Genomic DNA, 560,934 nt, shown 5'->3' with positions numbered 1-560,934 from the left:
CAACGCCTAGGGGTCTCTGACCATGTAAAAGAATAGTTATAGAAATGAATTCCAGGAAACAGAAACAACGTTTTTTTCTACGTTGCTGTTTTTGTTTTCTTTTCGTCTTGTTTCTCTGTCTTTGGGAGGGCCAGGGGAGGCACAGAAATGGAGGGAGGAAGGGTGAACAAATGCAGCAGTGATGCTCACTGGACGCTATGTTGAAAATGAACTACATAGTTGTGGGTGGGGACAGCAGGGAAGCACAGAGAGGAGTGACATTGTCCAAAAAGAAATGTACTTGCTACCTGACTTACGTAACTGTAACTTTGTATATCGGCTTTGTAAAATTTTTTTTAAAAAAAGCAAGAATGAACCCAAACAACTCTTGAAAGCATTCAGCGCTGCAGTTGCTCACTTCTGGGCTGTTTATGAACATCCAGTTACAAAAATGGAGTCCACACATCAGACGTTGGTGTGCGTGCCGAGCTGGGCTGCAGCTCGGGGTCTGGGTGCTGTCCCCGAGCATTTCTGCTCAAGCCTAGTGAAAAAGCTAAAGCTGTACTCTGGCTTTTTTGGTGGTTCATTGGAGATAACAGTCTCATGGACTTTCCTGCTTGGGCTGGCTTCAAACCTTGATCCTCAGATCTCAGCCTCCTGAATAGCTAGGATTACAGATGTGAGCCACGGGTGCCGGCTTCACATCCGGTGTTTAATGCAGACACATTAAACACCAGGACAAGACCGTCCGCGTGGGGGTGCGCGTGGGCTCCTCCTCGGCCGTCCCCAGGGTACGTGCCTCTCAGGATGACGTGGCCACCACTGCCGCCGTCCCCACCGTCAGGGCCTCCAAACTCCTTGCGGGGCTCACTGTGGAAGCAGCTTGCACCAGAGCCTCCATTTCCTCCGCGGACAAACACTCTGCGCTGGTCCACGAAGTATCTTTTCTACAGAGAGCACAGGGCACCATCTGAAATCCCCAACAGCCACCGGAAATATGCCTTCGTCTACCAAACTGGGAAGTTCATGCTAATTACAGATCTCTACTAAAACCCAAAGATAAAAAGGTGGGTGTTACCTAGTGAGTTCAAAGCTAGCAGGGGCCACGTGGTCAGACTGTCTCAACAAACAGAAAAGCAGTTCCCACGGGTCACTAGAATGGCAGGCTGGATGGCATCGGTGCAGACTCGATGGGGGGCTGGTATAGAGAACATACTTCAAGGGCGTAGCATTTCTAACCGGAAGGAACCTGCCTGTGCGGCAAGCCCTCCTGGAACAGAGTGAGCGTCTACCTGCTTTCAAATAGAAACACACTGCTCAAAACACAGGCCTGTCTTTCCTAATTGGGTGTGTGTGTGTGGCAGGGAGGGAGGCAGCAGCTTGCAGGCCATCCCCACACTTTTGGCTATGGACAAAGAACCTTTTCTGTGGCCCCACCACACCAGGGCTCCTCTGTTGAGCGCAGCACAGCAGACAGAGCTCTTCTAAGCCTGGGGTTTTTTGATTTTGGCGGTCCTGGGGCTCTTCCATTTGCACCATGCCTCTAGCTGACAGAGTCTCTTAGAGATTTCTCCCCAGGCCCCGAGGCAGGCACAAACCAGTTAAAGAATCAGAACTCATTATGAAATAAGTAACTATTGGCAGGTGCTGGTGGCTCACACCTATAATCCTAGCCACTTATTAAGGAGGCTGAGATCTGAGGATAGCAGTGCAAAGCCAGCCCAGGCAGGAAAGTCTGTGAGACTCTTCTTTCCAACTAACCAGAGATGGCGCTGTGGCTCAAAAATGGTAGAGCACTAGCTTTGAGCAAAAAAATGAGCTCAGCGACAGTGCCCAAGCCCTGAGTTTAAGCCCTACAACTGAAAAAAAACAACAACAATTTAAAAAAATATGTAAGGATTAGGCGAGGCTGCTATTTAATAAATATCAGCTCCCACGGGGCTGCTATTTAATAAACATCAGCTCCCGCTGCGAGTTCAGCTGTAGGCACAGCGCTCACACTGGACCAGTACACTTGCTTTTTCTCTTTCTGCAGGAGTGCTTGAACTCAGGGCCTAGGTCGGTCTACGGCTGAGCCATCCCTCCGGCCCATCTTTTGGCTGGCTGCTTTTGAGGTGGGGCCTCCCTCCACGCAGGGCACCTGACTAGGCTGGAAGCTTCCTACGCCCGGCTTCTCACGTCTACAAGGCAAGCACTCTCCCACCAGGCCATATTCCCAGCCTCTACGGTAGTCTTCTGGTCATGGCTGCGATGACCGGCACAGACCACTTCAGCTTCCTTACACTGGGATAGCATCTCGCAGATTTTTCTGCCCAGGAACTGTGTACCTCCCACATAGCTTAGGATGACAGGTAGGGGCCACTGTACCTCGCGGTGGGTTGAGATGGGGTTGAACCATGACTGTGATCCTCCTGTTCTCAGCCTCCCAAGAGGCTGGGATTATAGGCCTGAGCCACTGGGCACCCAGAAAAGCCCCTGCTTCTTACAGGGCACACAGAAGACAGGTGTCTAGGCCCCAAGGGCTGCCATGGTCCCCACCTAGACTCGCAGCATCTATTTCCATTCAACGTGCGCGAAGGATTTTTTTTTTTTTGCCAGTTCTGGGGCTTGAACTCAGGGCCTGAGCACTGTCCCTGGCTTCTTTTTGCTCAAGGCTAGCACTCTGCCACTTGAGCCACAGCACCACTTCTGGCTGTTCTCTATATATGTGGTGCTGGGGAATCGAACCCAGGGCTTCATGTATATGAGACGAGCACTCTTGCCACCAGGCCATATTCCCAGCCCAAGGATTTTCTTTTTCTTTTTTTTTTTTAAAGAAGATACACAGTCTAGGAACATAGCTCAGTGGTATAGCATTCATCCACCACACACAAGACCCTGGATTTAATCTCCAACACCACACCACCAAAATAAACACACACAAGCAGAAAAGCAAGTAGGTTAGGATTCTTCTCCCACTTGGACAAACCTTGAACTGCTGTTCCAAAGCTCTCTGTGTAACCCAAGACAAAAGCGGGAGACTGTGGGGAGACAGAGCTTAGGTTCCAGGTTGGCTGGGGGAAGAGGAGTCAGGGGAAGCCTCAGCTGGGCCCTGACAATGCTTATCTGAATAGAGCCTCTCCTGCAGGAAAAAAATGAGGGAAGCCATCGCATGGATCTTCCGGAATTGGTCAAAGAGCATCACGCTTTAAACAGAAGGTTCTCGTCAACAGAACAGAAACGTGCTGTAAGGCTGAAAGACCTGTGCAACCAAAGGCCTCCTCTCGAGAAGTTCTACACTAGAATTGTTCATACATACTAAAGAAATACCTAGCCAGGCTCCAGTGGCTCAAGCTTGTAATCCCAGTACTCAGGAGGCTGAGATCTCAGGACTGTTGTTCAAAAGTGGCCCCAGGCAGGAAAGTTCATGAGACTCCAACAAATTACCAAAAAAGCCAGACGGTGGAGCTGTGGCTCAAGTGGCAGAATGCTAATCTTGAGCAAAAGCTCAGGGACAGTGCCCAGGACTTGAGTTCAAGACCCCAAGACTGGCAAAAAATAAAACCAGAAATACCTAACTTAAGCCAGATGCTCAGCTGGTCGCAAATGACCGGCCATGCCCACCAGACTAAGGGTAGACAAGGCCGAGGCCTGCTCCTTGCACCAGCGTGATTCTGAACACACAGGCTCTGGCTCAGAGGCTCCGTGAGGCCCTCGGCAGCGGTCAGGACGCGAGGGATAACCAGAGCGCATGGCAGCCCGCCGTCCTCCCAGGAGCACCTGCGGCGGCTCTACGCGTCCACTCACCAGTTTCTTCTCAGAGAGTGGCTTCTTCCCGGGAGACTCCCGATGCTTGGCGCGGTCCACACAGCCCGCCGAGAGTGGCCTGGACAACGCCTGCTCTGGAAGGAGCTGGCCAGGCTTGAGGCCAGCCCGGGGGCATGGAGCCCACCGTGCCACGCCCTCCAGCACGGGGCCAAGGCTGGCCCGAAACAGCCTGGCAGGTATCATGGCTCCTGGGAAAGGTCACATGGCACAGTGAGTCACCAACTTCCGGGACCCAAAGCCACCGCCACGCGCCCAGGCCACGGCACAAGCCGGATGCCGTCAGACACAAAGGAATGATGGACTTTCTTGACCCGAGGCCGGGCTCCCCTGGAGCCCATTAGCCTACTTTTGAGACAGGGCAGGTTCTGTTATAGAAGATTTACGTTATTAAATCTTTCATAACACTGGATGGATTGCTCTGGGAGATATCAAGTATCCTCCCAGGAAAAATACTCAAAAAGGAGTCTAGACCTCAAGCACCACCTCTTCAACATGAAATAAAAACCCCTAAGCACCCTCCTGATTTCCTGAGGCGGGGCGACAGGAGGGCCCACCGAGACCCTCTCAGTCCCTTGGAATTCCCCGAGGGACGGAAGAGACTTCTGGGTGGCCCTAGGTCAGGACTGGCCTGCAGAAAGCCCGGCCCGGGCCTGAAGCTTGGCCTTCCCCCTGGTGTCACCTTCCAGCAGGGGATGCTAGAGGCCACAGCACCTGGCCATGCCCACGTGGTAAAGCTGCCACGGGGTCTGGAACGCTCCCAGGCTGGTGCGTGAACCGTGGGGACACCCTGGAAATCCTGCTGGCCTCCTCCCTGCTTGTCCCCCTGCTAGTTAGTGCCTTTATCACAAACGGGGAGCCACCACGAAGTCCCAGCAGGAGGGGCCACGTGCCAACCACCCACATATCCTCCCCTCCACTCAACATCCCTTGACCCTCTGACCTTAGCACTTGGCAGCTTACAGCCTCATTCCTGCTGGACCTGTGACAGGGCTCCACTAAGCCACCCCTGGCAGGTGGCGCGCCTTTGGTCACCCGCGTGCCCTCAGAGCACTAGACTGCAGCAGCCAGGCGCCTCCCCGCTGGCGGGTTGTCTGCGGGGAGCCCTCGCAAGCCCTATGGGGCCGTGTTCTTCATAAAGCATCGATTTACTCATCTGTGTTCTTGGATAGTTGGTGTAGGTGATGAACTATTATCATTCTTTTATCTGTTTTAGGAAGTACTGGGGTTGAACTTAGGACCTGGTGCTTACAAAGCAGGCATTCTACCACTTGAGCCCGTTTCACTTTAGCTATTTTTACAATTTTTAACTTGTTATTATAAAGGCGATGTACAAAGGGGTTAGAGTTATGTAACTCATGTAAAGAGTACATTTCTTTTGGGACAATGTCACACCCTCCCTGGCGTTCTTCCTTTCTCCCTTTAGCTTTTTATTTATTTTTGGTTACGGAATTTGAACTCAGGGCCTGGGCACTGTCGCTGAGCTTCTTCACTCAAAGCTAGTGCTCCACCACTTTCAGCCACAGGGCCACTTCCAGTTCTTCTAGTGGCTAATTGGAGCTAAGACCCTCACCTGACTTTCACAAACCGCAGTCCTCCCATCTCAACCTCCTGAGCAGCAGCTGGGATTACAGGCGTGGGCCACTGGCCTGGCCTGCAGTTTTTCTTTTGTAAGTAGGACCTGCTATTTATGCTGGGTCCGCCGGGACCGCCATCCTCTCAGTCACGCCTTCTCGTGGGGCTGGAATGGCAGGCACGTGCCACCAAGCCCAGGCTTTCTCGGGGGTTCAGGTGAGGGTCTCCTGAACTTCTGACAGGGCCTTCACAAAGGTCAGGAGCCGCCCTCCTGAGGGGCCAGGGCTGCACACCGCACCGCGCCACTGTTCGAGGAAGCGTGAAGCTCTCGCGGCCTGGCCCCTGGAAGTGACTGCCAGGCGTCTCACCGGAACCGCTCAACAGGCTGACAAGGCGATCCGGGGCGCGGGGCGCGGCCCTGGGGTCTGGACTTGGAGGGCAGCTTGGGCTGCACGCTGCTCGTAGCAAGTTGGAGGACCTGCGGGCCCGAGGCGCGGAGGGCGAGCGCAAGAGCTGCCCAGCGCACAAGGGCCGGCGTCCGGGCCCGAGACCCGACCGGCCGCGGGCTGCGGGGGGCCCGGCCCGGCCCACGCGGGGGCCGCCAGGGACCCAAGCGCTGCCGAGGACGGTGTCGGCGCCCGGCCCGCTCCGCCCCGCCCCGGCCCCGACCCTCCCCGCTCCGCTCCGCTCGGCCCTCCACCCGGCTCCGGGGCGGAGGAGCCCGACGAGGGCCCGGCCCGCCCTCCGCCCTCCCGCGCCCCGCGCGCTCGCACCCACCAGCTCGGAGCCACGACTTCCGGGACGCCCGCCGCGGCCGGCGACTTCCGGGGCGGGCCTGGCCGCGCCCGCGCATGCGCAGAGCCCGGGCGCGCCCGCCGCCCGCCGCCCGCCGCCCGCCGCGGCACCCGCGACCCGGGGCCGGCCGGGAGCTTCCCGGGGGCGCCGCGCGCGCAGACAACGAGACGACTCGACCGGCTCGGCGGTGGAAGCGGTGGCTAAACACGGTTTAATGCGGTGGGTGGGCAACGTCGGCCCCGCGGGCCCGGACGCGGGTGCGACCTCCTCCCCGCCCCCCGCCCCCCCCCCCCCCCGGGCCCGGGCGCCTCCGCTCGGCTCCGCTCGGCTCCGCTCCGGCCGGGGTCGGTCGCCGCACTTCCCCGGGCCCCGGCGAGGGCGGCCACCGTCTCGTGTCCCGGGCGTCTGTCCCGGCCTCGCGTGGAAGCAGTCACGAGAAGCAGCGCCGCCACCCACGCGGCCGCGCGGGGCCTCCCCGCGGCGTCCCCGGAGCCGACGGAACATTCGAGAAACATTCTGTTAGTCAGCATCAAATATATTAACACCAAAATCATGTATAAATTAAGAAACCAATGTACAAACTATCTCACAAAGTGCTTTTTAAAATATATACACAACATTCAAGAAATTCTTAATGTAAGACAACTCAGATGGAAGTTCCGGGGTGATTCTTTTGTAAGTGACCTTTTCTTGCAAAAAGTACTCACACAGTGCTTAAAATTAAAACACACACACTCACACTCACACCCCCCCCACACACGGCATATTCCCAGACTGGCAAGGAATAAAAACTATTTTCACAGTTCTCTATAATACTTAACATCCTCAACGGGCGGTTTCAGTCTATGACTGAGTTCGCAGATGACTTGTGTAGACACTTCCAGAAAGAAACAGAAGGAAGCTGGAAGGGATAGATGACTCGCTAAATGAAGCTGCTAATGTTTCTGTCATTTAGCAATTAAGAACTCTTATTTCCGTAACTTGGTAAATATGGACATACACAGTTTCAAGCCCTTATCGGCGTGAAGGGTTTTTGAACCCTATGCCTACAAAATTAATGCTTGTGTGCCCGGGGGTGCAGATGCGTCTAATAGGGGAGAACGTTTTTAGAACATTCTCACAGAATGTGCCCACTGGCGGTCAGCCAGCGTCTGCACCGGACCACAGTTCTTCATCCCGTTCCATGCTGCCAGGGAAGGGCTCTTACATGGCAAAGCACTCAAGTCTGGGTAGGTAACCAGTTTGTTCAACATAAAACTTTTCACTGTAACACTTGTCAATTCAAGAAAAACATCAGCTTCAGTAGATCTCACACGTCAAGCTTGGATAGCCACATTTGTCCCGAAATTTTAAGGATTCATAGTAAATGTGGTTATTATTATCTAAGTAAAAGCTGATCAAATATTCCCATGCTACTTTGTTAGTGAAAATGGACGACTTTTCCTTTGACCATAATTTTCCAAGTTTGTATAGGATTGAAATTGAGTATCCTAGGGATGCAAAAGTTACTCAGATTCCACTACATAAAACCTTTTCATATCTAAGAACACAGTAAAGTGATGGGTTCTTTTAAAACTGGGATGTGAAATTCAGACAGCCACTAAAAGGAAAGGAACGATTGCTTGAAAATCTCAACAAGCAAGTCCTAGGATAAACAATATAAAAATAAACAACTTGCCACCGCTTGGAAATCGGCATGAATAAATTAAACTACATATAAATTTAGGTTTCGACATATCAAACACTCAAATGCTAGAAATGACACTAGACAAGGAAGTGCAGTTTTCGATGGCTCAGTGGGCAACGTCCCTTGGCCTTCCACGGTCCACGCTGGGGGAGGGGCTGGCCTGGTGTGCACTGCCCGCACGGACACACTGGCCGGGAAGTCACTGACCCCTCATCACTCTCTCACACAAAGAACAGGCCTTTTGGGGTAACGGGAACTGGCAATGGAGACAGGCGAGCTCTAGAGAGGACGGTCACAGCCTCTCCACATGAAGCATGTTGTCCTTGTCACCACAGAACGGAAACTGGTGAAGGACACAGGTTTTCCCAGTCTGCATGGAGGCTCGGGAGGAGGTGGGCTGTGTGTCCAGCTACACCACTAAAGAAACAACTCAGCTGGGTGCCGGTGGCTCATCTCTGTACTCCTAGCTACTCAAGAGGCTGAGATCTGAGGACTGTGGTTCAAGGCCAGCCTGGGCAGTTAATTCTGTGAGATTCTTATCTCCAATTAGCCACTAGAAAACCAGAAGTGGCACTGTGGCTCAAAGTGGTAGAGTGCTAGCCTTGCGCGAACAAGCTCATGGACCGTGCGCAGGCCCAGAGTTCAAGTCCCAAGACTGGCACAGAAAAAGAAAACAGCAGGACCCTGGTGGCTCACACCTGTTAATTCTAGCTACTCAGGAGGCTGAGATCTGAGGATCACAGTTCAAAGCCAGCCCGGCAGGACAGTCCATGCGACTCTTATCTCCAGTTGATCACAGAAAAAGCTGGAAGTGGTGCTGCAGCTCAAGTGGTAGAGTGTTAGCCTTGAGCAAAAGGAGCTCGGGGGGAGTGCTCAAGCCCAGAGTTTGAGCTCCAGGACTGGCAAAAAAGAAAAGAACAAAAAAGGCAACAACCCATGTGGCTACCATCCTAAGAGGAGAGGGAGCCAGGCCAGGTGTGGTGTGAATGTGTAGACGAGACTGTCTCAGGTAATGTCCCATTCCCTGGCACAGAACACGATGACATAATGACCCCCAAAGCTAGCTAAGAACATAGGGAAGGGGATGGGGACAAGAAAGGAGCCTGTCCACCGCACAGACAAACAAGACTACACACGGCACCAAGTGTGTTACACCATCACAGCGCTGCCCAGGCCAGCATACGCACTGGCGTCACACCCAGCAGGAAGTGAGCACGTTTCACATGCAGATGCGCACTGGGTGAAGGGTGGCCGCGCGCCACAGTTCTGAGAACTGCCGCCGGCCTGTCCAGTCCCCGACGAACGCGGAAACGAGGGCTCCAACAAGAACGCTTGCCCCTTATTGCTGGTAGTTTCCATACTGGCCCTAGAAGAGATGGAGGCACAGTTACACCTTCCTGGTCTTAGATAAAAGGCTCTATCTCCTCCCAAGTCACCAGCAACAGGCTGGGAGCGCAGCGGCACCGAGGAGGCACAGGCGGCCTCCGCTCCAACCACCGGGCAGGGGCTCACCCCCATCCTTGCCGCAGGCTTCTTCACACAGGGCCCCCGAGGCGGGGCCTGCCAGGGAGTCAGGTTCTCAGGCACTGAGCTCTTGCAAATGACGGGCAGCAAGGCCAATGCGCAAGGCACAGCATGCCCCGGTAGGACACGGTCCGTCAGCACCCAGTGTGAAGAGGAAACAGGTGCAGGGCAAGAGGACACACGACCCCTGCTCCCAAGGGAAAGGGGCTCAGAAGCTGCTGTCCACAGGGACACTGCCATTCGCCTGGCCTGCCTTCTGGCCTGCCCTCGGGGCTACAGGATGGGCAGGCCTCCCAGCGAGGAGGAGGCGGGCTGCGGGGTCTGGCGGGAGGCTGAGCGGCACTGTGCGGTCCTGGTGGGCTCGGCGACCGCCGTCCTCACACCCAGAGCGGGCAGCCGCTGGGCGTCCAGGCGGCAGCACCCAGCCAGCAGGTCTCTGCTGCTGCCCAGGAAGGGGACAGTGCCGCCCCCCCGCCCCGGAGCTCTGCAGCCCAGAGCGAAAGCTCTGACACGCGGCGGCGTCTGACACGCGGCGGCGTCTGGTGGCACGCTTGGCTGTCGGAACCAGGGCAGGGTGAGGTGAGCCCCGGGGGCCAGGCACCCCTGGTCCTGCTCAAGAAGGGGGGGAAGCGGGCTCAGCGTGAGGGTGGAGGTGCCACGCACCAGCACCGGGCTCAGTGGACCTGCCTGGACTCACCTGGCCACCGCCCAGGCAGAGGCCGGGCCGGCTAACCCTGCTTCTCGGGGCAGCGGCCGGCGCTGTGGGGCGGGGCCCGTGTGTGGGGCGCTGCCCGTGTGGGCGGGGCGCTGCGGGTGGGGCCCCTGCGGGTGGGGTGCTGTGGGCGGGGCCCGTGCAGGCGGGGCGCTGCGGGCAGGGCCTGTGTGGGCGGGGCGCTGCGGGCGGGGCCCGTGTGGGCGGGGCGTTGAGGGCGGGGCCGTGTGGGCGGGGCCCTGTGTGGGTGGGGCGCTGCGGGCGGGGCCCGTGGGGGAGGCGCTGCGGGCAGGGCCCTGTGTGGGCGGGGCCCTGCGGGCGGGGCGCCTCCCCTCGCTCTAGGTGCAGGCACGTTCTTCCCAGGCCTGGGCAGGGGCTGTCTCACGGGCATCTCCCGAGTGACCCCGGCTCCGAGCCCGCCGGGACCCCGCAGGCTGCCCCCCCTCCTCCCCGGGCAGGCACCGTTCCCAGCGCGCGTACAGCACGACGGCTCCCCGGGCGCGTCTGGGGGGTTTGCTGAGAGCGGCTGGCTTTATACTGCGCCGGAGCCAGACCTCTGGCCCGTCCACACCCTCCACCCTCGAGCCCAGGCCGGTCTTTCTTTCTTTTTTTTTTTTTGGCCAGTCCTGGGCCTTGAACTCGGGGCCTGAGCACTGTCCCTGGCTTCTTTTTGCTCAAGGCTAGCACTCTGCCACCTGAGCCACAGCGCCCCCTCTGGCCATTTTCTGTATATGTGGTGCTGGGGAGTCGAACCCAGGGCCTCATGTACACGAGGCGAGCACTCTTGCCACTAGGCCAGATCCCCAGCCCCCCAGGCCGGTCTTGAGCCTGCGACCCTCCCGCCTCCACGGTGTGGGGTGCAGCACACAGCCAGCGCTGCCCCCTCAGAAGCGGGCGACGCGCCCCACACTCAGCTTCTGTGGGAACGCACCGCAGTGCACACAGCACTGTGGAACTTGGCTAGCTGTGTGAATGTCATGGGTGCTGCCTCCTCTTGCCAAGGGTTCCTCAGAGGAGGCTGCCAAGAGTGCCCAAGCCCCCCCACCTCAAGACGTCCCCCCCCCACTCCCCCCCCCCACCGACGGGACAGGTCACCTTGACTCAAGACCTTGGCACATCCCTTCCTAAGCCTGCCCTTTCTCAGACCGGCAGCCCTCCTGTCCTGCAGACCCCCCCTGCCTCCCTCCCCTCCTCCTCCTGGCCCACAGACACCCCCCCTGCCTCCCTCCCCTCCTCCTCCTGCCCCACAGACACCCCCTCCTGCCTCCTCCTGCCCCACAGACCCCCCTCCTGCCTCCCTCCCCTCCCCATCCTGTCCCACAGACCCCCCCTCCTGCCTCCTCCTGTCCCACAGACCCCCCTCCTGCCTCCCTCCCCTCCCCCTCCTGGCCACAGACCCCCCCTCCTGCCTCCCTCCCCCCTCCTGGCCCACAGACCCCCCTCCTGCCTCCCTCCCCTCCCCCTCCTGGCCCACAGACCCCCCCTCCTGCCTCCCTTCCCACCCTCCTCCTGGTGGCCCACAGACCCCCCTCCTGCCTACCTCCCTCCCCCTCCAGGCCCACAGACCCCCCCTCCTGCCTCCCTCCCCACCCCCTCCTGTCCTTGCTCCGGCCTCACCCCCACCACCCTCTTGCTCACCCCTGCCACTCACAGGTCCTCCCCGCCCCCAGGCCCCCTGGGTGCCCATGGGACCTGTCAGCTGCCTAAGTCAGCCCAGCCCCTCTGTACTCGCTCTATGTCCATCTACATCTTAAGTGGCAAAGCAAGGAGTGTGTGAGAGAGAGAGAGGGAGAGAGGGAGGAAAGAGGGGAGGGGGAGAGAGGAGGGGGAGGGGCAGGAATGCTGTTAGGGAAATGGTGGGTCCCTCCGTTGTGTCTTCTTGTAACTATTAGTTCTGAAGGACAGATGACTTGCACACAACCCCCGCCCGTAAGCGCCTTGCTCGAGCCTCCTCTGCTGGGCCTCCGCCGGCCCTGGGCTCCCTCCAGCAGAGGAGTGGCCGCCCCCGACGGCCAACAGGGCGGAGGCGCGGCAGTGCCCATCTCCCGCTGGGCGCACAGTAAACGTTTGCAGATGAGTGGAAGGAGGAGAGGAGCTGCGAGCACGTCTAACAGTAAGAATCCGGCTGGCTGGCGGAGGTGAGCACCTAAGAGCCGACTTACAGACCTCACGGGACCCGAGAACCGATTCTGGAAGGGGCCCGGGAAGCCAATGAGTTCCACCCCACAGTTCCTCACGACCATCAGAGCAACGTCCTCTGCCTCCACGGACACCGTGGCCCAGGATGTCTGGAAAGATCCAGAAAGCTTGCCTGCTCGTAGCCATAAGGCCGCTGCTGCTGGGCAGAGGGTCCCGTCTGCGAGGCTCTGTAGCTCCCGTACTGCTGGCCTTGTCCTTGCTGGTAGCTGGAGTACTGCGAGGGGGCTCCCTGGGCAGGCCCTGTGGGGACAGAGGGGTTGGGACGCCAGCCGGCAGCCGGGGGCTCCCGCTGCAGCGCGTGCCGACCGTGCTCCACCCGGACAGGCTGGCGGAGCACCTTCCCCAGCATCGCGGGCCTGCGGCTCTGGAGGGAATGGCCACTGAGAACTCACACTAGGACAGGCACGGGGGGGGGGGGGGGGTTGCAGGAGGAAGAGAAACAGAAACACCAGTGCGCTGATGAAAACTACACTGAACCGAGACGGGGAAGACGCTTCCTACGCTTGTAATTAACTAAGTTTTGTGGTGCTGGAGATGGAACCCAGGGACAGGTGCACACTAGACAAGTATTCTACCGCTGAGCCACGTCCCCAGACCCTTAGTGTTAGCATTCTTTCTTTTTTTTTTGGCCAGTCCTGAGCACTGTCCCTGGCTTCTTCTTGCTCAAGGCTAGCACTCTGCCACTGGAGCCACAGCGCCACTTCTGGCTGTTGTCTGTATATGTGGTGCTGGGGAATGGAACCCAGGGCTCATGTGTGGGAGGCGAGCTCTCCTGCCACTAGGCCATATTCCCAGCCCATAGCAACAATTTTTAAAAATGTTAACTAGTCAAGGTCATAAAGGTCTACCTATCTATCTTTATTTTTTTGGCCAGTCCTGGGGCTTCAACTCAAAGCCTGGGCGCTGCCCTGAGCCTCTCTGTGCTCAAGGCTAGTGCACTACCACTTGAGCCACAGCGCCACTTCCGGCTGATTCTGAGTAGCATTATTGGAGGTAAGACTCTCACAGACTTTCCTGCCCAGGCTGGCTTTGAACCACGGTCCTCAGCTCTCAGCCTTCTAAGTAGCTAGAATTACAGGTGTGAGCCACCAGCACCCAGCTCCTTATTTTTAAAAGCCGGGTGCTTTGCATGGGTGAGGCTCTGGGAAAGGAAAGAGCCCTCAGGTTCAGCTTCCAGCCCATCGATCAGTCCCTCAATCGATCATCAGTCCTCGTGGTGCTCTGTGGCCCCCCCCCCGGCCCCGCTCTGCTTGCTCGGGACTGGCCTGCGCTGCCCTCTCGGGGCTAAGGTTGCACCGCGCTCAGTGGCACGCTGGAGACGCGCCCTCCCCGCTGGCACGCCCGCAGGGGAGCCCCGGACTCTGGGGCCGTCTCAGCACGCTGGGGCTTCTGGACAGCTTCAGAGCACGGTCCGGGCCCGGAGAGGAGTCCAGCGGAGCTGGCGGGCAGGACACTACCGCGACACCCTGAGGCCTGACCTCCCCGGGGCCGGGCTTTCCTGCCGGTGGCTCTTTGGCTAGGCGGATTTCGCCTCCTCAGCCTGACCTTGTCCGCGCTGCCCCGCAGGGCTCCTGACAGCAGCGGCGGTGGCGAAGCTGCTGGCCGGGTCCCGCATCAGCACCCTTGGGACGAAGAGATGCGGAGGGGCGGGCACTGCGGCCCGGAGCCAGACTGCACACCCCAGGGGAGCCAGCGGCAGGTCCCGGCTAAACACCCCCCTGCACCCATCCCCGCCTCCGCCACCCCCGCCCACCAGGGGGAGCCGGGCTCCCGGAGGCGCGGGGAGACAGCGCAGGGGCCGGCACACCGAGAGCCCCGAGAGCCGTTCTAGTGTAACCCAGCAGATGAAGTTAACCCACAAACAACTGAACAACTGGGGCGGGAGGAAGGGGGAGCATCCGGACAGAGGGGGCGCACGGACTGGCCCTCCCGAGCAGGCCTGAAGAGCAGACGACGGAGAGACAGGCACGAGACAGAGGGAGACACAGGACTGAGAGGAGACACGGGGCCAACGACGCCGCGTGGGCCAGGCGAGGGGGCCGCACCGCGGGCGCCGCGCCCTTCGGTCGGCGTGTTCTCCCGGAGGGCCCGCTCTGGCCGGGGGGAAAAGCATCGAGCAAACCCCACTGGGGGCTCCGCAAGCCCGGCCGGCCCACTCCCACCAGGCCACGCACGAAGGGGAAGGTGGAGAAACTTGACCCCCGGGTGGGGTCGAGGACACAGAGCCAGCCGGGGACAGAGCAAGCCGGGGAGGTCTGAACAACGCGTGGGGTTTTGTCCCGTGTGACCGTGGGTGATGGCAGCCACACGGAGCCCTGGGCACGGACCTCGCCACCCACGAGGAAGCTTATCCGGGTCTGTGGGGGGACGGCCTTCTCACGCGGGCGGCCCTGTGGCCCCAGGAGCGGCCGGCGCGGCGAGGTCCCCCTCGTCCTTACCGTAGCCTTGCTGCTGCCCCGGGTAGCTCTGCTGGTTGGGGTACTGCTGCTGCGAGTAGCTCTGCTGCTGGGCCGCGCCCGGCTGGTACCCGGCCTGCTGCTGACTGTACTGGGAGTTGCCTGCGGACGGAAGGGCACACGCTCGTCTCTGGCCCGTGCGGCCGCCCCGCCGCCCTCAGGGAGTCGGGCGGCCATGGGGCCCCTCCACCGAGCCTGCTGCTGCAGTTTCTCTGTCAGTGGTTCAAATACCGTGTCGCGCCTTTCGCATCTTTAGGAATATAAACAGAAAGCCAGTAACTGTCAGGTGGCTGATACAGCTACACGAAAGGGTAATACGAGGACGGCAGAGCTGCGTCCCCCCAAAAGATGACTTGAGCCCAGCGCTGTGACTGTGACCACGGGAAGCAAGGCGAGTGTGGACGCAGCAGGATGGCTGCCTCCCTGCAGGGGGAGGGGACGTGACGACACGGAAGCCACGCGACCGCGGGGGCAGAGCCGGAGCGTGCTCCTCCAGGAAGAGGGCTGGCGGCCCAGCACCCAGAGGCGCCCGGCATGATTCTCCCGGACGTGGGGAAGTGGCCCCGCAGCCCCCGGGACCTCAGACCTGTGGCCTCGGCAACTTCAAGGCAATGACCTCGGGTGACGCGAACCACCCTGCGGCCCGGGCCAGGCGCGAAGCAAGGAGGGCATCCGGCAGTGGAACCAACCCTGAGCCCCCTCCCCGGAGGCCACCGCCCTCCGGGGGCCCCTCCTGGGGGTCTCTGGAAAGGCGACTACTACCAAGGGACGGTGTGCCAAGGTGGATGCCGACGCAGCCACATCCTACCTCCTGTCCTGCCTCCTCCCCATCAACGCCCGAGGCCCTCGCGTCTCCTCAGGCTCCCTACAGACACCAGGCCCGGGAACATGGCCCACAGTCCAGCGGCCCTCGCATGGGAGCTGTCTGGAGAGAGAGCTGAGGTTCTGGCCTGGCACAGCCGCGCACGGCTGGCATCTGTGTTCAGTGGAAACCCATGGAACCAAGCAGAGATTGAGCTGTGGTGGTTGCACCACACGCCTGGCGGGCCCTCCTGCCCCAGGGGCGGGGTCACAGCTGGGTTCCATCTGCGGATGGACAGGATGGTGGAGAGGGGTGCAGACTGGCCTCCGGAGCAGTGTGATGAAAATGCTACCAACTCGGGAAGATGCTAAGATGATCGTCTGTGCAAACAGCAGGGGCCAGGCTGTCTGCGTGCCATTTTACTGGAAGATGCCTGGGCTGTCCTAGTTCTGTTGTTGTAGGTTCATCCTGAGGTTCCTGACTCCGCCAAGGGCAACGGCTAGACCTCTACACTTGCTTTGGGGCAGGGAGAGGGTAACACTGAAGCACCACATGGGCCCAGAAGGTTGGGTATCAGCAGAGGTGGGCGCCTGGACCAGGCAGGGAACAGGAAGAACCAGACCCCATCCAACAGTGCAGGAAGAAGGGTGTGAGCGTGGTGGTGGTGAGAACAGGAGACAGGTGTGAGCGTGGTGGTGGTGGTGAGAACAGGAGACAGGTGTGAGCGTGGTGGTGGTGGTGAGAACAGGAGACAGGTGTGAGCGTGGTGGTGGTGGTGAGAACAGGAGACAGGTGTGAGCGTGGTGGTGGTGAGAACAGGAGACAGGTGTGAGCGTGGTGGTGGTGGTGAGAACAGGAGACAGGGGTGAGCGTGGTGGTGGTGAGAACAGGAGACAGGTGTGAGCGTGGTGGTGGTGATGAGAACAGGAGACAGGGGTGAGCGTGGTGGTGGTGATGAGAACAGGAGACAGGTGTGAGTGTGGTGGTGGTGAGAACAGGAGACAGGTGTGAGCGTGGTGGTGGTGATGAGAACAGGAGACAGGGGTGAGCGTGGTGGTGGTGGTGAGAACAGGAGACAGGTGTGAGCGTGGTGGTGGTGATGAGAACAGGAGACAGGTGTGAGCGTGGTGGTGGTGATGAGAACAGGAGACAGGTGTGAGCGTGGTGGTGGTGATGAGAACAGGAGACAGGTGTGAGCGTGGTGGTGGTGAGAACAGGAGACAGGTGTGAGCGTGGTGGTGGTGATGAGAACAGGAGACAGGTGTGAGCGTGGTGGTGGTGATGAGAACAGGAGACAGGTGTGAGCGTGGTGGTGGTGAGAACAGGAGACAGGTGTGAGCGTGGTGGTGGTGAGAACAGGAGACAGGTGTGAGCGTGGTGGTGGTGAGAACAGGAGACAGGTGTGAGCGTGGTGGTGGTGAGAACAGGAGACAGGGGTGAGCGTGGTGGTGGTGAGAACAGGAGACAGGTGTGAGCGTGGTGGTGGTGATGAGAACAGGAGACAGGGGTGAGCGTGGTGGTGGTGAGAACAGGAGACAGGTGTGAGCGTGGTGGTGGTGAGAACAGGAGACAGGTGTGAGCATGGTGGTGATGAGAACAGGAGACAGGTGTGAGCGTGGTGGTGGTGATGAGAACAGGAGACAGGTGTGAGCGTGGTGGTGGTGAGAACAGGAGACAGGTGTGAGCGTGGTGGTGGTGGTGAGAACAGGAGACAGGTGTGAGCGTGGTGGTGGTGAGAACAGGAGAAGCAGCTAAGAAGCGGCCCTGGCTGTGTTGGTGGCTCAGCTTCTTGGGTGGTTTTTCACCTACTTCCATCCTTGCTACTTTATATGAATAACAGAAACCAAGGTCATTATCTAGAGGACAATGTGACAGTTCCTCAAAAAGTTGAGTAACGCTGGGCACCGGCGATTCGCACCTGTAGCCCTGGCTCCTCAGGAGGCTGAGGTCAGAGGATCACAAGCTAGCCCAGGTAGAAGAGTCCTAGAGACTCCATCTCCAAAACAGCAGCAAAAAGCTGCTGGAAATGTGACTCAAGTGGTAGAGCAACAGCTGAGCAAGTAAGCTAAGAAATGGGAGGCCTTGAGTTCAGGCCCTGGAATTCACGCACACACACACACACACACACACACAATTAAACAGAATTGCCGTCTGAATGTACGGTCCATGCCTTGGTATCTACAGCAGCCACACGCGGAAGCAACCACAGGTCCGGCATCTAGCTATCCACAGACAAAAGGGAAAGCAGATGGCGCTACACCCAGCTGACACTTGCCAGCCAGCCTTTCTAGGGACATTCCACCACACGTTGTAAATCAGAAACACGCCAGCCACGGAAGGATAAATGCCAACTCTGCCCCCAGGGGTCCCCAGAGCACACAAGTTCAGAAGCAGAGAGCACAAGAGGGGGGCCCGGGGTGGCGAGGGGGTGGGGGCTGGCGTGTAACAGGAGCAGGGTTCTGAAGATGGGCGGCGTGAGGGTTTGCAGGGCAATGCGGAGCTGCTCCCTACCCTTAGACTGTCCATTACCCACGGGGGAGATGGAGCCCGGTGCAGTGGCTTATGCCTCTAATCCTAGATACTCAGAGGACTGGAGAGAGCTGGAGGATCACAGTTCAAAGCCAGCCCAGGGGAAAAAGTCCGCAAAACCCCATCTCCAATTAACCAGCAAAAAGCAGGGCCGGAGGTGCGGCTCGAGCGGCAGAGCACAGCTGAGCAGGCAAAGTGGGCAAGTGGGAGACCATGAGTTCAAACTCCGGTACCCAAAAGAAAGAACAAGAAAAGGAAAAGGTTAGGCTGGTTACAACTCCACAGTAGAGGCCTCAGAACCGCCAGTAGGAACATTTTGTCAGTGCTAGCAAGAATGTTGCCTTTAATGTTTATCCTCTTTCCCCTCGCCCTTCCCTCCACTGGCATCTGGATCAGGAGGCCGGATTAGAGGCGAGGAGGTGGTACTTCTTGGGAATTGGTCCTGGGGGGGGGGGCTTCCCTCTGGGCCCCTCTGCCCTGCCCAGGGCCCCACTGCGTGTCCCGCCCCGGCTCCCTGTCCTGTGCCCGCCTCGTGACTCTGCGGCAGCCAGGGTGGCACACTTTCCCCTCCGTAGTGGCATGTGCACACCAGCTCACCCACAGGGGCACGCGGGGCCTCGCACGCGGGCCTCACACGCGGGCTGCAGCCCCTGACCCAAGGCCGCACTGACCTGCCCTCGTCAGGGCCGCCCGGCTGGACTGGGTGGCAGATCCGTGCCCCGTGCCCTCTCCTTACCCAGCTACACCTGCCCTGTTTCCCAGACTCTCAAATCCACCCGAGCTTCTGCTGAGGGAAACCTCATTTTACCCAGAAACGCCTGGCCTGCGACCTGCTGGTGACTTGGGTACTCGGTGCAGGCGGGCACCGTGCGCCCCCGAACGCGCGGCTGTCCGCGCCCGAGTGGGAGGCCCGAGCACCCCCGAACACAGCTGTCCGCGCCCGAGTGGGAGGCCCGAGCACCCCCGAACACAGCTGTCCGCGCCCGAGTGGGAGGCCCCAGCGCCCCGGAACGCAGCTGTCCACGACCGAGTGGGAGGCCCCAGCGCCCCCGAACACAGCTGTCCACGCCCGAGTGGGAGGCCCCAGCACCCCCGAACACAGCTGTCCGTGCCCGAGTGGGAGGCCCGAGCACCCCCGAACACAGCTGTCCGCACCTGAGTGGGAGGCCCGAGTGGGAGGCCCAAGCGTCCCCGAACACAGCTGTCGCGCCTGAGTGGGAGGCCCGAGTGGGAGGCCCGAGCGCCCCCGAACACAGCTGTCCGCGCCCGAGTGGGAGGCCCAAGCGCCCCCGAACTCAGCTGTCGCGCCTGAGTGGGAGGCCCGAGTGGGAGGCCCGAGCGCCCCCGAACACAGCTGTCCGCGCCCGAGTGGGAGGCCCAAGCGCCCCCGAATGCGCAGCTGTCCGCGCCCGAGTGGGAGGCCCCAGCACCCCCGAACACAGCTGTCCGCGCCCGAGTGGGAGGCCCCAGCGCCCCCGAACACAGCTGTCCGTGCCCGAGTGGGAGGCCCGAGCGCCCCCGAACACAGCTGTCTGCGCCCGAGTGGGAGGCCCGAGTGGGAGGCCCGAGCGCCCCCGAACACAGCTGTCCGCGCCCGAGTGGGAGGCCCGAGTGGGAGGCCCGAGCGCCCCCGAACACAGCTGTCCGCGCCCGAGTGGGAGGCCCAAGCGCCCCCGAATGCGCAGCTGTCCGCGCCCGAGTGGGAGGCCCCAGCGCCCCCGAACACAGCTGTCCGCGCCCGAGTGGGAGGCCCAAGCGCCCCCGAATGCGCAGCTGTCCGCGCCCGAGTGGGAGGCCCCAGCACCCCCGAACACAGCTGTCCGTGCCCGAGTGGGAGGCCCGAGCGCCCCCGAACACAGCTGTCCGTGCCCGAGTGGGAGGCCCGAGCGCCCCCGAACACAGCTGTCCGCGCCCGAGTGGGAGGCCCAAGCGCCCCCGAATGCGCAGCTGTCCGCGCCCGAGTGGGAGGCCCGAGCGCCCCCGAACACAGCTGTCCGCGCCCGAGTGGGAGGCCCAAGCGCCCCCGAATGCGCAGCTGTCCGCGCCCGAGTGGGAGGCCCCAGCACCCCCGAACACAGCTGTCCGTGCCCGAGTGGGAGGCCCGAGCGCCCCCGAACACAGCTGTCCGTGCCCGAGTGGGAGGCCCGAGCGCCCCCGAACACAGCTGTCCGTGCCCGAGTGGGAGGCCCGAGCGCCCCCGAACACAGCTGTCCACGCCCGAGTGGGAGGCCCGAGCGCCCCCGAACACAGCTGTCCGCGCCCGAGTGGGAGGCCCGAGCGCCCCCGTGGCCCTCAAGGTTTGTTTTTTTTTTGCCAGTCCTGGGCCTTGGACTCAGGGCCTGAGCACTGTCCCTGGCTTCTTTTTGCTCAAGGCTAGCACTCTGCCACTTGAGCCACAGCGCCACTTCTGGCCATTTCTATCTATGTGGTGCTGGGGAATCGAACCCAGAGCTTCCGGTATACGAGGCGAGCACTTTCGCCACTAGGCCATATCCCCAGCCCCCCCCCCAGCTTCTTACCGCCCTCGTAGTAGTGCTGCGTGGACTCCTCGAACGCGCGGTCGTAGCTCTGCTCCGGGTAGGACGACTGCTGGTAGGCATAGTCGCCGTGGCCTGCAAGACACGCGGGGCCCGGGGCCGCTCACTGCCCGGGCCGAGGACACGGCCCAGGGGCCCCGCGCCAGGCGGGAGCCGGACCCGGGCCCCGGCTCTCGCGTGGACGGGCCGACATCGGTCCTACTTCACCGGCTGCGGCCAGTCTGTGGAGACGGCCCAGTCTGCCCACTGCCACCCTGCACATCCCGCCCGGCTCCCGGGAGCCCAGGTCTGGGCGCGGGCCGTCCTGACGCGCACACGGCTGCCTCGTCCCGGGCGCCGCGGCTCGGCCAGCATCCGACTGATGCCACCCGCTACACGGCTCCCTGCTGGGCTGTGCAGCCCTGCCTCGGGCTCAGCGTCCCCCAGGAAGCCCAACTCTGTCCCCGGCTGTGCTCTCAAATCCACCCTGCCTCACCCCCCCACCCCACCCCACCCCGCCACACACCCCTTTTCTTTGTCAGTCATGGGTCTTGAACTCTGGGCCTAAGCGCTGACCCTGCGCTCTTCAGCTCAAGGCCAGTGCTCTACCACTTTGAGCCGCAGCGCCACTTCCAGTTTTCTGGTGGTTCATTGGAGATACAAGTCTCACAGACTTTCCTGCCCGGGCTGGCTTTGAACCACGCTCCTCAGATCTCAGCCTCCTGAGTAGCTAGAATTACAGGCGCGAGCCACTGGTGCCCCCTTTTTCTTTTTAGTGTTGTTTGGCCTCACTAGGTAGTCTAGTCTGGCCTAGAACTCACAATTCTCCTGCCTCTGCCTCCAGAGTGCTGGAATTACAGGTGGGCGCACCATACTCCCTTAAGTGCCTCCTGCACAACCCCAGGGACAACGTGAAGATGACCGGGACGGGGGTGACCAGGCAGGACGGCGAGCGGCTGGAGGAGAGTAGGGCTGGGGGGTGGGAGGGGCTCGGGCCTGGGGCGCCGGGCTCACCGTCGGGGTAGTACTGCTGGGTCATGGGCTCGGCGGCGCCCTGGCCATGGCTGTACTGCTCGCTGTAGTACTCCTCCTGGCCCAGGTACTGCTGGGAAGAGCCTGCGGGACACACCGCGCTCAGGAGCGGCCCCGCCCCACGGGACCGCCTCCCAGCTCCTCCCACCCCCTCGCTGACTCCCGGGGCCCCAGTGCCCCTCCGGTGGCAGCACGGAGCCTTCGGCACCGCCGGCCGGCACGCGCACGGGGCCTCCGCCGCAGAGCCGGGCGCGCGCGGCCTCACCTTGCTGAGAGGGCCGGTAGGGCGCCATGGGCCGCTGCCCCATCATGCCGCTCCCCTGGCCGCCCTGGCCCATCATGGCGATGGACGACTGGCCCTGGTAGTGCTGGCTCCCGCCCTGCGCCGAGTTGTAGTGGGACGTGGCGGCCTGCTGGTGCATCATGGGGACTGTGCGACAGGACAGAGGTTCCAGGTCAGCCACAGGAAGCTCAGGGAAGCGGCCCTCGCCCTCCCCGGGGCTTTCACGCCAACCCCACTCACTCCCTTCGGGGGCTGGCCCTTCACGACCTCCCGGCTCCCCACCAGGCTGTTACCCATAACCCCCAATAATAGCCGCACCAATATCTGGCATGTGGTCAAAACTGCAGCCTGGGCGTCTGCTGTTGTTTTGCTGCTGTTTCCTAGTATTATTCTGAAGGAAGATCTTGCTATGTAGCCTCCTAGTATTATTCTGAAGGAAGATCTTGCTATGTAGCCTCCTAGTATTATTCTGAAGGAAGATCATGCTATGTAGCCTCGGCTAGCCTCAAGTTCACGATCCTCCTGCTTTAGCCTCCCGAACGGCGGCATCACAGGCATCTACCCTGCTAGCGGCAGCTATTTTAAATACGCCCACAATTCAGCCCACAGAGGGAGGAGCCCCGGGGCAGCCCGGGCCTCTTCCACGGCACACAGAAAGGGGTCCCGCAGCTCCCACAGGAGCGCACGTCCTGGTCCCCCTCACCCTGGTGCAGGCCGGGGGGAGCCGGGCCCCCCCAGGTGGCTCACCACCTGGTCCGGCTCAGAGCCCAGGAGCAGCGCCAGCCCCGGGCAGAGGGCAGGAGCCACCCACGGCCAGGTGCCGGCAACCACGTCGCCAGAGCCAAAGGGACCGGGTGACATCAGCTTCAACACTACATTTTATTGGAATCGGTATTTCCAAAATAAACCTTCAGCTCGTAATTACCGTAAGAAGGCATTGAGGACACATTTAGCATTTTTAAAACGTCTGTAGCATGCCTCGGAAATCTCCTCTATCACTCGGGCAACGTGCAAATTGGGCCCGGCCGCTTCCCAAGTGCTCGCTACCCCAAGGCCCGCGCGCGGCCACGGTGGGGGAGGCCCAGGCCCGGGGCCACCCTGCGCGGGAGAAAAGCCCAGTCCGTGGCCTGGCACCCGCGGCTTCCCCCCTTCCTTCGCGTGGGCACCTGGCAGGGCGCTCCCAGAACAAGGAGCCGGGCATGCCCGCCGTCCCTCCAGCCACGGCCAGCGCGGCCCGCTCCTCGGGACCCGGCCCGGAGCCTCAGGGAGCCCACAGGGCAGAGCTCATGGCCTCCCCGGCCCCGCCCGCAGGAGGGCACCCCTCACAGGCACCCCGCGACCCGAGCGTGCTCCCGGAATGGGGCGAGAGCAGAGGGTACCTGGGTTGGATTGCATGTTGATATTCGTCCGAGACACGTAGTTGCCGATGGCGCCCTGGCCCTGCATGGGGACGCTCTGCGAGGCGGGGCCCGAGTGGCTGTAGCCGGGCCCGGTTCCGTGGCTGCTGCCCGACATGCTCACGGAGGTGGTGGGCAGGGTGCTCTGCGCAGTCTGCTGCATGGACACGTGGTTCGGGCCTGCTGGATCGAGGAGGAGGCGGCGGCGTCAGCGGCCGGGGCAGGGCACCTCCCCCGACGGGAGCTCCGAGTCCCTCCCTCCGCTGGCCTTGGGGAGGGCGGGCCAGGGTCAAGAACACCGCGGGCAAGGAGAGGCGCAGATACTGACGAAGGACAGGATGAACCGTGTCCTCGGCACTGCGCGTGCTCGGGGCAGGCGCGGCAGCCTCGCCCTCGGCGGCAAGTCCACGCCGAAACCCAGTGGCCCCGCGCCACGGCCGGGCCGGAGCGGCAGCTTTACCCCGCTGCACTGCACACGGGGCCCAGGGGTTCGCGGCGGCTGTGCGGTCACGGCATCCAGCCCTACGACGTTAGGGTCTGCCCCCCCCCGCCCCCCGCCGCCCCGGGACCCGGCCACCCCCGCTGCAAACCTGCTCACCGTTGCCGATCTGGCCCTGCATGAGGGAGGCCGGGGGCAAGCCCGAGCTGATGGCGTCGCTGAGGCTGCCCTGGGGGTGCAGGCCCTGGCTGGATCCGCTCTGACTCAGGGCGCCGGGGCCCAGGTTCATGTTCTGGGTGGGAGGCTGCGGGCCACAGGAGGGTTGGGGGGGACGGCGAACGCGCGGGGAGCCCACGCGTCACCCGGGAGATGCCGTCTCCCTCCCCAGACCCGCGCGACGCTCGCCGGCGGCCACGGGCCGGCCAGACGGCGGCTCTGAGGCCCCCACGGAGCCACGTGAAGACCCGCCACGTAGTGGGAACTGTTTATCCGCACACACTGGCGGCTAGGAGCCCTCCACGCCCCTCCCGGGTGACAGGGCACCCCTTGGCCCTCTGCGGGCCACCACGCTCCAATACCCAACCGACTCCTCTTCCGCTCGGCGGGCCAAGTGCCTCAGTGTCCACATTCCCGCCGTGACCCTGGGCTCCTCACCCGGCAAGGCCCTCTGCCATGCACTGCAGGTCCACAGCGGCTCCCCGCCCCCCCTCCAGGCCCCCCCTCCAGGGTCTCCATCCCCGCCCCCCCCCCGCCAGGTTCTCCACCATGGCTCCTATGGTGTGCTGACAGACTACACCTGGTCTGAAGGGAGCCCCCGGCAGGGCCCCGGGTTTCTCCAGGGAGAAGACGACCTGTTTGGTAGCCGATCAAAGCTGATTACCACTTCGTACTTGGGGAACTGATCTTGGCACTGACGTGGCCACTTTCAGAGGGGCAGGAGGGGTTTGGGGGAGGGGCCCTGCCGGCGCCACGTTTGCCCTGACACCCGGAGGCAGCTGGGCCTCCCTGGGCTCTCCTCTGGGCTGGGCTTTCTCCACCCGGCTCTAAGGCCAAAGGCAGAGGATCTTGCTTCGTAGTAAAAAGCTGAAGAAAATGTATTCATAGAAAACTAGACGGCCAATGAAATATTTATGCTAACACCTGGGATGATTACTGTACTGGATTTTTTTTTCCACTTTAGGAAGCACTGGGAATTTGAATTTAGGGCTGGAGGCCTCTACCACTTAAACCACACCTCCAGCCTTTTAGCTCTGGGTTTGTTCATTTGTTTTGCCAGTACTGGGCCTTGAGCCTTGCCTTCAATCCAGCTTTTTGAAGATTAACTGGAGAGGGAGTTTTATACTTTCTGCCCAGGCTGCCTTGATCACAAGCCTCCTGATCCTGTTTCCTTAGCTAGGATTGTAGAGGTGAGCTATTCCACTTGGCTTGGGAGTGTGTGTGTGTGTATGTGTGTGTGTGTTGAGTCTGGGCCTTGAACTCAGAGCCTGGGTGCTGTGCTCTGGGAGCTAATGCTCTACCACTCGAGCCATAATTTCACTTCTGGCTTTCTGGTGGCTAAGTGGAGGTAAGAATCTCATGGGCTTTCCTGCTTAGAGTAGCCTTAGACCGTGATCCTCAGATCTCAGCCTCCTGAGCAGCTGGGATTACAGATGTGAGCCACCAGCACAGCTGAGAGGAAGTCTCATTTAAGTTTTTGCTCTCACAGAGCATAGGCAAGAGCTGGAACTGCGTACACCATTCAGAAGGGCTCGCAGCACATGAGGGCCTGGCTTCAAGCCCCAGCACCACAAAATAAAATAAAGTTACATAATTTCAAAAAGGCGGCTTAGGATACAAGCGAGAGTCCCCTCCCTGCTCCTTAGGCGCTGTCCTGACCCGCTGGCTACCATCCTAGAATCCTTTGCGGAATAGGCCAAGCCCCAAGCCCCCCTCAGACATGTCTCCTCACCCCCACGAGGCCGGCGGAACGCACCCGTGTTGCCCCCCAGCTGGCCGCCTGTGCGAGGCGAGGTGCCACGCCCAGAGCCCAGGCACTCACCGCAGGGAGCAGGGACTGCATGTTCTGGCTGGAGTCCGCGATCGTGGCCAGGTACACCAGGTTTCGATGTAGGAGCTGCTGGTACCTGCAGGACAGGGACGCAGCACGAGTGGCAGGGGCCGCCGCGGGGGCCCACGGGTGGACAGACGCGGGGGCAGTCTATGCAGCTTAGTCTAAGAAGGCAATTCCCACACATCAGAGCACACGGGGTCCGGGGCCCTCACGCAACACTTGGTGGGCTCACGTACCTCCCGGGGTTCCCGAGGCCCCTCAAGAAAGCAAGGCTGGGGGCTGGGGATATGGCCTAGTGGCAAGAGTGCCTGCCTCGGATACACCAGGCCCTAGGTTCGATTCCCCAGCACCACATATACAGAAAACGGCCAGAAGCGGTGCTGTGGCTCAAGTGGCAGAGTGCTAGCCTTGAGCGGGAAGAAGCCAGGGACAGTGCTCAGGCCCTGAGTCCAAGGCCCACGACTGGCCAAAAAAAAAAAAAAGAAAGAAAGCAACGCTGGCCCTGGAAGGTCTGCGGCCCGCCCCGTGCCTCCTGCCTCCAGGGACGCCTGTGGCCAGCACGTCTGCCCTGTGCCCGGCCCCAGAAGCCGCCACGGCGGGCCTGGCCTCCCCAGCACTCCCTGACCCATTTCTCTCAGCTGCCCCCGGGCCTGGTGACGAGGCTCCCGCCTTCCTCATTGTTCTCAGGGCCTCGCTCCGTGTCTGACCTCGGCTCTGACTCAGAGCTGCTCTGCGCTCAAGCCCTCCCCAACGGTGGGAGAAGGCAGAGCCTGCACTCCGACAGGAACGTGGGAAGGCCCAACCCGGGCGGCAACCAACTTACTGGGCACACTCGGCTGTCTTGCCCTTACTCTGGTGGTCCAGGATGCACTGGATCAGGTGGTGGTTTTCGTCCAGCATCTGCAGGAGAGGTGGCGGGAAAAGGACACGTGAGCCACCAGAGCAGCTTCCCCAACGTGGCCAGAGCGCATGGCTAGCAAAATCTGGCATTTTACGTTGCGGCAAAGGATAACAGTATCCCGGAGAGGGCTAGTCCCAGGTCCCCCCACCGGGGCAGTGACCCCCAGGTCTCCCACCGGGGCGGTGACCCCCAGGTCTCCCACCGGGGCGGTGTGACCCCCAGGTCTCCCACCGGGGCGGTGTGACCCCCAGGTCTCCCACCGGGGCGGTGTGACCCCCTGGTCCCCCCACCGGGGCGGTGTGACCCCAGGTCTCCCACCGGGGCGGTGTGACGGACGCTCAAATCACAAGGACACGGGTGGACCCAGGCTGCGCACTAGGCTGCTCACAGCCATGCTAGCACCGGGAAGACTTCCCCCGGGCTGGGCTCAGCCTGGGCCAGTGAGGCGAGCCAAGAAACCACGTTCCCGGTAGAAGGAATGGCAGAATGTTCTGGTGAGACTGAGAAACCACCTCAGCCCAGGGCCTGGGGCCGCACGCCCCCGCTTCAGCTCTGCACCTGCCTCCAGCACAGCCCTGAGTTCCACAGGAACTGAGGCGGGACAGGACCGGGCTGTACCCCGCAGAGGCACCTGTTGTGAACCTTTCCTGCTTGAGTGCCCGGTCGTGACCCTAAACCGCGGCCAAACATTGACGGTGCTGAGAACCCCAGGGGAGCGCGTCGGACACCTGCTTTCCTTACTGGGGGGGGGGGGGGCACACTCAGCAGCCTCAATGCTGCCAGACACTGGCCAGAAACGGCACTTCCGGGGCCGTCCCTGCCCAGACGGCAGGTGAACCCGGAGCCTCGGGCAGGGTGGCAGGGCTTCCTGAGTCAGGCGAGGCCCCGGGCTGCAGCCCCGCGTGCTCCAGCTGGGAGAGGCGGTAGGCTGTGTGGGAACGCGAGACACACAGGAGCTCCTCTCCCGGAACGGCCACCGGGGCGGCACCGCGGGACCAGAGAGGAAGGGAGGCGGGCCAGTGGGCCGGGCGGGCACGCTGAGAGCCGCTCTCCGAGTGGGGGACTGGGCCCCCAGGGCACCCAGCCCTCGGAGCCCATCACGGCCTCTGCTCGGGCATTCATGCGTTCACAAGTACAGCCCCTGCCACCCCTCCACCAGAGCACCCCTCTGCTCCCTGCCCGGGAGGGCCCCACAGGCAGTGCTGCGGGGGGAGGGGGGCCTCGGCCTGCCCAGCCCTTCCTGCAACACAGGCCTCGCGATGCCACCTGCCCAGGGTACCCCAGCCCCACGCTCCACGTCCTGCTGCACGACCCTCGACGGACACGACCTCAGGGTTCTTCGGGAAGTTACAGGCTTGTTCTGTGTGGCCTTGCTCTTCATGGTGACTAGAGGCCTGTCAGGGGCCCAGCTCTGCAGAGGCGCCGGTCGGAGGCAGGGAACCACCAGGGGGCGCCAGTGGCCCGGGCTGCCTGGAAGGCCGCGTGCAGACCGGTGGTAAAACAGGGCCCCCGGCTCCCCTTCCCGGCTGGCTGAGGGGAGGCACCCCAGGGGCTTCTGTACGCTCTCCGGTGCCTGTGCCACCCTTCCAGACTCGCCAGCTCCTGCCCCCGAGCCCTTGCCCCCAGGCAGGAGCTCTCTCCAAGACACAGGCAAGCCCCACGTGCTCACGAAGGAAGGGGGGTACCCCGAGTCCACCGCACACCACCGTCTACCCTGGGAAGGGTGCCCAGTCTTTAAAAGGCTTCCCAGCTTTGACAAGCACCAGGAATACTGTCTTGTCACTACGTTTGTATACAAGCAGCACCTAGGGTGCTACTCAGATTAAAACCACCCACAGGCAGAGGAGGGGGTGCACGCTGCACCCCCCCCCCCACGCCTGGCTGCTGAACGAGGGGCAACACAAAGCAGACCCTCCTAAGGACCAAGAGAACAGGACCCAGGCAGCCGCAAGGTCTTCGTGTGAAAAGCAAAAGGATGGGTGAGAACTACAGGGCCGATGCCAGGGCTGGGCCTGAAGCCAGAAGAACGCCGAGCCGTGCAGTGAACCCCCAAGCTGGCTCACAGTCAGGACCTCCCCCCGGGCTGAGCCGGAACCTCTCCTGGGGGTGAGCCGGGACCTCTCCCCGGGAGCTAGCACCTCTCCTCAGGGTGAACCAGGACCTCTCCCCGGGGTGAGCCAGGACCTCTCCCCGGGAGCCAGGACCTCTCCCCGGGGTGAACCAGGACCTCTCCCCGGGAGCCAGGACCTCTCCTCAGGGTTAGCCACCAGGACCTCTCCCCGGGGTGAACCAGGACCTCTCCCCAGGAGCCAGGACCCCCCATGCCAGGGTGAGTGAGAACCTCTCCAGGGGTCCTGCTGGTAGAAGGGGATGGGTTGCTGGGGTGTCTTTGCAAAGTGGCAGGCCTGGAGGGAAAGATGCTAGATCTTGAAGGCAGAGAGCCACTCAGTAAACACCATTGGCCTAATCCCTGGCTCAACAGCACTGGTCTGTGTGGATAAAACCTTTCTTGGAGAGTCGGAAGGCAACACCGAAGGGCTGGGATGCTGTGGTAGAGTGCCCACCCAGCACATGCAAGCCCCCCCCATCGCCACCCCCCACCCTCCCACCAAGCCAACATCAGACATGGTTGTTACCTGTAGGAGAAATGGATTAGGAAGGAAGGAAGTGAAAGAAACAGTTACTGATATCCAAGAGCTCAATAAAGAAAAGCTGCTGTAGACTTGAAAAAGAACAGGATTCTGCATAAAAGCCAGGCGGCCAGGGGCTGTGGCTCCTGCCTGGATGGGGAGGGGGCTCGCCACCCCCCCAGGGGGCAGGGTGGGGCTTGTCTGTGGGACACCGCTCCGCTCCAGCTCGGGCTCCCAGGTCCAGTCACAGGCTGGTGCTTTGGCCAAAGCCCGGTTCTGACTACGCCCCGTGTGCCGTGCTCTGACCAGGCTGGCACGCCCACCCTCTGCGCAGGGCACCGTCCACAGCCCTGCGCAGGGCACCTACGAGCCCAGCCGTGACTCCAGACCCTGCACCTCCAGCCCTTGCTTTGTGGCTGTCCTTTCCGGAATACCCCTCACTAGATGCCACTGCTGTTGGAATCAGACCCTCTGCAAACTAACCAAGCAGGATGGGCCATCCGAATGAGGGTGTGTTTTACGCCCAGCCAGTGCCCGCACAGAGGGAAACAGGGACATGAAAACCCAAGGAGGCTGCACGGACAGGAAAAGAGAGTCTGGACAGCTGCCGCAGGAAGGCGGGCTGCAGACTCCTCCTTGGAACCCCAGGGAGGAGCCCACCTGGACACCTGTGGGCTGAGTGGGCCGCCTGCTGCCCTCAGGGCTGTGGGGATGACACAGACAGAGCTGCCTGCTCCAGAAGCTTCCACAAGCAGGCTCAGGGGTGCCACAGTGTGCTTGCCGCACTCACTGTGTCTGGGACCCAGGCCGGGGATCAGCGAGGAACGAAGAAGCCACCAGCTCACACAGGAGCCCAAGTAATACCTGCAAGTACTCCACTGTTCACATGACTGCCCAGGGAGCCGGAGCGAGGGGACACTTGGGGGGTTCGGATGGTTACGTAGGAGTTGGCAGCAATACCTGCAAGTACTCCACTGTTCACATGACTGCCCAGGGAGCCGGAGCGAGGGGACACTTGGGGGGTTCGGATGGTTACGTAGGAGTTGGCACGTCCCAGTGCTACACACATATAGTCAGGAGATAAGCTGGGTGCTTCCTGGGCCTCCACTTCCAGGCAGGCTCCCGAGGGGCTCCCAGCACCGACGGTGACTACACACTATGGGAAGAGTTCTGGAAATCAAATGCAGGGCCTTGCGAGTGCTCTACAGAGGCGTACCACGGGGCTACAGCTCTAGCTCTTATTTTTTCGAGACAGGGTCATGCAATGTAGCTCAGGCTGATCTTGAACTTGCTACGTAGGTCATGCTGGCCTGGAATTCATAACCACTCTTCCTCAGCCTCCCAGCTGCTGGGATTGAAGGCATCTGCCTCCAGACCCACCCAGAGTACACATTGTAAGTGTAGGACTCCCACTTTGAGGCCCTCTCAGCAAGACCGCCCGTGTGCGCGGCACTGTCGGAGGCCACTCAGGCAGCCGACCGGCGGCGCCCCTCGGAGCTACGGCGTCCCCGCCCGCGGTGGGCAGGCGCCTCTCCTGAGGCACCCGGGGCGGCCCCCTGGCACACGCTCTTGCTGGAAAATCGAAGACGTTTCCATGGGAAGTGGTGCAAAGCACACATTTCCCAATAAATGCTGAATGAAGCCAAAGGTGGCTTTGGCGCTGGCGACTGTCAGGTTCCAAGCACTAGACATGGCTGACGTGCAGCGGCTCCGCCACGGTGAGGGCAGACCCTGCAGTCGGCAGCTGCCTCCCGCCTCTCCCACTCAGCCTGGGGGCGTCAGGGACGACAATGAAAGGAGCTGAGTGAGATGTGTAAGGGCCTGAGGACGGTCTACACCTTGCTCAGTAAACACAAACCCTGCCTGCAATCAAGTACCAGCTCCTCTCCTGTTCAAAGCTGCCGGGTGGTGAAAATCGCCCCATTTCTAAAGGCGGCCCTGCAGGGGTCGTCTGGGGATAGGGTGAGGCCGGGGGTGACTTGCCCCAAGGTATGAAGAAGCGGCCCGTGGGGTGGTGACTGGCGGAGGGCACTCAGGAGCAGGGCTATGGAGGAAGCAGAGCAAAGGAAGCAGTGGGGATAAAGGACGAGGGGTGCAGAAAGAAAAATAACGGGAAATGCAGTCTGGAAAGCAAAACTTGAGGTTTTTGTTAAAGATGTCTGTCTCCGAGCAGGTGCAGACGCGGGTGAGAAGCCGCGAGCCAAGCCACCCGGCCGAGGCCGTCGTTTCGGCTCAGCCCGGGGCTGGCCGGGGCGCCTCGGGGAAGCCCAGCGACCCGAGAGGGCGCGGAGGCCCTGGCTGCGGGGCGGCCCGGGAACGCGCCCGGCACCGGCACCGGCACCCGCACTTGGGACGCGACCCTTTGTGCCCGGAGAGGGGCACCGCACTCCAGCGCTGCCCCGCGGCCGCCGCGCGCCCCGCGCCCCGCGCGCACGCGCCCCCTGCCACCCGCCAGAGGCCGGCAGCGGCGAGCGGCGGCCGCCGCCTTCGCCACCGGGACTGTCCGCGGAGCGCGGCGCCCCCCGCCGGGCCCCGAGGGGCGGCGGGCCTGCTGCGCCCCGCACCGCCGCGTCGGGGCCCGGCGACAGCCGCTCGCGTCGCGTCGCGCCCGGCAAAGTTGGCGCCGCGCCCCGCGGGCGCGGGGCTCCGCCGCGGCTCGGGACGCCGCGTCGCGTCGCGGCTTTGTTCGCGGCCGGCACGGGGCCCCGCGCCCGCCCGCCCGCTGCCCGCCCCCCCGCGGCCCCTCACCCGGCCCACCTTCTGGATGGTCTGCTGCGTGACTTCCCCTTTGCCTCGCGGCCGCGCGGACGCGAAGGCCACGGACATGGTGGCGGCGCGGGGCTCAGCCCGTAATCATCGGGGTTTATTCTCCGGCGGCGCCCCGCGGCCCGAGGCGCCCATTCTCCGCAGAGCGGGGGCGGGGGCGCGGGGGGCGCCGCGTCGTGGGCTCGCCCGCTCCCGCGCCGTCGCCGTGCGCCCGGGCCCGCCGGGTGCCGGCTCCGCGTGCCGCCGCCACGACAGGCCAGGTCCCGCGCGCGGCCCCCGGGCGTCCGGCCCGCGATCCGCGCCCGGCCCGCCGCCGCCGCGCCGCCCCCCGCGCCGGGCGCCGGTGGTTCTGTCCACGACGCCCGGCGCGCCACCCGCCCCGCCCCGCGCCCCGCCCCGCCCCGCCCCTCGCGCACCCGCCCGTCCCGCCCCGCCCCGCGCCCCGCCCCGCGCCCTCCGGCGCCCCGCCCCGCCCGGCGCGCCGCACGTCCCCCTGACGCGAGACGCCGCGGACGGCGGCAGCGTGGCCCGCGGGCGCGGGGCGGGGCGTCGGGCGCTGCGTCGGGCGCTGCGCCGGCGGTGAGTGTGCGCTTTTGGGCGGCTGCGGCCAGGGCTCCCGCGCCGCCGGCATGAGCTACGACCGCGCCATCACCGTCTTCTCCCCGGACGGCCACCTCTTCCAAGTGGAGTACGCGCAGGAGGCCGTCAAGAAGGGCTCGACCGCGGTGAGCCGGGCGGGGCCTGCGCGCGGGGCGCGGGGCCTGGGACCTCTCCCGGGGCGCAGGCCGGGCGTCCGCGGCGGGAGCGCCGCCTCGTGCGCGGGGCCCGGGGCCGGGGCGGGGGGCGGCGGCGCAGGCGCTCGGGGGGCGGCCGGCCGCGCCGCGCTCCGGGGCCCTCGGGCGGCCGTGTCTGAGGGCTGGGGGAGGCGCTTCCCCGGGGCCGCCGTGCCGAGCTTCCCCGCGGCCGAGCGAGTCCCGGCGCCCGGGGCCATCTTGGCCCCGGAGGCGGCGGCGGCGGCCGGGGCCCCGGCAGGCTGGGCTTCCGCGGAAGCCCGGCCGGCCAGGCCCAGGTGGGCGTTAAGAACAAAGGGCGGCCGGTGGCCTGCGCCGGCGACAGGCAGCTTCCGGGTGCAGCCGATCGGCCGACGCTGGTTCGTGCCCGGCCCGGCTCCGGGACCTGGGCGGCCCTGCTGGGAAGGTGCAGCGACGTCTCGCAGACACCTGTCACCGTAGCTCGCTCAAGGGTGGACGTTTCCCCGTTATCCCCGGCCCTTCAGAGACCCCGGTGGACGGCAAGCGCGCTCGCTTCTGCAGCTTGAAGTACTTAGGCTTCCTAGGCTTTAACCATTTTTGCAATTAAGGCCTAGTCTGTCTTAGCCCAAAGAGCCTACCTCCTCCCCCCTGCCAGGGCGCCCTGCAGCTGCCTGCTACCCCGCTAGCTCTCTTCTTTGGGGCCTGGGTCATGCTGGGCCCGTGAGCCAGCTCTAGGAACCGGGCGACACCCCAGACGATGGGTGCCGAGCTCGGGGGTCGAGCTGGGCAGGCGTTGGGGCTGGCGCCCTCTACACCGGGGTTGTCTGGATGATTGTGCCGGCTTGAATTTAGGGCCAGGGCGCTGACCCTGAGCTTTTTCACATAAGGCTAGCAATCTCTCCCCTTGAACCACTTCCTGTTTTCTAGTGGTTAATTGGAGGTGAGTCTCATGGACTTTCCTGCCAGGCGTGTCCTCGAACTGCGATCCTCAGATCTCAGCTTCCTGTGTTAGCTAGGATGACAGGTGTGAGCCACAGGTTAAACTTAGTGATTTTCCTCTTTTCTCCCCTATATGGCATCAGCCATAGGCAGGATAACTGCATACAAGGCATAGTTGGCCACCTGGAGACCTAGGCCCTTCCCCAGATAGTGCAGACCTCAGTTGAGACCATAGGAGAGTGGGATGCACTTCAATGTGGAGTCAGTTCTCAGGCTTCCCAGTCTTGCACAGGATGGTTCAACACCACCTTGCTAGAGCTTACCTGACTGCAGCTACACAGCTACCTCATGGGGTTTTCTCTGTCAGCACTGGGGCTTGAACTCAGGGCCTGGTGTTTGTTCATTTATTTATTTATTTAGGTGTTTTTTGTTGAAGGCTGGCACTCTGTCACTTGAGCCACAGCTCCACTTGTGGCTTTTTAGTGTTAATTGAAGAAGCGTCTCACAGACTTTCCTCATCTCTTAGCCTCCTAAGAACCTAGGCTTACAGGCGTGAGCCACCTGTACCCAACACCAAGTATTTAAGATTGGGTACCTATATCATAGCCTGCCCTGGCACTAGCTCCACCAGGAATGGATCCATAACCTTTTTTTCTTTTTACTGGTCCTGGCTCTTGAACTCAGGGCCTAGGCCCTCTCCCTGACCATCTTTTTGTTCACAGCTATCATAGCTCTACCACGTGTGCCCCAATTCTGGCTTTTCTGGTGATTTAGTGAACATAAAGGTCTCGCAGACTTTGCTGCCGGGGCTGGCTTTGAACCTCAATCCTTAGCTCTCAGCCTCCTGAGTAGGCTTACAGGCGTGAGCCACTGGCGCCCAGCTCCATCCCCTTGGTTTTGAGGGCATTTGGGATAACCAGTGAGGGAGCCGGGGGGCATGCACACCTTCACATGGGGCTGGCGTCCGCCCCGTGCCTGGCGGCACATTACCCCCGCTTACATGGCTTGTGGACTTATTGAAGGTTGGCGTTCGAGGACGGGACATTGTTGTACTTGGTGTGGAAAAGAAATCTGTGGCTAAACTACAAGATGAAAGAACGGTGCGGAAGATCTGTGCTTTGGATGACAACGTTTGCATGGCCTTTGCAGGTATGTTGGTCTGCAGTCTTGGTGAGCAGAGCTGGAGACTAGTTGGGCAGTTATGAGACAGTATAAACTCGGGTGGGGGGGCGTGGTCTCCTTGATGGCCTCTCCACCCGGCACTGGGGAAGCACACGTAATAGCTGAACAAATCCAGGCCTGTTCTGGCTGGGCGGCTGGGCTGCTCTTGCAACAGTAACCTCCTCTCCCGTGGGTCAGTAATGTGCTGTACCCAGTCCTGTGCCAGTAGCATGAAGACAAGGCAGTGCCTTGCCCTCACCAGCTGCCGGGGGGCACCAGGTAGAGGACAGCAGCCTTCACGTGACCACCCTCACTCCCTCATCCCCTTGGCAGATCCAATCCAGGCCTCAGTTCACCTAGACCAAACTCGGGAGAGGCCTGACTGACTCATGAAATTCTTAGAAAGACTGGGTTCCAGTGTTGAGGGTCTCAGAGTAGCTTCCAGAGGTCATCTGGTTCCACTGCACCTCCTCACTCAGGGGCCTCTGTCCTGTGATTGGAGGTGGGCCCGAGGATCTGCCGAAGGCTAAAGAATTTCGTAGGCAGTTCTCGTCTTTGAGTAGCTCCTCAGCAGAAGCCTCTCCTCTCACTGCACTGCAGGCCTCACCGCAGATGCGAGGATAGTCATCAACAGGGCCCGAGTGGAGTGCCAGAGCCACCGGCTCACCGTGGAGGACCCAGTCACCGTGGAGTACATCACCCGCTACATCGCCAGCCTGAAGCAGGTGGGCGCGTGACCTCCTGACCTCTCCCCTACCTGGTGTGGAGTAGGCAGTCATAGAGTTCATGGGAAGACGCATCAACTCACTAATGTAGTTTCTCCAGTTTGGTGGCACTGCTCTGATGTCATCTTTCGCATGGGGGCAATCCTAATTCGTTTTTCTGGAGGGAAATAGTTTTCATTTTGCCATCCTGAATGACCTTTTGCTGAGCAGGAGGCTAGGAGCTACCATTTGATGAGAAGATACTCTTTAAACTGTGCTTGCTTGTAAAAGTAATTTCTGGTAGCCACAGCTAAACTCCTTGGTGCTGTTCCAGCCCCAAATGAGTCCTAAAAGTGAAAATGCATAAAGGAGGGGTGTTGGAAGCTAATTTATAAATTTCATTTACTTGAATTGCAGTTTGCTTGGGAATGGTTTTAAGTGGTTTAAATGTCATTTTTTTTTCTTCCAGCGTTATACACAGAGCAATGGGCGCAGGCCATTTGGCATCTCTGCACTCATCGTGGGCTTTGATTTTGACGGCACCCCTAGACTCTATCAGACTGACCCCTCAGGCACATACCATGCCTGGAAGGTGAGTCTGTGGCCAAGACCAAGAGGTTCAGGTGTTTGGGCTGCTTGCAGAGGTGAGTTGGGGGGACAGTTTGTCTAGACCTCCGCATACTGCCCGTTAGTGCATCATATTAACTGATTTAAGAGCAAAAAGTCGATTCGCCATTGCCGTTTGGAATACTAAAGGCATAATGAAGTAGAGGAGGATACAGGGGATATGTTTAAACCTCACAGTGTCTCTGGGCAATTAAAGCACCAACTCCAAGAGAGCCCTTTGCAGCAGGCAGTGGGGTCTGCTGGAGAACAAACAGCAGACTCAGTGGCTGTGCAGCCCACAGCGTGGGCTCTGGGCTGTCTTGCCCAGTGAGTATACCTGGGTCATTTTCAGGCCAACGCCATAGGCCGGGGTGCCAAGTCAGTGCGCGAGTTCCTGGAGAAGAACTACACCGATGAAGCCATTGAGACAGATGATCTGACCATCAAGCTGGTGATCAAGGCACTCCTAGAAGTAAGTGCATGTGAGCCTCCGGCCAGGCGGGTATGTCCTGGGGACTGTCCTGTACTGCTCCTCACGTGAGACACTGGGTCACTCGGCCTTCCAGCAGCCTAGACTGTTAGTGAGTCAAAGAACTCAAAGTCCTGGAGTTACAGGTAGCTGAAGCCAGAGGCCTCGGGCAGATGTGTCTGCAATGGAGGTTTGGGGTCCTGGATTTATATGCCCGTACAGGTCATTTCAAGAACAGCTTTGGGTGTAGACATGGAGGCTCAACCTCGAGTACTAACCAGAAAAAAAAGGCAGCTTTGACCTTGAGAGTGGAATAAATTATCTAAAGCTGTGTTCCTTTAAAAGGTGGTCCAGTCAGGTGGGAAGAACATTGAACTTGCTGTCATGAGGCGAGATCAGCCCCTCAAGGTAATTATCAAGCTTTTTTTTTTTTAGGGGGGGGGCACTGGGAGGAGACATTCCACACCGGTCTGTACTGTCTTGAATTTGCGTCCTAATTGTGAGAATCCTGGGCATGGACCACCGGCTGGCTTCTGCTTTATTATGGAGCTTTCCCAGCTATGAGGCCATCCATAATCCACAGGGGGCTTCAACAAAGGCCGTCCCCTGTGCCAAAACCATAGCAGAATGGCCCTGTGACATTGTCTCCTGAAAGGGTAAGGTCCTTGTGTGAGGCTCTCCTGTGAGTTTAGCTCCCTGCAAATACCTGTAAACATCCCCACTTTCCTTTCTGTGGTCCAGTATGATGCTTGTGCAGTGTTCACTTGAGGGCATCATGGCTGCCAGTGGCGGCACTGCTGCCGCCCTAGCTGGTAACCTTGTCCTGTTTCCTTGAAGTCTCCAAGGTGCTGAAGTAGCAGCCAGTACCTGGCCACCCTGCCCAAGTGCACAGTGCCTGCACCTTGGGGAGTATAGTGTTAACTATGAACATATTTGTTTTGGATTTTTTCTGGTGGGTAGATTCTAAATCCAGAAGAAATTGAAAAATATGTTGCTGAAATTGAAAAAGAAAAAGAAGAAAATGAAAAGAAGAAACAGAAGAAAGCATCATGATAGAAATCCTCGCTTGGAGCAGCCTTTAAATTCAATCATGGATGAGTCTCAGTGACCTGTGGGCGTGCCCTTACTGAGTACCCAATAAACATCCATATTTTTTAACTTTTTCATGTGACTGAGAACATGTATCCTGCAAGTATAATTATGGTAGCATTGTAGAGAATGGCATCTCCCCACCCCCTTCCTCTCACCTCTTGAATCTGAGTGCTTGTGTGTGTTCCTGTCTGTCTCTGTGTGGGACTCTGGGGACTCTGGGACAAGCCCGTTCCAGTCCGTGTGACTGATGCCAGACTCCAGGCATGGCATCCAGTGGACTGAAGGCTCTTCTTTGTGACTAGTCAACACAGTTACTTTATCTGTCATTCAGTCCCCTAGTAAATGTAAATGTGAGGGCAGAAGCACCAACAGCACTTGATGTAAGACTTGATCAGTGCTGCTGCAGACCCACTGCTATGCTCAAAACTACCTTTGACCCAGACATGGCGGCACACACCTGTAGTAACCTCAGCACTCTGGAGGCTCAGGCAGGCAGTAGGACTGAACAAGACCTGCCTAGGCCAGTGAGATCCCTAAAATCAAAGAAAACTAGTTTTCTATTTGGGGCATCTTGACCAGTTTTCTACTTCAAATCCTATGAGCCTGGCTATTCCTTGTTCTCACTTTGTGGCCAGAAAAGATCCCTGTCTCTCTTAGGCTTCCCGTTGTGTAGTTTGTTTCAGTCTCTTGGCCTTTCGGATCCTTGGGTTGCTTTTTGCATTTGCCCTGCTGCATACCTCAGCTTGGTGTCCCCAGTCCTGGCCTTACTACTTCAGTTTTCTGGAAAGGGAGGCCATTTAAGCCTAGCAATAAAACGTAATTTTCAGGAGAGCTGTTAGCACAGGGAGCAGTGTTGGTCAGCAGTGGAAGCCGTGATTATGTTTCCAGGGTACACACCAGTGCTGCAGCTGCTACACACGGAGCCCTGGCCCCAATCCTGGCTGGGGGGGGGGGGGCTCCTGTTCTGGAGCTGGAGAGCCACAGGCTAAAGATTGGCTACAGCCGTAAGGCAAGAACTTACCTATACTTCACCCATACCAGCTGGATCACACCTTTTTTTTTTTTTTTTGCGGGGGGGGGGGGGGGTGGCCTGTAGTGGGGCCTTTACTCAGGGCCTAGGTGCTGTCCCTGAGCTTTTTTGCTCAAGGCTATATAAAGTAGTGCTCAACCACTTTGAGCCCCAGCTCCACTTGCGGATTTCTGGTGGTTAATTGGAGACAAGTCTCAGGGAGTTACTTGCCTACCTGGGCTGGCTGGGATTATGTGGGCCCCTGCCCACCCGCTGGGTCTCACCCTCCTGGAATATCATCTAAAGCCTTAACACCCACCCCTAACCCCCACACACAATGGACCCGCCTCTGGGTAGGCCCTGGATAGGATTTGGTGATGTTGGACAGCAGAGGACAAAGTTTGAAAGCTTTGCTTGTTTATTTATAGTTGTAATTTACATTACTCCGACAGAGCAGTCCCAATGCTGTTTTCTAATTCTTAGCCAAGAAGTCCTACAAAAATAAACCCAAGCTTTTACAGTAACTTAACACAGAACTAATGCCTTTATAGCTACTTTGAAGGAGTTGAGTTACCAAGGTGCTTATTTTCAACAAAATGCCCTGTCAGTCAAAAGGACGCATGCTTATACTGAAGATCTGACCCATTTACTCATGCAACAAATTTATACTCCCACCCTCCCTCCACCCACCTTTGAAACAAACACACAAGAACTATTTACAATCAAGAGAAAATAAGGTCAGCTGACCTTGCAAAAAAGACTGGCTCATTTCCAAGAGGACAAGAACACTATAAAGTGTTCAGCCAGAGTCTGACACTGGCTGACCTGGGGGAGCAGGACAGGAAGACCACAGGGTGCACCCTACATGGGCTTCAACCCTAAGCCTAGGAGCCTGGGCAAACCAGGCTCCACATAACACCATGTAGCTAACATTCAGGGGTCTTCTCACAAGACCACCCCCTTCTGCCAGCCCCCAACCCTGAAGTTACTGGTTCATTACACAACATGATCCATGGGACACCCCCCTTTCCCTGCCCGCCCGCCCCACATGCCCGGCCCACTCTGCTAGCCCTGCCTGTCTCCTGAGACCCCACTTTTGGCAATGGGGATGCCAGGCCAGCAGCACCAGGGGCCAGATGGGATCTAGAGATGCACTTGGCCACAAGTGCCAAATGAGATTTGGTTCTGTTTTAAAAGTCAAAGAAAGAAAGAAACAGTCACAAGGTGAGGATCAAGCCTTCACTATAGAAACCTTTTGCAAATACCAAAACTGTAAAATTAGGCTATGCACAACCAAAAAGGAAATTTAGGTCAAGACACCTCAAAGAGGTTACCCATGAATACTTCCCAAAAAAACAAGTGGCTCCAACTCAGACCGTGTCTAAGTTAAGTCCAAAACATAAGTAGCAGTATGGGAATTTTCCAAACTCAGTAAACAACGGGACCCACTTCTCCCCTGTTAAGTGCATCATCTCCTTGTGTCCTTTCATACACAGCGCCACTTCTGTGCCTCTTCAGCAGCAGCCTGCAAAGAGAGAGAAGGCTATCTGCTGTACCTTCTGTTAAAGCCACAGCCCAGGATCACCACGCACTGCTCCCGGGAGCTCTACCCCCCCACCCCACCCCCAGCTGTGCTGCCCCTTTTCCTCACACTAGGGACTGGGAGGCAGCTACTGTCAGGAGGCCCTGGCCTCTCCAGGTCTCCCCTGCAAAGGAACACTGCCCAGACCCAGGCTATACCTAAGTCACCTGGAACCTTTCTCTGCCAGTCTGACTCCGTGCCAGAGTGAGCTGTGACATTTCTGCACAGGTCCTTACCCCAACCAGAGAGGCCCAGGTCAGAGCCTGGCTGGATGTTCCTAGAAGCCCCTGAGGTGATTCTGAAGAGCAAGACTCTCAGCGAGGTCTCGGCACCTCTCTAGCAACTAAGCTCTAGGTACGCCAGGCCCAGCACTTCCCCCCAAAGGGTCCAGTCAGTGGGCACTCACTCAGGCTGTACCTCACACCCTGCCAGTCCCGGCTCTGTGAGAAGCTGGGTTGCGCCGGGTTGTCCCACTGCCCCTGCCTCCTCGGAATCCACCGCGGGAACTGCGGCCACGAAGGAACCTCCCTGACACTCCAAAGGTCTCTGTGTTAAGCTTCCTCTCTTCAGCCCACGTTGTCCGCCTGGAACTAAACCAAAGATAAGGTGTATGAGGTCTGAATACAGTTTCTGAAATGGGATTCGTCCTCGGCCCAGGAAAAGAATGAGCAGTTGCTACAGCTACTACACAGGTGAGGGGACACAGGCCGGAAGCTCAGGCCCTATTTCCGACAGGCCTGTATTTTTGGCCAGTCCTGGGCCTTGGACTCAGGGCCTGAGCGCTGTCCCCAGCTTCTTTTTGCTCAAGGCTAGCACTCTACCACTTGAGCCACAGTGCCACTTCTGGCCATTTTCTATGTATGTGGTGCTGGGGAATCAAACTCTTGCCACTAGGCCACATTCCCAGCCCACCCCCCCCCCACCCCCCGGGCTGTTTTTCCCAGTGCAGTGGGCTACTTAAGATGCATCTGCACCACCAGCGGCAAGGATGTATGTAACACTAATGGGTGACAAAGGAAGCCTTACTAGCTGGCAAGAAAGATGGGTACTGGGGAGTCCAGGTCCCAGGCAGGCCCCAGACTGGAGCAGCGCCCCTCCAGATTCAAGTTTCGTCTAGACAGAGGGCCAGAGCCAAATGGAGCAAGGTCCCTAAGACTATGCCTCGGCCTGTGGGGAAGATGGCACCACAGCACCAAGGACTGTAGCTATCCAAACACGCGGCCGACATGACCCCTGTGTGCAGCCGTGTGCCCAACAACCCACGGGTGCTCACAGCCAGCTTACAGCCCAACACCGACCGCCATCCAGCTCCTGCCCTCGGCGCAGAGACTTTCTGTACTCAGGCCTTGGCTTTTGTCCTTCAAATGCCCAAGCTAACACATGAACACCATTCTGGACTTCCCACCATCAGCACTTTTGGGTTAAAAGATATTCAAAGCCAGGCACGGTGATGGATACTTATATCCCTAGCAACTCAGGAGGCTAAGACAGAAGTATCTCAGTTCAAAGCCAGCTACATAGCCAGACTAGCACTTCCCTCTACCACATCACTCTACTCTTAAGATCCCTCTTGCCTAGTGATCCAGCCTCCGGCCACGCTACTCCCACCAAGACACCACACAATGTCAGCATGTTACTCCTTGATGGCTACACACTAGGTCAGAACACAGCCAACTAAAATGATCACTATGGCTTAAAAAGTCCTACTCAAGCCCCCCCCCCCCCCCCCCCCCCACTCAGCCCCACTCGCGGCAGGCCTTGCACTACCTGGAAAAAGCCCACAGAGCCACCCTCTACTGCTGGGCCCTCCTGAGCAGCCCTTCTCTGCTTATACTCTTCCCTAGGCATGCTCCCCCAGTTGAGTTCAAGCGTGTGCTCGGCTGCTGAGCTTGTGTAGGATCAGCATGCCTGGTGGTGACCTTCAGGACTTGTGGGTCTGGGTTTGTACACATCTGCTCTGCTCTGCAGACTGCACACACAGTCCAGGGTGCTTACACAAAATACTGAGGAGAAACACAGTGTGGCCAATGGCCACCAACACTCTAGAAGGAACCTCACGGTCAGAATGCTCTACTAGATACCTCAGGCGGCAAGGTGCTTAGACTGGCAGGCAGGCTGGGCGAGAAGCACGCTGAATGCGAGGTCTAGCATGGAGTGCAGAGGCAGCCAGTGAGTGCTGGGGACTACCAGAGGCTTCCCACGCTCCACCTTAGGTATAAGGTGGAACTCTTCTATCATGACAGGAAAGGTAGGATCCTAAAACACAGCCAGGCAGGCACCAACGCCTCAGGCTTGTAACTATCTAGGAGGCTGAAACCTGGAGGATCATGGTTGAAAGCCAGGCTGGGCAGAAAAGTGAGTGAGACTCCTATGAGCCAACAAAATGCAGAGCTGGAGGTGTGGCCTCAAGTAGCAAAGCACCAGCCATGAGCAAGAGGAAAGATCTTGAAGTTCAAGCCCCCATACTCACACATAACTTGTAACATGATAAAATGAGGTTCCAAGGCTAGTCTTCAGGCAAGAGCAGAGCACTTCAGACTCACAGAATAACTACCTTTCCTGTCAGAGCTGAAACTCTCACCTGGTCTTGAGTTCTGAAGAGATGTTGTCGAAAAATGATTTGGACTTGTCATAGTAGCAGCTGGGCCCGAGCAGGTCCTCCTCCGCAGGACTTCCATCGCTCTGGGCCACCACAGTGGCGTCCTTCTCTTCCCCCTTCTCGGCTTTGTTATCTACAGGGAGACAGAACACAGGAAGGAGCAGGAGCCAACATCACAACCCAGTCCCCAGGCAGCTTCCCTCCAGGGACCCACTCAGCAGTTGTGTACCAAAGCGCCTCACGAGGAGACCCTTTGTCCTCACTGGAGGTGGCAGCAGTTGCACACACCCCAAACACCTCATCTCATTAGTTCCTCAGAGCTGATCATTCCCATTTCCAGACGGGTCAGCACTCCAACTGGCTTCCCAGGTAAGGATGATCCAGTCATCTTTTTCTTTTTTGGTAGTACTGGGGATTGAACTCAGGACCTCACACTTTCTAGGCAGGTGTTCTACCACTTGAGCCAGGCCCCTAACTCTTTTTGCTTCAGTTCTTTTTCAAGTAGGGGCTCACATTTTTGCCCTGCCAAGCCTGGACCACAATCTTAATTACACCTTCTGGCCTAGTTGGGGTGACAGCTGTAAAATATAACACCTGGCTTCTTGAGATAGAGGTCTAGCTTTTTTTCCTGGGCTGGCCTTGAACTACAATTTTGCTGATCTCTGCCTCCCTAGTAATTGGGATTACAGGTATGAATGAACACTGTACAGATACTCTTGGGGGATAACTTTCATATGAATCAGACCTTTAAAATTAAGCTTCTTCTTAAACTCTTTATCAAGCTCCTCTCTGTTGAACTGGGCATTTGCACTCTCAAAATCAAAGTCTCCTTCAAACTTGATTGTGTTTTCCTTGACATTAGCTGGACGGTTTTGCCCCCTGGAGCGATTCCTTGTTCGCCGGTGCCCTAAAAAGAGGACAACCATGGTGAGATAAGCTACCAACCTGATGCTTCAAGCCTGACTTTGTTTATTGGTTTTGTTTTTGTTGCCAGTCCTGGGGCTTGGACTCAGGGCCTGAGCACTGTCCCTGGCTTCTTTTGCTCAAGGCTAGCACTCTACCACTTGAGCCACAGCGCCACTTCTGGCTTTTTTCTATACATGTGGTGCTGAGGAATCAAACTCAAGGCTTCATGTATATGAGGCGAGCACTCTACTACTAGGCCACATTCCCAGCCCTCCAGCCTGACTTTGAACGCATCTTATAGGCTGCTTACAACAGACAACAAATAGAGGGAGCAGCACATTGGAGCAGCACCTTCACCCCAGCAGCCTAGAAAGGGAAGAAAGCAAAGCAGTGTCTGCTACTCGTGGCTCCCAAAAATCAAGTGGCAACAGGTGTTACCTGACCGTCGCCTTTGAGGCCTTCGATTCTCGTCATTCACCTGACCTGGAGTGTGCACAGCTGCTGGCTGGACTATATCTAAGGTGCAAAGGGAAGAGGAGTAAGGAAAGCTCCCGCAGACACCAGAACTCAGCCACCAAAGCAGGGTGCCAACATCACATAGGGCACTGTTGGAGGGATGCTGCCACATGGGCCTGCCCTGAGGAGGGTGCTACTACTTTAAAAAGCAACCCAGTGATCAGTGTGCCACTTTTAGAGTACAAAGAGAACTGCAGGGCTAAGAGAAAGTATTCAAATACCACTGGAAATCTTGCTGCTTGGCTGCACCTGGCGTCCGCTGAGCTGTGTTCCTGAGGTGTTCTTGCTGGGTAGCAGCTTTTTGGCATTCAGGTTATCAACAGAGCCAGTCTGGACAGCTTGCTCCACCATGGGACTCTTGCCGACTGGAGTGGATGGAAAACCAGCTCCTGAATTGAGGGGGAAGGTGGCTTAAAAACAGACAATAGAAGAAAGGCTTCCACATCTAACTGCTTTTCTTCAGGCAGGAGAGAGCACCTGCCTAGTGCCCTCTAAGCACACCCTAAATCCAGAGGGCTTCCCAGACCAGCCCTTTCCCTCTGAGCTAGCCTAGGCAGCAGATGGCCAAGGCCCAGGGTGCACCAAGGCTAATTTATCTTGGGAACCCCAATCTTGAATGTCAAGCTAGGGGAACTCCAAGAAAGGGAAGAAACATAATGCCTACAAACAAGCACTCCTCCCCAGAGGTTTACAAATAAATGGCTTTTCTCTAAAAAGGTTCGAGAGCCTGGAGATGAATTCAGAATCAGAGACTCTGTATCATTCTCGTCAGTGCTAGGGAAGAACCAGCCTAGTCTGAGATCTAGAAAGGTCAATGGTTAGACTTTGAAGTTAAATTCTAGGACAGTTTTATGAAAAATAGGACAAAGTGGTAAGAACTGACTGCAGGAAAGGAAACAGCCCACAGTCTCTCAAGAGTAAATAAAGGCTCCTCGTAAAGTGAGGAGAGCTTCTAGGTGGCCCTGGTAAGGGGTTATACCTATAGTAGTGTGAGACACAACCCCAGGGGTTTGGCCAATACAGGGATGGGCCTCTGAACCTGGGAGAGAGAACACAGGGCTACCAGCCCCATCCACTACCTCCCTCTTGTTCCTAGTTCCCAAGATCCATGAGGGTGAAAGGGGGTAGAGACATGACACAAAATGAGTCCTAACCATGAGTCAACTAATGCCAGCCCAATGCAAATAAGAAATGATACACTGGTAGTGTTATTTTGTACACTGGACCGAAACTAGAGAAACTCCTTAGAACCAGATCCAGAGAAGCACTGCCAGTGTAGTGATCCTTGAAGAGTTCTGATGGGAACTAACCTGGACTACCTTCTTAGGCCTATTAAGGCCCCTGGCTTGATTGTCCTGACAGACAAACACAGATGACTTCAAAGGAATGCACGGATCATGAATCTTGGGTTTTTGTGCTGTGTGTGTACATGTACACGTGTGCCAGTGCTGGGGCTTAAAACTCAGGGCTCGGGACCTGTCTCTGCGCTTTTCTGCTCAAGGCTAAAATTCTACAACTTGAACCACGGTTGCAATTCCAACTTTTTGGTGGTTAGAGCTAAGAGTCACATGGATTTTCCTGCCTGGGCTGGCTTTGAACTGTTATTCTCAGATCTCAGCCTCCTGAGTAGTTAGGATTACAGGTGTGAGCCACTGGCATCTGGCCAATTCATGTGCTTTTTTTTTTGCCAGTCCTGGGGCTTGAACTCAGGGCCTGAGCACTGTCCCTGGCTTCTTTTTGCTCAAGGCTACCATTTTACCACTTGAGCCACAGCGCCACTTCCAGCTTTTTCTCTGTATGTGGTACTGAGGAATTGAACTCAGGACTTCATGCATACTAAGTAAGCACTCTACTGCTAAGCTACATTCCCAGCCCCTCATGTGCTTTTTATGAACCCAAACCAGTTAAAACAATCTTGTCCTATGGCATACTTATGTAAATAGTCCTAGGAACAATGAGCTCATCTATAACGCTCCTTTTTCTTAGTGGTACTATAAATTGAACTCAAGGGCTCACACCTGGGCACTCTATCACTTGAGCCACAGTCAGTCCCCAGCCTTTTCCCCTTTAGTTCTTTTTCAAACAGGGCCTATGTTTTCATGTAAGGACAGCTTCACACCTACAGTCACATTACACCTGGACACATCCAGCTTGTTGGGGGCTGATTTTTTTTACTCCAGCTGGCCTCAACCACAATCCTCTCAAGCTCTGCCTCATAGCTAGAATTACAGGTGAATCTACCAGGATTACAGCTGCTCTAACTCAAGCAGTAGAGTCCATTAGGACTTAGGATCCAACATGTGCATAGTCCAACAGTACAACTTCCTAGACTAAGTCTGGTAATAGTAAAAGCTTGAGTGTGTCCACAACCATGGTGCTAAATGTGGAACAGATGTGCACAATTGGCAGTGTTAAGTATCAGAACGTGAAAGTAAATGAGAATGTGAGGAAGGCCAAGAAACCCCACAGGGGCTGCTCTCAGCAGATAGGTAATAGACACTGGCACTGACCAGCTGGCCTTCATGCTGTTTACCCCAGGGGGCAGGGGGTTTTCATTCAAGTTTCCTATTTTGAATTCCTGACACAGTGAACTAAGGGTGTTTAGTCCTGACAGTGAACTACAAGTCGTTTAGTTCCACTGCAGCAATACAAAACATGTTACCCAGCAAACCCCAGAGAAGCAGCTTTGTGTTCAAAGCGATTTCCCCTGCATAGTGAGCAGGGACAGGTCAAAACAGACCCTGAGCTCAGGCAGAGTGAACAAATGCTCCACAGCTCTTTCTAACCCCTTCTTTAAAACTGCGGGCGTTTATAATCAGGCTACATGCTAAACCAAATGAAGTAGTGTCACTGATCCCTAGGCCTCGTGAATGATCGGCTATGGCTCCTGTCATTCTGGCTCTCAGTTTACCCTCTGCTCTCAGAATGATCTGCAAGACAGCATGCAGTTAGTTCTCCAAACTGCTGTTACCCTTGGAAGCAAGCTGAGGTGGCTCTGAGGACATGTCAAGCTCTGAAACGGGCTGTGGAGATGGAGAAGAACTAGGGCTGGAGGCAGCGGCTGAGGCTGGAGGGCTTACCAACTTCTCTAAAGAAGAGAAAGCACACAAATAAGTCAGGACATACTCGTCTTGTGTTTAATAAGCTTGGAAAGAGCCAAGCAACCACTTGTAGGCCACTCTGGTCATTCAAACATATTTTAGAAACAGTGAGCCATGCTGACAGGCCACCTGTCATACTAGGAATGGCAATTAAGACAAAAAGAATTGGTTCAGGACCCAATTGATGCCATTGGTCTTGGCTGCCTCATGCTGAAGCCACAGCAAGGATTCATGAACCACTTCCAACTCTATATATTCTAAATATGGCTACAGGGCTGTGTCCAGGGCAAGGACAAGGTTGCTCTCACTCTCACTCTGGGACTAGTCAATTTAATTGAAGCCATTTTTGAGCAAAGGACTTAGTGACACGGGATGTCAAAGGATGATAGGGTAGTGCAGACTTATAGATGTGCCTACAGCTACAACTTAACTGTAAGCACATTATGTCAGCATTTCTTTTTTGAGGCAGATGCAGCAACACTTCCACTCAGACCCAGTCTGACATTCAAATACTTTTGATTTGGATTTGGCTCATCTGGTGCAAAACACAGAACTGCTGCCTCTTGCTCACAGCTGAACACGGACTAAACACTCTAATAAGTTGAAGCTGCTTGGGTAATTGACCAACCCTATGGCATGACTGGACAAGCCGTCTAGGAGCTGAACAGGACACAGACATGTCCCCACCCTCAGGGTCTGTTGTTCCACTTCCTGCTGGCTGCAGGCAGGGGTAGCTGAGCAGACACAACAGTCACTCACCTAGACCTAAGGTGGCAGCATACTGCTGGCTGAGCAGGGAGCTGGCCGCCAGCTGGCCGTAGGACGGCATCCCTCTGAAGGGGCTGTAAGGCACATGCGGCTGGAAGGGCGAGGCTGAAGCAGAGCCCAGGGAAGACTGAACAACAAGACACAAGGGTGAGAGCAGTGCATGGCCCTCCCTGTCACCCAGGAGTCTGCATACAGAGTACTGGCTTAGATGGGAAGAAAGTGCCAGTTCTGTATGCTTGACACGCGAGGGACTCCTGGGGAGCTCCCAGTACGGTCAGAATGGCCTTTTCCCCAACATTACATTCCTAAGTGTACTTGCCCATGTTCCAACATGAACTTCTAGCTCTACTGAAACCCTCTAACGGCTCCCCTCCACCATCAGATGTCTGGACTACCCTGCACTGGAGACAAGCCCGACTCTCACCACGGCAGAGGTGTAGCTGTTTGGCCAGAAACTACTTACACTTCCCCAAATGCGCATCTGCTGTTTTATTTCCCACCCTCCAGGAGCACTGCTGCTCATCTAGGGACTTTCACCATGTGGCTCCCCTGACTATGTCCTCTCCCCTCAGGGCTGGCTGGCTGGCTTGGTCCCTGTTCCTATTCTCTTCTGGAGCCCCTGGGTACCCATCCTCAGAAGCCTCCAGAAGTCTGCCGTGCCGTGGGCTCTCCCAAGTGCTCCCAAAGCAGAGTCCACACTGCCTGTTCCTACCTTCCAGGCGGTACTCCCGTCTCAGAACCCAGTGCAGCATGACCCCAGAGGAGCCAAGAAATGATTAAATATATAAAATATATATATATATTAACCTGGGCCCCAGGTTTCCTTGGCTATGACCTAGCAAACAGGCACATGGCTTAACACTTGCAACCTACATGTCCCACACCAAAAGCAGGACACTATTAAGACAGTGAATCTGTCATCCCGCAAACAACCTCATGGCATTTGAGATTGGATTTCTCTAGGTAAGATCCCCCAGGCACCCCAACTCCAAGCCAAACCAGAAGCGGAAACGCCAGCACACCACCTACACCAACTTGTAGGCCTTTCTTCTTGAGAGGCTATAGCATGTAGAACATACTACCTCCAAGATGTTGTATCAATTAACATCTTCCATGGGAATATCAACCACCTAGATGAAAACTAGGCCATTTTCCATTAAAAGGCTATTCCTCAAGCACTCTGAACATGCTGGCCAAACAGATGACACCAAATTCCATGTAGAAACTGGCCTGTCTTACAGTGAGCACACAGAAGCACAGCAGCACACTTACCTGAACAATAGCAGGATCCTGAGGGAGTGTGTGCTGAGCTTTTGGAGGTTCACACACAGTAATATCTTTGATATCACTGCCCCGGAAAATGATGTATTCATAAATTTCCTCTCTTGGGGGAGCAGGCCTATCTGTGGGACGATCTTCAGTACCAAAGGACCTCACTTAGGGGTTGAGAAAAAGAAGGGTTAAGTTGTCATCCTAGGCCAAGTCCATTCCATCGGTCCTCTGACACTAAAGTTGCCCAGAATTCTGGAAGTCTGGTGTGTGGGGAGGACCCTGCCTTGATCAACACTGACACAGAACATTGGTTACAATCCAACAGCTACACAGTTCCAATCCCTGGAGGACAAAACCTACAAGGGTCAGTTGGTGATGCTCGAGGAGACTGTAGGTAAAGAAGATGACAAGGAAATTTTCATGAACATTTTCACGAAGCTCCATATTCTCCAGGGCAAACACACCAATGTGCAGAGCTCAGGAAGCAAGGCTCGCTTGGCAAAACCTACCTACTCACATCTGACTTTGCAGAAGGCACCCCGGATGGTTTTGTGCCTGAACTATTGCACAAGCTGAGGCTAGGAGGGCAGTTGTTAGACAAGAATCAATAACGTGGATGCCATCTCACCCTTCTATAGCAATCAGCTTTGAGTAGGTCACAGAAACAAAGGAGAGGGGTCCTAGAAGTGGGACCCCCAACATCAGCCTCCCTTGTCGAGGTGGAAATGGGAGCCCAAGTGATTCTCTTGGAGTGTGAATCCTACTGGCATGAGTCCAGGAGTCCTACCTCACTGCTCTACCCTGGGGACCCAGGACTCATCTAATCTGGCAGCAGACTGTACCTAACAGAAACACAATAAGAGGACGGAAGCCTGCTGTGTGCCTCAATTTCTCCAAATGGGACTTCATAGCAAAAGTAGAACAGCCCGGTGAGTTCAAGCGAACACAAAGCCTCAGAGGGCTCAACTCTGCAGCAGCGCTGCAGTGTACCCAAGTCCGAGCACCAAGCTTCAACAAGAGACGCTCTCCGGGCCTGGGAGGGTTGCACCGGAGCCGCGGGGCACCCCCGGTCCGAGGGCGGCTCGCCTGGGGGCCCCGTGAGGGCTCCGCACACCGCCCCGGCTGCCGCAGAGCGGGCTCCCTAGCTTCTCCGGAGAAGCAAGACAAAGAGGCGTCGAGGCCTCGCGCTGCCTGCACAAACGGAGTCAAAGACTTCTCTCGGCACAAACGAACCCCCTGACGTCGGTGGCGCCCACGGGCGTCTGTCACCAAAGGGCAGCCCAGTTCGGAGGTCGGCACTGGGCAAGCAGGTGGGGTCTGGGGACCCGACCTTAAACCGCCGGAGGCTCCGTCGGGGCGCGGTGGACCCCAGGCGCCGACGGGTTCCAGGAGCGCGCGCGGGGCCTGAGTTCCCCCCGCCCCCGGAGGCCTTGGGCCGGGCCCCCCGGGACACCCCCGGGAGATTTACCCTTCGGGGTACCCCGGGCCTCCGGAAGCGCCCCGCCCCGCCTCCGGCACCTGCCCGGGGGTCCGCGCGGCTGAGGGCGGCCCCGCCGGGCACCCGCCCCTCCCGAGCCCGGCTCGGGCCCGCGCGCCCCGCCGCCGCCGCCGCCGCCGCCGCCGCCGCCGCCGGGGAGCCCATTGTGCCCGCGGGGGCGCCGGGCGCCCGGGGCGGCAGGGCGAGGGTCCCCGCGGCGGGGGCGGCCGGGCTGTTGGGGCGGCGGTTGGGCGCGCGGCGGCCGCTACCTTTGGCGAGCGCCACGGTGGAATTGTCGGTGTCGATGGTGTAGAGAATGCCCTCGTAGCGGATCTGCGCCTTGGAGATGAGGCTGATCTTGCTGCCCAGATACGGGGTGCCCGAGGAGCCGCTCATGGCGGCGGCCGGGGCGCGCCGGGCGCGGGGTACGAGCGCTGGGCTCCGCCCGCTCCGCCACCGCGCGGCCGCCTGGCCGCCCGCTCCGGCCTACTCCGCGCCGCCGCCGCCGCCGCCGCCCGGGCGCCTCCGGCTGCGCCCGAGGGGCCTGCGGTCCGCGAGCGAGCGAGAGAGCGAGCGAGCGAGCGAGCGGAGCGGAGCGGAGCGCGACGCCGGGACTCTGTGGGAGAGCGGGGGAGGAGCGGCGCCACAGCCACATCCGGGGCTTCGCGTCGCTACGCACCGCCCCGACACGCTCCCCGCTGATTGGTGGGCTGTGCCCACCGCCCTTTAAATATGGCCGCGCCGCCGGGCTGGGGGTGGGATCGCGCCTGCGCAGCAGGGCGCCCAAGGCCGGGAAGATCGGCTTCTCCGGCTTTCCCCCTCCCCCCCCACCCCTCCACGGTTAGCTCCCGGCGGGCCCCGCGCGTGGCTGGTGGCAAGACTGATGGGCGGGGCGGAGTGCGCGTGCGCAGGAAGGGCGGGTCGTTGCTGTTTGCAAACGGGGAGGCGGGGCGGAGTCTGGGGGGCAAGCTCCTCCCTCCGCGCGTGTCGGCCCCGCCCCCGCCCGGGCTCGGGGGGCCCGGGCCGCTTTTCCGAAGTGGCGGGACGCGGGACGGTGCCCGGTGCTGGGCCGGGGGCGCCCCGGACCCTCACCCACCCCCGAGGGCAGGGCCGGGGGGGACAGCGCAGCCGGGCCTGGGCGCCCGCCCTCCGGAGCGCGGCCCCGGGACCCCACACCGCAGCGGCCGTGCCCCCCGAGGAACCCCGGCGCGCCTCGGCAGCGCGGTGCCCGGCGCTCGCGGCCGCGGCGCTCGCGTGGACGGCTGTGGGAGGGTCGTCGCGGTCGCGTCTCACGGACCCCCGCTCAGGAGCCGGGCACATCATGAGGTCCCGGCCGGTGGTGGCGACCCGGACACCGCTGTGGGCGGTGAGCAGCGCGTGGCCCACGGGACGCCGAGCGCCCACGCCGGGGACGGCTGCCGCGCCGAGACGCGTGGGGAGTGCCTGAGTGTGGCTCCGACCGTGCCCAGGACAGCCTGCCGCCGTGCCGCGCGGGCCTGCGCCCCCGGGGCGCCCACCGGGCCCAAGTGCCCGGCGAGCCGGGCTGCAGGGAGGCTCCCCACTCAGAGGCTGTGGGTCCCCGGGGCGCCCACCGGGCCCAAGTGCCCGGCGAGCCGGGCTGCAGGGAGGGTCCCCACTCAGAGGCTGTGGGTCCCCAGGGCGCCCACAGGACCGTGCTCAGCGAGCCGGGCTGCAGGGAGGCTCCCCACTCAGAGGCTGTGGGTCCCCGGGGCGCCCACAGGACCGTGCTCAGCGAGCCCGGCTGCAGGGAGGCTCCCCACTCAGAGGCTGTGGGTCCCCAGGGCGCCCACAGGACCGTGCTCAGCGAGCCGGGCTGCAGGGAGGCTCCCCACTCAGAGGCTGTGGGTCCCCGGGGCGCCCACAGGACCGCGCCCGGCGAGCCGGGCTGCAGGGAGGGTCCCACTCAGAGGCTGTGGGTCCCCAGGGCGCCCACAGGACCGTGCTCAGCGAGCCCGGCTGCAGGGAGGCTCCCCACTCAGAGGCTGTGGGTCCCCGGGGCGCCCACAGGACCGCGCCCGGCGAGCCGGGCTGCAGGGAGGCTCCCCACTCAGAGGCTGTGGGTCCCCGGGGCGCCCACAGGACCGCGCCCGGCGAGCCGGGCTGCAGGGAGGCTCCCCACTCAGAGGCTGTGGGTCCCCGGGGCGCCCACAGGACCGTGCTCAGCGAGCCCGGCTGCAGGGAGGCTCCCCACTCAGAGGCTGTGGGTCCTCGGGGCGCCCACAGGACCGCGCCCGGCGAGCCGGGCTGCAGGGAGGGTCCCCACTCAGAGGCTGTGGGTCCCCGGGGCGCCCACAGGACCGTGCCCGGCGAGCCGGGCTGCAGGGAGGCTCCCCACTCAGAGGCTGTGGGTCCCCGGGGCGCCCACCGGACCCAAGTGCTCAGCGAGCCCGGCTGCAGGGAGGCTCCCCACTCAGAGGCTGTGGGTCCCCGGGGCGCCCACCGGACCGCGCTCGGCGAGCCGGGCTGCAGGGAGGGTCCCACTCAGAGGCTGTGGGTCCCCAGGGCGCCCACAGGACCGTGCTCAGCGAGCCCGGCTGCAGGGAGGCTCCCCACTCAGAGGCTGTGGGTCCCCGGGGCGCCCACAGGACCGCGCCCGGCGAGCCGGGCTGCAGGGAGGCTCCCCACTCAGAGGCTGTGGGTCCCCAGGGCGCCCACAGGACCGCGCCCGGCGAGCCGGGCTGCAGGGAGGCTCCCCACTCAGAGGCTGTGGGTCCCCGGGGCGCCCACAGGACCGTGCTCGGCGAGCCGGGCTGCAGGGAGGCTCCCCACTCAGAGGCTGTGGGTCCCCGGGGCGCCCACAGGACCGTGCTCGGCGAGCCGGGCTGCAGGGAGGGTCCCCACTCAGAGGCTGTGGGTCCCCGGGGCGCCCACAGGACCGTGCTCGGCGAGCCGGGCTGCAGGGAGGGTCCCACTCATTTCACCCAACACAGCTTCCTGCCCTTTGGGAAACACACCCAATACCATCAAAACCTGGCAACGGCCAGCTCAAGACGGGGGGAAAGGGGTGCAGGAAGCGCAAGAGAAGGTAGAAACGTCTCACAGTTTGATCCCTCAGGAATTACCTGGGAATGTGGCTTAGCGGTAGAGTGCTTGCGTAGCATGCATGAAGCCCTGGGTTCAACTCCTCTGCACCATACACACAGAAAAAGCCAAAAGTGTCGCTGTGGCTCATGTGGTACAGTGCTAGACTTGAGCAAAACAAAACCCCAGGACTAGAAAAAAAAATTACCTGTACATTCCAGAATTGCTTCTTGTCATCCTGAAAAATTGTTCTCAGCACAAACTGAACCTTGCCCTGATATGGAGACAAACACCCCAAACTCCCAGAACAACACAAACTTAAAGGTAGCACCTGCTGGGGAACTTCTGTGAGTACCTCAGTGACCTTCTAGCAGGTTCTCTCTCTTTTCCTTTCCTGTCCAATTTAGGAACCCAAAGTCATAGCTGGGGATGCATCTCAGTGGTAGAGCACTTACCTCGCATACACAAGGTCCTGATTCAACCCCACTTTTTTTTTTTTTTTTTTTTGGCCAGTCCTGGGCCTTGGACTCAGGGCCTGAGCACTGTCCCTGGCTTCTTCCCGCTCAAGGCTAGCACTCTGCCACTTGAGCCACAGCGCCACTTCTGGCCGTTTTCTGTATATGTGGTGCTGGGGAATCGAACCTAGGGCCTCGTGTATCCGAGGCAGGCACTCTTGCCACTAGGCCATATCCCCAGCCCCTCAACCCCACTTTTAAATAAGTAATTATGTAGCCAAAATATGGAAACAACCCAGATGCCCCACTACAGATGAATGGATCCAAAAAATGTGGTACCTGTACACAGTGGAACACTACATAGTGATTAGAAATGACAAAATAATAGCATTTGCAGGGAAATGGTCCGATCTTGAACACATAAGGTTGAGCGAGACAAGCCTAGAACCCAGAGAACAAAGGCGCATGGTCTCCCTGATATGTGGTTGTTGGGGGTGAGGGAAGAACAGTAGAGATAATGTCTGTAAATGACAAACCTCTTTTCAAATGGTATTTCCACATGTTTTGGTCAGCGACTTTACAGTATGTCTCTAAAGCCAAACAATTACTAAATAAACATAAAAAGGTCTAGGATAATAAATAATTGTGGTACGTGTGTGTATTCATGTGCACGCTTGCATGTATGTGCACATGTGTGCCAGTAGCAGGGCTTGAAGTCAGCGCCTAGGCACTGTCCCTTGATTTTTTTTTTTTGAAAATTTCCTTTATTTATTATTATTATTATTTTTTTTTTTTGGCCAGTCCTGGGCCTTGGACTCAGGGCCACCTGAGCCACAGCGCTCTGCCACCTGAGCCACAGCGCCCCTTCTGGCCGTTTTCCATATATGTGGTGCTGGGGAATCGAACCCAGGGCTTCATGTATATGAGGCAAGCACTCTTGCCACTAGGCCATATTCCCATCCCTGTCCCTTGATTTTTTTCACTCAAGGCTGGCACTCTATCACTTGAGCCACAGATCCAATTCCAGCTTCTTTGGTGGTAATTGGAAATAAGAGCCTCGCAGATTTTCCTGGCTTTTGGACCATGATGCTCAAGCTCAGCCTCCAGAGTAGTTAGCATCACAGAGCTTTAATTGATTGGAATCTAAAGCATGGCTCCCCTTCCTGAGCCACAAGCGTCTGTATGTTGGGAGAGGAGATGAACTCTCCACTCACTGATACTTTCTTACGTAAGGAAGTTGTGCTGGGCACCATGGCTCACCCCTGTAATCCTAGTTACTTAGGAGGCTGAGATCTGAGGATTGGGATTTGAAGCCATGTCTGGCAGGAAGGTTTGTGACACCCTTATCTCCAATTAACCACCCAAAAGCCAGAAATGGGAGCTGTGGCTCAAGTGGTAGAGCACCAGCTTTGAGCAAAAAAGCTCAGGGACAGTGCCTAGGCCCTGACTTTAAGCCCCAGGATATGAGAGAGAAAGAGAGACACAGAGGTAGAGATAGAGACAGAGAGAGACAGAGACACAGAAAGACAGAGACACAGAGACAGAGAGAGACAGAGACAACTGGATCCTGAGCCCGAGCTGAGATTGAAGACTCAAGATCAAGGGAGGAGAGAGGGTGCTGCTTGCAGAGACTCCCAAGTGCCCACCAGGCTCCTGTGTATGCAGCTGAGGACATTAGGCACGATGCAAGGTGCCCACAAAGGGCAGAAGCTAAAAATATACACAGTGCCCAGGTCCAGGAATGCAGGCCCTGCCGTTCATTTCTGGTGCCATGCCCATAGCGGGAATGCCTCGGAAGAGGAGCAGTTGTGCTGGAGTAAGACTTGGACTAAGAGTCAGCTGCTGTAATTTGTTATCCCTCCAATACAAACATAACGTCAGCGTGCAGGTCTGACAAGCCCACTCACTTGGTTATCACCGGCCAGTGAGCCACGGGATGGAAGTGACCTGGAGCTCCTGGGAAACTCTAGACAGCTCAGGATCTCCAAGGCCATCTCCACTGGCATTTCATCCTCTTTGGACTCCCAGGATGCCTGTGGGTTGCCATGGCAACCAAGAAGCCTACCTGGGCACTCTTTTTGCAGAGTGTCTGCTGGACAGAGTCCCCCTCTCCTCCAAATGAGGTCACGTTTAGCAGAGAGACAGCCCAAGCTTCCTCAAACCTGTCTCAATCCACACTTTCTATTAGCTGACCGAGGACTTTCACCCCTGTTCCGAGGCTCACCACCTGGTAGGCTAGAGCAAGGCAGGGTATACTAGAGGCATGGCTGTTTTTACTCTTGTGCTGTTTTTACTTGTTAACCCCATATTCTTTCCTTCCGTGTCTGCCTTAGCTACTCAGAGAGCAAAAGCTGCATTGCGTCTCCAGTGGCAAAAACTATTGTGCACCAGGAGCCGTAGGATCACAGAGGCAGACAGTGGCTGTGCTGCCCCAACAGGGGCGGCAGGCAGATATGAGGCTCTAGATGGGCACCCGGCGCGGAAAACATCAATGTATTTGTTGCCATGCACCATAATGTGAAATTCCATTTATCTTGAGAGTCTTGCTGCTGGGAGAGAGAGAAAGAGAGAGAGAACAGGATCTTGAAATAAGAGTCTAGGGGTGGGGGGGGGTTTCTGGGGATATGGCCTAGTGGCAAAAGTGCTTGCCTCTATATGTACATGAAGTCCTGGGTTCGATTCCCCAGCACCACATATACAGAAAACGGCCAGAAGTGGCGCTGTGGCTCAAGTGGCAGAGTGCTAGCCTTGAGCAAGAAGAAGCCAGGGACAGTGCTCAGGCCTGAGTCCAAGGCCCAGGACTGGCCAAAAAAAAGAAAAAAAAAAGAAAGAAAGAAAGAAGAGCCTGGGCACTGTCCCTGAGCTTTTTGTTCAAGGCCAGCAAGCTACTACTTGAGCCACACCTCTACTTTGGGCATTTTGGTGGTTAATTATAGATAAGAATCTCCTGGACTTTCCTGCCCAGGATGTTTTCAAACCATAATCCTCAGATCTCAGCCTCCTTTTTTTTGCCAGTCCTGGGCCTTGGACTCAGGGCCTGAGCACTGTCCCTGGCTTCTTCTTGCTCAAGGCTAGCACTCTGCCACTTGCGCCACAGCACCACTTCTGGCCGTTTTCTGCATATGTGGTGCTGGGGAATCGAACCCAGGGCTTCATGTATGTGAGGCAAGCACTCTTGCCACTAGGCCATACTCCCAGGCCGCAGCCTCCTGAGTAGCTAGGATCATGGCGCCACTTCTGGCTTTTCCTGTATATGTGGTGCTGAGAAATCAAACCCCGGACTTCATGTATATGAGGCAAGCACTCTACCACTAGGCCATATCCCCAGGCCCCCTATACTATTTTATTTAACGAGAGTTTTATGGAATGTCTAAGAGCATCCTTTAGAAAATTTTTTATTTTTTATTGTAAAGGTGATATACAGAGGGGTTGCAGTTACATAAGTCAGGTAATGAGAGTACATTTCTTTTTAAACAGTGTTACCTCTTCCCTTGTTTTCTCCCAGGTTTTTCCCTCTCAACTCCCTCTCCCCCTAGAGCATTCTTTTATTTATTTATTTATTTATTTTGCTCTTTGTAAGTTTATTATTTTGGATATTTTGTTGCACTGATGGAAAGCTGACTAACTTAGAGATCATAGTTTTATCTTGTTTTGATCTAAGTAGAATCAACTACTTTTCATCTCAAAGAGGAAAGACATGTAAGACAAACAATTTGGAGAGCAATTCAGCAATAACTACTATAATATTGACATTTACACTTTTATGAGCCAGTATTTATACTTCCAGGAATTTCTGTGAGATTCTTTGGCATGTATCTGAAGATAAACTCACTAGGATGTTCATTGCAAAGCTATTAAAATAGTCAACATTGTAAACAACCATCAACAGGGAAGTGGTTAATTAAGAAGTGGTATAGCCATCCAGTGCAATATGGCCCTGATCTTAAAAGAATAAAGATACCAGTAGATCACCAATAGTGGGCATGAGTTCAAGGTATGGCATTAAGTAGAAGACAATCACAGAAGAAATTTATCTCTGTAAGTGGAGTTGTGGGGGCTGTCACTTTCTGTGTTGTTTCTCTATTGTTCTGTCCTCTCTCTGCCCAGATATATTATTTTGCATCTTTAGTATTAAAATGAGAAAAGTGTGTACAATGAAACTTACATGTAAAGATCCAGTGAGATATGTAAAGCCCAGCACAGAGTGGGTCCAGTGTAAAGCTTACTAAATTGTAGTTAAGACAGCATAGTTGTGCTCTGCCCGGAAGCATCTTGGTGGAATCCATTCCTTCTTCACCTCACAGCAGAAAGCTTCAGGATCTCTGAGGAAAGCTAGTAGACAACAGCTTCCTAAGCATGCTTCCCACTTTTCCTTGACCGTCTGTGCGGCAGTCTCAAGCTTCTTATGTGGCGTCGTAGGATGTGGACACCATTGCTGGTCATGCAGGTTCATCCTCACCAGGCACATCAGTTGTTGATGCCATAGAAAGACAGATGAACTCCAGAAAATGCCGGTGTTGACCTTAGAAAAATGGTGAGGTGTGGGCCTGGCATTGAGGTTAGGGCCAAGTTGTTTCATCCTTCATCCTACATTCTTTTCTTTTTCTTTCTTTTTTTTTTGGCCAGTCCTGGGCCTTGGACTCAGGGCCTGAGCACTGTCCCTGGCTTCTTTTTGCTCAAGGCTAGCACTCTGCCACTTGAGCCACAGCACCACTTCTGGCCGTTTTCTGTATATGTGGTGCTGGGGAATCGAACCCAGGACCTCATGTATACAAGGCAAGCACTCTTGCCACTAGGCTATATCCCCAGCCCCTCTTTTCTTTTTCTTTGGTAGAGCATTCTTTTAAGTAACATTGTTCAGTAATGGGGCCTCAGAGCCATACTCTATCCTATATATGTAACTATTCCTTAGTTACTTGTTTGTTTGATAGTTTTATTGAGGTGCTACTTACATACTCTGATAGTGTAAAGATTTAAAATATATAAGTCAATGATTAATATATTCACAGAGTTGCGTGACCATCATGGCTAATTCCAAGAAAGCCTCATACAGCTTTGTAACATGATGAGAAATTGCCAAAACATTTGCCAAAGTGCCTGTACCACATTCCCCAGGCCCAGGTGAGGTGGAGTCCCCACATCTTACAATACTGGCTGTGGCTGGTGACAGAATGCTCACATCTCCATTCAGGGACAGAGTCTTCCCTGCTCAGCTGAGCCAAGTGTCCACTCTCCCTATCTGCCCAGGGCCGAGAGGAGCAAGGCAGACAGACCTGACGTGGACAAGATAGCAAGGCCCTTCCGGAAGGGAAGAGGGAAGGGGGGGCTGCTGTGTATGAAGCCCACCCTTGACTCTAGCTGGCCATGTGCTTCCATGACGACAGTAGTTACCCCTCCCTTCCCGATCTTCAATCCACTTGTTATTGAACCTGCCCTGATATTGTCAGACCATGCATTGAAGAATAAGCACATGGAGCGAAAACCTTGAGATGAGCGCTCAAAAAAAAGAACAGTAGCAGGTGGAATTCATTATTGTTGCATGTGTGCTGGGCATTGGGCTAAGCCATCTGCACATACGACCTTCCTAACGACACTCAGGAGCACATTTCATCACTGTACCACTTCATGGAGAGAAAGCTGAGGGTCCGAGCAATCCGCTGATACGCTCATCCCAGCAGGGGTGGGAGGCAAACCCAGACTGGGAAACCTATTATCTTAGACACCGTGTTACTCATCCTCCCTAAGTATTTGCAGAGTGAATAAATGAACCCTTTTGGCCTGTCATCCCACAGAGACCCCATGAGAAGTTGCAGGCCAGCTTCTCTGGGAAGCAGATGCTGAGATGGCGTTCAGGACACTGGTGGTAACGGGAGAGGAATGCTTGTGAGGTGAGAAGTGGAGTCTGCTGGCTAAGAGCCATATCCAACCATGTCTTAGCCAGGCCAATAGAGACCTGTGGGGCAGTGCAGAACCCAACCTGGCCTGGGGCCGTCATAGAAGCCACTGCCACCGAGGCAAGCCCCAAGCGCGAACAGCTGTGGGCCCTCACCAAGCCCTCCACAGATGGACAGTGAGCCCCTTTATTTTCCCTATGGGGTGGGAGAGGGGGCCTCGCTCACATGTGCTAGGAGATAGCTCTACGGTATGGGGGCTTGGACTCAGGGCCAGGGCACTGTCCCTTAACTTTTGTTCAAGGCTGGCATTCTACCACTTGAGCCACAGCTCCACTTCCAGATTGCTGCTGGAAAATTGGAAGTAAGAGTCTCAGACTTCCCGTTCTGTCCTGGCTTCACACCCCAGTCCTCAGATCTCGGCCTCCTGAGTCGGTAGGCTTACTGGCATAAGCCACTCGCATCTAGCTCATGAGTTCCTTTTTGAAGGAAGATCTGGCCAATACCCTTTGTTCTCCAGGGCCTTAGCCCTTTGTGTGCCAGGCAACTCCCCCAGGGATCCCCAGTCCCTTACCTGGGGGGAGACTCCGAGGAAGGAGGAGAAGAGATGAGACCCCATGGCTGCAGCTGGCCTCGGGCCTGACTCTATACATCCTCCCTGCCTCCTCCACTCCGCCCCACTGTCACCTCTGTCAGTGACAGACCTCCAAGGTTGGAGCCCAGCCTGGAGCCCAACCCGTCCACTCACAGAAACAACCAGGTGAGGGCATAGCACGGTGGCCAAGCCCCTTCAGCATCCAGGGCCGTCGGTACCCTCCCAGCGTCGGCGGCGAATGCTGCCTGAGCCCCGGGGAGCAGCCTTCCTCCTCCATCCTCAGCCTCGCGTACCCACGGCTGGGTTATGCTTGGACAAGTCTCTTTCCTGGGGCGGAATGCAGGCAGGCACCTGCTCCCTTTGGGGGAGGGGTGGGCTTTTTCTGTGGCTCATATGGCATAGAGGCAGGTGGGGGTCTGACCGCAGATTCGGCCTCCCCTGCCCACCCCGGCTCTGGAAGGGCCTGGCTGTGGCCTGCGTGAGCGGGATGTTCAATGAATTCATCTTTGAAATCCAGCCACTCTGGCTACCAAATCTGGGGTTTGAGCTTTTCCTGCCCTTTCCACCTGAAATGAGGGTTTTGAAGCTGGCCCTCATACTCTGTTTTCAATTGTTGGTTAATTGTCTGCCACTCCGCATCATACATCTCTCTCCCTCGACTGGACTCAGTTAACAGCCCTCCATCGCCATCATTGATTCAAGTTCTGACACAGTTTGACACATCTGGCCTCTAGCTGCTGCGGTCCCCTTCACCGGCCCCTCCTCTACCAGCTCGTTCCCAGGGAAAACCTCAACCATAGGCCGGGGCAAGGCTGTCTGGGCACCGCCTGGAACCGGGGGCGGGGACGATGTGAGTGGTCCGGTCAGGCCAACTTTCTTGGACCACTCTGTCTCTGGTCTCAGGTTGTTGGGGTTCTAGGAAGCGGAGGCTGAGGTGGCCAAAGATCTTTGGGAAGTTGGACCTTTGAGAGGAGTGAGTAGGCAGGGAGCCCTGGACTACGGTGTGGAGCAGAAGACATCTGAGCCATGGATGCAAGGTCCCTACCAGGGCAAGGGGGAGCTCCGCGGACAGTGTCCAGGGTGGAGCGCCATACTGGCAGGAACGGCTGGGCATTTGAGACCACACTAGGCAGAGAGCGCTGCCCACGTAGCCCTGCTCAGCAGTGGCTGAGGCCGCCTGAGAAGAGTGTGGCCTGACCAAGCTGACCGCTGGAGGCTGCCAGCCCCCCACGTCTCCCAGCTGGGCGCAGCCTCGCTCCACTTCTGCCGTGTCAGTATTGAGGGACGCTAAATGCTTCCACCTGGGGAAGCCCCAGTGCATCCTGGGTGTCATTTATGGAGAGCAGCGTCACCCCCCCCCCCCCGGGGGGACGGGCAGAGTGCCCTGCGGAAGCTGGCGGCCGTCTCCTTGGCCCCTCTTGATTGGACAGGATGGTGACGTGCTGGGAGTCACTGTCTGAGCAGAGCCAGCCAGTGAGGGGAAACGAGGCTGGCTCGGTGGCCCTAACAGGGAGAGATCGTGGGGCCATGTCGAGGCCGCCTGCACTCCTGTTATTGGGCTGAGGAGGCCTCAGAAGTGGAGAGAAAGCGGGGAGCTGGTGGCTCACGCCTATTATCCTGCTACCCAGGAGGCCGAGATCTGAGGATAGTGGTTTGAAGCCAGCCCAGGCAGCAAAGTCTGTGAGACTCTTCTTCTCTCCAATAAAACTACCAAAAAGCTGGAAGTGGACCAGTGGTTCAAATGGGAGAGTGCTAGCCTTGAGCAAGTCACTCAGCAACAGTGCCCAGATCCTGAGTTCAAGCATCAGGACCAACACCAAAATAATGTGGGGCCATCTGCCAGGTGCAAGACCAACAGAGGGGCGGACAATGCCAGCTGGTGGGCAGCTCTTCATCTGCTGCCGCCTTCAAGTGGCAGTCTGGTTCTTCGTGACAGTCTTCCTCTGGAGTGGGCTTGAGGGGCGGGCTGTCTGTGTTGGGGCCCAATCTCCAGACCCAAAGCATCCTCACAGGAAAGGCCAGGTTTTCTTCAGGTTTCCTGTCTCCTGTTATCCTGGACCCAGGAACTGGACTGCAATTCTGCTGGAGATGGAGGAAGAGAGAGGAAAGAGGTAGGACCGGAATCCTCCCCATACCACTCCCAGGATGAACAAGGCCAAGCCATTTGCTCAGGTGTGGCCATGTGGTCCTGGATGGCTAATGAGAGAAGGGCCCAAGACCATGTCTTTCCTTTTTGCATACAGTTGATCTCCTCCCCAGGGGCCTGCACAGGTGAAGGTGGCACTGCTGGTATGAATGAGGCCTACCGGGATACAGCCACCCAACAGGTACAGGTGGACTTTCAGAGGCCATTTGGCTGCCTTGGCCATGACTTGGCCACTACTTACATGAGCTAATGAAGAACTTAAGCTGGTAGGGTTAGCCAGGCACTGGTGGCTCACACCTGTACTCATACCTCCTCAGGAGGCTGAGATCTGAAGATTGTGGCAAGAAAGTCTGTGAGACACTTATCTCCAATTAGCCACCAGAAAACCAGACGTAAAGATGTGGCTCAAAATGGTAGAGCACTAGTCTTTTTTTTGTTTTGTTTGGTTTTTTTTGGCCAGTCCTGGGCCTTGGACTCAGGGCCTGAGCACTGTCCCTGGCTTCTTTTTGCTCAAGGCTAGCACTCTACCACTTGAGCCACAGCGCCACTTCTGGCCATTTTCTGTATATGTGGTGCTGGGGAATTGAACCCAGGGCCTCATGTATACAAGGCAAGCACTCTTGCCACTAGGCCATATCCCCAGCCCCAGAGCACTAGTCTTGAGCAAAAGAACTCAAGGACAGTGCCCAGGCCCTGAGTTCAAGCCCCACAATTGACAAAGAAAGGAAGGAAGGTTTTGCACAACACCTTGTCAAAAAAATTTGTGTTCAATTAATAAATAAATTAAATTTAAAAAAAAGAATTACAATTACAGAATTAGAAAAAAAAAAGGAAGGAAGGAAGGAAGGAAGGAAGGAAGGAAGGAAGGAAGGAAGGAAGGAAGGAAGTTGGTTTGGCCACCAGACCTGCGGACCCAGCCTCTTGGGAGGCGGAGGTAGGAAAGCTTCACCTGGTGCTACTCTACTTTTTTTCTGGTCCTGGGGCTTAAACTCTGGGCCTGGGCTGTCCCTGAGCTTCTTTTTACTCAAGGCTAGCACTCTGCCAACTTGAGCCACAGCGCCACTTCTGGCCTTTTCTATCTATGTGGTGCTGGGGAATTGAGCCTAGGGCTTCATGTATACAAGGCAAGCACTCTACCACTAGGCCATATTCCCAGCCCACCCCCCTCTCCACTTTTGAGGACTTCTCAGTCCAGTCACATGTGGGTCAGGTGACCCTGACACCTGCCCCCCCCTCCCCGGTTCTCTTCTTGTGAGAGCCCCAAGCCAGCTTCATTTCTCCAGATGGGCTGCCCCTGCTTAGAGAGTGACCACCAGCCCAAGCAAAGTCAGTGCAAGAAAACAAACTGAAAAACAAAAAGAGCTCAGTTTAGCTCTATTGGTCGAGCTGTAGATAAGCATGATGTCTTGAGTTCAAGCCCCAGAAAACAAATTCTTCCTTCCTCTCCCCTCTCTCTTTCACTCTTTCTCATCCCTCTCTCCCTCCCTGTCTCTCTGGAGTGTGCTGTAGCCCCTACCAACTCCAGATAAGGGGTTACCCCAAGGACCCTGCCCAGCCCTATGGCAGGCCGACTGGAGCAGCCAAACTCGGGCCTCGAGCCCCTTCCCCGTGCCCTTCAGCCCTTCCTGGCACTCAGGGCGGCCCCCGGGACAGGAAGACCTGTCACAGCCCCTCTGGACCACACCCCTCGGGTGGGAGCAGGCCTGTCTGACTGGCCTAGGGGGGGAGCTGCGGGCTGCAGGGCCAGTCAGACACAGCCCCAGCCCCCCTGGAACCCGAGGAGAGGGTCTTTAATCCACACCTCTGCCCAGAGGCAAGTAGTACCTGGACAGTGCCAGCCTTGTGTGCCTTAAAATTAACAGCTGTATTGGCAATTAATTTGAATGCTCTATCATTCACCCATTAAAAAAATACAATCCAATATTTTTTAGTCCATGTCCAGAATTGTCAACCATGCCTACAATCAGTTTTAGAACATTTCTGCCACAACCTCTCCCCATTCAAAATACCCAGCACCCACTCTTTCCTCTCCAGCTTCTCCCTTCCTCGGCTCCAGGCAACCGGTAATCTACTTCCTGTCTCTCTGATTGGTCCCCTCTGGACATTCATAGGAGGAGACGCCTGTAAGCTGTGGTCTTGGTATGCGGCACAGTGTTTCCTCAGTTATTCCATGGTGTCACCTGCGTCAGAAACCATTCTTCTTATTGCAGACTAATATTCTACCATCTAGACATACCATAGTTTATCCATTCACCGCTTGCTGGACATTTGGGTTGTTTTCGGTGGAGCTGTGAGGGACAGTGCTACTATGAGCTCGGTATGCAAGTTTTTCTGTGGGGACCTATGTTGTCATTTCTCTTGGATATATATACCTAACAGTGGGCTTTCAGGGCCAAATGGAAACCCTTCAACTTTGGACGAACTACCAGCCTCTATCCCAAAGCGGCTGCTCTATTTGTCCTCCCACCAAAAGTCTGAGGGTCCAGTTTTTTGCCATCCTCACTAATGTCTTGTCTTCATCCTCGCCCTCCTGGGGGACGTGAGACGCAATGTCCTCGTGGCCGGCTCTGGACGGCTGCGGAACACGGAGGCTGAACATGGGAGCACGCTGTTTCTGCACGGGCTACACACGCAGCGAGGACAGGTCCCTTTCAGCCCTGTCCTCCCCTCTCTCCTTTTCTCCACCCCCCGCCCTCTGCTGACCCCTCTCTGGGGAATCCTCAGCATCCCCCAGTGACTCTTTCCTTGCAGTTTTGTGGCTTAGACCCCCGCCCCCCGACTCTCCCCAGGACTCATCTCCCGGCTTCCCCTCTTGTCCACCTTCTGCCCCGTAGGATTTTACCCAGGCAGATGTAGCAGTCAAGGTCACTGGTGACCTCTAGGAGGCTAAGCTCCCTAAGCTGCCTGGGGCCAGGGCGGGGCAAGGGGAGGGAGGGAGGGCGCCTAGGAGCCCTCTGCTCCCTGTTTTCCTCTTCAGCCATTCCTCTGGGGCTCAGTGCACAGCTCCGGCCTAGCCCTGTTGGACCCTGGGGTAGCACCTTGGGGGATTTCTGTGTCCAGCTGCCCCACATGGCGCCCATCCACTGTGCCCAGGGAGCTGCCCAAAGACAGGCCTCATGATCTGTCTCTACCGGTAGTCCCGCCCCCTTTTCCTCCACTGCAGTGGGGGACATCCTGTTTGCTTCCAGATAGAATCCACCCTTCCAAATGCACAGGCACTGACGGAGTGAGACTCCTTCCTGTCCCGCCGCCCCTTTGACCAGTGCCCTGACCTGTCCCCATGCTGGCCCGGGGGAGGGGGAGGAAAGCCAGGCTCCAGGGCTGACCCCTCCTCCTGTGCTCTCTCCACATCCTTGCCTGCCTCCTCTGGGCCTGGCCCCCTGTGCTCTCAGAGAGACCCTGTCACCCTGTCACATGACAAAGCGTTGGTTGCGGTTGAAGGGGGTCCAGGAGAACCCCTGTGTCCCGTGTGTCCTGAGCCCAGCTCATGCCACTGTCTGCAGGCTGCTGGGCGGGGGAGGGGCCTCAGCTGTCCCGCACAGCAGTCCCAATTCCCTGCACCCCGCCTGGGCCCCAGACTCACTAGTGGGCGGCACCTTCCCCAAGGGGGAAACGTTGCTGCCCCGGGCTACTTGATAAGTGAGAAGTAACATTTATTTTACAGATTAAAATAAAACCTGGAATATTAAGTAACATCTCAAGTGACACCCCCACCCCCTTTAAGTGCCTGCCTAGGGTTGGCTGATGGGGGATAGGGAATAAATGATCTTTTTAAAATTAATAAATTAATTTTTTTGTGTCAATCATGGGGCTTGAACTCAGGGCCTGAGCGCTGTCCCTGAACTTCTTTGTGCTCAAGGCTAGCACTCTACCACTTTGAGACACAGTGCCACTCCTGGTTTTCTGGTAGTTAGTTGGAAATAAGAGTCTCACAGACTTTCCTACCCTGGCTGACTTTGAACCCAGATCCTCAGATCTCAGCCTCCTGATTACAGGTGTGAGCCACCAGTACCAGCAAGACAAAATATTTCAGCCCTCTTCCCTTTCTCCCTTTCCCCTTCCCTTCCCACTATTAACTTTCCCCTCCCCCCAACCCCCACCCCTGACCTGTTTTACATTCCTGTCTTTTTTTTTTTAGTGTATGTTAATTATTCAAAGGGATTTCACTTTGGCATTCCACACATGGGTATACAGTATTTTAATCGATTGATTTCCTCACTTATTCTCACTTTCCTCATCCCATACTGTTTTGGGCAATATTCTTGTTAAATATTAATTTGAGGTTGTATTCAGGATATTGTGATAGTTTGCAATGTCAGGATTTTTGTTATTTCTCTCTCTTTCCCACTCTTTTTTGGTGACAGGATTTACCTATACATCCCAGGTTCCTCAAGTTCGTCATTTTCCTGCCTTCACTTCTTGAGTGCTTAGATTACAGGTGTGTACTACTATGTCTAGCCTGGATTCCTTTATATGAAGATTGTTAGCTGGGTGCTGGTGGCTCATGACTGTAATCCTAGCTACTCAGGAAGCTGAGGTCTGAGAATTGCAGTTCAAAGCCAGCCTGGGCAGAAACGTCTCTGAGACTCTTATCTCCATTTAACCGCTGGGAATATGGTTCAGTGGTAGAGTGCTTGCCTGGCATGCATGAAGACCTGGGTTCGATTCCTCAGTACCACACAAACAGAAAAAGCTGGAAGTGGCGCTGTGGCTCAAAGTGGTAGAGAGGTAGACTTAAACAGAAGAGCTCAAGGACAGTGCCCAAGCCCTGAGTTTAAGTCCTACCAATAACAAAAACAAAACCCTCCCCTTTTCTAGACCCCTCCTTCCTAGGGTGACCCTTGGCCTCTCTGAAGCCTCAGGCTTCTTCCTGGAGTTTCATCTCCTGCTGTGGCCCCGGCAGTGCTCTGACCTCTAGTGTTGGTTTCTCTGAGTTGGCCTGCTTGTGCTTGAGCTCTGGTCAGTTCATTGCTTTGCACAGGGCTTAAGGTGCTACCGGAGATGGTCAGTGCAGGAGGAATACCTCCAGCCATAATGGGAACAGAAGGCCAGGCCAGCCTTTGTGAGCAGCAACAAAACCACTGGCACTTAAAAATTCACATCTGCAAATCACGTTTGGGAGAAATGACACTTCTCAAGACTTCTCACTTCATCTTTACGTAACCTCTCGATGTATCTATTCTTGGCTAATTTTGCTCAATTAGGTTTTTCTCTGACTATAGGACTAACATTTATTAGTTTGGGGGGGAGGCAGAAAGATTTAACAGGTTTATTTATTGTTGTTGTAAGATTGAACTGCTGGAACTTGTCCACTCAAACTCATAGACTTGCATTAATGCTTTAAGTCCCCTGCATTTGTACTAAAAACTCACCCACAGATGAACATGGAAAAATTTGATTTCTGTCCTGTTTTGCCACTTGCAATCCTATATTTGGGTACCATCTCATCTCAGGGGAAAAAAATATCGTGTGTGTGTGTGTGTGTGTGTGTGTGTGTGTGTGTGTGTGTGATGGTCCTGGGGATTGGACTCAGATCTGGAGTGCTGTCCCTGAACTTTTGTGCTCAGGGTTACTTGGGCCACAGCTTTACTTCCAGCTTTTTGGTGGGAAAAAAATATTTTCGGTTGGGCACAGGTGGCTCACACCTGTAATCTTAGCTACTCAGGAGGCTGAGATCTGAGGATCACGATGCAGAGCCAGCCTGGGCAGGAAAATCTGTGAGACTCTTATCTCCAGTTAACCACCAGGTAGGAAGTGGTGTTGTGGCTCAAGTGTAGAACTGTAGAGCGTTAGCCTTGAGCTGAAGAGCTCCAATATAGCACCCAGGCCCTGAGTTCAAGCCCCAGGACCACCACCAACAATATATCTTTCAACCTTCAGAGCTATAGATAACAGGAAATTTGTTTTAGAATGAAATGTTTCCCATTACAGTGACGTCATAAGTGTCGTCTCCACATTAGTGAGTGGCACCCTAGCTTGGAGATCTTCTGGCATAATCTAGTACAGTTTTATTTTTTTTTGTGTGTGTGTGTGAACTTTTTATTTTCAGTACATTAAATTTACTCATAAAAACATACTTAAAATGTACAATTTTTCCTTTTTTTAACAATATAATAAAACATAATCCCCCCAAAAGAGAATGCTTGACGTTACAATTCAAAATCAAATTACAATATTAAATATTTACAAAACTCTACCTTTTAAGAATATTTATAGGGCAACCGGCAGGATGTCGGAGGTACGGCTGCCACCGCTGCGAGCCTTCGACGACTTTGTTCTGGGGTCAGCGCGTCTGGCGGCTCCGGATCCACACGACCCTCAGCGATGGTGCCACCGTGTCATCAACAATCTCCTCTACTACCAAACCAACTACCTTCTCTGCTTCGGCATCGGCCTCGCTCTGGCGGGTACTTGCGTCCTCTGTACACACTCCTGAGTGTGTCGACAGTCCTTGTGTCTCTGGGCGTGCTGGTGTGGGCTGCGGAGCCCCGCGTGCTGGCTGCCTGGCTGCTGCACTTGCCGTCGGCCTCCTGGTTCTGTGCGCTGTGGGAGGCGCTTGCACCTTCCTGCTCAGCATGGCCGGGCCAGTGCTTCTGATCCTGGTGCATGCCTCCCTGCGCCTGCGCAACCTTAAAAACAAGATTGAGAACAAGATGGAAAGCACTGGTCTCAAGCGGACACCAATGGGACTGCTACTTGAGGCACTGGGACAGGAACAGGAAGCTGGATCCTAGGTGCGCGGCAAATGGATTCGGAAGCTGAGCATCTCACACCCCTAAACCCATACCCAAGACCCCAGGGCCCTTTCCCATTCTTTAAAATAGGAGCCTAGAGCCCCTTGTTAGTTGGAAAATAGGACATCCCAGTCCAAAACGAGGATGTCCCTCATACCCAAACCCCTATTACCTAGGGACCAAAGTCTTCCCCAGCCCCGAATTTCCAACCCAGAGCCACCTATATCCAACTCTCAAATGAGTTTGAGTTCAGAGTATCCACGGCAAATCACCAATGGTGGAAACAGCGATACTCTCTTAACCAAATCCGGGGCTCAGTCGTCCTCCATGCTCAACCGCAAAGCTGAGGCCCAGGAAGGGCCTTCTCAAATCTTAAACCTGGACTAAGGCTTCTCTGGACCCCACCCCAGTTTAGAACCCAGTAGACATAACATAACCTTAAACCCAAGTCCTAAGTGTCCTCAGCTGGGTGGACTGAGGTGTCCTGACCTTGCTGAACCCTTGGTCCCAGGTGACCCCTAAACCTCATCAGTCCCAGAAGCCTTTTTCTAGCTCTGCTTAGAGATTTTGCTTTTTCTTCCTGTGTTCCACAAGGTCCAGGACCAAGGGCCAGGGATCGCCCCAGCTGGGAATGGGGCACATTTATCAGTGTTGCTGCAACAATAAAGCGTTGCATTTCTTTTTTTTTTTTTTTTTTTTGGCCAGTCCTGGGGCTTGGACTCAGGGCCTGAGCACTGTCCCTGGCTTCTTCCCGCTCAAGGCTAGCACCCTGCCACTTGAGCCACAGCGCCACTTCTGGCCGTTTTCTGTATATGTGGTGCTCGGGAATCGAACCTAGGGCCTCATGTATCCGAGGCAGGCGCTCTTGCCACTAGGCTATATCCCCAGCCCGCGTTGCATTTCTTAAAAAAAAAAAGAATATTTATAAAGTTACACGCAATTCTGTAGAATTGACAAAATCATGGCTCAAAAGTGGGAGGATTTCCCTTCGTTCCTAAAAAGCGCCCGTGTCCAGCAGGGCCGGGGAGGTTTCCGTCTCGGTGGGGAAGCCTTGCTCGGTGTGCTCGTGTGCACGTGAGGACCGACCCGCCTCCCAGGGGCTCCCCTGCGCCCGTTCGAGGCTGGGCGGGACTGGGGGGCACTGCCCCCTGGGGAGCACAGCGGGACCCGGACCTTTGGCCTCCACCAGCACAGTATATGGTGTTCTAGAATATTGCAAGTGTTGACCAAAGACGCCCACTTCCACTGGGACCGGACCCTGGGCCTTCCCAGCCCCGTGGCTCGTCCTTGGGGAACCTGGAGAGGACAGCCCGGGGGGCCCCGCTCGGCCTCCACAGGGCATGTGGGGAGGCTCAGGAGGCTGGTCCCCACAGCCTTTACCCCTCAGAGGCACGCGCGCGCGTGTGTGTGTGTGTGTGTGTGTGAAGCCAGCATGGCAGAAGACCAGACACAGAAAGCAGGGAGAGTGGCCGGAAGGCTGGAGCCGCAGGTGACACCCGGCCAAGGTCCTGCCCCTGGGTGCCCCTGGTGCACCGGGGCCAGACACGGGGCCTTCTCACCGCTCCAGGCCCTCCAGTCCCCTCCAGGTGGCTGACACCCGGCTTTCTCATACCCGGTTACAGGTACGTGCTTCAGAAGTACTCTGTTTAGGTGCTAGCGCCATTTCCCCTTGCTCTTCAGCAAGGTGGAGTTCTAGCATGAAATGCTTCCTGATCTTCAGTGGTACCATGGAGGAAAAATGAGAAAATATGGTAAACTGGCTATTTTGATTCAAGAGAAGGAAGTTAAATAGCTGGTGTTCTGCCTGCCCCACGCCCTCCTGCGGACGGCCAGGCCGGCAGCGTGCCCACGTGCGGTGAGCCAGGAGCAGTCTCAGGAAGACACGTTGTTGTCATGGGTGGCTGTTATTTTTTGGTGTCTGGGGACCAACCCCAGGGCTGTGTGCCCAGGAGCTGCAGGCTCTGTCATTTGATCTAGGGTCTTTCCAGCCCCTTTATGATGCTTGCTTTTTTGAGTCCCTATCTCTGCCCATGCTGGAGTCTCACTCGTGATCCTCCTGACTCTGCCTCTCCAGTCGCTGGGATTACAGGTGTAAGCTAGCATGCACAGGATACAAACTGGTTTGTTTCCTCTTTTATATTTGTGTATAATAATTGTACAAAGAGGTTTCATTGTGTTATATGTGAATAGAATATACTTTGTCAAATTTACCCTATAACTTTTTAATCTCCCACTCCCTTATTAAAGCAAACTTTTTCTTTCTTGTGTGTGTGTGTGTGTGTGTGTGTGTGTCTTGGGGCATGAATTCAGGGCCTAGGTTCTGTCCCTGAGCTTTTTTGCTCAAGGCCATTGCTCAAGGCTACATACAGCTCTACTTCTGGCTTTTTTGGTAGTTTATTGGAAGTAAGAGTCTCACAGACTTTCTTGCTTGAGCTGACCTCAAACTGGGATCCTCTGATCTTGGCCTCCTGAATAATGACAATCACAGCTGTGAGCTAACAGCATTGAAGCAAACTTTAAAAAATTTTTTTTATTTTATTGTCAAACTGATGTACAGAGAGGTTACAGTTTCATACTTAGGCCTTGGGTACATTTCCTGTACTGTTTGTTACCTCCTCCCTCATTCCCATGAATCAAACTTTTTAAACATGCATATAGAACACTTTGTTTTTGGTGTTTGTCCCCTTACCATCTATTTTCATCCTCTGCCCTCCTGTTTTGGTAATGCATTTATTTGTTTTTACTTGGTCTAGATTCTGTTTGTGTGAGAGAGAATATACAGCATTTCTTTTTCAGCCTGGCTTATTTCACTTGACGTGATTTCCAGGCCCACTTGTTTTCCTGTGAACAACGTAATTCCATTCTTCTAGTATGGCAGAACCATACTACATTGTGTATATGTGCTGCATTTTCCTTACCCACTCATCAGTGGTCAGACCCCAAGGTAGGCTGTGCCCATAGTTGGGCCGTTGTCATTAGTGCTGCTGTAATGGTGGTGTGCAGGTGTCTCTCGTATGCCAACTTACATTCCCTCAGTTAGTGCCACAATGTGTGATAGAAGGAGCACACGGCAGTTCTGAGGGGCATTCATCACCTCTGTTTTCAGTTAATTGTCTTGATAATGACCACTCTGACTAGGCTGAGATGGAATCTAAGTGTCGTTTTGATTTGCATTTCCTTTATGGCTACGGATGTCGAACATTTGCTCATGTAACTATTGGCCATTTTGTATTTGTTCTTTTGAGAACTGTCTGTTCAACTCACCTTTTCATTAATTGGTTTATTCTTTTGGTGCTTACTTTGTGGAGCCCTTTATACATTCTAGATATTAATGCTTTATTCCATGAATAGTTGAAGTTTGAACTTAGGACCTCATGTTTGCTAAGCGAGTATTCTTCCACTTGAGCCACATCCACTGGCCTTTTTGCTTTCATTACTTTTCGAAGAAAGCACTCTTGCCACTAGGCCATATTCCCAGCCCCGCTTTCATTACTTTTCTAGCCGGGTTTAGCTTTTTCACCTGGGCCAGCTGGACTACTGTCCCCCTATTTACGTTTCCTGGGCAGCTGGGATGACGGGTATGTGCCATCATGCCCAGCGCTGGGCTTCTGGAGCCAGTTGTGTCCTGGGAGCTTTACCACCGCTGGGCAGTCTGCCTCGTGAGCCACAGCACAGAGGTGTCTTGCCAGCCCCTCCTGCCAGGGCGCCTCAAGCCACAGTCTCATTCATTTTATATTGAGGCATTTTTGTTTTCAATACTCCTGTAAAATGTCTTTATTTATTTATTTTGAGACAAAGTCTTGCTATGTTGGTCCTCCTCTGTCTTGGTCTCTCTCTTTTTTTTTTTTTTGCCTCCTGGGGCTTGAACTCAGGGCCTAAGCACTGTTCCTGGCTTTATTTATTTGCTCAAGGCTAGCACTCTGCCTCTTGAGCCACAGTGCCACTTCTGGCCTTTTTTTTTCTATCTATGTGGTGGTGAAGATTTGAACCCAGGACTTCATGTATAGGAGGCAAGCACTCTAGTCACTAGGCCATATTCCAAGCCCTTCCTCTGTCTCTCAGTTGCTAGGATAAGTATGTAAGGGTCTTATTTTTTGTGTTGTAATTGACATTTAATGGTCAGCATCTAACAGCTTTACATATTTTTGCCAGTTCGTACTTTGTCAGTGACAAAACTGTTTTCAGGAGAGTAGGTATGCTAGTCTGCTTTCTGTCACTGCAACAAAATACCTGAGGTGAATTAGTTTATGAAGAAAAAGGTTTATTTTGGCTGGTCCTTTTGTTGGTTTTAACCCAGCACTGGCTGACCCCATGGATTTGGGCACAACACAGAGCATGTGGCAGGGCAAAACTACTCAACCTCACGTCCAGGGTGCAAAAGAAGAAATGACTAGGTTCCACAATTCCCCTAGAAGGCACAACCCCAGAGACCTACTAAGGACACTGCACCATCGCCTCCCAGGGGACCAAGCCTTTTTTTTTTTGCCAGTCCTGGGCCTTGGACTCAGGGCCTGAGCACTGTCCCTGGCTTCCTTTTGCTCAAGGCTAGCACTCTGCCACCTGAGCCACAGCGCCACTTCTGGCTGTTTTCTGTATATGTGGTGCTGGGGAATCGAACCCAGGGCCTCATGTATACGAGGCAAGCTCTCTTGTCACTAGGCCATATCCCCAACCCCGGGACCAAGCCTTTAACCCACAGACCTTCGGGTGACACTCAACATCCAAAGGCAGCACCATGGTATCAAGGACTGGATTCTGAATTTTTTTTTTTTTTTTGCCAGTCCTGGGCTTGAACTCAGGGCCTGAGCACTGTCCCTGGCTTCTTTTTGCCACTTGAGCCACAGTGCCACTTCTGGCTGTTTTCCATATATGTGGTGCTGGGGAATCGAACCCAGGGCCTCGTGTATCCGAGGCAGGCACTCTTGCCACTAGGCCATATTCCCAGCCCCTGGATTTTGAATTTTTTGAGCATGTAGAAATTATGCAAAGCAACAAGAACTTCTGAGGCCCACCTGATGGGCACCGTGCCCACAGCCCAGGGGCACTACCATCCTTCAAGTGGTAGGTTGCTGTTTCCCTGTGGGGTAAGGAACTGGTCAAGCAAGTAAGGGCCTCTGACCTCTTCAAGGCCTTCTCTCTATAGGTGGGAAGACTGGACATCTAGTGTAGACTAGATGATATAGACCCTCCCCCAGCCCACATCTACCAGGAATAAAAGCAAGTAAGTTTCAGGGCAGCGTCTGCACAGGAGTTGGAAATCACTCTGGGTCGGGTGCTGGTGGGCACACTTGTAATTCTAGCTACTCAGGAGGCTGAGATCTGAGGGTGAAGGTTCAAAGCCAATTGGGGCAGTAATATTTATGAGACTTGTTGTTGGTCATGGGGCCTGGGCACTGTCCCTGAGCTTTTTTGCTCAAGGCCAGTGCTCTACCCACTTGAGTCAGAGCACCACTTCTGGTTTTCTGTGGTTTATTGGAGATATGGGTCTCACGGACTTTCCTGCCCAGGCTAGCTTTGAACCACACTCCTCAGATCTTAGCCTCCTGAGTAGCCAGGATTACAGATGTGAGCTACCAGTGCCTGGCTGTCTTTGAAACTATCTTTCCAGTGAATCAGCAAAATACTGGAAGAGGAGCAGCGGTGGGCCAAGTGGTAGTTGAACAACAGCCTTGAGTAGAGTCAAGTTTTCCACTTGAACTTGGGAAAGGCCCTGAGTTCAAGCCCCAGGACTACCCTTCATGCATACATGCAGGTACACACACACACCACCACCACTTTGGATGTGAGTCCCAAATGCAAGGATTGGCTTCCTTGTAACAAGTGCCAGCTACTCAAGAGAATCACTTGAGCAGGAGTTCACAGCAACCTCGGACAGCAAAGTGAGACCCTATCTCAAAATGTAATGAGAGAACCCAGGCAGAGGGAGAAGCCAGATGAAGCCAGATGAAGGGCTGCTGCTACAAGGCTTGGGCCGCCCGTGGGCCCCAGAAGCTGCAAGAGCAAGGAAGGACCCTCCCAAGCCCAGGGGTGTGGCCCTGCCCACAGCGGACCTCAGACTTCTACGTAAGAGGGTAACATTTTTGCTAAGTAAGAAGTGTGTGCCTGTGTCCACATGGTAGTTACAAGCTAGCTCCTTGGCTCTGTGTTGGCCACGCACAGGAGCTAAATCTGCATAGCAGAAGGCTGTACACAGGTCTGGAGAGGCCTGTCAGGAAGTGGTGCTCTGGGAACCAGCCCCAGCCCCGGCCCCCCCAGCTGTCTTCTTACAGGTTTTATAGAGAAGGATTTCAGACAGACATGGGCAACACACACACTGCACATGGCTCGCAGCTGGAACTGCACAAGTCACTGACTTCTTCCTTTTTTCTTGTAGTTAACCAAGTGCATCTCAACGTCCATTGTTATTAGGAGACACCGTACTGCTTAATAAATTAAAAGGCCCACGGAACTGCCCCCTAGGAAGCTGTCATTTTTGTCCTCAGCCCTGCTTGTCTGCAGCGTGGTTGGGCTCTGCCACTCACTGGTGATCACATTTGTTCATGTTTACACGTGGTATTTGTGTTATACTTGTCCTAATTGCCGCCTTTATGCAAACTACAGAAGTCACAAATGCTGTGGCAATGTGTAAAGCCACACAGAGACACTTAAGATGACAGTGTCATCCCTAAGTGTCTAGGGGGACCAAAAAGCTGCCAGCATCTACTGCCTCATGAATGTCAGGGCAGGGAGTGGGGGCCACAGGGCTTCTTCACTGCACCGGGTTTCGGGGTGGGGTAGGAGAGCTTTATCGGTGGATCCAATACTCGGAGCAGGTCCGTGATACATACAGGCTTGTAAAGGGCCCGGGGTGTGGGTGGGTGCAGACCCTTGTTAAACCACTGCCACCAACAACTCAAGGGGGCGGGCAGGGGGTGCTGTCAGCAAGGACAGTAGAGCCTGTGGAGGCTCTTTAGGTGGATGCAGGAGGCATGGCTTGGTGGATGTGGCAGTGCTGATAGTAGTACGGTAGCCCTAGATAGACAGGGTGGGTTGCGTTGAGGGGAACACCCAAAGTGATGTGAGCCTGGCAATCGTGGTCTCTTTGACATGGCATTCAACTCAGCCCCAGCACCATCCTAAAGGTTCCCACTACAAGTTGCACAGGGGACTCACCGGCAGCCTGCGGATGGTTTGGTCTACTTTAAAACCTTCTAACGAGGCAATATTTAAAAATACTGGCATTTGCTCGGTGCTGGTGGCTCACACCCATAACCCTAGCTACTCTCTGGAGGCTGTGATCTGAGGATGGTGGTTTGAAGCCAGCCCAGGCAAGGAAGTCTGTAAGACTCTTACCTCAGAAAAGGCCAGAAGCTGTGCTGTGGCTCAAGTGGTAGAGGGCTAGCCTTGAGAAAAAGAATCACAGGGACAGCGCCCAAGCCCTGAGTTCAAGCCCTAGGACCAGCACACGCACGCACGCGCACACGCACACCACATACAGATTCGGGGCAGGAGGTAAGGCTCAAGTAGCATGCCTCCTGCCTAGCAAATTCAAAGCCCTGGGTTCAAATACAAGTATTGCAAAGCTAAAAAGAAAAGTTTCAAGACTGGGGGCCTCAGTGGTGCGGCACTGGCCTAGCGCGCTTCAGGCCCTACGCTGATCCCAGAATGGCGAGAACAACAAAACCTGGTATTTCAGACCTGTAACTGCCAGGGTTCTTTCTGCCTGGGTGGGAGAGCTCGGGTGAGCCGGGGGGGGGGGGGGGGGAGCCCCACGCCTGCTTGCGCGTTTGGGACGGACCATCCGAGGGGAGCCACCATAGGCGAGCTCTTCAGACCCGGGGCGGAGGGTGGGTCGTTACCCTGGGCCTGGGGGGGCCCGGGGCCGGGTCCTGCGGCGCTGGGGCTGCGCGGCCCGGGGGCAGCGAGGCCTCGGGAGGGGCTCTTCCGCCTGGGAACCGTTTCTGGGCTTTTGCGAGCCCACAAAGCCGCACGGCACGGGCCCACGGCGGGGAGGTCGGAGGCCGCCCGGCCAGGGGCGCTCCTCGCGGGGAGGCGCCCTCAGCACCGCCACCCCACCCCGGCGAGACCAGCCCGCGGGCGCCAGGCCGCGTCCGGGGCTCCCGGCTGCACCCCCAGAGTCGGCGTGGCGCCCCGGCCCTCCGCCCCGCGGCCGCGTCCCCCCGCGCGCCCCGCGCCCCGCGGGAGCCCCGAGCGCCGCCCGGCCCCGCCCGCTGCCGCCGCCCGGCCGGGCCCGAGCGCGCGCCGCCCCGCAGGTTCGTCCCCAGCCCGCACCCCGGGAGCGCCGGCGCGGGGCCGCAGCCATTTTGGAGCGGCGGAGACAAAGGGCGAGCCCCGCCGCCGCCCCCACCCCCCGCCGCCGCCCGTCGCCGGCCCGGGTTCCCCCCCCCCCCCCGGCCCCGAGCGCCCCCGCCGCCCCCGTCCCGGGCCCGCGGCCGCCCCCGCCCGACCGCGGCTCCCACCGGCCCGCCCGCGCCTCGGCCTCTGGCGCTCGCAGCCATTGGCCGCGCCTTTTAAGCGCAGGCCGCAGCCAATCGGCAGCCGCCGGCGCGAGGGCGGGGGCGGCGCCCGCCGGGGCGCCTGCGCAGAGGCGCGCCCCTCCCCCCGCGCCGCGCCCCCGCCCGCCCCGCGCGCCGCCCCCCCGCCCGCCCCGCGCCCCGCTGGAACCTCCTCCTGCCCAGGCGCGCTCGGCCGAGCGGCGGCGGCGGCGGCGGCGAGGAGGAAAGATGGCGGCGGGCTCGGATCTGCTGGACGAGGTCTTCTTCAACAGCGAGGTGGACGAGAAAGTGGTGAGCGACCTGGTGGGCTCGCTCGAGTCGCAGCTGGCGGCCAGCGCGGCCCACCACCACCACCTCGCGCCGCGCGCGCCCGAGCTGCGGGCCGCGGCCGCCGGCGCGCTCGGGAACCATGTTGTGAGCGGCAGCCCGGCCGGAGCCGCGGGCGCAGGGCCGGCCGCCCCCGCCGAGGGCGCGCCCCGCAGCGGCGCCGGAGCCGCCCCCCGCAGGTAGAGCGCGGCCGGCGGGCGGGGGGGCCGCGGCGCGCGGGCCCCGGCTCACCGCGCCGCCCGCTTGTCCCCGCAGGGCCCGCGCCGGCGCCCGCCAAGCTGAGGCCGCCGCCCGAGGCCAGCGCGGGGCCCTGCCCGGCCGCCGCCGCCGCCGCCGCCGCCGCCCCCGTCGCCGCCGCCGCCGCCGCGGGGCCCGAGCCCGCCGCCGCCCCGCCCGCCGCCGGCCCCGGAGCCGCCAAGCCCGGCCCGCCCGGCCCCGGCCCCGGCACCGCGCAAACTTTGAATGGGAGCGCCGCGCCGCCCACCGCGCCGCACGCCGCACCTGCTGTCAGCCCGGTCAACAACGGGCCCGCGCCGCCGCCCGCCGCCGGCTCCGTCATCCAGGCGGCCCCCGCGCCCGCGCCCGCCGCGCCCTCGCCGCCCGCCGCGCCCGCGCCCGCCGCGCCCCCGCCGCCCGCGCCCCCCGCGCCCGCCGCGCCCGCCCGGCCGCCCGGCCACCCCGCCGCGCCCGCGCCCCCCCGCGCCCGCCGCCGCCGCCGCCGCCGCGCAGAACGGGGCCGGGGCCGCCGCGCCGCCGCCGCGCCCGCCCCGGTCCCCGCCCCGGCCACCGGGGGCGCCGCGGGGCTCGGCGGGCAGCCGGGGGCCGGCGCGCCCGCGCAGGGGGGCAAAGCCGAGCCGCCCAAGACCGCGGGGCCGGCGGCGGGCGCGGCGGCGGCGGCGGCGGGCGCGGCGGGGCGGCGTGCTGCTCGGGCCCGCCATGCCAGGGGCGCTGCCCAGCCCCGCCGGCGTCCCGCAGCCCGCGCCCGGGACCCCGGCGGGGCTGCCCAAAGGCGCCGTCCCCGCCGCCGCCGCCGCCGCCGCCGCGACCCCCAGCCTGCCCCGGACGCCCTCGGCCACCACCACCGCCGGGATCCGGGCCACCCTGACGCCCACCGTGCTGGCCCCCCGACTGCCGCAGCCGCCGCAGAACCCGACCAACATCCAGAACTTCCAGCTGCCCCCAGGTGAGCGGACGCGCGGGGCGGGCGGCCGGGGAGGGGCGGGGCGGGGGGCTCGGCGGCCGCCGCCGTTCCAGGAAGTTCTGGCCGGGTTCTGGGGCCGCGCCCGGGCCGCTGGGCTCGCGGGGGCCCGCGGCCGCAGGCCCCGTCCCCGGCTCCGTCCAGGTGCGGGCCGGCCCCGCTGGCCTGCGAGCCCACGAGCGAGCCTGCCGCCCTGCTGCCCGTGTGCGGCCACCCCGAGTCGCCCGGTCGGCTCCTCTCCCCGGGCTCCCGAGGGGCTCTGGTCCGAGGAGTGGGAGACCGCCTGCTGGCGCCCCCCCTCCCCCCGGGGTGGTGCAGCCTCCCGGGGGGGTCACCCGGTCGACACCCGGGGGCGAGGCAGGGTGACACCCTCTCCCTCAGGTGAGGTGAGGGAGTCCCGTGGAGCTCGGGCTTCCCCGCCCCCTGGGGGCTGCGGTCCCCTCTGCCCCAGCACGGAGTTTCGGCCCTCAGGTGGTGCCCACCTGGGCATCTTTCTTGTCTCGCTGGCACCGTGGAGGACCCTCGGCAGGATGGTCTCGGGGCAGGAGCGGCCTGTGCGGGAGCCCACGCCTGCTGGTGCGGCGGATGCTTCGGGCACCGAAGGCGTGCTAACTTTTCCTGTTTGGCTCGGCTCGGTGGCCCCGGAGTTGAGCTTGATGGGCCGTTTCTGCTCCGGAGCTGCTGGCGGGCTGCTTTTGTTTGGGAGTCACCAACCCAGCGTTCCCACTCAGTCCGGGGCTGGAGTGCCGAGCCCCAAGCGCTCCTCTCGTGGTCTGTAGTGACATGTGCAGCGGTTGTAGCGGCACCAGCGCTGCCGCCGTGGGGGCAGCAGTAGTAGAGAAGCAGAGAACATCAGGCTGCCACCGTGTCCTCGCCTGTCCTTTGAAAGAGCCTCTCATGAGCAGAGGTTCTCCTGCTAAAGAAAGCCACAAGGTTCAGGGCCACCGGTCAAATGTCCTGCGGGGTCTGCTTCACTAAGAGAGGAAGTGTTTCTGGGGGTGATGGGGGGGGGGCTGCCAAGCTTCAAGGAGGTGGGTGTGGCACACATCTAGCCCTCCAGAGGTGCACTTGGCCACACACACATCTGGGGAGTGCTGAGAGGCTTGCTGGGGGTTTGAGTGTGCCTCTGTTGCTTTAGTATGAGTCTTAGGACCTTTCAGTGGAAAATATGGCTGATGTTTAGTTATGTTTTGAAAAGGTAGGGGTTGGAGGCACAGCTCAGCTGGTAGAGTGCCAGCCAATGAGCATAAGCCAGCATCAGATACTGAGTCCCAAGTCCCAGTCTTGAACAAAAAACAAAACAAAACAGGTAACTTGTGGTTGTAGCCTCTTGTGTGAAATTCCACAATACTTTGTGTTTACTTTACACTCTCCCTTACCGGGAAGACAGAGAGGGAGCCTGGTGCCTGGCCCATCCTGTGTGAGATCTGATTAGCTGTCTGGGGCTCCCAGCTGGGTTCCCTTGTGCTGTATGAGGGGCTTATAGGTAAAGCCCATTCCTTTCTCCTTTGGAGAAGGAGGGCATGCTTCGAAAAGGCCATCACTGCTGTCAGTTCTGAACTTCGGTCCTCAGTTTAAGGCTGGCTGGGTTTGGTCAGGAGACAATCCCACGGGAAAAAAAAAACTCCTCCTGTGTTTCTGCATCAGTTTTCATGTGGGTGAGAGCAGACTAAGGCCTGCTGACATTTGGGTGGCAAATGTGGAGAGAGCTGTGCTTTATAGTTGCCATATACTTTTCTGGAAAGCATACTTAGGTTCATCTCATTCTCCCCTTCAGTTGATCTTTTGATGAGGAAGTCTGATTAATTATATTACTTTAATAGCAGCAAAAATGAAACAAGTATTTGGTGGTTAAAACCACCATCAACACTTCAAGCCAATTCTAATCATTCAAATCACAATGACAGGTTATGAATATTCTAATTATGTATGTGACTGATCAGGAAATGTTAACTGTTCTTCTAATTGATGTTTTTACATGGGTGTCTTAGTAATAGAAATGTATAGAGCAAACAGTGAAGTAACTTCCAACAAAGTTCTCTTTTGGTTAATAACTTTGTGACAAACTCAGGTGGAGCCAGAGGCATTAGTGGAAGATAGAGTCTCAAAGCTACACATTGGTGTCAAATGGAATAACAGCTCATTGGCAGTTAAGTGACGTGTGAAAGAGGCCGGTCTCCTCCCAGTACCCCTCCTGCCTTAGAGGTCACCGTGTGACAGAATCTCACCCTGAGGTCTTCAAGCCAAGTTTCATTCTTAAAGCTTACTAAAGTTTTAAATTTTTATTATTGTTTTATTTTGCCAGTCCTGGGCCTTGGGCTCAGCCTGGGCACTGTCCCTGGCTTTTTGCTCAAGGCTAGCACTCTACCACTTGAACCACAGCACCACTTCCGGCCTTTTCTGTTTACGTGGTGCTGAGGAATAGAACTCATGCATGCAAGGCAAACAAGCACTCTACTGTCAAGCCAGATTCCCAGCCCCTCCCCCCCTTTTTTTCCTGGGGCTTGAACTCTGGGCTTGGGTGCTGGCCCTGAGTGATAATGATGTCAAAACTAGAGTGCTGAAGTGGTTTTGAAAGATCTTTGTGGATAGGTAACTCAGGACCTTCCTTCCTTCCTTCCTTCCTTCCTTCCTTCCTTCCTTCCTTCCTTCCTTCCTTCCTTTCCTTCTCTTGGTGCTAGTCCTGGGGCTTGAACTTAGGGCCTGGGTGCTGTCCTTGGGCATCTTTTGCTCAAGGCTAGTGTTCGACCACTTGAGACACAGCTCCACTTTTGGCTTTTTTTGGTGGTTAATCAAAGAGAGGAGTCTCATGGACTGGCTTTTCTGCCTGGGCTGGCTTTGGATGGCGGTCCTCGGATGATCTCAGTCTCCTGAATAGCTAAGATTACAGGTATGAGCCATCAGTGAGTGCCCTGGCCTGACATTCATTTCTTAAATAAGGCATTAAAAAGGAGCATTTTCCTTCATGTGGCTGTGTTTACTCTGCCTTCATGTGGAATTTGCTCTCTGGTTGCCCTTAGATTTAGTTAAGGCTCTGGTTCCCTTTCCAGAGCAGGAATGGCCCTGGATACATTGGCCTAAGGACCACCCACCCTGGGCTACTGCTTTAGGAGGATGCTGCAAAGTTGCTGAGAGCAGGGGTGGGGTAAGGTGTCTTGGAGGCACTAACTTCCATCCTTAGTGAGTTGCTCAGTTGGGGAAAGTACGAGTCTGCTGGTGGCTGACAACATGCTCTGGGCCATCTTGAGCTAGGGCTTAATCTCCAAGCTGGGCCATGGAGAATGGAAGGCTGTTGCTGAAGTAGGGTTCTTGTGGCTACATGTTGGCTGTCAGGTCTGTGACACAAGAACATGCTTGGAAAGTCAGCTTGTGACTCAAGGGAACAGCTGACCTTTGATCTGGGATGAGTATATTGCTCACGGAGCCTCGGAGCCTCGGTTTTCTGTTCTGTGAAATGGAGTTGACTGTTCTGTGAGGAATGTGGAATTTTGTTAGGATGAGGCTGCACACAGTTGACAAGTAGCATTTTTGATTCCTTCCCTCTCCCAGATCCCTAAGTTTCTACTGTTTCAAGCATGAGCTTGCTGTCAAAGTAGCAAAATCTCTTTAAGAAGAGCTTTATTCAAGTCAAATCCGTGACCAGGGAGGGTGAGGAGTTTAGTGCCGGGGCTCACGGGCTGGCTGTCATGGAGAGTTACAGGGTTGTCACAGGTGGGCTGTGGGGGGAGGCCACCTCCCCACTGGAGCAGCTACCTGCAGAGAGGTCTGGGTAGGGGCTGGCCTTTGGCCAAAGACCTGAACCCAGTTTTCTTCTTGATAGTACTCGGGTCACAGTGACACGTGAATAGAGCAAAGAAAAATAAAACTTTTCTGGAACTGTGAAGGACAGCATGGGGTAGTTCTTCTTAGCGCTCTGCCTAGCATGGAACAGAGGCAGGTCTCCTGAGCATGTCCCCAAAGCCCTGCTGGGTTTGGGTGGATGCCTCACACAGTGCCAGTGGCTCTTTTTGTCTGGTGAGCTCCAAGGCTGGCTTGTCATCATCATCTGATCAGTCAGGAGCTCCTTGGTGATGATGACCTGTGATTGCAAGTGTCTTTCAGAACTGGTGAGGCTCATGTTTCAGTAGAGCAGTAGATGGCCATGGACAATTAAGAGGTCTGATGTGTCTTGGCCTGATGCTTATGTGCGTATGGACTCTTGAGTATACAGAGGATCTGAGCCTGGGAAGCAGCTGGTTATCCAACTGCCATGTGTGGGCAGAGCTTTGTGGGAAAGGGGAACCTGGCTTACCTGACCATTGTGAACCTAGAGGGTTGCCCCTAAACCTCTACTCCAGTGTTTCTCAGAATCACTGGATCAGAGTGTCACCAGCCTCCTTTATCCCCCAGCCTGGAAACCGGAGTAGCTTATTGGGCTGTAGGACCTGCATCTGCATCCTTGAAGTCAAGGTGGTTCCTGTTACGCTTCCCAAGTTTATCTCAGGGTAAAATTGTAAGCTTTCCTTGTTTAAGTGATAACTTTTGAAGGACATTTTTATAAATAGATGACTTTATCTGTTGATGAAGACAAAATTAGCAACTCCATTTTATTTACTTATTTATTTATTATTACTATTATTATTTTTTTGGCCAGTCCTGGGGCTTGAACTCAGGACCTGAGCACTGTCCCTGGCTTCTTTTTGCCCAAGGCTAGCACTCTGCCACTTGAGCCACAGCGCCACTTCTGGCCGTTTTCTGTATATGTGGTGCTAGGGAATTGAACCCAGGGCTTCATGTATGGGAGGCAAGCACTCTTGCCACTAGGCCATATTCCCACCCCCAGCAACTCCACTTGAAAAAAAAAATTGGGGTACCCTGTTCTGGGCCTTGACCTTTGGGCCTGGATGCTATCCCTGAATTTTTTTTTTTTGTCCTTTTTCTCTCAAGACTAGCACTCTACTCTTGAGCCACAGTTCCATTTGTGGCTTTTTGCTGGTTAACTGGGGATAAGTCTCTTAGATTTTCCAGCCTGGGCTGGCTTTGAATTGTGATCCTCAGATCTCAGCCTTTTGAGTAGCTAGGATTACAGGCCTGGCCCACTGGCACCTGCCCTTCTTAAAAAATAATATTGTCATAAAAGTATTAGCTGCTTGAAAACGACTTTCAACTCTTTTGAGATTATAAGATAAATTTTTTTTTTTTTTTTTTTTGGCCAGTCCTGGGGCTTGGACTCAGGGCCTGAGCACTGTCCCTGGCTTCTTTTTGCTCAAGGCTAGCACTCTGCCACTTGAGCCACAGCGCCACTTCTGGCCATTTTCTGTATATGTGGTGCTGGGGAATCGAACCCAGAGCCTCATGTATACAAGGCAAGCACTCTTGCCACTAGGTCATATCCTCAGCCCCTATAAAATAAATTTTTAATCACTGTAGAAAGTAGAAAACAAAACACAAATGTGAAGAAAATGAAGCTCACTTTACCCAGACTTTTTTTTTTCAATTGTGGGGCTTGAATTCTGGGCCTGGATGCTGTCCCTTGAGCTACAGCTCCACTTCTGGTTTTCTGGTGGTTAAGGGTATCACAGACTTTCCTGTCTGGGCTGGCTTTGAACCATGATCCTCAGATCTCAGCCTCGAGCCTTGGGCGCCTTTCGACTTTTTTAGGGCTTACCACTTCAGTCTTCTCAGATGCTGACATGTTTTTGTATTTCTGAATTGGGATAATTGGGATAGTCTCAAGATCCCGCTTAATGTGGGATTTGCCTTGTCCTGTCTGTAGTTTGTACTCTTCCCTTGTCCCTCCGTGGTGGGCATATGGTGAGTAGAGCATTTTCAAGGCTTTGAGAAAAATTGCATTACACGGGGGCCACAGTAGTTAAAAATCTTTGCTAAGCTGGGCGCTGGTGGCTCACACCCGCAGTCCTAGCTACTCAGACATCTGAGGATCACGGTTCAGAGCCAGTCTGGGCAGGAAAGTCCATGAGACTCTTTTTTTTTTTTTTTTTTTTTTTGGCCAGTCCTGGGCCTTGAACTCAGGGCCTGAGCACTGTCCCTAGTTTCTTTTTGCTCAAGGCTAGTACTCGGCCACTTGAGCCACAGCGCCACTTCTGGCCGTTTTCTGTATATGTGGTGCTGGGGATTCGAACCCAGGGCCTCATGTATACAAGGCAAGTACTCTTGCCACTAGGCCATATCCCCAGCCCCCATGAGACTCATATCCAGTTAACCACCAGAAAACTGGAAGTGGCACTGTGACTCAGAGTGGTAGAGCACTAGCCTTGAGATGAAGAGCTCAGGGTCAGCACCCAGGCACAGAGTTCAAGCCCCAGGACCAACTAAAAAAAATCTTTGCTAAAATATGGCTTAGGAAACGATTCTTTAAAAATTTTTTTTTTCGCTCCCTGGTCCTGAGACTGACACACGCACACACACACACACACACACACACACACACACCACACATATACACACATATACATACAGATATAGATATTTGTCGTTCACAGTGCCAGTTCTAGGAAAGGATTTCTTTTTTTTTTTTTTATCTTTTTTGGTTGGTAGTGGGGCTGGGTGCTGTTCCTGAGCTCTTCAGCTCAAGGCTAGCACTCTACGCTTGGAGCCACAGTGCCACTTCTGATTTTCTGGTGATGAATTAGATGTAATAGTCTCATGGACTTTCCTGCCTGGGCTGACTTTGAACCACGCATGACCCTCAGCTCTCAGCCTCCTGAGGAGCTGGGATTACAGGCGTGAGCCAGCGGCGCCTGGCCAGGAGAGGATTCTATAGGAAGAAAGTTGGGTGGTGTTGGAGGTGGTATTTCTTTGGCTAAGTGATGCTGATGCTGAACCATTTGAACTGGAACACTAAAGAATGCATACTGACAGCAAGCATGCAGAGGTTTGCCCTGGTTTCTGAAGGCTCTGGGTTCCTGCTGTCCTGATGTGATCCTTGTGGCTGGGAGACACAGGTTAACTACGAAGCCTCAGCAAGGAACTTCTGCTCATGATAGGTACTTGTAGCTTGTGGTAGCAGGTGGAGCATTGCTGGGAATGGAAGAGAAGGGCTTGCCTTAGGCAGTTTGGCATCTCTGTATAGGAAAGGATTTCCTGGCATTTTGGGAGAAAACCCCCAGGCTAGCAAGGCCAGGTGGAGTGACGGGAGGTGGGCGTGTCCTGCTCCTTGTTGCTGTGGAGTACAGGGTATTTGCGTATATTCCAGTAGGGAGCCAGTGAGGGTTGGAGCTGGGCCTGATTCTGTGCTTGAGGACATTGTGAAAGGCAGAGGTACAGGGGCAGGGGAGGACCTGGGGTGGTGTGATGAGTGTGATACTGGAAACAGTGCTAGTTCAGGGCCTCAGGGCTGAGGAGTGAGATGAGGGTTGTTCTGGCTTTCTTCCTCTGAATGGGGCAGGCTAGGGTGGGGTTCGAGGTACATTTTCTGAGCCCTGAGGGGAAACTGTGGTATACCTTAGAGGGGACAGCATGCCCAGCCAGGGCTTGATGGCATTTATGCTTGTGGCAGTTAGAGCTGTGGGCCACCTCCTAGATGAGCGCTGTAGCTGGAGAGGCTGGTCTTGTGCCGGAGTGGGAGCTGGCTTGCTCTGAGGCTGGGGGGCGAGTGGAGTTCGGGTGTATGATCCTCTTGGGAGGGAGCCTCAGGGCCATCAGGAAGGGGTAGCTGCAAGCTGAGTCACCTCTTTAGGATGTTGAGCTAGAGCCTTTGGTAGTTCAGGCCTGTGGCCTTAGGGTTCAATCTTCTGGCTTCTTGGCCTTTTCCTGCTTAGAGTGATATTGTGTGTGTGTGGGGTGTGTGTGTGTGTGTGTGTGTGTGTGTGTGTGTGTGTGTGTGTGTGTGTGTGTGGAGTTTGAAGTCAGGGCCTCATGCTTGCCAAGTAGATTCTGTACCACTTGAATCATGTCCCAATTCTTTTTTGTTTGTGTTTGTCCGTGGTGGGACTTGATTGAACTCTGGGCCTGGGTGCTGTCTCTGAGCTTTTTTAGCTCAAGGCTAGTGCTCTACCACTTTGAGCCACAGCACCACTTTTACTCCTTTTTTTGTTTGTTTGTTTTGGTTTGTTTTTTGGTGGGTCCTGGGGCTTGAACTCAGGGCCTGGGTGCTGTCCCTGAGCTTTTTTGCTCAAGGCTAGCCCTACTATTTTCAGTCACAGAGCCACTTCTGGTTTTCTGGTGATTAATTGGAGATAAGGGTCTCATGGACTTTCTTGCCCAGGCTAGATTCTAACTATGATCTTTGGATCTCAGCCTCTAATAGCTAGGATTACAGGTTACAGGTGTGCCCTGCTAACCCCACCATCCTAAGCACTTTACTGGCTCGTGTAAGTAGTTGTGACCAAGGCCTGCTAGCTTTGGTGTCTGTATCCAGGAAGGCCTCACTCGTACCAGCAGTGCCATCTTCACCTGATTCCTTTTTTCCTTTAGCTATTTTTCTACTTAAAAAATTTTTTTTTCCAGATAGTATCTTACGTTTTTGCCTGGGACTGGCTTCAGACCATAGTCTTTTTCCTGCCTGTGGTGTCTGCGCAGTTGGGATTATGTATGTGTACTACCATGACCAGCTTATTAGTTGAAATGGACTTGCTCTTACTTTGTTCCTGGACTGATAATACTCTTGATCTTTATCTCCTGAGCAGTTAGAATGACATATTTTAGCCACTGACACTATTATAGTATATTGGGGCTTGAACTCAGGGCCTCATGTTTGCTAGGCTGATGTTCTACCACTTGAGTCATGCCTTTGCCCCTGCTTTTTTGGGGGTGTCTGTCCTGGGGCTTGAACTCATGGCCTGGGTACTCTCCCTGAGCTTTATGCTCAAGGCTGTGGCATTCGACCACTGTGGCTGAAGCTCCATGTCTGGCTTTTTTTTTTTAATGATTAATTGGAGACAGGAGTCTTAAGTGACTTTCTTGTTTGGGCTGGCTTTGAATCTTGATCTTTAGATCTCAGCCTCCCTGAGCAGTTAGATTACAGACGTGAGCCACTGATACCCAGCTGCCCTTGCGTTTTACTTGTTATTTTGGAGATGGAGTTTAGCAGACTTCTGCTCGGCCAAAATCCCCTGGATCTTACCCTCCTGAGTTACCACCAGTGTCCTTGTGACATTGGCATTGTTTTTGGTCCACAGTAGGCCTTTGCCTCCCACTGGTGCTTGGACCTGCTGGTCTATAGACGTCTCTGGGCATGTCTGCAGTGGGACCCTCCCACTTATAAAGGTGGTGAGCATGCAGACGGATTGCCTGCCAGGAATCACACAAGGCTCCACTTTTGGAGACTTGGAGCTGTGGCGTGCCTGCCACTCCTATGTGTTCAGCTCTTATGGGCCCAGAGGCTCTTGTAGTTAAGTTTGTGCTTCACACACCCGTGGTGTGAGGATTAGGATGCCTGGGTTTACTTGAGGAGGGGAGGGCTCATAGTACTGGGAGGTGACCTAGGACAGCCTGACTGTTCCAGAGACCCAGGGACCAGTAGGGATGGCTATGCTGTGCTTTTGGCTTCCTGTGTTGTCACCTGACAAACCTTGTAGACTCAGTAAGGTTCCTTGGCCTTGTGTTCCTCCCATCCTGGGGCTGTTGACCATCTCTTGGGGCTACTTCATCTGCCAGGCACACCCGCTGGAAGGGCAGTGGGCAGTGGTTAAGGTGCTCTTCCATTCCCGTGGACCTGGACCAGAAGATGCAATTCTCTAATTTCAGCTTAGTGAACTTAGTAATTGTATGTGCCTTAAATGTAGAGAGTGCTGGGGATTTTTTTTTTTTTTGCTAGTCCTGTGGCTTGAATTCAGGGGCTGGACACTGTCCTTGAGCCTCTTTTGCTCAAATCTAGCACTCTACTGCTTGAGCCACAGCACCACTTCTGGCTTTTTCTGTTTATGTGGTACCGAGGAATTGAACCCAGGGCTTCATGCAATGCTAGGCAAGTACCCTACCGCGAAGCCACATTCCCAGCAGCCAGTGCTGGGGAATTTAGTTGAGACCAGGAGAAATTGGGGCGGGCAGGCTCTGGTATGAGGCTGAGCAAAGCCAGGAGTACAGTCTGGTGAGGTTGGTTTTTCAATAAGTAAGTATAATTCAGCAATAACTTCAATCCATCTTGTGTTCTTGGTGGAAGGAGCCAGAGACATCCTGCGAGAAAGGGTAGTGTTTGGGGAGTCCAGAGCTGTATAAGAGTGGAGGTGCACTTTATGTCATGTAATTACTAATGCAGACCATCTGATAATAGCCACTATCAGCTTGGAACACCCAGAGTTTTTCCTAGTCGCCTCTTACTAATTGGTTGGAGAGTCATCTTGGTGTTACTAACTGATGTTTAGAGTGGTGAATGTGTACTTGAGATCTTAGGGTGACACACTGAGATGATGTTGCAGGGAGCAGTGGGAAGGGCCCCACACCCTAGAGCCTGGTACCGTGTGCAGTTCTTGGCATGGCCTAACCTCCTGCCTGCAGTGCATATTTCACTCACTTCTTGGGTCCTGTGACAAAGGGCTCCAAGGCCAAGAAGTGTGCTCTGAAGACTGATCTAGAACTGAAGATGGGACAGCCTTTTCATCCTTGGGATACTTTGCAGGCCAGATGTGGCTGGGTGTAGGGAGTGTCACCTTGGAGCTATGGAGAGAGGCCACTTGGCCTCAAGAACCTATCTCTGTGTGCCTGACACCAGAGCATGGGTAGGATTGCCACTTGCCTCTGTCCGTGACTCCAAGGAGGCTGTTCCTGATTCTAGGCCTGGCTCCCAGGCTGGGCACAGGAGCTGCTGTGGACTATAGAGCAGCAGAGGATGTACATGAGCTTGGTTCCTGGAAGGCATGGATGCACTAGGCTTGCTGTGGATGATGGGTCTATGTGTGTGGCTGCTGAGGTCATGCTAAGTTATGCTGGAGGCTCTGCATGTTCCTGGAGTTCCTGGATTGCCACGAATGTGTGTACTTGTTGACGTGCTTGTTCTTGTAGTGAGACTGGGGATGAGGATGGAACAGATTTGATATATCATGAGTTAAAAAAACTTAAAAAAATCACACTACTGGAGTTTGGACTCAGGGCTTTGTACTTGCTAGGCAGGTAGTCTACCACTTGAGCTATGCTTCCAGCTCTTTTTGCTCTGGTTATTATTTGTGTTGTGTCATGGGGCTTGAACTTGGGACCTATGTGCGCGTGTGTGCGCTGTCTCTGTCTCTGTCTCTCTCTCTGTCTGTCTGTCTCTGTCTTTGTCTCTGTCTCTCTGTCTCTCTGTCTCTCTCCCCCCTCTCTCTGTCTCTCTCCCCCTCTCTCTCCCCCTCTCTCCCCCCCTCTCCCCCCCTCTCTCCCCCTTTCTCCCTCTCCGCTAGTGCTCTATCGCTTGCGCCACAGCTCCACTTATGGTCTTTTGAAGTTTATTGGAGATAAGAGTCACACAGACTTTCCTGCTTGGGCTGGCTTTGAGTCATGATCCTCAGATCTCATCCTCCTGAGTAGTTGGGATTGCAGGTGTGACCCTGTAATCAGGCTCTTGTTTACTCTTGCTTTTCTCGTTATTTTTGAGATAATGTCTCATTTTTTTTTTACCTGGGTGACCTAGACTGTGAGCCTCTGATGTATGCTTCCTGCCAAAGCTGGAGTAACCAGTGCATACTACCATATGCAGCCTTTTTTGTTGAGAGAGGGTCTGGGGAACTTAGTACACAGGCTTGGCTTTGACCCATAATCTTTTATTTCTGCTAGTCATACAGGTATGAACCATTGTGCATAGTGTGTATCCTCCTTCCTTCCCTCCCTCCCTCCCTCCCTCCCTCCCTTGTACCAGGGTTTGAACTCAGAGCCTCTTTTTGCTTGACTTTTTTGTTCATGGCTGACTCCCTACTACTTGTACTGTGCCTCCATTTCCAGCTTTTTTGCTAGTTAGTGGGAGAGAGAAGTCTTGGATTTGTCTGTCTGGGCTAGCTCCAAACCTCTGTCCTTAGATTTCAGCCTTCTGAGATCTAGAATCTAGCTAGAATTACAGGCGTGGTGCCTGGCAGTTACGGTAGTTTTTAACAATTATTCATTCTTCTTTTAGCAGTTATTTATACTAGGGTATTTCCTTTGCTCTTGCAGTGGTGTGTTCTTAGAACTGCTTTGAATCAGCTCGCGGTGTGACCACTGGCAGGTGTGTGGTGTCTTTGGCAGGTGCCAGATGTAGTTGCAGGCATAGAGATGATACAGTTTTGGCTGCAGTGCCCCTGTGGCTCGTTGTACCCTACTGTTGGACCATTCTTAGCTGCTCTTGCTTGAGGTGCTCTTGCTTGAGGTGCTCCTACTTACCTTGTGCTCTGCACCACATCTGTTCCACTGAAAAATCCTGTGGGTTCTTTGAAGCAGCTTGTCCCCAAAGGGTCGTCTGTGCTCCCACCTCCGGATCTGCTTCTACCTTGTCTTGTGGATCAGCACCCAGTTATGGGGATGCACACTCACGTTTAACGCCTCTGCAGAACTTGGTGTTCCTGCTTGCTACCATAGATCTGTGTGGCACTCTGGGTTGAGGAGATCCAGCTTAACAAGTTTTCATGGGGTTCTGGCTTTGATAGTGGTGCTACTTTTTGGAGCCCATACCTCTGGGTGGCCTGTTGGTTCATCAGTGGTGTCTGCCACAGTCTTGTCAGCAATCAGGAGCACTATTCACTTTTGTAGTGTGGGGCCTGGTGTGGGGCAGAGTGGCTTGGATACCTAGGAAGTGAGTCAGGGAGTCTCAGAAGCAGTGTGGTCTGACTGCGGGTCGATGGCTGGCATTTTGGAGGCTATTAATTGGGATGGGAAGCTACGCAGGAGCAGAGTATGTGCTTCTGGATCTTAGATACACAGACCTGAGTTAGTCATGGTCGTGGGTCACTGAGTGGCCTGCTTTCATTTATGTGGTTATTTTCATTCATAGTTTAATAAGCATCTGCACACACCCTGTCAGGTGACCATGCATTGCAGCCACTGTCCCAGCCTGTGGCAGCTGTCATGCCCCTTCTGAATGTTCTGTGACCTCTTCCTGTCCATTCCTAGGCACGCATGCCTCATGGGCCTCTTAATGCTGCTCTGCCTATTTCTAGGGTTTTTCCCATGATAGTGTCAGTAGCTGGCCTTCTTTCCCATGGCCATGTGATGCTTCCTTTTCTGTCATGGCCATTTGGGTCATTTGCTGTCTCAGGGAGTACACCTACTATCTTTCTAAGGTCTTGCTGTGTGCCAACAGAAGTGCGATGGGCATGGTGTGGTAGTGATTAGCCCTGGGTATTGCTAAAGCCCTGTCCCCAGGCAGCTTGTCTACAGGAGTCCAGTTGTTGCTGTTCAGAGGTACAGGGAGACTTGCTGAGAACAGGTTGTTTACTTTAATTATTTATGAAACTTGAAATTTTGATTCTAGGTGTGCAAATTTGGGCTGTTAGAGATGGAGCTGAAGGGTCACCTGGTGTAGGGAAGGGGCAGTAAAAGTGACCTGGAGGCCAGTTGTGTGACATTCTGCATCTGGAGATGGGAATAGAGGGCAAGAGAGCAGGGAGCCCACATGTGGACACACGGGTGCCTGGTGCCCAGATGAGGTGAAGAGGGTTGATGGTGGATGATGCGAAACTACCTTTTGGCGGTGGAATGGGCCGACCCTGATGGAAGATGAGAATGAGCCTGGGTTGTTTAGAAGGCATATGAGAAAGCAGGCCAGTGATAGGGGAATTGCTAAGAGCAATTTTTGGGTTTTTTTTTTCCTTTCTGGTGTGTGTGTGTGTGTGTGTGTGTGTATGTGTATGTGCATACGTGTGTATATGTGTATGTACATGTATGAGCATGCATGCATGTGTGTGAGCATGTGTTGGCACTGAGGCTTGAACTCAGCAGCACTCTACCACAGCTCTGCTTCTGGTTTTTGGTAAGTAGTTGGAGATAAAAGTCTGACTTTCCTGCCTCAAATGGCTTCAGACTGTGATCCTTATAGCATAGCTTCCTGAGTAGATAGGGTTATAAGTTTGAGCCACCAGAGCCTGACTTATAGATTAAAAAAATAATAATTTCTTTATTGTCAAAGTGAGGTACAGAGGGGTTACAGTTTCATACATAAGGCAGTGCTTACATTTCTTATCCAGGGCTGGGGATATGGCCTAGTGGCAAGAGTGCTTCCCTCGTATACATGAGGCCCTGGGTTCGATTCCTCAGCACCACATATACAGAAAATGGCCAGAAGTGGCGCTGTGGCCCAAGTGGCAGAGTGCTAGCCTTGAGCAAAAAAGAAGCCAGGGACAGTGCTCAGGCCCTGAGTTCAGGGCCTAGGACTGGCTAAAACAAAACAAAACAAAACATTTCTTATCCAACTTGTTACCTCCTCCCTCATTCCCCACCCCCCCTTCTGCCCTCCCATTTCCCTTCTCCCCCTTATAGATTTTTTAAGAAGAGAGGTGGGGGGCTGGGAATATGGCCTCATGGCAAGAGTGCTCGCCTCGTATACATGAAGCCCTGGGTTTGATTCCTCAGCACTACATGTATAGAAAACAGCCAGAAGTGGTGCTGTGGCTCAAGTGGTAGAGTGTTAGCCTTGAGCCAAAAAGAAGCCAGGGACGGTGCTCAGGCCCTGAGTTCGAGGCCCTGAACTGGCCAAAAATAAATAAATAAATAAATAAATAAATAAATAAAAGAGAGTGTATGTATGAGTGATAGAGAGACAGAAAGACAGAGAGAGGGCATTTTTCTTTTGTAGTTCTGGTAGTTGAACTCAGGACCTTGCAGTTGCTAGACAGCATACTATTATTTGAGCTGTGCTCTCCAGCCCCTTTTTGCTTTATTTTTCAGGCATCCTGGGCAAGCCTAGATTGGGGTCCTCCTACCTACCACCTCACTAGAATCAAAAGTGCATGTCACAATGCTTACTTTGAGATAGAATTTTGCTATCTTTTTGTTTGGCTGGCCTTGAACCACCAGTCTCCCTGTCTTGGTCTCTTGCCACTAGGCTAGCAAGGCAAGCACTCTTACCACTAGGCCATATCCCCAGCTCTTTTGGTCTCTTTCATAGTTGGGATTACAGTTGTGAGCCCTTAGGCTTGGCTTTCAAGAATTTTCTTTTTTTAAGAAAAACTTGGGGGCTGGGGATATAGCCTAGTGGCAAGAGTGCCTGCCTCGGATACACGAGGCCCTAGGTTCGATTCCCCAGCACCACATATACAGAAAACGGCCAGAAGCGGCGCTGTGGCTCAAGTGGCAGAGTGCTAGCCTTGAGCGGGAAGAAGCCAGGGACAGTGCTCAGGCCCTGAGTCCAAGGCCCAGGACTGGCCAAAAAAAAAAAAAAAGAAAAAACTTGGAGTAGTCCTAGTAGAGTTTGTCCACTGGGCGACATGCCTGGCTTATAATTCGTAATAGTATTGTGAAGGCAACGTGAAGTGTTGTCACTATTTCGTGTGACTGTTGTATCTGTGGTGTTGGTTTTCAGTGTAATTGCCAATGTGAGCTCCCCCTTTTCTGCTGAGCCTTGGCCTGGCTGCGCAGTCCTGTCCCTCTACAGATCTCGAATTTCCTGAGGTCAGAGGCCATTCACTGAATGCTGACCTGAAGCTGGGTAAAAGGAAGAGCAGATGATGTAGGAGCATCAAGGAAGGGCCTCAAGGGCTAAGCAGTAGCGGGGGAGTGCGTGTGACGACTGTGGAAGGAGGATGTGGGCAAAGTGGATGGCGGGTGCCTCTGCCAGATCAGCCTGATGGGGGCAGGCACGCTGGTGGCTGGCCCCAGGACACCAAGGGATAGAGAGCAGATAGCCAGAATAGAACTTCTCCCTGAAGTGCATCCTTGTGAATGTGGACAGCTTTGTCCCTGCTCATACCCCTCTGACCAGACCCTGCTTAAGTACTCACTAACTGGCCACAAGAAGTGAGGGTTAGTATGTCCTGGAGAAGCCAGTGTGCTAGGGGAAGAAGGTAGAGGTTACACACTGTCAGATGTATGGTTTCTGAGGAGAGTAGGTCTAGGGCTATGATTGAGCTAGTGGCCAGGCTCCTCAGGAAACAGAAGACTGAGAACATGAGCAAAGAGAGTTAGTCAGGCCAAGGTAAGACTTGGGCAAGTAAGGAAAAGAGCTACCCAGACCAACGTAGCCTTGGCTTGTTGTGGATGTAGGTACTGTGTGTGCAGGTCAGGTGGCAGAATGTTGCTGGTGGATCATTCTGGTAGCATCACAGGCAGGCCTGTCAGGACTTGGGATGCGGGTGGCCTTTGGTTCCTGAGAGCACTGCTTCCAACCTGTGGCTTTGTGGCCTGGTGCCATGCAGGGATACCATGGGAAGTCCCTGTCCCTGGGCTAGGCCAGAGAAAACCAGAGACTTATCAGCCACCCTCAAGGAGGGCAGTCTGGCCCGGAGGTGGTCTGCAGGAGGGATTCCATGTTGCCCCACACCAGTCTGGGACGGTGCAGGGCAAGAGTGCCACACACTGGATCCAGTGCAGTACAGAGCATTCTCTTCTTTCCAGATGGTTATTGGTGTGCTTCCTTGTTCTAGGCACTTCTTGGCCCTCTGAGTTGTATCATTGGAGGAGATCCTTGGTTTCTTCCCACCAGGGTGCTTTCCACTTGGCTGTCCCCCCAGGTCTTCTCCACCCATGGTCTAAAACCCCTAGGTCTTCCCTCATGGGTCCTTCTTGCCTGGGTCCTTTCTCTTGGTTTCTTCCTGCCTGGGTTCTTCACCACTCAGTCTTTCCTCCCTGATCTTCCCATCTGGGTCCTCCTTTCTAGGCCCTCTCCCTAGTGCCCCCCTCCCCCCCCCCAAGCTCCCTTGTATTTTCCCCTGCCTGGCTGCTCTCCACTTCGGGGCCTCAGCTTCTCTGCACCTAGCTACCTGGCTTCTCAGGGTGTTTGGAGGCAGATGGATGGCCTTGGTTGTCTGCGTAGTAGATGCGGTGGGAGTATGGAGCTCCAGCAGGTGTATGTGGGCTTTCCACCTTGGACTGTGTGACTATGTTGGCCAGGTAGTGCTTGGGGGGGGGGGGTGTTGGCCACGTGTGTTCCCTTTTCTAGGATCGGATCTGTCAGCTGAAAGAGCCTAGATGGGGCTGCGGCCTCATTGTCTGCACCCCATCTCACGGCCTGTTCTCCCTTCATACTTGGGCTTATATTTCTTGTTCCTTTAGTTTCTCTCTGTGGAATTTGGCCATTTATATCCCTTGACTTTTTGTTTTGGGTTGCTCAAGGCTAGTATATACGAATTGAGCCACAGCTCTACTTCTTGCTCCTTGGTGGTTCACTGGAGATAAGACTCTCATGAATTTTCCTACCCAGGCTGGCTTTGAACTGCAATCCTTAGATCTCAACCTCCTGAGTAGCTAGGATTACAGGTGTGAGCTACCAGTGCATGGCTTATTTTATTTTTGAGAGAGGATCTCATTGTGTAGCCCAGGTTGGCCTTGAACCTGTGAACCTGTGATTCTCCTGCATCACCTCCTGTATCTTGGAGTCATGTGGTCTTTTGAATTTCTTTTCTTACACCAGACTTGTCACATGTATTGATTTGTACTTCGTTTTCTTTTTTCTTAACAATATGGCTTGGAGATCACCATCCAGTGGCATTTTCTTTTCATTGAACTACTTTAAAATTTATATGTAGTATATTTTGAAAAGAAATTACTTTGAATAGTCTTATCTTTCTGTGTAATTCAAGCACTAAAACTTAAAATATAAGTTTGGAAGGAAAGGGGTAAAAAATACATTACACTTTTCTCTACCAAGGTAAAACACATATAGTAAGTTAGCTCTGCCTGGGCCATCTGGCTGGAGATAGGTCAGTTTTCTAGGTAAGATTGGCGGTGGATTTTCATTGGTGGCTTCATGCTTTTGCTTATCCTTCTTGCTTAAGGCTGGCACTCTCCCACTCTCTGCTCTTGGCTTTTTGCCGGTTAATTGTAGAGTTTCTTGGGTTTGTCTGGGCTGGCTTCAAATCATAAGCCTCAGATCTCAGTCTCCCAAGTAGCTAGGACTAATCCCAACGTCCCACTTGCTGGAATGATTTCCATTTTTAGTCTGTTTTGTGTAAGCCATGGTACACTCCACTTTTGTAACACCTTTTAAGTTCAGGTCAGTGGTAGTTTTCTTTCGTGGGGTGTTTTGGGCTTTGGTGAGAGTTGTAGAAGCTTGGCAGTTGTCACCTTACGGTAGCACTCCATATCACCAGGCTTCTCTGGTTCTTCAAGTCCTTCAGTGAGGAAGAAGCTCATTCTGTGTGCTCCCTGCTGTTGGTGGTGGCTTTCTGGAGACTGGCTCCTGTCTGTCTGCCCAGTCTTGTTTGCGTTGTTTCTTCCTTACTCGTTTGTAGTTCTGCCCGCTGTTGCCGTCCTTCAGGGGTCATATGTGGTTACTACCTTGGTGGTTCACCTCCAACTTTGATAACTAGGGATTCCTCATTTTAGTGCCCTTGAATGTATCTATGTTTTGCCTTGTTGCTCTACCTTCCCGAGTCATCTTTAGGAAGTTCTTCATAACTAAGGTAATAGGAATCTTTTTCCACATTTTTCTCTAAGATTTTAGTGTCGTGTTGTACACGGGCTGGTACTGAACTAGGTGCTGTCCCTTAGCTTTTTCACTCAAGGTTGGGGTTCGGTAATTTGAACCACAGCTCCACTTCTGGCTTTTTGGTAGTTATTTGGAGGTAAGAGTCTCATGGACTTTCTTGTGCAGGCTGGCTTCAAACCTTGATCCTCAGATCTCAGCCTCCTGGGTAGCTAGGATTATAGGTGTGAGCCACTAATTAATATCCGGCTAAAATTTGAGTTTTTTTCTTCTGCTTTACTTCCTGGTGCTGAAGCCGAAGCACGCCGTGGTGCTGTGGGCGGGGGTCCTGCATTCACCATTCTCCACTTGTGAACAGGGTCCTGGCCTTGTCCCTTCCGCACTTGCCTTCCTGGCCCCAGTGTGGTGGATGGGGTGGGATTCTGCAGAACCTTCCTCAGTGCTGTAACCCTCTCCTTGTGTGGTGACTGGGGCTGTGTTGGTGCCACTGCTGCCGTTGGCATTTTGATCTTGCTCATGAACTTTGGAGCTAATCCTTTCAAGCATAGAAAGTTCTTGTAGGATATGGTGGTTGGAATGGTGTTGAACTGTTGGTCAATTTGGGGAGAATTGACACTGACTGTATAGAATAGTAGCTCTATATCCTTGAATATAGCTTATTACTGAATATATGTATGCCTTGTGCAGCATTTTTCAGTTAAGTTTTACATATTTTTTTCCAAGTGGGTCTTGTGCATATTCTGTTTGATTTGCTCTGGGGGTATTCTTGAGTTCATTGTTGTTGTTGTAAGCAGAACCCAGCCCCCAACATGTGCCAAGTACACTAAGCTACACTGTTTCCCACAACACCTAAATACTGTATATTCCCCCCCCCCCCACTTTAGCTGCAGTTCCATTTCTGGCTTTGGGGGAAATTAATTGGAGATTAATTACCAGCCAGTCTTTCCTGCCTGGGCTGGCTTTGAATCATGATCTTCAAACCTCAGCCTCCTGAGTAGCTAGGATTATAGGCGTGGGCTAAATATCAGTGGGGTGTTTTTTTTAAACAAAAATGCATTTCTAATTCCTGATGGTGTGTCTAATTACAATTGAATTTTGGGTATTTCATGTCTAGCTTTCTTACTAAACAAGAATTATGCTATGTGTAGAGAATCCTTTTATATTTAGTTGGTAATAATTAGGCTTCATTCAGATTTTTGCTTCCTCTGGTGTATAAGGTGCATCTTCCTGTGTGCTGAGAAGAAGTGGGGGTGACCGGTAGTCTTCAGAGGAAATGCTAAGCAATGACTTAGATTAAGAGGAGCTACTAAAGGTGTTGTCATCAGAGTACTGTCTGAGTACTTCTCTTCCTGCCCCCCACATTCTCCCTCTCGCCCTCCCTCCCACCTCTGTTTGCAGGTACTGGGGCTTGCACCCAGGGCCTCAGGCTCCCCTTGGCTTACTCCACCCAAGGCTGACACTCTACTACTGGAGCCACACTTCCACTTCTGATTTTTTGCTGGTTAATTGAAGATAGTGTCTCATGGACTTTTCTGTCTGGACTAGCTTAGAACAATGAGCCTCAGATTTTAGCTTTCTGGGGAGCTAGGATTACAGACACAGGCCACCAGCAACTGGCTTTAAAAAAATTACTACTTGGGCTGGGGATATGGCCTAGTGGCAAGAGTGCCTGCTTCATATACATGAGGCCCTGGGTTCGATTCCCCAGCACCACATAGACAGAAAATGGCCAGAAGTGGCGCTGTGGCTCAAGTGGCAGAGTGCTAGCCTTGAGCAAAAAGAAGCCAGGGACAGTGCTCAGGCCCTGAGTCCAAGCCTCAGGACTGGCAAAAAAAAAAAAAAAAAAAAAAATTACTACTACTATTATTATTAGGTAGTTGTATAAAGGGGTTATAATCCAAAAATTCAGATTATGAGTGTAATACTTCTTGTTCAGTGTGACCCGTTCCTTGGTTCTCTCCTATTTTCCCCCCTCCCACCCCTACCTTCAAGTTACATAGTTCAGTTTTTACACAATGTACATATAGAACACAATGACTGCATGTACTCACCTTTTTCCTTCTTGTTCCTCTAAGCTCTTGCTCTCATGCTCTCGTTCTCTCTCTCTCTCTCTCTCTCAGAAGATTTCGCTGTGTAGCTTAGGCTGGCTTGGAATTTGTTATATAGCCCACACTGAACTTGAAATCAAAATTCTCCTTGCTTAGCTTTCCAAGTGCTGGATTTACTCATTCCTCATATTCTAGACCTTTTTTTTTTTTAACATATATATTTATTTATTTTTTTTTCCAGTCCTGGGCTGTGACCTCAGGACCTGAGCACTGCCCCTGGCTTCTTTTTGCTCAAGGCTGGCACTCTACCACTTGAGCCACAGCGCCACTTCTGGCCTTTTCTGTGTATGTGGTGCTGAGGAATCGAACCCAGGGGGATGTGAGGTGAGCACTCTACTGCTAGGCCACGTTCCTAGCCCTCTAGACTTTTTTGAAGGGTGGGTAGGCAAATGTTTGTTAGTTTCATTGAGTACCTTCTCGTCACATAAAAGTACCCTCCACGAGTGCTGTCCTTCTGCGTCCCTCTTCTCTGCTGTACCTGGCCTTACTGCTGCATACCATCTTCATGCCCCATAGCCACCCATCACTTGAGCTCAGGTTTTGGCTTGGTTGGCTTAGTGAGTGGTGGGGAGGGTGGCGTTGTTCCTCTCAAGGCCACTTTGTCCCAAGCTGCTTTTTCAGTGTGCTTTTGGCCTTTTCTTTGTCTACCCTATCCCTAACAGCCAAGACCTACCCTTCCTGCTTGTGGATCCTCAGGCAAGGCCAATACAGGGCCCTGGCAGCAGAGCTGCTTCCCCCCTTGCATTGCCTGAGACACGTGATCCATGGCACTTATTGGCAGCGGCATTGGTTGGGTACAAAGGTAGCACCCGGAGGGTATGCCACACCCATGCACGTTTCTGGTACTTGGTGTTGGAATCTGGCCAGTGTCTACAAACAGCAGGTGCTCAGTCAGTGTGTGGCACTCAGTGAACTTGTGTTGAATGCTGTATCTTCCCTGGCATGTCCTCATTAGTGGAGTTGCTAGGTAGCTGAGTTCAACAGAGGTGTGGTTTTTCTGCATGTCCTTTAAGATGCATTTCTTCTGACTGCTGACCCTCTTTCCTTGATGGTGTGCCTTGGCATAGCACTGTCTAAGACATTTTCATGACCAGGTGCAGTGCTCTATGCCTGTAATCCCAGCTGTTATAGGGGGCAGAAATTGGGGAGGGTCATGGTTCAAAGCCATTGTAGACAAAAGATAATGTGACCCTATCTTAGCCAGAAAGTTGGGCCATGGTGGCATGGCATGTGTTTGTGAGCCTAGCTAAGTGGAAAGCAGTAGGTTGGGGGGGGGGGGGGGAGGATTACTCTTTATACCGGCCTAGGCAAAAACATGAGATCTTACCTGAAAAATAATGAAAGCAAAAAAGGGTTGGCCAACACGGTTTGCTTCTCCCATGGATACCCTGTACCTACTCCATTGCCAATGATAAATGGATAATAGAAATAAGTGAGGTTTCTCTAGCCTGATTAGTAAAGATTGGCATCTCATTTTCATTTTCTTTGCTTACTAGTGAGTTTGTTATTTGGCCCTATGAATTACTTTTTTGAAATTACCTGGTACATTTTTGGCCAGGTTTTTATTTTTTGTTTTGGTTGTTGTGTGCTTGTTTTGGGCAGTATTGGGGTTTGAGCTCAGAGATTTCTGATTGTTAGGCAGGTCCTGCTGTTTGCTTTTAGTTATTTTTCTAGTGGGGTCTTCAGTTTGTGCCTTTATTGTCTTGGACTTTGATCCTTCCACTTATATTTCCTGTGTAGCTGAAGTCTCACTTTTTTCCAGGGCTGGTCTCAAAATGTGATCTTCCCACAGTCTTCTAATCTTTGCCTCTGGAGTAGGTAGAATTTTAGTTGGGAGCCGCTTTGCCTGACACTGGCCAGTTTAAAAGAAGACAATTATGACTATTATGATTACTGGCAACTTAATGAAGTTTTCGAGCAAAATTCTGTTTTTCAAAATCATTACTCTGACTGACTGGGCTCTGGTAGTTTATGACTATAATCTTAACTTACTCAGGAGCTGAGATTTGAGCATCGCTGTTTAAAGCCAGCCAGGAAAGGAAAGCCTGTGAGATTTTTTATCTCCAATAAACTACTCAGAGAAAGCTGCAAGTGCTGCTATGGCTCAGGTGGTAGAGCACTGCCCTTGAGCAAAAGAAACTCAGGAATAGTACCCAGGCCCTGACTTCAAGCCCCAGAACCATTCCTTCTCAAAAAAAAAAGAGTTACTCTGAGTCTGAGTCTAGTGCTGGTGGCTCCTACCTCTAATCCTAGTTACTCAGGAGGCTGAGACTTGAATGTGGTTCAAAGCCATCCCGGGCAGGAAAGTCCATAACACTTATCTACAACTAATCACTAAAAAGCTGGAAGTGGAGCATTGGCTTCAGTAGAGCAATAACCTTGAGGGAAAAAAAAAGCTCAGGGACAGTGCCCAGGCCTTGAGTGCAAGCCCCAGGACCAGCACAAAACAACCTGAAAATGGACCTCTATCTTTTACTCTGTATCCGACTGTAAATGAATCAGAGAACCCAAATAATACCTGAAAATTTAATTGTCCTATCAGAAAAACATATGGAAAACTCTAGAGGTCTTTGGCGGGAATAAATAATAATAATAATAATAATAATAATAATAATAATAATTTTTTTTGTTGATCGTGGGGCTTGCCTGGGCACTGTTCCTGAACTTTTCTGCTCAAGGCTAGCACTCTACCACTTTGAGCCACAGATCAAGTTTTCTGGTGATTAGAGGTAAGAGTCTCCTGGACTTTCCTGCCCAGGCTGGCTTTGAACCTGAGTAGCTAGAATTACAGATGTGAGCCACCAGCATTCAGCTTGGAAGGGATAATTATTTTCTGAGAAAGACTCCAATTGCTCAGAAAACAGGAATATGAATTGACAAATTGGGACTATATCAAATTAAAAGATTTCTGTACAGCAAAATAAAGAATTACCAGCTGGGGATATGGCCTAGTGGCAAGAGAGCTTGCCTCGTATACATGAGGCCCTGGGTTCGATTCCCCAGCACCACATATACAGAAAACGGCCAGAAGGGGCGCTGTGGCTCAAGTGGCAGAGTGCTAGCCTTGAGCAAAAAGAAGCCAGGGACAGTGCTCAGGCCCTGAGTCCAAGGCCCAGGATTGGCCAAAAAAAAAAAAAAAGAAAAAAAGAAAGAAAGAAAGAAAGAATTACCAAACCAAGAGACAACTAATGGAATAGGAGAAATTCTTTGCCATCTACTCAGTGGGTAAAGTATTAATATCCAGAATACACCGAGATAAAAAAAATTAAACAGCAAAAGAACAGACCCAATTAACAATGAGATATCTAACTGAACAGGTAGGTCTCAGAAGTAGAATGGTTAATCGGTAAAAGAAGAAATGTTCCATGTCCTTAGTAATAAAAGAAGTGTGAATTAAAACCACACTAAGATTTCAGTCTCCTGCAAGTTTTTGCCCAGTTTCCCCAACACCATTTGTTGAAAGGTTGTCTTTTCTCCAGTGTATGTTTTTGATTCCTTTTTTTTTTGAAAATTAAGGTGGCTGTAGCTATGTGGTTTTTATTCTGGGGTCTTCTGTACATTGTGTCTGTTTTTGTGCTGTTACCATGCTGTTTTTTGTTACTGTGGCTGTGTAGTATAATTTGAAGTCTGGTGGTACTTTTTATTTAGTATTGCTTTTGCTGTTCAGAATCTTGTATGTTTCCATTTGCATTTTGGGATTTTTGTAATTCTGTGAAGAATGATGTTAGAACTTTGGTAGATATTGTATTGATTCTGTTGGTTGTTTTGGCAGTGTAAATGTCCATCTTCATAGCATTCTGCTAGTCCATAAGCATGGGATGTATTTTCAAATGCTGGTGTTTTCCGTTTCTTTTTATCAAGGTTTATAGTTTTCATTGTAGAAATCTTTCACTTCCTCAGGTAAATTAATTTGCAGTGTTTTTTCTTTCTGCTTTTGAGGCTATTGTGAATAGGATTATTTTTCTGCTTTCTTTCTGGGCCTGTTTATTATTGTTGTTGTTATTAGTATTTTTGGTGGTTGTGGGGATTGAAGTCTGGGCATGTAGGCCAGCCCCTGAGCTCTTTTGCTCAAGGCTAGCACTCTGCCAATTTGAGCCACAGCTCCACCTCCCATTTTCCGGTGGTTAATTGGAGATGAAATTCACAGACTTTCCTGCCCAGGTTGGCTTTGAATTTTGATCCTCAGATCTCATCCTCTTGAGTAACTATTATTACAGGCATGAGCCATCTGTGCCTGGCTGCATTTCATTATCAAGATGTACAAATCTAATTTTTGAGAATTTTTTTTTGCCAGTTGTGGAGCTTGGACTCAGGGCCTGAGCACTGGCCCTGGCTTCTTTTTGCTCAAGGCTAGCACTCTACCTCTTGAGCCACAGTGCCACTTCTGGCTTTTTAAAAATATGTTGCTAAGGAATGGAACCCAGGGCTTCATGTATGCTAGGCAAGCGCTCTACCACTAAGCCACATTCCCAGCCCTTGAGAATTGGTTTTATATCCACAAGCAGGAGATTTGAGGATGCAGCACACCTGTATTCTGGAAATGAAAAGTGTAGTAGTTAAATGTAAAACTCAGGATAAATCCAGTATAGATTATAGATTATAGACTATAGGAAGGAGAGCTGGAGGCCAGCACTGGGCAAATATCCCAAGGGAGAGCTGGTATACAGGGACAGGTGGATCTCACACCACAACTAGCTTTATAGAGAAGTCCATCCAGGGTCCTGGACTAGAGGTGCCCAGGGACGAGCTGGTCCCTAACCTCTTTTGGAACCGCAGCTATGCTTGGTGCGGCCTCTGAGCGGAGCCTGGGGTCTAGCCTTCAGTGAGAGCCCATCTACTATTTTGCCCGGCCTTTCCGGCTTTCCACAGGGTTAGGCACTCCTCTTTATAACTTAAAGGGAAAAAGGTTGCTCACAGCCCACTAGAGTAAAGGAATGCCAGGTGTGGTTGAGTCAGCTCTAACAGCGTGCTGTGTTAGCACTAGCCAGAGCAGGCGGTGGCGGCCAGGCTAGTGTGAGGCAGGTTGGTGCTTCAGCAGCAGGATGGCCTGGGCCGGCAGGTCTCTGGGAAGCTGTGAACTGCTGCGGCTGTAGCTGTGGCAGTGAAGCAACCTGGCGTTTCAGGTGGGCCCTTTGTGGCTCACTCACCTCTTCTATGTTCACGCCTTTGTGCCCTTGCCTTTACAGACTCCGTGCCGGCTGAGTGACAGTTTTATTGACAGAGGACATGAACCTAAGTCCTCTGCGTAGGCAGAGACAGTCTAGTCTCTGTGCCCTGGGTTTCATTCTGCTGGCTACTGCCATCACAGCCCAAGGGTTGTCCTTTCCTAGGCTGGGCTGGTTGCCTTTGCACAGTGCACAGGGGCGTGTGCCCAAAGAGCTGTCAGCAGATGACTAGAGAGAGGGCCCTTGTGGAACAGTCAGGGAAGAGTCCTTGGCCTCCTGTCCAGAGCTAGAGTCCCTGGGGGCTTAGTGACATGTGGGTGTCTGCTGAGAGCCTATTCTCAAAGACGAGGCCCCCACACTGGAATGCTTTCTGTGTTGTAGTTCAGCTTCACATACTTGATGGTTTTTTTTGTCGAGTGTGGTTAGTGCTGATGATGAAAGGGATCAGAAAAGCCATGAGGTGCAGAACACGGGTTTTCTGGAGCTCCAGTGTTTCAGGGAGGGTGGGATTTGTTCTTTCCCTCTCTTTTCCTCTCCCTCTCTTTTCCTCTTTCCCCCTCTTCACTGCCCTTGAGCTGTTTGCTCTTGTACTCAAGCCACAGCTCTTCTTCCAGCTTTTTGGTGGTTAACAGACTTTTTCTGCCAGGGCTGGCCTCTAGCAGCGGTCCTTAGATATCAGCCTCCTTTGAAGGATGTTTGATGACTTGGAAAATGTTTATAAGAAGGGCAAGGAGACAGTGTAGTACTGTGTCTCTGTCATTGGGACCTGTGTGCTTGGGCTCATCTACAGGCTAGTTAGGGGTCTGCCAGGGGGCAGTGTGGGGCTGCTGCCGTCACTCGCCTGCCAGCGTTCGGTGGCTCTTAGGTGCAGGGGCTCCTGTCTCCTCAGCTACAGTGAGAAGGGAGTGTGCTGGCACACTGTAGCCATAGGAACACAAAGGCAGCACCTTTAGGCACACTTTGTTTGAGACAAACGGGTTTGTTTATAGGGGGATGTGGTCAGTTTCCTAAGAATATCAGCGGCATCTATTCAGCCTGTGGAGTTAGGTATTAATTTGGTTGGTCATGGGGCTTGAACTCAGGACTGAGTGCTGTCCCTGAGCTTTTTCTGCTCAAGGCTAGCACTGTAACACTTTGAGCTACAGTTCCACTTCTGGTTTTCTGGTGGTTAATTGGAGATAAGAGCCTCATAGGCTTTCCTGCCCAAGCTGGCTTCAAATTGTGATCCTCAGATACCAGCCTCTTGAGTAGCTAGGATTACAGGCATGAGCCATTAGCACCTAGCAGTTGAAGTAGAAGAGGTTGAGGTACCCCCCCGCCCCCCCCCCCCCCGCCCCAGTCCTGGGCCTTGAACTCGGCCTGAGCACTGTCCTTCTTTTGGCTCAAGACCAGCACTCTACCTCTTGAGCCACAGCACCACTTCTGGCCGTTTTCTATCTATGTGGTGCTGGGGAATGGAACCCAGGGCTTCATGTATGCGAGGCAAGCACTCTACCACTAGGCCATATTCCCAGCCCCGTCCACTTGTTTTTTTTTGGGGGGGGGGGAAGGGGTGATGATCCTGGGGCTTGAACTCAGGGCCTGGATGCTGTCCTTGAGCTTCTTTTGCTCAAGGCTAATGATCTACCACTTGCCACAGTTCCAGTTTCAGCTACCAGTACCTGGCTATTTCATGCATATTTAAAACTATTCTTGGGGCTGGGAATATGGCCTAGTGGCAAGAGTGCTTGCCTACTACACATGAAGCTCTCGATTCCCCAGCACCACATATATGGAAAACGGCCAGAAGGGGCGCTGTGGCTCAGGTGGTAGAGTGCTGGCCTTGAGCGGGAAGAAGCCAGGGACTGTGCTCAGGCCCGAGTCCAAGGCCCAGGACTGGCCAAAAAAAACAAAACAAAACTATTCTTTTGGGCTGGGAATATGGCCTAGTGGCAAGAGTGCTTGCCTTGTATACTGAAGTCCAGGGTTCAATTCCCCAGCACCACATATATAGAAAGTGGCCAGAAGTTGTTGTTGGGAGCGGAGGCAGCAGCTAAATTCTTCCTGACCCCTGGCTGTGTTTTCAAGGACGTACAAGGACATGGCTTAATGGAAAGTCGGAAATGCTTTACTATGTCTGCCATGAGTCCATTCTTATGTTAACCAACGTCATCCTGTCTTAGCTATATCATCAGATATTGCTCTGGAGTCCATTCTTATGTTAACCAACCTCATCCTGTCTTAGCTATGTCGGGTATTGCTAACTCCAAGCCTTTTTGTGTTCTGGAATTTTTAAGCCTATGTATTTCCTGGTTTTCAAACTGCATATTAAGCTGGAAGTTAAGAATAAACATGGCTGCAGTCTTGAGTTTCAAGCTCGAGTTGCAGACCTCCCGTACCCCATTTTTGCCTCTTGTCTTTTTTCTCTTGTCTTGTATTTTTCCTTTTCTTTAATCCTCGCCCCCCCCCCCCCCCCCTCATTCAGGATTCCCTTTTCCCTGCCGGCTGGCTCCGGCAAGTGGCACTGTGGCTCAAGTGGCAGAGTGCTAGCCTTGAGCAAAAAGAAGCCAGGGACGGTGCTCAGGCCCTGAGTCTAAGCCTCAGAAGTGGCTAAATAAATAAATAATTAAAAAACGATTTTTTAAGTTTCTGTGGATATAATAATTTTTTAAGGAAAAAGACTTCTGGTAATTACAGTATATTAATAAATGGCCTGGTTAGATTCTGAGTTGGCTTTTAACCCATGGTCTCAGTGTTACTATTTTTCAGTTTTTATTTTTTTAGTCGTATGATGGCTTTTGAAAGATCTCAGAGCACAATAGCATCAAGCATCCTTCTAGAGCTCTAGTGGACAGCTCTAACTCTCGTTCTTCCAGGGAAAGCATGAAGACTGAGATTTGGGCTTGCCATGGCCACTTTACCTGGAGGGGTATGGGGGTGGGGTAAGGTGAGGGAGGCTGTGGAGGCTTCCAGGTGGCCATCCTCCTCCTGGGTCTGTTTTGTTTTCCATCTGGGCTGTAGGGCAGGACTGGACCACCCACTGGCCATGTCTGTAGTTCTTACATGCAGTTTCAGCAGGGACCTGTCCTGGAAAATGAAAGCTCATTTAGTTCCCTCCCTTTCTCCTTCCCTCCCCTCAGCAGTGGGTAAAACAGGACTTCACTTCAGTATATCTGTTTATGAATTCAGTGCATCTTGATTGATGTCGCCCCTTCCATCATCTAACCCCACCTTTCCTCAAGCTGCTCACTATTTGTCTATTTCTAATGGTGTTTGTGATCTAATTGGTGGTTGGTCTTTGAAGCTAAAATTAATATCAAACCTTACTGGTAGGATTTGCTTTCCTAAGATTTAGCTCCAGGATGGGTACAGTATCTCATACCTGTAATGCTAGGTACTTGAGGGGCCAGGATTGGGATGGTTGCAGTTTGAGAACAGACCAAACAAAAGGTGAGAGTCAGGTGCTGGTGGCTCACACCTGTAATCCTGGTTACTCAGGTGGTAGAGATCTGAGGATCGCAGTTCTAAAGCCAGCCTGAGCAAGAAAATTGTGAGACTCATCTCCAATTAAACACCAGAAAACCAGAAGTGGAGCTGTGGCTTAAAGTTGTAGAGTGCTAGCCTTGAGCACAAAAAGCTGAGGGACAGCCCTGAGGCCTTGAGTTCAAGCCCTACAACCCGCTGAAGGAAAAATAAAAATGTTTGTGAGGCTCCCATCTCAACCACTAAGAATCAGGTGTGTACCCAGTGGTGCACACCTGTTGCTCCAGCTGTATAAGCAGGATTGCTGTCCCAGCTCTCTGGATGAAATGTGAGACTCTATTTGGAACAATAAAAGCCAAAAAAGCTGAGGGCAGGCCTTGAGTTCAAACTCCGTACTGGAAGAAAAAAATAATTTAGCTCAAGAACCTCGAAGGAGTAAGGAGTAATCTCAGTTGCTGCTGTATCATGCCTCTGTGTTGTGGACATCCTGGGCTCCTGTAGGACCGTCCTGCCCTGTACCTCACCAAAGAGGGTTCCTGCAAGCCGCAGCTGCCCATGTGGCCTTCTGTTTGGTCTGGACATCCCAGGCTCTAGGCTGGGGAAGCTTGTTGTATGCACCATAGAGGTGGTTGTGTTCTGCAGGCAGAGGCAGGGCCTCGGTACTGCAGGTGTTCCTGAGTGCTTCCTACAGACAGATGGCGTTGTGGGGGCGCAGGTTAGCAGCAGTAACAGATGCTGGATGCCGAGGGACACCTGCTGGTGGCTCTGTAAACTTGGTGATCTTCAGATGGCAGTGGAGTGGGCACGAGGCGGTAGAGTAAATGTCTGGCTGGCTGCGTGCTCCCACAGGTTTCCAGGCCCGTGATGTGGGTGGCTTGTGGGGCAGGCTGTAGCTGTAGCCTTGCGTTGCTGCCTGGTTTGTGTGAGAGGACACTGTGACTGTAGAACTGCTAGCTCTGTGACCACCCTTGCATCCTGTTCATCCCGTGTCCCCTTTTCCCCAGCAAGGCTGTGTGCTTTGCAACCTCACCTGTGGGCTGGGAATGTGGCCTAGTGTTAGAGTGCTTGCCTCGCTTGCATGAAGCCCTGGGTTCGATTCCTCAGCACCACATATATAGGAAAAGCCAGAAGTGGCGCTGTGGCTCAAGTGGTAGAGTGCTGGCCTTGAGCAAAAAGAAGCCGGGGACAGTGCTTAAGCCCTGAGTTCAAGCCCCAGGACTGGCAAAAACAAACAACAACAACAACAAAACCCCCACAACCTCACCTGTGTGTTCCTCAGTAGCAGCAGTGCCCCAGGCTGGGGCCTTCCCTGAGAGGGAACATTTCCTGACACCAGGTCTTCTTTGTCCCCAGGAATGGTCCTCGTGAGGAGCGAGAATGGGCAGCTGTTAATGATTCCTCAGCAGGCCCTGGCCCAGATGCAGGCTCAGGCCCATGCCCAGGCCCAGCCACAGAGCACCATGGCTCCACGCCCTGCCACTCCCACAAGTGCCCCTCCTGTCCAGATATCCACCGTACAGGTGAGTGCACACAGGTACCCATGGGGGGCTGTGTGTCATGAACTCCTCCTCCTGGCCACCAGCAGGCAGGGCTTGGGGATAGGGCTGATCTCTATCTGCCTCCTGGCCAGGACCACAACTTTTGGAGGAGTGATTGCTTTGGAGCCAGTTCAGCTTCTGGCGGAGTGGCCAGCTGCTCCAGCTGAACCCTGGCTTTTGTCTCTTAGGGTATCACCTTCTATGCCTCAGTTTCCTCCTGTAAAACATTCAGTTCACTCTAGTGCATTACTCACGGGACTGTCAACCTTTGAAGCACTGGGAGCATTGAGCAGAGTAAAAGCCATGCAAGTGTCAGCACTTGTCAGGCAGCACTAGAATGCACAGGCTGTCCTGTCCCCCCACATTGAGGTCAGGACCTTGAGCTCATGGGAGGTGGACTGGGATGCTGAAGGCCCTGTGGCCCCCTGTCCAGCACCATGACTTCCATTCCCCCAGCACATGTGGTTGTGCTTTCACAAGGCAGGTGCTGTTTTGAGGTTGGTTATAGGTGGGCCACAAAGAGGAGTTCAGGAAGGAGAAGTCCTGAGGTCATGCCTCTCCCCTTCCCCTCCAGTCCCACCTCTGTGTCATGTTTGGATTGGGTATGTGTGTGCTGGAGGCAGACATATCCACCTCCAATAGCATGGAATGGCATCTTCAGTATCTGGACGTTCTGCCCCCCAGTCCCCAGTGAGAAGCATGTGGGCAGTGTTGGGATATGTTACCATCTTCAATCTCGTCACACAACCTTCTTCCCCTTGCTGAGGACTCAGATGCCCCGCTGTGCTAGTCAGTGCCTCCCCTCTCCTTCCACAGCCTGTAGTCAGGGCCCAGTGAATCTTGATCCACTTCTGGGCACTAGTTTTGCCCACACCCACTTGCTTTAAAGATCACGGGACTGAGGGTATGGCTCAGTGGTAGAGTGCCTGCCTAGCAAGCATAAGGCCTTGAGTTCAAGCCCTAGTACTGCCCCCTGCACAAAAGAAAAATACAGTTTATAAATGTTGTGGAAGAAGTCTAATGATATTTTTAGGATGGTGGGTGAAAAGACTTTATCATGTTTTTACTTTAGTAAGAACACTCAGACTTAGCTGGCTTCCTGAAGAGTTGTGGGTCTACTCGAGGGTACTAGTGGCACATTTAAGGATTCACTTTTGCACATGGTGGGGGGGGGGGTTACTGTGGCTCATACTAGATGATTAACCTTAATCCTAACTTATTTCTTAGGCTCCCGGGACACCTATTATTGCACGGCAGGTGACCCCAACTACCATAATTAAGCAAGTGTCTCAGGCTCAGACAACGGTACAGTCCACTACAACCCTGCAACAACGCTCCCCGGGGGTTCAGGTAAGAGGCAGGACCATTCAGCAAAGGGGCTCAGGGATGGATGCATGTGATTTTTCCTTTGACGAGTTGTTATATGGGATGCCGTGTTGTTTCAGGAGAATGGCTATTCATAAAGTTATTTTTTTTTCTCCTCATTATATACTTTCCTAGGCACACATCTCCTCATATGACAATATGATTCTGGGAATAAACCCTAATAGGTTGGGTTTTTAAAAAATTTTTTATTTTAAATAATTGTACAAAGGAGTTTCAATTCCTAATTCATATTAGGAGCACAATGCATTTTGATGAATGTCACCCTTTCCATTTTTCACCTCTTCCATGTAGTACTTTAGATGGCTTTGGGAAGAGAGTCCAGTAGGTGCCCATCTCTCCTGATGGGTGCTGATGTTCCTGAAGCACAGCCTTTGAAGCCCAGGAAAGGGGCTTATGGGCTAATGCAGCTGGCTCCTCTCTTTCAGTAGGGTCACAGGGCTCTGTGGTGGGGAGATATACCTAGTGAGAAGAGGAACATCTGCTTGGAGAAGAGACACCTGGCCTGGGGTGTGTGGGGGAGCAGCTAGACGCACAGCAGTCCATCTTTTCCTGGTTTCATGTTGTGAGCACTCCTAGTTGAAAGTACCTGCTGTGTTGGTCCTGTGTGCAGTGCCCACTTACCTGTGTCCCCACCACGGTGTTGTGGTGGGAACCTGAGGCTAGGTGGTGATGGGGCCCTCTGTGGCTGTCCTTCTCCGGGGCTCTCTAGAACACGACTTCCTTTTGGTGGCTGCATGGGTGCCATTCCATCCCAGGCAGCTGAGAGTCAGTGAGATCTGTGCATGCCAGGAGTAGGGGTCCAGAAGCTATGGGGTCTCTTGGAAAGAACTCTTGGCCCCCTGCAGCCAGCTGGTGCTGAGCCAGAGCTTCTCAGAGCCATTTTCTGAGAAGGTAGTGATGCTCCTAGACAAGTTCATGCATTGGATTTAGTGAAACCATTTGTACTGAAATAGGGAGATGCTTTGTTACAGTAGGTGAAATGTGCATGGAGGTGAAAGAAACTACCTACAAAGGCGAGAGGGTCTGAGTCACAGCCAGCTTTTCCCTGCTCCTGAGCCAGCCCTCAGTTTATTTCACAGTTTCATCACTTGATGTGATGAGGATAATACTCATTGTTACAAGTGGAAGAGGGTACAAACCCTTGACCACAGCAGCCTGGAAGTGGATCAGTTCACGTGCTAGAATGAGATTCCCTCACATTAGCCATTGGAGCGTTCCAGGGACTGGTTTGGCGGAGAACTTGGCCTTGGAGTTGAATTCAGGATCACATTGCCCCCTGCCTTCAGAAGTTGGAAAAAGCAGTGGTTAAAACATTGGATGGAGAATTGACTGAGTTAAAAAAAAAACCCAAAAAACACATTTGTAAATATTTGCATCACGATTATTCATGTAAAATATAAGTTGTAGGAATTTGACTGAGGGACAGCAGTTTGAATTGCTTCAGTTCTGTGAAGTGTGGCTGCCCGTTGGCCTCCCAAATGTCCCTTTGTCAGGCCCAGCATGACTGGCTGGTCAGGAAGCATTGCTTCTCCACATCTGTTCTGGGAGAGTAAGAGAATCTGGTGGAGAGTGAGGGGGCTGAGAGGACTCTGCCTTTATCCTGGGTGACCCCACAAGAGCTACTGAGTATCTCAGTTTCTGGCTGTCCTTGCTGCTGCCTGCTGTGTGTGAACAGGGCTGAGGGGTCTTCAGGGCAGCAAGTCTCCTTTGCTTTACTTTCTGAGAGATGGGAATTGTTCTGGTTTTTGAGATAATTTACATATGTGTAGTTGGCTTAGAAATGCAAGCTCTCTCTTTCCAGTAACTAAGTTTGTATCTTTTTTTTTTTTTAATTTTTGCTTTTGTTTTGGTCACCTTTTGTCAGTCATGGGGCTTGAACTCAGGGTCTGGGCACTGTCTCTGAATTCTTCAGGTCAAGGCTAGCACTCTGCCACTTTGAGCTATAGTTCCACTTCTGGTTTTCTGAAGGTTAATTGGAGATAAGGGTCCATGGACTTTCTTGCCCTGGCTGGCTTTGAACTGCGATCCTCAGATCTCAGCCTTCAGAGTTAGGATTACGGGTGTGAGCCTGGCTTATAGCAGTTTTTCTTTTTCTTTTTTTTCCTTCCAGTCCTTTGGCTTGAACTCACGGCCTGGGCACTGTGCCTGAGCTTTATTTGCTCAAGGTTAGCACTCTTCCACTTGTGCCACAATGCCAATTTTGGCCTTTTCTGTGTATATGGTACTGAGGAATGGAACCCAGGGCTTCATACATGCTGGGCAAGCGCTCCACCACGAGGCCACCTTCCCAGCACTCCTGTTGGTTTTTAATCACAGGTAATAGCTGCCTAGTACTGGTGTCCTGTCCTCAGAGCGCAGGTCTGTGGTGCTGCCCCGAGTGGCTCCAGGGGGCCGTCCCCCTGCTATTCGCCCAGCTGGCTCCCCTGAGGCTGGCTGGAGCCCTAGCTATTTGGGCTTCTTTGCCTTTACACCAAGTGTTTTTTTTTTTTTGCACTTGAGGGCCCCGAGATATATTCACCTCCCATTTTGCTCTCTTGTAGCCTCAGCTTGTTCTGGGTGGCTCTGCCCAGACAGCCTCTCTTGGGACAGCAACAGCTGTTCAAACAGGAACACCTCAGCGAACGGTCCCAGGGGCCACCACCACCTCCACAGCTGCCACGGTAAGAGCCATTTCTCTCAGCACCCTAGGGAGGGCCAGGTCTGTTGTTCACTAGAGAAATTACTAGGTCATCTTCTGTCCCAGATGGCTGCCTGGTGTTTGGGGGACTTGAGCACAGTTTGGAGCCCAGGTGTCTCGTACAGCCTCTGAGGTGGGAGAGTTTAGGATTCTGGGATCCCTCATCCCGTTTCCACGAAGTAGTGTCGGAGAGCAGGGCTCTGTAAGGGGCAAGAGGACACAGCTCTTGTTGTGCTGCTTCAGTAAGGTCTTAGACCTTGTAGGAGTACCAGTGTATGCAGACTGGGGGCAGTGGGCAGTTATTTCTGTTTATATTTCCACTGCTTTTCCTTGATCTAATAAGTCTTCAGACGAACTGAAGTCATGCTTTGTAACTTTGCTCTTCATGTTTTTTTGCTAAGTATTTTCCATCCTTTTTAGAGGCTATATCATGATTTTGTTCCTTTAGTTAGGTGTCAGTTTCTTTTCATGGTCCCCAGTATTCGGACTGCATCTTTGTGGACTCATCTTTTCATACCCATGGCCATTCTGTGAGTTGCATTCCCCAAAGGGGAATTGCTGGGCTGAGGGGGCTGCAAACTCGGTGCACCCTCAGAGTTAGCTTCCACCTCCCGAGCAGCCTGCAGGAGAGGTGGCATGATTCCCTGAAAGAAGTTACATTCACTTCTCAACCAGAGGCAAGGGTGGAAAGCTTTCATAGCTTTTTTACCTGTGTCTTTAAAAAAAAATTTTATTCTAGGAAACCATGGAAAACGTGAAGAAATGCAAAAATTTTCTGTCTACGTTAATAAAACTGGCCTCATCCGGTAAACAGTCTACAGAGACAGCAGCTAATGTGAAAGAACTAGTGCAGAATTTACTGGTAAGAAACGGACACCAAGTTCCCTTTGTCTCAGAGCTCCAGAGCTTCACCACGGGAGGCCTGGAGGCAGGCCAGAGCCCCTGGCCGGTTCTGGGTGGAGGGAGGAGGTGTGTTCATCTGCGGGGGGGGGGGGGGGGGGGGGCAGCTCCCTGCAGGACCCTCCTTCCTGAGGTCTGGGTAGTGCGTGGACTCGATGGGGCGAGTTATGTGAAGGGTTAGCACCCCAGTAGTTTCCTGCTGCTCGCACTGGAGAGCTTTCTAGCATCAGAAAGGACGCTGTGGAGCCTTCCTTTCAGCAGCAGTTGGCTGTTTCTTGAGTGTCACAGGATACTTACAGCACATTAAGTGGGGTGGATGTTCTCTCTTCCCTCCCTCATTTGTATTACCTCTTGTTTCCTTGGGATGGGGGAGGGGGGGAAAGGGCCAGGGAGTGGTATGGGGATTTGAAACTAGGACCACATAGCTCTACCATTTCAACCATACCCAGCACCCAGGGCCCCCCCCCTTTTTTTTTTGCCGGTCTTGGGGCTTGAACTCATGGCCTGGGTGCTGTCCCTAAAGTTTTCTATTCAAGGCTAGCACTTTACCACTTGAGCCACAGCACCACGTGCACCACTTTTGGCTCTTCCTGATAGTTTATTGGAGATAAGAGCCTCATGTATTTTCCTTCTCCTGCTGGCCTTGAGCCTTGCTCCTCAGATCTCAGCCTCCTGAGTAGCTAGGATTACAGGTGTAAGCCATCAGCCTGGTGCCCCAGCCCCCCCCTTTTTTTTTTGCCAGTCCTGGGGCTTGAACTCAGGGCCTGAGCACCGTCCTTGGCTCCTTTTTGCTCAAGGCTTACACTCTACCACTTGAGCCCCAGCGCCACTTACGGCTTTTTCTATATATGTGGTGCTGGGGAATCGAACCCAGGGCTTCATGTATACGAGGCCAGCACTTTACCACTAGGCCACATTCCCAGGCCCCCATGCCCTCCCCCTTTTGTTTAATTAGTTTTCAGTTTAGGGTCTTCTTAGTGGAGGCCAGCCTTGGACCAAGATCCTCCCAATCCCTCTCAAGTCGCTGTGATTGTAGGCGCGAGCTAGGAGTCTTCCTCACTTTGGAGCGCCTGAGGCATGGCTGTTCCCTCTGCAGGGCCCAGCACAGGTGGACCGTCCTTACAGAACTGAAGTGGCAGAGCTGCCACTTCCAGGCGCCCTTCTCTTTTCTTTAACCCACAAGTTCCAGACCCCAGATTTCTGTTACTGCACAGCCCTTTGCTCTTCCTACTCCTGCCTTGTGGTCTATCTCTGGTCAGGCCTGGGCAGATACTGCAGTCTGCAATAGCCACTGTCTCTGCCCTTCTGCAGAGCAGCTTGGCTAGCCTCTGCCTACCTCTCAGGGCCAGCCCAATTCAAAGTACTGCCTGTCTTGCTCCACTTTCCAGACTTTATATCAGACTTCTTTAAGTTCCTAGAGAGAGTTGCTTATAGGTGCTCGTTTCCCCTCAGGTGCTGTGCAGGTATGCGTGTAGATTCCGGCCCTTCCTGACAGGTGCCCTGACTGGGCTGATGCTGCCTTTTTCCTGTGTATCCAGTGCTAAGTTTGGCAGTGCACTTAGTACTCTGAGATGCCTGCATCTCCTACCATGGTGCCTGGTATTAAAGTGGTTCCTTTTGAGCCCTAAGTGGCAATAGGTAATATGGAAGAAACAAACTTGCAGAAGGTGGAGGAGAAGACAGGTAACGTAGCCAGCTGAAGGCTGGAGACTTCAGTGGCTGTGCAGAATCGATTATTGCAGCATTGCAGCCTTCTGACTTGCCCTAACTGCTCTCAAGACAACCAGACGAGAGCACAATAGAGTTAGAAATGTGCATGGAGTAGTACTCACTGAAGAATGTCAATGTGGATTTTATTTTTAAGGATGGAAAAATCGAAGCCGAAGATTTTACTAGCAGGTTATACCGAGAACTTAATTCTTCACCTCAACCTTACCTTGTGCCTTTCCTGAAGGTAATTGAATGGTGCACCAGCAGGGCCTAGTCTAGGGACACAGAGGCGACCTGCCTAGGTGGGGAGGGGAGCCTGGGGTGCCCAGGACAGCACGTCAGGTTTTCTGTTTAGAAGGGGCTTTTCTGTAGAAAACATGCGAGCTTTAGTGGGGCTCACCGGGGCTCTACAGGCCTGGCAGTCCTACTGAATTTGAGGGGTCCTTATGCCCCTGGGGTGTGGGGTGGGAACTTTTTCTAGTAGGGTGGGCCTCCTGTCATGTTCGATTCTACCTCAGATAATCATCAATAGTGTGTTTATAAGACCTTAAAAAAAACACTCATTAAAAAAAATGCTAACTCGCAAAGGGAAGTTCTTGGTGACAGTGGGAGAGGCAGGCATCACAGATGCTTCCAAGAAGGCATTTTCAGCTGGAAGACATTTTTCCTAAAAGGTTATACTCCTGAAAAAAAAATTTTTGAGTCGGTTGTGGGGCTTGAACTCGGGGCCTGAGCGCTGTCCCTGAGCTCTTTTGCCCGGGGCTGGCACTCTACTACTTTGAGCCATGGCACCATGGCCCAGGTTTGCTGGTGGTTAATTGGAGATAAAAATCTCATGGACTTTGCTGCCTTGGCTGCCTTTGAACCATGGCTCTCAGATCTCATTCCCGAGTAGCTAGGATTATAGGTGGGAGCTACCAGCACCTGCCACAGGCTTGTGAATTTTTATGAAAGGAGCAGTGGTGCTCAAGCAGTCCCTGACCCCTGTGTCTGTGTGTCCCCAGAGGAGCTTACCCGCCTTGAGACAGCTGACTCCCGACTCCGCGGCCTTTATCCAGCAGAGCCAGCAGCAGCCGCCACCAGCCTCGCAGGCCACCACGGCCCTCACAGCTGTGGTGCTGAGCAGCTCGGTGCAGCGCACAGCCGGGAAGACGGCTGCCTCAGTGACCAGCGCCCTCCAGCCCCCTGTCATCAGCCTCACCCAACCCACACAGGTTGGCGTTGTCCAGCAGGCATTGGCCACACCAGCAGGGCTCAGCCCTTTCCAGAGCAGGCCAAAAGCTCCTATTGGGAAGGAGCTTGGCTGTTGTCTTAAGTCATTGAAGTTGGAGTGGTGGTCAAGGCCTTGTGGCTTTATATTTGTTTTTCCTAGAAGAAAGTGAGTCTGTAGACACGTCACTTCCATCGATGGGTATTCCTAATCTGAGTGAACACAGTGCTGATTTAGCAAGCCTTCTAAGAGAAGGACAATCACCAAAAAAAGAGCCCTGGACCAGGCTGGGCCAGGTTGGATGGATTATTCTTACCTTTGTGGTCTGGGCAATTCTCAGGTGTGAGGCCTGGGCTTGCTGCCAGGTAACTTATGTATTTGTGGCATGGATTTGGGTTTATTTTTGATTCCTTTGTAGAAAGTTAGGTTCTGAATGCATTCCTGCCAAGGCTCCACAAATCCAGAAAGGCAGTTGTACAATGTCACGGGTGTTGGGCTGGGTATAATTCAGTAGTAGAGCCCATACCTAGCATTGGTGAGGCCCTGGCTTCCATCCCCAGCAGTGTATTAAAAAAATATTAAAGAGGTTTTGTTTTTCCAGATGAGGCTTAAAAATGTGAAATAGTGTAGGCCTCTGGTTGTTCAAGAAGGATGTGTCGTTTAATGGCCTCCTTACAGGGGTCTAGGCTCCATGAAAGGAGCTCGCTCCTCTTCTTGGAGAAAGCTTGCATGTGTTCTGCTTGTTAGCATTGAGAACACGGCAGAGGGATTGGAGGCAGGGAAGTGGGCGGGGGTAGGGCGGAAGGTCCCATTGAAAGGTAGGGCTCTCCTACGTCCCTCTGACACCACAGGTGTAGGGCGTGTAGGGCTTGTGGTGCCCTTTGCTTTAACCCAGTCTGAGAGTCTGTTATTTACCAACCCATGAGCTAATTTCCCCCCTTTCTTGAAGCCCTTAATAAGCCCTCCGTTGTGAGGTTCTGGCCTCTGGTGTTTAGTTATGTCAGTGGCATCGTGTTTTACTCCTTTTCTCTCTTGTATTTAGGGCAGAGCCTTGCTCTGGTGGAAGCTGGGCCGGCTTCTAACTTGTGATGCTCCCCCCTGAGTCTCCTAGGGTAGCAGAATGACAGGCGTGCACTACCATGCCCAGCTCCTAGCAGAGTGTCTGTGTGTGTAGCCAGCAGGCCAGTGGACTGGTGCGAATGGGACGCGTTTCTTGACTACAGGCTTGATGTGCTTTTTTATGGCCACATGCTTGGGAGGCAGGCGCTCCACCACTTCAGTGACATATTCACATATCCCCAGCCATTTCTTTTTTTTGTTGATGCTGGGATATTTGAACTCACGTGTGGCACACTTTTTAGTGGCAGGCCTATCAGGCCTGAGCTACCTGGAGCTTGTTCATGGTTTAGTGCAGGTGCTGGCCCTGTGAGTCTGGTGATGCAGAGGGCAACCACGAAGGCAGTTTGTGAGTTTGGATTTGTGCCCTGCAGGGCTGCACGCATGCTGGAGGAGCGCCCTGACGCTAAGCCACGCCTCGGCCTCCTGAAGCAGCTTTGTAGAGGCTGGAGACCTCCCTGTAGAAGGCCAGCCCAGTGGTCTGTGGAAAGGCCGCGTGGGGCTGCGCAGCGTCCACCATGAGTCTGGGCCTGCCTGGGCCCCACCTCCAGGACGGGGGCCCCAGAGCACAGGAAGTGGGTGGTGTGGCAGCTCGTGGAGACTGCCGTGTGACTGGGGTGACAGGACAGTGGAGGCACGCGTGCCCTGAGGTCAGGCCCTCAGCCCCGGCAGTGTGGCTCAAGCCTAACTCCTGGAGTGGTGAGGGGGAGTGGCCACGGTGCGCAGCGGGGCCAGGTTCAGGGCAGGACTCGGAAATCTACTCTCAGGCCAATAGAAGTCACCTGGCATTTTATAAAAAGCCTAGAAGAGGAATTAAACATCTGACCTCTGGCCACCAGGCGACAGGGTCACTCTTGTGATGGAAGAGGAGAGAGGTGTACCCCAAGAGGTCTGAGCTCAGCACTGCTGGGCTGCCGCCTCCGCGGTGGGCCTGGGCCCAGTGCACCTGCTGCGCTGTGACACCCTTCTGTCCAGGCTCCTTGTGGAACGTGGGCCCGGGGCTCTCAGTGGGCCAGGTTTCCTATCTTGGGCTTGAGGTGCACAGAGGTTTCCCTGGAGATTTTTGCAGGGTGGGGGTGTGGAGACCAGACTCTGGCCCTTGGGGAGAATGCTCATGTGCTCTGCTGGCTCTGCCCCAGGTGATCCAGCAGCCCCCCAAGCCTGGAGCCCTGATCCGGCCCCCGCAGGTGACCTTGACACAGACACCCATGGTCGCATTGCGGCAGCCTCACAACCGGATCATGCTCACCACACCTCAGCAGATCCAACTGAACCAGCTGCAGCCAGGTGAGGCCCGGCTCCAGCTACCTGAGACCAGGGCTGGGCCCAGAGCCGCCTGGCAGTGGGGTGGCGTCTTGTCTTATTTTATTTTTATGTTCTGTGTTCTTTTATTATTGTGGTAAGTTATATGTAACGAAACTCACCATTTTAATTATATGTTAATAACTGTTAGTACGACAGTAATCAACTCATGATTTTAGACATTACGTGTGTGTGTGCCACTGTTACTTTCTTTTCCGTGGGCAGTGTCATTCATTGCCCAGGCTGGCCCTGAACTCCTCGCCTGAAGCACTCCTCTGCCTGGCCTCCCAAGCATCTGGGGCTGCAGGTGTATATCACTTTGCTGGGCTCACTGTGAGTTTCTTTGTCAGCAAGCGTTCCTGCACTTCAAAGTCTGGGGGAATACAGGATGATAAATGTTTGAGAGATGCAGTGCAAACTTTTAAACTGGTTTAACGCTTTCGCAAACTTTGTTGTAGCTAGTTAGGAGGTGACAGCTTCTCCTTTGGCCTGTAACTAGCTCTGGAGCAAGGTGGTGAGCATCCGGGAACAGCCTCTAGTCTCCACGTCTTTGCTTTTCAGTCCCTGTGGTGAAACCCACCGTGTTACCTGGAACCAAAGCCCTTTCCACTGTCTCGGCACAAGCAGCAGCTGCACAGAAGAACAAGCTCAAGGAGCCCGGGGGAGGCTCGTTTCGGTAAGGACTGAGCGGTGCGTACGGCCGGGGGTGCTGCTCTCCACCCTGGCCTCGGATCTTCCGGGACTGAGTGCCTGGCAGCCCGGAGCCTTCTGCCTGTGCTCTGGTGCTTTCCCCTGTGAGTGGGGTAGCTGTATCTCCCCTCTCCAGTGTCACAGCACAGCAAACTAAGCTCATCACCCCTCAGAGCACAGTCATTTCATAGCTGATGATTCACCCTCAGATCATTTAAGACTGACAGCCAGTCCACATCTCCTAGAGCCCGAGAGTGACCTTGCTCTAGGCACTGGGCACATTGCAGGACGTTCCATGTGGAGTGATTTTCCTCCTCCAAGACACTTCAGCCCTAAACCCACCAGGAGGGCTGGGCAGACTTGGGGATCCACAGTAGCCCAAGTGCAGCCAGGGCACCAATGGGGTGAGAAGCATCCTTTGCACTGTGGCAGTCTGTCAGCTTGAGGGGCGGGCAGGGAGGTGCACATTCATCAGAAGTTAAGTCCTGGCTCCTGGACTCTGGCTTCTTCCAGTTGGGGATAGAACAGAGGCAGAGTGGCTTTGGATTATCAGAATCAGAGGTAGAGGGTAGATCAGGGTAGAGGTGAGAGCCCTAAGCCTCATTCCTTAGAGCTTCCTTTCGATCCTTCTTTCCTTCTTTCTTTCTGTCATGGGGCTTGAACTCTGGGCCTGGGCGCTGTCCTTAAGCTCTTCAGCTCAAGGCTAGTGCTCTACCACTTACTTGAGCCACAGCACCACTTCTGGTTTCCTGGTGGTTCATTGGAGATGAGAGTCTCACAGACTTTCCTGCCTGGGCTGGCTTTGAATCATGATCCTCAGATCTCAGCCTCCTGAGTAGTCAGATTAGGTTTTCTAAAAGACATTTTTCTAACACAAGGATGAAGGTTTCTCCAAGAAGAGGCTGTCTGTAGTGCGTGGATGAGCTGAGGCCAGTCAGTCATATTGGAGAAAGGGATAGAGACCTGACAGCCAACACAGCCTCCCTCCCGTGCCCAGGCTGGGCTCTGCAGTAGTGGAGGGTCAGTGTTGGGGAGATGTCAGCCACTGAATGACATGGAGCCAGCAAGAGGAAGATGTGGGCGCATAACTTCAGAGGACTCACCAGCTACAGACCACTAAAGAGGAGGCACCTGCAGAGGGGGCTTAGTGGAGCCCTGTCACAGGTCCAGCAGGAATGAGGCTGTAACCTGCCAAGTGCTAAGGTCAGAGGATCAAAGAAAGGCCAAGGGACATTGAGTGGAGGGAAGGAAGTGTGTGTGGTTGGTCTACGGCCCCTCCTGCTGGGAAGGACACGCATGGCCGTGTGAGCAGGTCACTGCAGGGTCTTTGTGTAGGGTGCCCTTGTCCAGGAAGTACAGGCAGGCTCTGGGCTATCAGGGATGGGGGGAGGGGGTCTCATATCACCAGTGTGTTCTTAGATGGCTCAGGGAGAGGTTTGGTGTTTTTTTTTTTTTGGTACTGGTATTTGAATTCAGGTCCTCAGGTCCTTTTGCTTGTACCTCTGGGGCCATGTCTCGAGGAGAATTCTCAAGCACTGTACCACTAAGCCACATTCCCAGCCCAATAGAGTGCTTGCCTAGCATACATGAAGCCCTAGGTTCGATTCCTCAGTACCACATAAACAAAAAAGGCCGGAAGTGGCGCTGTGACTCAAGTGGTAGAGCGCTAGCCTTGAGCAAAAAGAAGCCAGGGACAGTGCTCAGGCCCTGAGTTCAAAGCCCACGACTGGCCAAAAAAAAGAAGAAGAATTTTTATATTATTTATAAAGGTGATGGATGGGTGGGTTCCAGTTACATAAGTTAGGTAATGAGTACATTTCTTTGTGGACAATGTCACTCCTTCCCTGGCTCTCCCAGTTTTTCCCTCTTGTCCCCCACTGACAAGCTGTATAGTTTATTTTCAACTTAGTATCTAGTGAGTGCCATTCATGCATTTGTTCACTGTTTGTCCCTTCTTGCCCCCCTCAAAGACAAACGAGACAAAAAGAAAAGAAAACCAAAACAGCCACAAAGGCAAACCCCTCTTGTTAGATGTCAGGTGCTGTGCAGACATCCTCACAGCTCTAGTGCTCCTGGTTTTCCTTTCTCTAGACATGGCACAGCTGTGGTCAAGGCTCCTCCACATAGCCATTTATGGACTTGCATCCAGCTCTGATTTCACACAGCTCTTTCTTGAAAAAGAACAGGTTAATTTTCACAGAAGGCCACAAGATACCTTCTCTGGATGTCAGGACACAGACAGTGGGACCGTCTCCTGTATCCTACCTGCTCAACCCCATCAGACCAACCTCGACACTATGGCTGATGAACTCCTCGGACAGCTAGAAAGACCCCTTTCTCTTCTCTTCAGGGATGATGATGACATCAATGATGTTGCATCGATGGCTGGAGTAAACCTGTCGGAAGAAAGTGCAAGAATACTGGCCACGAACTCTGAGTTGGTGGGGACGCTGACCCGGTCCTGTAAGGATGACACCTTCCTACTCCCTGCACCTTTGCAAAGGAGGATGTTGGAAATAGGTACGGCAGTGCCCCTGTCGCCCGGCGTGTGCTCCATGACAGAGACTCGTGAGGTAGCTCCCTGGCAGCTCCACTGTGTGTGGCCACAGGTGGGCGTGCCCTTGTCTCCTCGTGGGCTCCTCATGCGTAGCTCTTTGGTGGATGGTGATGGTTCTCAGGAAGTGCTGCCTGGGCTGCTCTGTTGGTGCTGACACAGACAGTGGCCGTTCTCCCTGCCAGCCTGCCTGAGCTGCTCTGGGCAGCGCAGTACTTGCTGGGAGAGGAAAAAGAGGGAAGTGGGCGCAGAGAAAACTGCGAATAGCTGGAAGTGCTCTTTCTGTCTGTCCTGCAGGTAAAAAGCATGGCATCACGGAATTGCACCCAGACGTAGTAAGTTACGTGTCCCACGCCACACAGCAGAGGCTACAGAATCTTGTAGAAAAAATATCTGAAACGGCTCAGCAAAAAAACTTCTCTTACAAGGTAATGGGGCTTCTTTTCCTGAGGAGAGTGTCTTCCTCTTGTCACTTTCCTACTAGAGGTATCTGGAAGCCACCTTTCTAGGACCTGGCAGGGAAAGGGTGTCCCAAAGCCCCGCGTGCTCCCTGCACATGGTGTTCTGGGTGTTGTGTCGCCCTGGGCTGAGACGGGAGGGCGTGCTCTGAAGGCCTGTGCTTCGGAAGATGAACTGTTAGCTTTGGAAACTGCTGTCTTCCACCCTTGTTCAGCCACAGGGCTCCTAGCATCGGCGGGCACTGGACCCTTCCCTGGGCCGTGAACCGAACCTGCACGCCCCAGAGTGGCTGTAGTCCTCTGTTCATGGGGCAGCTCTCCAGGCCAAATATGTATTCCTCTTGAGTTGAATGAATGCTGTTGTGGAGGGCGCGGTGAGCAGCTAGGAACTGTGCAGGCAGCTGCTGCTGCGGGTGGCGTCCCGTGCCCTCGGCGGTGCGTTTGGAGTAAACGCTGTGCTTTGAAAACACTTGTTTGTTATGAGTGAGAATCTTAAATGATGTCAAAATTACTGGGCAGCATCAAAGAATATAAAACGGACATTTCCATGAGGTTGCAAGGTTTCCTGGGTGAGACTTTGCCCTGGTGTGGTGCATGGAATCATGCAGTGAGATGCGCGGAGGTCACTTGCTGCCAGCTGGGACCTGGACTGAGGGGCAGGGAGGTGCGGTGGAGGCTCTGAGGGGCAGGGAGGCGCTGTGGGGAGCTGTGGAGGCTCTGAGGGGCAGGGAGGCGCTGTGGGGAGCTGTGGAGGCTCTGAGGGGCAGGGAGGAGCTGTGGAGGCTCTGAGGGGCAGGGAGGCGCTGTGGAGGCTCTGAGGGGCAGGGAGGAGCTGTGGAGGCTCTGAGGGGCAGGGAGGCGCTGTGGAGGCTGTCCAGCTTGGCCAGCCCAGTCTTTGTGACGACACATTTTTTCACCTTTCTTTTTTTCTTTTGCAGGATGATGACAGGTATGAACAGGCAAGTGATGTCCGGGCTCAGCTCAAGTTTTTTGAGCAACTTGACCAGATTGAAAAGCAGAGGAAAGATGAGCAAGAGAGGGAGATCCTGATGCGGGCAGCCAAGGCGAGTGACGGCGCTGCTGCCCGGCCTCCTGCGGGCACGCCCTCTCATATCTAGTACACGCACCCCGACTCCCGTGGCCACAGCTCTGTTTTGGGTTTTTCTTGAAGACAAGCGGATGCTTAGGGCTGTGAGTGGAGCCGCAGGGAGGCCTTGTTCCCACGGTGTTCTCCTCCTGTCTGCCAATGTGCACATGGGTGGGTCTGTGCTGCAGACTGTGGCTCTTCAGCCTAGAACACCAGAGTCACATGCGGCACACTGCCCTGGCGGAGCCCATCAGAAACAGGCCTGCATTCCACAGAGACTTCCTGAAACCTTGGCGATCACTTGCTGAGGGGCAGGAGCAGTCCCTGCGCCCGGACCCTGTCCCGACTCCACTGTGTCATGGAGTCATAGGCATTATACTAAACTGGCACTTTTTCATGATAGACAGTTGGCATTTTTTTCCTTTTTTTTTTTTTTTTAAATTCCTGTTTATGTGGTGCTGAGGAATTGAACCCCGAGCCTTGTCCATGCTAGGCGAGCACTCTGCCACTAAGCCACCTTCCCAGCCCTACCATCTAAATTTCAATTTTTGGATTTATGCATTTAAAAAGATGTAAAACGTATTCAGCAATATGGTTTAGATGCTACTGTAAAATGAATTTAAGCCAGGTGCTGGTGGTTCACACCTGTAATCCTAGCTACTCAGCAGGCTAAGATCTGAGGATCAAGGTTCAAAGCCATCCCAGTCAGGAAAGTTCGTGAGATTCTTATCTCCAGTGAACCACCAGAAAATCAGAAGTGGCGTGGTGGCTCAAATGGTAGAGTGCTAGCCTTGAGCTGAAGAGCTCGGGGACAGTGCCAGAGTTCAAGCCCCACAACCGACCAAAAAAATTTTTTTTTATTTGTTGGAGATAAATATTTAAGATTATAACTTGTTTTCCCTTTTCTCCTTTCAAAAATAGTCTCGATCCAGACAAGAAGATCCAGAGCAATTAAGGTTGAAACAGAAGGCAAAAGAGGTAAGCTTTTTTTTTTTTTTTTTTTTTGCGCCAGTCCTGGGCCTTGGACTCAGGGCCTGAGCACTGTCCCTGGCTTCTTCCCGCTCAAGGCTAGCACTCTGCCACTTGAGCCACAGCGCCGCTTCTGGCCGTTTTCTGTATACGTGGTGCTGGGGAATCGAACCTAGGGCCTCGTGTATCCGAGGCAGGCACTCTTGCCGCTAGGCTATATCCCCAGCCCCAAGAGGTAAGCTTTTTAGTCCTGGACTTTTCACCATATAACTCCATATTTGTGTTCATCCTCGATATCCAACTGAAAAAAGAAACTTTGAGAAAACTATGGAATTTCAGAACTGGGATATTCATGTAGCTATTTATAGTGTTGTAACAAGTAATACCAGGTCAAAGGTATTTTTCCTGTGTAGTTTGTGTCTAGCTTTTAGATTTAATGATGATATTTCTAAACTTGTATAGTTTTCTGAGTCTTCTAAGGTGAGTTTGAACTGCATTCATTCATTCATTGATCACTCATGGTAGTACAGCGTTTGAACCAAGGGTCTGTGCCTGCTTAGGCAAGCAGTCTACTACTTGATATAAACATCTAGTCACCCATTGCTTTTTCAATGTTCTTAATTTTTGTGGCTATAGAATATGGTTAGTTTTTTTTCTCTATTAAAGCTAAAACATTAAAGAAATTACAATTTAGAACATTTCAGAAAGCCTTTTGGTATCTGCATATTGCTTTTGCAGAAAGTAAAACCATCCGAGAAGCCATAGTTTTTGTTTGCTTTCTTTCCACCACAAAGATGCAGCAGCAGGAGCTGGCACAAATGCGACAGCGGGATGCCAACCTCACAGCACTCGCGGCCATTGGGCCCAGGAAAAAGAGGAAAGTGGACTGTGCGGGGCCAGGATCGGGAGCAGAGGTACAGCGGCGTTGATGGTGGGGGTTGAGGTCTGGAAGGGCCCAGGAGAGCGCCTTCGAGCCCAGCCTCCCATTCTCAGGTGGACAGACACATGGAGCACCCCTTCCCCTCACATATTGATCGTCTCACCTTCCTTAGTCTCCTGCACCTGAGGCTTGACATTCAAATCAGCGTATTTGTGTATATCACATGAGCTAAACAAGTTCTCTGCCTAAATGCATGTGATCCCCAGTTTGCTCCAATTGACTTAAAAACATAGGTATAAACTGTAATCAGAGGAATGATTTTGCTGGGGTGGTGTCTCCCCGAAAAGTACACATAGGAGAAGCCCTTCAGGAAGTGCAGATCACGAAAGGGATGGCACCATCCAAATTCTGTATGTCTTTTTCTCTTACATACCCAGTCTTCACATGTTGTTATTTTTGCTTAACCTGTTAATTTCCTTTAAAGTCAATTGAAGAAGGAGGAAAAGAATATTCTTCCTTGCCTTTTCTGGTATTCTTGTTCCCTCTTGCAGATCTCAGACCCCCCACCCTCTTGCATTTGGTCTGAAGGAGGACAGCCTGTAGTATTTCTTGTAGTGTAGGTCTGCTGGCCGTCACCTCCGTCCGTTGCTATTGACTTGAATGTGGTTGATCGTTGTCTTCCTTTTTCTTTGGGTGGTAGTGGGGCTGGCGTTAAACCTGGGGCCTTGCACATGCTGTGCCCCACAGATGTGATTGTATCTCAGGCTCACTTTGAAGGATCCTGGTTAGAAAGGTCGGGGTTGCTAGTTTTTTTCTCTTGCAGAAATCTCAGGATGTTGACCTGCTTTCTTCTGGTGGTTCTGCTATAATTTCAATCCTTGTTTCCTCTACATAATTTATCTTTCTTTGATGTCTTGAGACTTTTGTCTTCATATATATATTTTTTGTGTTTGTTTTATATTTAGGTAGGTTCTGTATTTGGCCTGGTTCAGGTTTTCCAAGCTTCTCTGAACTGAACTGTAGGTCTGTTTTGTTTTTTTAAATTGCATTTGGAACATTATGATCATTATTTCTCCAAGTGTTTTTTCTGTTCCAGTCTTCCTTTTTTCCATTTGATCTCCAATTATGTATTATTAACCGGTTACTATTGCCTCATGGTCTTTGGGACCAGTGCCATTTCCTTCAGTTTATCTTCTCTGTTTCGTGTCTGGATGATCTCTACTGCTCTGTCTCTAGGTGGCTTAGCCAGGTGGAGTTGGGCCATAACAACCAGTTGATCGTTCAGCTCTGTAGTCAGGTTTTCATTTGCTCATGTGTATTTTGGTTTTAGAAGTTAGGTTTGGGACTGGGAATATGGCCTAGTAGCAAGAGAGCTCGCCTCGTATACATGAAGCCCTGGGTTCGATTCTCCAGCACCACATATCTAGAAAACGGCCAGAAGGGGCGCCGCTGTGGCTCAGTTGGCAGAGTGCTAGCCTTGAGCAAAAAGGAAGCCAGGGACAGTGCTCAGGCCCTGAGTCCAAGGCCCAGGACTGGCAAAAAAAAAAAAAGAAGTTAGGTTTGTTTCATTTTTAGTTTCTAATTATTGGCCAATACGCTTTTCCCACTTGTAAAGACCATGTTTTTCTATAATTGGTTGGTTGTATTTATTAAGCAGGCTTCTTTAAAGTATTATTTCCATTTTAGTTACTTTTTTCCAGGTAAGGATCCAGCTGTTTCCATGGGTTTGGGTGGAAGCTGTGTGCGGCACCAGCAGGGCCAAATCAGTGCTGGGGGACGTTTAGTCTTCCCAGCTTCTGGAGGTGATTCCTGTGGGTGAATGGCACAAGTCCTGCAGCAGTGGAGCGTTACATAGAGCTCTGAAGTGCATAAGCATCTAAGACACTGACCTCTGGCATGTCCCTGCTGGCTGGGACTGCCCTCTCCTGGTTCTGAGTGACTTTGTCCTGTGCCCACCTTGGGCACAGGCTGTGTAGCAAGCAGGCTGCCTGTGCTCTGGCCCTTTTGAGCAGTTGTTGCCTCTTTTTTTCTGTCATCTTATGAGCAAGGCCCAGAACTTAAAGCTTTTTTTTTTTAATGTTTGAAAACATAAGAGTTTAATTTAGATCCATTAGTACACACAAAACTAGATTACATTTCTGAAGCATAACAGCATGTCAATGGAAAAATTATAATATTTCATCAACACTTAAAACTGTTTTAAGTGTTAAAACTCCCTCCCTCCCTCCCTCCCTCCCTCCCTCCCTCCCTCCCTCCCTCCCTCCCTCCCTCCCTCCCTCCCCCCTCCCTCCTTCCTTCCTTCCCTCCTTCCCTCCCTCCCCCCTCCCTCCCTCCCCTGACTGCTTTCACCTTTTGAATGTGGATCCCCCCTTTTTTTGTTTCTGTGCGTATCTAGTGATTGTGACTTGAATATGCGCCTTGTGGGTAACATGTAGACGGACACCAGCCTTCTCTTCTTTTGAAGAATATAGGTTTTAAGCAGTTCAGTAAGTAGCTGGTCATCTTGGATTTGTGCAGGCTTGTTTTTATTTTGTTAGTCAGGCTCTGTGGAAAGGTCAGGGTGTCTCTCAAGCCCCCTGACCTAGTAGGATCTGCCCTGTATACTCTGTCTTCTCTCTCTGGCCTGGCTTTAGGCTCTGCTGTGGTGGGTCTTAGTGTAAAAGGGCTCTTCCTGGCTTCTGAAGCTGCTCTTGGTGTATGGGCTGGACTCCAGTGTACTTTGTCTGGCCTTTGGTAGCTCCATTTTTCTCTTAGCCCATAACAGCGGTGTCCCCTGTGCCTTGGATGGTTTTGTGCTGTTTTGGGAGGTGTGGAGGTAGACTCTGGGACAGGGACAGGGACAGGTACTAACCTCAGCAAGGCAGGGTTTTGTGTGTGGAATACAGGGTGTCCTGGAACATCAGTGCTGAGGCTCGTGTGTCTTAAGTGCTGGCATGACCTCTCAGTAGTGCTCCCGGTGTGACACTGGGCACAGCAAGTCAGCTGGGAGGGAGCTGACAGGGAGACACCCACCAGTACCATGCGGGTAAGAATGCTGGGCGCCATGCAGGAAGAGTCTTCCATGCATGTCTGAGCGGTAGGGAGGATCCTGGGGGAGGTCGGAAAGAAGGAAGTGCAGAGTCCCGAGCTTCAGCATAGGCCTGGCCAGGGCACTGCCCGAGTGGTGTGTAGTGCCACCCAGTCCAGTTGGGGCTGCTGGGCATGGCCTCTCAGCAAGAGCCTGCCGCTGGGCCCCAGCTGCAGTGTGCACCGAGGCCCACAATGCCCCCACTGAAGCTTGGTTTAAAACCAAGAAGGAGGTAAAGTCTTGAGCACTAACAACATACCATGGAAAGAGTCTTGGGCTTTGAAGGGAGAGTTTCGAACATTGCTGAACTGTTTTCCTGAATTTCTTTTGGGGCCTAAGGGGAAGGTTCTCAGGTGTAGGATGCACCTAGGCCCCATTCTAAGGTGTAGGTCCTTGTGGCCGTTACCCAGTTCCAGCACCAGAGCGGCTCATGCACCTGCCGCTCCAGGCCCCGTACTCCCCTGCAGCAGTAACAACTGCCCTGAACACAAGTGACCCCCGCCATGTGCTGGAGGCGCTGCTTTGTTTCCCTTGCCTGTTCTTTTTTAAGTCTGTAGATTTAAACTCCCCTTCTTCCTTCTTCCCCGGTGAGACCAGGTAGTCAGGGCTGCGGTGGTCCTTGGCTGTTGTCCCGTGAGTGCCTGGGTCCCGGAGCTTCCTGCCCCTGGCAGCTCAGTGGAGCGCCCTCCCCGTAGTGAGGTGCGTGAATCACAGCAGGCTCTGTGCTGTGCTCCTCTGTGGTGCTGGGTGCCTGCAGCCACTCGCTGCCTGAGGGCACAAAACTACTGATAGGCTAAGTTTATTACTTTACATTTGTATTGGTCAGTTTGGGAGCTGGGGCTTGAACTCAGGGCCTTGCACATGCAGGTTGTTTTGTTTTGTTTGCAGTCCTGGGCCTTAGACTCAGGGCCTGAGCACTGTCCCTGGATGCTGCTGCTTCTTTTTTTTTTTTTTTTTTTTTTTTCTCAAGGCTAGCACTCTGCCACTTGAGCCACAGCACCACTTCTGGCCTTTTCTAGATATGTGGTGCTGGGGAATCGAACCCAGGGCTTCATGTATACGAGGCAAGCACTCTTGCCACTAGGCCATATTCCCAGCCTGTAGTTTGTTTTTATTCATTAGCTGGAGTGATCTTATATGAAGACTTTCCTCATCTACTGTTATTTTCCTAGATGTGTGGCTCATAGGAAAGGAAGGCAGGGTAAATGCCCAGTGCTCTTTATCTTTTTGGTTTCAGATAACAATGTTTCCTTGTTCCATCTTCAGAAGGTGATGGCAGTTTATGTATTTTTTAATGTTTTAATTTTTTCATGAGCTCATGGGTTCCTCATTTTCATTATGGCTCGCCTTGTGCTACCTCTGGCCAGTGGCAGCATCTTCAGGTGGCTTCTGGATCCTGTCACCCTGTGACATTGAGTTCTTGCCACCTGGAAGGACAGGGTACTACAACATGCTCACGGTATGTGTGTCCTGCTCTAGGCCTGGGAACAGCCATTTTCCCAGGAAGAACTTGTTCGTTTCTTCTAGTGGGAACTGGAGTTTGAAGACGACAAGCTGTACAGTGTACTGTTGGCCCCGGAGGTTGGAGCTGGGACATGTGGAAACACAAGGCCTGGTGGAGTCTTTTGGCTGCTTCCAGCGCAGAGGGGCAGAGCTGTATGTGCTCTTCGAGGTGGCAGGATCACCTCTGACATGTAAGGTGCTGCATTGGTTTTCCCAGGAACCAAGGCCATCCTGGTTCTCATGGAGGATTAGGCGTCTTGGACCTATGCGCGTTGTTCGAGAGCGAGACATCTGGCACTCTACTGGTTAGGATTCTGGGGACAGAATTCGTTTTGCCTGTGTTTTCTACCTTTGTTCATTGTTCTGTATTTGTATTGTCAGAGCATTTAGTTGTGTCAGAGCCTCTCAGTTCTTTTTTTTGGCCAGTCCTGGGCCTTGGACTCAGGGCCTGAGCACTGTCCCTGGCTTCCTTTTGCTCAAGGCTAGCACTCTGCCACTTGAGCCACAGCGCCACTTCTGGCCGTTTTCCATATATGTGGTGCTGGGGAATTGAACCCAGAGCTTCATGTGTAGGAGGCAAGCGCTCTTGCCACTAGGCCATATTCCCAGCCGAGCCTCTCATTCTTGACCTTCCTTTTATCGTAGCCCATAAGTAATGATTTATGAGCAGTCTTTATGTTGAGGCTTCCTTATTAGCTGCTTCACTTTCTGAATCTCATCTCAACTGGACTCTTGGAATGATTTGTGGCAGCAATACTTCCCCCAAGTTCTCACTCAGAGGTTGGCAGTTTGTTCCCTCTATTGTTGAGGTTCATATTGAGATCTGTAGCCCCTGGCTCAATCCCCCTTCCCCCAGTTTCTTAAGCCACGGTGGGTACCTGGTACTGTCAGAGCTTGGCAGCACTTCTGTCTCCTGTCCCGGCTCATGTCCTTTCATGGTGTACTCTTCTTGCCTATTTTCTTGTGGAATGGCCTTGGGATTGGTTTTCTTAGACTGGCCATGGTGTGCCTCTATGTAGGCTGGGTTTTCTCAATGCATGCATCCAAATATTTTTGTTTGTACTTTATTTTTGAGACTGTATGGCCTTGAATTCACCATCTTCCTGCCTTCTTCCTCCCTAGAAGCTAAGATTACAGATATGTGCTATCAATCTGGTCTGACTTGTATGTTGGTTTTGAAGAGCTCAGCTGTCACACCCTTTCATTTCTCTTCATGCATTCTTTCTTTTCTCACCTGGAGGCCTTGTCTTGGTTGTTGAAAGCAGAGCAGGAGAATGGGATGAGTCTCAGTCACTGTCCTGGGCTGGTCTCCTGCTGCCTCCGCATTTAGCACAAGCACAAAGCACAGACTTGCTGCCTTCTTTGTTTTTTGTTTTTGGCCAGTCCTGGGCCTTGAACTCGGGGCCTGAGCACTGTCCCTGGCTTCTTTTTGCTCAAGGCTAGCACTCTACCACTTGAGCCACAGCGCCACTTCTGGCCATTTTCTGTATATGTGGTGCTGGGGAATCGAACCCAGGGCCTCATGTATAGGAGGCAAGCACTCTACCACTAGGCCATATTCCCAGCCCTTTGCTGCCTTCTTGGTGATGGGTCCTCTGGCCTTTCTGACTGCCTTCCCGCCCCCCCGGTGTTTATTTTTTTCTTTTTTTTTTGGCCAGTCGTGGGCCTTGGACTCAGGGCCTGAGCACTGTCCCTGGCTTCTTCCCGCTCAAGGCTAGCACTCTGCCACTTGAGCCACAGCGCCACTTCTGGCCATTTTCTGTATATGTGGTGCTGGGGAATCGAACCCAGGGCCTCATGTATATGAGGCAAGCACTCTTGCCACTAGGCCATATCCCCAGCCCCTACTGGTTATCTCTGAGATAAATCTCATGGATTTTCTTCCCGGGGTGGAGGGGGCGGGCTGGCTTCAAAGCTGAAGCCTTCAGATCTCAGCCTTCTGAGTAAATAGGATTAGAGGTGTGAACCATTGGTGCCCAGATACATTTCTGGATCTTTTGTTCCTAGCTTTTGAACTTCTGGGCTGTTTGGTTTTTTTGGCCTGTACTGAGGCTTCAACTCAGGGACTTTGCATTCTTGTTTGGATTTTCCCCTCAAGGGTTGTGCTCTCTACCACTGGAGCCACACCTCCACTTGCTTTTTAACTTCTGTGCTAACTTAGGAGCGGCTTGTTGTATTTGGAGTGTTGCTCTGTGGTGGTCTTCTATTTTTCCTGCTGAGTTTGTCCCTGTCAAGTTCATGGCCCAAATCTGCAGTGGCTGTGTATTTGCTTTTCTCTCTCTAGTTTTGAGTGTATGCATTTGTGGTGTCATGGCGCCCTCTCCTGGCAGCCTAGTGAAGTTCAGGCCGCCTGGCAGGGTATGCTGATTATGAGGACTCTTCTTGAAGGACCCCAACCCTCCCCTTTCTTCTTTTGTCGACTAGTCTCAGACCGTTCTGTTTTTCCCTTTGAGGACACCTTGTGGGCTCCATGGCGTGGCCCTTCCTCCAGCCTGTGTCCTGAGCACCAGGACTCAGCTCTTAGATTCTCAGGCAGAAGTGTCAGGTGAACTTGGCCTCTTGCCTCCTCTACCTGTCTTCTCTCAGAGTCTGTTCTCGTTAGCCTGGGGACAGGAAGGGCACACCCTGGGGGCTGGACACACCTAGCGCCCATGAGTGCGGATGGGCCCTGTGCATTTTATTTTCCCTTCTTGTGGAGGTGGGGGCGGGTGGCTAGACACCACTGTGCTCAGCCTCTTCAGAGTGGTGTCTTCTGCGGCTGCGGATGGGTGTTGGGAAGCTCCTCCCATGTCTGGGGATGGGCTAGACTCCTGTGGTCGACGACGGAGGCGGGGAGGCTGGCCGTGGTGCCCCTTGGAGGTTGGGCATCACTGCTCCCAGCTGCCACTTTCGGAACAGGGATGGGAGCACAGGCATTCTTGCCTTACCCCTGGGAACCCCGCCCTGCTGGCTCGGGCCTGCTCGTGGGCCCTGAGCTCAAGGGATGTCGGTGTTGGAGAAAAGAATGAATTCTCAGCTCCACCACCCGGGAAGTGAGCGCGCGGGCTGGAGGCGCCGCTGCTGGAGCCCAGGCTGCCTTTGGGTCACACAGCCCTGTGTTGGGAAGGGAAGGGGTGCCCACCGTAGGGGAGGACTCCTGTTCATTTGCACGTTGAGTGTGTGGCAGGCCACACTTGAGAGGGGCAAGTGTGAGTGAGTACAGAGCCAGTGCACACGAGGCTAGTGCCCTGGCGAGTTTCTAGCCCTTTAAAAACAATTCTTACTTTTGTCACCCATGTCACTACTTACAGAGGAAAAAACCCCAGTTGCCAGAGATGCCCCTGAGCTGTCGGGTCGGAGGCGCGCAGGTTGCAGCTCCTGGGCGGCCTCCCGCGCGTGGGCTGGGCCGCTGCGGCGGGCGGGAGCAGAGCTTCCGTCCTCGCAGCGAGGGCGGTGATGAGGCCCGGGCCGCGGAGCCCCGCAGGCTGCAGCCCGGTCCTGCCCCCACCTCCCACCTAGCGGAAGGAGCGGCTGCTGCCTTCTAGGGACTGGCCCAGGCCAGCCGCCCTCTGCCGGGCGCTGGGGGTCAGACGCTCACTGTGTGCCACGCCAGCCCCGGCCAGGAAGAAGTGGGAAAAGCGGTGGCCAGCGGGATGGACCCGAGTTTGAGGAGCATCCATTGTATTGAAGAGCTTCTGGAAGAGGCTTGCACACCAGCTGGGCCCTGCAGAGGCTGAGGGACGGGCTCCACCCCCCCAACTCTCCCAGCGAGGCTGGGCGGGGCCAGGAGGGCCCGTAGGGCTCTCATGAGCACTTAGACTTGCTCCTCATCAGGTCCGGGGCACCAGTTTTCATAGCATTCATCTGGATTTTCTGACTTTGAGTACTCATTAAACTTGATACCTAGGCGATCAGTTCTTCCTCATGAGGTTTAAGTGGTTGAACCTGAGGGGAGAGGGGTGGAGTCAGCCCAGGCCGAGCGGCCGAGGCGGGAATCCTCTCTCTTGAGCCTGTAGTCAGGGTGAATTAGATGGGTGTAACACGGGCGCAGGTGTGGAAGCTCACGTCTGTAAACGGGGAGGTACGGTTTGGATCCCAGCCTTGTAAAGACCCCCGTGTCTCGGGCACTTGTGGATTCGGCCATTCTCAGGAACCCCCAGGAGAAAAGAGCCCGTTCCCCTGCACCCCGCCTGTTGCCGAGGCCTCGCCAAGGAAGCTCGTGTTCCGGCTAGCTGGCTGTGCCAGAGGCCAAGGCTGCCGATGGCAGTGGCCAGAGCCTGGGGGAGCTCACCACCCGGGCCTCAGCTGCCCAGTGGAGAAAGAAACTGACCAGTCGTTACCTTCAGACACATCTTGCCTCTGGCCAGGACAGGTGGCACAGGAGCCAGAGAGGTGGCAGTGTCCTGCCAGCCCGCTGTGATGGCCACCTTCCTGGCCGCACCGCTCCTGCAGCCTTGTTGGTAGAACATGCTTATCTCTAGCTTCTTAAGCTTTGCCTCAAGGTGCAGTAAGGACGCCCTTGCTGTGTGTTTGGGTGTACACAGCCATTTGACCACAGGACATGGACACTCAGCTCTGCTGAACAGAGGCACAGTGAGGAGCTACAGCTACCAGACATTTGCTTACCGTGCAAGTCCGTGCTCTGATCAGCAAGGCGTTGAGTTGGCTGGAAGGAGAGCCGATCTCCGTAGGGCTGGGTGTCTGCTTCAGCCGGTGGGGCAGGGAGCCCTCTTTGCACCTGACCATTGCAGCCTCGGAGCCGTTGGCCTCCCTAGTTGACCACCAGCCTGTCCCACCCAGGAGTTGAGACCTAGTGCCTTTGTCAGCTGAGCAGGGATGGATGACACAGCCCGAGGTGTGGCATCGGATGTGGGCTTCCGTCCCCTTCCCGGTCCCCTAGGCAGCCTTGCTGTGACCACGTGGAGACTGGCGGCTGCTTGTCCCAGAGCCACTCAGCCATCTGCCCTGGGGCAGAGCCCCCTTTGTCCTCCCTCAGGTTTAGGGCCAGCGATGCTCTGTGAGGCACGGGGGGTGGAAGGCTGACGCGTGAGGTCGAGGGGCCTCCTGCCCGCGCCCGTCCCCCTAGGGGCTTGGGTGCATCAGCGTGGGCTGGCGCCTGCAGGAGGGCGGTGCCAGGCGGAGGTGCCAGGCGGAGGACGCGCGCACCGTCCCTGTTGTGGTGCAGCCCACCTCGGAGCGCCACTAATGCTTCTCTTTTCCTCTTTACCAGGGCTCGGGCCCGGGCACGGCAGTCCCAGGCAGCTCCGGAGTGGGGACCCCCAGGCAGTTCACGCGGCAAAGAATCACACGGGTCAACCTCAGGGACCTCATATTTTGTTTAGAAAATGAGCGCGAGACAAGCCATTCACTGTTGCTCTACAAAGCATTCCTTAAGTAACACAGGACAAGTCGCCTGGGGACAATTTTATATATTTGCAGATGACGCCTTTTTGTAACAAGCAAATGGGATATTGTTTAAAATCAGCCACCTCTTTACAACGGGACAGTTTTCTATTCCTGTTTCTAAATGAGCTCTCAGTGTGGAAGAACCTGTTTCTGTAGCAGAGAGACACAAAGGCCTGTGGATGCTCAAGGACAGCCACACCTGACTCATCCCCGACTGAGTGGCCTTCCTGCCAAACAAGCCATATATTAAGACTGACGGAACCGTTTAGCAAATAACTAGCTGCCCTCTGTCACCTTGTAGCAGTTCCTTCATTGTTTGTGCATTTTGGTTTAGTTCAGTTCAACTTGCCATGTAGGTGTATGTCGACAGCCAATGACCTCATTTCACTTAATTTTATTTTTGTTGCAGTCAGTTGGCAAAGCAAACTGATTTTTAGACTATTTATCTTCCCCGCTCTTCTCCGCTCCAAATTCTCCAGGAACACACGAGTCATCGCCGTCCCATGGAGTGTGGGCGCATTTCTGCTCAGCATAGGTCGGGGCCGGCACGGTGGCCCCTCCTGAATGTGTTCAGCATCTGTACAAATGAATTTTATTTGCTACAGTTTGTGAAGCTGTAAAGTGAAAGGAAATGAAAACCTTTTCAGCATAAATATATTTTACTTGCACTGTGTTTTTTAGCTAAAAGTGAAAACTTAGATTAAATAAAATCAGAGTTGAGAAGAATCATCAAAAGACTGTTTCTCAGTGTGAATCAAGTGTTGAAAAATGGTTGGTGTATTTTGTCAGTAATTGTACATAATTTTTGGCACATAACATAAAATGGCTATGTAAACTATAATTATTTTGCTAAGAGACTGTATGCAAGCTGTGGGCAGACTTTACAGACGTCCAGAGCAAAGTCCCTTCTTTGTACCTATTTTTTTATTACAAATATACTAATTGGTTCTTTATATTTTCAGAGGTTATTGTATTAAATTGTCTATTGATAGTACTTTTATGACTGTAAATATTTTGGCTTTCTCCGTGTGAATTCTCACGTTAGACATGAATTCTTACGTGTGAACTGAACGCTGATCAGTATTTTTTATCCACACCCGAGAACTGTTACACTTTTATTTTATCTTTTAGGAAATCCCGTCTTTCCATTTTTTCATGTACATTTTGCACAGTTACTTGTTCATATGTAAATATTTTACTTTCAAAAATGAAGTTTTTAATTGCTATTGTTTTATATAGGATTGAAAGAAAATTAACTCCTTTATTAAAAACAAATTTATCTGTATGTCTTGCCTAGTTTTCTGAGTGTCTCGGAGACCTGGTCCTGGTCCTGCCAGTGTGTTTGTCTGGGACCCAGACCCGGTGACAGCCAGCAGCTGGTGCGGCCGGAGGCCTGGAGGCTGGGCCTGTCGCCCCCTGCTGCCCACTCAGGGAAACCCACCCCGCCGAGCCTGGGCTTCGTGACCACATGGCCCCCTCCTGGCCCAGGCCCACGGTGACCCGCACGGTGTGCCCGCGCTTCCCGGCTTCCCACTAACTGCACGCTTCTCCCAGGTGCGCTGGAGGCTCGGCTGCCTGATGATGGGACAAGCTGTCCTGTCAGGGCCTGGCAGCCAGCGTGGTGTCACGAGAGCTGAGTGCACCTGTCGTGAGGGACCTCGTGGGCGGGCAGGTGGGCTTGCCGCTCACCCCGGAGAGCATGCTCTCCTCTGCTTCTCCTGCAGCTGCGCTGCCCTTGGCGCACAGGAGGCTGGAGGCCTGGGAGCCCCGCCCCGCCCCCCAGCGGCAGGTGTGCTGGCGACGCTGTGCCCAGAGGCCACGCCTGTCTCGTCTTCGCCTCCCTGTGCTTGTCTCCTGGCACGGCCAGTCTGGGGCTGAGGCCCTTTGTTTTCTGAAGGCAGCAGTTCTACTAAATTGGGGTCCACACGAGTCACCTTAGCCCAATGACCTCTTTTTTTTTTTTTTTTTTTTTTGCCAGTCCTGGGGCTTGAACTCAGGGCCTGAGCACTGTCCTTGGCTTCTTTTGCTCAAGGCTAGCACTCTGCCACTTGAGCCACGGCGCCACTGCTGTCTTTTTCTATATATGTGGTACTGAGGAATCGAACCCAGGGCTTCATGTATACGAGGCGAGCGCTCTACCACGAGGCGAGCGCTCTACCACGAGGCGAGCACTCTACCACGAGGCCACATTCCCAGCCCCACGCCTTGCGGCCCTCCTCCCCTGAGTTATCTCTTGAAGACGCTGCCAGTGCAGTCACAGCTGAGCGCTGGGGTTGGGACTGAGCGTGTGGTGTTAGATGGTGCGAGTGTGATTCCATTTTGACCTTCCCGCCTCTGCTGTGTCGGGTCCCTCTGCAGCGCAGAGCCGGTGCCGCGTCTCCTGCCCAGGTGAGAAGCTGCCCTGGCGGGGCCTGGCCACCGCGAGGCCGATGGGAAACGGCGAGAATGCCCCAGCTCGGCAGACCGCCCGAGTGCTGGGCGGCTGGGCCGAACGCCCACACTGCTTGGAGTTGTCGGGTGGCATTTTCTCGAGCGGTTCAACACACACTGACCGCAAGATCCAGTGGTTTGCACCAGAGATGCCCGGAGGCCTTCAGGTGCACACTGGCGGAGCACCGGGGAGTGCGGGGCAGGCTACATGGTCTGTCCTGAGAAAGGCCGGGGTCAGGTCTAAGTGAGCTCAGAGAGGCCAGCCCCACGGGGCTCCCTGCGGGGGCAGGGACGGGAGGCGGGGCTGACGGAAGGCACACAGAGGACCAGGGCCCGGAACCCACTCGGCTCACACACAGCCCCAGCACCCCACGTAAATGGAGGCGCTCCTTACCTACTGTCTCTCTCTTTCTGGGTAGACGCCAGCAAGCCTGCTGGTAACCCTGGGTCCCTGCGCCTGGACGGCTGCCTCTCCCTCACTTGTTTGGTTTTGTTTTTGTAATTTATTTATTAAACACAAATTTTTTGACAAGGTGGTGTGCAAAAATCGTTCACTTGTTAACTGATGAGGGGGAAGGGTCCCCTCTTCACGGGTTCTGTGCTTCTGGCCTATTTCATGGTTTAAATAAAAATAGCATTGTTAGCTGGAAAGAAATGAAAGTCCCCACCCCACCTCCAGTGGGCGCTTCTGAAGTTTGGGGCAGCCGTTGGGCACCCCTGGCTCATGCCTGTAGTTCCAGCTGAGGTCTAAGGATCGCTGTTCAAAGCCAGCCCAGGCAAGAAAGCCCCTGAGACTCTTATTTCTGATTAAGCATAAAACCAGAAGTGGCGCTGTGACTCAAGTAGTCGAGTGTTATTTTTAGGTGATAAAGCTCAGGGACGGCACCCAGTCCCGAGATCAAGCCCCATGCATGGCACACAAACAACCCCCCCCCCCCAAACAGCAACTACAAACGACCCCAAAGCCCACCTGTCACCCCGAGTCAGCGGTGCTCTGCCGAGGCCCCACGTGCAGGTCTTCCTGCGTGTGGACCTGCCTTTCCCTGCGTTCTGAGGGTGTCAGAGCACATTGGGCCGTAGTGGCTTGTGACACGTGTATGTGCGTGCGTGCACGCGTGCGTGTGGTGGTGCCGAGGTTTCCATTCAGGGCCTCTGGCGTGCTAGGGAAGTGCTCCACCCCTTGGGCCATGTCCCCAGCTTTTTCAGATAGCGTCTTGCACTTTCGCCTGGGCCTCATTCTCAACAACTCCTTACTAGCCGGGTTTACGGGTGTGAGCCGTTGTTCCTGTCCTGGCTTGTGACTACGTGGGGGTGGTGGCCATAGAGACAAGGGGTCAGTGAGCGCGTAACCCGCGCTGAGCCCTGGCCTGGCACCGGAGGGCCTGCAGTGGGTGTCGTTGCTTCTCTGCGTCGTCAGTGGGAGGGTCACCGAAGCATCTGCAGTGAGCGCCTCTGCTGCTTCGCCTGTCCCGTCGAGGACTGAACATGAACTTGGCAGAGTCGCAATGGGCTCGTCGAGGTTTGCCCACGGGGGAGCCCGTGTGGGTTTGCCTGCGAGGCGTCCGGGTGCTGCAAGGGGCGCGTGCCTGCCCGGGGGGAGCCCGGGCTCCCGGAGCTCAGCCGCCTCCCGGCGCGTGCCTCGGCGGGCAGGGACCGGCAGCCGGGCTCAGCGTCCCGGCCGGTGCCCAGCAGCCTGAGCGCGCCCTAGCGGGGCAAGCGGGTTCGTGGGCGGCTGGGACGGCGGCCGTCTGCACTGCGGGGGAGTCTGCCGGGCGGCTCTCCCAGGGCAGGCCTAGGAGAGGAGGCCTCGGGGGCCCCTCTGGGGCACAGGGCAGCAGCTGTCCTATGAAGGAGTCCCCGAGGCAGCCCTGGGTCTGCAGCTCTAAGCTGGACTTTCTTTCTCCCTAGTCCTGGGCCTTGAACTCAGGGCCTGAGCACTGTCCCTGGCTTCTTTTTGCTCAAGGCTAGCACTCCGCCACTGGAGCCACAGCGCCACTTCTGGCCGTTTTCTATATATGTGGTCCTGGGGACTCGAACCCAGGGCTTCACGTGTATGAGGCAAGCACGCTACCACCAGGCCATAGCCCCAGCCCCCTAAGCTGGACTTTCTAGGACATTTCTGCTGCGTCTTTGCTGCAGCCCTCGGCGCTGGGGCTGGGCGCGTCCCGACCAGCGCCCCGTCCCCGCCCGCCCGCCCGGGGCCTCGCTCCGGGACGCTGATGACAGCAGGAGCGTGCCCTGGACTTCCGGTCCCAGACACAGCAGTCGCCTACTCGGGAATATAATTAGCTGCTCCATGCCCTCAAAATTAGCAAGAGGCCAATTGCGCCTACAGTTATCAGCTGTACCCATAGTTGTAATTCACTGGGTGACCTTTTGTTGTGCACGTCATCGTGGATGCAAGTGTGAGCCCGCCTTACTCCCCCCGCCCCCCCCCCTTGTTGTCGTTTTTGTTTTCTTCGGTACTGGGGTTTGAACCCGGGGCTTTGGGCTCGCTAGGCAGGTGCTCTCCCACTCGAGCCACTCCTCCTTCCCTTTTTATGTTGGGTTGAGAGAGGGCCAGCCTGGCTCCCCATCCTCGTCCTGGTCCTTCCCTGTGTCGCTGGCGTGCTAGGCACAGACCGCCGCACCCAGTCAGTCCAGGGCCCCGGAGCCGGGGTGACGGGCGTGCCGCACGGTGCCCGGCGATGGTAGAGATGGAGTCTTACGAGCATGGTTCCATGCAGTGTTGGGGGGGGGAGGCAGCTGTGGCCCAGCTGTGCACCGGAGCCAGGAGCCAGAGCTCTGTAGGGAGCGTACTCGGTCGCGGGTATAACTTGGCTCGCTCAGCATGCGGCGGGCCGGAGCACGAGGTGTGAGCGGGTTTTGTTCACCCTGTGTCTTCCGGGTTGAGGACTGGGGCTGGCACGCTGCCCGTTGGGCGCCTCGGGCCCCACGGCCTTCCCCACGCGTGGCCCGCTCCTGAGGCGACGGAAGTCAACGAGCCAGGCCGGCGGATTGACACAGGGCTTTATTGAACCTCCGGCGTGGCGGCGCCCAGGCCGCCCTTCGCTCTGCAACCCAGACCCCCTGGCACTAAAAACACACGGGAAACGGCCACTCTCTTCCCTTTTTTTTTTTTTTTTTTTTTCGGTACAAAATGATACAAACAACGATACAAAATAGTTGTGCTGTTGACAATTACAAAAATGTTGGAACGTTTGTCTACCGGCGCGCTGCCCGGGTGGCGGGCGCGGCCCACGCTCTGCTATCTTTCCCAAACCGTGGTCATGCGGGCTGCTACGCAGTTCTCCATTTCCAAAAAGAAACATGCAAAACGAAGCAGAATGAGAGGAAGGAGAGAAAGGAAAAGGCAAATGCGTCCTAAGTATTCACAGATGTGGCTCCCCCGGGGCCAGCTGCCAGAAGCAGGCGTGCGCTCTGCCCACCGGCGCTCTGGGCAAGAAGGTGCGGCCTCGAGCTTTGGGTGCTGTTCCTTCCAGCTTCGACCCAAAGGGTGGCTCGCCCGCCCGCCCTCCTTCCCTCCCTCCTCCCCCCCTCCACGTGTTGCCTCAGCACGGGGCCGGCTCAGTCTCGATGGGGCATGTGCCGGGCTAGGGAAACGGGCATCTCGGAGAGCCAGGCGCTCGGCTGCTACTCTGACACTTTGGTGGGGGGAGACCTAGCATTTTGGATGTGCTGAAAGACACAGGAAGAGCAAACCTGCTGGCTCAGAGCTGGGGTGCAGGGGCTGGCCACGGCCAGGGTGTCTTTGGCACGCCCTCCACTCAGTAGTGCAGGATTCTCGTAAATTCCCTAAGGAAATGAACCGGCTGCTCCCGACCGCAGATGTGTCCTAGCTACGAGCTACAGAAGAGAGAGCGACATGGGACACGGACTGTACACTCGGCTAACGCTAACTGGTTGGCCTCGGAACTCGTGTTCTGAGATGGGTCTGGCGGGGTGTGGAACCCCGTCTCTCTCCGGCCCCAGCGGCTGATGGGGCTGGGGCCGAAGGGGAAGCTGTTCAGGTGGGAGCCACACGGACATCCTGCGAGCCCGTGCCGTAGCCTCGGCCTGCACGGATAGAGGAAATCCGGGGGCCCCCGGCCGGACGCCCCCCGGCCAGAGCGGCAGCTCGTCCCGCATGGTTTCGAGGGGTCGCTGGCGGCCTTGGCAGTGACACGGGTGTGGGGGGAGATGAGCGAGGAGGAGCTGGGAAGTGCGAGAGACGCCCCACCCCGTGGTGGTGTGTGGCGCAGTTAGTTTCTCCTGTCCAGGGGGATGCAAGGAGGCCTTGAGTTTTCAGAGAAAAAGAATCCATGCTGCCTTACTCGTATACACACTTCCCACAATCCATGCACACCTGAAGCACGAGCTCCCCCAAAACCAAACCTAGAGAAAGTCAGCCCCGCCCTCCAGCCGGGACCACCGCGATCCCTCCGGTGGCCACGCCCCCAGACCGCCAGGGCCATCCTGGTTGGCTGCTGGCCCTGAGTGATTTGCATAGCATGCCTTAGAACCAGACGTCCCCTCCAGTTCCCAGTTCCCGGCGCTGAGCGCACCTGGCCTGGCCGGCTGCGGGGTGGGGGTGGGGGGTGGGGGTGGGGCTCCCCGCAGCCACCACAGCTCCGGCCCTCCGGGACACTCACAGGAGGACGGAGTGGGCCAGTTTGGTTTGAGGAAGAACCCTGATGTCCAACGGGACGCACCTGGGAGTCCACCCGGGTGCGTCTCTGAGACCAAAGCTGTTTAGAAAGAAGCAATGGATGGGAGCCCCCAGGTGGGGAGCACACTGCCCCTGGCTTGCCCCCAACCTGCCTCGGCCCCCCCACAGCAGCTATGGGCTGGGGCTCAAGGAAGGACTTCTATCCTCCCACAGTGCTGGAAGCTCTGTCTCCCAAGGGGGGCTCTGACCCAGGTGCTTGGTGTCTTCCGCTCTTCCTCAGCCTAGGGGGAGCCCAGAAGCTGTTTCAGGACAGGTGCCTCTCATGCCCCCCGCCCCCTGCCCCGGCTGAGGTGCCCCTGCCCGCAGACACAGAGGAGAGAGCAGCTCTGCATTCTCGGGGGGTGGGGGATGTGGACCCGCCCACCCCCCAGGCCGGCCTGGGGCAGCTCGGGAGGGACGGGCGCAGAGGAGAGGGTGTCTGCAGCCCGCGGTGTGTGGTCGGCGGTCGCGGGTACAGCGTGGGGGGAGGGGCGTGGCTCTCGCCGGCCGCCCGGACAGGAGCTCGGGTGAAATGGTTTAGGGGAGGAAAGGGACTGCCCGTCACCTACGTGGTGCTGGTACCAAGCCTTCTGCACACCGAGAAACACAGAGGTGCCACGCTGTCCTTGGCGTCTGCGCGGCCTTGGGGGTGGCCGGGGTCAGAGGGCGCAGGGGTGTGGGCCGACACGCTCACGGGTCTTCACCAGAGCGCTTGGCATCGGCCCCCGCGGGTGCAGAGCTCACACCCGGGCCTGGCAGGGAGCTGTAGCTTCTTGGGCGACACGAGGGGCTGGACCAAAGGCAAAGAGGAGCTTGATGGCCCCGTGACACTTGATCCAGATGGCGTTCTGGCAGACTGGCGGCATCGGGGTGGGCAAGGACAGGGATGGGGAGCGTCCAGGATGGCCCCTGCGAGCCCTGGCCCCCCCAGCCGCTCCAGCATCCGAGGGGGAGACAGCCCCACCCACACGGCCCGGCCTGTCACCCAGGGCCAAGACAGCCCTGGAGGTCGGGCTGGAAGGGCAGGCCTTACCCGCCAGGCCCGAGGAGCCGAAGCGACCGGGCGGCTGGCATCTGGACTCTAAATTACTTTTTTCAAACAAGTCACCCACATTTTTTTAAACAAATGACAAAAAAAAGTCACCCCTCTCTTCCCAGACTCGTTCTCCTCCTTCCTTCCTTGGTGCTCGAGAACGGGCCCTGCTGGGGTCGGGGGCCTGGGGCCGTCTCTCGCTTCCAGTCTCTCCTGAGTTTAGGGACTCTGACGTGTGTACCCAAAGGCACTTTGTTTGTTTGTGTTTCTAGACAGTGCTTCTGTTCTAGGAGATTCGAGTTGGGACGGCGTCTCCGCGCTCCCCTCATGCTCCGTGGCTACCGAGATGCGGCGGGGACGTGGGGCGGCGCCCGGCGGCCAGTGTTCATGCTAGACGGCTCCACGCTGGGGCGGGCGGGGCGGGGCGGGGCCTCCGGCCTCCCCGCGGGGGGCGGGCGCCCCTCCGCCTCCAGAGCGGATCCCGGGTGACCGCTAGTCCTCTTCGCCGCCTCCGTACATGTCCGCCAGCTTCTTGAACCGCGGCCCCCAGTCGTTCAGGTAGTCGTAGTCCTGGTCTCCGGAGCTCGACGAGTTCAGGGAGCTCACGGAGCCCGCGGTGGAGCCGCTCCCCTCGTAGTCGAAGACCAACAGGGAGTCGTAAGGGGGGGCCGTGGGGTCGTTGTCGGCGGCCCGGAGTCCCTGGAGGGCAGAGACACGGGGTTAGGATGGGGAGGGCTGGGTCAGCCCGGGAGGTGGGGCGGGAGGAGGACGGTCCCGGGCTCAGCGCGTGTCCCTGTGTCTGTCTGCGGGGCGCCGATGAGGGCAGGGTACGCGGAGCAAGTGTCGGGGTGGTGGATGCCCAGTGGGGGCCGCACAAGGGGGAAGGCGGGGGGCTGTGGGCCACCCTCCCCAGCCACAGGTGTCCACTCCGGCTGGCCGCGGCTCGGGGAGCTGGCCACACAGCACACAGCCTTGCTGGGGCCCCCCCTGCCCCCCAGTGCCTGCTCCACGGGTGCCCCTGAGGGTGGGGACCCCCGCCCCCTGTCCCAGGTCGAGTCTTCCGTGCTGGCTCTCAGTACGGCAGGGCAGGTCCTCACGACGGCCATGGCCGGCCAGGACCCTCCCGGCGTCTCCTCTGTGGCCCTGGGCTTGTCCCCAGGGGCGCTGCACACCCTGGCTCTCCTTTTGAACCAGCAACGGATTCAAAGCCAGGGCCCCGGCCTGCGGGAGGTGAAGTGGGTCCATCCGTGACAGAGAGCGAGGCTCGGCCAGGGGCCTGCCCTGCACTGGGAGGGTGGGCTGGGCTGAGAGGGTGGGCTGGGCTGAGAGGGTGGGCTGGGCTGAGAGGGTGGGCTGGGCTGAGAGGGTGGGCTGGGCTGAGAGGCTGGGCTGGCCTGGGCTGAGAGGGTGGGCTGGGCTGGGCTGAGAGGGTGGGCTGGGCTGGGCTGAGAGGGTGGGCTGGGCTGAGAGGGTGGGCTGGGCTGAGAGGGTGGGCTGGGCTGAGAGGCTGGGCTGGCCTGGGCTGAGAGGGTGGACTGGGCTGGGCTGAGAGGGTGGGCTGGGCTGGGCTGAGAGGGTGGGCTGGGCTGGGCTGAGAGGGTGGGCTGGGCTGGGCTGAGAGGGTGGGCTGGGCTGAGAGGGTGGGCTGGGCTGAGAGGGTGGGCTGGGCTGGGCTGAGAGGGTGGGCTGGGCTGAGAGGGTGGGCTGGGCTGAGAGGGTGGGCTGGGCTGAGAGGGTGGACTGGGCTGAGAGGGTGGGCTGGGCTGAGAGGGTGGGCTGGGCTGAGAGGGTGGGCTGGGCTGAGAGGCTGGGCTGGGCTGAGAGGGTGGGCTGGGCTGAGAGGGTGGGCTGGGCTGAGAGGCTGGGCTGGGCTGAGAGGGTGGGCTGGGCTGAGAGGGTGGGCTGGGCTGAGAGGGTGGGCTGGGCTGAGAGGCTGGGCTGGGCTGAGAGGCTGGGCTGGGCTGAGAGGGTGGGCTGGGCTGAGAGGGTGGGCTGGCCTGCCCGGCTGCCCCGCTGCCCCTGCAGTTCTTCCTCCTTGGAGGACCTGGAGGCCGTGGGTGGCGGTGTCTCCCACGCTGCCCTCGCTGAGAGATGGCGGCTTCCAGATGGCCACCGGAGCCTTCTCCCGCGCCCCAGAAGGGAAGCGCTCAGCTAGCCACCGTGAGCTATTTACATAGGAATCCTTTTGCTCAGAATAGCTTCTCACAGGCTCTGGGGCTACAGCGAGGGGACAGGATGGTCTCGCATCACACGAGAGAGACCCAGGGGCTTTTTAGAGAGATGGGGCAGAGAGCAGCTTCACTCGGTGGCAGTTTGAGGACAGTGACGTCTGGGCCTGAGTTGTTCAAGCCCGCCCACAGGCTGTGGAGAACCGGCCCGTGCTGTTAGCCTCGGGGTCTCTGCCTCTCCCTCAGTAATGGGGGTGTGTGTGTGCACACGTGTGAGGGAGTGTGTGTGAGAGTGTGTGTGCACATGTGTGTGTGAGAGAGACAGTGTGTGTGTGTGCATGCGTGCAGGTCCTGGGGCTTGAATCCAGGGCCTGGGCACTGAGTTTTGCTCAAGGCTAGCACTCCGCCACTTTGAGCCGCAGCTCCACGTCCAGGTTTTTGGTGGTTAATTGGAGATAGAGTCGCGTGGACTTTCTGCCCATGCTAGCTTCAAACTGCAATCCTCAGTTCTCAGCCTTCCGAGCCAGGAACACAGGCATAATCGCTGCTTTTTAGATTTCCCCCCCCTCCAGATCTCTCTCTGTGGGCGTGTGTAATATGTATAATCTCTTTATTCTTCTCTTCCAGGTCCCTGTACGTGTTTAGGGCTGTGTCTTTTGCTCCGTGGACACTTGGAGAGGATGCTCCTCTCCTCCGGCAGGACTGAAGTATCAGATGGTTTGTAGCTTGCATCTTCAATGTCCTCTGAGTAACTGGTGGCAGGTGTACTCTGGGGGCTTTGAAACCTCTTACGGCGTCATAGATGGTCAGAACGACGCTGCGTTTCGAGGCATGTGCAGAGGGACCTCGGCAGCAGGAGGAACTGCTCCTTGGGGAGTCCTGAGGCGCCCCGGAGCTGCGGAGTGAGGAAATCCAGCCCTCACCCGGGCTGGGGCGTGGGTGTCGCCCGACCCCTCACAGATGCAGTGGGCACTGTAGACCTGGTGAGACCCGAGGCGGAGGGCAGGGCCTCAGGCAGCTAAAGGGAGACCCCCGGGGAGAGGCCCACGCCAGCGGTTTCTGTTCGCAAAGGAAGATGGAAGGAGGCACAGGACGTGGTTTGTGGCGCAGAGCCTAGGGCTCCTGGCTCCTGCTCGCGTGTGTGTGTGTGTGTGTATGTGTGTGTGCATGCGTGCGTGTGTGTATGTGTGTGAACAGGGTTTTGCTTTCAGAGGAGATGCCACGCCTGGGCCCTCCCACCGTAGGCCACGCACCTCATTGATGAAGTCACCGATGTCCCCGGGATGGGGCACCACAGGCCTGACTGGGTACTGGGGCTCGGCCCCCACCGGCCGCTCATCCACACGCCGGACGCCGGGGGCCTTGCTCAGCACGTGCTCCATTGCTTCCGGCTGCTGCAGCTGGCTGAGGTCGTAGTCCTGGGGGCGGGGCCACGTGAGTCAGGGAGGCTGGAGGGGGGTGGGGCGCTGGGGTGCCCCGGGATCCAGAGCACCCTGTCCTCTCCTGTCACTGTCCCTTCTGCCTCGCCCGTGGTCCTGCCCCGTCCGTCCCCTGGTCCGCCCTGCCCACAGTGCGCGTCTCTTGTTCTTCTTCCCCAAGCCCGCGTGTCCTCCACACAGGTGTGGGGCCTGCCCGCCCCCTTGCTTCCTTGGCGCCCCCCCTCCCCCCACGGACCCTCACGCAGCCTCTTTGGTTCCGAGTGTGGAAGTTCACAGGCCCTTCTGCAGCCGGGCAGCTCTGGGAACTCGGCGGGCCCAGGTCAGACAGCCCTGCCCCGGGAAGGCTGGGCCGTGGCTAGGGACCCCAGAGGAGCCTGGGCTGGACGTGCAAACGTGGCCCAGGCCAAGCGGGGGCTCTGAGCATCCCGAGAGGAATGCACCTTTCCACTTGCAAAAACCCCAGACTGAAGCCAGGCACCGGTAGTTCACGCCTGTGATCCTAACTACTCAGGAAGCTGAGATCTGAGGATCGCAGTTCAAAGCCAGCTCGGGCGGGAAAGTCTGCGAGACTTGTAACTCCAATCAACTACGCAGAAAAAGCTGGATGTAGCTTTTTCAAGTGGCTCAAGTGGTAGAGCACTATCCTTGAACACCCAGAGGCTCAGGGACAGAGCCCAGGCCCTGAGTTCAAGCCCTAGGACTGGCAAAAACAAGACAAAACAAAAACCCCCAACAACCTGGGCACCGAGGGCTCACGTCTGTAACCCAGCTACTCGCGAGGCTGAGATCTGAGGATCCAGCTTCACGAGCCTCTGAGACTAGTTTCCCATTAGGAACAGCAAGATCGTGGCCGTGGAGCTCTGGCTCCGGTGGTAGAGAGCCAGGCCTGCATGGAGAGGCTACGGCAGAGGGGGGGACGTTGGGGTCCAGCCCCAGTCCCGGCGTCGGCGGCGCGGGGCGAGCTCTCTGCGGGGGAGGGGGGGCAGCCCGCCTACCTGGCCCTCCTCCTGGCCCCCGCCGTCCCCGGGCAGCCGCCCGCCTCCCTGGCCCTCCTCCTGGCCCCCGCCGTCCCCGGGCGGCCGCCCGCCTACCTGGTCCTCCTCGCCGCCGCCCTCCTCGTCGTACTTGAGGATGTTGTCGCGCACGTCGTCCTCGGGGTCGATGAGCAGCTGCTTCGTGTGCCGCTCCTTCTCCCGGCGCTTCATCCACACCACGAACAGCAGGACCATGGCTGGGGGGGGGCGGGGGGCACGCTGTGAGCTGGGCGCGCGTGTGCACGCGGCGGCTGCGGGCGGACGCAGGAGCATTCCTGGGTGCGCGCGGCGTGAGCAGGTGCGAACGTGCTGGTGCGTGTGTGCACAGTCGTGTGAGACCGTGTGAGGACACACATGGCTACACATGAGTGGCTCCTGAGTGTGCGCACGGCCGGATGCCTGTGACAGAAGCATGTGTGTGTGTGCACATGGGTGTAAGTGTGGATGCCTGTGTGGGCGGGTGTGCGGTGTGCACGTTCCCGTGGCTATGTGCACACAGGCTTGTGTGTGGACGCATGCTGGTGTGTGCAGAGGTTGGCATGAGTGAACGCATGCGTTTGTGTGTGTACACAGGGCACGTGTGCAAGCGTGTGTGTGCATAGGCTTATGTGCCATTTCCAAAGCAGAGCTCGACAGAATCCAGCGCTGCACCCCCTCTCCACCCCCCACCCCGGCCTGGCACTGCGATAGTTGGCCATGGACACTGAGTGGTCCCTTGGTGTCCGTGGGCACCGAGATGCACACGTGCTCGCGTCCCATGTGCAAAGCTGGGCAGTGTTTGCGGAGTGCGCACATCTCTGATGACTGTAACACGGGTCCAGGGTGATGGGGCAGGCCCCGCCTCGCCCCCGCCAGGCCCCGCCCCTCCCTCCAGGCCCCGCCCCTCCCTCCAGGCCCCGCCCCTCCCTCCAGGCCCCGCCCCACCCTCCAGGCCCCACCCCGCCCACAAAGCCCCGCCCCTCCCTTCAGGCCCAGTCCCTCCCTCCAGGCCCCGCCCCGCCCACCAGGCCCCGCCCCGCCCACCAGGCCCCGCCCCGCCCACCAGGCCCCGCCCCGCCCGCCAGGCCCCGCCCCGCCCACCAGGCCCCGCCCTGCCCTCCAGGCCCCGCCCTGCCCTCCAGGCCCCGCCCCGCCCGCCAGGCCCCGCCCCTCCCTCCAGGCCCCGCCCCACCCGCCAGGCCCCACCCCGCCCGCCAGGCCCCGCCCCACCCTCCAGGCCCCCGCCCCGCCCACCAGGCCCCGCCCCACCCTCCAGGTCCCACCCCGCCCACAAAGCCCCGCCCCTCCCTTCAGGCCCAGTCCCTCCCTCCAGGCCCCGCCCCGCCCTCCAGGTCCCGCCCCGTTCGCCAGGCCCCGCCCCTCCCGCCAGGCCCAGCCCCATCAGCCAGGCCCTGTCCCTCCCGCCAGGCCCCGTCCCTCCCTCCAGGCCCCACCCCGCCCGCCAGGCCCCGCCCCTCCCTCCAGGCCCCGCCCCTCCCTCCAGGCCCCGCCCTGCCCTCCAGGCCCCGCCCCTCCGTCCAGGCCCCGCCCTGCCCTCCAGGCCCCGCCCCTCCGTCCAGGCCCCGCCCCTCCCTCCAGGCCCCGCCCCTCCCTCCAGGCCCCGCCCCTCCCTCCAGGCCCCGCCCCTCCCTCCAGGCCCCGCCCCTCCCTCCAGGCCCCGCCCTGCCCTCCAGGCCCCGCCCCTCCGTCCAGGCCCCGCCCCTCCGTCCAGGCCCCGCCCCGCCCGCCAGGCCCCCGCCCCTCCCTCCAGGCCCCGCCCCGCCCGCCAGGCCCCGCCCCGCCCGCGCCGGCGGCGGCACTCACTCAGCAGGATGACCATGCAGATGAGGATGGCGACGATGGCGCCCGTGCCCAGGCCGGCCGCGGCCACCGCCCCCACCGTGGTGCAGTCTCCGTTCTCGTCGCAAGGGCAGACCTTGACCTTGATGACGGACGTGTTGGACAGGGGCGGGTTCCCGGAGTCGGTGACGATGACGGGGACGTCGTACACCCCGGCCTCCAGGTACGGGACGCGCAGGCCGAGCTGGGCGTAGTCGCCTGGGGGAGGGACAGGCACCGATGCCACCACCGCCCGCCCGCGGCGCTGGGCGCTGGCGATGCCTGGAGACCAGGCCACGCCCGGGGCGGAGGCGGAGCGGCGCCCCAGGGCTCGGAGCGCGTTGAAATCCCACCAGGAGCCGGCGTGGCGCCCCGCATGGCCTCCAGCCCCTCAGGAGGCCGAGGTCGGGAGGACAGTGGCTTGAGGCCGGCAGAGAGTTCACGAGCCCCTTCTTTTGGCGGGTCGCGGGGCATGGCGGTGCGTGCCCGTCCTCCCAGCGGGGGGATGGGGAGGATTAGGCGTCGGGATCACCAAGAAGGCTCCCCAGACCTCATCTCTGCAGAGAAGCTGGCTAGGGCGGCTCGCCCGTCACCCAGCTTCTGCGGAGGGTGGGGACAGGACTGCGGCCCAGGCAGGGCCCGGTCACCAAGGGAGACACCGTCACCCAGCCAACCGGGGCAGAAGAGAGCCGGAGGCCCGGCTGAGGGGGAGAGGGCCGGCCCCGCCAACACGAAGCCCCGAGTTCAAACGCCAGCACTCCCCAAAACAAAAAACAGACACACAAAACCCAAAACCCAAGCAAGTCAACTGAGAAAGAACATCCTCCGAGGAAACAGGCAGAGGCATCGAGAGACAGTTCGCAGGCGCGATGGGGACAGCAGGGTGTCTGGACATGTCTTCCGACGGCAGTCACGAGAGGTGAATGGACCCGGTGGGTTGGGCTCTGAGGCTGGCCAGTGCCTTTAAGGGCACTGGCGAGGCCCGAGCGGACACGGACAGCGTTTCTAGGGCGCGTGACATGCCAGGCCGCCCCAGGCCCCAGGTCTGCGCGCCCCAATGAGACCCAGGCAAGAACCCCCGGCGAGGACCCAGCGTGGGGCGCGTGGAGCCGGGGGCGGGGCCTGCGTGGCTCCCCCGGACCCCGGGCAGACTCACCATTTAGGCGGGCGATGGTCCAGTTCTTCCGCACCGCCCCCGGGACGAAGGGCAGCTCAAAGACGTAGGGGCCGATGTTGGGGTCCATGTCGGCGTCGGCCGCGGTGATGTTGATGGCGTTGAGGCCCGGCTTCTCGCAGATCTGCGCCTCCTTGGGCAGCAGTTCAGGGGCGTTGTCGTTGATGTCGATGAGGTAGATCTGCAGGGTCCCGGTGCCGCTGGCCGGGGGGATGCCTGGGGGACGGACATGGGGACACGGGCGACCGTCGCAGCTCACCCCTGGTACACCCGCCCACCGTGACAATCTGCACACTCCCCCCTCCCCGGCTGTGCGAGGACGGAAACACGGGCCCGGCTCCCAGCCAGGGGGGAACCTCGCCGCAGCCAGAGCCACGCAGCCAGAGCCGGAGCCTCGGCGGCTCGGCCCGCGCCGCGCACACGGCCCCACAGGCCCTCGGCGGAGCCGCGCGCGCTCACAGCTCGCAGTGTCCCCGCCCTGCCTCGCACCCCTCTTAGATTTCCTCCGCTCCCTGCCTAGCAGGCCTCCCAGGCCCGCCCTGAGTGGCCGGAACCGTCCTCGAGGAAGACCCGGATGCGCCAGCCGCGCGTGGGGTGGAAGGTGGGGTCCGTGGAGGAGGTGCTGGGCCAGGCCTCGGGCTCCTCCCCCGGAGGCCGCCCTGTGCCCTCCCCCGCCCCCAGCCTGTGCTCTGGCTCTGGCCGCAGGTGCCATGGGTGGAGACCCCGTCTGTCCCCCAGGATCGGGGGTGGTGGTGGTAGCGCGTCTGGTCGTGGCCCTGGGGCCCCCTCGTGAACGGCCAGGCGTCTCTACTGCGGCAGGGGGAGCGTGTGGAAAGCTCCGCCTCAGGAGCACCGAGGACCAGCCCCGTGCTCGTGTTCAAGGCCTCGGTGAGCTGGGGGCCAGCGCTGGCCGGGCGCGGGCTCTGTTGGCTGGGGGTGCTCGCTGCGTGCCAGCGCCCGGCGTTAGCCCTTCGCGCCCCGCCCTGCAGGCCCCCCGGGTCGCGGGACGCACCGTTGTCGGCGGCCAGGAAGGTGGCCTCGTAGACGTTGTGCTTGGTGTAGAGGGACTCGCGGTCCAGCACCGCCGCCGTGGTGATCTGCCCGTTGCTGGAGTTAATGTGCAGCCAGCTCGCCGGGTCGGCCAGCTTCGAGTACCTGCGGGGGGGGGTGGGGTGGGGTGGGGTGGGGTGGGGTGGGGGGGCGGCGCGTGAGCAGGAGCCCCAACTCTGGCGCTGCACCCTGGGGCTGCCAGCCCACCACCTGGGCTTCTGGGTGGCTCTGTCTCCTGGGGCCCGTCTCTGTACCCCGCCTCCTCTCGCAGCGGGACGGGCTGCAGGGCCCCCCCACCCCGCTCCGTCTCTGTACCCCGCCTCCTCCCGCAGCGGGACGGGCTGCAGGGCCCCCCACCCCGCTCCGTCTCTGTACCCCGCCTCCTCCCGCAGCGGGACGGGCTGTGGCCCCCGCGCCGTCACTGTGCTGACTGTGCTGGGTGGCACGTGTTGTCAGTGTCCCCACCTGAGGGTGGGGGACAGCAGGGCGTGTGGCCTGGCCCGGTCCCACGTGACTGGCAGTGAAGCCAGGGCCACACCTGCCTGGCGGGCAGCACCGTGCGCTCCTCCCGGACGCGGAGCAGGCCGAGGCTCGTCCAGGCTGCGGTTCTGGGCAGCCCGCCTCAGGCTGAGCCCCGGGCTGGGACCACCCCAGTTGGGGCCCCCCCTCCCAGGTTCAGGAAGCACTCGTAGGGGAGCCAGGGAGCTTGGGACCTGGACCAGGCCCCCCGGGGCCCCGCCAGCCTCACCTCACGGCTTGCTGCATGAAGCGGTCGGGGTCCACGGCCGAGAAGGTGGTGAGCGCGGTGCCCGCGGGCACGCCCTCCTCCAGGCGGATCAGCTTGTGGTTGGAGGGGAAGTAGGGCGCCTCGTTGATGTCTGTGACGGAGATGGTCACCCCTGCGGTGGACTGGAAGGACATCTGGATCCCACTGGCCAGGGGCGCCTGATTGGACACCATCACGGTCAGCATGAAGGCGCGGTTCAGCTCGTAGTCCACAGACTGGAGGAGAGAGGGGCGAGCTGGTCACCCCCAGCCCAGCCTCTCCTGCTCCCCAGACCGGAGGAGAGAGGGGCGAGCTGGTCACCCCCAGCCCAGCCTCTCCTGCTCCCCAGGCTGCTGTGCTCGGAGGGAGCGGCCCACCCCAGTTCTCTCCAGGTGCCCTGGTCTTTGGCCTCTGGTTTCCTATGGGATTTGGCTAGTAGGAGGGGAGAGGCTGGTCCGTCAGTGGTGAGGAGGCACGTGCAGGGCCCTGCCTCCGTGGGAGGGAGGGAGGGAGGAGGGGAGGGGGGAGGCAGGGAGGGGGGGAGAAGGCCGTGGGAGGCAGGACAGGGGCCGCGCTGTCCCTGGGTTCCCGCAGCCCCCGCACACTGCCTCTCAGGCTAGTGCCCCCCCACCCCGTGACAGAAAGCCACGCGTGGAGGTGAGAAGCAGGGCTGAAGGGCGGGCAGGGAGAAGCGGGCCTCAGGGGGGCCTGGGGGGGGCAGCAGCGGGGTCCCCTCCCAGGCCGCGCCTGGGTGACCTCCGTGACCCCTCACCGTCCCCAGGGCTGGCCTCCATGTCAGCTGAGGGAGGCGGGCTCACACGCTGCCCCGGGCCCCCAGTTGATGACGCCACAGTCTCGGGAGCGGGGCCGGGCACCTCTGCCCTCAGAGTCCCATGGTGCGTTGCAGGTCAGTTGACCTGTCCGGTCCCTCCCCCGCTGCCCTCCCCCCACCCCCCGTGCCACCGCCTGCAGGACCCTCTCTGGCTGCGAGTCCGGCCCCTCCCTAGAGGTTGCATGGGGGCGCTAGCCTCCCCCGCCATTATTCCTTCCGTTCTGGACCGTCAAATGCCTGCAAGCACCCAGCACCCAGCACCCAGCACCCACCCACCCACCCACCGCGCAAGAGCTGCACAGATGGGACAGCCCGCACCCCCTCTGGCCGGGCACCCCTGCTTCGGGAAGGCGCAGGGTGAGGGGGTCAGTAGGTGATTTGCTGCATTTCAGCGAGGGTGTGGACGAGCTGCAGGGCCGCCCTGCCCCCTCGGCGTGGCTGGGACCCCCGCTCAAAGGCGGGGTGCACATGGGGAAAGGGGGCCCCGACGCCACCCAGAGGGAAGGACCACCGGCGTCCTGCCTGTCCCCTGGGAGCTGACCTTCAAGGTGTGCAAATGGTGCCCAGGCCCCACGGTCCACACACGACCCCCGACTTTCCTCCCAGGGTGGCCCTGACGCACCCACCTTCACCACGGTGACCAGGCCCTCGTTGGTGACGGGGTCGGTGCGCACGCTGAAGTGCCCCGAGGGGTCCCCGCTGATGATGCGGTACACGGCGTTCCAGTTGGGCGAGTGAGGCTGGTCGCGGTCCATCACGGTGAGGTTGGCAACCACCGTCTCCACCCGGTTTTCCGGGACTTCTCCTGAAAACTGGAACACGTGAGAAAACGGGGGGTTACAGCCCTGCGGGGCCGGGGAGGCGCCGGGGCTGCTGCCGAGGCCCGGGCGGGGCACCGCCGTGGGTGTGCATGTACACACAGGGGCGCACACCCGCACCAACCACACCTCCCGCTTCTCCTCTCAGCCTTTCCCACACGGGCAGAGGACCCACGCGAGCCGCGGGACACAGGCGTGGCTGCAGGACGCCGAAGCCTCTCTCCCTCCGGCCCTGCCTCGGGCTGGGTGGGGTCCGCCCGGGCAGGGACGCGGGTGCGGGCTGGGCGGGGTCCGCCCGGGCAGGTACGCGGGTGCGGGTTGGGCGGGGTCCGCCCGGGCAGGGACGCGGGTGCGGGCTGGGCGGGGTCCGCCCGGGCAGGGACGCGGGTGCGGGCTGGGCGGGGTCCGCCCCGGCAGGGACGCGGGTGCGGGCTGGGCGGGGTCCGCCCGGGCAGGGACGCGGGTGCGGGCTGGGCGGGGTCCGCCCGGGCAGGGACGCGGGTGCGGGCTGGGCGGGGTCCGCCCGGGCAGGGACGCGGGTGCGGGCTGGGCGGGGTCCGCCCGGGCAGGGACGCGGGTGCGGGCTGGGCGGGGTCCGCCCGGGCAGGGACGCGGGTGCGGGCTGGGCGGGGTCCGCCCCGGCAGGGACGCGGGTGCGGGCTGGGCGGGGTCCGCCCGGGCAGGGACGCGGGTGGGAGTGATGTGGCCATCTCATCTTTTGCTTTTATTTGTTTTGCCAACCTGGGGCTTGGGCTCCGGCTCGAGCGCTGTAGCCTCAGCCCCTTTTTGGCTCAAGGCTAGTGGTGCTCTACCGCCTGAGCCACAGCGCCACTTGCGGCTTTTTTCTGAGTCGTTTCCTGGAGGTAAGCGTCTCGTGGACGTTCCTGCCTGGCTGGCTGGCTCTGGACCGCGGTTCTCAGATCTCGGCCTCCGGAGTAGCTAGGGTTGCGGGTGTGAGTCCCCGGGGCCTGCTCACCTCTGCCCTCGAAGCTACATCACTCCCCGTTTCCTCCAGGCTGAGGTTGGCTTGGTCTAGCACAGAGGCAGGCGAGTGATGCGGCTAAACCCAGCTTACATGCTATTATTGTCAATAAAGTTTTATTGGCATAGACCCAAGCCCTCGGTTTACACACCATCTGTGTCGGTGCAGAGCTGGGTGGTGGTGACACTACCTGGCCTGTCACAGAAAAGCGTTGCAGACGCCCGTTCTAGCCCCTCCTCAGTAACTGCCTCAGAAATGGGCCCTTGGCTAGCATGGCCCCGCAGAGCTCGGTTCTGAGGCCCTGCCTGGGGCCTGCCCGGCCCGTGGGAGCCACAGGTGCCTGCAGGGGTTGGGTGGGGCTGGTGGTGGGGCCGCTCATGACCCGAGAACAAAGCCTGTCCAGAGCGCGCAGCCCAGCCGGGGCCCGGCGGCGCTGCCCAGGCCTGGATTCAGCCATGCCTGGAGTCAGATTTCCTGGGACTCGTCAGCTGCTGTGGTACCGGCATGTTCTCAGTTCAAGCCGCCAGGGTCAGGGTGGTGCTCACGGGTCAGGCTTCATGGCTTTCTGGTAGCTTTTGAATTCCTTCTTTTCCAGAAACTCGCTCTCTGGCCCTCCTGTACAGCCGCCTGGGTGGGCAGCCCAGGGCCTGCCAGTGGGAAGCACGCGTGGAACCGAGGTGTGGCAGGAGCGCCTCCCCTCCCCACCCCGGAGAGCCGCCCGCCCGCCCGCCTGACACGCCCGGCCTCCCCTCCCCACCCCGGAGAGCCGCCCGCCCGCCCGCCTGGCACGCCCGGCCACCCCTCCCCACCCCGGAGAGCCGCCCCGCCCGCCCGCCTGGCACGCCCGGCCTCCCCTCCCCACCCCGGAGAGCCGCCTGCCCGCCCGCCTGGCACGCCCGGCCCTCCCCTCCCCACCCCGAGAGCCGCCCGCCCGCCCGCCTGGCACGCCCGGCCTCCCCTCCCCACCCCGAGAGCCGCCCGCCCGCCCGCCTGGCACGCCTGGCCTCCTTCCTGGAGGGCCTCCCCGAGTCAGGACCAGGCAGGCTCCGGAGTTGCCGGGAAGCCATGGAGGGCCTGGCCAGGCCTCCGCTCTGTCCTGGCAGCCCCCTCCCCTGCCCCCCTCCTCTGTCCCCCTCCCCCCTCCCCTTCCCCCCAGCGGGCCCCGGGTACATCCCAGGCAGAGTCGACTTTAAGTCCCGCAAGTTCAATGGCGGCAAGGAAGGGCCGCCACATGTACGGTGGAGTCTCTTGTCCACCTTCCTTTGGGCGTAATGACTTTTTAATTTTTCAGATTCCAAGGCACAGACAAAGCCTCCCGAGCCTCTGGGATGCCAGGGCGGGTATTGGGAAGACGGAGTCGTCATGGCGCCGGGATTCGTGTGCACACTCTTCCCGAGAGGCCAGCCTTTCTGCCTCCATGGTTCCTTCCAGCCCCGGCCCCGTGGGAGCCCAGGCCCCGGTCGGGGCGAGAAATGGAGCCAGGATCCTGGAAAACCTGTCCAGAGGTGTTTGCTGTTCCAGTGCCGGCGGTGTTTTGCTGGTAGCGCCTGCCGGACCCCAGCTCACCAGCACCGTGCGGGAGGAGGGTGTCGGGAGGGGCTTGCTGTCCATCCTCAGGGAGAAGTCCGGCGTTTGCACACGGGATGAGCGGCTCTTCTGCTCGCGGGACCTCCCAGTGACTTGCCTTCGCAGCCCGTGGCAGGAACGAAAAGCTGATATAACCGGTCCTGGTCACACTGCTACAAGTGATGGAGCATGGGCTTGAACTTGGCTCAAGTCCTAACTGGGTGTGGCTGAGAAGGGCTGGGTCACAGGGGGTGTACTGGGCCTTGGCGAGGGGGTGTACCGGGCCTTGGTGGGGGGGTGTACCGGGCCTTGGGGGGTGTACCGGGCCTTGGGGGGTGGTGTACCGGGCCTAGCGAGGTGAAGGGTCTCCCCCACAGTCCCCAGGGAGCAGGCACAGACTCAAGACCTGGGCCCTGCTCGTGCAAGGGCCACCTTGTCCAGGCTGCCCTGCCCAGCCACGTGAGGACTGACCCTGTCTGGGTGGAAGCTGGGCCACCCTGACCCTTCTAATCATGGCTGCCAGCAGCCAGGTGAGGGCCCGTCCTCCTGTTCCTCGTGGCCCAGTGGCACCTAGAGCGCAGAAGGCCCAGGTGCGGCCCTCCCTGTCCTCAGCCTGGCAGGTGACAGTGTCCCCACAGGGGACAGCACTCCCAGACGGTGGGGTCCCGGCTCCCGGCAGGTGTACGCGGCGCCTTGGGGCGGGCCTCGGTGACCACGTCTGTGGTGGGGCCCAGGTGACGTCTTGGTCAGGCGCTGTCGGGGGGACACGCTGGGCTGTCCATGCTGGGCTGTCCACGCTGTGCTGTCCACACCGCGCTGTCCACGCTTTGCTGTCCACACCACGCTGTCCACGCTTTGCTGTCCACGCTTTGCTGTCCACGCTTTGCTGTCCATGCTTTGCTGTCCACGCCAGGCTGTCCACACCGCGCTGTCCACGCTTTGCTGTCCACGCTTTGCTGTCCACGCCAGGCTGTCCACACCGCGCTGTCCACGCTTTGCTGTCCACGCTTTGCTGTCCACACTGCGCTGTCCACACCGCGCTGTCCACGCTTTGCTGTCCACACCGCGCTGTCCATGCTTTGCTGTCCACACTGCGCTGTCCACGCTTCGCTGTCCATGCTGCGCTGTCCACGCTTTGCTGTCCACGCTTTGCTGTCCACGCCAGGCTGTCCACACCGCGCTGTCCACACCAGGCTGTCCACACTGCGCTGTCCATGCCGCGCTGTCCACGCTTTGCTGTCCACACCGCGCTGTCCACGCTTCGCTGTCCATGCTGCGCTGTCCACACTTTGCTGTCCACACTGCACTGTCCACACCGCGCTGTCCACGCTCACCCTCTCGGGCCTGAGGCTGCCTTGCAAAGCAGGTCTTGCTGATGGCGAGCTCTGCCTGGGCCTCTCTCTCTCTCTCTCCCTCTCTCTCTCTCTCTCCCTCTCTCTCCCTCTCTCTCTCTCCCTCTCTCCCTCTCGCTCTCTCTCTCCCTCTCTCTCTCTCGTCCCTGGGACGCAGCGTCCTCGCTCGGGCAGCCTCCTCTATGGCCTCCGCACCTCTGTCGCTGTCCTGTGGACCCCGGGAAAGGCCCTGGGAGCGCGGAGGGGGGCTGGTGGGAGAGATGCCCCCGCGTGGGGGCCCCCTGCGCCTGTGGGAGCGTGGGGACCCTCAGCCCGAGGGGCTGAGCCCCTCCCTGCAGCCTCCGCCCCGTGTGGGCTTGTGCAGCGGGGTGCAGGGCCCCCTCCTTCCACAGCGCGCCGCCCGCTTTGCATTCCCTTTCCTTTCCTAACGAAACAATGGCGCCTCCTGTGGGGCTGTGCGTTCGGAACCGGAACTCCAGGATCGGCGGCGCTGAGGATCCGAAGGGGCTCGGAGGCCACGTTCTCCCCTCCCGCCTCCAAAGCCGAGGTCGGGGGCCGGCGGGGCGCGGGGCGGGGCGCGGGGCGGGGTGCGCTCCACGGGGGCCGGTGCCCAGGAAAGCTGCCCCGAGCGGCACCGGGGCGGTGCTACCCCTGAGCTAAGAAGGACTCCCAGCCTCTCCCCGACCGGGGCGCTGGGTGCTGGGCGCTGGGTGCTGGGTGCTGGGCGCTGGGTGCTGGGCGCTGGGCGCTGGGTGCTGGGCGCTGGGCGCTGGGTGCTGGGTGCTGGGCGCTGGGTGCTGGGCGCTGGGTGCTGGGTGCTGGGCGCTGGGCGCTGGGTGCTGGGCGCTGGGTGCTGGGTGCTGGGCACTGGGTGGCTCTCAGGAGACGCAGGCGTCCTCGGCTCCTGGGAGGCTCCCTGGCCGGGGCCTCACCGGCGTGCAGAGAGCACAGCGCGGCTGCGCCCGTGCCCGGCCGTGTCCGCAGGCCCCCGCGGGGACGGTGGGACTGGCCCGCGGGGAAGCCGGGCGTGCGGCCGGCAGTCTGGCTCCGGTGCCCCTCGTTCCCGGCACAGCTCAGCCGCAGGGGGTGGTGGGGTGATCCAGGAAGCCGGGGGGGCGGGGAGAACGCCATCAGCGGCAGACCCCGAGGGTCTGTGCGTTTCTGGGTGTCCCCCACCTGGGTCACCCCCTCCCAGGTGATTACGGGCGCTCTGCCGTCTCGCCAGGCTCTTCCTCCACCGCATCCCTGGGCTCGAGCCTCCCCTGCCTCTGGGCGACCCAGAGTGGGGGCCTCAGACGCGGCGATCCCCTGGGAGGGGCACCGGCCCGGCGGGGCAGCGGCTGGGGGGGGGCCGGGAGTGGACCCCTGGCCCGCGGCCGCCACGTCGCTGCTCAGAAGCGCTGGCTCCGATCGGTTATTCAGGCTGAGGGGTGCGCTCGGCTCGGTGTAACTAAGGACACCACGGCCATCCCCGTGTGAAGATCCCCAGCTCCCACGTCCAGCAACTCTCCCCGAATCCGCGTCTCGCTCTCCTCCCGGGCCTGTGCGCTCGCTGCAGACGGCAGAGCGGCCAGGGTTCCGAGGGCCTGGGGCTCGGGCAGCCCTCGGCAGAGGCGGCCAGGACCTGCGTCCCCCCTTCCCCCCGGCCACTGAGGGGGGGCTGCAGCGCCCTCGTCACCGTCGTGGGGGTTGGCGTCACGGCAGCTTAGGGCCTGGCTGTGCCGCTCACTCGTGTCGGGGGGTCTCGGGGGGCCGTGGTGAGCATTGCCCCTTTTCACGACGGACCCCAGGGCGGTCCGGGCTCCGGGACAGACACAGCAACACCGAAGGCCTGCTCAGTGGCAGCTGGGGTACGGAAGTGCCGTCCCCCCCCCCCCCCACCTCCCCACCTGTTGGTGGAGCGGGAACAGGGCTCCGTCTCTGCCTGATGCCCCCGATGAGGCCCGGGGCTCCCGGGGCATTTCAGAACTTGTTGTATGGAGGGTGCGCAGAGACTGGCGGACGCCACCAGCAAGCCACCCTCCTGAGCTCACAGAGCTCTGCCTAGGAGCTCCCGGCTCCACCGCTAGCCGGGCCGAGGGCTTCCCAGCTCTGGAGAGGGGCTGCGCTGGCGGAAGGCCACCTGCCCCTGCCCCTGCCCCTGCCCCGCCCCTGCCCCGCCCCTGCCCCGCCCCTGCCCCTGGCCGGCTGCTCTGTGCCTGGTGGGATCTGGGCACAGGCCCAGGGCCCTTGGGGAGGCGGGGAGGGGCAGCGTCTGAAGCTGTGTCCTCCCCAGCAGACTGAGCCCAGCATGGCTGCCGGGAGGCCCTGCTCCAAGAAGCCCAGCTCTGCCCGTCAGCCGCCCTGGAGCAGGAGGGAAAATAACTTTTAATTAACAGTTGAGAGCAGGAAGTGGATCATGCAAATCCTTGGCATCTCTTTAGCTTCTGCTGATTGTTCTTGATTAAACGCCACAAAAATAGCCCAGCTGCGTGTGCGTGTGCGCGCGTGTGCACGTGTGTGTGTGGTAGTGGGGTCAGCCTGCCCTGTCCACTCCCACTGTGAGGCAGAGATGGTGTCCTGGGTTCTCGCTTGCCGCCGTCTCGAGGGGTCCTGCCAACGGCCACCTTGAACCCGGGGACGTCAGGTGTCCCGATGACCACGCTGGGGGCAGGGGTCAGGGGTCAGGACCCCACTCATGGCATTTGGATGGCAATCTGCTGTTTTCCTCTGGCCACCGGCCCTCGGCGGGGCCCGGGGCCTCCGTGTTCCCACGGGCTCTGCCCACCCAGCGGCCGGCAGGCGATAGAGCCCACGTCTTGGAGCTGTAGAAGGGCACACACTGGGCGCGTGAGGCAGACTCCACCCACTCGGGGGCGGGAAGTGGGGTGCGGCCTCTGCGGGGGCCACTTGCTGTCTGCCCCCCCTGAGCTGGTGGTGTCTGTGGAGGCCTCCGCCCTCCTGGCCAGCACAGCCTGTCCAGAGCCCCTCAGGAAAGCAAGGTGGCGCTGTTGGAGGCTCGAGCCGCAGTGGGGTTCCAGGCTGGGGCTCTGGGCATCTCCCAAACCCTCGCCACCCCCGAGGTGGGTGGGCCCCGGGCTGTGGACGGGCAGGCCGCCTTCTGCCCTGGTTCCCCCGGCGACTGCTGGCTGGCTGTTTCCTGGGGGTGGGGGAGGTGGGAGCTCTGTGGTCAGGGGAGCGGCGCAGTGGGTGTTGGGGAGTCGGGGCGGGGTCCCAGAGGACCACCCTTGCCCGGTTCCCCCGCACAGCGAGTGCCTGGGTGCCCCCCCTCTGCCGGGCGCCTGGGGTGCGGGGTCAGAGCCCTCCCCGCCCCGCCCCCCCCCCCCCCCCGGGGTCTGAGCGCCGTCCTCCACGCGGCCACCTGCCGTCCGCCCACTAGGTGGCGCTGCGTGCTGGCCGCCGGCCCGGCCTGGGCCGCTCCACCCAGAGCTCGGGCTGCAGGCTCCCCGCCCGCCCCTCCGGCGGCCTCTTCCTTGCAGGCGCAGCTCCTGGGGTCCTAGCTGACCTCCCCTCCCCCTCCTCTTCCGGTCCCGGCCCAGTGCTGACCCCTCAGAGGCTGAGGCAGCCTGGCGGTGCCCGATGCGAGGGGTCCCGAGGCTGGGGTGCGGCGCCCCGGTGATGACGGACACTCGTGCCTCGTGAGGAGCCAGGGGAGCCTTCCTGCGCCTCCCCTCCGCGGCTCCGGCCGACACCCGCAGCCTCGCTGCAGCCGGCCCCGGGCTGGCCCGCCCGCCCGTCCCCACACACAGGGACTGCAAGGCCAGCCCGGGGCACAGCGCCCCGCTTGCCCGCTGGCTGACGCCGCAGGGAAGTGGGGGTCCCGGTGACAGGGCTGTCCACGGGGTGTCGTCTGGGGGTGGGGCAGGGCGTGTCCCTCGGGGCCTGGGGCTCTCGGTCCACAGCAGCCCCAGGTCCACCGCGATCGCCCCATCGCCCGGTCGCCCAGTCCCGGGGGCCCCTGGCACGGGCGGCGCGGGGGCCCGGCCTCCGCGGGGGTCCCCCCGGCGCGGCAGCCCCCGTCCGGTCTCCCCGAAGCCCCGCGCCCCGCTCCGGACGCAGCCCCGGCCCGGCGGGACTCACCGTGCTGACGGTGAACTCGGGCGGGTTGTCGTTCACGTCCGTCACCGAGATGACGGCGGTGGCTGTGTTGGAGAGGCCGTAGTTGAGATTCCCCTCCATGTCCGTGGCCTGGACGATCACGGTGTACTGCTGGACCTTCTGGGGGGCAAGGGCAGCGGGTCAGCGGGGTTCAGTGGGGGGGGCTCTTCCCGGGGGCGGGGCTGCGGGGCGGGGCTGCGGGCCCGACCCCTCCGAGCCTCTGCCCTCCCCTCCCCTCCCCTCCCGAGGTGATGGCCGGCCCCTCTGAGGACCCGGGAGGGCGGCCACCGGGGTGCCAGCACGGGAAGGGTCCAGAGAGCCGAGGGCGCCCTTGGCAGCCTGGGGCTGCGTGTGGGGGTGTCACCGCCCGGCGCGGGGCGGTGCCGAGCGCGTCAGGGGGCGCGGAGACGCCCGCGCCGGAGCAGCCAGGCGGGCGGAGCGTCGAAAGGCAGGCGCGGCCAGACGGCGCGGTGGGGCTTTCCAGGCCTCGAGGCCCCGCTGCCCTCCTGGCCACCCCAGGAGATGCGGTGCCCACCCCCAGGTCAGTACCAGCGGCCTGCATACACCCCCGTCTGCCCGGAGGCCAGACGTCTGCGTGACAGCCAGGACGAGCGCGCGCGTGTGCGCGTGTGTACAGAGCTCAGCTGGGGCTTGCCGCTCTCACTGCTCTGTGAGGGAGAAGAGGGTCTGGGGCCAAGGCCGAGAGACGCCCTGCAAATGACTCAACCCCACTCCTGCTGCCCTGGGGGCGGAGGAGGCCGCACCCGCCACGCCGCTCAAGGTCACCCGCGGCCGGCTCCACGTTCTGTGTGCACGCGTAAGTGTGCATCCGTGTTCACAAATGCAGGCGCAGGTGCGTATGTGCACGTGCGGGTCTGTGTGCGTGCACGCACCCCGGTGTGCACGTGTATTCCTGTGTGCACGCACATCCAAGTTTCTAAGGGTACCCGGGTCGTGTGCGTGTGAGTGCAGCTGACCGCCACTAGAGGGCAGGCCAGGCTTGCTTTTGGGCAGCAGGAGGGAGGGGGTGGGAAGCTAACCTTGTGAGAAGGATGGGGTGGGTGGGGTGGGATGGGGGTGGGGGTGGGGGTGGGGTTAGTGGCCACAGCCGCTGGCCTCCAGTCAAGGCCCACCCAGGTCTGGAGAGAATGGGGTTCCAGGTGCGTGGGGTCAGGGCGGGTCTCCCGCATGGCTTTTGTGGGCGTCAGGCCCGTGTCAGGCCCGGGTGGGTGGGTGGTGCCCGCAGCAGGCGCCCGCAAGGCTCGGGGGGCCCCGCGGGCGTCGGGTCTCCGTGCACCCGGGTGTGGCTGGAGGCGCTGCTTATTTTGAGCCGCGGGCACAGGACGTTGCTCTGGTCCTCGTGTGCATTTCACTCTCAGGTGAGGACCGGGTCTCGGGGTGCTGTGGGGCCTCCTGTGGCCCGGGAGATGAACGTGCCGCGTGTGGGCCCCCCCGGGCCCGGGGCTGGCCGTGTCCTGGCCCGGGGCCGCCCCCCGGGGTGCTGGGGGCCCCGATGATGCAGCCTGTCGTGCTGAGGTGGGAGGAGGGGGGTGGCCAGGGGCAGCCTGGCTGGGCCCGTCAGTGTCCTTTTGGGGCACCCCAGGGGCCGGCCGGTCCTGCCTGTGGCTCCCACCGGCACAGAGGCCCAGGGCACCGGCCGGGCCTCACCACGAGCGGCAGGGCAGCCGTGGACCGGTTAAAGAGCGGCGCGGCCGTGTGTAAGTTGGAGGGCAGCGTGGGGGCCGCAGGCCGCCCGCCAGAGGCTTAGCTCCCAGCCGGGGCTCGGCCTGCAGCCCCCGAGAACATCCATCCACAGTGCAGCGCAGGGCAGGGCCCCCCGAAACGCTCCTGCGGTCACTCCCCCCCGCCCCACCCGGCGCGGGGTCCTGCACGCTCCCCGGCACGTCAGTCCAGAGCGAGGACCCCAAGTTCCCCTCAGGTAACTAACACCCCGCCCAGCAAGGACGGGGCTTGTTCCACACACACACACACACACACACACACACGCGCACACACGCACACACACACACACACACACACACACACACACAGCTGCAAGTCCGCCTCCCTCAGCCACCGAGCAGGTGGTCAGCACGGTGTGAACCGGGAGGAGAGCCAGGCAGACGCACAGACCCGAGTCCCTCCCTCCCTCCGGGCGAGGCTGGGGGGTGCCGGGCTCCCGCCCCTCTGCTCTGGGAGAAACGCCCCCCTGCACTGGTGTCCGCAAAGCCCCGACGCCGGCCCGCTTCGCACGCGCAGCGGACGTCCCTGTGTTGGGGGCCGAGGGTGCCACGCGCTCCCGGACGCCGCTGGGCCTCCTGGCCCCGTCGGAGCCTTGGGGCGACTCCGGGCTGCGTGTGGGTTTCCTGCGCGCCGGCGTCCGCACACAGCCCGCGCCCAGGCTGCCCGCGGCCCCGCACGGCCCCCGGGGGGGGGCGGTGGCTCCGTGGTAGTGTTTGCTTGGCGTGCTTGAGACCCTGGGCTCCACACGAGACTCAACCCCGGGACCGCCCTCTCCTCCTCCCGAGAGGCCGGGAGAGCCGGCCGTGCTTCCGGCGGACGCCGCACCTTCCGCACAGGGGCAGCCGGAGTCGGGCGCGGTGGCGGCGCTGGCGGCGGCGCGGGCTTCCGAGGCCCCGGTCCCGCAGGGGCCCGCGGGGCCTGGCGGCTCTGGGCTGTGGTGACGGGCCACCGGTGCTCACCCCTCCCTACCGAGGGGCACGGATGTCGGCGGGGAGCGGGAGGGCCCCCCACGCGCCGAGGCCTCCGCCAGCCCCTGGAGAAGCCCAGGAGGAGGCTCGGGGTGCGGGGGCCACAGCGGGGGGCAGACAGACCCCTGGGGGCAGGAGAGGGCGGCCGGCATGCAGGCGCTCCCTTCCCGAGCCGTCCTGTGCTTCCCGCCGGCAGCGGCGGCGTTCGTGATTACGCAAGGCAAGCCGATGGCGTGATTGTGGGAAACATCTGCTCCCGCCGGGGGCTCAACGAGGCCCCGAGGACTCCCCTCCGAGTGCCCGGTCCAGGGAGGGCGGGGACCGTGGCGTGCGCACAGCCCGCGGCCGCTATGGCCTCCACACTTGACTGGAGGTGTTCCGTGGACGGCCGGACCACGGCCGCCACGCCCGAAGCCGCCTTCGCCAGCCCGTCCTCCTCCCGTCCGCCCTCTCGCGGCAGGGGAGGTGACGGAGACTCCAGGGACCAAGTCCAGGCCGAGCGGACACTGGCAAATCTGTCTCAAAGAACTGTTTAACTTTTCTCTCCGAGACCACAGAGCCGCACTACTCTCCGGCTCGGAAGCAGTGGTCCCTAAAAGTGACTCGAAATCCATCACGAGGAGAAGCTCCTCCAGCTGGCCGGGACCGTCCCACGCGGACCGGGTCCCGCGCGGACCCCGCACCCGGGCCAGCGAGGAGCGGTCACGGCCACGGCGCTTCTCCAGAGGGACGCGCACGCCCACCTGAGCTTGAACAACGCGGCTCATCAACTCGCGCTGGCGGCGGTGGCAGCGGCCTGGATCGTGGCAGCACCGAGCCGCGTTATCAGCACTCGCTGTGACGTGGTTTTATGTGGTGGCCGCGGCAGGCAGACAGTCTGGGGAAAGCTGGGGGTGTTGGCTTGCTCCCCGGCCCCCCCGGCCCCTCCGCAGCCCTGGGGCCGGCCATCAGGCCCAGGCAGTCGGGAAGAGCTTGTGTTTGACGGAAGCGGCCAGCCGATCACTGTCTCGGAGCTGGCGAGACGTCGCGGGGTCTCCGCGGACAAGCCAGCCTCCGGGAGGGCGTCTGGGGACAGGTGGAGGCTCCGTGCTCATGAGGTGGCCGCTGCCTCACCTGGGGCAGACCTCGAGGGCCGCACACCCTCTTCTAAGCATCCTGATCACGAGCACGTGGAGCCGAGCGGAGCGAGGAGCAAGCTGCCGCTCCCACCGGGCAGGGCGCACGGGACACCCAGACACTCACGGCCACAGTCACACGGGGACCTTCCCTGGGCCTGGGGGGCCCCCAGAAGCGATCTGCCCCATTGCCCTGCGCTTCTTTCCTGTGGCCGGTGCCTGGCGGGGCCCACAGGACCTGACGCGTGCTCTGCAAGACAGGGTTCCTAACAGCACCATGGGACGCACCCCAGAAACTCATCCGTTCACACAACGTACTCCAGAAACTCATCCGTTCACACAACATACCCCAGAAACTCATCCGGTCACAATGTACCCCAGAAACTCATCCGGTCACAATGTACCCCAGAAACTCATCCAGTCATACAACGTACCCCAGAAACTCATCCATTCACACAACATACCCCAGAAACTCATCCAGTCACAATGTACCCCAGAAACTCATCTGTTCACACAACATACCCCAGAAACTCATCCAGTCACAACATACCCCAGAAACTCATCCATTCACACAATGTACCCCAGAAACTCATGCAGTCACAATGCACCCCAAAAACTTATCGGGTCACACAACGTACCCCAGAAACTCATCCGTTCACACAATGTACTCCAGAAACTCATCCGTTCACACAACATACCCAGAAACTCATCCGTTCACACAACATACCCCAGAAACTCATCCGGTCACAATGTACCCCAGAAACTCATCCGGTCACAATGTACCCCAGAAACTCATCCGGTCACAACGTACCCCAGAAACTCATCCGTTCACACAATGTACCCCAGAAACTCATCCAGTCACAATGTACCCCAGAAACTCATCCGGTCACAATGTACCCCAGAAACTCATCCGGTCACAACGTACCCCAGAAACTCATCCGTTCACACAATGTACCCCAGAAACTCATCCAGTCACAATGTACCCCAGGAACTCATCTGGTTACATGTACACCAGAAAGTCATCAGGTCACATGCCATGCCCCAGAAGCTCATAGGGTCTCATGACGTACCCCAGAAATTCATCTGGTCACATACCCCAGGAACTCACCAGTCCCTGGAGGGTCTGCGGGAGGAGGGGAGGGCGGAGGGTCTGCAGGAGAAGGGTGGAGGGTCTGTGGGAGGAGGAGGAGGGTCTGTGGGAGGGGAGGGTGGAGGGTCTGTGGGAGGAGGAGGAGGGTCTGTGGGAGGAGGAGGAGGGTCTGTGGGAGGGGAGGGTGGAGGGTCTGTGGGAGGAGGAGGAGGGTCTGTGGGAGGAGGAGGAGGGTCTGTGGGAGGGGAGGGTGGAGGGTCTGTGGGAGGAGGAGGAGGGTCTGTGGGAGGAGGAGGAGGGTCTGTGGGAGGAGGAGGAGGGTCTGTGGGAGGAGGAGGAGGGTCTGTGGGAGGGGAGGGTGGAGGGTCTGTGGGAGGGGTGGGAGGAGGGTCTGTGGGAGGAGGAGGAGGGTCTGTGGGAGGGGAGGGTGGAGGGTCTGTGGGAGGGGTGGGTGGAGGGTCTGTGGGAGGGGTGGGAGGAGGGTCTGTGGGAGGGGAGGGTGGAGGGTCTGTGGGAGGGGTGGGAGGAGGGTCTGTGGGAGGGGTGGGAGGAGGGTCTGCCCCTGTGTGTCGCCCCGGCCTGACATGGGCGTAGCCGTGGGGCCGTAGCGCTGTGCGCTGTGAGGACCTGTAATGCCCGTCTGTCCGCGTCTGTGTGGCGCGCTCCTCTCATGGCTTGTGAGCGAGCGTTGTGTTTGGAGCTGTCACAGGCGGTGCTCAGGCCGTGTGGCAGCAGACAGCGGTGGCCACCGCGGCGTTGAGGAGCCACTGGCATTGGTGAGGGCTCCGGGCGGCCATGGCTGGGAGGCGGTGGGGGGGGGGGACCGGGGTGGCCATGGCTGGGAGGGAGGGGTAGGGGTGATGGGGGTCGGCCTGTGGCTGGGGGGGGTGTGTGGACTCGGGGACACTGCCGGGACTGAAAGGGTCCCTGGAGGCTGAGGTCTTTGCCGCATTGGAAGAGGCCACGGACGAGGTCCGATGGACGTGATGCGGCACATCCCCCTCGCGTCTGGGACCAGTGCTCGCTCCTGTGCGCGGTGAGCACCAGCGGAAGAGGCCGGGCACCCCAAACCCTTCCCGAGGCCGGTGTCCTGCAGCATCCCTGAGCGTGCCTCCAGCTTCAGGCCGTGCGCTCGGCTCCCTGCCACGACACCAGGCGTGGCCGTGGCCCCACACCGTGGCCAACACCCTGCCAGACAGGACCCACGACAGCCCTGTCCCCACCACGCCCCACATCCCACGACAGCCCTGTCCCCACCACGCCCCACATCCCACGACAGCCCTGTCCCCACCGCGCCCCACATCCCACGACAGCCCTGTCCCCACCGCGCCCCACATCCCACGACAGCCCTGTCCCCACCACGCCCCACATCCCACGACAGCCCTGTCCCCACCACGCCCCACATCCCACGACAGCCCTGTCCCCACCGCGCCCCACATCCCACGACAGCCCTGTCCCCACCGCGCCCCACATCCCACGACAGCCCTGTCCCCACCGCGCCCCACATCCCACGACAGCCCTGTCCCCACCGCGCCCCACATCCCACGACAGCCCTGTCCCCACCGCGCCCCACATCCCACGACAGCCCTGTCCCCACCGCGCCCCACATCCCACGACAGCCCTGTCCCCACCGCGCCCCACATCCCACGACAGCCCTGTCCCCACCGCGCCCCACATCCCACGACAGCCCTGTCCCCACCGCGCCCCACATCCCACGACAGCCCTGTCCCCACCGCGCCCCACATCCCACGACAGCCCTGTCCCCACATCCCACGACAGCCTTGTCCCTGTTGTCGGGGTCTCTAGGCCCCCCCCCCACGTGCTCCCCCTACCCGCAGAGAGACGGAGAAAGGCACGCCCGGATCAGATGAGCGAAGAAAGGGAAGGGTGGGCAGGAAGGGGCAGGACGAGCTGTCCATCAAGGGCGGAAGAGCCGGGGCGTCACCGCCCACAGAACCACCTCTGGTTATCACCAAAGACACTTGTAGCGGCTGCGTGTTGTTGTGAGGCGCCGCCATCTTAGCCACACGTGGCCCCAAGACTGAGAAACAGGAGGGGCCGGCTAGTTGACTTCCAGGTGTACCCCACATCTCCCCCTTTTTGTTTTATTGGGGGGGGGGATTGACACTCAGGAGGGAGTCCTGTTACTGCGCGGGCAGCTGTCCTCCATGGAGCTCCTCAGTGCCCAGCAGCAGGTCGCGTCCTCGGCGTTCTCGGGCCGCCATTTCCACGCCATGCGCTCCCGCCGGGGCCCCACAGCTGGTTGACGAGCAGCTGCGCGTTGTCCTGCGCCAGCGCCTGCAGCACCGTTCTGTGCCACGTGCTCCCTCGCGGGCGCGCCGGTCCCCAGTGGCGCCGCCACTCGCCGCTCGCCTGCTGCCAGCGCCTGGGAGGCCGCGTCCCACACCAGGCCGCTCTTGTCGGGGCGGAGGCCCTCGAGGCGCGCGAACTCCCTGCGCTTGCCCCGGGCCCGGCCGGCCCCTTTCCTCGGGCCCTGCTGGCTGCTGCTTCTCCTCTTGGCGGCCTCCTCCTGGTCCTCCCACATCTGCTTGTTGGCGGCTCTGGTGCTGCTCAGGACGCAGCAGCTCCACCTGGCTCTGCTTCTCGGCAGTGTCCGGGCTCCGGGGACTTGGCCGGCGGCGCTGGGTGTGACAGTGGCCGAGAGCCGGCCGCTTCCCCTGAGTCCCCGCTCCACGGCTCTCCTCTCCTCAGGCCGGCTCGGTTCTCCTCCCCATCTCGTTCCTCCGGCCGGCTCCGGTGGGCTCTGCACCGCCCCTCCAGGCAGCGGGTTCAGCTCTCCACTTTGCTCCTCCAGTCCGTCTGGTTCTGCTCCACTCCGCTTCACACCCCTCCTCTCTTCTTCCTGAAGCAGTCTTCTTTGTTCATTTTCCTGTCATCTAAAGCTTACTGTGAGATTGCCCCATCTTTTCGGGGATACCCTTACCTCGGGTCATCTAAAGCTTAAACCTACGCTTCCTCGTGCCCCATATTGGGCGCCAGATGTCGGGGATTTTTAGCTCCCCACACTCCCATGAACCACGGGAGAGACGGGGAAGGCACGCTCTGACTGGACGAGCCAAGCAAGGAGAAGGGCGGGCAGGCAGGCCGCACCCAGCCCTCCCTCACCGGAGGACAAGCAGACCTGGGAGTCAAGTCGGCGCAAGATCTCGCTTATTGGGGAAGTACGTGCCACTAATATAAGGCACAGGAGCCAATCAGGTCTAAGATCGGCAGGAAGGGGCGGGATGAGCTGTCCATCAAGGGCGGAAGGGGGGGGGCGTCACCGCCCACAGAACCGCCTCCGGGTTATCACCAGAGACACTTGTAGCAGCTGCGCGTTGTTGTTAGGCGCCGCCATCTTAGCCACACGTGGCCCCAAGACTGAGACACAGGCGGGGCCGGCTAGTTGACTTCCAGGTGTGCCCCACACCTGCCACACCCCGCATTCCACGACAGCCTTATCCTCTCCTCGTCCCACCTCCCATGACAGCCTTGTCCCCGCACTGCACCCAGATTAGGAAAGGTAGTACTGAGGAATAAACCCAAGGCCCAACCCAGGCCAGACAAGCCGCCCATCAAGGGAGCTCCGTCTCAGCACTTGTATTTGTATTTTGCTCTTGAGATTGGGCCTTGTGACCTTCGCTCTGGGTGTCCTCCAACTTGTGATCCTCCTGTGTCTGCCTCCCGAGTCGCTGGGCTTGTGGGTGTGTGCCTCCGGACTTGCTCGAGAGACTTTTGAGCTGGGCCACACATGCTGCTCACCGCACCCTGACTGCCACGGATGTTCCCGACGCGTGGTGCCTCCGGCCAGCTCGCCACCCTACTTGTCACACGAGTGCTGTGGCTGGAGGCGCCGAGGTCCTCTGACTTCTGAGGTGTCTGTGGCCACACAGCTGGCGGGGGGAGCTGGGCACCTCCCCCCACCAAGCCACACAGCTGCAAAGCTTCAGTCCACATGCCTGCCAGTGCATGCGCCCTCCAGTGCATGTTCCCTCCAGTGTATACTCCCTCCAGCGTATACTTCCTCCAGTTCACGTGCCCTTCAGTGCTCGCGCCCTCCAGTGCACGCCCCCTCCAGTGCATGCCCCCTCCAGTGCACGCCCCCTCCAGTGCACGCCCCCTCCAGTGCACACCCCCTCCAGTGCACGCCCACTCCAGTGCACGCGCCCTCCAGGGCACTCTACCTCCAGTGCACGCGCCCTCCAGGGCATGCTACTTCCAGTGCACACCCCCTCCAGTGCATGCGCCCTCCTGTGCATGCCCCCTCCAGTGCTCGCGCCCTCCAGTGTATACTCCCTCCCGTGCACGTGCCCTCCAGTGCACGCCCCCTCCAGTGCACGACCCCTCCAGGGCACGCTACCTCCAGTGCACGCGCTTTCCAGTGCATGCGCCCTACAGTGCATGCCCCCTCCAGTGCATGCACCATCCAGTGCACGCGGCCTCCAGGGCAAGCTACCTCCAGTGCACGCACCCTTCAGTGCACGCTCCCTCCAATGTATACTCCCTCCAGTGCACGCGCCCTCCAGTGCACGTGGCCTCCAGGGCACGCTACCTCCAGTGCACATGCCTTCCAGTGCACATGCCCTCCAGTGCACACACCCTCCACTGCACATGCCCTCCAGTGCACACGCCCTCCAGTGTATGCACCCTCCAGTGTATACTCCCTCCAGCGTATACTTCCTCCAGTTCACGTGCCCTTCAGTGCTCGCGCCCTCCAGTGTATACTCCCTCCCGTGCACGTGCCCTCCAGTGCATGCGCCCTCCAGTGCACACGCCTTCCAGTGTACACTCCAGTCCACACGCCTTCCAGTACACATGCTCTCCAGTACACACGCCCTCCAGTGTATGCGCCTTCCAGTGCACACACCCTCCACTGCATGTGCCCTCCAGTGCACATGCCCTCTGGGGCACACTGCCTCCAGTGCACCCTCCAGTGCCTGTGCCCTCCAGTGCACATGACCTCCAGTGCACCCCCCAGTGCACATGACCTCCAGTGCACACACCCTCCAGTGCACATGCCCTTCAATGCAGCTCCCTCCCTCCAGTATGCATACCCTCCTGTATCAACTCCAGTGTACACGCCCTCCAGTGAACCCCCCAGCCAGTGCACACGCCCCCCAGGGCATGCCCCCTCTAGTGCATCGCCCTGACCATTTAGGTGTGAGTAAGAAATGCTCTGCCCTTTCCTGGAACACAGCCAGATAGAATTGTCTAGTGAGTCCTTATTTTCATAGCTGAGGCTTCCTCTCTGGCCTCCTCTGCCTGTGCACAGAACCCCACGGGGTAACATTCCATCAGTCCAGCCCTGATTCCAGCTTGTGGCACGCTGCTCCCCCTGCCCCCAGTGCCCACTGTGTTGTGAGTGCTCCCAGTGTTTGGGTTCCGAGGTGTCAAACCACCCGAGACCTGGAGCTTTGGGGTGGCTGAGCCCCAGGAATGAACCCTGGGGGCTTTCAACGCTAGGGCATCACACACCCCACAGAACTGGACTGGGGGCCCCAGGCACCCACACTGCCCTGGCCAGGGCTCTGCTGGGTCTTTCTCCGTCCAGCCCACGCAGGGGTCCACACCGGGGATGCCCCCGGCTCTCTCCACTCCTGGGTCCCACACCCCTGGCCATCCCCAGGGCCCGCCGCCCGCCTCACCTCACGATCCAGGCCAGCCGCCACCGTCACGATGTCCCCGGTCTCGCTGTTGATGGTGAACATGTTCTGGGATGGGCTCTGCGGCGTCTGGGTCACGATCCGATAGCGCACCATCCCGTTGGCCGTGGTGGCGTCGTCAGCGTCGTTGGCGGTGACGGTCATCACGTACGTGCCTGGGACAGAGAGAGCGGCCTCAGCCGGGCAGCGCGGGCCCACTGCCCCCCCCCCCCCGGATGTGAGCTCCCTGGGGGACGTGGCTCTGCTGGGTGCTGCCAGAGCAAGCCCGCTCACGCCGCCCCAGGGTGCCACGGAAAGATCTCTCCTGAGCTCGAGGCTGCTCTCAGGTCGCCACCCTGCCGGAGGCTGGAGCAGGAAGCGCCCCCCAGGTTCCGGAGCTCGGGGTCACTGGCTGGGCCTGCAGCCACAATGTCATCCCCAGCCTCTGTTGGATCCCGGGCCCCGGGGCTGGCGGGTTCTGCCGGGATCTGTTCTGGTGGGAGGGAGAGGAGGGGCTCGGGGGCTCCCAGTGAAGAAGCAGGGTCCCCCAGGCTGGGGACACAGAGGTGCACAGTAAACCCGGAAGGAGGGGCCCTTAGGGGAAGCCCGAGCCCTGGGCGACGGGGTTGGATGGAGTGGTCTGGGGCTTCGTGGGGTGTCCACGCTAGCTGCGTGTTGGGGCCAGGGTGGGCCCGGTGTGATTGGATGAGCTGCCACACCCTGCTGCCACCCAGTGCCTCCGTGTCCCCTCTCCCGGCCCCCGAGAGCTGCACAGCAGAGACGCTTTTGCTGTGGACCCTGCCCCGCGTGGGGAGGGGGTACCTGCACATCGCGCCGTGGCCACAAGGGGGAGCGCCCTCCCCAGTCAGAACCACTGAGCAAGGGACCCCCACGCTCTGTCTTCTGCTGGGTTTGGCTGGGACGGCGCGTGGGGCCACCGGGAGACTGAAAGCCGGGGTCACCTCGGAGGAAGCAGAGCTGCGGGGAGCTCTGGTAGGCCCCACCCCTCTCAGCCCCTGGGTCAGGCCACGCCTGAAGCTGTCCCCAGCCAACTGGAGTTAAGATACAGCGAATCTATTTTCCTTACCTCATGCCCTCTTTTTCTGTCATTTGAAACTCAGAGTTCTGAGTGGCACCAACTCCAGCCCCACGCCCGGGAGTCTCAGGCAGCAGGGCCTTGTTCTGGTGTAGTCAGAACCTGTGCAGCAGGAGAGCCGCACCGGGGCTGCTCCTGTCAGGCCACGCCCCCCCCCCACTCCCCGCAACGCCCTGCAAACCTGCCTTTCCTGCTGAGATGGCATCCTCCCGCGGGAAGCCTGCCTCTCAGAGGGTTAACTGTGGGGTGTGAGTGAACTCAAGGCACGCTGTCTCGTTCCAGAGGAAACCTGCTGGCAGCTTCCCCGCTCTGTCCTCCCTTCGCACGCTTCTCGTCTCGGTGGGCTTTCTGCACAAGTCACGTCACTGAGATTGTACAATACGTGCCCTCTTCGGCTAAGTCCATTTTTTCCCCCCCGTCCTGGGCCTTGAACTCAGGGCCTGAGCACTGCCCCTGGATTCTTTTTGCTCAAGGCTAGCACTCTGCCACTTGAGCCGCAGCGCCACTTCTAGATTTTTCTGTGTATGTGGTGCTGGGGAATGGAACCCAGGGCTTCATGCATGCTAGACAAGCGCTCTACCACTAGGCAACATTCCCAGCCTCAAGAGTCCATTTTTTTTGAAGTACATACTTTTTTTTTAATGGACGAATACTATTCTATTGTATGAGAATACTGCACATTGCTGACGGAGCGTTTGCTACAAGTATGGAGAAAAATGCATCATTTGGACGCCTCACTGCGGAGACAAAGCAGACAGGGCCACAACTGCAAACAGGGACAAGTGCTTTGTGCAGAATAAAGCATGTGTGTTCAATCATGCAGGGCCAGAGCCGAGAGCATGCAGGGCTGAGTCGAGAGCATGCAGGGCTGGGCATGCAGGGCTGGGCATGCAGGGGGAGCATGCAGGGCTGGGCATGCAGGGGGAGCATGCAGGGGGAGCATGCAGGGGGAGCATGCAGGGGGAGCATGCAGGACTGAGCATGCAGGGGGAGCATGCAGGGCTGGGCATGCAGGGGGAGCATGCAGGGGGAGCATGCAGGGCTGAGCATGCAGGGGGAGCATGCAGGGGGAGCATGCAGGGGGAGCAGGCAGGGGGAGCATGCAGGGGGAGCAGGCAGGGGGAGCAGGCAGGGGGAGCATGCAGGGCTGGGCATGCAGGGGGAGCATGCAGGGGGAGCAGGCAGGGGGAGCATGCAGGGGGAGCATGCAGGGCTGGGCATGCAGGGGGAGCATGCAGGGGGAGCATGCAGGGCTGAGCATGCAGGGGGAGCATGCAGGGCTGAGCATGTAGGGGAGCATGCAGGGGGAGCATGCAGGGCTGAGCATGCAGGGCTGAGCAGGCAGGGCCAGAGCCAGAGGGTGGGCTACAGACGAACAGGAGGGGCTTGTCTGGAGACCGAGGGAAACAGAGTCTGAGCGGGGGGGGGGGTGGCTTTGTGCAGAGGGCAAAGGCTCTGGGGCAGGGTCACGGGAGGATCTGCATTTTGTTCTAAGACCACGGGGCCCCGGCGCTGTATGTTCACCAGGGGAGTGATGGGGTAAGGCGATATTTTAGAGGCATTCGCGGGAAGTAGACTCCAGGCAGTCAGGAGTATTTGGGCTGGGGTGGGGGCAGATGGCACCAAGCTAATTAATCCACTGGAATTATCGCGGATTGGCTGTAATCAGACGGAGGTTGCACCTGGGGACCGCCGTGGCAGCATTTGTTCAGCACATCTCTATTAAGCATCTTCCAGTGGAAACCACACAGAATTTGAGTGCTGTGCAGCCTTAGGAAACAACATTTTCCAACAGGTCTACGCTCCCTCATGCAAATGGTTCAGCTTAGTCATCGATAGAGTTTCCCAGGAGGTACTGTGCCTTTGAGAGAAATTCAGAAAGTTCTGCCTTTAGCAAAGGTAGATGGACTATGTTGTTTCACACCAACCTATCTCCAGATAAAACATAGAAAACCTGGACCCCCCCCCCAAAAAAAAAATCACTGGCTGAAAGGCTGGAGAGAGCTCCAAAGTCCCACAAATTTGAGGACCAGAACCCAGCATTATCGAATAACATCCTGAACACAGGCCCCCACGGGCCCTCTGGGGGTACCCAGCCCCCGGGGTCCCCTGGTGGGACTTGGCACCCAGACCCCCTGGGGGAACCCGGCCCCCGGGCCCCCTTTTCTCTCAAGGTGTTTGCCGATTCTAAGACTGGCAGTGGAGAGACTGAAGAGCTGCCCAGGACATTCAACAGACTTAGGGAGCAGCAGTAGGAAACCAGGTTTCAGACTGTGCCGAGGAAGGGGCCTTGGAGGCCCTTCAGACTTTGGGTCAGACGGCGGAGCGTCACGACCCGAGGGAAGCCCTCCTCACGGACGCGTCTGCAGCGCAGGCCCCTCGGGCGGAGGCGACCTGAAATAATCAGCACCGCCCCTGCACGGAGCAAAAGCCACAGCGCAGCACCGGGCCGCCAGTGAGCTCTGTGGATTCTCACACACAACGCAGCTGAACGTACAAGACAAAACCCTATGGAGGGCAAAGAGGAAAGGTCAGACACGGAACGCTTCCAGAGGAAATTTATAAGTGAGTGGAACGCTAGGATGCAGACTTGAAGCTCAAAAGCAGCTGACCAGGTTCAGGGAGTTTAAAAGGAAAAGGCAGAGCGTTGCCAGGTAACTAGAAATTATTATTATTTTTTTTTTTTTGGCCAGTCCTGGGCCTTGGACTCAGGGCCTGAGCACTGTCCCTGGCTTCTTCCCGCTCAAGGCTAGCACTCTGCCACTTGAGCCACAGCACCGCTTCTGGCCGTTTTCTGTATATGTGGTGCTGGGGAATCGAACCTAGGGCCTTGTGTATCCGAGGCAGGCACTCTTGCCACTAGGCTATATCCCCAGCCCTAGAAATTATTTTTAAAAGATAGAATTAAAAATCACTGAAATTAAGGCTCTGAATGGATCCAACAGTAGGTTGAATGCAACTAAAGAGAGAGTTAATGACTTGGAAGAAGGGCCAAAAGAAAATATCCATGCCAAAGCAGCCCCAAAAAGCACATGACAGATTGACAAGATTGCAATTGGTCCTTCAAATGTGAAGTTGGAGTCTAGAAGAATCCCCGGGGCAAGTCAGGGGAGGAGCCGTGTTTGTGGAGCTAACGATTGAAAAATTTCAAAACCAATACAGGAGGTCAAGCTGCCGAGTTAAGAAACACTATCAGCAGGCGAAGTAAAAAATAAACCATAATCCGTCACATTGTCATAAACGGCCAAAGACAAAAATGTTTAAAAGCAACGAGGGCTTTTTATTTATTATTTATGTTTTCAGAGGCATAAAGCCTTGACTGAAGCAATCATGAGATTTAATGCTGCCTTTCGTTGGAACACCCGCGGTAGGAAACAACAAACGGATGAGAGGAAATGAGGAGAACGGAGTCGAGCCGCGTTGAGGCCGTCAGAGCGAAGGCCATTAGTCACCCGACACCCACAGCGATGGAGACGCCCCGCGAGCCGCTCCGCGGGAGGACCGCCCGGCCGTGCGGGCCGCGGCCTCCCGAGCCCCGGCGTTCAAGCCGCTGACAGCTGAGGAGTCTGGTGGATCTGACAAAAGCAGTGTTGCCGTCTGGGGTTCTAAAGTCCTTGCAAGAACAAATAAGCACACAAGCAAGCATATACACGACACCGGTACCGCATTTCGTGTATAATGTGCATCTTGTACGTGAGTGAACCAGCACACAGCCAGACCTGGCCGCACTAACTGCCACACCCGGCCTTCCTCTAAGTGCTGACACACTGCCTGCTTTCCTTCCTTCCTTCCTTCCTTCCTTCCTTCCTTCCTTCCTTCCTTCCTTCCTTCCTTCCTTCCTTCCTTCCTTCCTTCCTTCCTTCCCAGGAATCGCCAGAGAAAGTGAAGCCTCCTAACCAGTCACAGTGTGTGTGTGTGTGTGTGTGTGTGTGTGTGTGTGTGTCCTGGCTCCTGGTGAGCTTCCTCCCCCTCCCCCAGAGCCCCCCTCTGCCGTCTGAGGGCCCGGTCCTCTGCCCGCTGAGTCTCTGTCCCCGAGGAGGGGGGCTGACCCCCGTGGGAGCAAGCGTCCAGTAGGCGGCTGCCCTGTGGTCCAGGATGGTTGTCTGTCTCCGCGTGGCCCCTGGAGGGGGCGGATGAAGGCGCGGGCTCAGATTCTGCACGAGAATCCATAATTATCTCAAAATAGCAAGTTGAATGAAAAACAAAACAAAGCAGAGCTGCAAACCTTGAGCTCTGAAGCTCACCGCAGCGGGGCAGCGGAGAAAGGGCTGGCAAGGGAGCGGCTAGAGGCTCGGCTCAGCAGGATGCGCCCCTGGGAAGGAACGGCATAACGCCTTGAAAGGTGGTCGGAGAATATTTTATGGCATTTGAAATTTCCATGGATTATGGTGAAATAAGAAATTATCAGGGACTGGGAAGGTGGCTTAGTGGTAGAGTGCTCACCTAGCATGCATGAAGCCCTGGGTTCGATTCCCCAGCACCACATATACAGAAAAAGCCAGAAGGGCGCTGTGGCTCAAGTGGCAGAGTGCTAGCCTGAGCAAAGAGAAGCCAGGGACAGTGCTCAGGCTCTGAGTCCAAGGCCAGGACTGGCAAAAACAAAACAGAAACAAAACAACAACCACAAAAAGAAACTATCAGCTTTCTAATCTGTGTTGTACTTGTCTTGAAAATAAACGCGCTTTTATGCAGAGAGAGAAAGACCGGATAACACCGTCAGCAGGGACCTCAGAGGTTGCGGTGTGATGGCTTCACTGTGTTCCTTTGTGAGTTCGCAATTTCCTCAAGAATGAGGGTTACACGAGAAAGAGAGAGAAACGAAGAGAGACGGGGAGAGGGAGAGGGGAGGGGGAGGGGGAGGGAGAGGGAGAGGCAGAGGGAGAGGGAGAGGGAGAGGGAGAGGGGGAGGGGGAGGGGGAGGGGGAGGGGGAGGGAGAGGGAGAGGGGGGGGGGGGGGAGGGAGAGGGAGAGGGAGAGGGGAGGGGGAGGGGGAGAGGGAGTGAGAGGGGGAGGGGAGGGGGAGGGAGAGGGAGAGGGAGAGGGGGAGGGAGAGGGAGAGGGAGAGGGGGAGGGGGAGGGGGAGAGGGAGTGAGAGGGGGAGGGGAGGGGGAGGGAGAGGGAGAGGGAGAGGGGGAGGGAGAGGGAGAGGGAGAGGGGGAGGGGGAGGGGGAGAGGGAGGGAGAGGGGGAGGGGGAGGGGGAGGGAGAGGGGGAGGGAGAAGAGGAGAGGGAGAGGCGGAGGGGGAGGGAGAGGGGGAGGGGGAGGGGGAGGGAGAGGGAGAGGGAGGAGAGGAGAGAATGAAGTGCGCCCGGCTGTCTGCTGTGAGCCCTCAGGGTCAGGAGATGGTGCCCGAGGTTGGAACTCAAAGCCACAGGGAAGAGCTTGCTCCGCGGTTGCCATGGCGATGGCTTGTGATAATAAGTTGCTCTCCCAGCCCTGGAATGGAGCAAGGACTCAGCAGTTGGGGTTTCCTTCCTCCTCAAGGATGGGCCAGGAGGCCGTTGAAGCGGCTCACCCCAGTCATCCTCGCTCCTTAGCGGGTGGACGTCGAGAGGGCCACTGTTTGAGGCGAGCCTGGGCCCAACGCTGGCGGGGCCTCAGCGCCACCCACGCGGGCGGGGCCTCAGCGCCACCCACGCGGGCGGGGCCGCGGTAGCCGAGGTCCATGCGTGCCGAAGCACGGACGGGAGGGGCTCGGTCGGGCCGGCCGGGGCCCCCACGGGACACCGACGGAGAGGAGGAGGAAAGCCCAAAGGGATAGCGCGTAGCTCCCATGGTGGGGCCCGGGCTAGCCACGGCAAGGCCCCGAGTTCAAACCCCGAGTTACCCGGAGATGGCGCCGGGAAGGGCCAGTGGGGATGAAGGGTTCTGTTTCGGAGCCTGGAAAGCGGCGCCAGGAGGGCCAGTCTCTGTCCTGACCCTGGGGACGCTGTGGGCTCGCTGGGCCCCTGCTGTGGGGGGGGTGTGGGGGGCAGGCTCGCTCCTGGGGGCGTCCCGTCTCGCCGTCGCCCGCGTTCCTCGAGCGTCCGTTTACTCGTCACGGCTGTGGGCGGCTGTGCGGCGTGCACCTCCCTCCCGCGGGCGCCCCGTGAGCTCCTTACACGGGGAGGACGCTGTGCAGGCCCCCCCCCCGCCATGCTCCCTCACTCCTGCCCACCCTGCACTTCTCTGTGACGGTCCACTTCCTGCCGCCCGCGTGCAGCTGGACGACCTCCCCCGAGGTCAAGGGCGTGGGCCATGGCGGAGGCCAGGACGGTCCTCTGGTGTGACCTCACCCGTGGCCTGTCCACCCTCTTCCTGCCCTCGGAGCTGCAGGGCTGTGTGACCGCGAGCGTGGCCTCCTGCGGGGGGGGGCGGGGCTGGGGTCACCCACTCGCGGCGGGAGACGGGGGTGGCAGGGGCCCGCCCCTTCCTGGCACGCGGGGCAGACGCTCAGCACGCGGAGTGTTGACAGCACCGCGGCACGCTGTTGCGGTGTTACTGAGAAGCACTGTGTAAGCAGTCTTTCGAGAGGTGATTTGGCTCCGCGGAAGACCCAGGGCCGGAGCTGCTACTCCAGCAGGCTAGCGTCGGGGGCCGGGGGGGGCACTGCATGCAACCGGATGCATGATCGCTGCGAGCTCAGCCCTTCATTTGCATAACTGACTGTTCTGTGATTGGTGTAAAAACGATAGGACTCCCGTGATTGGTGCAGACACCCTTGAACTCCCCCCCCGCCCCCCGGTCTGGCTATATAAGTAGGCTGCTCAGCTCCCAGTTTGGAGACACCCTCCTCTCCTCGCTGGCACCCCATGTTTTCCCATTGTCTCGGGGTGAATGTCCTGCTCAGCACCGCGGAGCTGCTCACATGGAGAGAGAAGCAGACGGGTGGAGAGAAGCGGAGTCGGGAGCGCAAGGCTGGCGAGCTGAGCAGCCCAGCCCAAGACCGAGGGGAATGCAGCGAATCCTGGCTGGTTGGGACCGGCCAGCGGAGATGTCTCCCACCCGAGGCGCCCCGAACGCGGCGGACTGCCCCTCCCCACTGTCACCCCGCCCACCCCTCCCCGCCCCTGCGAAAACCCAAAGGGCCCAGAATGGCTGGAAGAGCGTCTCCTCGCCCGCCGCGGTTTCTCTCTGGGGCCACCCAGCACCCCAGCCAGCCGGCTACCGACTCCACTTCCCGAGGCCTGAGGGGGCACTGGGGGCCACTGCCAGGTGAGGGGCACCGCGGGCAACTTCCTTGCAGCCCCAGAGGAGAAGGAGGGGTCGAAGGTCAAAGGCCACAGGACAGCTACGTAGGCACACAGGGCCCCGGAAGCCTGCTGGGGCCCTGTCCAGTCGCACGCGCCCGGGACAATGTGTTTTCAGCCTAAGCTTGGGGCTTGGCGCGCGGGGTCCGTCCAGCTGTAAGCCCCCCACCCTAGAAGCAGGCAGGAGCGTCGGGAGGCCCGGCCCGGCCACGTCACCCCCGGGTGCTGCTGACACGGGGGCCGGCGTGGGGGTACGGGGCGGGCTGGACGCGGGCGAGGCCACCGTCCGGATGCTCGCCGCCAGCGCTCCTCCGCCCCCTCGCCTCCGGAGGGACCGGGGCCATGCTGGCCGGCTCCAGGGTTCTGGTCGTCACGTGTGCTTTGGGGGCCCGGTTTCACCACAACCCCCCCAGCACGGGGTTCCCTTGCCTCCCCCGTGGGCGGGCTGCGGTTCTGCACAGCCAGTTTGCAGCGCGTCCCCGGGCGGTACTGGCTGCTCACCGCGGGGACCCGGGTGGGTTCACGGCCGTGCAAGCCCCTCCGGCCCCGCAGACCTGGCTTAGAAGCGGCGTCCCGGGAGGCCCGTGGAGAGGGTGCGTGTTCTCAGACCCCCGCCCCCTCTCCAGACCCCGGCTGTGGTTCCCACCCGGGTGCAGACCCTGCCAAGCGGGGCGCACGGCTCGCTCCGGTGAGGGAAGGCTGTGTGGGCCGTGCATGGCGAGCCTTCCGGAGACGCCTGGGGTCACGGGCTGGGGCCTCGGGGGCCTCACTGGTGCCTGAGTCCCCCTCCATCCCACCAAGGGGTGGGGGCAGGACCGCCACTGAGAGGGCTCTGGGTCCCGGGGTGGGGTCAGGACCGTCACTGAGCGGGCTCTGGGTCCCGGGGTGGGGTCAGGACCGTCACTGAGCGGGCTCTGGGTCCCGGGGTGGGGGCAGGACCGTCACTGAGCGGGCTCTGGGTCCCGGGGTGGGGGCAGGACCGCCACTGAGCGGGCTCTGGGTCCCGGGGTGGGGTCAGGACCGTCACTGAGCGGGCTCTGGGTCCCGGGGTGGGGTCAGGACCGTCACTGAGAGGGCTCTGGGTCCCGGGGTGGGGGGTCAGGACCGTCACAGAGGGCTCTGGGTCCCGGGGTGGGGTCAGGATTGCCACTGAGAGGGCTCTGGGTCCCGGGGTGGGGGGTCAGGACCGTCACTGAGCGGGCTCTGGGTCCCGGGGTGGGGTCAGGACCGCCACTGAGCGGGCTCTGGGTCCTGGGTTCTGGCTGTGTCTTACCCTGTTTTGTGTTTGGAGTTCTCTTCTTGGGCTCCTCATGTCTGAGGTTTGGGGGTTGTGTCTAATGACACTAAAGCCACAAGACAGGCAGTCCAGAAACCAGAGGATGGAGAAATCCCAGCATGGCTGGTCTATAACCATGGTCCTCTGCCCAGACCAGGCCTGCCTCACTGGACGTCTCTCTAACCCCCGGGTCTGGTAGGAGGCCCTGGGAACCAGCATCCAGGAATTCTGAATGTCATCTGTGCCTTGGGAAATGCTAAAGAAAAAATGCTGGCAACCCTGGGATGGAAGCCTGACCAACATGGCCTTGGGTGTGGTGTGGAAGGTTCCAGAGGAACCATGGGAGCCTCAGATTTTTCCTCAAAGGGCTGCTCCTGACCTCTGGAGCTGCTATCATGAAGAGCAGCCTTCGCTGTCATGGGGTGATGGTGTGGGCGTTTGGAGGCCTGGGGTTGGGCTGGGAACCGGAGCCCAACCCCATGCTGTGGGCCATGCAGCTCCCACAAGGGCTCCGGGAGGTTCTTCAGCTGCTGTTGGGGGCTGCCGGTCCCAGAGGGCCCTGGCTTGTGGTCCCATCACTCCAGGCCCGGCCTGTCCTCCCTGGGGTCTCGCCAGGCCCTTCTCTTCCTGACTGGCTTCCTGCCGAAGAGCCCGTTTGCACACCAGGCCGCCTCCTGCGGTTCTGGGTGGACACGGAGCCTGGAACCACACTAGAGGAGCGACGTGAAAGCGGAGATGGCAGCGTTAGGTGGAGGCCTGGCTGGCAGAGCACGGGAGGGTGCGGGCAGCTTCTGGTCACAAGCCTTGATGGCCTGGGGGGTTTGGTCGCCCTGGGTCCCAGATGTGAGTCCTGGCGGTGCCTTCCCAGGCCCTGGGCTCTGCCCTGGTCTTCACCTCTTGGAGCCCTGCATTCTTCCCCTGGAAGCTGGGTCTCGAAGCGTCACTCCCCCCGCGGGGGTCCAAGGAGCAAGCTGGGCTCTGGGCTCAGTGGCAAGGGTCACCTGCCACGGGCCTCTGTGGCCACTCCTCCTCCGGTGTGGCGAGCGGGGCTGGCTCCCGCGTCTGGGAAGGCGACGGTTCGGCTCCCACGTCCCTTCCTGACTCCTGCTGTCCATCTGGGCGGGCCTGAGAGCTCACCCACCTTCCTGCCCTGCACTGCCCTGTCCTCTGCCTGTCCCTGAAGCAGGGCACGGCCTGCCCCGTGACGGTGCCCACAGCAGTGGCATCTGTGCCAACCTCGGTTGGCACTAGGTAGAGGAGGAAGCCATCTTTCAAGAGCTTTCTCCGGAGGCCTCGTCTCCTTACCGGTAGGAAGGCTGGGTTTCTCCTCACAGTTGAAGCAGGGCTGGGCCCTGGGCCCTGCCCCAGGTGTGGGAGCCTCTCACCTGAGGGGGGCAGGACATCTCTTCTTAAGTGCTGGCAAGTGGGGGAGAAAGGCGAGAATTCCCAGCCCGGTGCTTCCTCAGGATTCATGTTCAACCCTGCCACACGCCTTAAAGGATTAATTTCACAAGCCTTAAATTGCAGTTTAATTTGAAAACTAATTCAGCCCCATAATTGGCTTTCTGCTCAAATCACTGAGGCTAAAGATTTAAATTCTTAATATTCAGATGACTTTCAAGTATCTGGTGCCATCTGTGCATTAGTTCATGGCATTAATCTCAGGGGACTTCCACCGGCACAGAAATAAAATAAATAAATACATGAACCCTCTAATAGAATAATCTAGTTAAGCAAAAACTCTACTTTGTATAGATGAAGGTTTCTTTGACTTCATTTGCAGCATGTAGATTTCTCTGGTATTTAATATTTTTAAAAGACATTAATTTCACAGTATCTAACGTGGACCTCCACACAGCTGGAGGGTCAGGGAGCGCAGAGTTAAAACGCGCAAGGGAAGGAGCACTGAGTGCGCTGTGGGTGCCCGGCCAGCCCACAAGATGCTTAGAGAAAAGCACAGGAGAGCACTTTCAGGACCCAGGGTCGATGGAGAGTTCTGGGGAGTGATACCGAAGAGAAACCACAGACCAGTGGAACTGGGCTGAGATGATAAACTCCTGCCTGTAAAAGACCTGCGAGGAAGGTGAGAAGATGAGGGATAGGTGGGAGAAACAGTTGTAAGCTATTCATCTGACCAAGGAGGCAACCTAGCAGGTGTAAAGAATTATAGCCATAGCCAGGAGCAATCCAATTAGGAGATGGACAGAGACGCGGGCGGGCCACTGCAGACAATGCACAGAGACGCGGACGGGCCACTGCAGACAATGCACAGACGACAGAGACGCGGACGGGCCACTGCAGACAATGCACAGAGACGCGGACGGGCCACTGCAGACAATGCACAGAGACGCGGACGGGCCACTGCAGACAATGCGCAGACGGGCCACTGCAGACAATGCGCAGACGACAGAGACGCGGACGGGCCACTGCAGACAATGCACAGAGACGCGGACGGGCCACTGCAGACAATGCACAGAGACGCGGACGGGCCACTGCAGACAATGCGCAGACGACAGAGACGCGGACGGGCCACTGCAGACAATGCACAGAGACGCGGACGGGCCACTGCAGACAATGCACAGAGACGCGGACGGGCCACTGCAGACAATGCACAGAGACGCGACGGGCCACTGCAGACAATGCACAGAGACGCAGACGGGCCACTGCAGACAATGCACAGAGACGCGGACGGGCCACTGCAGACAATGCACAGAGACGCGGACGGGCCACTGCAGACAATGCACAGAGACGCGGACGGGCCACTGCAGACAATGCACAGAGACGCGGACGGGCCACTGCAGACAATGCACAGACGACAGAGACGTGGACGGGCCACTAGAGACAATGCGCAGACGACAGAGACGCGGACGGGCCACTGCAGACAATGCACAGACGACAGAGACACGGGCGGGCCACTGCAGACAATGCACAGACGACAGAGACACGGGCGGGCCACTGCAGACAATGCACAGAGACGCGGACGGGCCACTGCAGACAATGCACAGACGACAGAGACGCCGACGGGCCACTAGAGACAATGCACAGACGACAGAGACGCGGACGGGCCACTGCAGACAATGCACAGAGACGCGGACGGGCCACTGCAGACAATGCACAGAGACGCGGACGGGCCACTGCAGACAATGCACAGACGACAGAGACGCGGACAGGCCACTGCAGACAATGCACAGACGACAGAGACGCGGACGGGCCACTGCAGACAATGCACAGACGACAGAGACGCGGACGGGCCACTGCAGACAATGCACAGAGACGCAGACGGGCCACTGCAGACAATGCACAGACGACAGAGACGTGGACGGGCCACTAGAGACAATGCGCAGATGACAGAGACGTGGACGGGCCACTGCAGACAATGCGCAGATGGCAGGTGATGTGGAAAGATGTCCCACATCATTTACCACTAGACTACAGGGAAGTTAGTGACACACCTGTGAGGATGGCCTTGCACAGAGCAGCAACAACCTCCATGCTGGTGCAGAGGCAGTGAAGGCCACACCTCAGGGTGGCAGGAGCATGATGCTGAGCACTGGTCACCATGGCTATGTTGAAGGCCATGAGCACTGGTCACCATGGCTATGTTGAAGGCCATGAGCACTGGCTACCATGGCTATGTTGAAGGTCATGAGCACTGGTCACCGTGGCTATGTTGAAGGCCATGAGCACTGGTCACCATGGATATGTTGAAGGCTATGAGCACTGGCTACCATGGCTATGTTGAAGGTCATGAGCACTGGTCACCATGGCTATGTTGAAGGCCATGAGCACTGGCTACCATGGCTATGTTGAAGGTTGGTCACCAGTCCTGGTGGAGTCTTGTTAGGCGTTTCCCCAAATGCTCACATGTTGAGGTCTTGGTCCCTGCTGGTAGATGGCATTGTGGAGTGGTGAGGGGACCATGAGGGCTCTGAGGGCCTCAGGGGATTAATCCACTTAGGGATTTATAATCTGGTGGCAGTACTGAAGTGGTGGAACTAGGAGATGGAGCCCCGTTGGAGGAAGTAGGTGAGTTGAGGTGTGCTTTGGAAGAGTTGGTTTTGTCCCTGGCTCTTCTCAATGCCTCTCCACTTCCTGGCTGCCATGAGGGAAGAAGTCCTTGGCCCTTCAGTCATGGTGTTTCAGCCTACCCTATCCCAGTCATCATGGACTGAAACCACTGAAACTGTGACTCCAAATCAGCCATCGCCCTCCAGTGGCTCTCCAGGCACATTGTCACGGTGACCAAAAGGGACCAAGAAAACCTTTAGGAGGCAGGGCCTGGCAGGAGGAGGTTGGGTCTTGGGTGGGGTGCCCTTGAAGGGGACACTGGGACCCCAGGCCCCCCTCTCTCAGCTCCCTGGTGGCCTCAGGTAAGCGTTCTTCTCCCACCATGCACTCCTGCTGCCATGTGCTGCCCTGCCTCAGGCCAACCGCCCATGGACTGAAACCTCTGAAACCACAAGCCCAAACAAATCTTTCCCTACAAGCAATGAAAAGCAGAGACCACATACACATGCTATGCATTCACAGGCCTTTACCTCATTGAATGAAGACCCACATTCCCACAAAACCTTGTGCATAAATGGATACCATAGCAAGCTTTAGCCGGAAACACCCCAGTGCCCTTCAGTGAGTGGGTAGTTACCAAGCTGCGGGGTGTTTGTCACCCCACGAATCCTACTCTGTGACCCAAACTGTCTTGGACCGGCATTGAGAGGGTCATGCTGGAGAAAAGTACCCACCTTGCAAGGTGACACAGGCGTGGTATGACACAGGTGTGTTGTGACACAGGCGTGGTATGAGACGTGGTGTGTGACAGGTGTGGTATGACACAGGTTATGTGAACCAGGTGTGGTGTGACAGGTGTGGTGACACAGGCATTGCATGACATAGGCCTGGTGTGACACAGGCCCGTGTGATGTTCTCAACAGGAGGACACTACAGAAGTGCAAGGCCGATGAGGGCGGCCGGCCAGAGGCTGGGGCAGTGGGTGGTGAGCGGGCAGCCAGGTGCTCAGGTGGACCTGGGTGTCGTGATGGTGCCGTAGAGCTGCGTACAGCACAGGACACAAACATGTAGACACAGACGTGCGATCACACACAGACGCACGCACAGACCCAGGGGTGCACAGTCATCACACACACACACACAGACACAGATGCACGCGGCCCTGGAGGTGGTGCGGGGTGGCGCGGCCGCGGCCTGGCGAGGTCTGGGCCGACGGCGCTGCGGGGAACCCTGCGGGGGCTCCGGGTGAAGGGGCGAGGGAGTCGGCAGCGGGACTTCTTACAACGCCACGCGATTCTATGGTGTTCTCTCCTCTAGATTTTTACAACGTCCTCTCTGGAAGCCCAGCATGAATCAGACTTGGCAGTGCTGCTGGGGGCTGGCGGAGGGCATCGCGTGGGGCCTTGGGGGACCCCTGGGCCAGACCCTCCGGGACCCGGCACACTGTGTCAGCTAGATCCTTTCTCCTGGGAAGGCGAATGGGTGTGCCACGTTCTGGTGACTGGAGGGCAGAGCTCCATCTCCTTTAGAGAGCATCCGGCCCTAGTTCACGGAGCCATGCCTTCTGTGTGGGCGATGACACCAGGTCAGACAGAGAGGCAGGGAGGTGGCTGGGGGAGGGGCGGGGTGCCTTCACTGCTCCTTGGGGTGGGCAGTAGGAACTTAGGGACAGAGACCGAGGCAGAGCCACCCCGAGGGCCGGGAGTGGTGGCTGTCCATGCCAGTTGCGTCTGTGCCCCTACCCCTCCCGGTCCCAGCGGGTGGTCAGAGTGCCAGAGAGGGCAGAGTGGGGCTGGGGAAGAAAGTGGGGTGGCCGGGGCATGGCACTGCGTGGTACTGACCCCCACCAGGCAAACCCCACCTTCCAAAGCTCCCCCCATCTTAGTCAATATTTAACCTTCCTCCGCTAGAACGCACATCGCAAACCTCCCATTAGCCCGTCGTTCCAGAGAATAATGACTCATTTCTGGCGGTAGTGTTTCCTTACTACACAAAGGCATGTGCAAAACCCTTCCATTACTGTAATTTGCTGATGGAAGAGAAGAAATCACATGGCCCGGGGACTGCTCCACAGAGCATACATGCCACGCTTTGTCTGGACTTCACGAACTTGCCCTCGGTTGGGATCAGTGGAGGAAGGAGCCAACTTCAGGGCAGCAACATGCCACTCCATCCCGGACTTCCAGGACCGAAGACAAACGCTGGGGTCCCGGGGTCTGGAACCCAGTTGACAGACGCCCAACTCACACACAGCCCTTGGAAAGCTCCGAGTAGGAGAGAAGGCAGGGATGGAGCAGCCGGGGCCATAACAGGCAGGCCAGCTTTGTAGTGGTTGGGCCCAGTGCTGTAAGGGGGCCCAGCCAGCACTGCAAGGGGCGGGACCAGCACTGCAAGGGGTGGGGGCCATCACTGCGAAAGGGTGAGACCAGTACTATAAGGGGTGGGGCCAGCACTGCAAGGGGGCGGGGCCATCATTGCAAAAGGGTGGGGCCGGTACTATAAGGGGTAGGGACGACACTTCAAGGGTGGGGCCAGCACTATAAGGGGGTGGGGCCATCACTGCAGGGGGCGGGACCAGCATTGTGAGGGGCGGGGCCGGCATTGTAAGGGCAGGATGGCAGCTGGGATCTCCAGGTTTAAAGGTCTGGTGGATTTCTGAGAGGAGAACAATCTGCTGCTTTTGTGGCCATAATGAATAAAGCTAGCTACACGTTTGAGAAGGCTTTTGCTATTGATTTGTTTTAAAATAAGCCACGAGAAGTCCGACTGGTGTGGCAAAGGCCAGGGAGATGGGTGCCTGCAAACAGGCTCTGGGCGGGGGGGGGGGCTGCCTGGCTCTTCCCTGAGAAGGCTGCGCCTGCAAACAGGCTCTGGGCGGGGGTGGGGGGGAGGCTGCCTGGCTCTTCCCTGAGAAGGCTGCGCCTGCCCTAACGGCTCCTCCACCAGGTGCCCGCCGTCCCCACTTCTTCCCTTGGGCTGCTACGGCTAATTTGTCCAGCCGTGGCCTGCCCTTGCCCCTCTCGGGACCGAGGGTGAAGGGAGAATGTCACATTCTGCCCCCTGCGGCCACGCTGGGCTCGCCATCCTGAAAGACAATCGATGGGAAATGGAACTCGCCTTGTTGAGATGGAAACCCTGGAGACAGAGCTGAGACAGCTGCCCGGGCCGGGCTGACAAAGGCGCGCCGTCCTCCCTGGCGGCGGCGGCCCGGAGGCCTGGAGGGGCCGCTCAGCACACCGCCCTCGGCGCCCCGCTCCTGGGCTTCCAGAGGCCACACCCAGCCTGCGGGGCCCCGCCGGAGCGGGCCGGGCCGTGTAGCCGGGGGTGCTTTTCAGCGCCACCGCTGTGAGTTCGCCGGCGGCCTCGACTGCCCAGCAGGGCCTTCCATCGGCCTCGACGCCCCAGGACCCTGGCACGGGCTCGTCCTCTCCCAGCACACAGGCCTGCTCCGCCCCTCCCTGGCACTGCGCCCTTCCCACTTCAGTGCCCCGTCTACACGCCACCCCCACGCCGGGACACGCCACCCCCCACGCCGGGACACGCCACCCCCACGCCGGGACACGCCACCCCCACACTGTGACACGCCACCCAACACCGGGACAAGCCACTCCTAACACCGTGACACGCCACCCCCACACCGTGACACGCCACCCCCACGCCGGGACACGCCACCCCGCTGTGACAGGCCACCCCCACACCGTGACATGTCACTCCCATGGTGTGACACGCCACCTCCAGACCGTGACACGCCACCCCACACGCCATGACACTCCCCCCCCCGTGGGCTCACTCTGCCTTAGGACACCCCACGCTGCAGCCCCTGGGATCCGCCCCTGGCCTGCGGCCCTCGGTCCTGGCGGTGGCGGAGGTGGGGCACACGTCTGTTCAGCTGCGTGCTCTCGGCGGCGAGTCCGTGGGGCCACCCGGGGTGGGGGCCCGCGGCCGTCCCGCCGCCCCCCTGCGCCCCGCAGAGCCCCTGGCGCCCCGGGGCGCGGACGCCGCCCCGGTCCCCAGCAGCGCGGCCTACCTGGCTTGGAGCCCTCGTCCACGGAGCCGTTGTAGACCTGGTTGAGGAAGTCGGGGCGGTTGTCGTTCATGTCGATGACGTAGATGTACAGGTCGATGGGGTTCTCCACCTTGTTGCCGTTCATGTCCACCGCGTGGGCTCGCAGCTGGGAAGCAAGGCCGACGCGTCAGGGCCGGGGCCACGGCGGCGCCGCGGCTCCGGTCGATCCCCGGGGCGGGGAGGCAGCTCCCGGCCCCGAGGACGGCAGCGGACGCCTGGGTGGCGCGTGTGTGTGCGTGGCTGTGTGTGCACACGTGCGTGCCTGTGCGTGCCTTGGAGGGTGGCACCCCGGCAGCTCCCAGGCTGCTACGAGGCGGGGCGGGCAGGCGGGAGAAGGCTTCTGCCGGTGGAGCGGCGGCCGAGAGCCAGGGAGGGGCCGGCACGGCGGGGCTGACCACGTGTCCACCCGACAGGGCAGGCCTCGCAGCGGGGGCTGGCCACGTGTCCACCCGACAGGGCAGGCCTCGCAGCGGGGGCTGGCCACGTGTCCACCCGACAGGGAAGGCCTCGCAGCGGGGGCTGGCCACGTGTCCACCCGACAGGGCAGGCCTCACATCGGGGGCTGGCCACGTGTCCACCCGACAGGGCAGGCCTCACATCGGGGGCTGGCCACGTGTCCACCCGACAGGACCGGGCCTCGCAGCGGGGGCTGGCCACGTGTCCACCCGACAGGGCAGGCCTCACATCGGGGGCTGGCCACGTGTCCACCCGACAGGGCAGGCCTCGCAGCGGGGGCTGGCCACGTGTCCACCCGACAGGGCCGGGCCTCGCAGCGGGGGCTGGCCACGTGTCCACCCGACAGGGCAGGCCTCGCAGCGGGGGCTGGCCACGTGTCCACTGACAGGACCGGGCCTCGCAGCGGGGGCTGGCCACGTGTCCACCCGACAGGGCCGGGCCTCGCAGCGGGGGCTGGCCACGTGTCCACCCGACAGGGCCGGGCCTCGCAGCGGGGGCTGACCACGTGTCCACCCGACAGGACAGGCCTCGCAGCGGGGGCTGGCCACGTGTCCACCCGACAGGGCCGGGCCTCGCAGCGGGGGCTGGCCACGTGTCCACCCGACAGGGCCGGGCCTCACAGCGGGGGCTGGCCACATGTCCACCCGACAGGGCCGGGCCTCACAGCGGGGGCTGGCCACGTGTCCACCCGACAGGGCAGGCCTCACATCGGGGGCTGGCCACGTGTCCACTGACAGGACCAGGCCTCACAGCGGGGGCTGGCCACATGTCCACCCGACAGGACAGGCCTCGCAGCGGGGGCTGGCCACGTGTCCACTGACAGGACCAGGCCTCACAGCGGGGGCTGGCCACATGTCCACCCGACAGGACAGGCCTCGCAGCGGGGGCTGGCCACGTGTCCACTGACAGGACCAGGCCTCTCTGCTTCGGCCCGCTGCCCAAGTTCTGGGGCTGGCAGAGCAGGGGGCCCCTGGGGAGAAACGGACGCAGACGTCTCCCTCGCCCTGCGGGAGGGCCATGGTGGTGGGAAGAGCTTGGGTTGTGGACTCATTCTCCACTCATTCATTCATTCATTCATTCATTCAAGACCCGCGAGGACAAGGCCAAGGACGCAGAGTGGCTGGCCTCTTTGCCCGGGAGGAGAGGCTGGCCCGGGGGCCTTGGGACCGGGGAGCGGGGCCTCAGACCTCCCCAAACCACGCTGGGCCGCCCCCTGCGGCCGCCCGTCTCTCTGCTGGAGACGGTCTCCCGTTGAGTTGGGCAGGTCGGATGGCCAGGCGTGAAGCAGGGCTGCCCAAGCCAAGGTGATCGGGGGCCAGGACCCCCGGGGGCATCCGGGGTGCAGCGCGGGGGCTGAGTCCCGACAGGCCCGCGTGGAGTTCCGGCCTCCGACACTCGGCCGTGTTGCGGGAGGGGTGTCTGCAGTCCGGCTTCGCCAAGAACCCGTGGGCACACGTTCATCAGGGCACGAGTTAGGCCCGAGTCCCAGGCGGGCGCCGCCCCAGGTGCGCTCAGCGCCGCGTCGGCTTTGAAGATCCCGTTTAAACGCCCTGCATCGCCGGGCCAGGCTCACGGCTCACGCCGACAATCCTAGCCCCTAAGGCTACGTTCAGGAAGATTGTGGTTCAAGGCCAGCGAGGGCACCACGCTCACGAGCCCCTGTCCCACAATCGAGAACTGGGCGCGGTGCTCCTCGTCAGCTCACCTTCGGGGGAAGCAGCCCCGGCCAGCCGGGCACAAACACAAGGCCGAATTTGAAAAATAAAAGCAGAAAAGGGCTCGGGGGCGTGGCTCAAGCGGTAGAGCACTTGCCCGGTAAGCGCAGGGCCCGAGTTCAAACCGCGAGCCCCACCGCTGTATCGCGGGAGGCGGGAGCCGCTCCGTGGCCGTTCGTCTGTGCGGCCTCGGGGACGGCGGGCCCCGTCGGTTGTCGGGGGGCGGCCTCGCCATCCTCGGCCCACCGGCCGAAGCCACGCAAGGACGCGCCCGGCCAGAGGTGCAGGAGCCCTGGAACAGAGCCCTTCGGTGCCGGAGGTGAAGCTGTTCTCGCGTCCGTCCCCCGAGCGGCGCCGTGCGTGGAGGCTCGGCCCACGGCGGCTGCAGACGGACGTCCCGAGCCCGCGGTCCCCGTGCCGGCTTGGCGGCTTCTGCCGGCCTCCCGCTCGCCGGCGCTCGGGCTCCGGGGCCGCGGTGGGGGAAACGCGTCAGCCGGCGGGTTGCCCGGGGCTTCTGCATCCTCCGGGTCCGAGCCTGGTGAGCGAAGCGGGCTCCGCGCGGTGCCGGAATGTTCTGCTCCTCTCCTCGTGGGGAAGAAGACAAGCGGACGTGCGTGGGTGGCCCGGACACGGACGCGGGAGCAGGGCGCCTGCTGATCGGAGGCCTTGGGGATGCGATGGAGTCCGGTTTTCTCCCCTTTCGGTTGTCTTCTGTCCTCATAGTGCATCGGGGGGGGGGGGGGCCCGAACCTGCCCGGCCCACGTAGGCCTTGACCACCGCCTCGGAACGGAATCGCTTTGAGACCCCCCCCGCCCCCCCCCCCCCGTGCCGGCTGTCAGTCCTGTGTGCGCCTGCTCTGTGCCCACCACACCCTGCTGGCTCGTCACCCCCTCCCCCTCGCATTTTCACAGGCCTCCGGGAGCCTGGCTTTGTCCCGTCTCATCTTTGCAGATGGGGAAACTGAGGCCCGGGGAAACAGCGGTGTCTCTTCCTCATGGTATCCTTAAAAGAACCTTCTAGTACACCATCCTGCACAGCAGTCGTGGAACGTTTACTTAAGGTGGCAGATGTCCACAAATCACTGCCACACTGCCCGGCTGGGACTCAGTGGCCACTGTCATCAGCCAGGACAGCTGGGCGCAGTGGGTTCAAGGCACCGTGGAGGAGAGAGAGAAAAAATGGCCCCTAGACAGAAATGGTGCTGGTTCCCGCTGCGGGGAGGGAGGCCCCGTGCCGGGCTGGGCTGCGTGGCTGGACGGCGTGGCCGGGCACGCCCACCGCGGCTGGATGGACGCCGCTTCCCCCGCTGGCCGGGCGGGCCGGCAGGGGCGGCGGGAAGGCTGTGCGCCGCGGGTCGCTGGGTCAGCGCATGGGCCGTGTGGAGGCAGGTGGGCGTCCTCCCGGAGGCTGGGCATGGTGGAACGACCGGCAGGCGCCGGAAGGAGCCGGGCGAAGTGGCAGATGCCAGTGGGCGGGCGCCTGTCTCGGGGCCGCGGGGCTCGGCGCCACCCTGGCAAGAGCTGCGGCCTCCCAGGGCGGTGGAGGGCGGTGGAGGTGGTGGAGGGCGGTGGAGGCGATGGAGGTGGTGGAGGCGATGGAGGGCGGTGGAGGGCGGTGGAGGGCAGTGGAGGGCGGTGGAGGCGATGGAGGCGGTGGAGGCGGTGGAGGGCGGTGGAGGCGGTGGAGGGCGGTGGAGGCGATGGAGGCGATGGAGGGCGGTGGAGGCGGTGGAGGCGGTGGAGGGCGGTGGAGGCGGTGGAGGGCGGTGGAGGGCGGTGGAGGCGATGGAGGGCGGTGGAGGGTGGTGGAGGCGGTGGAGGGTGGTGGAGGCGGTGGAGGGCGGTGGAGGGCTGTGGAGGCGATGGAGGTGGTGGAGGCGGTGGAGGGCGGTGGAGGCGCTCCAAGGACGGACGGCAGAGCCACAGTGGGGAGGGACTGGCACGCCCACCCCACGGCGGGGGACCGCCCGGCTCTGAAGCCAAGGCCTTCGGAGACCAGGAGACAGGAGGGCGGACTCCTCACCATGAGGACAATGAAAACTGACCTAGCGCGTCTCAGAACTGGCGCACTCGATCATCGAGTGGCCTCCTCCGGGGGCCTGAGCAGAGGCAAAGTGCTCCTCGGCCAGACGAGGCTCGCAAGGCCGTCTGTTAATCCAGGAGGGGGGCAGTGAGATGGGGGGAGGGGGCTGAGCCACGGGGAAGGGGGCTGAGCTGTGGGGAGGGGTGCTGAGCCGTGGGGAAGGGGGGCTGCGCCGTGGGGAGGGGGGCTGAGCCCTGGGGAGGGGGGCTGAGCCGTGGGGAAGGGGGGCTGAGCCGTGGGGAGGGGGGCTGAGCCGTGGGGAAGGGGGGGCTGAGCCGTGGGGAGGGGAGGGGTCCGTGGGGCTGTGCAGAGGCCCGGAGCGGCTGTTGTTGTGGGGTGGGTCTGGTCTGTCTGCCCCCCTCCCCCCCACCAGCGGTCTCGCTTCACGCTTGGGCACGGATGCCCTGGGAGAAGGTGCTCCAGGAGGTGCGTGCGCATGGGGGGGGGGGAGGACAGCGAGTGGGGGCGGGAGGGAGATGGGTGACAGGACCCCGCTGGCATCCCGGCCGCTGCATGGGCCGGAAACGGAAGATGCCATCTTTGTTCCCGGATTACAGTGGAGGGGCTGGCGTTTGGCCTCAGGATATTAACCACGCGCGAGTACGCACACACGCACACACACACGCACACCACACGCTCGCCACCACACACGCAGCGCCCTGACCGCGCCGCTAGCCTCGCCCCACCCCCGCAGCGCCCCCGTGACCTGCGTCACCCACAGCCCCGCAGCCTGTCAGGAGGGGCTGGGGGGGCGGCGGGGGGGGGGAGGCCCTCCAGGCCACCGTGTGGCCCTCCTTCAATGGCGCCCCGGGGGAGGGGCTGGAAGCAGAGCCTGCCCTCGGGGGCACTCGAGGTTGGGGTCCCCGGGGTTCACCGTGCCGGCCGCCTGCCCCGCGGCCCCCGGGGACACTCACGTGGTAGGAGGCGCGCTCCTCCCGGTCCATGGGCCTGGTGACGTACATCCGGCCGGACATGGAGTCGAATGCTGAACACCTCCATGGGGGGGCTGGTCGGCGCCCACGCCCGTGATGCTGTACCGGATGGGGATGTCGTTGTCTTTGTCGGACCGGATCTGCGGGGCAGGGGAGAAGGGAGAGGTCACCCGGCCGTGGGGGGGTGGGGGGGGCGTCGCTTCCGGCCCCGCGGGGCTGCGGTGGCAGTGCACCGGGGACCTGGGCTCGGCGGGGACCCGCGGGTCCTCCGTGGCCAGCTTGCCAAGCGCCCCTTGCTCAGGTCCGGTGTCCTGTCAGGTGACGGAGGGGCACAGGTGCCCCATTCCAGGTCCGTGGGGGACGCCTGGCGGAAACCTACCACCCAGAGAAAAAGGAAGGGCATGGCCGGCTTCGCCAGGCTGCGGCGGTGCCCTCGAGCCGGAGACAGAGGCGAGGAAGCGGAGCGGCCCCCTGCGAGGCGGGCCACGGTGTGGCGCGGAAGACGCGCCCCCGGCCCGGCTTGGAAACGGGGGGTCAACGGGGAGACGGCGTCAGCGCGGGGACAGAGCCGAGCGCCAGCGCGCGAGCTCCTCAGACGGCAGCGCCGCGGGGGCCGCACAGCAGCTCCGTCACGGTTATCCGGAGCCAGAATCCAAATGACTCCGCTCACGCCGCACTCGGCTCCCGCCGGACTCCGCTCACACCGCACTCAGCTCACGCCGGACTCGGCTCACAGGACTCAGCTCACACCGCACTCAGCTCACGCCGGACTCGGCTCACACCGGACTCGGCTCACACCGCACTCAGCTCACGCCGCACTCGGCTCACGCCGGACCTCGGCTCCCCGCCGGACTCGGCTCACAGGACTCGGCTCACGCCGCACTCGGCTCACGCTGGACTGGGGACGAGGCGGCGCGCGTGGGCGCCGGTGCTCAATGTGCCGCCGGGTCACTTTGTCTCGCGCCAGATGGCGACACAGACGTCATTGGAAGCGAACAGGCAAGCGTGGAACGAAGAATTCCGCACGTGCCCTTCACGGCCGCAGTGAGGCGTCCGGCGATGAGCAAGGGAGGCGGGGGGCAAGGAGGGGCGGTGGGAACCACGGGAGGGACCCCCAGATCTGCACGGGTGACCACGCCCCTAGAAGCTGCAGCTTCGTGGGTCACCCCCGGTCCACAGGGTCAGGGCAACAGTCGGTAGCCGAGCGGGGGACACTGCACGTCTGAAGCGCGCTCCACAAAGCGAGTGCTGACGTCTCTTGTCGGAACAAAGTTAAATAATGCAACCATTTTAAGAAGACTTTATAGTCACGAGGTAACGTTCCCACCTCACCGTCGGGTCAAATGGGAATCCACATGGCGGCCATCTGAAGATGTTCGTGCCGTTGAGGAACGGGCTGGCTCTGTGCGGCAGCCCCGCCCCGGGCAGGGGCCAGCAGGGTGGCACAGATACCTGCTCCCCCTGCCAGCCTCCCTTCCTCCAGGGAGCTGTGGGGGGTCGCAGGCCTGGCCAGGGCAGGGAAGGCGCCCGCGGGGGCCGAGGTGCCCCTGCCCCGCCGGGGCCGCAGAATCGCCGCCGGCAGGGACACCGTCCGTCCCACCCCCAGGAGTCCCCCCAGGGCATGGGGACAGAGTCCAGATCTGAGGGGAGAAGAGCCTCCTCCTCCTCCTCCTCCCCTAGCCCCCGGCGCTCCTCCTCCTCCTCTTCCTCCTCCGCCTCCTCCCCTAGCCCCTGACGCTCCTCCTCCTCTTCCTCCTCCTCCTCCTCCTCCTCCTCCTCCTCCTCCTCCTCCTCCTCCCCTAGCCCCCGGCGCTCCTCCTCCTCCTCTTCCTCCTCCGCCTCCTCCCCTAGCCCCTGACGCTCCTCCTCCTCCGCCTCCTCCCCTAGCCCCCGGCGCTCCTCCTCCTCTTCCTCCTCCTCCTCCTCCCCTAGCCCCCGGTGCTCCTCCTCCTCTTCCTCCTCCTCCTCCTCCTCCTCCTCCTCCCTCCTCCCCTAGCCCCTCGGTGCTCCCGGGAGCCACGGGGGATGGAGACGGGGAGGGAGCGGCAGGGTGGAGGCTCGCCGGGGCCCGGGGGAGGACGGGGGAGGACGCGCGGACGGGAGGCCGCAGCAGGGCCTCACACGCGTGTGGGCAAGGGTGCACCGGACGGCAGGGACCCGCGGGGCGTCCCGGCACGGGTTTGTGGAGGCGGCGCCGCCCGCGTCCCCCGGCCACCCCGGCACGGATGAGGTCACTGGTGTCCCCGGCCACCGTCCCCAGGTCCTTCAGGGCCCGGGCGGGCCACCTCTCGCAGGGCAGTGTGTGTACACACACACACACACAACACGTATACACACCCGTGTGTGAGTGTGGCCACCGGGCACCTCCGCCCTGCTCCTCAGGGCCCTTTGGCGGTGCCACCCCGAAGCCCCGCACGGCCAGGGCCCTTGGCACCCCGGCCCCCCGGAGCTCTGCTCCTGCTGCCGCTCCCCCCCGCGAGGGGAGAAGCCCCGCGTGAGCGCGCCCGGCAGCCCACGCGTGCCCCCCCCCCCCCCCCGCTCGTGTGCGCAGGCCAGGGAGCCGCGCGGAGCCGGCGGCGGGGCGGGGGCCGGGTGGCCGCTCCCCGCGGGCTCCGCCGCGTTCCGCGCCCTCGCGTGGGTCATGAAGGGCAGAGCAGATGGGGAAAGTGACGTCTGCAATGAACCAACGCACGGCGCCCGCGTGGCGCTCACCGGGGCCCTCGGCTCGCGGGGCTGCCGCATCCTCGGGAAAGGTGGGGGAAGGGGGGTGCGGATCCCCCCCAGGAGCGGGTGCCCGGTTCCCAGTGACCCTGGAAGTGGAGAAAGTCTCCCTGTGGCGTCTGGTGTACCTCCCCCCTCCCCCCCCAGGGGAGGGGCTGTCCCCTACCATCACTGGAGTCACGCCTGCATTCCAGAAGAGGAGACCTCGCCATGGGCTGGGCCCCTCGCGGAAGGAGGACCCCCCCCCGTCCCCCCCCCCGTCCCCCCCCGCCCCCCCCCCAGGAGGGCCAGAGACCCAGAGCTGCGGCACACCGCCACTGACCGTGGCCGGGAGGGCGGGCCCAGACGAGGGCTGCTTGCTCTTGTCCTCTGTCGTTCAGGGCACAGAAGGCAAACACACGCACACACACGTGTGCACACAGGCACACGCACGCACCGGTGCCCCGCAGGCACCCAGGGCCTCCCTCCCTCCGCGCTCGGCCTCCGCGGGGTGGGGGTCCGCGGCGAAGGGCCTGGCTGTTAATAAGACTCCCTGGGTTCCTGGCCTGGCATTTCCGAGGACACTTTGAGCATCCCTGGGGACCAGGCGCTTCCAGCAGGATGTAACTCTTCACTGAAGTGCTTCGGCGCTCTGCCTCAGACCATATTAAACCCGGAGGGCCTCCCAGGAAAAACAGATTGCAAACTCATTTCCGTTACCTGTTGGGAGTTTCTCACGGCCGGCAGCGGCTCGCATTTCTCCATCCAGCGAGAAGCTCTGGGTCGTGACGGCGCCGCCCCCGCCCCCACCCGCCGCGCGCGGACACGGGCAGGTGGATTTACACTCGGCCGTGACTGCAGCCGGCCCGGAGAGGCAATTTTCTTTTAAAACCTGACTTTTGCTGGAGGCCAGAGTTAAGAATCCGATTTCACCTAAACGCATTTGCAGCTTCCCGTGGCTCAGCCCATTCTTACAAACAGCTCTCCGCGCTCCAGTGTCCTGATTGTCTCGCGGATGGAGAACCAGGGTCTTCTCGGGCTTCTGTGCCCTCTCTCCTGCGCTGTCCCGACGGCACCCCCTCCTCCCCTCCTTTCTCGTCTCCTCCTTCTGCCATCACTACTGAGCACAGACCGTGCTCTGCACACTTCTCCGAGCCCCGGTTGGGGAGCAGGGTGGTCCGTTTCCTAAGCCTGGTGCTCGATAAATGCTGGTGGAACAGATAAAAACGAGGAGACGCTGCTGGGGGGGGATGAGGGGGGTGGATGGAGACACCGAGGTCCCCTTGACGGCCGTGGGGGGCCTGTGGGCGTCACAGCCCCACGGCGGCTTCCTGGAGGTCACGACCACCCTGAGGCTTCAAGGAGGAGGAAGGGGGCTGCTAGGCCGGGTGCCGTCGAGAACAGTCCGTCCCGCCGACCCTCTGGGCCACTAGCACAGAAGGCTGGAGGCAGCCGATGCCGGGCTGGCGGGAGCGGAGGGAGGGCGGCGGGGCGGTCCCCCCCGGTCCCCGGCACAGGGCCGGCCGCGCGGAGGCTGGACAGACGGGGCCTGGGGCCCAGGGCGAGGGAAGAGGGAAGGCGGCGCGGCCGGGCTGGCGGCTGCCCGGTGCCATGGGCGGTCTTGGTCTCCTGGAAGATCCGCGGCGCGCGGTGCTTCTCGAGCTCCTCTCTGGGTGTCGGCAGCCGGCGTCGGGCCGCCCACGGGCCCCGGGGCCCGCGCCCGGGAGGCGCCGCCAGGACCGAAGCCCTCACGGGCAGCAGGAGGGCAGGGCGGACTGGGGGGTCAGGTTGCTTTTCTCTGCTTTATCATTCTAGAGCAGCAGTCGGCACCCGGAGCTGTGGGCGCCGGTGCTCTACCTCGAGCCGCACTGCCTTTCCGGTTACGTTGCCGTCCTTTCTCCTCTCTCTCCTTTCCTGCTTTCTTTTTTCCTGGCACGGGGACTTGAACTCAGGGTCTTCTGCTCACAGGCCGGTGCCCTCCCGCTTGAGCCACATCTCCGCTCCGCACTGCCTTTCTAAGTAGCTCTAAAGGCAGGAATGAGCCAGAGGCCCGAGCCCTCTGTTCCTGGGGGAAGCCCAGGCCCTGGGCCTCCTGGGGTCACTCAGCTCGCCGTCGGAGGCTCCGCGGTGCCCCCCCCCACTCCAGCCAGCTCTGGCTATGACCTCCGGGAAGGCAAGCGGCTGTTGGGACCTCGTGTTTCCAAGGCCGCCGCGTCTTTGGCTGCCCTCCTGGCTAGCGTGACACCGTCATGGCTTTGGGGAGTGACGATGAACTCGTAGCCCCGGCTGCGGGAGACGCTCAGAGCCTCCCGCCACCGCCCGGAGCACGCGGTGAGACTCAGTGACATCGAGAGGGTCCTCCTAAGATGAATGGGGCACACGGGGGCCAAGTGCTCACCCCCCCTCCCCCAGCGCTCCATGGGTGCCTGAACATTGTCTTGGAGAGGGCGGAAGGTGTTTGTACTTCTTGCATTTCATGGACTATTTTTCCACGAATGATAAAATTCAGCCTTCCATTATTTTCAATTAGGTTCTTGTAACGAGGAGAAAAACCCAGAAGGTGATACGAAAAGGCGGGTGCTGCGTAACATGGATACTATCGTACATGATGGTCCTCAATTACCTTGAGTTTTATAAATCATGAAAAAAGCGGCTCCCAGTCCACAGGAATACTGACGAGCGCCCCGAACGAGTGTCCCCCCGCGACCGGCCGGGCGGGGTGCCGTTGAGCGCCCCCGATCGAGTGTCCCCCGCGACCGGCCAGGCGGGTGCTGTCGCGGCTTCTCCACAGTGCCCTTCGGGTGGTGCCAAGCTGACACGGCGGAGGCCCGCTTCATTCTTCGTCTGAGAGGACGGCAGACGTTATGGTGGGCGGCGGGACAGCCGGCACTGCGAGCCCCCGTCCACGCCCGGCGCCGCCCCTGGCCAGGCCGCGTGTGCGAGCACTTGCCGACGCCCCAGGTGGGCCGAGAACCCCTGGGTTCACACAGTCTGCACGACGCCCTGCCCCGCCCCGAGGGCCCGGCCCTCTTCCCTCTCGCCAGTGGAGCAGGGAAGGCCGCGGGGGGCTCCGGGCTGCCGGCGTGGCGGGGCGCGGGGCCGGGCCGGGGCTCCTCTGTCACCGGGAGCCGCCACTTGCCCGCCTTGGCTCGTGCGAGGACACAGACCCTGGAAGAGAAGGGCTGAGCCACCTGCAGCCCGGCCTCCGTTCTTCAGAAAGCCCCGGCTCTCCGCGAGTCCCCGGCCCGGCCCGCCGCGCCGTCCCTGCCTGGGGATGGCCCCCCGCGCCCCAGCACGCAGGACCTGCACCCCGGCGGCGGACCTGAACCCGCCGCCCTCAGAGCAAAGCTCCGCTTCCCTGCCACCATCTTTACCCCGAGGGAAGCGGTGGTTGGCGGTTCACGGGAGACTTGATTTGCTCAAACCAAGACAAAGCCGACACCTGGCCGCGGCGGGGCCCGGGCTCCCGGGGGGGGGGGGGGCGCGGGGTGAGCGCGGTGCTCAGCGCCGGGGTGCGGGCATGTCCCCCCCGCCCCTCCCCCGGGGCGCACTGCCCTCCCCGCCCGCCCTGCCGCCGGCGGGTCCTCCGCGGGGCTGTGGCCGCAGCGACACAGGACACGTGTGAACCCACAGACGTGTGCGCACCCGCCGCGCGTACAACCCTTCAGCCTCACCGGCGTCGCTGCGCGTGGGGAGCGACAGCACAGGGCCGGGGGAGCCCGCCCGCCTCCTCCAGCGCACACCCGCACCCGCCACGCGGTAGGCGTGGCAGGACCCGGGAGGCGGGGCCCCGCCCTCCCACCCCGCGCTCGCCACCCCCCAAGCAGCTTCCAGAAAACTCCGCCCTGTGACAACCCCCGCGTGTCACCTTCCCCGGAGGCGGTGGCCACGGTGGTGACAGCGACGGTGCTGACGGGGATGGTGGTGACAATGGCGGCGGTGGGCGATGGCGGAGGTGACGGAGGAAGGGGTGGTGATGGATGGTGGTGGTGGTGGAGGTAACGGGTTCACGGTGGTGATGGTGCTGACGGGCGAGGAAGTCGTGACGGTGGTGGAGCTGATGGGAACAGTGCTGGTGGTGACGGGGGCGATGGTGGGGGTGGAGGCGATGGAGGGGCAATGCTGGTGATGGTGGAGGTGGTGGTGGTAGAGTTGTTGTTGGTGGAGGTGGTGGTGGTAAAGGTGGTGATGGTAGAGGAGGTGGTGGTGGTGGAGGTGGTTGTGGTGGTGGTAGAGGTGGTGGTGGCGGTGGACTCTCTACAGTTGTTGTTGGTAGTGGTGGTAGAGGAGGTGGTGGTAATGGTGGTGAAGGTAATGGTAAAGGAGGTGGTGGTGGTGCTAGAGGTGGTGGTAGACTCACTACAGTTATTGTTGTTGTTGTTGGTGGTAGAAGAGGTGGTGGTGATGGTGGTGGTGGTGGTAGAGGAGGTGGTGGTGGTGGTAGAGGAGGTGGTGGTGATGGTGGTGGTGGTGGTAGAGGAGGTGGTGGTGGTAGAGGAGGAGGTGGTGGTGGTGGACTCTCTACAGTTGAGGGTGGTGGAAGCGAGGTTGGCGGTGACGAAGGTCATCCCTACATGTGAGCGCCTTAGGCTGGAACTACTGTTTAGATTTCAGTATCAGCCAAAAGATGGGCCTTCGTGTCATGAGGTGAAGAAATGACATAGGGAAGAAAGGGGAGCCAGGAGCTGCGGGCTCACGCCTGTCACCCAGCTACTCAGGAGGCTGAGATCTGAGGATCATGGTTCAGAGCCAGCCCAGGCGGGAGAGTGTGTGAGACTCTTCTCCAATCAACTATCAGAAAAATGGAAGTGAGGTTCAAATTGGGTAGAGCACCAACCTTGAGCAAAAGAGCTCAGGGACAGCGTCCAGGCCCTGAGTTCAAGCCCCACGACCAACCAGAAGAAAAAAAAGAAAGGGAGGAGACTGCCAACTCTACAGGTTGTAGATCAAATGTGAGACGTCAACTTTACCACTCACGTGAGCCGTGGGAGGTTCAGACACCCAGTCGTGACGATCATCGTGTGTCCTCTGCCAGCACACAGAGCAAGAGTGTGTGCGGTGGCCGTGCAGGGCCCCTGAGTGTTTGCTGTGACCACAAAGGGCAGGTGACCACGCAGGGCCCGGGACCATGTGCAGGGACCACGTATGCAGTGACCACGTGTGCAGTGACCATGTGTGCAGTGACCATGTGTGCAGTGACCACCCAGGGGGTACAGTTACACAGTGAGTAAAGTTACACAGTGAGTCCCTTTCTCATCCTATTTGTTCCACCCCCCCCTCATTTTTCTTCCCCTTCCCTAGTTCAGCTAAGCACATACACAATATCCAAGCTCACAGTTTCTTATCAAAATCTTTTTCCCCTCAGGAACAGCGCCAAGGCCCTGAGTTCAAGCCCATGACTGGCAAAGAAGAAAATTACCGTATGGCAAGGGGAGGGGAAAGAACCAACCAACCAAGAAAACAACCAAGCCGGCGCGTTGGATGGTGGCAAGCAAAGTACTGATCCTCTGTGTCCTCCTTCCCTGGCTTAGAAAGATCGGGACATCTGGCCGCGATGGACCCAAGACGAGGGACCCAAGGACAGAGGGCCGCTCCCTTCAAAGGAGGCTCCGCTCCCCGGGCCGTCCAGGCCTCGCCGGCCCCCTCACCGCAGCCGAGCGGGGGGGCCCGCGGCGGATCCAAGCGTCGCCCCTCTGCCCCGCACACAGCCCCTTGGCCGCAGGCAGGCCTCGCCCTGGCCCCCCGGCCGCCACCCCGGCCGTGCCCCTGGCGCGAGGGGCAGCCTGTGTGCCGGGCTCCCCGCGGGCTGACGGCCCTGGGCTCCGCAGACGGCTCCTGCCCCGCTGCCTCCTCCCGGCTGCCCGGCCGCCGGGCAGCAGCTGCGGGGCACACAAAAAGATGACACCGAGATGAAAGCCCCCCCAGCCCCCCCCCAGCCACCCCCCCGCCGGGCTGTGCCGCGCGTCCAGCTGAAGGGCCAGGGCCACGTGAGCCTGAGCAGCCGTGTCGGGGCGCACTGGGCCGGCGCTGGGGCCGCTGCCGCCTCCTTGGCGTTTGGCTGCCCACGCGCGTCTCTCGGGTGCCTGGGGGCTGGTCACGCGGGTCCAGGAAATGTTTGCTCGGTGGAACTGAATGGGGGTTCCCCCCCCCCCCCGGGCTCCTCCTCAAAGAGCAAAACCATTCTAACAATCTCAAACAGAGCGCCCTCCCCCCAAAGGGCAGCCCAGGTGCACAGGGGCGCGTGGCCAGCGTGAGTCTCCCGGGGCGGGGGGGGGCACGGCGCTCCGTCACCACCGGGACGATCGCACCGATGATGTGTTTGGGGGAGACGCGATCCGTCGCCCCGCCGAGGGAGCCGCGGCGGGCAAACGCATCTGGAATATTCCTCGGGAGGAGGGAGGGGCGCGCCGCGCACGCCGTCTGAGAGCCAGGGAGCAGGGCCGACAGCCCGGGGCGCCTCACCCCTCCGGAGGGCCCTGGGTGCGGCCTCGGTGCCCCCCGCCGGGTCCGGCTGCCGCCAAGGGGCCCGCGGGGCCGGGGGGCCGGGGTCCTGGCACGAGCACGGCCCTGGGCCTCGGCAGGCGAGGACAGGAAGGAGCCGAGGCCCGCCGGGCGGGGCTCCCGGGGACCTCTGGCGTCCGATGCCGACGTCGGGACGTGCCAGCTGCCCCGGGGGCCCCCGGGCCGGGGCAGGAGGGGGCAGTGGCGGAAGGGACCCCGCTGCTAGTGCGCACTGAATGCGAGGATGTCTGGGGCGGAGCTGGACAGAGAAGATTCCAGAAAGCCAGCTTGCATCTCCTGCGTGGCTCTGGACTCCAGGGGTCGGGTAGCCCTCCCTCTGATACCCGGCCCGGGGGCATCTGGGAGCTGGGGGTCCCTCAAGGCCTTGTCCCCCTGTGTGGCATTGGGGCCTGGAAGGCGGGCAGACCCGGGGCGGGGGGACAGCAAGGGGCGGGCCAACCCCTGGGTGAGGACGGATGGCCGTCGAGCTCAGAACTGGCCAGGCCCTGGGGAGAGGCCTGACCCCCCCCCCCCCCCCCCCGTCCTGTGCTCAGGAGCCCTTGCCAGCTCTCCATGGCCTGGGCATGCTCAGCTCTCCAGCCTCCCTCCCTCCCCTCCCTCTCCCACTCCCTCTCCCCCTCCCTCTCCCCTTCTTCCTGTGGGACGCTTGCCATGGCTCATGGGGCAGGCGGGGGGCCCGGGCCCGCACCCCGACGCCCACAGGGAGCCGCCCCGCAGCCCCCACTCCCGCTCCGGGCAACTTGAAACTCTCCACGCCGAAGCCGGCGACATTGCTGCCTCAAGCCTCGCTTTGTAGCTGGAGAGGGCGGGCGATTCAGGGCGGCGGCGCGGGCGTCGCGGGTCACGGGGCCGGGGGAGGAGCGGGGATCACCGCCCTTCCGCCCCCGCCCCCCGCGCCGCCCCCCCCCCCCCCGGCCGGGCACTGTTTGCATCTGGTAATCCAGGGTTAACCGGTTCAAAGACTTGGAATCAGAGCGCCAGTCCCCCTGCGGCGCCACGACGCTCCCGGGCGCCCCTGAGCGCCTCTTGGGGGTCCCCTGGGCGCCTCCCGGGGGTCCCTGAGCGCCTCCCGGGGGTCCCCTGAGCGCCTCCCGGGGGTCCCCTGGGCGCCGCGCGGGGGTTCCCTGAGCGCCTCTCGGGGTCCCCTGAGCGCCTCCCGGGGGTCCCTGGGCGCCTCGCGGGGGTCCCCTGAGCGCCTCCCGGGGTCCCCTGGGCGCCGCGCGGGGGTCCCCTGGGCGCCTCCCGGGGGTCCCTGGGCGCCTCGCGGGGGTCCCTGGGCGCCTCCCGGGGTCCCCTGAGCGCCTCCCGGGGGTCCCCTGGGCGCCTCGCGGGGGTCCCTGGGCGCCTCGCGGGGGTCCCCTGGGCGCCTCCCGGGGGTCCCCTGGGCGCCTCGCGGGCCGAGCTCGCCATCTGCAGCCCACCCGGGGAGCCCCCCCCCCCCCCCGCCGCCGGAATCGCCCCGGGAGCTCCTCCCCCGCGCTTCGTGGCCGCCGCACCCGCGGCCTCCGCCCCACAGCCTGCGGGGCCCGGCCCCCCGGAGCCCGCCGGCAGGGCCGCCCGGCGGGGCGCGCAGGCCCGGGGTCCCGGCGTCGGGGTCCCGGCTGCCGGCCCGCGCCCCCCCCTCCCCTCTCCCCGGAGGGCCCGCGCTTCCCGCGTCCTCCCGCGCACGCTCCGAGCGCCTCGGTGAAGCCAGGCCGCGCCCGCGGTGGGAGGCGCCCGGCGGGGGGCCGAGACGCCGGACCGCCCGGGTCCGCGGAGCCACGGACGGGCCTCCCCCCGGGGCGCGGGGGTGGGAACGGCCACAGAATGGGAGCTCACGAGCACCACACCGGCCGAGGCGCCTTAGACACGCGTGCGCGGCCGCACAGCCCTCGCGGGCGCCCGCGGCCCCCGCCCGCGACCCCAGCAACACGGCCCGGGGAAGGAAGGGCGGAGACCGCGCTCTCCACTCAGCCGCCGAACGCCGGACGTGGCGCTGCAGCTCAGCGGCAGAGCCCTCGAGTGAAGACGCTCAGAGAACAGCACCTGGGCCCTGAGTCCAAGCCCAGGAACGGCACAGGCACACAAAAGGAAAAAACAACACAAACACCCCACACCCTGGTGTGAGGTTCAGTAGCGCGCCCTGGTGGAGAGGTTCAGTAGCTCTCCCTGGTGGGAGGTTCAGTAGCTCTCCCTGGTGGAGAGGTTCAGTAGCTCTCCTGGTGATGAGGTTCAGTAGCGCACCCTGGTGGTGAGGTTCGGTAGCGCGCCCTGGTGGAGAGGTTCAGTAGCTCTCCCTGGTGGTGAGGTTCAGTAGCTCTCCCTGGTGGTGAGGTTCGGTAGCGCGCCCTGGTGGTGATGTTCGGTAGCGCGCCCTGGTGGAGAGGTTCGGTAGCGCGCCCTGGTGGTGAGGTTCGGTAGCGCGCCCTGGTGGAGAGGTTCAGTAGTGCACCCTGGTGGAGATGGCCTCCTGAGCTATGCTGTATTAGGTACTGGATGCTCTGTGCAGGGCCAGGATCCAAAGTGTCAGTTACAGACACTAGCTCCTAATGGGGTGGTGTGGGTATTCCTTCTCCTGGGGCTTAAATCTGGGCTCTGTGAAGTGAGGTTCAATTGCATGGCACCCCGGCTCCGCCTTTGTCTCCTGTGCAGCAAATCCTCTGCCGGGCATTTCGGGAGTGGCAAGTGGTGTGAGAGGGTGGTGTGCACGTGTTCCTCAGCCCAGCGGTGGAGACAGCCCAGCGGCACTCTGGCTTGCGGTCTGGGAGGGGTCAGGTCCAGGGGCTTCACCATGGCTGGGCTCCTTGGGTTGTCTCTGTGACCTCTCAGGGTGACCTGGGGCAGAGGCCCGTCTCTGGGCCTCTCTCTGTGGTCTGCAGAGCGGGGCGCTGCGGCGGTTCCCAGGGCCTTCCCAGTCCCTTCGCTGTCTCTGGGGGACATGGAGGGCCTCGTGTCACAGATGGGGGCTCACGGGCTGCCCCGGGCACCCAGGCAGGTGTGCAGAGCCTCCACACCCGTGTGGTGGGCTTCTGCGGGCCTGACCCCTGTGCGGGGTGAGGACTCAGCGTGAGGCGAGGGCCTGAGACCCCAAGACACAGCCCACCTCACCTCTGGACTCCAGGCTTCCTCAGCCTCGGGACCGGGGCTGCCGTTCTGCCTTGACTCGCACCCGGCCCCGGGAGCCAGGAAGTGGGGTCTGCACTGCTGGGAAGGGCCTGGGAGCCGTCCTTTCACCAAGCTTTCCCTGAGCCAGAAGGCGCGGGTGGGGGAGGGCATTGTGATGTGAGTCCATGCCCTGGCGGTGGGGGGGGCTGGGGCTCACCAGGTCCTCAGTCCCGTCCCTGACCTGGCTTCCTGCATGTGACTGGCAAGAGCAGCCTCTGAGCTCAGCCCCCCTCCCCCCCCCCCCGAGAAGGCAGCCTGGGGCTCACTTTGTCCTGCCTTTCCTGCCACCTGGTCGTGTGGACGCAGGGGTGGGCACCGCGCTGGGCACCTGTGCACCTGAGCAAAGGGTCCTGCCACCATTAACGACTCCCCTGAGCCAGCATGGCGCGGCGTGGCTCCCCCAGGCCCGGCTGCTGGGAGGGGGGGGAAACGCTGCCCCCTCGGCCGCCCGCAGGGAGGCGGCTGGGCTCTGAGGCGGAGGAGCCGCTGAGCACTTTGAGCTTCCCCTGCAACCTGTGTACACTGCGAATTCTCAGCTCCACGGGGGTGTGCAGCCGATGTTAGGAATTCCCTTTGAAATCCGTGTCAGTAGTGACTGAAGCCTCGTCCTCAGTCTAGAGGTGCAGGCCGGCCCTGACCCGCGGTGCTGCCATCGGCCCTCGGGACCCAGGCAGGCTGGCGGTCCCCAGCCCCCGCCCCGCCCTCGTCCTGGGCCCTCACCTTTGGTGCTGTTTGTTACCAGGAGGCTGTAACTCTTCCTGACCTATTTCTGCGAGTGCAGCTGGCTTGCTTGCAGGAGTCCCCTTGGCCAGCGCGGCCGTGGGAGCAGAGCATCTGTTCAGACACGACGCCTCTCGCACACGTGGGCTGGGCCGCGGGGAGGGAGGCTGCGGGCTTTCTGCGCAGGGCACGTGAGGCTGAGGCCCAGGTGGAAGTCCTGGCGCCTGCTCTCGCCACAAAGGGCCCGGCTGCCCGAGGGCGCGTCTCGAGACCGCGCTGCTGTGTGCACCCTGGAGGGGTCTCGAGGAGGTCGGGGGAGGCGGGGAGGCCGTCGTGGGGGAGGGGGCCGTGGGGGAGGGGGCCGTGGGGGAGGGGGCGTTCAGGCGGCCACCTTGCAATCCGTTGGGGGCTGTGGGAAGCGGGGCGCGTCCCCACTGGGGAGCAGCGCGAGCTCTGGGGACCTCACGGCGGGTGCCCCCGGGGAGGCAGTGGCCGGGATATGTATGGGGCGTGGCTGCCGGCAGCCCCTCCTCCCACCCGTCTGCGTGTGCTCATCTCCCCGGCTCCTCCTCCCATCGCACGCGCACAGGCTGACTGCTTATTGCTCTTTTCCTTGCTTCAGATCGCTAAAAGTTTGATCTTCACGGCGGGCGGCGCGTGGTCCCCGCGCCCCCTTCTGGGCTGTCTGCCTGCGCCCGGAACGGGCTCCTAACCCGGCACCTCGGCCGGGGGCTCGGCGGCCAGGGCTGCAGGAAGAGCAGGTTTCAGACGCGGGAGTCGTTTCGATTCTTTCCTGGGGCAACTTCCCACGTCCACCTGGCCCACATCCGGGGCGGAGATTGCATTTCTGTTCTCTCCGAAGGGTTTGGGGGTGTTCGCGTTTGCAGAGACGTGATTTCCACCAGCGTTCCCCGAGCGGATGGGGGGGGTGGGTGGGGACGGCTGTCTGGCACGAAGCCCGGCAGAGTGGGCTCCGGGGCGCGCAGTGCCCAGAAGGGAGACCTGCACCCCACCACGCCCGCGGGCGGGGCTGCTGGGGCGGCCGCGGCTCCGCGGAGGCTTGGGGGCGGCGCTGAGGGTCCGGGCCCTGGGAAGTTTCTGGGGACTCCCCGCCCCGCTCGCCACAGTTCCGGCGTTCCGGCCGCTGGGGTCATCGCTGGGGTCATCGCTGGCTCGCGGCGGGGAGGGGGCAGGTGGGGGGGGGAGGAAAAGCAGGGACCCTGTGGTCTTGGGGCTCCTGGGGGGTGGGGAGGAAAGGGGGGCCCTGTGCCCCTGGGGGCGCCTGGGGGTGAGGTGGGAAAGTGGGGGCCCTGTGTTCTTGGGGCTCGCTTGTGCATCCCCACATCCTTGTCAAAGCTTGGACATGGGAACAACCTGCAGCCGGGGTCCGGCTCTGAGGCTGCTCGGGATGGAGACCCGTGGGGAACGGCCAGGGTGCCCGTCTCCGGCGGCCCCCAGGGTGCAGCCCAGGGCGGGGTGGGGGCTGGGGGCGGGCGTGGCTGCCCCGTCCGTCCTGCACCCCACCCTCACCGGGAGAAGAGCGTGGGCCGCAGCCCCCCCACCCAGGGGGCCCGCGCTCGCCCCCCAGCACGGCTCTGTGTGCCCTGCGGGCCCTGTCCAGTGGTGACGAAGCCATCGCACCCACCCCAGCCCCCCGCCTCTCACCAGCCCCCCCAGCCCCCCGCCTCTCACCAGCCCCCCCAGCCCCCTGCCTCTCACCAGCCCCCCCAGCCCCCCGCCTCTCACCAGCCCCCCCAGCCCCCTGCCTCTCACCAGCCCCCCCAGCCCCTCGCCTCTCACCAGCCCCCCCAGCCCCCCGCCTCTCACCAGCCCCCCCAGCCTCCCGCCTCTCACCAGCCCCCCCCCAGCCTTCCGCCTCCCATCAGGATCCTTCCCCAGCCTCCCACCTCCCACCAGCCCCCCCAGCCCCCCGCCTCTCACCAGCCCCAACACCCCCCCAGCCTCCCCCTCTCACCAGGCCCGCGGCGCTCTCTGTGGCCTGGCCTGGCTCGGGGACCCCTGCCCAGTCTTGAGGGGTTGCTACGCGGGTGCTCTGTCGCCTGAGCCTCCAGACCTTTGCTTGTGTTTGTTTTCAATAGGGCTTTGCTGTTTGCCTGAGCTAACGGGGACTGAGGTCCGCCATACATCCGGGATGGCTGGGACCACGGTGTGCACCACCGCCAGCTGTTCTTAATGGGGGGGGGGGGGGCGGTTCTCACAGGCCTTGTGCCCAGGCTCCTTGCAGGCTCAAGGCTCCCGACCTGACCCTGAAGCAGAGGGGCTTGCGGTGGGAGCCGCTAGGCTTGGCTGTCCAGGCAGTCATGGCCGGGTTGTGTTCGCTCTGCTACCTTGGTTAGAAACTCCCCCTGGCCCCAAATCCCCACCCCCGTCCCCTCCCTCTGGCTTCAATCCCCCCCTCCCCCCAATTCTGGTCCCCTCAGGTCCCAGGAATCCCGGCTGGACCTGGCTGCCGCCCGGCCGCTCCGGGCCAGCGCCCCTCCCGCCCCTAGGCGCAGACACTAATGAGCTCTGCTGTCTTCCGGCGGTGCGTAATTACATCTAATCACTCCGCGCGCTGGGGCTCTGAGCCTGCCCCGCGTGTCACTGGGGTGCTGGTCCCCGGCACTGGGAATTGGAGTCAGCAATGCAAACGGCACCGATAGCAGGTAAGCTGTCTTCCTGTGTCATCCTCAATTTGCCACAGCACCGAATATCACAGATTAATTAGCCCCCCCATCCCAGCGCCGCCGGCAGTGGCTGGCCTGTGGCTTCCCGGCACACAGCTGAACCGTCACGGGAGGAAGCCCACGGAGCCCACGGAGCCCCAGCGAAAGGCCTCAGGCCCCTAGGGCCCCTTGGCTGGGGGAGGGGGGTGGCAGGTGTCTCCCTGCTGGGCAGCCCCGATTTTCTCACCGATGCCTCCACACTGGCTTCCGAGGCGGACATTGTGCTGCTGCCTCCGCGTTGAGTCTGCGGCGCTCCCGTCGTGCCGGAGGGCGGGTTTTCCCGTGGAACCCCCCACGTCCTTTACCACAGCCAAGCTGGTATAAAGGGAGGTCTGTTCCCCCATGGCCAAGGCGCCCACACGCTTGAGTGGAGGCCTGAGGGTGGTGGAGGGAGGGGGTACCCGCAGGGCCTGGGGGGGCTGGGGACGGAGAGGGCCGAGACGCCGGAGGGAACGGGGCGAGGTGGGGCTGCCCCCGGCGCAGGGGGTGCTCGGCGCCGCTCGAGTCACGTGCTGAAGGAGTTCTGCAAACGCTCTCCTCCACGTCCAGATCCTACGGTGGCCGCTCCCGACTGCACTGACACGGAGGGTTTGTCCCCCGATCCACAGCCAGGTCTCCGTGGGGCCCCCCTCCCCCCGACCCCACCGAGAGGGGGTCTAAGGAAGTCTGCGCAGAGGCTGGGCCGTGTCTCCTGCAGCTGCCACCTGCTTGCAACCAGTCTGAGAAAGCAGACTGTGCTCCAGAGGTTCAAGACCAAGTCAGACTGGGAAAGGGAAGATTCCTTGGGCCCCTTGGCGCAGCACGGAACTTCCTTAACAAAGACCCAGAAAGGCTACAGATCCAAGAAAGGATGGACAGATGGGACTGCATCAAACTGCAGAGCTTCTGCACGGCAAAGGACATAGCTCTCAAGATAAACAGAAAGCCCACAGACTGGGAGAAGATCTTTACCGGACATTCAACGGACAAAGGCCTTATATCTAAAATATATGCAGAACTAAAAAAATTACCCTCTTCCAAAACAAAACTGCAAAGAACCAATAGCCACCTCATCAAGTGGGCTAAAGACTTACAAAGAGACTTCTCTGATGAGGAAATGAGAATGGCCAAGAGACATATGAAAAAGTGCTCTACATCACTGGCCATAAAGGAAATGCAAATCAAAACAACATTGAGATTCCACCTCACCCCAATAAGAATGTCCTATATCAAGAAAACTAATAATAACAATTGTTGGAGGGGATGTGGCCAAAAGGGAGCCCTACTTCATTGTTGGTGAGAATGTATCCTGGTTCAGCCACTCTGGCAAGCAGTATGGATATTCCTCAGAAGGCTAAATGTAGAACTCCCCTATGACCCAGCAGCTCCACTTTTGGGTATCTATCCAAAAGCCCACAAACAAAATCACAGTAAAGCCACCAGCACAACAATGTTCATCGCAGCACAATTTGTCATAGCTAGAATCTGGAACCAACCCAGATGCCCCTCAGTAGCCGAATGGATCAGGAAAATGTGGTCCATATACACAATGGAATTTTATGCCTCTATCAGAAAGAATGACATTGTCCCATTAGTAAGAAAATGGAAGGACTTGGAAAAATTATACTAAGTGAAGTGAGCCAGACCCAAAGAAACATGGACTCTATGGTCTCCCTTATTGGGAATAATTAGTACAGGTTTAGGCAAGTCATAGCAGAGCATCACAAGGCCCAATAGCTATATACCCTTATGAACACCTAAGATGATGCTAAGTGAAATGAACTCCATGTTATGGAGACAATTGTTATATCACAGTTGTAACTACTTTCAACGTCCCATGTGTATCTGTAGTTTCTATTATTGATGATGTTCTTGTATCTCCTTCCTGTGGTTGTACCTACACTATCTCTGTAATCTTATCTGAGTACATTGGAAACTGTCTATACGGGTATTAGAACTAGGAAATTGAAAGGGAATACCAAAATTGAGAGACACAGGGTAAAAAAAAAGACAAACAACTACAAAAGCAATACTTGCAAAACTGTTTGGTGTAAGTGAACTGAACACCTCAGCGGGGGAAGGGAAAGGGGGAGGAAGGCGGGGGTTATGAGGGACAGGGGGTAACAAACAGTACAAGAAATGTATCAATGCCTAACGTATGAAACTGTAACCTCTCTGTACATCAGTCTGATAATAAAAATTTGAAAAAAAAAAAAAAAGAAAGGGAAGATTCCCCGGTGAGCCCCAGAGCCCGGGCCACGGCTGGGCGACGACCCTCCCGCCTCAGCCTGGGCTCAACGTGCTGTGACCCTGTGCCGGGAAAACAGTGACGGCCCGCGGACCTCAGCCAGCGTGGCCCCCACACCAGGGGACGGCACGCGGCCCTCAGCCAGCGCGAACCCCCCACCAGTGGACGGCACGCGGCCCTCACACCAGTGGATGGCACGTGGCCCTCAGCCAGCGTGAACCCCACACCAGTGGACGGCCCGCGGCCCTCACACAGGGGACGCTGTGGTGGCGTGTGTCCCTTGACCCTCTGTCTCGGTGCGCTCTGGTGGGATTCTGGCCACTTCCACTCGTGTCCACTCCGGTGCTCCTGCTCCCTGGGCACACCTGCTCCTGGACAGCGCGTGTCTGACTCCAGCTGTGCCACAGCCCACCGCTGGGGCGGGAACACGACAGGTGGCTTGCCTGGCCAGCCTGCGATGACACACCTCATGGGGACAAATGCCCCATCACCTCCCTTTCTGGGTCTGCCATTGGCATCTAACATGTCCACTTCTTCTCCCAGACAGGTTGAGTCCGAGTGACGCTGTCTGTATGTCGCAGTTTGTCCTATTGGATTTCTTGTGCCAATGCCACTGGTCGTTACCATGAGGCGTCTTTGCAGACCTGCCATCGTGGCCTGGAAGCCCTGCCTGTGGTCGTCTTGTCCCTGCGTGGAGGGACGGACCCCTGCGTGGAAGGACGGACCCCTGCGTGGAGGGACGGACCCCTGCGTGGAGGGACGGACCCCTGCGTGGAGGGACGGACCCCTGCGTGGAAGGACGGACCCCTGCGTGGAAGGACAGACCTCCGCGTGGAAGGACGGACCCCTGCGTGGAAGGACAGACCTCCGCGTGGAAGGACGGACCCCTGCGTGGAAGGACGGACCTCCGCATGGAAGGATGGACCCCTGCGTGGAAGGACGGACCCCTGCGTGGAGGGACAGACCCCTGCGTGGAAGGACGGACCTCCGCGTGGAAGAATGGACTCCCGAGTGGAAGGACGGCCATGTTTCAGACACTCCAGGAGGAGACAGAGACGATGGATCCAGTGGATCCAGTGGATTTAACAGGAGTGATCTCACACTCAGACATGCAGTCATCGGGATAGCCCGTTACGATGTGGACAGAACCCCCACCCAGCTCTGCGCATCACCCCCAAGCCCCACTGTCCAAAGACGCACGGAGCACCCCCGCTCTGAGCACCACCCCACACCCCACTGTCCAAAGACGCACGGAGGACCCCCGCTCTGGTCACCACCCCACACCCCACTGTCCAAAGACGCACGGAGCACCCCCGCTGGCCACTGCAAGGGCCGCTCTGCGCCTCCAGAATTCAGCGCTGGGACTGGCCACGCACCCCGGCCTCGGGCGCACGAGTCCCTGCTCCCCACAGGCCGTGGCCCCCCAGCCCTGCCTGGCCCCCCTCAGCACCGCCAGGGCCGGCTGCAAACCCACCGATCCGAGAAGCAGGAGGCGTCTGCCGACTCGGCGGCTGCACAGTTCCTTAGCGACCTGCTAGGGGGCTGCGTGGCAGTGGAAAGGCGCTGCTCCCCTGGAGAGGGCGTGGCGGGTGCAGAGGCCGGCCTGCCTCGGCCTGCGGCGCAGGGACGCACGGGGGGGAAAGGGCTTAACCCCCTCCGGAGGACCAGGCCGCAACTGTGTGCTGCCGGGGACACCCCAGAGGGCGCCGCGGAGCACGCGTGTGGACACGTGTGAGACCTGATGACACGCACGTGTGTGGCCGAGCTGGGGATCTGGTATCACAACCTGGTCAGGACCAAGCTTGCTCCTCCCCTCCCCTCCCCTCCCCTCCCCTCCCCTCCCCTCTCCTCCCTTCCCCTCCCTTCTCCTCCTCTTCATCTCTCCCCTCCCTTCCATTTCCCTCCTCTCCCCTCTGAACAGTGGAGGCCAAGGAGGGGCTTCTCTGGCAGCCTCCTGCCCAGGTGCCTGTGCTGAGCATCCCGCAGGTTCTCCAATGGGTGTGAAGTTGCTCCCCTCCTCTTGTTTCCACTGTTGGCTGCAGAGCACTTCCTAGCCCTGGGGGGTGAGCCACCTACAATGTGGACCCCAGAGGCCAGGGGTGCCCGGTGCCCCTCCCAGGGGTCAGGAGTGCCCGGTGCCCCTCCCAGGGGTCAGGAGTGCCCGGTGCCCCTCCCAGGGGTCAGGAGTGCCCGGTGCCCCTCCCAGAGGCCAGGGGTGCCCGGTGCCCCTCCCAGGGGTCAGGAGTGCCCGGTGCTCCTCCCAGGGGTCAGGAGTGCCCGGTGCCCCTCCCAGGGGTCAGGAGTGCCCGGTGCCCCTCCCAGGGGTCAGGAGTGCCCGGTGCCCCTCCCAGGGGTCAGGAGTGCCCGGTGCCCCTCCCAGGGGTCAGGAGTGCCCGGTGCCCCTCCCAGGGGTCAGGAGTGCCCGGTGCCCCTCCCAGGGGTCAGGAGTGCCCGGTGCCCCTCCCAGAGGCCAGGGGTGCCCGGTGCCCCTCCCGGAGGCCAGGAGTGCCCAGGGCCTGGTCTAGCCTGTGGGAGGCGGGTGCCTGGGCGCGAGGCCACCGCGTCCTCCCCTCTCTTCACTGGGAATTCCACCACATCCCCAAGGACCTCGGAAGGGGGTCTGGAGCACTGGGCCGCACAGCCATGACCTGGTCCCCGCACTGGGCTCTCCGGGGCTGAGTGTGGCCATGGCAGGCACAGTGCTGACCCCTCTGCCCCAGAAAGGCAACCCACGGCCACTGAGCAGGGGTCAGAGCAGCGTCCTAGAGCAGTACCGCCAGAGATCTGCGACGTGCTGTGTGTGGGCACGTGTGCGTGCGCGTGTGCGTGCGTGCGTGCGCGTGCGTGCGTGCGCGTGCGTGTGTGTGTGTGTGTGTGCCAATAGTGGGGCTTGAATTCAGGGCCTCTTGTCTTGCTTGGCTTTCTTCCTCGAGGTTGGTCCTCTACCACTTGATTTTGGGTGGTTAGCTGGCCATAAGGAACTCAAGGACTTTTCCTGCCCAGGCTGGCTTCGAACCTTGATCCTCAGCAGCTGATTTCATGGCTTTCTTCTCCAGAAGGACCAGCGACACAAAGCAAAGATGTGGCAGCTGCCTGTGGGCGGGGCTTCCGGGGGACTGCCGTGTGGGCGGGGCTGCCGTGTGGGCGGGGCTTCCGGGGGCTGCCGTGTGGGCGGGGCTTCTGGGGGAATGCCCGGGGCTGACGTGTGGGCGGGGCTGCCGTGTGGGCGGGGCTGCCGTGTGGGCGGGGCCCTGTGTGCTGCACAGAGCTTAGCTGGCACCAGGGCCCCACGCTGCTCCCAGGGCAGAGATGGGGGCAGAAGGAAATGCCCCAGCCTGGCCTGGGCTCTGTCCTTGCTGAGCAAGGTCCTCACGGAGAGGCTGATCTCCAGACCCACCCTTTGTCCTGCAACTTGGGTGCCTCAGGCCCCCTGAACGCCAGGCCGCCATTTTCCCCCAGCCTGGGATGTAGGCGAAGTGCCCGCCTCAACCCAGCCTCTTGGGCAGGCGAAGTCATAGCTTGGCAACTCCCTGGCAGAGCTAGCCCCGGCCATGGCCAGCGTGCTAGCCACTCCTGCGGGGTCCTCGGTCTCCTGTCCCCACCCGTTGCCGAGGCACCGGAGCACCGCTGACCGCCTAACTGGCGACGGGGAACGCCCCACGCTGGGACATCCTGAGCCCCAGAGCAAGGGCCCTGCCACGGCCACAGGCCACACCTCGGGGGCCACCCGAGGCCCAGCCCGACGGCGCCCACCGCGCACCCGGCCTGCTCGGCTGCAGAGCCACGCTCCTCCCCTGGGGGGTTCCGTCTGCAGGAGGACCGGCTCAGAGGAGCGGAGATTTGGGCTGTAATCCCTCAGCCAAAGCCACCTTCCCATGTAATCAAGTTACCGCTTCATCCTTCCAAATAAAGTTGAACAGCTGAACCAGAAGATCTCATTTGGGAGCTGAACTTACATTTAAATTCCTCCTGCCTCACGGTCTTAGGGAGTTTTTAGACTTTCAAATAACCAAGTCTGGAGAAATTGGTCTGGACAGGCGCTCTGGCTGCGTCTCTCTCCGTGGCACGACTCACTGCCAGCTTGGACGGATGGCGTCTAGCACGCCAAGCCAGTGCACGTGGCCGGGACCTCGTGATCTGAAGGAACGCGGGACGGTGAGCGGTCGGGGCCACACGGCACCCTGGGGCCACCTGGTGGGGACCCCACTACTGCCCACAGCGCTGGAGAGGCGGGGGCCGCGTGCGGTGCAGCAGCAGGTGGGAAGTGGCGGGAAGAGGAGCCCCTCGCCCCCCCGGGCTGTGGGAGGCTGGGACCCCAGGGGGGTGGTGACAGCACTGCCCCCCCTTCTCCCAGCCGCCCAGGCTGGAGAGCCAGGCCCACAGCAGAGAATCACCAGACCCGGCCCCGAACCTGAGATGGCCACACAAAGGATGAGAAGGTTGCCTCCCTGGGAGTGAGCAGAGGCGGCTCTTTGATCTGAGTTTCGGGGTTCAGAGCCCTGTTCTGTACTTGGAGTCAAGTGACCTTGAGTGAGACCCTTGGGCCCGCTGGCTGGGAACAGGGCAGCCTGCGTGTGCACCGGCGGGGCCGGGCCGGGTGGGGTGGGGCGGGGCGGGGGGCAGCAGGCAGGGGTGGTCCTGGACCCCAGCGACCACCTGTGTGCACAGCTGCTGGCAACATCCCGCTCTTGGGCCAGAGGGGCCCAGGGCATCTTGGGCAAGGGCGGGAGCCGGACCGGGCCCGGGAGGGAGGAGCTGGACAAGGCAGGAACTCAATGTGCTCGGGGTCAGCATGGCGGCCGGGGGCTGGAGGAGCCAGGAGGAGGCTCCAGCCAGGTTCCACCAAGTGGGGGCAGAGGTCACAGCGGCCGGGCTGGGCTCCCCACCCCTGGGGCGGTGGGTGTGGCCTCTGACTCCTGAAACCACGGCCCGTGGGTGGCGGCGTGGGTGGCAGGGTTGAAGCTGTTCGGGAAGATGGGGCTCTGGAACGTGAAAGCCGAAGCCATTAGAGAACGGAGGCGCAGGGACACCGCGGCCTGCACACCCCCGGGGACCCGTGGGGCCAGTCTGTCTGTCTGTCTGTGAAAGTCACTAGCCTCTCCCCTTCCTGGAGGAGCGTGCCAGCGGCTCCTCAGTCCAAGCACCTGCGGACCTGCACGCCCGCCGCAAAGCTCCGCCGTGTATTTCCTGATGGCGGCAACAGGACAGTTACTCCGTTTACTTAAGCTGTTCAAATAGGATCTGATTATTTAGAGCATTTAGTGGGGCTAATTATAAGTAACAGTTGATCAGAAGTGTAGCAGCTATAAAATTAATCCTCAAGAACTACAGCTCTGACAAGTGGCTGCTATTTACTTAACATATATTAAACCCTTTTTAAATTTGCATTAAGAAAGCCGGGAGCGGCGTGGGGTCTCGGGGGACGCGGCTGGGATGAAGCGGCCGCTACCTTGGCCTCGGGTTCCGAGGAGGCCGAGTCAGGCGGCGGCTTCTTACTGACTGCTGGCTACCAAAGGAAGCATCCAGCGAGCCGCCGAGCCGCCGGGCCAGCGCTGCCAAGTGGCTGGACTCGGGGCCCCGGCCCTTGCTACCGTGGTGGCTCCCACGGGGGACTCTGCCTGGCCCAGAAGCGGGGTTCCCGGCCAGGGGCCCAGGGCGCGGCTGTCGGGGAACGGCAATCCCTCGGCAAGGACCTATGCGGGTTGCGTCTGTCGTGCGGCTCTGCGGGGTGTAATGTAAATTCAGGCTTCCCGGGGGGTCCTCGGCCTCCAGGGGGACCCAGCCCAGGGACCCCGGGACCTGCTTGCTGGGCCCTCTGTGTAAGTTCACGTGGAAGAAGCACGAGCTGGAGCTCGTGGGCACGGACAGGCCGGTGCCGCGGCCAGTCCCCGGCTGTGCAGTGAGTTCTGGGAGGTGAGCGGTGTGGGGGGCCTGAGGGGGGCACTGAGGGAGGGAGGGGTGTGCACCGTGCCCAAGCGCAGGCTGAGTGTGGGCGCGACCGTGCCCCCACCCAGACCCGCGCCTCGCATTGGCCGTGGTGGCACGGGCGGCTGGCAGAGGAGCAGGGGAGGGGCCCAGGCCGGGCCTGCATGGTTGGGTGGCTCACTGGGCAGCTCTGGCAGCTGGCTGCGGGTTCTGGACCGGCCACAGGACCCCAGGAAGCCGGCTGTGAGCTGCCCAGAGACCGGGGGGGCCTGGAGCGGGCACAGGCAGGCGACTCCATGTCTGATGACGATGCCAGTGTCCCTCCCGCGCACAGGCAAGGTCTCCCTTCCCCACGGGCTCCTGCTGGCCTCCAGGGCCCAGACGACCAGGGTGGACAGGCCCCTCCTGTCTTCAGCCTGCTGAGAACAGCGGAGTCCCTCCAGGCCGCCCGGGGAGGGTGGCTGTGCGGAGTCCCCTGTGGCTGCTGGTAGTGTGGGTGATTGTGCTGAGTCCTCCGTGGCTTCCTGGGGAGTGGGTGATTGTGCGGAGTCTCCCGTGCTTCAGGTGGAGTGGGTGATTGTGCAGAGTCCCCCATGGCTTCCTGGGGAGGGGTGGCTGTATGGAGTCCCCTGTGGCTGCTGGTAGTGTGGGTGATTGTGCGGAGTCTCCCGCGGCTTCAGGTGGAGTGGGTGATTTGTGCTGAGTCCCCGTGGCTTCAGGTGGAGTGGGTGATTGTGCAGAGTCCCCCATGGCTTCCTGGGGAGGGTGTGGCTGTATGGAGTCCCCTGTGGCTGCTGGTAGAGTGGGTGATGTGCTGAGTCCTCTGTGGCTTCCCAGGGAGTGGGTGATTGTGCCGAGTCCCCCGTGGCTGCAGGTGGAGTGGGTGATTGTGCCGAGTCCCCCGTGGCTGCAGGTGGAGTGGGTGATTGTGCTGAGTCCCCGTGGCTGCAGGTGGAGTGGGTGATTGTGCTGAGTCCCCGTGGCTCCCCGGGGAGGGGGTGATTGTGCCGAGTTCCCCGTGGCTCCCTGGGGAGGGGGGTGATTGTGCTGAGTCCCCCATGGCTCCCTGGGGAGGGGGTGATTGTGCCGAGTCCCCGTGGCTCCCTGGGGAGGGGGTGATTGTGACGAGTCCCCCGTGGCTGCTGTAGAGTGGGTGATTGTGCCGAGTCCCCGTGGCTCCCTGGGGAGGGGGTGATTGTGCCGAGTCCCCGTGGCTGCAGGTGGAGTGGGTGATTGTGCCGAGTCCCCGTGGCTCCCCGGGGAGGGGGTGATTGTGCCGAGTTCCCCGTGGCTCCCTGGGGAGGGGGTGATTGTGCCGAGTTCCCCGCGGCTCCCCGGGGAGGGGGTGATTGTGCCGAGTCCCCCGTGGTTCCCTGGGGAGGGGGTGATTGTGCCGAGTCCCCCGTGGCTCCCTGGGGAGGGGGTGATTGTGCTGAGTCCCCCGTGGCTCCCTGGGGGGGTGATTGTGCCGAGTCCCCCGTGGCTCCCTGGGGAGGGGGTGATTGTGCTGAGTCCCCCGTGGCTCCCTGGGGAGGGGGTGATTGTGCCGAGTCCCCCGTGGCTTTCCGGGGAGGGGGTGATTGTGCCGAGTCCCCCATGGCTCCCTGGGGAGGGGGTGATTGTGCCGAGTCCCCGTGGCTGCAGGTGGAGTGGGTGATTGTGCCGAGTCCCCCGTGGCTCCCTGGGGAGGGGGTGATTGTGCCGAGTCCCCCGTGGCTCTCCGGGGAGGGGGTGATTGTGCCGAGTCCCCCGTGGCTCCTGGGGAGGGGGTGATTGTGCCGAGTCCCCCGTGGCTGGCACCTGTGCCCCGCTGGCTCAGCCCCGCCGTCTCTGGGTGCCATATGGCGGTGTTCAGCCAGCCGCACAGGCCCGCGGCTTGTCGGACGGGGAGGCAGTGTGAAACCTGAATAATTTCCGGGTGAGATGGCGGCCTTCCCACCTTAGCAACAGCCCCAGCAGGGTCTGCTGGGCTCTCTCCTCCCTGCCTCCCACCATCAGTGACGTTCTGTAGCGGGTTGCCCGGGCCCGCGGCTCCCCGGAAGCCAGCCTCTGCCCCCCGACGCCGGCCGCCGGGCCCGCGGCTCCCCGGAAGCCAGCCTCTGCCCCCCGACGCCGGCCGCCCGGGCCCGCGGCTCCCCGGAAGCCAGCCTCTGCCCCCCGACGCCGGCCGCCCGGGCCTGGCCTCTCACTGCACCAACCAGCCTGAGAAATGCTGAGGGCCTGGCCCCCGCCTCCAGCCAGGCCCGGGACTGCAGAGCAGGGCCGGGGTTCACCTTCCAATCGCCTTCAGATCCCTCGATGCCTGGAGGACACCCCACCCCCGTGGCAGCGGAACGACCGTGGTACGTCTGGACTCCCGGGACCCCAGTGTGACCAGGTCTGGGTGAGGGCTCTTAATCACCTGGCCACCATCCCAGCCCTTTTGCTTGCGTTACTTCTCATCTAGGACCCAGGACCGCGATATTCTTACCTACAGCTTCCCCCACACAGATGGGGGCTCCAGGCCACAGACACGTACCACTTCCTCAGCATTTTATTTTATTTATTTTTACTTATTTTGGAGATGGGGGGTCTCACTACCTTCCTCCCCGGCCTAGCCTTTAGCCAGCGTTCCACCCGATCTGCCTCCCACTGCCCCCTCACCGGGGTCTTTAGGGACTTTTCAAGGCATGTCTTATGCAGTGTTTCTTGGCTGAGTATCGGGAACAGTGAGCTATTTTTTTTTAAGCTTAGCCTGGGGCGCACGCGATGTCTTTCCGGCCGAGAGTCCCCGGCTGGTCTGGGCGCAGCCGGCTGCCTCGGGGCGGGAGGTTTGGACAGCACCGCTCACGTCTTTCCTGTGAGATGGAATCGATCCCACTGCTGGCTGGAGCAGCGCCCGGCATCTCAGCTACTCCCTCCGGCATGGGGACAGCCGAGAGAGGGCGGGCCCAAGGGGCTACGCCCTGACCGTCCTGCTGGTGCTGGGCTCGAACTCACGGCCTGGGCGCTGTCCATTGACCTTCCCTGTGGGCATGGGGCTTGAACTCACGGCCTGGGCGCTGTCCCTTGACCTTCCCTGTGGGTATGGGGCTTGAACTCACGGCCTGGGCGCTGTCCCTTGACCTTCCCCGTGGGCATGGGGCTTGAACTCACGGCCTGGGCGCTGTCCTGTAGCTTTTTGCTCAAGGCAGGAGCTATCTCTGGCTTTGGGGCAGTACCTGGAGGTAAGAACCTCCGACTTTGCTTCCTGGACTGGCTTCAAACCACCGTCCTCAGATCTCAGCCTTCTGAGTCGCGGGGGTGGTCGGCACGAGTGAAATGACGAGGACCCCCTCCCCCCCCCCCCCGTCTTCCTCGGCGCGGCCGGGTGAGGCGGGTGGCCTGCCCGTCAGCTCCTCGGCTCCCCGTCTCCCTCGGCCTCTACGCAGCCGTTGGGGGGCTCGGCACACGGGCCCCTCCGTACCGTTGAGCGCCGCCTGGGGCCCCGGCCCTGACCCCGTCCCCCTCCTCGCCACGCGGTCTGCGCCTCCGCAGCCTCTGCCGGGGTTCCGCGCTCCCCTCAGGTCCCCGGCCGCACCTCGCACCCGGGCTCTCGGGTTCCCGGGCTCTTCCTCCACGAGGGCGGCCGGCGTCTCTCCACCCCGCCCGAGCCTCGGCACCCAGCTCGCCGGCCGTGTCAAGGCCTAGTGAACGCACGGACGGGCGAGCGGCCGCCTCGATCCCGTCGTCGTTCACGGAAGGACACATTCACCGCTCAGGGCCCCGGGCAGAGCAAGGGGCGCCCTGGCCGTCTTGCCTCGGCACCCCAAAGAGGCTCGCCCCGTCCTTCCTGTCTCGAGAGGGGCCCGCGCTGGGTGGCCCCTACCCCCCAGCGTCCCGACCAGCCCTGCCACCCTAGGGCCCCCTCAGCCGGCCCCGTGAGGCCTCGCCTTACCTACACCACGGGGCGGCGGCCTTTCACACACCCCGTCAAGTTGATGGTAAAAACCTAAACTATGAATGGATTCTAATGGAATGTTCCCCCATAAATGATCTGAGCGTTCGCAGCAATTTGATTTCACTTTCATTTCTCAAGGAGCTCCCGGCGGTATAAATACAGCCACCGAGGCAATTTCTGCTCAGCGCGGGACGGTCGACACCAGGACCCGCACGCCGCGCTGCCCGACGGGGGGCTGGGTTAGATCGCGGCCTGGCTGGCCCTGTGGACGGCCAAGCGGAGCCTTTGACGTCCCCATTCCCAAGCCAGCGCACCCCCAGCCCGGAGCCGGTCCAGGAGCCCTGCTAGCTGATGAGAAGCCAGATTAAGCCAGTGAGAACCTCCCCCCCCGTCCCCGCCCCCAGGCCGGGGTTGGAGTTCGCACCCCTCTGCCAGGACCCCCAGGCCGGGGTTGGAGTTCGCACCCCTCTGCCAGGTCCCCCCAGCCCAGGGTTGGAGTTCGCACCCCTCTGCCAGGCCCCCCCAGGCCAGGGTTGGAGTTCACAGCCCTCTGCCAGGCCCCCCCAGGCCAGGGTTGGAGTTCACAGCCCTCTGCCAGGCCCCCCCAGGCCACGGTTGGAGTTCACACCCCTCTGCCAGGCCCCCCCAGGCCGGGGTTGGAGTTCACACCCCTCTGCCAGGCCCCCCCAGGCCAGGGTTGGAGTTCGCACCCCTCTGCCAGGCCCCCCCAGGCTAGGGTTGGAGTTCACAGCCCTCTGCCAGGCCCCCCCAGGCCAGGGTTGGGGTTCACAGCCCTCTGCCAGGCCCCCCCAGGCCAGGGTTGGAGTTCACAGCCCTCTGCCAGGCCCCCCCAGGCTAGGGCTGGAGTTCGCACCCTCCTGGCTCCCACAGCTTCCTATCTGTTCAGCCATCAGCCTCCAAAATGAAGGAAGTTGTCTCCACCAGTGTCCCACCTCACGGTCGGGGTCAGCTCCTGCCACCGCCGCGCCCCGCAGCTCTCGAGTCCCCGATTCCGGGCTTTCACCACGTCCAGACTTCCTCACCGAGTGTGGCGGGCAGCGGGGAGGAGCGGGCGGCTTTGGGGGCCCGGCGTGGATCCCTGCCGAGCCGTCCCTGCTGCTCTGGGTACGGGCCTGCTCCCGAGGGGTGGGCTGGTGGCTCGGTGCTCCTGGGACCCCCGGGAGCCCCAAGGCCTACGCGGTGCCTGCGGCCCGACGGGGGCCCCAAGCAGCTCAGGCCGAGGCTGGGATTCTGGACCAGGGATGGTGTCCTGCCATCTTCCATAGTTCCTCTGGGTACTAACGGGGACAGCAGCCCACCGCTGATAGGATCGGCTCTGGGACCGTCCCCCGTCTCCACCCTGTGTGAGTCAGCGGCCACACTGCTAGCTGGGGCAGCCAGGGGTTAGCTGACTAAAGGCTCAGCTTAGAGCTTGGAGGCTTTGATCTAGGGCCAAAGGTCCCGTTGGTTTAGGTCCGAGAACTCTGAGACGTGTCTTCCCAAGGGCCACGTTCTCGGAGAGGCCCCTTCCCTGAGACTGTGACCGGCGTGGCACAGACGCACGGGCCTCAGCCGTCCAGGGAGAGCCGGCTCCTCTTCAGCTGCCCTCCCCCCAAGGCGGGTGGGCGGGCCCCCAGCATGCGGGAGGAGACACGCGCCTTCCTCCACTGAGGTTTGGGGGAGAACTTGCATTCGGCCTCCACGCCCGCCCACTTTTTCACTGAACATATTTTATCAGGATGAAATGCCTTAGTGCGTGTGGAGCTGCTGCGGACCCAGCGGGGCCCCGGCGGGGACCTGTGGGGGCGCCGGCGGCCTGGGCTCGCAGAAGCTCCCCCACCAGACACGCAGCAAGCGCGCCACTTCCTGTGGGCGGGGACCCAGAGAGCACACCCCAGCACCACGGGGGGTGGGACGCAGGCTTAGTGGTGTGTGTGCTTGCGTGTGTGTGTGTGTGTGTGTGAGGTAGGCTGGGGTGTGTGTGTGTGTGTGAGGTAGGCTCTGTGTGTGTGAGGTAGGTTGGTGTGTGTGTGTGAGGTAATTGGTGTGTGTGTGTGAGGTAGTTGGTGTGTGTGTGTGAGGTAGGCTGGGTGTGTGTGTATGAGGTAGTTGGTGTGTGTGTGTATGAGGTAGTTGGTGTGTGTGTGTGAGGCAGTTGGTGTGTGTGTGTGTGAGGTAGGCTGGGGTGTGTGTGTATGAGGTAGTTGGTGTGTGTGTGTATGAGGTAGTTGGTGTGTGTGTGTGAGGTAGGCTGGGGTGTGTGTGTGTATGAGGTAGTTGGTGTGTGTGTATGAGGTAGTTGGTGTGTGTGTGTGTGTGTGAGGTAGTTGGTGTGTATGTATGAGGTAGTTGGTGTGTGTGTGTGAGGTAGTCTCTGTGTGTGTGTGAGGTAGTTGGTGTGTGTGTGAGGTAGGCTGGGGTGTGTGTGTGTATGAGGTAGTTGGTGTGTGTGTGTATGAGGTAGTTGGTGTGTGTGTGTGTGAGGTAGTTGGTGTGTATGTATGAGGTAGTTGGTGTGTGTGTGTGAGGTAGTCTCTGTGTGTGTGTGAGGTAGTTGGTGTGTGTGAGGTAGTCTCTGTGTGTGTGTGTGAGGTAGGCTGGGGTGTGTGTGTGTATGAGTTAGTTGGTGTGTGTGTGTGAGTTAGTTGGTGTGTGTGTATGAGGTAGTTGGTGTGTGTGTATGAGGTAGTTGGTGTGTGTGTGTGAGGTAGTTGGTGTGTGTGTGAGGTAGTTGGTGTGTGTGTGTATGAGGTAGTTGGTGTGTGTGTGAGGTAGGCTCTGTGTGTGTGTGTGTATGAGGTAGTTGGTGTGTGTGTGAGGTAGGCTGGGGTGTGTGTGTGTATGAGGTAGTTGGTGTGGGTGTGAGGTAGGCTCTGTGTGTGTGTGTGTATGAGGTAGTTGGTGTGTGTGTGAGGTAGGCTCTGTGTGTGTGTATGAGGTAGGTTGGGGTGTGTGTGTGTGTGTGTGAGGTAGGTTGGGGTGTGTGTGTGTGAGGTAGGCTGGGGTGTGTGTGTGTGAGGTAGGCTGTGTGTGTGTGTGTGCGCGCGCGTGCATACGCCCGTGTGTGAGATCTCACATAACCACTCGGAGGGAGTCTGTTTGGAAGAGATAAACCTTTGACTGCAGCCACAATGGAGACCTTACTTTTCATTTGCAACAGATACATTTCCACCACGCGTCCAGCTCCGCTCGGCTGCTTCTCCCCAGCGGGCGCGGCGGCCGTGGTGCGGGCGCGGCGGGCTGGGCGAGGCGGGCGCGGCGGCCGTGGTGCGGGCGCGGCGGGCTGGGCGAGTGGGCGCGGCGGCCGTGGTGCGGGCGCGGCGGGCTGGGCGGGCTGGGCGAGTGGGCGCGGCGGCCGTGGTGCGGGCGCGGCGGGCTGGGCGAGTGGGCGCGGCGGCCGTGGTGCGGGCGCGGCGGGCTGGTCTGGGGGCTCGGAGGGCCGGGCAGTCCCGTGCAGGCCCCCTGCCGGCGTCCGTCCCCCGGCGAGCGCCCGCCCCGTCCCCCCCTCTCTGCTAGCTCCTCAGGGGGTTGCCTGGATACCGGGGAGGCAGGCGCCTCCTCCCTGCAGGAAGCCACCCAGTGGCTGGGGCGCGGGGAAGGGCGGGGGGCCCGGGCCCCGCGGGGCAGTGCGGCCTGAGGGCGGGGAGGACACAGGTCATCTTAGTTCCGAATCCTGCCGCGTCAGACTCGGCCCTGGAGCGCTGCGCCCTCGGCTCCGGTGAGTGACTTCCCGCCAGCCGGCAGGCGTGGTCACGTGACTGGGCTCTAGCCAACAGGACGTAGACACGCGAGGTGCCGCCCAGTCCTGGGACTCGGCCTGGCTCCTTCCCCGGAGGGCTCTGGGCCGCCGGGCAGGGCGCGATGGGGGGAAGCCGGCACGATGGGGGGAAGCCGGCACGATGGGGGGGAAGCCGGCGCGTCAGGATGAGAGGACCCAGGACAGAGACCCAGGACGCCCCCAGCCCCGCGCGGGTGCCCACTGCCTGTGCCGCGGCCCCAGGCTTGATGCGCGCGCGCCGCGCCCCGAGCTTCACACGTTCCCCGGCTGCCTTCTCAGAAGAGGCTCCCCAAACCCGAGGGCGCAACCACGACGCCGGGGGGGGGGGGGGATTGGGGGCCACGCGAACCCCCACCCCACGCGCCAAGCTGCTAATGTGGCCTTCCCTCCCACTCTCCAGGGAGCCCCCCCCCCCCCCCCCGCAGTCTCGCGGCCTCCAGGTCTGGGGGAGGACCCACCCCGCTCTGTTTTCTTTGCCTTCACTTGCCCGAAAGACCCCCTCGCAGCTCACAGCGCAGGCGCGGCTAGGCGGGTCGGACAGGAAGCCTCTGCAGCGCAAGCGCACTTCCAGTGCAACCAAATCACCCACGCAGATGAGAACCCGGTGACAGGCGGGCTGGGCGGAGCCGGGGCGCGTGGAGGCCGTGGCTGCGGTGCGGCCCACGGAGCGGGCGTCCGTCACGGCGAGCCACGCGGAGAGCATGGGGGCCGGGAGGGCCAGTGGCCCAGGGCAGGGGGTGTGCATGTGTGCGTGCGTGTGTGCACGCGTGTGTGCACGCGCGTGTGTGTGTGTCCTGAAAGCTGCCTCCCTTCAAGTCCCAAAGCCTGTGTGAACGGCAGCCTTCTCCTCACCAGGCAACTCCAGGGTGTGGGCGCAGAGCAAAGCCCCATCCTGTGAGGACACCGCAGGGCCCCAGGGGACGCCAGGGGACACCGCAGGGCCCCAGGGGACGCCAGGGGACACCGCAGGGCGCCAGGGGACGCCAGGGGACACCGCAGGGCGCCAGGGGACACCAGGGGACACCGCAGGGCACCAGGGAACGCCAGGGGACACCGCAGGACACCAGGGGACGCCAGGGGACACCGCAGGGCACCAGGGGACGCCAGGGCACACTGCAGGACACCAGGGGATGCCAGGGGACACCGCAGGGCCCCAGGGGATGCCAGGGGACACCGCAGGGCCCCAGGGGACGCCAGGGGACACCGCAGGGCGCCAGGGGACGCCAGGGGACACCGCAGGGCACCAGGGGACGCCAGGGCACACTGCAGGACACCAGGGGATGCCAGGGGACACTGCAGGGCACCAGGGGACGCCAGGGGATGCCAGGGGACACCGCAGGGCGCCAGGGAATGCCACAGGGACGCCAGGGGACACCAGGGAATGCCACAGGGACGCCAGGGGACGCCGCTCCAGTCTCCACGCTTGCGGGCTTGTGCACACATGCCATGAGCTCCTACACTAGAGAGTCGGCTCTAAACAACCCGCCATGCCAGGCTCCTGGCGGAGCCCTGGTGGCCAGTGCTGGGGAGAGAGGCGCTGGGGCCCCGACAGCGCGTCTGCGTGGCAGACACCGTTCCCTGCGCCACGCAGCAGGAGAAACGGGAAGCACGAGACAGGCTCATCCGCACGCCGGAGATGCCCCTTCCCTTCACAAGGCTCAGGGACCCTGGCGTCCAGCGGGGGGCGAAGGGGAGGCTTCTCCATGGAGGATGGAAGTTATTTGATACAACTCTCCCCATCACTGGATCAAATTACCATCAGATCTAGTTGCACTTTCCTTTAAGGGGAAGAAGAAAATGCCAGGTGATGCTCTTGATCAGAGCAATACAAACTGGTAAGATGAGTTCCTTCTGCAGAGCAAAGCGCCCTTGGTGGCTGCTGGGAGTCGGTGGCTCTGCATGAGCCCACGGAGCAACACGGGACAGCCAGGCCACGGGACAGCCAGCCACAGAAGAGCCCAACAAGGAACAACACGGCCACAGAACCACCCACCACGGAAGAGCCAGCCACAGAATGATGTGGCCACGGAACCACCCACCATAGAAAATCCAGGCCATGGAACATCCCAGCCACAGAGCAGCCCGACAAGGAACAGTGTGGCCACGGAACCACCCACCACAGGAAGGCGTGGCCTCAGAACAGCCACACATCTTGGGCCTCGCCCGCACACTTTCGACATCTCAGCTTCACGGCGTAAGGACTGGCGCAGACACGCCGCCCATCTGCGGGGAGAGGTGTGGACAGGTGGACCTCAGAGCGAGGTCAGAGGTCAAGGCCCCCCACTCCCTTCACACCCCCGTTTCGCACACAGGATGGCGGTCTGCAGACAACCCAGAGCGAAGGCGCTTGACCGTGGGCGCGCCTGGAGGAGGCCTGCCGGGCGGGACAGTGCCAGGCCACGCAGCCTCCCTCTCCTCCCTCCTGTCCCCCATCTCCTCCCGCCTCCTCCCTCCTGTCCCCCCATCTCCTCCCGCCTCCTCCCTCCTGTCCCCCATCTCCTCCCACCTCCTCCCTCCTGTCCCCCCATCTCTTCCCGCCTCCTCCCTCCTGTCCTCCATCTCCTCCCGCCTCCTCCCTCCTGCCCCCCATCTCCTCCCCCTCTCCTCCCTCCTGGGTCCAGCACGCAGATCCCACCCTGCCCCGCCCTGCCCCCACTCACCCGCACGAGCTGCTGCGGGAAGGGGCCTCGAGAGTTTTCCGGCACGTTGATGGGGGGGATGACCCAGTCCCGCTTCTGCCTCCGGAGGCCCCGGGAGCTCTGGGGCGGGGACCAGGGCAGCAGCGTGTCCTGCGGGGGCCGGGAGGGGGCCAGAACCACGCTCGCCGCGCCTTTCTGCAGAGAAGAATCAAAGAAGTCTGGTTAAGTTGTGCACAAAGGGAAAAAAAAATAATAACAGGCCTCTGTTGAATCTGTGTTAGCCGGGATCGATACAGAAAAGCCGGATAACATACAGTGTCAGGAAAAAAAAATCACTTGGAGCCGAGTGTGGTCGCGCCTGCCTGCGGTCCCGGGGCTCAGGAGGCCGAGGTGGAGGATGGCAGATTTCAGGACAGTACAGGCCACACAATGAGGCCCTGTCCCCCAGAAGACTTCGCCCGCCAGTGGGTGGGTATAAAGCTGATCACAGAATTAAAAGACAGAATTAACTTAGAGGAATACGAGAAGGAAGGAGCACGTGCGGTTGGCTTCTTCAACAGTAGTGCGGATAAAGGCTTTTATTCCCGTTTAATTTTGATCTATTGCTGGACGTTGGATCGGGGCCTTGTGTATTGCCATGGAGCTAAAACGAAAACCCCAATGCAATGGCAACAATCACAAAGGAAAAGACGGATACATTTTCATCTAAATCTCCTAAGAATAAAAGCTTACCCCCACGGAGGGCAACGGGAAAAGCCTGGCTCCCGGCAAACCCAGGAAGAGTTAATAGTGTCCACGGGAAGAGCTCTTACCGGTCAATAAGGTAACAAAGTGGAATCTTTCCCCCAACAGGAAAGGACGTGGATAGATAATTCCCAGCCACACGAGTGTTACCAATCGATACGCTCAGGAAAAATGTTCACGTCTCCCACGAATCAAAGATGCAAATCCAACTGCTGAATTCTTTTCACCCATGGAATTAACTAGAGGAAGCAAAGTGAATCCTCCAAGCTGGGGAGGGGTTGTGTTCCTCAGAGGAGGGGCAGGTTAGGTGTGGGAGATCTCACACCTATCGTGTGTTCAAATCCAGAGAGTCACATGGCACAGAGTCAAGTCCCCGTCTCCCTGTGCCCCACCTTCCCTCCCGCCGGCGCGGGGTGGACGGCACTTCCCGCCCGCCGGCCCGGGGTGGACGGCACTTCCCGCCCGCCGGCCCGGGGTGGACGGCACTTCCTGTCCTCAGCAACGCTCAGCCCCAAGGGCGCCCACCTGTCCCACTACGTGACCAAAGACGTGTCCACAAAGGTATCCTTTGCAGATGCTTTCACGCGACTAACACTACCGGAGGCCCGGGTGTCTGATGGTAACAGGTGCTCATCCTGGGGTCCCGGAGTCTTCAAAGCTGCTCCTTGAAGGCGCTGACACCGATGAGCGTCCATGAGGAGTTAGCCGGTGGAGAACGGGCACGAGAGTCCGCGGTGTCCCGAGTCCAGTGTGGAGGAGGCGGCCTGGGAGGAAGCATTGCAACGCAGGCTCTGCTCTTCTTCAACAGTGAGCTTTGTGCTACTTGATCTCACTTGGTCCTTTTCGCCTTCCGTGGTTTCTGAAGGTCACGCTGCACACAGCACCTTAGTTTGGAGAGCGGGCGAGCGCCAGCCCAGGAGACACCTGTGCACACGTCACAAGTGCCCGCCCGGGGCTCCAGGGGCGGGGCGCCCATCCTCACCTCCTGCTGTCTGTCAAGGACCTTCAGAAACAGCCGGGGGGGGGGGGGGAGAATGGCCCAGGGCAGGAGGACCGTGCTGGCCAGGGCGTTGGCCTCCCAGGCACAGCGGGGGCCTCTAGGGGTACAGACCAGGCCAGGCTTGTGATGGTCTCGCCCCTACTCTCTCCCTCCCATTGCCTTTTCCCAAACGTCTACAGAGACCCAAGTTAAACACACACACACACACACACATACACACACACACACACACAATCTTTTTTGCACAAAGAGCCGGGGGCTTGGCTCAAGTAGTAGAGCACCTTGCCTAGCAAGCAAGAGGCCCCGTGTTCAAACCTCAGTACTAGCAATAACAGCACTGGTCGGGCGCCCGAGGCAGGGAAGGGTCAATAAGTCTGTCTGCTGTGGACAGCCGGCGAGACTTGGCAAGCGACTGGCCTGTCATGAGGTGGTGGGAGGGAACCTCTGGGGGTGTTGGGGGGGCCTGGCCTGGGGGCCCTTGTCTGCAGGACAGCGTTTCCACCATGGCAGCCATCGGTGGCCCTGCATCGCAGTCTCAGAACTGTGCAGAGCCCCTGACGCAGTCATTAATCCACTCTGCTTCATCTTCATTTGCTTAGGAAAGGCTTGCACGGCATTAATTTCCCCAGTGTTGTTTAAATAAATTGCACATATTTGCTACTATTTTAAAGCTGCGAGACAACTGTAATAACAAAATCTGGTGAGAGGCAATGCCAGCCCTGCACCGGCTTCTGTGGAAGGCAGGCCCCCGCGGCGGCGGGCGGGGGCCCAGGCGGGTTCCTCCCAACGTCCACAGATAACGGGGCCCTGCGGGGGGACGAGTGCCAGCCCTGGTGCCCAAGGGCCGAGATGGTGAACGGCCCCTCCGGCTCGCGGCCGCACGCTCCCCGCCACGCAGACACCACCTGCCCCTCCGCTCGCCGCACGCCCCCCGCCACGCAGACACCACCTGCCCCTCCGCTCGCCGCACGCCCCCCGCCACGCAGACACCACCTGCCCCTCCGCTCGCCGCACGCCCCCCGCCACGCAGACACCACCTGCCCCTCCGCTCGCCGCACGCCCCCTGCCACGCAGACACCACCTGCCCCTCCGCTCGCCACACGCCCCCTGCCACGCAGACACCACCTGCCCCTCCGCTCGCCACACGCCCCCTGCCACGCAGACACCACCTGCCCCTCCGCTCGCCACACGCCCCCTGCCACGCAGACACCACCTGCCGGCGCTCTTCTGTGTGTCTAAGTGACAGTGACGGTGTGTTGGGTGAGGACGCGGGGGCCGCCTCTACCACGGAGCCCGGCAGAGCCCGGCCAGGCGCGTGGGCCGCATCTGTGCCCGTGCACCCTGTCCGCATGGTCGTGGCTCCCCGAGTCCGCGCCAGGCTCGCTGCCCTCGGCCCCGAGCGCCACGGCCCGCCTGCAGCCAGCGGTCGGGGCTCCGCTGGGTGCCGGGCTGCAGGTCACCGCGCCAGCGGGTCTGGTGGCTCTGGGATGGAGGAGGCCGTCGCCCGGAGCCCAGCCCCATTTCCGAAGCCCTGCGTCCGCCTCGTGGCCATTCCCACTGCGACGTGCGTCCTGCGGAGCCTCCCCTGGCTGTGGGCCTGGGCAGGCTGGATGGTCGGTGACATCGTGGGCCACGGCTCACTCACGGAACTGCGTGGACACACCAGGCTGCCTGAGCCAGGCCCGCGCCGCGTGGCCCCTCGAGGCTCTGCTGTCCCAGCCCCTGCATGGGGGGGGGCAGGCAGTTCTTGTCTCTGTGGGAGGTCCTGTGTGTCCTCTGTCTCAGGGGACAGCGGCATGGTGGTTACTGTGCATTCTGAGAGCCTGCTGCAGGGGGAAACTGAGGCAGAAGACGGGCATCTGGCTGGGGTCCTAGCCCCGGCTGGAAGCTCCCCGCAGGTGCGGCCTCGGTGGGCATCCTGTGCGTACGGGGGCTGTGTGGACGGTGTGGCTCTGTCTGCTCACGACACGAGGGGCCAGGAGGGCCAGGATGGAGCCCCACACTGTGTCTGGGCTGGTGTGTCCCTCCGGAAGTCTCTCCGGCCCTGTCTGGAACCCAGGCGCCCCCTCCCCTTCCACCGACAGAATGCCGGCACCCTCAAGCTCGACGACTCGCAGGCTGGTATTCCAGGGAAAGGCAGCAGAGGGAGGCGAGGGGAAGAGGAAGCCACTGAGAAGCCACGTTGCCATCTCCTCTGGAAGGGGGAGGCCCCCCACTGTGCTGAGAGACCCAGGCAGCACCCCGCCCCCCCGCATCCTCCCAGTGAGAGGCGCTGGCTCTGCCCTGCCCGGCCTGGCTCCTGTGGTAAAGCGCCACTGCGCTCAGCGTAGTTGACTGCGACTCGGACGAGGTCCCCGGGGGCTGCTCAGTGTCACCAGGAAGCCCTGTCCCCTCCCAGCACCGCCCACAAAGGGAGGGACGAGTAACGCAAGCGACCAGGCCAGGCTTTAAGTTACCTTTTTGTGGAGGGCGGGGGGGGGTAAAGAGGGAGAGAGAGGAAAGGGAGACCTGGTTACAATTCACCGCCTTTCTCCATCGCTGTTCACTCGACCCCCAGGAGCACGGGGGGGCGGGGAGAGGAACAGGAGCCCCACTTTCCAGTCAGTGGGCCACCCCATAAAACACCGAGTGAGGAGGATGGAGGCTGCGTGGAGAAGACACTCCCTGCACACCTGCCACGAGCGTGTGTCTTGGTCTGAGGTGTGGGGGCCGGTTCACAGTTGGAATTGGAGCAGGAGCTCCCCAACTTCCTTAGGATGAAAGCGCTGAGAGCCCCGCCCACTCCGGAACTGCTGGCTACCGCCACCCCGAACCCCGGCACTCCACAGCCCCCCCACTCCACACCCCACTCCCCCCCTGTGACGGAGCTGCGCACGCAGGTCTCCGCAGGCGGGGGTGGGGGTGGGGGCTGCGGTGGGAGCAGGTGGAGCAGCCGAGCGAGTGTACGCGGAAGGCGGCACGCGGGCCGGGACTGTGCTCTAACGTCCGATTTCCCTGCTCCTCGGTTTCCCCGGCAGGGCAGGGAGCACGGGAACAATTCCATCAAGGAACCCTGGGGAGGAAAGGGGTAGCAGGGGCGGGGGGGATCCCCGGTTCTGGAGCGGGTAGCAGGGGCGGGGGGAGGGATCCCGGGTTCTGGAGCGGGTAGCAGGGGCGGGGGGAGGGATCCCCGGTTCTGGAGCGGGTAGCAGGGGCGGGGGGAGGGATCCCCGGTTCTGGAGCGGGTAGCAGGGGTGGGGGAGGGATCCCCGGTTCTGGAGCGGGTAGCAGGGGTGGGGGAGGGATCCCCGGTTCTGGAGCGGGTAGCAGGGGTGGGGGGAGGGATCCCCGGTTCTGGAGCGGGTAGCAGGGGTGGGGGAGGGATCCCCGGTTCTGGAGCGGGTAGCAGGGGTGGGGGGAGGGATCCCCGGTTCTGGAGCGGGTAGCAGGGGTGGGGGAGGGATCCCCGGTTCTGGAGCGGGTAGCAGGGGTGGGGGAGGGATCCCCGGTTCTGGAGCGGGTAGCAGGGGTGGGGGGAGGGATCCCCGGTTCTGGAGCGGGTAGCAGGGGTGGGGGAGGGATCCCCGGTTCTGGAGCGGGTAGCAGGGGTGGGGGGAGGGATCCCCGGTTCTGGAGCGGGTAGCAGGGGTGGGGGAGGGATCCCCGGTTCTGGAGCGGGTAGCAGGGGTGGGGGAGGGATCCCCGGTTCTGGAGCGGGTAGCAGGGGTGGGGGGAGGGATCCCCGGTTCTGGAGCGGGTAGCAGGGGTGGGGGAGGGATCCCCGGTTCTGGAGCGGGTAGCAGGGGTGGGGGAGGGATCCCCGGTTCTGGAGCGGGTAGCAGGGGTGGGGGGAGGGATCCCTGGTTCTGGAGCGGGTAGCAGGGGTGGGGGAGGGATCCCCGGTTCTGGAGCGGGTAGCAGGGGCGGGGGGGGATCCCCGGTTCTGGAGCGGGTAGCAGGGGCGGGGGGGGATCCCCGGTTCTGGAGCGGGTAGCAGGGGTGGGGGGGATCCCCGGTCTGGAGCGGGTAGCAGGGGCGGGGGGATCCCTGGTCTGGAGCGGGTAGCAGGGGTGGGGGGAGGGATCCCCGGTTCTGGAGCGGGTAGCAGGGGCGGGGGAGGGACCTCCGGTTCTGGAATGGGTAGCAGGGGCGGGGGGGGATCCCCGGTTCTGGAGCGGGTAGCAGGGGTGGGGGAGGGATCCCCGGTTCTGGAGCGGGTAGCAGGGGCGGGGGGGGGATCCCGGTTCTGGAGCTCTGGAGTGAATGGAAAGTTGACTGACAGGAGAAGCTGAGACCGCAGAGGGCAGTGTTTCTGTGCTCGGATGCTGGGCAGTGGTGGCCACGTGTCTATGGCCACAGAGTGGACAAGGAAGGACCGCCTTGCACGTGCTTTGTGGTGTGTGCATGTGCACGCGTGTGTGCGTACAGCTCCCAGAGCCTCTCGGCATGGCCCTGGGGGCTGCCATCTACAGAGTGGAAGCTGAGGACGTCGGTGACAGAGGCCCCTGGCCGGCACCCACTTTCACTGTGCTCCGCCCCCTTCCTCACCACACCTGGTCATCGCTGCCGGGCTCCGGCCCCTGGGGCTCCCCCCCCCCCCCCCGGCCGAGCGGGCACAGAGCCCGGAGCCTCCCTGCTGGCCCGGGTGGCTCAGGACTGGGGGCACGGGGCCAGTTCCAGCCACGCACAGAGCACCGTCTCTCAGGGCCGGGGCTGCTGGCCGCGATGGGCCTGCAGTGCAGCGGGAATGTGTGGAAAGGGACGTGAATTCCCGCTGCACCAGTATGGCTTCCATGGGAATGGCGGAAGGTGGGATCTAGCTCCCAAACAGCAGGGCGAGTTCTGCCTTGCTGCCATCTGTCTGCCTCACCACCTTCCATTTCATCACTTCCTCAGACCTCCAGGTTAAACATGCTTCAATAAAGGAAATAACACGCCAAGCACTGATTTTAACTGAGGATAAGTAGATTCCCTCCCTCCCTCCCTCCCTCCCTCCCACCCCCGTCCCCCTCCCTCCCTTTTTGTTTTTAAGAAGAGGACAGAGCTACTCACACAGTTAGAATGCCCATTCCTTGACCTCCCTGTCCTCTTTACAACATATCTTGACTGCAAGCATGTGCTTTAAATATTCAGCTAGGGTAGGGTCTGGAGGCTTCCAGATCGTTTCCATGGTAGCTAAGGCCAGGCAGAATAAAATGGTATTTAACAAACACAAAATAAAACCACAGGAAGACATCTGCACCCTAACTCGCAGAACACGCAAGCCACTGTGCATAAGCATTTGCCAGGGCTCGGTCTAGGAAGGGAGTCTCACGTCGCAGGCACCGGCTGGGGGCTGACTGCCGTGCCCCCCCGTGCCCGCCGGCCCGTGGGAGCCCAGCTCTCCCGTGAGGGGGGAGGCGGTGCACCGAGGGCGGCCTCGCCACGGGGCGGAGCGGAGGTCATTCCTCATTGCACCTGCTTGGAGCAAGTCTGGCTTGAAGGCTCCATGCCCGTTGTCTACTGGGCAGCAGGTGGCAATCCATTGCCTTTCACACCTGGCGCCTGTGGCAAGGAGGGGCCGTGGGAGCCGGCGCTGCCCCCAGTCACCCGCGGGGGAGCGAGGCACTGAGATGCCCCTGGATGGGCCCGGAGCCCACGGGGAGGACTCCTGTGGGAGTCACCTGATCACTGCAGTCCTCACCAGCTCTGCGGAGGGCATGGGCAGAGCAGGATAGCTGCACCGTGGGCCCCGCACCCTGCACCGTGGGCCCCGCACCCTGCACCGCCGAGGCTGGGCTGATGTGGGCACCGTGGGCCCCGCACCCTGCACCGCCGAGGCCGGGCTGATGTGGGCACCGTGGGCCTCTCACCGTGGCACCCGCCGAGGCCGGGCTGATGTGGGCACCGTGGGCCTCTCACCGTGGCACCGCCGAGGCCGGGCCGATGTGGGCACCGTGGGCCCCGCACCCTGGCACCGCCGAGGCCGAGCCGATGTGGGCACCGTGGGCCCCGCACCCTGGCACCGCTAGGCCGGGCTGATGTGGGCACTGCAGGCTTCTGAGCAGTACCCCTCTGCCTCCCAGGCTCAGTGCCAGGCTCACCTCCCACCAATGACACCCAAGACGGTCTCAGCCATCACCAAACGCCCCGGGTGCCAACAACTTACTCCAGAGAGTTAGGAAAATTATGTGAAGTTAGAAAAACTGTAAACAAAATTGCCCTTCAATTTACAGAATAAAACGTGTTCACGGTGAAAAAATTCAATTAAATTAGCAAGTGAAGAAAAACCGTATTACTCATTCTGGCATCAGCACAGAACGGGTGGAAGAGCTCGAGCTGGTGTCGTTAGAGACAGAAGACGCTGCCTCCTCCAGGGCGGGGTCTGAGAGCAGGTGTGGGCGGGCCCGAGGGCGGCTGTGGGCGGAGCCCGAGGAGCTGTGGGAGGAGCCCGGGGAGCTGTGGGAGGAGCCCGAGGGCGGCTGTGGGCGGAGCCCGAGGGAGCTGTGGGAGGAGCCCGAGGGCGGCCGTGGGAGGAGCTCAAGGGCGGCCATGGGCAGAGCTCGAGGGAGCTGTGGGCGGAGCCCGAGGGTGGCTGTGGGCGGAGCCCGAGGGAGCTGTGGGAGGAGCCCGAGGGCGGCCGTGGAGGAGCTCAAGGGCGGCCATGGGCGGAGCTCGAGGGAGCTGTGGGCGGAGCCCGAGGGTGGCTGTGGGCGGAGCCCGAGGAGCTGTGGGAGGAGCCCGAGGGCGGCCGTGGGAGGAGCTCAAGGGCGGCCATGGGCGGAGCTCGAGGGAGCTGTGGGAGGAGCCCGAGGGTGGCTGTGGGCGGAGCCCGAGGGAGCTGTGGGAGGAGCCCGAGGGCGGCCGTGGGAGGAGCTCAAGGGCGGCCATGGGCAGAGCTCGAGGGAGCTGTGGGCGGAGCCCGAGGGTGGCTGTGGGCGGAGCCCGAGGGAGCTGTGGGAGGAGCCCGAGGGCGGCCGTGGGAGGAGCTCAAGGGCGGCCATGGGCGGAGCTCGAGGGAGCTGTGAGCGGAGCCTGAGGGTGGCTGTGGGAGGAGCTCGAGGACGACCATGGGTGGAGACCGAGAGCGGCCAAGGGCAGAGCCTGAGAGCAGGTGTGGGCGGGGCCCGAGGGCGGCTGTAGGCGGAGCTTGAGGGAATTGTGGGCAGAGCCCGAGGGCGGTCGTGGGCGGAGCCCGAGGGCGGCTGTGGGAGGAGCTCAAGGACGCCATGGGTGGAGCCCGAGGGCGGCCGTGGGAGGAGCTCGAGGACAGCTGTGGGCGGAGCCCGAGGGAGCTGTGGGAGGAGCCCAAGGGCGGCCGTGGGAGGAGCTCGAGGACAGCTGTGGGTGGAGCTCGAGGGAACTGTGGGCGGAGCCCGAGGGAGCTGTGAGCGGAGCCTGAGGGTGGCTGTGGGAGGAGCTCGAGGACGACCATGGGTGGAGACCGAGAGCGGCCAAGGGCAGAGCCTGAGAGCAGGTGTGGGCGGGGCCCGAGGGCGGCTGTAGGCGGAGCTTGAGGAAATTGTGGGCAGAGCCCGAGGGCGGTCGTGGGCGGAGCCCGAGGGCGGCTGTGGGAGGAGCTCAAGGACGCCATGGGTGGAGCCCGAGGGCGGCCGTGGGAGGAGCTCGAGGACAGCTGTGGGCGGAGCCCGAGGGAGCTGTGGGCGGAGCCCGAGGGCGGCCGTGGGAGGAGCTCGAGGACAGCTGTGGGTGGAGCTCGAGGGAACTGTGGGCGGAGCCCGAGGGCGGCCGTGGGAGGAGCTCGAGGACAGCTGTGGGTGGAGCTCGAGGGAATTGTGGGCGGAGCCCGAGGGCGGCCGTGGGAGGAGCTCGAGGACAGCTGTGGGTGGAGCTCGAGGGAATTGTGGGCGGAGCCCGAGGGCAGCCGTGGGAGGAGCTTGAGGACAGCTGTGGGCGGAGCCCGAGGGAGCTGTGGGAGGAGCTCGAGGATACCATGGGCGGAGCCCGCGGGCGGCCGTGGGCGGAGCTGGGTCCGTGACAGTCCCCTTCTCCCAGTGGCACCGCCTGGTCGGGTCGGAGCTGCCGGGCCTTCTCCTTTCCAACACCTCTGCCTCCACACGCGGCGCCCTCCGCGGGCACAGGCCCTCGGCAAGTGCGGGGCACATGCGGCCGACTCGCCGTGCCTCCCGACGTGGCTGCACGCAGTGTGCCTTCTTCCGTGCAAAGGAAGCCCGCGGGTCCGGGCGCGGCGCCAGCCGGACACACGCGCACGCGGGCGGTTACCGGCCTCGTTTGCATTCCCCATGGAATGGCTATCGGCTTTCCTGCAAGGCTGCCCGGAACCCCTTCAGGTCCTGGCACGTGGCTTCACCTGGGGGACCCCCTTGGATGGCTGCCGGGAGGGTGGGGCTACACTTCCGTGGTTCATCTGGTCACCCCGGCCCACGGGCGGGGAGGCCACGCCAGAGGACTGAGGTGTGCAGGACCCAGAAATGCACTTCAACGCTGCAGACCTTGCTTAGCACTCCTTTTCCTTCTCTAGAACCTTCTGCAACATAGCTCTGCTCACCATGCCTCGGCCAGGAAGTCCTTGGTGTATGTTAAGAACAAATGATTGTTGAACAACAGACTATATGCGGCGCCTTCCCCCCTCCTGCCCCCAAATGAATGCAAACGTCCTGCTGAGAACGGCATGACTACAGTATCGCTAACACCATTAGCCACTTACCCCACAGCTTTTGTTTTGAGATAAGATCTAATTAAGTAGTTTGGACCAGGCTGGTTTTGAATTCTGGATCCTCCTGGGTCAGCCTGCAAAGCTGCGATTATAGGCAGATTATAGGCATGTGCTACCACACCGGACAAGGCTTCTTTTTCTTTCTTTTTTAGCCTGGATTCAGGACCTCACACTTGCTATTGGCTTGTTTACTTGCCCCATGCTCTACCAGCTGAGCTACTTCTCCAGCTCTGCTCTGTGTGTGTGTGTGTGTGTGTGTGTGTGTGTGTGTGCGCTTGCCAGTCCTGGGGCTTGAACTCAGGCCCTGCACACTGTCCCTGGCTTCTTTCTGTTCAAGGCTAGTGCTCTGCCACTTGAGCCACAGCGCCACTTCCAGTTTATTTCTGTGTATGTGGTGTGGAGGAATTGAACCCAGGGCTTCATGCATGCTAGGCAAGCACTCTACCGCTAAGCCGCATTGCCAGCCCCTGGGCTGGTTATTTTGGAACTGGAGTTTCACGGGCTTTCCTTCCCCGAGCTGGCCTCAACCTGTCATCTTGTAGATCTCAGCCTCCTGAGTAGCTAGGACTGTAGATGTGCTACTCTGGTGCCTGGTTAATATTATGGGTCGGTGACTTTTCACAGACTTCATAACAAGTGTTTATGCATTACTGCAACACTATGGGGGTGGAACATTTTTAATCTGAAAGTCTGAAATCTGAGAAGCTCCAAAATCTGAAAGGTTTTTGAGTTATGTTATGACATCAAAGATAGGACGTTCCACCAGGTCCTGGTAGCTCATGCCTATAGTCTTTGCTACTTAGGAGACTGAGAGGACCACAGTTCAAAGCCAGCCTGGGTAGCAAAATCCTGGAGCCTTTTTATGTTCTAATTAACCACCAAAAAGTTGAAAGTAGAGCTGTGGCTCAAGTGGTAGAGTGCTCATCTCGAGTAAAAGAAACTCAGGGACGCACCCAGGCCCCGAGTTCAAGCTCCGGGATTGGTGCACGTGCACGCACACATACACACTCACACACACACGGGAAGTCTCTCACCTGACCCCAGGGGTCACAGTTGAGCACACCGCAGGAAGTGCCCCTTGTGACATGTGTGCGAGGAGTGCGTGAAACACGTGGCATTTGCTTCCAGACACGGCTTCCCGCCCCCGGCATCTCATCACAGACACGCGAGGATCCCACGGTCCGAGACGCTGTGCGGCCTCGGGCATTGTGGGTAGGCATGCGCCGTCGGCCCCGCGGGTCCCTCCTGCGGCCGTCCTGCTTCCTGGAGTCCAGTGGAAGCCGTCCAGCCCGCAGCCCGGCCGCTCCCAGGCCGCCGGCCGCCTTCCCGCGTCCCCTCTGTGCGCCGCGGGCGGCTCTTCATTCGCCCCCCGCTTCTGACACTCAGCCCGGGCGGGGCCGCGTGTGCCCTGCGGTGTGTGCAGAGGCCTTGGTTCAGCGTGGCCGCCCGGAGGAGAGTCGTCCGGGACGGCCGGGCGCGCCTGCTGCCCTCGGGCCGCCGCTCGCCGCGGCGACGCCTGGCCTCGGCCTCCGCTGCTCCGCGGGGGCCCGTCCTTCCTCCTGCCGTGTTGCCAGGACCGGGGCTACGTCCCCAGCAAGCGTCCAAGGGCAAGTTCCGTTCTATTTGTCCCGCCTGGAGCGTCAGGGTGTGTAGAATCTGCTGTCGCTTTGGGAGTGTTCTTCTGCCATTGTTTGGCAATCATTGCTGCTTCTCCTTCCTCTTTCTTCCTCTCCTACTCAGGACCAGTACCTGCCCCACATCCTTCTGTTGACCTCTGCGCGCGTAGCCTCTTCTCTTTACTTCACTCTTCTCCCTTGGAGCATCTCTGGTCTGTAGGTGTCCATTCCCTTACAGTTAGTGATGTCATCTCACGGTAGCACCACTTGATTCCACTGCGGTCCAACCGGTCGAGGCCCCCACCGACCCACAGCGAGTCGGCCGCTAGGTTCCAATCGTCTCTCCTTCTCTGTCCCCCAGGGCCTGGGCTGGGGGGGGGGCCGGTGCCCGCGGCGGCCAGCGGGGCCGTGTGGGCGGCAGCAGTGAGAGATTCTCCCTGGGACTCCTCCACTCATGGAACCGTGGGTACAGTGGGTCTGTGAGGGTCTAGAGAAATGGGGCCCCAGCAGCAAGAGAGATGTGAGACGCAGTGGAGGACTGGATTCCTCCATGGCCACATGGGGGGGGGGGTGACAGGCTCACCAGGGGCCCGAGCCCCTGTGTCTCCTGCTTCTGCAGGTTGGGAGCTTTCCAGGTCAGCCCCCTTTGCGTGCGTGCGTGCGTGTGTGTGTGTGTGTGTGTGCACGCGCGCGCGCTTGCCTCTGTGTGTGCATGGTGTGTGCCTCTGTGCATGCACCTGTGTGCATGTGAGTGTGTGTACATGTCTCTGTGTGTATGCCTCTGTGTGTCGGGGGGGGGGCTGGGGAGGAGGGTGCACCCCCCCTACTGCAGACGGCCTAATTGCAATCATCACCACTGTCTGCACCTTCTGAGGAGGAGCAGGGATTAATTGCATCAGAAATTGCTTCATTAGCGCCTAACAAAAGGCATCATTATATTTTCAATTAGTGCCTTTTATCTGAGGCCTTCCACATGCCGTCCGGAGTCTGCTTCCTGCTCACAAGGCGCCGAGTTTCAGCCTCGCCCTGCGGGGCTCGGGGGCAGCTTGGCTCACAAAGTCCTGGGGTGGGCGGGAGCTAAGTCCTAGCCTGCGGCACCCGGGCCCAGGCACCGGCCGGAGGGGACCCACCAGGGGCCCAGCGCACACTGGCTCCGCACTGGGGTGTGGCTTCTCCTCACCGCACAGGAGTCTCTGGCGTCTCGGGGGGGCTCGTGCTGAGGGGGGGGTCACTGCTGGAGATGAGTGTAGATGCGGGTTCACTGTACCCAGGCCCCTGCCCTCCCCCTTCCAAGGGGTGAACACTGCTCTCCTGGCCTGCTCTCTGCCTCCTCTCGTCGGACCCCACCCACCTTCCCTGGACTTCTGGAAAGAAGAGACAACACGAGCGTGCTTCCCAAGGTGGAATCCTCGGCCCTCGTGTCGCAAGCTGTTCCCGGGAGAAGGGTTCCTGGGCGAGACAGGTTTGGGAACACGTGGCGTCTCGCGGAACGTCCAGGCGTGGCGGGCTCAGGGTGGACCCCGTGCCACAGCCCCTGCCCCGCTCTGTCTAACGAGCGCCTGACTCCTCTCCAGGGAGCGCCGGCGTGCGGCGGAGCCTCCTGCCACGCGCGGTGGCTGCCACGCAGGCCCTGCGCTCTTCCTCCCCCCACTGCTGTGAGTGCGGGAACTCCAGGCTCCCGCCGCCCTCTCCGCCAGCCCCGCCGGGCCTTGAGGCCGATCACACACCAGTGACGGCCACGGTGGCGGTGGCAGCCCAGCGGGGCGGGCGGAGCCCTAACACCGCCCGCCTCAGGCCCCCGGGGGGGGGCGGGGGGCTGCACCCCAGGCCCTCAGGAGGAGGGGCTCCCGTGTCCCGGTGTGGATCCGTGTCTGCATCGCCCTCTTACCTCGTGTCCCGCGTGCGGGGACGCGGACTGCGCCACCAGCAGCCGCACCAGGGCGTCCCACTGCTCCGCCGTCTGGTGGTCCCGCGCCGTCACCGTGAACGCCACCTGCTCCGACGGGATCTGCAGCTCGCGCGCGGCGAAGACCGTCCCGTCCGTCCCCACTTTGAAGTCCAGGCTGTCGGTCTCATACTGCGTCCCCTTGGTCCCCAAACAGCTGCTGAACTCAACTGTAAGAGGAGAAGGGGGGTGGTCAGCATGGCCCAGGAGGCCAAAGGCACCCGCAGAATGCTCAGCGGGGACTGGGGCCCGGTGGGGGGGGCAGTGGGGAGGGAGGAGGCTCTAGCTCTGCCCCGAGGGCAGTAGCGAGAGGCACCGGCAGGTGAGGGAGTGGGGATTGTGTCTCTTCTCCCACCCAGGTCTCCCCCTCTTCCTGTCCCAGCCTGTGTCCCTCCCCCGGCCACCGCTGCCCTGGGCTGGGCCCGGACAGTGGCTGGCAGCTCCGCCTGGAAAGGTCCCGCCTTCCCCCTCCTCCTGCCACACGCCGCCCTCCCGGCTCGGAGAGTCTGAGCACAAAGGCGATGAGTGGCGGGGTGAGCGCGGGCAGAGGGCTGCTCCCGGAGGGCAGACGCTCTGTGAGGCGTCCCGGTGCCCGTTAGGATTTCTAGTAGTCAGCAAGGCCACATGGGCCAAAGGCAGAGCCAGGACGGGCCGACCCAGCCACGGCAGACCTGGCCACGGCAGACCTGGCCACAGCAGGCCCGGCCACGGCACACTGGCCACGGCAGACCTGGCCACAGCAGGCCTGGCCACGGCACACTGGCCACGTCAGGCCCCCGGCCACGGCAGACCTGGCCATGGCAGGCCCGGCCACAGCACACTGGCCACGGCAGGCCTGACCACGGCAGGCCCGGCCACGGCAGGCCCGACCACAGCAGACTGGCCACGGCAGGCCCGACCACGGCAGGCCCGACCACGGCAGGCCCGACCACGGCAGACCCGGCCACAGCACACTGGCCACGGCAGGCCCGACCACGGCAGGCCCGGCCACGGCAGGCCCGACCACAGCAGACTGGCCACGGCAGGCCCGACCACGGCAGGCCCGACCACGGCAGACTGGCCACAGCACACTGGCCACGGCAGGCCTGACCATGGCAGGCCTGACCACGGCAGACCTGGCCACGGCAGGCCTGGCCACAGCACACTGGCCACGGCAGGCCCAGCCACGGCAGGCCCGGCCACAGCACACTGGCCACGGCAGACCGGCCATGGCAGACCTGGCCACGGCAGACCCGGCCACAGCACACTGGCCACGGCAGGCCCGGCCACGGCAGGCCCGGCCACAGCACACTGGCCACGGCAGACCGGCCATGGCAGACCTGGCCACGGCAGACCCGGCCACAGCACACTGGCCACGGCAGGCCCGGCCACGGAAAGGCCCAGTGTGGCCACTCACTTCCTGTGAGTCACACAGCCCAGTCCTGAGACTCACACTGCCACGTGCCCAGCACACCTTTCTCCGCTTTGCAAACATTCATTAAGCAACCGCACCGCCCCCTCCCTCCCCTCCGCAGTCCCCACACCGGGCTTTGAACTCCACTGGAGAAAGAGCCAGCTCCATGGGGCCACGCCCCTGCACCTCTCATAGGTGTGCTTTCGCAAGGGTTGCTAGCACCCTGGCAAGTTCTGACACCCAGACAGCCAGGGTCACACCCCTCTGCTAAAAGCCACCGAGAGAGAGGCCGAGTATGTACGGACATGTGAGGAACGAAGCAATCACAGGACAGGAGGGGTGTCTTCAGCGATTCAACCGTGACCATTTTCATGACTTCACTACTGTTTATTCTAGACGCTAGAAGAAGATTCTCCCTGCAGTCTTGGATAGGCATCTTTTCCTCATGTTCACCTCTTACTGTTGCCTGCCTTGAAATAATCAAGGTTTCGCTTTAGACATCTCCCGGGCCGCCGGCTCCTCCCACCTGTGGGCTTCATACAAAAGTGCATTCTGCGTGTGTGCTGGGGCTTCAACTGTTCCCCCCCCCGCCCCCCGTCAAGGCTAGTGCTGTACCACTTGAGCCACAGCTCCACTTCTGGCTTTTTGGTGGTTAGCTGGAGATAAAAGTCTCTTAGACTTTTCTGCCTCGGGCTGGTTTTGAACCACAATCCTTGGATCTCATCTTCCTGAGTGGCTAGGATTACAGGCGTGAGCCACTGGCACCTGGCTATAGAAGTGTTTTTTTTTTTTTTTTTAACGATGTAGAGGAATCTTTAATGTATATTTAAAAGTGTTTTTTAAATGAGACAAAGCCAGGCCTTCCTGCCCTGTCTGGCTCCGGAAAGCAGCCAGCACAGGGCCCCGAGCTGTGTGGGCAGTGGCGCTTGTGGTGGACAGGCAGCCGTGGTCAGCGCCCGGCTCTGGGGTACCCCCCCTCCCCCAGCTGGCCCCTCCGCAGAGGAGGGAATAAGGACTGTTTCCCAGTGAAAGGGAAATCCCAAGCTGCTTTTCTTTCTTTATTTTGGTGCTGATAGTGGAGCTTGAACCTAGGGCCTCACACCCTTACGTCACTTTTTTACTCTACCGCTCCGGCCACACCTCCACTTCCGGGCTTTTGCTAGTTAACTGGAAATAAGAGTCTCACAGGGTTTTCTGCCTAGGCTGGCTTCAAACCTCAGATCTCAGCCTCCCGAGAAGCTGGGATTACAGACGTGAGCCGGTGTTCCCTGGCTCCAAATGGCTTCTATGGTACTCTTCCCCCAACGGTAAACAACCTAAAATCAGCTAACACACTGAGTGGACCCATCATTCTTGACACCCAATCGTCACCGAGAAGGACAGAAATGACAGCTCCATGATGGCCGAGAGACTAGTACAAAATACTCAGACAAGCCCCGGGACTCTAAGAGTGAGTTAATCAGAGCGGTGGCATCGATTGGGAGCAGCGGGCGGGGGGTGGGGGCCCTGGGGAGGAGGTGACCTGGCGAGGGCGTTTTATCACGGCCAGCACAGAGATGTAGCCACGGCTTTGGCAAGTGTGGTCACTGCTGGGAGGCACCGTGGCGTCCGAGCTGAGGGCTCGGGAGAAGAGCCACTCCGCCCGGGAGCAAGGGTCCCGTGTGGCCCGCACGCCCTCCGGTGCCCCCTGGGGCTGCAGGCCGCTCTCGGGGTGGCCTGGGCTGAGCTCTGTGGGGCGGGGAGGCGGAGGGGGGCCTCCCGTGCAGCCCCCAGCTGGAGGTCAGGTGGCGCTCGCTCCGGTTCCGGTGAAGGGGACACCTGTGGCCAGGACCTGGCGTGTGTGGGGGTCCATCAGCTCTGGGGCGTGGGGGACCCTTCGGGTCAGTCCGCTCAGGGTGCTGGGGGGCCCTCCAGGGCCGGCTAGCTTTGGGGTCCGAGGGTCACGCGGCTCGTGCTCCCCATGCCCAGAGCTCGCCGTCGAGTCCTCAGCCGCAGGGGAGACTGGCCGCGCTCGCCTTCGTTCCCCTGAAAGGAGTGACTTCCTTCTGAGACCATTCTGGACCTCTCTTCCCCGTACGGTTGACGTGGGGGTGCGGGGGCAGTGCAGGGGTGCAGCGGCCCCCCCAGGGCTCTGCAGCGAAGGCGCGGGGCCCCTCGTCAGCAGGCTGCTGGGCTTGGCCCTTCCCCCTCGCCATCTCTGGTCGCGGGCGCTCGGGGGCGGGCACCGGCGTGGGGACGGGTCCCGGCCCACTTCCGTCCCCGCAGTGGCAGCCTGACATTTCGGGGGGCACCGGGCTGCATCTCCCCAACACAGGCGAGCTGTGATTTTTCTCGCTAGGCGAGTTGAGCAGGACGGCCTGCGCCCGAGGTGAGCTCGCAGCTGGAGCCGCGCGGAGGTGCAGACAAGTTTCCTGCTGCCCCCTCCCCTCCTCCCCTCCCGTCCCCTCCCCCTCCTCCCCCCTCCTCCCCCTCCTGCCCCGCCTCCCACCACCCAGGCCCAGCGCTTGGTGCCCAGTGTGGAAGGAACCCACGCGGGCGGCCGGGCAGCGGGGGGAGGGGTGGGAGCGGAGGGCGGAGGGGAGCAGGGGGCGGGGACCCTGGCCCGCCCTCGCCCACCCTTTCCTTACATCGTCACAGGGGTGACACCTGCTTCTCACGGGGGTCTGCTGGGACCCGAGCCCCACCGTCTCCGTTGTGGGGCTGGGAAGTGAGCGGGGCCGTAGGAAGAGCCGGCCCAGATCCTCCCAGATGGCTACCAGGCAGGGGAGGGGCCGGCCTGCTTCAGCCTGGGGGGGGGGGGCTTCGTGCCGCTCAGCCGAGAGTCCTGAGGTGTGCAGACGCTGAGGGAATTAGAAAACCTGTTTCCAGGCAAGCGCCGCTGGCCCGCGGAGCCCGGACGCCGCCAGCCCCCGCCAGCCCCCGCCAGCCCCCGCCTGCCCCCGCCAGCCCCCACCAGCCCCCGCCAGCCCCCACCAGCCCCCGCCTGCCCCCACCAGCCCCGCCAGCCCCCGCCTGCCCCCGCCTGCCCCGCCGCCCCCGCCAGCCCCCGCCAGCCCCCACCAGCCCCCGCCAGCCCCCACCAGCCCCCGCCAGCCCCCACCAGCCCCCGCCTGCCCCCACCAGCCCCGCCAGCCCCCACCAGCCCCCGCCAGCCCCCACCAGCCCCCGCCAGCCCCCGCCAGCCCCCGCCAGCCCCCGCCTGCCCCCGCCAGCCCCCACCAGCCCCCGCCAGCCCCCACCAGCCCCCGCCTGCCCCCACCAGCCCCGCCAGCCCCCGCCTGCCCCCGCCTGCCCCGCCGCCCCCGCCAGCCCCCGCCAGCCCCCACCAGCCCCCGCCAGCCCCCACCAGCCCCCGCCAGCCCCCACCAGCCCCCGCCTGCCCCCACCAGCCCCGCCAGCCCCCGCCTGCCCCCGCCTGCCCCGCCGCCCCCGCCAGCCCCCGCCAGCCCCCGCCAGCCCCCACCAGCCCCCGCCAGCCCCCGCCAGCCCCCGCCTGCCCCCGCCAGCCCCCGCCAGCCCCCGCCAGCCCCGCCAGCCCCCGCCAGCCCCCGCCAGCCCCCGCCAGCCCCCGCCAGCCCCGCCGCCCCCGCCAGCCCCCGCCTGCCCCCACCAGCCCCCGCCAGCCCCCGCCTGGGCGGGAGACGGTGGGGTGGGCGGCCCGGGGCGGCCGGCTCCTCGACTTTGACCTTGCGTCTCAGAGGTCAGACGGTCTTCCTGTCACTCAGGTGTCTGTGACGTGGGGCTGTGCTCCCCCCGCCCCCCAGGATGGGGAGAGAGCTATCTCAAGGGTCGGTGGCGAGGGTAGACAGCGTCAGAACCTCACGTCCCCGCTGTGGGGGCGCCCTCTCCTCCCGCACTGCGCCTCACTTTTCTTGCCCCCCCCCCCTTTGTGAACTCAGGGCCTGGGTGCTGTGCCTGAGCCTCTGTGTGCTCAGGGCTAGGGCTCCACCACGTGAGCCACAGCGGCCCTTCAACTTCACTCTTCTAGAACCTTCCTGCCCACCGAGGTTTCCTGCTGAGCGTGGCTCCGCGCTCTGCAGCAGATCCCGCCTCAAACCACTGCCCCAAGCCGGTGCATGGCGACGATAGCAATGACGATGACGATGGTGACGAAGCTCGGGTGGGTCCACTTGTGCAGGGCCACGCCAAGAGCGGCACGCACCGGCGCGGTCCCACAGCGATCGCCGGGAACCTCCACGCCCCCTGGCAGCCCCAGGAGCCTCACCAGAGCCCGGCACAGGGCCGCGCCGTCACCAGAGCCCGGCACAGGGCCGCGCCGTCACCAGAGCCCAGCACAGGGCCGCGCCGTCACCAGAGCCGTCACCAGAGCCCGACACAGGACCATGCCGTCACCAGAGCTGTCACCAGAGCCCGGCACAGGGCCGCACCATCACCAGAGCCCGGCACAGGGCCGCGCCGTCACCAGATCCCAGCACAGGGCCGCGCCGTCACCAGAGCCGTCACCAGAGCCCGGCACAGGGCCACACCGTCACCAGAGCCGTCACCAGAGCCCGGCACAGGACCATGCCGTCACCAGAGCTGTCACCAGAGCCCGGCACAGGGCCGCGCCGTCACCAGAGCCCGGCACAGGGCCACACCGTCACCAGAGCCGTCACCAGAGCCCGGCACAGGACCATGCCGTCACCAGAGCTGTCACCAGAGCCCGGCACAGAGCCGCACCATCACCAGAGCCCGGCACAGGGCCGCGCCGTCACCAGAGCCCAGCACAGGGCCGCGCCGTCACCAGAGCCGTCACCAGAGCCCGGCACAGGGCCACACCGTCACCAGAGCCGTCACCAGAGCCCGGCACAGGGCCACGCCGTCACCAGAGCCCAGCACAGGGCTGCACCGTCACCAGAGCCCAGCACAGGGCTGCACCGTCACCAGAGCCGTCACCAGAGCCCGGCACAGGGCCGCGCCGTCACCAGAGCCCAGCACAGGGCTGCACCATCACCAGAGCCGTCACCAGAGCCCGGCACAGGGCCACGCCGTCACCAGAGCCGTCACCAGAGCCTGGCACAGGGCCACACCGTCACCAGAGCCGTCATCAGAGCCCGGCACAGGGCCGCGCCGTCACCAGAGCTGTCACCAGGGCCCGGCACAGGACCGTGTTGCCCCAGGGCCCGGCACAGGACCGTGCTGCCCCAGGGCCCGGCACAGCACCATGTTGCCCCAGGGCCCGGCACAGGACCGCACGGTCGGCATCAAGGCTCGGCTCCTCCCTCAGGCTCCGGGCCCCGGGCAGCCGCTGCCCCTGCTGGGCCCAGGCCACAGATGCCCAGGGTGCCAACCCCAGGCCGCCGCTTCCTCCCACAGGGCCGTCAGCCACCCGGGGCTCTGAGCAGACACTGCCTACGTGGGGTGGTGACCCAGAGGAGCGGGGGCCACCCCGAAAGCAGGGCGGTGAGGTGCCCCGAGCTGGCGCCCCCTGGCCGGGCCTCCTGCGCGTGCCCGCGGCGGCTGGCAGCCCCGGCTGTGACTCATCTTCAGCTTCCGTTTGCTGGACGCGAATCCACACGGAGCCTGAACTTTACCAGCAGCTCTGTCAACACGCGCGGGGCAGCTGCCAACCCGTTTCCTAAGGCAAACACGGAGAGGCTCGGGAATCGCAGGCACACTTCCTCCCGTCGCCGCGCACGGGCCCGCCCGGCAGCCTCCCCGGGGGCCTTCCCGGGGGGACCCCGGACCCCCGGGGCCACGGCGAGCCTCGCGGTCACTGCTGACTCCCCGCGCGTGGGGAGGTGAAGCCGCGGTGGCCACGGTGTCTCGCTTGGCAGCGATGGCTCGGGGAGCTGGGTTTTCTGACCGCACAGATTCCATCACACCGGGGTGTCTTTCCCTCCGCGAGGAGACAGGGACCAGCGCGGGGCGGGCTGTGGCTCCAGGGGCCCCAGCTGGGGGTGTGTCGGCGCCGCCCTTCGCTCCGAGCCCCGTGCCCGGCTGAGCCCTCTCTGCACAGCCCCCCGGCCAGGCAGCCCTGGCTTCTCCCCTCCCGCCCCAGCCCGCGGGGAGCCGCCGGGCTCCTCCTTTTCCAGCGTGGAGCAGCAGGGGCTGCGGTGCACGCTCGGGAGCACGCTCCGTTCCTCTGAAGGAGACACGGCAAGAGCGCCGGCCGTCAGCCCGTCGCCAAGGCCGGGAGAGGCCCGGGAACGGCCCGGCCCGGCGAGTCCATTTCGGGAGGTGGTGGCGTCTCCGAGCTCCACTTTGGTGGCTGGATTTGGGGCTGGGTGGAAGGTGGCTAATGGAGCCAGCGGGGAGGAGGTGGGTAAGTGCCTCGTGTGGCCCCTGACCGCCTCCCGCGGGCCCTCAAAGCCCCTCCCGAGAGGCCCCGCTAGCCGACGACAGCCCCCCCGGGCACACCGCGCCTCCTGCAAATGAAGTGCTTCTCCGGGGTGATTATCCCTGGACAGTTTCCACAGGAGATGGTGATGAAGAACTGCTTTTCTAGGCCGGCAGCGAAGAACCCCAGCCAAACACATGAGGAGTGTGTGACATCCCACTCCTGGGTGCAAATTAAAAACTGCGGAAAGGCCCACGGATCAGGAACAATTGCCCCCGACGAGTTAGACACTGAGCGTGGGCAGCCTGGCCCCGCCCTCCCTGCACACTCCCTGCGGCCTCTCCCTGCCTGGCCCCGCCCTCCCCACTCCCTGCGGCCTCCCCATGCCTGGCCCCGCCCGCCCTCCACACTCTCTGTGGCCTCTCCCTGCCCCGCCCCGCCCTCTCTGTGGCCTCTCCCTGCCTGGCCCCGCCTCACGCAAACTCTGTTTCTCCGTTCAATGGAACTGTCAGCTCCTGCCGAATGTCTATTAGAGGACAGCAGAAGAAAGTTCTGGGCTTTTCATTAGGAAGAGGTCCTCGTGGCGACTTCAGAGGACCACAGGTTCAAGGCTGACCCAGACAAAAAGGTAGTACGACCCCCACCTCCACCAACAAGCTGGGTGTCGTGGTGGTACATGCCTGCAATACGAGTTATAAGGAAAGTACGGGCTGGTCCTTGGCCAAAACGCTTCTGTTAAAAATTAAAAGTGCAAATGGGCTGGGGGTGGAGCTCAGGTGGTAGAGAACACCCGCCTACCAAGCACTAGGCCCTGCGCTCAAGCCCCAGCATCAGCACAATCGATACATGAAAGGTGCTTAGGGAAAGACAGGCTTGGACTAGGTTCGCCTCCTCCCCTTCATCCAGTTGATGCGGATGCCCTCGGCCTTCATCTTACGGAGCACCACGTACACGGCCTGCCCACCCCCCGTGGCCAAGGCCCGCAGCAGGGTGCCTGAGGACAGTGCAGGGATGGGCGGCACAGCAGCCGCGCTGTGTGGCCTTGGGGCGCCCGCTAAGCCTTTCTGAGCACCGCGTCTGACCACCGGGCACCCGCCTGCAGCCGACAGTCTGACTCCCTGCCTCACTCGCTGCGCGAGGGGGACTGACCCGAGGCCGCACGGAGAGAGCCATTGCTGCTCGGCAAGCGATGGCGATGGTGACGCCTGAGCCCAGGAGAACACCCGGGTGCTCCAGCGTGGTGCCCGCCTGTAGAGGCTGCTTGAAGGTGAACTGGACGGGGAGGAAGGCAGGCCTTCCCACAAATCATCCACTTACGCCGGACAGAAGAGCAGGCACGCGGAACCAAGACGGAAGGGAACGCGGCCGAACGGCGGCCGCCCTGGCGCGGCCCCAGCAGACATCACTAATCCATCACCGCCCTACCGCCAGCTGAGCTGGGGCCAGGGCTGGGAGCATCCCTTAGGCTGGGGCCTGGGCCCAGAGTGGCACCGGACCCAGCGGCCTCACCCTGAGCCCCTTTCAAGGCCACGTGCCCACTCACCGCCCCGTCAGTTTAGGTGGGTGGCTTCCCTCTGCAGGAAGTCCCTTGCCGCCCCCCCGGGCAGTGGGGCCTCTTCTCGTCTTCAGGGCCCCTCCTCTGCTCCTCGTCCGTGGGTGCAAAGTGTTCCTGAGGACCAAGACTGGCTGCCTGGTTAACGGCAGGCGCCTCGGCCGGGTCCCCCCCACCCCCCGGGGAGCACAAAGCCACATCTCATCTGCTTTTCACCGCGGCACGGGGCTTTCTGCTCCCCAGTCCTGACCTCAGCGCGTCTTCATGTAAGAGACAACTCCCGGCGAAACGGAAACTCCCGGAATTATCCTTTCTTCACGAGGAAGGAACAAAAGGGAGCCACAGAGCGATACTGGGCCCTTCTCATGAGACAGTGTCAACACAAAGCAAAGCCCGGAGCCTGAAGGAGCCTGAAAACACACTCCGGGAGGGGGATCCCCGCTTCCCAGGGCTCCGGGGGAGGCTGGAGCGGGGCGTCTGCAGGTGAGTGCGGACCTAAGGCTGCCCTGCTTGCTCCACGCTCTGTGCCTTGAAAGGCTTTTGTGATTTAAAGCAGCAATTATATAGGAAGAGGAGATAAAGACTTGAGGAGGAAGGATCTGTTTGGGCTGGCGGAGAAGCAGCAAACGAAGGTTAATGTCATCAGCGAAGCATTTCCAGGTGTGCCATGAAGCTGTTTTGCACTATTGTGTCTTCGCACATGTTGTGCTCTTCCTGGGGCACAGGAACTTGGGGTCTGGGAAGCCGGAGGCGTTGGTGCCGCAGAACACTGAGCAGAGGGGCCACGTGGCCCACTGCGGCCGCGGTTTTCCTCCCCTGTGCTAGTTACGGACAAAACTTGACAAGATGGGAAAAAGGGAAGAAAAGAAAGAGGAAAAGAGCCAACTACGGCGTGCCAGAACCCAGCCAGGCCCGCACGGGCTCCGATGTGTGCTGTCCGCGGACGGCCCGGGGCGGGGGGGGGGACACGGCTCCACGCGTGGGCTTGCCGAGCGCACGCGCTCACTTGGCGAGAGAAGCGGGAGGCAGCGCAGGGACGAGACCTGTGCTGAGCCCACGACCCGCCCGCCGGGAAGGGCAGAGCTCAGCCAAGCACGCGGCTCGGGTCTGTCCTCGGCCTACGAAAGCAGACGACGACCCGGGAGGGAGCCGGCGACAGCACCCACGCCGCGAGACTGTCCCCGCGTGCCGGGCGCCGAGGGGGCGCCCCGACCTCCGGCTCCGGCGCCCGGGGCACCTGCTGTGACCCAGCGGATCCCCCGGGGCCACGCTGCCCTCCGCCTGGGGCCCACGCAGCCACGTGCCAAAAGCCTCCTCTTTCTTCTTCCTGCTTCGTGCATCTGCCGCGATCGGGGAAGGATTATCCTCTCCTGAAATGTCAGGACGAGAAAGCAGCGCCAGCGCTGGCCGCTCGAGACCCGGCTCTGGCGCCTGCCCGGCTCCAGCTGGCTCTGGGCCTCTCCTGCCCACAACGGCGAAGTCCCAAGCACCAGAGCCAGGAAAGCGCCGACGGCGTCTCCTTCACTCAGAACTGAAAACGACTTCTTGACCGCCGTCAGGAGTTCTGGGCTCCCGGGGGTCCGTTTGTTCACCGGGCCGTGCCGCAGCGCGGGGTCTGTTCTGGGCCCCATCCCAGCACCTCCTGCTGCCTCCCGGGCCCCGGCTGCCTCCCTCCCGTCCCGCCTGCCCCATGGCCCAGGGAGCCCCGGCTGCCCATCTGCTTTGTTTTGCCACAGACTTGGCTGTCGCGGCTGGAGGAGGACGGAGCGGAGGCCCGGTGGCCGCGGCGGAGCCCGGGCAGGGAGGCTGACGGGGCCGCGGCGGAGCCCGGGCAGGGAGGCTGACGGGGCCGCGGCGGAGCCCAGGCAGGGAGGCTGACGGGGCCGCGGCGGAGCCCGGGCAGGGAGGCTGACGGGGGCGCGGCGGAGCCCGGGCAGGGAGGCTGACGGGGCCGCGGCGGAGCCCAGGCAGGGAGGCTGACGGGGCCGCGGCGGAGCCCGGGCAGGGAGGCTGACGGGGGCGCGGCGGAGCCCGGGCAGGGAGGCTGACGGGGGCGCGGTGGAGGAAGCCCCCAGGAGCTCCGCGCTGGGCTGCGGTGGATCTGGGGACGGGAAGCTGCCAGCCCAAGAGCCCAATGGCTGCCGCTGTGCCAGGGCCTAGTGAGGTAACGTCGCTCATCCAAGGACACAGATGGCAGCAGAGGAACGTCTGGCTCCTGCTTTCCTTTTCTGGAATGTTCTATGATGTGGATCTGGGAGAGGGTCCGTGGGCCCACTCCACGGCGCTGGCCCTGGCGCCCCGCCCCGGCTTGGCTTGTGTCCACTCACGGTGGAGCCCGCACGGCCCAGCCCCTCCTCGCCCGGGGACCGGGGGACCCGGCGGCTCCCGGACAGCGGGAAACAGCTCGCGCTGCCATTGTCTCCAAGTTTCCAACTCAACACTGGCGGCAAACTTCACTAAATACACAGATGGTCCTTCCTGATCCTGCTAATGAAAAAATCCTCGCTCGGCGACAAAGACAGACCGAATCGTCTGTTTCCCAACATTCGGAAGAGAGTTTACAGAGGTGTAAGGTGCTACACAGATGAGAATAATTAGCTGGCGCCATCTGCGGGAGGGGGGAGGGGCCTGGGCCCCGCCTTGGGCGGGAGAGCCCCATCTCGCTGTACCGGGCTGCTTCATCAGCTCCGGCGGCTCTGACTCACTGGCCGTGGCACGTGGCGTGGGACTGTCCCGATGGAGACCTCCAGGACAGCGGGGGAGGGGGCTGTGTGCACGCACCAGGCGGGGGGGGGGGACGAGGGGGGCCGGGGAGGGCAGAGCCGCGGGCCTGGCACCGGGAGAGGGTGCGGGGCCAGAGACAAGCCTGGGCGGCGGGCGTCTGGGCGGCTGGAGCAGACGGGCTTTGGGAAGGCCCCGCCCGTGGCGGGGGCGGGGGCGGAGGGAGGGGCGTGGCCGTCATCTGGGATGGGCGGAGGGGAGGCGGGGGGGCTGCGTTCCTCTGAGGGCACCCGTGTCTTGCCCGCCCCACACGCGTCACGTCGGGCCGCTGCAGGAGAAGCAGGCGAGCCCGCCGGGAGGAAGGACAAAGGGGGGCACCTGCCTGCCGGGGCCAGCGCCCAGCTCCCCGGTCCTCCCGCGGCCAGCCTCGAGGCGGTGCCTGGTCCCTGCCTCCGTGGACAGGCGCCGCGCCCGACGCCCGCGCCCGGCGGCTCCACCGCCCTCACCTCCAGAGCCCCCCGGCAGCCCGAGGCTCCTCCCTGGTCTCCTGGGGTCGCCCCAGGGCGGGCAGGAGCCCGCAGCCGGGGTGCCCGCGCAGCCCTGAGGCCCGGCCCCCCGGGGACCTGTTTGACCTTGAGCCTGAACCTTCCAGATGAGCTGCTCTCCTATTTCCTGGGCGGTGGTGTTCATGGGGGCGGGGGGCGCAGAAAGGGAGGCATGAAGGGTGAAGGCAGCCCGGCACTCGCTCGACACTGTGTGGGAAAGGAGCTGTACCACCTGTGGGTGTGAACGGGAGGGGAAGCTGGGCAGGGGCCAGGCCAGGGCTGGCATTGTCCCAAAGGAAATGCACTCGTCACGGACTCACGAACTGCTACCCCGCTGTACATCACCATGATCCTAACAGTAAATACGCTGAAAACAAATTCCATTCCGTTCTGAGACAAGGTTTGTGTGTAGCTGAGGCTGGCCTTGAACTGGCGGTCCTCATGCCTGAGCATTCCAAGGGCTGGGATCACGGGCATCTGCTTCCACACTTGACTTCCCTACTATCCTTTTTTTGGGGGGGGGGGGTTGGATTTTGGAGTCCTTACTGGGGCGCTTCCGGTCTGCAGGCAGCCAGCTATGAAGACCAGCAGCCCACAGGCCACTTAACCCAGGAAACAGAGCCACAGAGGCCAGAGAGGAAAGAACAAGCAGAAGCAATCCCAACGGACCCTCCGCTCTAGTGGCGCGAGCGCTGATGTGGACGCCACGGTGGCCAGGAGACAGGAGGCGGGACACGGGCACGGAGACACGGGCGTGGTGTGGAGACACGGGCGTGGCGTGGAGACATGGGCATGGAGACAAGGGCGTGGTGTGGAGACAAGGGCGTGGCGTGGAGACACAGGCGTGGCGTGGAGACAAGGGCATGGCGTGGAGACACGGGCGTGGTGTGGAGACACGGGCGTGGTGTGGAGACACGGGCATGGAGACACGGGCACGGAGACACGGGCACAGAGACACGGGTGTGGTGTGGAGACACGGGCGTGGCGTGGAGACACGGGCGTGGCGTGGAGACACGGGCGTGGCGTGGAGACACGGGCGTGGTGTGGAGACACGGGCGTGGTGTGGAGACACGGGCGTGGAGACACGGGCACGGAGACACGGGCGTGGTGTGGAGACACGGGCATGGAGACACGGGCGTGGTGTGGAGACACGGGCGTGGAGACACGGGCACGGAGACACAGGCGTGGTGTGGAGACACGGGCATGGAGACACGGGCACGGAGACACAGGCGTGGCGTGGAGACAAGGGCATGGCGTGGAGACATGGGCATGGAGACATGGGCGTGGTGTGGAGACACGGGCACGGAGACAAGGGCGTGGCGTGGAGACACAGGCAAGGCGTGGAGACACGGGCACGGAGACACGGGCGTGGCGTGGAGACAAGGGCGTGGTGTGGAGACACGGGCGTGGCGTGGAGACAAGGGCGTGGTGTGGAGACACGGGCGTGGCGTGGAGACAAGGGCACAGAGACATGGGCGTGGTGTCTTCCCTACTGTGTTTGGTGTAACTGCCGGCACGTAATGAGGAGGTCACTTCCTGTAGCAAGAAGGAACCTCAGTCCTGGGCTCCAGTGGGAGCAAAGCTCAGGCAGCTCCCTCCGCCGACTGCCCCCCATGCGCCCCCAGACGCCCCAGGAGCCGCCGACTGCCCCCCATGCGCCCCCAGACACCCCAGGAACCACCGACTGCCCCCCATGCGCCCCCAGACACCCCAGGAACCACCGACTGCCCCCATGTGCCCCCAGGTGCCCCAGGAACCACCGACTGCCCCCCATGCGCCCCCAGGTGCCCCAGGAACCACCGACTGCCCCCCATGCGCCCCCAGATGCCCCAGGAGCCGCCGACTGCCCCCCATGCGCCCCCAGATGCCCCAGGAGCCGCCGACTGCCCCCATGTGCCCCCAGGTGCCCCAGGAACCACCGACTGCCCCCCATGCGCCCCCAGATGCCCCAGGAGCCGCCGACTGCCCCCATGCGCCCCCAGACGCCCCAGGAACCACCGACTGCCCCCCATGCGCCCCCAGACGCCCCAGGAGCCGCCGACTGCCCCCATGTGCCCCCAGGTGCCCCAGGAACCACCGACTGCCCCCCATGCGCCCCCAGATGCCCCAGGAGCTGCCGACTGCCCCCCATGCGCCCCCAGATGCCCCAGGAGCTGCCGACTGCCCCCATGTGCTCCCAGATGCCCCAGGAGCCACCAACTGCCCCCATGCGCCCCCAGACGCCCCAGGAGCCGCCGGCTGCTCCTCATGTGCCCCCAGACGCCCCAGGAGCCGCCGGCTGCTCCTCATGTGCCCCCAGACGCCCCAGGAGCTGCCGGCTGCCCCTCATGTGCCCCCAGACGCCCCAGGAGCCACCAACTGCCCCCATGCGCCCCCGACACCCCAGGAGCTGCTGACTGCCCCTCATGTGCCCCCAGATGCTCCAGGAGCCACCAACTGCCCCCATGCGCCCCCAGACGCCCCAGGAGCCGCCGACTGCCCCCCATGTGCCCCCAGACGCCCCAGGAACCGCCAACTGCCCCCATATGTCCTCAGATGCCCCAGGAGCCGCCAACTGCCCCCCCATGTGCCCCCAGACGCCCCCATGTGCCTCACTGAGGCCAACAGCACCCACCCGCCTGCCCCTAGGGCTGGACGTGGTGCAGGGCTGGCCTCGGCCGGTCCAGCCCCGCCCAGCCCCGCCCAGCCCTGTGAGCAGCGCCGAGGCTGGCGGGGACAGGAATGGGTGAGTGTGACAATCCCAAAGGACGAGGACAGGTGCTGTCCGGGGAGGAGGCGTCAGGCCCCCCCTCCTCTCCTTCCTGGGTCGCTCCGGTTTTGTAGGGAGCAGTTAGCGCCCATGCCCCCCGCACAGGTCAGGCTGCCGGGAGACGCGGCTTCATCCCGCTCTTCCCTGCAACAGGCTTTTGTTTAGAGACGGTTCCATCTGCGTTTTAAAGAAAACAAACCGTGGAAAGTTGCCAGAGCTGGGGGTTCTGGAGAACAGGAGGGACCCGCCGCGGGCCGGGCGGGAGAGGGATGGAGCCCCTGGACCCCGTGCAGCCGTTCTGTCCACTCGAGGAGCGTGCCTCAGTGGCCAGCGTGCACCCGAGCCTCTGGGGGGGGGCCCCGTGGGGCCCAGGGAGGCTGACCAGGCCACCCCACAGCACCCCAGCCCCCACGGGCCAAGGCCCACTTCCTGAGGCCTGGCCTCAGGCCTCGCTCAGCCTGACCCCCTCCCCACACCCTACTGTGCTTCTGGGCGTCTCCTGAAGCCGAGCCTCTTCAAGGTGGGCAAACCCCAGACCGCTCGCGGCCGTGCGTGGCGCAGGGGCAGCCAAACACAATCACCGGACTCTCAGGAGGGCCGATCCTCTGACGAGCTCGACGCCGCCTCCACTGCTGTCCACCCGCGGGGGACCTGCGGCCCCCCCTCCCCCCATGCACGTCCGTGAGCTCGGCCACGGCTGAGCACAGGAGCGGAGCTCCGCGGTCCCGCCGGGAGCCAGTGCAGCGCCTCAGACACGCGGGCCTCGTGAGCACACGGGGCGTCCTCACGGGGGCGCCGACTTGGCCACCGCGCACCGTCATGCCCACGGCCGCTGGGCCTTCGCCAGGCACACACCGGGGAGGCCAGGCCGGCACCGAGCCACCTGCTCTGCAGCTAATGGGGGCTTGGGGGGGGAGCTGCTTTCTGCGAGTCCCTTGGCTTGACCTGGGCCCTGGGCCCTCCCCACTGTGCCCCGAAGCAGCTGGGGAACAAGGAAGACGCTCCCTTCACATTCATTTTCCTTGACTCTCCTCCCCTCCCCTCCTCTCTCCCGCCCTCCCCCTCTCTGTCAGTACTAGGGCAGGGCCTGGGTGTTGTCTCCTACGTCTTTCTTTTCTTTTTGGTAAAGGCTGGTGCTCTGCCACTTGCGGCATACATCTCCTGGCTTTCTGGTGGCTACTTGGGGATGAGAGTCGCACTAGCCCCTCCTGCCTGGTCTGGCTGAGAATGAAGGTTCTTCCATTTCAGCCCCCTGAGTAGCAAGGACCACAGGCGTGAGCCACCTCCCCTTGCTTGCGGACTAACGTGACTCGCGTCCTATCAGACGGGATTCTAAGGGTGCCGAGTGGCGGAGGAGACCTTGTGGGGCCCGGGGTCTGGGAGGAGGAGGGGGCCCACTCTGTGGGTGGAGGTGACCGTGCCCACTCTGTCGGCTTAGGATGACATGTCTCTTTAGCAGGTCCCGGGAGCAGGAGCCCATCCCAAGGCCCAGGGCCCAGGCCCAGGGCTAGCGGGACGGTTCTTCATCTCCTGTGCACTTGGAGAGCGTCCCTGGAAGGCTCTGTCCTTGGGGAATGGTCTATGCTCAGAGCACGGGCTCTGGTCTCAGCAGAAAATTCTGGCATTGGAGACCCATTGATTCTGTCTGTCCTCCCACTGATTCCTTCTGTCCTCCCTCCTATTGATTCCGTCTGTCCTCCCACTGATTCCTTCTGTCCTCCCTCCCAGTGTTTCCGTCTGTCCTCCCTCCCACTGATTCCTTCTGTCCTCCCTCCCATTGATTCCGTCTGTCCTCCCTCCCATTGATTCGGTCTGTCCTCCCTCCCACTGGTTCCATCTGTCCTCCCTCCCAGTGATTCTGTCTGTCTGGTCTCCCGTCGATTCCGTCTGTCCTTCCCTGGAATCCATCGCACAGCTGCCCCTTCTCTGCCTCACTGGCCTCACTTCCTCTGGGCCCACGCTTTCTGCGTGTCCTGTGGCATTGTGGGGGACGTGTGGGTCCCCCGCTGGAGCGATGGACGGCTGCTCCTTGGGGGAGGGGAGCTGGGTCTCTGGACCCTCCGTGTCCCCCTTGGCCATCCAAGCCCCTCTGGCTCCACAGGCTCCGGGCAGCCTGCTCTACGCGGGTGGCTCAGGGTGCTGGGCCACAGCCGAGCGTGGGGAGCACCCGAGCGAGAGCAGGAACAGAGGAGGAACGGGGAGGACCGGCAAGCTCTTCCCCCGCTGGCTTCCCAGGGTGAGGGAGGCCAGCACTGCAGTGCGGGAGGCGGTGCGCTGGCACAGAGGGCAGAGCGGGAGTGTCGCTCCCCAGGCCTGCACCCGGGCCGCTCGGCCCTGGCCTGGGAGAAACCACCTTTAAGGAAGGAAGGCCTGTGGAATCTACAGGAGACCCCGCCCCACGCACAGCTGGGGGATCCTCCCACAACGGGGGTGTTTGACATTTCACTGTTGACGCGGCGCACGCACGAGCCAGCCAGCCACGTGCAGGGGGCTTCCCGCTGTTTCCAGAACCCTCCAGACCGACCGAAGCGTGCGTTCCCTGGGATCGGGCTCAGCCTGCCACGGATGTGCCTGGGGCACGTGGGGTGCGCGCGCGCGTGCGCGTGCGTGCGTGCGTGTGCACAGCGGTTGCCTGTCTAGACTCCAGGGTGCAGAGCAGCGCTGCCCGGCTCTCCTCCCGAGCACGCGTGGCCCCAGCGCCACGGTGGCCCCAGCGCGCCCAGCCCGCCGCGTCTGTGAATCAAATCTCCACCGCAGCTTCCGGATGAGCGCTCAGGGCCCGGTGGGGCGCGGGAGGGGGGGGACCCTAGGCCCCCTCAGGGCCGTCGTCCTGGCTAGCCGGGAGGGGTACCTGGCTCCAGAGTGTTCCTTCCTACGCCTGGCCCGAGGCCCGCAGGCTTTGGGGTGCCATGGCTTCCTGGTAAGATGAAGGCCGGGGATCCCTAAAGTCTGGGCGCAGGGGAAGGGAGAGGGGAATGACAGCGTGGGGTGTTGGGGTGCGGCTAGGACGAAGGGAATGGCGGGCCTCAGGGCCCCGTCGAGGTGGGGCTTTCCAGTTGTTACCGTTCAACTGCAAGTGGCTGCGTCCGGTGATCAGCCCCGGGGGGCTCACCGGGGGGCCGGGCCCGGAGGCCTGGCCTTGTGGGTGGGGGCTGCCCCAAGAGGGCCCCCCACAAACAGCCGGCCGTCCACGCAGCAGCGCCTGGGGCCGCCGTCCTAGCTGCCGGGCTGCGCTTCCCGCCGGCCTTCTCCGGAGCAAGGTCAGGCGCCCCGACCCACGCCCCTGCTTCCGCGGGCGGCGGCCAGAGGCCCAGCGCCGGCCCGGCCTTCCCATCCACGCGGGCAGCGCGGCCCGGCCGAGCCCGGCAGGGAGCCGGGGAGCTGCTGCCCTCCTTGGGCCGGGCGGGCGGCGGCAGCGGCAGCCACGCCCCCCCTTCCCCCCCCCCCCCTCCCCGCCCGCTCACCTTTCCGTTTTATTGCAAAGTTTAATTGGGAGTTCTGAAAGGTCACAATTAATATTGTCAAATGAAAAATACAAGGTGAAGCAGTTCTGAGTAAATATTGTTAAAATCCAGTGCGGCGGAGACGAAATTGGAGAGGAGAAGGTGAGGGGGGCGGCGGGCCTGGCTGGCGGGGGTGGGTGGGAACCCGCAGTCTCGGCCCTGGGCCGCAGGGGCCGTCTCCAGGGAAGGACTGGACTTCACGGGTGTCTGCACACGGTTGGGGGATCAGCCTCCATGTGGCCCCCCCCATCCACTGCGGTGGACACCGGGGCCCCGCTGCGGGTCGGTAGGCCCCTGGCCTGCACCCACGAGGCCACGTCCTTCCTGGTCACCGCTCCGCTCCAGAGCTCGCGCTTGCTGTGGCGGGACAGAGGTGAGGAGAAAGGCCGACGGACAACGCACATTTCCCAGCAGGACCGCACGTGGCCGGGGGGCAGACAGCCTCCGGGCTCAGCTGGCCCGGGCTGCTTGGCAGGAGGGTGGGCAGACAGAGATCAAGAACTCTAGGCTTCCATCCCACCGAACGGCAGATGAACTGCAACGCGGCGCGATAACCTAGCCACGAGCACCTCGCGCCTTCGCTGCCCACGGCAGTTGTATCCCCGCGATTAGATTTACGGGGCACCTGGAACCTGCAGCTCAGCCACACACCGAGGTTCTGTGGCAGGAAGATCGTAACGTTCAAAAAGTGGGTGCAGAAGTCCCACCTGACGCGTCGGATTCTAGATGGTTCTGGGTGGAAGTCCTGTGCTTGGTCGTCAGACCGCGAGAAAGTTGTGTGGCTGCAGCTTGGTCACGGTCTCGGGGGCACTCACTCTCGGGGGGCCCTGGCGGGGACGGCGTGGGGCCTGTCAGCGACGACTCCGCCCCGGGGCCAGTGGCGGGGCGGTGGGGCCGCGGGAGCCCCGGCGGCCTGTCCCCCTGCCTCCCGGAGGGCGGCCAGGTGCAGTGGGGGCCAGGTCTGCGCCCGAGGCCCCTCCTCGCCTGGCCGTCCCGCCCCGCATGGTGCCCAGCAGGCAGGGCCGGGCCCCCACGCCGCCCGCCCGCCTGCCCGCCGGAGGCCCGGCTTCCGAGCGTCAGAACGCGGCTGTTGTGATCTTCCCAGGCAGCCCAGCAGTGAAAACGCCGCGCGCATTTCCCGCACCTGTCCAAAGCGATTTCTCTTTCACACCCTACTTGGCGCCATATGTTGGGAGCTGAAGGAGCGGGGGGGGGGGGGGGCTTGGCTGGCAGCCTCGGGAGGCACCACGGGCCCCACTCCAGCTCCGCGCGCCGCCGATCCCAAGCTGTGACATTTCACTCGGCTCTGTCAGCACTATTTGCCGTGCGTCCCGGCAGGGCGGGAGGGGCGTGTGTGTGTGCGTGTGTGTGCGCGCGCGCGTGCGCATGCATGCCCGTGTGGGGTCCTAACTCAGGACCTCCTGTGCCCTGTGCAGGGAGGGCTGTCTGCTGAGGGGCCCACCTGCGCTCTCCTTGCCCCATGGGGTGGGGCGGGCCCCTCGGAAGTGTCAGGAGGGGCTGCCCTTCCCGCCCACTTCCTAGGCCTCCCGGGCGTCCGGCGTAGGGTATGGGGCATGGCAGCCGTCTGTGAAACGCATGGGCGGAAGAAGCTGCCTGACGGCACAGAGTGGGGACAAGCCCCGTGCCCCCCCACGCTGCGGGACGCCCTCCACGGAAGCCGAGCCGCGTTCCCAGCAGTTGTGCTTTCGTAGTAAGCAGAGCGTCTGGCAAGGGGTAAACTCAGATCCCAAAGCAGCCACTCAGACGGCACGGGCAGGGGAGCGCCATGCTGCGACCCTGGCTCCCAGGAAACAACGACCGGGAGGACTGCAGCTGGAAAGGTTGCAAGACCCCACTTCAGTCCATAAGCCGGGCCTCGTGACCCGCGCCTGTGGTCGCACTTTTAGGGGAGGCAAGGGCAGGAGGATCATGGCAAGAAGAGTGAGGAAAAGGCCTGGGCATGGCGCAAGTGGTAGAGCTCCTGCCTAGGAGGCTGGAGGCCATGCGTCCAAATGGCATTATCCGCAAACAAAGCCCTGTTCCAAACAGCGTTCTCCCGAGACTCCTTCCTGGCCGGCCGGCCGCATGGATCATTCCTACCGCCCCAAGGAGACAAAGGCGCCTCCTTTCATCCACGTGCCAGCACTCTTTGCTCAAAGGCTTCCAGGAAACCGGACTGACTTTTGACCCAACCCACCCGGAAATCGCTCACTGCTGCTGGAAAACGGAGCGTTAGAATAGAGTCCAAATCAGTCTTCCTGACCAATGGCGGCAGAAATGTGCATAGGCAGGTGCTCGCCCACCCACGGTGGTGGCAGAGACGGTCTAGACCTGGCCCTGCCCGGCACTGTGGCATGGGAACCCGAGGGCAGTTCCTACTCCATCCATCCATGCCTATTAGGTTAGGAGGCCTGGCTCGGACACCAGCCCACCGCAGCACAGCCTCCTGATCTTTCCTTCCGCCCTCCCTCCTTCCGCTTATTTGTCTCCTCAGGCCTCCGGCAGAGCAGCCGCAGGTCCATCTGTCTTTAAAACAGACCGTTCTAGGGAGATGTTGGCCAGAATGTAGATAAAAAACATCTTGATGCCTTTGGAGATAAGTAAATGCTGCTTTGGTAAATTCCTTGGTTAAACCTAAAGATATAGTTGTTAAAAACAAATATAAAAACAAGTTATGTTTTGCCAAATCTTTCCGTTTCCTTAGGAATGAGGCAGTATCATTCTTTCTGATGGAAGCATAGCATTCCATTGGAGATTAAAAAATATATATATACCAAATTTTCTTGATCCATTCATCTACTGAGGGGCATCTGGTTGATTCCATATCTTGGCTATGGTAAACAATGAACATGGTTGTGCTGGTAGCTTTAGTGTGGCCTTGTTTGTGATTCGTTTGGTTAAATATCCGGGAGTGGGATTGTTGGATCATGGGGGAGCTCTATGTTTGTAGTCTTTTGAGGAACCTCCATGCTGCTTTCCATGGTGGTTGAACAAGTTTACACTCCCACCAATAGTGTAGTATTGCTGCCAGCATCCGTTATTATTAGTTTTTTTCCTAATTGCCATTCTAACTGGGGTCAGGTGGAATCTCAATGTGGTTTTGATTTGCATTTCTTTTATGGCCAGAGATGTTTAACATTTCTTCACATGTTGATTAGCTATTCTTATTTCCTCCAGCCCCTCAGTACATCACATTTACAATAAAAAAGTTATGAAGACTCATATCCTGACATGTACACAATGACACATGTAATCACATACATACCCTGATACACAGTCACAGGCCCACACAAATCCCAACACAGAGTCACCTGTACAACCACACACACACACACACATACCCCAACACACCATCACACACACTCCGACACACCGTCACACACAATACACAGCCATACCCACGGTCACACACACGCACTGACACACCATCACAGACCCACAACACAGGCACCCCACAATCACACACATACGCATCAACACACCATCACAGATACACACACAGTCACCCCCACAACCACATACACACACCGACTTACCATCAGGCACAATAGTCACCCCCACAACCACACACACTGACACACCATCACAGACCCACAACACAGTCACTCCCACAATCACACACACCAACACACCATCACAGACACATCCTAAAACATAGTCTTTCACACACATTAACACACAATCACATATATACAACCAATACACATAGTCACACAATTATCTGGACACACAATCACATACCCTGAAACATACAGTCACATACATCCTGACACACACAATCACATACACACAACCAACACACACAGTCATATACCACAATACCCAGTCACATACACACCCATTTAAATACAGAGCCTTTCCTCTCATTGGACTTTGTTTACCTATGTTTAGAAATTTCTTTGCACCAAGAAATAAATACACCTAATATCCATGTCTATGCATATATCACAAACACACACATACACTCGATGTCTATACCTATGCATGTCGTGATGTATACATGCATATTCATGCCTGTGCATGTACTTAAATACACATAAACCTCACATTTGTGTCTATGCAGGTATTGTGCACACACAGGAGCATCTAATGCCTGATATGTGCATACACATATACTCACATGTGCTCACACACATGGGATTTCCCACTGTTCATCCTTTCCCTGGGCCCCACACGACCATCCACCCTTTGCTTAAGGGACTGTGTGTAGATCTGCCATGCAAATAGACACATTGCACTTCAGAGACAGTGTGCAGAAAAATGCAAGGGAGAGAATGGAGGAATGAGATGGGAGAGGGGAACTGAGCAAGATGTTTGCACCAAGTCCTTGTCCCATGCCTGTGGTTAAACACTGGGGGCTCATCAGCCCCCTTGTAGAGTGTGGCCCTTCCCGTTCCCAGTCGTCCTCCATTCAGTGGTAGCCTGCCCCCCCTTCCCCGCCCAATTCTTGCCCTCCTCATCTCATCCCTGTCAGAGCAGTGGCCACCTGGCTTCCAGAAAGGTCCTCCCTGACCCAGTCATCCCCACCCCACACCCCTGCTGCCCTCGGTCCTGCATTGTAGCATCCCTAGTGCTCCGTTCCACTCCTCAGGCCATGACCGCACAGGTCGCCCATGACCCCACCCTGCCAGACCAGCCTGGAGTCGACACCCACACACCATTTGATCGTCCAAACAGCTTCATCCCTCCCTCACCAATTCTGGAAGATTCTGACAAATACAGAAGACAAAAACAAGATCCACTCTAGCACTATCAGAGACTGCTTTCCCCCACCCCCTTCTTTGCTTCTAGTGAAAATAGATCGGTGCTGTCTGAAGTGATAATTTTATATCCTTTTCTGCCAAAAGAATGAGGTTCTTGCCAGCTTTTCCTAAAAGAATCAGAATTTCTGTGAAACTCCTGGAGTTCTGCAAACTGTCCCGAGTCCGGTGGTAGTTGGTGTCCTGGCAGAGCTGTCGCCGTGGTTGGTTTTAGCCCATCCTGCATCTGCCTGGCCAAGGGGCCCGTGAGCACAAGGGACAGGAAGGCTGGGGTGGGGGTGGGGGGCTGCTGAGTGTGTGTGTGCGCGTGTGCAGAGGTGATTAGGCGACTGCCCAAACCCCTCCAGTCAGATACAGCTTCCTCTCAAAGCCCCCAGTCCCTCTACCTGTCCACTAGCCAGGTGCCACCTGCCAGCCCACTCAGGGCGGGGCCTCCTGGGGAGGGAGAGCTCAGAAGTGGCAGGCAAACTGGCAGCCCTCCCGCCTGCCCGGCCAGTCCCATCCGATCCCACTGGCCACACCACGCGCTCCGCCCAGCACTGCCCGCTGCAGCCCTGTCCCTTCTAGAAAAGCCCAGAGGTGACCTTCTCTCCCGCAGAGCCCTCTCCATCGCTTTCTTTCTGACGGCAGACATCACCCACTGGACAGAACTGGACGGCGCCTTCTTTCCCTTTTTGGCCCAGTGCCGCCATGTGTTAAGAATGGCTTCTGGGGAGCCCAGGGCCCCGGCTGGGCTGTTGGGGGGCGGGGGAGGGAGGCATGGGAGGCAGACGTGGCGGGGCCGGTGGTCCCCCCGAGGTGCGTGGAGGCTGCAGCCAGGCCCGAGCAGCAGGGCCGACCTGCTGACTCGAGTAGCCGTTTAATCAGCGGGTTTGTTTAAATGCCACAAAGGTGGGCCAGGGAGGCATTTTTAGAAGAAGTTTTAAGCACAAAGAACTTTATTTAAAAATAGGTTTGACAATGTAAAATAGGCCAGCCCTGCTTCCTCCACAAACAAATGCAGCTAGGATGTCTTCCCTCCGCAAGGCGAGGCCTGGGAGACGCCTTCCCTCGCAGTCACACGGACGGCCCCGACAGGGGGCGTGCGCCTCGGGAGCCGGCCGGGCCGCGGGGGCGCTGAAGGGCTCCACGCGTACACTTTACGAGGGGAGAGGTGAGATCGTTGTGATGGATCCGGAGTCCACCACGAACCCTCGGAGCGGGGTTCAGCGGCCTGGGGGTTGGGTTCTTAGTGTTCAGGAGGCGGGAGTTCCAGGAGGACTCTGGGCTGACTCGTGTTCATCCGGACACCACCGTGGCACCCGTCTGTCAGGAGCGACCACAGGACCTTCCCGGCGGCGCCGGCCAGGGCAAGAGGCAGGTGCCGGGGACAGTTGCCCCTGGTTCCGCCCCAGGTCCAGGGCGCTGAGATGCCCCTTCCCGATGCGCCCCCAGCTTTGGCTCCACTAATGAATCTACAGCACTGGTGCGAGAAGACAGGGAGGGTGGAGGCCACGGGTTCAAGACCCGGTGCTCCGCTCGTGTGGCATTTCCTCGGACCTCCCCTCCAGGCCTCCTCCGGGACGGCCTCGTGCGCGGTGCTCAGCTCCTCTCTACAAGATGTCTTTGCTGGGATGGCTCCATTCATTTCTTTGTGTGGTGGTTTCTGGAACAGTCAGTGTCTGGAGGATGGGACGCCAGGACGGCCCTGCCACCCAGCAGGCGTCCGCCAGCCATGCTCGATGAATCCCAAATGTATCCAGCTCTGCCCTTCAGCCCCAGACGGATGCCAGGAGCTCCGGGAAAGAGCCTGACCGCTACCGCCTCACCCACGACCCTGTGTCACTGGCCGCCCCCCCCAGCCCAGCCCAGCCCAGGCCCGGCCGGGGGGCTCCCTCCCACCCCCCAGCAGCAGGCAGGAACCACTGGCCATGCAGAAACAGCCTCGGATAGACACCAGCTTTAATCAGCGCCATCCACGCAGCGGCGGGCCTGGCTCCAGGCGAGAAGCCAGCGGGTGGAACGTGCGTGAGGTGGCTGTGCTTCAACAAAGGACTGACACCATGTGCAGGCAAACACAGTCTAATATTTGATCTGGAGATGGAATCTCATCATGCAAAGTATGTGTTCCACGACATCAGCAGCTAGCAAGCTACCACGGCGGCCCTGAACCTCCTCCGACTGATCTGCAGGGCTCTGACTGCAGGGGGCACCAGGCTTGGGGTACAGTTCCAGGCCCTCTGCCTGGCCACACCCCTGCGGCATCTGACCACGCCCCCGACCTGAGGGGGGGCCTCCACAGGGAAGCCCACAGTACAGAGCCCACGGCAGCAGCAGGTGCCCCGTGCTGTCTCCACCCCGCCCTCTCCATTCCTGTCCCCTCCCCTCTGCCCCCCTCCCGGATGGCTGCTCCCCGCTCTCGTCCCCTCCCCTCCCCCGTCAGCTGCCCCCCATACTTGCAGAGATCAGAACCGTACAAGGCAAACATATGGCTCCGGGGATTGATCATGTGCCCTCTGCCACCGAGACGTGGAAATACAGCTGTGTGTACTTATTGATACTTATTTATACCCAGTGTATAAATTCTTACAAACACATTCCAGAGAGAAAATATGGTGTCAGAGTCAGACGAAGTGAGCTCCTGATGCCAGCCCAGATGACTTGATGTTTATTTTAATAGACTCTAGTCTGTCATTTTCATCTTTATAAAAAGGTTTGGAGTTTTCAAAAACTAGCGCAGAGAGCCACCACAATGCTTCTTATACATCTTTCCCTTTGATGTATGTTTCCAGACAGCTTCTACCTGCCTCCAGGAGATTCATCTACGGTGAGACTCCCCAAAAATTTAAGAATAAAAGTCCCCACAGCAAATGTCACAGCCTGCAAATCAGGGGATGTGCAGATTACAATCTTCTAGGGCTTTCCACTACCCCAGGAACAGCGAGCATTCTGATGTGGGGGTAGGGCAGTGGCAAAGTCCATCTTGCCTCTTGTTACTGCCTTACCAGTAATGATAAATAAACCACTCATGGTAATTTTCTGGCACTTCTGAGGTCTGAACTCAGGTTCTTGTGCTTGCAGGGAAAACGCTCTACTGTTGAGCTACTTCTGCAGTGCTTTTTGATGGTGGTTATTTTTGACATGTCAGCTACCAGAACTATGAGCCACCTATTTTAGGTTTTCCCGGTTTTCTTCCCAGGTTAGCCCGGAACTATGTTTTGCCAATCTCAGTCTCCCATGTAGCTAGAATGACAGGTGTGAGCTGCCAGTGTCTAGCATATTAGTGAACGTTTAATGCCCACTGCTCCTTTCTTTCCTATCCATCCATCCATCCGTCCATCCATCCGTCCGTCCATCCATCCATAAAGGCCAAGGACCTTCCCAGATGCCAAGATCTAGAAGGGAAGCGGCCACACGGTGCATGTTGAGAGTTACTGAGTCACTAGCTCTCCATTACTGGCTGTGTTGGCTTCTGAGTCCTGGGGTTACTGGGAGCTCATGCAAGCTCACAGCCCCAGGCTTCCTCATCCCATTATTTTCTACTTAACCCACTTGCTCAGGCACACATCACAACATAGCTCCCCGCTGCCCCCGCCCCACGTCAGAACATACTCTCTTGTCCTATCCGTGGCTCCGCAGCTGAGGCTGTGTTGGCTGGACTGGCGGGGAATGACTTGCTCGTTCTACAGAGTGTGCTACTGTACAGCTGGGAGCCGCCTGGTCTCAGCGCCCCGAGCTGCCCACCTTCTGGGCTGTGCAGGGTGGAGCGAGGGCCGAGCCTTGCAGAGAAGGCTGTGGGCTTTCTCTTGGTGGATGCAATTCTCCTCCCACCACCCCTGAACCAGGCCCGACTTTGCCCCCAAGCACTCGGCCAGGGGGCCTAGCAACGAAAAGATTCCTTGAAACGTACACACAGTCACGAAGTGCCAGAGTTGCCTAATGCGTTTTTCCCCATCACCTTTTGGGTGATTTAAGCCTCATTTTTATGCATGGCAGAGAGTCTTAACAATTCACAGAGAGTATTTTGTAGGATTTGGACAAAGGAGAAAATTTATACCCAGCCCTGCAAAAAGCTTCTTAGCTGTGAAGCACTGTGTACAATTTGCAGGTAATTCACATAAAATTATGTCTCAAATTTGACTGTGAGGCTGAAAGAGGGGAAAAGCTGTTAGGACGGGGGGTGGGCCTGGCGCTCCCCGCCGGGAGGGGTCCCGCAGTACCCGCAGCCCACGCTCGCTCCCTCTGGTGACACGGTCACGTGGTGCGCTAATGGACACACGCGCGCAGACTGCACGTGCTCCAGGAAGCCACTTGAGGCGGAGCACGCCCTCCTTGCTGGGCGGAGGCGCCCAGGCTCCTGTCACCAGCAGGAGGGGCCCGCCCGGAGACGGGCGGCTCCGAGTCCTCCCGCCGCCTCTGAGCTGCGGGACTCGGGCAGCGCAGGCCCCGGTGTCCAGCCCAGCAACCCACTAAGGCAGGGGCCCCTGACGATCCCGAGACAGCCGGTTGTTCAAGACTCGCTGGGCCTGGGGTACCGCCACGCCCAAACTGCTTTAAAAATGTTTCCAGAGAGCGGGGGACACCCTTTCCTCCCCGGCCTCTTCCCTCCCGGGGGACACTTTCCCAGCCTCCAGGAGCTCCTTGTCTCTGCCTCCCCCTCCCCCACTGATCATGACCCAGGTGAGAAGTGGGGGGGGAGGGAGGTGCTGGGTCGGCACCCTGGAGCCCAGCGGCAATGCCGGAAGGGGCTTTGGCCTCTCCTACCTCCAAGGCACCTGCTGGAGGGCTGACTGCTCTCTCTCTCTCTCTCTCTCTCCTCTCTAGCTACCATGCATGCATGCACCCATCTCTGCCTTTCCTGTTCTCATTCCAACCTCTTACACTTGGGTCTGTGGGAAGAGGTCATCTGAGTTAGCAAAAGCAATAGAACCAAACCGAACATCATCACCATCAACAACGACAAAACCCAGGCTAGGGATTCGCCGATTAGAAAAAAGAGATACCTTTTTGTTTTCAAGTCAATGCGTGAACACCAAGGACCATGCATTAACAAGGCTCACGTGCTCACAGTGCTGGGTGCTGCCAGCCAGAGGCGGGGGGGAGCCCTGGAGGAAGGGAGAGGCGGCAGGATGGGATCTCCCCCCCCGCCCCCGTACCTCGCTAGCAACCGCTCACTGGGTGCACGCGGCATTGCTACCATGCCGCCCGCAGGCTGCCCTCTGAGGTAGGCTACCACCCCTTCCCTGCGTCGGAACCCACAGGAGGCCAGAGACTGACTTAAGACCCTGGGGACATTGGCTCTGAGACCCCCGCCTCACACAGGAGAAAGGACCGAGGTTCCCCCCCCCGCCCCCTGGCCCCCGCCAGAATCCCACCGCTCCCTCTCTGCCCTGGGCAACGCACCTTCCGTGTGTTCCGCTCTGGCTATGTGCCTGGCCCGCCCCTTCGCCCCCATTCTTCTTCACATCCTCCCCAGAAAGCTCACCCCCGCCTTCCCTGTGAAAATGGAAGCCGCTCTGTCCACCTCCAAGCCTCCCCCTGGGTCCTGTGCTCCTTCAATGGTAACCCGCCGTGCTGCACACTTGTATTCCATGGCAATCTGTCATCTGGCTGCTTCCGTAGGCTCCGAGGGACTTGGGGCCCAGAGATCCTGCTCAGGAGTGGGGGGCACTGGCGGTTCCTTCCCCTGCCAGCACATACAGGTGGATGCCTCTAAGAACCCCAACCAGCTGGGGAAGGAGGGGTGCCCCGCCTCCCTGGGGCCATATATGATGAACTCTTCCTCTCCTGATCTGAGATCTGTCAAGATTACTCTGGTGGCCAGCAAATGGATGGAGCCAATGACCACCCACGGTCCCCAAAGCGGAGGAAGTTAACGGGGAGACGTGCTGTCGGGGGCCAGGAGTGCTGCTCACACCCAAGGCACAGCACAGTGCTGACAACCTGCAACGAAGTCTCCGACCTCCAGTCCTGCCGTCCCGCCTCCCTCCCCACTGCACAATGACACGCCCCGTCACACCCAGAGACGCCCCCCCCCCCCGCCCGGCGGGGCAGGGCCCAGCCAGGCAGCTTCGTGCTGGAAGGAGTCGGGGGGCCAGGCTGGGTATGCGTGAGCCCAGCGGGGTGCCGTCCACAGGGCAGGCCCAGGGCTCAGAAACCTCTGTGGGGAAGCGCTCAGACCCCGAACGCCGAAGCAGTGCTGAGTCGGGGCCTGAGCCCCCAAAGGATGGCTGAAAGAGGGTACAACGCTCCCCGAGTCTGCCCCCACTTGCCCTCCACTACCTCCAGTAGCTGTTATGTGTTCTGCCCAAAACACAGCAGCAGGTTGCTCCCCGCCCTGGCCCTTTGTGGCCCCCACTTTAGGGGGTGATGGCTCCACCCGGAACAGGTGTCAACCCCGGGCTCCCGCACTGTGAGCCTGCGGGCTGGGCAGCCCCGAGTCCCTTGCAAACTCACACCCTGGCGGTCACAGGGCTCGGACGCTGGCCGGCTGGTCTCAGAGCGAAGAGGGATGGCGGACAGGGGATCGGTGCCCAAAAGAAGGATGGAAAACCGCTCGTCATTTAAAAAACACGGCCTGCATATGGAATGAGCACGCGTGACGCACCAGACGAAAGAACACACGGTGTTAGAACGGATTCTACCCTCCCGGCTTGACCTTGCGAACGTGGCTCCTAGAGGACACGGCTGGGCACGATGACCCTCGGGCTTGGCTCTGCTGACCCCTGTGTGCTGCTTCTCGTGTTTTCCATGAACTGATCACCTGCCCAGGCGTCAGCCTCTGCCCGGGCGTCCTCAGCCTCTCAGCAAGCAGCCCACTGCTGCACCCACCAGAGACGGCCTGCGTGCCCCCTGCCCAGGCGTGTTCCCCTCCTCCCTCCCTCCCTCCCTCCCCTCCCGGGCCTCCACCGCTCCTGGGTGCCCCTCGTCATGCCCTTTGAGTGGCCCACAGCAGGGCGTTGGTCTCGGCCAGCTGTGTTTCCTGCGAGACCCAGTGCAAGCCTGGCCCAGGGAGCATTTGTAGCATTTGTGGGCTAAAGAGGAAGCTGGGAAATCAGGGCACATTTCACCCCCCCCAAGGCCAGCCAACACCCCTTAACGCCAGCCAGCCCAATTAAGTGGCACGAAGGGCCGTTCCCGGCTCAAGCGCTTCTCTCTCTGTGAAGATACGCCTTGGGTTTGAGAAACGTGATCTTTAAACAGGCGCCACGCGAGTGACGGTCACGTGACTCCAAATGCAGGGGGTTGGATGTCCCGAAGGACGTTTCCCGGCCCCGGTCCCATTTTGCCCTTTTGTCATATTGTCTAAGAAGAGAGATGTGATTTTTATTTCCCCCCGAGCGGCAGGGTAATTCGAGTGTGTTATTTGCGCCACGGGCACCTCCATAACCCATTCTGAATGTATTTCACGACGTCTCCTGAAAGCACCATGAACCTGAGACGTGGAATTGGACTAACGAAGCAGGCTCCGGCGGCCCGGCCTCCCGGGGAGCGCGCGGGGACACACGGGAGAGGAGAGCGGGGCCCCCGGGCCCTCCCACGCGGGCCCCAGACAACGAGCCCCTGACAAAGACGTCGACGCTCCCGCGGAACAGCAGCCCCGACGTCTCCTCCGAGGCGAACGCTGCCCGGCTCCGTACGAGCCGCGCTCCTGTCGGGCCCAGCAGGCACCGGGCTCCGTCCCCCCGAGGGCCGGCGCTGGGGCCGCACGCGTGGCCCTGGCCGCTCTGCAGCTGTGTGAGGAGAGGGCGGCGCGTCTGGGCTCCGCGGCGCCTCGCAGGTGGGGCCCCGAGGGTGGGAGTGGCAGCCGCGGCCGCGGCCCCGTATCACCAGCCAGCATCTTTCCCCTCCCCCTCCCTGTCTCCTTCCTTTCCTCACAGGGACCCCAGGGCTGGTAGTGAGGAACCACGGGAATGATCCTAGACAGGTCCTCACCTGACGGTCTCCGTCGGAGCCGACACTCGGTTACGGAGGCGAGGGTGGGCATCTCCTAGCGCCTGGCATCTGCCCCTCATGCCTGTCCTCTCAGGCTAGAAGTGTCTGGGCACACCGTGGAGGGCCATTTGGGTTACTTCTAGTGTCTCGCTGATGTCCCAGATAGGAAGTCCCCGACCCTGACCGGGGTGACCATCCAGCTCTCATCCATTTAAGTACCCGCCCCCCATCCATCATCCCTCCCGCTCCTCTCCCTCCCTCTCTCCCTCTCCATCCATCCACCCACCCACCCATCCATTGATCCACGCCCTGAAGTGTCGCACCCTACCCTACACACACAGCTGCCGGAGTCATTTTCATTAGAGCCCTTTGAGGCGGAGGGGAGGGGCAGGCCCTCCTTCCTGTGGGAGAGAAAGCACTTAAGGGAGAAAGGATGCTCCGGCTCGCTGGGAGAGTCGGGTTTCAGGAAAGGGCTTCTCCGTGGGGGCCTTCCGTCTGGAGTCACTTTCTGATGGATATCTAAAGCCGCCTTTCTCCCTTCCCCTCTCCAGTTCCTAGGAACCTCAACACGGGAGCTGCAGTGAAGGCCGTTCGGGGTGCTGGTCAGATGCACACTCTGTCCCGCTGATGCAGCCCTCGGTGGTCCCCCGCCCGCCGGGCATCTTAGAAGGCGCCCACCGACCCCAGCCTGGCCTGAGTCTGCCCGTTCCCCGGAGCCCAGGGGCGGCCGTGATGACCTCTCCCGCCACGCTGGGCACCCGGCCCTCCGTGCGTGGACGTGCCAAGCCCTGCCGCCCTGGGTGGGGGCCTTGGTGCTGGCGGGGCACCACGTGCCCCTCCCTGGAGCCCTCCGTGTGACATTCTCGTCCGCTCTGCCCGTCTCCGCCCGCCCCCCGTCATGGGGGACCGTTGACCGAATCCCACAATGCTCCAAGGATCTTCTCCGTGCACAAGGCCGCCCAGGACGCCCTTGCTCGCCGCCTCACCGCGTTCCGCCGCGTGGCCGCTGGCTGGGCCGCGTGCCCACCTCGTCTCCCGGGTGCAGGGCCCGGAGCAGCGTGCGGGGGGCGGGGTCTCCGCGGGGGGCACAGTGGCCGTGTGCCCACAGCCACACAGCCACGGCACTCCACGCGTGGGGGGATCCAGTGGAGTCTCCCCAGGGGGGCAGGGAGCAGAGACCTTGCCCGGCCACTAGCTGGCCAAGTGGAGACAAGGCCTGCGGGGTTCCTTCTGGACTGTTCTGGAAAATGATTGCACCTGGCACACAGAGGGCAGAGATAAATCTGACACGTGCATGCGTTGCCCTTGATGCTCATGCCCCGTCCCAAAGGAATAATGTGGTGCTCCCTCCTGCACGCGAGCCAGTGCGCCGCTCCCTGCTGTAATTGTGCGGTGACACGCATACCTCCAGGCCCCCCCCCCCCCGCCCTCGGCCTGGGGGTGCTCAGCTCCAGGTCTGGGGCAGCAGGCAGATCTGGGGAAAGACACAGTCTCACAGTCCCGCCCTCGCCAGAAACCCTCACTCCAGAGCACAGGCTGCCTTGTGCCTACGGCAGGACGCAACGGATCAAAGGTCAAATTGGTTGCCTGACCCAGTTTGCACAGGAGGGCAGAGAGGCCTGGCCAGAGTGGCAGAAAGACTGAGGTGAGCCAGCCCCGGGGCAGCGCTGGAAGCCGACGCTGCCGTGGGCTGGGAGCATGGACCTGACCCAACAGCACGGACCTGACCTTACAGCATAGACCTGACCCAACAGCACGGACCTGACCCAACAGCACGGACCTGACCTTACAGCTAGACCTGACCCAACAGCACGGACCTGACCCAACAGCACGGACCTGACCTTACAGCTAGACCTGACCCAACAGCACGGACCTGACCTTACAGCATAGACCCTCCAGCATGGACCTGACCCTCCAGCATGGACCTGACTCTCCAGCACACACCTGACCCTCCAGCATGGACCTGACCCTCCAGCATGGACCTGACTCTCCAGCACACACCTGACCCTCCAGCACACACCTGACTCTCCAGCACACACCTGACCCTCCAGCACACACCTGACTCTCCAGCACACACCTGACCCTCCAGCACACACCTGACCCTCCAGCACACACCTGACCCTCCAGCATGGACCTGACCTTCCAGCACACACCTGACCCTCCAGCACACACCTGACCCTCCAGCACACACCTGACCCTCCAGCATGGACCTGACCTTCCAGCACACACCTGACCCTCCAGCACACACCTGACCCTCCAGCACACACCTGACCCTCCAGCATGGACCTGACCCTCCAGCACACACCTGACCCTCCAGCATGGACCTGACCCTCCAGCACACACCTGACCCTCCAGCACACACCTGACCCTCCAGCACACACCTGACCCTCCAGCACACACCTGACCCTCCAGCATGGACCTGACCCTCCAGCACACACCTGACCCTCCAGAACACACCTGACCCTCCAGCACACACCTGACCCTCCAGCATGGACCTGACCCTCCAGCACGGACCTGACCCTCCAGCACACACCTGACCCTCCAGCACACACCTGACCCTCCAGCACACACCTGACCCTCCAGCACACACCTGACCCTCCAGCACGGACCTGACCCTCCAGCACACACCTGACCCTCCAGCACACACCTGACCCTCCAGCACACACCTGACCCTCCAGCACACACCTGACCCTCCAGCATGGACCTGACCCTCCAGCACGGACCTGACCCTCCAGCACACACCTGACCCTCCAGCACGGACCTGGCTGGGCCCCAGGAGCACACGCCCTCTTTTTCACATCGCTTTCTCTCCAGACACCTCTGCCTACGCCGGCACCGGGCGGCCAATGCCAGGGAGAGAGGGGCTGGGGCAGCTCTGAGGAAAGGCCCAGGGGCTCTGGAGGGCGGGACTCGGGGGCAGGGACGGGCACCCCTTGCCCGGGGAAGCATTCAGTTAACGGGGATCTGACGTGAAGGATGGTTCGACGGCTTCCCGAGGCCCGACCACCCCGGGGCGCCGTAGGCCTTGCTGGGAACCTCTCGGCAGCCCCGGTGTGAAGCTGGGCTGGGCGGATGGCTCCCACCGGGAGCTCCTCAGACACCCCAAAGTTCCAGCAGCCTTCAGAACCCCTCTGCGTGGAGCCCTGATGTTTGCCGCCGCCCCCAGGACCCAAACCCCATCAAGAGCATACCGCCACAACGGGGACCACACCTCCAACACGCAAAACCCTGGAGAACCAAGCACAGGCGAGCCGGAGCAAGCAGCGCAAGCGGGATGGCGCCGAGTCAAGGCTGTGTGGAGGACTGGCCCGCGGCGGACACGGGGCGGGGGCCGCGTGGTGGGGCACCGGGAGGCGTCCACGGCTCCACGTTCCAGAAGGCTCCACGCCTGGCCGGAGAAGAGACACGATGGAAGGAGGCCGGGCTGTGGAACCTCGGCTTGGCGCGTCCCGCCGGGGACAGAGAGCCCCCCGCCCCCCCCGACCTGGCCACCCTCTCTTCTGCATGGCCTCCTCGTGTTAGTAACTGTCTTGAAGAACGCACGCGTTTTCCGAATCTGCCCTAGGAGACTCTTCAGAGGAGGGGTGGAAGTGGGTCCTGACCGCGCTCGGGCCTCGCAGCCAGCTAAGAAAACATCGCTGCCGCCCCAAGCTCCTGGGTGGCCCCCGGGCGCGGCCCCCCGGAGCTCCCGCCCACCCGGCGGGGGCGGCTCAGGCCCAGGACGCCGGTGTGCCAGCTCCTCTGCCACACACGCACGTCCAGGCCCAGGTGGCCTTCCGTGTCTTCGGGACCAGAGAGGGAGGGCTAGGGATCGGGGCGCAGAGAATGAGGAGTAACGAGGCCCGCTTGAGGGCGCACGACCCTTGCGCCCCAAAGTTCCATCGACTTGAGCGCGGCGCCTGCTGCCTTCTGTCCGGCGTGTCTGCTTCGTGGGAGCGCGTGGTGAGTTAATTGCAGTCATTACACTCCACTTGTCTAATAAGGAGGGAACAGAGGCCTGGCAGGCGGGCATTCCCGGTCCACGGGGCAGAGCCGAGGCGACAGAGCGGAGGGGGGCGGGGAGGGGGCGGTCTCGATCCGGCAACTCCTCCCCGCCCGCCGGGAGGAGTCAGCTGACCGCCGGCCGGCCCCGGGGAAGCCCCGCTGGGAAGCGGCAGGTTTTCAGGGAGTGAGCTCCCAGTGCCGGCGGAGCCAGGACCGGGGGCTGCGCAGCTGCAGGCCTTTGCTCCCCGGCTCGGCGTGGGTGCGGTCCCGGCGTGTCCCCGGGGACGGCTAGCGGGGTGACGGCACCGAGTCGAGGCCCTGTGGCCGTGGGGGCCACGCGCAGCCGCTGCCTTGTTGGTTTTGTTCTGCTTGCCATGCCCAGTCATGTGCACGTGCTCAAAGCATCTCGGTAGGACACCGGTCGGCGTGGTGCGGTACCTTTCAGAGGTGGAGGGCTAGTGGGAGGTCCACAGGCCAGCTCCCCCCCCACGGGCTGGGGGCCTCCCCCCACAACCTCCCTCCTCTGCAGAAGACTTTAAGCCTCCAAACTGGGAGGTAAATCCAGCTCTTTCCTTCCTGAGCGCCCAGCCTCAGGCATTTCATCATGGGCCTTGGCCTAAGCGAGGCCTCCGCCCTACCTCAGCCGGGGGGGGCGGGTGCCCCCATCTCATTCACTGTCCTTCTGGAGGCCTCTTTTAGAAGAAGGAGGCTCTGGGTGGTGCTTCCCCCCCCCCTCCCAGCTAAGCCTCTTCCAGAAGCTTCCAAGGGGCTCCGCAGCACATCTTTTAAAGGATTAGGTTCCTTTGCCCATGCAGATCTAACATATTGATTTTGGTCTATCACAAATCCCTAATAGCAGCCACACTTCCCTAAGAGCTGAGCGCCGTGTTTACATGATTAAGGTTCTGCAAACATCTTCATTCAGAGCCGGGATCCGCACTCCGCGGCCCGGCCCGGCCCTGGCTCCGTCCTGACAGCCGGACAGGACCACTGGCCTCCTGCTGCCGCGAGCGGCTCCCAGACTCCTCCACCGCACACCCCGGCCCGGGGAAATTGGAAAATGACTTATCTCCCTTATCAGAGGCCTTCTGAAATGGTTTTTGATAAGTGAGCCTAGGAGGGCGGGAAGCCAATAGGTTAAGAAAGGCATTAATAAGCTACTTTGGAAACAGGCTGTGGATTTATTTCCATAATCCCTAAATGGCAGAAACAGCTGGAACAACTTGGGAGAGAGGAACAGCACTCCCTGGCTGGGTGTCTGTCTGTCGCCGTGGGGCCCCCCCCCCCCCCCGCACAGCCGCTGCCTTGCTTTGTTATGTTGGTTTTGTTACGTTTGTTATGTCCAGTTATGCTAAAAGCATCTTGGTAGGACACGGGGTCAGGAAGAAGACTGGAGCCCCAGAGACGCAGAGCAGAGGAACCACGGTGGGTTGCGCCATGGGCTGAAGAGGGACGGCCATGGGGACCCTGGCAGGGTGCTCTCTGTGGCTTCCGTCCCAACCTGCTCCCTCCCCCCCCCCCCCCCCGTCCCCATCCACAGAGGCAGCTCCAGGGCAGGCTGCTCTCCATGTCAGGCTCTGTGTATCTCCTAGCCTGTTGTAGCACGGGCAGCTCGCTGGGCTACTCCGTGGAGCAGGGGCCTGTGTCGGTGGCCACAGATACAAGCTTCCTGTCCACGAGGCTGTGCTTCCCCTACGATTTTTTTTTTTTTTTTGGCCAGTCCTGGGCCTTGGACTCAGGGCCTGAGCACTGTCCCTGGCTTCTTCCTGCTCAAGGCTAGCACTCTGCCACTTGAGCCACAGCGCCACTTCTGGCCGTTTTCTGTATATGTGGTGCTGGGGAATCGAACCTAGGGCCTCGTGTATCCGAGGCAGGCACTCTTGCCACTAGGCTATATCCCCAGCCCTCCCCTACGATTTTTAAGTCCCGCTTTCAGGGCGTAGCTTAATCTCAGAGCCACTAAGGTCACTTGAAGTCTTCTCTGTCAACACTCCTAGAACGGGCTATCCACGCCCTGTGAGTTAGCTTTTGGTCACGGTGACAACATACTCGAAGGGAACAACATGGAGGGTAAAGCTCGCGGTTTCAGCCCACGGTCCCTCAGGTCTGGGTCTGTGGGCCTGAGGTGAGGTAGAACACCGCGGCAGAAGGGGAAAGCGGGAGGAAGGGTGCTCACTTCACAGCAGCCAGGAAGCAGGGCAAGGCAGAGGAAGGCACTGGAACAGACTGACCTTGCAGGCGACCCCCCTCCCCGTGCCCCTCCCGACCCACTTCCTCCAGCCAGACCCCACCTTCTACAGTCCATTCAATTATGAATCCATCAGTTGATCAATGTAATGACTTTCCAAAAGTGCCCGCGGCCGGGGGGAAGAAGCCTCCAACGCATGCGGGTCTGTGGCGGATTCTTGGTGCCCACACCGCGCATGTGCCAAAGGACCTCAGAAATGGGTTAACAGGCTTAATAATCCGAAAGACTCCATGTGGCCGGCTTATAAAAGCAGCAAAAAGAAAAGACAAAATACTGTTACATGTGACTGTAGTTTTAAAATTATACTTCTTTTTCATGCAACGCAAGCACACCACTAATCAACATAGTTTCTCTAACATTCTTGACCTTTCTTTGGCATTATGCAAAATAAAAAATACATTTTTTTCAATGAAAAATCACTCCATAGATTAATCTGTTATTCTTGAGACTATAACTGGGTAAAATTACCTTTCAAAATCTCAGAGATTTGACTGGATTTTCTCAACACTAATGGTTGCAATGTATAGACTCATTTGCTTGTGAAGGGCAAGATTCTATGTTTATTGAAAATGTTATAAATGCCTATGCATTTCAACCTGACAATTCTGTTTTTAGGCGTTGATACTAAGCAAATAATAGACACATACTAAAGATGAGAGATGTTCATCACCTGATTATTTAGAAACTGAAACATTAGAAACAACTCAAGCAAGACTCATTAAGGATCAGCCACAGAGATGATGGTATCTCAAACATTCAAACGAATGTGGATTTGTAAAGTGGACAGTCGTGCTTGGGTGGTTATTAAGTAAGAAAGCTTTGCGCTATGTAATCTACACTGGTGAGAGAGACTGAACAGGTGTGTGGCTGGACTCTGTAAGAGGACAGCAACTTCATGTTGATACTAGGATGTCAGCGAGCTCCCTTTTCTGTGTTTTCTACTTTTCTACCATGAATAGATGTCACACAGTTTAGAAATGTGGATATTACAATGTTGAAATGGCTTCAAGCTCCGTCTTATGCAGTCTCCTTTTCTCTTGGCTGGGACCTTGGGCTAGTTTTAACTGAGGGCATCTGAGTGAATGTACCTGTAGAAGGGGAAGGTGTGCAGATGACCCTCCTCCTAGCTACGAGGTAGGGTTGACCAGATGGCCCTTTGACTAGCTTGGAGGTAGGGTTGACCAGATGACCCTCTGTCTACCTGTGAGGTAGGGTTGACCAGATGACCCTCCTCCTAGCTACGAGGTAGGGTTGACCAGATGGCCCTTTGACTAGCTTGGAGGTAGGGTTGACCAGATGACCCTCTGTCTACCTGTGAGGTAGGGTTGACCAGATGACCCTCTGTCTACCTGTGAGGTAGGGTTGACCAGATGACCCTCTGTCTACCTGTGAGGTAGGGTTGACCAGATGACCCTCTGTCTACCTGTGAGGTAGGGTTGACCAGATGACCCTCTGTCTACCTGTGAAGTAGGGTTGACCAGATGACCCTCCGTCTAGCTACGAGGTAGGGTTGACCAGATGGCCCTTTGACTAGCTTGGAGGTAGGGTTGACCAGATGACCCTCTGTCTACCTGTGAAGTAGGGTTGACCAGATGACCCTCCGTCTAGCTACGAGGTAGGGTTGACCAGATGGCCCTTTGACTAGCTTGGAGGGAGGGTTGACCAGATGACCCTCTGTCTACCTGTGAGGTAGGGTTGACCAGATGACCCTCCGTCTAGCTACGAGGTAGGGTTGACCAGATGGCCCTTTGACTAGCTTGGAGGTAGGGTTGACTAGATGACCCTCCGTCTAGCTGTGAAGTAGGGTTGACCAGATGGCCCTCTGCCTAGCTGGGAGGTAGGGCCACTTGCTGAGGTGACTGGCTTTCAGTTCCCAGCTATGTGCCACTCCCACACACTGGCCAGAGTGCCACCATGGGAGGCCCTGGGCGAGGGGCTCATGTGAAGGACTGTGGTAGTTCACGGGGAGGGCGGGAACCAGCAGGGGGCTGGGCACAGCTGTGCTCTTGGTGCCTGGTGGGCCTGGCATTATGTAAGGGACCTGCTTTCGTGTGACTGGCAAGACTCAGTGCCTAAAGATCCTGGGCAATGCCACCAAAGGGACAGACGTCCGTCCCGATTTCCCAAATCCGCGATGTGAATGCATGGCCACACCAAATTGCCCAGTGACCCTGTGTGTGCTCCGTGCTGGCGGCACCACGTTCAGTGCAGGCCGATGTTAGCTCCAGGTAGCAATAAACATGAAGCCACTGAAGGACGTAATTACAAACCCCGTCTACCTCCGGAGATGCTGATGAAAGCCCTGGCTAGTGTCTAAATGAACTACCTCTCGCACCAGTGAGGGAGACTGAGCTAATTGTTAGGAAAAACTAACAACATACTACTTATTTCTGAATTAGCAGCAACACAGACCTATAATTATTATTATTACCTTTAAGTATGGAAAGAAGCCGGTTACAACTCAGTGTAAACACAGCCTATGGGTGACCATGTGTCTTGATGTTAAAATCTACCTTTCCTAAAGGCGGAGAACTCGGCCACTCACCTCTCCTGTCAGAGGCACGCACTCCACAGAGAAGGCGTTCAGTACGCATTTTATAAAGGAGTGCGATGACCTCCCCCGGGAGGACTCAGTACCCCGGATCCATGTCCCTCCTGGTGAGCACCACCCACCTCCCCCCGGAGGACTCAGTACCCCGGATCCATGTCCCTCCTGGTGAGCACCACCCACCTCCCCCCGGAGGACTCAGTACCCCGGATCCACGCCTACTTCTCAGGCTCCCCGTGTCCACTGCAGGCCGCAGTGTCAACATGAGGCCTGAAGTGAGGTGTTGTGACAACATCAGGGTCCTGACCTGGACACACGGCTTCTGGTATCTCAACAATGAGCTCAGCAGCAAGCAGGCAAAAGGAAGACTCTAAAAGGATGTTAGCAGGGCCAGGAGATGATGGCTCACTCAGGGGGCCGAGATCCTAGGACTGCAGTTCAAAGCCAACCCAGGCAGGAAAGACTGTGAGACTTTAATTTCTAATTGACCAGCAAAATGCTAGAAGTAGAGTGGTAGAGTGCCAGCCCTGAGCAAAAACACGAGGGGGACTGAGCCCAGGTGCTGAGGGAGGGCTGGACACCGCTGTCCCACAGGGTCTGGAGCCCGAGTGTCACTCTGTGAGGTCTATCTATCTCAGGACCTGCGTGCCCATCGGTGGGGTCTATCTCAGGAGTCTGCGTGTCCATCAGTGGGGTCTATCTCAGGAGTCTGCGTGTCCATCAGTGGGGTCTATCTCAGGAGCCTGGGTGTCCATCAGTGGGGTCTATCTCAGGATCTGCATGTCCATCAGTGGGGTCTATCTCAGGAGTCTGCGTGTCCATCAGTGGGGTCTATCTCAGGAGTCTGCGTGTCCATCAGTGGGGTCTATCTCAGGAGTCTGCGTGTCCATCAGTGGGGTCTATCTCAGGAGCCTGGGTGTCCATCAGTGGGGTCTATCTCAGGAGCCAGGGTGTCCATCAGTGGGGTCTATCTCCAGAGTCTGCGTGTCCATCGGTGGGGTCTATCTCAGGAGCCTGGGTGTCCATCAGTGGGGTCTATCTCAGGATCTGCATGTCCATCAGTGGGGTCTATCTGTGGAGTCTGCGTGTCCATCAGTGGGGTCTATCTGTGGAGTCTGCGTGTCCATCAGTGGGATCTATCTCAGGACCTGCGTGCCCATCGGTGGGGTCTATCTCAGGACCTGCGTGTCCATCAGTGGGGTCTATCTCAGGAGCCTGGGTGTCCATCAGTGGGGTCTATCTCAGGACCTGCGTGTCCATCGGTGGGGTCTATCTCAGGACCTGCGTGTCCATCAGTGGGGTCTATCTCAGGATCTGCGTGTCCATCAGTGGGGTCTATCTCAGGACCTGCGTGCCCATCAGTGGGGTCTATCTCAGGATCTGCATGTCCATCGGTGGGGTCTATCTCAGGATCTGCATGTCCATCGGTGGGGTCTATCTCAGGACCTGCGTGTCCATCGGTGGGGTCTATCTCAGGACCTGCGTGTCCATCAGTGGGGTCTATCTCAGGATCTGCGTGTCCATCAGTGGGGTCTATCTCAGGACCTGCGTGCCCATCAGTGGGGTCTATCTCAGGATCTGCGTGTCCATCAGTGGGGTCTATCTCAGGACCTGCGTGCCCATCAGTGGGGTCTATCTCAGGATCTGCGTGTCCATCAGTGGGGTCTATCTCAGGATCTGCATGTCCATCGGTGGGGTCTATCTCAGGACCTGCGTGCCCATCAGTGGGGTCTATCTCAGGATCTGCGTGCCCATCAGTGGGGTCTATCTCAGGATCTGCATGTCCATCGGTGGGGTCTATCTCAGGATCTGCATGTCCATCAGTGGGGTCTATCTCAGGATCTGCGTGTCCATTGGTGGGGTCTATCTGTGGAGTCTGCGTGTCCATCAGTGGGGTCTATCTCAGGACCTGCGTGTCCATCGGTGGGGTCTATCTCAGGATCTGCGTGTCCATCGGTGGGGTCTATCTCAGGATCTGCGTGTCCATCGGTGGGGTCTATCTCAGGAGCCTGGGTGTCCATCAGTGGGGTCTATCTGTGGAGTCTGCGTGTCCATCAGTGGGGTCTATCTGTGGAGTCTGCGTGTCCATCAGTGGGGTCTATCTCTGGAGTCTGCGTGCCCATCGGTGGGGTCTATCTCAGGATCTGCATGTCCATCAGTGGGGTCTATCTCAGGACCTGCGTGTTCATCAGTGGGGTCTATCTCAGGATCTGCGTGTCCATCAGTGGGGTCTATCTCAGGAGTCTGCGTGTCCATCAGTGGGGTCTATCTCAGGAGTCTGCGTGTCCATCAGTGGGGTCTATCTCAGGACCTGCATGTCCATCAGTGGGGTCTATCTCAGGACCTGCGTGTCCATCAGTGGGGTCTATCTCAGGATCTGCGTGTCCATCAGTGGGGTCTATCTCTGGAGTCTGCGTGTCCATCAGTGGGGTCTATCTCAGGACCTGCGTGTCCATCAGTGGGGTCTATCTCAGGACCTGCGTGTCCATCAGTGGGGTCTATCTCAGGACCTGCGTGTCCATCAGTGGGGTCTATCTCAGGACCTGCGTGTCCATCGGTGGGGTCTATCTCAGGATCTGCATGTCCATCGGTGGGGTCTATCTCAGGAGCCTGGGTGTCCATCAGTAGGGTCTATCTCTGGAGTCTGCATGTCCATCAGTGGGGTCTATCTCAGGACCTGCGTGTCCATTGGTGGGGTCTATCTCAGGATCTGCATGTCCATCGGTGGGGTCTATCTCAGGACTTGCGTGTCCATCAGTGGGGTCTATCTCAGGATCTGCATGTCCATCGGTGGGGTCTATCTCTGGAGTCTGCGTGTCCATCAGTGGGGTCTATCTCAGGACCTGCGTGTCCATTGGTGGGGTCTATCTCAGGACCTGCGTGTCCATTGGTGGGGTCTATCTCAGGACCTGCGTGTCCATCGGTGGGGTCTATCTCAGGATCTGCATGTCCATCGGTGGGGTCTATCTCAGGATCTGCATGTCCATCGGTGGGGTCTATCTCAGGAGCCTGGGTGTCCATCAGTGGGGTCTATCTCCAGAGTCTGCGTGTCCATCAGTGGGGTCTATCTCAGGATCTGCGTGTCCATCGGTGGGGTCTATCTCAGGAGCCTGGGTGTCCATCGGTGGGGTCTATCTCAGGATCTGCGTGTCCATCCGTGGGGTCTATCTCAGGATCTGCGTGTCCATCGGTGGGGTCTATCTCAGGATCTGCGTGTCCATCGGTGGGGTCTATCTCAGGATCTGCGTGTCCATCAGTGGGGTCTATCGCAGGATCTGCGTGTCCATCAGTGGGGTCTATCTCTGGAGTCTGCGTGTCCATCAGTGGGGACTATCTCAGGAGTCTGCGTGTCTATCAATGGGGTCTATCTCAGGAGCCTGGGTGTTCAGCAGTGGGGTCTATCTCAGGGGTCTTAGGGAGCAGGGGCCCTCTGGTCCCTGGATTCTGTGGTTTGTGGGTCTGGGGCTCCAGATGTGATGAGCAAAGGCCTAGAGTTTCAGCCTCACTCTATGTCACTATAAACGCAGGGTCTGAGATTCAGCCAAGTGATTCCGGGGCCTGGCAGTCCCTGGCGTCAGAGATCTAGGGTGGAAGATGGGCTGGAGGGGAAGGAGATGTGGCCGTCCAGAGCTTGCTGAGACTGGTGCTGAGGGCTTGGGTGTGCCTGTTTTCCAGAAGTCTCTGACTGGATCCCACTCTGATGGGGACAGCACTGGGGAGGACTCCCCGAGGCTGGCTTCTCTCCTTGCCTGGCTGTCGGGCTGCCTCCTGCCTCCCAGGGCCCTCTCAGACCCCCCAGCACCCACAGGGCTCCAGAAGGGAGCACAGCTGCTCCTTCGATTGCCGGATTACCGCACAGAGATCAGGCAGGGCACCCAGCCTGGCGCGGGCGGAAGAGAACATGAACTAGGTACCCCACGGCTACCAGCCACATCCTGAGTGGAAACACAAACTGAGTGCTCCCTGGCAGCTTGGTGCGTCGACGGCCTCTCCTGCCCTTGAACTCAGAGCTGGACCTTGGTGGACGGCCTCTCCTGCCCTTGAACTCAGAGCCGGACCTTGCATCACCGAGGACTGACTAGAAACAGAACCAAGATCACCCGAAGACAGACCAACCCCCAAACCCCACTACTCTTCAAACATTAATCAATGTCTCATGTTTAATTAATCTTCGCGGGTTTGCCGGGTGATGAAAAGAATTTTCTATCAGTAGGAAGAACACGTGTGTATATATTCTAGGCTGTCCTATATCTCCTCCCCAGGCAGAGCCCTGCCAGCTCTCAGAGACCCCTGCCCACCGGGGCTGTCTGAAGCACCGTCTCCCCTGCGTTACTCTTGCTCATCCCAGTGACACAGGCTCTATGCCTGTCCCCCCTCTCCTGCGAGTCCCCCAGACGGCGCCCGGAAGCCCGTGCGCAGCGCGCAGCCCGGGTTCACCCGGGAAGCATCTGACTGCACTGGCGTCTTGGGAGCTGGAGCTACGTGGGTGCGGTGCGCGTTTCCCGTCCAGCCTGGACGGCCTGGGGCCGTGGAGTCACTTGTGAGACACGTGAGATGGGCGTGTGAGCCTCTGAGCGCTGGGGTGGGCCAGCCTGTCCTGTCCAGGCGGCCGGGATGGAGGAGGCGGAGGGCTCGGAGCACATGGGGTCCACCCCCGCCCCAACCCTGCAGAGAGATCTTGCTATTTTCTCTGGGATTTGATGTCTCAATCTCCCTCTAAGCATCTGGAGCTGCAGAACTTCCCCACGGCTTTCTTTCCTCCCTCAGCCCCCTCGCCCCCGTGGCCCTCCCACGAAGATAGAAATAAGAAAGTGGTCACTTCACACCGGCGGAGGCCACGGTGACGACGTCGAGCTGGTTGGTTTGGGCATTTGACAAGATGGCGGCGGGACGGCAGAGATGGGCGTTTTCACGGCTGGAACCCAGGAGTCTGCCGTTCGCCGGGTGTTCTGAACGCAAAAGGGGCAAGAAGTCCTGGCCTGACACTCACCACAAAGTAAGGATGCGGTGCCCAGCTTCCAGAGCCCCACGAGCCCTGCCTCGCGCCCCACAAGCCCTGCCTCATGCCCCGCCTCGCACCCCACAAGCCCTGCCTCGCACCCCACAAGCCCTGCCTCATGCCCCACCTCGCACCCCACAAGCCCTGCCTTGCACCCCACAAGCCCTGCCTCACACCCCACAAGCCCTGCCTCGCGCCCCACGAGCCCTGCCTCGCGCCCCACAAGCCCTGCCTCATGCCCCGCCTCGCACCCCACAAGCCCTGCCTCACACCCCACAAGCCCTGCCTCACGCCCCACAAGCCCTGCCTCGCGCCCCACGAGCCCTGCCTTGCACCCCACAGCAGAACAGGAGTCATCTGGGGCGAGAGGGAGGCTGGAGAACCGTGCGGTGAAGCTTGGTCGGTGTGGGCACAGGCGGGCCCAGCCCCCCCCCCCCACCCAGCCGTCAGGGCTAACTCCACCCTCAATCCACGTGAGCCGGTCAGGGCCTACATCCTGTCTTTGACGCGGTCACGTGTACAAATTAATACAGTCAATGGTTTTCTTTTCGGCCGGGGACTGTAAGCCACCGGCAGGCAACAAACCCACAAAGGAGACGACAGAGAAGTGGCCAGATGCAGCAGGGGCAAGTGATCACTGGCTCCCACCACGCCGAACTGCGGTGCTGGCAAAGGGACTGGGCACCAGCCACCAGCTGCCAGCCTGCCACCTGTACACCACGAGGACCACGTGGAGAATGTTCTGGAAAACACTGCTCGAGGGGCGGGTGTTGGGGCATCGGCTTGGCAGGTCCCGAGAGACCGCCCCTTTCTCCCGCCCTGGGGCTGCGTGGCTGTCGGCCACTCCTACCCCCCTTCCGGGTCGGAACCGGAACCCAAACCAGCCCCACCTCTCATCTTGGAGCACATGTCTCAAAATGGCGCCGGGCGGGGGGGGGGGAGGGGGGCGGTCCTGTGGGCTGTGATCTCCGCCTCTGGGGGAAGTTCCGTGACATCACTGTGATGGACAGCTCATCAGCCTATCGCTAGTATCCAGTTAGTCCCGCCCCTTCCTGCCGCCATTACTGTCATATAAACCCCTCCCCTGAGTAAAAGGACGGAAGTTCCAGAAGCGCACCCCGAGACGCCTGCGTGTCCTGTGTCCTTCATTTCAGGGGCAGGAGGGGGGCGTTCTCGCGTCTACACACCGCCAAGGTTTGCACATCGGGGTGCACGCCAGCTTTCCGCCCGGCGGGACGGGGTGGCACACGCGCGAGGGTGGAAGGGTTCCCGACAGGGGGGCTCTCAGCACATAACTGCATTGGTCGTGGCTGCTGGAGGGCACCGGGGACAGCATCTGGTCAGACAGGGTGTCGAGCAGCTCAGAGCAGCACAGCCCCACTCAGAACGGCGTCCCGAGTGTCCTCGGTTCCCCTTTCCCCTGCGTTCCTGTGTTCTCTCCTTCTACCAGCCGTGGCCAGAGCAGGTGACACGGAACCGGAACGTTCACAGGGGCACTGGCCAGGCTGCACAGAATGTCACCGATTGTCCCCATGACAGTGCCATCGTGCGCACTGCACTGAGGTGGACCTGGGCCAGGGCTGGCTTCAACCCCCACCCCCACTTCACGGAACGCAGAGTCTCACTCAGATCTTGGGGCCTTTCCAAGGGGCCTCGGTTTCCAGGTCACCTCTGCTTCCGCGTTCCACAGTCATCTGCCTGAGTATTACCCAAACCAAGAGCTGCCGATCATGGAGCACTTTGCTTGAGATGTGGGAACGCAGGAGAGGGGAGGGGAGGGGAGGGAAGGGGAGGAGAGGGGAGGGGACGGGAGGGGCAGTACAGGCTCAGGAGGAAGGAGAAATCTGAGCTGTAACCCGCAAGACTGGGTGTGTGTGCACATGGAGCAGGTCCAGGCGGGGCTGAGTGACTGGAACCGCCCCCCCCCCCGCCCTGTCACCCACAGGACACCGGTGAGTGACCGGGACCTCCCCTCCCTGCCCCGTCACCCGCAGGACACCGGTGACCCCAGGAGCTCAGGGAAACCTCCAGGTAGTGCAGCTTGATGCCGGGTGTCCATGCACACGTGCAATGTGAATGCACGTGTGTGGTGTGGACACATTTCACACCCGTGTGACGCGAACGTCACACCACACGAGCACGTGTGCGTGATGAATGTAGAGAACGACAGCTATGCCCACGTCTGCCTTCTGGTGCGATGTGCTGTGTGGCCGAGGGGAGGAGGCAGAGGCGTCCTGCCCTTGCTCATCCATGCTCCGCCATTGCCCTGTCACCCTGTGTCTCCTCTGTCATCCATGCGGGAGGCTCTGCCACGGCCCTGTCGCCCTGGGTCACCTCTGTCATCCATGCGGGTGGCTCTGCCACAGCCCTGTCGCCCTGGGTCACCTCTGTCACTCCCATCTACTCCCCCGTGTGACACGCTCACCCTGCCCCTCTTCTGGAGAGGCCGGCTAATGGCCACAGCAGTTCACGTGGTTTGCCCTCATCTGCACACCCCCCTCCACTTCGGGTCAGGTCCTCGGGGAGCAGGGAGAGGGGAAGAGGGGCCTCTGGCGCAAGGATTTAACCTGGGAGGGTTTCGTTTAAGTCTTTTACAAGAGAGAGGGAAGGCTCAAGAGATAGAGGGAGAAAAAGAAGGAGGGAAGGCTAGAGTGAGAGGGACAGACAGACACACAGAGAGAGACAGAGTTTCTTTTAGGAGAGGATTCCTCTGCCAGACACAGAGGTCCCATTCATGAGCACGATCCACCCTCTACTTGAGTAAGTCTGACCTCATTCTCAACGCGGCCTTTGCTTGGGTGGTCAGCCCAGCCCTCGCCCACCACTAGTCCGGACGGCCTGACCAATCTGTGGGCGTGCTCACGCAGCTCGTCTCTGTCTCAGCCAGCGGGGCCCAGGCTCCTCCCTGTGCGCAGCCTCCGGAGGAGCCACCCGCACCCAGGCCCGCAGCCCACCATCCGCCGATGCAGGCTCAGCTAGCCGTTCTCAGCCTCCCGTGGCCCGGTGGGGACCGCCCTGGAGCGCCGGTCGGTGGAAGGGCCCTCCGCCCAGCTCCGCGAGGAGCCCAGGCTCTGCAGCCAGCCGCAGGACACAAGTCAGAGAGCAGGTGGCGCCAAGGGGAAAGGCCAGCCTCCTGCCCGTCACAGGGCCGCAGGCCTTGCTGCTTTATCCCAACCACGCGCTAGTCTGCTGCCACCCTGATGGTCAATGCCTTCGCCAGCCTTTCTACCTACGGATGCTCCGTGGCTGGGTGGCCCAGGTGCTCTGAGTGGAGAACAGAAGAAGCCGATGACGTCTTCTAGCTCAGAACCTCATGAACCAGTTCGTTTTTTGTCCCCCCTGCTGCTGATTGTGGGGCTTGAACTTGGGGCCTGGGCCCTATCCCTCAGCAGATTTGCACTTAGAGCCACAGCACCGCTTCTGGTTTGCTGGTGGTTCATTGGAGATAAGAATCTCATGGGCTTTCCTGTCTGGGCTGGCTTTGAACCTCAATCCTCAGATCTCAGCCTCCTGAGTAGCTAGGATTAGGGGCATGGCCACCAGCCCCTGGCGCTGTTCTTTTTTTTTTTTTTTGGCCAGTCCTGGGACTTGGACTCAGGGCCTGAGCACTGTCCCTGGCTTCTTCCCGCTCAAGGCTAGCACTCTGCCACCTGAGCCACAGCGCCACTTCTGGCCATTTTCTGTATATGTGGTGCTGAGGAATTGAACCCAGGCCCTCATGTATACGAGGCAAGCACTCTTGCCACTAGGCCATATCCCCAGACCGCTGGCACTGTTGTTAGTAGTGACATAGTATGGGGCACGGTGCATGGCCGGCCCTAGCCCCACGCTGCCGAGAGGCGGCGAGGCACGAGCGGATGGCAGTGCGCCCCTGCTGCCTCCTCTGAGGCTCTTCTTGCTCTTAGCTCTCCCACCACCAAAGATGCCAGGTTGCCTCTGCCAGCAAAGGCTGTGCTGGGGAGGCTGGCCCTCCCCCCCCACATCGTGGGCCGTTCTTGGGGGGCTCTGGAGGCCTCGCAGCAGTGGAGAACCTGTGCCTGGGTAAACCCCACACCAAGGCCAGGCGGGGATGCCAAAGCGCGGGACGCTGGGGAGCACAGGGCCAGCGGCGCCGGCGCGGGGGAGGAAGCTCTGGCTGCAGACCAGGCTTGCTTCGCTCGGCCGGCGTTGGGCTGGGCAGCCTGGCCTCCCGGCTCGGAGCAGCATCGGACGTCCAGACGCTTCAGACGGGGCGTGGGTCACGGGCACACCGCTCCCCGTGGGGGTGGCAGGGTCCTAGCGGCCTTTGCTAGTTTGTGGCTCCTGTTCCTCCCTGAGGCTCCCAACCATCTTGGCTAATGCTGGGGGAAAAAAAACACACACACAACCCACAGCTGCCTTAAGTGATCATTATTCACAGGTTTCCCTGTAATTGGAAGATAAAGCTTCTGAGTCCATTGCTGTCTCAAATTCATCTTTAACTTAAAAAGAAATATCAATAATTAAAGCCAACAGCATGGTGCATGGCGCATGTGTGAAGGCCAGATAACAGCCCACCATCCCTTTGATTGCGGCTCATTTCTGCCTTGGGGATTTTTAATCCTTAGACCTTTGGAGTCCGAGCTCTTAATTATTATTATTTTAAATTTCATTGCTGGCATCAGCGAGTGCTCACGGTTCCGCACGCGCAGCCTTCGGGCGATGGCTCCCAGGGACCCAGAGTGGTTCAGAGAGCCACACGGAGCCCCTGGGTTTGTGCCCTCACACTGTCCGGTGGCCATTTATCTCCAGCTGCCACCGCCCACAGCCCTCGCGGAGCCTGCAGAGGTGAGCCGCTTGCTGCAGAGCAGAGGTGCCCCGCCGAGCGCGCCCTGAAGCTCGTGGGGTGCCTTGGCTGGGAGGCCCAGGGCAGCACGCACCTGCGTTAAGCATCCATCCAGCCCCCACTGCTGGAGATGGATGGCGATGGAAAGGTGGAAGAATTCTGAGGTGCCAACCCTCTTGAAGAAATATGTGGACGGGGGAAGGAGGGAGCCTCTCGTCCGCTCCTTCCTTCCCCACACCTTTGCGGATCCTGGATTCCCGGTGTATGGACAGAGGGTCTCAGGAGGCAAAGGTCAAGTGCCATCCCGCCTCACCAAGCGCTCTGGCTAGCAGCTGTGTGCTTCTCCACACAGCCCATCCAAGGGTCCTGCCCCTGATGGACAAACCCCAAAATACTTGCTCAGAAGGGCATCCAGGACTCTGGGAAACGGGTTGAACAGGGTGGAAGCCTGGCGCAGGGCACTGGAGGCCCACTACCCTGTGAGTGGCCTGCTCCCGTACCCAGAAGAGTAACTGGGCTCCAGAAGTGGCAGCGGCCCTTGCCCTCCCCTCTGTCTATAATAAACATGCATCAAACAAATTCCTAAGGCGCCCGATATATGTTCCAGTGCAGGAATGGACGGATGAGCTAATGACGGGGGTGCTAACTACAGCTCTGGCAGGGAGGGCTGGGCTGGAGGCTGGGGAGAAAGGCCTGATTCAGAAGGCACCAGGCAGGGGCAATGGGCAGCTGAGCCCTGATGGTTCTTTACAGATAGCGCAGACCCTGGGCATATTTTCAGGCTTCCACTGTGGTCCGTGGTCATGGGCAGAGGAAATAGCAAGCACAGAAGAGACCCAAAGAGCCCACTGAGGGATGGACAGGACCTGGGGTTTAAGGAGAGCTGTATGTGGTTCCAGAGGAAAATCAGAGCCTCTCAGGGCTAAGCATCCATAAGTCCCGGTGTTGGGGAATGGCTAGGGGTCCCTGACGTGCAATGGAACATCTGTGGAGGCATGTCCTCTGTGTACTGCAGGGGGAGGCGGGCAGAGACCCTACAAGGTCATAGAGGGGCTGGAAGGCAGGAAGTTGCTGGCCTGCAGGGGGCAGGGAAGGAGGATGAGTCTTGAGCTACACTGGGTGGGATGAAGACAAGGGGAAGGGCCACCGTGCCACCCTCCCTGGCCTGGCTGAGCAGGGACCAGCCCTCTCGCTGGCCTCAAGGAGGGGAGACTGGTCAGGGCCATTCTGACACGCAGTGTGGCAGCAAGTGTGCAGGCCCTTGGCTCCTTAGGGGGCCTCTGCTGTCTTGCCCAGATTGTCCAAGCCTCACGCGCCAGTCACCGCATGCGCCAGTCACCACACGCTCTTCCCATCACCTGTGGGAGCCAGTGCCGGGGTCTGGGGTCACTCTGCCTGTGGGAGCATAAAGAGGGCTAGAAGTGCCCATTCTCCAGAGGCAGGGTTCAGGAAGCTGAGGCTGAAGGCCAACTAGGCAAAAATGAATGAGATTCTCACCTCAACCAACAGCTATGGAGTGCTGCACACCTATCATGCCAGCCCTATGAGATGCATAAATGCAGGACTGTGGGTACAGGCTGGCTTAGGCACAAATAGGAAAATAACTCAAGCAAGAGAACTGGGGGTATGGCTCAGGTGGTTGAGAACCTGCCTAGCAAATGCCAGGCTGTGAGTTCAACTCCCAGTAGCACCAAAAGATAAAATAAAATGAAACCCTGATTTCTGGTGGTTTTCAAAGAACTAGGAAAATAGTTTAATAATGCATTTTTATATGGGATAATAGAAGATCCTGAATAGCAAAAACAAGCCTTAGCAGGAAAAACAGTGCTGCAAGAATATCAATACCAAACTTCAAACTCTACAGACTTCTCTGGAGAGGAAATAAGAATGGCTAATAGTCACAAGAAGAAATGTTCAACATCTCTGTCCATAAAAGAAATGCAAATAAAGAGCACATTGAAATTACACCTCACTCCAGTTAGAATGACCATTAACAAGAAAACTAATAATAACAGATACTGGTGGGAATGTGTCCAAAAGGGAATGCTACTACATTGTTGGTGGGAATGTAAACTTGTTCAACCACTCTGGAAAGCAGTATGGAGGTGCCTCAAAAGACTAAATTTAGAGCTCCCCTATGATCCAACAATCCCACTCCTGGGCATTTACCCAAACGATCACAAACAAGGCCACACTAAAGCTACCAGCACAACCATGTTCATTGCAGCATTGTTTACCATAGCTAAGATATGGAACCAACCCAGATGCCCCTCAGTAGATGAATGGATCAAGAAGATGTGGTATGTATACATAATGGAATTCTATGCTTCCATCAGAAAGGATGACATCACCCCATTTATAAGAAATGGAAAGACTTGGAAGAAAATCTTATTAAGTGAAGTAAGCCAGACCAAAAGAAACATAGGCTCCATGGTTTTCCTCATTTGTAATAATTAGTATATGTCTAGAATAGTCCTAGAAGAGGATCATAATAGCTCAATAATGATGTACATATGACCATATAAAATGATTCTGATTGAAATGAACTCCGAGATATGGAAACAAGGGGATTTTCTTTGTTGTTATTGTTGCTTTTAATGTACTCTGTGAACTTATTTCTTTTTTTCTTTCACTTTTTCCCCTTTGGTTTATCCCCTGTTGTCAGTGTATTTAATTTTGGTACCCTGTGTCTTGTATATACGTTTATCTGATTTGGGGAAGGGAAGGGGAACAACAAAATGGTGAGACAAAGGACAAAGGATGAAGCAATGCAACAGCGATACTCACAAGACACTATGTTGGAAATAAACTTTACAACTGGTGGGGGGGAGGAGCTGGGGAGGGAAAATGGGAGAAAAATGAGGGAAGGGGTAACAATGACAAGAAATGTACTCATTACCTTATGCATACAACTGTAACCCCGCTGTATATTGCCTTTACGATAAAACTAAATTTTAAAAAGATTTGAAGATTACAAAACCAGCATATTTTTTCTACATTGGACATTCTCTAGCACGACCTTGGCTTTTCTGATGCTTTAAATGCAAATCAGAAGATCCCAAGGTAGACAGCTCTGGCTTCCTGTAACTCACTCCTCGGATGGGCAAGGGGGTCCTCTGGGCTACACGGCCATGGGGGGGCCACTCTGGACGCCCGTGAAAGGAGGGAAGTGCTGCGACCGTACCCGCTTCCTGTTTCCTGTGATCCTCGGCACACGTCCTGGCTGCCCAGCGCTCCCTCTGCCACCTCTTCAGTGTCTGTTGTCCCGGGGAGGGGGGTCGGTGACGTCTTCTGTCCCTCCTGCGTCCTCCCGTCTAGGAGTCTACACAACACACAGTGGACCCCAAATCGCACTACAGCACGCGGCTGACAGATGCTGCCTGCCAGGCGGCAGCTGCCAAGGCCGGTACGGTGCTTGTCACCGACCCAGGACCCACAGTGACCTGCCGGGTCCCAAGCAAGGCAGCCCTGAGAGGTGGGAAGAGAAGCCAAGACCACAAGAGCTCCGTCCACACTTCCAACGGGTCCCGGGAGCCTGGTAAACGCCGAGCTCCCCGAGCCTCGCTTGCTGACTGGCACGTCAGCCGGCACCTCTGATGGGGAGCTCCGGCCGGGAGATGGGTGCCGAGAGGAGCTCCTAGCCTCTGCCATATGGTCTTCGGAACTCAGAGGCCCGAGCATCTGAACCGTCCCTGCAGGCAGCGCCCAGCCTAAAATAATCAGCACTCAAACCCTGGAAAACAAAGGCAAACAGCAGCCTGCTTCTCCGCTTCACATGGATGCTGTTTTCACAGGCTTTCAAATTTGTTTTCACAGATCTGCTGGTGTTTGGTTCTCATGATAAGTAGGTGATCATTATTTCTGACCCTAATGCAGCCTGTGTTTCTCCAGCTTTCTACTCCCACACACGCTTTTTTGGAACAAACGATCACATAGACTGCTTGAAGCTGTGGACACTGTGTGTCCAAATCCTTAATACAGATGCCAAGCGGGTTCAGCAAACGTCAGAGGCTCCTGATGTCATGGTGAAAAACAATCTCATTAGACATCTGAATGTTGATTGAATAAACTAACGGAATGCACAGAGCAATATAGACGGGTCCCCAGTGCCTCTCCCCCCCAGCACCTGCCTGGGCTTTGGAAGGACAGGGCACCTTGGCAACCATTGGAGGAGTCCCTGGGGAGGCCTGGGTGCCACCCAAGGGAGAAACCCGGCTGGTGACGGGGTCCCTTGCCGTCGCCTGTTGGACTCAACCTCTGGGAGCCCAGAGAGAAAGCGTGACTCGGCGGATCTCAAGCTACTTTTCCGTGCAACCACGAGTATGGAAGGAGCCGGAAGCCCAAGAGGACCCTGTCAGCACCAGCCCGAGGCTGGGGTTCTGCTCATGGAGGCTTTGGGTCCCACTGTCAGCGCTGTGGCTCATGATGAGTTGTGGGAGAGAATGATGGGTGCTATGAAGTCACACGGGAACTGTCCCCAGGGGACACCGCCACAGGACAGTCTCTTAACGCGAGACCTTCACAGCACACATATTAGATGCTCACAACCTTCTGAGCTAGGGCCAATGAGAAAACGCAGCCCCAGGAAAGATGGGCGACTTGCACTCAGACAGAGTGAAGGAGTGGAGGAACCACAGGGCACCCCGATTCCAGCTTCTCACTGCGAGGGACACCCCACTACAGTCTCCAAAGAGGACACTTCCAAGGGGCGCTCTTCATTGTTGCCTGTGTGGATTGTGGGTAAATTAGATTTTCTGATTGCAAGAATGGTTTCCGTCAGTGATGCTCGAGAGCCGTCCTTGCCTGTTGGTGACGGGTCTCCAGGGCGGCGGCCGCGGGGACGCGTCGGAACCTCCCAGAGACAGCCACGCTACTCTTTCCACACATGCTGCAGTGCATGGAGGAGAAAACACGGCCACTGCACACAGCTCTCCACTGCGATACTGGCTTCTCTTGCTATGGTTTAATTAATGGTGCAGTTATACTTTACTTAGGTGCTCAATTTGTTCTTGGAAGTGTTTCCACTGTAGTGGCGTTTCTATAAACTGTGGCTTGTATGGAGGGGTCCTCATGAAATTCCTACCGTAGGGTCTGTGCTGGGGTTCAGGGCTAGGGTTAGGCTTAGGGTTAGGCTTATGGTTAGAGTTAGAGGCTATGGTTAGGTTTAGGAATAGAGGTTAGGGGTTAGGTTTAGGAGTCAGGATTAGTGTTAGAGTTTAGGGTTAAGCTTAGGGGATAGGGTTAGGTTTACGATTAGAGGTTTGGGCTAGGATCAGGAATAGGGTCAGGGGTTAGGTCTTGTGTTAGGGGTGTTGGAAGGGTGGAAGCTTGAGGTTTAGTTAGGGGTAGCAGTGGGTCAGTGGCGAGAGCTTGTGATAGGAGCATTGGAAGGGTTTCGTGATGGCTTGGGGAGGGTTGTGTGGTAGAGCTCCTGCAGGTTGCTCCAGGAAAGCGGTCCTGGGCAGCGGCTGCTGTCCTCCAATGACCTCTGACCTCTGTCTTGCACAGTCCCTGCTGCCCTGGTGCCCTCTCCTGCGTGGAGTGCAGGTCAGCCTGCCCTGCTGCCCTCTCCTGCGTGGAGTGCAGGTCAGCCTGCCCTGGTGCCCTCTCCTGCGTGGAGTGCAGGTCAGCCTGGCAGGAGTAGGCAGGTCCTTATTTCTCGGCTGGGGCATCAGAGCCCTCTAGTAGCCAAGGAACTAATCACCCCACGGTAGCAAGGCTGTGCCCCACCGACGACCCTAACGTGCCCATTACTTCTCCGCCCGCAGCACTAACCCATGTTCCCTAGAAGGCCCTGACAGACCTAAACCCAACGTCTCCCCACCCAGAGAGGACACGCCCTCAGCTGGTTCCACGGATGGGACCCTGTTCTCAGAAGGGCGTGCCGTCCACCGCCTGCCCACCGCCACCCCACGGCTCGCAGCGGCGGCACAGCGGGGATGGGACGCCAGGCCGCTCCGCTCCTAGCTCAGCCCGCTGTCCCGAAACCCCCTGCCCGGCGTCTCTCAGCCCAGATGTTCCAATTCATTGATTCGCAGGGAAGCAGCCTCCGCGCAGCCCGGCCCTGTGGGCTCAGTGGCCATCAGGATCAGCTCACCGCCGGGATGGGAAGCCGGGGTCTGTTCACACGGATCTCACCGACGGCGCAGGCCTGAGGTGACATCTTCCGCCCCCGCCCCCCACGATGGAGCAGGTGCCTGTGATCTGGGGGGGTTCTCCACCCTCCCCAGGCCGGAGCAGGCGCCTGTGATCTGGGGGGGGGGGTTCTTCTGGCTTGAATGCACCCACTTTGCATGAGCGCTGCCACTGAGCTCCCTCACCCCCCCCCCCCCACCAAGTGCCTGGGGACCGTCTTGGGTGTCACATCTGAGTCTGGAGTGCTACTGCAGCAGCCGAGCAGAGTCCAGGGGAGCAGCCCCCAGCCTCTCCTGCAGAGGGGGGCCCTGCGCCCGGGAAGGCCCTGGCCCCGTGCTGTCCCCGCTGTCCAGCTTCTCTGAGGCGAGGTCCAGGCCAGCTTTCCGCAGCGAGGGCCGTGTCACCTGCAGAGCGAGGCCCCTGGGCGGGGCGGCGAGGGTCCCCGGGTCTCCGGCTGATCCCTTGGGGTACCAGGGTCGGTCCGTTGGTGTGGCAGGGCTGCCCCGTCCTGTGCCAGCTCTCCAGGAAAGGTTCCATTTCCCGACCTCCAGTGTGCCTGAGGTCGGCGTCCCCGCCCGCCCGGCTGGCGCGCGGCAAGGCTGTGCTTCTCGGGGGAGGAGGGAGTGGGGCGGCACGGCCCCGTGACGGCCGGGGGCCCTGCCAGGCCCTCCTGCTCCTCAGCCCCCGGGTGGGTGGCAGGGGCCGGCGCGGCGATGTGCCCCAGTGCTGCCGCCCCTGGGTGCCGCGTCATGCCGGGGGCGGACGCGCCCGTTCACCCCCTCCTGCTCTCTGTGGGCAAGCGCAGCCGCGAGCTGAAACCCTGCCAGGGTGCCTGCCCATGCAGCTGGGACCACTGAGCGCCGATAAGGAGCCTACGTTAATAATTACAGCTTTTAATACTTCATCTATTTTTACTTTTAAATTAAACACCTATGTGTATTAGGATCTTCAGAGAGGAGCACACGCACTTCATCGCAAAGAGGGTTTTCATCCGCGGCAAATTAAGAAAAAGTATAAAATTAGCGGATGTAAATAATATCATCCATCAGAATTAAATATTACAGCCATCTTAGGCTTCAATGACTACATTTTACTTCCAGAAAAGACCCGGGCCTCTCCGGCGCCCTGGGCGCCCGCCGCCCAGCTGCGGGGCGGGCCGTGCCGGCGCGGCGTTTCCTCTGCAGCTGGGCTCTTGTTTGCCGTACGGCCGCCAACTTCTGCAGGCGACGGCGCTGATGGAGGGCCGTCCACAGACGCAGCCGTCAACGACTCTGTTACTCTGACTGACTGCATGGTATTTTAGGCAAATTAACCTGTCCAAAAAAATATTTTTTTTTATTACTGCGCTCATGTACAGATGGAAATAGGAACTTGACAATTCTGGGCTCCGGCTTTGCAATTAACTGAGATGTTTCAGTAGACTAATGAACTTTCACTCAAGGCATGTTCTCTGTCACAGAGGAGGCAGGCTCTGCTGGAGACAGACGGAGGATGTCAAATAATCTCAGCGGCAACGCCGTGGGAAGTGCAGAAAGACTCGGGGAAGCGGCCACCGGTGCGTGGGGGCCCTCCCCTGGGACGCGTGGCCCTGGAGACGTTTTTCCTTCTCACTTTGTGTGTGTGCGTGTGCGCGTGTGCGCGTGTGCGCGTGTGTATGTACACACACATGCGCACCAGTCCTGGGGCTTCAACATGGGGCCTGGGCGCTCTCCCGGAGCTTTTCTGCGTAACGCTGGCACTCGACCCCTTGAGCCGCAGCTCCGCTTCTTCTGGCTTTGGGGCGGCTCATTGGAGATGAGCGTCTCGCAGACTTTGGTCCTCGGATCTCAGCTTCCCGAGGAGCCAGGGTGACCGGTTGAGCCACGGGTGCCTGGCCTTCTTTCTCACTTTCGAACTCCACCTGACGGCGGGTGTTCTACAGAAATCTCGCTTCGCAAGCTGACTGAGGGCCGTAAGAAATCCACTGTTACACCAAGAAACAGCAGGGAAGGGGGACAGAAGCCCACGGAACAGAGCGCAGAGCCCTCCACCCACCTGTGGAGAGAGGAGGGCCAGCAGCCCGCCTGGGAGGGGCCGAGGACGCGGGCCCAGGACGCCCGCCTGCCCCGCCTCTGGGCTCGCCGGGAGAGGCTGGGGACACACACGGCACGGGGCTCTCTAGAAAGCCAGGATGGCACGTCGGGGGTGGGGGAGGCTGCACGCGGCAGCCCCTGCTTCCCGGGGGCTCAGGTGGGGCGGGAGACCTGGGGTGGATGAAAGACACGGCCACCCGTTAGAGCGCCCCACGCGGTTCTGTCGGGTGCGCGCGGCCCTGGCGCCCAGCCGTCGCCCCGGCACGCCCGGGGGGCCGTGGCCCCTCTGCCTCCGCCTCCGCGGAAGCGGGCCCTGTTCCCCCGCGGGGCAGCAGGGGCCTCACCGAGTCCCGAGGCTCACGCGGCAGCCTCTCGCGGGGGCTCCATCGCGTCCAGTGCGGCCACGCAGACGGCAGCTCCGGAGGCCGGGCCCCGGGACAGCGAAGAGCCGACACTCCTCGGGCAGCCTCGACGAAGAACGGGCGGCGCAGCCCAGAGCCACGCGCCGGAAACGGAGCACTGCCCACGGAGGCGCCTCGGGTCTCCTAAGCGTCCCGACAACCCCCCCCACCACCACTGACGCCCATCGGGCGCGCGCTCCCTTCCTGCTCCGTCCTGGTGGGGCACCGAGAAGCCTGGCTTCGGGCTGGAGGGCCCAGCACGGGCTCCTCGGGGGCCGCCACACAGCCCTGGCGGCCATTCCGTCCCAGGCTGCGGGACTCACATGGCAGAAATGAGATCCTTCCCCCGGCACATCGCTGAGCACCGTTAAGCTCTTCCTGCCTGGCTCCTTAGCCTCATTCATTTGTTCATTCATTCATTCATTTGTGACCTGCTGGGCACCGCTCTCCGTCACCCTGCCCTGTGGCCGGGGATACGTCCGGACATAGCGGTGTCCCTGTTCTCACAATCACACACGGCAAACCGTGTGAAGTCTGACAGAGCCAGGCCTGTGGGGTCCCCCTGTGTGGGCAGGGGCTGGGTCTCCACCGGCGCGCGCCAGGGAGGTCACTCCGCGGGGCCCCCGACAACGGCAGGGGACCGTCCCCAGCCTCTGCATCTACCAGTGCAAAGTTCAGCTGCCCTCATTGTTGTACACACTGATTTGGTGGAAAGCATTAATTTTGCACCCCCTTGAGTCTGTCCATGAATAACTTTGCTGTCTGCTGGGGAGCGGAGTTCACTGGGCTGGATCTATACTTTTTCCTCAGGATGCTACAAAGAGACAAGAGGAAAACCAAATCATGAATCACCGCACGCCACAGGCAGTATATTCAGCATGAATGTTTCCGGCCATCCTAAAGCCATTAATTTATTTTACTCCACGAAATAGGAACGCAGGAGGTTTAAGAGTCCATAAATAAGCTGAACTTGGGGCACTCTGAGGTCTAACTGATTATAAATGCTTTTCATCATGGAAATTTGCTTACACACAGAAAAAGGCGCAAGATGGGGGGTATTTCAGATGGATGGAATTCCGTTGTGGCAGCCAGAGCCGCATGGCAGCGGAGGTCCCTTTGGGAGGCGGGCCCCGGCTTCCCGGCGCTCCCGGGTTCGGTTCCCACGCGGGACCTGGACAAGGTGGGGGTGAAGGGGCTTGTGGGGCGGGGGCTCTTGGCGGGGCGTCTGAGCAGAGGGCCCCTCCGCCCGTCCCCCGGGAGGCTTCAGGAGCAGGGCCCCCAGTGAACTTGTGGCTGCAGTCATTTTCAAAAGCAAGAGTTGTTTTTCCGTTCCTCTGGGCTAGAATCCTTTGCGGTGATCTTTTTCTCCCCCTTGACACCAACAAACACTCCAGCACCCAAAGTAGAAGTGTGACAATTCTATTTGGTTTGAACCTCATAACTCTGAGTGACGGGCGTAGTCCCACAAGACAGCCGCCCTGCAGACCAGCCCCGAGTCCCCAGCCCCGGCCGTCTGACAGAATGGCTGTGAAACCAGGGCTCCACGGCCCTCTGCTCCGCGTTCAGGAATTGCAAGCGTGGCTGGCAGAACCCAGGCAGGCGGTTTCCTCACATTCCCCGTTAGCTGCTCTTCCTTCTCCCCCTGCGCACCCGTCCTGCCTCTGCCGGCGAGGCATGGCCAATGGAGCCACCGCTGGGCACAAGAACACTCCAGGCTTTAAGCTGCACAGCCAGAGCCGGTTACCACTGTGGGGAGACAAACTCTCCTCGCGCCTCCCACTTTGGGCTTCCAGGGCGATGGCAACGAGGACACAAAGCACGGAAGGGCTGCGGAGCCCTGCACGGCACAGCCCACGCGGATGGCTCTGGAGGCAGAAGCCCAAAGGGGCAAAGGCAGCTGCATCCATGGCCCCCTCCCCCACACGAGTCACTATCATCTTGGCATTAACCCTTTCCCTGGTGGCTCAGATACCCTGCTCAGTAGCCTCTCTGCCCCGGCCCCAGGAATGCTGTCCTCCAGATTTTCGTAGCAGCACATCTTGGAATCCACACAGAGACGGGCAGTTTGTAAATGACCGAAACTGCCTAGAAGCCATGAAGAGCCCTACACCCGTGGCGCGGAAGCCAGCAGGTTTCCTTGGGAAATATTAAAAGGCGAGACCCTTGCTCCCCGGCCCGCAAGGCTTCTCCGGCTGATTGGGGCCTGCGCACAGGCTCCAGGAGAGCTCTGTAATGAGGGGCCGTGTCCGCACTGCCTTCCGGGTGAGGCCTGAGACGGTGCCCAGAGGCTGTGCTCTCTCTGAGCCGCACCTAGCTTTAAATAACCTCAAAGGTGCGCTTGCTTTCGGAAGCACTTTGGTCTGTTAAGGAGACTGGGAGCATGGAACTGACTGGGAGAGACAGTCAGAGACGGAACAGAAGCAAAACCATCCTGCCTTGTCAAGGAAGCACTTGGAAGTAAGAAGACACGAAGGGGGGAGGAGAGCGTCAGCTCTGAGCGGGTTCATTGGAGATGGAGTCTCACGGACTTTACTGCTCAGGCTGGCTTCGGTCTGAGCTCCTGGAATCTCAATCTCCTGTGCGGCTAGGATGACAGGTGCACGTCATGGACGGCTGGCCCGGCATCTGTTTTAGCTCTACATCCAAACAAGCAAGCAAAGGAACAGAAAGGTGGCAGACCCATCTCCATCCCCGGACGGAGGCCTGCAGGCCCGGCAAAGGGTGAAGGCCCGCTGCAAAGCCGCAGCGAAGCAATGGGCACAGGCCAGCGGTGGAGGAAAAAGCCAGGGCACTGAAAGCAAGGAAGGCCAGGTCCTCTCCGTGGGTAATTCCCATCTCATACCCTCCGGCCCGGCCAGACAGCTCACGAGTGCGAGGAGCAGGGATGCATTCACCATGTCTGCCTTTGAGCAGATGACGGAAAGACAGGGTGCACGTCCTCCCTTAGGGGTCGGGCTGATCTGCCGCGAAGCCTGAGCTGTGAGCCGGATTCGAGGGACCTGCTCCTCCCCGGGTCACTGGGGCGGGCGCTAAGCATTACTGGAACAGTGGTGAATGCCGCTAAGGCACTGCGAATGGTGAGGATAAGCCTTTATGGTAAGCGGCCCTGCCGACGTTTACTTTCCTAAGATGCTGGGGGCTCAAGGGGACCTGATGTCCTCGTCGACCGTGATTAGACCCTTCCCGGTGCCCCGGCCGCCTCCTGCAGCCAGCAGGACGAGGTCATGGCAGCCTGCAGACGCTTTACCGCCACAAGACTCCTGGAGGAAGCCATCGCGAGACTGTCTCAAGAGCTCCAGAGCTCTGCCGAGCCCAGAGGCTTGGGGACCTGACCTTCCAGGCCGGAGAGCCGTCCGCCCCAGGTGAGAGGCGGAGAGCACCAGCACTGGTCCCGGTGGGACCTGGGGGGCCGAGCCCAGCCATGTCCGCAAGCTCGATCACCAGAAGGGGCCACCTGCTGGTGGCTGCTCTCTGTGGCCACTGCTACCGGAAGACGAGGGTTAGAGCGCCCAGCAAGGGTCTGGGTCACCAGCATGGCCATGCATCGCCTCGCCTGTCCACACTTCCCGCCTGGGGAACAAAGCGCCTCAGCCTGCTGACTGGCCACCTTTCCTTGTCCAGAACACGAGACCCTCGGAGGGCCCGCGCGGTCCCAAGCAGAAAGAGGGATTCAGCTGTGCCTTGGCAAACGACAGAGGAGCCGAGATGAGAGGCTGCCCGGCCTGGCTTCGTCGACACAGAGCACCTTGCAGGGGCTACCGAACGAGACCCACAGAACGGATGCTGTGCAGCCTCCAAAGCTCCCACTGCCAGGCCTGGCCCCTGGCAGGGCGCACGGACACCTGCTCTACCACCCAGGAAGTCGTGTGCAGCCTAGCTGGCTGACGGCGGAAGCCTCCAGAGCCCCGGGCGGGGGGGTGGGCGATGTCTGCATCCCGCCAAACACAGACACCCAGGCACGGAGCACCGACGCAGCGCAGGCGGGAAGGGGAGGCCGTGTGGTTGTCGTCAATCGTACACGTGGCCACATGGAACATTCCAGCAGCATGAAGCAAAACAGGCGCTAGAGGACCCCCAGCAGTGGGGGCCAGGTTGAGACTGGAGCTCCAGGCACACCAAAGAGGGCGGCACCCCTCCGAAAGGGAGCCCGGGGAGGCTCTGTCCAGGGTCCTGAAAGTCGCTTTCTTTGTTTTAGCTTTCTGTACCTTTGTCTTGAACATCAGCTTATCTGATGCGAGGAAGGGAAAGGGAATCGCAGAAACAGCGGGACAAAGGATGGACACGATGGTGGAAATGAGCATTACAACTGGGGGGAGAGGGGAGCGGGGAGTGGCAAGCAGGAGAAAACAAGGGGGGTAAGCGTGTTTAAAAAGAAATGCACTCATCACCTTCCTTTTGTGACTGTGGCACCCCCCCCCCCCCATTCTTCACCTTCACGATACATTTACAAAGCGCAAGTTGGACTTCTGGTCGCAGGGCACGGGTGGGCACCCAGGAACTGGGGTGGGCGTGGCCGGGGTAGCTGGGCTTTGTGGACGAGCACACGGCTGGCACGTGGGCCACACACCCACAGACGGGCTCTTCCCTGCTGTGACTTCCACGCCACTGGAACCATCTGCTAAGGGCCCTGCTCCACGTTCCAGCGAGACGCCACCCCCCCCCCCCCCGCCACCAGCCTGTGTGGCTTGGAAGCGAGTCTGCCCTCTGCTGAGCAAGGCACCTGGGCATCCCAGCCTGTCCATCCTGGCGGGACCGGAGCCGCATACACCTGGACCGGGCCCTCACCGCGGGCCTGGCTTCGCTTGCTGGTTCCGACTCCAATCTGTTCAGTAGCACGGTGTGCAGGGAGGGGAGAGAAGAGGGCACGGGCCCAGCTGGAGCTGGTGAGCGTGAGGACGCGGAGGAGGAGGAGGAGGAGGAGGAGGAGGAGGAGGAGGAGGAGGAGGAGGAGGAGGAGGAGGAGGAGGGAGTGAAGAGAAGGAGCCCGGGCCGCGCCAGGTGCAGCCAGGCGGGCTCCGCTCCTGAAAAGGGCCTGCCTCTCCTCCCAACCATCTTCCCATTCCCAATAAAAGTACACAGGGACATGATAAACCGTACAGGTCTCTAGGCCTTTACATGCAGTGAGACCAATGCGCCATATTCTTAGGAGAACAGGGCACAATAGCTACGTGCATCTGAAATGAACTCCAGGAAATGGAAACAAGAGGTTTTTTTTTTTCCTTTATTGCTGTTTTTGGACTTCTTCTTCTTTGTCTTGTGTGTCCACTTATCTGTCTTTGGTTGTGTAAAGGGGAGGGCACAGAAATGGAGGGACAAAGAGGGAACACACACAGCGTGACCTTCACTAGACACTATGATGACAATGAACTGTCCAGCGTGGGGGGCGGGGATGGGAGGGAAAAGCTGGCGGAGAGCCAGGGAAGGGGTGACAGTGTCCAAAACGAAATGTACTTCCTCTGACTTATGTAACTGTAACCCCTCTGTACCTCACCTTTATGATAGCAATAAATAAATCTAAAAGGCAATCTCTTCTTGGCTGGCCACTGCATGGCCTAGATAGAAGCGGAAGGACCTGGTGTAACTTAGCACTCCTATGAATGGGAAACGCAAAGAAACCTGAAAACAGGAACTGTCTTGGCGGGCTCACCTGGGCTAGGGTAAATCCTGCACGCACTCCGCATTACTGGGCCTGACACAGGGCACGCTTGTTTTCTATCCCATTTGTGTATTCAGTTTGGCATCTGGGTTTCCAGTCCATGCAGCCAAGGCAGATTAAAGGTGACAGTGAGACACTGAGATTGCAAAGGTTAACAGACCAGGAAATGGACAACTTACTGTTGCCCGCCAGGGACAGGCCCGGAGGTCTCTCCTCTGCTGGTCCACTGTCCCACAGGCCAGTCAGGAAAATCAGTTCTGGATGCTAGGGCCTCCCATGGCACTTCGGCTGGTACACTGGAGCCAATCTGCAGGCAACAGCTCCCAACACGGTCCCCACCCCACCAGTCCACCCAGGGCCTTCGCATCCAGGGATCAAACCACACCGCGTCCTCCCTGCTCAGCACCCACCATCCACGCTCTCTCCACAGTGCTGATCACAGCTGGGAACAATCGTTCCTTCTGGGCACAGGATCTCGTTTCTAGACACCGCAGTCGATATTCTGTGCAAGCCTACACCGTGAGCACAGAACCTGACAGTGCCTAAGGGCATGGCGCTTTCTGTCCCAGGAGATGGAAGAGTGGCAGAGGAGGAAAAGAAGGATGAGAGAGTCGGGGAGAGAGAGAGAGAGAGAGAGAGAGAGAGAGAGAGAGAGAGAGAGAGAGAGAGGAGGAAGAGGAGGAGGAGGAGGAAGAGAGGGAGAGACAGTGACAGGGACAAAGACAGAGAGAGGACAAGACAGAGGCACAGAAAGAGACGGCAGCAGGGAGAACGATAGGCCCGGCCGTGTGTGGGCAGTGGCTCTGTGTCTTTCCTCCTAGGGGCCTTCATGGCCTGAGCACCCCATGGCTTTTTATCAAGAGCCGGTGACAGAGCCTCACCACCCACCCAGGTACCAGAGCCATCGCTTCCATTGACAGTAACTCAAGACCACCGCTGGCCTTAAGAGAACCCCAGGCGTGTGGAGAAGCGAAGACAAATCTCCAGCGAGCCCCTACTTGGGACGCCACTGACACCGAAATCCCTAGTGCTAAGTACTGTACTATACAAACTCACTTGGGGCCGGGGCTCAGTGGCTCGTCCTGCAATGCCAGCTACTCAGGAGGCTGAGATCTGAGGACTGAAGTCCAAAGGCCACCCTGAGCAGGAAACTTCAAGAGTTCCTTATCTCTAGTTAATCACTCCAAATCCAGAAGTGGAGCTGTGGTTCAGTCGGTACAGCACCAGGCTTGAGGGAAAAAGCCGAGTGTGAGTGCAGGGTCCTGAGTTCAAGCTCCGGTGCCAGCACAAAACAATCCTGACCCCAGCCCTAGTTCACTGGGGGGGGGGGGCACAGCAGGTGGGACTAGCCTCTCATGGCGAGGCCTTTCTCTTGCCAGTGCCCATTTCCCTCTGTTAAAGTGGGCTCATTGCCCTCAAACTGCCATCCACAGCAATGCCATCGGAGCTTCACAATCAGACCATCAGCACACACGGCGGGGTTGCGGGCAGCCCGCCTGGCAGTGCCCTTGACCAAGAGATTACGTGGACAGAGCCACAGCGGTGCCTACGGGTGGGAGTTGAGCGTGGCGGTTAGGAAAGCAAGGCCTCTCCCTGCCAGGAGCCTCAAAGGCAGGGTTTGCACAGGCAGAGGTTGCCCTGGGGGCGGCCTGTGCCCCCCCCCCGGCTCCTGGTGTCTCCTCGTGGGGGTGTCCAGATCCACTCTCCTACCAATGTACCCCAAAGCACAGTCCAGGAGGCAGATCCCACCAATGCACCCCCAAAGTGCAGTCCATGAGGCAGATCCCACCAATGCACCCCAAAGCACGGTCCATGAGGTAGACCCCACTGACGCACCCTGGGATGTGATCCGTGAAGTCCGTCTGCGCGTTCAGTGGCGCCCTGGATCTTAGATCCACCCTCCCATCCCGCCCGCCATGCTTATGTTCACACAGGATGCGGTGGCGTGGCCCTGGTGCTTGCTCAAGGGATGTGGAGGGAGGCACCCCGGTGTCCCCCCGCCCCCCGCCCCGCCATGCTTACGTTCACACAGGACGCGGTGGCTGGTGCGCCCCTTGTACTTGCTCAAGGGACGTGGAGGGAGGCGCCCAGTGTCGATGGGCAGCAGAACCCCGAGTCGACTCCGTGGGCTCCTCAGACCACACGGGCTCGGCTTGGGGTGCAGGCGGAGCGATGAGCACGGTACCAAGCCTTGGGAAAGCCGCGCGGGTGGCTGCACCTCCCCGGCGTGGGGACTCGACCCAGCCCTGAGGGGATGTACGCCTTCCGGAAACCAACAATTCCACCTGGAAAGCCGGTGGGGGTAAGCTCCTGCCTGGCCTAGACACGGCTCCGAGAGCGGGAGAGGCCGGCGGGTGTCCGGCGGCGGAGGAAGAGCCCGCGCCCGGGGTTCCGGCAGCCGTCTGCAGCTCACCTTCAAGAAACGCCCAGCTGTCGGGTTGGATGTGATGTCCGGGAGGAGGATGTCCACAGTTATCCGTGGGAGGAAGATCAGGACGCCGCCCTTCCCATCCCTCCCAGCAGGGCCCGTTCCTCAGCCGTCTCCGCCCAAACCACAGAGCCACTGTGGACACGGGCCGGGCCCCCGACGCAAGCAGCGTGTCTGACCACCCCGCGGCTCTCGGCCGGCGGGGGTTCGCCAGGGTCCTTCCTGACAGCTGTTCCACCGCTCATTTAAAAACGAACCAAGCGCTGCTTTTCAAACGTCTGTGGTCTAAGCGCCCGTGGATTCGGTCCACACGTACAGAGGCTCCCGGGAGCTTCCGTGATTTTTCAGCGTACGGGGGCTCCGGGGACCAGCGTCAGAGGGAAAGCCAGTCCACTGCCCAGGGCACGGCAGGGCAACGCCGAACGGGGAGGGAACTGGGCACTGGCGGAGAGCTGCTCCCCCGCCCGGGTCGTGGCTTAGGCCCTCCTGGCCGCCCGAGGCCCGTGTCCGGACGGCCTGAGCCCCTTGTGCATTGACTGGAGCGAAACGCCACCGGCGGCCACACAGGCTCCCAGCTGTCGGCTTCCCTCTCGTGGTTTAGTGCTCCGCCAGGGTTGGGCCCTTGATCCTCTGATGCCATCCCCGAACTGTCCGCAGCCCACATGCTTCACGGAAGAGAGCGCGACCGCGTGAAGAAAGCGTGACCCGAGGCGTGGCCGGCTCGGTTCTCTGCGTCACGGGTTGAGGTACACGAGCCACAGAGCCTTCCCTTCCCCAGGAGAAACGTTTCCAGATGAAAACACCTTAGACACAGCTAAGTGGATAAGGCGAGGCCAGATCGCTTATTACCTTTTCTAAACAATTTAAAACCCCCCAAAGAAATCATTGCTCACGAGTCTGCACAAGCTGTAAATCCAAGTCGAACCTTGCGTTTGCCATCACTCAAGGCAGAAGCAAGCCTTGTGCTCTTAAGAGAAACGCCTGGCGTCTTACTTGAAAGTCATCACGAAGCGCAGCTAAGTCTGAGAAGCCTGCTTGGCAAAACTTCATCAGAAATCAGAGATTAAAATTTCTCCTTTATGTTATGCACACATTTAAAGTTGTGAAGAAAATTCGGAGCAAATAAGTCATGTTTGACAAATTACTAATACCCAAGGAACAGATTAAGACGAGGCACAAAATCACGTTTCAGCCTCTGATGTAGACGTACAGACATGTCTGATCTATTGTCAAGCGGCTCTAAATAAAACAATTATAGATGTTTGCATGTATTTATCTCCTTGTGGGTTTTTTTTTCAAGCACACTGCCAACAGTGTGCTCAGAGCTGCACAAAAGATGAAACAGGACGAGGTCCCAGCCCTCGGGCTTACAATCAAAGTAAGGCAGATAAAACAATCCAGACATGGAGCACATCAGTTGCAAAGGATGTTAAAATTTATAAGGTGCAAGGTTTTCTTGTCTTTTCTAGGGAAAGACAAGGGCAGAAAGGAGGCCAAATTACTGAAGAGCCACCACGGACGTGCGTTCTTGGGCAGAGTTGAATAAAAGACACAAGTACCAGGGGTTGAAGGGGAAGGGCAGGGCAGTGTGGGCATGGAGGGGGGGGTTGGGGGAGGGGGGTCCGGTCGGGGAGTCACAAGGCCCAGGCCCTGCAGATCGGATGGACAACTCAGCTTTCCCCGGAGAGCCCGTGATGCTGGGCCTCACGACACACGACTTGGGCCATTCCCGGAGGACGCGGGATCTGTGTCCCTACGAGGACACAGAGCCGATCCCCACTACTTCCTGCTGAGACAGAGAGAACGAGGAAGCCCTGCCCTTCTCCCGGTGGCCCGTCTCACTCTGTGGTCTGCTCTGAAGCAGGTCCAGTGCCGCAGGCCGTCTGGGCCGTCTGGGCCGGGCCCCGCTGGGTCCCCCGACTGCCTGGACAGCCTTCAATACCAGTCCTGCTCAACCACTGTGGGCACTGGTTTAAATGTGCAGGGTTTGCCTCGTTCCCGCGTCCCATTCCGCCCCCCTCAGCCTGGGCTGGCGTGGTCGCGGTGCACCCCGGGAGCTGCGTGCCGTGCGGAGGGCGGGGCCCGCAGGCGGCCCTCCACGCCCCTCCCCGGCAGATCGTCCGCCGTCTGTCTGCTCCGTGGAAACGCGGCGTCGCTAAAGTGCCACGGGAAACAAGTCTGCGCACGTTCCGTGCATTTCCAACTCACGGGAAAGAGCACAGCGCAGCAAGCGTGGCGGGGCGGGGGCTGGGGGGGGGCGTGCGGAGTTAATGTGGGGCCAGGGCGAAGTAGGGAGGCAGAGATTGCCCTTGTGTGCCACGCGCAATCAAAGCATGATTTTAAAACAGTAAGTTACTAGGAAAGTGGCTGCTTCTGCTGTGTAATTTTCCCTCAGTAAAAGGCTCCAAGGGGTGAGGTCTGCGTGGGTCACCCCAGGGCTGAGCCTTTCCTTCACCCAGACACCCACGGGCACAACAGCTGACGGCCACAGACCTGACCAGAGCAGAGGGCACCGGGGCCTTGCTGGCCACGGGGGTGGGATGCGGAGCCCTGCCTCTGCTGGCTCTGACTTCGTCCTCACTCACCCGCTCTGCCGAGAGCCCTGGGCAGAAGCCGGGACACCCCTTCTGAGGAGCAACCTCTTTGGGGACCCCACAGAAAGGCCCCGTCTGGATGGGGCTCAGACTCAATGTCACCTTAGCCAAAGCAGTTGGGGAACCAAGTTGAAATTCAGTCCGGCTCTGTAGCTGCTGGGTCCCCTCTGTCACTGAGGTGGGAGGGTGTCTCGGCCTCTGGGGACGAAGAAGGCGGAGAGGTGGGGGCAGGAGACGCCCCTTGGCCACTGGCCATGTCCCACCCTGAGCCTCCTGCTTCACGCCACCAGCCTTCCGCCTCTTCCTCCTCCCTGCCTGCCGCCCTCAGGCAAGTTCCCGCAGGAAAATCCCCGTCTTCCACCCCTTACCGCACCCCGATTCTCCAGGCCTCTCTAGATCTCAGCCAGCAGACGCCTGGGCCACCATGACCCCACCCCCCCGCCCCCGGCTCTGCTGATGTCCTGCGGTTCTTCCCTCGCCCTCCCCTCCAGCCTGATCACGTGAGGCCCAAGGAAGCCGCTTTGTTCTTCCTTGTACCAACCGGTCACAGAGGCATGCGCGGTGTCCACTCGTGTCCCCAGCTCCGCACACGCGGTCTTCCCACGGCGGGTGAACGAGTGCTGTAGTCAGCGGCCGCAGCCGCTGGTGCTCTGAGCTACCGTTCAGCCGCTGTGTGCGTTGGGTCTCCACATGGCCCGTGCGAACCCCAAGGGCCGGGGCGCGGTCAGGAGTGTGGGACTCGCGACCCCAGCTGGTGGGGCTCAGCTGCCTCCTCTGCGGCTCTCTGAACGGGACCCTCGTGACAACCCTCCAGCGCCCCGTGTCCCAGAGGCCTTGTCCACGAAAGGAGGGGCTTCGGTAAGGCTGTGGTGAGCGTCAAAGGAGGCACTGCGGGAAAGCCCAGGGCTGCGCCCCACTGTCATCACCCCTGCCGTTTTCCTCACTGCGCCCAGCGCCAACATCAACATCACCAGCAACATCATCATCACTGCGGCCAGCATCAGTGTTGTCACCTTCACCATTACCACCACCATCACGAACACCATCATCATGATCACCACCATCACCATCATCATCATCATCACTGTCACCACCATCACCATCACGATCACCATCATCACGATCACCACCATCATGATCACCATCATCATGATCACCATCATCACGATCACCACCATCATGATCACCATCATCACAATCACGATCACCATCATCACGATCACCACCATCATGATCACCATCATCACGATCACAATCACCATCATCACGATCACCACCATCATGATCACCATCATTATGATCACCATCATCACGATCACCACCATCATGATCACCATCATCACGATCACCATCACCATCATCACAATCACCACCATCATGATCACCATCATTATGATCACCACCATCATGATCACCATCATTATGATCACCACCATCACGATCACCATCATCACGATCACCACCATCATGATGACCATCACGATCACCACCATCACGATCACCATCATCATGATCACCATCATCATGATCACCATCATCACAATCACCATCATCATCACAATCATCATCACCATCATCGTCACCATCACGATCACCACCATCACAATCACCATCATCATGATCACTACCGTCACCATCATTACCATCACGATCACCATCATCATCACCATCATCGTCACCACCATCACGATCACCATCATGGCTGCTGCTCCACCAGAATCTAGGAGTATCTCAGAATAGACCCTCAATAAAATTAAATTGAAGTAGGTTTGACCAGATAATAAGGATCGAGCTTCCTCTGACTGAAGATTGCACACTAAGGGTCGGGGAAAGGCTCTGTCTGGTGTGCACGAGGCTCTCACCCAAACAAACAAAAAAAACCAATGTACAAAAACCCGACACAAAATATAGGAGGAAATGGCACGTGTACTTTGTAATGCACACGCACGCACACTCATGCATGCGCACACATACACGCGCGCACACACACATCTACATATTATTTCCTACAGGCCTGCGCCCAAACCAGACACAAACAGAAATCGTTTTGCCAGCGGCTTCCAGAGGAGCAGCGGCTCGGCAAGGAAGCGCGAGGCCCAGGAGGCTTTTGTCAGGTCAAGAGCAGGGGCTGGGGGCGCCGGCGGCCAGCGTTCGCCTAGCGCTCGCCCCAGCGGCTGGCGCCTTTCAGCGGAGTGGCTTCATGGGAACATTTCAGAGCGAGGCATGGCGGGCTCAGCTCCATCGCGGGCTGCCACGGCCAGCCGAGCCCAGATTCCCACACCCGCCGGAGCCCACTTCCTGATCTGCGCGGCGCAGGTGGAGGAGCCTGGAGCTCTGGAGGACAGCGATGGCTGCCCACAGCTCCGCATGTGTGTGTGTGTGTGTGGGGGGTATGACTCAAATCCCACCAGAGGCGGTGCACAGTGCCAGCGTGGGTGCTCCCGCCTGCTGGGGCTCTGCCTGCCCCCTCCGGCGAGGGGGGGGGAATTGCACCTGGTCAGGCACCCCGGGGCCCCCTCCACAGGGAGCGCAGACGGCTGCTCCCGGGGCCTGGGGCGGGGCGCGGGGCCAGGCCTCCCTGGACCCCGGGGGCTGGCACGCCGGTCGCCGGCTTTGCACCGGAAGCTGGGGGAGGCTGGAGAGCGGCGGAGTCCTCACAGGTGCAAACACGCCCGCACCCTGGCACCGCGGCGGCTAGCAGCCAAACACGCTCCCTTTTTTTTTTGCAAAATAAAATGGCTAATTAAATTGCATACATTTTCTGAATTAAAAAAAAACCTATAAAATAAACATCTGTGCACTTGAGGTTCATCCCGAGCCTCGCAGGCAAGCTGCATCTTTATCAGTGAGAATAGAACTAATTTGCCACAGCAAGAAGACAGGGCAAGCCCGCGTAAGTGCCTCCATATACACACGCGTGGCGGGAGAGAGGGGGTGGGACCTGCAAACAGCCGAGGCAGGCTCCAGTGTCTTAGACGTGTGTGTGTGTGTGTGTGTGTGTGTTCACTACTGGGGCCCAAGGACTGGGGTGCCGCGTGTAGCTCACACCTCTCGTCTTTGGGTTAGAAATCGCGGGCCCCTCGTGGCAACTCTGCTCTTACACAGAAGGAGACGCACCCTTTCCGAGGTCAGCCCCCGGGGGAGGGCCTGGGAATGAGCACTTCCGGCTGGACCTGAAGGGAGCAGCTGGGAGGAGCCTGGCACTGCCGAGCTCTGTCTGTGAAAGCAGGCGACCACAAGGACGGAATGATCACAGCCAGGAGCGCTCGGCCGGAGGGGGGGCGGGGGGCAACTTGGAAAATAAAGTCTCTCCCCCTCTAACTCTTCCTGAGACCCACTCGGCTGTAGGGCCTCAACTCCCGCACCAGAGACGACTCTGGGGCGAGCTGATTACCGGGTGAGTCCCGGGGAGCCGGCGGCCTAAAGGGAGTCGCCCCAGGCCCACCCCCGGGGGCCCCTGCTCCGCCCACAGCCAGCCCGCAGCTCCGGAGTGCTGCTGCGCAGGGTCGGAAGGCCGGCCGGGGCGGCGTGACTCGCCGGGAATCGTTTGGCCATCCTTGGTGATGGGACAGACACGCGCGCCTCTTGTCAGCCTCCTGCAGCCCGTCCGTCCGTATTGATAATTTTGTCCAACCCTCAAGTGATGTCAGACTGTCTAAATGAGCCTCATCATCAAATTCCCCGCGTGTGGGGGAGGAAGGGCGGCCCCTCCCCTCGGGGGGGGCCTCGTGCGTCTCTTGGCTGAGAGGCAGGAGTGCGGACAGTTCTTCCAGGTCAGTGGGGCCCGGTTCCGGCTCCCCAGGAACGGACGGCCCCTCCGGGACGTGAGTTCGCCTCCTGCGTCACAGGAGAAGGCCAAGGCACGTAGCACGGCCCTTAGTATCTCAAGGCTGTGGAGGTTCAAGGGCTGAAGCCAGGGGCCAACAGGGGGCGCCCTGCAGAGGTGCCTGGAAAAGCTCCCTCCCTCTCCCCCCCTTCCCACCTACAGAGGCCGCTTGCACCCGTGGTCCACGGGTGCCCCCTCCCCCTCCCCCCGGCTCTCCTCGCACTCTGCGGCTGCCTGGTCTGTTTAGCGAGGGAGCCGGCCCCTCTCTCCCACTAGAACGCCCACCGCGGGGCACCTCGGGGGGTGCCTCTGCCTCCTGGGCCCGACCTGGTGAGGGTGAGGGTGTTTCAGCCGAACAGACGCCTCGGGACGAGTCTCTTTCTTTTCCTCTTGGTGGGATGTGCGATGAACCCCACGCGTGGCAGGAAGGAGAAGGGACACTGACGGGGAGCTGGGAGCGGAGAGCGACCCGCGCTTCTCCTCTCCCAGCTTCCCCCCAGCCCCCCGCTAGCTGGGGAAGACGACACGGGGGGGGGGCAGTGTTGCCATGTCCTCACCTAGGTCCTCTCACTCGGGTCCTCCCGGGCCGCTGGGGAGCCCCTGCCCACCGCCGGGACACCCGATTCACCACCACAACACGCACGCCCGCTGGCCAGGCTCAGGCTGCCTGTCAGCATGGGGCCGTGCCGCGGGCTCCACCCTCCCTCCCTCCCCAGCCCCCGCTCCCCCTGGCCCCGCCCTGAGGGCACTCGCCTCACAGACCCACCTGCCCGCACACCACCCGCGCACACACCCACGCACACACCCACGCGCACACACCCACCTCCTCCAGATGGCCACCAGCACCTTCCGTGTGGTTTTCTAATTTCCTACTCCACCTTATGGCTCTTGCCTTGACATTCTTGTCTGGCATTAAAATTAAATAAATCTCCCAAGACCCTGGAGTCCCGAGGCTTAATGAGGCTAATTGTGGATTTGCATTTTGAGCCTTGCCGATGGAAGTCTGAAGGGCACCGACACTTCCCCGCCCAGAGCGAGCCGCTCACCTCTCGCCAGCCCCCGTCGTTCCTGAGCCTGCGTGGGCTGCTCTTGGGGCTCGGGGGGGGGGGGGCTGGGGGATCCGAGCTCCCTCTGGCCCAGAGGAAGATCAGTGGGAGGGGTTGGAGGTGTCTCAGGGGAGCGGGGCGGCCGTGCAGATGGGGTGTTTCTGCCGCCGCCCCACCCTGTGCCTTGCTGTGCTGGGGGGGGGGGGCGTTACCAGCTTGGCAGATCCCACGGGGCAGTGAGGCCAGGGGGTGGGCGCGGGGAGCTGCTTGGCCCGATTCGGGCCCGGGCTTCTCAGCCCACGGGGCACCTGCTGCCTCGCGCCCAGGACCGGCCAGACGCGCAGAGACGAGCCCGAGCGGGGCGCGCGGCGCCGGCCGGGGCAGCGGCGACGGCATCACGGGAGCAAACAGCTTCCTGTCCACACTTAGAAAATAAAAGTCAGAGCGGCCTCCCGGGAGCCCCGCGCCGATGCCTCCAACTCCCTCGCCTGCGCCCCCGCCTCCGGCGCCGTGTCCTTCCCTCCCCTGCTCCCGCTCTCGACGCCGCGTCTCCGGAGCAGGGCCACGCTGTGGAGCCAAGTCCCCTTGCGGAGGAGGGCGGCCGCCTGGCCGCGGAGCTCCCGTTTGGCGGAGGCCTCGCCCGCTCCTCCCGCTCCCCGCCCCGCTCTGGCCGGCGCCGCAGGACCTGCAGCTGCGGGTGCTCTGTGCCCGAGGGAGGGCCAGGCCACAGCGGTGGAGGCTTCTGGGACACGGTGACGACGGCAGTCACTCCATTCCCGGGTCTCAGCAATAGAGCAGCCACACAGCGTGGCAATGAGGCCGTGGGTGTGTCCCGGGAAAGCTCGGTCGGTAAACGCCGGCAGGGCCGGGCATGGCACGCGGGCCTGCTGGCGGAACCCTGCCCCGCGCTTCGGCAGAGCTTCCCCGCGCCATCAGAGCGCAGGCGGGCGGGCAGGCGCCCACCCCACAAGCTCTTGAGACGTGCGACGTCCAGCCTGACGGGCGGGGGCCGCCACGCACACACACGTGCAAACCCCTCGGTCCGGGACCGCACCGCCGCCAGACACCTCCTGCCTCCTTTCACCTCTAGGAAAGCTTGGCTACCTGGGGCTTGGATCTGCCCCGACCACTGGCTGCAGAGATGACCCCCACACAACAATGAAGGCCGAGCACGGACGGCAGAGCACCGGCCCAGCGGTCGTGAGGCCCCAAGTTCAGACAGCAGCACCGCCCCACCCCCCACGCAGACACGCAAGACAGAGCTCACGTGCCTGTGCAGACTACGTGAAGCTTCCGGAAGACGAGCGGGCTCCGCAGCGCCTGAGGACAATGAGGCGGTCGCTCCACACACAGGAGCGGGGAAGAGCTAGACGGCCCCGCCCCCCCGACTGCCGGCACCGGCTGCACCCCTGCACGTTCAGAGTGCCCTGGCTCCAGGCGCCCCGTCTCCCTGCACCCCACCTCGACACGCACGCCCCGCGGGGGCGCCCCGCCACGGGCCGGAGGGGGGCCGCCGTGGGTTGCTGGCCTTCGCCCCTTCCTGTGTGCCCGGGGCTTGCCGTGTTTCACGGCTGTCCTGAGCAGCCCACGCGCGGATGGGCTCTGTCTGGATGTCAGTGGATGAGCTGGCGCTCACTCTCAACAGGGCTCCTCTTCCTTTGGCAGCTCGCCCGAGCCTCCGAACACTGCAGTCTGCCCTTCCTTGCAGAAGGAAACCGTGACCAGTTAGTTGCCTTACTAGCCACACGTTGGGGAGCAAGGGGTGATGTGAGGTTTTGGGGCCAAGAGACAGTCAGTCCTTTCTACCCTGTGCCGAGGGTGCTGGCCAGCCCAGAATTCCCCCCGCTGCGGGGCAGGCCGGGAGTCTTTCGGCGCAGGTAGGAGTGGGGCGGCGGGGGAGGCCCTCCGGGGACGGCAGGCGATGCCAACGCCGTTCCGCGCGCGGCTGACCTTGCTCAGCTCTTCCCGAGGCGTTCGCTCTCTCGGGCCAGGACTTGTAAATGAGAAAGTGATTTAGTGGCGCGCGGGTCCACACACAGCACCGCTCAAGTTTTATGGGCACCCCGAGGCTGCGGACAGGCCCTCAGGGCCACTCTGTCCTCTCGGGCCGAGCGCCGGGCACAGGGCTCCCCCCGCCCTGTGTGCTGGCCCCGAGGCCCGTCGATCTCAATGCAGGTGACACGAGAGAATACAGAGCTAAAAAATAAGTCCACGCGCTCACTCCCCTGGCGATTGCCAGAACTCTCACTCTTGGCCGGTAGGTGGGTATGTACTCCTCCAGCTTGCAGTCATTCTCAATCCGATTCATCACCACCGGGGCAGAGGCTGAAGAATGACGCCTAGGAAAGCTAGGTTTCAATCTCCTTTGGAGGGACCCTAAGCGGCTGAAAGGTGAAAAGGCAAAATTCTATTTGCCGTCCCTACGGAGAAGGCTTCAGAGGCTGGGCACCCACGAGCACAGGGGTGCAGGGAGACAAGCCAGGGACGCGACTCCACACGTCGCAGGGGCTCGGAGGGGCTCGGGGGGCTCCCTCAGTCAGTGGGCATCTCTCCTGGCCCATCTGTGCAGGGGCTCCCCAGAGCACCCAACTTCGCTATTTTAGCAAAATGGCAAAATCAGCCACAGACATCACAGAACCGAGTGGGCGCAGCTGTCTTCCAAAGCACTTCCTTTGTGAACGCAGCTGCGGGCCAGGTGCCAGCTCCCGTTGAAACCCCCAGGATGCCCGCGGCTCCGCTGCCCACTGCGCTCGTGGGCATCTCCGGAGGGTCAGTATTTTCTGTTCCACTGAACATGAGACAGAGAGGCAGGCAGACAGGCAGCTAGGAGTGTGCGTGTGTGCGAGTGCGCACAATTCAGAGTTTCTGCCTGTCGTCCCGGCTTTGGTAGGAGCTGGAAGGAGAACCCCCCGCCCTTGGTTCTGAGCACACACGGGCTCAGTTCCTCTGAGGTCTGCCTGTCTCTACGGATCGCACCAGCAGAACACACACGGCTTTGGCTCACGGACCGATTTATTCCCCCCGTGCAAAGGTTGCTGGGAACTCGGGCTGCCTGACCCCCGATGGGGGACGAGGGGGGCCACGACGGACGGAGGGGTCCCCCGCTCACACGCGGGGGCTCGGAAGTCCGCGGCGTGAGTCGCGGGGCTCCTCGGCTCTGCCTGGAGGGGCCGGTGTTCGTCCATGGGCACTGCCTCGGCAAGAGGGGGGCCCCCGGAGGCCGGCCAGCCGGGACCCCCCGGTTCACGGAGCAGGGAGGGGGATGGGCAGAGGACGCGGGGCCCTCGAGCTGCCTGACCGGCTGCAGTGACAGCAGCCCTGGGGATGGAGGCACAGAGGACAGAAGTCCTTTCCCGAGCACCAGGCCCCAGGCCATGGGGAGTCCAACGAGAGGCGGGCTTTTGTTTTCCTGCGGAGTCTCTCCCATGTCTACCCTACAGGAAGAGAAGAATTTAGTGTTTAAGGCTACTTAGCACAGCAGGCGACTCATCAGGGAGTGGAACCAGAGGCTGCGGCCGGGGCAGCGAGCAGACCCGAGTCCCTGCAGTGCTCTCCACAGAGGGGGCTCTCCAGGGGGACAGTGCCGTCCATGGGGACAGTGCCGTGCACGGGGACACTGCCCTCTAGGGGGACACTGCCATCCACGGGACACTGCCCTCTAGGGGGACACTGCCCTTAGGGGGACACTGCCATCCATGAACACTGCCATCCATGGGGACACTGCTGTCCATGGGGACAGTGCCGTTCATGGGGACACTGCTCTCCTCGAGGACACTGCCGTCCATGGGGACATTGCCATCCACGCGGACACGGCCATCCACAAACACTGCCGTCCACGGGCCACTGTCCTCCATGGGGACGCTGCTCTGTGGTGACCGGGGACGCGGGGGCTCCTGGCTGGGCACGCTGGAGTGTGGACCCGGTGGGCTTGCGGTAGCTGCTGGCAGAGGCTGCCCCTCCTGTGACGAGGGGGACGCCGGCACCGTCACTCCCCAAGGACGAGGACGCCCCGCGCGTCAGCCTCACGCTGCGACGCCATTCCCATTTCCTTGCTGCTTGCATTCTGGCTCCTCGTGCTCCCCGAAGGAGATCACGTGAGGCCGCGCGTCGCTGATTCCCACGTCTGCTGGGGGTCCCCTCCTCTGCGGGCCTCAGATGGACCATGAGCAGACACGGGGCTGGCGGGGGGCGGGGGGGGGGCGGAGGAGGAGCCCCAAACAGCCACGGAGACCTGCGTGTTCTCATCGGTCGCCCCAGTCTATCTGTTCTCCGCAACCAGGGGACACACGCAAGCGCTCCCCGCAGTGTCGTTCCCGCAACGTTCTCCCCGTGGTGTCCGGAGGGGCGGACCGTCGGGAGAATGGAAATGGGCTGCGGTCGGCAGTGCACAGCGGGGAGCAGTGTGGTCCTAGATGGAACCACCCCAGCTAAATGGGGTGAGAAGGACGTCATGACATTCATTACTAACCGAGAGCCGCAGCCGCCCGCGCCTGCTAGTGTCTCACTGGCCACTCTCTTTGTTCGGAGTTTCATGAAAATGAGCAAGAGCCATGCGTGCCCCCACGTTCCAGCTTCGAACGCTGCCGCGCAGCCTCAGCGTCAGCCCCAACCCACTACCAGCGGCATTTTGTTGTCACAGCTTGAAATTTGTTTGGAATTACCTTGACAATAATACAAGCCATTCATTTAGCCACGGCGCGCCACCCAGCTAATGGATCTCCCAGGCCTAATTTCTAACATCCAGCTCCACGAAGTTGTCTTGTAACTAGAATTACCGATGCTCCGCCAGGACGGAATGGCCCGAGTTTGTCTTCGCGTGATTACAATGCAGGCGGTGGCCCATTAATGCGGTTAACAAGACTTCTAGGCCTCCGACAGAGCCACCCGTCCGGGTGGGCTGTAAACCACGAGGGCCCACGGTTCCCCTCGCTCGGGAAAGCCACGTGCTTCCACAAAATGTGCAATTCCCTGGAAAACAAAGGCCCGGTTCGGAGCGAGACTGTGGAAGAGCAGCGACGATGCTCGCGAATTTGATCTCTTCGCATCCCTCTGAGCTACCCGGAGAACAGCGATCACACTAAGGAAACTGCACTTGCTCTTGCAGAGTCTGTCGCTGTTTTGGGGACTCATAGACACCTCGGGGTCCCTCCGACAGCGATCTGGGAACCCTGGCCCGTGTGCGGAGCAGGAGAGCCGCGTGTGTGCACAGCTCTGCTTCCTGACCAGGGAGGGGAACGGGGACGGGGGCCTCGCGTGGCTGCCTTGTGCAGGGGGAGCCCGGGATCTGGGGCCGCCTGTGCCCGCGGGCATCCTGACTTCCTAAGCCCCAATCAGGACCTTTCCCGTCAGAAGCTACGGCTCTGCAGACGGGCGCCACCCACCTGTGAACAGAGCACCTACCAGCAGCCAGGAGGAAGGCTACCACGTCCTCCAGGATGACCTCACGTTTAGGAAATGAAGTCCTCGTTTGCTTCATTTTGGAAATCAGCTTCCGGTGATACTTCCGTTTTACTGGGCCCCCAAGCGAGGCAGGGCCAGAGCCGCCAGGGTGGCGTGGGGCAGGGCATAGCCACTTTGGGGCTCCAGCGGGGGCACCACCAGGATGCCACCCGAAGCGGGGTGCTTGGCTGGGGGGGGGGACACGTGGGCTTTGCGAGAGCCTCCGGGAGCACACCCGCGTGGGTCGCGCTTCTGAGGGGGCGCAGGGAAACGGCGCTGTCCCTCTGGCTCTCAAATGTCCTACGGGCTCAGGGAGGCCTTCACGCTCACGCGTGCTCCTGCCGTTCCAGTTAAGGCATTCCTGCCCAGTAACCACGAAGAACACCTGGGGTGCGCTGCTGACGGCAAGTGAAGCCCCCCCCCCCCCAGGCCCCTGCCCCTGGGTTGCTTTTTTCTCATAAATAAGAAGGTCCTAGGGACTCGCCATCTAGTTCTGCTTCCTGGCACACAGAGACACCCACGAGAGATCGAAGCCAGCCTCCGGCCGGCTCTTCCTGACCCCGGAAGATCTTTTTTTTTTTTTTTTCGGCCAGTCCTGGGCCTTGGACTCAGGGCCTGAGCACTGTCCCTGGCTTCTTCCCGCTCAAGGCTAGCACTCTGCCACTTGAGCCACAGCGCCGCTTCTGGCCGTTTTCTGTATATGTGGTGCTGGGGAATCGAACCTAGGGCCTCGTGTATCCGAGGCAGGCACTCTTGCCACTAGGCTATATCCCCAGCCCCGGAAGATCATTTTTGTAGAGGAGACCAGAGCTTTGAAAACACAAACGCACATTCCCGGCCTCCAAAGAGGCAGGGACACTGTCTCTGCCACGTGGGCAGGGGTGCTGAGAAGGCCACCCAGGCTGCGTCTGAACAAAGGAGGGGTGGCCCCTTCAGAGCCACAGGGAGAGAGGCACACATGTGGCATCTTTAGTGCCATCTTTAATGTATAATCAATCTTTATGGGCTGTCCCCACGGGGAATGCATAATGGAATCACGTTGTCACAGGACTGCGAGCCGTGCGAATCTTGTTAAAAAAAAACAGGATTGTGTAAAACTTCCTGGAGCAACGGTAGCAATTCCTTAAGGTGGGTGCAAAGTGTTTCTAAAAACGAACATTCTGTGTGATTTAAATAAACCTAATGTGATGAAGAAAAGCTCTCCGCTGCACTAATGAGCCTCACGCTCTGCGCGCGGAAACCCACCCACCCCAAGTGGAACCAGTGCGTGTGCGGGGGCTTGGGATAAAGGGTGTGGTTCCGTGAGTCATCACACCGCGGGTGTCTGGCTCTGTTACACGTGGCTCGGGGGGGGGCACCCCCTTTCCACAGAGCCCCCGGCCCCGGCCGCAGCCCGCTGCTCGGCAGTGCTCACCTGCTGCGTCCTCTCCCAGCTCCCTGCTGGGTTCTGTGCTGAGGTAGGAGAGGTTCTGCCGTCTACTGAAGCCAAGGGGAACCGGCGCCCTGAGGTTTGCTCTAGTTCTCACATTTTGGCCTTTGACCCCCCCGGAGTTAACTGTCATGGCGGTATGAAGCAGGGACTTGGCTCTGCTCTCTGGTACGAGGGTAGCCAGTCCCCAGCTATCGGTTGAGGAGACTTTTTGCCACCGAGTGGTCTGGACGTCCTGCCCACAATGGACCACGGATGTGTGGGGTTTCTTCTGGGCTCTCGGTTCACCTCGACTGGCCTAGAGACGTGTTTTCAGGCCAGTACCACACTGTCTTGAGGATCACGGCTTTGCAATCAACTTTGAAACCAGATTCTAAGATTATTCCCCGTGGCACCTGCCATTCTGCGATGCCCCAAGTGAGGGCAAACGGGCTTCTCCCCCCCCCCCCCACAGCTCGGGTGAATCCACGAAGGCAAGCTTGGGGGGAGGGAGTCCTCACCGCGAGGGCTCTGCGCGGCTCTGCTCCCATGAAGATCAACAACGAAGGTCAGACGTGCCGTGGGCAGTCAGGGAGGAACCCCCGGGGAGCTGACAGGCTTTAGGGTGCTGCGGACATCGTTTCTAGATTCAGTTGCCGGTTACACAGGTGAGCGCGTTGTGAAAACCCGCTGAGGAGTGCATCTGTGACTGGTGAACTTTGCTATGTGATTTTACACTCCAAAGTGAGGACGGAGTGTCACTGTTGTGCGGCAGCTGGCCATCCAGCGTGGCCCGCGCCGCACGTGGAGACACGTCACACCGCGCGACGTCCTTCCACCCTGCCCCCAGCGCCCGCGAGGTGCCAGGCGGGGGCCGCGGACGTCCGCCTCCGCCCACGGAAGCTTTGCAAGTCCTCTGGAGGGAGCCACTGTCGCTTGCGCCTGGCGATTGTTCGGAGTGTACGCATTGATGCGTAGATTAAGGGATCCGTTCCAAATCCCAAGACGCGTCAGTGGCAGAGACTGAGGTTCACCTCGCCACGGACTGCGGGCCCCTCCCTCTGCACGCGGGGGACCCCCGCTGATGCAGATTACCCTGCGGTGCTCCGTCTCCCTCCGCCGTCCTCTCCATCCCCGAAGACCGCTGCGACTCCATGCCCCTCGGTGCAACTGTGAGCCGCTCAAGGGCCCTGCTCCGCCGGCTCCCCCACTGTCTCGGGGGACGAGCCCGCGTACCTGCCCGTTCACCGGCAAATCCCACCCCCCACCCGCGCTCCCCGGGCCCCAGCTCCTCCCCCCACGGGGTGCTTCTCCCCAGGAATCTCGGCATCGAGCACAGTGCTAACTTCTTTAAAACCCTCCCAGACCAGGCTGCATAATCAGGAGCTACTAATTTTGACTTTTCCCTTTGAATTGCTAAAAGACGTGTGCTTCTAGAGGCAAATTATTCGCAACACCCCGAGAATTTATGTTTCTGTAAACATTTTAATTTTTTAATAGACACTTCAAGCAAGTATTTGAATAAAACACTGCCCCAGAGCTTCCTTGATGGTTTAAATTTCAATTTTCAACGGGAGAGATTGATCTCGACACCTTAAACCCACTGCCTGCCGTCCTCTGTCCACCCTGTGCCCCTTGGCTGGCTGCCCAGCTCCTCACACCCGAGCAGGGGCTTGGCGGGGCTGGGCTCTCCTTTCTCCCTCCAGCGCAGGCCGGGCCAGCGCCCCAGTGCAAACACCACCAGCTCCTGCCACGCAGCCCCCGCCGGCTTCCGTGCACCGCGGGCCGGAGCCGCCCTGGGTCCTTCCCCAGAACCAGCTTCCAGACAGCGCAGCCCCCTCCGCCGCAACTGCACCTCCGGGCAACGCAGAGGCCACCCCGCTGGTTCCACTGCCACCTTTCCTGCTTCAACGAGGTGGGGTGCACGCCCACGTGAGTGCACACACACACAGACACAGACACACAGACAGACAGACACACAGACAGATAGACACACACAGATAGACACACAGACACACAGACAGACACACAGACACACAGACAGACAGACACACAGATAGACACACAGACAGACACATACAGATAGACATACAGACACACAGACACACAGACACAGATACACAGACACACAGACAGACACAGACACACAGACACACAGACAGACAGACACACAGACACACAGATAGACACACAGACACACACACAGAGACAGACACACAGACACACAGACACACAGAAACACAGACAGACACACAGACACACAGACACAGACACACAGACAGACAGACACATAGACAGACACAGACACACAGACACACAGACACACAGACAGACAGACACACAGACACACAGACACACAGACAGACAGACACACAGACACACAGATAGACACACAGACAGACACATACAGATAGACATACAGACACACAGACACACAGACAGACAGACACACAGACACACAGACACAGACACACACACAGAGACAGACACACAGACACACAGACACACAGAAACACAGACAGACACACAGACACACAGACACAGACACACAGACAGACAGACACACAGACAGACACAGACACACAGACAGACACACAGACACACAGATAGACACACACAGATAGACACACAGACACACACACAGAGACAGACACACAGATAGACACACAGACACACACAGACACAGAGACACAGACAGACACACAGCCAGCCAGACACACACACACAGACACACACACACACACAGACAGACACACAGACACAGAGACAGACACACACAGACACACAGACAGACAGACACAGATAGACAGACACACAGACACACAGACACACAGAAACACAGACAGACACACAGACACACAGACACACAGACACACACACACAGACACACACACACACAGACAGACACACAGACACACAGACACACGCACATGCACCCCTTGCAGCTCCCTACTTCAAATTTAGGTAAGAAAAGCACCTGAGAAGCGTGTGGACTTCGGAGCACTCTGACCTTCAGCACGTTCCAAACGATTGGTGTGCATGAGCAGTGCGGTGAGCGGCAGTGGAAGAACACTAGGAAGTGCAGGTCTCTCACACGTCATAGAACGTCCAATGCACACACACACACACACACACGCATGCTGTGTGCACAGCACGCACACACACACACACAGTAGTCCATGCACATGTGTATGTATGTACTCCATCTCCCGCTCACACACATGCTGAATCTTGGGGTACAGCACAAGGCTTCCCACCCCCAGTGCTGAGCAGGATGGGCAGAGCCCCAGGGGACCCCTCACTGCCTTGATGGCGCTGCCAGGGTGCCGGCAGCTGGGCGATGAGGGGCACAGGCGTGGGTCATGAAAGGGGAGCCCGCGTTGCCCGCTGGGCTTTACAAGGAAGGGGGCGGGGCGGGGGAGGGGACAGTGCCCGGAAGTGACCCGGCAGCGACGCTGTGCTTGGACGCAGGGGCCCAGGCGGCGGTGTGTGTGTGGGGGGGGGGGGAGGGAGGCCCCGGGGGGTGGGCAGGGGCTGGCCCAGAGGGAGGGCGCCTTCCCTCCGCCACACATGCGTGTTCCGAAGCTGCCGGCCGGGCTGGCAACGCTCACGGCCTTTCGTCACACCGACTGCCGCGTTGCAGACGCGCGCGTGTTGGACGTGGCCGTCATTTTCCTAGTTTCACGGTGATTTTTAACCTGGCAAAGCACTGGGTCCTTTCACGCCGCCACGCTCGCGTCCCCGGGGAGCAGGCAGCGGCCCTCCGCCCGGCCACCCTGCCCGGCGGGGCTGGCCGCGCCCGTGGCGGCTTCGGCGCGGCTGACGACGGGGCCCGAGGGGCCGGCGACGCTGCCGCGCGTGGGCTGAGGTGTGGGCGGGCGCGCGGCCCACGGAGCCCCAGCGGGGTGGGGTGGGTCACGGAGCCCCCGCGGCCCGCCCCACTCAACTCCGTGGCACGCCGGGCCAAAGCGGCGAGGCTCCCAGAGGACGCCCCAGCGCCGTCTGAGATCGGCTCTGCACAGACGAGACCGCGCTCAGACAGGTGCGTGTGGGGGGTGAGGGGGGTGGGGGGGGGGCTCCCCACCCGGGCCCAGCCCCGCCCCACGCCAGGGGGGAGCTCCCCACCCAGGCCCAGCCCCGCCCCACGCCGCTCAGGAATTCCTGGTTGGCCCTGGCCCTCGGGGGAGGCGGGTCTGCTCCACACAGGGCGGGCGCTGCCCGGTGCAGGGCGGCGTGGCCGTGGTGCCCCCCACAGGTCCGCTGTGGTCCCTGTCACAGGCTGTGCATCTTCCAGCGCCTCCGGGGCCCCTCGGGGGCCGGGGGCTCCCATCCCGGAGAAACGACGGCCACACCCCTGCTCTCCTGGGCACACTGAACACCTCAGCGAGGTTCCCTCAGCTTCCAGAGCCCAGAGACGGTTGTAGCTGGGCGATTGCTTTTTGGTGTGTGTGCTACGACACACACCCACATAGCCACACACTCACACTGCTCACACACGTATGGACACCCCCACACCCCCATGCCTCCCAGGTCAGGCCCTTTCTGACGGCCTCCTCTTCCCCCAGCGGCCCCGCCGGGCTTCTGATGCCCTTTACCCAGAGGGGGTCCGCGCGGCGGCCCAGCGCCCAGCCCCGCGTTGGGCTCACCGCCTCTCTTAGTGCCAGGGATCGGAGGCGACATCAGCTCCGTTGCTTTTTGTCTTTTTAAGACTTGTCACCGAGTTAGAGGGAAACAGGGCTCAGTTTGGCAATGCCGTAAGTGACAAATGAATCCTATTAAGGTTGTGAAATTAGCAGCGCGGTGACATTAGTGAACGCAGGGAGGCTTTATCACTCCACCCGACGCGCGGCCGCCATCCCAGCAATCACTGACAAAGGAGACTGTCACTCCTCTAAGTCACCGAAACTTCAAGCGCCATTTGCAGAGTCTGCCAGACACACAGGCACACGCGCGCGCGCGCACACACACACACAGACACACACGCGGGCCAACGCTGCACTCGGACCTTCCTCACCTCACTCAAAATATGGGCGTAATTTGTTAACAGGATTTCCTGCCTGCAAATATTACCCACGTGCTTACAAAAAATGGACTCCGCTGGCTAGGGCTATTTTGTTTTCTCTCATATGCCAACCTGCGTATACTTCATATTGTATAAGATGTGTTTCTTGTTCATTAAAAGGATCATTGCTTCCATTATCAAAGACAGCTTCAGTCTGGGGGCGCCCTGTGCAGCCTGGATCTGTGCGGAGCGGATCTCCCGCAAGGTAAAGCCGCGAAACGATTCCTGCCACGCTCTTCTCACCGGAAATGTGTGAAGTCGAAATTCCCACGCCCCGAGGCCCTGTGGCAGGCGGGGGGGCCCCACCTGCACCGCTGGGGTGGAGACCGGGGAGGCCCAGGCGGCCCGCACAGAGGCCTGGAGACCCAGGCGTGAGTGGGGCCAGGGAGTTTTGACAAAGACCCGCAAGTGGGTCGTCAGTCAGCACAGGGCAGCTCTGCCGCAGTGCCTGCCGGGGTGGCGGCTTCACTGCGCCCTGTTCAAGCTCCTTCCCGGCCTAGGCGGAGCGCGGTGGGGTTTGTAGACCTCCTGCTCCCTGCTGGGCGTGGACGGGCATTCCCAGGGGCTCTGCCCTGACCGACTTCCGTTTGAGAGAGGGGCTCTGAACCCCTCACGCAGGCCCGGAGCCCCTCAGCACGCGGGGGCAGGTGCCTTTCCCACTGCATGTCCCTGGCAAGACAAGTGAGGCGGTCACTTCCAACCTGAAGGGCCAACGCGGAGAGGGCGCCAGGGGAGGGCAGGGGAGAGGAGGGGCCACGAGAAGCAGCAAGGCTGGGTGACAAAGGCGCGTGTCACGGCAGATTCCCGTGATGGACAGCGGCAGGCACAGACGAGCTGGTATGGACCGAGGAGAGACTCACAAACGTTCAGCTAAGAAGTCCGCGTCACCCAAGGGTAAGATGTGATGTCACTCATGAGCTCTAAGTAAGCCTGGACAGATGCACGGCCCGCTTCCTGACCCGTCCCGTGAAGCCTCGAGGCGTGGAGGGAGGGCGGAGGGAAGGCACGCGGCGGACGCCGCCTTCCCCGCCACGGACTCTGGTCTTTTACAAACCCAGAGCGCACGGATACAATACTTCCTGTGGCTCACGCCTGTGACACAGCTTCTTGGAGGCAGAGGGCTGAGCAGCCCAGTTCAAGGCCAGCCAGGGAAGGGAAGTCCCTAAGACTCCAGCTTCCAATGAACCAACAGAAAAACCAGAAGTGGAATTATGGCTCAGGGGGTAGAGTCTTGGGTAAAACAGCTAAAGGACAGCACCCAGGCCCTGAGTTCAAGCCCCAGTCACCAGTGCATATGTGTACATGGGCGTACATACACACACACACACACACACACACACACACACACACACACATTATTCCTGTTAATTCTGGACGGAGCCACCACTGTGTGGTTATGCTGTTGTTTTTTCAGCGTTCTATGGAAATTTTTTTTGAAGAGACAGAATTAATGGCTGTGCTTGTTAAAGCCTCCACACTGAAAACACCAAGTGCAGCAGGGGCCAGTGACCGCGTGGGGTGAGTCCCGGAGAAGCGGCTGCCTCTGAGGCTGGGCTTCTCCACGTCCTGTCTTCTGACCTGATGATAGCTTGCTACACAGGAACCCACGTCCTCCACTAGGTGGACCGCAGATGATCAGGAATTCCGTATCGGATTGCTAACCTGAGCAGATACATTCAGAATTAATGAGCACTGAACTATTTAATTATTTTCTGCAGAGGAGTAGAAAAGACAGTAAGAGTTCCCTTTCAAAACTCTCCAGGCACATGAGGAAAATGGCACCCAACGAGCTATTTTAGTTATTGATGGGGATTCTTCACGTCTTCCTCCCACCCGTGCTCCCACATTTGACAGGCTGTGATGGAGCATGCTGAGTTAGAAGTTCCAGGGGAATGTGTTTGTGTAAGACAGGCAAGGATGCCACGGGCTTCCTGAGCCCAGAAAGGCTGGGGGTTCCAACCCATGGCCATTGTGTCTGATTACCATCGCAACAGAGCTACTCAGGGGCAGCCTGAGCTCTAGGAAGCCACTGAATTCCCGCGCAAGGTGCACCAGGCAGACACGGAGCTCTCCATGTTGCCTCTGGCTTTGCAGAGACAGAAAACCAACAGGCACCTGGTCTGTCAGACTGGATTCTACCCCGAGTCAGATCTTAGGAGTGGAGTGGATGGCTGCTCACCAGTGCGGTCGGAAGGGTCTTTGGAAGGCGTCCCATTGTCCCCACTGGCTCTGGTGGCACCTCAGATTTCCCACTTCGACTTCCGGGGTTGGTGGGGAGGTTAGGGACTGAGCTCAGGCCCCACGCCCAGAGGCTGACGCTATGTGACAGGAGCACACCAGTGTGCCTCAGTGGTTCGAAATGAACCTCGGAACCCAGGGAATGCCCCCCCCAACTCTGTACTCCCCCTCCCAAGCAGGACTCCACGTGCTGTGCATCCTTCCCAACTCTGCTGCACCCCCCGCCCCCCAGAGGCCTCTGAGGCACCGCGGCCTCTCCGGCGGGATCACACGCGTCTTCTCATGAGGGTTTTACTTTCAATGAAGGCAATTCATCCACGTGCTACTGCACCCGAAGTTTCCCAGTTGCCGGTTCTAAAACACACTGCTGTTCCTTTATCTTGCCCAATCAGTTTCTGGGGGGCAGCCACCAGGGCCGGGTAGAGAGGGCCGGAGGGGCACAGTCTGTGGGGGGAGTCTTCAACCCTGCCCACACCTGCCCTTCCTCCAGCAGCCCGGAGCGTGGGACCACGTGGGCTGTGGTTCCTGGGTATGAGGAGAAGGGGAAGGAGGAGCAGGAAGAAGAGAGCGAGTGAGTCCCACCCTGGCGGTCCACTCAAGCTCTTCTAGTATCCAAGGCGTGGTCCTCCTAGGCCTCCGATGGAGAATGGTCATGTGACGAGCTCCAGCCAATGGGAGTGTGTGGAAGAGCAGGGCGGTGCCCCTCTTGTCTTCCCAGCGATGGAGCCAGGAGGAGCCTCTGCTGCTGCACAGCCCCAGCTCTACTTCAGTGCCAACCTATGTGGACACATCAGCTCGAGACCCGAGGTGTGGCTGCAGCTGGTGACAGGGTCTTTAAAGAAGCGAGGACAGTGGCGTGGGCCCCGAGCCACTCAGACTGGTTCCACAGAAGAAGAGACTGGGGCACAGACATGGGGTCATTGGCGTGACCGGGTGAAGATACTGGAAGAAGGTGGCCACCTGCCAGCCGGGGCCAGAGACCTCGGGAAGAATCAACCCTGCTTTCATGCTGATCTCACACGTTGTCTCTGGAGCTGTGAAAGAAGCTCGAATGCATTCTGATGTCTCCGTCCCCAGCCTGGGGTGCAGCCCCCGGGGCTCAGGTGCCATGACTGGTATGGACCTGGGAGGAGGCCTGGCTCGGGTCCCGGAGACCAGGGAAGCAGGAAGTGAGCGGGGCAGTAAGGGGAAGCAGGAAGTGAGAGGGGCAGTAAGGGGAAGCAGGAAGTGAGCGGGGCAGTAAGGGGAAGCAGGAAGTGAGCGGGGCAGTAAGGCGGGACCTCAGGTGCCCCGGGATGCTGCCTGGTCCCTGTCTTCCTGGAGGCCTGGCTCAGGCCCAAGACCCAGGAAGCAGGAAGTGGGCGGAGCTGCAGCCCCTGTCCTCAGGAAGTGGGTGGAGCAGTTTATTTCCCAGTAGCAGAAGTCTAGCCAGGCCACCCTGCGGCCCGGCCCCAGAATCCCGGCCCTGCAGGGCCTGCACCGAGTGCGTTCCACACTTCCTGGGTGAACGCGGCAGCCTCCTGCCTGCCACGGCCCTCTGCCTCCCACCCTTCAAGCAGGCGTTCACAGGAGACGCAGCTGGGAGTGTCGTCCCTGAGGACAACTGCATCCGGGCTGGGTGACCATCACCTCCCCTGGACATACCCGGCAGGCATCTCCTCTCCTCTCCCAGGAGGGGGAGAGCAGGGGAGCTGCCCTGGCCGCCCCGGTAGAGGCAGACAGGGCAAGTCTGACAGGCTGGCACAGGGATGGGGCTCATCACGCATCTGCCTGTGAAGAACCTCCACCCTGGCCCTGTGGAGGGGCTTTGCCTCATTTTCCCCAGATTGTGGGGTACGCTGAAGGGCTGAGGGAGGGAGGCGGCTGCCCCAGATCGCACTGCTGGAACTAGAGAAGCGGAGAGCACTAATACGGACTGGGTGTCCCCTAACACGGTACCACAGGGACCTGCCCCTGCCCTGTGAAGAGCTGGGAACTGGGTGGGGGGGTTCGCTGTCAGGCGGGTAAAATCCAGTCTTCACAGGGCTGCCCAGGGCTGGGGACCCCGCCGAGGCCTCCCGAAGTCCTAACTCCAACACTGGCTCAGCACTGCATAGAACAGGCTGTCTTGTCCGCCTGCACAGCCCTTTCATGGTGTTGGGGTTGTCGCTGTCACTCAAGGGGACCATTCATGCTCTCGGAAGCCAGCGCCGGCCCCTCTGCTTCCCGCTCAAAGAAGCTCTTGTCAAGCTCTCCTTTGAAAGGCCCGGCTTGTCACTCCCGGCGTCACGTCTGCCTTTTGAGGCGCAGCACGAGAAGGAGCAGAGCGTGTTGAGTGCTGTCCTGAAGCCCAGGGGGAGTGGGGCTGGGGGGGCGGGGTGTGCACGCTCTCTAGAGAGGAGCTGGGGTGGAGTGTGCACACTCTCCAGAGTGGGGCTGGGGGGGAGGGGTGGGGTGTGCACACTCTCCAGAGCAGGGCTGGGAGGGGTGGGGTGTGCACACTCTCCAGAGCGGGGTGTGCTCTCCATAGCGGGGCTGGGGGGGGGTGGGGTGTGCACGCTCTCCAGAGCGGGGCTGGGGGGGGTGGGGTGTGCACACTGTCCAGAGCAGGGCTGGGAGGGGGGGGTGTGCACACTCTCCAGAGCGGGGTGTGCTCTCCAGAGCGGGGCTGGGGGGGGCGGGGTGTGCACACTCTCCAGAGCCACTCTGGCTCCCTGTCTTGTGTTCGAGGCTGTGTCAATGGCCTTCCAGGCCTGAGTCGTATTTCCATTCAGAGAGGTGACTTAGGTGCATGTTACACTGGGCCCTAAAAACGATGTCCCTGGTTCTGGCTTTCCTCCGTATGACTCAGTCCTGACAACACCCCACGTAAACGGCACCCACGACGACCACACATCCATTTCCCCCAAGCCTCATATTACGACTACTCTTGCCTGTCTTGGCAGCTGTCTCGGCAGATGGCCCCGAGCTCCCCAGGAGCTAGAACTGTCCTTGCTTTCTGGGCCAGGGACACTCAGCTCATACACGCCGAGCTGAAGAGGTCCTGGGACGCCCCTCCCCGAGGGTCCCCAGCTGACTCCACTCACGGCACCCCAGGGAGTGATCAGTGGCACTGAAGGGTTGCTGGACGGCCATGCATTCCCGTCTGCGAGGGAGGGAAGGGGAGACCAGGGAAGGAGCGACACCATGCGTTCCCGTCTGCGAGGGAAGGCCGACCAAAGAGCAAGAGTCCCGGGCAGAGGAGGCTGTGATGGTTTACCTGGACACAGGTGAGGCCGTTGCACTTGCTCCTCTGTCCCTTCAAGTGAGTGGGCCAGCTCGTAGAGACAGAGAGGCGCATTTCTCCTTGCCAGGGCCACCCCCGAGGGGCACCACGGGGCATCCCAGCATGCCCTGCCATGCCCGTGGGTACAGGGAGAGATGGAGTCTGACCAGGGCAGCCAACCAGCAAACCACAGTTGCCCTGCTCGCTGTCCTAAGTCTGTGCTTGCAGTCAGCCAGCCTGGGACTCCCTGGCTGTGAGCCTGTGATTTGTTATTTTACCAGCTTCATAGAATCTCATTAAATATGGATTCCCTATACTGAGTCAACCATGGGCATGGAGACGGTGACTCCCTCCCTCCCTCCCTCCCTCCTCTCTCTCTTCCTTCTTCCCTCTCTTCCTCCTTCCCTCCCTCCCTTCCCTCCCTTCCCTCCTACCCTCTTCCTTCTTCCCTCCTCCCCTCTCTTCCTTCTTCCCTCCTCCCCTCTCTTCCTTCTTCCCTCCTCCCCTCTTTTCCTTCTTCCCTCCTTCCCTCTCTTCCTCCCTCCCTCCCTTCCTCCTCCCCCTTCCCTCTCTTCCTCCCTCCCTCCCCCTTCTCTTCCCTCCCCTCTTCCCCTCTCTTCCTTCTTCCCTCCTTCCCTCTTTTCCTCTCTCCCTCCCTCCCTTCCCTCCTTCCCTCTCTTCCTTCTTCCCTCTCTTCCTCCTTCCCTCCCTCCCTTCCCTCCTCCCCTCTTTTCCACCTTCCCTCCTCCCCTTTCAAATCCCTCCTCCCCTCTCTTCCTTCTTCCCTCCTCCCCTCTCTTCCTTCTTCCCTCCTCCCCTCTCTTCCTTCTTCCCTCCTTCCCTCTCTTCCTCCCTCCCTCCCTTCCTCCTCCCCTCTCTTCCTTCTTCTCTCCTTCCCTCTCTTCCTCCCTCCCTTCCCTCCTTCCCTCTCTTCCTCCCTCCCTCCCTCCCTCTCTTCCTTCCCTCCCTCCCTTCCTCCCCCCTTCTATGTCTCTTCCACTCGATCAAGCTGCCACTCCACGTTTTCATCCCTGCCATGGCTGCTATCCTAGATCCACAGCCCAGTGTCTGTATGAGACTCAAGAAGGAAAAAAAAAAAAAGGAACAATCTCAATCATATTTTAAACCACAAAGTAATATTTCCATCGCAGAGTGCAAATAGAATTTTACATAATGCACAGAATAAATGCCTCTGAAAATCAATATTTCCAGCTGGATGTACAAATTAAATGATGATATTCAAGGGCGAGATTAAAACAATGATTTAAGATAGAAATTGAGTTATGCTATCTCGTGCCTGCCTACCACTGAATATGTTAATAGAACAAATTTGCCGGCGTTCGGTCCACTTATTTCTCGGTACAGAGGAGCCGAGGACTCCTGTCTGCAGGTGAGGGGACTGGCCGGCACCAGCTTCCCAGCATGCAATGCGTGGGATGGGGAGAGGGCACCTCCAGATGCAGGTTTCCGGTCGGCTTCACCTCCCAGAAGCACCTTTGTGTCCAAGCCTGCAACTCTGAGGCTGCCTGGCCCCTGCAAGGGCTGGGGGAGTGAGAGCTTCCCCCGGAGGCCTGCAGGGATCGAATGCCGCAGCCCTCACCCCGTTCTTTTCCTCAGGAGAGTGGGGGCCACACGGTGGCCCTGGGAGGCACCTGCCCCGTGGCCTAGCAGGAGGCCACAGCCTTAATGAACCCCTGCACAGAGCTCTCTGGCTGCTCAGGCGGCCGGGGAAGCGCGGCCGGGTCCTACCCATCGGCCTCAGCTGGCTCCTGTCTCCCCAGGCTCAGGAGTGCCTGGGACAGGCGGGTGGGGTTCTGGGGTCTCTGGGTTGGAGTGGAGGAGGTTCACTCGCCCCCTCCGCTGTGGTCCAGGCCTCAGGGCCCTTTCTGACACACTCCTGTCTTTCAGGGCCCGGGGTCCACCGGGCATCTCAGATGGGTGTTCATCACGTGTGAGGAGCCCGTGAGAACAGAGAAGCCAGGGGGAAGTCCACACACCTGGGTGGCCATGGCGCAGCCTCTGTGGCCCGTTCTGTGCCGGGAGGCGGGGTGGGGTGTCCGGCACGTGGTCACGGGATGCGGGCGACTCTTGGTCTGGTCCTGCCTGCACACACATTTCTGCCAGCACCTCCTCCCATCCTGGCTGGGAGCAGCCTCAGGACCCAGCAGGTGCCACTTCTGCGCATGCCTGCGGCTCCCAGAGCAGACGCTCCGACCCTGGGCTCAGGCCTCCTCCAGGTTCCGCTCTTGAGCGGTGCAGACGATAAGAACAAACTTCCAAATCCTGACTAATCCTCACGTTGCTCCTGAGCCGTCTTATCTCAATCCCGCTTCTAAAATGGTGCCTCCCAACTGATGTGGGCAGCCGGGGGCATCTGCGCGTCCCGGCATTCGCCCCTGGGTTCTGCACGCACAGACCTCGCCTTGTCCCGTCTCCAAACCCATCCCCCCCTCCACCAGTGGAGACTCTGCGCATGCCTTCTCCTCCGAGAGCACAGGACAGGCAGGGTGGCTAGCAGGCAGGCAGCTTGGTTCCCTGGCCTCCACCCACCGTGGCAGGACCCACGGGGCCCCAGGCAGAGCAAGAATGTCCATTTCAGTCCACTTACCATTTGCAACACGTGTCATTATGCACCATACGATCTAGTACTTTGGTATGAATCCATTCAAGCCTTGTCACGGTGCCAGGGTGGGACCTTTGCTATCCCCATTTATGGAGGGGAAACTGAGGCAAGTGGAGGCCACCAGGCAGTAGTTCTGGGCCAGGTACAAGGGTTTAGTATGGTTGGGGCCCAGGGTTTCTCTCAGGTGTGGGAGTCCATAACGCGCATGGGAAGGGCGCAGGGCCATCACTGCTCACGCGTGCATTCAGCGTGGCCTTGGGGTCTGCACTGGTGATCTGCACGCCCGACCCGGGCCCTGTCTCCCAGGACGGCACACGCACACCCAGGCCCTGCCTCCTGGCTCTAGCGGCTGCCTCCAGCAGAAGAGGTCTCATTGGGATCTTTCTCTTGTCGTCTCTCTTGAGCATGAACCCTTTCCCCAGTCATCATCCTGTCTGGTGCTGAGCCATGTCCATTCCTGGAAGCGCCAGGCCGAAGAGTGGCGGAGCAGAGTGGCTCAGGCGGGTGCGGGTCCCTGTACCCGAGCCGCAGGCCACGCCCCCTCTCCTGCCACTCCCCGAGCCGCAGGCCACGCCCCCTCGCCTGCCACTCCCCTTGCCTCAGGCTACGCCCCTCCCCTGCCACTCCCCGAGCCTCAGGCTACGCCCCTCCCCTGCCACTCCCCGAGCCTCAGGCCACGCCCCCTCTCCTGCCACTCCCCGAGCCGCAGGCCACGCCCCCTCGCCTGCCACTCCCCGAGCCTCAGGCTACGCCCCTCCCCTGCCACTCCCCGAGCCTCAGGCCACGCCCCCTCTCCTGCCACTCCCCGAGCTGCAGGCCACGCCCCCTCCCTGTCCTCCCCGAGCCGCAGGCCACGCCCCCTCTCCCGCCACTCCCCAGCCGCAGGCCACGCCCCTCGCCTGCCACTCCCCGAGCCGCAGGCCACGCGCCCCTCGCCCGCCACTCCCCAGCCGCAGGCCACGCCCCTTCGCCCGCCACTCCCCAGCCGCAGGCCACGCCCCCTCTCCCGCCACTCCCCGAGCCGCAAGCCACGCCCCCTCGCCTGCCACTCCCGAGCCGCAGGCCACGCCCCCTCGTCTGCCACGCCCCGAGCCGCAGGCCACGCCCCCTCGCCTGTCACGTGGCGTTGGAGAGCAGCATGTGCAGTGCTCAGGGTGAAAGGCACAGGCACATCGGGCTTCTCTCTCAGTGAAGGAATGCAGAGGGGAAGCAGATGTTTTGAGAAGCTGCAATCCTCGGAACCCAACCATGGGTCGCCCCCGATCGCGCACACAAGGCGCTGTAACACACTCCTATGAAATTACAAAAAACAATACTCACCCCAAGACCGTGCAATAAATAGAATTTATTGAAGTACTTGTGAAGTGCCTCTAGTGAGAACTTCGTCTTTGATCCAGATTTTAATATGGATTATATAATCATAATGAGCCATAATAAAAGAGCCGCACCTGAATAATCCAGTTTATGACCAGTTTTATTATACATTCCCGTTTATTACAATCCGGCGGATATTTAAAGCATATGTAAATGATGTGATATGAAATCGAGGAGGAAGGAGAATGATCGTATATGTCCATGTAAATTTCTCATCCGGATACCGGACGGTTCCCCGACCCCCGCACCGTGTGCGGTCAGGAGGAGCACGGCCCAGGCTGGACGCACAGCTCGGGAGCCCGGGAATGGTGCGCAAGGGTCTGCTGATGGATTCGGTCAGAGCATCCCTTCCCAAACAGGAGCAGGTTAAGTGGACGCTGAGCCTTCTCTATCAGAAACGCTGCAGCCTTTCCCGGGAGTCTCTGCTCTGCTGTTGACATCTGCGCATGGCTGCAGGGCCTGAGGGCCAGGGCCAGGGCGGTGCGCGGGGCTGAGGACGACGAGGACCAGGGCCACGCACGGGGCTGAGGACGACGAGGACCAGGGCCACGCACGGGGCTGAGGGCCAGGGCCAGGGCCACGCACGGGGCTGAGGAGGATGAGGGCCACGCACGGGGCTGAGGACAGGGACGAGGGCCACGCACGGGGCTGAGGACGACGAGGGCCAGGGCCACGCACGGGGCTGAGGATGAGGACCAGGGCCAGGGCCACGCACGGGGCTGAGGATGAGGACCAGGGCCACGCCCGGGGCTGAGGATGAGGGCCAGGGCCACGCACGGGGCTGAGGATGAGGACCAGGGCCACGCCCGGGGCTGAGGATGAGGGCCAGGGCCACGCACGGAGCTGAGGAGGATGAGGGCCACTCACGGGGCTGAGGACGAAGAGGACCAGGGCCACGCACGGGGCTGAGGATGAGGGCCAGGGCCACGCACGGGGCTGAGGACGACGAGGACCAGGGCCACGCACGGGGCTGAGGATGAGGGCCAGGGCCACGCACGGGGCTGAGGATGACGAGGACCAGGGCCACGCACGGGGCTGAGGACGACGAGGACCAGGGCCACGCACGGGGCTGAGGATGAGGGCCAGGGCCAGGGCCACGCACGGGGCTGAGGATGAGGACCAGGGCCAGGGCCACGCACGGGGCTGAGGATGAGGGCCAGGGCCACGCACGGAGCTGAGGATGAGGGCCAGGGCCAGGGCCACGCACGGGGCTGAGGATGAGGACCAGGGCCACGCACGGAGCTGAGGACGATGAGGGCCACGCACGGGGCTGAGGATGACGAGGACCAGGGCCACGCACGGGGCTGAGGATGAGGACCAGGGCCAGGGCCACGCACGGGGCTGAGGATGAGGACCAGGGCCAGGGCCACGCACGGGGCTGAGGATGAGGACCAGGGCCACGCCCGGGGCTGAGGATGAGGGCCAGGGCCACGCACGGAGCTGAGGAGGATGAGGGCCACGCACGGGGCTGAGGACAGGGACAAGGGCCACGCACGGGGCTGAGGATGAGGACCAGGGCCAGGGCCACGCACGGGGCTGAGGATGAGGGCCAGGGCCACGCACGGAGCTGAGGATGAGGGCCAGGGCCACGCACGGGGCTGAGGACGAGGACCAGGGCCAGGGCCACGCACGGAGCTGAGGATGAGGGCCAGGGCCAGGGCCACGCACGGAGCTGAGGATGAGGGCCAGGGCCAGGGCCACGCACGGGGCTGAGGATGAGGACCAGGGCCACGCGCGGGGCTGAGGACGGGGACGAGGGCCACGCACGGGGCTGAGGACAATGAGGGCCAGGGCCACGCACGGGGCTGAGGACGGGGACGAGGGCCACGCACGGGGCTGAGGACAATGAGGGCCAGGGCCACGCACGGGGCTGAGGACGGGGACGAGGGCCACGCACGGGGCTGAGGACAATGAGGGCCAGGGCCACGCACGGGGCTGAGGACGGGGACGAGGGCCACGCACGGGGCTGAGGACAATGAGGGCCAGGGCCATTCACGGGCCTCTGCCGGGTCCGCCCACGTGTCTAGCTTTGACGATTTCGGCTGCCCTCCGCCGGCGCCCCCAGAACCCCCCAGGGTCTTCTCCTTGCCCTGGCACCCGGCCCTGCCGGCGTCTCCCGGCTTCCTGTGCGGCGTGTGGGGGTCTGCTGCGCGCTGGCCGCGGGGCGCAGGCTTCCACGGACGCAGCGGGCTGGTGTCTGTCGTCCCCACACCCCAGCACCGTGGACACGGTGGACGGGGGGCCCCTGATCCCTCAGTTAGTGATCATCTCTCCCTCAAGCCTGTCGCTCACAACTCTAAAGCAAACCCCAGAGGGAGCCAAGGAAGGGGGGGGGGGCAGTCCCAGGGGCCGGGTGGGGTCCCAGGGGCCGGGTGCCCGCCTTCCCCGCCTGGCTTCCTGGCCACGATATGTCCTTCAAGCCGAGAGGACGGCCGAAGCCAGCCGCTTGGCGGCGACCCCGGGCAGGTCCGCCCCGTCGTGCCACAGGAACACCAAGACCCCACTGGGGACTCGGCAGGAGCGTCTGGAGGGCAGAGGGCGCGAGCCCTAACCACCCCATCCTTGCTGGGAAAGGAGGGGCCCTGCACTCTCCCTCCAGCTCTTGCTGAGCAAGGTCACCTGGTCGGGAGCCTGGCTGGGGAAGAAGGGCCGGGGACCCGCGGTCGCCGCTCCCGGGTGGAGACCCACGGCACTCTGTCTCCCGGCGGGGGGGCGGGGGGGAGGCTGGGGGCGGACAGGCCTTCTGTGTGCGCGTTTGGCCGCTCACGGCAAGTCCTGGCAGGTGCCGGAAAGGCCACGGAGGCTGAGGGGCCCCGTCCAAGGCCCGGGATGTCCCGCCAAGTCCCCCCGGGCTGCCTCGGTGGCAGAGTGCCTGACACCTCAGACGTAAGTCAGGCTCCTGAGGGCTTTCTGAAAGAACATAATTAGATTAGAATGTTACATGTGTTAATTTTTCAGTTGCTCATTAAAATTGACATGTCATCTGATTTGACAGAAACCGTTTTATCTTGATGTGAGGCGGTAGGATTTAAAAAAATAAAGCTATATTTAGGAACTTCTGAAATATGACAACTGCAATAATGAAATCGAAACCGTCCCATCATTCGCACCTCAGGATCAGGAAGTCACGCAACCTTCCCCGCGGCACCGGGAAAGAAAGCCGGCCGCCGCGCGGGCCTCGCCGCCCTCCGCTCCTCCAACCCCAGCACGCCGCCAGCTCCAGGGCGAGCTCGGCACGGGGGTGCGGGCGGAGGGTGCCCGGGGCTGCCCCCCCCAGGCCAGCAGGGGGACAGCCCGCCTCCAGGGGCTGCCCCCCCCTCCCAGGCCAGCAGGGGGACAGCCGGCCTCCAGGGGCTACCCCGCTATGTCACGCAGCAATGGGGGGGGGCGCACAGGCCCTGCCTGCCAGTGTCCAGGAGCCCCGGGTCTAGCCCTTGGCCTCTCCCCTCTCCCAGGCTGGTCAGGGGAAGCGGGTCCCGGCAGAGGACGGGCCCGGGGCCCGGACTCGGGGCTCCCTGTGGAAGCAGTCCTCCAGCAGACCCCAGTGCTGATGAGTAAGCACAGCGCTGGCCCCCGGTGCCCTTGGCGAGGGAGCCTCCGCTTGCCCTCTGCCCCGGCGTTCCGGACATCCTGGCCCCTGCCGTGGGGGCTTTGGCAGGCCCGGAGCTCAAGTCCTGGCACCACGCTTCCTGAAGCCCAGCCGCGAGCGAGCCCAGAGAAGCCCGCTCACGCCCTGCGGCCGCGGTCAGGGCTGGCCGGCCTGGCCCGTCTCCCTCTCTCCTTGTCTCCAGCTGCAGGGTCCATGGAGGCGCTTCAAGATGGCAGCCGCAGCACCCCGGTTCCCACACGGCCTTCGGACGAGATTGGGGATCTGGCACGAGTGCCACGCACGCTCAGAAGCGCGCCAACCGTTGTAATGCGGAAACCGAGTCACAACCACCCCTTGCCTGGCCAGATGCTGGGGGCTGTTGCTTTCACAGACATCCTGGAGCCTGGCCAGGAGATGGGGGGCCGCGCGCCCAGCTCCAAGGCCTAGAGGCGAGACAAGCCGCGTTGTGAACTGCAGATGCCGGGCTCAAGGGGGAGAGCCAGGCGGGCCCTGCTGGGGGAATATGGCGATACCTTGTGTTGTTCAGCCGCAGGTGAGCTCTGCTCCTGGCGCTGTGTTTACGGGTGAAGCTTTGCTGAGGCTCGAGCTCCACCCAACGCGTGACTTTCGTCTTTAAAAGCTAGGCGCAGGTTTTGTACCTGGCTGGCCTGCAGATCGCCGGTCTCCATAAAGACTCCAAAGCCTCAAGCGCTCAAAGCGTGGCTTCTGTTTCCTCTGGACCGGTTTCCTGGCTGGTTTACGTATTCACCCGCACCACTCTATCATTCAGAAATGATGGCCAGCGCAGGCGGGTCTTGGCCACCAGAGGCCGGCCGGGGGAACCGGCCTGGTGGCCTCACGCGTGCGTGACCAGGCGTGGGCGTCCGCGCGTGGCAGGAGGAAGGGCCGATCTCCTCGGGGAGGACGCCAGAGGGGAGTCGCTTTGGGAGGTGTGACTCCAGGCTTTCTGCTAAAAGGGAGATGGGGGAGTCTGCGAATTGTTCAGCTCAAAATCCTGTGCACAGGGGGGGCTGTCTAGTGAACGAGAATGACACTTTCGTGACTGTCTAGTTTTTAAAGATCGAGTTTGGAAATGGTTTAGGACTCCTAGAAGTCGCACAATTGCTGCCGGGAGCCTGGGAGCCTCTCCCGGCCTCGGGAGTAGCCCACGGACGCCCATGGCATGCACCTGTGGCCTGGCCGCTCCTGCCGGTCCGGGCGCACCCCAGCCGTCTGCACACGCCACCTTCTGTTTTAGGTTTGGGTGGTAGCAGGGTTTGATTTAGGGCCTCATGCATGCTAGGCAGGGGCTCTGCCCCTGAGACCTGTCCCCCGCTCCTGCTTGCTCCGATTCTTTTTCAGAGGGAGGCTTGCCTTTTGCCCGTGGTTGGCCTCCTTGAGACCATGTGACTACAAGAACGCCGCGCCGGTCACGCGGCTGACCCCGTGCGCTGCCCACCAGGGTCCTCAGGACTCTGGCTCCGTGTGGGCGTTCCTTGCCTTTTACAGCACAGTGCCACCGGCCGCTGGCCACACGGAGGGTGAGTATAGGGCCGGTCATTCGACGAGAAACACCTAAAACTCGACGGGAAGGGAGCGAGGAGGCCGGAGCAGATCAGACCATGGCGCTGGAGCTGCGTCATCACGGAAGCTTCCTGAAGCTTCCAGGCAGGCAGCACCCTACCGTGAGCGAGCGGAGAGGGCAGCGCTGGGAGTGAGGCCCGGCAGAGTGCCCGACTGAAGGGGGAAAATGAATCAATTAATAAAAACAAATTACCTTTTACCAAGTTAAATAAAAGCTCATGTAAGCGAAGCTGCCGTGTAGACGGCAGATTTATGCTAACTATAACCATTCACTCCGAGATAGAATCGTTTTAATGCGATATTAAAAAAGATGGAATTAAGCTTTAATGAATGTGATACTTGGTGTCAGAAATGGCACCATGGGTCTCTCTCTCTCTCTCTCTCTCTCTGAGTTTCCATTGACTTCATGGACAAAGAGTCAACCTGAACCCAATTTCCATCTGCAAAGAGGCAGGCAGGGGCCTGGGGGAAATGCAGCGCTGCGTCCTGCTGGCCGGCCCCTCCGCTGCCCTGCCGTCCCTCCCCTGCTGTCCCTCCCCGGGCTGCCCCTGCTCCCGTGGTGGCCTAGGGAGGGGTTACCTGCCCGCAAGGGGTCCTGGCAGCTGAGCCGTGCCTAGCACCCCAAGGGCCGCGGAGACATAGACAAGACAAAGCCAGGCTCACCGCCATGAGCAGATGATGGGGACAGGGTTCAGGGGCAGAAGGCTAGAACATTCCAGGGGCCTCACGTCCCCCCTGGGCCCAAAACACCAAAACACTGCCCCAAGTCCACCTCCCCGTCCCTTCAAAAATGGACAGAACTCGTCATCTGATCTGAAGCCGAGGGCTACGGTGCTCGCGGGCGCTCACAGGCGGACTGGGAGGACGGCGCGGGGGCTGCGGGGAGGACGGCGCGGGCCGGGCCGGGCGGAGGCTCCGAGGGGAGGCCTTGGGCCCACCGTGGGCACCGGGCGCACGCCTGGGATAGAGCTGAGCACACGCAGAGCCCCCACGAGACCTGCGGGTGGGAACGGGCAGCCTGGCCAGCTTGTACCTCGCGATACAACCGCGAAGGGTGACCGGAGAGCGAGCGGGTGCGGCGACACGGAGGGGCAGCTGGGCGGGGAGCAGGTTCAGGGAAAGAGCTAGAACATTCCAGGGTCTTGACAGCTATTCACCATAGACTGGGCACCTCCTTGTGCTGGGCCCCGGGAACTCCACCCAGGAACCTGTGCCCAGAGCGCGCCCGGGGCTGCCAAACGCCCACCCGGGCCTTCCCACCCGGCCCCTGGGCAGCGGACCCCGGGCAGCGCGCATGCCTGCGCCGCCGCACCAACCACCGCCGGGCCGGGCCGGGCCGCGGCGTCACTGCTCCCAGAGGACCAAACGCTGGGCGACAAAGCTACGACCACACACAGCAACGCGCGCATCCACAGACCCGGTCCAGGAGTTTCTCTGCAGAAGAGCCTTCCGGTGGGTGGCCGCGGGGCCCCTGGCATCACTACAAAGCCGCCCTCTCCACAGCGCCGCCGCCGCTCAGAAGCCGCGGGCCTCCGCCCGGCGGGATCTCCATCCTCACCGATCCCCTCCAGCGGGCCGCACCGCCATGTGCTTCCGGGTCATCGCCGTGACCCCCGCCATAGCGGTGGACTTGTAGCACCGCAGTGCCTTCTCCATGCCCACCCTGGGCCCCAGGGCACGCCTGAGGGCCGACCGCAAGCGGCTCCCCAGCCCGTGTCCCAGCTCTGCACGCAGTGGGCCCGCGTGACCGTGGGTGTCAGCCCGGAGTCTCCCCCCACGTGCGGGGGCCGGCACACTCGGGCCGGGTCCTCTGGCGGAGCTCGGGGAGAGGCCCGCTGCTTCCGGACGAGGCCCGGCCGTGCCCGGGGCCCGGAGCCAGGCCGCGGCTGTGTGAAGGCGAGGCCGGCGCGCCAGGCCCCAGTGCGGCCCTCGGCCCTCCCTCCGCCCGGCGGCGGCCCGTCCCCACCACCTCAGAACCCGCCCTTCCGCGGCCCTCTAACCCCCCGTGAGGATCGGGCGGCTCTATCAGTGCCCACGGCCTCCACGGAGCAGCGGCGGAGGCCAGGACGGCTGGGGGCGGTGACTCGGGGGGGGGGGGGCCCGGGGGGAGGGTGACAGGGCCCCGGGGGGAGGGCGGTGGGGAGGAAGGCTGCCCCCCGCCCACAGGGCGTCACCAGGGGCCTCAGCCAGCCCCTGTGGCCACCCCGGGACACAAGGCACAGCTGCCAGGTTCTCCATGTTGCTCCCAAGAGGACAGAATCCCGGCTGTGCTGCAGAGATGCCACCCGAGGGAGGGTGAACGCGGGGTGGGGGGGGGAGGAGGGGGGAGGTCCACGCGAGAGCCCATCTCCCTACACCACAGCAGGGGGCGCCACCCCCCACGGCCGGGGTGCACTTCCGCCATCCGAGACGACTCTTCACAGACTTCACAGGAACGCTTGGGGTCCCTACACGAAGCTCACACTCACGTGCACACACGTGAACACACACACACCCCGAACACGGCTGCAGGACACAGACGTGGGCACGGACGAGAGGGCGGTGGGCAGGGACGGGGCAGACGGCCGCGAGGCCCCGCTCAGCCGCTTAATGAAGAGCCGACAACCTCATCTCCGTCCCGGGAGCCGGCGCAACACAAGCATTGCAACGGAAGGAGACGAGGATGAGCCGGGGGGGGGGGTGGGAGGACTTGGGGTGCGCATGAAGACTCAGAGCCGGCGACGGGCATTGCGGTGTTCGGGGCCGGTACGGAGAGTGCTCCCTGGAGCACCGCACTGGGAGGGGGCTGCGGGGCTTTGCAGACGCGGATGCACGGGCTTACCCAGGAGTTTCCCAGCGTGGCGTATCGCCATCCCGGGCAGGGAGTCGACACGCCGGGGATGAGAAGCCGGAGGGCGGCCAGCACTGCGGGGAGACGCTGGGGACTCCCCTGAACGCCGTCAGACACTCCTCAGCCCAGAGCCTGTGCTGGACTTGCCTCCTCCATCTATAAAACGCCAGGGTTGCCTAACGTGCACACGTGTTTCATGACTCCTGAGCACGCTATGGGTCTAAGCGAACACTGGAACAGACCGGGCGCTGGTCCTAGTGGAGCGGAGCTGTTCCCAGAGTCCTCTCCTGGCTGTGGGGGGCTGGGTCCTGGTCTGCTCGGAGTCCTCTCCTGGCTGTGGGGGGCTGGGTCCTGGGTCTGCTCTGAGTCCTCTCCTGGCTGTGGGGGGCTGGGTCCTGGGTCCTGGGTCCTGGGTCTGCTGGGAGTCCTCTCCTGGCTGTGGGGGGCTGGGTCCTGGGTCCTGGGTCTGCTTGGAGTCCTCTCCTGGCTGTGGGGGGCTGGGTCCTGGGTCTACTCAGAGTCCCCTTCTCCTGGCTGTGGGGGGCTGGGTCCTGGGTCTGCTCTGAGTCCTCTCCTGGCTGTGGGGGGCTGGGTCCTGGGTCCTGGGTCTGCTCTGAGTCCTCTCCTGGCTGTGGGGGGCTGGGTCCTGGGTCTGCTTGGAGTCCTCTCCTGGCTGTGGGGGGCTGGGTCCTGGGTCTGCTCTGAGTCCTCTCCTGGCTGTGGGGGGCTGGTCCTGGGTCTGCTTGGAGTCCTCTCCTGCTGTGGGGGGCTGGGTCCTGGGTCCTGGGTCTGCTGGGAGTCCTCTCCTGGCTGTGGGGGGCTGGGTCCTGGGTCTGCTGGGAGTCCTCTCCTGGCTGTGGGGGGCTGGGTCCTGGGTCCTGGGTCTGCTCTGAGTCCTCTCCTGGCTGTGGGGGGCTGGGTCCCTGGGTCTGCTCTGAGTCCTCTCCTGGCTGTGGGGGCTGGGTCCTGGGTCTGCTCTGAGTCCTCTCCTGGCTGTGGGGGGCTGGGTCCTGGATCTGCTCTGAGTCCTCTCCTGGCTGTGGGGGGCTGGGTCCTGGGTCCTGGGTCCTGGGTCTGCTCCTGGTCCTCTCCTGGCTGTGGGGGGCTGGGTCCTGGGTCTGCTCCTGGTCCTCTCCTGGCTGTGGGGGGCTGGGTCCTGGGTCTGCTGGGAGTCCTCTCCTGGCTGTGGGGGGCTGGGTCCCTGGGTCCTGGGTCCTGGGTCTGCTGGGAGTCCTCTCCTGGCTGTGGGGGGCTGGGTCCTGCGTCTCAGCCTCTGTGGAGCTCATCTGCTTGCGGGGCAGCTTCTAAGGCGAATCTCCATCTCAGGAAGACATAAAAGGGCACCATAGGGGACAGAGGGTGACAGAAGATGCCTTCCAGGTCAGGGGCCTTCAGTGAGATTTTCTGCTCCGCCAGACGAGGCCCCAGCCTACTGGGCTCACCCCTGTAAGTTCCGCCTCCTCCACCTCTCCTCATCCCCGTCACCTACGCTGAGCTCCGCACACGAGAGGAGGAGCCCGGCCCAGGCTGCCTCCGCCCCAGCACCGCTGCTCCCCGCGGGAGGAGGCTCGAGAGCTAAGGCTCCTCCGGGAGTCCCCCGCAGAGGGGGACGCCACGGTGCCCGCGGATCCCCACGCGCACCCCAGCGGTCCCCACGGTCCCCGTGCCCCCCCATGCCGCGGAGCGCGCCCTCGTGGCCGGGGAGTCGCCCCGCTCGTGCCGCGGGAGGCCTGACTCCGCTCGCTCCCTGCCCCCCGGCCCTGCCGCGTCCATGGCCTGCTCCGCGGGGAGGCCGTGGCCACCGGCTGGGTCCCGGCCACGTCCCAGCCCCCCCCCCACCCCGCAGCCTCCCCCGCCCGCCCCCTGCCGGTCAAGGCTTTCCCCAGACTCCCCGAGCTGGCCCTTCCTGCCTCAGAACGTTTGCTCAGGGGCCGACTGGTGACCGACGGATGACGGACTTGGTCCCTGCTCACCGATACCGGGTCCCTCCCACCCGGGGGGAGGCCAGCCCGTGGGGTGACAGACAGACAGGCCACGTTCCTGGGAGCGGGGCCGCACACTCGAGGCGGCGCTGGGGGACGCGCCGCCCTTTGGCCCCCCCCCCCCCCGGCCTGGCTTTTTGATGGCTCTTTCCGGGCAGATCCCCCGATCTCAGCCTCCAGAGCCGCCAGGATTCCAGGGGTGAGCCCCAGCCTCTGGCCGGCACCCTTCATTTCTAAGTGCGCCCGCTTTTCCCTTCCCGAGAGTGGTGCGGTTCTCTGAGTCGAGCGAAGCGGCCTGCGTGGCCGGACTCGCGCCCCCCGCCTTCCTCCGGGTGCGGACGGGGTTGGGGGGGGACCCGCCCGGCCACGCCGCAGGCAGGGCGGGCCTGCCCTCCGCCTCTCCCTCACCCTCCACCTCCATCGGGATTCACGGCTTCCAACAAGAGCTAAAAATAAACCAAATCTACTTACAAAATAGACGTTGAACGAGCTAATTTAACACCGCATTATCTGAAGATGGTTATTATCATCAAGATGGATCCGCGTTGTTCTACAATCTCCTAATTAGGTGGGGTACCAAAAGCTACGCTGGCTTTTAGAGAGATTACCTTTAGAGAAAATGTATGTATTTGTAAGTGTCTGTATTTATTTTTAGTTGTTGCATCTGACTCAAGAAATACATTCTAACCAAAAAATAAAAAAAAATGTCGCACACGTCCCCCAAGTAACTCAGGAAAGCAAAGGAGTCCGAACCCTCAAAATGGGCCCTCTCTCCAGATCACCAACGCCGAGACCTGGGGACTGAAGGCAAACGCAGGCCACCCAACGGTTTGAACATTCACGGTGCGTTCAGAACGCCCCACGCTCGAGGCTGAGCCATTACTGTAACTGGATTTTAATAAGGCCAGAGAAGGGTGTTGCGTTCTGTTTCCTGCCGGCACCGACATGAACACAGGACGCTCCCCACCCCCACCCCCCGCCCAAACGTCTCGGCTCCTCGCCCTCCCCAGCGGGGAAGCCGCCCAGCTCGCCGTCTTGGAGCCGTCTCCTGCCGTCACAGCTGCCGTCACAGCTGCCCTGCTACAGCCCCTGCGGAAGCTGCAAGGCTGGTAGCGCAGCGTCTTGGTTTCCGCTGCCGCTCCCTTTTGGGGTCGCTGACGGAGCAGAGGGTGACGCGCTCCGCCCGGGGGGAGGCCGCTCTCGGACACGGCGGCGGCCCGGGGGTTTGTCCCAGCGCCAGGCTCGGGGGCCTGTTCCAGCCGTCTCAACCACCAGGCCGGCTTCTAGGCATCTGGGCACCTGGCTTTCTTCCTCCACCTGGTGCTGACGCTTTCCATGTTTATTACCAGGGAAGGCTTAATAATACACCGGCAGCCCTGTGGGGACCTGGTGCTGTGCAGAGCCATCAATCCCCGTCCAGCCCGCGAAGCAGGGGAGGGCGAGGCTCCCCGGAAACTCCCCAGGCCCCACGTCCAAGAACTGTTCCCTTCCTTCACTGATGGTTTCATTGTTTCCTTCCTTCCTTCCTTCCTTCCTTCCTTCCTTCCTTCCTTCCTTCCTTCCTTCTTCCTCCCTCCCTCCCTCCCTCCCTCCCTCCCTCCCTCCCTCCCTCCCTCCCTCCTCCCTCCCTCCCTCCTTCCCTCTCCCCGCCTCTTTTCTTTCTTTGCTGGCTAATTGGAGAGAAGGGTCTCACTGACTTTCCTGCCAGGGCTGGCTTCCAATGAAGACCCACAGCTCTAAGTCTCCGAGTCTCTACGATTATACGCTTAGAACCAAGGTCCTCAGGTCTCAGCCTCCCCAGGAGCTGGGATTACGGGAGTGAGCACCAGTGCCCAGCTTCCCCCTCTCTTTGTATCTGCCCAGATCTACTGGGCCCTTGAGCCAAGCATGAGACCAAGCACGGACAATGCCAGGAGGGGCAAAGGGCCTGTGGTTCTTGTCCTCACAGACCACTCCACGAACGTGTGCACCGCCCAAAGGTGGGGGGGGGCCCTCATTCCACGCGTGAGCAGGAAGCCCAGGCTGGAGGCTCCAGCTCCCTGGAGGCCCCGAAGCCACTCGGACCCTGGAGACTGAGGAGGGCGGGTCCTCTTCCCCGAGGAGAGCTCAGCAAGGACCGCCTTCCCACCAGCACGGATGCGGGGGCCGCCACCGTGCCCCCCCAATCCAAGGCATGGAACCCGCCCGCAGCCCCTGCCTCACTGCCGACCTCCCTTCCCACTGCAGACCCTCCCTCGCCCCCCCCACCGTGCGGGCCCCTCCCTCGCCCCTGTGTGGCCCCTCCCTCTCCCCCGTGGCACACCCTCTTCACAGGCCTCCTATCACAAGAAAAACAACCCACAGCCTTATACCTCAGCGGGGTGGAACAGCGGGAGGGAGGCCTGTCTCGCACTCGGGGCCCCGGGGGCCTGGACTGCCGGCTGCCCGGGGCCCCGAGTCTTCTCATCCTCGTTTCTGGTTCCCGTGAGGCCCTTGGTCACGCTGCCCGCGGCAGGCGTGGTGGTGATGGAGGGGGCGGGCCCCTTCCTGGAGGCCGGCAGGCGGCCCTGGGCGGGTGGCCACACTGGGCGGGTTCCCACACCCCGGCTTCGGCCCGTGCTGCACGGTCAGGATGGCGGGGCGGGCCAGGCCCTCTCCACGCCTCCTCCTGCCCGCCTCCCAGGCGCGGGAGCGCACCGCGGGGCGAAGGCGAGGCTGCTGCGGCACGCGGTGGTGTGCAGCGAAGGCAGAGAAAAGGCAAAGGCACAGGAGCACAAAACCGAGCACCCCGAACTCCCATTTCCCCGAGATGAGGCTCAGAGGCTCGGAGCGGCCCCGTCATTGCCGGGCCGCCTTCTCGGCCCGTTTAAACCGTTCCGTGATCCGCTAAGGATTTCGCCGCCCTTCGATGTGAGACTCTACCTCCCCTCAAAAGCGAGGACGCGGCGTGGACGCGAAGGTGCTGGGTGCACGCGATCGCGTGGAGCCCGAGACCCGTCTCCAGCGGAGGATGTGGGCCCGGGCGCGTCAGGAAGCCGGCTCTGGCCGTGCCGAGGGAAGGACGGGATCGCGTCTGCGCCTCGGCGAGCGCCGCGGTCCCTCCCGTGACGGGGCGCAGCCCACGCCGAGCGGTTTCACGCGACGGGTGTGCACACTTCCTGGGCACTTCTGGGTAAGCGTCGGTTATTTTCGAGCTCCGACCTGTGCATCTGAGCGTTCTGAGTCTCCCTCAACCCCACGCTTCCATCCACACCGGCTGGCTCTCGCAGCCACACACCTGCAGAAACCCAGCGTCTACTTCTGCGCATGCCCGCGTTGGTTTCCAAGGTGCCGTGAAGGGCTGAACAAAACCCTCGAGTAGCAGGCTGCCTCCGGAGCCCGGGGAAGCAGGCCGCCGCCGCTGTGTGTGTGTAAGGACGGGTCCTGAGCGTCTCGTGGGATGGGGAGCCATGGGGATCGGGCGCCGGACTATCTACTCGGCTCCCTGTGAGAGGGGGAGGAGCAGGGAGGCACGTGTGTCCCGAGGAGACCCAGGGCCAGCCCCGTGCGTGGCTCGGCCTGGCGCCAGCCCCTTGGCACGAGGCTGCACCCGGTGGCACGGTGGGATGCCCACGGGAGCACCGAGCTCCGAGGCCCTCATGCCCAGCACGGGCACACCCCTGTGCACCAGACAGGCCTCTGCGGCTCCGGGACGGGGGGAGTGGACGGGGAGGGGGGCCCCGCCCCAAAGCCCCGCCAGAGAGCAAGCGAGGCGGCAGACCAAGGTGCTCCGGGTCAGCCTGTTCCCGCCCAACTCCCCTCCCTCTAGCAAAGACACCTGCTCACGGTGGGGACCAATGCCAGCACTCAGAGGAAATCAAAAGAAAACTGGGCGACACCATCCAGACCACCTGTCGCGTTAAAGGACAATGAGAACCATTCATGGGGAACATGATTCCCTAGACCTGGGACGCAGTTGCCCAAGGCTTGATGCTGCACCTCGAATTCAGGTCAAGCGTGACCTATGACCTCCTACCGATCACCGAGTGACCTTCCAGCACCGCACGTGACCTATGACCTTCTAGCACACCTTTGAGGCACATTGCTCCCAGCATCCACGGAACAAACACTGCACTCGGTGTTGCTTCCAAAAGAAACTTAACAAGGTTGCTTGATCACCTTTGCTTTTATAACTTCTTTTTTCCAGGCATCAGAATTCAGGGCCCTGGAACTCACCCAGCTTTCTTGCTTATGGCTGGTACTCTACAACTTGAGCCATGCTTCCAGCCTGGCATCTTGCTGGTTACCTTGGAAAGGGAGTCCCAGGGACCTCTCCACCCGAGCTGGCTTTGAACAAACCTCGTGGCCGCATTCGCACAGCCATCAATCACCACGGGACTCCAGATGGCTGGGCGAGGCGGTTTTCCCTTTTCAGACATGATTACCGTACGTTGACTTGCCAGCCCAGAGTGTAAATGCCGTGTAAGGGCGGGAGGTAAGACTGCCACACACGGGGCGGCCATTCCTACCAGACAACACCCGCGTCTCAGAATTCTGTGCGTGAACCAACCAGAACTGCGCGCCGCGCCCGTCTTCAACATGATCATTTGAACTCACTGTCACAAACCAAAGGCCGTCCCTGAGGCTAGAAGAAGCCAGCCAGCCCCCCGACGCCTGGGGAGCCGGAGCGGGTCCTCACAGCACACGGGTGCGGACAGGACGGCCACCCCCCGATCGACGCCCCAGGACCAAGACCAAGCAGACGCCGGCGAGCTCAGCTGCAGCAAGTCCCGCGCGGGGACCGCGGGCTTTGAAGTTGGCGTTGGACACCTCGAGGGCCCGCAGGACGCGCGGGGACACGGAGACCCAGGACGCGGCTTTCAGCAGCACGGTGACTTACCTGGAAAGAAGAGGGAAGGCCCGGTAGCCGAGTGCCCTCACCGGGCCTCCCGAGGAGCGGGAGCGGCCACAGTGGGGAGCCCCGCACCCGCGCCCGCCCGTTGAGGGGCCCCCTGGGGCGTGCTTTCCAGAGCGCGCCTCTCCGTGTGTCCCACGAACCGCGTGACGGCTCTGATGGCAGCGGGGCAGCACCTCGGAACCACCCCCGCCCCCCCCCCCCACGCACGCGCTCAGGGGTCTGGAAGGTTCCATGAGGCTGGCGGAGCCCGGAGAGCCCCGCCATCTCTTGACCTACCAGCCAGGCCTCTGCCAACTATGTCACCCCGTGGACACGGGGACTGCGGACGCAGATGGCAGGCATGGGTGGCAGTCCCTCCCGGTGTCTCACCTCAAACCCTCCCATGGTGACGATGGCCCGGCCCAGCCCAGAGCACTGTTTGCGAGGAGTCCGTTCTCCTGTCTATAGACCCACCGCGCAGAACTTGAGTGAGCAACGACTGTGGCCTCGGGCCCCCCGCCCCCACGCACGTCGGTTCACTCGGAAATTCCAGATGCAGTGTGGGTAATGAGTGTGCAATCTGTAATTATCGCGCCCGAGCCCTCCTTGGTACACAGGGCTTCTTCATTACAAATGTATATCTTATTAAAAATTTAATTTCCATTTCTGAGTACAGCCATTTCCATTTCTGAGTATACTCCCATTACTTGACAAACACCACAGTAAGGTGAACCGACCGTGGACGCGGGCAGCCATGCGGAAGGCAAGCGGGGCCGGGCGGCCGGGCGGAGTCCCCCTCGCCTGAGGAGGCCCTGCGGCCCCCGACGGTTCACACTGCCATCAGACAGACGTTCTTCACCGTCGTCCCCGTGGCAGCCCAGGGCCCCGTGGCACCGACGCCAGGCCTCCGGCCCTGTCCAGCGCCCTGCGCTCTCCTGGTCCCCTCCCCGGGGCAGCTGGGGATTGGGGGAGCAAGCCGGGTTGGGGGAGGGCAGCCAGGGTGGACGGGAAGAATGGGACACAGGCCCCTAGGGGGCGACGGCTAGGGAGGCGCCTTCAGACGCAGATGTTGTTCTCAAGAGTGGGCTTTGGACCAAGTTATTCTGAAAGATGTAATTAGAGCTGGAGCTGCACGGCGTTCCGAGTCCACTCACCATTATTTACTACAATACCGATGAGCTGGGAGGGCGATAGCTGTGCACTGCCCCATCTGTGCGGACACGCTCTCTCCGTTAACCGCAGACCAGCCGCCTGGCTCCTCCCTGAATCCAGGGCTCCTGTCTGCTTTTTATCCAATCTGTGCCTCACAAGCTGCTGTCTGAGCTTTTGAGAGTCAGCCCCCCCTCCCACCTTCCCTCCTTCCCTCCCCTCCCTCCCCCTCCCTCCCTCCCTCCCTCCCTCCCTCCCTCCCTCCCTCCCTCCTTCCCTTTTGCTTGCAGACTGTGGTTTGAACACCTGGTGTTGTGCTTGCTACGCAGGTAGGGAGGCGTTCTACCCGAGCGGTAATTTCAGCCCTTTCTCCTTTGGTGATTTTCTAGGGTGGGGTCTCCCATTCCTACACAGGGCTGGCCTAGGACCGCCGTCCTCCGGCCTGTACTTACTTAGTGATTGAAAGGAAGGTCTGCTCTGTGTCTGGGCTAGACTTGAACCACGGTCCTGATATCTCTGGCTCCTCAGCGGCTAGGATTGCAGGTGAACACCACCACACCCGGCCGTCCTTACACAGTCTGGTGAGCACACGAAGGTGTACTGCGCCCCACTGTATCCTATGGGGTCCACCGCGATCCCTAAGCCAACCCTGAACTGCAATGCAGACAGGTGGGGCACAAACCTCAACAAGGAAAAACGCAACGGATGATCGCACAAACCCAGGAGCAGAGGATGCATGAGGGTGAAATCCCAGCCCGCCCACAGCTCCCAGGCCCCGCTTTTGGCGGGGGAAGCGCCACCGTCCAGACAAGGCCACGGACCCTATGCTAAAACGGTGGTCTCCGGGGACCCCCGCAACTCCAACTTGGCCTCTTGCTTCCTACATTCACAGGCCTCTCCCAGCCTCAGTTTCCCCAGAGTGACATGGGACCGGTCGTGTGCGCATGTCCAATAAATGTGGGACGACGGGCAGGTGTCGGCCCACCTCTCGCCCTGGTCACAATCACGCACAGCAACGGCACTGAGGGCCAGCCGTCCCCAGCCCGGGGGGCCCGGCCCTCGGGAGAAGATGACAGCCAGCCAGATCAGAACTCACAAAACGGGATGAACGCCAGCTTTCAATAAGTTCCTTTCTCTCCGTTCTTTGTTACCCCAAATTGATGCCTTTCTGACTAGATGTTGCTTAGAAAAAGTCTTAACTGCTATGTAATAAAATCTATTAGAGAATAATTCAAGTTCTCCCACCTATAGATTTTTGTAGATACAGAATGTTTCAAAAAGAATTATTCTCTCACACATATTTTATTAAAAAGCCTGGTGCTAAACATCGCTCTTCTTAAAACAAAATTACTACCTGCAAGGAAATAGCTGTTTTTGAAAGAAAGAAAAGGAGGAAAAAGAAAGCCTTTCCAATTGAGCTCTTCTGCATTTCATTATGAGTTGTTTGTTAAGTATTAAAAGGATAATGGATAACAATGTAGTTGTTAAATGACAAAACTTCAAATATAAAGATTCCTTTATGGCCCCTTTCATCGCAGCATATGATTTTCCAAATCTATTCAAGGTTTGTAGGTTTTGGGAGCTGCACGCAGCGTGGAAGAGCGGAGGGGGCGCGCGCGTCCACGCGGAAGGCGTGGGGAACACAAAGCTCGCTCCGCACCAAACTTCTCTCAACGTGGAGGATGAGCAGAGGCAGTGACTAAAAAAAAGTCAGAACCGGGTGGAGCCTCCCGAAGGCAGCACAGCAAGTATGGAGGAGGGCGCTGTCGGCCCTCCCTCCCTCCCTCCTTCCCTCCCTCCCTCCCTCCTCCCTCCCTCCCTCCCTCCCTCCCTCCCTCCCTCCCTCCCTCTGGAAATCCAGCTCTGTGTCATGAACTGCAACCATAAGGCCATTTCCCCCCCTCCCCTCTGCTTCCCTGCGCAATTTAGCGGGTGAATTGTGACCTAGGCACAGATCTGGGGATTCTCACTTCACAGGCTTTCTGGGTCTTTCCAGCAGGAGGGGACGGGCAGGTTCAGAGGGGGCTCCCCATCTCTCTAGTAGCCACAACTACCCTGTCCTCCCAGGACTGGGCTGGGGCTGCAGGCCTAGGGGTGCAGACCACACCTGCTCCTTCTGGAGGAGGAGGTAGCAGGGCTCAGAGCCCCTGCTGAGGAGCAGGGGAGGGGAGGGAGAGGGGGAGGGGAGGGGGAGGGAGAGGGAGAGGGGAGAGGGGGAGGGAGAGGGGGAGGGAGAGGGGAGGGGGAGGGAGAGGGAAGGGGGAGGGAGAGGGAGACGGAGGGGTAGGGAGAGAGGAGGGAGAGGGGTAGAGAGAGGGAGAGGGAGGGGGGGATAGGGGTGGGAGGGAGGAGAGGGAGGGGGAAAAGGGAGAGGGGGAGAGAGAGGGAGGAGCAGGTGAGGGGGAAGGAGAGGGGGAGGGAGAGGAAGGGGCAGGAGAGGGAGATGGAGGGTGGGAGGGAGAGGGAGGAGCAGGGGAGGGAGATGGAGGGCGGGAGGGAGAGGGGAGGAGCAGGGGGGGGGAGTCCAGCCAGCCCCGTTGCAGTGAGTCCCCTTCAGCTCCGGGCGCGGGGAGGGCCTCCATTCTCTGCGCGAGCCCGCGTACCACCAGACCTCACAGTGCGCCCCGTCCCGCCCATCCGTCCTCGTCGGGAGTGGCGTGGGGAGCACTCCCCGGGAGCACCACCAGACCTCACAGTGCGCCCCGTCCCGCCCATCCGTCCCGGTCGGGAGTGGCGTGGGGAGCACTCCCGGGAGCACCACCAGACCTCACAGTGCGCCCCGTCCCGCCCATCCGTCCCGGTCGGGAGTGGCGTGGGGAGCACTCCTGGGAGCACCACCAGACCTCACAGTGCGCCCCATCCCGCCCATCCGTCCTGGTCGGGAGTGGCGTGGGGAGCACTCCCGGGAGCACTACCAGACCTCACAGTGCGCCCCGTCCCGCCCATCCGTCCTCGTCGGGAGTGGCGTGGGGAGCACTCCCGGGAGCACCACCAGACCTCACAGTGCGCCCCGTCCCGCCCATCCGTCCCGGTCGGGAGTGGCGTGGGGAGCACTCCCGGGAGCACCACCAGACCTCACAGTGCGCCCCGTCCCGCCCATCCGTCCTCGTCGGGAGTGGTGTGGGGAGCACTCCCGGGAGCACCACCAGACCTCACAGTGCGCCCCGTCCCGCCCCATCCGTCCTCGTCGGGAGTGGTGTGGGGAGCACTCCCGGGAGCACCACCAGACCTCACAGTGCGCCCCCGTCCCGCCCATCCGTCCTGGTCGGGAGTGGCGTGGGGAGCACTCCCGGGAGCACTGCCGCGCGGCGCTTCTCCTCCACGGTCCTGCGGTGAGAATGTGGCGCAGGTGCCCCGGCCTCCGCCCGGCGGTGACAGTGGCAGTGTGGACGCTCACCACGTCCTGGCAGGGCCCGGCGCCATCTCGTCTGCCCAGTGACGGGAGGCGGACTCCTGTGTGCCCACTGTCGGGAACGGGCGGGGAAGCTGGGCCCTGCAGATCTCACCCCTGGGAGCCCGTGGGGCCCGCGGCGGGCGCCCGCGGCTAGAGGAGCCGCCGAGTCCCCACACACCGCGTGCAAAGGAAAGCAGCTCACCGGCACTGCCCCGCTCATTACCTGCTGCAGCGGTTCTGTGTTGGAATACTGGATTAAATAAGATGCATCGTGAGGATGAACTTCACCTGCTTAGCTTCGCTGTTTGGAAGTGGCTACCTGGAGACGCAGACTCCGCTGTTCTTGTCCGGAGCGGCGTGGCCCGCTCTCAGGTGGCCCGCGGCGTCTCCTCTCCAGCCTTGCTGTGACTCGTGCTGCCTGCCGCCTGCTCCCTCCTCGTCCCTAGCTGCTTCGACTCTCCCCGCAGGGTTTGGCTTTCGTGCCGCGCTCTCCCCAGAGCGGCTTTCCTCGCCTTCGGTGATGCCATTTAAAGCAATACTTCCTTGAACTTCCTGTCATGTCTTTCAATGTTCCTGCTTGAATCCCGCACACAGTTCCTCTTTCTTCCAGAGGTGTGTTGGCCTGCCCTTTGTGCCCGTGGAGGTGTCCAGGGCCTGATTCTTCTCAGCTCCACGGCATCATCAGCTCCACCCACACCTGCCACACAGCGGGTAGCCATGCGTCAAGAAGACTCATCACTACGGAAGCAAGCTCAGCCCCACAAATATCAACATCCCCAGCATTAGTAATGATCACCATCATCAGCACCCCAGCATCAACACTGCCACGATCACCCCCATCAACACCCCCGGTATCAACACTGCCACGATCACCCACCATCATCAACACCCCCTGGTATCAACACTGCCACGATCACCACCACCAACACCCCCGGTATCAACACTGCCCACGATCACCACCATCATCAACACCCCCGGTATCAACACTGCCACAATCACCCACCCACCAACACCTCCAGTATCAACACTGCCACGATCACCACCACCAACATCCCCCGGTATCAACACTGCCACGATCACCACCATCATCAACACCCCCGGCATCAAACACTGCCATGATCACCACCATCAACACTCCTGGTATCAACACTGCCATGATCACCACCACCAACACCCCAGCATCAACACTGCCACGATCACCACCATCAACACCCCCGGTATCAACACTGCCACGATCACCCCCATCATCAACACCCCCGGCATCAACACTGCCATGATCACCCCCATCAACACCCCCGGTATCAACACTGCCATGATCACCCCCATCATCAACACCCCCGGCATCAACACTGCCACGATCACCCCATCAACACCCCCGGTATCAACACTGCCACGATCACCACCATCATCAGCACCCCCGGTATCAACACTGCCACGATCACCCCCATCATCAACTCCAGCAACACTGACATCACCACTGCCAGAAGGAGCAACATCAGCATCAACAACACCAGTGTAAACCCCCAAACACCACGACATTAGCCACAACCTCAGTGATACTGTACCATGATCACCCAGTGGCACCAGCATTAATAACGTCAACCACACCATCGCCACCAATCTCAACACTGCTAGTACCACCAACAGAACCAGGAAATACCCGAGTGAGGCCGGGAAAATGGAGGGGGGTGGGAAAGGCCTGAAAATGCCACTTCTCTGGGACTCCTTCATGGGCATCGTTCATATCCTACATATTACATAAACTCCATGTGGCGCACAGTCCTGTGCCCCATTCCTTGCTGTCCCCCAAAGTCTCCCGCTTCCCACAGGGCCCTCAGAGTTCACCGGTGCCCCGCGTCACACCAGCCGACGAGAGGCTCAGAGCCAGAGCTCCGTGTGGGCGCGGGGGTGGCGAGCACCGGGACAAGACGCACAACCCCACACAAATTCCCGTGGGCCGCGCTTGCTGACTCCATGCCGCCCCGGCCCAGCGCAGGAAGCTGCTGCTCACCTGCTCCGGGCCTTTGCTTAAGACCAGCAGGTGGCTGCAGACCCGGCCTCCATACCAACACAAGCTGCCCTGCCCGGCACAGGGTCGGGTGCCTCCCTGCTGCGGGCTGTGTGATGGGGGGGCCACGGCACGGGCCACGCTCCCGGGGACCCTGGGCTTTCCGGGATCGAGGCAGCAGAGGCCGGCAACCCGCCGGGCAGGGCGTCCCGAGCGCGTCCATTCACATCGCCCACCGCTCGACCAACGAGGCAGGGCCACGCATTCGTCTTTGCCTTCTGGCTACTTCGAAGAGGTGTTCCTACTTCTCTAAGGAGTTTGTCGCCGAGCAGTCACCGCGCCACTCGCGGAGACGGCGGGTGTCCAGGAGCGCGGTCTCGGTGTCGTCACGGCGGACGCCCGCACACGGGCACAGGAACAGTACTCCCCGTGTGGTAAACATGGACCAGAGCCCCGGCTTGCTGTTGGGGGGCGGGGCACCCGGCCGAGACTGCTCCTCTAGCGGAGGAGGCTCCGGCCACCACGGGGCAGACAGAGCCCTTTCCCCCACAGACGACGTGTCTGCAGCCAGGACGCCCTTGGACGCTGCCAGCCCCGGCGTGACGGGAGTGCCAAGCAAGCGAGCGTGCTACGTGCTCCCACTGGGCGCGAGTGCTCCGGGAAGGGAAGGGCCGCCTGGGGAAGGTCACCCGAGCCCCAGAGCCCTGGGCACCCGCGGCCCACCCCCGCCCCGCCTCGGCGTGCAGGGACCGAACTCTGCGCACGAGGTGACGGGAGGGGAGAGAGGTCTACAGGTCAGGCCCGGGGCCGCCCTGCCATCTCCGCGTCACAGTGACCCTCGAGAACGAGATGAGCGTTAACCGGCGCTGGCTGAGCTCGTCTTCACTGCAGCGTAACAGCAGTCCCTAGGACAGCAGGCCTTCCCGGGGACTGGGAGGAGTGGGGACCCGGATCCCCCAAACTCGCGCCTGTCCCAATTGCCTGTCCTCTACCAAACACGCGTACTCACACCTTAGAAAGAAACCCCAGTGCAGGCCAAGTTGCTCCCAGCGTCCAGGGGGCTGTGCTGTAGGCCTCCCACACTGGAGGTGTCCCTTCTGTTCCGGGCACCGGGGCTGACGGCCCCCCTCAGGGCCAGCTCGCCCAGGGCATCGCCTGGGGGGTCAGTTCACTGCACAGAGCCACCCACCAGACGCAGAAGACTAGCGGGGGGGGGGGGGGGGCTTGCGTCCAGATCCTCCCTGCGTTAGAGTCAAGGCTCCAGTAGGGAGGCGGAGAGCCTCAGGGTGCGGAAGCAGCTGCTGTTCCACAGAGTGAGCGTTCCCAGATCTTTGGTCTGGAGGCCCCCGGGCACCAGTTTCCTCGCCCGGATCACACCCACCTTTGGTTTCATTACACGCCGACTCCGCTCCCCCGTTACCTATCTCCGCACCTGCACCTCCTTCGCCTGTCAGAGCGGGTTGCTCCTGCACGCCACCGCCTCCCGTTCACAGCTCCCCTCCATGCCGACGCCCGCGCGCGGGCGTGATTGCACGCCTCGGGGGCGCCGCTGCACATCTTGGGTGCACGCGCCACGGAAGGGCGGTGACACAGACATTCCTTGCGGACAGCGGTGTCCTACGGAGACGGCAGGCACTGGTGCCCCCACAAACTGTCCTCACCCCTCGGCGGGGCGGACGGGACCACGGCCAGAGGCAAACACGGCGCCGGGCTTCACACCATCAACGGCTCTGCTTCTTCCCACGTGCGCCCCAACTGGAACCGCACGGCGAGCCCGTGTTGTGTCTCGCTCTGCCTGGCCCCTGCTCCGCGCCCGGCCCGCGGGCTCCAAGGCTCACCCTGGCAGCCTGGGCCTGCGCGGTTTGCTCCTCCGAGAGCTCCACGGAGCTCCACTACTTGGAGGCCCCCCCCCCCCCCCCCAGGCCACGGCCGGCTCCTCCGACCTGCTATGAAGAAATAAATCTGCTTTCGCTTCCTCCTATGGCTTCTATTTCTCCGGATAAGATCCCGGCAAGGAACTGCTGGGCCATTGGGCGGGAGTGGGCTTGAGTTTTGTTTTGGAAAACAAATCCTTGACTATCACCCACCAAGAGCTAAACGGCAACTCTGACACCCGGGCCTCACCCCGGTGACTGCGGACCCAGAGCCACGGGGCACCGCCCGGGAAGCCACGGTCCCCAGGAGCACCCCGAGTGATGCGGGCGAGGACCTGTGGCCTTCACCCCGGTGACTGCGGACCCGGAGCCACGGGGCACCGCCCGGGAAGCCACGGTCCCCAGGAGCACCCCGAGTGATGCGGGCGAGGACCTGTGGCCTTCACCCCCGGTGACTGCGGACCCGGAGCCACGGGGCAACCGCCCGGGAAGCCACGGTCCCCAGGAGCACCCCCGAGTGACGCGGGCGAGGGCCTGTGGCCTTCACCCCGGTGACTGCGGACCCGGAGCCACGGGGCAACCGTCCGGGAAGCCACGGTCCCCAGGAGCACCCCGAGTGACGCGGGCGAGGGCCTGTGGCCTTCACCCCGGTGACTGCAGACCCGGAGCCACGGGGCACCGTCCGGGAAGCCACGGTCCCCAGGAGCACCCCCGAGTGACGCGGGCGAGGGCCTGTGGTATTTGGGCAGCGTGCCTGTGGACCAGCTCTGTCACCAGTTGCTCCGGCTCCCAACAGGGAGCTGCTTCCTGCTCTACCTCTGCGGGCTGTGCGGTCCGCGGCTGCTACGGCTGCCCTGCAGGGGGGGTCTGGCCGGGAAGCAGGGCCCTGACACGCACGCCGAGGCTCCTGGCCCGGGAAGCGGGGGCTCGCTGCCAATCATGGTCTCCAGGGTCATGCACCGGTTGAGCCAACCCCGCCAGGGGTCACCTCCACTCGGGCCGGCAGCCTTGGCGCTCGGCCCTCGGTTGCCTAGGGGACGGTAACGGAAGGGTAAGCCAAGTTCAGGTTCAAGCTCAAGGCTTGTCATTTGCTCAGCCTGTACCCAGGCTTGAACCTGTGCCCTCTTCACCCACAGGAGGTGTTTGGGGGCCGGGGTGCGTGAGAGCTGCCGGGTGACTGGAGACCCACTGGGAAGGGCAGAGACAGCACACGCAGAACACCTCCTCGCCCCGCAAGAGGCAGCCACGCCGGAGAGGCTGGAACGCAGAGGCAGAGCGCTTCCAACCGGGTAAACGGAAGAACAGGAGCACCCACTGCCAACGCAACCAGAGCACCGTGGCGCTCTCCCCCTCCCCTCCCCCTCTCCCCCCTCCCCTCCCCCCTCTCCCCCTCCCCTCCCCCCTCCTGCCTCCCCCTCCTCTCCCCCTCTATCCCCCCTTCCCTCTCTCTCCCCTTGCTCAGAGTTCTGCCCCCAGTCCGGCCCCACGACGCTTTTTATAGAGTACATAAGTCCTGTACTTTTAGAACTTATCCTGCAATTTAAAATAAATCAGCCCAGCGCAAGCCCTAGCACAAGTATAATTCACTCCAAAGGAAACAATCCCCGCGCAATCGCCGCGGCGGGACACCTTCTTCAGCCCCCCAGCCGCGGGGAAGGGTCGTTCCACGGGGGCCCACGGGGGCCCCCACGGCTTGTTGACGCGAGTCCGGAACAAATGCGTTCATTTGGAATGCGCTTTTAAAAAATTAAGGACGGCTCGGCTCCACGAGGAAGGCACGGAGGCCCACGACAGCCCCGCGCGGTCGCCCGGTCACGCGGAGCGGGCTCTGCGCCCGCGTCCTGCGCGGAGGCCGGCGGGCGGGCCCAGGGGCTCTGGGATGGCCAGGGAGCGCCCGTCCTCTCCCGCGCGCTGGCGGCCGCCGGCTCTCACCACGCCAAGGCTGGCCACGGCCCCTGCGCCTCCCAACGCCGAGGAGTTCCTGTGCCCGGGTGCCCACCTTCCCCCGCCCTCGGCCGCCGGCTGACTGGAGAGCAGATCCGGCCGTGCCTGAGGACGCAGGCGGACCGCCCACCCCGGTGGGGCCGGGGGGGCCGGGCTGGTGCTTCTCCAAGCCCGTGTGGGGCGGTGAGCACGCACGCACACTGCTCCTCTGGGCGGGACGCGGTCGCTCCGGACAGCGGCTGGGGGGGGGGGGGACGGTGGCAAGGTTCGCCTGCGTGGACGCGGCGGCTGGGACCCGGGCGCTGGGCGTGGGTAGATGCACAGAGCGGTGGCGTCGCACGCGTGTCTGGCTGGGGAACGGAACGGCTCATCGGAGTTGACCTGCCAAGGGCTCTTGTCAGCTTGCATTGTTTCCACGGGCTTCAAGTTCTGGAAGGGAGCTGGAACCGCAGAGAATCGGAGAATCGCCGTGACGGGGGGGGGGGGGCGCTGGAAGGGCGGGCAGAGGGCGCGCCTGCCCGAGGACGCGGCGCTGAGCACTGGGGGATGGGGGGCGCGGAGCTCACGGTGGCGACAACAAGGAACAAGTGAGTTCACCCACAGCGAGCACTGTGTCAGGAGTCCCTGGCGGCCCCGTGGCGGACGCTGAGCGACAGGAAACCCCCCTCATCTCCCCGAGATCCTTCCTCATCAGCCCCCTAAGCCCCCGAGCCACCCACGTCCAGGGTCCCCTCCCTCTGCACTGCAGAGCCCAGGGCTTTGATAAGGGGCACGGCTGTCCCCCTCCCCCCGCGGAGAGAATGAGTCAAGCCGGGCATTGGTGGCTCACGCCCGTGGCCCTTCGCCATTCAGGAGGCTGAGATCTGAGGATCGCAGTTCAAAGCCAGCCCAAGGACATAACCCTGTGAGACTCTTACCTTCCAGTTAACCAGCAAGAAGACCGTACTAGGGGTACGGTTCAAGTGGTAGAGTGACAGCCTTGAGCAAAAAAGCTGAGCCACAGAACGAGGCCCTGGGTTCAAGCCCAGATATTGGCATAACCAAAAACAAGATAAATTTAGATACTGACTTCATATCCTTGACAAAACAAACTCACAGCAGACCATAGATGAACATGTGAAATACAACACCAGTACGTTTCCAGGAGGTAACATGGGAGGAAAGTCTAGGAAACCCTGAGTTTGACAGAGACTTAGTAGATAAACCCCGAAGGCGTCACCCGCAGAAGACGGAACGGAAAAGCTGAATCTCATGAAAATTAAAAATCTCTACTGTGTGTACGATGCCATCAGGAAACTGAAGGCAGGAGACAGACAGGAGGAAAGATTTCTGAGAGAGACACCTCTGAAGGCCTGCTGCCCTAGAGTGCCCAGAACTCCTCACGTTCAACAACCGAGGCCCACAGCCGGGCTTGCAAAGGGGCCGGAGGCCCCGGCGGCCGCTTCCTCGAAGAAGACACACAGACGGCGGGCCCGCACGCCGTGGGGGCAGCGCGGCAGACGAACAACGCGGGGGCCCCGACTCCGCCCGAGCCACGGCGCCCCCGCCTCCCGGCCCGACTCCGCCCGAGCCACGGCGCCCCGCCTCCCCGGCCCGCCCCGCCTCCCGGCCCGACTCCGCCCGAGCCACGGCGCCCCGCCTCCGGCCCGCCCCGCCTCCCGGCCCGCCTCCCGGCCCGCCCCGCCTCCCGGCCCGCCCCGCCCTCCCGGCCCCGCCCCGCCTCCCGGCCCGCCCGCCCCCCCGGCCCGCCCCCGCCCCCCGGCCCGCCCCGCCTCCCGGCCCGCCCCGCCTCCGGCCCGCCCCGCCTCCCGGCCCGCCCCCGCCTCCCGGCCCGCCCCCGCCTCCCGGTCCGACTCCACCCGAGCCACGGCGCCCCGCCTCCCGGCCCGCCCCGCCTCCCGGCCCGACTCCGCCTCCCGGCCCGCCCCGCCTCCCGGCCCGCCTCCCGGCCCGCCCCGCCTCCCGGCCCGCCCCCGCCTCCCGGCCCGCCCCGCCTCCCGGCCCCGCCCCGCCTCCCGGCCCGACTCCGCCCGAGCCACGGCGCCCCGCCTCCCCGGCCCGCCCCGCCTCCCGGCCCGACTCCGCCCGAGCCACGGCGCCCCGCCTCCCGGCCCGCCCCGCCTCCCGGCCCGCCTCCCGGCCCGCCCCGCCTCCCGGCCCGCCCCGCCTCCCGGCCCGCCCCGCCTCCCGGCCCGCCCCCGCCTCCCGGCCCGACTCCGCCCGAGCCACGGCGCCCCGCCTCCCGGCCCGCCCCGCCTCCCGGCCCCGCCCCGCCTCCCGGCCCGCCCCGCCTCCCGGCCCGCCCCGCCTCCCGGCCCGCCCCGCCCCCCGGCCCGCCCCCCGCCTCCCGGCCCGCCCCCGCTCCCGGCCCGCCCCCCGCCTCCCGGCCCGCCCTGCCGTTGCTGGAAAAGAGGCTAGCTCTGCCCCACTCCAGTCCTGGGGCCGGAACTCCAGGCCTGGGCGCCGTCCTGAGCATGCGTGCTAACGGCTGGGACTCTGCCACTGGAGCCACAGCGCCACTCCCAGTTTTCTGGTGGTCAACTGGGGTCAGGGTCTCCCAGAAATTCCCTACGGAGTCGAAAGCATGTCTACACAGAGCACACACACACACACACACACACACGCACGTGTGTCTGCAGAGTTCCCACGCCGAGAAGCGAGCCGGAGAGCCGTCAGCACGCCAGGGCTACGCGGTGGCCCACCCGGAGGCGGAGGCAGCTTGGGGCTCGGGCCGGGACAGTCAAGGCCCATCGCCAAGCGGAAGGGAGCACAACGGGAGGGCGGGCAGCGCTGAGGTTGGGGGGGCGGGGGGGTCTCACACTTTCAGCTGAGATGAGGATGGAGTGGGATTGGCTGGTAAGATTCTGGGGAGAACTCTGGGAAGGTTCCGGGTGGTCAGTGGGCCATCCATGGACGCCGCATCATCGAGCTACGAGAAGAATGCGGATTCCTGTCAATCACCACCAACAATAAAAAGAGGAGGAGAAGAAAGCGGGTTCTAAACACAGCTACCTCAACCTGAGCAGCTCGTTTCTAGCCACAGCTACGGTCACGAAGCTCACACTCCTTGGATGTCGCCTTTACTCAGAATCATGGCCTCCCCTCAAACGGCCTTGGCCTGTGTTTGCGCCGTGTCCCGCCACCGCACAAGCAAGAGGAACCGGGGCGGAGGGAGAAGCCCCGTCGCCCTGGCAGGCAGCCCTGCCAGCCACACTTGACAGAGACAGGTGCAAGCCCCGCTGGGCGGGACGGTCGGTCACGCAGCTTCCGGCCAGCAGGGGGCAGCGGGTGTGGCCAGGGCCAACTCACGCCACAGAGGCCCTTCTCTGAAGGCCAGGGACGTCCACCCCGCCTCCAGGACCGGCCCCCGCGTGGCCCTACGAGCGGCCGGCGGGCCTCCACGCCAGGGCTCTGGGCGCCCCGTGGCCAGGGCCGTGCTCAGGGCTGAGTCTGGCGCGTGTCGGATCCTCCCTGGTGGTAGCAGCGCCTGCGATGCTGGGCGGATCCCAGCCCGCACCTGCGAGGCTCGACTCTGTTTCCATGCAGCGAAGGAGCCCGGCGCATCCCGGGCCACGGCGCAGGGTGAGCACGCCTTGTCATCTCTGCTTTCCTGATGGAACATTCTGGACCCGCAGTGGAGCCAGGACAGGCGGGGAGGGATGGGCTGGGAGACGAGGGACAGGAAGCTGGGCAGCTTTCCTTGTCATCCTCCAGTCGTCCTGGCAAGTGAACTGCACACCGTTCTCTCGGGAGAAGCGCGGCCACCGCTGTGAGGGAGCAGGGCACCCACTTCCGTTCTGAAGGACCAGCGTCTCCGCCAAAATAATCAGAACGAAGCGCCGCGCGCCAGCTGCCTGGTGAAGCGCGCGGCCGGTTGGAACAGGGCGGGCTCCTTGCTTCTTCGCAGGAGCCGCTCTGCCGGCTCCGTGCTTCACGGTCAGCGCCTGGGCGGCAGCCCCAGGGCCTCCTCTCAGCCCCGGGAGGACGCGCGGCAACCTGCTGCTCAGATGGGATCAGATCACTTTTGACGATAGAGGACAGGCGCGGCCTGGTGAAGCGGAGGGAGGGCGGGCGGGCGTGGGGGCGGGCGGGGGCGGGCGGGGGCCGGCTGCCCACTGTGCCCGAGACCTGAGACCCGGCGGAGCCCTGGCGAGCAGCCCTGCCGGTCCGTGTTAACCTTCTCCCCACAGACCGATCTTCAGAACCGCCCACCCTGCAGCGAGCGCGGCCCGGGAAGCCTGCCGGGGTGGCCGCCGTGTCCCCAGACGCAGGTTCAAGCCGTCGGTGCGACTGTGGACGTAGGAGCGGGGACAGAGGCCAGGGCAGCGAGGCAGGGTGGCCAGGCGTCCAAGGGGGCGAGTCAGGGTGAAGGGAGAAAGCTCCTCCCGCGGCCTCGGGGAGATCCAGGAAAGGCGGCTGCGCGGGATTCCGGGGAGGAGACGTTAGGACAGAAGAATAAGCGTGGGCCTCTCCACGCAGGGTGGGGGCTTCGTTCAGAGGGGCCTGGGCTTGGCGGGGCGCTCGTGGGCAAGTCTGCAGAGGCGGGGGGGCCGGACGCCGGGACCCGCACGGCCCCTTGGGCTGGGAGGACCACGGAGGCATGCTGGGGGAGGGAGCACCCTCCTGGCAGCGCTTTACAGAGTGCTTCCATGGAGAGCAAGAAGGAGGCAGGACCAAGTCAAAGGTCGCGAGGAGAGCGGCGGTCAGGGGAACTGGAGGAGGGGCGGTCAGCACACAGCCGGCCAGGAGGGGCTGAGGATGTTTCGGGATGGGCACTGATCGGTGGGTCACCCATGTGCACCAGACACGGCAGGCCAGTCGTCTAGCAAGACTGCCCTGGGGTGACCTGTGAGTGGCAGAGCCCCTGACTCCTGGGGGCAGGGTGGGTGGGCGAGCCCAGAGCGGTTCTTCTCCCCGCCAGCTCAGTGCTCTCGCCTCCTGGTCTCGGGTTTCAGCAGAGACAAGGAGGGCCAGCTCAGGGCGTGGTGTGTTTGCCGATGCCCTGCTGGCCAAGGCATCACACACTCGTGCCTATGCCACGGAGGAAAGAGGTGAAGGACAAGCTCACCGGCGGTGTGCAAAGGCAGGGAGAAGTACTATAGTGTATCTCCAAAAGCAAGCAACCACCAGGGGGCTGAAGTCAAGAGAGGCATCTGGTCCCTGGGGCTTAGAGCCAGGATTACCGCGATAGAGAAAGACAGTTGGGTGAGGAAGGCATAAAACCTTGAGAATGTGCTGAGGGGGAAAGTTGTGTCAAGGCGATACACCTGTTCCTCCTACAGGTATGGCTGGATCCAGGGGTACATCCTACTCTCCTCTGTCAACGTTACCCTCCTGGGTGTTTCTCTCGTTCCCTCTCGTCTCCCCACCTGACGAATCTAAGCAACTGTAGAGGTCAGAAAGGTTGTCACTGGGGAGATCCTGGTGGCAGGGCGGCATGTTCTAGACCGTGTGAGGCAGGGCGGGGGGGGGTGTGGGGTGCAGACGCAGGAGCTGTGCAAGTCTGGGGTGATGCATCCCCCACCGTGCCCTGCAGAGCCCCGGGGGCACCCGGCACGCCAGGGACCCCGCGAGTTATCCCTCTTCTCATCTGCCCTGGCAGCCATGCTGACGGGGCCACGGAATCCCAGCCACGCCGACGGGGGCCACGGAATCCCAGCCACCCGAGCGAACGTGGCCACGGCACGTGGAACGTGGGATGTCAGTGTTCGGCAGGACCAAGACAGACGTTCTCCTGAAACCCGGAGCCACGCAACCTCTCCGTGGCCCAGCAAGAAAAATCCGAGAGGAGGAAGAGAAAAGAGAAACAAAATCCGCATGGAGAGAAATAAAGCTCTGGGCAGGCAGAGAACGGGGAAAATGTGTCAGAAAGTCTCAGGGAGGTAGAGAACAGGAAAAGAAATGCGTCACAGGGGAGCGTTTTACAAGTAAAATTTTATGGGCATTTTACTGTAGGTGAAGACCATTTGCTGAAGCAATTTGGCTCCTGGAAAAAGGAAAAAAAATCATACATTTTGATGTTCTCTTGCGTACACAGAAATGCACAAACAACGTGCATGAGGGAAGTGGTGGAGAAATCACTCTCAACCAGGAAGACCCATCTGCAAGGGGCGACAGCGCTGGTGCTGGTGGGATTGGGACGGTTTCCTGGGACGCGGAGGAGGCAGCCGGAGGCCTCCCGCCGCAGCGGTGGCCAGCCCTGTGGCCTCTCTGTCCTGGCCATCTGTGCCCCTCAGAGGCTCAGAGCAATGAGTCTGCCCCCTCTGAACTCCCGAATCCTAAGCTAAGGAGATCTCTTCTCTTCTAAGGTCCTCGTCTCAGGTGCTTTGTTACAGTGATAGAAAGCTGACTAACAGAACTCGAGATCTGCCCGGTAAGATCAAACCATTCCCAAGTAATGTGGCCTTGTCTTGAGCAGAGACCAATACTGTCTCCAGGAATGCATAAACATGTCCAGTGCCCCCGAGAACAGTTCTCCGTATCTGGCTCCCAATGAAAAAAGCACCAGGTCTACCAAGAAGCAAGAGCACTCGGCACAAAAGGAGGAGAAAGTCACTCCGTACAGGAATGAGAACAGGAAGATGAGAGCGTTAGAGTCATTATAGTTGATCTCACATGGCCAGGAGAACCGGGAAAGAATACAAGACTAGCCACAAAAGTGTTCTAAATAAGAGTTTATGGATGAAAGCTGCAGTGTTTGGAACAGAAAGCATGGACAGGAATGAACAGATCAGACACCTCAGAAGGGAAAAGTCAACTTGCGGATATAGAAGAGAGGTTATCTAAAAAGAAGTTTAAAAATTATAAGAATAGGAGCAAAGTAAAAATGATTTCAAAACCCAAACAAGACAGTGACATGAGGGGCAATTTTGTAGCCTGATAGATGGAATTCAAATCCTCAAAGACGACTAGGAAAATGAACAGAAAGCATTGAGAAAATATAAGCACGCATTTCCAAGCTTGAGGACAGACCCAAGGAGCTCAATAAACCCTAAACAAAGCAACGATCACGAAGCCACAAAGTGGACCCAAGCCGCTTACAACCAAATGCGAGCGCCGTGAGTCATTTATGATTGGTCTGCGAAGGAGCCGGAGCGGTGGGGAAGGTAGAGGCACCATGTACAGGGGGTCAGGACAGGAACGGTGGTAGATTTTCTATCAGGAGCGGTGGGGAAGGTAGAGACACCATGTACAGGGGGTCAGGACAGGAACGGTGGTAGATTTTCTATGGGAAATGATACCAGCTGGAGCCCTGTGTAGCTACGCGGCTGCATTTGTAAAGTACTGAAAACAAGCACACACACACACACACAAACCCTCAACATAACAGCCTGTACCCCAAATACCTTTTAAACATGGCAGGGCAGAGATTTTCCCAGATATACCAAAGCTGCCCGGGAGAAGCCACCCGCGGCCCCACAGGGAGTCAGTGTCTGGGCACAGTGTCTGGGCTGGAAGCCCGTGTCCTCGGAAAAGGACGGACGGGAACCCGAAACACGAGACAGCAAAGACCTCTTGTGAAAATGGCAGACAGACGCAGCTTACGTGCCGGGCGTTTCCCACGTGGATCTCTGGCTCCTGGGCCGCGGGGCGCTGGGTTTGACCCCGGGTTAAGGACAGCAGTGCATTCCCACAGCTCTCTGCGCCCTCTTACCCCATCCGTCTACCAGGTGAGGGGCAGCTGGGAAACGCCCGGGGCCTCCTTCCAGCTGCGGGGGCCCGTGGCTCTGCCCCCTCCCCCCCCCGCAGCGGGCCTGGTGCTTGGCATCGGGACAGACCCGTCCTGGGGCCGGCTGCCCAGCCCGGCTCCCACGTCCCCCTCAGCGGCGGCTTGGCACGTTGCGTTCCTCCCATCTTCCCCGGGGGGCCTGTCATCCCATCCTTGTCCTTGCACGGATGACAGTCTGCCCGCAGCCTCTTTCTTGCCCTCTGACCGTCTGTCCCGGGACCCGTCCTACACGCGGCCGTGGCTACTCTGAGCGGTCTGTGCCACGCTGAGCAGCTTGAGGCCGGGTGGGTGGCTGGCACCCCTCTTGCTGCTCCCAGATGGGTGATGCTGCCCACCCCCCCCGGGGCCCAGGTGGGGGGCCACGGGTCCACAACCATGCTGCCGAGACGACACTGCGACACGCAGACTTAAGCCGGCACAGGCTGTTGACGCGTGCAAGGTTAGAGCATAGGAATCCATAGGAATCGTGCTCGAGGACGTGTCCGGAACCCTCCGGTGGCCAAGGGTGCTTCCCCTTTCCGGGGACGGGAGCCGAGCCTCAAACCTCCCTGCTCCGTGGAGAAGCATGCGTCCCACAGCAGAGAGAAGGCCAGGATGTTAGTTGTGGAATAAGAACTCCGGGGCAAAGAACTCTGACACGAGGCTGAGGCTCGAATCCGTGTGAAACTAGATGCGGAAAGCGTGCACCTGCTGTCAACGCTGATCGATATTCTCACAGAGGTGCCGCGCTACGCACCCTCCTGCCAGGGGCTGCGCACACACTTCAGGGGGCTCATAAGGGATGCTGGTGTGTCTGTACTGGGGGGGGGGGGTCTGGGGGTGGCAGTGTGTAGTCCCCCCGTGTGCCAGAGGGCCACGGGGGCCAATTCCGTGCCACCCCACCAGATACCCCACGCAGACTCAAGACCTCACTGACAAAGGAACGTCTCCTAGGAAAGCAGCCGCAGAGCAACATGTTGCACCTTCATTTCACAGTCACTGCTCATTTGTAGTCTAGGAGAAAACAGCAGCAGGAGAGGCAGTAAGGCAGGGTGGGGTCGCCCTGCGGTGGCAAGTTCAATCCCAGCTGCCTCAGAGCCAGAGGGAGGAGAGAGAGAGGATGGGGAAAGAGAGAGAGAGAGAGGATGAGGAAGGGAGAGGGAGGAGGAGAGGGAGGGAGAGAGGGAGGGAGGAAGAGGAAGAGGGAGAGGGAGAATAAATCAAAGAGAGAGAGGGAGGGAGAGGGAGAAAAAGGAGAAAGAGAGAGTAAAAGGATAGAGACACACAAGGACAGAAAGACAAAGGGGGAGAGGAAGGAAGAAAGGATGGAGGGAGGAGGAGAGGAAGGGAGGGAGAGAAGGAGAAAGGTGAACTCCGTAGGAAAGGAAAGAAAGGGCAACCAGGCCCTTCAGGGCTGTATTTTTGAACCCCCGTGTTTCTGGGCCACGTAGATTTCAGATCAGAAATTCAGATCGAGGCATTTGAAGGAGGCCAGAGGTGGCAGAAAGATTCTTCTAAATCCCATTCCTGTAGCTTGGGGATTTTTTCATTTTCTCCAAAGTCAATAGATGCTCCACATTTTCTTCAATGCTTTTTGATAATGTGCTCAAAGTACTCATGGGGGAAAATGTATGACACACATACTTGCTTTTGTCCCGTGAATTCCATCGTTAGTTTATATAATTCAGGCCTCTCTCCTAAAGCAAATTATGCAGTAGTTACTATGACCAAAAGGTACTCCGTGTAAGAAATCAAACACAAAGATGCCCTGGCTTTATTTGTCTTGGATCTTCATATTCTTACATGCAGTGGAAGTAAATTCTGTTAGGAAGCCCGTTGGAAAGTGTCAAGGAAGGACCTGAAGTGTGCATGCTAGCTGCCCAGTCTGAGATGCCCTGGGATGCAATAAACCCATGCGAGGCAGAGTCAACAGGCACTCCAGGTAGTCCCTGCTTGAACACAGAAAGTTGTCCATGTTGTATCAAGAAGGAACAGAGCGCAGCCCGGCACTGGCTGCTCAAGTCCAGGACCCCAGCGGCTCAGGAGGCTGAGATCTGAGGATCGAGGTCCAACGCCAGCCCAGCAGGAAAGTCCCTGAGCCTCTTCAATCCACCAGCCAAAGCCAGAAGTAGAGGCGTGGCTCACGCACGCGGTAGAGCACTGGCCATCAGAAGGGTGCGGCCGAGAAAGTGTCTGATTGGCCAGATGGGGGCGCCGTGGTTACAAACCCCACCTCCCTCCAGGCGAGCCCTTCCGTCCCTGCTCTGCGGTCACTGGGAGTTAGTGGTGTTCACTACCCGGAGGCCCCCGCCGCCTCTGTCGTGTGAAACCTCAATCGTAACACGGGCAAGGGCATCGCCCCCCGCGCAAGCCACTCAGCCTCTGCGCCTGGGCCGGACGGCCCGGCTCCTTACGGCAAACGGAGCCGGAGAGAGGCGGCGCGTGGACGGGAGCCGGCACGGGTGCGGAAAGAAGGCATCCGTCGGGGCCGCCCCGGAGTCTTCCTTCTCCCGGCCCGCGCTCCGTGTGCCCGGGCCACCGCACACGGGCTCGTTCGGGGCGTACCGCCCGACTTCAGGCTCTCGAGCACAATCGCAGCCGCGATGGACGCGTTGCCCCCGTGGTGCGTTTTATTACAAGATCACGGAACTGAGAACGATAAGCAATCTGCTAAATGAACCAGAAATTCAACTCTCTACTTAGAAGCTAAGTTATGGCGCCCGCTGGTTAAAATGTGAGCTTCCCAAATACGTTGTTCTGGGGAGGAGGAGAGCTGAGGGTGGAGGAGACGGAGGGGTGTGGGCGGTGCCGCACCCGAGGGGGTCGGGCCAAGGCCACGCAGGGGGGACGCAGCCAGCTCCCGGGGCGTCGGGGGCCCCAGGACCTCCACAGGGAGTGCTGCAAATACCCAGGGTTACACACGGTGGTTAAACATAGCTACTGTCAGAAATAAAAACATACAGTCTGACAATTAACACCTTATACTAATCACAAAGTAACAGGTCCTGAAGAACAAAGGCCTCACGATCTCATTATTCCGTGTTTGATTATTACCTGTGCCGCCGAGGTGTTCAGATCCGCTGTACCTGCGGGGGAGAAACGCTACGCCACCCGGTGTCATCCCATCTCTTCCCAAGTCGGCAGAGAGCGGTGTCCTGTCGTAGCTGAAATCTGCCCCAGAGTTGCATCACAGTCACCGCCCAACGCCAGGAATCGGGACCCCACTCCCCCCACCCCAGGAATCGGAGCGCTACTCCCCGATGCCGAACAACAAAACAGCCTCAAGAGCGGCAGCGATGTCACTGCCTCGGTGGGGAAAAGGAAGCAGGCGGGGGGGAGAGTTTAGAGCTTGAAATGATTCTTCCCAGCAGCTATTAAGAAACTACAGCTTGATGAGCCCTGCCCACTGTGTCTACTAGAGAGGATTAATCCTTCATGCACCGGCAGCATAACGAGAGCGCGGGTTTTTATGTGGGAAGACATTTTTCAGCCGCAGAAAGTGACCCTGGAACGGTATCGCCTCATCCCTCATGGGGTTGTTCCTCCTGTCACAAGAGGCACTCGTTACTTTCTGCCTTGTTAAAACACTCTGCACCTTGTTCCTTCTTAGACATAGCGAGAGGGTACGTTACATCACGGGTCTCCAAAACACGATCACTGTCTTGGTTGAGATAATCCAGTGGTGTTGACATCTGCCAGGTATCTGGAGGGAGGTTTAGATGACTCTGCATCCGCCAATATGACGCTGGGGCAACGGGAACAGGGTCTCAGCCCGGCTCTTCGTAAACCCCGGCGTTACACTTTGTAGCTCCCCAGCGGCTGGAATGGGAGCACGAGAACGGGCAGAGGAGGTTCAGCTCCTCTATGGATAGGAGTTCTGCACGCCAGGTAAATTGGGATGTGATCGCAAGATTAAGAGTTATCCAAAGGTGGCTGGGTGTGGCACTTCATACCTGAAATTGCAGATGCTACTCGTGTAGAGACCAAGAGGATTGTGGTCCAAAGCCAGGCTGGACCCCCATCAGTGAGATCTTTACCACGCTTCCCACCCCGGCTACACGGAGGCATGAGAGTAGTAAGGCCAGAATAGTATGGAGAAAAAAAACGAAGAGCCTACTCAAAAATAAGTGAAGGAAAAAGACGGGGATGTGGCTCAAGTAGTACAGCACTTTCCTGGGAATTGTTAGGCCCGAGTACAAGTCTCACTATTGTACGGAGAAAAAGGAAACCTATCCAACAGGAAGATCGCCTCCCCCTCCCCATGCCAAGCCGGTGCTTCCTTCCCCTGTGTGCTCCGGGCAGACAGAGGCACTGGAGACGCGCTCACGAAGAACACCGGAAGTGAACCCTGTCCCCAGACACACACAGAGCCCCCAGCCACGCCTTCCACACACACACACAGAGCCCCAGCCACGCCTTCCACACACACACACACACAGAGCCCCCAGCCACGCCTTCCCTTCTACACACGCTCACTCACACACACACAGAGCCCCCAGCCACGCCTTCCCTTCTACACACACACACTCACACACATACAGAGCCCCCAGCCACGCCTTCCACACACACACTCACACACACAGAGCCCCCAGCCACGCCTTCCACACACACACACACAGAGCCCCCAGCCACGCCTTCCACACACACACACACTCACACACAGAGCCCCCAGCCACGCCTTCCACACACACACACACACACACAGAGCCCCCAGCCACGCCTTCCACACACACACACACACAGAGCCCCCAGCCACGCCTTCCACACACACTAACACACACACAGAGCCCCCAGCCAAGCCTTCCACACACACACACACACAGAGCCCCCAGCCACGCCTTCCACACACACACACACTCACACACAGAGCCCCCAGCCACGCCTTCCACACACACACACAGAGCCCCCAGCCACGCCTTCCACACACACTAACACACACACAGAGCCCCCAGCCACACCTTCCACACACACACACAGAGCCCCCAGCCACGCCTTCTACACACGCTCACTCACACACACACAGAGCCCCCAGCCACGCCTTCCACACACACACTCACACACACACAGAGCCCCCAGCCACACCTTCCACACACACACACACACACACAGAGCCCCAGCCACGCCTTCCACACACACACACAGAGCCCCAGCCACGCCTTCCACACACACTAACACACAGAGCCCCCAGCCACACCTTCCACACACACACACACACACAGAGCCCCCAGCCACACCTTCCACACACACTAACACACAGAGCCCCCAGCCACGCCTTCCACACACACACACACAGAGCCCCCAGCCACGCCTTCCACACACACACACAGAGTCCCCAGCCACGCCTTCTACACACGCTCACTCACACACACACACACAGAGCCCCAGCCACGCCTTCTACACACGCTCACTCACACACACACAGAGCCCCCAGCCACGCCTTCCACACACACACTCACACACACACAGAGCCCCCAGCCACACCTTCCACACACACACACACACAGCCCCAGCCACGCCTTCCACACACACACACAGAGCCCCAGCCACGCCTTCCACACACACTAACACACACACAGAGCCCCCAGCCACACCTTCCACACACACTAACACACAGAGCCCCCAGCCACGCCTTCCACACACACACACACACACACAGAGCCCCCAGCCACGCCTTCCACACACACACACACACAGAGCCCCCAGCCACGCCTTCCACACACACACACACAGAGCCCCAGCCACGCCTTCCACACACACTCACACACACACAGAGCCCCCAGCCACGCCTTCCACACACACACACACACACAGAGCCCCAGCCACGCCTTCCACACACACTAACACACACACAGAACCCCCAGCCACACCTTCCACACACACTAACACACACACAGAACCCCCAGCCACACCTTCCACACACACTAACACACAGAGCCCCCAGTCACGCCTTCCACACACACACACACACACAGAGCCCCCAGCCACGCCTTCCACACACACTAACACACACAGAGCCCCAGCCACGCCTTCCACACACGCTCACACACACACACAGAGCCCCCAGCCACGCCTTCCACACACACTAACACACACACACAGAGCCCCAGCCACGCCTTCCACACACACTCACACACACACAGAGCCCCCAGCCACGCCTTCCACACACACACACAGAGCCCCCAGCCATGCCTTCTACACACACTAACACACACACACAGAGCCCCCAGCCACGCCTTCCACACACACACACAGAGCCCCCAGCCACGCCTTCCACACACACACACAGAGCCCCCAGCCACGCCTTCCACACACACACACAGAGCCCCCAGCCATGCCTTCTACACACGCTCACTCACACACACACAGAGCCCCCAGCCACGCCTTCCACACACACACACACACACAGAGCCCCCAGCCACGCCTTCTACACACGCTCACTCACACACACACAGAGCCCCCAGCCACGCCTTCCACACACACACTCACTCACACACAGCCCTCTGGCCACTCCTACACACACTCACACACACACACAGCTATAAAGCTCCCCCACAGGCTGCTTAACACATGACATTGGACACGCCCAGGTGTTTTACCTCTTGAACGTGGAGAAGATGAGTGTCTGCGGGGTGAAGGACTTTCGCCCCTCAGGCACCGCACCACTTGGACAGGGGTGGGGAGTGGGGAAGTGGGGGGTTGGGGGGTGGGGGGGTGGGGTACCCATGCCTGCCCAGGAGGAAGGAGTCACCGTCCTAGCGGCGCTCTTGCTCCTGAAGTAAGTTTCTTTGTTCTCGGCAAAGACTGCTTTAGTGGCAGACCTGTCACCCGTCCCTCCCCTCCAGGGCCGCTGACACCGGCACGTGTGTCCACGCTTGCTCAAGAGGGAACTCACACTCCGCTCACAAGAAGACCGAGCTCCCCCCCCCCACCGGCAGGAGAGCAGGTGCGGTGACACGAGCGGCCTGCATTAGTAAAGCCCAGTCCCAGACCCCTGTCCCTCAGCCGCCTGCTCTAGGTGGACTTCCGGGACCCAGGGAGCCTGTGTGTCCAGCATTGCCCAAATTAATTAACCTCCTCGGTAATCGCACCGCTCGGGGACAAAGGCCACTGCCACACAGAAAGCGGCTCTGGTCGATCCCCGGGCAGGGCCTCCTGGGTAATTGCGAGTGAGAACGTTCTGGTCCGCAGCCCGACACCGGGTTGTCATTACTCCACTGCATTACGGGGCCGCGCGCGTGTCTCATCGCCCACGGCCTGAAGACAGCCCAGAGTGGAGCCCAGCCAGCCATCGCCTGCCGGCCGGACTCGAACGCAGGCTTAGGGTTTCATCCATGGCGATCACACGAGAAAGGAGCCCGGCGGAATTTTCCACAAAAGTGCAACCTTCTGGCAGCTGTTTAAGCATTCGGCGCCTCTGCCCGGCTGCAGGGGGACTCGCTCCGCCCTTCCCGCCCCGGCTTCCACCCCAGGCTGGCCCCCCCCCCCCCCCCCCGCAGCCTCCTAGGGAGTGCGGTGCTCCGAACGCATGGGCGTGGTGGAAAGAAAAGGCCTCCTTCACCAATTCCGTTACTGTGACAAGGACAGACAGGACGGCATTTGTCTGGAGGGCGAATGCCGAGGGCCCCTGCCACGGGTTCCCGTCCACGCCGAGGGCCCCTGCCGCGGGTTCCCGTCCACGCCTCCTCACTTCCCCGGCACGCCTCACACCTGCACACTCGGGTCTCCTCTGCACGACGGCTGCCGGCCACACCACCCTGGGAAAAACTCCCGCCGCGCGGGGCCGGGCCCTCCCTCCGCGCGTCCCTCCCTCCGGGCCCCGCGCCTGGCCGGAGCTCAGCCAGCCCAGCCCGTGCCCCCAGCCCCACCCGCCCCGCCGCCCCGTCTTCTCCCCGGATGGCGGGAGGCGCGGAGGCCGCTCCTGACCCGCGTGCTGGCCCGGTCAGCGCCCCAGATCTGCCCAGGAGCTGGGCCGAGTTCCAGAACACAGCCTGCTCTCCCGGAGGCCTGCTCCTCGCTCTTGTGGTTTCCTCCCGGGAAGCCCTCGGTGCCCGGGGGCCTCCCCCGCCGGCACGGGCCGGGCCTTCCTCCGCGCCCGCGGGGCTGCCCGAGGACGGCGTGGGGTTGAGCAGAGCCGCGGCAGCCCTGTGACCCTCTGGTTTGGGAACAGGTCAGTCCGCGGCGGAGGCGGCGTGGAGCCCAGGGAAGAGGCAGGGGAGAGGGTGTGCGGGGGGGGGGGGCTCCGGCTTCACGCAGGCGAGGGGGCCGAGAGGGAGCGGCCAGGCCCGCGGGGGAGAGGCCGGTCGCGTGGGCGTGGGGGTGGGGGGAGGCCAGGCGCGGGGGGGAGGCCAGGTGTGCAGGGGAGCGGCCAGGCCCGCGGGGGAGAGGCCGGTCGCGTGGGCGTGGGGGTGGGGAGGCCCGGCTTGGCAGGCTCACACGGAGTGATGCCGCACCTCACAGCAGCTTCGTCGACTGGGGTCAGAACAGGCCGATGCCAGCTCGGGAATCCCTGCTGGGGACTTGTGGCCGGGACTTTGCGGGCCGGGGGTGGCGTGTCACCGACGTCACGGTCATGCCCACGCAAGCATTTGCCCATGGGTCCCTCCCTGGGCAGGATGCCCGGGCCACCCCGCCCCGTCTGGGGGCCACCCACCCCGAGACCGGAAGGCTCCCTGGTCCTCAAGAGGAGCCAGTGGACGGAACTGGAGCGGGAAGCTGCATCCGCGGCCGGGTGTGCGCGGCCCTCCCCCCCCGCGGGTCGTGTCTGCCGGATCCACCGTGCCGTGGCGCCGGGCTCTGGAGCGGGAAGCCGCATCCGCGGCCGGGTGTGCGCGGCCCTCTCCCCCCGCGGGTCGTGTCTGCCGGATCCACCGTGCCGCGGCGCTCGCGGGCCGGGCTCGGCTCTGGGTTTGCTCACGAATCCAGCTAACGCCTATCTTGGATGACTTTCTCCTCACAAGGCCGCTCCGTCGCCTCGCGATTTCCAGTGCGGGGCGCGCCAGGCTGGAACCCGCACGTGGAGTGCGGAAAGCGGCAGTCCTTTGGTCAACTCCGTGTTCGGTGGCGCCTTAATTTTTCATGGACCTGGCCGTGGGCTTCGCGGGCTCCTCGGCCCCGGGAACGCACGCGCGTCCCCGCGCTCTCAGCAGGGCGGCGCTGAGTTACCGCTCTCCCGTCGCCTGCTCGCCCAGCGTAAAGAGAGGTTGTGTGTGTTCAATAAGCTTCCCCCGCCAGCGCCCCGCGCCCGACCATTCTGGGTCAGTGCACAGGTTAAACGAACGCCCTCACAGATGCAGAAATAACACGGGGGGACCGGGGCCGTGGAGGAAAAAGTAATCCGGCACCTCCCACTGCGGGCCGCCCTTCCTCCCTTCCCCGCGGGGCTCCCAGCAGGGCACAGGTGTGGAGCCCGCCGGGCCCGGCCTCGTCCTTCGCGTGGGGTCTCCTGCCGAGGGGCTCGGTGCTTTCCCGGGGCCCGCACGGCACGGCTGAGAACCAGTGCGGTCCGCGAGCCGGCGCAGCGGACCCCGGGCGGCCCAGCTCTGCCTCCTGCACCCCCCGATCTGGGGAAGCCCAGCAGGACACCCCCGGCTGGTCCTCACGCGGGCCTGGGCAGCCACACAGAGGCATCGCCCTCTTGCTTACACTGGCTTCCGCGATGGGTAATCTCTTGGAAATGATTTCTGTGATGTGTGTGTGTGTGTGTGTGTGTGTGTGTGTGTGTGTGTGTGTGATCAGTCACTGTCACCTTGGAGAGTTCTGGTCTAACTGAGTGTGTTTAGAAATGCTATCAAATTCCACCTGAAACCTGGCGCTTGGGAATTCCCACTGGAACTCAGGCAGAGGGGCTGAGCTCAGAGGAGGCCGAGGGGGTCAGGAGGCCGAGGGGGTCGGGAGGCCGAGGGGGTCGGGAGGCCGTGGGGGTCAGGAGGCCGAGGGGGTCGGGAGGCCGAGGGGGTCGGGAGGCCGAGGGGGTCGGGAGGCCGTGGGGGTCGGGAGGCCGAGGGGGTCGGGAGGCCGAGGGGGTCGGGAGGCCGAGGGGGTCGGGAGGCCGTGGGGGTCGGGAGGCCGTGGGGGTCGGGAGGCCGAGGGGGTCGGGAGGCCGTGGGGGTCGGGAGGCCGTGGGGGTCGGGAGGCCGTGGGGGTCGGGAGGCCGAGGGGGTCGGGAGGCCGTGGGGGTCGGGAGGCCGAGGGGGTCGGGAGGCCGTGGGGGTCGGGAGGCCGTGGGGGTCGGGAGGCCGTGGGGGTCGGGAGGCCGTGGGGGTCGGGAGGCCGAGGGGGTCGGGAGGCCGTGGGGGTCGGGAGGCCGAGGGGGTCGGGAGGCCGTGGGGGTCGGGAGGCCGTGGGGGTCGGGAGGCCGTGGGGGTCGGGAGGCCGAGGGGGTCGGGAGGCCGTGGGGGTCAGGAGGCCGAGGGGGTCAGGAGGCCGTGGGGGTCAGGGCGCCTCGATGGGGCAGAGGGAGAGAGGCCGAGGCCGGCTGTGAGCGGGCTCCCTCCCCCTCCCCCTCCCTTCCCCCAATGGCCTCCTGTTCCCTGGCTCCTGCAGTGGGCTCTCACCCATCCTGCCCTCCTCCGCAGCAGGGCCACAGCCAGCTCTGCACCCCCAGGCCTCCTGGGACCCCCCCCATCACGGTCCCCACCCACAAGGGTCCCCAGCAAAGCCTCCCTTCGGATCTGGGCTCTGCATTCTCAGCAAACCTGCTCCAGGCGGAGCCCGGGCCTCGGCTCTCCTCTGTGCCCACAGAGAGGGGCCCGGGCGCCGCCCTGCCCGCGGCACCCCTGTGGGGGTGAGCACTGGGGCCCGACCTACCCGTGAGTCCCACCAACCAAGCGCTCGGGCACCCCTGCCCTCCCGAGGGACGGCGTGCGGCCTCCGTGCTCTGAGTGCTTCCAAAGCCTGGCTGCGGCGGGTCGGTCCTGCCTTCCCGCCTTCCCGCCTTCCCGCCCAGGCTCTTCAGACCCAGCCTGGGCTGTGCCCGCCAGGGCCGAGCCGGGTTCCCAGGCTCCCAGCCCGCCTGGCGCCTCTGCTGCTTGTGGGTTCCTTCAGGTGTGGAGGTCTTTCGGGGCGCCAGGGGCAGCTCACGGTGGCTCGCCCCTGAGACTACCAGTCTCCCTTCTTTTGTGGGGATGGGGCTGATTTCTGGAAAATCCTTAACTCCCATTTCCAAATGGGCACAGGGTGCATTCCTGCCAGGGGAGGCTTTTCGACCTCCCAGGCGCCGACGGACCCTTGTTTCTTTGGCATCCACAAGAGAAGAGCCCCGGGATGGGAAGCACCGCCTTGACCTTCCCGGGGCGAAGACGGGCATTCCGCTGGCCTGGACGCCCTCCGCAGCCCGCACACTGGACGCCCTCCCAAGTGCGGGGTCCTGAATGACGATTCAGTCCCTCAAACACGCACGACCTTCTGGATGTGAGAAGAGCTAGGGCGGCAGGGGACCAGACGCCCGAGGGACGGGAGGCAGGGGCGCCGCCATGAGGCGTGGAGGGCCCAGCGCACGCGGGCCACACCAGAGCCGTGCCCACTACAGCCACCATGACTCCCCTGCCACTGCCCCCTCCCCCCCACCACTACCACCCACGGTCTCTCCATCACCGCCGCCGCCATAATGACGACTACTGCCACCATCGCCGCCACCACCACCATCGCCGCCACCAGTGCCGCCGTCCGTATCGTCCTCGCTGCTACCGTCGCTGTCGCAGCCCAGCAGCTCTGGCCGGCGGCTCCCCACGGCGGGGGGGACCCCGGTGGGAGATGTTAACTTCCGCGGCGGGTAGGGAAGCGGACGGTGAGCCTGGGCGGCGGCGGCGGCGGCGGCTCCGTCTCCAGGAGGCCTGCGTGTCCGTGGAAACCCGGGGGCGCGCCCCCGAGCTCCGTGCGCCTCCCCATTGTCGCCTCTGCTCGGGTGGGTACTGCCAACACAGGTTTGCTTTCTTTTAAGCAACATTCACACCCGGAGAAGAGAACTGTGGGACAAAACACCTCTTGCCAGCCAGTAATTTCCTGACAAATTAGAACAGCGGTTCTCCTTTGTGCTGCCAGTTTCCACTCAGGGCCCCCTTGTGCGTCCGCGCTTCGCGCGCTCTGCGGGTCAACGCACCGACCCCCAGCAGCACGCTCCCGTGACTCCCGGAAGCTCGCTGCACCGACGGGGGCCACGGAGCCCTCCCCGACATGCGTACAATCGCACAGATGACACAGCCAGCCCCCCCCCCCACACCTGCTGCTCGAGAGACACCTTGAGAGGAGTCCTGACACGGCCGCCCGGAGCTGCCCCCCCAGGCCCGGCGCTTCGGGCTGGACACAAGCTTGTTCATTGTGTTCAAGGCAGCCTGCGACCTCCAAAGACCCTTTGACCCACATCACCAGACAGCTGATCACTTTCAGCAAGGTTCCTCAACCCCGGAGAGCTGGGAGACAGGGAATTCGGCACACACAGGCAAGGTGGGAAATTGGCTCTTGAGAGTTCTGTAGGACCAGTGGTAGTTAAGACTAACGCATCCACCCACCCATTAATTCAGCTATCTATCTGTCTGCCTATCATCCATCCACCCGTCCATCCGTCTGTCTATCCATCCAGTGGCTCTCGTAAGGGAGTGTCACTTCCAAGTGGACAGTTTTAGAACTGTTGAAGGTGCATTTTGGTTGTTTCAAGGTCCTGGTTCCATTAGCATGTTTCAGGTGTGGGCCAAGGATGTCAGAATACCCTGGAGGACACAGAACTATCTGGGCACCTCTCCGGCCCACTGGCTAGCCCCAGACCCAGGATTAGTTTTACATATAACTCCCCTCACTTCCTGTGCAGGATGAATCTTGCAGAAGAACAGGTGCCCTACAGGCAGAAGGGAAGTTGTTCAGAACTTCTCCGTCTCCCCAGCTCTGGGTCATCTCAGAGAGGAAGCATGATGGGCCACCGAGTCAACAGAGGCTGCTGTGCTGGTCCTGACCGCGGGCGCCGCCAGAACCGGCCCTAGCCCGTGCTGCTGGGAATTCCAGAACAGCACTGCTTGGACGGATGCTCACACACTGAAAAATCACCTTGCCATTGGAATACTCTCCTGCTTGTCTTTCTTTACATTACAGCTCATTAAATACCGATCACTTCAAAAGTACATGCCAGGGAGATGGAACTCGACGGCGGTGTTACACAAATCTACACGTGAGACAAAATTACGCAGAACTTTTGGGGGGGTGATGAAAGGGTTCTAAAATTAGCTACTGGTGGTGGTTGCATAACTGAGACTATATACTAAGAACCACCGACTTGCATTAAACAGGAGAACTTTATGGTATGTAAATTGTATCTCAATAAAGCTGTTAACAAAAGTTAAGTGATTCTCCATTGCTCTTGGAGTGGAGCCCCGTGAATATGACCTGCCAGCCCAACTCTCCCTTTCTCAGATGCGGGGGGCGGGGCACAGAGCCGGCCCACGGTGGCCGGGGGCGGGTGACCCCTCCTCTGTTTCGGGGGGCCTTTGCGGATGCCTTCCCATGCTCCATCTGGGCACCCTTCCGTGGGTGGAGACACCCCATCGCCGCATTCCCCCTGGGAACCCACACCTAGCCGACTCCCGTTTCCTTTGGACTCCCCGACCGCAGGGCTGTGTCCCCGCTGAGCGCGGCCCGGGGGCCCCCGAGGAACGGCGTCGGGTCTGCGCAGAACGCGCCTGGCCGGGTCGCTCGCCCGTCCTTCAGGACGTGTCTCGTCCTTCCACGCCGGGACACGTGCCAAGGATGTGCCCGCGAGGTTGACCGCACGGAGAGCTGCGGGGCGCCGGCGGCCGGGAAAGCTGCAGGCCCGGCCCCGCCCCGCCCCGCCCCGCCCGGATAGAGCCCCACGCCGCGTCCACACGCCCCTCCTCTCCCCTCATGGCTGAGAAGCGGGCGCCCCGTCCTTCTCAGGTCACGGGGAGAGGTTGGGTCAGGCGGTCTGCTGTTGAGCTGGGAGGGAAGGGTGGACACAGAGGCCTCAGCCCTCCCCACTCCACCGACTCGGCGGCCCCAGAACCCACGGACTCCGGTGCAATCTGAGTTCCTCCCTTCGTTCTATGTGCCGAGATGTATAATAACCCCTCGCTGCCACCACTCCCGTGACAGAGAGCTGAACACATCAACTTGACGACTTCCAGAGCTACAGATTATTCAGAATCTTGGATTTCACATGGTGACATTAAAATTACTTAATTTAATATCCTCAGTGTACTCTTTTGCTGGCTTTTTTTCTTCCTTTCAAGTGTCTTATGAGTTATTATAAACTGATATAATTATTTCCCAGGAAGTTTGATCCTTCATTTCTTCATCTGCTTCTTAATAAAACCTTTCTGCCTACTGCTAACTTGGGGAAGACGCATGTCACAAGTCTAACTTTTAAGAAGTTGCAAGATGAAATGCCGGTTATGTGTTTTCTCAAGTGTGCTACTCAAAAAGGCAGAACCGAGGGAAGGGGAGGGAGGATGGGCAGGTGCGGAAAGGTAAGAGGCGGGATGAACGTCACTCACCTGCCCCTCGCGATTTTACCCCTAGCCCGCTTCTACCTTGTCTGCGGATCCCCGCTCTCTCCAGGTTTTCAGCTGGGTTAGGCGTGTAGGCGCCACAAAGCCTTTGCCTTCAGGATTGTAATTGTGATGAAAATAAACAAACGACATATCTTTTGCTTTTCCTATCGTACCTCTCTACAAATGGTTGGAAAACTCGTCAACAATGGTGAAGATGTAAAAGCTGAATAAACAACGGCGCTCCCACAGCAAGCCCACCCGATAAGACGTTTCGAGGGCCATCTCCACCTTTGAAATTCATTAACTAAGCAATTTGCCGATCCCATTCCAGAATGTATTATCCACACAAGAAGAGCTGCATTTGATAAATATGGAAACCTTGACTGTTCTGCAGGGCTGAATGCTTTTACATAAATTCCCCTAGGATTAGCAATCTTTTCAGAAATCAAACTACACGCATAAAGCTACTTAAGGTTGGCTTTTCTTCTCCATCAAGCAGGGTAAGGAGATCCTTGAATGAGGGACTCAGATCTTTCACAGGCCAGTACAATCAGGCATCATCTCACATAATTTCCCGACCCATGAGATAAATGGTAAAGGCGGATTGACATGTAAATCCACCTGTGTGTTTGTGGGATCAAGTGATGAAGATGAAAACAGTATTAGTTCATCCCAACCTGAGCACAGGATCCGGACAGCTCCTGCTCTGCGGTGGGGCCTGGGCCTGCACTGCCTGGTCCTGGAGACGCGCAAACAGCGGACAGAGAAGAGAGGGGAAGAGCGCAGGTGTGCTTGGCTCTCGCCACGCCGGGGCTGGTTGGGAAGGGCGCGGGACGAGAGCGTGTCAGATTGATAGCCCAGCTCACGGTGCATGCAGCAAAATTTAGTGTTGGGAAATTATTTGGATAATTGATTTTCAAGTATCCTCTCCCTAAATCCCCGAAGGGCTCATAAATGGGAGAAAAGCCAGGGTAGTCTCCATTTCCCCACGGCGGGGGGTGGGGGGTGGGGGAGGCATGTAGTCTGTGATTTGTGGCCAAAGGGGAATCTGATCGTAGGACACCCATGCCTGGGAACATTTCACACTCAAAGTCTTGGTCACACTGGTACTAGTAGCAGCTCATTTGAAAAATAGGGCACCATTGCCACAGCTTGAGCTGTGGGGGATGCTGCTGTTTATCTCTCCACACAATCTTGGGGGACAGTTCCATTTCAGGGAGACTACTGTTTCCTAGCCAGCCAACACGCAGCCCACTACTTCCTAGCCTATCAAAGCACAGCCCACTGCTTTCTGGCCAATCAACGCACAGCCCACCACTTCCTAGCCTATCAACGCACAGCCCACTGCTTTCTAGCCAATCAACGCACAGCCCACCACTTCCTAGCCAATCAAAGCACAGCCCATTGCTTTCTAGCCAATCAACGCACAGCCCACCACTTCCTAGCCTGTCAAAGCACAGTCCACTGCTTTCTGGCCAATCAATGCACAGCCCACCACTTCCTAGCCTATCAAAGCACAGCCCACCACTTCCTAGCCAATCAATGCACAGGCAGAGAGCTTCTTGGTTTGGGATAATGATGGGGCTGACATAGCAAGAGATATGTGCACAGATTCGACTCCAAAACCTCTTTCAATAACCATTTGCCTGTGAGTGTGCGTGTGGCCAGCCCCATCCACGCAAAGCTCCCCAGAGGGCCCCTGCCTGAGGCAGCAGCGAAAGGCTTCCTTGACATGCTCGGTACTTCCAGAGAGGCTCGAGTGGGTGTCAGTCACCGCATTTCCCGCCTCCGTCGCTGGGGCACCGATAGAAATGGCCAGGCACGGGAGGAGACGGCTCTCCCCCGATCTTCGCACCGCCTGTCAGGGTAGGAAAGGTTTTTGGTTTTGTTTTTCCTGACGCTTAGTGGATCCAGAAGCCTCAAGTGTGTGGCTCCACACGGCCCTGTCCTGAAGATAATGTCAAGAAGGGAGGCCACGGGAGACAATCTGGACCGACGTGGGTCAGACACACACGAACGGAAGGCACTCACGAAGACTCTGGACGTCTAGACAGTCTGCGCCCACGTGGCATCGACTCTGCAGACGCCTGCCTCCCTGCCGGTCCTGAAGCCGGGTCTGGCCTGGCCACTGGACCAGACAGCCTGGGTTTCCAACACGGTGCTGAGGCGGTGTGCCCCGCCCGGCCGTTCCCCCCTTCAGCGGCGGAACAGGTGACACAGAGCTGCTCTTGCGACATCGGCTACGGAAAGCGCCGCCTGGCCTGCCGCGGAGCGCGACGGGCCCCGTGGCACATCCCGGAGGGGGCTACGGAGCTCAGAGAAGGGCGTGGGGAGTTACGCACGTCGAGGGATGGACGAGTCAGATGGACAAGTCGTGGGGGGGAAAAACACCCTGAACTGTCCAGTGCAATCTCACCTTCTCAGAGTTAGTGAGACAAGACAGCTGCGCTTCCAAACAACATGACCAGGGGCAGCCTGGAGGGCCACCGGCCTCCCCACGCGGTTCCAGACGTGGCCAGGGGCAGCCTGGAGGGCCGCCGGGCTCCCCACGCGGTTCCAGACGTGGCCAGGGGCAGCCTGGAGTGCCGCCGGCCTCCCCACGCGGTTCCAGACGTGGCCAGGGGCAGCCTGGAGGGCCGCCGGCCTCCCCACGCGCTCGCCGTCTCACGGCCGCGGAGGTTTGCGGTCGACATCCTTTTCCCCGATCCCCTCTCTGCCGCGTGAGGAGACGGCGCAACATTCCCACGCGTGCTCACTCGGAACGTCCCCCACCTCACGGGCAGATGGCGTGTGAGCCTCCAAGGCGGGACAGGCAGTCCTTATTAGCAAAGGGACTCTGGGAGCAGAGAGCCGCCGTGGGCCTGGAGACGGGGCTTTGCGGGAGCTTAGGGGACACGAGAGCCGGAGACTATGCAAACGAATGGCTTTAATTTTCCCTTTCATGGGGTCTGATGGCAGCTGGCCCAGCCATCCCCGCTGACCTTTGTTCCAAGGCCCCCCACCCCCGACAGAGATGAATACACAGACCTCTCAGGACAGCCTTGGCTGGGGTTTGAAAAGCAGGGCTGGCTGGCACCAGTGCCCTCAAAGCACAAATGAAGCCTCGAAGTCCTTTGGCACAGCATGGCACCATGGACAGACGCCACCCAATTCCCACCGCCTCCCAGGAGCAAACAGCAGAAGTTAATGAAAACCCCAGCTTTAAACCTGGGAGAGAACAGGATTGCATATTCAGGACCTCGACAGACAGCCCTGAATGTGACCTGCCGCATAATCAAGTCAGGGCAGCTGTTTTCCTAATGAACATTTAAATATTTCAGGGCTTTCTGATTTTGTTTTATTGTTTGTGCCGTTGCCATTATTGTTATTATTGCTGTTTGTCCATCACTAAGCTTGGAGATTGGCCTAAGGGGGAAAAAGAAGAGAGAAAGAATAGCCTTTTCAGAGACTGAAAAGACAGTCCTGATGCATGCTGCCTTGTTTGTACATTCATTATACAGAACTGCACATCCGTGCGAGGGAAAGTTCACCGGCACGAGGTGTAACGCAATTACGGTCTGCAAGGCTGGGTCTATTGAGGTTGTTCCCCCCCCCCCCCACATCAGGGAGAATGCCCTGCACAGCCTTCCGCTCTCGCTTACCACTCCGCACAACCGACCGCATGCAAGTCGCCTTTGTCCTTCCCGAGACACCCACTATCTTCCCTGAGAACACAGTATGTGTTTATTTTACAAACGCCAACACGGATGGAAATGAGAGGCACGGCAGAGAGGTGGAGCCGGCCACGCCATGGGCGATTACGCTATATTCCGTGGGGCCGGAGCACAGTCCTCGTGCGTTTCTCCATTACTTTCTATATCCCGCTCGTAAAATGGCCACCTAACACCTCTCCGGTTCTGCGTTTAATAGGAATCCCTTATGGAAGTGACAAAGATACCTTCTTTCCCCCCAGTGGGGTGCAGAGGAATGCTACAGTGTCTCGTCTTTCCCTCCGGGGACACAGAGAAGCCAGGGCAAGCATCTCTCCAGCTCTGCTCCCAGCGTGTGGGGAGGGGTGGGGAGGGGAGGGGGGAGGGCAATGATCCACTGAGCTGAAAGAAGCCTACAGGGCCCGTGCAGGCCACTCTGAAGAGCCTGAGGCCTGGCGTGGCGCACACGCCTATAATCCCAACCACTGAGACAACGGAGGCAGGGGGATCGTAAGTTTCAGAAAAGACCTTGACTCAAAACCAAAGCCAACACAAAAGGACCGGGGCACAGTCCCTCGTAGAGGGCTTGCCGGGCAGGTGGAAGGCCCTGGGCTCCATGCCGCCGTGACAGAAGGGACAATGCCCCTCAGGTTCATTCCCAAGTGAACACACACGGCAGCCAGTGCCCGAAGCCCCCGTGAAGAGCAGCGAGACGAGGAGCAGGGAGAGAAGGAGGAGGAGAGGCAGGAAAAGAGTAGCAGGAAGTAGGGGAGGCGGGAGGGAAGGTGGGAGGGGACCAGGCGGCCCCAGGGGGCAAGGACTCCAAACCCCAGGAAAGCCCTGTTGAAGCCACCAGGAATAAACCCAAAGCATGAAGGAAACACCAAGGAACCGCATGCAAGGAGCACGGCTGGACACGAAGGTTCAGAAAGAACCCCTACGAATGAACCCCTAGAAGAGGACTCCAGGGAGAAAGTACACCAGGAGATACGCCGCCTGATGGAATACCCAGAGCGGGAGCTACTGTACAAGGAGAAAGCAAACGGCCACCTAATAAGCGGATGAAAGCTGAATTTTAATAATCAACACACGTAAGCTCCAAGTAATGATGTCCCCTTGAATTATTCGCCCAGACGGACATATTTATTATACCTGTGTATACACCTGTGAATACATACAAGTACACACAGATACTCATATGTGTGTGCGCATATATATATATGTGAGCACACAGGCTTCATACGTGTACACCTGTGCATAAGCACACATCCCTGTGCACACAACTGCACATGTGCACACCCAACGCACACATGCACACGCGTGAGCTCACACAGAAGTCACACGTACACATGTGCACACAAGTGCACATGCCAAACGCACACGTCTAGACACATACTGACGTATGCAAGTGCACACATATACAAGAGCACGTAGGCCTCACACATGCATGTGTGCACGTGGTCATGTGTGCGCATGCCCACGCATGAATGCACACGTGTGTGCATACACAGGACTCAGGCTCTTGAGTCACATGAGCTTGTGACCGGCCTATGAGCATGAAGGGCAGAGCAGCGAGCCCGGCAAGGTCCTGAGAAACGCCTCAGTCTTCAGTGATTTCCTACCGCGGAACGTAGGCCGCTCGTGCCAGGCTGCGAGGAGAATCGCGCGGCACCTGTCCACGCGACGAACGTTCCTATAGCCGGGAGCGCTTAACGGCATGGGACCGCGCTCGCACGCCGGCAGAACAAAACTACTTGTTTAGAAGTATGGCACCTGATCTGGCTTAAAATCGCTTTAATTTAAAATATGACTGTGGTCAAAGTGTAAAGGCTTTCTTTCTATTTGGGAGAAGCGCTTTTTGTAGGCAAAGCAATTAATCAACTATTTATTTGCATAACATTAAATCTAGCACTTGTACTTATTTTTAAGTCTATAATTGAAACCTAGGAAAATGTGTGGAAATTCATTTTACAGGAAAATAGCAGCGGGCCATTTGGTCTGATAAATGTATTTTAAATTGCCGTCTGCGGCGGTGTCTGGGGCGGCTGGGCTTCTCGGCTTCGTGGTGAGGCAGCTGGCGGGGGGGGGGGGGTTCGGCGGGAGTCTCTGGGATGCGCCCCAAAGCCCGTCGCTCTGGCGCTCAGCCTGGCGAGCTCCACGCTCTGCGAGTGGGTATCTGGGTGACGCCGGGCTTCAATTAGGAAACCTTTCCACGGACACCACGGGGGCGTGGAGGAACACGGACTCTCCTCAGCGCCTGTCGCCTCCCTCTTCAGTTGTCTTTCTTCAAGGGGACCTGGGAGGCCCCACTTCCAAGAAAGCCGCCGGCGGTCCCTCCTGGGTCGGTCCCCTGCCCGCCCCTCACGGTGACCGTCCGTGGGGAGCCCGCGGGAGCGAGTGCTCCAGGGCCGCGACACCACGGGAGGCAGAAAGCTCAGCTTCTGCCCCGGCCAGAGACCGGGCAGAGCCAGGGGCAGAGACGGGGCGAGTGGATCACCACACCCCAACCGCCCGGGTCACACCGGCGGAAGCCTGCAGGACTGGGTGCAGCCACCGGGCGCGGAGGCCACAGGAGGTGCCGGGGCTCACGAAAACGCTGCCTTTTGTACCTTTGGGGCAGCAACCTGTCTTTACCATCAAACAAATGAACTGAGAGCGCAGCTACATCTAACAAGGACCACGGGGATCCCCAAATTGCCAAGAAAATGTGTTCTATAGAGCCCAAAGCGGGAGCTGGCACTGCCTCTCGGGGGAGGGGCGGGGGAGCACCAGGGCATTGAGCAGTGCTCCCCGCGGCTGCTGCGGGGGCTCAGGTCCTGGCGGGAGGCCCTCCTTAGAAGGGGTGGCTGGGGGCCACAGCTCCCAGGGCTGGCCTGGCCAGCGGGACCCTTCTGCCGGGGTCAGAGCCTGGGCACGAACGCTGTTCCCTGCACGAAGCCGGCCGGGGCACTGACCTGAGGCCCCGCCACGTCCCCAGCCTGGTCCCCCACTTGCAACAAGAGCCCACCCTGTTGGTCTGGGGAATGCTCTCTGTATGCCCGGGACAGCCGGAGTCTAAGTGTGTGTGCCTCGGGAGGGAAGGAGAGAAAAGGTGGGGGGGGAGGCCACACATGAGAAGGAAGAGAAGCATCTCCTTAGACATGGTACACACACCCCCCCAGGTACACAGAGACTCACACAGCTACACACAGACACACCCAGCACACAGACACACACAAAACCATAGACACACACACACTCACATAGCTACACACAGAAACACACAACACATACATAAAACCATAGCTACACAGAAACACATACACACACAGATACACAGAGACTCATAGAGCTACACACAGACACAGAAAACCATAGATATACAGACATACATGGACCTGGGGACACACACACACACGCACACACGCACACACATGCACACACAGAACCAGCCTGCCCATACCACAACTCCAGTGAGCTTCCCCCTCAGATTCAGGCATGTGAATCACTCAGCCAGCAGTCCTGTCGGCGAGTCGTGTTCCGGTGGCTTCCGGCTTTCCTTGTGAGAAGAACGGCGCTGATCCACCCCAGGCATGGCCGCAGGACAGGCGTGTGACACAAGAGGAACCACTGCAGCGCGCCACACGCCGCCAGCCCCAGCCCCGGGCTTCACTGTTTAAATGTTTTAATTTAGAAGAACAATGGCTCCTTGAAGTGCCTCGGCAGTCGGGCTTGACAACCTGTCATTTATTAATCAGTGTTAAGTAACCGCCGTTCGGGTTTGACACCAAACAGCCGATGATGTGCGATGATCCCCAAAATAGCAGGCGCGTCTCCACGCTCATTTCCACGACGCCGGCGCACCCGGGAGGCTCGCGAGCGTCGACCGCACAGGGGACGGCCTCCGCGCCCCGGCGGCGGAGGGGCGTGGGGCAGGAGCGGGGGGTCAAGAGTCAAAGCCGGGGCGGTCCCAGGGAAACTGGGGCGCCCCTCACGCGGGGCCCCCCCGCACCGGCCCTCTGCTGTCCCGAGCAGTGAAAGACAGCCCGCAAACCGGAAGGGCCCCCGCGGAGTGGTTCTCAGCTGGGATACATCTGGAGAAGTCGGGGTGCGGGGGGGGCGTGCTAGGAGGGATCCGAGGGACACTCCCACCACCTCTATGTGCGTGGGCACGGCGGGGGGGGGACTTCTTTGCTATGCATTTTACCCCTGGAGACCCTGGCACCCTCCTTTCTCTCTGTCAGCCGGGAAGCGTCGATGAGGGTTGGTCAGCGCACGATGTTTTGCTTAAGGAGAGCTTAACGTGTACCCCAAAATGAAGGCCTGTGAGCTTGACGCGTACCCCGGCATTGGGGCTTGCGCTGCGCGCCTCCTCGGAGGTGCCGCTTCCTTGGCAGTGGCGGGTGTGTGCCACCACTGTTCTACCGGCATCCTGACATCTGTTATTTCTCTCAACCACGAGCATTTGCCCAGCAGGACGTGAGCACAGGAAGCAGGCGGTCTCGTGGCTCTGACGTGACAAGGGTTGTTTCACGGCCGGTTTTGAGGGTGAAGGGTAGAAGTCCCGGCCCGGGAGCCGCGGCTCTGGTTACTCAGGGCTCGGCCCCCCCCCACCCCCCCCCCCCCCCCGCCCCGGCGCTCCGAGGGTTCCAACGCCAGTGCTGCTTCTCCCCCGGGCCGGGGCTTATAAAACACGCACTACCTCTCCTTAAATACATCTCGAATAAATCCGCCTTTACGTGCTTAATTTAGCAAAGACGGATACAATCCATCATGCTAAACAGAAGCATTTAAAACAGCTGCTTCCTTAAGCTGGGCCAGTGGCGGGGAGGCTGACTTGAGGGTGGGTCCAGCCCACTGTCTTCTGGAAGAACATGCTGGAACGCCAGGCCCGGGTGTGGCGGCTGGAGTGGTGGTCCTTTCTCCCCGTGGGGGACTGAACGATCCTAACCACGCCCCGTGCATACCCTGCCTTAGTCTCTTCTGGCTTCTGTAACAAAACCCTGTAGACCGAGTCCTTTGGAGACGGCTCGGGCCCGGAGGCTGGAAGGTGACACCGGGGACAGGCGGCAGATGGGGGGGCCGGGGGGGGGCCGGGTGCTCCCAGAGGCGCCCAGGCCTCCCAGGAGGCGGTGGGGGAGGCGGTCCAGGCGGGGACCGTGGGCACGGGGCAGGCCCGACACCTGACCGCCCTGCACGCCCGTCCTAACCGCCCTACACGCCCATCCTGACCGCCCCGCACGCCCATCCTGACCGCTCTACACGCCCATCCTGACCGCCCTGCACGCCCATCCTGACCACCCTCACATGCCCGTCCTGACCGTCCTACACGCCCATCCTAACCGCCCTGCACACCCATCCTGACCACCCTACACGTCCATCCTGACCACCCTACACGCCCATCCTGACCGCCCTGCATGCCCGTCCTAACCGCCCTGCACACCCATCCTGACCGCCCTACACGCCCATCCTGACTGCTCTCACACGCCCATCCTGACCGCCCTGCACGCCCATCCTGACCGCCCTGCACGCCCATCCTGACCACCCTGCATGCCCGTCCTGACCGCTCTACACGCCCATCCTGACCGCCCTGCACGCCCATCCTGACCGCCCTGCACGCCCATCCTGACCGCCCTGCACACCCATCCTGACTGCTCTCACACGCCCATCCTGACCGCCCTGCACGCCCATCCTGACCGCCCTGCACGCCCATCCTGACTGCTCTCACACGCCCATCCTGACCGCCCTGCACGCCCATCCTGACCGCCCTGCACGCCCATCCTGACTGCTCTCACACGCCCATCCTGACCGCCCTGCACGCCCATCCTGACCGTCCTGCACGCCCATCCTGACCGTCCTGCACGCCCATCCTGACCGTCCTGCACGCCCATCCTGACCGCCCTACACGCCCATCCTAACCGTCCTGCACGCCCATCCTGACCGCCCTGCACGCCCATCCTGACTGCCCTGCACGCCCATCCTGACCACTCTACACGCCCATCCTGACCGCCCTGCACACCCATCCTGACCGCCCCGCACGCCCATCCTGACCACTCTACACGCCCATCCTGACTGCTCTCACACGCCCATCCTGACCGCCCTACACGCCCATCCTGACCGCCCTGCACGCCCATCCTGACCGCCCTGCACACCCATCCTGACTGCTCTCACACGCCCATCCTGACCGCCCTGCACGCCCATCCTGACCGCCCTGCACGCCCATCCTGACCGCCCTGCACACCCATCCTGACCGCCCTGCACGCCCATCCTGACTGCTCTCACACGCCCATCCTGACCGCCCTGCACGCCCATCCTGACCGTCCTGCACGCCCATCCTGACCGTCCTGCACGCCCATCCTGACCGCCCTACACGCCCATCCTGACCGCCCTGCACGCCCATCCTGACCGCCCTGCACGCCCATCCTGACCACTCTACACGCCCATCCTGACCGCCCTGCACGCCCATCCTGACCGCCCCGCACGCCCATCCTGACCACTCTACACGCCCATCCTGACCGCCCTGCACGCCCATCCTGACCGCCCCGCACGCCCATCCTGACCGCCCTACACGCCCATCCTGACCGCCCTGCACGCCCATCCTGACCACTCTACACGCCCATCCTGACCGCCCTGCACGCCCGTCCTAACCGCCCTGCACGCCCATCCTGACCGCCCTGCACGCCCATCCTGACCACTCTACACGCCCATCCTGACCGCCCTGCACGCCCGTCCTAACCGCCCTGCACGCCCATCCTGACCGCCCTGCACGCCCATCCTGACCGCCCTGCACGCCCATCCTGACTGCTCTCACACGCCCATCCTGACCGCCCTGCACGCCCGTCCTAACCGCCCTGCACGCCCATCCTGACCGCCCTGCACGCCCATCCTGACCACTCTACACGCCCATCCTGACCGCCCTGCACGCCCGTCCTAACCGCCCTGCACGCCCATCCTGACCGCCCTGCACGCCCATCCTGACCACTCTACACGCCCATCCTGACCGCCCTGCACGCCCGTCCTAACCGCCCTGCACGCCCATCCTGACCGCCCTGCACGCCCATCCTGACCGCCCTGCACGCCCATCCTGACCGCCCCGCACGCCCATCCTGACCGCCCCGCACGCCCATCTCCTTGGCCATTAGGTTTCCACCGAGGACACTTAGGTCAAAACATTTCATTTGGACATAAGCCCAAAGATGGCAGAGGGAGAGGAGATGTGATTTTTCTTCCCAATCAAGTGGCCACAACTGGTGATCTCGAGGAGCCGACAGAGGCCCGGGGCCCAGCCACCGTGGGCCATCGCGTCCTACCCTGTCCCTCTGCTAAGTCCTGGTGCTCCCTCTCCCTTCTTGCTCTGCAGCCCCGCCCCTTGTTTCTTTTCCGGGAGAAGCTGGCGTCCCTGGCGGGCAGGGCAGCAGCGGGAAGCGTTTCCCGGGGCTCCGTTTCAAGTCCGCTCTTTCAGGGGAGCCTTCGCACAGCACAGGCCTGCAAACTCAAAGACACAGCCCCCTAGCGCCCTGCTCTGAAATGTACAAAGAACCATATCTTTTTCACCCCAAGACTGAAGCTGGAGGCGGAAAATGTCTTTGAAGTGATATCTGAACTCAACAGAAACTCCCGTTCAGACCTGAAGTCTTCACACTGATTGTTCAACACTTTCCATGAAAGCCATCTGCCAGCAGATGGGCTGACCTGGGCTCTTCCGAGTGACAGCATCCTTCTGGAACTTACTGGATTGCAGGGAGTGGCACTTAGCCTGTGATCTGCACATACCAGGCCTCTTCCTTCCCTCCTTCTGCGCCAGGACAGGCAGAGACACTGGAGGACACGACACGGCCCCGTCAGAGCTCACCAGCAGCAGCGGGATGCCAGAGCCCCGGCCCCAGCCCTGGCCCCGCCATCCGGACTCCCACCTCCACCTCTCCTGTCATGGCCAGCAAACTCTTGACATGGCCCTGAAAATCCGTGGCTGGCTAGGGTAGAATTGCATCGTAAACAGTGAAAATCAAACACTGAAGTTTTAGAGTGCAAGGTGGTTTAGCAGCGGCGGTTCCCTGTGCGGTGGCGGGCAGCTCACTGGCGTTCTGACTACGCCTGGCGCAGCTCACTTTGAAGACTGAGTTTTGCAGAAGGAAGGCTGGAAGGTCCCCGGTTTCCCGAAGATGTTCATCCATCCATCTGTGGCCTCGGTCATTCTCTTTGGAAGAACCTGCATGCTGCAAACCGCCGACTCGACAGTGGCTACTCCAACGGTGTGGGGGGGGAGGGCTGTGATCCCCCCACCCCCAGCCCCCCCAGCAGGGCTCTGCCACCTCCATGGAGTCCCGGATGTTTGAGCAATTGACTTCCACTTCTCGATCGTGCATTGCGCTTGAGGTTTGCTCAGGGGTATTGCAGCGTAAGACAATCCGCAAGCACTGACCCAGAGAAACTGGTTTATGAGACAGAGTCAGCCCTCAGCAGAGAGGCACGCGTGTAGGATTGAGTGCACGCCTGTCTGTGTACGGATTCTTTTCCCCAGTGACCCAACTAGTATGACACGGCGTTTGGCTGCAAGCTGCCTGGCTGACGGGTACAAGGGGGGCCGGGCGCACCCCTCCCCCTCCCCCTCCTCCTCCTCCTCCCCACATCCAGCCTGCCCCACGGGGGTCAATGGCGCCGGTGGAGTGTCCCCTGCGAGAGACGCCGTCTCCAGAACCTAGAACTCGGGGTAGGAGAGGAGGCCTGAACCCCGCGCTGCCCACAGGGCCAGCCTACTGCCACGCCAAGGGCCAGCATCCACCGCGGGACGGACAGACAGACAGACACACAGACAGACCTGCACACAGGCGCGTGCGCGCGCGCACACACACACACACACGGTCCTGGCTGGCCGGGCTCGGGGTGACTCCGCCTCAGGCTCCACCCAGGGCACGTGCGTGAGAACCTCTGGGTACACATGGCGGCTCTACTCCTACACACGTCCAGGCTCACAGAGCTGGCGCGGTCCGCAGCTGGAAGGCCCGAGCTGGCCGAGTTGCCTCCACCACATTAAATCACCGCAGCACGGGCCGCAGCTGCCTCCTGAAGGACAGGCCTGCCGCTTCGGGTCACAGAACTCCGAGCACGGAGGTGCCGCGACACTTGACAAACAGTCTAACTAGTTCTCATCTGCCAGACAAGTCTTTAAAAGTGAAACCTACACTCAGGCAGAGCCGCTGGGAGGCACACCGAGGCTGGGAGGAAAGCTAAGAAGTCTTGAGACAGCCACGGCCACAGCCTCGGGGATCTGTCATCTCCCCACCTGAGCTGTTCTGCCTCTGGGCTCACTTTCACAGCGTGGGGGCCCTGACGTGAACGCCAGGCGTGGCCCGCGTCCGTGGGGCGTGTCCCGAGACACGGGGCGAGAGCGGGCACGTAGCTCACGCCATCCTGTTAACACGGGTGGCAGAATTTTGCCCACGTTTTTGCGAAGCACGGAATGTTCTTCGCTCACGCATCATCTTTCCTACGTTACCCACTCGTGACGTTCTGACACTTCAACCCTGTGTAAGGAGAGATCCGCCACGCCCGCAGCGAGGGGCTGTGTCCAACCCATTAGAACCGCGCGTCACTTTGCACGTTTACACACTCCTGATAAGATGAGGGAAGAACTGGGAGAAGGCACTTCACACACGCGACGCTTCTCTCGGAGCAGAACGCGTCCAATCGATTCGCGGCGGTTCTCCCGAGGAGAACAAAACACGCCGCGGAGCCGGCGCCCGCAGAAAGGCCGCCCGGCCTCTGCCCAGCCCGCGATGGCACGGGAAGTGCCCTTCCTGATCTCTCTGTGGATTCTGCATTTTCATACTGGTGGATGTATTTCCTTTTAGGGCAGTCTAATTTATTATCATTATTATTTTTAAGAGAAGGCAGTAAACCTCAAGATGCCGGCTTTCACTTGAAAACCTTGGATCCGTCCGTTAGGAGACTGCGAAGGAACTAACTCTGCCTGCGGGGGCCCCTGGAGATGGCACGGTGGATCCGGCCTGGGGTGACACCCTCCTCGCCAAACCGGGACTGAGCTGCGTGGAAGTCCAAAGCCAGCGCACCGTCGCCAGCGTCTGCCTCCCGCGTGGCGGGGGGCGGCCCGTGTGGAGGAAGGGGGTCCCGGTGCCGCAGGGCTGACGTCCGGCCCCTCGCGGGCGGCGTGGGCACACCCCTGTCCCCAGAACCCCCATCCGCTGCCCGGCCGAGAGGACGGCCCCCCGGGACGCTCGCTCGCCGGCGGGCTCCGTGGGGTGGGCGTCGGGGGTGGGGCTCCTTCCCGGTGGAGAAGGCAGGCTCGAGCCTCGTGGCGGGAGCCAGCAGGCCCCGTGGAAGGCGAGGCCGCGTCCTCTTCTCGGGCACCGCGGAGGTTCACCGTCGGCAGCCGGCCCGGGCCGCGTGGTCGGCGCCGGCGGAGGCGGCGCCCGTCCGTCCGGGAGCTCTGATGACAGCCGCTCTCAGAGGAAGCATCTAGAGCCCAGGCACCTTCTTTAGCAATCAGCGCGGGCGCGGGGGTGTGCCGAGCGCAGGCAGGGAAGCACAGCGCCCCGCCGGTCGGGGAGCTTCGCCGCGTCACGGGAGACGCGGACGGCTGCCCTCTCCTCAGCTACAAGCTATCATTTCACACACCGTTCCAAAGAAAACAGGGATCTGGCCAGAGGAAAATCACATACACACTCAGAAGGGGAAAACACACATCCCGGTAAATCATCAGGCTTCTTCCACGAGCCCAGGATCCAGAAGAGCCATTTTCCTGCTTGACAAGCAGGGAAGAGAGAGTGGGAAGGGAAGGGGTGGGCAGGCGGGGGGGGGGGGGCCCTGCCCACACCGACGCCTCTGGGCTGCTCCTGACCACTGCCGGCCCGCGGCACAGACCGGCTGCTTCCTGCCAGCGTCCGTGCTCTGGGGAGCACCATCCTGTTCTAGGCACTCACTATGTGAACGCTAAGTATACATGGGTGCTATATATATATATATGTGCAGGCCTGCACTCAAATGTGTGTGCACATACTATGAAAGCAAGCACACACACAAACAACATGTGTAGGTAATATGGATACTGAGCATATATGAGTGTCATATGCACGTGTCTGTGTAAGCAAGTGTGGCTATCTGAGCGTGCACAAAGCATGCATGCGTACATGGATAGGGACCGCGTAAGTGCTCTGTATAGAGCTCTTCATGTATAGCTATGCATGCGAACAGGTGCACAAGTGCTGGCTTGTGAGCACGCACGCACATTCAATGTTGCGCCTATATAATTACATACGTGACAAGTGTGCACATAAAGCATGCATTCATTTGCGTGCAATGTGTACATGCTAAACAATCACGGACCCACATGCGCATGCGTGTAAGCACTGCATGCAAACTCAGATACGAGAGGAGAGTAAAGCAAGACCGAGCTCCACCTCTCGGACCTTCCTGCAAGGCAGAGGCAGAGGAGACTAAAGCAGCCGATCGACTGCCTAATGAAGAACTTGGTCTCTGTGTCTGATTGCTGCCCCGTTGGCCTCCTGACAATCCCAGGGTCGAGGCTGGTCCACAGACAGGCCAGTCAGCGGAAGGGCTGGCGCTCCGGTGCCCCGAGGTGGGCGGCGAGCCCCGCAGACACCGCCCACTGGGCAGACGGCTGAGAAGCAGCGGCACCCACCCGCAGGGGGGCCCCCCCCGCGCAGAGGGGGACACGCGCAAACTCCAGGGGAGCGACGGAGCCACGGAGCCTCCAAACCCACCCCAAACGCATCCTTTATCCTAGAGCTGTGACGGCACACGCGGAGCTTCTCAGAGTTCCGTGACACCTTCTAGCAAATTCTCCGGCCCGGGCAGGAGCCCCTCCGGGGCAGCCGGCACCCTCAGCTCACCCCACCTCCACCCAGTGAGTGGAACCGCGTCCTCCTCCGGTGGCCGGTCCCGGGGACTCATCAGAGCGCTTATGACCCGCCGCGGGCCTTTCTTTGGCCACTGGGTGGGAGGCCAAAGCCACCCGGGGCTGTCCATGAGTGGAATCGTAGGTGGGGGGGAGGGGCTGTCCATGAGTGGAATCGTAGGTGGGGGGGGGAGGGGCTGTCCATGAATGGAATCGTAGGTGGGGGGGAGGGGCTGTCCATGAGTGGAATCGTAGGTGGGGGGGAGGGGCTGTCCATGAGTGGAATCGTAGGTGGGGGGGAGGGCTGTCCATGAGTGGAATCGTAGGTGGGGGGGAGGGGCTGTCCATGAGTGGAATCGTAGGTGGGGGGGGAGGGGCTGTCCATGTGTCAGCGGTGGAGACCCTGACCTCTCTCCGGCCTTTCTCTGCAGCACCACTGAGTCTCACCTTCCCTCTTCCCCCTTCCCATGGGCGCACCCCAGGAAGAGTGCTACTTGCCCACAGACCAGCAGTATCCTCCCCGTGGGGGGCTCAGTCTCCCCGACGCAGCCCAAGCCCTCCTTCCTCCGCTTTCGGGCTACCCTCCCGGGGGAGGTCAGGCTCAGCTTCCTGCACAGTGTGTGTGCCCGTGGGGTCCACACGGAGTCACAGACCACGTGGGCTCGGAGGAGAGCCCCGTGAGCCTGCACACTCCGCGTGAGCCAAGGGTGCCTTCGTGCCACCGGCGGGGGGGGTGTGCGGGACGCAGACGCCTAAGCCCCGGAGGACGGGAGGCCAGACGCCAGAGCCCGAACCGCCCTCGGCGTGAGCAGCGAGACCCCAGAGCGGGAGCTGCCGCTCGCCTCCCCAGCCCCGAGCTCGCCCGCCCGGCTCTGGCCTGGCACCGCCCGGCGCGGCCGCGCCCAGAAACGCAGCAGCTTTCGGCGGCCTTGAACCCAGCGGAGAGGCAGGGCTGGAAAATTAAACATTCGAGGAGCCACTTCAGGGTTTATGAAGTTCGCTAATGTGCTTAAGTGAACGTGAAGGGGGTGCTTGCTCTCAGGACCAGAGACACAGAAGCAATTTCCAGTGCAGCTTTTCATCCTTAGCACTCCCCAAGCTTGCAGCTCTCCCGGAGGAGGGCGGATTACACGGATGCCTCTAATGCAACCTGATCGCAGCCTCACTGTACACGGAGAACTGCAATCTATCTCATAAATGCATCGCAGTGTTCCACAAATCACCCACGTTCATCCCTTGAGATGTCTTTAACTCGGGGCTTAGAGTTGCAAATGAATCCTCCTATGGATCCATTATTCTATCAAATAGCAGGGAGAAGGCGACTGGCTTGTACAATGCCTTCCTAGAGCCCAGCTAAATCAGATCATGCAAAACCTAACGAGGATCATCGAGGAAACGGCGGCAGGTGGAAGGGGCGGGCCAGCTGTCGTCCAAGGGGAAGCTCCTCCTGGAGGAGTTCTCGGGGCAACCGGCCGATTGGACCTTCCACACTGGGAGGAGCGAGAGCACCAGGCACGGGCAGAGCTGCGTCCTCCAGAGCCTCCAGAGGGGGAAACCAGCCTCCCCCTCCCGCCCCGCCCCACAGGTCAGGGCAGAGGTGGGGTCAGGGGGCCATGCCGGCTGCAGCTACACGCAGACGGGCAAGGTAAGGGTGCTCTCTGCCCCCTCCGACAAGCAGGCCTCTACACCCAAAATCAGCCAAGGAGTCCCAGTCATTCATTACACAGGGATGGGCGCCTCTCCTGCCTCCTCTGGCCCCGCCCAGGGAATGGGCAGAGGCCAAGGCTCACGGGGCTCCTCACACCTCCCCTCTTCCTGATCCGCCTCCAGCTCAGCTCCCCGGCCCCGCCTTCCGGCGCTTAACCGGAGCACGCAGGGCTGCGGTCCCAAGCCCTCCTGCGCTGCGGCTTGGAGCCGGCTGAAGTGATTTCCAAGAGGGCTCTTGACAATTCCAATCAAAATTCCAGCAGGTTTTATTTGCTGAAAAGGACAAGTTGATTCTAAGATTGACAGGAAAATGCAAATGGCCTAGAAGAGCCAACCCAATTTTGCAGGGGATGAAGTCGGATGGCACACACTGCCAGGTCCTCGCTTCTCAGACAGGCGGTCAGCGCCAGAACAGCACAGGGAATGGGGGGTCCCAGCGGTCAGCCACGCAGGGGAGGCCGGGGCCCCCGGGGGTCAGCCACGAAGAGGAGGCCAGCTGAGATCTGAGAACACAGGGTGGTCTGCGGGACGTCTACAGCGGGGGGGGGGGGAGCCCCGGCGCACATCTGCGGGATTGTCTACAGCGCGGGGGGGGGGGGGAGCCCCGGCGCACATCTGCGGGATTGTCTACAGCGGGGGGGGGGGAGCCCCGGCGCACATCTGCGGGATTGTCTACAGCGGGGGGGGGGGGGGAGCCCCGGCGCACATCAGGCAGGAAGCTCGCCGCCGCGCTAAAGAGTAACTAACAAAAAAACAGGGCTGGGGCCTTGAATCAGTGGTCGAAACCTAACAAGCTTAGGGTCTGTCCTGCGTTCAAACCTCAGCATAACCCAAAGAAAAGTAAAGCCAAAAGGGATCTTCTCAAGAAAACAAGGCAAACTACAGATGGAAAAACAGAAAATCCACAAAAAAACCCTACGTATTATACATATTATAGTGTACGCTATATACCATATTACATAGTATGTAGTAAGTGTATGACACATGCACGGTTTACCTATACTAAATGTAGTATACAGTACACACACGATTCATGCACATGCATGTAACACACGCATAATGTCACTTCACAAAGATGCCAGAATGGCCAATGCAAAGAGGAACAGCCACGGACTCCCCAGGGAGGGAGAGCAGAGCCTGGGAGGGCGGGTGGGGGGGGGCTCAGCTCACACCTGGCCGGCAGGACTGACTACGCCCGGGGCAATGGGTGTGCAGCCACGCGCAGCTATGGGAAGGCCAGCCCCTCCCCGGGTGCACACGGGTGAAAGCAGAGAGCTTGGCTGCAGACGGAGGCCAGCAGGCCAAGGGGCGGAGGCCCTCGGCGGACGATGGCGGGGGACGGGCCGACGGTGCGGAGCTCAGGTCTCAGAATCACGAGCCTGCACACAGGAGGGGAGCTGGCTGCTCCGAGAGCCCCCCGACACGTCGCTGTGCGAGCCCCAACTTGCCAAGCACGACACGCCATCTACGCTGAGGGCCACGGAGGCAGATCCAGGGCTGCCGGGGCGGGGGCGGGGGAGGGCTCTTGGGAGAGACACAAGGGGTGTGTCCCTTGATGGTGGTGGTGTAATTCGACTAGACCAGACCATGCCCCCCCACCCCACCCCCAAGCCAAGAGCTGTCCAAGAGAACTTGCATGTATTTCCCCTTCGACTTCAAATAGTGGGCGGGGCTTGCTTGTTTCTTGGAAGGAACAATCGCGAGGCACCTTTAAAGTCTGCCTGCTTCCTTAGAAGGCGGCGGCGAGGCAGCCGGTGTTCTAGCCGGGCAGCGCGGCCACTGGGACCCCGGGGACCATGGCGCCCGTGGGCGTCGGGGAGAACAGAAGCCACGAGGCCACGCTCGTCCAAGGCCTCTTCCTGCGGCGGGGTTTCCGGCTCCAGGAGCACCGGGGCATTTCCCTTTCTGTGTCCCAGCCAGTGGGAAATAAAGAATACGCTTTCGGCTAAATGAGGGCTGGAGTGGAGGGGAGGGGCGCGGTAAATGATATGCAGGCCACCCACTCAAATTCAATTTCCAGGTAATGTGAGGGCGCGGCGCGGGGGGCAGCCGCTCTGCATATCACAGGAGACAGCGGGTAATGAGGAGGGAGGCAGGCCTCGAGCGATCTGTCAGCGCCCGCCAGCCCGGGATTGTTCCCGTCCTCCCCTCCTCTAATCGCACGGCTGCAGTGTTGATTCAGAACACGGCGGCCCATGAAAAATGTCACAGCTCTGCCGACGGTGCGGATCCGCTGGCGATTCCACGCGCGTGCCTGCGCGAGACGGGCGATAAGACGCCCCGGCCCTCCATGCTCAGCAGGTTTCCCATTTCCTCCTGCAATTACACATCAAACTGTCTTAGCTTCACGGGCTCCAGAACTATAAATGGCCCTGAGGCAGAGGGCCCTGGCACAGGGATGGGCGGCTTCGAAACCACGAGTGGACTCAGGTGTGGGGAGGCGGCCGAGGGAGTGTGGCACGCTGGCCCTACCCTCAAGACGAGCCCCAGAACTCAGCCTCATCAGCTCGCTGGCACCCTGAATGGAACGCTTGAGAGCACCGGGGTTGTGGCTGGAGGAGATGGAGCTGAAGGCAACACCGCCCGGCGCAGCGTCTCCCTTCTCTGCAGGCAGGGATGGCCTTCACCACAGCCCTTGAGACCCTCCGGGTCTGAAGACCCAGCGGGACTCCACTCACAGAGAATGCTTGGCCCACGCTCGGGGCCCAAGGGCATCTCCAGGTGAGAGGCGTGGTTCCGGGCCATGCCCAGGGCTTCAGGATGCTTGAACTGGTGTCTTCCCTTGCCGCTCACACTCAGAGGGCGGGCAGACTTAGAGGGAGGCTGCAGAAGGAAGCTGCCCCATTATGGGGTTGGAAAACCCCATTAGCCCATGTATCCATCTATTTATCCATCCATCCATAGATCCACTCATTTGTCCATCAGTTATACATCCATCCACCTTTTACACATCCATCATTTATCCACGGGTCCATCCATCCATCTACACACACACATACATGTATTTACATCCACCCAACCAACACATCAATCCAATCACCCATCCATTGAGGCACCCATCCACCTATACACCCTCTACATAAGCATCCATCTGCCATTTATACATGCATTCAAGCATTCATCTGTTTGTATATCCAGCTATCTAGCTATACTACCACCCACCATTTACATATCCATCCACCCATCTATCCATTTACCAGTCTATGCAGTCCCTTTTCACACCCATCTATCCACCTGTCCGGCAAACATGCCACCAATAATGCCATTTCTTTGCCTCTGTCGTTGCTTTCTGCTTGGTATCTCCATCTCTCTCACGCAGAGAATGCAGCCCTTTAGCAGGCAGAGTCAAGAAAATGCCACTTCTTTATGTTCTTCTTCTCTCTTGGATTTTGGTCCTTCAAGTCCTAGCTATCTTGGCGACTTCCTGATGCTTTCCAGGTCTCTTCTCCCTTTTCACGTCCCACCCTCTCTGCCTTCCCTTCCTTATTTCTTCCTAACGCAGCCTTTTTCTTTTGGGTGACAGTCTTAGATGGACTGGCCGTAGGAAGTGAGGAGAGAGCTTCTAGTAAAGAAATAAGGATTGGCTGGGTGGGCATTTGCCTGTCACGAAACGGGTCTGGACTGGGCTTTCCAGACAGCACCAGTCACACCCCCGCAGCCTCTAGGTAGCTCATCCTGCTTAGGGAACCGGAAGGAATGGCATGATAAAACAGAGAATACTGTCTACGGCGAAGAGGCAGGGAGAGGTGGAAGATGAGGCTGAAGGGGCTGGAGGCAGACAGGCGCCTGGGACAGACTAGCAAGCAGGCCTCCTCAGGGAAGCGGCTGCAGGCCCGGCACACGGAGCGGGAGTCAGAGACGGCGTTCACAGAACGGCCCGGAAGCCCTGCAGAAAACCTGCTCACGCCTCTGGCTTTGAGTCTGCCTGTGCCGGAGAGAGAAGCAGCCTCCGTCCGGGCCCGGGGAGAGACAGGCCACCTGGCCGCGCCCGGCAGCCGTGCAGGACAGCCAGAGCCCGGCAGGACGGGCCGGACGCCCCGCACGGCGCGGTCCGGAGTTCTCTGCTGCCCTGGGCACACCCCGACTCCCTTCCCTCTCCCCAAGCGTGGCAGGGAGCTACACAACGGGCTTCGAGGTTGCTTTTAATGGCTTGTTTCAAAGACGCCAGCTTGCGAAGCACTTGCTTTTTCTGGTTTTTCTTTTCCTAATTAGGCTTGGAGCCGCCGCCGCACGTGGAGGGCTCATTTCAGGCAGCGATGACTGACAGGAGCATTCCGGAGGAAACCCGGCTCCTACCTGGAACACGGTCCTCAACCACAAGAAATTACCAACAATTAGTGCGGACGAGGCAGCTGGCTGCGCACAAAGGCCTCCAGCAAGACCTGTCTCGAGAAGAACATTTCTATCTTGAAACCCCGACACCGAACACAGCTCTGCACACACACTGCCCCGGAGTCGGCCCCTAGCAAAGACGTGGGGGGGGGGGTGTCCCAGGCAAAGACGTGGGGGGGGCACGCGTCTGCTTCAGCTCCGCAGGGCACTGCCGGCCAGGGCTCACCCTCCCTCCTGGCTGTTGTCAGCCCCCGCCCACTTTGATAAGGATGCAGCGGTAGCAGCTGGGGCAGCCGGGGAGAGCCGGGCCGCACCCGCAGTCTCATCCCCCTCGAGGTGCTCACCGTGTCTCCTCCGGGATCTGCGCGAGTCGCTCACGTGTGGGGCGGGAAAGCCGTGGGCGCGCGGCGCACAGTCCCGCCATCCTCGAGCCCCGCACGCCGCGCCCACGCGCCGTCCACTTTATTTACACGTGTTTGTTGCATTCACAGACGGCGCTGCCTCTATGTGCCTACGGCTCCATGAGGTTTCGTCCTTAATCTACCAAGCCAGAGAGGATGATCCCCCAGGCACAACATCCGACAGCTAGTTAAAATCCCTGGCTGTGTGAGAAAGAGAGAGGGAGGTGGACAGACAGACAGAGAGACAAGGAGAGAGACAGGACGGACACTATTTTTTTAATTATTAGATTTTTTCCCCCCAATACAACAGGATAAACCCACTAAACATCCCGTGCATTCTCTGCTGCTTTGTGTTTCTTCGCTTCTGGGATAACATCAGTTTGTTCTCACGAGCTTTAGCTGATAAGGAGCAAGGAGTCCAGTCCTCTAGGAGCCTGGCCCTGGGGAGGGGCTGCGGGCACCCTGAACCGTGCCCGGACCGACTCCGTGAGAACGGTGGGCCGCCCTCCGTTCCCACGCTGCTGCTCCAGACGCCCGGCACCCGCGCCCGCCATCCCCTCCCCGGCGAGGCTGCCGGGAGCGGTCTGTGCCACACGCGCTCTGGCCGGAGTTTCCAGGCCCTTCTGCCCCATCTGCGCGCGGCTCGGTGAGCCCCAGACGAGCGGCCCGTTCTCCTCCTCTGCCGGCTCCGTGTGTGCGGAGGATGCTCCCTGGGGCGGGGGGACCTGGGCTCGGACCCCACGGCCCTCTCTTCCTATTCTAAGGGGCGTCAGCTCAGCCTCCCTCCCTGCCTCGGACTGGTGCTACTGAGGCCCCTGGGCCTGCTCTGCCAGGCTCACCAACAAGCCCCGGTCTCCTCTCTGGGGTTTCACCCGCAGACCTGCTGACTGCCCTAAGCAGTATGGTTTCCTTGGCGGAGAGACGAGGGCAGAGGATGAGGGCAGAACAGATGACAGAGAAAAGTGAGCTGAGAACCTGCCACTGGCTGCCCACTGCCACCGCAGGACTGCGTCCCCTCCAGGGGGCCACTTGGTGAGTGGCCTGGTGGCCCATTGGCTGGCAGAGGGCTGCGGGGGCAGCCCCATGGTCTGGGAGAAGGCCGCAGGGTGGGCCCATTGTCTGGGAGAGGACCGCAGGGTGGGCCCATTGTCTGGGAGAGGGCCGCAGGGTGGGCCCATTGTCTGGGAGAGGGCTGCAGGGTGGGCCCATTGTCTGGAGAGGGCCGCAGGGTGGGCCCATTGTCTGGGAGAGGGCCGCAGGGTGGGCCCATTGTCTGGGAGAGGGCTGCAGGGTGGGCCCATTGTCTGGAGAGGGCTGCAGGGTGGGCCCATTGTCTGGAGAGGGCCGCAGGGTGGGCCCATTGTCTGGAGAGGGCCGCAGGGTGGGCCCATTGTCTGGGAGAGGGTCAAGGGGGCGGGCCCATAGTCTGGAGAGGGCCACAGGGTGGGCCCATTGTCTGGGAGAGGGCCGCAGGGTGGGCCCATTGTCTGGAGAGGGCTGCAGGGTGGGCCTATTGTCTGGGAGAGGGTCAAGGGGTGGGCCCATTGTCTGGGAGAGGGTCAAGGGGGCGGGCCCATTGTCTGGGAGAGGGTCAAGGGGGCGGGCTCATTGTCTGGGAGAGGGTCAAGGGGGTGGGCCCATTGTCTGGGAGAGGGTCAAGGGGGTGGGCCCATTGTCTGGGAGAGGGTCAAGGGGGCGGGCCCATTGTCTGGGAGAGGGTCAAGGGGTGGGCCCATTGTCTGGGAGAGGGTCAAGGGGGCGGGCCCATTGTCTGGGAGAGGGTCAAGGGGGCGGGCCCATTGTCTGGGAGAAGGTCAAGGGGGCGGGCCCATTGTCTGGGAGAGGGCCGCAGGGTGGGCCCATTGTCTGGGAGAGGGTCAAGGGGGCGGGCTCATTGTCTGGGAGAGGGTCAAGGGGGCGGGCTCATTGTCTGGGAGAGGGTCAAGGGGGCGGGCCCATTGTCTGGGAGAAGGTCAAGGGGGTGGGCTCATTGTCTGGGAGAGGGCCGCAGGGTGGGCCCATTGTCTGCAGAGGGTCAAGGGGGTGGGTCCATTGTCTGGGAGAGGGTCAAGGGGGTGGGCTCATTGTCTGGGAGAGGGTCAAGGGGGCAGGCCCATTGTCTGGGAGAGGGTCACAGGGTGGGCTCATTGTCTGGGAGAGGGTCAAGGGGGCAGGCCCATTGTCTGGGAGAGGGTCACAGGGTGGGCTCATTGTCTGGGAGAGGGCCGCAGGTGGGCCCATTGTCTGGGAGAGGGTCAAGGGGTGGGCCCATTGTCTGGAGAGGGCCAAGGGGTGGGCCCATTGTCTGGGAGAGGGTCAAGGGGTGGGCCCATTGTCTGGAGAGGGCCGCAGGGTGGGCCCATTGTCTGGGAGAGGGTCAAGGGGGTGGGCTCATTGTCTGGGAGAGGGTCAAGGGGGCAGGCCCATTGTCTGGGAGAGGGTCACAGGGTGGGCTCATTGTCTGGGAGAGGGCCGCAGGTGGGCCCATTGTCTGGGAGAGGGTCAAGGGGTGGGCCCATTGTCTGGGAGAGGGCCAAGGGTGGGCCCATTGTCTGGGAGAGGGTCAAGGGGTGGGCCCATTGTCTGGAGAGGGCCGCAGGGTGGGCCCATTGTCTGGGAGAGGGTCAAGGGGTGGGCCCATTGTCTGGAGAGGGCCGCAGGGTGGGCCCATTGTCTGGAGAGGGCCGCAGGGTGGGCCCATTGTCTGGGAGAGGGTCAAGGGGGCGGGCCCATTGTCTGGGAGAGGGTCAAGGGGTGGGCCCATTGTCTGGAGAGGGCCGCAGGGTGGGCCCATTGTCTGGAGAGGGCCGCAGGGTGGGCCCATTGTCTGGAGAGGGCCGCAGGGTGGGCCCATTGTCTGGAGAGGGCCGCAGGGTGGGCCCATTGTCTGGAGAGGGCCGCAGGGTGGGCCCATTGTCTGGGAGAGGGCCGCAGGGTGGGCCCATTGTCTGGAGAGGGCCGCAGGGTGGGCCCATTGTCTGGATGGTGTCACCCCAAGCCATGTGACCTTATGTGGAAAGGTGACTTTGCAAATGTGGTTAAGTGAGGTCCTTTTGGATCTGACAGGTCCTAAGTCCAACAGCAAGAGAGGGGCAGAGAAACACGGAGACAGGAACACACAGACGTCGACGGGCAGAGCCGGAGCCTGAGCCGCCTCTTCCCGCAGGCTATGGACTAGTCCCCCCCAGGAGCCCCCCACACTGGAGAGCACAGGACTGTGTTGCCTCTGGGTCCTAGCTGCCCACACCTGAGTTTAGATGGCTGGTTCAGAACTGTGAGAAAACTCATTTCCATCTTTAGGGCACTCAATTTATGACACTTTGTTCTAGCACCCCAAGTGGACACGTGTGCAGATAACATCTCGGGGTGTAAGCACTATCATCCTTCCCCTTTGCAGGTGGGAAGTCAGAGGCTCAGGAGGAAATCCGACTTTTCCGATGACTTCACCCAGTGGAATAAGGTAGGGCCAAAACCTGAACCCAGCATTTGCGAACCCGGCTTCTCCCGAGACCATGCCGGCAAGGGGCCAGGGGCCCCTTCGCTTCCGAGCCGCGGGTGACCTAGCATGACGGGGCTTCTGTCCGGAAGCAGGGCTGACACCTGCGGCAGCTCCCAAGGTCACAGCCGCAGGGGCAGCCAAGACCCCACAGGCAGTGCCCCTAGGAACCCCCAGGAATCGAAGATTCCTTGCTCTCTGAGCCAATCTCCCTGTCGGCAGACACAAAGGCTTATGGGACCAGGACCACCACTGCCCAGCGCCCCGAAGTCCGTGCCTCTGCCGCGCCGAGACCACCCGCAGCCTGGACCTGCCCAGGCTCACAGGCCCGCTCCCTGCAGTGCAGTGTCCGTCCGCAGCCCAGCTGCCGGTGTTCCACCCAGCACCGAAATACTGCAAGTCAAGCAATCGGCGTTCCCAGGGAAGTGGCTGGGCTGGAGATTTCCTCCCCGATCCGCGGTGCTAATTTACAGCATGGTTAGGTATCGCTGTGACGTGCATCCCAGCCAGAGCTGGGGCCCAGGGTGTGGACAGTTGTCATCGTTATCACCCCCCCCTCCGCGTCCTCCCCCTGGGGGGCCGGGGGGCGGTGGTCCGATGGCCTGCCGCCAGCACCTGGCCCTGCTCACCAGCACTGGGGTATTTTTAGAAACAACAGCTGTGGTTCAGGCGTGGCCCCTCATCCCACAGCTGGCTCGGGGTAGAAGAACAGACCTCAGCAGATTTGCCAGGGGTGTCTGGGAGAGGGCGCGGGAGGGAGGATGGGAGGGAGAGAAGGAAGCATGGAGGGCAGAACAAAAGAAGGGCGGATAAGGGAGGGAGAGGGAGAGGGGGGATAGAAAGAGAGGAAGACGGGGAGATGGAGACAGAGAGAAGAGAGGAGGAAGGGGGGGAAGAGGAGGAAAGCAGAGGGCACAGAGAGGGGAGACAGGCCTGGAGGCGGGTGTGTGGACGCTGGGCTGCACACACACAGGGCCCGGGCCAGGGTAAGCGGGCTTCTGCCCCCGCGGTCAGCCCGCCGGCCACACCTTCCACTGAGCCGCCTGGCGCCTCCGCCTCGCTGCCATCTCGGCCAGCGCTTCCGCCGGTCTTCCCCGTGCCGCCTCTTCCCTTGCCCGCGTTCACGAAGAATACAACTTTCAAACCGGAGTCACGGGGGAGGAGCCCCAAGGAGGACCTCCCCGGGGCCGCGGAGGCCCGCGTCCACGGCGGTCAGTTCCGTGACCCCAGGAGAAGTAGACCTGTGAGCAGGACCTCACTAGGCACCCGAATGGATGCAGAATCCAAAGTGCCTGGAATGGATGGACGGATGGTGGCTGGGAAGGTGGGTGGGTGTATGTGAATGCAAGGAAGGAAGAAGGGAGGGAGGGAGGGAGGGAGGGAGGGAGGGAGGGAGGGAGGGAGGGAGGAAGGAAGGAAAAAATGAAGGGACAGATGGATGTGTGGATGTATATGTGGCTGGATAAATGGAAGGAAGATGGAAGAAAGGAGGAGGGAGGCAGGAGGATGGGAGGGAGGGAGGATAGGTGGGTAAATGGGAAGATGGATAAATTGATAGATGGATAGATAAATGAACACAAGAACTCTTCTCTACCAACTCCAAGAGACAGACTACATTAAGAGCCAGCCTGCTCTTAGACTTGTCCACTTGGGTCCTAGCCTTTGAGTGGCCCACTTCTTTTCTGCAAGGTGCCTCAATCCCACCTGGCACGGAGTAGTTAGTGAAGTTGTGTTGACCCTGCTTGGCGAGGATGAGGTCAGTCACCAACTCCGAGGCCTGGTCCATGATTATGTCCAATTGCTCACTTTTTGAAATGTTGATGGCGTCTACCTACCGCACACTTCAGCTCACAGTTCCATGCTGGAAAACCACCAGGCGCTCTGGGATGCTGGGCACACGAGGACCAAGGGGAGGAGGGAACCGAACCGCAGGTCAGCTGCCCAAAGCTTCCCTGTCCACCGTCCAGACGGGTGACCTCAGGCAGGGTGATCTTCCTCCTCGTCCTCGTCTTCCTCTTCCTCCTCTGCTTCCTCCTTGTGACTTCTGGGCTGCACAAAGCAAGCTCTGCGCCAGCACCGAGCAGAACACAGGACCTGGGGGCCCGGGAGACCTCAGGGTGCTTCACGTAGGAAAGGAACACGGGGTCCTGGCGACATGCGAACAAGCCTCTCTGCAGATCCCTCCAGGTGCCGGCGCCCCTGGGGAGGGCAGGGCGCTTCTCTGAGAGCCTTATGGCGTGGCGGCAGCGTGGCCACCGTGTCCGGCCCACGAGGGTGGCCACGGCGAAGGCGCGCGGAACTACGTGATCGAGGCACGCCCCAAACTGTGTGACGGAAACACGCGGCCTTGGCTCGTGAGCCGCCCCGGCCAGCCTTGGGCCTTGACGCCCGGCAGATGCCCTCCCCGCAGAGCTCCCGGGGTCTTCGAGGCTGCGGGAGGGAGAGGCGGGAAGATCGTGAATTCGAGGCCATCCTGAGCCATGTAGTGGAACTGCGTGGCAGGGCGGTCGCAGGTGCTGGGCCGTGGTAGAGGATGGGCGATGTCGCCCTGCACCTGTGAGCGGTGGACGCGGGGGGCCCCTGCACCCCGGGCAGAGCACGGGCAGGAGACACCAGCAGGCGTCTCCTGACTCCATCACCACGTCCTCCCTCAAGCCCAGCCCGGGACATGGACAACTCCAAGCGTGCTCACACCGCCCTCGAGTCCCGATGGGAAGGGACTGGGGACATGGGGCTCAGGACTGCGGGGTGCCCTTCCCTCCACCCCAGCTCGGTGCTCCCACCCACGTGGGGCCAAGAGCACCCCCTCCACCACAAAGACAACACGGACCTGGGTCCGAGCCGGCGCCACGGCTCTTTGCGGCCAGGGGACATTCTGGCAGAGCCACTCCGCCTCCCAGAGAACGGAGGCTGCGACGACTGGGCAGATTGTCTCAACCTCCCCCCCAGCACGGCGGCTTACGACGTCACCAGGTTTGTCCTTGGAAACGGAGACAGCGGAGAGAAGGCGGAGGAGCGGAGGGAGCGCAGGGACGCGTTTCCCGGCCAGGCGCAGCCCCCGTCCGCCCACCGGCCTCGCGGAGGCTGAGCTCAGCCTTCCGAGCAGCAGAACGTGAAGAAGACATGGGTCTTTCATTAGCATCTGACTGGGGTTGTCAGCCGCCTAATTGCTCCAATAAAATATAATTAATTAAGAATAACGTGGCGATATTTACGTGGGCTGGAGACCACACGCGGCGGCCGGTAGGTTCTTCTGATAAGCCGCTCTCGGGGCTAAACGTGGCGTGCGGCGTCGGCGGACGGACGGCGGGACCGGGAGGGAAAGCTCAGGTGCGAGCTGGAGAGCTGAGGGTGTCGGCCGTGCAGGCCGGTCGGGGAAGGTCACCTTGAGCGGAGGGGCGGGGCCGGGAAGAAGAGGGCGGGGCCCTCCGGACTCTACCCCGGCTGGCGCGAGGCCCAGGCGCCTTCTCTGCAGTGTGCACTGACGGGGAGAGGAAGAGGAAGCGGCCGCTCCGCAGAGTTCCAACCACTCGGGAGGTGACGCACGTGCCCAAGTGCAAAGACCGCCCAGGAGGGACACCTGGGCCTCAGCACCCCACTCCCCTCCCCGCCCCCCGAAAACAAACAGCACAGTGCGTCAGCTCCATCCTCGCAGCTGCGTGTTCTGTTTTGTGGTTGGAACTGGAGCTTGAACTCAGGGCCCGGGGGCTACCATTGAGCTTCTTCCCACAAGGCTGCGCTCGGCTGCTTGGGGCCCGACTCCACCTCCGGCTTTTGGCCGATTGATGGGAAATAAGGGGGGGTGTCTCGTGGGTTTTTCTGCCTGGGCTAGTTTTGAACCGCAACCCTCAGAGGTCAGCCTCCTGAGTAGTTAGGATTTCGGGCGTGAGCCACTGGTGCCCGGCTTGCGCGGGGTTCTTGAGACGAAATGACCGAGCACTTCCCAGGAGAGGAACCTGACAGGAGGGGGCCTCCCTCCGGTGCAGATCGCAGCCCCCCCCGCCCCCCCCCCAGCCTTGCTGGGCCGCAGGCGGCAGCCTGAGAGCCAAAGCCTCCGAGCCACTGTCCCCAAACCCAGGCACCGCCCGCTGGCCGGTTTCCCTGAAGGACCTGGTTGTCCGGGAGTCCATCCTGCTCCAGGCCCCCTGGGCGCAGGCCCCAGCAAACGCGTCGCTCCGTCTCCTGCGTCTCTGTAAACTGTGCTCTGAGGACCATGCTGTATTCCATCCTTAAGCTGCGAAAATTCTGCCATGCGAAGCTCTCAGAGTGGGAAGTCGGGCTTTGGGGAGCACTTACGGCTGAGAACCTTTGGGGGGGCCTCTGTCAATATCCAAGACCAATGGGGCCTGTGGGGGGCAGGACGGGGACCTGTGCAGGAAGTGCTGCTCAGCTCAGCCCCCGGGCAGGCGAGCCGCAGCTCCTGCACGCAGAGGGCCCGGCGGGCAGCACGCCTGGAGCGCGCTCGGCGGCCGGGCACGCTCGGCGCTCGGGAGCTGGGCAGCGTCCTCCACGCCGCCGGAGCAGGGCCCGAACCCTAGCACTGCGGCTCCTGCGGCCTGGGCCCGCCCCACGCCACAGCGAGGGACTGTGCACTGCCGCTGAGCGTCAGGGCCAAGGCCGAGCCACGGCGAGCGTGGATCCAGCGCCCGCGCCCACCTGCCCCCCCCCCCCCCCGCGCCCGCCCGGGCCACCCCCAGCCACCCCCGGCAGCAGGTCAGCTGCTGAGGATTCAAGCGAAGCGCTGCGAGGTGTGCAGTGTCTATTTTTCTGACAAAAAAAAAAAAACCAAACCTGAGAGCAATTTAAACGTTTATAGTCAATATGCTATCCCTCCCGGGTCAAAATGCAACACAAGTCACGTGTACCCTTCTGAGGCTTGTGGCCGGACGTACACGCGGCAGTGTGGTTTCGCAGGGCGACGGGGGGGGGGGTGGCAGCTGGCGGGAAGGCGCACCCCCTCACCTATCAAGGTGATTCCAGGTCCGTGGCCGCCGAAGCCTGCATTTTCAGAGGCCTCTGGGTGATACTCAGTAAATGAACCCCTCACACCGGCGGGGGACCCGCCGTCTCCCGAGGCGTCCCCCGGGAGCCTCCCAGAGGAGCCCTCCCTGTACACACTCAAACGCCTCCTCAGGACGCTGTCTGCAAGGGTTAAAGGTTTACAGAGCAGTGAGAGCTGCATGGACGGCCGGGCTGGCGGCTCACACCTGCGCTCCTGGCCACGCAGGAGAGAGACGGGAGTCTGCAGAATCACACTCTGAAGCCATTCCAGGTAGCAAAGTAAAAAGACCCCATCGCCAAAATAACGAAAAGCTGGGCCGGAGGCATGGCTCAACTGGTTAGCGCCACCACGGGGCGAGCAAGCTGAGTAACTACAAGGCCTTGAGTTCAAATCCCAGTTCTGGCAAAAAGAACAAAGAACAAATGGAAGGGAGGGAGGGAGGGAGGGAGGGAGACGCCCTGGATTCCTGGGTGTCCCTGCCCACCCTAGGGGCCTCCCACCTCCCACATCCGTGGTGCTGGGGTCCTAACTTCCAGCAGCTGTCACCGGATGCAGGCGAGGGGAGAGGCCAGGGCCTGACTTGCAGGAAGCCCCCCAGGAGGTGTGATAGAAAGACATGGTCCCGAGAGGCTGTCCCAGCTCCCTGACCCCCAGCCCTCTCCATCACAGATGCCACTCTGATTTCCAGAGCTTTCCTCTACCTATTGCCACCGGTCAGGACCACCCAAGTTGCTCCGTCTGGATCAGCCAGGACCCCCGAGTCCCCCCCCCCCCGCCTCCCTGAGGGCCTCCTTGCTGAAGGGCCAGTGAGAAGTGTCCTCCGTCCTGAGGGCCACGTGGTTTCAGTGGCAGGCTCTGGCCGCCGCTGAAGCTGGGGCAAATGCACGGCAGACGGTGTGGAGGACGTCCAACCCATCCGTCAGCCACATTCTAAGGCTGAAGACAGCTGAGGGTGTGGCTGAATCAACCACGCCGGAAGTGGACCGCGCTTTGGGCATGGGTGTGTGCCCACTGCTGTTGGGGCCGGAGCTCACCCGAAGCAGTTTTCTGCTTTGAGGTGATCAGACATGGGAAAAGAGTCAGCCAGGCCCTGGAAGGCAAGAGCGGCACATCCTAGCACTGCCAGTGCCACCACGCGTACGTCAATAACGCCTCACGTGACGTGGGTATCGATAATGCCACGGAGGCTGGCGATGAATTAGTACAAATCTCTTCCTGTATCTCCTCCTCCCTTAACATCATGATTTTCACTGGGTGTTTTTACTGAAGAACAGAGATCTAGCCATCCTTGCCCATAACTTATAACACACAAGCGCCTGCGTTTGGCTTTAAGTAGCTTTGAAAACTATGTATTCCGCCCGCTTGTCTGGCCCTGCTGCCAGGGGAGCCCACGTTCCGGCTTGGGCTGGGGGTGAGGGGAGCTGTACGGCAGCTCCAGCTCAGGGTTATCCAGGACAGCCTCTGGGGCAAGGGTTCACTGCCGGGGGCTCTGGGGTGAGGCTCTGGGGAGCCTGGGGCCACAATGCCTGCGTCCTCAAACCTACACCTGTTCCATTTGACTCACATGCTATTTTCTGTTTCGGTTCATAACAGTTTCCAGCATTTAAAACATTAAATGGTTCCACGTGAACGTTTGCCACTGGCTCCTTTGAGGATCTGAGGACAGGACGTGGCAGGGCTGGTTAGCCCTGCTGGGAGGTGCAGGCTGGGCACCTCGAGGGCACCCGTGGCCCCAGCAGCCCCGCCCTCTGCCCCCGGGGGGGGGATGCGTGCAGCCTCCCAGGACACAAGTCTCCACGTTTGTACCTGGGCCTCTGCCCAAGTGCACCCTGGAGTGAAGAAAGCCGTGTCCATCAGGGAAGAACACCTTCTCAGAAGTGGGCTGTGTCTGGCCCTGCCTGGGCTGAGGCTACGGCGGTGCTGCCAGGAGCAAGGCTGGGGTGGGGGCCTCTGCTGGAGGAGGAGACTCTCCTGCTGAAGATGGAGGGCAAAGAGAGGTCTTGGATGGAGGGGAGAGACATCAGAAGCCAGGGGTTCAGGGGCCAAGGGGTGTGGCTAGAGAGGAGAGAACGTCCCAGAATTTCAGCGTCACCAGAGGCTCCGCATGGCAGTTATATAATCCTTGAGGCGGCTGCAAGTGGCTCAGGGGCAGAGCACTGGCCAGCACGCTCAAGGCCCGGGGTCCCCTCACCAGCTGGGCAGAAGCTCTGCCCAATCAATCAATGCATCACTGGAGGTGCGCGTGCCCTTCTTCCTGGCTTGCATATCTGTAAATATCCAGGCCGGGAATAATCCGTGTTTTATCATAATGCACGTGTGACGCATTCATAAAGAAGGGTGCACGAGACCACCTTGGCACAGTAGCTATGTGCCCATCACCGTCAGTGATGACGACTAAGCGATGGTGACAAGGGCTGATGGGAAGCACATCTCTGCAGACACACTAGGGCCCCCTCTCAAGAAAGACCCGTGCCTGGGCACGTCTGCCCTGGTAGCAAAGGTAAATTCATGCAGTGTTCATTGAGAGGCCTTTTGGCCTAATGGCTCACTGAGCTGTCTTCAGGCCTGGACACCACCTAGGTTTGAATCCAGGCGCTGCTGTTTCTTACCTATGTGACCTCAGGAAAGATCCTTAACATCTCTGTGCCAAATGTTCCCCCAGCTTGGATCGGGATGCTGGAAGAGAATCTACAATTCTCTAAAAATAGAGTGTCCCGATATCTGTGGAGTGTTGCTTGGAGCGCTGCCCAGTCCTTAAGAAGAACCTAGTAAGCGCTGGCCTTTGTCAGCCTCTCTACTTGCCATTACTACTCACACCCGGCTCAATAAGAGCACGGCCCCCACATCCTCCGGAAATGACTCCCGCTGTAACCATGGGGCACTGGGGCTGTCACTCAACTCTGGGTGCTGTCTACACCCGGAGCAGGGACCGGCCACCAGACAGCAACAGCCAGCTATGATGATGACGGTGCTGGACCTTGGAGCGCGCAGATCTGGAACTCCAATGGCAAGGAAGTCTTGTTTCTGGGCCTTGCTTCTTCCATCAAACCACCAACCACCCCCAGGGGCAGGCTGCATTTGTCTGTGGGTCAGGTTAGAGACAGGGAAGGACCCTTCTGCCCGCCAATGCCAGCCTGGGCCCTGTCTCCTGCCGTGAGCCTCTCCCCACTGAAGGAAGACAGCCCCACGGCCCAGGCCAGCCCACTTCAGGACCAAATGACAGAGCTGTTCCCGTGGCCAAAAGCAAATGAAGTTCAGGTCTAGAGAGATAAGGAAAGAATCCTCCTACAGAGATGCCGTGCCAACCGAGGGACGTGAAAGAAACGAAAGGCAAGGACGGGGCGCTAGGGGTGTAGTGGGTTTCCAGCCTGTGGGAGGGGGGGTGTGCTACAGGAGGGGGGAGGAGCTGTGTGTCCTGGGGCGAAGGGGGGTGGGGCTCCCGGTGGGCCACGGGCGCCCACCCTTTCTCCCCAGCCCAGGCGTCGGGCCGAGTCAGCTGGCTCTCACTGAGCGCGGTGATGGGCGGGTGATGGGCGGTGCCGGGGCAAATGGAAGACGGATGCTCCTGACATTTAGAGCACGGTGGGGGGCCGGCCCCCAGGAAGGGAGTGTGCACGGTCGAGTTTCTGGTGCGTGCAGCCAGCGGCAGGCCGGGCTGCTCTGCAAATGTCAGACTTAACAGCACAGGGAAATGTCTTTTGAATCGGAAGATGAGAACTCGAGGGAGTTAGATTAACAACGTAGCCCAACATTTTACCAAGTAATAGGACCATATTTCCCCTTTATGGGACACTGCTCAGGGCAATATTTAATCTCCCGAGCTTAATGAACTTTTAAAAGTACTCGATAAATACGCGAGGCCGTGACAAGCCCTGTCATAAGATAAATCCAGCCCCACTTCAATGGACTATGTCATTTTTGTTATTAAAAAAGGTTAATTTTAATATTCAAGGGACTCAGATCTCTGGAAAATCATGGCAGGGTCTCTCACGCTCCGTGCCCCAAGGGCCTCGTGGCGGTGCATACTGAGGAGGGCCGGCAGCCCCGGGCCTCGCGGGACGGGCGTCTGGGGCCGGAGGAGTCGGGAAACGGCTGGAACACGCCGCTGGGTGGGAGGCTCCGCTCCCCCGGCGGCCGGACACGCGGCGGGGTCGGCCCGCGCGGGGTCACGGGCGGAGGAACGCGACGCGCACGCGGCGCTCCCCGCTGCCCCAGGGCTCCGGAGGACGGGCCAGGGGCGTCTCCCTGGGTCTAGGGCTCCCTATGATCTCAGAGCTGGGGGTGCGCACGGCCGTCCCCTTCCGCTCTGCTCCCCGTCACCTTTCTGCAGAAGGCCGGGGTGAGGGTACTGGACAGAAGCCCACTGAGGGGGCCTTGTGGGCCTCAGAGCTCCTTTCCTGTGGCCGCCCGGAGCTTGGACCCACGGTGGGTGATCAGGGACAAGGTCCTTCTGCCGGGCTTGCTCGTCCCCAGACCGGCGTTGGCCACTCCACTGATCCAGGGACTCGTGGCTCCTCTGAGGATGGCTGAGCTTCGTCCTCTGGAGGAGAGGACTGGAAGGGGGACCGAGCTCACCCTGGCGGGAGCCTGGAGGAACCCCCAGGACAAGGAGCTGGGGACGCGCGGGCCTCTGCTGTCCGTGGCGCGGTGACCTGACCAGGTAGAGATTCTTAGGACTTCCTAGGAAGGCTGCTCGGCTGGCACGTGGGGAAGACAGGCCTGCCAGGCTGGACGATGTCCCTCCCGCCAGGGACGCCACTCAGGGGCCGCAGGAGGGCGGCACCGCCACCCACCGCGGGAGCTGCCCCGTCAGCCAGTCCCCCACCACGACCCGCCGTGCCAGGTGCCCCGTGCACCTGACGATCCCCAGCTCAGCCCGGCCCGGCCTGCACAGCCCTCAGGTCCTCTCACCCGCGCCACCCCCATCTGCCCAGCTACAGCCGTCACCTCAGCACTACACGCATCTACTCGTCAGGGCACAACGTGGGGTGTTTTCTAGAATTTTCTCTGAGCTTCCATATGCTTTAACACCCTCGAGCATGTGCAGACAGTCAAGCTAGCAGCAGATTTCTCCCAAGGACAGAAACACAGACTGGAGCAGAGAGCTAGGGCTGGGATCCTCCCGAGAGCCAGCCAAAGGCTGCCTATGCCTTCTTCCCAGCTTGTGGTTATCAACAAGTTCTCTTTAGTAAGCAATCCTTAACCACAAAATTGTTTCAGAGAATTTGGAAGCAAAGGAAGGAACGGAAAGTCGCCTGACACAGGCCAGACGTCTCAAACCTGGCTTTCTCGGCCACACTGTTCTTTTTGGGGGGCAGAGGGGAAGCCGGGCTCCGCCTGCTGGGTGGCAGGGGTCCGCACGGCCTGCGGTGACGATCACAAGCGTCTCCAGCTGTGGCTCTGAGTCCCAGGCCAGGCTGGGATGCGCCGGTCTCGGAGCCCAGCGCTCCCGTGTGGGCAGGAAGCCCCTGCGGCCTCCCCGCTGGCCTTCCACACTCGTCCCATCAAGTCACAGGCTCATCCAGTGGCATCCACGACGTGGAGCTAGGTGTGCAGGGTGAGGAAGACAGCCGTGCCCACGTTGACAGGCAGCCCGCGCAACCAGGAAGCTTGCAGCATTCCCGAGCTGTGCCCAATACATAGAGGCCACCGGACAGGAAGCACGTGGGAGGGGGCGGGGCTTCCGAGTGCCCAGGAAGCAAGGCCAGGATTGTGTGTGTGTGTGTGTGTGTGTCCAGCCTCCCTCTCCTCCCTGGCCGAATGCCATCTGCAGGTGTGTGTGTGCGCGCGTGCACGTGCATGTGCATATGTATGTGTGTGTGTGTCCAGCCTCCCTCTCCTCCCTTGTCGAATGCCCCCCACAGGTGTAAGCCGCCAGTGAGCCTGGGGGTCAGGAGAGGACCCCAGACATCTGCCTGCTCAGAGGAGAGCCTTTACGTTTTCTTTCTTCACTGAACTAAAGCAAACACCACCAAAAACCGGATCAGCTTCACCCTACATAAAGAAAATCTTTCAGTGTAGTTCTTTGACTCACTTCAATGCTCAAAATATCTCCCAAGGGGATAAAAATTCAAATGCAAAAGATTTAACATCAAGGCTGTTTATCCTAAAGCAATTCATAATTGTGAATAACCGAAAGAAAATACATGGGATTAGTTAAATATAGCCTGTGACACGCAGACAATAGCACAGTTAAAGTAATGTTTTGGATAGATTTTGTTTTCATGAAACAGCTCCGGGGAATATGGTTAAATGAGAAAGGCAGACTATAAGAATGTAAGGCGAGTACGTGTGTAAGCGGACACACGTGGGTGGTGTACACACATGAGGACACAAGCAACCAACACCCACAAATCGCACAGGACATTTTGAAGACCCATCGGTAGCAGAATAAGCAATGTGGAGAGGTCGTGTGAGAAATGCCACGAGCGGAAGGAACTGGGAAGCAGGCAGAAGACAGAAACAGGAACATCCTAGGGAACGCGTGCGGCCAGCCAAGTCAACGAAGAGATGCCAAGTCTTACTTGCCATCAGAAACTTGCAGACCAGAGCTACAGCGTCGTCCGCACCCACTCCAGGGCTTGGGGTGAAAGGAAGACGTTGCTGCCCCTCGGGGAGGGCCGGCTCGCCAGAGGCCGGCCGTGGCTCTGGGCACGCATCCTCGACTCCTTTGCAGACGGACTGGGTACGGTCGTGAGGCCTTGAACACGCTGGGTCCATGGCACCGACCCAAGCCAAAGAACCCCTTCCTGTGCACCTGTGGAAATGGCCGCGCACCCCTTGTGAGGGCAGAGACGGGGAGAAGGCCCGAGTGCCCGGCTGGAGGGACGCCCCATCACCCTGCTCCGGCCGGAGGAGGCGCTCGGTCTCTAGCAACCCAGCCGGGCCACCCCGGGCTCCAGCCACGCCCCAGGGGGAGTGGGGAGAGGGAACACGGGGAACTGCTAGGTGGACAGAGATAAAACGCGGTGGACACAGCCCGGAGCTGAGAGCCCGTGTCCTGTCTCGGTGCTTCGGGCTCCTGCTTCAACGCTGCGGCTTCCCGCCAGGCGCTGGGCTCCCGTTCAAACGCTTCTCCCCGGCCGGCCTTCCCTCGCTTTCAAACAGGCTTACTCTGTTTACCCGAAATGCTTTCCTGCCTTTTCATTCTCTAGTGGGTGGAAGATGAATTCACTTCCTTGGATGGGTCAGTGGGCAGACCTTGCCTTGAACCCCATGGTTCCCCGGCCAGGGAATCTGGCGTGGGCCCTGTGTCCTGTCCACAGCACCCACGGTCCACTGTTCTGTCTGTGTAGCGAGTTGATGGGTGACTTCCCTACAAGCTATGGTGCAGCCCGGGGTACCTGGAAACCTAGCCCGGGGTACCTGGAAACCTAGCCCGGGGTACCTGGAAACTGAACTTTAGGTACCTGGAAACCTAGCCCTGGGCATCTGGAAGCTGAACTTTGGGCATCTGGAAATGTGACTTAACTTTGCAAAAAATCATCTTGGCGGATATAATTCCATTAAACACGATGCAATCCTCCTGGGCGTGGGACAGCGCTCCAAACCAAGGCAAGAGGAAGAGAGAGCGCCACAGCGATTGACAGGAGGAAATCGGGTGACCTGGAAACAGATGCCCGCCCTCCCTCCCGGGGGCCGATGGAGGCCAGAGGCTCCGCTGCTGCAGCCCCCGGAGGGGGCGCGACCCCGCCACACCACCGCTCCCCAGAACGGGAGAGAAGAAGCCTGTGATGAGCAGGTGCAACAGCCCTTCCTTCCCTCTCATCGGCCCCCCAGCGTCCACCCTGGAGACCCACAGGGGCCCCGCCCTGTGGCCTGCCTTCCAGCCAGGCTTTCTGTCTGCTTCTCTGGATTTCCTATGGGCACTGAACCTTTCATCCTTCTTAGGATCCTGAAAAAACGTCGACTCTCTGGCCCCTTCTCCCAATGTCCATCCCATCAGCTATGCAGCTGAACACCAGGCAGCGAGTAAAGCAGATTTCTAGTCCTCATTTCTTATTTCCACCCTTAAGCCTCTAACTAAATAGGAGGTTTCAATCCCGGCACTAGACTTTCACTTTTTCTCTTCAGGCACTTTCCTTGTGATATTCTTCTTCTTCAGTAGTTCTCTGAGAGGTGTCATCTGAGGGACGTTTCCCCTGGCCCTTGGCACTGCCAAGACCAAGTGGAAGGAAGGCAAATAGCTGGCTTCCTTCGGGCCTTTGGGTGGGTGGGGCTGGCAGCTGCGCCTCTGGTGCTCAGAGCAGCGAGGCCCCTGAAATTGGACGAGGCCCTAGCCGGGGGGAGAGCAGCAACGCAGCTCGGCTCCCTCCAATTCCAACGCCACACCAGCGCGGTAAGCGGATGTTTTTGTTTACCGTCAACCGCTGGGCTGAATGCAGTGGAGTAATTATTTCCCCTCAGTCTAAAACAAGCCCAAAATAGTCATCTACAATCTTCTGCATTTGCTTTCTCCTCAAGAACTTATTTCCTTTTTCTTCCTGATTTTCAAGCCCAAGTCTCTGATTGGGCCCTGGTGATATCATCTATTAAATAAACAAGAGACTCTCATCACGTCTCCATTGCGACGTCCCGGTGCCCTCTCAGGGCGGAACAGTCAGCCGCTTCCTCGGGAGACAAGTGAATCGGGGAGAAGTCGGGGTCGCGGTGCCATGAAGGGTGGTGAGCTGCTCCCTCAAAGTTAAGATGCTCCTTGCAAGACTCGACTCACCTACCCCTGGCAAAGTCACTCCGGATTCCCATCTGTCCCGTCTGCCGCACGCGGGCAGTGACAACGTCACACCGCACAGACTGCCGTTTGCAAATGTTTGCTAGATTGCAAGGGATGATCATCTCGTGCTTTTATTACATACAAATCTGCCTACCGCCCGGCCCGCTCAGGACGAGTATTCCTGATGACTTTTTAAGCAGGTGCGGGAGATGGAGTTCCGATACCGAGTGCAGACGTCACATCCCGTTGCAGAACCCCAAAGGTGACATCTGCCAGGGCAGCGCTAAGCCTCGCACCCTCTTTTCTCCAAGTCTCCGGGTCACGACGACCACACGGGCTGCCACACGGAGCCGTGTCACAGTTTATCTGGCCTTTAGGGGGCATGTCACGGGTCGAGGGCAGGGCCTGAACGACAGCTTCCTTCCTATCACTGCAGTGTGTATCCGGGGAGGGGTGAACCTGGGGGGGCGGGACCAAGGGAAGGCTGGTAGGGGGAATGCCAGTCAGTGATGGGCGGAGCTAAGCCAGGAGGCGGGGACTGCGGAATTGGGAGCCCCTGGGCGACAGGGCTTTAAGAACAGCGGGCAAGGCTTCTGCCCACGGGTGAGGAGGCTCCAGGGAGATGATCACAGCTCTATTGAGAAGTGGCCCAGAACTGGCAGGACGCGGAGACGAGCGTGCGTCGCCCACAAACGTGTCCACTCAACCGTCGAGGCAGTAATAAGCCGACACTCAAGGGTGCACAGTAAGATGGATTTTTTTTTTAACCGTTCGGTGTGGCATAACCTTAATACAGTACACTAAAATCATTCATTACGAAGAATAAATAGCTTAATGAGATTTGAAGCATGGAGCGCTCTCCCCGTAAACCCATGATGGAGTGAGGCAGGCGATGGCTGTCACCGAGCATAAATTATGCAAAAACAATACTCTTAATGCCATCTCTCCCCATGCCCTACTGCTTTTGTTGAATATTCAAAGGGACAGCTTCCCAGGACAATATCAAATTAGTCCGTGTAATAAAAAAAACAACTCTGCAACAAAATTATCTACACAATCCTGATCTGCATAACGCTCCACTTTAAACAAAGGCCAATTATAGTCTGATTTCCTTTGAATGATTCGTCTCTGCTCCAAGCAGGGCTACCTAGCGGAGTGATTCCTCTTTTTGTTTTATATGCCTGGAGTTGACACTTTGCATCTAAAACTTTCAACGGGAGTTAAACAAAGACGGCTCCAGCACAGGGCCTCTTGGTGAAGCTGGTTAAACAATGGGCACGGGAAGATGTCCTGGGAATTCTCCCCGGTTGCTCCTTAGAAAAATTCTTAATCAAATTAGCACATGCGAATGAGGTATTCCCACACCCCCTCCCCCTGAAGACACCAGCGGCAACCCCCCCCCCCGCCCCTGCAGCCGCAGGTGCGGTAGCGGTCCTCTGGGGGACAGGTGGCCCCACGATGCTGGGCCTGCCCCCCACGGAGGGCGCGCAGAGCCTGCCCGGGAGCCAGGGAGGCCACAGGCTGCCCCCCGGACGCCACGGCCCGTGCTGCGTCGGAACCCCGCCTCCTTCTGGGGACAGATCTGGAGGCGGGGCCGCCCCGCTGCAGGTCCCCCTGCGTCATCCCAACGCGCTGCTCCCGACCACACTGCCCGCACCCTCACGCAGCCCTCTGCGGAGGAGCGCGCTTAGAAACCTGCTTAGGTCGCACGGCTGGGGAGGAAGGGGCCTGGGGGCTCAGCTCACTGATTCGGAATTGATTTCCGCAGGGGGAAACGCACGGCACCTCAAACCCCTGGGTCGCACTGACGTGGGCTCCTCCCGCGAGGTCACCCCGGGAAGACGCCGAGCGAGCCCCGGGCACGGCCTGGGGAAGCCCCTGGGAATACGCCAGCATCCACAAAGAGCTTCCGGAAGTGCGCTGGCGCGGCCCCCGCCCCTTCGCCCGAACGCGCGCGGAGTTAGCGGAGGACGGAGGGGGGGCAGGCGCGACCGGGAGCCCAGGCGGGCCCCCCGTGGAGAAGATGAGGCCGCCGGGGGACTCGGCCACAGACGCCAGGCTCTGGAGGCCCCGGGAGCTGGCCCGGGAGGAGGGAACCCCCTGGGCGGCCTAACGCGTGGGGCTCATAGGCCGGCCAGCTCCCCGCCTCAGACGCCGGCCAGCTCCCCGGCTCAGACCTCCAGAGCCGGCCGGCCTCCAGAGCTGTCAGAGCGCACGGCAAGGAACGCTCTACCCCAGCGCAGTCTCCAGAACCATCTTCCCTCGCCACGCACTCACAGCAAGCGACTCTGACGCAACACCGCTGGATGCTGAAGGAACGGCGTGGGTGGACACGGGACCGTGGGGACGACGCAGCGCGGGGACCGTGGAGCCCTGGGGACCGTGGGGCGTGGGGGGTGGTACCCGCTCTGCCCGGGCTGCGCCCCTGCTCTCCCGGTGGCTGGCGGGGGAGGCGGGCCTTTGACCCTCCCCCAGGGTGGCGGCCTTTCCTTGGTGCGAAGGTCACCCCCACCCGCCATCCGTCACCACGTGGGAGGCCTCGGGGTGATCTCGACGCGGAGCGAAGTTCCCCCTGGGAATCCAGTTTACACTCTTCACGTCGAATTAAAGGCACTGAGTGTCCCCGAGCTGGAACGACTCGGTGGCAACGGAAAGACGCCATGGGACGGCTCTGTTTCACAACACCCCAGGGTCACCTTGGCCAGGCTCTCCTGCTCCAAAGGGCACGGGAGGACGCTGGGCACCCAGAGGCTTTGCGCCCAGCCCAGACACCAGTGGAAACACGGAAGATGCCGGAAGGGAGGCACTGGGATTCGGGACAAGCCGAGTCCCTTGGCTTCACCCCCATCTGACTGGTTGGGAGAGTTGACCGGGGGCGGGGACGTGGGGAACTCGGCTCCGGCAGCCCCGCGGGGCCGGCTCCTCCCGGCTCCGACGCCCCCGCCCCCCTCCCACCGGCTCCCAATCTCCTCTCGCAGACGGAGCCACCAGGTCTCCAGTAATTGCAGGGCCCTGCGTGCAAGCGATGTCACTCGGCCTTCCCTTCCAAATCCCCCGTTTCCTTGGCAACCGAGATAGGAAGGACAGCCACCTCCCGGCGCGCACGGGCGAGGGGGCGCGTTCCCGTTCTGAGGGTCTCGCCGCCCCGCGCCCGCCCCACCAGCGCTTTCCGGCTGGGAGGAAGGAAAAGGCCCCGAAGACGCGCCAGGCGCTGTGCCCTCAGGAGGGGCCACTGCGGAGCCACCCCGGACGCTGGCGGAGGAGGAGGGGCGCGGGGCGCGGGGCGCGGGGCGCGGGGCGCGGGGCGCGGGGCACAGGGCGGCGGCCAGGGAGCCGGGGGCCGCACACTGACCCGCAGGGGTGCCCGCGCCTCCGCGCCCCAGGCCCCCACGCCCCAGGCCCCCCCGCCCCAGGCCCCCGCGCCCCAGGCCCCCGCGCCCCAGGCCCCCCCGCCCCAGGCCCCCCCGCCCCAGGCCCCCGCGCCCCAGGCCCCCGCGCCCCAGGCCCCCCCGCCCCAGGCCCCCGCGCCCCAGGCCCACGCGCCCCAGGCCCCCGCGCCCCAGGCCCCCCCGCCCCAGGCCCACGCGCCCCAGGCCCCCCCGCCCCAGGCCCCCGCGCCCCAGGCCCCCGCGCCCCAGGCCCCCCCGCCCCAGGCCTCCGCGCCCCAGGCCTCCGCGGCAGGGCCGAGGGTCGCCCTGAAGACGGCGCAGGAGCCACGGCTCACGCCAGACACGCCAGCTACTCCCTGCTGCCTCCCCGCAACGAGCCAGCTGCTCCATGCCGCCCTCCCCTCCCAACAACCCAACTACTCCTCACTCCCCCAACGGCCCAGCTACTCCCTGCTGCCTCCCTGCAACGAGCCAGCTGCTCCACGCCGCCCTCCCCTCCCAACGACCCAGCTACTCCACACCCCCCCAACGGCCCAGCTACTCCACACCCCTCCAATGGCCCAGCTACTCCATGCTGCCTCCCCGCAACGAGCTAGCTGCTCCACACCGCCCTCCCCTCCCAATGACCCAGCTACTCCACACTCCCCCAACGTCCCAGCTACTCCATGCTGCCTCCCGCAACGAGCCAGCTACTCAACGCTGCCCTCCCCTCCCAACGACCCAGCTACTCCACGCTCTCCTCCCCTCCCAACAGCCCAGCTACTCCACGTCGCCCTCCCCTCCCAATGACCCAGCTATTTCACCCTGTCCTCCCCTCCCAACGGCCCAGCTACTCCCAACAGCCCAGCTACTTCGCACTTCCCCCCTCCCAACGGCCCAGCTATTCCACACTGCCCCCCCAACGGCCCAGCTACTCCACACTGCCCCCCCAACAGCCCAGCTACTCCATGCTACCCCCTCCCAACAGCCCAGCTACTCCATGCCGTCCCCCCTTCCATGGCCCAGCTACTCCACGCTGCCCCCCCCCCAACGGCCCAGCTACTCCACACTGCCCTCCCCTCCCCACAGCCCAGCTACTCCACACTGCCCCCCTCCCAACAGCCCTGCTACTCCACGCTGCCCTAACGGCCAGCCTGTCACTCTGTCCCCCTCTCCCAGGCAGCTCTTGGTGGTACTCAGCCCAGACCATGGAGGTCCAAGCTAGGGAGCCTTATGGCCACTGCTTCATGGAGTCTCTGCTCATCTTACCAGCACCAATGCAGGTAACAGCCCTACACCGCCCAAACCAGCACGACCACACAACGCCACCACCAACAGCACCGCCTCAGCACCGCCTGACACACCCAGCACCATCGCCCCCTTCAGCGCCACCCACCACGGCGACGCCACCGACGGCCCTCTGTCACCAGCTGCACCAGGCCCACGGCCCCCACCACTGCACGGCACCGTTCCAGGACAGTCACCACCTCTACCGCCGTCACCGTCGCCAGCAAGCCGTCACCTGCTCCCTGGGGAACCTCACCCCCCACACTGACCCCAATGCCGCGATCGGCACCAACACCCTGTCTCCACCGCCACGCCGCCTGCCCTGAACACGCAGCAGCTCCGCCCGGCGGGCCCCGTTGCCGTCCCACTAGAGCGCGGAGGAAACCCGGCACGTCTGGGGCAACTCGCCCTGAGGCTCGGCAGCGGGAGGGGCCGGGGCCTGAGCCGCCCGGATCCTTCCGGAGCTCCGTGGCTGGGCAGGGCACCTTGCACCGCAGCAGTGGGACACTCGAGTCCCCACGCGGCCCTCCGCGGGTCCCGTGGGGGGGACACGGTCGGGACTCGGGCGTCTCCGGCCCGTGAGCCCGCACCTGCTTCCCTTCCACACCGATCTCTGGGGAGAGCGGCGTCCGGGTCCTGGTGAGCTCACGTCTACCGGGAAGCGGGGGGCCCGCAGCCTGGAGCTCCACATCTGCACGCGCTCGCCCGGCCCGGCCTCTCCCGCGCATGCTCTGCCGCCTGGGGGCCCGGACGCCCCTCCCCGGGACATTGGGGAAACACCATGCTTGGCACTCACGCCGCCCTGGGAGTTTTCGCGTGGCTCGAGGACGGACACGTTCACAGGCCTGCTACCCCACACAGCCGGGCCCAGGCCGCTCGCGGTGCCGGTGCCGGTGCCGGGTGGCTGAGCACCGCGAGGAATCGCTGCAGCCTGGCCCGCTGCTTTTTCTCCATAAAGTCCAAACGGCCCTGGGAGTCCCAGGGTGACGTTCATTATGAGAAATGCGACCCGAGAACCTCAGCCACGTTATCTTCAAAGAACAAAGAATACCATGGCTGTTTTTAGAACAATGAAAGGTCCTTTGACTATGGCTCCAACAATCCCAAGTGCTCGAGTAAAGGGCACGGCCCACTTCGCTCCCCAACGGGCGGTGGTGAAGACAGCTGGCTTACCCACGGAATCTGGGGCCCTGAGGCTCTCAAAATGGAGTTGGCCATGGCGATGCTCTGTGGACCAAGACGCAGATTACTCCCAGGCCTCGGGGGCTGGGCAGGATGGGGTCGTGGCCACGGGGCCCTGGGAGCCACGGGGCCACCAGCTGCGAGCCCAGGCGGCCACGGCCCATGCACGCAGCCGGCTGTTGCGCACCTGCAAGAACGTGGGTCCTGGTGGTCAAGTCCTCCAGCCCTTTAGACAACGGAGCCTGGAGCGAGCATTCCTGTGAGGAGTGGGGCCGTGTGCTCATCTCTGAAGCAGTGGACGGAGCAGAGCCGGGGTTGAGCTGCTTGGTGCAGAACGGGGGCCCCCTCTCCGTCCCCAGCACCACCAGACACTTCCGGAAGCAGCCATGGAGGTGGGCAGATCATTCTCACTTGGTGACTGTGCTAGCCCACTCGAAGCCCAGGCTTTCCCCGTGAGACTCTGGAGGCAAACTTCGATGCACCCCACAAGGAAAAAGAAAATGTTGGCGTGGCTTGTGCATGGGGGGGGGGAGGGGGATGTGGCCTTGGCCTGAGTCCCTCGTGAGGGGCCCCACGATGGCTGAGAGCTCTACTGTCCCAAGGCTTGGGGCAGCTCGCAGGCACTCAGAAGTGCCGCAGGTCCGGCAGGGCTCGGCAACCCTTCCTGACCCACCCTGCTGCCCTCCCGGGAGAGGCAGGCTGAGGGGTAGAAGAGCCGGCCATGCACCCGCAGAGAGGATTGTGGGAGCTACGGGCAGTGCCAGGGCACACGGCCCTCAGCAAAGGGGCGGGGTACTGTGTTGAAATAACTGATCCGTGGCTCGCTTCCATTTGACGAGCGTCGGGCGGGGAGCACAGACGGCCCGGTCTCGTGTCTGGGTGACACACAGGCCACGTCCCCACGGCCGGACTTCAAAGCGGGCCGTCAGATCGCAAACAAGGGCTGGGCCCCAGAGAAGACGTGGCGTTGGAGCGTCTGGGGACCATCAGGCCGCCAGACGCATCACATGCTTCCCTCTGGGGCCAAAAACGCCAGCCGGGCACTGCACGGGGAATCACCGGGGTGAGGAGGGGCCCCGGGTGGGGACGGGGTGGGGGGGGAGCGGCTCTCGGTGGCTTGCAAACACCACCGTGACTTCCAGGGCTCGTCTACAGAGAGCGTCTCTTTGACCACGAGATGCACACTGTTCACAGACACGGGCTGTCGCCGGCCCACCGCCCGATCAAAGCCACTCTGAGTCACCTCCGGAGCCCGGGCTCCCTGCCTCTTGGCGGCAGGCGCGGCCACGCGCGTGTGCCTGGCCCCGGGCGGGCGTGGGCCAGACGGGACCGCCGCCCCTCGGCGTCGAGAGCCGCACAGGACGGGACTCCGCCTGCTCCACGCGGCCCGGCCCAGGGCGGTTCCGGCCGACCACGGCCCCCGCGGGGACACCCGGTCCCTTCCTCTAGAGGCTGCCACCGCCCCGTGGCGGGGCCAGGCCCGCCCGCACCCTTGGAGGGTAGAATGAGCCCAAAGCCCGAGGAACTGGGGGGAGGGAAGGAGCGTCTGGAGAACGGCCAGCCCGTCCCCCTACGCGGCCGCCGGTTGGACGGCCCTGAGAGCTGGCGGAGTGGAGACGCGTCCTCGGGGTGCCGGGTTGCTGTGCAGACGGGGCCGGCGGGGGGGGGGGGTGGGGAGAGCTTGCTCTCAGAGTTGAGTGGGGCCTCCCCAGGGGGTGCTACGCCGTGACCACGGGGCCCCCGCGGCCCCCGCGCCCCCCGCCCCCCGCCCGCGCAGTGCCCGCCGCGGCGAGTCGCGGCCGCCCCAGGCCTCCTGCAAGGCCCCGGCACCCGGCTGCAATCAGATTACACGCTCCAGCGCCCAGCCCCGCTCGCTCCCCACAGAACGAATCCATTCATTAACGGGGAGGCCAATTAAAAAGTAGGCAGGCTCCCAAATTAAAAAAAAAACAAAAACCTCCACCCCGGGCGGTACATTCCCACCATCCCGCAGGAAGCCTTGCTAAGCCACCACCGGCCCGCACCGCGCGGTTCCCGAGGGGCCGGCCCGCGGGGACGGGCAGAGAAAGGACAAATACCCACCACTATTCCCCGTCCCCGGCCATGACAAAGGGGTCGTTCATCAGCTCCTTGGAACGCTTACAGCTTTAAGATAGCATTAAGCCTCCACACAGCTTGCTCCAGACCAAGTTTTATACAGCTATTTTGTGCACTCTCATTAAAGAGCTTAATATCCAAGTGACAGGGGGGAAAAAACTGTCTTCTCATTACAGCCTCTGTAGAAACAATATTGTAAAAATTTACCATTGAGTTATTTACAAAGCAAAAGATGTAATCAGTATTTAAGCTCGGGCTGCAAAGATGTGTCTTCCGGCAACGGCCGTCTAAAGAAAGCCCCGACGGGCACCGCGAGTTCCGGTCGGTCCCTCTCCTGACTCTGGGCACGCCCACGAGCCCGGTGCTTCCCGGGAGCTCCCGGGCCACGGTGGAAGCCGCCCCAGCGGGAGGAGGCGCGGCCCCCCGGGGCCTGCCGGTCCCCACTCGCCTCAGAGCCCGAAGCTCCTTCAAGCACCTCGCCTGGCCGTGCCGGCACCCCGAGCCTTCTCACCACGGCCCCAGGGGAGCCTTGGCGGGGTCTCCGGTGACCACCCTCCCTCAAGTCCTCCCTCTGCCCCTCACTAGTGGACCGGGCTCCCCGCTTCTTTGCTGCACTGCCTCCTAACTCTCATTTGAAGACCAACGTTGACTTCCGAAGGGAAGTGGCGTGGAGGTGGCAGGGGGCCCCCGTCCCCAGGGAGGGCTTTGTTGGCTTCAACTCCCGTCAGTCCGTCCACACCAGGGCCACACGTGGACCCTCTCCCCCGTCTCCGGACTGCCGCCTGTGTGTGCCCACAAAGGCCTTTCTCCCAAAGGAAACTCCTCCGTCAGGTGGATCGCTTCCGCTCAGCTGAGAATTTCCTTTAATATGGAAACTCTGATCAGCCTGTTTCATGGAAACTGTCATTTTCTGGTTGTTTTTTTTTTTTCCAGTCCTGGGGCTTGAACTCGGGGCCTGAGCACTGTCCCTGGCTTCTTTTTGCTCAAGGCTAGCACTCTGCCACTTGAGCCACAGCGCCCCGTCTGGCCGTTTTCTGTATATGTGGAGCTGGGGAATCGAACCCAGGGCTTCGTGTATACGAGGCGAGCGCTCTACCGCTAGGCCACGTTCCCAGGCCCACCTTCGTCCTTTCGTGACGGGGCAGCCGCAGCCTTGCGCGCCCGCTCTTCTGAGGGTTTGAACGAGCCGCGGTTGTGCTGGTGGCACGCGGCTCCTCTGACCCCGTCTGTCCGCTCGGCTCACGCCCCCGTGGCCGGTCCACACAGTGTCTGGCACAGCCAGTCCCCTGACCAGAGCTGAGCGCCGGCGTGTCGGGGGCAGAGAGGACGCCTCGGGGGTGCCCGGCGCCCCTCCCCAGGGCCTCCCCCTCCACGGAGACGTTCCCCACGCTGTGTCTCCCTGAGGACCGGCTCCTTTGCTTGGCCGGGGCTGGGCCGCCCTGGCCAGCCCGGGGCCACGCGGCACAGCACGCCGCTGCCGTGGGCTGGGGCCCCGCTTCCTGTCTTCTGCGTGGTCTCGGGAAGGTTGCGGAGAGGGCTGAGCTCCCGCTGCGCGGGGCTGTGGGCCCGGCGTGCTTTCCTGTGAAGTCTTCCTTGCTCTGTCTCCTTTCTAATCACCTGCCCTTGTGCCTTGCGGGGGTCATGTCTCACGTCAGCTGCTTTCTACCCAGCCCTTACCCCCAGGAACCCCTTCTAATGGACTCTAAAGCAAGCCGGCCTTTGTCTGAGGACGAGCAGCCGCCAGGAGACCCAGGAGAAGTGACTGGAACTCAGTGACATCCCGGCAGGGGGCTGTTTTTCCATCCCGGGCACCTGTGGAGACAGACTCTCTCCGGCACTCCTCCTCTCAATTAAGAGGCCTCTCCCCACAGGCAGCCACCGGGTGCCTTCCCGGGACCCTGCCGGCGGGGGCCCCGTCGGGACCAGCCTGCCCGTGCCGGGGGGCTGCCAGCGTCACGAACCCCTCGTCATCGCTTGGGGCCCCTGGCCCGGGCCCGGCGCCTGTTCCGCACGAGGTCAGGCCACGCTGTTAAGGTTCGTCCTGGCCCCCACGGGCACTGCCACTAGATGCGCCCTCCTCCCTTGGGGCTCGGCGGGGTCCCTTCTTCCTCACTGGGGGACGCCTTGCTCCCCACAGTGGGGGATGGGGAGGAGGGGGGGCAGGACACAGGGAGTCCACAGGACGATGGCAGGGCAGGCAGGTGGCATCTCCCGAAGGGATTATAGTTGCCCTTAGCAGGGCACCGTCCACCTGGCGCCTGCCCTGTCCCGGTCAGCCCCTCACCGACACGCTCCCCCTCAGGGCCTACCACCTCACCGTGTCCTCACCCACCCTCTGCCCCCTCAGCACCCAGCTCCGCCCCCGTCGCCGCCCCAGGAGCCTTTCTGCATCTTCCCAGCGAACCCGTGGCTGAACTTCCGGAAGATTCCTCTGCAGTGTGGGCCCCTGCCCCCGCACCTGCCCCGGCCCCATCCCTCTCGTCTCCGCTACTCAAGGTAAAGCTAACGCCTCGAGGGTGGATGGCAGGGACGGACATGGAGTGGAGCGCGGAGGGGAGGGTCGGCCACCGCGGGGGCCACCGCGGGGACGGGGGACCGGGAGCTGAAGACACAGACGTCACCCGTGAAGTGTGAGGCCCGAGGACGGCCACCCCAAACCACCCAACCGCACGCACCCCTGTGACGCTGGCAAACAGGAATCGTTTCTCTTCAGAAAGGCGCACGGAAGACTGCCTGAATGGCAGGACATCCCGTCAGGTCCGTAGCCATTGAAGGGGTGCACGTCTCCACACAGACACCCTCCCACGCGCACACGCACGTGCACGCGCACGCGCACGTACAAACACGCGCACACAGCCCTGAGACCCACAGGCAAGCGCCGTCCGAGAGCCAGGAGCATGTTCTCATCTCAACTAACCTTCCTCAGAGACCAGGAGAGGGGAAAACACACATGGCTTTGTCTGACGAGACGGGTCCAGTGCTCGTAACAAGATTCAGGACACAAATAAAGGGAAAATGAAAGGTAATCATGTCCTGAGCACTGAACGCAGAAAGGCATCGCCAAGTATCTGTCGTGACTGATGGCTGCGTGGATCTCCACAATGCGTGTGACCCAACAACGGAGTGTTCATTAATGGACCGTCCATGCTCGCAAATGACGGAGAAAATGCCACGATTATCTCAAGAGAAGGAAAAAAAATGTCCTGACAAAAAACTCATAACGAAGTGAGACTGACGGGCTTCCAAAATCTCATAAGGGACGTTTAAAACAAAAACCAAAGCACAGCAAACATCATCCTTCACGATGAATCATCAGAGCCACTGCCTCTTAAAGTAGGAACAAGACAGTTACCCACTATTAATTAACACCTCTAGTTAACATCATCTAATTAACGGGAAAGAAGAATCCGTGATAAGAAAGAGATAATTAAGATTAGCGTCACTCATAGATGGCAGGGTTCTCTACATTGAAACTCAACCCATCTACACTTGATTAGCAACCAGAAGTGGAATGGACGTCTGGATAGATGATAAACAACAAGTCTACACTGGATTAGCAATGAAAGGAGGAACAGACTGCTGGACAGACAACGCATTCACCAACAGCCAGCAGGCTTCCTCGTTCCAGCTCACACGAAACAAGCGCACTCAGAACTGGGATGCACGATCACAACAAAAGCAGGAAGGGCCCCGAAGAGATTCCACTTCATGGAGGAAAGCACGCCTTACAGAAATGACTAGGACATGCGCATAATTTAAGAAACAAATCTCTAAGATAAGTATGCAACTTGACACCTAATTGGATTACAGACTCCAAGAAACCCTCGTCCATCTCTCAGACATGGGTGCGAGGCGACTGTACATTCCCGTGGAGCAACGGGACGTAGACGAGGACTTCGTCTGGTGAGGACAGGTGGGGGTCAGCCCGACCTTCCGCTGTGACGCCCAGGGCAGAGCCGGGCCCGGGCGACTTGGCTTTGCACAGAGCCCACAGGGCCCCCGCCCCGCCCCCCGACAGAGGCTGTGTGAGAAGACTGACAGACCAGGGGCAGAGCCAGGCCTCCTGACCGTGTCAGCTTTCCTGCCCCGGAGGAGCAAGGCTGGGCCTCTCTTCTGCACTGCTCCCCGACCAATTCTAGAAGGATGAGTTAAGTTGCAACTAGCAAGCACATGAGCTTTAAGAAAACTTCTGGGTGCACATGTGGCGGGATAGTCATGTGACCTTGTGTGGGGGAGGCTGCCTTCAATGAGGTACGGAGGACCCTGCAGAAACAAAAATGATGGGTGGCCTCCCCTCGCAAGCTCGCTGAGGAACGGGTGCTGCAAACCACCAAGGGGAGGAGAGAGCGCTTACGGGGACACTCGCCACAGGCAAACACACCGGGGTGACCATCCAGGGGCTGGGGGCGCCTTCCACCCAGCACTAAGAACGTGACAATGGGAAAATGAGCACGGGAACCAATCTGAAATTCAACAACAGAAAGAAGAGGAAAGATGTCCAGACAATGCATCCCCGTGTGTGAACTTCATGATGGATCCTAGAAACGGAAGTGAAATCGCCCAACCCCCAGGCAGGAGGTCTGTCTGAGAACTCTGGGACCGCCGGGGACCCGTGGGCCGTGGGTGGGGTGGCGTCCACGGGAGCCCCTGGCAAGCACGGTTTCCTGCTCACGTGGAGCTCTGTGAGCCAGCAGCTTCTTCCCGGGTGTGCAAGCACCAAGCACACGCGCCCGTCGACACCACAAACACGCGGGCCGGAGGTTCACAGAAACGCCACCGAAGGGAGGGAAAACCAGAAACAAATCATCCGTCCATTGACAGGGGCAGAAAACCCGACAGGACTGGGTCACCTGTTCCCCCTCCCACCCCCCCACGTGGAAATGGGGGGCCGCCACTCTACCCAGTAACGTGAGCGCACTGCATGGTGTCATAAAGGCAAGAACCCCACATTCGAGCGGGCAGCCCCTTCCCGGGCTCCCTGCGCTGGAAGCACCGACGGCATCTGTTCTGCAGATGCGACTCGGAGACCCAGGAACTCCAGATCTGGCGTGAGGCCGTCGCGGCCGGGCTGGGGTAGGAAACCTCTGCCGAGCTGCTCCTCGCCATCGAACGATGAGATCATTCTGGAATGCACTCGGCGTGGATGTTTTCATAAAATCCAACACACAACTGCAACAGGACAAAGTGTGTGGGAAGGAAAAGCAAACCAGGGATTCTGGAAGCCCAGGCCCCGGAGATGGGCCCACACCCAAGGGCTTCTTCGGTTCTATTTTTATGTGGGGAGTTTAAATGTTCTTTAACCACACATCTCCTTTTGTTTGCACAAAGCACTGAGAAATTATCTCAGAAGAAAAAGAAAAGACGAAAGCGACCAAGTCATAGGTCAAGCCTGGACTCGGGTCTACACGGGCAGTAGCGCTGGAGTCCACACACCAGCCCCGTCCTAGCTGGGGACAGATGGGGGGTGACGCTCTGAAGTGCCCAGAGGGCACCGGTTCACACCCCACGACATCAGTGGGTCTGGACCCTGGAGGGGGTATGAACAGTATTAACAGGTGCTGCCGCTTCATGGGGGTAACTACCCCCGGGGACCCCGAGACCCTCCTGGAGCAGCTTCACTCCCTGGGTTTGGCCCCGAATCTTTGCTCTCATTTCTAGGTCCCACTTACTGGAAGTAAGACAGCTGGTCTTCAGAAACCGCAGACACCTGTATACTTGCTAAGGGAGCAGGCACCCTAGATGCACCCAGAGGCGGAGAGCCGGGGGGACAGGCAGACCACGCTGAGCTCCCAGGAGGAAGAGGAGGAGGAGGAGGAGGAGGCTGCAGAAGCGAGTCCTCACCTTCAGAAGCAGCTCTGAGGGGCCCTCCAGAGGGCCTGCCGGGGGAGACTTGAGCTCAAGTGGCGCCATGAATATTCATGGTCTGATGTGGAAGTGTGAAGGGCCCTCCAGTGCCTGGGCTTTCTCAGGACCACAGCAAACACACTGGAGAGTCCTCCACCATCCTTTCTAAGAGCTCCGCTCCCCAGGCTTTGGGGGAGATGGCCTTTCTGGGGACCCTGCCCAGGACCGGCTCTGGATGAAGCTTGTAGAGAGGGGCCCTGGGCCCAGGGATCTGCTGCAGCCGAGGCCGAGTCTGCGTGCCTGCTCTCCGGGACACGGGCCCTCTGCTCCCGTCACCTTGAAGGCATAAAGGGCGCAGCGTGTCCAGGCCGGCCATGAGCTGCCCACAGGCCCTCTGCTGGCCCCATCGCCTCCCCTCTCCTAGCTTAGCGTGAGAGGAAGGCTCACCTGGTCATGTGAGCTCTGCTACCTCTCCTTCCCAGCTGGCCCCAGGCTGGGCCTGGTTGGCTCTCCTCAGGGGGCCTCCTTGCCCCAGCTGCCTCTGCCCCAGACCCTGCCTCACCTGCCTCCTCCCTTGGCACCCTGTGACTCTGGCTGCCCCCTCCCCCTCCAACAAGGCTTGGGTTGAGGCTCTTTTTATGGAATTGGTTATGCTTTGGTTTGTGGGTGTGTAGGAGAGAGACAGAGAGACAGAGACAGACATCTTCCTTCATGCTTCTCGAAAGACTGGAACCCCCCATGGGAAGGGAACTTAACTTATTATGAATTTCATCAGCTATTGTGTCCCCGGCACTCCCCTTCGCCCTTGGCAAGTAACAGATAATCGATGGTTTGTTGAATGAACACAGGGGTGAGGACAGGAATGGAGGAGAGATGGGCAAGCCCTGCCAGCAGTGGCTCTCAGAACCTGCAAGTGGAACCGGGCGCCGGCGGCCTGCGCCTGTCCTCCTAGCAACCGGGAGGCTGAGATCTGAGGGTCACGGTTCAAAGCCAGCCTAGGCAGGAAAGTCTGTGAGGCTCTCATCTCCAACCACCAGAAGATAGGAAGCGGAGCTATGGCTCAACGTGGTACAGCACTACTCTTGAGCACAAAAGCCCAGACACAGCACCCAGGCCTTGAGTTCAACCCTCACCCAACCAAAAACAACAACAATAACAACCACAAAAGACCAAACCTGTGAACGGTTGAGCTGGACCCCAGAAACAATTCTAAGGCACAGATGAGCAGGCCTGACCCACACAAAGTGACAAAATCCTGGATGCAGAGGGAGCCGACCTTACTTCGCAGGTGATGCCTGTCGGGCACATTGGAGCCCAGGGCCTCACCCACCGGGCGGACCGAGGGCAAGGAGATGTTCAACCGCAGCCCTGCCGGGATCTTCGTGACCTGGGCTGTAATTTGGGTTCACTGAGAAGGGAACCTCTATGGCCACTTCTTTCTCTGTAGAGCCAGGCTCTGGCTAAGGGTTCCCCGTTTCAGCTTTTGTTTTCATTTGTTGCTCCTTCCAGAAGGGCCTTCCGTCCCTGTCTTCCGGAAGGGCACTGCCGATGTGCTGTCTCATCAGGTGGCCCTGTGGCTAACTGCTCAATAACTGTCTCTCCCAGGCCTCCTCCTTAAAAGTGCCGCCGCGCTGGTGCAGGCCCGGCCGTCTCCCTCTTTGGCTTTCTCTGCGTCACGGCTGCTGCTTTCAGACACGAGGTGGACTCTGCTGGGAGCCATGAGGGCGAGGTGAACCCTCAGCGTCTCCCGCCCATCCGCCTCGCTTGGGCCTCTAATCCCTCCCTCCCCGCCCCTGCCAGGCGAGGGGTTCTGCCGCAGCCCTGGATGGGATTGCATGCTTCACTTGCCACTTTGTGGAACTTGACAAAGGCTGAAGCCCAGGCCCCCGGGCCCACAGACCCTGCCCCGCACGGGGCGATGGGAACAAACCCACCCCGAGGTCAAGGTCATCCTTGAGCTGGGAAGCGGGCGTCGTAAGGGCACATACGTGTTCCTAGAATGAGTTCAGACTCAGACCCGAGTGCTCTCTGCTGCAGCTTTCCCAGGAAAGAAAGGGCTATTGGGACAGGGAGGCAGGTGGGGAAAAGGGGGGCAGACTGTCCAGTAGCCCTTATTACAGCACCCCAAGTCCTAAAAGTGAGAAGAAGAGTAAGCACTTCCCCCAGGTTAAGAGGGCTTTCTGTGTGGGGCTGCGAGTTCATTGTCGCTCAGTGGGAAGAACATCAAGACGTAAAGCCAGAGACCCGGAAGCGTCTCCTGGGTTAGTGAACTCGGTCTGCCAGGGAGTGAAATATGGGCATGATCTCCCCTCCCCGTCCCCCATCGGCACCCACACCCTGGCTTCCCCCCACGGCTTTCCTTGGCAGCTGAGAGGGTGCCCTTGCTACTGGATCCTCTCTTGAGAGACCCCCGGTCCTAACCTGGGGTGCTCTGCAATCCAGATGCAACTGCACCGTGGAGTAATGCCCTGCCCCCCACCCGAGGCAGCCTGAGATTGATGGTGAGCTTTTGGCAGGACGACTCCCGGCGGGCGGAGCGGAGGGTTTTGTGCGGGGCTTCCGCAGGCGTCCTCTCCCCTCCTGCATTCACGGGATTGCTCCCTTTGGTAAGAATTACTGTCTCCGGCCCCAGGCCAGCTTCCCCGCTGCCCGGGGCTTCCACACCGGGCTGGAAACACAGAGCAAAGTCTCTTCTCAAGACAAATTCTGCAGGAGGTTTGCAACTGAAAATTGAGCAAGGCCAAGCATTTGACCCTTGCAGAGGGAACCGCAGGCAGGCACGTCTGTTTACAGGGCTGGATCTTAGGTTTTACTAATTAACAGAACAGCGCTGACAGCCTAGAATGCCTTCGCCGGACTCCCAGCAACCGGGAAGGAGGTGGTGGGAAACGCATCCTGTCACTGGGCCTTCATTTGTTCTGCCGAGGGGGCCGAGGTGGGCGTGCTGGGCCGGGCAGGGCCCTCCCCCCGCCCCCGGTGGACTTCAGGAGATGCCCAGAGCTCGGTCAATGCCCACAGAGATGGGTGCTGGGTCACTCAGTGCCCACTGAGCTGGGTGCTAGGCTCACCGCTGACCCCAAGGAGGATGGATGGGGCCCCGGGGGTCACAGCCCTGGGGGGCCGGGGGGGGGAAGGCAGGCAGAAGAAGAGGACACTCCGCGAATCACCCTGAATCGAGCACCCCAAGGAGAAGCGCGGAGGCTCCGGCTCCCCGCAGGGCAGCACTGCCTCAGAGCTCTGCCTCGCAGGCAGAGGGGCAGGAGAGCAAGCCGCACCCACCAAGACAGCAGCCGATGTGCCGTCAGGACGCCGACCGTGAGACCACGGCGTGGACTTCCCTCCCGCCCGGCTCCCTACAGGGCAACCCGCACCTTCCCACACGCGGCGGGGCAGGGGGCTGAAGACCCCCGGGCCTCTTCCCAACCCAGCTCCCCTCTGCTGACTGGGAGCAAGTATCCTGAACTGGCTGATGTTCTGTTGCTTTCCTTTTTTTTTTTTTTTTTGAAGGAATATTTTCTAATAGATGAAAAAAAATTCCTTTTCATGCTTCACTAATGCAAAAACAGCTGAACCAATTTAGCTCAAACTTTCTCAATAGCTTGTTACAATCCTAATTAAAATATTCACATACGGCTCAAGCTTTGGGGAGCATAATACTGCGCCGTCAGTCAAATGCTGCCTGAATATTTACAACCAGCTAAACAGGAAAGCAGTGGCACGGCTTTTTACTCTTTGTTGCCTCTTGAAGAAAATGTAGTCAGACAATTAATGGCGAGCAGGCGAAGGCAAGCGAAAAGCACGGAGCCTCTCCGCTTGGCTTCACTCGTAAACAGCCGGGCGCTGGGCTGAGCAGGGGCAGGCCTGCGCCCCAGCCTCCGTCAGCCTGGACGGCCCGCGGGACAGACAGGAGGTGCCCTCCAGATGCCCTTGCTGATGCCGGTGCCCCGCCCCCACGGGGTGTCCCCCACCCCCCCACGGGGTGTCTAGCAAACCAAAAATACACTGAAATTAAAAAAAAAATACAAGCGGATTTCAGGAGGAAATGACAAACGGCGCCTCTGAAACAGCGGAGCAGTCTGCCCTGGCAACCCGATCGTTCCGGAACATTCTACGACCTGTCCCCTCCACACACCTAGGCCCCGTGGCCTGTTAGGAAGCCAGGCGAGTCTCCGAAGGAGCCCAGTGGTTCCCGAGGCTTCTCCCTGCCTGCGGCTGCGGGACGCACGCGTGGGGGTGGCGGGTGGACAGACGCACGTGCGAACCACAGACGTGCTCCCGGGTCGCACGCACGTGTGCTCGCTCATGCAGACAGCTCCCCGACTCCTCCCCGGCTCCGGCGCCGTCCGGTGTCTGCGTGCACCGCAGGCAGCTCCGACCTCTTCTAAACGCCGGCGGGAATCCGCTCACGGCCCCGGGTGCCTTTCTGCCTCACCCTCCACGTCTGTCTTAGACCCACCTGCTGGCACCCTTCCCAGCAGCCCCGCCAGGTCCCTTCTCAGCCCATGGGTGACTTCCTGCGTACCCCAGCCTGCTCCCAACGTCCGCTTGCGTGTCAGCAGAGGCAGGACGAGCTGGGGACTCGCCGCGGGCTCTCCGCTCAGCCTCGTGGGGTCTCTGCCTCCCTGGTTACCTGCCTGGCACGGGGCTCATTGCAGACGCGGCAGTTCTCCAGGGAAGGGTCCATTACCGTGTTTATGGCCTGAAAATTAAAGGGTTGGGGGGTCTTGGCTAAAGCAATGGAAACGGAACATTTTCCTCCCCGCTCAGTGACGATGGCCCCATTTGACGAATTTTATTCCCACGGTGACTTTGTCTGATGTGCTGAGCATGAAGCCAAAACCCCAAAGCCAGCAAGAATTACGTTAGCTTAGCTTTTCTTTATGAGAAAATGGCCTATAAAACGTTCACGCATGTCTCCAAGTGTGGCTGGCGATGTCTAATTAGGAGGGTGCTCCTCGGGGGAGCAGGACGGTCGGCAGCAAGAGGGGGCTTCCCGGCCCCGCCGTCCTCTCTCGGACCCTCGACGCCGGCCTCCCAGCTGTCTGTGGTGGCCCCAGTGACACCGCAATATACCTAAAGGTGGGATGCAATCTGGGGTCACCATCTGGGAAACACAGACGAAGCACACGTGGCCCCGCCAGCCTGCCCAGTGTCCCCCCCCCCCCCCCCCGGAAGACCTGGAGGGAGGGGCAGAGGCAGGGACACAACAGGGCCGTGCAGGGTCTGGGTGGGCAGGTTTGGGGGTGGGGGGCTCTCCTCTTCTACCTCAATGTTTACCTCGAGTAATTCTACCACAATTCTACCAGATGTTGCCCTCTCTCTCAGCTGGAAATAGACACGCACTTCCTGATTTTCACACGGCCCAGGGAAGTAGGCTAATTTACCCCGTGCCCACTTACACGGGTCAGGCTGGGACCTGCACCGTGGGCTGATGGAGTTCAGAGGCGCCCAGTCGCATCTGTGGACCAGCCCAGCCTGGCTCACCCGCTGGAACATTCCGGACCAGATAGCTGTGACGCCTGACCTCTGGCCTGTTCACCTCTGGCCTTTATCCTGAGGGTGGTAAGCAACACTGGTCCCTACTGGGAGACTGTGGGACCACCCCTACGGTGACAACCCAGAATGTCCCCTGGGACCCCCCCTCCCGACTGTGACAACCCAGAATGTCCCCCGGGACCCACCCCCACTGTGACAACCCAGAATGTGCCCGGGACCCACCCCCACTGTGACAACCCAGAATGTCCCCCGGGACCCAGCCCCACTGTGACAACCCAGAATGTCCCCGGGGACCCACCCCCACTGTGACAACCCAGAATGTGCCCTGGGACCTACCCCCACTGTGACAACCCAGAATGTCCCCTGGGACCCACCCCTACTGTGACAACCCAGAATGTCCCCTGGGACCCAGCCCCACTGTGACAACCCAGAATGTCCCCCGGGACCCACCCCCACTGTGACAACCCAGAATGTCCCCCGGGACCCAGCCCCACTGTGACAACCCAGAATGTCCCCCGGGACCCACCCCCACTGTGACAACCCAGAATGTCCCCTGGGACACACCCCCACTGTGACAACCCAGAATGTCCCCCGGGACCCACACTGACTGTGACAACCAGAATGTCCCCCGGGACCCAGCCCCACTGTGACAACCCAGAATGTCCCCTGGGACCCACCCCCACTGTGACAACCCAGAATGTCCCCCGGGACCCACCCCCACTGTGACAACCCAGAATGTCCCCTGGGACCCACCCCCACTGTGACAACCCAGAATGTGCCCTGGGACCCCCCTCCCGACTGTGACAACCCAGAATGTCCCCCGGGACCCACCCTGACTGTGACAACCCAGAATGTCCCCCGGGACCCACCCCCACTGTGACAACCCAGAATGTCCCCAGTCCTGAGAGCAGACACCCTGGCTAGAAGTCCAGGGCCATGCAACTTGAGGACCCTTTGCACACTGTGGTGCTCCAGCCCCCATGACTAAGGGAGAGGCAGGGCACAGTTCTGGCATTGAAGGCACGTCTCCCCCCGCCCCCCCCCCACCCGAATGCCGTGAGGCAGGGCTGCTGGGGTGGAGATCCTTGCTCTCTATCATGGGAAAAGATAAATTTCATTCTAGTATCCAAGTTCCAAAGCAGTTTTCATTTTCAGATGTTTCTAAGCACGGCTGTTCGGGCCTGGCTGGGGAGCGCTGGCCCCTCCATGGCAAAGTGAACTGGGCCAAGCAGAAGCCTACAGCCTGGGGGAGGAGGAGGAGGAGGAGCAGGGGGGTCAGGGGGATTCGAGGGTGGGGGGTGGCTGAGAGGAGGGAAAGAGAGGGGAGAGGGAGGAACAGGAGGGGGGCCAAACAGGAGGAGGAAAGGGAGCAGGAGGAAGAGGAGGAGGAGGGATGGTGAGGGGGAAGTCAGAGGAGGAGCAGAGGAAAGAAGAGGGAGAACAGAATGGAAGGGGGGGGTTGAGGAGGAGTGAAGCGGGGAGGGGTAGAGAGGGAGAGAGGAGGACGAGGAGGAGGAGGAGAGGAAGAAAGAGGGAGAAGGAAAAGAGTTAGAGGAGCAGGAGAAAGAGGAGGGAGAGGAGAGAGAGGAGGAGGCGGAGGAAGGGAGAGAGCAGAATTAACCTAAATTAAAAGCCCGATGCAGGAAGAGTGATTAATTTGAAGAGCGTCCATCCCCTCTCGGCGGTGGAAGACAATCCGGCCTTCCAGGAAGGCTCTATTCTGCAGATCCTTACTATATTAAGGCAGTTTACAAGGTAATGAGTTAGATAACAGTGGTGAAATGAATTTACAGGCCAGAGTCGCAGCCATTATGCAACCCGCCACGGCTTGGCGCATCGCCGGAGATTGTGAAATTAATTTTAAAGGAAAAGGAAGTCTTCGTGGGGAGTCAGGGCGTCTCGGAGAGGTGTGTCACCCCAGGGCCCCAGCCTCGGTGTCTGCGCGTCTGTGACCTTGAGACTCGCCCCTTCCTAAGCAAGCTCTGCTTCTCACGGAGAAAGACGAACAGCGCTCGCCCCTTGCGAGTTGTGGAAAGTCAAGACTTAGAGCAAAGGTAGAAGAAAGGTGAGCCTGGGAAGCACAGGAAACCCAGTCACTCAAGTGTCGGGGAGGAAGGAGATCTACGGGGGGAGGTGGTGGGGTGGGGAATCCAGTATCCCACAGAGGTGCCCGGGAGGCCTGCGGGGGACTGTGGGCAGCAAGGGCCTGCTCTCTGCACTCTGGGACGGTGTCCCCCCACCTGGTCTGCTGCACCTGCTAAGGGCAGGACCAACTCTGGTAGGCCCCCGTGCATGGTCACCGTTTGGTCCAAGAACCTGGGGAAGCAGGAAGAAAGCAAGCGAGATCTTTCTGGGGGACACAGGTGGTGTGTGAGAAGTCAGAACACATGAAGACGTCCCTATCAACAGGAATGTCTTCACCCACACAGACACGGGGAACACACAAAACAGGAAGTAGCCAACCCTGTGACTTTCCAGGGAAATAGAAAATACAGCCCTCCCTCCATTAAAACAACCGCCACCAGTCAGATGTCTGAAACTAGAGCCGAGCTGAAAATAGGAAGCCCCCACCGGCTGGCTAGGGCAAGCTCGCTCAGAGACTGAGCTGGCCATCATTTCTAAGGGCAAATGAACAGTGTCTGTCCCGGCTGTAGGTGTGTCTGGGGCAGGATAAACGACAGCCCTGACGACAAGCTAAACGTACAAAATGGCGATGTAAACCAGTGGACTATCCAACCGACACAGGACTCCGCAGCTGCTAAAGAATGAAGGAAAACTCCATGACCCACAGGCCTGTAGTCCAACACATAGGAGAAGTTGAGGCTAAGCGGTGGCGTGCGCGGGGGGCTCATACCTAGAATCCTAGCTACTCAGAAGGCTGAGATCTGAGGATCAAGGTTCAAAGCCAGCCTGGGCAGACACACCTAGGAGACCCATCTCTCCAACTTACCCGAAAAAAGCAAGAGCTGTGGCTCACGTGTCAGGGCACCAGCACTGCGTGAACAAGCCAAGGGAGAGTGTGAGGCCCTGGGTTTAAGTCCTAGAATCACCACACACACACACACACACACACACACACACACACACCCCTAAGCTACATAAATGAGCACTCATAGGTGCCACTCACGTTTAAAGGAGTTCGCACACACCGGCCCCATGGGCGCACGCGCAGGGTGGACGCAAAGCTGCGGCTCCGGGGAGGCGAGAGGCGGGGAGACGCTTCCCACACGGAGGAGGGGTGCCCACGGGCGAGAGAAGCTGTGCTGTGGAGGAGCTGCTTGGGTTCCTCAAGATGACTGGGGGGGGGGGGCGGGGGGGAGATAGAGAATCTGGGCCATGAGATGCCTCCCACCCCAAATCCCCCTCCGATGGCCCCAGGCCGCTTCTGCCCATGGCTTAGAATTCCTGCACCTCAGTGTGCAGTGCGTCAGGAGACACCCAGTCCACCGGCCCCCCGCCCCCCGCCCTGGCGGGCTCCTTCCCTCAGGACCCTAGGCCGGCAGTACCCAGGCTGGGGCTGGGGCCTGAGCTACACAAGAGCAGACAGGCAGCCTGTCCCATGACACAGGCGTAATGCCGCAAGCCCCGGGTTCCAGTTGCCAGGGCTGCACAGGAAGCCATAAAACAGGAAGTGAGGAACCTTCAGGAACAGACCGGCGACGGTGGCTCACGCCCAGGATCCCGGCTGTTTGAAGGGCAGAGGTTGAGAGGGCTATGGCTCCCAGCCACCCGGACTCCCTCTTAACTAACAAGCGCGGCATGGTGGAGCACACCTATAATCCTAGCTACGCAGGGGGTGTAGGTGGGGCAAAGCCTCAAGATCCTATCTGAAAAAAGTAACGGAAGCAAAAAGCGGAGGGGGGCATGGCTCAAAGGGTGGAGTGCCCGCTTAGCAAACACAAAGCTGGGAGCTCAAATTCCAGTCTCACACACACACACACACGCACACACGATTATGACGCAGCTCTGTCACCCTGCAACACCCAGGGTCGTCTCTTCCCTGTCACTGAAAGGAGAAAGTCCGGGATTCCAACTCCCCTCCATCAAATCAGCTGACACGCCCACGGAGGGAGGTCACGTGCCTCGCCACAGAAGAGTCCAGTGTGCCGTGGGGCAGGGCAGATCCTCCCGCCGGGCCCCGCTCGGTACCCCGCGAACACCTGCCACCCCGACTCAGCTGAGTGCCAGCCTCCAGGTGAGTGACGAATTGGAACAACCTCAAATGCCTCTCCGGGCGTTCATTATTACAGGGGGAACCGCCGAGGTCTAATTCATTTTGAGTAGCAGTGACAGCTGCCATTAACGATTCCTTCTGCGATTTGTCACAGATATTTATATTTAGTCACCACAGGAAGAATCGTGGGAGTCGATATCCTGTTACATTTTATTCTTTCTTTTTGGAGAAGTAGGAAGAGGAGGAAGTACGTTGATAGGTTTCTTTTTTTCCCCTTAAGCACACCGCAAGCCAGGGGATGCGGAGGGAAGCCGGAGGCCCTTCCGCGGGGACTGCGGGGTTATTTGTGTGAACGCGGGGGAGGTGGCGGGGCCAGCCAGGCCCTGCCCTGTGCGACACCCCTGTCCTGGAAAGCCCTGGCCACTCGGTCCCCACAGGCCTCTTTGACCTCGTGCCGTATCAAGCCGAGGAGGAATGAAACACTGGCTGTTCAATGAAACAGTATGTTCCCAACGAAACGTGGCCGGGCAGCGATGAGAGCTAGCACCGCTTCTGAACGCCCGCGCTCCGCGAGGCTAACCGTCGCGGGGTGGCGTGCCCAGAGGGGTCGGCATACTCCAGGAAAGAAATGGAAGAGGAGGCTCGTGCGGCCCTCCTCCTGCCCCCGGGGTAGACATGCTGTTCTTAAAGATGAATGGCTCGACAGATTCCTCAGCCGCTGCGGGAAGAAAACGAGGCCGGCACACAGAATCTGCCGCGGGAAGAAAACGAGGCCGGCACACAGAATCTGCCGAGGTTTCTCATCGGGAGCAGAATACGGACTCTTGGAGGAACCTGACAGCTCGCTGGAAGAGAGGGCTCAGAAGCAAACAACACAGAGACGGCTTTGGCCGCCATGTTCCCGAGGTTCTCGCCCAGCCGCAGGGGCCCGGTGGGTACCCCGAGCCCACGTCTGCAGGCGAGGGGCAAAGGTGGTGAGCGGCTCTGTGTCAAACCCAGAGACTCTGGCACAGCTCTCCTTCGGGAGGGCATTTCACTTGATCAAAACCAGGCCTCACTGTGACCGAATTTCTGAGTTGGGGTTCATACGACGGGTCTCAACTGCAAAATTAAAACACTGAAGGTGACAAGACACTGAGAGGGAAGGGGCCGGCCAAAACTTGCGAAGAACAAGCACAGAAACTGGCCAAATGCGCCGTGAGCCACAGGGACACCTCCCTTCCTTCCTCGCGGACAGGCGGTGCCCCCCACTCCCTGTGTGTGGGGGGGGGGGGGGGAGTGGCAAATGCAGACAAGGCCCGGGGAGAGCAGTCATGAGGACAGGAAAGACCCAACGCTTAGTAGAGGACGCCCCCTTCTCCGCATTTTAACCCCTGCAATGCCTGCAATCGCATTTCACTGCGGTTCCCCGAGGTCTATCTGGAGCGCAGACAGGAGAATTGTTATAAATATGTAAATCTGGAAACCCCACAGACACACCTGGCATCCCCGAAGGAAGCGCGTGGACCGTGGACGGAGGACCGAGCCATGTGCGGCCCCCCCCCCCGCCCCTGGGCTGCTGACCCTTCCAAGAGGCCAAAGCAGGCGCAAGCAGAGGGCTCCAGCCGCAGCCCGCCGGGCCCGGGGTGCCCACGGCCGCCCCTCACCCCCTCGGGGCTCACTCGCCCACGGTCACATGACGCCCGGGCACGCCTGGCGTGTGTCACCCCCACATCTGTGCTCCGAGTCCCTCAGCCTGGCGCCTCCTCCCGACGCGGCCCAGCCAGGCTCTTGGGAGCCTCCCGCGGCCTCCTTCTCAGCACCGAGGCTGCGGGGTGGCCGTCCCCCCCCCCCCCCCCCGGGGCTCAGAGCCGCACGACCCCGCGTGGCGGCTGTCCTTCCGTCGCTAAGACTCCGGGATAGGAGGACGTGACGGAGAGGAGGCCTGGACCGGTGTGAGCCGCGGTTCTGGAGCCCCTGCTCCTGCAGCCATGATGCCCCCTCCCCCCTGGCATGTGCACTGACGGGACCGCAGCAGGGCTGGGCTAGGCTGGGGGGGGGCAGAACAGGGGCGGGGGGAAACGCCACACTCACATCTCGAGGACCATCTCCCTCCACCAGCCTCACACGCAGGCTCCCTTCACCCACGGGGCGGGCACGGGGCCGCACGCCACAGAAGAGGCACGCACGCCCTCCCGCCCGCCCGGAACACGCGTTAAATACCGTTCCCCGCGTGCTTGGCTCCCGGCCCGTTCCGGTGATTCAATCTCAATGACTTTGTTTTTTTTTTTTTGTCAAGGACTACTAACCTGAAGTTTCTTTTACCTTAATTCGCAATCATTTTGCGTCTAATTCTTAGAACAAATGTTCATCTACTTATGCACTTTACATCTGCAAGGCAGAAAAACTCTTCAGGAACACAACGCTTCCAAAAGTGGTTTGAGGGAGCCGCAGGGCCCGAGCCCCTCGACCCACGGCGGTTTCCCACGAGAGCCCGCGTCGGCCCTGGGTGGTCAGGCGCCACGCCCTTCCCGGACGATGAGGCCATGGGGGGCGGGGCTGAGGAAAAGCCACCGTGACGGCACCAGGCCGTGGCGGAGTCACCACTGCCATCCACGCACACAAAGCTCCACCGCCCTGCATTCCTCTGCTGAAAACATGTCCCCCCTTGAAGAAGCTCTTTACATCTGGCCGGGATCGGCTCCTGCTTTGAGAACGGGGCCTCGTCTCCTGACGTGGTCACGGCCCTGGCTGGGCTCCTGGGCGTTTCTGGGACCCGGAGTCAAATCCTAGGCCGGAAGAAGGGTCTGCGTGCAGGCCCCCCGGCGGCACCGTGGCCATCGCTGCCCACGGCAGGATGAATCGTGCAGATCTTCAGGTCTGGGCTTCCTGCCCACTGCACTGCCACGAAGCTCAAGAGCTGAGGCCCCAAACCTCGCAGAGGTCATTGTAGACTGGGGTCTATGTGTTGAGGTAAGCGCCTGGTGCCTGGCTTGAACAACCAGGCCTCAGAACACACCTCGCCAGCCACGGGGGGGGGGGGGGGGGGGGGCGGGGCACGGAGCGCCCAGCCCCAAGAAAGCCCGGATCCCAGGGCCTCCGGTGACTGCCTCCCCACGGCCTGCGCGCCTACATTTCTGGGCGGCCACCGTTCTGCTGCTCCACACCGAAAAGGGCCATTAAAATGCAACAAACAGATGGGCATGCAACACTCTGTGCCAATCGCTTCCGATAACTCAGCCTCCTATTAATAGCATGTGACAATTAATCAACAACAGTGTTTATCATCTGAGAAGGAAGAGTTTGTGTTCTGGAATAATGTTGTTCGCCAATCTCAGTTGCCATCTCCGGAGCTGTTAGAAATTGCAATCTCCAGCTCCCTGCTCAGCACATTTATCTTCCAAAGCACCCAGCACGTGAAGCCGACTCAGCTTCTCCCGACGCTTTTTGGTCAAACAAAGGTAATGCTTTTTTTTTTTTTTTTGGCTACTTCACAATTTTCAGAGTTGGTCAATATTAGGCCATAAAATGGGTTTCTTTGTCACTGGAGTTACTTATTCCCCCCCTGAGTTTATACAGCTGACGCTCAATGAAGGTAATAGCGATGGCTAGCAGGTACCGAGGTCGGGCTGTGGTCAGGCCCTGGGCCCCGTCTCTGCTCAGCTCTCAGGTACCTCCACCCAAGTCACGACCGGCCCCAACGCCCTTCCCAGGCAACGTCGGCCCTGAAAACCCCGCGGGTCTCGGGAGGGATCGCCTAACGCGGTGATAGCGCGTCCCTGGTCATCCTGCCCAGCTGGCAAGAGAGACCGCCCACGGCCCTCTCCTTCCACGCAGCCATCGCATGGGCGGCCTCGGGGTCGCCGCATGCCCGGCAGGGACCGTGCCCGTGCCTTCCACGAGGGAGAAGGGGGCTCTCGCAGACACACGTGCACCTTACGGAGCCACACGTTACATCGGATTGCTCACGTTCCAATAGGCAGAGCTTTTATAAGAAGGCAGACTCAAGTCACAATACAGGCGTCTTAGACTCCATGGCTTGCTTCTAGTACACACCCCAATCCTTGCTCCGGGCACGATTGTGGAAGAAGAGCTCTCACACACATCACCATGGAATCACTCCAGGAAGGTCCCCCTAGCTGCCCCGTGGAAAAGTCCTGTGCACCGCCAACGGCCCCAGACCCTCACCTGTCAGCTGGGGTGGGGGCGCCATCAGGAGATGGGCAGCTCTGGGGGGTCAGTGGCCTGCCGTCGTTATTGCTGGAGGTGGGTGGCCCCCCCCACCACACCCGAGACTTTCTCCCCTGTCCCCTCTGGGAACTGCAACCGCTGGGAAAATGGGCCCTCCTGTCTGTCCTGTCTCTCTGTCTGTCTTCCACGTGCCTGCCCTTCTCTCTGCGTTCTCCTCCCCACCCCAGGCCGTCCCAGACTAGCAGTCACGAAAGTATTTTCCATTCAACGGAAGGTACTAAATAGTGGGATTAACCCCACCTGAGGTTTTAAATTACATCAAAGAGGCTTTCTGGGAATTATAATTTGTTAATTAACTCATCATAAATGCAATAATACCCTTTCTGTTCGTAAAAGAAATGGGGAGGTACCATGGCGGCTCCAGTGGGAGTCAGGCAGTCACAAGGGGCTGTCCCCAGGCTCTCCCTCCACCCCACCCAACGCATCCATGCTGGACCAGGGTCTGCACTCAGCTCCCGCCCTGCCCAGGCCCTTCCTCCACCCCCTGCCCCCAACCCATCCATGCTGGACCAGGGTCTGCACTCAGCTCCCGCCCTGCCCAGGCCCTTCCTCCACCCCCTGCCCCCAACCCATCCATGCTGGACCAGGGTCTGCACTCAGCTCCCGCCCTGCCCAGGCCCTTCCTCCACCCCCTGCCCCCAACCCATCCATGCTGGACCAGGGTCTGCACTCAGCTCCCGCCCTGCCCAGGCCCTTCCTCCACCCCCTGCCCCCAACCCATCCATGCTGGACCAGGGTCTGCACTCAGCTCCCGCCCTGCCCAGGCCCTTCCTCCACCCCCTGCCCCCAACCCATCCATGCTGGACCAGGGTCTGCACTCAGCTCCTGCCCTGCCCAGGCCCTTCCTCCACCCCACCCAACCCATCCATGCTGGACCAGGGTCTGCACTCAGCTCCTGCCCTGCCCAGGACCGTCCCTCCACCCCCTGCCCCCAACCCATCCATGCTGGACCAGGGTCTGCACTCAGCTCCCCGCCCTGCCCAGGACCGTCCCTCCACCCCACCCAACCCATCCATGCTGGACCAGGGTCTGCACTCAGCTCCCCACCCTGCCCTGGTCCCCAGGAGCCGCGGCACCTGGCTGCAGTGGGCCCTCCTTTGCCACGTGCCCATCCTGGTCCCTCCGCCGGCGGCTGGAACTAGTATCTGAAACGGGGTCTGTGTGTCTTTGTTCATGCCGGCGCTGCTTATAAACATGACAAGACACAACATTCCAAGAGGTTTGTAAACATGGGACAATGTCGCTCTTGATGTCGCTTGGCGATGTTCACCTGCTTTCTTTCCTGTTACGAGATCTCTCCACGGGGCAGCGTGTGCAGACGGTCTACACTGCTGACACCTGTGGTCTCCTCCGGGAGGACAGCCCAGCGCCTCCGGCTTGCTTCTCTTTATTCTTAGAGACAGGCACGCGAGCATCTCTAGGGGACGGTTCTCTGCAGGATGCAGAGAACCAGGAGATTAACCTGCGCTTTCCACCACTCTGCTCTGTAGGCCAACATCGTACTGGCCAAAGGAGAGTTCTAGCTCCTGGGGACCATTCATGTAATTCCAAAGACTTTTCCAGTGCCACTTAGTGCTTTATGCCAGGAAAGTGCTTGGTATTATGATAAAGAATGAAAGTAGTGGTCAGACAGGGAAGAACTTAGTTGGGAGTGTAGAGGAAGAATCCACGAACACACAGCAGATGAATCGGAGTCGGGGACTAGCTGAGGGAGGGAGGAGAGGCGCTCGGGTGCCCGGCGGGGCCGCCTCCGCTTAGGTTAGGCCCCCACGCTGCATGGGGGACAGCCAGCGGTTCTGATCTCCTCCTGTCTCCTGTGCTAGCCTCACGGCTATCAATCACGCCAGGAAGGAACGTTTTCCTTTGAGGCTTTAGAGTAGGACAAGCTCTTCTGCTGGCCCCAAATCCCTCATTTTCTTATCTTCAATCTTTCCTCAATCTCCCTCCTTAAAGTATCTTCACAGTCGGGATTGCTTCACAGAGCTGGGAAGTCAGGTCTAGAGAAGGCGGGCCTGTCCTCGGGACTAAGCGGTGTCGGACGCCTCCCTCCTCAGGCGAACCAAGCCCTGTGCCACGTGTTCAGGTTCCCGACATCTCTGCAAGTCCCCCCACCCTCCTCTCTGAGACTTGGCCCCCGTCCCCCACTGCAGCAGAGGTGGCCCTGGATATCTGCCCAATTAATAAGAAAACTGTAAATGCTATTGTGAAGAAACCAATCTAATTAACCCCCTGCAGCGGGAGAAAACTAAAAACCCCAGGGCAGAAACTCACACTTCTCCCAACTACCAGTGAAAGAAGGAAGTGTCATTTCTGTCTTCACAAAAGTCCCAGGTGGAGAAGGCCTGGCAAGGAAAACCGGCCGCCGCTTAAAGGAACAGGGACCGCATCACTGACAAGGCCGCGGGAGGAATGCCACACTTCCAACGCGAGGCCTGGGCGGCGTGTGAGGGCGAAGCCACGCACTCGGCAAGAAGGCTGCCGAGGCAGATGGACGTTTGGGTGCCCATGGCTCACACCTGTCATCCTAGCTGCTCAGGAGGCTGAGATCGGAGGATCATGGTTCAAAGCCAGCCCGGGCAGGGCATTCTGCGAGACTCTTACCTCCAATTAGTAACTCCAAACCGGGAAGTGAAGCGGTAGCTCAAGCGGTAGAGCGCTAGCCTTGAGCACAAAAGCTCAGGGACAGTGCCCAGGCCCTCAGATCAAGCCCCAGAATTGACGTGCATGCACGCACACACACACACACACACACACACACACACACAGTAGATGCATGCTAGACTCAGGGATGTGACTACAGAAGGTTCTGTAGAGTTAGACTAGGAGGACTCTATTCATCATCCTGGCCTTCACCATCACCTACATCATGGCTATTACGTCATTGTCATCATCACCACCATCACCATCATGATCACCAGCGTCCTTATCACCAGCCCCGTCCATCATAACCGTCACCACCACGGTCACCATCGTCGTCATCACGGCCAGACAACATATTCTTCCAGAGACACTTCGGAAAATGTCTCACTAAGCAAGCTGGCGTCTCTGCCTAGATCTTCTTCAGGTTACAGCGGAGCGTGGGTCACTCAGAGAGACCATGTGGCCTGCCCAGAACCATCCCAGCCTGGCATAGTGAGGCAGGGTTTCAACCCAGGCCCATTGGGGTGAAGCTCCTGCTGTGAACCTCGAAAGAGGGAGCTGAGACCCGGCAGGGTGTGATCCTCCAAGGGCGCCCGTGTCTGATCATCCGGACTGAGACCCAACATCGAACCCCATGTTCAGCCACCGAGTCACCATCTCGGGGGTCAGCCTGGAGCTTCCCGCGGGGGGCGGGGCTGGCTGCTGACGCTTGGTTCCACACACTGGTCCTGTCTCCGGGTGAATTTCCTGCAGGCGGATGGATGGTCCTATGAGTGGGCCATGATTCTACCCTGGGCAATGGCTGGGCCCGGTTCTTCCTCAGAGTTCAGATACTCAGCTCTCCTTTGGGAACGATGCTACTGCCGTCAGCGCGGACCGGGGACACCTCTACGCAGAGGGACCACCCTGACCATGATGACTGGGCCGGCCGGCTGAGTAACATGCCACGAACAAATGTTCTCGGTTGCCAATAGCCACGGTTTGCCTATCAGGAAGAGGCGAGGTTAAATGCTTAAGTACCCGATTCCTTTGTCCAGTACCTCCACGTGTCTTACGTGTGGCGTGGTCTCAGGGTTCGGGGCACGGGGAAGATCATGACTTCGGATTGTCCTTGCCCCAGATACGTTGCACCCCATAACACGGGCACAGATACAAATGGCCGGAGGGACCTGCGCCCGCTCCCCCAAATCCCCGGGGCAGAAGGAAGTCTCCAGTATAGATACGCTGACACGCCTTGACGGCGTCCATGGCCACGCACCCTCTGCGTGCCTCCTGGGTAGACACGCGTGTGCGGAATGACACGGAGCGACGTCGGGGAGGGCTGGCAGCCGTATTTGATCTCAGCAGCCCCCTGGAGCCACACTGCCGAGGCCTCAGGCTTGCTCACAGGACACGGAGTGCCTCTCCCAGGGTGCAGAGGTCTTCGAGGGGCAGGGTTAACCGCAGGCCCGGCCGGGTCTCCGTGCAGTCTGCTTCTTCCGGGCAGAGCTGGCTGGGGCTTCTGTCGCAGGTGGGAGGGACAGCCCGGCCTCAGATCTGCGAGCTTCCTGAGATGGAGCTCGCACCGCGCCAGGACGCCGCACGGCTCCTGCCCCAGGGCCCGGCTCCCTGTCATCCTGAGCTTCAGGACGGGGAAGGCCCAAAGCCTCTGGGGCTGGCATGCCTTGAGTGCCACTGCAGGCCTGGCTTAGCGCACAAAGCCACGGAAGACACGGACTCTCAGAGAGGACGTCCTGTCCTGAGCAGGGAAGTGAGCGACACAGACACGCAGTCTGACACACGCACGCAGACACACAGACACGATTATACTCAGACACACGCACGCAGACACACAGACACACAGACAGACACGATTATATTCAGACACACGCACGCAGACACACAGACACACAGACAGACACGATTATACTCAGACACACACATGCAGACACACAGACACACAGACAGACACGATTATACTCAGACACACACATGCAGACACACAGACATGTAGACAGACACGATTATACTCAGACACACGCACGCAGACACACAGACACACAGACTGACACGATTATACTCAGACACACAGACATAGAGACAATTATACTCAGACACACTCACAGACACACAGACTGACACGATTATACTCAGACACACTCACGCAGACACACAGACACGATTATACTCAGACACACTCACGCGATTATAGTCAGACACACTCAGACACACAGACACACGGACTGACACAATTATACTCAGACACACAGACATACAGACAGACACGATTATACTCAGACACATGCAGACACACAGACACAATTACACTCAGACACGCTTATAGACACACATGTACAGACATATATACATACACACATACATATGGTCAGTCACACTCACACAGACACACACACACACTCAGAAACACAGCCTCACAGGCTGCTGTTCTGTTTGGAGGGGGTGAGCCACCACGGCAGGAGGACGTCTCCTGGGGAGGGCCAGGGTGGGTGCCAAGGCGTCTGGGGGGGGGGGGTTGGCTCATTTTAGATGACCACACCACCCCCCTCCCCCGTGAGAGCTGGTGGGTGTGGGGGGGGGAGAGGGACTCAGGAGAAGGGACAGACACGGCTCCCCAGGTGGTGGGGGAGCCAGCGGAGGTGAGGGCCGTGCGGGGGAGGGGGGGCGCTCCAGGAGGAGGGGGCTGGGTCATGGAGGGTTTTGATGAGCGAGATTGCTCTCTGTGGAAGACTGGTGGACAGCCGTCCCCCCCCCCACCCGCTGAGCACCCGGGGCTCTGCCCCAGGGCGAGGCCCGGAAGCCCCGTGGAAGGCAGGCCTATTCTTCCACCCTGGGGAGGCTGAGCTGGGCCAGGCGGCCCTCCTGGGCAGGAGGCAGGGCCAGGGCGGCTCCGTGGGGGATGCCCTTCACGGTCCTCACCCCCACACCCCTCATCCGGACCCCCACAGCCCTTCCCCTCCCCTCCCCTCCCGACGGCCTCCCTTGCCTGCCTGCCAGTGGCCTACCACCCAGGCCTGGGAGGCTGCGTGCATGTGGGTGCACCAGAGACCACAGCCACACCCCAGCTGCCCAGGGCCCCGCAGACGGCCACGCGGACGCAGGGGCGGCACGCCCACACGACGCAGCGGCCTGGAGGGCGGCTGGGCTCCCGCAGAGGCTCTGGCCTGGGGCCGGCAGGGCCTGTGGGGCGGGCAGGGCCCTGTGGGGCGGACAGGGCGGCACTCCTGGCATCGGCGTCCCCAGCCTCGAGTCCCGATTTCCTCACACGGACCGTGTAACCGGGGCACAGGGCAGCTCCCTGCACAGACCACCCCAGGTGACCGCCCGTGACTGGAGCTGCGTGATGGTGGCCACTCGCTTCCTCTGTCCCCCGGCCTCCACTGACCCCTGACCTCCCCGGTCCCCTCCCCTCCGCTGTCCCGTGGCCTCGGTGGACGGACCCCGCTGTCGGGCGGTGCTGACCGCCGTAGCCTCGGGATGCAGGCTCTCGGCTCCCCCGGCGGCATCCGATTCTGCGGCTCGGATCTCAGCGCGGTTAGGAGAGGAGGACCGGGCCCGCTGGGCCCCTGCGTGCACGCCGCCTCTACAAGCAGCGCTCACCCCGACTCCTGGGCCCTTGCCGTGTGAGCCGCTAAAACGCCTCTTAGAAACAATCCCCGAGCCGGGCACGGGTGGCCCACGCCTGCCATCCTCGCGACCCAGGAGGCTGAGCGCTGAGGACCGCGGTTCAAAGCCAGCCTGGGTAGGAAAGTCTGTGAGACTCTTATCTCCAATGAACCACCAGAAAACCAGAAATGGCGCCGTGGCTCAGCGTGGTAGAGCGCTAGCTTTGAGCTGAAGAGCTCAGGGACAGCGCCCAGGTCTTGAGTTCAAGCGCCACGACAAAACAAAACAAACAAAAAGTAACTCCCTGCTCTTCCACGGCCAAGACCAGCAGCCACAGGCCAGAGAGACGGGTTTCCTCCCGAGGAGCACCGGTGCTTCACCTTCCAAAAACGAAGGCTCATGCGGCCCAGCTTGGAGAGGAAGCAGAGCTTTGTGTAGGTCAACTCGGGGAGGCTCCAGGGGTCAACGAAGCCACGGGAGACTCTCGTCTTCAGGGCCATGTGGGGGCAGCTTTGTGGCTACAGCCTAGGCCCCAAATAGCCCGGGGTGTCTGGAAACACAGGGGGGCCAGGGCTGGCACCACATCCGGCAGGCAGAAACGCCCAGGAGCACGCATGTTTCCTGCTGCTAGAGGCAGAAGCAGGGGAGCGAGGAGTATAAATAGGGCCGTCCTCCGCCCTCAGATGCTGAAATTAGCCAGGGGTGAAGAGACCTGCGGCTTTGCCCTCCAGCGGACGGAGGGGTGAGGCCGGGCATTCCGCTGTGCCTGGCTGAAAGGGGCTGCAGCCCGGCAAGGCAGGAGCTGCACAGAGGGGCCAGTGGGAGTGTGGGTGACACCCAGAGAGCCAACAGGAGGCACCGAAGACCCCACGGTGGCCCAGGAGGGATGGGAGGGAGACCAGGTGCTCTCCTGGGAAGGATGGAAGCCAGCGGGACCTGGCCAACGTCACCTCCCCTGGTGGCCACCTGACTCTGCTCTGAATTCCTGCCCGTGGTCAGGACCCTAGGCCTCGCTTTGAGGGTTTCCTGATTCTTCACAGAAACAGCCTAGCCTGGCTGGCTTCGTCCGTAGTCACGGAGACCTGGCCCAAGTGGCAGAGACACTTCTGCCCCCCAAACACTCAGGAGACCACGGGCAACGGCATGAAGCCGGGAGGCACAGGGGAGAGACGGAGGAAGAGGAGGACTGGCTTGAGGACTGGTCTGCAGGGGGCTGATCCGGGAAGAACCCTGCGGAAGAGGTGGGCCCCCAGACAAAGCCTCCCCAGAGCCGCCCTGGCGGAGTGAGTCCCACGGCACGGCCGGGAGAACAGACATTAGCCCACAGTTGCTGCGAGGAGACAACTGTCCAACCTCCGAGACCTCACGAGGCCGCAGACACCAGAGTGGGAAATGGCCGCGCCTTCCCAGGAGCTCATTCTGCAGAGACGTGCGTTCCCAAGTGTGCTGGAACTCAGCAGAGATTGCTTGTAGCAGCAACCTGGAAATGCACCGCGCGGTATCCCTAGGGATGACCCAGCGCTCAGCATCCCAGGGCCGCGTCTGCGGAGCCAGGGAGGCGGAACTCACAGGAGGCCAAGGGCTTTGATGACGACTTCATGCAGAATCCACCTCCCACACCGAACCTGGGAAAAGCAAGCCTGCCGAAGGACACGGGCTCCGTGGGTGGTGGGGTCGGGGCATCTTGCTGGGGCGCACGTGTCCCCCCTCCCCCCCGCCCCCGGGCCCAGGGAATTGCACGGCAGGCTGTGCCGGCCACCCCGCAGCAGCCCCGATGCCCGCTGCCCAGAAAGACACCTGCTACAAAGACTGGGCCACTGTGACTAGAACCGTACTTCTCTAAAGCTCAGGCCGGTGGGCGCTGGGGGCTCACACTGTAATCCTAGCTACTCCGGGGGATGAGAGCTCAGGGCGGTGGTCTGAAGCTAGCCGGAGTAGACGAGTCTGTGAGACTATTATCTCCAACCAAGCAGCGAAAAGCCACAGGTGGAGCTGTGTCTCAAGGCGTAGAGTGCCAGCCCTGAGTGGAAAAGCCCAGTGAGAGCTCGAGGCCCTGGGCTGAAGCCCTGGGGTTGGCGTAAGGTTGGATGACTGGAGGTTCTCAGGGAAGCGCACACACACTCTGGGGAGGGAGTGTCATTGGCAGAGTGGACAGGGGAGCAAATCCGGAGGGAAGCGGGGAGGTGAGGCCATGTGAACTCAGGGCCATGCGGCTACTCACAGCCGTGAACTCCGTCTCCAAGCGCCTGTGATAGACAGCCGGGAGCTGGCCACTTGGGGGTCACTGGTCCAGCTCTGGCCTAACGGCATACTTTGGGGAGCAGCATGTGGGAGGGGATCAGAGACGCAGACTGACTGGAACACTGTCCATCACTGACAGGAAATCTGTGCGTTCTTCCTCCGTGGAGATCAAGGCCCCGCCTCTCCCCCCCGCCCCCACGGCACGCCGTTCTGAACTCACAGTTTTACACAAGAGTGCGTCCAGTCCATCCCACAACAGTGACAGCAAGGAGGACACGCTCGCCTCCCCCCCCCCCCGCCCCCGAGGGGCCGAGTGACTTCCCCGAGCCTGCTTCCCTCTTTCCGGACGAGATCTGCGGGGATGAACGTAGACGTCCGTGTCCCACACCCGGGGCGGCAGCCACTGCCATCCCACAAGTCCGTTTCATTCATCGTGTGAGCAGCCGGGCGCCAAGTCTCATGGTCCTCGGTGGGGATCCCCCAGCCCTGGCCGGGCGGCCAGTGGGCAGCGGCTCCCTCTCCACTGACGGGCACCGTGGCTTCCGGCCCTGGCTCTCGACTCCCCTGCGAGCACGCCGCGCGCCTGGGGTCCGCCTGCCCGGCGGAGGGCGTGGGCGGGGCGGTCCGGCACAGGGCAGGTCCACCCCTCCTCCCGGAGGACTCGACCCACCAGCCAGCCCGCCTCCGAGCTCCGCGCCCTCCCTGCTTCATCGCTGCCACTCTGGTTAATCAAACATCAGGTTGGAGTTTTATTTTTCATGCAGATGAATGCGAGTGTCTTCTCAAATAGCTCCCGGCCGTCTGAGCGCCTCCTCGGACTGCTTGATGGTTCACAGCCCTTATTACTTTTTTTCAGCACTTCACTTGCGCACACACACACACACGCATGCACACGCACACACGCACACACCAGAATAAGCGGATTTCTCACTGATTTTAAAGAGATCTTTATGTAGAAAGAAAAGCATCAAATACATTTAAAATTTCCCTGGGTTTATAGTCTTTATTTTGTTTTCTGTAAGATTAAATGGCATGTTTTTGATGGTCAGGAGCTTTAGGTTTTATAGAGCCGAATATGTTTTCCTGTTCTTCTATACCTCCCGGGCACATGCATTTTTCAGGTGGAAGAGGCCACTTCAAAGCACTCATCAGCTCCCGGCAGGACCCCTGCTGGGGACACAGGCTGCACCCCAAGAGGCGTGCGCACTCCTGCTACGCACGCCCGCCCCACCCCCCGGTGCTGTGGGGAACACGCTCAGGGGGACAGGGGGACACCCACGGGAATCTTGGCTCCTGGAGGTAAATCCTAATCCCCAGAGGCCACGGCTGTCCCCGCCCCCCACCCAGTGCATGATGGGAAGAGCGGACGTGGCTATTTCCTATCTCACCCCACTTCAGGCCGGGCCTTTGGGTGCAGAGGATGAGGGACACGCCTCGCGTGCTCCCACGTATCTCTCTACCTAAACCAGCGAGGTCTGTCCTCCCTCCAGGGAAATGGAGACAACCCATTTTACTTCCGACCGGTGTGGCCCAAAGCTTCGGCGGCTCCGTGGCACCTCGCGGCAGCCCCACGCTGGCCACGAAGCCTAGGGGGCTCTCCCGCAGCCCCCTGGGGACTCCCAAGAGCTCCCGCAGCTGCTGGGCTGAGCACACCATGTGTCTACTTCTTTATGTTGGCAGTTTTAACACGGCACCTTCTAGGTACACAGGGATGGGTGGGGGCAGGGGGATGAAATCAGGCCTCTACCGCGTTTGATTGTCTAAAACCTGACTTCTCCAATCTGGCCAGACAACCGTTTATGGTTTTCCAGGAGATTCTAAAACCACCTGACACACTGGAAACATTCCTGTGTATTTTATAAGGATAGCTTATTTCTTTTTCCCTTAGCCAGTCTTTTTTCTTGTGGGTCTACAGGAGTCAGGATGTGTCATTCATTCATTCGATTGGGAGTCACAGAAACTGAGCACTGGCTACTCATTGGGCTAAACCCTCCTGGAACCCATCAGCAGGGCTGGCGAGAAGGCTGCAAGTCCTCACACTGTCTGTCACGGAAAGGCGGAGTCTGGACTGGGAAGGGGAGCTGCGGCTCTGCCTCCTGACCTCTGCCCCCTCGGGTAGGCCAGGTACCTTAGAGGCAATCATTGCTTTCTTCCTGGTGGCTTCAATAAGCACAGCCCTGGGGGAGGGTGGGGCGGGGGGGGGGAGAGGCCCCCAGGAGTGTTAAGCACCTGGCGGGGTGGTGGGGAGCCCTAACTTCTGTTGACATCCCTGGCGGTGGCCCTCTGAAATTCACAGACAGACCTCCTTGGGGTCTTAAAAATGCGCACTACGCCTGTGGGCGGGAGCGCGCTCAAGGCTCCCTCCTGGGGTTCCCCCCCCCCCCGTGGTGGCCACACCCCAGTCACACAGCGGCATGAGCTCTGGCCTGCACCTGCTCCAAGCACCGCCCGCTGCCCCGCCCTGCCCCCCCCGCCCCGCCCCACGCGGAGGAGCACAGCACCATCTCAGCCGGAAACTCTGGTCCCAAACATGACTTCTCCCATCCCGATGTTGGTCAAGAAAGGGGGGAGCCCTGCTTATGGGGGCCCTGCTAACCCTCACCTCAGGGAACACACAGCTAAAGTCAGACAGAGGCTGCACACCAGCCCAGCAAGCAAGCCTGCCGATCTGCTTCCTCATCTGGAGATGTCGGGATTCTCGGAACCTCCCGGAGAGATTGTCTACGTTTTGATTATTTTCAGTGATGAATCCTGTATAGCCCACAGGACAACGAAGAACGAGCCTGACATTGCCCAAGCTTCTTGACAGCGCGCCCAGGGCTAGGCCCCCTGCGCAGCACCTTCTGGCCTGCCCTCCCCACCGTCTATGAGGAAGTTATCAAGTGGTTTCCCTACCTGTCCACAGGCAATATTATACCAGGTCTGTTCCACAGCATGACAACGGATGACGAGAGATGACTTACTCTCGTGATGTCATTACGGATGTCAGAAAGACCCAGGCTAGTCGCTCGGGGACCTTTGCCCAGGTGCTGACCACGTGCTCAAGAACCACCACTAGTTCACATCCCTGGAGAGGACGGAAAGGACCAATGGAGGAGCGAAGCCCTTCTCCAGGTACTCATCAGATAAAAGATTCATGTCCACATATGAAGAGCTCTGAAGACTAAGAACAATAGGATAAATAACAAATGGACAAATGGTACACTATCAGAAGATACATTGTCAGAAAATATACAAATAAATAGATACGTGATGGAAATACACACATACACACACACACACACACACACACACACACACACAAAGACACCATCGCACCCTCTCACCCCAGTCAGAATGTCAAGAACACAACAAATGGTGGTGAGGTTGTTGGGAAAACGGCCCCTTCCGCACTCTTGGTGGGAATGTAAATTAGTGCAGCCACTATAGAAATCAGTGTGGAGGTTCCTCAAAAAACTAAGATAGGCAGATAGCTAAAGGAATATACATTGGATCAGCTTAGAGGTAAGATGCCTGGGTACCCATGTTTATAGTAGTACTAATCACACAATCAGACTAGTGCTAACCAACCAATGAATGAAGACATTACACGCACACGCACACACACACACACACACACACACACACTCAGGTACTATTCAGCCACAAAGAAAAACAAAATAAAGTCTTTTGCAGGGAAAGAGAGAAAACTAGAAATCACTGTGTCGAGTACAATAAGCTAGACTGAAACCGTCAAGTACATGTGCACACAAGTAGAATAACAGAACTTGCTGAATTTGTTGCAACAGGTGGGGAGGGGCTACGGTCAACGGGCTGGATTGGGGACATTGTGTGCAATGAAACACAATGGAACCCCCGGTGAACAACTAATATATACTAGGAAAAGATGAAAACCAAACAAAAAGTCACCAGAGAGAGCTTCTCTGCAGCCCACGGGAGAAGCGTGTGGAGCTGCTCCTCCCAGGCCCGCCCCAGGGGCCCCGTCCCGCCCCAGGGGCCCCGTCCTGCAGGCTCCCGGGCTAAGTCCCTAGGACTCCCCTTCAGGGAGGCACCGCAGGCCCCGGGATCAGAGCAGGCCCCCACGGGCCCCACAACCGTGTCCCTCGGGACAGTCCACGCGCGTGCATTCCGTCACGCCCACCAGCACACACACACCACTACTCATTTAGAAAGAAGTTGGCAGATCGGCACTGCACAGCTCGGATTTCTTCAGACATCACACAACGGAAGCAGAACATAAAAGTGGGGTGGGGGGGTGGGGGGGTAGGGGGGTGGCGAGGAAGGCCACGAAAAGGCAAGGGGCTCTTCCTGCTGGTGAAAGTGGCCTCGCGTGAGGGTTTGCGGAGCCCACCTCCCGCCCACGCGGCGCGGCGGATCGATACGCGCGGTGCATTCGTTCCCGGGAAATGAACCGGTCTAATTTGCGGAGTTAAATAAACGTCGGTGCTCTCTGACCTCCATCAGCAGCTAATGAGCCCGGGGAGCCGTGCGCTCCCCCGGCACTGGCGAAGTCTGCAGTGTGGCGAGGTACTAGTGCGGCGGGCAGGTCACCGCCTTCCCAGGCCTGCGGACTCGGAGACCCCCGACGAAGACCCAGGTGGCCTAGGAGGCCGGGACCAGGCAACCCCCGCCCCCCACACACACACGGGGTGGGCCACGAGACACCTCTGAGAGGCCAGGCTGCTCCCCGAGCCCGGTGAGACTCTGACGAGGCAAGGCGTCTGGGCACCAGCTGAGGCACAGGAGGAAGAAGACGCAGGCTAGATAGAGCAGGCCTTGAGGGGCCCCCTCCTCCCCCACCCCCGGAGGCACAGAGTTTGGGCTTGGGCGGCGTGAGGACGCTTCATAAAAAGTGGTGGGGACATCTGTCCTCGGCCCACCTCTTAACAACTTCCAAGCGCCAGGAGTGCGCACCCCAGGGGCACCTTGCACCCTGGCTCGGGTCTGGGGTGCGTCCTGCACCACGGAGGTGTCTGTCGGCTGGCCGGCAGTGCCCCCACTGCCCCACTCCTTGCCCACCTGCCCCTGGGTGGTGCCACCCCGCTATGTGCCCAGAGGACGAAACCGGATCTCATGGGGGGGGGGGAGTGGGAGCGGCTCTGACCTGCCGCACGCCCAGGCACCCACAGCCTCCCAGTGGGTGCTGCCCGCCATGTGCGGGGGCCGCACACAATGCGGCCGGAGAAGGGACGTGGACCCCCCACCCCCCCACGCCTTCAGAGGCCGCCACCCGTGGGCGGCGAGGGGCTGTGCCCGGCTCAGGTGCCAGGGCCTCGCTTCCGAGGACCCCCCACCAGCCAGACTCCACAGGATGCTGGAAGAGGGGCGGCAGGCCGGGGCGAGGCCCGCTCGGGCCGGCGGGGCCGGCTCCTCCCCCACCGGCCTCTGCGGTCAGCATTCCTTCACTTCCAATTAACCGGTCCGTTTGATCTCACCTCACTCCCATCAGTCAGCAACATCGTGGCCTACTAAATTAATTACGCTGAGAGCAACCGCTCTCCTTTTAACAAGCAGAGAGACCACTGCTGGAAGACCCAGCAGATGGTGGGTGGCGGAGCCCGATAAGACGCAGCCGACGGCTTTCTTCTTCCTCCCGGCCCAGGCTTAGTCTGCGTCTAGGGCAACAGCACATGTGTTCTGCCACTGCAGCCTGGTTTGGGGGACACGTGGGCGTTTCCAGAGCTGTTAGGGACCTTGGGTCATCGTGTGGCGGGGCGGGCGCGGGCTCCACGCGTGGGGAGCGGGCCTTTCCCATTGCCGACCTTCCAGGAAATGAGAGTCCCTTTTGCCTAACTTCTCCTGATGGGATGAATATTACAAAACACTCGCCCACCAGAAACCTATCTGAAAACATCCTTCACACGTGGGCGGTCGGCCTCCAGGAGCGGCTTCCCAGGCCCGGGGCGAGCTGGAGAGGGAGCAAGGGGCGGGGAGGCCCTGGGTCAGCTCCAGGGCAGGACCGGCCTCCGGAGGAGGAGGCTCTCCTGGGTGCTGCTCTGCCCCTTCCTTCTGTCCAGCTCTGCGCATTTCTTGCCGCCATTTCACTTCTCGTGCCTGGACCTGGTGGTCCTCTCTCTCTCTCTCTCTCTGCGGAGCTCTGAGCCCCTTCGGATGCCCCCCCCCCCCCCGGGCACCTTCCTGCCTCCCAGGAACCTGGGAGCAGAGGGCAGGTGCGTGACGTGGGAGAGTCCCGAGCCTGCCCCACCCCACCCCTGTGGCCCAGGGCTGAGGGCTGTCCTGGGGAAGCAGGGCCCCAGTCCAGGTGCACCTCGACCTGCCGGGGCCCCACGCAGCGCCCCCCCCCCCCCCCCTGGAGCTGACCGCAAGACTCTCCTATCTCGTTTCCTCTTGTGGAGCCCAAGGAGGCTGGTAAAGTGAAGCACAATTTCCACATGGCAGCCATGTCACCACTGGGCGGATTCCTGTAGGAAACAGAACATGGGTCCTGAAGAGACCGGCCACACTGCGGTGCTACTGACAACCAGCACCGGATTCGGCATCCAGCTGGGCATCGGGAGGGATGAATGGAGAAGACCCCGGGATGCACGGGTTAGGACGGAAGGCTGCTCAGCCTGACAGAAGGAAATCCTGTCCTTTGCCATGGCGCGGATGAGCCGGAAGGGACCTTATGCGGAAGGCAACGGGCATGCGGACCTGAAGTTCCAGCACTTGGCGGGTGGAGGCAGGAGGATCATGAGTAGAGTTGGGGGCCAGCCTGATAGGGTGACCTGCCTCAAACATGAAGGACAGGGGAGGTGGTTCAATGGCTGAGCTCTTGCCCAGCCGAGGCGGGGTGGGGCGGGGGGAGGAGGGAAGGGATAAGTCAGTGAAAGAAAGACAAATGTGACATGACCGCTCGTCTTCACTCACAGAAGCGATAGTGGAACAGCGGTGTAGGCGGAGGGAGGAGGAGGTGGGCGGCGAGGGGCTGGGCTCCCAGGACAGTTACACAGGGGGCGTCCCGGGGACCTGACACTCCACGGGCTGGGGGGAGGGGGGATGGCAGAGAACACACTGGATTCCACATGCTGTATCTGCCAAGGGTCCATCTGGAAAGTTCTTACCACGCACACGCAGGTGCCAGACGAGGCGCCAGACACAGAATAACACCACAGTGGAAATCGCCTCACAAGACACACATGTATCAACCCATCATGCTGCACGTGGTCAATCCTTAGAGATCGTGGCTGTCCAGTATTGCTTCAGTGAGCAGCACGAAGCCTCCAGGCCCCGAAGCCAGCCTGCTTGGGATGAACCTCGACGGGCAGCTCGCTCACCGGGTCCTGCAGTTGGCATGACCCTCACCCGAGCGGGGAACGAACGGCTTACTCTCCCTTTGGTTAGAAAACACGTGCCCTGAGGTTTACACGCCGAGCTGTGCAGACGGCATCTTATTAGGGATCCTCCATGCTGGAAACAGACCCAGCCCACAGGGCCTGGCAGTGATCTGGGGACTGGCCAGAGCAGGTCCTCCGTGGAGGAAGCCAGCAGGCCCCCGGCGGCATCCAGCCCAGCCGGGGACTCGGCTGCTCAGGAAGCTCAGCCGAAGGCTCTGTCCTAGGCTGTGGATTCCCGGGGAGACGCCACTCACCGCCCGGGCTCGGCTAAGCCAGGCCCCGGGCAGCAGGAGGGACTGGGAGGCGAAGGCCCAAGTGGGATTTTAAACTCCATAAAGCTGAAAGCTGAAAGTCATGTTGGAACCGCGCCAGCCAGCCACCCACGGTGCCCTGGGTCCCACGGGGACCACAGCCACAGAAAGGCAGCGCCCCTCAGCCCGGAGACGGGGCTGCACACCCCAGCGATGTGTGGGCCCTCACCCGGCCGGGGCTGAAGGAGGGAGCCCCTGGACACGTGTGCAGGGGGGTGCTGGCTTACCCTGCCGTAGGGGGTCCGCAGGCCGAGGGCGGGTCTGAAGTAAGGGTTAGGAGGTGGCAGGGCGTGGCGGTGCCGTCCCTGCCCGCTCCAGGGTGCTGCTAGCCACGGGGCTCCACACTGCAGAGCTTGGTGCACACATTCTCTGCACACAAGGAGCCCTGGCTCCAGCACGGGGAGGGGGGGGGGCGGGAGGAAGACTGCCACGCTTGCAGGCATGCCCCCTGCGGAGCAGGGCCGGACAGATGCTCCTTCTCCCAGAGCAGCTCGGCTCCAGGCCACGCCTTGACAAAGAAGGATGAGGAAGACCCAGTGCTAGAAACGTCCAGAAAATGGGGAGGATTGGACAAGAGGTTGCTAGGAGACTGAATGCAGCTACTGGGAAGTTTCCAGAGGAAGATTGTTGTCCAAGGCTGATCTGGACAAAAAAATAAAATAGGCTCCTGTGAGGTCCACCCCCGGGAGGACTCCATGCTGATGCCCTCCACCTGTTTAATCTGCACCCAGTGCCTGAGTTACCTGGGTAACTGGCACACCTGGAGGCAGTGACCGCCCCCTTCTCTGAGGTCACATCCAATCCACCTGGCCACGCCTCCCGCCTTTCCCTATATAATCCAGCTCCACACGGTCCTGCTTTCTCTCTTACTCTCTCCTGCTCTTTTCTCTTTTTCCCTTCTTCCCCGATGTCTTTCCATACCTCCATCTTGTGTGGGCTAGCGGTTTACTTTCCCCCCAATAAACTCCTTTCTGCCTGAACCATGTGGCGGATTTCCTTTCCGGCAAACCTTACAGATCCTATTCGAAAAATAAAAGCAAACTGGCTGGGGGCATGGATCACGTGGTAGAACACTTGTCTAGCAAGCACAGGACCCGGAGTTTCAACCCCAGCACTACCGGTAAATAAAGAAACAGAAACTTGCTGGCATCACCAAACAAATCAACCTGACACTTCTGAGCTGACTTTTTGAGGGAGTCTAGAAAGTTACCTCTAAGACCCACAGTAATTATTCTCTCCAACCACCTTTGAGAGACTCCCCACGCCGAGCCGTGTACGGGGAGCCCCGAGCGGAGCTCAGAGCAGCCGAGTGACGGCTGGGGTAGGTCACAGCCCACCTGGCTCAGACACGGAATTGCCCTGGAGTGGCCGGCCCTCCTAAACCATGAGGAAGACAACAGGTGACCAAAGGAAGGGTGCTGCTAGAGTAGTGCTACTAGACGTAGGTTTAAAAAGTTCAAGAGCAAGCGAGGGTGTAAGACAGGTACACAAGAAAGGTACGCACTGCCCTAGTATGTCACTGTACCCCTTTTGCACAACACCTTGTCAACAACATTTAATTGATAAAAAGCAAAAAGTTCAAGCGTGATTACAGACAATCTGTATCTGTGACCCAGGGGATCAATCTGTGGCCTGTGTTTCCACACCGGAGGCCACTTGTACTGATAGGCGGCAGATCCCTGGTCATCTCTGGCTCTGGGCTCCCGGCACCTCTGACGGTGAGGTGGAAGCAGCCTTCATTTGTCACCATTGGCTTCTTGCGGCTTGATAGGAGCCCAGCCAATTCGGTTGGGGGGGGGGATCCCAGCCCCCCAAGTCTCCAGCTATCCCCCTTCTCTGTTTCAGTCCATCCTGAGCCGTGGCATTTTCCCATCCTATTGCGGCGGGAACAAATTACTCACAGCTTCTCCTGGCCCAGGTTCGTTCACTCCAGGGCCATGGCATCCCTCATACCTGTCGTATCCCTACACAGGCCACTGCTTGGGGTGGGGTTTCCTTATTTTGTCAACAAGATCTGCCTGGGAAATTAATATACCCAGCCTCTCCCTTCCCATCACCTTTGGGGGCTGAAGTTTCAACAATGTCTGAGTCCACCTGAAGATCGGGGTGCCTTCCAATACCCCAAGTCAGCAAGAAGGCAGAGTGTGGGCAACGGATGCTTCCCAAACCCCCAGTTGTTAATGAAATCCCAAACATTCCGATTTTAATTGAACTAGATAAAGATTAAGAAGCTTAACAGCAGCTGGCATTACGAATGAGTTCTCCGCAGAGTTTTATGTTGTACTCTAAATCATTGCTTTTGTAATCGCCCTAAATTGTCCTTTATCTTGCTAATGCAGATATGATTCTCGGGACCGTTAGGCCTCCTGTCTCCCCACTGCCTGAAATATTTTGATGAGCAAAGTCTTAATAGTAATTTGAATAATATTATGACCTATACATATGATGTATATTCAATAAATCCTTACACTAATTAGAGGAGAAGTCGAGGCCTTCGTGTGACCTATTTTTAGAGTTGAGTTTTTATCTCCCGGGAATAATGTCTGCAAACAAATGGAAAGGAAGAAGACTTTTGTGGAGGTGGAAGACACCCAGTAGGAGGCCGCAGGGTGGGCTCGTCCAAATGGGAGTCCAGGGCCCGATCCGGGCGGGCCGGGTCTGGTAGGTGCCCCGTTTAAGTTAAAAGGACATTTGTGTCCAGTGAGCCTGGGTCTTGCTCAGATGTTCAGGGACCACCATGGCAGGTAGCCACCAACCGCTAAGACTTCTTGGCTTTCTTGCGGCGTAGAAAGTTCTAGAACGAAGAGCACAGGAAGTGGGCTTGTGTTCCTGGGTGCTTGCCCATGGTGGGCTTCATCACATAAATGAAATGGTGTCAGAGCCTGCGGAGGGTCCTGGGCGGGGGGGGGGGGCAGGGGGGCAGCCTAGCCAGAAGGCAGCTGGGAGGCCAGAAACGGGGCCCAGCACCCTGCAGGGCAGGCCGGGAGGGGGGCGTATGGACAGGGCGGGACACCGGGACAGACAGGCGCAGACAAGGCAAGTGTCTGAGGAGATGGCAGCACGGAGGACATGAGGAACGGAGGAGAGGGCTCGGCGGTTTGCGATGGAGGCGAGGGGAGGCCCACGCCAGGGGAAGCGGGGAGCATCCCCCCCCTGCCCCAGAGGCAGAATCAGAGGCCACCAGTGGGGCCAGAGAACTGCCATCCCACAGTCCTGGGTGGGGCGCCCAGAGACTTTGCAGGGGCTGCTCCCGGCCCTCTGCCCTCCCCCGCCCTCAGCGGGCTCCTCCCCTCAGTGGGCAGCCGGGCTCAGAGGACTCTCCAGTCCTTCCTCGTCAGACCTGTGCTGACTGGGAGCTCTGGGCAGGCCGCCATTCCCTGCTCACACACCGATCGGCCCTGGGTCCCTGGGACCCTCTCTCCATGCCGGTAGAACCAATAAGCACACGCGCAGCACACGCGCGCACGCTTCCCCAGAACGCCATGTTTAGCAGAGCCCCTTTGTAAGAGCCTGCTGGAGACCCGGTCTGCCCCCTCTGAACGGTCGTGACAGAGCGAGTCTCACCTCGGATGCCCGCTGCGGTTCAGGACGTCCAGCATTAGAGAGTGCTCACTCCGGGCCGAGCCCAACACTGGATGGGGTCTCCTCATCAATTCTGAGGATGCCATCGTGGCAGGGAGGGCCCCCCCGAACTCAGGACGACCTCATCTTGGCTAGAGGCCACTGGTGAGGTCACACGTGCAGAACCTGGGGTTAGGACTTGGATAAAACATTGGGGGGGGCACGACTCAGTGCAAAGCACCATAAACATCCTTACGAAAACCCAGGCGGCTTGACAACTTTCCAAATGCCGCAGGCAGCCCTGTCCTTGCAGGGTGCTACCTCTCGGCTCCTCCGCGTCCACACCCCTTCATGTTTATCACACAGACACACAAGGCACTGGCTTCTCTCGTTCCTCTAGGAAAAAAAGAGACTCTCACCAGCTATTAATTTCAGACGCCTTTGCAGATTCTCTCCGGTCTGTGCTCTTTTAAGGTTATTTTAAATATTTTTTTATGGCGAGAAGAAAGGGTGATGATTAGAGCTGAACTGGAGGAGTTGTGCGTGCCCGGGGTCCCAGCGCGTCTGTCAGAAGGTGCCAGTTCTCCGAGGAGGTGCGGTGCCTTCCAGGACACACCAGAGCCAGACGGCAGGTGCCTGAGGCCACTGTGTCCCAACAGGAAACAGGATGTGGCCCATGAGAACATTCTGGAAATCAAATCCAGGAGAGGAAAGTGGGGAGTCAGGAAAGCAGGGAGCCTTGGTTCTCCAAAGCAGCCGCTGATTGTTCGGGACAACTGGCCCACAAAGCCCGCGTGCTCCATCCATGTTACACACCGGGCCTCGTCCATCTCCCCGTCCCTGCGGAGTCTGCGGAGAAATGCCCGTGGCTGCCCACGTCTGAGTCACGGTGTGCCCATCAGGGCTTAGGCAGCGCCACCAACACAAACCCAAGACCTAGCTCCCCAGCAGATCACCTCGGGGAAACGGGGGCTCTCACGTGACTCCAAACACCGGGAAATGTCACTGACCTGCATCGCGGCCAACCAACAGGCAGTGCGTGGACCCGTGCGGGCCCCTGCGATGTGGCACAATGGGTCCCCCGCCCTGCCTGGGGGCCCCGACGGCAGAAGGGTGAGGTGAAGACGCCTCCACTGCCTCAGACGTGTGCCTCCCGGTTGCCATTCGTTCCACGCAGCATCATGCTTTCACTCTGTTCCCCACGGACTCATGAAAGGTTCAGCCGAGGGCACGTGCTTATTAGACAAAAGGAACATGCTAGAACAATGGGAACCCCCTGCAAAGGGTTTGACGTCGATAATGTCTCTATTGTACTCGAGCGGTGGGTTCCGAGAAGCAGAGCCAGCCTTCTGGAGTTCAACCTCCACAGCAAGGAGGGCAGAGGGGCTCCTTGCTCCTGACAGGCATGACGGGAGAGGAGGGAGGGAACCAGGTCTCTGCTTGGCACTGGGAGAAGCAGCTAATGGGGTGGGCACCATCCCTGTCCTCACGGAGCTCCCACCCCCGGGGTGTGGCTGTGGCCTGCACGCACCTGAGTCTAGGACCTGACAGAGCTCTACCCATTGCTTGGGAAGTGATGCTTTATGGTCGGGCTCTTCCCCCGTCACTTTTCTTCACCCTGCCTACTGAAAAGAAGAATCCATCTGGGTGGGGTGGTGGCTGTAGTTGGACCCTGTAGCCCCAGTGACTCAGGAGACAGAACAAGCATTAAAGCACAAGAGTTTGAGGCCAGACTGGGCAACAAAGCAAGACGTTATAGCGAGGGAGGGGCCCTTATTAGAAAGCTCGTAATGCAACTCAGGTAAAAAAAAAAAATAGCTATTCCATTTGGAAGCACGGGTGCAAGTGTGTGTGTGTGTGGGGGGGGTGTTCTTCCAGGGCTCGGCTCACTTCAACCAACCCCCAAGTTCTGTCACTCATAACTTGTAGCTCCAAAAAAAGCTACTGAGCAACATCATTATGGAGAAACAAAAATTAACTCATCCACTGTCCACCTGCCCACAATCCCTGATTCATTCATTTTATCCACCCATCCACCCATCCATCCACCCATCCACCTACCCATCCATCCATCCACCCACCCACACATGCCCATTTATTCACCCATCCACCATCCTTCCTCCACCCATTCTCCATCCATCACCCTCCCTCTTTCTGCCCACCAGTTTACTTTCCACCTATCCACCTTCTCTCCATTCACCCCTTTCCCCTCCTCCCCTCTACTCTCCCTCCAGCCACCCCCTCCCCCTCCCCCCACCAGTATACACTCCATCTATCACGTACCCAGTGGTCCTTGCACCTGACCTTGTCCACCCGCCCATCATGTACCCACTCATCCTTGCACCTGACTTCATCTCAAGCCTGCAGCTGAGTGACCTTTGCTCATTATCTTCCCTGTTCTTTCCAGATCATCATCTAAATGTCCACTCGGTGCTTGGCCTTCAACCTGCTTTTCATACTCTGGGTATCCACTGAGTGGGTGGTAATGAACACTTTTAAATAACAAGAGGAGAACAAGATGAAAATACCCATTTGAATGGAATCGTGTGTACTTGCAAGTTATAAACAATTCTGTGAAACACTTATTTCTGTTTGTGTGTGGGTGGGGGTGGGGAGGTGTTTACTGACTTACAATTAAAATTTCTTTTCTGTGAGTCACCATCCAAAAAAAAAAAACTTGTGAGACCCAGCCGCAGGCAGGGCCCACCATGTTGGAATCATGTGCTGCTTGTGAGCAGGAACCTGACGGCCTGAGCCCTGCAGTTCTGGCACTGGGCACGTGCCTGCGCTATTGCAGACACGCCCATGTCCCTACTTGTCTAACACTGAGCAGGATGTAATACTTGCCTGGCCTACTGTGCTGTCTGGAAGTCTCTTTCCTCTACTCCGGCAAGACAACCCCTTCTTGTCCTTCAGCCCACGCTTAGCCATAGCCTCTTCCCTGACCACCCCTCCTGCAGCAAGGGTGGTCTCTCTCACATGGTGCTGGAACACCCAGGACCCAAGTGCAATGTGCATCTTATACCTGAGTAGCTCGGGCTCTCTCCCTCCATGCCGAGGGGCACTAGAGCTCAATGTCGTCCAAGCCTGAATCACCAATAAGCATGACTCATCCTGGGTGAAACTGGAACCCAGTCCTTGGTGCAGAGTAGAAAACACAGTGTCTCCCCTCCCACCTCCTGGGTAGTGGCCTGATTCATCAAATAATGAATACATGCATGTGTCCACAACTGTAATCCATACATGCATGTGTCCACAACTGTAATCCATACATGCATGTGTCCACAACTGTAATTAATACATGATGTGTCCATAACTGTAATCAATACACGCATGTGTCCATAACTGTGACCAATCCACGCACGGGTCCACAACTGTTCCATGTTATTCCATCAAACTCCAGGCTTGGATGAAGCCACCTGCAGCTGCATTGCTTCACCACATTAAGGACGCAGGGCAGGCAGTCTGCACTGTCCATTCCAAGACAATCTGGCTCTGGCTTTCTTTTGTCTCCAAAAGTACTGTCGTCATACCAGTACTGTGAGCACGGGCTTTCAAGGGTTGTGACACTGTGGCCAGGGCTGCGACACTGCAGGCAGCTGGAGCTGTGGTCAGGGCCAAAGCCTCTCTGTTCTCTGGTGACTATTCTTTACCTGTGTCCAACCCTGCCTTGCATGCTCAGTTCCTCCAGTGTAGTCCAGAGGTCAACAACTTCATATCCTGCAGGCTCGGGCCACGGTGGCAGGTGACCGGACCCACGTGTGCAGGGCCATCTGTGCTGTGTGGCACTGCTAGGAACAGTGGTGTCAGAGTGTGTGCACACAGTAGCCCCCACACAATATACTTCCAGGAATGGATGGGCCCTCATGCTCTAAGGCTGCATAGAACACAAACTTCATAGGCTTTCCATCTGTTTCTATTTTTTAAGGGGGGAATCATCTATTGTTTTTGTTCCTTTGATATAGAGTCTGGAGCGCAGACATCCCCTAAGTTCAACATCTTTCTTCCTCAGCCTCCTAAGTTCTGGGATCACAGCCCTGTACTTCCAGGCCTAACTCCACTGCGCCCAAATCCACTGCACCCAGCTGTAAAGCGATTTGGAGTGGGGAGGAGGTCAGCTCCGGACTTCCCTCCCGTGGGAATGAAGATCAGCCAGGTCAGCCGTGGGAAGTGCTCAGCTTCACGGGCACCCTGTGGCCCGGCGGCTCCCGCCACCAGGACCCAGACAGGGGAATGAGGAAGGCGGCAACTGCTGCTCTGTACCCGCAAACATGACAGCAGAAGCACCTCCTGCTTTCTAGACAAGACTGCTCACAGAGAAATTGTCATTGCTATCTCCAGAGAAGTAGAAGAAATTCTGGCTTTAAAAGAAAAGAAGCGTTCTGCCCTTTCAAATAGGATCTGTGTAAGTCACTTCCCCTCCCAGCCCCATGCAAGGTCGTGGCAGCCGCCCAGGCCTTTCACAATGGTGTCCCCTCCCCTTGCAGCACTGGCCCTGCATGGCCCCTGGTAACTGCAGCTGCACCCGCCAGCCAGCCCTGGAGGCAGCAGAGGGCGCGGAGCTGGACCAGCAGGCTGGTTAACAAGGATCCACACAGCTCCTTGTTCCTCGCTCCTGGGGGGGGGGGGTCTCAACAGCATGAAACAGCCAATGACATTGATAAGCCAGATCCTGGCCTGCCCCAGACCCAAGTGGGCTCCACGCTGGCCAGGTGTGGACAGCAGGTCACACTGTGGTCACCACGCACAAATACTGGCCGGCAGGTGAGATGTAAGCCAAGAGTGAGCAACATGATTTTTTTCAGCTAAAGCTGATATAAAGCTCAACGTCGGCCCAGTCCGGGCTGAGAAATCCTCGTTTTTATGAATCAGCTAGAAAACGTGACCAATCCCGTGAAAAGGGATTCTTGCTGGGAGCCCTGAGAGGCTCTCAGGGCTTGTCGGACGGGGGAGGCTTGCAGACAGAGTGGGGAACGCACAGGGCAAGCCAGGCCCAGCCTCCTCCCTGGGAGGACTTGCAGAAACACAATGTCTTTTAAAGGCAGATGAGGCTCTTTCAAATCCTACTGGCTGCCATTTTATTTCATCCTAAAAAAAATCACATTTTGTTGAAAATGGATGTGCACTGTGCTTAGACGCAGGAAAGTGCTCCTTTCTGGTAGGTTCCTGTACAGACACCGGGCTGTGGCCCTGCCTTCCCCACATGACAGGGGCCGGAGCAAGTCACTGTCCACATCAGCCATGTGCTTACCAGAGGGGGCTTGTGGGGGACACACAGGCTGCAGGTTCCAGTGGGCTACACCCGTTGTGGAGAATGAGCAGGGTGCAGACAGCTCTCCAGCAGGCCCCTTTGCTACCTTTACCTTAAAGATGAGCTGGTGAGAGGGCGTGGCGATGGCTACCAGCCACCAGCAAAGTCACCCTGCAAAGCTTTCCTGACACTTGGAGGCACTGGGCCCCACAGAGAATGGTTCTCAACTTGCAGATGAGGAAACTGAGGCTTGTCAGATGTAGGTCAAGGAGAGAGGAGGGAAGCAAGGAGGGGAGGGGAGAGGGAAACAAGGAGGAGAGGAGGGGAAGGGAGAGAGGAAGAGAGGGAAGAGGGGAGCAAGAACAGGAGGGGAGCAAAGAGGGGAGTGAGCACAGAAGGGACGGGAGAGAGAGGAAGGAAGCAAGAAAGGGAGGGGACTCAGAATGAAGAGGAGAAAAGGACCTAGAGCTGATGGCACATTGATTCTTTTGCACACTTGGGATCATGTCCTGGCTAGGCTCTCTGTCCCATAGACCAAATGGAGAATTTCATGTCAGATACATTTGAATAGCACAGGTCAGCTTTTCTGATGTTGACATTTTCATTCTTCCACTTGCCTATTTGACATTAAACCTTGGGCAAATGTTAGTCTCAAGGAGTCCGAGAGAAAAGGAAGGAGGGAAGGAGGGAGGAGACAGGGAGGGAACAAGAAGAGGAGGGGGAGGAAGGGATAACGAAAGAGGATGGAGGGAAGAAAGGGGAGAGAGAGGGAAGGAGGAAGGAAGGAAGAAAGAAAAAAAAAACCCAGAGGATGTCTGAGTGTTCACAAAGCAGTAACAGATGCAACTCTGAAATTTGCCCATAAACAAGCAGAAATGAACGTCAGCTATTTGGGGATCTTCCTGCAAGCTGGCACGCACATCCTTTCTCATTGTTTTATTTTCGGTTTTCAATGTCTTGTGAACCAGACCAATATGCATGGCTGTTAAAAGCTTTTACACTGTCATATGTTTGTTTTCTAAAGTTGCCGAGCAGTGCTTGCGCATAAGTCCTCTTGTGAACATAAAGGCAACAGTGATCACTCTTGGCTTCTGAACTGCCACCAGCACTGCTGGTGACCCCAAGTGGCACAACAAGAACATCTGATGTGTGCCCGAGGAGAACTTGCTGTCACTCAATCTAGAAGTTCTATGGAGCCACACATGCAGGGTGGCCTGAGTCAGCTTCACAAAACTAACTGGTCTGCACATCACAGTGATGGGTGAGCCAGTCCCTCAGCCTTGCTCCCCTCCCTCTTCTCCTCCCCCCTTTCCTCTGCCCCTCCCCCCACCCTCTCACCTCTGCCCCTTTCTTGTTCACATGGTATCGCTAGGGCCAGGCCTGTCTCCAAAATGAATCACATCCAATGTGATGTCTTGGTTGATCTACCAAATCAGGAGGTCTGAATGGCTCCTACCCAGTACACTAAAGGCCATGGCCAACTTCCCACTGGTCAGCTTGCCATCAAGTTCACCACCCATGCAGGGCTCACTACATTCAAAGGTCAGCACTGACCAGCTGGAAGCTCTTCCTGGGATCTGCATGACTTCCTACGCCTACCTGGAAGGTGTGCACCCCCTTAGCTGACAGGGTGTCAGTGAGGTACAAGAGTAAACCCTGCAGTGTGCAGACACGGCAGGGGAGAGCAAAGGCCTCGCTTCTGGGGACTCACTTCCAGCTGCACCCTCCATGGCCCTGTGCGTACAAGGGTGAGATCAGTTCACACCATACCTACCTCCTGAGCAGGTGAGCGGTGATATCACCCAGCCACATGGGTTTTCACAGAGCATACACCCATCCCTCTAATGAGGCAGAGCATTGACATTTGGATTCTATGTCTATACAGTAATCCTTCAATTTCTTTATCTGAGATGAGCAGAGCAAAAGGAAGTGAGAAATCAGCTCCTTAGCTATGGATTGGCTGTTGCAGATCATTAAATTGAAAACTGAAGACACTATCCATCATGCTATCCGTGATGTTTCATTTCCCTTATCTGTCAGGATTATAGCCATGGTTTGGGTGTTGTCATTACCATCTCCTTGCAGAAAGTGCTCTGCAGCAGGGCTCATGGGGCAGCTCAGGCTAGCCCTCCCTGCCGTTCTCACCTTCCTTCTCATGATGTTGCCTGCGGCTCACAAGTTTTGGCCCCATTCCTGACCCTGCTCTAAAAGCACCCACCACAGCCAGCATCATTGCCTGGCAGATACAGGTCCACTAGACAACACATGACTGAAATTTCTGGTCTCAGCTTCCTCATTGATCATATGGCACTAAAACTACACCAAACCCCAGGAGATAGCTGAGAGGACTTGGGGATGAAGGTGCAGAGTGAGGTTTCTGAGTAGAAAACACCATGTGGGGTGATGCAACAACAAGAGGACAACGTGGAGAAGCAGAATCCTGGGGCTCTGTGGCCTTACAGAGAAGCTTAAGCTCATACCACCTGCTGCCATAAATCAACTTTTGGTGGCACACAGCCAAGTCCATTCATTTCCTTTGTGTACCATCAATGGCAGCTTTTAAACCAAAGCAGAGATGAGTAGGTCTGACAGTCTGGCCCATCTGCTCTGCCAAGCCAAAAATAATTAGTATCTCGATCTTCACAAAGACTCCAGCCAACTCGTACTCTAAAGGACAGAACCTCATCCTGGCACCCTTCTCAAGCCTTAGTTTAAGGCCACAGAAAGCAAATGTGTTGCACAAGTTTTGCTTACTTATTAATGAAAACAAACGCTCTCTGGATAAAGTTCTGCAAGCCACACACCACCAGAAATACCTGTGTTCTTGTCAATAGCATGCTAATCAACTAGGGCCAGACTCTCAGAAAGGCAGCAGAGTACAAGAAACGTTTACAACATGTGTCCAAAGTGTTAAGAAGTCACATGGCTAGACAGATATCAAAGCTGGGTTTGTAGGTGGAAGATGGAGGCTAGACTTCCCTAAAATGTATCTATGCTTATATAAGACCTTTCACTCTCACCCAATAGAAAAACTGGGAACATGAATAGGCCAAGGGAACTTTCCAAGATCCCCCTCTGCAGGTAACCAATATGCCCAAGTGAGGCCATTTCATGGAAACATACCCAATGGGAAGATATCTGGAAGAATGAACACACGAGGGAACTCTGGGTCAGAAAGCCAGAGGGGATGCATGTGTCAATGACACTTTGACTGTCAAACCAACTGAATCATTTTCTGAAACATCCTTTAGATACCAGGATCCAACACCACACAGCACAAAGGAAGAATGTGCTTCACCTCCTGAGCCATGTGTCTGAGTGGACAGGGGGGCTGCCCTGCCACTTAGGCTGCATGTCCCATCTCTGACCATGTCTACACTATGCCCTTTGATAACCCACAGCTTACATGAGGAGTATAGCATGAAAAGTATAAAGCCAATGGTGGGGACCATAAAAGAAAAGCCAAGGGTATGGGGATGGATGGAGGCTGAGTAATGTCAGGAGGTCTCCCTGGACCTTGCTGCCATCTCTGTCCTCCTGAGGCAAGCAGGGGTCACTATGTTGAGGACAAACCAGCACCTAACTACACATGGGCATGTAAGTTCAGTAAGAACATACAGACATCGGGTACAAGAACTTTCTCAAATAAGGAAACCAACAGCTGCAAGAGGATGGAAGACTCTGCCTCTAACCCCCCCAGGACTTGGGCTAGCTGGCAGGAAGCTATGGATGAACCTAGCCCTGCAGAGCTCCCTAACATTAGAACATCGGCTATCAGCCTCTGTGCAAAAGGAAGATGCTCTGGAGAAGGTTTGATATTTCAGATGAAGGTCAGTAAGAACTAGCTAAGTAGTGGGAAGGAAGTGCAGGAAACGGCCAGAGTGACTAACCAGCTACAGAGGAGACTGTGGGTGACACGCAGGGAAGTATGGATGAGGACATCACCTGCCACCTTCCTGTGGGGACCCTGATGCATCAGTGAATGCTTCAAGCAGTACAGGGCCGTGACCACCAGTCCCAAATGTCTCTGGACCTGCCTTCCCTGGTCACCGGGGCTGCAGCGACGAATAAAGGCTGATGTACATGGGCCCACCTGTCAATAGGTGAAGGTTAATGCGTGAGAGAGCAGAAGGGGCTCCTGGTGGTCATGGGCTCTGCCTAGGTTGATGGGACTGAGGATGGCAGCACAGAGAAGATGGAACACAAAGGGAGAAGCTGCCCGGCACTAAAACTCCCAATGCAATAATTGTCATTGTTATCCAATTATGCTCTGGATACCTGCAGCTAACACAGCCCACAGAGGGACAATTTCATTAGTGTAAGACCCACTTGTCTTTCTTCACTTTGATAATGGCTTAATAAATAAACCAAGTAGGCCCTAACACACAGGTGCAAAATGAAAAATATTTCAGCTTTTCCATTTTATGCACATCCTTCTCCAATTATCATGCTTTCATATTTCCTTGCTTGTCAGTTCTGCATCTCCCACCCTGAGAAGCGAGAAAGCTCACCTCTCTTCTCTTATAAAGATTCCTTTCAGGGAAGATGGTTTAATGTTGGTACATTGAGATATAAGTCTCCCTCCCACTCCAGCTCCATCCTATACTCATTCCCCCTCATGTCTCTAGCTGTTAATCACAGTCACTCACACACACACACACACACACACACAAACACACTCACACATGTGTACATGCATACAAAACCACCATAAAGCCACAATCTGGGCAAACATAGAGGAGAGCACATAAACATTATATCATTACATTTTAGTAAGAAGAGGAGACAATAATGATGGAGGTAATTGATTTGACTCAGCTTGGACTCAAGGAAAGGGAGGCAGTAAAAAGAGAGAACTCAATTAAGAGTGACATTTCAGTTAGAAGCCTCTGGAATGTGTTCATATACACAAAAGAGTGACTAAATCAAAGGAACACTTCAAAGATCTAGAAAGTTCTGGTTACCTCAGCAAGTAATAAAGTGTTGGAGCCTAGAAGGCGGTGGGCGTGGCATGGGGAAAAAGGGAAGGGTATGGGGACCATTGTATGGAGGACCTGAATGACACTTTTGGACTTTGATCAGGAGAGAAGTCTTCAAAGTTTTCAGAAAGTCTAAGACTGTGATTCTTGAGGTAACAGGACAATGATGGCCACAAGTACTTTGACATCTGGGAATTTCAAGATCCACAAGCATCATCTATGGAGTAAAATACCAATTGCAATAACAAAATGAACAATAATGTGGACTAAAGAAAAACAAACATCCTGCCAGTCCTCCGTCTTACTCTGTCCAACATTCCCTGCCTCTATGGCCATCTTAGAGCAGGCAAGTCTCTATTGTCCATGACCACCTAGCCTTCCATGGAGGGTCCGGCTTATCAAAACAACTGACTTGGCCACAAAAAAACGGTAATGCTACCAAGAGAGTCATGGGTGACCAAGAGCTATGGGATTTCCAGGAATATCTATGTTTGTTTTTTTTTCCTGGTAGACACAGGAAGGTAGTAGTAGTAGGAATATGGGATATATTTACTCACTGCTCCAATATGACCTCTGAATCCTCTCTTTCCCAATACCAATTAAGTTTAGTGTCTTGGTCAAAATTGCTCACATTGGTTGGGTGCAGTGTTACAAGCCTATAATCCCAGCTATTTGGGAGTTCAAGATTGCAATTCAAGATCAACTGACAAAAAGTCAGTGAGACTCAATCTCAACAAACTAGGCATGGTGTTTTACATCTGTAATCCCATTTATCCAGAAGAAGCACAGATAGGAGGATTGCTGTGTGAGGCTGGGCCCAGGAAAAAACAATATCCTATCTGAGAAATAATCTAAAACATAAAGGGTATAGGCAAGATTCAGGTGGTAGAATCCTTGAACACAAGTTCAAATCCCAGTACTTGCAAAAACAAAATGTAGCATTCACAGATGAAGCCAGTTACCCCAAGTCAAACCAACCACATCTGAGGTCACAGCTCACTAAAAATCTATGGTACAAAATATCTGCAGATGCACTGAGCTCTGATGTATAGACATGCACTTGTGGTCTTACATTCTAACTTAAGAGTTCAACAGAAATGAGGCTTTAATATATGCTCAGAAAAATAAAAATATATTAATAGGATCTGAGTCAAGCCGCTAGAAGAAGTTTTTCAATGCCAAAAGACAGGCACTGGGAGTTTCTCTAAACAGGTTATCATTTGAGCACTGGTAAAGCACTAGACTTATTTTTAAATAGCAAAACTACAATTATCTCTGCGTGTCCTGTATCACAGCTCTGCAGTGCTCCAGCATAACGTACCAACTGTCAGTGATATGGGCCAGAGGAGTGTGTCTGCCTCATGCCAGACAGACAGCCTTATCAAAACCCAACTGCATTAATCCTTTTCCTCACATCCAAAATCAAATAACTTCCAGGAGAGAGGCCAGTCTCCCTGAGAGCAGTTCTGCTGGGAGGCGGAAAGTTGAGATTACCAGTGTAAGGAAACAGATAGATAAGCACTTGTATCCAGCCCCAGGGGTGTCCAGAACTGAGGCTCCTGCAGAAAGATGTAGGCACGGGCTCTGAGTTGTACCTTGTCTTTCTGTTGGCATCTGCCATCACTAGCAGTGATGGGGAAACCTACAATCAACAAGAATGCCATTTTCCAACAACAAGTCTATCCAGCACAGCATTTAAGCTAAAGGAAATAATATTCCTTGAAGCCTGATATGGGAGCAATGCAATAAGGGAAGCCCTCCAGCGTGGAGGGACTCTCTTCCTGGTTTAAAAAACAAACCAAAACCAAAACCAAAAACCAATCAGCTTTCAACTTAGGAGACAATGTGATTTTTCTGCCTGGCAGGGAGGAGTCCACAGACAAGGGGCGGCTGTGGCCCCCTCACCTAGGAAGCAGTCCTGGTCTGGTTCCCCTGGGGCTGGAGGAAGTGATTAATTAGTGCCTCCTTGAAGAACAACCTTAGAAAGCTGCTAGGGGACTTTTATGTGCATGTCACAGAATGTCCTTCCAGAATCCTCCCTTTACAACCCAACAATGGGGCAGGTCTAACAATACTGAGAGCCAGCAGGCTGGAGCCTTGGTCTTGCCAAGAGGATAAGGCTTGGTGTGAAAATGACTCTCTACTTGGGGCTTCTTTTGTACAGAGGGGAAAATCCATTAATGGCACAATTTTAAGCGAAAGAATGAAGCAACCAAGGATAAGAGCACCTGGGGCTGCAGGCCCCACTTCTCTTCCCCATTGCCAGCTCCACCCCAGGCCTCAGCTCTTCTGGCCTCATACTCAAGCCTGCTACACACACAAACTCTCCAAGCAAGTGAGCCCCAGAGTCCTGCCTGCCTTCGACTCACACCCTGGCACACTGAAGGGAGAGCTGGGCACACTTCATTTTGATGGCGATACCAAGTAGCGATGATTCTCTTACAAGTGATAGAACATCACATTAGTGCTCTAGGAAAAGGTACAACCTCCGGGTGAATAGTACTGGAAAATCAAATTTGTTCTCTTTATGTTCGCGTGCCCTCATGCAGCACATGAGGATGATGGGGTGGGGAGCCACTCCTGCAGAACCAGGTGCGCATGGGAGAGTGTCAGAACTCAGATGTCAGAACCTCTGCACTGGAGCCTCCGTTCCAAGACAGCAGAGCCGTGGCCTGTGGGTCCATGCCAGGCCTCAGGGTAATTTAATCCTGGTCACAATGAAATCACAAAGACAGAAAGCCGGCCCTTTTGTGGCGCTGACTCAGCAAGCTGGACGCAGAGGCCATCTTCCATCGCCATTGGAGAAGGCGCTCTGCTGTCCGTGGGCTCCGGTTAATACAGTGGGAGATGCCAGGCCCAGCAGGTGCTGGGAGATTGGCATGAAGAGCAATTACTTTGTAGCCTGAGCTTTCCACATGTCCTCCGGCTGCCTGGCCTTTACTCTGCCCACTTGAACCTGAGTCCCACAGGGGCGAAGCAGACGGAGATGCGGAGGTAGAGGTGCTGGGGTACGGTTCTCATCTCCCACCCCCAAGGCTCCAGAAGGAACTCCAGTCTAAAAAGGGAAGCCCATCCCATTCATATGACCTGGGTTGGCACTCGTCATGTCTAAAAACAGACTTTTTCCCCAAGAACATTATGCTCAGAGCATTTAACATCCACTTTCCATAGGGTCACGGGGTGCCCAGAAATTATCTACTACAATAAAATGCCCCCACAGTTTCCAGGACATTAAGTTTTTAAAACAACAAAAAATAAATAAAACAACCCCCCCCCAAAAAAAAACCCCACCAAAACATGCTCACCTTACTAGTGCCATCTGTCCACCGGAAGGACAGGAACTGAACGTTCACCCCCACCCCTAAATACATCGACCATTTTCAGAGGATACAAGACCTCAAAATGGATTTCAAAGGCCCCTGTAATTTTGGCGCCATGACATCTGATGTTTTATAAGCTATTTTTATTAGCCAGGATTGTAGAAAATTGATGCTCACCAGCCATTAACCTTTCAAGCATACAATTGCATTCCCCCCTCCACACATACATGGAAGTACACCTTGGGTTTCTATGCAGGATCAATCTTTGTGCTCCCTAGCTCTTTTAAGGAAAAAAAATGTCATTGTGAGCCCACCTTCCTCTCCTCAAGAAAATTTAAGTTCTAAAATTTTATGGACTTTTGATCACAATTTTATAGCCGTCAGCTCTGCATTGGAATTCTGTTTTTATCTTCAAATATAAGAGCTAGATAAGGCAAGCTTCCTAATCCCTTCTTTGTAACAGAGTGAAGATGGGGGGAAAATGAGATAACAAGAAAAAATGCCTGGTTTTAGCAGTAGGAGCCTGCAGTGGGGCTAGCTTTGGAGCGACTGGCTTCTAACCCCACCCGCTCATCAGCATTCAGGCATTAAATATGATATGGCATAATCCAATCAAAGCAATAGCCTATTAACAAATAATGGCAGTGAATAACTTACATTTGTGTGCTGCCTCCTGACCTTATATGTCTGTGGAGCTTTAAATAAGTCACTCCATAATTTATTTATTCAATTTTGCCAACATGCCTTTGGCCTAAAGGTCTCTGGCCACACGTAAAGGCCAGCAGGGGAAGAGTCCCCAACAAAACCATAAAAGCTTATAGCACAAGGCCACTAAGTGATGGAGAAGTCACCGCCTCAAATATCAGCCCATCCTTGGAACACTCAGGACCCGGCTCTGAGCAGGATTGCTGGGAGAGTTCAGGGCCCTCCACTGGCAACAGAGACCCAGAGATGAAAGTCCCCTCTCCCACCCAGGCTTGGATGTCCCACCCCACCCCAGGGCTGACGAACTCCAGAATGCGGACCCTTCAGAGTCTGCATGCTGGGCAGCTCTGAAGACAGAGGCCAGGCCCGGGGACTCGCCGCCCTGAGCTTCGGGATAGGAAAGGAGGTGACCTCTGGGGTCAGGAGAGGAGGAGGTGGGACAGCTGCTGGGGCTCTGCTCACTCGGCACAGCAGAGCTCGGGTATTTATAGGCACAACCATGACAAGGACTAAGGTGGTACCACTTGCTGCCTCGCAGGCCCAGCCCATGGCGATGCTCTATACAGACAGCAGCTTCGTGGGTCCTCAGGCCACACCATGCCGAGGCAACAGCCACCCCACCGCATGGAAGAGAGAACAGATCGCAAAGCCACGAGTGTCCCTGGAGACGAGCCTCTGCCACTGTCCCACTGGGGCCGGGGATGGGGGGGGTATCCTCACCTCCAGGTCCTGCTGATGAATGCCTAATGCAGAGCAGACCCTGGCACAGACACCTGGCTCTGGCCCCATCAGCAGGCTTCCTGTTCCGCCCATGCTGGCTCTCCCTGCATGGTCCTTAGCGGGGAAATAAATGCCTATCACCAGTTTCATCCCTTGTAAACTCAGACCTCTTCTTGAGCTCCGAGCTGGAGAAACTTCTGACAACTAGTAGTTATGAGCACCCTCTTCGGAGTCCAGGCCAGCCCTTGGGGTGTCCACTGCAACCCGGGAGAGAGGGCAGAGAGGCCAGAGTACCCACAGCCACACCTAGCTGGTGAGACCTGGTGCTCCTTCATGCGTGCCAAGGGCTCCCCCTGCCCAACACAGACCCAGCCTGCAACACACGTGTCAGGAATGGGACTGATAGCTCAGAACCAGGCTCAGCAGCTGCCTCCCTGAGCCCGGTGCAGCCAAGGAGCCAGGCAGGCAAAGCTGAGGGGCACAAAACACAAGCACGGAGACTCTCACCGCCAGAGCAGTGCCCTTTTGCATTTCTACAGTAAGGCAGATTGGAGGAGAGCACAGGCAACTCCACAAACGCATCCTCCTCCCGCGTGCTTCCCGCTGCCTCTCTCTGCACACCAGCCACTCCCAAATGGGGTTCTCCAATGAACAGCGCTTGCCCTGTGCCTGGGCAGCGCCATCTTGCTGTGACACTAAGGCTGCGCCTGACAGGAGCACCACGCGAGACGACAAACGTTCCTCCTACACGTCACTTCCAGCGCGGCTGTTCCGCACCACACTGCGCTCCGGAGCCCCGAGCCGCTCTGGCGAGATGGACCTGCAGGGCGCTGACTCAGCCAGCCGCTCGCAGTGCACGCAGGGCGCCTGTCCACGGATGTGCCTCAGGGGAAACCAACATCTGGAAACGAGAAGGAGTCTCCGAGCCCCAGGCGGTCAAACCATCAGATCCCGGGAGACAGCCGGATTGCAGTGAGTAGACTGCCTCCCGTGGCTGCTGGAGAAAGGGAGCACCGCCCTGGTGGCAGCTTACAAAAACAGAAATTTACCCTCTGCACCTCCAGGTCTGCAATGCCACGGGGAGGACCCTCCTCGCCTCTCCCAGCTTCGGGGGGTTCCGGGTGTCTCTTGTTTCCAGGTGCACCGTTCCCAACTCTGCCTCTGTGTCCCCATGGCCTCCTTTGCATTTGGGGTTCCTCTCTGTCTCTTACAAAGAACTTACTTGGAGCCACCCAAGTTCATCTCCTCTTCAGGTTCCGTGGAACTGACCCTTGGGGGCCACCATCTACCTCACTGAGGTGGATCTGCAACCAGGCCTGGCCTGGCTAGTTTAGCTGGTGTCCCCCAGGTAGGCAGCCCCATGGCCTTGGCTAGTTTAGCCTGTGTCCCCCAGGTAGGCAGCCCCTTGGCCTGGCTAGTTTAGCCTGTGTCCCCCAAGAAGGCAGCCCCATGGCCTTGGCTAGTTTAGCCTGTGTCCCCCAGGTAGGCAGCCCGTTGGCCTGGCTAGTTTAGCCTGTGTCCCTGGAAGGCAGCCCCTTGGCCTGGCTACTTTAGCCTGTGTCTCCCAGGAAGGCAGCCCCTTGGCCTGGACAAAAGAAGATGAGGGCTGAGAAGGAAAGGCAGGCACTCACCCCTGCCCGCCCTCCCGGCCCTCCCAGGCTCTCAGCCCCCCATGCTGGGCTTCTGCCTGCACCTCTCTCTCAGCCTTCTGGAGGCAGAAGCTGGGACCTCATCCCTACTGGATCTGGGCACCGAGGCCCTCCAGGCTTCAGGCTGAGTAGCCCAGGCACCACCGACCTGAGATCTGGGCAACAGAAACAAAGGAGCAGGAGACCCGACTCTTCTTCGCAGCGGCCACACAAGTGCCTGCTCCTGAGAAGACCCGCAGCCCGTTCCTCCTCCCCTTCCTCAGAACGCCCGGAGACCACGGGGCCCAGCCCTCCCGCAGGGCCACCCTCCAGGGCTGCCGTCCGTTCCAGCGGGGAGCTCGCCGGCTCTGGCCAGTGCCTCTGCAGGCCTGCGCCGCGCCCGTGCCCCACCCGAGCAGGAAGCGCCGTTTCACGGGGACCGAGGCCATCTTCCCGTTAGCGCGGCAGCGCGGGCGGCGCTGTGGGCCTGTGGATATGCATCTGTCGCTGAAGGCTTACCTTAATCCTCCCTAAATCCCCACACACTGTCAGCAAGAAAGCATCGTGAATCCAAACAAGGCCGAGTTGCAGAGCAGCCGGCCCGGAAGCTGCCGGGGCTGGGCCGAGGCTCACCTCCACGCTCTCGGGACCCGGGGGACCCTCTTCAGGGGGCCCTCACGGCGGGGGGAGCGCCGGCGAGACGGGGCGGGAGGGAAGGCACGCACGGCAGCTGAGCACCGAAACGTCCCACGACTCCTAAAGGGGGAGGCCCGGTGCCTCCGTGTCCTCAGCGGCAGAGTGGGGTTCCTACTGCCATGATAGAGTGCCGTGAGCATGGTCGGGTGTACGGCACCCCCGAGCGAGCAGCAGCCGCACGGAGACGGCCACGCCTCCACTCTGCGCACTCCCCAACGAGGGCCCGCGGGAGGCCTCGAGCCCCGGAACACATCCCCCTTCGACAGCAGGAGCTCTGTAGGTGCCATCAGATGACAGACCTGGGCGTGCGAGGCGACTCTGGCTGAGCCGGGCCGGCCCGGGGGCTGAGCCCGCAGGCACCCTGACCCGCCGCCGGCAGGAGAGGAGCGACGAAACAGCAGGCAGGCCGGGGGCAGGCATCAGCCGCCGATAATCAGAGAGAGCCTTTCTGTGGTGTGGGGGATCGAACCCACAGCTGGCTGGTGCAAGAAAAGCACGCTGGCACTGAGCTACACCGCCAGGCCTCGTTCCTTTCTGAGTAAGAACCAAAGAGGATGCTTAGCTTGGACCAGTCTGAGACAATACTGGAGGCCACCAGGAGAGGGCAGCCTGGAGCCCGGGCAAAAAGGCACCGAAATTCCCACCCCCTTGGGGAAAAATAGAAGCACAATTAGCAGCACAGTGGCCGCCCCACCCCTCCCCTCCCCTCCCCTCCCCCACCCTGCCAGGGGTCAGAGGAGCAAGTGCTGTACTCAGGTTTATCTAGCGCTCACTCCCAGGACTTCTATTGCCCTCGACAGACAGAAACTTCACTCCGCTGCTGGCATTTTTTTACAGTGGAATTCACTTGGAGGAAAAATTGCCCCTTCAAAAAAAGTCAGAATAATAGGCACATTCTTTGAAAAGATGAACGCTTGCTGCTCTCTCTTGGCTCGTGATTAGTTCTGGCATTTATCTAACCATACTTGCAAAGAAAGACGAAAGGAAGAAAAGGAGGGAGAGAGGGAGGAACAGAGGGAGGAAGAGGAGAGAGAGGGGGAGGAGGGAGAGGCAGAGGGAGGAAGCCTCTCTTTCATTTTAACTCATGTGCATTTGCTAACTTAAAAATTTTCACAAGATTTCCACATTTTGAAATTAGTATCATGAAGCAAACACGCCGGGCGACTGGGTCTCATGTATGCTTCATTTAAACCCGATTTCCTTGTGACTGAAAGAAAAAAAGAAAATCCCACAGGGAAGAATTAAAAAGTACTCTTTCTGAAACAAAGGACTGGCAGGTCTTGCTGGCTGCTACGGAACGCGAGTGCCACGCAGGCCAGCGTTCGGAGGGACTGCCGGGGGAGGAGGACCGGGAAGGACCTGGTCCTCGAGTTACAGCCGGCCACCTCCCTCCCAGCCGGGGATCTGCGCTCCGAGGCCTGCACACACCCGGCCCCCGGGCCTGGCAGAAAGCTCACACGCACGGGGCACCGGGACCCCGCCCGCCTCCACACACACAGCCAGGCTCTCGGGAGATGCACTTGGGAATCCCCGGACCTTGCTAGTGACTTGTGATCGGCCTCCCGAGGGTCCCCGCGCTGAGTGCGGTGACGAGCGTTCCAGGCCGCAGAGCTGGCGGCCCTCGCCCGGCCCCACCGCACACCCAGAACTCAGGCCCCAGCCCTCCCCGCGCCGCAGCGGGCTCTGCAAACCCGCGGCGTCTGAGGCGCTGAGAGGGGCCGTTGGATACTCCCCAGGGGCCCGGTGTGAGCTGCTGCCGTCAGGGACTTCTGACACCCGGGGCCTCTGCTCCGGCCGCCGCCCAGGAGAAAGCACTGGCGCCTCCCGGGCACCGCGGAGGGTCAGGGTGTGCCCACCTGCAGATCGGCGCTGCTGTCCTGAAAGCCACCTGCGGCGACGTTTTAGGGGAAATCTGAATGAGGAGCAAGACTGGAGAAAGACGGGCTAAAGGGCAAGCTGTGCCCGTGTCGGCCGGCAGCGACGCCTTGACACCTGTCATTTCTGATCCGCACGTGACGCGGAGCCGCCAACCTTCCTGGCAGGGCTTCTGGGGAGCTGAAATGAGACGTTATGTCCGGAGGATCGCTAGAGCTTCGTGATTACACCGTAGCTCCTCAGAGTCGCACCTGCCCTCGTTTTAACATTCAATTAAAAGACACATTCTGGAAATATGAACCCTTAATTAATAGCTCACAAGGCTCCTGTCTGGAACGGGCGTGGGGGTGCAGTTCTGTGACCACGATCCGTCACAGGGAACTGGAACCGACGGACTCGAGCAGCAGGCCTGACCCCACCGCGCGACGCTGGGTGCAGGTGAGTGGGGACAAGAGCTCCTCGCACACAGCCTGGCCCGGGCAGCCCCGGTGCTCTGTGAGGCACAGCGAGAAGAGGCTGCCGGGAAGCATCGCCTGTGACTCAGCTCGCTGCCCGTTAAGACCCGCTGCTTCCTGCCTTGGCTCTGGGCCTGCCTTACCTTTCAGCCTCACTCCTAGGCACTGCGAAAACAGGGGAAACCCACCCCAATCCTGAAGGCCCTGATGGGCTACGACGGCCCTGCCGACGGCCGAGGCGGTGCAAGCGGGCTCCGGTGGGTGAGGTGCGGTGTGCGGTGTGCAGAGGGCCCCGGGGCTGGCGATCCGGCCCAGCCAGCTCCTCCAAGCCAGCGGCAGGGCCGAGGCGCAGCCGCAGTCCCCCTCTGGTCTTTGGCCAGGCCTAAGGCTTCCTAGAGCCGCCGACAGAGCCCGCCACCGTCTCTGGCTCCTGGCAGGGGAATCAGCAGTGCACGCAGTCCACGCACAGCCTGGTCACGGGGGCCACTCGCATGGAGGCGGCTCCTCTCGTGCGTTCTGCGAGGATCCTGGCTCCCTGTGCCGCGGGCTCTGGGATTTGTGTGCTGGGTGGAGCCCCTGATTCACGAGGGGCAGAACCCAAGCAGGAGTGAGAGCCAAGGTCCCGGAAGCTGAGAGCCTAGCTCAGGGGCAGGGCTGACCTCACTGTGCGCCGAGGTGGGGAGCGCACCACAACCGGCCCTTGTTTTTCTCTCCTCTTAGGAGGCAATGCGTCTGGGTCTTGGGGTCGTTCAAAGGTGCCACTGGGACCAGTTCTACTCTACCAACCTCACAGTCCTGAAACAGCTGCTCCATCCCAGACAGGAAGGCAGAAAAAGGAAGGGCAAAGGACCGAAATCACCAGTTGAGGCTTTTCCTTTTTATTAGGAATATATGTATATGAATATATATGACTATCTCTATCTATCTATCTCTGTCCCATATTTAAATAGGGCTCGTGATCAGACAGGTGTGCCGGGGCATTCGAGGTCATTAGGAGGGAAGAGGAAGGATGCTGGCTAGACGTCTGCAGGATTCTAACCATCTCAGGCTCCCGCAGGCTGTGTGGCGTTTTCTAGCCACATGGGGGCTCAATGCCCAGGGCTGGGCTGGGGTAGGACACGCTCATCTTCTTGCCTATGAACCTGCCAGGCCAGCTACCTGACCGCCTGCACCCACTCCTCCCCAGCCGTGTTCCCGATGGGTCACTTCTTCACCCCCTGCCTGCGTCGCCCAGCACCCAAGGGCTGGCGCTGTCCCTTCCTCCCAGAATCCCAGGTCTTCCTGAGATCACATGACCATCATCAAGGTGATGGATTGTAGGAGCCTAAGCCAAACACAACAGGGCAATTCTCTGTTTTCTCAGCAGAGTGACATGGGACCCGGTTTCCGCCAATGAGAGTTCCTACGGGCCCTGTGAGAAAGAAATACCCCTCTTGCCCCCGCTTCTGCTCTGATGTCAGAACACGGGGAGCCACTGCAGCTACTTTGCCCTGAAGAGGCAATACACGAACAGGCTGAGGATGGTAGAAGGATTGAAAAAAAAACAAAACAAGTCTGGGCTGTAGCCCTTCCTTGACTGCATCACTGCACAAGAACAATTTATTCCAGATTCTGTTGAAAAGTTCTACCCTGGGGGCCAAGTATATCCTGATCCATGCACATGGTAAACACTTGTGACAGGCTTCCATGACTCTCAGCTTAAGAGAGAAATAATTGATCATAACAAAGTAGCAACTATCCCAAGAGAAGCATGGGGGGGGGGTACACCAGCTATGCTGAGGTTGGGGGGGGGGTTGGAGAGAGGCAAGGTGTTCTGAGCAAGTCTCATGAAATGAGGTCGATAAACACAGAACTCTCCATTCTACATTATTCCGTCCCTCCCCTCAAGTGACTTTCAGACCCTAGCATCCCAACCCCCCCCCACCCGCCCCACGATGTCTCTGCTCACCTGTCACCTTTTCTCCACAGCGGAGAGACACGGCCCGATTGTCCTTTGGCTGCCGTGTCACCAGAGGCCCCTCTCCCCCTCGGTGAGCTGGCCTCGACTCTGTCCCCTGAGCTAGCTGGCACCACGGGGCACTGCATTGGGCCACAGCCGCCTCCTCCGGCCAGCTGACCATTAATTATTCACAGAGAGAGCGACACCAGACTCCAGCTAGGCTTAACGCTGGCGCGTTCTGCCCAGAGAAAGTGCCCTAGCCAACCCGGTTCAGAGACCACCACAGGCCGGCGATCCAGGCCCAAAGCGAATGACCCTTAAGACGAGGTGACATCTACCCATGCGGGAACACTCACGTCCGCATGTTTGTCATCCACAGGGGTCAGGAGACAGGAGGCAGAGGAGACCCAGGAACCCTGCAAACCAGCTCACCCGGAGAGCACCCTGCCTTCCCTTTCTCAGTGGCTCCCTTTCTCGAAAGGGTCACAATAGATAGTATTTGTTACCCTGTTGGGGAAAACTATTTTAAGCCTAATTAGCATGGAATTTTTAGAAGGCAAATGCTTTTCATTTAGACATAAAGCAAAATGCCACGACATTTCTTCCACCCATTTATCATAAACAAGTTAATTACTGTGTAACAAATCGCTCCTGCTAGAATCTGTGTGTTTTGGGGGCTGCAGCAGAGCTGACTCAGGCAAAGAGGAGGCCCACGAGCAGTCGTGAATACCTTACGCGCGTTCGCCATCAAACCCAGCTCTCTGAAGCTCCGCTTGTCAAATTAAGGTTAAGCTCTCTCTGTTGGAATAACTCAATTATAAGCAGTCATTATCTATTTAACTGGATTCCAACCAGACACACTGTGCTTCTTATTTATTTTCCACGTAGTCACCCGTTCCAAGTTCTCAGAGCTGCAGTTTTCTGCACACAGAGAGACCGTGCGTGTCCTGACTTGAGTGCATCACAGTTTCAGCTTTTGCTGCCACACGTGTAAAATTATTTCTAAGATATGAAAACAACCCCTTGCTTTGGGCACTCGACACCTTAAGAGCGAGCAGGAGAGGACGTGTGTGGTTGGAGGGGGGCACACTCGGGGAGGGGAGAAGCAAAGCGATCTCAAAGCCGCAGCCCGCCTCAGAGGAGGGCCAGGGCAGAAGCCAGGCTCACAGGTGCGGGGAGCCGGGTGCCTGGGGGGCCCCGTGCCAAGCCTGGCATCACAACACTTTGCTCGTGAGCCAGTCCCCGCCCACCCGGGATGATGATGCCGACTCCACTTCTCTTCTCCCGCTGCTGGAGCCCCTCGGGGCCGCAGGGGGCCAGGCTCACGTCCTGCCACACACCCCGCTTCCTCCCCACCCCTGCCGGGTGCCCGCCCACAATGGGGGAGGGAGGCCCGTCTGAAATCTCACACAGGAACATTTGGGCAGGCACGACGGCCCTTGCCTATAATCTTAGCTACAGGGGAGGCACAGATTAAGAGGATTGACAGTTCAAGGTCAGCCAAAGCAAAACGGTAGCAGTAAGATCCCAGTCAAGAATTGGAAGCAGGCCTGCCAACCCAGCCACCTCAGGAAGCACAACTAGGAAGATCCTAGCTCAGGCTGCTGGGTGGGCGGGGACAGCGAGGCCTATTAGAAACAGAGTTAAAGCCAAGGAGACTCGGTGTATGCCTCAAAGGGCACTTGCCAGCAAGTGCAAGGCCCTGAGTTCAAAACTCAGGACTGCTAATAAAATATACACATAGACATACACAAAGACGTATTCGCTGCTTCTGTTGGGCAGTCCTTGTCATCACCGAGACAGGCATGGTACCTGATGTCGGAGACTCCCTGAGTAAAAGTGACCGTGCATGATCTTATGTTCACTACAAGCGCCCAGATGCAGAGAAGGGGCCCAGAATGCAAAAACAACAGCACTGAGCCCCAAAGAGTTCTGACAGATAGCTCACCCCATCAAACGCCAAACCGACCCACACCTGCAGTTGGCAATGCAGCGGAAAACACTCACACGGGCCTGCCCCCCGTGGTACCTCCACCCCCTCCTCGCCCACCTGCCCCGAGACGTGGTTTCCATGATCAGTGATATTCAGTAGTGTCATGACTCAAAAAACAAAAAGTAATTAAAAAAAAAAAAAGAAGCAAATAGAAAAAGAGTCGGCTTCGGTGCAGAGTAAGAATCCTAAGACATAGGTCTCACAAAATAAGGAACAAGCAAGAAAGTCATCAAGCTGTGTCTACAAGAGTGACTATCTAAAACCTCAACCCACTATGTACATGCAAGAGCTTACATGTACCACACATGCACGCAGCAATTGCTGTCACACACATACACTCACACACACACTCACACGACTGCCGTCAGATCTCAGGGGAAGAGTCTGTATTTCTGGAACACAACACTGGCAGATGAGTGAACAGCCTGAGGGCGCTGTAAGTGTGAATGCTGAGACTCAGCTCTGACACTGTCTGGAAAGTCCACTCCCCCAGCACTTTGAAATCAGCTCAAAGCCTGCCACTTCTGGGAAACAGACTGGGAGAGAACGCAGCTAACCAAGGTGCTCCCAGGCCGGCTCTGAAACCAAGAACAGATTCAATTCTTCTCCGATGCAAATACAAAGTTTGTCTCGAAAGGGAAACGGATCGATGTGCAGAATGATCTATTGTCATGCGAGTCCTCCAACTGCTGCCAAGTTGCCCATGGCAGGCGTGGACACGATCCCGGACTGCCACAGAGCTAATTGGTGGTTCCCGGCTGCATGTGTGTTTTCCTGTTGTCACTGGGGCAGTAATGAAAATGAATGCCACATTTTCGAACAGAACGGCTGTGGGCTTATTTACCGCCTTTCCAACAACATCGTCTGCTTTATCATGCATTTCAAAGCAGGGGTAATTTAAGAATCCAGAATTTCATACATAAAAACACTTGGGAGGAAAGTCTCCCCCTGCGAGCCACTGGGGGGGATTTTACATCTCAGTCCCCCTTTGTGGCCAGGCACTGACTCACCACCCTGGGAAGAGACAGGGATTCTCGAGCCGTCACCTGCTTACACAATGTCTAGAGTGGACCACTTTGTACCTGCTTCACCTCACAGATGTCATCTTGCAGAAAGCGATGCTCCAAGACCAGTCAAACCCGGCCGCGCACGTCCTCCCCGGTGGAGGACACGGCCACGCCCCCCCCAGCCCCTCAAGCCGCTGCCAGCCCTACCTTTGAGTAGCTTCTCTCCTTCCAGCACATTGGGCGAGATCAAAGCAGTGTAGTCTTCCTCCGAGAAGCCAGCCTTGCAAGTCTCTCTGGCTGTAAGACCCCCACCGTGGGCCTGCAAGCAGAAAGGAGAGCGGTTAAACATAAATAAGTTCCCAGAAATTAATCCAACCCACATTCCTCGCAGCCTGCGGTGTGTGCCCAGAAGAGCTGATAAACTGCAGTCTCCACCCAGAGGTGACAGCCGGATTCTCGGGTCTCTAGGGACTCGGCAGGGAAGCGGCTCAGCACTGGACCTGAGGCTCTGCCTGCTGAAGGGACCGGCTCCCTGAAGGCCAGGCGGGCCTGGGCCCAGGCTCTGCTGGCACAGCAGGGGGCCAGGAGGAGAACCACCCCAAAGGTGCTGGAGTAAGACTTGGGTGTGCTCCTGAAGGAACGAAGAAGGGGTCAGCCGGCAGTGAGGCCATTCCTCCTGGGCTCCAGGTGCAGCAGAGCTGGCGGCTCCCGGGGGCAGGCCACCAGGGGAAGGAGAAGAGCAGATCAGCAGAGCACAGGAAGGGGGGGGGGGGTCTGTCCCAGGCTGGGGAGGGTGGGGTGGCTTCCCCGCTCCAGTTCTCCCTCCACCCCTCCTCTCCTCCACTCCCTCCGTGGACACTTGTTCAGCTCCACCAGCCTAAACCAGGGTGTGTTCTTCCCGGCGGCTAGCGGCTCCCCTGCAAGAGTCCAGCCTGAAAGCTTCGCGGAGCAGGGCGAGGTGGGCGACGGAGCCCCACCCAAGCTGTGCGGGCTGGGAGGGGCGGGCTGTGCCGCTGCAGAGCCAGCCCGTGGCAGGAGGAGCGCGCGGCGGGCGGGCGCCCTCTCCCCGCACCACCACCGCGCCGAGCCCGGGAGCCCAGCGCACAGCCCACACCCCGCGGTGGCGCCTCGGCGGGGCGCTGGAGCTGAACGCGCCTCCCCGCCGGCTAAGCCAGGCGCCGCCGCCCGAGCTGGGGCTCCGAGGCCCCGGCCTGCCGCTCCGGCCGGACTCCAGAGCCCCCCGCCCCGCCATGGCGCCCGCCGTCCCCCCCCAAAGGACCTGAGTGCCCTGCGCGCATAGGCCTTTTCCTGGGAAGAGCTGGGAACCCAGCGCCAAATAACACCTGCAGCCCGAAGAGGCCGTGCTCAACCGGGAAAGTTTCGGTCCTTCTGGGCGTGTGCCCGAGCGAGCCTCCGGCCGCGGGCGCGGGCTGCTCTCCGAGGTGATGACAGCGAGGCCGGGCGGCCACGGGAGGGGGTTCCCGCAGCTCCGGCGCTGCCACCCCGCATCTCCCGGGCGCAGAGCCGGGCGCGGAGCGGGGCCCGCCCGGCCGCGGGCTCCACGGAGAGCCAGGCAGCGCCCGATCCCCCTTCCCGGGCGCCCTCAGCCCCGCGCCCGCCGGTGCCCGGCTCCGCGCCGGACCCGAGGCTCCGACCATAGCACGCGGAGTCCGGCGGCCAGGACGCCCCGCGGTCCCCACGACCCTCCGCCCGCCAGGCCGGGGCGGCTCGGCGCCGCGGACCCCCGGCTCCGGGCAGCCGGGATCGGACCGGACGCCCAGCGCCTGCCCGGCCTCCACGCCCGGCTCTGCCCGGCTCCGTACGCGCGCGGCCCCGGCCCGGCTGCGCTCGGGAACTCCAGGGGCGCGCGGCTCGCGGCTCCCGGCTCCGGGCGGTGGGCAGCCCGCCCCGCGCTCCCCGGGGCTCGGGGCGACCGGAGGCCGCCCGGCGGGTCCCACCCCGGACCCGGCCCGGGGGTCCCGCGGCCCCGCGCCCCCGCCGGCTCCGCCCCGCGGCCCCCGCCGCCCCGCGGCTCCGCGCTCCGCCGCCCGCGGGCGGCTTCGCCGAGCCGGGCTGAGCGTCGGGGTGCGCTCCGCACGCCCGCCCGGGGCCGGCCGGGGAGTCGGGGGCGCCCGCCGCCCGGGCTGCGGAACGGCCGGGCGGGCGGCGGCAACTTACCCGGCGCGCGCGGGAGAGCGCGAGCAGCAGCAGGAGCAGCACGCCGGCGCCCGCGGTCATCTTCCCCGGCGCCGCCCCTGCCCGGCGTCCGCCGCGGCTCGGGGCTCGGGTCGCCTTCGGTCTCCGGCGTCCACGCCGCCCGCGCCCGCGCCCGCGCCGGCTCGAGCTCCGGCCCCGCCGCGCTCGCTTCCAGGCTCCGGGAGCCGGGCCAGGTCCGGCCGGCGGCGCGCTCGCTCCCTCCCGGCCGGTGCGTCCGCCGGCCCCGCCGCCGCCCGCGCCTCTGCTCCGCGCGCCCGCCCGCTCCGCTCGCAACTGCAGGTGAAGCCGCGCGGCGCCCGCCAGGCCCCGCCCCACCGGCCCGCCGCCCGCCCGGCCTCACGCGGGCCTTAAAGGGCCCGCGCCCCGCACGCCCGGCCCGCTCGCCCGCAGCCCGGCCGCCCGGCGGCCCAGAGCCCTGGACTCGGGGGCTCTGGGGGTTGGGATCGGGGTCTCCGCCCCCACTCCGGGCACCCCCGTGAACCCACGGAGCCCGCGTGCGTCTCTACCCTTCCTTCCGCCGTTTATTGAAGAGCTGGTTTTAGCCACGCCACTGGCCCCGGCCCACCTGGAAGCCTCCAGTCCACTTAGCGAGCTGGGGAGTGAGGGCCACGCCGGCGGGACAGGCCCCAGGGCCGGAAGGGAAAGGACGCCCAGCCCTGGAGCAAGTTCACTGTCCAGGCCGGCGGGGAAAGGACCTCAGGACTGAGGATGGAGAAGAATCGCGAAGCTGAGGAAGAGATGGGAGGCCCAGGTGAGGAGAAAGCCGCCAGGACAGCCCTGGGGGCTGGGGACTGCCCGGGCCATTCGCTTGGCCTGGGTGAGTTTTGAGCCAGGGTCCCCCCCCCCCCCAGGAGTTGTCAGGGGGCAGCTGGGCGCGCCTTGGAACACGAGCAGGGGTTCCTGTGTGCTTCCTTTGGCTCAGAGGCCTAAAGGAAAGAGGGTTTGCGAGCTCAGGTATTTCGGTTTTTCTTTGTCTTGGTTTGGAGGGACTCTGTCCAGAATGCGCTAGTTCTGGTTTAAGGAGCTCCGCACAGAGGAGAAAATAGAAGAACATGTGACCCTGTTGAACTCCCGAGGTCAGACAGAGCCAGCCTGGGCCCAGGACCCCTTCCTTTCTTCCCTTCCCTGACCTCCCCCGAGAGCGCAGTCTGCCGGCTAGCATCCTTGCTCTCAGATTGTCAACAACCCAGAGGCAGAGCGAATTCTCCCAGGGGGTGCAGGGCTAGGTTTGGTTTTTGTAAATGGCCAAGTACATGGGACATAAAATTGGAACTCTCCCCCCCCATTCCCAGCCTGCTGCGGTTACCAGTGGCTGGGTGCACCAGGTTCCTCATCATGTTCAGACTCTCAAAGCACCTGTGAGCAGCGGGGTTGGTGAACAAACCTGCCTGAAGCCCACGGTGGAACGTTCCATTCCTCACCCACCGCCCAGGCCTTGGGAAGACGCCCTGTGCCTCCTGTCCTCTGAGGGTGCTTTCCAGCAGACTGCGCCACCACAGCTGCTGAGCCCTCCTGTCCTCGGTAGGGTCTTGAGATGTCCTTTAGTGGGGCCGTACCTGCGTCTCAGAAGGCACGAACATGGGGCAGAGCGTTTCTCAGAGGAGGAGTTGTGTCGGTCCCCATGGGACCATGCACCTTGCTCCACTAAAGCGCATGGTGACCTCCAGGCAGGGTGTAGCCGGAAGGTGATAATGCATGCAGCATCTCCTGTAAATGAACCCACCACCGGCGGGGCAAATTTACTCCCCCCTCCCTCCCTCAGTCCATAGCCACCGGGGAACCTCTCAACCCAGACCGTGTCCCGGACACCTCCATGCTTAAGGAAGCCTGCCCGGGCGGTGGGCAGCACCTTGTGGGAAGTCCGTCTCCAGGAACAGGGCTGTGAAGTGTTGCAGTAACCCATGCAAGTCCAGCAGAGAGCATTGGTTTGTCAGACTTAACTCTGCTTGCAGCAGGGCGGGCACTGTAAGACTGAGAGCGAAGCCATCTCCTCGAAGACACAGAGCTGTGCTTCCCCGGGGACTGATGAAGGCCTGTCACTCCAAGGGTGGGGGTGTCACGGGCCACCAGAGCTTGTTAAACATGCCCCCCACCGGGCCCCTCTGTGCAGGTCAGCTGGGCTGGCTCACCGTGCCCACTGCTGCCTTGTAGCTTGCCTGCACCAAGAGGCACTGACTGGGCTCAGGAAAATGCAGATTCTGGGCCCCCAGCCCAAGACCCACACACATGGGGAGTGGGGCCTCAGACCCAGATATTTCATAGCTCCTGCAGCTGGTACCCCGTAGCAAAGCATTTACGAACCACAGGTGCTCCTGCCGGGGAGTCTGCAGTGCCTGGCAGCTTTGTGGAAAGCTTGCTTCTGGGCCTAGCTCAGGGAGGGAGAGATGGGAGAAACACTGGCGGGTGGTCAGTGAGGGCAGGCTGCTCCAGCCTGCTGCGGCCTAGCCAACCTGCCCCCCCCACCATGGACAGTGACCGGGAGCAGAGCCCTCTAAAGAGAAAGGTGCTTTTGTTCCTGAGAGAGATGAAGAAAGTGACTATTTGCTCTCCACACCTGTGAACTGTTGGCTGTAACTGGATGACAGCTGTTTGCTGAGCTTGATGGCCTCTCCGTCTCCCACTTGTTGAGGTGCTCTGGGAAGGGGTTCATTTTCTGTCAGGCTGGCACTTCCCTGTCTTCTCCACTGATAGTAATTTTCCCTAACCTCCCGTTCCCCTATTTATCATTTTTTCGATACCTCAATGTTAGACAAAATGCTGTTTTGTAAAGAAAGCAGGATGGTGTTCACCAAATAGGAGCTCATAAGGTAAAGCTAGGTCTTCGGGGGAGGTTGAAGCTGTTTGAGGCAAGGTAGGAATGAAAGGAAGCAGCTCGATGCTGAGCCCCAGAACCTCCCTGCACCAAACCGATGAGAATCTTAAAAGCAGCAGCAAGCGAGACACGGAGAGAGAGCAAGTGAGCGGGAGAGGCGCGCACAAGTAGCTCTCTGTCTTCAATTCCAATAACACTCAGCAGTCCCCGTGGAGCCTCCAGGGACGGAAGGAGAGAGGGCTGTGATCATTACTGTTTGCATTTAGATATTCCAACATCATCTTCCTCCTTTTGTGTTGATTGATGCTTACAGCCAGCCAGGCCTTGCTTTGGGGCATTATGCAATGTTCCCATACGAAAGTTGCAGCAACTGCCTGGCCCAGAGGCAGAGCGTGGACTTGAACCTGTGGGTGGTCTGCTAGGCCACACGCTGCGGTGTGGCCCTGTGGAGAGTCTGCGTGGTGCGGTGCGACTTGAACCTGGAGCCCAGCTCCAAGGAAGGATGTTTCAGTGGAGGTCCTCCCTCTTCCTCCGTCCCCGGCTCCCCCCGAGGCCCGGGAGGGCCACACCTAGGCAGCCCCAGGTCCTGCCTGCTGTGAGGGCCCCGTGGGCAATGCCATTCGCATCTGGGGCATCTCACACTTTCCCGTTGTGCAGAGGGAGAAACTGAGGAGCTAGGAGGAAAGTCCAGCCTCCCCTGCTGGAGAGGTTCTGGCTGCGAGCTGCCCTTCCTGCTCCTCGGGGCGGACAACAGGGAGGACCTGCGAGGGGATCAGGAATCCTCATTTATGGAGAAAGAGCTGCAGTGCAGAATGGAAGCAGCTAGAACAAAGCACCCAGACGGTTCAAGTCCCCACACCAGCAGCTCTGCCCAGAACGGGCATGGCCAGCGATGGGCGGAACCCGGCATGGCCAGCGATGGGCGGAACCCGGCTTTGGGTTTCTTCTTTGGCCTGTGTGGTTCCGGAGTGGGGGGGGGGGCACAGTGGCAGGTCAGAGCGACGTGTGTCACAGGAGAGCCGCTCATGACCTTGTGTCTGCTCTGCTCTGTCACTTGCTGGTTTATAGCTGCAGCTCAGCAGGAGGAGGGAGGGAGGGAGGGAGGGAGGCCAGGATGAGAGCTGCTGGCACGGCAGATCGATAATGTCCGGATGAGACCACACACCTTGTCATCTTCCCCTGGATCCCAGGGTCAGGATGCCGCCCCCTGCCCCTGCCCCTAGGCCCCCTGACTGGGGTGGAGCTGTGCCTGTCTTGGACTGGGTGTCCGATAGCCTGGCAGGGCGGGAACAGCATGGTGGGATAGAGAACGGACTTTTCCCTTCGCATCCCCGGCCTGTCGGTTGTTGATTCTTCCCTCAGCACGCACGGAGCGTCTGTCCCCTTGTGTCCAGCGGGTAATTTGAGCCCTGCCATCACTCACCCAGATTCCTGCTGCCGCCTCTGCCCGCAGGCTGCCGGCCAGGCCCAGAGGAGATGGCCACACCACAGTCCCGGTGTAAAGCTGGCAGGCGGCCCTCTTGGGCACTCGGTATTCTCCCGTGGCTCACCAAGTCCTGCGCCATCTGCCCCCTGCCAGGTCCTTGCTCTGCGAGCCTCCCCTCCTTGCCCCTGCTCCCCCCACCAGTCCTCTGGCTCCTCCAGACTAGGGCTGGCACCTGACGCCCCGAACTTATTGCTGGTGACACTCCGCTCTAGGACCCTCTGCTGCCTGCAGCTTTTCACACAAGCTCCGCAGAGAGGCCCTGAGCTCTGCCCCATACCTGGGACAGGCACCCGGCAAGGGCCCTATGGGAGGGGGTGCTGGCAGAGGAAGTGGAGCCCTCCAGTGGGGAAGGGGCTGTCCATGCTGTGCCTGTCCAGACCCTGCACTGGGGATAGGAGGGCTAGGCAGGGCTGGGGAGGGAAGGTGAGGGGAGGGCTGGGCAGGGCTGGGGAGGGGAGGGCAGGGGAGGGGAGGGCTGGGGAGGTTGCAGGGTGGGGCTGCTCTGCTCAGTGCCAGCACAGTGGGATTCTGGGGGTGTGGGGGGGCATGATAAAAACAAATGTCCAAGGAGAAGAAATCAAATTAAACAGTAAAGCAGATGATATCAAATTTAAAGGGAGGAAGAGAATAAATGGGAGATGCTGGGAATAGGAGCAGACAGAGTGGCAATAAAACACGAGGGAGAGCACGGAAATGGAAAGGAAGTGGAAAGTGGGTTTTACAAGTGAAAATGTCTGCCCGGAATTCTGAGACGCTGCTCTGGCTTCCGCCATCCAGAGCCCGTCCTGGGGGCGCGGCTCGCCCACGGAGGGTGGGTGTGGTCCTTTGGGGTTACATGTGACCCAGGTTGTTATTGGGTTTTGGGGGGGCCGCTGCTGTGCTCTCCCTGCTGACAGGAGCATGAGCAGCAGCAGGAGGCGGGGCTTCCGGGATGGCAGGAGGCGGGGCTTCCGGGATGGCAGGAGGCGGGGCTTCCGGGATGGCAGGAGTCCCTGCGCTGAGCCGCTGGTCATGGCGTCCGTCCGGGGAGTGAGTGGGGCCTCCTCAGTCCGCGCCGCTCAGCCCGTCCCACGGGCCAGCCCCTGGCTACCGCCCAGGCTCCATTGTCTTCAGCACGTGCCCTGGAGACTCCAATGGAGAGGGCCCTACACCAGAGTAGGGGTGGTGACATGCACCCCGTGAGAAAGCTGCTCCTGGGCAGCAGGCCCCCCCGGCCTGCCTTACACTGGGAATATGCCCCCCCCCAGCCTCATGGATGTGCCTGGGGGCATCCATGTCAGCCCTGTACAGATCCGTCTCCTGGGGGCTCTCAGGGCACTGAGTCTAACAGGTGTGTGATCACGTCCAGAAGTTTCCCTCTCCAACGGCTTGCGACGCCTCGTGCTCTCCATCTTTCCAGTAAGAGGAAAATGGTGGTCTGGATGGGGCCGGGCAGTGGTGGGGTTCTGAGGGCAGCTGGGAGAAGGCCCAGGCAACTGTGCGCTGGGAGGGGTGGGGGTCGGGGTGAGGCACTCATGACCCGGCCGTGGAAGATGGGGCACCGGGTAGAGAGGGCTGTGCACTCTGCCAACGATGGTCACCGCGGAGGACAACTGAGTGTTTGCCGAGAGCAAAGCCTTCCCCAGCCGTGACTCGTCCAGGAAGGGGAAAACATTCACCGCCACGAAATCCAGGGTGGAGACGGGTCCTGAGCGCGCAGTGCCTCGCCCTTGCCCACAGCGACGCAGACGCCACTAAGGGGGACAGGGGAGAGTAGCGTGTTTTGGCATCGGAAACGCCATGCTGTGCGAGGCTCTCGCCGGGACTCCAGCGGTACAGTGATGCTTCCAGCAGAGCCGGCACAGCCAGCACACGGGCTGGAGTTCGCTGTCCAGCAGAGGTGGGAGGGAGTGAGGCCAGGCACAGTACGGTCACCCCAGGCTCACCATCAGTCCATCTGATTGGCTGAGGCGGGAGGCAGCCTTGGGATAATCAGCGAGGAAGGCAAGGAAAGCAGCCAGCGGCTCACCTGACATTTGGGGGAGGGGGCGGACTCAGCACTCACCATGTACAGCTCCAGCGTTGGTATGCCCATACAGAGGAATATTAGGCAGTGATAAAAATGAGCTACTGAGTCAGGGGAAGACACGGGAGGAAACTGGCATTTACATATCCGAGTGAAAGGAGACGATCAGAAAAGGCTGCCCAGCGTATGCTTCCAACCCGCATGCCATCCTGGAAAAGGAAAACGTGTGAAGTAGGGAGACCAGAGGTGGCCGGGGCTGGGGGTGGGGTGGGGGTGGAGGATGGACCGGGGGAGCCTAGGGGGTGGGGTGAGTAGGGGGCTACTTTGCACGGCAGTGTGATACATGGTAGCTACACTGTGTGTGTGGCAGCGTGATACATGGTAGCTACACTGTGTGTGTGGCAGCGTGATACATGGTAGCTACACTGTTTTAACACGGTGCACAGGACACCAATTACAGGACACAAAGTGTGAGCTGGTAACTGATAACAATGTGTCCGTACTGGCTTGTCTGTTACAACTTTGGCTGTATCTGTGCAAGATGTAAATGGTAGGGAAGGCAGGTGTACCTGCTGGCTGGGTACCCAGGATTCCTTGCTCAATTTTCTGTGAACCTGGAAGTGCTCTGATCTAAAAGAAGTTGATCCAAAAGTTGACAACACTCGCTCCTTCCTCCATCTGTGGAGGCGGATGCGTGGGCTCCGGGGGTGTGGGGGGGGGGCGGGGAGCGAGGACCTTGGCAATCCCAGCCACCGCCCTGCTGAGTTTTCCTCACCCATCCTCCTTCCATCCAGGATGGTCATTCCCAGAGGTCAGGCCAACCCACAGGCCGGGCCCCCTGCACCTCCCTGTGGGACATTTATCTACCGATGCTCTTGCCTGCGGGAGAGCAGCGAGATGGGGGTCACGTGGCCGCAGTGTTTTCTCCGAGCGCAGAAGGAGGTGGTGGGGAAGGGAGGGCCTGAGGGAGGGCGGCGGTGTGGAATCTCGGGTTTTGGAGGCTGGAAGGCCCATCTCCGGGAGTTGCTCTCTTGCTCTCTTACAGATTCAGCTGCCTCAAATAAGGCCGGGACCTTGCGGGACCCGTCTTCTAGGCCTGGCGTGATGGGGTGAAGGCAGGGAGGACCTTCGCTGACCCCTTGGGCTCCTGATGCAGTCACACAGCCTGGAAATGTGCCTGCCAGTGAGGGGCAGAAAGAAGGGGTGACAGAGACAAGTCAGGGCAGTGCCCGAGCATCCCAAACCTCCCAGCTTCCCCAGACCAGACCTCATCTTGGGTCACAAACATATCTTCACCTCAAGAATCTTTTCGGCCATGGTGGAATGAATTCAGACATCCACAGCAGAAAGAGAACTTGGGAAAAAAAACCGCAAAGAAACCGCAACCCGGGAGAAGTAAAAGAGGGATCCATTTTTGTCTTGAGACAACCAGAAAGGAAATCGCCACTTGCTGGACAAGCGGGATGCAGCCAAAGCAGCATCCAGAGGGAGGGTCATAGCACAAAAGCCCTCCTCAGAAGAGCACAAGGCAGCAATGCCACCTTGGACTGCAGGGGACTAGAAAGAGGAAAGCTACGCCCTCAGCTAGGAGAGAGAAGCGCCAGCTGATGGGCACCAGACCATAGCCACGTGACGTCAGCCTGGTCCCTGCTCTCAGACCATGGCACCAAAGTGCAGCTTCTACCCACCTGGAGCACCAGCGGTTCCCTGGGCTTCACGTGTGAGGAACACAGTTCTCTGATTCCTTCTGCTCCAGATGTGTAGTACGGAGCGGCCGCAGGCTGCCCAGGCCGGGAAGCCCCACAGCAGCAGGGCCACACGGGGCCATTTGTGCAGCTCTCTGCATCACCGTACATACTCACGGGCCGCCATCTTCCTTTTGTGCACAAAAGGCCACTGACCCTGCTGGGTAAAATAAAGTGAAATTAGGGGTACAACCGAAGCCAAGTGTATTCACGCCTGTGATTCGGGGCCACGGGAGACTGAGCCTGTGTCAGCCAGCCGGACAAAGAAAGGGCTTGCGGTCTGCCCTGTTCTCTGAGTCCAAGGGCAGGAGCTGGAGCCAGGGTTGTAGGTTGCAGAGGGGACGGAGGGGGTGGAGAAGAGGCTGAGAACCTCCAAGGCAGGGACGGGGGGCGGGGGCGCTGAAGGGAGGCCAGGAAATGCTGGGGACTGGGGAACATAAAGGTGCAAAGGGAAACCATGAGAAAAGCACCCTTTCTTGTTTAAATTTAGAATGGGCCCATGTCCTCCCATGACCATAGAGACGGGGATGGGCCCGGGGGAGCCCGGACACTGGTGTGGGAGCACTGTCAGACTCTGTGGCCTTAGAAACGATCTACTGGGTCAGGTAACTAGAAAAACCATAGATATACCGTACCCTCAGGACCATCCAGATCCAGCATACCTCGGTTCCTCTGGACCCGGGGCTGTGGCTCCGTTTGTATTGTGAATAGCAGCTGGATTCCAGGTGGGTATCTCCTTCTGGCAGCTTCTGTTGATAACGCCTTCTCAGCAGGAGACCTGGGCTTACCCACCCATCTCACTGCAAGTCCCAGGACTGGGCCTCACCGGGCCAACCTGCCCTCCTAGCCTCCCTGAGGAGCCACGGGGCCCCAAAGGCCCCTGGGCGACCCGGTGACCCTGGCTTTCACTGCTGCGGCTGAGACGCCCCAGAGGAGATGGGGGGGCCTGTGACCAGGAATGTGGAGCCCATGAGCCCTGGGGAGGGGAGGCGTCCTTCCTGGGTCAGGGCCCAGCACCAGGGCCTTCCCAGCCCAGGGCCCTGCTAGGGGAGAATCCACAGGAACGCCCTGGACCGGGGCGGCCAGAGGACCTCGGCGCGGCACCCCTCGGTGTCCGTGTCCCTCTCTCAGCTGTAGGCGAGGCCTGACGAGGGAGATTGCAGGCCTGCGGTGGGCTGGCGGCCTGGGGGCTGGCCGTGCACGGGGTCCTCCCTCCCCGAGCGGGGAAGGAGGCGCTGGTTCTGCCTCACTGCTGCTGCTGCCCGGGCAGGGCCGCCCCTCCCCACAGAGCCAAGTGGTCTGTGCTCAGGTCACTGCGCCCAGCCTCCTCGGGGGCTCCCCTAAATCAACCCAGCGACGCCGCGGCTCTCACCTCCGTAGGCGCAGCTCCGGCAGAGTCGCCTGCTTGGCGAGGAAATTGAAAGCAAATGGAATTTCCGGGGTGAGGGAGGTGGGGGCTGGGGTGTCGAGGTTGCCTTTGTAGCATAAATTCATATGCATTATAAAAAATATCGCCCGAATCTGAAGAACTTGGCGGGATTCCAGGAGACGTACAGACACCAGCTCTGTGTTTACCCAGCATGCTTCAGTAAACTTTCAATCTATTTACAGGTATGCATGACAAACTGCCGTGAATGTATGAGTTATTGGTTCTGCTATAAATGAAATTAATACCAGGCGGTGGAGGAGCTGTCGTAATAACCGGTCACTGGAGCCAGCCACGCGTGGGCACCCCCGATCAGCCCTCGAGGGTGGGACGTTTCTGGCCGTGTGGAGCTCAGCCGGCGGACCCGACGCCGCTCAGGTTATCCAAACAGGAAGCAAAGGTGGCTGTTCCGTCCAGGCGATTAGCGAGAAGATAAATCCCGAGGTAACCCCCAGCCTTGCACAGGAGAGCCGGGTCCGTCATCCCGCATAGCAACGGTAGATGCGGGGGTGGAAGGCGCTTCCCTGCGTCTGGGTCGCGCGTAGTGGGTGCTTTTTCACGTGGCGGGGGTGGGGCACTAGGTGCTTCTGCCCTGTGAGGATGGGTGGCACCTTGCTGTTGCTTGGCTTCTCAGCAGCACTCAGTAAATGGCTGCGTGGGTTGGGGGTGAACCCGAGTGGTAGAACGCCTTCCTTAGCGCGTGCAACGCCCTGGGTTCCATCCCCAGGAAAAGAGAGAAGAGGAAAAACACCTTGTTTGTGAGCGTGGGGCTGGGATGCGCTCGTGGCGAAGGCTCCTGCCCCTCGGGTGGAGGGGAGCCTGCCTGCGGGAGCTGTAGGGTGCTCCCAGGACGGGGGCGCTTGCCGTCGGGGAGTGAGGTGAGCGGGGGCAGGCAGGACACGGCCCCGTGCTGTCAGATGCCAGCTCCCCACCATCCACGGAGGAAGAATCTGGAACGCCTCTCCAGTCCCCCCTCACCACGCGGAGCGCCCCTGGGATGGTGGGGGCGTGAGTGGCAGGTCCGCAAGCCCCCGTCGGTCCCCACGCGCCCCGGGCAAACACCAATCCAGAGAGGCGGAGAGCCCACGGGGGCGCGGCGCGGCGGGGGCGGCCCCTCCCCGGCACGGCAGGCGCGTGGAAGGCCCGTGCTTATTTGTGGGAGGCCGGGGAACCCTGTAATTATGGAAATAATGCAAGGGTTTGAACGTGATGTCAGCCATCCAAGGGCCGACTTGCTGTCACACAACGGAGCTGTGACTCTGGACCTGGCAGGTCCTCTGGCAGCCCCTGTGCTGTTCCCACCCTGCCTCTTAGTGGGCAGGGCCTGTGGGGAGAGGCCCCCTTAGCACCCCATCCCCGGGGTGGGGCGCGGTGGGGTGGGGGATGGGGTGGGGCAAGGGGGGTGGGGGATGGAGGGATGGGGTGCAGCTGGCTGCACACTAGACCTCCCCTCTCCTTAGGGATGCAGCCCTGTCACCGAGGGCCAGCCAGGTGAACCAAAACCATCTCATCTGAGTGGTTGGTGACACGCAGGGATCTGGGAGTAGCTTGGGCGGGCCTGTGTTGACCCGTCCATCTGGGTTGACCCCTAGTGACCTGCTGTGGCCTGTGCTGACCCGTCCATCTGGGTTGACCCCTAATGACCTGGTTTGGCCTGTGCTGACCTGGCACTCCCGTCCCAGTACCCAAGCGACCTTCACGTTCCCAGGAGTGTGCTCTCTGCAGGGGTGGCCTGGGGGCCGGCTCTTCTCTGGGGACGCCTGGGTGGGACACGCTCTCCCCAGAAGCACTTTTGGAGTGGGTTCTTCCCGGGACGCTGCCTAAGCGGGGTGAGGTAACAACCAGGGCTGGCATGGCAGAGGCAGGACCGCCAGCCCAGCCACCGGGGGGAGGCCAGCTGACCCGTGAGGCTCCTACTGCAGCTAAAGACAGACAGTTCTGACCCCGGAGAGCCCGAGGTCCAAGTTCCTCCCATTTGCTGAGAGGAAACGCCATAGGTCCCAGGCAGGAGACATAGTTCGCATGGGGGGATGGGCCTGGATGGGAGGCTATGAAATCGGGGGTCCAAGGTGAGAACTCAGGGGAGCAGGGAGCAAAGCCAGCCTTTCCTGGTGTCGGCTGACGGGATGACACGTGGTCAGGCGAGCTGGAGGGATGTGCTCCATCAAGCCAGTCAGCGTCTCTGTTCAGAGAGCTCAGCACCGAGGCTGGGCTGGGCACGGGTGGGCATGAGGTGGTCACTTCTGGTCCTTCCTGGACACGGTGTAAGGAAGCGGGAGGCAGAGGGGAGGCAGGGGACCCCGGAGGCTGGCTGGAAGCGGGAGGCAGAGGGGAGGCAGGGAGGCCCCGGAGGCTGGCTGGAAGCGGGAGGCAGAGGGGAGGCAGGGAGACCCGGAGGCTGGCTGGAAGAAGCACTTGTCTTAACATCAACAAAAGGGATCTCACCTTGGGCAGACATGTGCGCAGCCCTCTTAGTTTTTCACAAATACATGGTCAGAACTGTCTAGAAATGAGAAAAAAAATATATGTCTATTACCTTTGTGCTACCCCTTCTCGGAGACAAACATTAGGTCGATCTGCCAGGCCACTTTTTTCCTAACACGGCCGTTTTACACGGTTCTCTTGCACACACCAGTGTGTGTATGTCTGCACTCTTTAATTTGCTCGGACTCATCCCTGCTGCCTGAGAATTCCAGCAGATCTGCCAAACACACAGAGAGTCTGGGACGAAATGAAATGCTGACTTTAAAAATCCCGCAGGCTCACGGGGCCTGGTTGAGGGAGGCCTGAACACGGGCGCCGCGGCCCGGGGCCGCTAGGTGGCGCTGTCCGCAGCCCGCGACCCCCACGGCTGGGTGTTGGGAGCCGCGTGCCCGCCCGCCCCGGGGCAGAGCTTCAAGCTCAGGCCAGCGGAGGTAGCGACACCCTTTCCTGACCGGCGGACGGAGGGAGAGGAGGAGGAAGACACTCTCAAAGGCCAGGGCGCCCCCGAACCGCAAGAAAGGGATTTCCTTGCAGAGCTCAGCGGCGGCGGATGAAGGGCTCAGCGGGGACCCGGGGCTGGACGTGGAAATCAGGATCAGGCCCCGGGCATCGCCCTGAGACCGCAGAGGGCAAGCGGCCAGAGGAGTGCAGGTCCCCCGTCCACACCTTCTTTGTAGTGAGTTCATTTGCAGTGAGGTGGGGATCAGTGTGACAGACAGGAAGCTCAGCCAGGAGTGTCTGTCCCCTGCCCCCGCCAGCTTGCTCAGGCGAATGGACGGGCCGGTGAGCTCCTCCCTGGAAGTGTGATAGCACTGGCATCTCTGCTTCCGCGACGCAGTTTCAGACTTGTGTGCTGTGCCCTCTCTGTCACTGTCCTGATGACGATACCACAGCCACCCCCCCCCCCCCGCCCGGGCCTCTCTGCACTGTGTCTATACCAGGCCTGGAGCTTCTGCACATGGGGGTCTCCCTTACCTGTACTGAACTTGTGGGGCCTCCAGGCCGTGCCCCTCCATTGTGCAGGGTAAGAGTGACCGTCTGTCTCTAGGACTGTATGTATGGGCTTCTGATTGCTGCTGTAACAGGTCGCCTCAAACAGGGAGGGCCTAGCGATCAGGAGAGTCTGGACCCAGCCTGGCTAGGAGGTAGTTGCCAGCAGGCTGGTCCCCACCGGGGGGGGGGGGGGCGGTCCCCACCGGGGGGCCAGTCCACGCTGCAGGCTGTCAGGGGAAGCTATTTCCTTGCCTCTTCCAGTCTCTGTGGACCCTGCTTTCTGGGGCTCACAACTCCAGCCTCCTTCACGCTGGTCTCCCTTTTTGACACCTGTCGCGTTCTTATTTGTGGAGTTGAGACCTTTGGCACTTGGAGGGCACTGCCGGGCCAGCCGCCGCCACCGTGGTGTGTGCTCCACTCAGCCTGCTGGCCCACAGTTCCAACAGCAATTTTACGTCCAGTCCTTTTTTTTTTTTTGCCTACCTGTGTACCCCTTTCCACTGGCTTCTGAGTGTTTTCTCAACCTTTAGCTAAATAAAATAATAAAATAAAATAGTTTCCTCCATTTTAAATGCTCCCACAACACAGTCTGCATTTTTCACGTTCCGAATAGACAATTTCCTAAGCCCGTCCACCCATTCAGAATCATCCATTATTCTTCCATTGTTTTGGCAGCCACCGACCCTGCTGTAAATTGAAATCCAGAGCTACAAGGCGAATGAGTTTCCCACGGCCACTTCCCACAAAGACACCCCAGGGGTGCGGGGCTCCTCCTCCTGCCTGACCCAGATGATAGGTGAAGTGTGGCGAGCCTGGTTCGCGAGGCGGCTGCTCTGAGCGGGAGTTTAGTCAGAATATTAACTCCCTTTAAGGCAACGTCTGCTTGATCTGATTTAATTTGCTCTGTGTATGTGTGAGCTAGATGTCGAGGTGGAAACCCAGGTGTGGATACGGAGCGGAAGCGGGGGGGGGGGGGGAGCGGTGTGAAGCAGCCCCCCTCTCCCCCCCTGCCGGCCTGCGGGGCCGAGGAGGGGAGGGGCTGCTGGGGGAGGGGGGGCCTGGCGGGCCCCAGGGCAGCCAGCAACCGGCAGGTCCGCACGTCCCGCGGTGGGCGGCCGTGTGCTGGCTGGCACAGGTTCCTGGCCACAGATCTGAAGATGCTGGCTGCGGGCCGGGCCAAGCCGGGAGAGCGCGGGCACTGGGTTCCTCCGCCTCTGCGTGGTGCTCAGGACGTAACCCCCGCCAGCCAGCGCAGCCCCGCTGACCGGGAGGCAGGTGCCCAGGCCCGGGGGTGCGGAGCACGCAGGGTCCAGAGTTCAGCTCCTGAGAAGGGTCCCGCGGAGAGACCCACACGGAAAATGGAGAAAGGGCTGGTCTCCGTGACACGCTCCTGCAACCCCAGCTACTTGGGGTTTGGGGTCAGCCTGGGCAAAGCAATCAGGATCCTCTCCCCTCCTCTCCACAAATAAACCAAGCGTGGTGGCTCCCACCTGTAATTCCCGGTACACGGAGAGCGAGGAAGGAGGGGCACGGTTTGAGGCCAGTCCTGAGCAAACACAGGAGCTCCGATCTGAGAACGAACTCGAGCACAAAAGGGCCGAGGGCTTGGCTCACGTGGTAGAGCACCTGTTTAGCAAGTGCGTTAAAACGGAAGCCCTGCACGTCGGTGCCCGTCCGCATGTTCACACTCACTGCGCACGCGCACACGTGATGCGTGGTGATCACGTGGTGATGGGTGCGGTAAGTAGGAAACCAGCAGCGAAAGGCTGTGTGCTCTAGAGCGGCTGTCGGGGACCTTCCCGGGGTCTTGGGGCTTCTGTGGCTGTCTGCTCATCCCCGCGGTGCCGCTCCCTGGGGGGCGCTGACGCTGTCTGTCCCCAGCAGCCTCACCCAGCAGGGACGGTTGGCCTTCCCAGTGCTGTGTCCCCCGCGACCCTGCCTCGCCTGCCTCGACTTCCCCTGGTGTAACTGGAGTCCAGTGCGGAGTCTCCCTTGACTGGAACACAGAGCGTGCAGGTTTGGGCGGGCGCCCCCACAGCAGTGTGGGGGACCAGTGTCCCCGGCGTCTCTCCTGGGGGTCGCCCATGGGACCCGGGTGCCACTGCTGTCCCTGGCTTGTCTTTCCTTGGAGGATAAATGTCAACCCTCGGGCCAGCGACTCTCAAAGCCGCTCTCCCTTTCCTGCCGTGCCGCCCCCCTCCTGGCGTGCTGGGGAGCCCCGTGACGGCCGGCCGTGCCGCCCCACGGCCCTCGGCGGGCTGGGCGCCCCGTGCCGGCCTCGGCTGAGCAACTGTGTCAGAGCCGCCACCCCACGCGCCTGGGGCCGCTGGGAGAGAGGGCATTCCATCCAGCCTGACTCCTTGTGATCCACAGAGGGGCTCTGCAGGGGTGGGGGTGGGGCTCTGGGCCACTGCACGGGGGGGGGGGGCGTGGGTGTGGAGCTGGGGGGCTGCGCGGGGGGCCGTGGGTGTGGAGCTGGTGGGGGGGCTTTGCAGGGGTGCGTGGGTTGGGGGCTCTGGGTGATTCCACAGGAGTACGTGGGTGCAGAGCTTGGAGCTGGGGGGCTTTGCAGGGGTGCGTGGGTGCAGAGCTTGGAGCTGGGGGGCTTTGCAGGGGCGCGTGGGTGGGGAGCTGGTGGGGGGGCTTTGCAGGGGCGCGTGGGTGGGGAGCTGGGGGGCTTTGCAGGGGCATGTGGGTGGGGAGCTGGGGTGCTGCATGGGTGGGGATGTGGGTGGGGAGCTGGTGGGGGGCTTTGCAGGGGCGCGTGGGTGGGGAGCTGGTGGGGGGGCTTTGCAGGGGCGCGTGGGTGGGGAGCTGGGGGGCTGCACGGGTGGGGATGTGGGTGGGGAGCTGGCGGGGGGGCTTTGCAGGGGCGCGTGGGTGGGGAGCTGGTGGGGGGTTTTGCAGGGGCGCGTGGGTCAGGAGCTCTGGGGGATTCCTCAGGAGTGCGTGGGTGGGGAGCAGAGCTTGGAGCTTGGGGGACCGTGCAGGGGCGCGCAGGTGGGGAGCGAGGGCACCCCCAGCTGTGCAGGGGCCCAGAAGGGCCAATCCCACCCCGGGTGCCATGGGGAGGCAGCGTCCCAGGGCTGTCATTTCCAGGGACGCCCATCGGCCGCCTCTTGAGCGCCTCTCGCCAGACCTACGGTCCACGTCGTGGGACGGAGAGCCAAGATTCCCGGACTGGCAAGTACATCCGTGAATCCTGTTTTCCCGTTTAAAAGCGCCTTCCACGCTGGCTTGTGGCCGGGGCGCGCTGACGCGTCTGGAGCTCTTTGCGACTGTCTAGGTGAGGTTGAAGGATGCGCGTGTCCGGGGTGGACTTTGTCACCCTGCAGGGCAGGGGCCCCAGACCTCCCGTCCTGAATCCCGCCGTGAGCCACCGGGACTGCCAGTCCCCCGCGGAGAGTCTGTCCTCAGCCAGACGTCTGTCCGTGCCCGCTGCGGTGAGCTCAAGAAAGTTCGAGGGCACTTTTTATGAGGTGCTACATTCTCAATGGGTGGCAGTGATGAGCGCTCCACTAATTCTGTATGTGCCACGGGAAGGTGCCAGACGCGGCCACCTCCAGGCCTGGGTCTCAGTAGGGGGACAGCTTGTGATGCAAACGGTTGGGTCCAGAAGCCAAAGACGGGCGTGTGGCATCCAGACGAGAGGTCTTTCTTATAAGCGACAGGATGACGGATGGGTGACCGCGGGTCTCACTCGCCGCGATGACGCTTGTCGTTCTCGATGCTGGAGTCGGGACGAGCCCTCTGCAGAGCCAACCGTGCTCCGTGCGCTGCCGTGAACACCCGAAAGGTCCCATATCCAAGTACCTGAGCTTACGTGTCAGCTCTGTAGCGACGCCAGCCATGACGGTTGCTTGTGGTTAGCATATTGGCTTGGGGGGAGATAGGAAAGACTTCCAGAATTCTAGAGAGTTCTACCAGACAGAAACAATAGCCCCTTCTCTAGTCACACCCTTTGGTTTCGCAGCGTACAACAAAGCAGGCCATTCCCAGGGCAGGAGGAGTTCTCCTGTATAAATGGGGTGATTGCTTTTCCACTGTGGTACCCACGGGGCAGAAACGCACATAAGACTTAAGACCCACCTCAGCCTCCTGACCTGGCGACCGTAGCACGGTCCGTGCATGGCACACTGCGGATTCAAGGCTGGGTGTTCACTTTGAGCTTCCTCGGCACGGCAGAACCTCGCCATGGAATCAAATGCGCCCACATTAGGCCAACCGCGACACTGGTGGGTGTTTGATGCAAACGTAGGTCCCGGTTGAAAGATTCTCCACTTGGCTGGGCGCTGGTGGCTCATAACTGTAATCCTAGCTCCTCGGGGGGCTGAGTCTGAGGACCACGGTCAGAAGCCCGCCTGGGCAGGAAAGTCTGTGAGACTTCAGTAAACTACCAAAAAAGCTGCAAGTAAAGCTGTGATTCGGGTAATCCGAAACGCTCAGGGACAGTGCCCAGGCCCTGAGTTCAAGCCGCAGGACTGGCACAAAAAAGAAAAGGAAAGAAAAATACCCACTAGCAGGGGCCAGACAAGAAGCATTCCAGTAGAATTTCCCCCACCGAAGCTGGTACGCCAGTACCCTGCAGCTGAGGTCAACTTACTGAACCCCTGATCACTCTGGTCACCTCCTTATTCTAGGATCAACTGATTGACAGCCTCCGCTCCTCTCGGCCGACTTCAAGCCCGTCATCCCAGGGACTCGGGAAGCAGAGACTGAGAGGATCGGGTTTCAAGTTTATGAGACCCCCCCATCTCGAAAGAAAGCAGCTGGGTCTGGTAGCACCGCCTGTCATCCCAGCTATGAGATAATAACAGTACAGGCCAGGCCGGCCCAGCACAGCGCGGGATGCTGTCTCAAATGAACGCCGGCCCTGGCATCACGAGGAGGGCCTCGGCGCGTACAGGCTAGGGCAAGAAAGTGAGCCAGAGCCAAAGACGCGGAGGGTGCGGCTCAAGAGGTGGAGCGCCTGCCCAGCAAGCCCACGATCTCTACGAGGCCACGTCCTTAACACGTGCAAGGTGTAACCGTCCAGGAATCCTGTGCTGCTGCAGAGGAAGGCGCCCCGGGAGCCTAGCGACTTGTGTTTGTTTATTGCCATCACCTGCTTCTCCAGGGCCACATCCAGTACCACACACCTGTCCTGCCCAGGGCTCTCAGCCAGGTACAGAGGCAGCGAGACCACGGCAGGTGGCCGGTGAGGTCTCCCTGGGGGCACCTGCTGGGCGAGGTCTCCCTGGGGGTACCTGCTGGGCGAGGTCTCCCCCCCACACCTGCTGGGCGAGGTCTCCCCCCCACACCTGCTGGGCGAGGTCTCCCCCCCACACCTGCTGGGCGAGGTCTCCCCCCCACACCTGCTGGGCGAGGTCTCCCCCCCACACCTGCTGGGCGAGGTCTCCCCCCCACACCTGCTGGGCGAGGTCTCCCCCCACACCTGCTGGGCGAGGTCTCCCCCCCACACCTGCTGGGCGAGCTCTCCCCTCCCCCACCTGTTGGGCGAGGTCTCCCCCCACACCTGCTGGGCGAGGTCTCCCCCCACCTGCTGGGCGAGCTCTCCCCTCCCCCACCTGCTGGGCGAGGTCTCCCCCCACACCTGCTGGGCGAGGTCTCCCCCCACACCTGCTGGGCGAGGTCTCCCCCCACACCTGCTGGGCGAGGTCTCCCCCCCCACACCTGCTGGGCGAGGTCTCCCCCCACCTGCTGGGCGAGCTCTCCCCTCCCCCACCTGCTGGGCGAGGTCTCCCCCCACACCTGCTGGGCGAGGTCTCCCCCCACACCTGCTGGGCGAGGTCTCCCCCCACACCTGCTGGGCGAGGTCCCCCCCCACACCTGCTGGGCGAGGTCTCCCCTCCCCCACCTGCTGGGCGAGGTCTCCCCCCACACCTGCTGGGCGAGCTCTCCCCTCCCCCACCTGCTGGGCGAGGTCTCCCCCCACACCTGCTGGGCGAGGTCTCCCCCCACACCTGCTGGGCGAGGTCTCCCCCCACACCTGCTGGGCGAGGTCTCCCCCCACACCTGCTGGGCGAGGTCTCCCCCCCCACACCTGCTGGGCGAGGTCTCCCCTCCCCCACCTGCTGGGCGAGGTCTCCCCCCACACCTGCTGGGCGAGGTCTCCCCCCACACCTGCTGGGCGAGGTCTCCCCCCACACCTGCTGGGCGAGGTCTCCCCCCCCCACCTGCTGGGCGAGGTCTCTCCCGGGGGGCGCCTGCTGGGTGGCCGGGCAGTTTCCAGCCCTGCCTCGTCTCCTCCCTGGGCCGTGGCCGGTGGGGCACACAGACCACCTTGTTTACTCATTGACTCCTTAGCACAGGCTCTCCAGTAACAATCACATCCTGGCCCATGACAGATAGCGTTTGTCTAATGATGCTAGTTTTCCAGTATGATAGTTAAGGAGATTATTTAATGAGGCTGAAGTCAGTGTTACTTAACATCACATTGCAGCGTTATTTAATAAAACACATCTTCAGATGAGGCTGAGGAACGAGGTGCGTGGCTGTCGTTGTCAATGGTTGCTCCCCGCGCACCCCAGTCCTGGCTAGGGCTCCTCCGGTGGGAAGGGGCGCGCACCGCGCAGGGGTGAATGGTGGCGGGGTGAGGATTTGGTGTGTGTGGAGATTTCCCCCGCCCCAGGGAAGGTGGCGCCCGGCTCATAGATTCAGCCTGACAATTAGTGTCGTGGAAGGGTCATTACCGGAGAAATGAGGTAAACATCGGATTCGTTTTTATTGACTTTCACACTCGCGGTGTGAATCTCGGGGATCGGTGGGTGCGGGGCCGGCCCGCTGGCCTGGGGCTGATTGGTGGGCGCGGGGCTGACCGCTGGGCGCGGGGCTGACCGGTGGGCGCGGGGCTGATCGGTGGGTGTGGGGCCGGCCCACTGGCCTGGGGCTGAGCGAGTGCGGTGTCTGCGTGTTCGGCAAGATGGATTCTGTGTCTGGCGGAGGAAGGGCAGAGCTGCTGGCAGCGGGGCGTCCTGGAGCACCCCGCATGCACTGGACACTCCCTGGGGAGCACCCCCGGGCGCTGGCAGACCACATGGGGGGCCCCTGATGCCTGCCAGGCGCGAGGAGACCCAGAGGGGGTGTGCTGAACTGCATGGGGCAGTGGGAGGGGCCGTCCACGTGGAGAGCGCCCGAGGAGACCGGGGTGGCGGCCTCAAGAGACGGGCCGGGGGGTCCACTGCCCCCCGAGATCAGAGCAGGCTGGGGGTGCAGCCCCACAGGCGGAGGGGTCCCGAGGCTCTCAGACGGACAGGAGCCTGCCCTCCCCCACCCTCCCCCTCCCCCCCGGGACCCGCGCTCGGTGGCCGCCCCGCTGGCCTGGCACAGGAAGGGCCCGGGAGCATTGCCCTCATTTCTCGGTGACAAGATGGAGGAGCTCGCGAAGCCAGCCAGCCCTCCCCCCCCAGCCAGCCCTCCCCCCAGCCAGCCAGGCCTCCTTCCACCACGGTCCTCTGACCAGGTCTTGCTTTACCTTTGTCCTAGACTATCCTGGAACCACGATCCTCCGTGAGGTGGCTGGGATTACAGGCGTGTTGCCAGCACACGCTCCTACATTGAGTTCTCTAATTCACCTCAACTCGATGCTGTTCATCTGATTCTGCCGTCTGCGTGTCCGGCTCTGCCGTCTGCCTGTCCTGCTCTGCTGTCTGTCCATCCTGCTCTGCCGTCCATGTGCCCTGCTCTGCCATCTGTGTGTCCTGCTCTGCCGTCTGCGTGTCCTGCTCTGCCGTCTGTCCGTCCTGCTCTGCCGTCCGTCCGTCCAGCTCCACCAAGTCGGCTCAATCACAAGTGAAGCCCCCGCACATACTCAGAGCTGGCCCAGCGCGCTCTCCCGCCCTTGGCACTCAGTCCCAGAGCACGGCCGTCTGGCGGGAGTCCTCTGGTGTCCGGGCATGTTGACCAGGACAGTGGCACTGCCTGCTCCGTTGTGTGGCTTTTTCAGATGTTAGAAGGAACGGCTTGATCAAGCTACACATACGTGCTCCATCACCGTGGGCCGACATGGAAAACAACCACCAAAACGCTTTCTGTGTCAACATCTGTTAATGCGGTCCACATTTTCACTGACTTGGGTATTTTTTGTGTATCAATTAGAGCTTATGATTGTATCCCACAGGTTTTATCCTGCCGGGCTCTTATTAGATTTATTCCTAGGCACTTAGCATTTTGTAATTAATAAGGAAAATGTTCATTTCTGTTTGCTGCTGATACATTGAAATAAATTTTGATCTGAGCCCCAGTGCATCAGGCCCTGGAATCCTGAGTCAAGAGGCCCAAATCGGAGGATTGCAGTTCAAAGCCAGCCTGCAGGTAGAAAGTTTGTGGCACTCGGAACTCCAATTAACCACCAAAAAGCCAGGGTGGAGCTGTGGCTCAAGCGTTAGAATGCCAGCCTTGATCCAAAAAAGCGAGGGGACAGTACCCAGGCTATGAGTTCAAGCTCCGGTATTGACACATACACAAACTAACAAAAAGATAGTGTTTTGTTTTCTAGGCATCTTAATAGGATGTCTTTTAAAAATCTATTTCTATCCTTGGAATTATACTTATTGGCAGTTTCTGTTGCTGCTGTAAAGTCTTTTCTTACGTATTTTGACTTCTTCTGTTCCTTTTCCTCAGTCTGTGTTAATGGCTAATTTTGTTCTGCTGGTTTCTGCTCCTAGGGGGTTCAGTTCTTCCTCCCCTCAGCTGACTGTGGCTGGATTGCTCCATCTTTTCCCCTTCTCGCAGGAGCGTCGAAGGCTACAAAGTTTCCTCTAAATGCTGCTTTACCTTCCTCTCTTGATGTCTGACATATAGTAGCTTGGCATCGTCAGGGTCTAAATATTTTTAAAGCTAGGAAGATTTTCTTTTGACCCACAGTGAATTACAAGGATATTTTTCAAAAATAAACAAACACACAGAGCTTTCAGGTGTCTTCCTAAACCAACGTGCTTCTACGCGGCTTGCCTCGACGTGAGTCGGTCCGCGGGCTTTGCTCTGCGTGTGGCTCAGGGTGTACTCGTTCGTGTCAGTGTTCACCAGCATTTTCAAGGCAGGATGCGTGTCCCGTGCTCCCTGGCCGTGCAGGTCCTGGGGCGGGGGCAGCCCTGGGGCCGGGCAGGGCGACGTTTCCGTGGCCGTTGGGGCTTTGCGTTTGTGATGCCCTCGGGGCCCGCGGGCTCCTAGCACGGGGGGCAGAGCCGCCGTCCTCGCCCCGTGAGGCGCCCCGGGCATGATGAGGTTGTTGCGGGCCGGGTGGGGGCTCTGGCCCTGGCCCCCGTGGGATGGGAGGTGGGGGCTCTGGCCCCGGCCCGCGTGGGATGGGGGGTGGGGGCTCCGGCCCCGGCCCGCGTGGGATGGGGGGTGGGGGCTCTGGCCCCGGCCCGCGTGGGATGGGGGGTGGGGGCTCTGGCCCCGGCCCGCGTGGGATGGGGGGGTGGGGGCTCTGGGCCTGGCCCGCGTGGGATGGGGGCGCTGTCAGGAGTGCATCTTGGGGCTGTCCCGGAGCACGCTCCGCTCTTGCTGACGCCGGTTCTAAGGGAGGCCGTCCCCGCACCCGGGCCACGCGGCGCCCCTTCTCCCATCCCGGCACTGCTGTGGGGAGCGCCGTGGTCATCGCTGGGTAACCCCGAGATGGATGAGCCAAATGCACCCACACATCCAACGCCCGTTGTGCGAAGCACTTCATTAAAGAGCCGCGCTGAAGCCGGGGCGCAAAGCGCTCCTAATTAGTTCATTAAAGTCTCCCTCTGAGATGGGGAGAGGCGTTGGAGTGAAATTTGGCCAATTAAATGAATTAATTGCTTCTCTGACTTGTTTTGTTGTGGTTGCTGTTGAACAGAACAAAGGTCCTGTGGCCCCGACGGCTGCCCTGCTCACCTCTGTCGGGGTCTGTGACACGGCCCCGTCCACAGGCACGCAGGGTTTGCACACAGTGGGTCCGCACGCTCATGCACGCTCCCCCGCCCTTGCTGAGCACACAGTGCGTCCGCACGCCCCTCCCCCGCCCTTGCTGAGCACACAGTGGGTCCGCATGCCCCCTCCCCTGCCCTTGCTGAGCACACAGTGCGTCCGCACGCCCCCTCCCCAGCCCTTGCCGAGCACACAGTAGGTCTGAACGTCCCCTCCCCCGCTCTGGCTGAGCACACAGTTGGTCCGCAGCACCCTCCCCCGCCCTTGCTGACCACACAGTGGGTCCGCACGCCCCCTCCCCCGCTCTTGCCGAGCACGCAGTGGGTCCGCACGCCTCCTCTGCCCTTGCTGAGCACACAGTGCGTCTGCACACACACACCCCGCTCTTGCGGAGCACACAGTGGGTCCGCACGACCCCTCCCCTGCTCTTGCCGAGCACACAGTGGGTCCTCATGCTCCCCCTGCTCTTGCCAAGCACACAGTGGGTCCGCACGCCCCCTCCCTTGCCGAGCACACAGTAGGTCCGCATGCCCCTCCCCTGCTCTTGCTGAGCACACAGTGGGTCCGCACGCTCCCTCCCCTGCCCTTGCTGAGCACACAGTGGGTCCGCACGCCCCCTCCCTTGCCGAGCACACAGTAGGTCTGCACGCCCCTCCCCTGCTCTTGCTGAGCACACAGTGGGCCGCACGCCCCCTCCCCTGCCCTTGCCGAGCACACAGTGGGTCCGCATGCCCCCTCCCCCGCCCTTGCTGAGCACTGAGTGGGTCCGCACGCCCCCTCCTCCGCCCTTGCTGAGCACACGCCCCCTCCCCTGCCCTTGCTGAGCACACAGTGGGTCCGCACGCCCCCTCCCCTGCCCTTGCCGAGCATACAGTGGGTCTGCACGCCCCCTCCCCGCCCTTGCCGAGCACACAGTGGGTCGACACCCTGCAGGAGAGGGAGGTGCAGGGAAGGAGGTCCGCGTGCTGGGGAAGATGTCTGCTGGGCGGCTCCAGTCCCTCCCTCTGGCGTGTTTCTTTTACCTTTGTGGGTTTATGGAGATACTATTTACCCACAGCTGGCTGGTTCCCACTGCACAGTGCGGGGGTCTCGGTGGTTCCACAGGGCCGTGTGCCGTCTCGGCATCCATCTCGCACCCCCTCACCTCCTCCAAAGACACTGCGCCGGTGACCTGTCACCCCGTCCCCAGCGCCCCTCCCCCCACTACTACTTCCTTCCCTGTTTCTGTGAGCCGGAAGCTGTTTCTGTTCCTGAAGCTTCTCATGAATGGCGTCCCACTGTGTGTGGACATGGGAGGCTGCTTCCTGCGGCTCAGCGATGGGCTGGAAGGTTCACATGTGCCGGTCCCTTTGTATTGCAGAATAACGTTCTACCGTGCGTGCACGTCCCGTGTGCGGTCCACCCCCACCGCCGAGGGCACCGACGCGGCTTCCGCCTTTCATCGCAATGGGCCAGCGTCACGGATGTTTGGGCACGGGTTGCGTGAGGGCAGCGTCTCGCTTCCTGCGTGTGGGTGTTGGGGGGGGCTTGAACGCAGGGCCTGGGCGCTGTCCCTGAGCCTCTCTTGCCCAACGCTGACACTCTGCCACCTGAGCCACGGCTCTACTCCGGCTCTTTTCTGAGCAGGACGCTGTAGATGCGAGGACCGTGGACTCCCCCGCGCGGGCCGTCTTGGAACCGCGGTCCCCAGGTCGCAGCCTCCCGAGGCGCTGGGATGACAGGCGGCAGCCCGGCCCTGGCGCCCGGCTTGCGCTCTGCCGTTCCAAGCTCGCGCCAACTTTTTTCACCTGGCGTGACCTGGAACTACAATCCTCCAAATTGTAGCTTCCCAGGTAGCTAGGATTACAGGCAGGAGCTGCCGTACTCTGCCATTGCTTACACCCCATGACTTCCGTTTCTCCCCTGGTCTATAGAGGATTCGGCTGAAAATACTGTGAGTGTCTATTTTATCTATACTTGCTCTTGTTTTCCTCTTAGGGTCAAATCTAAGTCGATGAGAGTTTTAGAGGTTTGGATTTTATATTTCACTCTTTCTCCTTTTGCTGATTCTTGTATCTAGCCTGCTCTCCTCCTTCTTGCTGGTACTGGGATTGGAACTCAAGGCCTGGTACTCGGTCCACTTGCTAGTTCAGCCGGTCCTCTACCACTTGTGTCACAGCTCCAGCCCAACCTTTGGATGGCTACTTTGGAGATGGAGTCTCACAGACTTTTCTACATAAGATGGCTTCAAATTATGATCCTCCAGGCCTCCCCTCCGAGTAGCGAGGGTGACAGGCCTGAAACACCCAGTGCCTGGCTTGCTTACTCTGTGGTCCGTGGTGGGTCAGGTTTTGTGTAGGATGTGTCTCTGGCAGGTGGCTATCCAGTTTCCCCAGCACTGAGTTGTAGCCCTCCTTCCTTCCCTGCTGACCATCAGCTGGCCATCGGGGGGGGGGGTTCGTGCCCAAGGCTGCCCGCGCTGACCATTTCATTCCTCGGCTTGCAGCAGGTGCTGAAGTTGGGAAGTTTGAGTCTATCAACTTCCCCCTTCTCTGCCTGAAAAGTACAGAATCTCCTTCCCTTTCTTTGTAAAATTAGATTTTTATTGTTTGTCAGCGGTTGTACAAAGGAGTTACCATTCTTCGGATCGGATTATGAATACAATGCATCTCGATCGATGCCTCTCCTTTCATCATCTTCTCCCTTCCCTCCCACCCCACCCATCCCCGCCATTTCCTTAATTCTGTAGGATGTGCACTGAATATTGGGACTGCGTTCTCTCCCCTTCCTCTCTTCACTCACATCCTTCCATTTCTTTATGTCTTCTTGATTTCTTTCAACAACATGCTATGCTAGTCTGAATATAAGCGCTATACTTTGTTTTGCTCTGTAAAAGGTGTTTTGATGTCTTCTTTTATGTCATTATGAAGGGAAGTGATTTCCTAACTTCTGATTGGTGTCCTCACTGCTCAAAGCAAAGGGTTTGGTAGGCTGAGCTTGTAGCTGCACCTTGATGCCTTTATTGCCTTTCATTGTTTTTGTTCATGGAGTCCCTGGGATTTTCCACACGCAGTACACCGAGATGGCTTGGCCCTTTCTTCTCTGGATGCTGTTTCTATCGTTTTCTTGCCCCGTGTCCTTGGCTGGGGCCTCCAGGGCCGTGTTGGGTAGAGCTGGGCTGCGCGCGCCTTCTCGTCTTGCTTCTGATCGCCACAGGAAAGCGTCAGCCCCCCACCTGCAGGCACGAGGCTGGCTGTGCGCTGTCGCTTAGGTCCTTTAACAAGCGGAGCAGGTTGCTTTTCATTCCCACGTTCCAGCATGAGAATGCTCTGAAGGGCTGTTGAAGTTTGTCCTGTGCTGATGAGATGATCTTGTGGGCTTGCGCTTCCTTCTGTTGATTCGGTGCATTATGCTCTTCTGCGTTCAGAACTTTACAGCAACCTTGAATTCCATGGTAGCTCTCATTCGGTCATAATGCAGAATCCTTGTCACACATTGCGGGGTTCAGCTGACTAGTAGCATTGTGTGGAGGACTTCGGCATTAAAATGCAAATGCATTCATGAGGGGCCTTTCGTGTCTTGTGGTAGCTCTGTAAGGTTTTGACGTGAGGGCCACACCAGACTCGGTGAGTTGAGAGGTGTCCCTGTGTCCCCCAGAGGCTCCCTGCCCTTCTGGGTTCTCGTGTGGTCTTCGAGCTTGACGGAGGGAGGGGGCCGGCAGCGCAACGGTGAGGCAGCTCTTCCTGGAGCTCTTCCTGGATTCCAGTCTCCACGCCTTGAGCTCCCGGGACAGCGGAGCCCCTCGGGGACCACACAGCCGGTAGACGCGGGAGGGGGGAGGCAGGACTGGCGTCCTCTAACAAGGGGAAGCTCCGGAGGGCTTGATAGAGACCAGAACCACCAGCAGAGGCAGCCCGATCCCGCGGGTGTGTTGGGTCCAAGAATGGAGGGAAAACGAATCCGTTCTTGTGAAGATGGCGTGGAGAAGATGCCGTCTAGGCGTTACCGACAGCTGCAGGGTTGAGGGACGTGCCGCCTTGGGCCGACTGGGCTGCGGCCTCTGCGGGTCAGGCTGACGCTGGGGACGCTGAAGGAAACTTTGTTAAATGCACGCGTGTGTGGGCCAGCGTCCGCGTTCTCGGTGCTCACTTGCTGAGCCCTGGCCTCCCTGCCCGCCTCGCCTGGGCGGCGCGGGGTGGCGGTGTCTGCGGAGGCTGCCTCGGTCTCCGTCAGCCACAGAGATCTCTGCTACACGCAGGAACGAGTGCTGGCTTCTCCCCCGCCCGCGCCCTGTCGGGGGCAGAGAGAGAGAGAGCCAGCACAGACTTAGAGCGATGCAAACGCTCAAGGAGGAGGAGAGGCTGGCGCGGCTCGGGCTGGGTTTCGGGAGAGCCAGGAGCTTGGCGATGTCTGCCGTGAGGTCAGGGTCTGGCCCTGGCTGTCCGCAGGGCGAGCGGGGAGGGGGGAGCGGCAGCCGGTTTGCTGGCGCTCACCTCGTCCGAGCCGAGCGTTGGCAGAGCCCTGCACACTGCAGTTGCAGTTTCTGCTTTTCTGCCAGGCCAAATGGAAACGACGGCTTGGTCTGCAAGTGAATATCGTTTCCACGAGCCCATAAGGCGCTCTTGGTTAAACAGAACAAAGGCACAGTGAATCTCCCAGCAGGCACACGCGCAGTTCCTCTTTTCTGTGGGAAATGCATGCTAAGTGCCCAGTGGTGTTTTTGGACACATCCGTCGAGTGGCAGATCCTGTCCACTGTCTGGAGTGGGTGACAGGCAGCGGTGGGGTTCCTGCACGCAGCCACGGCCTCCCTGCGCGCATTTAGCATCAGGAAGCCTCGCGGCCTGTACAAGCGACTTAAAATGTTTGACAGGCCTCTCGCAGTCCCTGGACTGCCGTGGGGGCTGTGGGAAGAAAGCTGTGTTAAAACTTTGAGAAACACGGGTCAGGGCGCTGCAGTCCAAGAAGACAGAGGCGCTGTGTGCCTAATCCGCGGGGAACAGCGCAGCGCCGGCTCATCCGGGTGAAACCAGTCGGACATCTCATACCTGGACGCCGGAGCGGGAGGACGCGCCTGCCACCCGCTCCGCAGACACCACTCCCGGCTCTGTCGAGCGGGGTTGCCATGGTGACGCTGATGATCTGGGGAAGTCGGGTAGTGGGGTTCGCCTTCGCCGTGGTCACGGTGCCTCGTGTACCATCCACCTTGCTCCTACGACAAGGCCTGCGTGGCAGACCTTCTAAGACGTGACAGACCCAGGCGGTCTCCAGCCTCGGAGCCAAGCAAGTTGGAACAGGATGCAGGAATGGGGATGGCAGATGCGGCCAGCGCCGAGGAACCGCCATCGCTGTCCCGAGGGAACCAGCACTGCCTGCTTGTCATGTCCCTTCGGCCAGGCTCACGTGGACCTGCTCTACCTGAGATTGGTACTCCAGACGGGGCCCCCACCAAGGATGGGTGGCCTCCTTGTCCCTCCTACGTTTCCACCAAGTGGGGTCTCTCCCCTTCCCGTGGCTCTGGTGCAGTGACCAGGCACATGGCTGTCCTCCAGGAGGCTCCATTCTGTGTCGGTCTGCCACACGCGCTGCGGTTTGCCCTTCTGCCCGTGGCATTTTCTGAAAGCTGGACACTGGATCCGAAGGCTTCTGGGTCCGGGGGTGCATCTGGGTGCCTCACGGCGGTGACACCCTGCTGTCCACACGCTTTACACTGTGTCCCCTCGGAGGCCCTGGCCACGGGCTCCCGTCAGTGATGTCGAGCACTCAGTGGGTTATGGAGGGGTGGTCACTCTCTCCACCGTGGACTTGGGTTTGTCCTCCTCACCGTGGCTTGGGTCCAGTCCACCTCCAGTGCTTGTCCGCTTTCACAGTGGCTCTGCGTCGCACTTCATGCTTTTGATTGTCATGTGCACCTGTAGCTCTTTGCCAGATGGGCCCGATCCTGTCCCCTGTAGCAATCATTGTCCCCATGACCGTTCTTCATGACAGTGTCTGTCGGCTTTCCTTGTCCTCCGGGGAGGGTTTTGAGACCATTGCAAGCGCTCCTAAGATGCTCCACCGTGGAGGCCACACCCCTGCCCTGCCGTCAGGCCCCCGGCTGTCCCGGGTCATGCCGGACCCTGGATGTTTTCAGGACAGTGTAGACTCTGATCTTCCAAGTTTGGGTCCTGAGTTCCACGCTGCACGCGTGAGCGTGACAGCCGCCTCCCGGGAGAACGCCCTGTCCCCGCGAGCTCCCGGCCCGCTGTGCTTGTAGATGAGGGGCAGGACCTCGGAAGGGCCAGCTCCCCCCGACGCACAGTTTACACACTCCCGTTCTGGTCTCCAGATGTTCGTAGTCAGATATTTCATACTGAAGTCATGTGATGGTAAAAGTGAACATTGTCAAAGTATACATTAAGAATGCACTGAAGCAAGAGGAACAAACAAGCTCTCCCTCAAATCTACGGAAACTGAAGGAATGAGACCTCACAGACACAATGAAAGGAGGGGAACAAGCCAAGCAATAAGCGCGCCAGTCAATAGACGCTGGAGCAGCGATTGAATAACCACAGCTGCACCCATGAAAATACCAGATCCGTGTCAGGAGCAATTACCCTCCAAGCGACTTGATTCTGGAGGAGCTGCTCAGAAAGGAGTCAATCAGAACTCGAGCAGCTGCTTGCCGCGGGGCGCGGGGAGGAGGGGGGACTCCCACGGCCGGGAGCGAGGAGTGCACAGGGCAGCCACGGCGGCCGTGGCTCGTGGCCGGCATCCGCGTGCAAGGTGCAGGGAAGCCCCCCCTCCCCCCGCCCGCCCTCGTGGTCAACGCCCGACTCAGGAAGATTCACCTGTGAAAGGCGCGTCCACTCAGATCTGAGCTTGGGGTTCCCCTCAGCCCCTAGTGTCCCGGGCGCGGCTCCTCTCAGACCACGCTAGAAATACGTGTCCCGCCTTGACCTTGTTAAGGGGACGTCCACCTGACTCCCGAAGGGCCTTGGTGGCCCGGAAGGGTCAGTGCTGGCTGTGGAGAGGCGGAGCTGAGTTGTGCCGAGCCGGGGCTTCTCCCCGGAGAGAGGCGGGTCTTCCACGGTGGGGACTCGCCTCTCCCGGCTGCGGGCCTCGGCTGCTCCCCCCGCCGCCCCGCCGCGCCCCTCGCCTCCTCCCGGCCCCCTCCCGCACCGTCGGCCGGCGAGAGGAGAAGACGAGAAGCCTCAGCAGACGGCAGCGGCCAGCGTGCGTCGGGCCGGCCTCGGGGTGTCACCCCACTCTCTGGAGATGACTACACGGGGCCCCACAACCGTGGATCCTAAAATGCCCTTCCTCCAGGAAGCGCTTGCTCTTCAGGCAGAGCCCTCGCCATAGCTGCCGTCGAGGTGTGCAGGCCCTTTCCGCTCACCCGTGACAGGGGTGCTGTCTGCGGTGCCCCCCCACACTTATGACACGAGCACCGCCTGTGGCACCCGCACACACTCGCTAATGACACGAGCACCGCCTGTGGCACCCGCACACACTTATGACACAAGCACCGCCTGTGGCACCTACCTGCACACACTCACTAATGACACAAGCACCGCCTGTGGCACCCCCACACACTTATGACACAAGCACCGCCTGTGGCACCCCCACACACTTATGACACGAGGTCCGCCCGCAGAACCCCTGCACGCACGCTTGCATTCCCACACAGGTCTGGAGGAGCGTGTTTCTCGTTTCCGAGCCACAGCAACTGTGGGCGTGGTAAGCAGCCCGCCCCCCCCCCCCCCAGCCCTGGGCCTGGGGCTCGCTCCAGTTCTTGTGACGCAGCTCGTGGGAGACAGATGTAGGGGTTCCTCTGTGTACAGAGGGCAGGAGGACAGGGGAGCCTCCCTCCCCATGTGTGCACGGAGGAAAGCAGAGGCCGTTCCACAATTCCAAACCAACGCGAGGTGGCTTTCCGGATGGAGCAGCCCTGGGCAGGAAGGGCCCCCGGCGGTGCCAGCTCGGAAGAAGCTTGGCCTGGGCTGGACACTGTCCAAGGATGTGGTTGCCAGGTCACCATGGAAACGCACGCTTCACCCTGCTCAGAGTGGTGTGGCATAGATACATGCTCCCTCCTAAGTCAAAGCCACGGGCTTCGTTGCCACCGGGCTGCCCGAGCGGCGTCCTGCCCCAAGAGTGGGCAAAGCAAGGACCCCGGCGAGCCCGGTTCCCAGAGCCCAGCACACCTCAGACCCCGTCCAGGGGGTCCCCATGCTGTACTCGTGACTGTGGGGGGCTCCAAGGAGCTGCAGCTTGCCACGCTGGCTGCTGAATGGTGTCCCACATGGATGGGGAAATACCTCACTCCAGGATTCTGAGCCTTTTCTTTCTTCCTTTCTTTCTTTTCTTTGGTCAGCTTTTTTTTGGGGGGGGGGTGCTTGAACTCAGTGCCGGGGCGCTGTCCCTGAGCTCTTTTGCTCCAGGCTGGCGCTCTACCACTTGAGTCACAGTGCCAATGGCAGCTTTTTCTGCAGAGAGAGGGAGGAGAATTTCTCCATGTTCTTCCTTCCCCGGGGAGACGTGTCCTGCGTGCTGGCGAAGGAAGCTGCTCTGTTTCCTTGCGATTTTCCTCCACCTGAGATCCAGTTCGGGACACCGCTCCCCTGGCGTTCTCCCCCTCCCATGCCGACTTCCTTCGCCTCCACGGCCTTGGGACTTTCGTGGCGTCAGGGGCTTGTGTGTGTCTGGGGTGTGCGCGTGGTTCAGTGGAGGCTATGGATTCGGCGGAGGTCCTGAGGTGCACACTTGGGGGTGTAGGTGTGTATCTCACACCAATACACCCCACGCCTGACACACCCCACACCCACGCTGTCACTCCACCCCAGGCTTGGGGGAGGGGTGGCTACCAAGTTTCCCTTCCAGAAAAATCTATTTCTTCCTGAATATAGTTTTCTTGTTAGTGTTTATCAAGGAGCTCAGTTGGGACATCAGCAATCATGGCCTCTTGCATTCTTGGTATTAATAATTTATAATATTTTTCTCTTTCTGATCCTCTGTCCAGCTAGAGGTTTCAAAAGGTTACTGAGTTTTGTTTTTGTTTTTTTTAAAAAAACCTTTTCAACTTTTCCGATTTTAAAAATTGCTTTGATCTTTTCCATTTTATAAATTTTTTGTCCCTCATTTTATTATTTCTACTCTGTTGCTTGCCTGTGGATAATTGGAATTTCTTACTAACTTATTCTTAGGTTATTGATTTAAGATTGTTTTTCTAATATAAGCTTCTAATACTATGGATGGTCCTCTGAGTGCTGCTTTAGCTGAATCTCTAATGATTTCACAAGCTGTGCTTTTATTGCCATTCAGTTCAAGGCCATGTTACTTTTCCCTGAGGATTTCGTTTTATCCATTTCTGGGGATGTATGCTATTTCACCCCCAAGTAAGTGGGGATGCCTGTGCCTAGGAGAGCAACTCCACAGACAAAAGGGATGTGCTGTCAGGACACGCACCGTGACCGTGTTCACTGCAAGAATCCCGGTGCATGGGACCCCACACATCCACAGCTTTAGGAAGTGACGGAAAGTCAGGTCAGAGGTTGCCTAGGGTCAGAGGTGACCTGCAGAGGCGGGGAGGGGTCAGCAGGGCGGGAGGAGGCTGTGGGAGGAAGACCCTGGAGCACCACGATTCCTCTTCACATCGGCGGCCTTTGCATCCACTGCCCAGAGCATGCTGGGGGACAGATGCCCCCACTGCCCGGGGCACACTCGGGGGACAGATGCCCCCACTGCCCGGGGCACACTCGGGGGACAGATGCCCCCACCGCCCAGGGCAGGCTCGGGGACAGATGTCTCGACTAGCTGGACCGCCCTCGCTGAGCAGCACGCCATCTCTGGCTTTGCATAACTTACGATGATTAGCCCATGTGTGACTTTGGTCTTTTTTTGTCATCATTTCTGTAGCTAGATGTCCTAGAAATGGACTTGGTGGGTCAGTGGGCACACACAGTAACTTCTACCTGATAGGGTCCAATTGCTCTTCACGCTTTCAAAAACTCAGCCCGACAGACCAGCGAGAAGCCAGCAGCGTTCCCTTGAGTTCTTGGCCGTCCGCGGGCGCGGGGAGCTCCTCTCGCCCCGGGCTTTCGACAGTCGGCCGGTGCCCAGCTGTTTTGTGCTAAGCGAACGGGAGGTGTGACCGTCATCGCAAGGGCAGAGCTGCGGAGGGGCGGCCGGCTGCCTCGGGGGCAAGTCCTATTCTCAGGGGATGGACGGATATCAGATCCCTGCAAAAGTAGCGCAGTTAGTACAGGGAAAAGTGGGAATGGCCACTGGCAAGGAGAGTTCTGGCTCCGCCTTGTGCTCCCTCTGAAGCACCCGGCCCTGGCTGCCCTGTGCACCCAGCGGAGCTGGCGGCGGAGAGGCCCAGCCCTTGGGGGACGAGGCCTCCGCCTCCTCCCCAGCCCAGAGGCAGGCGCTCCACTGGGCGCTGTTTGGACCGCGTTGTTCACGGTTCTGCCGGCCATCCTTGACCTCGGAGTCAAACTTGTGAGATGTCAGTTTGCATAGCCCGCTGAGCTTCAAGCCCTGGTGGTTGCCTGCACTTAGCTCCCTGCTCAGCCGGGCCGGGGGCCCCCCCTCACCCACCAGCCAGATGCATCCTGGTCGCTCCTGCCCTAAAGCAAAGCAGCAGGAACAAACCCAGCGTGGCGGCCGGGGGAGAGGTCTGAGCCGGGAGCTCCTCCTCCTCCCAACACTGAAGCACCTTTGCTGGTGTTGCTCAAGACGCACCCCGGGAGCCCAGGTGACCGGGCCTTGGGCACAGGCCACTGGCACCCCCAACGCCCATGCCACGGGGCACGGATGTTGAGGTTTGGCTGAAGAGGCTGGCACCCCGTCCTGCAGTGAGGCCGGGCCAGTGGCTGAGGGTGAATTGTGAATTAGGAGCGTCAGGCTGCAATACCAGGTTTGCACGGAGCCCAGGTAGATGGCGTGACACTTGTGGCTGTTTTCAAAGGGCATAAGGCTGACGGTTGATGCCTTGCAGGAGTGGGGGGGGGGGAGGGCACTTCAGGGAGGCTCAGGGAGGCTCCAGCTCGCTCCTTAGGGGGTGTCTGCTTTGTGTGTAGAGCATGGGAGGAAGGCTGGCCAGCAAGGGATAAGCCTCAGCGAGAGAGAGACATAGCAGAAGGCCACGGCTCACAGGCTAGGAGGAGGATTGTGCACCAGCCTGTGGGAATAGTGTAACGACAACTCACTTGAAAATTCTCACATAACAATGGGGAGAGAAACGGCAAGTGAGAAGTTGGTGGACGTGGAGTGATTCTGGGTGTAAGAGGCCCTGGATTGTGAGAAGAATCAGGAAATCACTTCATGAAATGCCTTATTTTCGGGCTCAGTAGAAGTGGATAACTGAGGTAGGGACCCACTGGCGCATTGATTGAGCATTTGTTTATCCAGTCAGAAGCCAATTGGTAGTACATCGTGGCTCAGGCTTGGTGTACTGAGCCTGCAGCATTGGACAAAATAGACAAAGTCCTGAACTCAGCATGTAGCGAGAGAGACGCACATTGCTTGATCAAATAATGACATAACAGGTGTACGGCTATCAGTTGTGGTTTGCAGACACAGCACAGCGTGTGCAAAGGATGTGAGGTGCAAGGGCGTGGTGAACACTGGAGATCACAGGGTGCTAGGACGGAACGCTGTAAACGCCCCAGGCTCTTTCTGATCTCGCCGGTACCAGCAAGGGGAAGCCGGTGACGGCTGGAATGGAGACACTGGCCTGATCACATGGGCTGTTGTAAGAAGCCTTGTCCAGCATGCCGCTGGGGACACGTGGCCCGTGGCAGGTCCTGCTGGGCACAGGGAGGCAGAGTGACGGAGTCTGTGCGGTGCTCCTCCCCTCTCGTGTTCTTCCCGGGCCACCCTGGAAAACAAGGACGGCATCTGTTCCCAGGCTGACTCTCCATTTTCATGCGTGTAGATTAAAGCACTCCTGTGCTCTCTGAAGGCGCGGCATGCTTAAATAGCCATCATCCCATGCACTTAGTCCAGGGACGCCGGAGCCATTATTCTCTCAGAGAGCAAGAGCCGAACCCACAGGGGAGACGTAAAAAGATGGCTGTCTCTCTCTTTCTGTGTCTCTCTCTAACCCAGGTGGCCTTGAAATGTACTTATGCAGGATTTAGAAAATAGGATTCAATTAGGACATAAATGGAATTAAACTAAGTAGCTGTGATTGTATTAGCCTGATGGACAGGGGAGGCCTGGCCTGGGAATGGAAGGGTCCCCCCAACTCCCACCCGGTGCTGGGGAGCAGGGGAGGCCTGGCGGGGCAGGGGAGGCCTGGGGCCTGGGGAGCAGGAGAGGCCCTGGCATTGGCCTGGGAGTGCTGATCACTGGAAGCCCGGCCAAGCCTTGGCTGATGGAAAGAACATTCTGGAGTCCGAGTGAGGAAGTAATCACTCATTGCTAGGATTTGGGCTGGCACAGTCTGTGGATGTGCTTCTACTGGAAGCAACCTCCATGAAGTCTGGCACGGTCAGGACGACGGCTGAAGAGCAAGGTGACCAGCTGGAGAGTCGAGCCGAGCTCCTCACACAGCCAGAGGAAGCCGGGACACACGTGGGTAGAACAGGGAACCCTGAGAGCCAAGGTCATAAGCAGAGTGTGCACGCAGGGGTGTGAGCACCATCCACTCAGTGTGCGGGCAGGGGGTGGGCTGTGCAGTGGGTGTGCGGGCAGGGGGTGGGCTCTGCAGTGGGTGTGCGGGCAGGGGGTGGGCTCTACAGTGGGTGTGTGGGCAGGGGATGGGCTCCGCAGTGGGTGTGCGGGCAGGGGTTTGCTGTGCAGTGAGTGTGCGGGCAGGGGTGGGCTGTGCAGTGGGTGTGCGGGCAGGGGTGGGCTGTGCAGTGGGTGTGCGGGCAGGGGGTGGGCTGTGCAGTGGGTGTGCGGGCAGGGGGTGGGCTCCGCAGTGGGTGTGCGGGCAGGGGGTGGGCTGTGCAGTGGGTGTGCGGGCAGGGGGTGGGCTGTGCAGTGGGTGTGCGGGCAGGGGGTGGGCTCTGCAGTGGGTGTGCGGGCAGGGGGTGGGCTGTGCAGTGGGTGTGCGTGCAGGGGCTGGGCTGTGCAGTGGGTGTGCGGGCAGGGGGTGGGCTGTGCAGTGGGTGTGCGGGCAGGGGGTGGGCTCCGCAGTGGGTGTGCAGGCAGGGGGTGGGCTGTGCAGTGGGTGTGCGTGCAGGGGCTGGGCTGTGCAGTGGGTATGCGGGCAGGGGCTGGGCTGTGCAGTGGGTATGCGGGCAGGGGGTGGGCTGTGCAGTGGGTGTGCGGGCAGGGGGTGGGCTGTGCAGTGTGTGTGCGTGCAGGGGCTGGGCTGTGCAGTGGGTGTGCGGGCAGGGGCTGGGCTGTGCAGTGGGTGTGCGGGCAGGGGCTGGGCTGTGCTGTGGGTGTGCGGGCAGGGGGTGGGCTCCGCAGTGGGTGTGCGGGCAGGGGGTGGGCTGTGCAGTGGGTGTGCGGGCAGGGGATGGGCTGTGCAGTGGGTGTGCGGGCAGGGGGTGGGCTGTGCAGTGGGTGTGCGGGCAGGGGTGGGCTCCGCAGTGGGTGTGAGGGCAGGGGGTGGGCTGTGCTGTGGGTGTGCGGGCAGGGGGTGGGCTGTGCAGTGGGTGTGCGGGCAGGGGCTGGGCTGTGCAGTGGGTGTGCGTGCAGGGGTGTGCTCGTGGCTGGTCGCATGGTGGGCCGCGGCGGCTGAGGTCTCTGATGCTCGCTCGGGGCCCGGGTTCGCCCGGAGCCCGTGGCCGCCTTAGGGGCGGGGCCCGCGTGTCCGCGTCCTCCTGGAGCGCTGGCGTCTGGAGCCGCACAGCTCTCTCTCCTCTCCATTTCCTGCTGAGCCCTCGCGGTGCCCGGGCGAGCTCGGGGCGGCCCCCCCTCCCCCCGGGTCCTCCCTCCCGCGCCCAGGCGACCCCCGGGCCCCTCACCCGAAAGGCTCAAGGACTGGCCTCGGTGGCAGCTTGGGGTGTCCTCGGCTCACGGCACCTCCGCGTCTTCCGTGTCCCCCGGGGTGGCCCGCGCCCCGGCGGCGGCTCTCGGGCCCCAGTGAGCCGGGGAGAGCCATTCTCAGCGCGGGGGAATGGCGAGGAGAGCCGCGCGCGCCCACGTGGGGAGGCACCGTGGACAGCGCTGCGCGCACCGCGGGATGCTGCACTCGCCCTCGGCGTGCCCCGTCCCGCGTGTGACCCGAGTGGCCCGCGGCGGGTGCAGGCGGTGGGCACGCGGCGGGGCCTCTGTGCGCCCGCCGGTTTTCTAGGTGCCGGGGCCGTCGTCCTGCTCCCGGGTGCCGGGCGCGCGTCTGCCTGGTCTGTCGGCCGCCGCGGGTCCGCGTCTGAGCCGGATCCCAGCCAGGCTGGCCGCGCCTATGAGAAGGAGAACAACGACCCTCTTGCTCCGAGCTCCCTTTGCCATGATGTTACCTGGTGGGTTTTTGTTTTAATGGAACAAAGGAGGTGTTGCAATTCTAGTTTTGTGTTTGTAAAATAAAGATCAAATCACTTTTCTAGCCACTCACTCCACAGGAATGCCCAGATCTGGACTCCTCAGCCCCCGCATTACGTTGCACAGAAGCCCATGGCAGTGACCACCGGCGGGTACCTGCACCTGCTGTGTGCCAGGTGTTGGTGTAAGACATGGGTGCACCACCCCAGGCCGTGTGGTGTGTGCACATGTGTGCGCGTGCATGTGTGTGCACAGGGTCTTTGGGGTTTGAACTCTGAGTCTTGTGCTTGTTAAGCAAGTGCTGCTCTACCACTTGAGCCAGGCCCCCACCCCCTTTACCTGAGCTCTGTTCCCAACAGGCTCTTCTAACCCTCCCATTTGTACTTCCCCGAGTGGCTGGGTTGACAGGCACGCAGCGGCCCACCCAGCGTTTGCCAGCTGACGTCGGGTCAGGGGAGCCTCAACAGTGTTTTATTCTGGGCCGTGCTGGGGCTTGGACTCAGGGCTTCTTGCTTGCCAAGCCAGTGCTCTTCCACTCGAACCATACCCACGGCGTCGCCGCAAGCGCGTTTGTCCTCACCAACAGCTAGGGTTCTAGGTGTGGACTGCCCTGCTCTTCCTGGCTGCGCATCATTAAGCCAGGCAGTCGTCCCGAGATGGGCTCGGAGTTTCCTGAAGTCCTTGCCCTCAGCCTCGGGGTGGACAGGCCTCTGCGGTAAATCTGCTTGTCCCGGGGGCTCAGGGCGGCCTTGGATGACTCCAAGGTGTTGGGGCGATTCCGGAAAGGGCTTTTGCTTTGCCCTCCGGGGCACATCCTCAGGGCAGGGCCTAGGACCGGGCACCCTGGGAGAAAGACAGCTGGTTGTGCTGACCTTGGCAGGTCCAAGGTCACAGCTCACCCCTCAGCTGCTTCCCCAGCTCTGTGCGCCAAGGGCAAGCTAAGCGGCGGACCCCAGGGAGGGCACAAGAAGGTGAAGCAGCCCCAAAACTCCGTAGTTCTCCAACGGTACGATGACGATCTCTCTCCACAGATTAAGATTGTAAAATGTTTCTCTTATGAACCCCAAAGCACAGTTTCATTTTAAAGTCACCCCATCCCTTGGGAAAAAAACAAACAAACACACCACAACAGAAAACCAGTCAGACTGAGCTAATCACGGGAGCGTTGAGAGTGGAGTGATAAAGACTTTTTCTAATACTTTTCTCCCATTCAAGTTAGGCGACAATTTTGTTTACTCGGTCCAGGTGAAAATTCCAGGTGCATTGTGAGCGTTTGAGAAGAATGAGAAATTGATTTTCTCCCCGTCCAGCTCGGAGCACACAAACTCTTCTAATCGCCATCCAATCTTTACAACGGCGTATAAAAAAGGCCATTGCGGCACACGAACTTGTCAGCGCCGCGCAGCCGCGAGGTGCAGCCCGCGCCTTCTACTGCGTGGGGGGCTCGGCCAGGAAGGGAAGGCAGCACGGAACCCCGAGGCGGGCGGCGCCCCGGGCCCCGGGCCAAGCAGGTGGCCCAGGGAGGAAAACCAGGCAGCCGCCGCTGAGCACAGGTCGGGCGGAGCCCCTTCCCGCCCCCTGCGTGGCTGGAGCCCACGCTGGCCCTGGGGGTGCTGGACGTTCGCGTTCCAGGAAAAGTGAGGATCCTTCCTGTAGGTTTTCTTAGGAATCGCCTTAGTTTGAACTATCAGTAAGTAGTGCATTAAAAAAAAAAAAGAAGGTGGGGGAGGGGGGCGAGGGGCACTGGTGGCTCACGCCTGTCACCCTAGCTACTCAGGTACACACACACACACACACACACACACACACACACACACACACACACACACACGGCAATGCCGGGCTCCTCCCACCCCCTGCCTGCTCCCTGCCTGCGCTGTCATCCATCATACACGCTCAGAGCCACCTGGGAGTGTCACGCACGCTCACCCCGAGCCGTCCATTCAGCAGACGGGAGTGTCACGCACACTCACAGCAGACGGGAGTGTCACGCACACTCACCCCGCACCGTCCATTCAGCAGACGGGAGTGTCACGCACACTCACAGCAGACGGGAGTGTCACGCACACTCACAGCAGACGGGAGTGTCATGCACGCTCACCCTGAGCCGCCCATTCAGCAGACGGGAGTGTCACGCACACTCACCCCGAGCCGTCCATTCAGCAGATGGGAGTGTCACACACACTTACAGCAGACAGGAGTGTCACGCACACTCACAGCAGACGGGAGTGTCACACACACTCACCCCGAGCCGTCCATTCAGCAGACGGGAGTGTCACGCACACTCACAGCAGACGGGAGTGTTACGCACACTCACAGCAGACGGGAGTGTCACGCACACACTCACCCTGAGCCGCACGTTCAGCCACGGATGCTGGGTGGCGCCCTCTGAAACCGCTGCATTTCCAATGCATGTTTCTTTTCCTTACCTGTTCGGGCTATACTCTGAACTTGATGCTAATATTACTTGACTTAACGTTCAATCAATAATACCAGAGAACAATGGGTTTCTCCCACAAATGTCCTTAATTTCCTCGCCTTAATTCCCAGAGTCATTCTTCTTAACTCTCCGGCCTCGTGAGGTTTCAGCTTCCTGGCCTTGGCTGGTGTTTGAAAGGAACCCCGCCAAATGCTAAAAACTCAGCGTGTGAACGTCCAGGCGCCGGCACCTGCTCTTCTTAGTCCTTCCGTGGAAGCTGTTTAATTCTTGTACCCTAAAAGTGACCTCATTTTAAATGCTCTTGGGTTGTCATTTAAGAAATGAATCAGGCCCCATGCACCTCCAAATATGCACATATGAACATCGTACGTGTGGCACGCAGGGGCTTAGAGAAATATTGCCTATAAATGTTCCATGAAGAGAAGATGCATGCTAGAACTCGGAACGGAGGATGCTGGGGGCAATTGCTTCTGAGAGCAATTTGTTTTTCCAAATGAAAGATGTACTCTCAGAATTAGATATTAATAGCGGTATGGTGGAAATTGACACAGCAATGTTTTCACACAGCATTCTTGGGTTTCCTGGTGCTGGTGAAGACGGAGCTCTGTGAAAATCGATGATTTTATTAATATATACAGGACCTGGTCCTCATCCTGCTCAGAGGCTTTTTAATGAGGTCGATGCAGAAAACATGGACTTTTGACGAGAGAACCTGAATAACTGGGGTGTCGGCTCTGTTCAATCATGGTTGGCTATGTGTATTTGCTTTTCTCTCCTCAGACCTAGCCAGCTGAACCGCCAGAGCACATGGCCGCCTCATGGTCCTGTAGAAGCAGGCCGGCTCTGCTGGCTGAGGTCATGACGCCAGGCCGGAACCGCGTGCGCTCCGAAGGCCGCGTGCGTGCAGTCCCTCGGGGATCTGACAGGTGGCTTGCGCCTGCCATTGCCGCTCGTGCCAGAGCCAGCGCTGTATTAACTCCCAGAGCCACTGAGAGGGCTAGTTAGATGGGACGATGGATCTTCAACCTCGTCGGGGTGTGGGGCTGGCCTTGTGGCTGGAAGAGATACCCCCTCTCATCTCAGATGGACCCCCCCCCCCCCCCGCCATCTGCACTCCTCCTGCAAGGACTGAAGCTCCTGTGAGATTGCAAAGTGTGGCCCGCGAGCATTTAGACTCCATACACAGACTTAACCATCGTATTTCCCTCCGAAAGAAGGGAGAGACTGGTACTGTATGTGAAATTGAACCCGCATCCTATTCTTCCTGTTTCTAATTGGTTGATTCCGTCAAAGGCAGAGCATCTTACGTCCTGTGCACAGGTCGGGTGGGGTGAGAGCCAACAGGCCCTGCGGATTCCGCATCTTCCTTAAAACTGGAGCCCAGGGCGGCGGGGGTGGGTGGGGTCCCCATCCCCCTCAGGGCTGAGCACGGCCACCTCGGCGCACTGTCACAATCGTACGTCACCTTCTCTGGAAGCGCCCAGCACAGGGTGACAGGCTGACTCGCCCGTCACGGTCGGTGGGGTCCGAGTCCCGCCGGCAGCCTGGGGGCTGGGTCCGAGTCCCCGGGCCGCGCGGAGAGGGGAGCGGACGTTTCGACGGTCTGTGCTGGGGTGGTGGCGGGCGCTGTCCCTTCCTCCACACCCCTTCCTGGCCCGGGAGGAGAGCACCTGTGTCCCATGGCAGGGCGCGAGCCTGCTCCCCTGGCCGTCCTCACGGTGACCTGAGGGAACGCCAGCGCAGATGCCTGGTGAGGCCCAGGAGGTCATGGAAGGTCAACCTCGCCCGGTCCAGGGGCGGAGGGGCGGTGAGGTACACAAAGCGGGTCACGGATGGACCAGGCCAGCCCTCAGCGCGAGTGGGGCTGAGCCCGCTCCCCGGCACGAGGTCAGAGCCCCGGCCTGGGGGGAGAAGGCGGTGAGGCTGGCCTGCGCTCAGGACGGCGCTGCTGTCCTCTGGGTGGCCTGTCCTCAAGGCCATACACGCTGGAAGGGCGGCCCCGGGGGACAGGGACCAGCCCTGGGCTCCACCGGGCCACGGTGGGACCCTCTAAGGCAGGGGACCCAGTCTCTCTTGGCCTCTTCTGCTCAGCCCCTCTCCCTCTCCTGCCCCTGTGGTCCTCAACCCCCACTTCACACCGTGGGAGGGAGAGGCCCGGGCAGGGTGCCGGGACGTCCGTCAAGGTCTCCATCTGCAGCTGCTTTCTTGGGGTGGGGGGTGGCACCCTAAGGCACGCGACGTTTCCCAGACAAAGAAAAGTGACGTAACTGCGGAGTTGGGGTGCGAGGAGCAAGGCCCTCCCTTCTTCCGCATGATTGGCAGGATTATTTTAATGACACTGTTTATTCTTTATGCTTGGAAAAAAGTGGAAACTGAAGGCAGTGGAAAGTGTTTCTTTGGCCTGTCCAAGGCTGTTTCTGGGGCCCCCGCCGCCCGGGTGGCCTTGGGTGCTCCTCTGGGCCTTCAAGTGTTTCGTGTCACTTAGAGGTGACAGAGAACTGCACGGCTTGCTTTTCTACGAGCGCACACCGCTCGGCAGATTGCGTTTGATGGAAACGTGCCTCGGAGTCTGTCAGCGTGTGTACACGGAGAGATCCTCAGGTCTCCTTCCTCGGCGTCCCGTGTTCACGGCATTGAGGACGGGTCTCGATGGCCTGGCCCGCACCCGTTGGCACACATAGTCTTTACACGGAGGACGCTGTTGCCCTTCCCCGGTACTCTGAAGGTCACCGGCGTGCGTGCTGGCGTTGTCTGCTCCGCCCATGGGATAAATGTCTTTCGTCTCTTGGTTGCGATTCTGTGAAAGGAACCTGCGGGCTCCGTCCCCTCCGTTCTCTGATGCTCTGACTGCGACAATAAACCTGGGGCTCCGAGAGCGGCCCGGCTCACCTGAGTCACCGCTTGCTGTTCACAGACGGCCGTGCTGCACCCCGGTGTGCACGTGCAGGAGCCGGCTTCTCACCTGCTCCCCCTCACCTGAACCCCTCCGCTTGCCCCCGGCCCCCCTGCCCCCCTGCCTGCTCAGGGGCCGGCCTCCGCGCCTGCTTGGACCCTGCAGGCCCAGCAGCCCCACTGGGCGCAAGGGTGCCGGAGCTGCTGCTGCTGGCCAGAGGAGATGGGGTTGCGATTGGCGATGGGGGGCGGGGGAGCCCCGGGCCCTTCCCAGGGAGCTGTCAGGGGAGCCGGTGGCTGGAGGTGGCCCCGCAGGGAGCCGGCGAGAGCGGAGGGTCCTCCGTGAGGTCAGAGCCCTTGGGGTGTCAGAGTGCCCCAGTGTGTTGGCACCCCCCTTTCCGGGCACCTCTGGCTCCGGGGCGCTCCCGACGCCATCTGTGGGAATGGAAAGTTACCTCTGCCACTGTGGAGACTGCATTTTTCGGTGTTAACGGAAGGAAGCCCCTTCTTTGTTTCTTCCTCCCCTTCCTCCTCCTCCCCCTCTCCCCTTCCTCCTCCTCGTCCTCCCCCTGCCCTCCTCAGCGTTTCGCTTGCTCCACAGCGGAGCAGCTGGGAAGGCGGGAAGGAGGAGGAAGCCCTTGGGGCCGGGGTTCCCCAGTCTGCGGGGCGGAGGGCCGGGCCTCCCCGCCCCCGTCCAGCTGCTGCTCTTCACTTTGCAGTTCTACCTTTGACTTTCCGCAGGCAAAGCAGTTCTGTCCTCCCGGGTCCGCAGCTGGGCCGTCGGCGCCTCTGGCTCCTGGGGCCAGCCCAGAGGGTCCGCTCGCCTCAGGAATCTTCCCTGCACATCCGGCCTTCCCCGCGGGCCGCAGCCCCGCCCGGCCTGACTCAGCGAGAGAGAAAGCACAGCTGCCGGGCCGGGCCCTGTGGAGGGGCCCTGGCCCGACCCCCAGAGCCCCCGCAGACGGCAGCCAGGAAACGGGCCCGGCAGGGGGCCCCCCCTCACTGAGGACTCTCAGCCCTGGACTGGGGCTCCTTCCAGCTCCTCAGCGCCAGCCCTGCAGCTCAGCATTCCCGTTCCCTCGGGGCGTGCCAGCAGCCGGTGCCACGGAACCCGGTGCCACGGAACCCGGGGTCGAGCCGGACCCGCGTGCTTCAAGCGCAAAGCTTCCCGTGCTCTGGCGGGACTTGGTTCACAGACGCCCCCCCTCCCCCCCACTCAGTCGCACGCCGTGGGCCCCGCATGGAGAGCGTGCTCAATGCCCTCGGCAGCGGCTGCCCCTCGTCTCCGCTGGCTTCAGTGTGTGAGAGGCCATCGGGGTCAGCCCGGCGGGCCCTCGGGTCTCCGGTGGAGGCGGGCGGCTGGATTGCAGGGGTGGAGGAGGCCGAGCAGAGGGGCGGCTCTGCCGCAGGCCGGCATCTCCCCAGCTCTGCAGGGCCGCAGCCCCACCACACGCCTCGCTTCCCAATTCTGCTTCTACTTGTGAGCCAGGCGATCACGATGCAGGAAGCAAACGAACACATGACTCGCCAGACCCGGGCGGCTGGCCGGGCAGAGGGAGCCGGGGTCCACTTCAGGGGCGCCAGCGGGGACAGCGGCACGTGGCTCGTCACCAGTGGCGTGGGACGCATGCCGCGTTGCAGAGCAGGTGGGCCCGGGGCCGGGGGTGGGGGGGTGGGAGGGCTGGGTGCAGGCTCCTCCCACACGCGGGGACCCCGGCAGCTTCCAGGCTGGGTACGGAGGCCTCAGTCCTTCTACTTGCCAGCCCTGCCCCGCTGGCCTTCATGGGCAGACTATGGGAAGACACTGCCCTAGCCAAAGAGCACACTTCAGGCTGCTTAGCCCCGCACCCCCCTCTGAGGTGGGGTGAGGCCTGGCCTGGCCTGTGTTAGCCCCCCCTCTTGTCCCAGCGGCCCACAGGAAGGCAGATCGCGTCTTCATGGAGCCCTGTGTGCGGCTGATGGGGTCTGGCAGGGCCGGGGCTCCGTGGGGGCGGCCCGTGGGAGTGCAGAGGTCCCGGTGCGGATCCCCGGCTCTCCCTTAGCTGGGGAGGTGCATTTCCGCAGGCCGCACTGCCTTACCGGCTCGGGGAATCTGTCGATCGACTCGGAAAGGCCTGGCTGGGGCCTGTGCCAGCGCGGGACGGTGATCCGGACCCGGCGTTCAGGGTGGGGAGGGCAGCGGTCAGGACCGGTTAGGGGTGGGCCAGTCTGGCCACAGGGGGCAGCGGAGGAGCCCCTGCCCTGCTTCGGGTGGGACCTGGGCAGGGTGAGGCCCAGCAGGGGTGGACCCGCTGCAGCCCGTGCCGGGAGGCAGGACGGCGGGCGGCGATGGTTCTCCTGGCTGAGCTCGGCGTCCCTGCCGCGTGGCGTCCGGCGGACCGCGGGCCCGGAAGCTTCCCGACGACTCCGCTGGTCCGGAAACAGGGGTTGCATTTGTCAGAAGTGGAGGTCTGAGCCCTGAGCGGCGGAGCCCTTGAACATCCGTCCGTCCACCGCCCTTCAGCAGGGCCTCCGCAGTCGCCGTTTCTGCTGGTGCCCACCTGGCCAGCAGCAGGCACGCCCGGGAGCCTGGGTGAGCGTGTAGCGGGGAGGACACCGGCGGGGCGGCGTCTCCTTCCGCGTCGGGCAGAAGGCCTTCTGGACACGCGTGGAAGGCTCCGGCGACCCACCGGGCCGGCCTGGGGCTGCTGACAGTCGTGATCACGGGTGGGCCAGGGTCTAGGGCTCCAGCCCCGGTTCCAGCTCGCTCCACAGCAGCACAGAGAGCAAGGGACGCCCTGCCAGCGTTTGTCCAGCTGCGGGCTAAGCAGGCCCGCGGCGGCCCTGGCGTGGCGCGTGAAGGAGCGGGTTCTCTCTATGGCGGGTTGCTTGGCATGCCGCAAAGGCAGAGGTAGCCCGTTGAGTTCGGGAAGGAGGGTCTGGAGGAAGGAAGAGAAAGCTGGACACGAGAGGATGAAGCGGGGTAGCCCGTCCCCGGGGGCAAGCGAGGGCCTGGGCCGCCCACCCCGTGACTCCCTCGCTCCCCGGGCCGGCAGGGCACAGCGCCCCCCGCCCTTGGAGGTGTGTGGAATCGTTGCCGAGTCCCGAGGTGCTGACCCTGTGTGTCCTCCCTGCCAGGCTGGGGCGAGCCTGGGTATTTGGCCATTGTTCCTCTGTCTCTGTGAGTCTGTGCGGGTGATTGTGGATGAGATGGAAATTACAAAAGTAGATTTGTTGTAGGGTGAATCCAGTCGGCGAGATAGAGAGAAGCCACATTTTGAGAGGTCGCATTGGGGGTCTTTATTAGAAAGCTGGCATTTGCAGGCAGACTCCTGTCACAAAGCCCCGCAGCCCCGCAAATACAATTAACACCTTTGGAAAACGGAGCCATGAGAGCAGAAGAGGAAAGAAAGAACAGGAAAACAATACCAACAACCTCAATCAGCCCTAACGGAGAACCGAAGTGGGGCACCATGTTGACCAGAGGAGACAGGAGACACAGCGCAGGCCGGATGTCATTGTGTCTGAGCTGATCTGACCTTAAAGTAGGGTTAGGTCAGGGGGCAGGGTCACAGGAAGCTTGAAGAGTCTCCCGAGTTCAAGGCGCAGGACTGACAGGTCCATTGACCTGTCATCTAAGTCCCAACCCTTGCCTCCAGGAATTCAGGCACGCCCATCACCTGGGAGGTGGGGCTTTCCTTTCCTCCACCACGAAGGCAAGATGGCACCGGTGAGACCCAGCATCCCCACTCCAGACTGAACATAGCCCAAGCTCCCAGATGAAGACTGACCCTCGGGGAACGGAAGACAATCCCCCCCTTGCAGTGGCCCTTGAACCCGGGCTGAGCTGTTGGCTCTTCCCCATGTTCAGGCTTCTGGCCCCCAGGCTGGCCTGACCGGGTCGCCAGCTTTCCTGGGACCTCAGCTGCCCGCTCACCGCCAGGCCTTAGAACTCGCCGGCCTCCACAACTGCGGGAAGGAACCCCCATGCCCGTCTGCCTTCTCTACCCGCCCATTGGCTCTGTTCCTCCGAGGGGAGGAGCCACGGCTCCCTGGGAACACCCCTGCGGCAGAGTTCTAGGCATCCTCCACAGAGACCCCGCCTCCCGCCAGGCAGGGCCTGGAGCCTCAGAGGGCCCAGCTGGCCCACCTCCTGAACTCATGCTTCCGGGTCACCTCGGCCGTGTCCTGATCCCAGTGGGCACGGCCCAGGAGAGGGGCTGTCTGGAGCTTCAGGGGCCTGTGGCTTCCTCCCCCTCCTTCCTGTTGCCTCCGCTCTGGCTCTTTCTACAAGGAGCCTCGTCTCCCCCTCCCCCCCCTCCAGTGACCCTGGGAGCCCCTGCGACGTCACCCTGGTGACGAGGCCGCCACAGAGGAGCCCTTGGAGATGGTGGCTGGGCCTGCAAGGCCAGCGGGAGCTCTGGGGGAGTGGTTTTCCGGGGGCCTTGTCTTCCAGGCTGACTTCGGCTGGATTCAGGAGAGAGCCCACTGGGCCCCACCCACGAGAGACCGGGAGGGAGGGGGATGGCCGCCTTTACCCAGCGAGACCCGCAACCCGAGGGAAACGTCACTTTCCATTTGAGTCACTTTGGTCCTTGCTTTCTAATTCTACGAAGCCATATTATTTCATAAGGCAAATTAAACACGGGTTAATACGGCCGGTAATGAGCATATAATGGGAATTTGTGGGGGGAAACGAGGGTTTCCCGTCCCGCTTGGAAGCAGCAGGCTCTCCAGCATGCACTTCCCCCGCGATCGCATCTGTCCCGCGGTGCGTCTACTCAGTCACGGGAAGATTATAGTAATATTGTCACGGTGCCGGCGCCCGACAGCCCGCGTGCAGATTCTGCAGTCGCAGAGTCCGGCTCCACGGCGGCTCCTGATCACGCGAGGGCCTCGCGGCCGCCTGGCCACCCTCGCTGGCTGTGCCGCGGGGCGCCGGCGGGGGGAGCCGGGCAGGAGCGGGCGCTGAGCCGCAGGTGGGGGTCTGCCGAGGGCCCGCGCGCATCTCCCCTTAGGCCCGGATACCCTGCTCCACGTCGATGCTGCAAAAACAACGCACGTGTCTGCCTTTTGATCCATAATTCATGTGCTTGGTGCACCAGGTCTACTCGAGATCACAACGGTGAATGTTTTCCCTTTTTCAGGCAGGTTTGAGCAAGGCTAATATTTTGATATTGACAGTTAGTGCTTGCTTGACATAATTTGAATATTACTCTCTTTTAGAAACTGAAAGGAAAAGAAAGCGCGTCCCCCGAAATAAAGTTTTAGGGTTTGGAAGTAGCTGCCACATTTGGCATTCAGGCCCCGTTCATCTTCTGCTGTTTAAGAAATATTAAAAAATATTTGCAGCGGCGAGGTATCACTTGGGCAGTCTGCAAGATAAATTGGGGACCAAGCTATCTTGCTTTTGATTTATTGCACAGAAAATATCAACGTATGCCCGTACTTCCGGCTCCGTGAGTGAGAACCAACGGCCCGCAGAGCTCCCCACGGCTATTCTAGGCCAGAGATCCCTGCGCCTTTGTCGGGGGGCGGGGGGGGGATAGATGAGTGGCGGGAGCGGTCGCCTGCGTGGCCTCCTTCTCTCGTGGAACCCCGGGGACTCCCTTCTCACGGCTGGCACGGGTAGGAGAGAGGGTCACGCGTGTGCCTTTGATGGCAGGCAGAGGGCTGGATTCCCGGCTAAATGGCCTTGTTAGGCAAATGACGGTTAAAGTGTCACGGTGTCCCCCGAAGCCCAGCAACATTCACCCCCCGCACCCTCCCAGTCATGAGTCCGCCAAGGTGGCAGCTTGGGGCTGGCTGGCGCCTCCATCAGCTCTGCCGAGGCGACAGAGCCCACTGAGTGCCCCACTTCAGCCCCGGTTGTGAAATCCTGACTTGTGCGTGGGCCGGGGCCCAGAGACTAGCTAGCTACAGCTCCGGGCTTTCCTGGAAATGTCTGGCCCGGCGGGGGGGGGGGGGGGGGGGATCAAGAAAAATGTCAAAAAGCAAAGGAACCTTGGGAACATCCGTGTTGTTATGGCAACACGCTACGGGACGCTGCAGATGTGCGAGGAGAGTCCGGCAGCGGTTCAGCCAGTCCCCCGGAGCGTCTGTGTGCTCGGACCCGGGCCACGGACCCCACATCGGAGGGGCGGGCTTTATTATCAGCGGCATCACGGGTCTGACGTGTGATGGGAGGAATGGAGAGACAGGGACAGCGCCAGGCACGAGGACACGCGACTGGCCCGGCCCTGGGCCCAGCGCCACAACGACCGGGCACCCAGAGCTCCCCAGCCGTCCGGCGGTGCGTGCCCCCCCTTCCCCGGAACCTCACCTCGCCGGATCTTAGGGTGACAGCGAGCGTCGTATGGCCGTCGCTGAGCCCGAGCCGGGCTCTGGGAGCGGGGAGCACCGCGAGAGGAAGTCTGGGCTGGGCTGGGCTCTGCGGGGCTCCACGGGAAGCCTCTGCCCCCCCCCCCCCCAGAGCACAGCTCACCCCCCAGCCCGGCCCCCGGACGCTCCAGGGCCCCTGTGGGCCGGGCTGGGGGGAGGGGGCTTCCAGGACGGTTTCTCCCCTTTCCTTCTGCAGCTGAAGTTGGGGAGCTTGGGGCCCAGGGGCTCAGGGGGGCGTTGGTGTCTCTCCTGGATTCCAAGTAACTCCCTGTCCCCCTCTGCAGCTGCCCAGGACCCAGGCAGCATCCTCGTCTGCAGCGCCTCCCTGCGGGGCCCCGCTTCGTTCCGAGAGCGGAGGGGGCCGCCTCACTCGGCCATTTTAACCCAAAGAGCCCGTGGGGCAGGCTCGGGCCCTCCGTCCTCACGGGAGGCTCTGCCCGCCTGGCCCTGCGGGAGCACGTGGGGCCTGTCTGGCGACGCCCCGGCGGGTTCTTAGTAATCACCGAGGCCAGCTGAGCTGCGCGCCCAGGCAAGGCCAGCCCATGGTGTCCAGCTGCCGGCCCCCGCTGGCCCCTCCCTGCTGGGCTCCGGCCCCCGCTGGCCCCTCCCTGCTGGGCTTCCTGGCCCCCGGCTGGCCCCTCCCCGCTGGGCTCCGGCCCCCCGCTGGCCCCTCCCCACTGGGCTCCGGCCCCCCGCTGGCCCCTCCCCGCTGGGCTCCGGCCCCCGCTGGCCCCTCCCCGCTGGGCTCCGGCCCCCGCTGGCCCCTCCCCGCTGGGCTCCGGCCCCCGCTGGCCCCTCCCCGCTGGGCTCCGGCCCCCGCTGGCCCCTCCCTGCTGGGCTTCCTGGCCCCCGGCCGGCCCCTCCCCGCTGGGCTCCGGCCCCCGCTGGCCCCTCCCTGCTGGGCTCCGGCCCCCGGCCAGCCCCTCCCTGCAGGGCTTCCTGGCCTCTCTTTCTCAGTGGCCTCCGGGGCTCTTGAAAAAACGCCCACCGGCGGCCCGGAGAGCTTTGACCGCTCCTGAAAACAGCGTCCAGCTATACAGGGAGGCAGCAGTCTCGAAAACAAACGGAGGAAGATAAATAAGGATACAAATCTCCTAAGGCAATAAAGAAAACTTTGACATTTTAGAGCCAATATGCTATCAGAAATAGATTTTTTATCTCTAACTCTCATTGGGCCCCTCAGTCTATAGATCACAATCCAGCAAAGCAAATAAAAGGGCCGCCGTTCCTGGCTATATATTTTCCAGGCGATGGAGACATCGCGGCCAAGCGTGCTCTTGCGCGTGGGCAAATGAAAGAGCGCAATGACAAGGCGTAATCAAAGGCACGAGAGACACAATCGCCACCGCGAAGCCCACGGCCACGCTGCACCTTTTCTCAGCAAAGGAGCCGACCCCGAGAGAGCAGGCGGCAGATTCGCGTTTCCGCCCCCTGGTTTGTTTTGTCTCTTGCCGACGTGAATAGAAACCCGGTGCTTCCCTGGCCCTGGGACTCAGCTCCGCACGAATCAGCACGCCCCGCCCCTCCCCTCCCCCCCGCCCTCCCCTCCCCCCGCCCCTCCCCTCCCCCCGTCCCCCCCGCCCCTGCCCCTCCCCCTCCCCCCCGTCCCCCCCGCCCCCCCCCCCCCCCCCGCACACAGTGGCTCGGTCTACCTCGGAACACCTGTGGGCCGTGATGGCCGCTCTGTGACGGATGGAGGGTGAGCTGCCCACTGGCCCCGTCCAGGCAGAGCCAGCGGCCGCCACAGAGTGACAGATGTCACGCCCGGAGTGACATCAGCTGTCCCGGTCAGGGGCTGTCCCGGTGACCGCTGTCTTGATCGAGGTGGAGTAGTAGCTGCGTTTTGGCCGGTATCTTAGTGACCCCATCTTTCTGCTCTTTCCCCTCCCTACCCCGGTCTCTCCTTGTGCAGTGCCGAGGCCAAGCTGTTACACGACATTGGGTCTGGGTCTGTCGTGTCTTTGGAATTAGATACTCAGCAACCTAGCACCTGAGGGTGAGTGTTGGGACCCTCCTCGCCTCTTCTGGAACACGGCCTGGTTTTTCTTTGGGTGTTGCCATCCAATCTCCAGACAGGGTGGGATTCAGGTGTGGGTCCCCGGGGTCTGGTGACAGGGGCCGCTCGCCCTGGAGATCGCCACCAGGGCAGGGGTGCCTCTCGGCCAGTGCTGACGCCAGTGGTTGGTTGTCCCCGGCGCTTCTCCTGCTTGCTCCTCCCGTGGTCTGGACACGGGCATGTCCTGTCGGGTGCGTGGTGGGGAGGTTTTGCTGCAGCTTTCCTAAATCTCAATATGTTCTGCAGAAGTAAAGGATGGCATAATTTATCACCGTTGAACATGCGCTTTGTTCAATGACAGGGTAATTAGACATTCTTTCAGCAGACACATTAAATATATACTTATGCATTAACGCGCTGTGTCTCAGATCAGCTCTGTTGATTTATTCTTTATGCTTGGATCTTTGCCTGTTGATAGCCATATAAAACTAAACTTCCATGCCAAAAGATAAAAGTGACAGGAAAGAACCGATGGCTTCCATATGTTACGTGAGTTCAGGGAGAGGGATTAGCTGGATGGGAGTGGGAGCTCTGGGCACACGCGTGTATGCAGACAGGTGTGCACACACAAAGGGGTCCACCCAGGTATGCACATGTGCACCCACAGGTATGCACGAAGGAAGGCACACACCAAAGTACCTGCCCAGGAATGCACAAAATGGGCACACACATGGGCACATGCATAGGAATGCACACGCAGAGGTGCACACGCAGAGGTGCACACGCACACACACCCAGGCATGCACGCCACGGGGCACATGCACAGAAATGTAGACACAGGTACACCAATTCGCGCCTGCACAGGCCTGCCCGCGCACAGGTGTACACTCAGGCACACAGCTCTTGTGAGCAGGCCGGAGCCTGATTCTTCTCTCTACCTCACTAAGCATTAATTATGCAGCGATCAAAACTATTTTGCATGCATAATGCTGACCTCTTTCACTAGAGGGCAACAAAACCCCAGCTGAAGGAGCCATCACCTCCTGCTTCCAGTGACAGGAAGTGTTTAACGAGACGCCACGTGGACTTCATAATGAACGCCCTATTAATTTTGCATAAGTGTAAAGTTACTTTTGAAAACCCAGTTACACTCCTGCATATACATGGCCTGGCCTTGTCAGAGGAGGAGGGAGCTGTTTCTCGGTTCTCCCCATTGGCCCAGTGGGGCACCACTGGTTTGCACTACCCCTGAAATCCACCCTCTCCCTGAGCCCCGGGACTGCGTGCCACGTCTACACGTCAGCCAACGCATGGACCGAGCTGCCCATTCCGAAGCCACGCCGGGCTTCACGACCCCGCGTGGGCACCTCCCCGCCCCTGGACAAAGCCTTGTGCCCTGGTGCCTGGCATTCGGCCACCTCCTTCCCGTCCTCCCAGGAGCATCTGCTCAGCCTGGCTGAGGAGGGAGAATCCGGAAGGGGTCTTCTCTGATTGTTCCCACTGACGGTGCCCACAGAACACGGCTTAGCCGGGCCGGTCTGTTCCTCCTAAGTCTAACCAAGCTGTTAGGGGTCATTGAGAAAGGGAACAAAGCTTTAAGTTTCAAGTCTGCACTGGCTGTCAAGTGCGTGAAGAACGTGGAAATCCCTCCGTGAGAAGCATTCAGGCCAGGAGGAAGAATGAGGTCAGGTTTTCCTTTGGAGGGAAAAAAATGAGATGCCGTCAGCATCCTGACTCAGCATTGGTGGGTTTTGCTTTCAGAACTAAGCACAGCTTTTCCTCTGAAGTGAGTCCTTTGAAGCAGGTGCTCAGCTCGGTCGCATGGCTGTATTTCCCCAACGGGATGGATGAGTGGATTGGTGCGGGGGGTAGAGACTTACAAGTATAGTTTTCGGTACACAGCCCCCAGCCCTCTGGAGAATGAGCCAGGCAGCATGTCATGGAGGCCTGCCAAGTAGCTGGGGGTTTTTCTGGATGGACTCGGGCCTTCGTGTGCGCCAAGGCGATTCCTGGGCTGACCGAGTTCCCCAAACCCTCTCAGGCCTCCGGCTTCCTCCTCTCCTCCTTTCTTTGAGGAGCTGGCCTCGAGGATGAGCGGCGCTGGCAGGGCGCCTGGCCCCTCGGTTCGCTGAGCAGTGCCGTGGCCCGTCCGCGGCTGGAGTGCTGAGCAGTTTTCCTTTGAAATGTTACTCATTATACAAATGCAGAACTAAATAAAAAATACTCCAGAGAGGAGAACAGATTGTTAGCTATAGATTAGAAGCGCAGTCTAATCCTTCACAAGCATTAAATATTTAACATAATTGCACCGCAGGTGCCAGGAAGATGTCAGCATTGTTTAATTAGACTTAATTAAGCATAAGGAAATGTCTAATACTAATTCAGGTCGAGTTTTTTTAATCGATTACAAAACCTCCCTTTGTGGTCCCATGTGTTAGCTGTGTGACACTCACCCTGGTATTAATGAGAAACTGGCTGAGGAGTAGGATGGGGTCCTGCCTGGGGCTAACCGGGCTGCATGAGGGATGATTTGATGGTATGGAAATGGCATGACACGTGACTCCTCCCATCCTCTGTAGGGGTAGGCACACAGTTCTGTCTTCCTTACATTGATCTGAAATGCGTTCGTTGGAATGGGTAGACCGAGGCTTAATTACACACACACGCGTACCTAAGGGCAGCGTGCAACATGAGATATTCTACCTTGGAACAATAGTGAAAAGTGGGACCCATCATACTTGGACTCCCTGCTTCCACCCCAAGCTCTAAGAGTTACTGGAGTGTAGGCAAATGCATTTGTCGTACATAAAAATGCCCAAATATTTAGTATTCATCATAGAAATCATACTCTTTCTCCACACCAGGGTCTGTGAACTTGTTATTTCGGTGTCCTGCATGCCTCGTCTCTAAAATGAGGAAAGAACTCAGACCATCCACTAATTCCTGGGACTGCAAGACACATAGCTCACGTCGGGGTGGTGGTTACCAGTTGCTGCTACGTGTCACGTGGTAGGTGCTCTCCCCTCCCCGAGTAAGCCCTGGCCTGCTAGGATGGGAGGCCCTGGATCCAGTGCCTCATCAGCGCAGGAATTCAGCTCAGAGAAATTTATGTGAGAGATATAATCATGAATATGCTCAAAGATTCAACCAGACAGATGTTCACACAGTGTTGTGTAAAGCAACAGAAGGTGAGAAGCAGCCTGCCTATGTCTTCTGTACCCAGGAGCCTTGGCGGCGTGGCAGTGGGGAGCGATACTTCACGACGGGTGGGGATGTCCAGCCGCCCACGGGCCGAGCCAGGGCCAGGAAATCATGTAGGCTGCTCTTGCCGTTGCGCATGTGGGCAGAATTCAGAATTCAACAAATCTGGGAGCCGTTTTCCATAGAAACACACATTGACAGTAAGCGAATCGTAAGAACAAAATATACTGTGAGGGGCAAGCGAGGAGCCTTTTCCCCTTTATCAGTGTTGGGGCTTGAATTCAGTTTCTGGGCACTGTCCTTGAGCTTTTCCTGCTCAAGCTTGGTCCTCTACCACTTGAGCCACAGACCTACTTTTGGCTTTTTTATTTTTATTATCTTGGTGGTCACGCGTACATGAGAGGCTCATGGACTTTCCTGCTTAGGCCGGCTTCGAACCTCGATCCTTGGATCTCAGCCTCCCGAGGAGCTGGGATGAGCCACCCGTGCTGAAGTAGGGTGCATTGAGGGCGTACCCGGGCCGGCGAGCGCGCGTCTCATCTGCAGCCCTGGACCGTCTGCCTGTCCCGTGGTGGCTCAGCTGGCAGCAGGCAGGCTGGGGTGCACACGCGTGTGCCCGCGTTAGTGCACCGTGCTGCAGCGGGTGAGCGCAGACGTGCCAGCACGTTTCCAGGGCTGCCAAGGATGGCGTTCCCCGTGTTGAGGGGCCACGCGTCTGTCCACTCACCGCTGCACAGCCGTGACTCGACCCAGCCCTGACCACACCGCCGTGATCCGCGGGCCTTGCAAGGCTCACTGTCAGGTGGCTGAGGAAAGCCCGGGAGGCGGGTGACACTCGGTGAGGCATTTACGGGAAGACCCAGCCACGCGAGAGGTGAACACCGGGAACGGAACAGCTTCACGACACCGTTCCACGTGGAACCGGCTGCTGTGCCTGAAAACCTTCCCCAGGACACCGATCGCCGCACAAGGGGACGCGCGGAGGGCCGGGCGGGAGGCTCCCACCGCCCGGGCTCCGTCGCGTGAGCCATGGTGAGCTTTCTCCCTCGCACAAACATGCAGTGCCACGTGGGACTGTGCCCAGAGAGGCTCCCTGCTGTGCTGGGACCGAGCGAATGCGGGCATCCCCTCCCCTGGGAGCTGGTCCAGGTTGGATTCCGAGTCCCGGGGACCTGCAGAGGGCAGGGCTGTCCGTCGGGAGGCGCTGGGGGAGACTGAGTGAGGGCGCAGCAGGTGAACACTGGTAACATTGGGGGGACACCAAGCCTGGAGGCCGGGGATGCTGTGCCTTCCCCCCTTCTAACTGGGGACACGTCACTGAGGCCTGTGCTGGTGGGGGAAGCCCCAAGGGGAGCTTGGGGTCCAGTTCTCATTCCCTCTTCGTGCTGGCAAGGGGCATGGTTTTCAGGTGGATTTCCTGCCATTCTTTGAATATTACTTTTTCTTGAGGTGCTGCGTTTCCAAATGGATTTGTGAGAATTGGTAAGGGATGTGAAATCTTAGGTAAATTTAATAGGAGGTTTGGATCATTTGTTGGCAAACAATTTGCCCCTTGTTTAGTGGGCTGCGTGCTCTTTGTTTACCGACATCAATTCCTACAAAAAGCCGTGTTACAGTGCAAAGCTTAGCGGGACTTGAAGCACTCAGGATGTGGTACAGCCCCGTCTGTGTAGCTTCAGGAGAGACCCCTCACCCACCGACGGCTCCTTTTCATCCGCTCTCAGTCCCTGCCAGCTCTGGGTCTCTCCTCAGCCTGGTGGCTGGAGGCGTGGCTCAGCAGTAGAGCACCTGCCTAGCAACCGCCGCCCCCTCAATAAAAACCCCAAAAAACCCAAAGAGGATCTTCCTCCTGTCCTGGAGAATTCACGTGAATAGACGAAGACAGCATGTGGCATTTGGTGTCTGGCGTTTTCTTCCACTTGGCAGGACATTTTCGAGGTGAGTCCACATTGTTGTGTGACAGGACTTCATTCCTTCCCAGCCACGGTTTCCGTGTGGCACGATTTGTGAATCCATTCATCCGCTGGCGAAGATCTGCGTTGTTTCCTGTTTCTCCTGCCTTGAAGAGCGCCGCACAAACGTGCGTACCTGTAGTCACGGCAGCCCCCGTTTCCAATCTTTTGAGAAGGACTCTGCGTGGGTACTCTCATTCCTGTGTGTGCGTAACTTCTTGAGACCCTGCCGAGCTGTTTCCCGCGGCGGCCGCACCATGCTACATCTCCATGACGATGTACACGGGAGCTGATTTCTGCACACACGTTGCCAGCACTCACTACTTCTCGTTGACCAGCTTATAGCCATGCTTGGGAGGGTGCAGTGGTAGCTCACGGTGGTTTTGATCTGCATTTGTTGGAGGACTAATGGCGTCAGGTGTTCCCTTGCTGCTCGACGTACATCGGTGTATCTTCTTCTTCAGAGAAATGTTTAGTGTGTTGCCACTTTTCAGTTAAGTTGCTTGTCTTTTGGTTGTTGAATTGTAACAGTATTTCTGGGTAGTGAAGCCCTTGTCCGATAAGTTATCTGCAAATATTTTCTCCTAGGTCTGTGACTTATCTTCATCTTCCTGATAGTATCTTTTGAAGCATCAAGGCTAATGTTGATGATGAAGTTGATGATGTTGATAATGTTGTTGATGAAGTTCAACTTCCCTGCCTTTAATTTTGTTGCTCATATAGTTTGGTGCCATATAGACAATGCCATTGTCCAACTGGAGGTCATGAAGGTTATCCTGTGGTGATTTTAGCTCTCAGTCTGTTTGGGGTTCATTTTCATATGTGATGTGTGTTGGGGTCCATTTTCATTCATTTGTAGAGAGCACCCGCATTCTCCAGCACTGCTTGGGGTCTGTGCGGTGAGCCTCCGTGGCACGATTAGCCGTTCCTTCCATCAAAGCAGCAGCTTTCTGAGCGGAGCCCTGAAAGTAAAACTGAAGGCTGTCAGTGCGCGGGTGGCCTCTCTCCTTCCCACGCCCGCGGCCCGCAGGGCAGCCTTTTTGCCCTGCGAGGACAGTGAGCCCTTGGTTCGGCTTTCTCATGCGTGTCCACATTCTTTGATAGAAGCGGACCTGCACCGTGGTCAGCGTGGCTCTTGGGGCGCTGTCAGCGGAGACGGAGAGCAGGCAGGAACTGCTCAGATGGTGGTGAGTTACGTCCTGCGGAGAGCCAAGTCAGCAGAACAGGCAGGCAGCTTGCAGAGCAGCCGGCCGCCTCCGTTCCACTCGACGTCCGAAGCGCCGCGCTAAACCTCTGTCCATCCGCGCCAGCCTCGTTTTGTAGATGCAGAATAAACCATGAATACCCATCAGTGGTGCTTCCTAGGTGACACATTTTCCGTTCCTCTTCACACGTCAGAACCGAGCACCTGGGGCCCCGTGGCGTGGAGACGGCACCGTGGCGTGGGACGGCCCCGTGGCGTGGAGACGGCACCGTGGCGTGGAGACGGCCCCGTGGCGTGGAGACGGCCCCGTGGCGTGCTCTCCCTGGGGGGCGGGGGGGGGGCGGCCTGGGCTCAGCTCTGTCCTCACGCTCTGCACCCCAGAGACGCGCAGGATCAAAGCCGGCCTACCACGTACAGCACTTTTAAGCTGGACTTCTTTTAGCTGTGCAAACTTCCTGAGCTGCATATAACATACCTTTTTTTAAATTTATTTTTTGGCCTGTCTTGTTACTGAGCTTTTTTTTTTTGCTGAAAGCTAGCTCTCTGAGCCACAGCTCCACTTCTGGCTTCCTGTGTTGAGTCAGAGATCAGAGTCTCATCGACGTTCCCGCCCAGGCTGGCTTCAAATATCAATCCTCAGATCTCAGCCTCCTGAGCGGCTAGGATGGCAGGCGTGAGCCGCGGTGCCCAGATATGGACTTATCTGTCTGTCTTTAGCTTCTCCCTCGCGAGACTGGCCTGGCTTGCGTGAGGAGGGCCGTCGGCCTAGAGAGGTCACGCTCCAGCATGTCCGGCACAGTGAAACTCCACAGACGTGCCGGCTTAACAGTCACGAGCGCCAGGGCCACCGCCATGCTTGTGTGCGGCCATT

General features: G+C 60.0%; 7 protein-coding genes and 1 pseudogene across 12 annotated transcripts in view; 4 read left to right on the top strand and 4 right to left on the bottom strand.

Annotated features, from left to right (window-relative positions):
* Mtg2 (mitochondrial ribosome associated GTPase 2) overlaps positions 1–6,180 on the bottom strand; it is a 10,291-nt gene extending 4,111 nt beyond the window's left edge. The window contains exons 1-3 of one of the 2 annotated variants that reach the window (XM_048349696.1): positions 6,136–6,180; positions 3,766–3,974; positions 779–926 (exon numbers count right to left, since the gene is read on the bottom strand). In XM_048349696.1, coding sequence (XP_048205653.1) covers positions 779–926; positions 3,766–3,969 — 352 coding nt within the window. In that variant the 5' untranslated portion in view covers positions 3,970–3,974; positions 6,136–6,180. Of the gene's footprint in view, positions 1–778; positions 927–3,765; positions 3,975–5,356; positions 5,415–6,135 lie in introns of those variants that run through there. The other variant, XM_048349695.1, reaches the window with a different exon arrangement.
* A 2,871-nt stretch (positions 6,181–9,051) lies between these two features.
* Positions 9,052–32,349, bottom strand: Ss18l1 (SS18L1 subunit of BAF chromatin remodeling complex). Of its 2 annotated transcripts, none has more exons than XM_048349697.1 (11): positions 32,068–32,349; positions 26,603–26,679; positions 25,768–25,852; positions 23,889–24,033; positions 23,273–23,473; positions 21,876–22,040; positions 21,593–21,694; positions 20,582–20,674; positions 14,714–14,833; positions 12,388–12,515; positions 9,052–9,206 (listed from the first exon to the last, which is right to left on the bottom strand). In XM_048349697.1, the coding sequence occupies exons 1-11, from the start codon at positions 32,134–32,136 to the stop codon at positions 9,180–9,182; spliced, it is 1,212 nt and encodes a 403-aa protein (XP_048205654.1). In that variant the 5' UTR covers positions 32,137–32,349; the 3' UTR covers positions 9,052–9,179. The 2 variants fall into 2 exon arrangements, with proteins under 2 accessions (XP_048205654.1, XP_048205655.1); XM_048349698.1 differs by having other exon boundaries at positions 23,273–23,470.
* Positions 32,350–32,618: 269 nt separating this feature from the next.
* On the top strand, positions 32,619–37,869 carry Psma7 (proteasome 20S subunit alpha 7). Its single transcript, XM_048349694.1, has 7 exons — positions 32,619–32,801; positions 34,790–34,916; positions 35,529–35,653; positions 36,102–36,224; positions 36,591–36,710; positions 37,053–37,115; positions 37,668–37,869. The coding sequence occupies exons 1-7, from the start codon at positions 32,706–32,708 to the stop codon at positions 37,758–37,760; spliced, it is 747 nt and encodes a 248-aa protein (XP_048205651.1). The 5' UTR covers positions 32,619–32,705; the 3' UTR covers positions 37,761–37,869.
* A 1,335-nt stretch (positions 37,870–39,204) lies between these two features.
* Positions 39,205–51,618, bottom strand: Lsm14b (LSM family member 14B). Of its 4 annotated transcripts, XM_048349690.1 has the most exons (10): positions 51,299–51,618; positions 49,553–49,716; positions 48,272–48,407; positions 47,383–47,499; positions 44,633–44,800; positions 44,334–44,411; positions 43,735–43,896; positions 42,972–43,122; positions 40,797–40,980; positions 39,205–40,333 (listed from the first exon to the last, which is right to left on the bottom strand). In XM_048349690.1, the coding sequence occupies exons 1-9, from the start codon at positions 51,423–51,425 to the stop codon at positions 40,809–40,811; spliced, it is 1,275 nt and encodes a 424-aa protein (XP_048205647.1). In that variant the 5' UTR covers positions 51,426–51,618; the 3' UTR covers positions 39,205–40,333; positions 40,797–40,808. The 4 variants fall into 4 exon arrangements, with proteins under 4 accessions (XP_048205647.1, XP_048205649.1, XP_048205648.1 ...); XM_048349692.1 differs by lacking the exon at positions 47,383–47,499; XM_048349691.1 differs by lacking the exon at positions 44,334–44,411 and having other exon boundaries at positions 51,299–51,601.
* Positions 51,424–63,408, top strand: LOC125353771 (collagen alpha-1(III) chain-like). Its single transcript, XM_048349427.1, has 7 exons — positions 51,424–51,578; positions 51,875–52,600; positions 52,699–52,819; positions 52,915–53,540; positions 53,636–53,934; positions 61,747–61,862; positions 63,256–63,408. Exons 1-7 carry the CDS (start codon positions 51,424–51,426, stop codon positions 63,406–63,408), a joined length of 2,196 nt encoding a protein of 731 aa, XP_048205384.1.
* Positions 63,409–69,387: 5,979 nt separating this feature from the next.
* LOC125352424 lies at positions 69,388–69,892 on the top strand (annotated as a pseudogene).
* Positions 69,893–78,592: 8,700 nt separating this feature from the next.
* Taf4 (TATA-box binding protein associated factor 4) lies at positions 78,593–138,824 on the top strand. The gene is given in 18 exon segments (XM_048349689.1): positions 78,593–78,861; positions 78,863–78,913; positions 78,915–79,624; positions 79,626–79,897; positions 110,461–110,627; positions 111,873–111,995; positions 114,572–114,691; positions 115,448–115,570; positions 117,473–117,562; positions 118,323–118,532; positions 120,784–120,931; positions 121,508–121,622; positions 123,987–124,156; positions 124,488–124,618; positions 125,587–125,712; positions 126,657–126,713; positions 127,499–127,618; positions 137,364–138,824. Coding segments are annotated over 18 exon segments (3,147 nt in total). The 5' UTR covers positions 78,593–78,615; the 3' UTR covers positions 137,532–138,824.
* Positions 138,825–146,112: 7,288 nt separating this feature from the next.
* Positions 146,113–502,792, bottom strand: Cdh4 (cadherin 4). Its single transcript, XM_048349680.1, is given in 18 exon segments — positions 146,113–146,388; positions 149,111–149,275; positions 150,388–150,527; positions 152,134–152,367; positions 153,305–153,538; positions 154,335–154,477; positions 155,121–155,374; positions 156,597–156,782; positions 164,769–164,906; positions 175,348–175,520; positions 192,981–193,125; positions 198,188–198,253; positions 198,255–198,278; positions 198,280–198,345; positions 232,527–232,700; positions 246,410–246,636; positions 500,762–500,873; positions 502,733–502,792. Coding segments are annotated over 18 exon segments (2,748 nt in total). The 3' UTR covers positions 146,113–146,181.
* Positions 502,793–560,934: the final 58,142 nt, after the last annotated feature.

Source organism: Perognathus longimembris, chromosome 6, assembly GCF_023159225.1.
Source record: "Perognathus longimembris pacificus isolate PPM17 chromosome 6, ASM2315922v1, whole genome shotgun sequence".
In the NCBI taxonomy this organism is placed as follows: domain Eukaryota; kingdom Metazoa; phylum Chordata; class Mammalia; order Rodentia; family Heteromyidae; genus Perognathus; species Perognathus longimembris.
The sequence above is the reverse complement of the archived record's forward strand: the minus strand, read 5'-3'. Positions and strand labels throughout refer to the sequence as shown.

Excerpts from the sequence above, each read along its gene's own strand:
- LOC125353771 (XM_048349427.1), top strand. The coding sequence starts at position 51,424 with ATGGCGGCGGCCGGGGCGCGCCGGGCGCGGGGTACGAGCGCTGGGCTC. Across the intron at positions 52,601-52,698 it reads AGGCTCCCCACTCAGAGGCT|GACCGTGCTCAGCGAGCCGG; the intron begins GTGGGTCCCCGG and ends GGGCGCCCACAG. Across the intron at positions 53,541-53,635 it reads GAGGGTCCCACTCAGAGGCT|GACCGCGCCCGGCGAGCCGG; the intron begins GTGGGTCCCCAG and ends GGGCGCCCACAG.
- Psma7 (XM_048349694.1), top strand. The coding sequence starts at position 32,706 with ATGAGCTACGACCGCGCCATCACCGTCTTCTCCCCGGACGGCCACCTC. Across the intron at positions 36,225-36,590 it reads GCACATACCATGCCTGGAAG|GCCAACGCCATAGGCCGGGG; the intron begins GTGAGTCTGTGG and ends GGTCATTTTCAG. Across the intron at positions 37,116-37,667 it reads GGCGAGATCAGCCCCTCAAG|ATTCTAAATCCAGAAGAAAT; the intron begins GTAATTATCAAG and ends TCTGGTGGGTAG.
- Ss18l1 (XM_048349697.1), bottom strand. The coding sequence starts at position 32,136 with ATGTCCGTGGCCTTCGCGTCCGCGCGGCCGCGAGGCAAAGGGGAAGTC. Across the intron at positions 22,041-23,272 it reads CAACATGCAATCCAACCCAG|TCCCCATGATGCACCAGCAG; the intron begins GTACCCTCTGCT and ends CCTGTCGCACAG. Across the intron at positions 14,834-20,581 it reads GCAGCACTACTACGAGGGCG|GCAACTCCCAGTACAGTCAG; the intron begins GTAAGAAGCTGG and ends TTCCGTCCGCAG.
- Lsm14b (XM_048349690.1), bottom strand. The coding sequence starts at position 51,425 with ATGAGCGGCTCCTCGGGCACCCCGTATCTGGGCAGCAAGATCAGCCTC. Across the intron at positions 47,500-48,271 it reads TGCTGCCACCTTAGGTCTAG|AGAAGTTGGTAAGCCCTCCA; the intron begins GTGAGTGACTGT and ends TCTCTTCTTTAG. Across the intron at positions 44,801-47,382 it reads ACCTCAGCTTGCTTCCAAGG|GAGCTGGTTTTCCATCCACT; the intron begins GTAACAGCAGTT and ends CCCTCAATTCAG.